The sequence below is a fragment of the Pipistrellus kuhlii genome, unplaced genomic scaffold, assembly GCF_014108245.1.
Source record: "Pipistrellus kuhlii isolate mPipKuh1 unplaced genomic scaffold, mPipKuh1.p scaffold_m20_p_13, whole genome shotgun sequence".
NCBI lineage: Eukaryota > Metazoa > Chordata > Mammalia > Chiroptera > Vespertilionidae > Pipistrellus > Pipistrellus kuhlii.
The window spans coordinates 19,512,469-20,051,249 of NW_023425438.1; the positions used below are offsets into that span (position 1 = coordinate 19,512,469).

The window sequence follows — 538,781 nt, forward strand, 5'->3', positions numbered from 1 at the left end:
TCAAATAAACCACAAAAATTCATTACAGGTTTGAATGTTTTTACGTTAACAGCTCCATGTCCGTACCCTAAACCCCATGTTTTTTCACTAATCCAATTTTCCTTGAATACATTTTCTCAAAATCAGTTTCAGTATAAATGAAAAAAGTCTTGGGTGTTTTTTTTTTTATTTGTTTGTTTGTTTGTTTTTGATGATGTGTTTTTTGCCAAGCACACTAAACTCTAAACTCACAGAAACAGCCCCCCCAAAAAAAAAATAAAAATAAAAATTTGATTGTAAGATTAAGGAAATAAAGCTGTTGTTAGTTTAGATTATAATTTAGTATACCAAAACCCCGTGGATTTGTTTTAAAAAGCAGCTTTCTATGCTAATGACTCATTTCCAAGGACTCTGATTACTGAAGAGCTATTGAAATGACCCATGAATAGGCCTTACTACATACAGATTTATCCAAAGTAAACATAAATTTCACTGGATAATTTTTGCAGACTTTCTATTCTATATCTAAGATCCTTGGTTGGTAAGGATCAATTTCTGAGATTGTTTAGAGATTTTTTTTTCCTTCTTAATTTGTAGTCTTATGTTGCCTTTTGCAATGATTCCAGAAGGTCTGGCACTGTCTGCTACAATCTCTGTCTGCCCCACAATTTCTAGTTCTGAAAGAACACTAGGGAACACATTACAGTCCGGGATTATGGGAAGGAAACCCAGTTATCACAATAAACAATAGTAATTTACTATTTACTATTCACCTACTTTTTATAGTGCTATATAGGTTTAAGATAGAGAATAGTAAGGGTCAAGGTGAATCAATGTTCTACAAAATCTTTTAAAATAATTCCTATCCTAGAGGAATTTACAAGCAGGACTAGGGACTAGATACAGGCACAAGAGACAAACCCTTATAAACCCTGGCTGGTTGGCTCGGTTCGTTGGCGTGTCATCCCATGGTTGTCAGCCGAAAGGTTGCAGTTCAATTCCCATTCAGGGCACATACCTAGATTGCTGGTTTCATCCTCAATTGGGTCATGTACTGGAGGCAGCTGATCAATGTTTCTCTCACATCTCACATAGATGCTTCCCTCTTGCTCTTCTTCTCCTCTAAAATCAATAAAAACATATTTTCTGAGGAGGATTCAAAGAGAGACAGACAGACAGACAGACAGACAGGTCAACCAACCTATATAAGATTGTCCAGATTCAAGGGTTGGTAGTAGGTACACTGCACAGTGAGAATGAGAATAGGAATTGACCAGCATAGTAAAGTTGGACACTGACTCTCTTCTCTTCCACCAGGAATATCTGCTTTTCAGCTGGAGAAGAAAATATAAATAAATAGCATACCAAGCCCAAGCAGATTTGGCTCAGAAGATAGAGTGTCTGCCCACAGACTGAAGGGCATGTACCTTGGTTTCGGGCTTGTACCTGATCAAGGGCATGTACCTTGGTTTCAGGCTTGATGCCCGGCCCTGCTCAGGGTGCTTACAGGAGGCAACTAATCAATGTGTCTTTCTCACGTCAATGTACCTCTCTTTCTGTCACTCCCTTTCTCTTCCACTCTCTCTAATGGGAAAATAGCCTCAAAAATATCCTCAGGTGAAGATTAACCAACAATAAATAAATAAATAAATAAATAAATAAATACCTAGCAAGGTCATAGGACATCAGACATCTGGGAAAAATAAAAGTTGGGACAGGGTCCTCTAAAATTAATGTAGGTAGTGACCTACTTCAAAGGCAAGGAATACTGTCTAGAAAGCAGTTCCCTCAGAAGTTTGCAAGAGCTGTTCCCACTGAAAGCTGTCAAGGAAATTTTGTAATCACTAAGCATAAACCAGGCCCTACCACAAAAACTGCCTTTTCTCTCCAGGATCTTGCGCAAGCTATTGTTTACCTTTGGTTCTTAAGTGCTGAATTCCAAGAAATTCAGGGGTTTAGTCTGGGATAATCTGAACATCCACCTGAGACTATGCAGCACAGTTTGGGAGAAATGAAAACATGTTTTGGATTTGCCTGGAGGTTATTTGTTTTATTGCTCCAAAGCACACAGCTCCTCATGTGATATTCATTGGTATGTTGTTATTTGTATGTTATTGTCCATGTTTTCAAGTCACTTCCCTATGAGTTCTACCTTCTCAGGGAGACTATCATAATAGTAATAACATATACTCATTGATCATCTACCATGTGCCAAGCACTAAGTCAAGGCTTTTATATGTAATCGTATATTTGATTCGTATTTTAGCTCAATGAGACGTTGCTATTATTATGCTCTTTTTTATAAATGAGAAGATCAACCCTGACCACTGTGCCTCAGTTGGTTGGGCATTGTCCTGTGCACTGAAAGATTGCTAGTTTAATTCCTGATCAAGGCACATGCCTGGATTGTGGGCTTGATCCCTAGTATGGACCATGCAAGAGGCTGCCAATCCAAGTTACACCTTCAATATTGATGTTTCTTCTCCCTTTATCTTTCTCTAAAAAAAAAAAAAAAATCAATAAACTATTCTTTTTAAAAATCTTAAATGAGAAGACTAAGGTATAGATAAGTTAAATAACTCATCCAAAGACATATCAGCTATTAAATGCATTTCTGGGATTTAAACCCAGTACCCTTAAAGACATCCATATACCACCAACTCAAAGCAAAGATCTCTTTTCCCTCCACAATGGTAGTTAGTGCAAGACTCTGAATAATTGAGAAGGTACCCAGGTTTGATTCTGGTCAAGGGCACATGCCCAGGTTTCGGGCTCAATCCTCAGTTGGTAGGTGTGCAGCGGGCAGCTCATCAATGATTCCCTCTTATCATCGATGTTTCTATCTATCTCTCCCCCTCCCTTTATCTCTGAAATCAATAAAAAAATGTATTTTAAAAAGGACACAAATTCTTAATATAGATGCAACTGACTGCACTGAATTTTGCACCCACTAAATTGAAAGGTACTTGTCTAAGTCTAGGAACTAAGTATTAGTCATGTTAGTCTCTTCTTCAACTTCTTCCTTTACCTTCTTCAACTTCTTCCTTTACCTATATGCTGCCTAATAATGCCTGAAAAAGTACTCAATAAACCCTGGCCAGATATATCAGTTGGTTAGAGCATTGCCCCTACATGCCAAGGTTGCAAGTTTGATTCCTGGTCATGGTACATGCAAGAATCAATGAATGAATGTGTAAATAAGTGGAACAACAAATCTCTCCTTTCTCTCTCTATAAAATCAATCAATAAATAAAAATTTTAAAAATAAGATAGTAGACTAACTTCTGGGCCAAGGACTACACCTTCCTCATACTAGGAAAGTAATCTAAAGCTCCTGCCACACAGAAGGTGGGTTAGCATTCTAAAAATCAGATGTGCTTTTGGAAATTCAAACATTTTGTCCCTTTAAGTTAATCACCTTGCAAAGGCAGAGTCTGCTGCAGATTAGAGAATGCATACTGTATTTTCCGGTGTATAAAACGACTTTTGAAACAAAAAGAAGCCTGCTCAGATTGGCCAGAGTCAGAGAGGCGGTCTATTAAAAAAAGAACTGGTGTTGCCGCGGAAGTGGGGGGTAGTCTTATACAGCGAATGTCGGCCTAAACCTATGTTTTAACCGTAAAATTAGGGGGGTTGTCTTATACGCCGGAGTAAACTGAAACCGAGCCCTATTTTAAAATTTTGCTTATTAGCCTTGCCCATCTACTACCCCACTGTGAAAAACTCGCATTCCTAAACGTTAAAACTCATTGGCTTCAATGGGCTTGTCTCAATAACTCAGCCAGGAACTTAAATACTTCCTGCAAAATACAGTATAAGAGAAGGACTGCCTCTATTTCCCAAATGAGTCAGGGGCTTCTTGTTAAGTGAGGTAGAATAGGTCTGTAGATGCATTCCCAAACTTGGCTTGTCCTGTGACTTTTTCAGTCTGTCTGGGAGCAGAGCACCATTCCAAAGTGCTAGTCTCATGCTGAAGACATTGTTACAGCCCAGAGAAAGTCTGTCTGCCTTATGTGTAAAAAGAAAGAAGAAAAAAAAGAAGATTCAAAGGATTAAAATCCTGAGTTTTGAATGACTATTGAACAGATCTTAAAGAGGCATCGTTGAAGCCTGAGGAAATCAGTTGTGCAGATTTTTCAAGGAAATGGGTATTCAAGCATAAAAGGATTACATACATTTAAATTTATCTTACATGAAGTAAAATAATGGGAACTACATATTAAACTAGAATGCAATTTCTCTCTTTAACTGAAAACGGAAATGCAGTGTTTTTCCCCACTTACGTTTTACAAATCTTCAAAGTACTTTGTAATGAATGCAATTACAAGCTAGATTTTAAAAAAAATAATCCAGAACCGTAGGTAAAATATTGTATCTAATACACAGCTCACTGTTTTACTCATCACCCATCTGGCAAATTAGCTGGCTGAAGTCAATCTGTTGCATGCATGAGCAGAATTTTCTCCTAGTGAGTTTATCTCCCCTGAGTAGTGTCTAGGGACCACCTAGGAGGCCTAAAATATTCACTTAATAGCCTGAGATCCAAGCATAGAAATCCTGAAGGGTTAATTGGAACCCTAATGATGGCATGACTGGGTAGGTGGAAGGGAAGGGGTGAAAGGGAGCATCGTGAGGCCAGGTTTATTTTGTTCATCACCACGGAGAGCCATATCTGGAGACTCTGTATATCATAACTAATTCTTTGTAATACCTGTGGTCCACCTTTGAGCTTAATGAACTGAAACTATCCTGCAAACGACTGGTTTGAAACACTCATCCAAGATGCCTGTAGTCAGAATTCTAATACCAGAAGCTTCACACACGGACTGGAATTCAATTTTGGAAAAGCAATGTGTGTCAGATTAACCTATGAGACTGACGCGCTACCTACTGTGCTAACGAGGCACCTCAGATTAACCTATGTTTAAGTGTGTGTGTGTGTGTGTGTGTGTGTGTGTGTGGTTGCTATTTTTGCTTTAATGTCTGGTTTATTGAGTATAATTTACATAAAGGAAAACTCAACTTTTTATTCTGACAAACACATACAGTCATATAGCCGCCACCACAAGTAAGATATAAAACATTTGCCAAAACCAGTTTGGCTCAGTGGATAGATCGTCGGCCTGTGGACTGAAGGGTCCCGGGTTCGATTCTGGTCAAGGGCATGTTTCTTGGTTGCGGGCACATCCCCAGTAGGGGGTGTGCAAGAGGCAGCTGACAGAAGTTTCTCTTTCAACAATGTTTCTAACTCTATCCCTCTCTCTTCCTCTCTGTAAAAAATCAATAAAAGTATATATTTTTTAAAAAGATATAAAATATTTCTATCACATAAAAAATGCCCTTTGTAAGTTAATCTTCTCTCAGCCCCTGGCAAGAACTCATTTGTTTTAGGTTCCAATAATTATAATTTTTCTGGATTGTCATGTAAACAGAAGCACAATTCTTTTTCTTAATATAATGCATAGGGATTAATCCATGTTGTTGCATGTCTCACTGGTCTATTTCTTTCTATTGCCAAGTTAGCATTCCAATGTGTGGGCATACTACAGTTGATCTGTTTAGCAGCTGATGGACACTTAGGGTTTTTTCCACTTTTTGGCCATCATTAACAATGCTGCTATAAACATTGATGTATAAGTTTTTGTGTGGACATATGTTTTCATTTCTCTTGGGTAAATAAATAACTATGAACAGTATTGCTGAGTCATATGATGAGTATTTAGCTTTATAAGAAACTACTAAATTAATTTTCAAATACTATTTCGCATTCCCACCGTCAATGCAGGAGAGATCCAATTACTCACAAACTTGCCAGGACTTGATATTGTCATGTTTGTTTTTTGTTTTATTTGTTTGTTTTTGTTTTTGCCATTTATTGATATTTAGGAGTATCTCACTAAAGTTTCAATTTGCATTCCTTAATGACTAATATAATGTATTTATTTGTCACCAATATATCTTCTTAGGTAAAGTGTTCAAATCTTTTGACAAATTTAAAATATATATATTTTTTATTGATTTTTTTACAGAGAGGAAGGAGAGAGATAGAGAGCTAGAAATACTGATGAGAGAGAAACATCAATCGGCTACCTCCTGTACACCCCCCACTGGGGATGTGCCCGCAACCAAGGTACATGCCCTTGACTGGAATCTAACCCAGAACCCTTCAGTCTGCAGCCTGACGCTCTATACACTGAACCAAACTGGTTTTGGCTCTTTGGACAAATTTTAACTGGATTTTTTGCTTGTTGAATTATGAAAGTCCTTCATTTGTTGTGGACACTAGTCCTTCATAAAATATGGCACTTAGCTTTGAGAGTAACAAGTTATCACAAGCAGCTGCTGGCCCAATAGCACACAGAAAAATGATTCCGTCAAGAGGCTAGCTAATAGATGGTATCAGAAACACCAACATTCTTACACACGTGAATTTTCCTGAAACCAACGTCACTGTAAACAGAAAACATTCTTTGCAGAATAATAACCTAATTTCACAGTGAAAGATGATAAAACTATGAGCCTGAGATACATAAATTTATCACCTCAAATGAATGCATTAAAATTGAGAAAGTGGCATCCATAAACTTTAGCGATACTGTGGGAAGTTAGTGAAGCCATCTTGTTCACACAGCCTAACTGAGTATTTTGTTTAGACTACACCTTATCTGAGTGTAAAAAAATCCAAATAGTTTACCAAGAAAATTCTGACAGATCCTGCAAGTTAGAGTTTAACAAAAGTACGTATTGCATATATAAGGGTCTTTAATAACTTGAGCTTTATCAGATAGGAGATCCAGGTCTATAATTTCTATAACTTTCAGGCCTGTTTCCAGAAAGCATTAGCTAGTACTTCTCAAATTTTAATGCATATATGAATCACTGGCAGAGCTTTTTAAAAATGATGATTCCTATCCCTAGCCCCAAGTTCCCAATTTATTGAGTTTAAGGTAGGAATTACATGAGTGAGGACACCAAGAGATTCTTCTACACTTTACCTAAAGACAAGTCTAATTCTTACTGTACACTTGATTTAGGACACTTAGAGGTAGTTACTTATTTCAACTAAACCTTTATGTATTAGTTACCTATTGTTACCTAACAACCCCCCCCCCCAAATTTTTTTAATGTTGTAAATATTTTATCTATTATATATATTATTGATTTCAGAAAGGAAGGGAGAGTGAGAGAAATAGAAACATCACTGATGGGAGAAAATCATTGATTGGCTGCCTCCCGCACTCCCCCTGTTGGGGATCGAGCCCACATGTGCCCTCAGGCCATCGCTCTATCCACTGAGCCAAACCAGCTAGGACTAATGTTGCAAATGTTTTACATAATCTCCTGGTAAATAAACGAGATAAACTGGTATCCAGAGAGACAGATTCTGGATAAGTGTGTGTATTCAAAGGTGTATTAAAAATAATGTCCCCAGACTGTTTCATAACATAGTAAAAGCTTCCAGTTATAAGATAAATAGGTTTTGGAGATATAATTTACAACAGAATGACTCATAGTTAACAACATTATATTATATATTTGAAAATTACTTAAATAATAGACCTTAGAAGTTCTCATTACAAGGAAATGTTTTATTAGTTGCACATTAAATAATCAATTTTACTAAAAGTAAATTTGATAATTACTAAAATTATCCTAATTCTAGTAAGTCTTGTATTTGTACCCCTAACACACAAACCACCAAAAATTGTTCATTTTACTGCTGGGCCTTTAAGCCTGCCAATAAAAGGGAACCACAAGTGCCAAGAGGAATTGATGGTAGTCACCTTGGAATCTGCTCTTATCCACACCAACCAGCACTGGTTTGGACCTAATCTCATCTCTGTCAACTTGAAAAGCTCTGGCCCTGGAAATCCTACTTCTGGCCTGCATTAAACTTTTTGAGCTCTGTTTGGAAAAGGCCTGAAATCTCAGCTCTGTTTTGGTTAATAGTTATTCTTTGCCACCAAGATGGCTAGGATTTTTGCTTACTTGAGACTCAATATTATTTTTGCACACATAAAACATTCAGAGTGGTCTGGCAAGTGGCTATTTGCATTTCTAAATATCCTCTTTAACAGGAATGAATTAGCAACACTGTTTTAATGACACGCGTAACCTGCTAACATCTTTCTTACAGTCATTCATTGCAGTTCCCTCCTGGTTCATTTAGCAAGCATCATATATGAGCTATCATGGTAACTCAATTGTTGCCAAGTACATTGGTGACAAACTGTTTTTCTTTTCAAGATATTTGTCCTCTCACATCTCTAGATGCTCCTGGAAATACTAATAAAAGCATAGCATCTGATATATTTATACCTTGTCTTATGGAACAATTTCATAACAATTCAGTAGAAAGGTCTCATTACAATGAGAGGAACAGCTATACTAAATTTTTAACCAACAAACATCTGGTTGATGACTTACAAATGACACAAACCTAAGGATGATGTCACATGGTAATAGACTCTGGGTGAAGAGCAGTGCATGCAACGGCACAGCTTACCTTCGCCGTGCTCATTGACCAATCCTAGGAACAAAAGCAAATTTGAACAAAATAGTGGTGTCAAGAAGATTCATGTCCAGTTGCACTTTTCAAATTTTAACATATTCTTCAAATGTTTTATTAGTTAACGGAACTTTGTAATTCAATATGTGAAAGATACGAAAGGGAATGCTATAGAAATTCTGTTGCCTCTGTTCACCAGTCACGTAGTACCCCTCCCTATGAGTAAGTTTCTTGCATATTCTCCCAGAGAAAATTCTTTGCATATGCTTTCAAATGAAACAATATATTTGATCAAACATAGGATATCATTGATTGCAAGATAGACTGTTATTGTTATTGTTAATTATTATTATTATTATTATTATTAACTAGAAGGCCCATAGTGCTTGCTGGATGGAGGCACCTCCCTTCTGCTGCCACTGCAGCCACTGGCCCTACCCCCTGGTCGAACTCCCAGTCAAACTCCTGGTAGAGGGAACAATTTGCATATTAGGCTTTTATTATATAGGATATGTATTATTAACATATATGCTGTTATATTATATTATATTATATTATATTATATTATATTATATTATATTATATTATATTATATATAATTACATAGTATATATAATATACATACTGTAATATAATTATACTAAAGGCCCAGTGCACAAATTCATGCACAGGTGGGGGTCCCTCAGCCTGCCAACGATTGGGGTCATTGAGGCCATCTCACACAGTCCTGATTAGGTCCAATTGGGACCGGCTGGGAGGAGTGGCAGCAGGAGGTTGGCTGGCCCAGGTTGTGGGAGTGCACTGATTAGCTCTTGCATTGAGTGTCAGTGTGAATCATAGTGACTGGTCGACCAGTCATTCAGTCATTCCATTGTTCCATTTCAGTCATTCAGTCATTCAGTCATTCCATTGTTCCACCAGGCCAGTGGCCTGGTGCACAAAATTCATGCACATTACAAAAGAATTAATTAGAGGAAATATTTTAATATTGCTATTTGCACTTTATATAGAAGTGTCAGAGATAAAAGAAAATTAGTAAAATGTATATGAAAATCTCCCTTCTGTTAGAGTCTGGGGCATGCCCCAGGACCCAGAGTCAAGACCCAACCCCTCATGCATGCCTCAAAATCGCACAAGACCCAGACCTGGCCAGCCCCACTCCTGACAAACCCTGCAGGATGGCGGGTGTGTGTGTGTGTGTGTGTGTGTGTGTGTGTGTGTAACCACAGTTCCCCCAGACACTGGCCTCAGGTTCCCTGGCCCCGGAGGGAGGGCACAAGGACGCTAGAGTGTGATGACCATTTGCATATAAGCTCTTTATTATATAGGATTATTATACTACTACAAAAGAAACATTTAAAGCTCTGCCTATTAAACTATGATTTGACACCTATTGTATAATGAATTCTAGTATTATAAATATAAAAAATGTAAAAATCTGTGCATTTTAAAATCAATTAAATGTGGTCTATGTTCTTTGAAATTTTACACAAAAGATAATAGCCTATTTTCATGATTCTGTGCTTGATTCACTCAACAACACATCTTGGAGCTTATTTCATATCAGTAACTAAGGCATTTCCTTCCTTATTTTAATGTGGGAGAACTGTGAAAAGAAGACTTTGATGAATATGTGTTAAGTAAGAAAGTGATAAAGCAAGGAATAGAATACTCTTTGGAAAATCTAGTGAATAAACTGTGATGTCTGAAGTAAGAAACACAATAAACATTACTTTGCTCTTTTCTTCCCCAAGGATAAAGATCTTCAAAGGAAAGTGTAGGACAATATGATAAAGGACTCAAGTTTGCCATAATAGGGGGGAAAACAGTAATATGGTATCTAGAAAGTGTCTGAGACTGAACAAATACAAACACATAGCACTAAAACACACAAATGTGACAAAATCATTTTTGGGAATTTTTGTGAAATGATGAAGAAAGAAAAGGTGACTGAAGATGGGGTAAAAGATTTTACAAAAGTGAAAAATGTAGATGATAGGAAATGCAAACCAGTCACATTTCCCATTTACAACAAGCTTTAAAATACATTATTAAAATAAGGCTTATTAGTATTTTGAAAGTAAAAATATCATACTTTAAAAATATTTTAAAGAAAAAGAGGTGATTAGAAGGAATTAGAATAGCTTCACCAGGAAAAATGTCATACTTTAAAAATATTTTAAAGAAAAAGAAGTGATTAGAAGGAATCAGAATAGCTTCACCAGAAATGTTTTGCCACACCTAGGTTGTGGCTAAGATGCAGGGAAAGAACTGAAGAGATGGTTGGTTGCTATACTCAGTCACCAGTCAATTGACTGTTCCCTTTACCTGTGCTACAAGTGAAGAACAACAAACATAACTAAGAACAACAGACATAACTATGAAGAATAACAGACATACTGTGAAGAACAACAGACATAGCTAGGTGGAAATGGGACTGGATTCATGCCCTGTCTCTGTCACTATTTAATGGCCTTGGGCCCATCACTTCATTTTGTTTTTCCTTCTCTAAAATAAGATTGCATTTATTGATTCCTGAGTTCCTTTCTATGAATTACATTTTAACTATAGCCTGGTTATGACTATATAATATATAACTATATATTATAAATAAAATCTGAAGAATTTGGAAAATATAGAGTTTGTTTATGTAAGAAAAATGTCTGATGTTTTTATTTTTTTTAAATAGGGACATTGTATTTAATTTTTTTATTTTAGAGAGAGAGGAGAGAAGAGAGAGAGAGAGAGACAAAAAGATAGATGGTAGATAGATAGATAGATAGATAGATATATTTGTTGTTCCACTTATTTATGCATTCATTGGTTGCGTCTTGTATGTGCCCTGACCAGGGATTGAACCCACATCCTTGGTGAATTGGGGTAATGTCCTAACTAGCTGAGCTATCCAGTCAAGGCTGTCTTTGGAATGTTCATGGAATGATCATCATGCCTATGTGAATTCCCCATGGGTATGTATTAAGCTTTGATTTTCTCCTGTTAATCTATCTCTGCTAATTTGGTTAGTAGTCCAGCTCACATCCTGATGGGGCAAGGATTTTCACAGTGATTTTATTTTCATCTGCTGTGACTTCTGGGATTTTCAGTGTACTGTCGTATACCTTCTCTTGTTTGACAGGGAATGACTCACCTCTTTCATATGGATGAGGAGGACACTGAGGCTCAGTGCCATTCAGTGACTCACCCTGAATTACACAGCTGCTGTCAAGCAGGGACCTAGAACCTGGATCCGATCCATGTTCTGAAAGAATTGTTCCATGGAAAGTTGAGCTGCAGGTAAATAGATCCTGCTGGGCGGTGACCAGGGAAGTTTTGGGTAAACTTCAAAGCTAATCAGAGCAAACAAACCAGTGAAGGAAAGACTAGTTTTAATGCATATTCCCAGCTCGGTTCTCCAGAGACAGCTTTGCACCCGCCTTTTCTGAACCAAGCTTATTAATGGAAGGAACAAGTGTGTGGTTGCTTGGTTTGGAAATTGGACAGTTTCCTGGAAAAGAAAAATTCTCTCCTAAGAGAAATAGGAGGCAGTGAGAAGGAAGCAAGATTTTAGCAAACTTTTGGATGCAAGAGATATATTGATGATAGTAACCAAGAAATTAGGGGGGGTGGGGTTAAAAACATATTCATTTTGGCAAGCTTAATCTTTTTCTCTAAGCTGGTGCTCCTGGGGAATGGGTTACAAGGATTGGAGGGAAAGAGAGGCTCTGGCTCTGTTCTTGGTTGTGCCACCCTGGAAGCTACTGGCCCGGATAGGCAGGGCGAGCTTATCTTTCCCAGGATGGCAGATTCTGCAGGCGAGGGAGGGGACTGAAGCACAGGGAAGTGGAAAAAGAAAAATCAACAGCACTGCCTCCTTTTACAAACAGAGTTTTGGCTCACACCTATACTGGTCACCAGACCTGGGTTTAAACATGCCTCCCTCACCCGAGATAGGCACCTATCCTTACCTTTTCATTTCCAAGTGACCCACGATCCCAGAGTTACTGAGTAGCGCAGGTCCCCAGTGCATATGTAGTTTCACAGGTACCGTGTCGCTCTTTCCTTCACAGTTAGCCCAGACTCATCGCGTCAGAAGTTTGATTGCTTCTTTCCAGGGACTTCAGAGACATTTTTTCTGCTGCCTGTGGGGACAGAGTGATAGAATCCTACCTTCACTTATTCTTTGTCTCCAGTCTTGAGCCTTTCCTAACCTCCACAGAAGGTAGCAATTTTGTGTAGTAGGTAGAAAACATGGGCTTGGAGCCAAACAGACCACTATGAATCTTCTCTCTAGCATTTATAAAACTATGTGATCATGGGCACATCATAGTCCCTCCCCCTAACCCCAGTTTTACCATAATGGAACAATACTACCACTTACCGCTTATGATTTTTGTGAACATTAAATAAGATTGTGTATGTAAATACCTAACACAAGGTCAGACTCACAGTACTTGCACAGCTACGTCAGCTACCTGGGCAGAGTTATCTGGGGGAATGAATCTACCAAACACATCCTTCTCCTTCTGGAAACTTGCAGGCTCTCAGAGAGACAGGGCCCATGGTGTTGTACATCCCGAGAATGAGAAAAGTTTGTCCTGAACCATTGCTTCCAGGACAGCAGTTACTTATAAATGAGCTGCGTAAAGTTGTCCTACAGCTCATGATGACCTTGCATTAGAAAGATTATTTTCTGTTTCATTTTGGATCATTTCTATTGCTATGTCTTCAAATTCACTCAGTCCTATTTTCTATCATGTCTAATTTGTCATTAATCCCATCCAATGTGTTTTTATTCTCAGACATTGTTGCTTATATCTCTAGATGTCTGATTTGGGTCTTTGAAATATTCATTATCCCTGTTTTACCTTTTGAAGATATGGACTACTGTTATAATAGCTGTTTTAATGCCTTTACCTCTAATTCTAACATTTGTGCCGATTGCAACTGCTTTTCCCTCCTCATTATGGGACATATTGCCTGGTTTCTTTGCATACTTGGTAATTTTTGATTGGATGTCTGCTGAATTTTAACTGGTTACACATGGATATTTTTGTTTTCATTTAAATATTCTTAAGCCTACCGAAACCGGTTTGGCTCAGTGGTAGAGCGTCGGTCTGGTCTGCGGACTGAGGGGTCCCAGGTTCGATTCCGGTCGGGGGCATGTGCGCTGGTTGCGGGCACATCCCCAGTGGGGGGGGTGCAAGAGGCAGCTGGTCGGTGTTTCTCTCTCATCGATGTTTCTAGCTCTCTGTCTCTCTCCCTTCCTCTCTGTAAAAAAATCAATAAAATATATTAAATAAATAAATAAATAAGTATTCTTAAGCCTGAGGCACAGTTAAGTTACTTAGAAATAGTTGAAACATTTGGGGTCTTATTTTTTGAAATTCTTAGGCAGAGCTGGAGTCGTGCTCAGTTTAGATCTTGTCACTACCAAGACAAGATCTTTCCAATGACTCTGCTTGGTGCCCCTTGAATCATGAGGTTTCGCCTTCTGGCTGGTGGAGAGAAGCACTCTTCCTGGCCCCGTAGGAGCACCAGGCACTGTACCCTCTACCAGGGGTCTTCAAACTACGGCCCGGAGGCCACATGCGGCCCGCAGAGGAGTCTGATCCGGCCCGCCAGGTTTTTTGGGCAGTGAGCGCAGCCGAGGTGTTACAGTAGGAATTAGTAGTTCAAATAGTCCGGCCCTCCAGCTCTCTGAGGGACCGTGATCTGGCCCCCACTTTAAAAAGTTTGAGGACCCCTGCCAGGGTTTTCCTAGGCAGGAAGTTCCCCCTCCTATATGCGCTCATCGTACACAGGTGAATATTTGAGGGGACCCCTTCCTATATTCAGAGTGGCCCCTCTGTACAGTTATCTCTTCAGCATTATGCTGTACAAGCTCTAGCCCCTGGGATCGCCTCGGACTGCCAGTTCCACCTCATCAGCTCAGCAGTCATCCTGGTTCTGGAAATCTTCCCCAGGCGTCACGCTGGGTGGATGACAGGGCTTACTTTGTTTTCCATCCCAAAGGGTTCATTCTCATTATTGCCTGACTTCCATCACCTCTTAATCCATCTGAATTAAAAATGGAAGTTTTTCCTCATTCTTTTACAATTTTATTGTTTATTTACATTTGCATAATAAAATGATACATGTTTTAAATCTATTCAAACTTAAATCTACATAGGTTGGGGCTTTCCAGTTGGGGAAAGATGGGGTAAACAACTAAAAAACCTACACAGAATGCTTGGAAAGTCTATCTGAAGACTGAAAAAAAAAATGGTGGCAGACATATGAGGGTAGGAGATGTGTGAGGGAATAACCTGGTGGTAAGTTCTCTCCTATTTTCCATACCTCTAGTCTGGGTTCAAACAAAGGCCAAGTCCTGAAACTGTGTACCAGGCATTCCCCAAAGAAAGCCTGTTCTTTCTAGATTGAGGAGCAGAAAAGAGGACCCATATGGGATACAGAGATTTGAGGAAACCCTCCTGCCTTTTTTTTTTTTTTTTTTTTTTTTACCTTTTTCCCCACCCCAACCCAAGACAAGTGCCAGATACAAAACTGTAATTTTGTGATGGATGATGGCAGCCTGGGAAGTGATGGCAGTGAATGCTAATAGGCACTAAAACCCAGAGGGAGAAGACTGTCATAAGAATAGAGGGATGCCGAAACCGGTTTGGCTCAGTAGATAGAGTGTCGCCTGCAGACTGAAAAGTCCCAGATTCGATTCCAGTCAAGGGCATGTACCTTGGTTGCAGGCACATCCCCAGTAGGGGGTGTGCAAGAGGCAGCTGATAGATGATTCTCTCTCATTGATGTTTCTAGCTCTCTATCCCTCTCTCTTCCTCTCTGTAAAAAAAAAAAAATCAATAAAATATATTTTTAAAAAAAGAATAGAAGGAGAATCTCTATTGTTTATTTTCCCTCTATGTATCCTGCCACTTGGCTCCAGAAGATAGACTCAGTTGCAGAAAATGAATGGCAGAGCAGGGAGACTAATGCTCTGGATTCCTAATCAGAATACCAGGAAGGAGGACCCTTGGAAATCAGGGAGGAGGTAGCTCAGGAAAGGTATTCCATAATGTAATGTACTATTATAGTATTAATTCCTGAGCTGCACATGTATAGATAGGGCCCTAAACTTATACCAAAGACTTAGAGATCTGAACTACAGAGATTACCCACACACATCCCAGACTGTCATTGAGTGGCACTCATGTGGGACAGATTTGAATAGTACAGCAAAGTCTTTGAAAGTTGGACATTGAAATCATAGCCCATAGGAAGCAAATTATTGTAGAATTTATAGACTGAACTTAATAGGACTATTGCCTATTAAAACAGACAAACAAAAAATGTATATTCTCCATAGGTTTTAAATGAGATATAAGATCTTGTAACATGATATTTATAACGTAATTTCAAATGTATTGAATGAAATACATAAACATGTGAAAATCTCTATGCTAAAAACTAAAAATATCGATGAAGGAAATCAAAGAAGCCCTCAATGAAGAAAGAGAAATACTGTGTTCATAAACCAGAACATAGTTAAATGTTAATTCATCCCAAACTGTTTCCAGATTTAGAAAAAAAAATTATGGAATATCAAGTTAAATTTGAATTCCAAATACTAGTAAATAATGCATAATTTTAGTATAATTATGTCCATACAATATTTGCAATTTTATATGCTAAATATTTATTCATTGTTTATCTTAAATTCAAATTTAACTGGATGTCTTGTATATTATCTGACAATCCTGCAGGACCCAAATTGATTTTATGGATTTAATATAATAACAATCAAAATCCCAGCAGGATTTTTGTTATATATAGGCAAGCTGATTAAAAATGTATATGGAGCTGAAACCGGTTTGGCTCAGTGGATAGAGCATCATGGTTCAATTCCTAGTCAGGGCACATGCCAGGATTGTGGGCTCAATCCCCAACAAGGGGTATGCAGGAAGCAGCCGATCAATGATTCTCTCTCATCATTGATGTTTCTATCTCTCTCCTGCTCTTTCCCTCTTTGAAATCAATAAAAATATATTTAAAAAAATAAATTAATATATATATGGAAAAGCAAGAGACCTAGAATAATCAAAATAATTTTTTTGGGGAAAAAAACAAAGTTAGAGGACTCACAATACATAATCTTAAAACTCAATTAAAGCTAAACAAGTAAGGCAGTGTGGTACTGGAGAAAGTTTAGGCACACAGAGCAATGAAACAAAGTAAAAGACTTAAGAAATAGGTCCTTGCTGAAACTGGTTTGGCTGATTGGATAGAGCATCAGTCTGCGGACTGAAGAGTCCCAGGTTCGATTCCGGTCAAGGGCACGTACATTGGTTGCGGTCGATGTTTCTAGCTCTCTATCCTTTTCCCTTCCTCTCTGTAAAAAATCAATTAAAAAAATATATATAGGTCCTCACAAATATGATCAATGGATTTTTAACGATAAATTATTTTAGTAGCATAAAGTTCACATAACATAAAAACTACCATTTTAATCATTTTTAAGTGTATAATTTGTGACCAACTGACTTTTGACAAAGGTATGGAGGCAATTCAATGGATCATTCTTTCAACAAATGAAACATCCATTTAAAAAAAATAAAACTTTAACCGACACATAAGATTGTAATTTATAGAAAAATTAACCTCAAATGAGTCATAGATCTAAATGTAAAATCAAAAGTATGTATTTCTAAAATATATATATTTAATATATTTTTACAGAGAGGAAAAGAGAGGGATAGAGAGTTAGAAACATCGATCAGCTGCCTCTTGCATGCCCCCCACTGGGGATGTGCCCGCAACCAAGGTACATGCCTCTGACTGGAATCGAACTCGGGACCTTTCAGTCCGCAGGCCAACACCGAGCCAAACCAGCTTTGGCAAAAGTATGAATTTTTAATTTAAAAAATCATAGGAGAAAAAGATTGTGACCTAAGTTAGGCAAAGAGTTTTAAGATATGACATAAAAAACAGTCCATAAAAGAAAAAAAAAAGATACATCGGACTTCACAAAAATTACAACTTTTTTTCTATAAAAGACACCATTAAGATAACTAAAAGACAAGCTATAAACTGGGAGCAAATATTAACAAATCACATCTCAAAAAAAGGAGTTGTATTTAAAATATGTAAAATAAACTTAAAAACTCAACAGTAGGACAATCCAGTTTAAAAAAATAGGCAAGAGATTTGAATAAACACACCACCAAAGAAGACATAAGGATGGCTGACAAGCACATGAAAAGATGCTCCACATCATTAGTCATTATGAAAACACAAGTTAAAAACCACAATGAAATACCACTACACACCTATTAGAATGACTAAAGTTAAAACAACAACAAACCCAACTAAAAATACCAAGCGCTAGTGAGGGTGCAGAGGAACCGAAACTTGCTAGTGGAAATAAATACAAAATGGTATGGACCCTCTGCAAACAGTATGGCAGTTTCTTACAAAGTTAAGTATGTATTTGCTATATATTCCAGTAATCCCACTCCTAGAGAACCTAGCGAACCTTGCTTAGCTTTTCTCTACCTTAGTTGCTTCATCTGCAAAAAGCACCATAATTGTATGCACTATTAAGAGATTTTTAAAAAGTCTCCCCTGTAATTATGTGGTATGACATAGTACTTTCTTATTATGCATGATAAGATGTTAAAATGTGATTTTAAAATGTGTCTTACAATTGAAGAAATATGGTAATATCTACTTCATTGCATTGTTTCCGGGTTTAAAAGAGTTGTTAAAGGTTACTGCCTGGCCCTGGCTGCATAGCCCAGTTGGTTAGAGTGTCGTCCAGATACGCCAAGGTTGTGGGTTCTTGTATGTGCTGATCAGGAATCAGAAACTAACCAATGAATGCATGAATGAGTGAAAACAACAAATAAATGTTTCTCACTCTTCTGTTTCTCTCTCTTCCTTCTTTCTCTAAAATCAGTAAATATTTAAAAATAAATAAATAAAAATGTTACTACCTGGCACAGGGTTCTCAACCAAATAGTTGTTAGTTAACTATACTATTGTTATTGTTAGTATTACTAACTACTATTACTACTACTACTACTACTATTACTATTTTAAGAAACGAATAGCAGAACTTGGATTGTGATACATTAGAAAGTGCCCCTCCCACTGCACTATGCATTCTGCATGCCAGGCCCATTTTGTTGTTGAATATTCATGCCCTGACCAAGGCAAACACAGACACAGACCGTTGTGTGGCTGTCACCAGAGGAAAACGTGGGAAACATTGACCACTTCTTCGTTTTCTCTTGCTAGAGAAAAACCACAATGACATGCTATGTGTTGTGTCGGCGGGGTCAGTTCCTGCACTGGCACTGCTCTCGCGAGGTCAGTTGTTGCACTGTTCCCATTTTGTGGGAACATTGGCTCCCACGAGATGAGAGAGTCTGGGTGGGAATGCAAACTAACAGAGCAGTGCGTGTGTCAACCCCGTGTTGAAGGACAGGGGACAGGAGGGCTTGTGGGTGTGCTAACCATGCCTCAATTAGTTCTCTGAGGCAGAGATAGATAATTACTACTTTACAGCCACTGATAGGGGGAACACATAAATTAGGGTTCCAGTTGGGTTAAATGGCTGGAAAACTCAACCAGGATTACAAGGGGAAGCTGGTTAGCTACATGACTTATTTCTTTATTATTTATATTTTATTCAAGTTCCTGGAATCTTTCCTGCAGCCCTCTTTCTGGTTGTATGAAGGAGCAATGTACAATATATGGGGATACCCCCCCTCCCCCCAATACCTGATCTCAGGGCCATTTTTAGTGGGTTGTAGGGCCTAGGGCATTCCTTTTGTATTCCTGGACCATTCACACCAAAACCCCATTATCCAGGAGCCAGCTGGTTAAGAGACTACATTGGGGGTGCTATCAATGCTAGAGATAGAATGAATTAAAAAAGAGAAATGTTATCCTCTAGACAAAAAATCAGCAAAGAAACAGCAATCCTAAATAGCTCACTAAATCAGACGGACTTGACATCTTCAGAACATTTCACCCCAAAGCCACGGAATATAAATTCTCAAGTGCACATGGGACATTTTCAAAAATAGACCACATATTGAGTCACAAGCAAAGTCTCCCCAAATTCAAGAAGATTGAAATCATATACCAAGCATCTTCTCAGACCACAATGGTATAATATTAGAAATAAAAAAAAAAGAGAAATGTTCCTTAGGGATTGAGCGCAACATAGAAAGGAATTTCCTGAGAACTACTCTGTCAGGGACTGTACCTGTCTGAAATGCAATACCCCTTGATATTCTGTAAGGTAGTTGTCACAAACTTCTTGTTACATTTGAGTGAAGCCACGGACAATTGACAGGCAGGTAGTTTGCCCAAGATCCTAGAACTAAGTTCCCGAGTTTCCAAGCTGGATTTCACCCCATACTGCTCTGTGCTGAAGTGATCAGTGCTGGAGTGCTGGAGGAATCATGCTCATCCTTCCTTCCTAAGTGGTTGTTGGTTTTGATGGCAAAAAGTCGAATGACCCACCCTCTCACCCCCATAGCCCCCCATGCTGATGGCGTCTGTGGCTCCTCTCACCGCCAGAAAACGAAGCTAAGTTATCTGCTGAAATGAGAGGAGCAATCTCTGAGGGAGCCCCAATCCCTCCCACTTCCAATAGATTCTATTCTGGGGATTCCTTGGCCATTTCTCACAACCCTCACCTTAGCTTCAGGAACTGACCCACAGTCTAACATTTAGACTCTAAATCAAGGGGGTGGTGGGGAAGCATGGTCCATGAGGAGGCCCCTAACATTCCTTTACTTCAAGTTTTAGCTTCTCAAACACCTGGACTGCATCTCCTTCATCTCTGTTCCCCCCCCACCGCCGAATCCAGAATGGGCCTTGTTGACAAATGTATGGCCTGTCGCTCTAAAGTATTGATAGGAACAGAATTCTTCACTTTAAGAAGCCTAGCTGTTTGGTGTTTTTGTTTTTGTTTTTTAACTTATTATTAAATGTCAGGAGTTTTTTCCTCCAACAGGTATGCACTTGACTGTATTTGCTCCTGCTCATGGTGGGCATGTGGAGAAAGCCAATGTCCCATGCCATGTAGTCTGCCTCTTGACCTCTTTAACTATCTATTCCTAGTGCTCCTAGTTTTTGGAGCAGAAGATGCCCAGGCGGTCAAAACCGTGAGATGAACCAGACTGGGAGTGCTCATGTCCGCCAGGGGGCGCTGTCGGCTTGCAGAGCAGAGCACAGTGGTCTTGGGCTCCTAGGCGCCCTGGAGACACCGCCCACCACCCCAGTGACTTCATCACTACAGTACCCGCTTGCTGTCCGTCAAGTACTGCGAGCCAACCCTCATTTAGGAGCTCATCTGGGCAAGGAAAGGGAAAACTAACAAGATTTGTGACATTCTTATTCTCCTAACGTAAAGACCTTTCAAAGAAGGAGATTGCGGTGCAGGCAGAGGGAACGGCAATAAGAAGTGAGGAGGGACAGGAGGGAGAGTTGGGAGGAGAATCCTTAGTTTCACTTAGGGGTATAAGGATTGGGCCCCTGGAGGGATCTTGCCTTAAAGGAGAGAAGGATTTGCCATCCTGCATCAGATCCTTCCTGTGATTTTAAACAGTTCTGGCTTTACATTTGCCATCGCTGCATAATCTATACCTGTGACAAAAGACACTATTCCCTGCCCTGGAGTCTTAAAGGTAAATTAGGAGTAGCAATGGAGTAACCAAACGTCCAGAATGTGTGAGCAATGTATAACCTAATCTGAACAGTCAGATTAGTCATCTGTTAATTGATAAGATATCCACAGGGAGCGTGCAGAAACAGCTGCTACACTTGGTACAGGTATCATGAAACCATCTGCTGAAAATATATCTAATGGGTGTCAGGAGAGAAGATAATAGAGAAATTGAGAACAACAAAATCCTTTGTTTTATCTATCTATCTATCTATCTATCTATCTATCTATTTATTATTTTTTGTTAATCCTCACCCGAGGATATTTTTAGAGAGAGTGGAAGGGGTTGGGGGAGAGGGTAGGGAAGGAGATAGAAACATAGATGTGAGAGAGATACATCAGTTGGTTGCCTCTCACACAAGTCCGTACCAGGGTGGAATGGAGCCTGCAACCGAGATATGTGCCCTTGACCAGAGTTGAATCAGGCTGCTCTTTGTCCTCCCCAGAGCACACGCCCCAGTGTCCTGCACATAGCAGGTACTGAGTAAAGGCTCATGGATTGGTTTATGTCCTTAAAAGTTCCAAGATGCAGACCAACATCCAACACCAGAACTAAAGAAGATGTGGTACAGGATGCTATTTTCTCTGTGGTGATTGAAAGAGTGGGCTCAGGGTCAAGGGAAATGAGGAAGGAAAGGCACCAGGTCATCTGCTGCCCTCATTCATCTTTAAGCTCTATGTTGCGTCTATCCCTCTACCTCCTTGCAGGTGTAAGTGAGGCTTGGAGTCTGGATCATTGCCACGGAGTCCAGAAAGAGATGGAGCCAAAATAAGAAGACATGGCAGACCAGACATGAGCCAGTAACAAGAGGGTGGGCATGGGGTGGGGTGAGAAGCAGGACTGGGTCTCAGGTGGGGGTTAGGCTGGAGCAGGGCCACACCGACACAACTCTGGAAGGTTTTAGTGTCATTGTGCTGCTGTACCTTCCATCCTATGGCCTGGGTGGCTGAATTCTGTTCCAGGGAGCATGTGTGGAATGTATGACAGATCCTGAGCAGGCAGACCTTTGCCGGAGCCATTGGCATTCTATAAACAACAAGCACAGCAACAAGGGCGTGGATATTAGCATTCTAGTCTTAGGTTCTGGCACCCCTCCCTGCTTCTTTTAGCTGATCTAAACAATATCCACAGACTGTTTCACTTTTGATCAGATGGACTATAAATTATCTTTAGATTCGGATCTTCTAACATCCTGTTTTGGGGTGAGTCTTCTGGGCGGGGGGGTGGAGATTACAAAAGAGAAATATATCCATTCCTGAGAAATTGTCTTTTTACGGTATTAACTCCAATTATGCTCTTCCCCGCTTTAGCATGGCCAGTGTCTCTTAAGAGTTCAAAAGCATTGGCAGGTTTTACCAGGTCTTAATGATCTGGTCCAACCTGCCTTACCTTATCGTATTGCCTGCCACATGCCAGGTATAGCTTGTCATCCCAAAGAGCCATGATCTGCACACTCTTCCATTGTTGCCTCCATGCCTTTCCCTTACGTCTCTGCCTCAGGAAGAACTCCTCTTGGAAAGCTTAGATCTTCCGGGTGGTGCCTACCCAGGCAATGGACTGGTCCTCTGTGCTCTCCCAGAGGCTGGTGTTCCCTACAGCTACAGCAGCACTATCACACTGCCCTGGGGACTCTTGCTCTTTCAGTTCTTTTTCCTATGAGCCTTAATTTTTTTTAAATATGTATTTTTATTGATTTCAGAGAGGAGGAAGAGGGAGAGAAGTAGAAGCATCAATGATCAGAGAGAACTATTGATCAGCCGCCTCCTGCACACCTCACATGGGAGATCTAACCTGCAATCCAGGCATGTGCCCTAACCAGGAATCGGACCATGACCTCCTGGTTCATAGGTTGATGCTCAACCACTTAGTTATGCCAGCCAGATAAGCCTTAATTTTAAAAGGAGAGGAGCACCATCTTGATGGCCTTTGCAAAAATTTTTATTTTTTATTTATTTTTTTAATAGTTCTGTGATTTTTAAAAAATATATATTTTATTGATTTTGTACAGAAAGGAAGGAAGAGAGATAGAGAGCTAGAAACATCTATGAGAGAAAGTCACGGATCAGCTGCCTCCTGCACACCCCCCACTGGGGATATGCCCGCAACCAAGGTACATGCCCTTGACTGGAATCAAACCGGGTCCCTCCAGTCCCCAAGGCAATGCTCTATCCATTGAGCCAAACCGGTTTCAGCTTTGCAAAATTTTTTATATCATCTTTCTTCCTTTAGCCTCTCCGAAAGACCACCAGATGACTAAGTTATAGCTGGAACCAAGGGCATTTTACTCAATGTCTACATCAATGGCTGTCTGTCTGTCAGGACTATGTACAGGGACCAAGAGAAGGAGGAAGTAAACAGTAATTAATGATTAGAATTTTATTTAAAAAATATATTTTATTGATTTTTTAGAGAGAGGAAGGGAGAGGGATAGAGAGCTAGAAACACTGATCAGCTGCTTCCTGCACACTCCCCACTGGGATGTGGCCACAACCAAGGTACATGCCATTGACTGGAATCAAACCTGGGACCCTACAGTCCGCAGGCTGACACTCTATCCACTGAACCAAACCGGTTAGGGCTGATTGGAATTTTACATTCGAAATCTTCCTCCTGCAAGTGCTTCTTTTTCTCTTCACATGAAATCTGGAGCAAAGAGTTACTTTAGACCAGATCTGCTGGCCTTCCCAAGTAAATGTAAGGGCCTTCCCCTAAACAAGCTTCCACCTGGCATTTCCACGGCTACCCTGGAGAATACACATTTTCATTTAGCCAAGTTTGAGAGTAGGGAGGTGAGAGATTTATTTAGAAATAAGGATGCAAAAGGGCAGGAAATCAGCAATGTTTGCATGTAGACTATTAGCATCCTCCCGTTTCATATACATATTCATCCAATTCAAAACAGGCAGTTTGGCCAAGTCTTTTAGCTACAGCCCACTCTCCCAAACCCCACCACGGAAAGACTTATAACTGAAAGTAGAGGTCACATTGGCATTGGTTGCACAGGAGAATTACAGTGTGATTATTCACATGTGTAACAAACAATCTGCTAAGAGGCAGATGCTGCCTTCCTGTAACCTTACTTAGGTTGCAAAGAAGAATAAAACACTTCTAAGAATGCCTACTCTCCAAGATGGCTACAGATCCTATTTAATATACTTGGGGGTCTTGTCTGGGGGTGGGATACGATACTATTAAAAAAGTTGAATTCAGTGTGTCCATCATTCTAAAAACGGTTTCCTGTTTAACATACTGGAGAGGAAGGATTTTGGCCACTGTTTCCCAGTCCCTTTGCTTGTGTGGTAAGACAGAACTCACTCAGAGAAAGAGTAGGTATGAAACACTATGTAGTCAAGGCTCCCTAACCTCATGAAATACTTGCCTCTCTAGACTTCCCAGCAGGGCCAGGGCTAAAGGGAAGGCAAGTGAAGCACTCATCTTTTAGTATAAAACTTCAGGGGTGCCAATAAGCTCAGTAATATAAGTAATATTTTAATGTGATTTTTAAAATGTTTTAAGCTTTGAGTATGTTCATGCTAAATTTTTACATGTATTTTTATTTTTTAAAATATTGCATTGCCCAGCTGGTGTGGCTCAGTTGGCTGAACACTGCCCCATGCACCAAGAGGTCACCAGTTCAAGGCCTGGTCAGGGCACATGCCTGGGTTGTGGGCTCCATCCCCTATGGGGGGCATGCAGAAGGCAGTCAATCCATCTTTCTATCTTGCTAAAAAGAAATTAAAACATATTCTTAAATGACGCATTAAAGTATTGTTTATCTTGATGACTGAGTTTATTGGTACCCTTTAAACTTTGCCTCTTTGTCAAGTATCTCACTCATCTCATCCTAGCACTGGTTCGGCCTCCCCAATGCTTTTCCAGATCAAGCTTTGTCCCCTGCCAGTTGTCTTGTCACTTACCGCATGAAGGAAGGGGCAGTGTTTAAGAAAAATACGATGGTGGAAGTGAAAAACAAGGAGGAAAAAGTTCTGATGTTCAGAGAAATAAAAATTAAACATCAATAAGACATCACGCTTGGGCTTTGTCAAACTGACAGATTTCTGAATATAATCTCCAGCTGGTGGGACGGGCCAAGTAAGGCATAACTTTTTATACGTGAACGATCTCATTCCTCTCTGAGCCTGCATTTTAGCACTTTCTCTACCCAGCTGCTCACTCCCCAGACTGCGAGTGGCTTCCAGAAATGACCTGTAAGATCCTGCCCGTCTCGGGAGTCAGAGGATCTGTCACCACCACCTTGGGACTTTTCTGATCACTTTTGCAACCTGTGTATTGCACTTGGTTTTACATTTTGGCCCACACTATCCAGTCCTGCCAGAGCTTAGGACGATTTCTACCAACTCCCTTCTCTTGACTTGGCATTTTGGAGAAGCCGCGGTTTTCTTTCTTTCTTTTTTATTTTTATTTTTTCTCCCATTTGCACAACACAACCCCAGCTCCCAGGTTGCGGAGGTGACCTCTTCCCGACCTCAGTCCCTCTGAGATACTCCAACCAGGACCGCGCCCCGGGCCTGCGCACCCTCGGCCCGCCCTGCCAGGTCCGCGTCCCGCAGCACCGGGCCACCCCTCGCGGGGCCGCCAGCCCAGTCCCGGCTCCTGGCTCCCGGCGGAGGAAATTCTTCCCCGGCAGCCCAGGGCTTGCCTCACGTGACCAGCCCAGGCGGCGGCTTCCAGGGAGAGTTTAAAGGTTACGGAGGAAATTAGCACGGACACAGTCCCGGTCCTCTCCGCGGCGCGCCCCGTTTCCCCCGCAGCTCGGACGGCCGCTGTCAGCGCGTCGATCAGAGCCATCTCCCCGGGAAGGGCGGACAGGGTCCAGAGTAAATATGAAGTCCCTTTTGTAGAACATAAACACAAACCCAGCCGGGGTTCTACTAAGCTCTCACTTTGTCAACAAGTCCTCGCAGCCCGGGAAGTCCAGGGCAGACCCAAAGGGAGAGAGAATACATATATAAAAACTCACAGGGAGCCTTGCACGCCCCTCCCTGTGCAACCCTCCTGCCCCCACCGCCTAGCCCAGCGTCTCCAGACAGAAGGGCAGGCCTGCCCGCGTCAGGGTGAGCTGGGGAGGTCCCCGTCTTCTCCCGTAGTGCGATCCCCGCCACTCCCCTCCGCAGCTCTAAAGCAGTGTTGGCCACAGAGCTCCGAGGCGATCGCGGCCCGCTGGGCCCGGAGGAGAGCAAAGGGCAGGGATCCGCAGATGCAACACCCGCACCCCGGGCCCCGCGCCGCCCTTCTCCGGGGTCCCGCGCGGGCTCCGGGCCTGGCTCCCCGCCTAGCTCCCCTGCCACCGCGATCCACCAGGCAGGCTCGCCCGCTTCTCCGCCGCCCTCACTCGGGCTCACTTTTCCCGTATTGCTCCCCCAACCGGCAAAACTTTCTATTTCCCTAAACACAGGAGCGCGCGCGCGCGCCCTCGCCCCCCCCCCCCCCTCCTCGCTCTCTCTCTTGCTCTCGCTCTCTCGCTCCCTCTCTGACGTCTTTTGCGCATTTCCTGCATTAGAGGGAGGGAGACTCGCTCGCACACCGACGGAGGGGAGAAGGGACCGAGGGGGAGCGCCGGCGGGTGGCGAGCGAGCAGCAGCCGAGCGCGGGGCCGCGGAGAGCGCGGCGGGCGGGCGGGCGCCGGCGCCCGGGAGGTGGGGCCGCGCGGAGTCGCAGTCCCGGCCCCGCCGCCGCGCCGCGCACCGCGGGAGCCGGCCTGCGCCCCTCGCCCCGAGCAGCGGCCACCCCGGCTCCGAGACCGCCCGCGCCGATGGCAGATTCCGGGCTCCTGGCGCCTCCCGATCGCCGATCGCATCGCGGCGGCGCTGCTTCGTCCTAGAGGCGGCGGCCAGGCTGACGGTGGGGCTTGTGGATTTATTTAAAAAAAAAAAAATATTTGGCTTCGAGGAGGACCATTTCCTTTCGACATGCATCCCTCCGGATAGACTGCACATCCCTCGGTCCGTCCCCCGCCCCGCGCGGCCAGAGGCGGGCGCTGGGTGTGCGAAGAGGATCCGGGTTGAAATCTGCGCCCCCGGTTGGTTTTCGTCCCCGCCCCGCCGCCCCCTCGCCCTCCCGGAGCCCAAATTTCCCGGGGATCATGTTTCCCAAAGGTAGGTAAGCGCCCGGCGCGGCGCCCGCTCCCCGCAGCCCGGACCGGGAGAGCCGGCGAGGCGGCGAGACAGCCCCCGCCGCTGGCAGAGGAGCCCACAGCTCCGCTCTGCTTCTGGAGGTGCCGCCGGTGGCAGGGGGGAGAGGCTTGTTCCAAACACGGACGTCCCCCAGCTCCCTCCCCCCCCCTTCCCTGTTTTCCGTTAGGAACCCGGCGAGGAAATCCATGCACTCCCTGAGGATCGCCCGCGCCCGGGCGCAGCGCTCCGAGGTGTAGGCAGAGAGCGGGGTGGGGCGAGAGGGACCACGGAGCCCCCCGCGGCTCCCGACACCGGGGGCGCGTCGGTTCTTCCTCCTGCCCCCGGGGCGGACGGAGTGACCCCGGCCCCGCTCCACGCCCCGACCATGGTCGTGTTCAATGGCCTTCTGAAAATCAAAATCTGCGAGGCTGTGAGCCTGAAGCCCACCGCCTGGTCGCTGCGCCATGCCGTGGGGCTCCGGCCGCAGACGTTCCTCCTGGACCCTTACATCGCCCTCAACGTGGACGACTCGCGCATCGGCCAGACGGCCACCAAGCAGAAGACCAACAGCCCGGCCTGGCACGACGAGTTCGTCACCGACGTGTGCAACGGGCGCAAGATCGAGCTGGCCGTCTTCCACGATGCCCCCATCGGCTACGACGACTTCGTGGCCAACTGCACCATCCAGTTCGAGGAGCTGCTGCAGAACGGGAGCCGCCACTTCGAGGACTGGGTGAGTCTGGCGCCTCCCTGGGTCCAGGAGCCCAGTTATGGGGTCCGGGGGGTGGGGGTTGGTTGGTGGTGTGAAGGAGCGGCTCAGGGCCTTGGCATTGGCCATAGGGTGCAGGGACTTAACTGTCACCTGAAGTGGTGTGTGTGTGTGTACCTAAGTCTCAGTTTCCTTGGAGAAAAGCACCATCCACTTGGTCTGTGGGGAGAGGCAGTAGGCATTGGAGTAAAGGAGAAGAGACTTGGGAGGAGGGTCTGGCTCTTTGGCCCCCTCCAGCCAGCGGGTGCTACAGGGAACTCGCAAGCTGAGAGAGCCCTGAGCCAGCGCCTGAAGGTTGGCCGGCGCCTTCCGCAGGCGCGTGGTGGGCTGGCTGTGTGTGAGTGTGTGTGGGTGGGTTCCTCTGTCCTTGGAGAGAGGCACGTGGAGCCCTAGACTGAAGGCTTCTTGCACGTCCTGGCTTTGTCCTGCTTCGCCGAGCCTGGAGCTGCTTTATTTTTTCCTCCGGAGGAAGCGAGCTTGTTTCTATTCTGTGGCCTGGTGGGTAGCTCATCTTCGGAAGGATGTAACAGGGAGAAAAATGTGTTCTCCTCTAGGATGCCACCTCCAGGGTGGAGGAAACATCAGCCCAGCTTGTTTTGCCCAACTCATGATCTCTCCGTCCAGAATGGGTGTTGTATTAGAAAAAAATGGTTCTGCTTGCGAGTAATTGAAAAAAAAAATCAGTGCTTTGAAGCCTACTTACAGTTTCCCTGTTTTAATTTTCAAGATATGTGGGCTGAGATTCCATTTCTAAGTCTGAGATTGAGTTAATTGATTACACTGTCAAAATATTAGGGGCTGGGGAATAGGCCTTGTCCATGGACTAGATAAGCTAAGTTCTTTCAGCCTCAGTACCCAGAGAAGCAGGGAGAACACAGCCCTGCTTTACCCTGCCTTACCCACTCTAGGAGGGACAGTGTTAAATGAGGAAGTACATTTCTGTATTTTTAGAAATTCTTGTTACCTGTTTCCACCAAGAGCAGGTAGGGCGCTGGGTGTATATGTTTTCAGGGTTCTTTGATCTACACAAGAAGGGAAGTATCTGCTTCTCGTAGAGAGATGGAGAGAAATCACCTTCTAATTACTGAGAACAAATACTTCATGATTGTCCTAGGGTCAGAGGTTGCACATGAATCACCTTGGCAGATCACCTCACATATTTTTTTTTTTCAAGGCAATGGACGTTTAGGGGGAAAATCAGAAAAAGCCTCTTCTCTTTATTCTCAGGGCTGTGGTGTGGTGTGGGCTGCCCGAAACCATGGTTACAGACCTTTCAGGGAAGCTCCAACACACCACACCAAGTACATCCCTGGGTGATTTGTGACTTAACACTTTGGGAAGCAGGCAAACTTTGGTGGAATCCCAAAGGATGCAGTGCCATCCCATTCCACAATGCCCCGTACCTCTGCCTCCCTCCCATCACCCGAGTCTCCACTCATTCCCCATGTCCTTTCCACACATGCCTGTCAGTACTTTTACTCATGAAAGCAGCATGAGTCTGAGAGGGAGATGAAGGGATAAGTAATTTCAGAGCCAGACCTTAGTACTAAACAACTATGCTTCTGAAGTTGTGAGGACTTGGGGCCTTTTGCTTTGTATGCAGAGGAGGGAGCTTGAGGGGAGACAGAGAGCAGGAGGTGCGCTTTTACTCAGAGAACAGGTCTTGGTTGGAGGCGGAGATAGATGTCTGAGTGTCTCTGGTGGTGCTTTGCCAGGGGCCCACCCAAACCCTGGGCACAGCAGGGCACCATTCCCACTTCCAAGCACCTTCAGTGAAGCGTACAGTGGCCAGTAGTCTTGCTTGGTTATCTTTCTCTAAGCTTCTCAAATTCATGCTGGATTTGGCCCTAGACCAGGGCACCTAGGGCCCTGGCACGTTTTACCGACAAGGACATTGCGTCCCAGAGAAGCTAAGTGGTACCCGAGGTAACATGGCAGGTAAAAGGGGGGGGGAGTTGGAGGTAAGGCCCACATCTCCTCTTGCTCACCCCTGTCTGGTGGAGAACTGAGCCTCCCCTGCTCTGTTTTCCCTGCAGATAACGTGTGCTGTGTCCCTGAACAGTTTTATTGAACATGATAATTTAAAGAGCTTTCAAAATCATTATCTCACAATCTCTTTCGCCTTATAGCAAGTGTGAATTAAGTATGGCAGGTATTAGTTTTAAAGGAACTTGAGGTACAGAAAGGCTGAAGGCATCGGAGAACGAGGCAAGAAGTGGAGCTGGTTCTCTTTGCTCATCTAGTGTTGTTTTCACTGGAAGGTGGACATGCACCAGCAGAGGTGACTGGCCCTTGGAAACAGCCAAGTTGCACGGGGGCTGAGTAAGGTCACCTTTTCCCAATCCCTTCAGCCAGGGCACCACTTACAGAATCACACCTTCAGGCAGAATTCCCCGGGCCCAGGCCTTGGCGCTCTTTACCTGGCAGAGATGAAGAGATACACCTTTCTCAGGAGTGGCTAAGAACTCTGAGGGGGAGCTGGAGCTGCACGATGGATTCGTCTATATTCGCCGATTGTTGCTCAGATTCAACCAGGGAAGGTTAGCACTCTAATCCAGAGGTAAAAGAGACGATGGCTGACTCTCTCTAGGGGCTTCCATACAACCAGGCAAACAACAATAAGGTTCTAAATGAATATTTGAAGGAATTCAGAAAAGGAGTAGGCTAGGAGAGCTGGAAGGATCTGGAGGGTTCCCGAAAGGAGGCATGCATTGGGTGTGAAATGTGGGTGACATTGAAAGAGGCATTTATAAGAGGAGGCAGTGTTTCATGGGCACGGACACAGCTGGAATAAAAGCGGAGGATGCCTGTGGTCAGCCTCGGAGAACCGAGGAGGAGTAGCGTGGCTGAAACGGAGGGTGCCTGTCAGAAAGGAGCGGGCAGGGTCACATTCCCTAAATGGAAGACTTATTATCTGGGTACTGCCCGCGCTATTATTTACGTAATAGTTTTCAACATTGATTCTTGACTTTCCACTTGAGCCCCCGTCTTCATGACATCACAAGTTTGGATGCTGTTGTTAGGACTTTCCTTCATTCGCATGAAAATAAACACATGGCCTCTCTGAAATAAAAAGAAAAGAAGTTCATCTCAGGTACCTCTTCATTTCTGATATGGGGTATGCATTTTGGAAATACTGGAGGAGGAGGGAGTTTAGACAACCAGGTGGGTTCCAACGTGTTTAAAAGCCAGGCTGAGATCATGATTCTTCAGATCACGGGAGACGCATCAGCTGTGATGACAAAGGGGGTTCTTGAGAGAAAGCTTATCCCGGATACATGGGAGGATTTCACTTGTGCTTGAAGCAGAATCCCAGTAAACACTGTAGCTATAGCTTGGTTTTCCAAGAACAAGATAATAACGCTACTCAGACTTCTGTGTGCAAATACAGACCCTCCTGCCCACCTCCGGAGCTGTACATTCTGTGGCTGACGGTGAGTGCTAGGAGTCCTCATTGTGAACAAGCTGTCCTCAAGGTTTGGCTCAGAAGATGCTTTGGGAAACCCTGGGCCAGAATAGTTCCAGGTAATGAATGTATCTAGATTTTGTACAGAAATGTCCTGAAATTTCCTAGTAGGCCTTTGTAAGTCCAAAAGCAGTATTTATAAGCATAATTGTATAAACTAGAAATGTGGGGATCCATGTTAGAATCAGAGGCTAGATGGAGCTACATTAGCATTGAGGGCAGATGGTGGGGAGCACGATAGATGGCAGAGAGTGTGGATGAAACATGCAGGTTGACAGCTGGCTGGTCCCCTACACACTCAGGAATTTTTTGTTTTTAAAATATATTTTATTGATTTTTTAACAGAGGAAGAAAGAGGGCTAGAGAGCTAGAAGCATCCATGAGAGAGAAACATCGATCAGCTGCTTCCTGCACACTCCCTACTGGGTATGTGCCCGCAACCAAGGTACATGCCCCCGACTGGAATCGAACCCGGGACCCTTGAGTCCGCAGGCTGACGTTCTCTGTATCCAGTGAGCCAAACTAGTTAAGGCCACACTCAAGAGTTTGCTCTATAATTTAAATAGTCTACTTAGGTCTATGTACCGAGCTCAGTTCCCTATTCCCTCACCCCCTTGCACCATCCCTGCCTCTGAAGACATCTTTGCTTAGGGTCACTCCCTTGGTTTATCCTGTAGAAGAGGTGCTGAGCTACTCATAATGCAGAGGTAATGACAAAGTCATCTATCTATCTATCTATCTATCTATCTATATTATTGATTTTTACAGAGAGGAAGGGAGAGAGATAGAGAGCTAGAAACGTCGATGAGAGAGTAACATCGACCAGCTGCCTCTTGCACACCTCCTACCGGGGATGTGCCCGCAACCAAGGTACATGCCCTTGACCGGAATTGAACCTGGGACCTTTCAGTCCGCAGACCGACGCTCTACCAGTGAGCCAAACCGGCTTCGGCGACAAAGTCATCTTTAAAACATTTAAAAAAAATTATTTCAGAGAGGAAGGGAAAGGGAGAGATAGAAACATCAATGACTAGAGAGAATCCTTGATCAGCTGCCTCCCGCACACCCCACACTGGGGATCAAGCCCACAAGCCAGGTATGTGCCCTGAGTAGGAATCAAACCATGACTTCCTGGTTCATGAGTTGACACGCAGCCAGTGGCCAAAGTTGTCTTTTGAGAGGCGGCTCAGCAGGCGCTTACAGGCAGAGCTCTGGAGACAGGATGTGTAGGTTTGAATCCCATCAATCTTTCGTGACCTTGAGTGAACCGTTTAACCTGCGCTTCTGTTTTTTCCTCTGTACAAAGTGGGCGACAATAAAAATAACTCGTTAAAATAAAATGGGGCTGTTGTGAGTGAAAGGAGTCAATATCTATCAAGTATTACAGGCCAAAGCCTGAACCTTAGGAAGGGCCCAATGAATGCTTACCTGTTGCACCTATTGTTATGTCTCCTAAGCCTCCCAGTTCTTTACTGAGCCAATTATTCTACAGCACCTCAAGAAGCCAGCTTTACATAGTCTCCAAAATATTTCTCTTCAGTAGGGGCATCTTATTTGGCAAGGATTGAGACACTAAAGTTTCTGTTTCATATTTCCAATACAGCATATTGACAGGGCTTCTCAAACCTTCCTACCCTGCTGATCCTGAGATGGGCCTGCATCCTGTTTGGAAAAGTTAGGCTTTGGGGCTGACTCCTCTTTGGCACAAGGATTCCGAGGGGGGAGATTCTTACAATGCAAAGGCTAAAGGAGGGCCCCTCATGGTTTAGATGCTGATGCCCTGGGCGAAGCCTGAACACAATTGTAATTAAACAGTCTCTGCTGAGTGTCACCTGAGGTGATGGCCTGAGCACACCTGGATCCACACTGCCCCAAGGTATATCTCTATCTTCAGGACTTTTGTAGGGAAATCTTAGAGGAAGTATGGAAATTTCCATCATCATTTAAATAGACCGAGGTGGGAAGGGGCTGGGAAGAGGGTGGGGAAGGACTGGGAAGGGTCCATGTGCACCAGAGAATGGCTTAGGCACAGAAAGCCTGCGTTTGTTCCCCAGCAGTGGAGGGTCTGTGAGTCTCTTGCTACTCTATTCCCTACTGACTCCTAAAATTCAAACCTTCTGATTAACAATTATTCCCTTTGGTCCATAATGGGTCGTTTAATAACTACCCTAAGGGTTAGTCCTTACCCCATTGCTATCACACCTCCATCGCATTGGGGCTGTGAAGTTCTAGGGCAGTCAGCCTTGTCTGTCGGTCCTGTTTCTCCTGTGTGTTTTTGACCAGCAGCCACTTGAGAGACTAGTTGAGGCCCTTAGCTCCTCATTGGGCCCCTTTCCCTGGAAGCTGAGTTCTAATCACAGGTGCCTCTAGCACTCACTAATTGAGTGCCTTTGGGCATGGGACTGAACCTATGCTTTAGCTGTTATAAACCCATTAATCTGTAATGTGAGAATATAACAGTTCTTCTGTCTTAGGCTTGTTGTGAGAAACAAGGGAATCTCTGTAAAGATTTTAGCAAAGGGCCAGGCTACCATACATTTTAACAGTATTATGAGTACTTGAAGAGTTATGTGTATGTATTCATAGTTTTATAATCTTAAGTCAGACTATAGATCCAGTGAAAGGTATTTTTTTCCTTGAGTTGTGAATACATTTATAAGAAAAATCTCACATAGTCTACACATAAATTTAATTTAATTACACTTAACAAATTGCCTTTTTGAAAATATAACAATTCCTCGAAATAAGGTTGTTTTGGGAAGTCCAGGAATTGTGGCCACGATAGTCAAAGGTTAATTACTTATTGGGGCATATGAGTAATTGGAAATAGGGGTCTTTGGGAGCCGCTATTTTGGTTTCACTGTACTAATTCTATCTAGCTTCATGGATTTAAATATATTCTCAATGCTGTTGACTCTAAATTCCTAATTCCAGCCGTTGCTTGCTCTTGAACTTCTGAACTCACATAAGTGACTGCCTTTTTGGCGTTGCCATTTGATTAAAATTTTTTTTAAAATAATTTTTTTGTATTGATTTCAGAGAGAGAAGACACACACACATACACACACACACACACACACACAGAGAGAGAGAGAGAGAGAGAGAGAGAGAGAGAGAGAGAGAGAGAGAGAGAGAAAAAGAGAGAGAAACATCAGTGATGAGAGAATCATTGGTTGACTACCTCCTGCACACCACCTACTGGGGATGGAACCTGCAGCCCAGGTATATAGGTAACTTGACAGGGAAGAACCATGACCTCCTGGTTCATGGGTCGCTGCTCAACCACTGAGTCACATCGGCGGGGCAGCCATTTGGTTTTGTAAAGGACATCTCACACTTAATTATGTCTAAAACTATATACTTGATTTCTCCCACCTCCCTCCCTGATCTAAGCCTCTCATAGACTTCTTCCAGCTCAAGAAATGGCAACTCCATCCTTCCAATTGTCCAGGCTGGAAAATGTGAGAAGCCATTTTTGATGCCTCATATGCAGTCCATCAGCAGTATCAGTTGTCTACCTTCAAAATATCTATCCCAGGTCTGATGATCTTTCTGGCACCACTCTGGCCAAGTCCTTATTATCTCATACCTAGGATATTTCAGTAGCCTCCTAACTGCTTCACCCAACATAACCAGGTCACGTCACTCTGCACATAAATCCCTTGGGGTAAAAACACAAGTCCTTATCATAATCTGCAAGGCTAATATGGTCAGGCATCCTGTTATGAACACTGACCCCATTGCTCATTACTCTTGACCTTGCTCACTCCTTTCCCAGACATACTGACCCACTGACACTCCTTAAAAATATTCACCATGCTCCCTGCCTCAGTCTTTGCACTTGCCACGTCATCTTTCTAGAGTGTTCCTTCCCCAGATACCTCATGGCTCAAGTTTTTACCCATTATTACTTTCTCAGTAAGGCTTTTTCTAGCAGTGCTTTCTAAAAACTTACCCTCTTCTTGACATTTTATATGCTTCTTTCCTGCTTTATTTTGCTCTTATACGATAATTTTTCTTATTTATCTTTATTGTCCATCTCCAACACCAGAATAGAGGTCCTGTAAATGCAAAAGTTTTTGTTCATGGCTGTATTCTTGGCACCCAAAACAGTTTCTGGCACATTGTTGAATGAATGAAATGAGTGTGAGTACCTACTACGCTAGATACTGGGGGCTTGGGAAAAACAAGAGTTGTGTTTGGTGTTATTCCTGCATTTGAGGAGTATGAAGTCTATTTGGGAAACCCAGTATGGCAAGTGAACTCCATAAGAAATCATTCTGTACAGTTGAAAGAAGGAAGAAGGAAAGAATATTTTACTTATAAGAATTTGTATAGTCCACTAAGATGTCTTAATGAGGGAATGCTATTTTATTTCCTACATATAGCAATTTCTGAACTGAAGTGTCTCCATGAAGTCTGAGGTTCTGTGATTTCAGTAGAAATCATATACCTTCTAGAGGCCCAGAGCCTATGTGAGATGCTGGGATGAAGGGAAAAGGAAAAGGCCCACATGTCCTTCCTTTGCAGAGATTAAAATCAAGTGTATATGGAAAAACAATATGGACTTTCCCCAAAATTAAATATGGAACTGACATTTGACCCAGTGATCCTATTTCTAGGAGTATATCCTAAGAAATCCAAAACACCAATCAGAAAGAATACATGTACCCGCAATTTATAATACTTAGGATCTGGAAACAGCCCAAATGCCCATCAGTAGATGAGTGGATAAAAAAACAAACGAACTGTGATACATTTAAATCATGGAATACTATACAGAGGAAAAGAACTCCTCTTACACTTTGAGACATCATGGAAGGACCTGGAGGGTATTATGCTAAATGAAACAAGCCAGTCGGGACCAGTTTGGCTCAATGGATAGAGCGTCGGCTTGGGGACTGAAGGGTCCTGCGTTCGATTCCGGTCAAGGGCATGTACCTTGGTTGCGGGCATATCCCCAGTAGGGGGTGTGCAAGAGGTAGCTGATCGATGACTCTCTCTCATCGATGTTTCTAACTCTCTATCTCTCTCCCTTCCTCTCTGTACAAAATCAATAAAATATATTAAAAAAAAAAGAAATAAGCCAGTTAAAGAAAGACAACTGTCACAGGATCTCACTCGTATGTGGAATCTAATGAACAAAAAAGCTGATGAACAGCATAGATCCAGAGACATAGAAGCATGGAACAGACTGTGGAATCTCAGAAGGAAGGTGGAGGAGGGTGGGTGGTGGGAAGAGATCAACCAAAGAACTTGTATGGATATATGCATAACCCATGGACAAGACAATAGGGTGGTGAAGGCCTAGGGTGAGGATGGGGGTAGGGTGGGCTAGAAGAGGTCAAGGGGGGAAAATAGGGGACATATGCAATACTTTCAACAATAAAGGTAAACAAGTCAAGTTTAAATTCGCCTAAGGGCTTTAGAAACAAAAGCCTTTGTAGTTGGCAGCAACAAGAAACAAAATTTTAAATTCCAGCGCCTGAACTCACAGAGCTCACTGAGGCATTTCCTTCTTCCAGGGGCTTCACTTAGATGAAAAGAACTCCAGAGCAGGCCTGCAGTGTTTTACATAAATAAAAGCCACACTTGACAAAACATTATATTCCTCTCCAAGTTCCTCTGGGTATATATGGGCTTGTTAAGTAATTACAATCTATTATAATGCTAATCAGCAGGGCTGCACCTGTTTGAAATCTAGTTTTCTGGCAGAGCCCAAGTGAAGTGGCCAAGCGTCTACTGTGCTGGGAGAGCCCAGAGGGCAGGAGCATATTATTGTCACTGCAGCGTCTGAACAGAATGAAAAATGCGAAGGGAATGGGACAGAGCTCTGTAATCTCGTGTCGTGGAGGGAAGCATAAGCCTGATACCAAATCCCAGTGTAGAAAGGGAGATCTCCCCTGCCCCCACCTCCTCCCATCCCCTCTATCTTACCTTGAGACTCAGAAAGGTTGTTACTTTTTCTTTTTTGTTGTCCGTTTTGTCTTTTAGTTGTAGTTTTGAAGTGGTGAGAGGTCATTTCGAAGCTAGTGAAAAGTCACCTTTATTTGCCACCAAGGAGTAAACTCATTGAGCTGATGGTCCCAAGAAGTAGATCCGAGTGAAAACGTAATCATGTTCAAGAGGTTTTGAAAAATCATGGCAGGTGAATCTATAATTAACTATTGAGGGTGACAAAATCGTCTTTGATTTTGCTTTTGTCTTTCTTGAATAGAGGTGCTTTTTTTTCAGACGATAACATCTTTTGGTGCCAGTCATGTTTTCCCAGCCAGACGTAAGCATCTGCGAGCAGGCAGGGTGTCTCCTCCCACCTCCTATCCCGCAAGGGGCTTGCCAATCAGAGTATAAGCCACTCCGGAAGTCTACGTAACCTACTCAGCTGGTTGAATAAAAGTCTGCCATTTGGGGGTCTGATTTGTAGAAGCTCAAATAGGCAGCGTTCTTTAATCAGACTGACTTGGGTTCTGCTCTTAGAAGTTCATCTGGAAAAAAAAAAAAGAAGTTTATCTGGTACAGTCTAAAAAAAAAATTGATGGATGCCTCTAAAGTTCCTAACCAGTGGACAAAGTGTTGTGTTCACTCATTGTCCCAGCCATTTTTAAAAATCCATTTAGTAAATGTTTATTGAATACCTTAGCTGCCAGGCTCTATGCCAGGAGCTGGTCCCTGCTGTCACGGAGTATATAATCTTGTAGGAGACACGATATGAATCAAGGAATAACATAAATATACTGGTATGTAACATTACAGCTAAGAAGCAGAGCTCATCACAAGCCTTTCAGAGTTGGAGCCACCTAGACCTCACCTCTTCCCCTGGGAAATTTATTGAAGGAGAGTCAAGTGACTTCTATTAATTGGTGGCGTTGGACCTTAGATTCCCTGTGAGTTAGCATAGTCCGAGGCTTTGTAAGGCTTCTGTTAATAGGGATCCTGGCTTGGCTGTCTGCATTTTAGGCCTTGACTTTGCTCTGCCTAGCACTAGATAAAATTTCATCTTTATTGTTCTCCAGGAAGCTAAGTCTTGTCTCCCCTGAAAAAGTGCCAGCTTCTGCTTTTCTTTCCTCCTCATCTTTCTCCAATATCGTGATCGAAATCACAAAGCAATTTTTGGTGGCTTGCTTCTCCATCTAGGGTTCAAGACCCACAGACAATAAATTTACTTTTCAATGGCCCTCTGTCTGGATCATGGAGAGAATCAATCAGCCAGCAAAACTGGAGTATGTTAACCTAGCAGTATTGGCCAGAGTATTGTCTTCTTGCTGTGATCCAAGAGGCTGGGAAATGTGACAGAGTTAAATGCACATTAGTGTATTAAAGTGTCTTAGAGGGCCCTTGCAAGGGGACTTGTACATCCCTCTATATAACTACACATTTCTATGATGAAGATACTATCACAGAATGCTCTTTCTTATTTGTTAAAAAAAAAAAAAAGATTAGGGTCATAGAACTAGTGTTTGTTGGACAAAGTTTTGAAAACCATAACTAGATAAAAGAAGGAATGGACCTTCCTCAAGTGGACCATTTGGGGATTCAACAGTAACACCTTTTTATGAAACAGTGCAGTTGAAGACCAGGAATTCATAGGAGAGGTGGTTCTCATGGGTTCTCGTTAGCAAAGACTTCTTTGGTAAGATTTGGAGCCAGGCCTTGAATAAAATGGAATTTGAATAGACAGGGAAGTGAGCCTCTCTAAATTGGAAGAAGAGCATAAAAACTGTTGAAAAGCAGGGTGTGTTTTTTTTTGTTTTGTTTTTTTAAATTGTTTTTATTAACCCCCACCTGAGGACATGCTTATTGATTTTAGGGAGATGGGAAGGGAGAGAGAGAAAGGGAGAGAGAAAAAAAGAAAGAAACATTTATGTGAGAAACATGGATTGGTTGCCCCCTATACATAACCCACCGGAGATTGAACCTGTAACCTAGGTATGTGCCCTCAAAGGGAATCGAACCTCACAGGAGTTGTTCTGGATGACACTCCAACCAATTGAGCCACACTAGCCAGGGCTGGACATGCGGTTTTTAGCATGTGGGTTATGAGGGCAGTCAGCAAATTGGTGAGATTAAAGTAGGAATGCAACCCGAAAATAATTGCTTCATTGAAAACACACACACACAAAACAAAATAAGCTATCCAAAGAAAGAGAATGGTGGATAGAATGGATATTCATTCATTAATCTGTCCACCCATCTAGCCAGCCAGCCATTCAACAAATATATATTGAATACGTTCTGTGTTCTAGGAATTTTGCTTGCAGCAAAGTATTGAACAGAATCACTCATGATATATTGAACTTTTAGTTATCAAGGAAATCTATCTTGAGGGCTAACCTCAATCTCCCACGCTATATTCCCAGTTAAATTTCTTTTGTTTATTTCTTGATAAGATAGATAGAAGTGGAGAATAGCTCCATAGCATCCTTCGTGTAATTGAGTGGTGGCTTGTTGAAATTCATAAATCTAAAAAAAATATTTTGGAGTCAGCCAGTCCTGGATTAAATCCCAGTTTTATCAGTTTGGGCTGTATGATATTGGGTAAATTATTAAACTTATCTGTACCACTTTCCTCCTTCTAATAAAAATGGGATTAATAGCTTGCTTGCAGAATTATTGTAATAATAGAAATATGTAAAAGTGCTTGACTTCTAGAAACTTCTTTTTTTTAATGGAGAAAAACTTAATTTAATTTTATTTTTTTAATTACTTCATTGATTAAGGTATCACATATTTGTCCTCATCAACCCCATTTCCATCCCAAACCCCTCCACGAGTATGCCTCCATCCCCCTGTTATCTGTGACCACTGATTAGGCTCCTATGCATGCACACTAGAAAGTACTTAATAAATAGTATTATATTATTGGTAAACATCTGCAATTAATATTTATTATTAGAGACAGGTAAAATTGTGCTTCCAGCTGAAGATTTAAAAAATATATATATTTTATTGATTTTTTACAGAGAGGAAGAGAGAGGGATAGAGAGTTAGAAACATCGATGAGAGAGAATCATCAATCAGCTGCCTCTTGCATACCTCTACTGGGCATGTGCCCGCAACCAAGGTACATGCCCTTGACTGGAATCGAACCTGGGACCTTTCAGTCCGCAGGCTGACACTCTATCCACTAAGCCAAACCGGTTTCAGCCCAGCTGAAGATTTTGTTCAATAATTACCAACTGAGGAGTTTTGAGCTAACCCTTTCCTGTCAGTCTCTACTTCCCTACTTCCCTTCCTCTCTGAGATAAGGTAACAACAGGAAACAGGAATTTAGGGTCTGCTAAGCCCTTCCTAGTTGGCCCCTGGGGTGGGAGTGGAGATGAACCTGGATTACCTGCCTTTGGGCTGGTTTTGGTGCCAGTGGGTGGACCTACCTGACATACATTGTTCTTTCTATAAAAGGGAGAGATCAACCCTTTGTGCATACATATGTGCCTAACCAGTGGTCAAGGACAACAGGGGGGTGGGAGCATGAGTGGGAAGGGGTGCTGGGTTGGGATGGGGGGTTGAGGACAAATATGCGATACCTTAATCAATAAAGAAATTAAAACAACAACAAAAAAATAAAAAAATAAAAATAAAGAGCACAGGCAGTGTCACATTTTGACCTGAACATCACCACCTTCATTAGCTAATGAGCCTAATGTGGTAACTGAGTATTGAGGCTTTTTTACAACCTGTTTTGCTGTGGTCCCGGTGACTTCATTTTCCTACCAGGTGTCTCTTATACAAGCCCAGCTTCTAATGCACTGCACACTGACTGCTCTGCAAGGACTTTGCTTTTGACCAGGACATCTGCGTTGTTAAGGAGCAGCAAGAGTTGAAGAATAGCGGACTGTCTGAAAAGATTGCTGTGTGCTCCTAAGAAGCATGACTTCGTCCCTTTGTCGGAATAGGGGGGAAATTTGCAGTCACTTTTTAAAAAAATATTCTCCTGGGGGCATGTTTTATTATTTTTTTTTTAAAGAGAGAGGAAGAAACATCAATCTACTGCCTCCTGCCTGGTCCCTACCAGGTATGGAGCCTGAAACCTGAGCATATGCCCTGATCAGGAATTGAACCAGCAACATTTCCTGCACTGGATGACACCCAACCAACTGAGCCACAACAGGAAGGGCTGCAGCCACTTTAAAAAGGAAGGCTTAGCCCCTGGCTGGCATGACACAGTGGTTGAGTGTTGACCTATGAACCAGTAGGTCATGGTTGGCTCGTTCCCCAGTGTGGGGTATGCAGGAGGCAGCTGATCAATGATTCTTTCTGATCCATTGATGTTTCTGTTTCTCTCCCCCTCTCTCTTCCTCTCTGAAACCAATAAAAATATATATATTTTTAAAAATGAAAGGCTTAGGCCGAAACTGGTTTGGCTCAGTGGATAGAGCGTTAGCCTGCGGACTGAAGGGTCCCAGGTTCAATTCCGGTCAAGGGCATGTACTTGGGTTATGGGCACATCCCAGTGAGAGGTGTGCAGGAGGCAGCTGATGGATGATTCTCTCTCATTGATGTTTCTAGCTCTCTATCCTTCTCTCTTCCTCTCTGTAAAAAATCAATAAAATATATATATTTAAAAATGTTCGTTAGGATAATTCCAGCATTAGCCAAAAGTAGGAACGTGCTTTTTGTTCAAGGACCCCCCTTTTTTTTTTTTTTAAATATATTTTATTGATTTTGTACAGAGAGGAAGGGAGAGAGATAGAGAGTTAGAAACATCGATGAGAGAGAGTCATCGATCAGCTGCCTCCTGCACAACCCCCAATGGGGATATGCCCGCAACCAAGGTACATGCCCTTGACCAGAATCGAACCCGGGCCCTTCAGTCCCCAAGCCGACACTCTATCCATTGAGCCAAACCGGTCTCAGCTCAAGGACCCCTTTGGAGAACCCCTAGAATTGCAGAAGTGGCCTCCTACTGTAAGGTTTGAAGTTCAGATTACCCATTGGCCTATGTGCCACGGGACCCCACAGCTTCTCCATTCCCATCGTGAATATTGGGGCTCTATTCATAGAGTGTGCATAGTCCCCCAGCCCATGACCATCTAGCTGGTTTAAAAAATTTTTTTCATTTTGAAGAAGACTATCTCATTGAAGTTCCAAGTACATGTGCACTATTTCATGATGCCAGCTTTAGGATTGGCTTTCATCTCTTTATTAGTCTGGTTTCTTGGAATCCAGGGGATTGGTGTAAGAGTTGTTCAGTGGCACTCAAAACCCCCTGGGTGCGGGAAGGCTTATGGGACAGAGTCTAGCCTCATCATTGCACCAGATTTCAGGGCCCTGCATGGCTTGTATCTGGGCCCTTCCCTGTTTTCTGCTAAGTGGATCCCACATGGTATGTGCTAGCAGCCTCTTCCAGGAGGCCTTGCTTCTGCCCTCCATCCCACTTTTTCTCTGTGCTTCCGAATCTCCCGTGTCCATATTCCTGGAATACTCTCACGCCTAGTCAGGTCTTCCTCCTCCGTGGATGATCCTTCCTAAAACTTGCCACAGCAGTTTTGGCCCTTGGAGTCCTGGTAACATTTGTGATTTGTGTCCTTCATTTGAAATTATTCATGTCTGGTGTTGAGGACTGGATGGATACTCTCTGTCTCTGTTCTCTAGCAAGGGCAGAAAGGTTTCCGCTGAGAGTATAGTTTCATGTCACTCTGTGCTTACCCTGGCATATTACCTTGCATATAATAGACTAGAGGCCTGGTGCACAGAATTTGTGTATGGGTAGGCCTGGCCTATGAGGCAACCGGCTGGGTGATTGGGGCCCCCCTCACCTCCCTGCTGGCACCCACCTTGGTTGGCCGAGGCCTGCGGGCTGGGGGCAGTTCCTGCATTGAGCACCTTCCTGGTGGTCAGTGCACATCATAGCAACCAGTTGTTCCACCTGTTTTTCTGCCTGTTGGTCGATTTGCATATTAGGCTTTTATTATATAAGATGCTTGGTTGGTTAAATTTTAACATATGATATTTAACATAATATTTACCTAAATAATGGGTATTCTTTAGATATTTGTTCTGGGGTGCTCTCCTTTCTCCCATGACAGGAGAATGTAATGTTTTAAAAAATCACACATACAAAAACATACACACACACTTCTATTAAATTACCTGTATGTAATTTAAAAAAGAAAAAGGCAAGGAAGGGTGTGGACATGTGGGGAGGATTTTTATCTCTTACTTCAGCATTATTTTAAAAAATTAATTAAGAATTGTTTAAAGTAGTAAACAGAAACACTGAGCAGACAGTATTTAGTTCACACATACTCCATTCTTCCCAAACACAGTTTCCCCTATTATTCCATACATATATTTGACTTTAAAAGTAAGGGGGACAGTTAGCTACTGAGTATTGAAATAGGTAGCATCGTAGCTAAGTGCAAAAGCTTTGCACTACAGCAGTGGTTCCTAACCTTTTTTTTTTTTTTTTTTGTTTCTTTTTTTTTTTTTTTAGTATATTTCTTTATTGATTTCAGAAGGAAAGGGAGAGAGATAGAAACATCAATGATGAGAGAGAATCATTGATTGACTGCCTCCTGCATGCCCCCTACTGGGTATCGAACCCAAAACCCAGGCATGTGCCGTTGGCTGGAGTTGAACCTGGGACCCTTCAGCCTGCAGACTAATTCTCTATCCACTGAGCCAAGCCGGCTATGGTGGTTCCCAACCTTTTTTGTTATTGTTGTCATGTCCCACCCCACCTAAGCATCTCAAAATCCTGATGCCTCCTCTGTGACCTATGATTCTTATTATTCAAAAAGTGAACTTCTATTCATATGGAAGAAGCCTAAAAGGCCATTACCTTGGTCTAAACAAGCTTCCAAAGAACATGGTATCCATGAAAGAGAAAAATAAAAGAATGAAAGGACAGTTGAAATACTGAGGAAGAAATCACTAAGAAGTTGTTAAAAAATAATAATATGAAGTGATATGAAAAAATAGCAAATAAAGTTTCAAAACAGACAAGACGTAATAGAGAACTGAAATGCACAGACAAAACATTAATAGAGAACTGAAATGCATAAATATGTCCCAATATATATTTATATACTGTATATGAGGCCCCTAGAACCATAAGAAATGCAAAAAATTCACTGTTAGTAACTGATTCTCGAATTGCCCCTCTTAAAAGTCAATCCCCCCCCCCCCCCAATGGAGCATGTGCCCCACATTGAGAACCAATGCACTCAGGAAAGCAGGTTCTAATTTGGGTTGCATGCCTGAACCAGCTGCACGAGCTTTTAACAAATTGTGGAACCTCTCTGAAGTTTTCCTCTGTAAAACAAGATCCGTAATATCTAATCATGTTGGAATAAACCATAGAACGCATAGAAAGTGCTTGTCACCGCTAACACAAAACGTTAGCTGTTATGACTGTAATTCTATTGAAAACATAAATTGCAGACTGTGTGGTTTGGGGACTTACTATGTTTATTGCATTGTCAGAGTCCATTTTATTTGACGCTCTGTGTCTGAGGGTTGCTTGGGGCTGGGGGCTGCTTTTCATCTGAGGGGCATGCCATGGATAGATGGTAGTTCTCATGGTAATGAGTTACGTGGGAAATGACTGTGGTTTGCCAAGTTTGTATATGCAGTCTGCATTCAAGCATTTACATAGAGGCTAGTATATAGTATATTCACAGCGTCCTGCGTTCACAGTTTGCTGGTTTATCCTTTACCAGTTCAGCTTCACCGCTGAGGAGCTGTGTGACCTGGGGGAAATATTCAACCTCTCTGAACTTCACTTTTCTCAACTGTAAAATGGGAGGAGTCATAGTTGGCTCTGCCTCCCTTCCTGGGTTGTTCGATTCATTTAGCATAATCCTGAAGGGTGAGATATTCTTGTACACATGGAAATGGCAACGATGAGCCACTTTGGGATTTTTAGGAGGGAGGGGGGTGGCATTTTCATTCAAAATTTACAGATGGGAAAATTGAGGATAGAGGTTGTCCCCTGGTAGGGGGCACCCAGATCTTACTTCCTTTGTCCCTAATAACACTGAGCAGCGTTTGGGTTTCTTAGCCAAACAGTCAGCCCCCTGCCTGCCCCCCACTACCTCCCTTTATGTTGCTGAGGCTGAAGGTTTAAAATTGATCTTCCGGCTTTGTTTCTAGGAAACTGGAGTCTTAGAAGCCCACCCCCGTGTGTAAGAGAACACGTCTCTCCCTGCTTCCTGATCCTTTCTTGGCTCTTAAAATTTTTTTCCTGTATCACTGCTTATCATATGACTGTGCACAGGCAACCGTAAGGCCAACTATTTTCGGGGGAAAGGGAGGAAGACAGATAAGACAGTGATTCAGAAACAAGCAGGAAAATGGAGTCATGTGGGATGCACAGTAGTTTCATAGGCCCAGCCGGCCTCCTGAACGCCTGAGAGTGAGAGAGTGTTCAAGCCTGTTCCTGTGCTGGGAGCCATGCAGAGCCCAGACCCAGCACCCTTCAGGAGGCTCACATGAGGCTCTCCCTCTGGCTGTGGCCGTGCTCCAGGCTTGGGGCTATGTGTGCTAGGGGCATTGGGGCTCTGAGGGGAGGCCTTGGTGTCTGCCCCCAGGGATATTGAAAGGAGAAATGCCCACATGAAGAGGTGGATCTCTTCAGTTTCAGTGGAAAAGTATAAATGAGTGAAGTCTTTTTTTGGGGAAAACAACTTGGCAGGGAGTATCTCTGAAAACCAAAATATATACTTTCAACAATAAATATAAACATTAATTAAGATGGATGCCCACATACCATGTGCCTTCTATATAGGCTTTGGATTTTAGGCAAGACCCTTTGACCCTTTCCAAATTTAAAATGAGTTAAGAACTTTTAGAATTGTTCTCTTCTTGGCCAGTGTGGCTCAGTTGGTTGGAGTATCGACCTGTACACCAAAAGGTAGCTGATTCGATTCCTGGTCAGGGCACATACCCAGGTTGTGGGTTCAATATCCAGTTAGGGCATGTGCAAGAGCCAACTGATTGATGTCTCTCTCTCTCTCTCTCTCTCTCTCTCTCTCTCTCTCTCTCTCAAAAAGCAAAACAAAAAACAAAACAAAACAAAACAAATTTAAAAAAAATTGTTCTCTACTTTTTTTAGATGACCTTGAAATTCTTACTGTTTTTCTATTTGAGCGGGATAGACATGAGAAGAGAGAATGAGAGCACATCTTGACTAGTTTTTCAAACTATAGGTCAAGATCCATCAATTGAGGTGATAAAATCAATTAATTGGATCTCAAACAGCAACTCAAAATAGGGATAAATACAAGTTATGGCAAAAGCGGGTTTACAATTGTGAGTACGCAAATCAGAGGGTTTTTTTTTATTATTATTTGTTAATTATTGTATTATTTTTCCATATGAACAACTGTAAACCTCCTTTTGGCCCACACTGCATTGCTCCATACAGCTTCCGCTTCAGTTTTGTTTAATATGAGTATTATTTATATGATCATCTTTATTCTTCCTGTGGGTTTCAGTGAAAATAAAACAGTTTGAGAACATGATTTCTAATTGAATAGACTTTTATTGAGCACCAGTGACATGAAGGTAAGACAGTAAAGAAGATACTGGGTTCTCTGCACTCAGCAAGCTTCCCAGTTGCTCACCCAGACAGTCCCATACAGGCAGCTGTGTTACGATTGCCCAGGGCAAGGCTGTTAAAGGCTTCGGGGAGGAGGTGGCTTTTGAAGGATGGATAGCATAGACTGGTTTTGAAATGCTCCACAGCTCCTCAGTGAACAAGTCCAGAACAACTCAGGATGCAGAAGTGACCGGATGAACTTGAAATGCCTTATGTTCTCCAAGTGCCCTCATGTCCAGAAACCCCTGCAAATGGCATTCAGTATCAGATAGTGGTGCATCAGGGTTCTCGGGCTGAACTGCCAGAAGTTCAAGGTTAGAAGCCTCTGATGCATGGTGGCTGTCTCTAGCACTGGCTACATTTCAGTCAGCTCCGGACAGTTTTGGACTTTTTGATCTGGAATGCCGGGGCTTTGGAAAAGAATGTGTTTTGCCCTCACCCTTTGGTCTGCACAATGTTAACACATTTGTTAAAAAAATCTGTAGCTTTTCTCTTGATTCTCTCATCAATACATATTTTACCTCTTAATTTGACATCTGAGTACAAGACTCAGGGACTGATAAATGGTGAATTGCAAGCTGAGGCAAATGAATACGTGCCTCTGGGTCTCTTGATTTAAAAAAAAAAATATATATTTTATTGATTTTTACAAAGAGGAAGGGAGAGAGATAGAGAGCTAGAAACGTCGATGAGAGAGAAACATCCACCAGCTGCCTCCTGCACACCCCCCACCGGGGATGTGCCCACAACCAAGGTACATGCCCTTGACCGGAATCGAACCCGGGACCCTTCAGTCCGCAGGCTGATGCTCTACCACTGAGCCAAACCGGTTTTGGCTGGGTCTCTTGATTTTTAGGGCTGGGCTAGTTCCTCCAAGATGGCAATTGAGTGAATAGTGTTCCCAAACACATTTGATCATGCGAGACTGACTTAGGGACTTACATCTCTTGAACGCATTTAGGAAGTACTATCTTGAGAATCTAGTCCCTAACATCTAGATACTACATGTTTAGGGTTGTTGACCAAGGGAGACAAGTATGTGTGCAGGAAAGGCTCATTATTAATTTTCATTAATCTTGTAATCAGTAAGACCAAACCTTGTTTTTAAAAGTAGGATCCCAAGTGTTTACAGGCACCTGACTATAAAGAAAAAGAGAAGCTGACTCAGGCAAACGTTTTTATAAGAAACTAGGAGTGCACATAGGGCCCTCATTAGCAGGATTCCCTAAACGAGATTCTAGTGGCTCATCCACGTTCTGTGTTTAGCCAGCTCCATACAGCAGTAGCAGTGCGAACGTTACGGTTCACAGAGAATCCATGGGCCGAGGCCAGAGGCGCACGGTGCCTCCTCCTTCCTGAGCTAGGTCAGGCTGAATATTGTCCAAGTGCAAGTGAACTCTTGCTCCTTCTCTTTCTGAAATCCTGTGTTCCTTGGTTGTTGGTACCAATCAACTCTATTGTGAAGGCATACTTCAATAGTGCGTTCCCCTTGTGTTTATCAGAAAAGGTTATGAAAAAGCTCCTTGCAAAGATGTGAACACTGGGGCTGATTTGCAGCAACCCCTCCTCCCCAAAGCAACAATACCTCCTTCTCCCCCCCCCCCCCCCCCCCAAAAAAAAAAGTCAAGGAGGTAAAGATTGATTTCAGGTTTTTGCACCCATGAGAGCCCCTCTGAGCCTGGGGCCCAGTTAGGGTTCCTGGGTCCCTTATTTACCATAAGGTGTAGAGGGGTGGGCAAAAGTAGGTTGACAGTTGTTTGTATTAAAAAAAAATGCCGATTATGATAATTACGATAGCTTTATTAACTCAAAAGGAGGTCACAATGCAACTGTAAACCTGCTTTAGTCCACCCCTGAATATCCATAATGAGTCCCACAGCCTGGCATTTTACTACAGTGATATAGATGAAGTAATCCTTCCCACAGAGGGTGACATCTCTAATTCAAGAATTTTCAGATGTCAGTGACAGGTTCAGCAGATGAGTTTTTGGTCAAGAGGAATCTTTCCAGTCGGGTACTCATCTGTGACCAGGCCGCCCCTGAGACCCCCATGCTCTTTTTGCCAAGGGCTACAGTCTTCGTGTAAGCCTCCCTCAGGAGGTCAGGTTGAAGGTTCCACTCACCTCTGCTGGATGGACATAGTTCTTGATTCCTTCACGTTGGAAAGGCTTGTCTCTCTGCTCTGCAAGGGATTAGTGCTTTTCCACTTTAAAGGAAAAACAGGCCATAAATTACTGAGGAATTTTATGGCACTGTCCAAAGCGCAGATTGGAAGCCAAGGAAAAATAAAACCCCAGCTTCTTTCTGGAAAGTCAAATGGAAAAGAGAGATTGCTTCCTGCAAGGGGAGTTGGGGGGAGGGAGGAGGTGGGACTGCCTGCGAGAATGGTGGGAGGGCTGTAGATACTCATCTTGTGGTGCCCCGGAGGATTGTGGGCTCATCTGGATGAACTTGACAGCAAATGGTGTGTCTGGGCAGTGGTGGAGAGAAGTGATTATTTTTGGTAGCAAGATTTATGTGTTTGAATTATGCCTTGATTTACATTTGCTCCAGCAGGGCTGCGAATTCCTCATGTCATATACCTGATGCCGATTCCGATGCTGGTGAGATGTTGAGGGAAAGGAAGGGGTGAGGTGGGGTTTTCTGCGACTGGTTGACCAGGGACAAATCCTGGGACTGGACTTCATCGTAAATTACAAACAGAACAGTTCAGAATGTCGTATGTTGCAAAACAAAATATGGCCGGCATGAGAAAACATTTTGTGTTAAGCAGACTCCTGCCCGGAATATGTTGACTGAGACACGGAGGACCAGGGAGCCCCATGTCTCCTTAACTGAAGCCTTCAGCTCATCTCCACTCCCTTTTTCCCACAGTGGGTCAACAAGATGCTGTTTTGAAGTCTTTGCTTTTATCCAATCTTTTAATCAGGAGCAATGGGGTTATTGTGTTCAGTTTGGGGTAAATACAGTCGTTTCGCTGTGTTATCATTTTGGAACTGGAGCGAATCTAAATGAATCATAACAGTTGCATTTAATAAATTCTCCTGGGTATTGGCTAATTTTAAACCGGTCTGACAAGTTTTAAGGTCCATGTGGTTTGGGGGAAATTCAGCGGTGCGTTTCCTAGTTTCATTGCTCCTTATTTCCCTCCAACCTTGCTCCTTGTCAGCTTGCTGGTCTGCTTGGCATGGTTATCTTCCATCATCTGACCTTGGGAGGAGGGATGGGTGGGGAGGGACTGGGCTGAAGGTCCCTCAAGAAGCATTCAGGCCTCTCTGCTTGTTGGCCAGTACCCTTTGGAATTCCCAGGCATCTTGGGAAGTTGGCCTTGAACTTAGGGAGGGTCCAGGTGGGAGGCTGCCATCTACCTGGAAACCTCCAGCTGGCGGGATGGGGGAGCAGCACCTGTAGCCATGGAAACGAGAGCATTAAGGCATTTTGCTTCTTTCCCTCAAAGTCTCTGCCGCCACTGCAGGCTCTGTCGTGGAAGTGTGAGCTCTCCACATTGATCGCCTGCCTTGGCTCTATAATCATGGTGGTTCATGGATGCCAGTTGTTGGTTTGTTTTTGAGAGATTATTTTCTATCAGAGTTGGGAGATCTTCTGGGCCAGGAAGTTCAGGGAGCCCCAAGATGGGGCTTCACTGGAGGTGGATCAATCCCAGAATCATTCCTAATCTGAGGACCGAACTTTCCCCCGCCTCCCATCCCCCCCTCAACTGCTTCTCTGCTGGGTGCTCGGTTCTATTGACATTTCATTGCTCACCTGTGCAGGTTCTCCCAGCAACCTGCTTTCTGGCCATTGTTTGCCTCACAAGGCAAGTAGTATTAGAGCGATTAAAGTGTCGCTCTAGGAAAGAGATTTTTTCAAAAACCAAAACATGTGCAATAAAACCATTGAAATGTGTTTTGAAACATTCTATTTTCTAAATTTCTTTATTGATTAAGGTATTACATATTTTTCCTCATCCCCCATTCCCATTCCAGACCCTTCCCCATGCATGACCCCACCTCCCTGTTGTCTGTGACCACTGGTTAGGCTCATAGGCATCCACACAAGCCCTTTGGCTGATCTCTCCCCCTTATCCCCACCCTCCCCTACCTTCCCTCTGAGGTTTGAGAGTCTGATCCATGCTTCCTTGTCTCCGGGTCTGTTCTTGTTCATCAGTCTATGTGAAACATGTTAATAATCTCTTAGAATATACAGAGCCTTTTTCTCACTAACACATGCAGTTTAGAATGATGCCAGTAAGGATTTTATTTTCACATCAAGGGGGCAAGACTAAGTTCCAGACTGGAGTGTGGATAGAGAGAAGGATGTTTCTGCTTGAAATACATTTTGACCCATGCCCCAGAGGGAGTCAGGAAGCGGTACAGTGGGTGCGGATGTCTTGCTTGCCTTTGGCATTCTCCACGGGACACCCACATCGTTCCCTTGTTGCACAAGGTGCTAACGGAGAGGCCAGTGGAAAGCTCAGTCAGGTTCTCAGGGGACGTGGGTAAAGGCAATACCCACTCACCCTTCTGTGGTCAGGCAGGCAGGCGGTAGCAGGTATCGCCATCCTTTCCTTTTTTCTTTTTAATTTTTAGATCATTCATGTGTTCATTCAACAAAACCTTTGGGAGCCCCTGCCATGTGCCAGGCATCAAGCTAGGACTAGGGGATATAGCAAGGAACATGATAGATACATACCCTGACACCAGAGGGCTTGTGCTCAAGTCGAGGCACAGAAAAACACATGGGTAATTCTCATGTAGTAGGAAAAAACCTGTGATGTATGTCATGGGAGCTCTTAAAAAGGGCCCCGACCTAGACGTGTGGGGTTGGGGGAGGCTTTTGGGAGAAGGTGACATTAAAGTAGAGATCTGAAAGGAGAAACTGAAAATAGTGCAATGTGACTGCATTGTGAAGTGGGGTGGTGGGGGGAGTGGTTGGAGGCATGGGGAAGAGTAGGATTTATTTTGTCAACTGATGTTTTCCTTCCTTCCTTCCTTCCTTCCTTCCTTCCTTCCTTCCTTCCTTCCTTCCTTCCTTCCTTCCTTCCTTCCTTCCTTCCTTCCTTCCCTCTCTCCCTCCCTCCCTCCCTCCTTCCTTCCTTTCTTCATCCCTTTTCCTTCCTTTCATCCTTAAATGTAATCATAAAATGTAAGAGGCCACTTTAGGTGCATGGAAGTTGGTGAGTTAGGGCTCTGTTCCAAGGCTAACAGGAGAGCCAGGGAAAGATTTTAAGCTGAGAAATGGCCTATTGTGGTTCCCAGGGTAGAGATGCTGTGGGTCTCAGCGAGGAATTGGCAGGGCTGGTGGTGCCTGGAGAGGCAGAGCTGGCTGTGGATGGAATGTGAGGCGAGGATGGCTGGAGCCTGAGATCAGTGCCAGCTTTCTGGCTTGGGCATCGGGGTGCTGTGTACTGAGATGGGCAGTTCAGGGGAACAGGCGCCTTTGTGGGTGCTGAGGGTTCTTGGTGATCTCTTTAGATCTGCCTTGGGGAGTTGTTTCCCGATAGAAAGGGCTGTTTAAGCGGGGGAACAGTGAAGATGATTGAAAGGTGAATTGTGTGATGGGAGGTATGAAGCCATAGTGGCAACTGGAATGAACACATCAATAGCTTTTCCCGCCTTTTCTCTGTCTCTGCAATGTGAATATTAACCTTGTTTTACCTGTGTCTGAGGAATCTTGGAGGACCTAACCAATCAAGTTGGTGGCTCATTCACTAATCCAGGGGTAAAGCTTTATTTCTTCATTCTAACAAGGCAATTTCTATTACCTGTGTTTTCTGCCTTCCTCATCTATCTCCTTATGGTTTTCTTGGGTTGTATGTGTATGTGAATATTTCATATTGAAATTTTGGATTTTCTTTTTTCTTAACCTTTAATTATCTATGTTCAAATGTGTTTAGAATATACAATATAAAATTGACTCTTGAATAACAAGAGGGCTAGGGCACCATGTATATCATATTATCCATATACCATGACAACTGATTCCCCCAAAACTTAACTGCTAATAGCCTATCGTTGACCAGAGCCTACTGATAACAGTTGATTAACACATTTTTGTATGTTATATGCATTATATACTATATTCTTACAATATAGTATGCTACAGAAAAGAAAATGTTATTCAGAAAATCATTAGAAGGAGAAAATACGTTTATGGTACTGTGCCTATCTGTTGAAAAAAATCTGTGTTATAAATGGGCTCATGCAGTTCAACCTGTGTTGTTCAAAGGTCAATTGTAGTTCTTTGAATTATAATGTTATTAAAGTGTCTTTCTTTTAAATTATAATAAGAAACCAGAGTTAAGATTTTAAATTTTATTTGACATTTATTACTAGTATAATTTTGGTAATATTAGTGAGGGATCAGGATCAGGTGTTTTTAAAAAATATATATTTTATTGATTTTTTTACAGAGAGGAAGAGGGCTAGAGAGTTAGAAACATTGATGAGAGAGAAACATTGATCAGTTGCCTCCTGTACACCCCCTACTGGGGATGTGCCCACAACCAAAGTACATGCCCTTGACCGGAATCGAACCCTGGATCCTTCAGTCTGCAGGCTGACGCTCTATCCACTGAGTCAAACCGGTTTCGGTAGGGATCAGGTTTTAACATTTCTCCAGTATTACATTCTGCAGATTGCAAATGTTTGTAACAGTCATTATCAAATTAAAAAAAAAATCAATGTGCTAGTTAAGGTGACCAGTTGATTCTAATTTTAAGGGCACGGAATGAACTTGGGTAAGTCAGAGTGTTAAAACAAGGTGAGGAAATTTTATAAAAGAAAAGTTACAAGGCAAAAGTGTCTATATTAATGGAAATTTGGAAGGAATAATTCTTTCAAGATAACTAAATTATTTACTGCCCAGAAACTTATCCTGGAATTTTCTGGAAACTTTTTTTCATTTCTCTGAACTTAAGCTCAATTTCAGAAATCTCAATTCTGAGATTTCACAAATACAATATATTTTTTAAATTTCAGAAGCCATGGAAAGACGACTTTATCTGTAGGCCTTTGGTAAAATGAAAGACATACACATTTTATTTGTTTTTGTTCTATTCTCATTCCATTATCTCATTATCAACAGGGTTCATCCTTGATGAGGCCTGGACAAGTGGAAAGTTTCTCATTTTGAAATTTAGTTGTTTTCTGATTGGTCACTCAAAAGAAAGGCTTACATTGATTTTGAAAGACAAAAAATGTCATTGTTCTTTTTACGAATGCCTAACTTCTACATGGCTGACTGGATATTGTCCAAATTTCCCGAGAGAGAGAGAGAGAGAGAGAGAGAGAGAGAGAGAGAGAGAGAGAGAGAGAGAGGGAGAGAGAGAGAGAGAGAGAGAGAGAGAGAGAGAGAGAGGCCCTTATTTTGTATTAGAAACCAGTCATGGAAAATTTCATCCTGGAAGGATAATTTTTCATAAATATACAAGCAGTATCTGGCAGTGTGGCTACAATAGAATCTACCCTTGAACTACCATAGGAAATCTCTCACTGTAAACACTGAACTACAGGCTCAAAGCATAAATGGAAGCCTGATTACACATTTCCACTGGGATTGAGACTTTTCTTTAAGATCCACATAGACATAGGCTCTTACTTCATCTTATTCCACTATATGAAAGGTGGTATTGCTAGAGAAAATTCTGTCCTTCGCATTTGCAATCCAATCAGGAAAATAAAGTGCACATCTATTAAAATCTAAGTTTGTAATAAGTGCCAAGCATGTGATGGAGATAGGAAGTATTGTAGATTTAAGTTAAGTCAAGCTCATGGGTATACGGGTTGTAATAGTCACGAAGTCCTCTTGGGAGAAATGGAACTTGAGGGATTGGTTGCAAGATGTGGGATATTTACACGAATGAGGGGAGTGGTGAGCTGGTGACTACCAAGAACGGGGAGTCTGGAGCATGTGGGTAAATGTTGGTCCCTCCTTTGGGTTTATTGATTGACTTCTGTAGGCACTCTGACCTTCCTCCATCTGGCTTCCCATCCGTTAAGACAGAGAGGGCTGGCTCAGCTCAGCTTTCCCAACATGAAGGTCAAGTCTTCTTCAAGCGAAAGGCATAAGAGGTCTATTTTCCAAATCTAGACTTTACCTGTTTCCCATGCTTTTGCTCCATGCTGTTAGACCCAAGAAGAGATTTAGCATCTCTCTGAGTTAAAGGAGCATTTTGAGAGTGATTTTAATAGCTATTAAGAGAGAGGCAAAGAGAAAGAACCTGAGATGAACAGGTTTGTGTTATGATAAAGGATGAAGGTGCAGGTTTAAAGCTAGCATGCATACACTCAGCCTTGGCTGTTCTGGAAACATTAAGTCATTAGACAAATCATGAAGGGATGGTTTGGTATTGGGCTGTGAACCTCCCGAACTTGCTAACTTTTTGAGTTTGAATGGTGAGCACTAACAATCTTAGGAGGCCTGGTAGCAAGATTTGTTCTTTCAATTTAGGGGGTCCTGGTGTGTCCAGGCTGATGGAATGGGCTCTGTATATCCCCTACCTCCTCCATCAGGAGAGAGAATGGAAAAAGGTCCTGCTGCCCACATCGACATCCCAAATAGGAGCTAATACCCTGTTTCCCGAAAATAAGACAGTGTCTTATATTAATTTTTGCTCCCAAAGATGCACTAGGTCTTATTTTCAGGGGATGTCTTATTTTTCCATGAAGAAGAATACGGTACACATTTATTGTTAAATGAAAATAAAGGAAATTTATTACCTGTATACAGTACAGTAATACGGTAGTTGTCAACACAAACCAGACAAACTGAATCCTACAGTATCAAGAATTCACTCATTTATTCAATGACAATCATATCATCCTCTTCTGGAACATCATCATAACAATCCAATTCCTGAATTTCCTGGTGAATTTCTTGTGACTCCATTTCTTTCAGAATCAGTGGACCAAATCTCTCATGTTTAGCCTAAGGGAGCCTTATTTTTGGGGGATGTCTTATATTTCACTCAGAAGGAACCCTGTAAGTAGGTCTTATTTTTGGAGGATGTCTTATTTTCGGCGAAACACGGTATACGGTGATGCTCGCCCGGCCCTTTCAGCTCAAACTAGCTCCTTTGAATAGTTGTATGGTTCCCAGGGTTAAACATGAAAGTTGTGCTGTTCACATACTCAGGACATGGAGAACCAAACTGGGAAAGTGAGATAAAGACGGGCTGATAAAGCTTGGCCCATTCCTGCCATTAGAACAGCACTTACACACTTTCAAGTATATATGTACCCACATACCCCAGGCATGTAGTGTTGAATGATAGGAAAAAAAAAAAAACCTTTATAAAAATGTCCAAATATAGAGACTTTCCAGCAGCCTTATGCAGTAGAACCTCATTTCTTTCCCAGCTTCTCAACCTGACAACCCTTTCATGCTGATACCACTATGAGGAGTCCCGCATCTCTCAGGTGACAAACCAAGGAGAGAATATGTGAATGGTTACCACTGTGAAAATCTCAGAATATTGTGCTGTGAATAATTTTGTGAGTTTTTTTTTTTCTCTTGTTGCTGCTTATAATGAAGACCAGACTAATACACATAAAAAAAATTAGAGTGTTGTCTTAGAGACTTTAAAGCTCTTATGTGTTCTTCATTCAACAGTCCTACCTGCTGTATTCCAGGTAGTGTGTTAGAGATTTAAAAACTCTAGGAGCTTAGGCATTACAACCTATAAATGTCATTTAAAGACATAGTGTTTTCTTTCTGTATTCACTTTAGCCACTCGTCATTTGTCTCAGAATAGGAAGCAATTGTGTTTAAGTATCTAGAGTAATGTAGTTATCCTAAACTTTCAGCCAGATGCTCTTTCAGTTGCCCTTTGGAAATTGGTTCTATCATATTTATCTGTAAGCCACGTCAGGAAGTTTTCAGAGTGAGTGCCAGGTAGGAATTGATGCAGCTACATAGAGGCTAGTCAGCTCTGTTTGGCTTTTAGTGTTTATGTTGGGGATTAATGGCCCATTTGACTCCTTGAGCAGTTTCATCTGTGTTATTATACTTTCCATTTATCTCCATCTGTTGTTTATCTCTTCCTTGGCCTGAGGATGAGACCAGGGCCACCAGAACCTGGAGTCATTTTCAATGACACATCTGCCATGCCCACCTAAGCGGACATGGATGGGTGATGCCCATGGGAATGCAAACACTGAGGGCCAGGAGAGGAATGCCTGCCCTGTATTTAAAACAGAGAAATGGCTTGGTTCCCCCAAGTGCATGCAGTCAGCAGTCACTACTCCTATGACACCTACTGTTTTGGAGTCACTCACTGGTACTTATTACATCCTGTCGGGTTATTAGTAACCTTTGTGTGCGTTTTCTCCCTCCCAGCTACACGGTCCAGCAGTGTGGATACACCAGTCCCTCCCTATTCAAATTCTTTACCAGTGCTCTCTATGGGAAACAAACTTGATTTATGTTTCAATTATGAAATGGGGGTATTAGATTTATTAAAATCTAAGTAGTGTTTATTCAGACGGTTATAAGTTGACAAATTGAACTTTTAAAAAACGAATTTATTGAGGCATCATTGACATTCAATACACTACAGCACATGTATTTAAGGTATGCAATTTGATAAGTTTGGACTTGATAACTTGTTTTCTTATTCTTCTTTTTTCCTTCAAAAAAACATCCAGTGCACTGATTTTGTGTGAGGTTGCCTATCTAAGAGAGGGAGGTGGGGATTTTGAAATGACACTGTGTAATGGTAAGGGGATGGCTCCCGGATGGCTTTCAGATTATAGTTTTCCACGATGGTGTTGTGATAAATCCTGCTCACTGAAGTGCATGTGTTTGTAGTTGTAAAGTCGTTATTTCTGTGCCCTTTACAAAAGGAATATTTTGCATTTTTGGTTTGTTTATTTTTAGCAGAATATATCTTTTAAAATTTCTTTTTCCCAGCATTGTTGAGGTATAATGCACAAATAAAATGTATACATTTAAGGTATACAACATGATCTGATACACGTAAACATTGTGAAATGATTACAATTGAGTTAACACATCTGTGACTCAACGTAGTTACCACTTTTTTAAAATTTTATTTATGGAGGATAGTTTACTATAGCCTCAGCAATTTAGAATATTTATCTTCATGATAAATCCAGCAGTGATTTTACTTCCCTGAGTGAAGGGATGCGGGCTGGCCAAGACTTGGGACGATTCAGTGAGGAAAATAAGTTGATATGCCTGTGGCTGAGGAATCTCCTTCTCCCTGGATCCCTCTTTGATTTTCAGGAGGGCTGAGCAAGTGCGGTCAATCAGTGCCAGGGCAGGCCAGCTGAATTTCAATTGACTCTAATTAGCACCTCCATAAACTGTGACAAAGTCCCTCCCAGTCAGGCAGCCAAGGAGCATTAGGAAAGGTGAGACATCTTTCTTTGGAATCATTAAAGAGGCAAAACTATTTTCAGATTCAGACTCTCCAAGTCCTGACTTCTTCAGGAATAGAGAGGATGTGAGATAAGGAAATCAATCCCTGGGGGTCAAGGTGCCAGAAGTGTGCACTCTGCATCCAGCTGTGGGCTCAGTGCAGCAGGAAGGAGGTGCTCAGGGTCTTGCTCTCAAGTACCTTGGACTCTAGTTGGGAAGAATGAAAGATGGGATGTAATCAAGCCACACTGTCGTATGGGAGCTGGAGAAATATTCTCGGAATATATATATATATATATATATATATATATATAGAATATATTTTGTATTGAATTTTTACAGAGAGGAAGGGAGAGAGAGATAGAGAGCTAGAACATCGATGAGAGAGAAACATCGACCAGCTGCCTCTTGCACACCCCCTACCGGGGATGTGCCAGCAACCAAGGTACATGCCCCTGACTGGAATCAAACCTGGGACCTTTCAGTCCGCAGCCCGATGCTCTACCACTGAGCCAAACCGGCTTCGGCTCGGGAGCAATATTGATGGCCATTCCAGAGGCGGCGTCTTACCTGGAACAAGGCATCAGAAAAAATAAAGTTCAAGACAACAAACAGTTCACAGACAGCCTTGCGTGCTCCTCCCCCTCCGGCCACTCTCCCTGGGATCCAGTGTCTGCTTACCGTGGCAGATGCCCCTGTGTTCCCATCCCTTAGCAGGCTAGACATATGTTTCCCATTGATGGGCAGCTAGCTACATTTGCAGCCAATGATCAATCATTCGTGATGTCAGGGAGTCAGAAATAGTGTGGGAAGCTATAATACATTTGCAAATCAACCCAAGGCCTTACTAGTCAGAAGTTTCAATCTTCCTTGCCATCGCAGACCATAAACAATTTCAGAGTACACCTGGTTTGGTGTGTGTGTGTGTGTGTGTGTGTGGTGGGGGAAGGTGGTGGAGGGGGTAAGGGGGGTGCTGGGGGTGGAGGGAGGCAGAAGTTAGGCCAGAGCTGGACAAAACTGTGCAGTTAATTGGAGCGATCTTCATTCTCTGCCTCTCCACTCAGCTTTGCAATGGGCTTTTTCTAGCTCATTGGAGCTTGCTCTTTGTGGGGGGTGTGCAGGAGGCGGCTGGTCGATGTTTCTCTCTCATCGACGTTTCTGGCTCTCTATCTCTCTCCCTTCCACTCTGTAAAAAATCAATAAAATATATTAAAAAAAAAAAAAAAGGAGCTTGCTCTCTGTAATCAGCCATTTAGACCTCAACGTGACCATAGGTCAGTGAGTTTGACCCAGATACAAAAGGAAATTTGCCTTTTGTATCTGGGTCTCCTTGGTGAACGGAAAGGCTTTGGTTTCTGGTGAAGGAATCACAAGGAGATGAGGAACAGGCAGGCATGATTCTGAGATGACGTTAGGATAAGGCTTGCCTCATGTGTCCTCAAAAAAGCACCCAGGCACACCTCTGCCTGGGTTTTCAAAGATCTGGGCTGGATCCACAGCAGGAAGTACATTCTGCCTTGAGACACAGGGTGCAGTCATGAGGAATAACGGAGCAATAATGACCCTAACTACATGAGGAGCACCTGATCCGTTTTTATTATTATTTTTTAAATTAATTTCTTTATTGATTAAGGTATCACATATTTGTCCTCAACCCCCCATTCTAAACCCCCCCCCCCACTCATGACCCCACCCTCCTATTGTCCTTGACCACTGGTTAGGCTCATATGTGTGCACATAGTCCTTTGGTTGATCTCTCCCTTTTATCCCTACCCTCCTTTGAGGTCCAACAGTCTGACCCATGGCTCCTTATCTCTGGGTCTGTTCTTGTTCATCAGTCTGTGTTGTTCACCATTTCCCCTGGATGTGTGAAATCATGTCCTACTGGAAATATACTTATAAGAATAATAAATGAGACAAGCAATAATTGCTATGCTGAAAGGCATATGAATCAGTCTGTAGTGAGCTTCTTTCTGGGCCACCAGTTCTTTTGAGACCCAATTTCAATGTCAAACAGTTCCTTATGTGTACATGCCAGCAATGATATTTCAGTTCTGAATGGTGGACAATTCAGGTAATGCAGGTCCAACCCTCTCTGGTTTGGTCCTGGGCAAGCAATCAGTGATACTCAGCTGCTGACTGCTATTATGGCAGGGTGTCGTCCATCTCTGGACTGCTTCTCTTCTGTCTTCATGGTTGGCGTAGTTCTGTCAATTCCTCTCTGTTGCCAGAACCCACATGGTCTCAGAGTTGTTTTCTGAAAATATACAAACATTTTCTCAACCAAAAGTTAATGAAGGAATATTTTCTATAAATTTGACTTGGGATCCTTTTTCATTTTTTGCCCAAATGATTTCCCTCTGGCTTGTTTTGACACCATGTGTGTTTTTCATGATCCGTTTTAACAGCCTGGCGTTTAATCTTAAAAAGTGTTGATTGGTCCTGCTAAATTGATTTCCCAACCCACCTGTGGCACGTGAGCTGTGGGGCCAGGCGAACTGCTGCTTTGTGTTCCTGACCCCGAACGCCTAGTGGGGACTGAACCTTGACTTCGTTCTCTCACCAGGTGGGTACCCAGACTTGGTGAAGGAAGGGAGGGTGCCTTTTATAACATGCACTCGAGTGGTCCATGTGTCCAAGGCATGTATGCGCGGGGCGTGTGTGCCCCTACCCGGCACCATTTTGTAATTTATAAATAGAATCTGTGTGGCTGCTCGTGTCCTGGCAATAGGTGCCTACTGTGCAGGTAGCAAGTCACAGGTGAGGAGAGGCTAGATCCAGGGGAAGAAAGGATGCCCTCCATGGCTTTGGCACTGGTTACAGTTTCTGTCCCCGGATTTTTTCTCACGTTCCCTACGCTTTGTCATGGAAAGATGAGGAAGATGCTGAATGGAGATAAGGAGGAAAGGGCCCTTGTAACCTAAACACTCTTAGCAACATTTGTCTGAAGGAAAGAGCTGAGTCTCTGTCTGAGTAGAAAAGTGAGGAAAGAGCACTAAGGAGAAAAACAAACGTAATAAAAAAATAATAAGCAGCCGAAACCGGTTTGGCTCAGTGGTAGAGCGTTGGTCTGCGGACTGAAAGGTCCCAGGTTCGATTCCGGTCAGGGACATGTACCTTGGTTGCTGGCACATCCCCGGTAGGGGGTGTGCAAGAGGCAGCTAGTCAGTATTTCTCTCATCAACGTTTCTAGCTCTCTTATCTCTCTCCCTTCCTCTCTGTAAAAAATCAATAAAAATATATTAAAAAATAATACTAATAAGCAGATGTTTGTTGAAAACTTCTCTATACCTGAGATGGAATCAGATACCTCATTGTTTAAATTGCTTCTTATAGTCACTGTGGGTCACAGTAATTTATTGTTTTACAAAAGAAGAGATTTACCCATCTGCATGAATGTCCTCATTTGAATCCCGTAATTTTTTTTCATCACCTCTGGTTAGTCACTGAGGCTACGTCTCCTTGAAGGAGAAGAGATTTAAGTACTGTTATTCAAATAATGCCCATTGTGCAGAGAGGGGGTGTCAGGGAGTTCATTAAAGTTAAAACAATTGGCAGAAGCCTGTTTGGCTCAGTGGTAGAGCGCCAGGCTGCGGACTGAAAGGTCCAGCATTCGATTCCAGTCAAGGGCATGTACCTTGGTTGTGAACACATCCTTGGTAGGGGGTGTGCAAGAGGCAGCTGGTCGATGTTTCTCTCTCATCGACGTTTCTAGCTCTCTTTCTCTTAAAAATCAATAATATATATATATATATATATATATATATATATATATATATAGGTGTGTGTGTGTGTGTGTGTGTGTGTGTGTGTGTGTGTGTATATATATATATATATATATATATATATATATATATTTTTTTTTTTTTTTTCCCCCCTAAATATATTTTATTGACTTTTTAAAGAGAGGAAGAGAGAGGGGTAGAGAGTTAGAAACACCGACGAGAGAGAATCATGGATCAGCTGCCTCTTGCACACCCCCCTCTGGGGATGGGCCCTCAACCAAGGCACATGTCCCTGACCGGAATTGAACCTGAGACCTTTCAGTCTGCAGGCTGACTGCAGGCTCCATCCACTGAGTCAAACTGGCTTCGGCAAAAATCAATAAAATATATTAAAAAAAAAAAAAAGTTAAAACAATTGCCTGGTTTCCTCAGGTAAGAAAAAGCCCTCCCTCACACCCCCCACATGCTCCTGATAACAGAGTGTTAAACACAGAAGACTATCTGTCATTTTTCTTGTCACTCAAAATTCCTCATTCAGCAAGTATTCATTGACTGTCCTCTGTGTCCCCAGTGCTGACTGAGTAGGCAGGAGGCATGAGTAGGCCTGCCAAGTCTTTGCCCTCAGGGGACAGTGTTGAGGGGAAGGGAAGGCTCACGAATGTGCAAGCACCGGAAGGGGCCCTGATCCTCCCTTCATGGTGATCAGTGTGGGTTCTAGTCTGTATGAAACAATTAGGATTAAGTGTGTCTGCGTGTGACAAAAACCCCAAGTTAACAGTGGCTTTCTTTTCTCAAGGGTAAGATGTCTTGATCAGGGCTGATAGGCTGTTCCGTGAAGCTGTCAGGCACCCAGCTTTCCACTTCATCAGCCTTAGAACTCACCCTCACTCATAGGGTCCTGGATGTCTGCCGGGGTTCTGCTATCATATACGCATTCCTGGGGACAGGGGAGAAGGGCATACTTTCTTCCTTTTAAGGAAGCTTGGGAAATAGCCTTATTCTAGACAGTCATGTGCACAGCTAAAATTCAGGAGGCTTGCCGAAATTGGTTTTGCTCAGTGGATAGAGCGTTGGTCTGCGGACTGAAAGGTCCCAGGTTTGATTCCGGTCAAGGGCATGTACATTGATTGCAGGCACATCCCCAGTAGGAGGTGTGCAGGAGGCAGCTGGTCGATGATTCTCTCTCATCGATGTTTCTAGCTCTCTATCCCTCTTCCTTCCTCTCTGAAAAAAAATCAATAAAATAGATTAAAAAAAATAAAATTCAGGAGGCTTATATTATTGAGGAATAAGGGGAGAATGGACATTGAGGTAGTAGGCAACTAGCAGTGTCTCGCTAAGGATAGGGTGCAGTGTGGGAAGTTTTGTCAAGGTGGTGGATGTAACTCAGACGTGGATGTGGTAGTGTTTGGATGAGACCGGCTGATATCACGAATACTGGAGACTAGACCCCTCTGCTATGGCAGATGTGCCTGTAATAGTGTTTGTGAAGGTCCACCATAGCAGCTTAGTTGCTGCCTATCCATTGATAGAATCCAGATCACCTAGTAGTTCAAGGCAGAGTATAGATGAGCAGGTTTTGATTATTATTGCTAAAACTTAAGTAGGGGAGATTTTGCAGGAATAATATAGGGAATCATATATAGGAGTTCTTAGTCCCTTGTTTTTTATTTGTCACCCATAAAACACACACCTTTAGAGTGTGGCAAGTCAAGGGGAGGAGAAGGCAAGCAGAACCCGGAGAGTACTTGCAGGGGATTGCAGTTGGAGGGCCCCAGAGAAAAGCTTTTTCTGCTTCATATTTTCCCTGCTTCTGTTTCACCTAAGTCCCCTGGAAATTGGCAGTTTGATTTTGTTCCTTTTCCTCTTCCTCTCAGGGTTCTCAGAATACAGAGCTAGCAGAATTACATGGGTTGTTAGGGGTCATGCTGTCAACAAAATAAGGCTGTCTCCCACCACTGCCTTTATTAAACATTGTTTGGAAGGTATGAGCTGATGCACTGGGACAAGAGAAATACTGAAAGCTAAAGTACACATGTGGAAAGCAAGAGGTAGAGTTATCATTAATGGCATTAGATATGCTTATATCCTAAATTGTATGCTTTTTATTACAAACAACAAGAGAATACAATAAGGTGCCTTGAAATGAAATAATATATAAATGTATTAATAGCTTTAGAGAAAAACAACCTGGTAGAAAATAGAATGGAAGCAAAGGAATGCTTTATGGTAAGAATAAGTGAGAATAGCTAAGATGAACTAGCACTGTCAGGTATTACATAATTACATAGTATTGTGTTGAGGCTTAAATAGACAGAATGATCAATATTACAGAATAGAATCCAGAACTATCAATAGACATCAATATGTACAGAAATGTCTTTAGGTGAAGATGGCATTTTGTGTCAGTAAGGAAATGAAAGATTATTCAAAAATAGTTTGGGACAACTGGGTTGCCATCTGGAAAAACAAAAATTGGATTCTTACCTTGCTTCTTATGCCAACAGAAATGCCAGATGGATAAAAAATTTAAATATTAAAAGTAGTTGATGAAAACAGAGAAGTTTTAAGTCTTGTTTTACAATAGCACAGTCTTCCTAGGTATAACACAAAACCTGGATATCATAAATAAAAAGATTGATATATTAAGTTTCATAAAAGTAAAGAAATCCAGGTCTCATGGAGCCTAGGTCCCTGACAATTTTATGGACCATTAAAAAAAAAAAATTAAAAACACACAAAAATTGAATTGAAATTCACAATAAAAACCAAAGAACTTATATCCTTAATTTATAAAGAGCTCTAATCCTCCTATATAATAAAAGGCTAATATGCAAATCAACTGAATGGCTGAACGACCAGTTGCTATGATGCGCACTGACCACCAGGGGGCAGATGCTCAATGAAGGAGCTGCCCCCCTGGGGTTCAGTGTGCTCCCATAGGGGGAGTGCTGCTCAGCCAGAAGCCAGGCTTTCAGCTGGCAAGCTCAGTGGTGGTAGTGCGAGCTTCTCCCGCGTTAAGCCGGCAGTCCGACATCCCCGAAGGACTCCTAGACTGTGAGAGGGCTCAGGCCGGGCTGAGAGAGATTCCCCCACCCCCATGAGTTTATGAATTTTGTGCATTGGGCCTCTAGTAAACTAATAAAAGGTCAACAATGTAATGGAAAAATGGGGAAAGACAAGATTATTGACTAAAAAAAGAAATAAAAAATGATTCTTGAACATATAAAAAGATATTCAACCTATAATAAGCTATTTTTAAAAATGATCAGAATAATAAGTATAAAAATTTTATCATTAAGAGTAGAGGAAACTAGGCATTCATGCATAATGGGAGCCTAAATTGCAATGACTTCCATAATGGGTGTTCTGATAATCTTTTTCCAAATGAAAAATGCATATACCATTAACTCAATAATTCCATTTTCAGAAATGTTGTCCTTCAGAAATGTGTAAAGATACATATGAGAGTATTCACTGCAGCCTCTCAATGTCTTCATTACTCTGTTTCCTTTTGCTCAACTGTGAGGTGGAAATAATGATTCTAGTTTCCTGACACTTGAAATGGCTGGTATAAGAGTATCTTAGAAACCAGCTAGGCTGTCTGAAAGAACAAGGAAGGTAATCTCTAAATTTAGGACGTTATTTTAGAGCTTTAGAAAAAGGAAGAGTCCTAATTATAAAGCAATTGTCCTGTGCTTTGAAACGCCAGGGCAAAGACAGCCCAGTTGTGCTGGGTTTCTGTCTGCTTCTCTACTCTGGTACCAAGTTGGAATCACTTTGGAGGCCAGTGTGATGGGGATGGCTGGTGGCCTTTTTTGACACTGGCCCCTACAGATGGCACACTTGGTTGATGCTCCCCTCTGAGGGCAACCAGCCTGGCATACTGGCATGCCTCAAGGGCAAAGCTCCCATAGGACCATCTTCTTGGATCCCAGCAGGTGGGACCCATCAGATTTGACATTACTTTTGCACCAACATTATTTTGACTCAGATAATGATGCAACCTGTTACACAGCCCATCCGTGTAATTATATGTGAGAAAATTGCTAAGGGGAGTCCCTGAGCAGTTGGAGGCTAGCAGGAAATATTTTCAAGTAATTAATGGGTGGCCAGGTAAAGAAAAATTAATATAAAAAAATAGGAAAGCATTAGAATAAGATGTCTGAGGCTAATATCTATCCAGAAAAGGGGATATACTAGAATAAGCTAAGCTGAGATTCATAGATGTTTAAACTTAGGTTTTAAGCCTTAAAAAGAAAAAAAGCATTACAAATACCATGTTAGATTTCCTTGTCTCTCTCCCCTCATATCCTTTACCCAAAATAAGACCTAAGAAAATAACCATTCTGGGAGTTTATAAACAGCAGAGGCTAGAATTTAGCAAAATGAAGAGAATTTAACTTGGATGAATACATCATGCCTAAGAAATAGAGGGTTGGTCTGGACTTTGCTAATGGCAAATGCCTAAACCACCAAATGATTGTGGTGATTTTATGGGTTTCTTCAAAATGACCAAGCATTCAGAATCTCCCTACTTATAAAACACTTCAGGTATTGCATTGGTTAAGGAGAAAAAAAATAAAAATAAAAGGAGACATGGGTGACAGGATTTCAAATAAAGCTTCCTATCCGAGTTGGAAGAATATATTCTAATGACTTGTTCTGACAATTTTGTAAATTGTATCTATAGCAAATGTGTCTTGGGCCTTGGCAGTAGCTGAAGAGACTGTCATTTCAGAAGGCTTTCTGAAATGCCCGTAGGAGCCGCAATTAATTGGTTGAGCATCAGCAACATAAGAGGGTCAGTGCTGACCTTTTGGGAGCTCATGTTTCAAAGCAGATAGCGCTGATGTGACCAGAACGGAAGAGCACAAGGAAAAATGATCAAAATGTTGCAGGCACGAATGAGCCCCCAGCGTGCTCTATTTAAAGTAAACCTCATCAAAGAAAGGCAGGGTTAAAGAAACCTAATAAGTTGGGGTCATTTCTTTGCTTTTCATGTAAGCACAACTCTTGTGGCACATTGGAAATAGAATTTGACTTACAAAAAAAATCCAGATCACGAAGTCCTTGTTTTAAGTGTGTCATATAAGTGAAATAAAGAATAGTGATGCCTCGCCAAAACTGGTTTGGCTCAGTGGATAGAGCGTTGGCCTGCGGACTGAAAGGTCCCGGGTTTGAGGGCATGTACCATGGTTGTGGGCACAACCCAGTTGGGCGTGTGCAGGAGGCGGCTGATAGATGATTCTTTCTCATCTATGTTTCTAACTCTCTATCCTTCTCTCTTCCTCTCTGCAAAAAGTCAATAAAATATATTATATATATAAAAAAAGAATAGTGATGCCTCGTTTAATGGGGGCGTAGATTTCAGGTAACTTTGGGCCACCAGAACCTGACCATGAATAAGGAAATGCTATGGAAGAGCAGAAGAAACTGAACTGAGGCCAGAGGTCTTTCAGAAGAAGATCAATATGAGCCAGTCTTGGGCCATTCTCCAGACCCCGGTTTCCTCATTGGTGAAATGAAGGTGTTAGGCAGTTGTAAGGTATCTCTCCTTGGTAAAAAATGGAACATGTAATCTATTCTTTATTTGTTTGTGTATATTTATGCATAATGCTGAAAAAAGATTCAATAAGTATACATTGTAAGGAATTCAAACAGTGAAAAGGTAGACAGCAAAAAGCCAGCCTGCCTATTATCTCAGGCTCCCAGCTCCCTCTCCAGAGGCAACCACTAGTCTCATTCCTCGTCTGTTCTTCCAGAAATATTCTATAGGCATCTTATAAGTATATCTTACAAAAATGAGTGGGGTGTGTCAGACTCACTGTCATACTTCTTGCTGTCACGGTCACTTTTGGAAATTGGCTCATATTGATCTACTTTCGTCTTCTGAAAGACTCTACCGTATAGTAATTCGTATCCAGTAATTAATTTAACTGTTTGTCAATGGGTGGTTTATTTTCATAGATCGTCACTTCAGTGCTCTACAGCTGTACATTTCTCTGACGTTCACATCTTGGTTAAAAAGATGTCTGAGTTTTAAAAAAAATAGTCGTTACAAATCACATTTGCTGATCCTCCTGGGAGAGAAAAGCCCACCAGTGCTGAGCCCTTGAGACCACAGTCATATATGAAGTAAGCAAGGGATGGAAGGCACGCCCTGTGGCCACAGCGGCAGGAGCTGGAGGAAGCACATTTCCTGGCACTGTGTCAGGCCCCTCGCAATGTCCATTTGTGACAACTGCTATTCCTGTTGATGGCTGGGTTCCTGGTCAAAGGTGAAATCAGATTTGAGACAAAAATTCACTACCTTTTAAAACAGTTTATATACTATTGTAGTATGTTAGAGGTTCTCCCCCCTCCCCCCCCCACACACACACACTTTAAAGCATTAAATTATAACTTGGGTTGCAGAAGAACCCTTCATGAGCACATTGGGTAGGAGCTGGAAATAAGAGCGTTAATAGAATGAGGGAGGTGGAAGGTATAAGTGCATTTCCCTCGGTGCCTAATGATCAAGCCTCGAGACTAATTCACTCCAAGGTTGGAGTGAGGACGATGGAAAGGCACTGAGGACTGCCTGGCTCCTCCTGGGTGGAGGGGGAGGGACCATTTAGAATAGCAGCCTGGGCCCAAGGCTCAGTTAGGAGGCACATACCTTAAGGTGCCAGCTAAGTAGGAACCCTGCACATTCATTTTGGAAAGAATTTTATGTTAAATATTTACCAAAAAGCTTCGTAGTAGTCATCGTGGGAAAAGCCTGAACTTGGTTGCACTTCTTCTATGAAGGCAGGTATTAGTTTTCCACAAAACCACCTGTCTGGGGAGCATCCGGGTCTCAGGGCTGAGGATCTAAAGCACATGTGTCAAACACAAGGCCCGCGGGCCAAATCCGACCCGCCAGGCCTTGCAATGTGGCCCGCACCGCGCTGTCATCACTGCACTCCGCTGTGTTTCCATCACAATGACAGTTTGACTGTTCAGTAAACCATTCGGCCCGCGATTTAGGCTGGATTTTAGATTTTGGCCCCTTCTCTGATTGAGTTCGACACCCCTAAGATTCTAAAGGCTGTAACCAGGCCCGGGTGGGGCCTCTGGAGACCAGTGAGCCATGCTTGTCAGTAGCCGGACTGGGCAGTTCTCCTTTCCCACTTGCCCAGGGAAGAACAGGCCATTTGCATTTTTGTGGCAGGAATGGTACTTTTGCCACCCCCAGACCCCCAATTTGATTTCCTCACAGGAACAGGGGTTGGTGCACCTGCTGCTGCAGACACAGCAGACACAGCGGACTGTGTCTCTAGAGAGACTGTGCATTTTCTTTGTGACTCATGACTGTTATTTATGGCCACCACGCAGACAGACAAACAGAGGAACATGGGTTCAGAGTGGTTCTCCCCTCTTTCCATTCAGAGGTTTTTCTCAGAAGGCCCCCAACATGTTGGTTTGCAGCGGTTGTTCAATAAAGAGAAATGAGAAAAACTTGCTGTCTGGCTGATTCAACTGCCTTCTGCCCAGCCAGTTCATTCCCGAAAGGCGTTTGGTTCAAGTGTCCACTTGATTGAGTTGGAAGCATTCCGGGGTCAGCATTGACATACTGATAATTTGCCCTACTTCACTTTGGGTGCGAGGAGAGTCACTGTCTTTATCAGCCTCCTCTCTGCACACTCCTCTGAATGAATCTCCTTTCAGTTGGCTGGTATTGGAGATCATTAGCTTAGTAATGAGGACAAGGTTACAGCTTTGCACCAGGAAAGCCTCGCTGTCCTGGAGAGCACACTGCAGCCCAGCCAGCAGCTTTGCCCACATTTCCTGAGGGATCAGGAGGCCAGGTGAGGAGGGTACAGGTGGCTTAAACTCAGCCCATCTCTTTCTCTTTCTGAAGACAAAATACAGATCTGAGGTTCTAGTGAGTGCGGGTCAGTCTGTCTTTGGAAATGATGGTTTTAAGGATGACTATCATTCAAGTCTAAGGGATGATTTAAAAAAAAAAAATATATATATATATATATTTTATTGATTTTTTTACAGAGAGGAAGGGAGAGGGATAGAGAGTTAGAAACATTGATGAGAGAGAAACATCGATCAGCTGCCTCCTGCACACCCCCCACCGGGGATGTGCCCGCAACCAATGTACATGCCCCTGACCAGAATAGAACGTGGGACCTTTCAGTCCGCAGACCGACGCTCTATTCATTGAGCCAAACTGGTTTCGGCTAAGAGATGATTTTTTTTTTTTTTTTTAAATCTGCACTCATGGCAAAAGTTCCTTGGTGTGCGTTGTTCATTTTTGTTCATGGCTTCATCATGAAGTTCATGAGTTCCAAGGCCTCTGAGATTCCATAAAGAGGGATTAAGACAGTATCCACCTCTCAGTTTTTGGCTGCCAACAAAATACCACAAACGGGTGGCTTATAACAACAGAAATTTATTCTCTTATGGTTCTGGAAGCTATCAGTCTGAAATCAAGGTGTTGGCTAGGCCATGCTCCCTCTGAAAATCCTAGGAGAATCCTTCTTTGTCTCTTCCAGCTTCTGGTAGTCCCAGGAATTCCTTGGCTTGTGTCAGCAGAACTTCAGGCTCTGGCTCTGTCCTTACATGGCTGCATTCCCTCCCTCTCTCTATCTTGTCCTCATCTTATAAGGACAAACAGTCACTGGATAGAGGCCCTGCCCTAATGATCTCATCTTCACTTCATTAAATCTGCAAAGACCCTCTTTCCAAATAAGTTCACATTCACTGGTGTTGGGCGGGGGAGGGGGTTAGGACTTCAACATATTTTTTTGGAGGACACAGTTCAACTTATAATACTACCTGTCCTCAGGAAGCTTCCAATTTAGTGGAGAAACTAATGAAAATGATGGCAAAACCAGTACTGAAGAGGTCCAAGGAGGGACATACACATCCATATATGTACACACAAACACACACACACAGATACACTCCCCAGTGAATACCAAACACGCATCTGTAATGTGATGCAGAATTGATGTTTATAAACACTCCGTGGAGGAGTTTGTCTTGGCATGTAGCCTTGAAGCATGGGTGGGTTTTAGGTATCAAGAAATGGGCAGGGAGAGCATTTTAAGCTCAGTGTGAGTGAAGCTGTGGAAAACACACTTGGTCAGACCTGGAAAGAAAGATGATTCTGGTAGAAATGTGAGGGAAAGATTGAAATCTTGAGACTGGAGGTCAGTTGAGCGATTCTGCAGGAGGCCAGGGCAGCTCAGGAGAGTCTGAATTTGGTGGTGGTGGTGGGATGAGAAGTCAGGGACAGATTATGAGGAGTGGGGCAGGGGTAGGGGGAGGTGATGAAAGGTGGTGATAGATGATGGGGAGGTGGTCAGAGGAGAAATGACCCTCGAATTTCTGGTGGAGTTGACAGGGAAGGATGGTGATCCCTTTAGACAGGATGGGGAGCTTGGGAGGAAAGCAAATTTGACAGGGAAAAATTATTTTTTTAATTTTAATTTTTATTTTTTTGGTAAATATGTTGAGTTTGAGATAATTATGCTCCAGGCATAGGTGCTTAACAAAAAGTTAGAAACCTGAGATTGGCAATCTGGAGGAGAGGTCTGTGTTGGAGGCAGGAATGCCAGCATAATAGTTGAAATTATACGAGGGGATGAAGTGGCCTGGAGAGAGAGTGGAGAGAGGTGGAAGAGAAGCAGGGCAAGGGCCAGACCTTGAGGAATGCCCAGAATAGGGATAGGGGGTAGAAGATAGCTCAGGTCGGAAATGCAAGGGATAGATTTCGAATCTTAGTGTCTCTCTTGAGGTGGGCTCCACATCCCTCCCTGAAGACTGGAGATCAACTAGTTGAGTTGTGAGGACATCAGTGGGGCTGCATCCTCCTTTGAGTTAGGGAGAGAAAAATGAAAAATAAGGAGACTGACAGATATGACAGTTGATGATCTGTCTCAGAGGCTGATTGTATGAAAACTCTCACTGAAGTGTATGAGGGCAGAATCCAATTGCAAGAGGTTAAGATGAGCTGGTGATGGAAGTATGAGGGTGAGGGCAGATTCTTGCTCTAGAAGAGTTTGGGAAGGAGGAGAGAGAGGAATGGTAACCTGAGGGAGTAGAGTCAAGAATGAATTTTTAGTTAGGAAAACAGAGAAGAGAGGAAGATTATTTAATGAACTGATTTCTAGAAATGATAACAGGCAGTGAGAGTGGCAACAGAGACACAGGGACAAGATTAAGAGACTCAAGGGAATCTTGAGACTAATACAAGGGAGACATTGTTTGAATGAGGTCTGAAACACGTGGAGATTTCGAATCTTAGTGTCTCTCTTGAGGTGGGCTCCACATCCCTCCCTGAAGACTGGAGATCAACTAGTTGAGTTGTGAGGACACAGAGTTTTGTGATTATTGACCTCTGCTGTACCTTACTGACATGGGGACTGAAGGCTCACACTGAAGCACCAATAGCTTCCCCACAAATTGCCTGGCTTTTTAATTTTATGGTGTTTCCAAAACTGAGGGATAGCTCTAACATCCCAGATAGGTTTTGTCTAGCCCCCAAACTAAAGCCAAAGAAATGTCTCATCCGGGAAACAAAAGTGTTATAGGAGCCTGACCTGGAAATAACTATTTTCCATCTGTTACCATCCAAGAGGAACAACTATGCTTTCCCCCTTAGCTCTCTCTGGATCTGAATTTCTAGATTGGAATCTGGATCTAGGCGCTGGGACAGGAGAGTAAGGCGGGGTCAGGAAGCCTGGCATGTGTAACCTCAACCCCTTATCATGCTTATTGGGTACCAAAAACAACAGCATGTCCACCCTCAGGCTAAGTGATAACAGATGTAAGAGTGTTGGGTTTCCTGCCTTCATGGGACTTACATGGGACTTGGAGGATGTGCTAAACAGGTGGGGGAGACAAGAGTTCCCGGGCAAATGCAGACGTGCTAGTTTTGTGGTTCAGAAAGGAGAGGCAAGTTCGATGATGGCTAGAGTGGTTGAGAAAGGCTTCATGGAAGACAAAAGTATGACTTTGAATGATGGGTAGTTGGTTGATGGCCAACCCAACATGCTGAAAACAACATGGCGAGTCTGAGACAGTGAGAAGATTGGCCAGGCTGGAGAGGATTGTATTGGTGAGTGAATGGTGATCAGTTAGGGTGAAGGGCTTGTGGAGGATTTTGAAGACAAGGCTGAAGAGTATGGACTTCTTCCTGAGAGGGACTGGGAGATTCTGAAAGTAATAGTAAAGAGGTCACAGGAGGAAGTTGGTGTTTTGGAAAGAGAATTGTCCTCCTTTTACTTGAGTTTGGCTGTGAAGAGCTAACGACCTCATGCAAGATACCTTGGCTGTGTTCCCTGCCTTGTGGAACTCACAAGAAGGCTGTTCTTCTTTCCTGTTTATCCTCGGAAACTTCCCTCAGGCACTTGGATTTATTTCTCCAAATCATGCAGAATGCAGGCTACTCTAGAGCTTGAGGGGAAAAACCTGTTTTTCAGATTTTTCTCTTCTTTCCCCCTCACATTGGTCTCTTGTCCTTAGCCCCTAAGGATCTTGATAAAATTCCTCTTTGCATTTTTCCGAATCCCATGGTGATTTTAATGAAATCATCACCACCCACGGAAGAGAACCCAGCCCCGGACTGAAGGTTGCGAGGCCATTCGTTCCAGTCTTTCTCTCCCTTCCTTCAGGTAAATAGCGTTTGTGTTAGATAAATGTGCTGCCACTTGACAAGATAACTGCCCATCACAGAGCTCCTTGAAGAAAGCCTAAAATAACAGTAAGAGAACATGTGCCATGCTTGTGGGATGCAAGGGCTGGTAGAGCAGAGAAAATAAACAGATTTTTATGTCAGCCTGACAAGAGTTTATTATACACATCAGTGATTAAAATAATGACTTTTTTAAATGATGAAAAAGGCATTTTGGGGCCTTGTCAAATAGCAGCTGTGTTTCCTTGCCATTGCTTTTCTGGGGCCACAAAAGTGACACCTTGCTTTTTCAGTTCTCTGTGGGAAGTTTGGCAGGAGGCAGTGAATGCACGACACCCATTCTCCCCTTGCCCTCGGATGTTGCATTTTGGATGAAGTGCTTTGTGGGCCTTTGCTCTCCTGTTGGCTTCTCCAATTTCTCCATTTCAGGTCTTGGGTTTGCTATTGTCTCTCCCTCCCCTAGCCCCCCCTCAACCCACATCTCATCTTCTCACAGCCTATTAAGAGAGGATTCACAGGGACACATGGTGGGTAAAGGTGCCACGTGGCATCATCTTTTCATTTTCTTTGAAAAAACTAGGCCCTTCTGAAATAAGTAAGAAGTATGACAGGGAGCTGCTGAGATATTAGGGGTAAGTGGAGACCTGGGAACCTGGATCCCAGTTTTCCCATTGAGCTGGAGTTTTCTCACAGGAAACTGAAAATCTGGCCGCCTGTTGGCCCCTTTTTCCAGCATCAGGCTTGTCGTTAGAGTTCTGACTCATCATAGAGTAAGAAGCTTTAATACACTTGACTATGCAGGTGAGAACCAGGAAGTGATTGTTTAGGACACTATTTGACCACATGCCTGATCATGTGACCATAACTTCCCCAACCCCAATCACAGATCTTCTGTTCCTCTCCCCAAAAACTCTGAATCCACTTTATTTCTATTCTAGGCCATCTTTCTTCCTTGGCTTCTGTACCTACCAAAAAAGGACCATGTTTGATCTGGAGCTAAAGGCAAATCCTCATCCGATGGCCTCCTATTCATGCCCAAGGTGGTAGGGAAGGATTATCCTTCAAGATTCAAGGTGGATTTTGCTCTAATACTCAGGAAGTGGCCTCCATTTGAAATGAAATGCTCCGCTATGGCTGACCAGTGATTAGTTTCTCATTTGGAAGCCTGTGGTCTGCTGGGGATGGCCTGGGAGGTGGAGAGGGTGTGTACCCCTCTGCTGGTCTTGCCCTGTTCTCTGGCCACCTAGCATTCTGCTTGGCTCTAGTCCTGAGAGTTTTTTATTTTTTAATTTTTAACTCCAGAGAACTGTGGTCTGGCTGACACTAATATTACCCTTTCTGCCTACTAATGATGCTCTGATCCTCTATTGATCTTGGCCAAAATTTGGGCAAAAGTCCATTTTCTTCTTCATCTAGATAAAGATGTTTGCTCTCAAAAGCCAAACCAAACTAGAGGGGAATTAACAAATAGAATTCCCCATCCCCCTACAAAAGCAAAGAAGTTAGAGGGAGCCCAGCCAGAGTGGCTCAGTGGTTGAGATGGACCGATGAACCAGGAGGTCACGGTTTGATTCCTGGTCAGGGCATATGCCTGGGTTGCAGGCTTGATCCTCAGTGTGGGGGCATGCAGGAGGCAGCTGACCAATGAGTCTCTCTCATTATTGATGTTTCTCTCTCTCACTCCCTCTCCCGTCCTCTCTGAAATAAATAAATAAATAAATAAATAAATAAATAAATAATATATGTATATTAAAAAAAAGTTGAAGAGACAGAAAACAGGCTCTGCTCTTTGCCCAGTGTAGGCTGTGTGGCGCCATGTAGGTGGCATCTCCAACTCCTTTTTCCACACCAGCCCTGGCTACCTCCCACGGTAGGTGTCTTCCAAGCAGTGCCATCTTCAGCTCAATGCCCTTGATCCTTACCTGCCTCCATTCCTAAGAACTGAATAGAAGGAGCTTCCTATTTTAGAGCTCCACCCTTCCATTGAAGGTCTCATTTCTGTGCTGAATGGTCAGGCCAGTTCAGCTCACCACCCTAATTCCTGACGAGCTTTTTAAAAAATGAATCAGCACCCATATATTTCTGCAAGTGTTTAGAATCTGTCCCCAAGTTCTCTCATTATTTGGGTATTTAATTTGTCAGTGAAAGAAATCGAGAACATTGAAACTCTTGAGCACTGCGTTTGCAGCCATAATGAATGAAGCACAGCCTTTTGACAAAAGAAAGAGGCCCGTTTCCAATGAGCTTTCCAGCGTGTCATCTCCCTGTAGATTTATTTCCAGTTTCCAGGCAGCTACAATTGAAGTGGACCTCAGTCTGTACTGGATTATTTTCCACAAATGCTCCATCAGGTGCCACAGGCAAATGTAATGTTTGGCTGGGTGTCAGGCAGCCCACACTCATTCTGTGGGCAAGCTTCTGGACAAGTGGTTAAAATAGGATTTTGTGTGTGATTGTTTTCTTTATGGATTGTCATGAAAGTACTCAGATTACTGGTAGGTGAATTTGGTGGAATCTTTTTTCTACCAGAATCCAAAGTTGTATCTAGAATCTTATTTTAGTCAAATATGGCTTGATATGAAACATAACTCTGCAGTGGGGGGTGTGAGTGAAGGGAAGAGGCTGTGGAGGGAGTGCCCACCCCCTTGCTGAAGGCCTATGGCTTCCTGGGGGCCAGGGTGGAGGTGGGGAATGAGAAGATTGATTTTGCCCAACATCTCTGCTAATGGTGTGGAACTCAAGTAAACAGCGAGTTAATGGACTTCCCAGGTATGTGCCATTGAGCAGCTGTTGCAGACTACAGTGAACACAGAAAAAATATTATAAAGGAAAAGAGAAAGGAAGAAGAAAGAGAGGGACAGATGGGGAGGGAGGTCTGCAACTGTAAGCAGAAAACAGCAAGGAAGAGGTTCAGTTTTTCAAACCCAGGTTCTCGTATCTGGGCATGATGGCAAATGCATGTGTCCGAGGCACTCATCTGGAAAAAATAACCCATCTGAGAAAGCCTCGAGGGAGACCCAGGGCAGGCATGTGGTGGAGACCTGCCATTTCTTAGGGTCTGTTTTTGTGTGCAGAGGTGAACAGAACAGGCAGTATATTGAGATGTATTTGTGCTCACACCCCTTTTGAGAGAAGGAGCATCCACCGTTAGTATTAGGTTAAAATTTATGTATTGTCCAGGAAGTAGAAACACATTACACTTTGTCAGCTAATTCCAAGACCCATTATAAAGTGGCTCCTGGCTTTATCTTTTTTAGCTTCATCTATTTCTGCTTTTACTGGACACCCTACACCGCAGGAAAGTGGTGTGGTTTGCTCTTCCCATAACATATTTTTCTTTCCCTCCATTTGCAAGTCCTGCCTCACACCTCCCTGTCCTCTCTCCTCCTCCTCCCGGTGTTACTGTCCTTCACAGGCAGAAGAGGGCTTCCTTCTGTCCCCAGAGATGTAACGCCCATGTAGCCATTGCGCATACCTGTGTTGGGGCATTTACCCCACGCCTTCTCATTATTCGATTCCCTATTTGTATCTCTCCAGAGTTTAGGTGCTGGGATATAGGAACAAGATGGGCTTTTCCCCCTTCTGTCCACTGCAGCTTCTCAAATTGTCCCACTGAAACCATAAGAACTCAATAACCATTGGCTGAGGGAGGGGGCGAATGAGTTATAAGATTTGGTAAAGTGAAGGGGTGGAGGAATGGCCAGATGGGAGTACCACACACAGCCCCATGGTTGAGGGGCTGGTGGTGGGGGTGAGGGGCCCTGAGTCACGGTAGATGTGGCTCAGCTGTCCTTATCTCTCTCTTAAAAAAAAAAAAAAAAAAAAAAAATATATATATATATATATATATATATATATATATATATATATATATTTTATTGATTTTTTTATGGAGAGGAAAAGAGAGGGATAGAGAGTTAGAAACATCGATGAGAGAGAAACATCCATCAGCTGCCTCTTGCACACCCCTCACTGGGGATGTGCCCGCAACCAGGGTACATGCCCTTGACCGGAATTGAACCCGGGACCTTTCAGTCCACAGGCCAATGCTCTATCCACTGAGCCAAACCAGTTTTGGCTGTCCTTATCTCTATACAGACCGAGGAAGTGTGACTGTTTCAAGTTGATCCAAAGGAAATCTGCCATGCTTTTGATGGGCTTGGAGGATTTCAGAAGCGGTAGTATTTGTGGTTACAGGGTTGAGTACGGTGTTAAAGGTACAAAATTGACTCCTCAGAAGGTAGTGGCTTTGAGAAGAATGTGTATTGTTGCCATTTGATGAGGAAGGTGGGAATTGGAAACCTCTCTGCGGCCCTGGGAAGCTCTAGTGCGGATGTCACCTCTTGTGTCTGGTGAGAATGAAGAAACTGGTTCCCCACACCGATGCGGGCTGGATGCTGTGGGGCTGGGGCTGTGGAGTTGAGGGAGCAGCACAAGGTGATTCTCTGGTTCTCAGTGATTGCCAGGCACAGGCTGGCCTGCACAGGGGATGCAGCAGCTGGGCTCAGCCTGCGGAAGGCACGGGTCACAAGGTTAATGACCGTATTTAACTAACGAGGGTGCTGGGGGTTGAGGATGAAATGGTTACCTGAGTTTTTCTTCTAAGTATCAGAGGACCAACCTCTGAATCAGGGGCTGTGTTAAGAGGTGGGGATCCAGTTGGAGCAAAGCGAAGGGGTCCTTGCCTTCCAGAGGTTTGCAGTTTGATGGCATAGACTCAGAGAGACATCTGTCAAACAATCCTCAAACAAATGGAAAATTGCAAAGGTGATGAGGGTAATGGGGGAGAGATCCTGTGGTGGGAATCTGTAGTAGGGAGTTTTGACCTAGTCTGGGAGGTCAGGGAAGGTTCCCTGGTTCAGGATTCTTGAGCTGAGATGTAAAGGAGGGAGAGAAGAGATCTGAAGTGGAGGGAACTATAGGAAGAAGCCTAGTACTGTTATTTGTTGATGGGATGGATTTTTTCAAGATATTCAGGTCCCTGCTTCTGCTTGCCTGAGGGTAATCAAGGAATGAAATTGAAAACTTGGCTTAGACTAGGACCCTGTAGAACCTGAGGTCATCACTGTTTCTCATAGGTAGGTGTTATGAGTTGAATTGTGTCCCCCCAAAAGATATGTTCAAGTCCTAACCCACAATGCCTCAGGATATGACCTTACAGTATTTAGAATAGGGACTTTGCAGATGCAGTTAGCTTATGATGAGGTCATTGGGGGTGGGCTCTAATCCAATATGCCATATGAGGATGGAGGCAGGGATTGGAGTTCTGCTGCTAGAAGACAAAGAATGCCTGGGGCTGCCAGGAGCCGCAAGAGGCAAGGTGCCATCTGAGAGGCTTTGGAGGGAACCTGCCGCTGCCAACACCTTGGGCCCAGACTACTAGCCTCTAGAGCTGCAAGAGAATACATTTCTGTTATTATGAGCACCCAACTTGTGGTTCTTTGTTATGGAAGCCTAGGAAAGTTAAACAGTGAGCAAAGAAGAAAATGAAGGGTTGCCTTGAAGATTAAAGATACTAGTGATATGTTTATACCCAGAACAAGACCTGGAACATACTAGATGCCCAGTGAACTGTTTACTAATCTGATCTTACTGGATAGAAAACACGGATAGGTTTCCTTTGTTTGTTGTTGTTTTTTGGGTTGTGTGTATGTTTCATTGTTTCTGTTTTTGAAAAAACACACACAAAGTACTCAAAGGTTAAATTGGGTTGTTTGTTTTATATGTAGTCTATAATACTGATAGTCACTCATCTCCACGTTATAAGAAAATGTCTCTCTCAGTCCACTCATGGTCATGTCTTTAGTCCTTTATCAGAGGACAGAGCTTTAAAATGCTGGTGCCCTGAAACATGGGTCACAGTGACCCACAGACACACTAATGACTGATCCTTTTCGGGGGGCAGTTTTAGGCAGAGCTTACTGGGGCAGTCAAGGACTGACGTACAGAAAAGGCATTCCAAAAGGGATAACAGTGAAGAAAGCAAGTTTTGCCCACTTCTAACGTTAACCCAGGCATGGCCTCTGATGAAAGCAGAAGTTGTCTCATTGGTCCAGCTGCTTCCCATTCCGATTTAAATTCTAGGCTGATAGAGGCCTGTCTTTTACATTGGTGTTTTAGAAAACATCTGGATTCTTAGAAATATCGATGTGTCTAGGTTATTTTCTTCCTTTCTTCCATGGCATCTAAAATTTAGGAATAGTCAGTACCAAGATGAGTAAACCTGAAGTGGGGAGTCACCCCCTGAAGATGGATGCAGAGATCAAACTGGTTTCATAGCTGTTGAGGAGGCTTTGGTGTCAGGTGGCCTGGCGTTCCAGTCCCCGCTCCTGGACATATGATGTGTATTTTCTCACTGTCAGTTACCTGGTCTGTAAGATAGGGTTGGTAATACCTGCCATTACAAGCAGTTCTTGTAGGGATCAACGGATGAGATAGCAGCTGTAAGGTGCTTAGTTGCTTGTTGATCCTGAGCTGTGGGCTTTACACCTGAGCTGAAGGCTGATCTTTAGCATCTAGGTCTTCTTTTTCCTCTATTTTTTTTTCCTGGCTTTGTTGAGGTATTCTTTAAGAAGAGGAAGAAGAAAAGATGAAAAATTAGTAATAAAATGGCATTAAATACATATCTATCAATAATTGAATCTAAAAATCAAAATAAATGAAAAAGAAACCTAATGAACAAAATAAACTGATGAATAAAATAGAATCAAAGGCATTGAAACATGGAACAGACTGACGAATCTCAGAGGGAAAGGGGGTGGGGGATGAGAAGAGATTAACCAAAGATTTTGTATGCATATATGCATTACCTATGGACACAGACCATAGGTGGTGAAGGCCTGGGTGGGGCAGGAACTGGGTTGAAGGGCGTAATTGGGGGGGGTGGGGAGGGGGGAGGGAACAGAGTCGTCTTTAATACTCTCAACAATAAAGATTAAAAAAAATCCGTTTATCTGTGGATGGACATTTAGGTTGTTTCCATATCTCAGTTGTTTAAAGCACCTAGTTCTGCTCTTGGTCCTATAAATACTGTATTTGTTGAATAGCTATTGAATGAGATTTAGCCCATGTTCTGCAACAGTAGCATCCAAATTATGATTTTTTTTTAGTAATAGGGATTCCCCTCCTCTTTTCTTTTTCAAAATAAAGCTCTAGGGGAAGCCCAGCACATATAGTAAATTTTAGAGGAACTTCTCTTGTTGAAAGCAGGGCAAAGACTGCCTCTCTTTGTCCCAATTCCTTTCCTTTATCAGACAATATTTTAGAAGGAGCATTTGAAAACCTTACACTGAGTAGAGACTGAAAACTCCACTAGAACTGGAAGGAATTTCTGCTTTTACGGTGTTTTTATTTTTCTTTTTTCTTCAGGAAGTCAGTTTTTTTTTTTTTTTTTTTTTTTTTTTTTCCAGTTCTTATTCTTAATTAAAAATCTTAGTTTATCCCAGCTGGTGTGGCTCAGCAGTTGAGCGTTGAACTAGGAATAAAAAGGTACCTGGTTTGATTCCTGGTCAGGGCACATGCCTGGGTTGTGGGCTTGACCTCCAGTTGGGGGCGTGCAGGAGGCAGCTGATGGATGATGTTTCTCTCAGCGATGTTTCTATCTCTCTATCCCTCTCCCTTCCTCTTTCTCTAAAAATCGATGAAAATCATATTGAAAAAAACCTTACAGTTTAGCTGTCTTAGTAAAGGGGAAACATGTGTGGCCTCAGCTTCTGTGTAATTCATTATTGTGTCCCTGGTGATTGTTATGTGTTCCCCACCTGAGTTAGAGTTCACATTGCCTTTTCCTTTCCTTCTCATTTCCTTTTATTCCGTGGCCCACAAACTACTTGGTTAGAAGCTCCTGGAGGGTAGAGGCACCTCACGCAGCACCTCCAGATCACCTCCCATTAGAAGGACAAAAGCCTTCTGATTATGGAACGGACTCTTCTTTGGATTTGCTTTAGTGCTGTCTCCTAAGTAGAAAGCTTCAGTTGTTCCTGTAAAGATTCTTTCCTAGAACATTTTTTTATTTTTATTTTTTATTTTTAAAAGACAGTCATCGGGCTTCTGTCTTATTCTTGGGAAAGCTATCTTCAACCATGCAGCCTGTTCACTCGCAGCAACACATTCATATTCTTTCATTTATATGCTCACGGAAGATAAAGCTAAAGTAGCTGATTTATAGTACAAGTATTAACATGACAGATAGATCTCCAAATGTCCAATGATTGGAATAGTGCAGATCTAAATTCCACCAAGATTGGGAAGCATTATTACTGACAGCATTATTATTCTATCCACCCATCCATTTATCCATCCATCCATCCATCCATCCATTTATCCATCCATCCATCTTTCTAACATTTATTTAGCACTTACTTGGTACAGGTCCAGAGACATATCTGTATAGAAAATGGCCAATGAAGTCATAGCAGGGAGCAGTATATAGTATTTGAAATTATTAGGATTTTACCTCCATTTCATTTCATTCATTCTTTTTAGGGTTAAATACAGAAAACAAGAACCCACTGTGTGCTTTTGTTAGCAAAAATCCTACAGTGACTTTTCTGTATGAAATGTGACCTGGGTCTGAGTTTCCTCAGCCTAGCATTCTGGTGTGGTGACATGGCCCTTGCCAGGATGGCAGCTTGATTCCCAATATTAACCCACCCAATAACTATCCAGGTTCCTCATCTCCTATCTCTCAAACATGGGCATCATGATGCCAATCTTGTAGAAGTTTTGTGAGGTTATAATGCCTGCTATGGCATCAGGCATGGGTGGATACTCAGCAAATGCCAGTCTTCCTCTTCCCTCTAATTTGCCAAGATTATAAACAAGATACTGTAACAACAGAATATTAAAAAACTTTGATAATACAGGGTGGGACAAAAGTAGGGTAACAGATGTGAGTAGATGAAACACAGTTTATTCCTGTATTATTCTTTATTAATTATTTTATTACTAGTATCATGGTGCATGGATTCATGCATGTAGAAAGGAAATTTACTAGATGAAATATTTTAATACTGCTACTCACATCTTGCTAATGAAAAGAAAATAGGATTCTACCAAGTCTTCTACATACCTACTTCAGGACTTCTGTGAGAATCAAATGAGATGAAGCACGGGAAAATGCTTCACAAACATTTGGTTAAATTGTAAAATGTTTGCACCTGGCTATAAAGTAAGCCAGGTTCCTGGGCTGAAGAAACTCCAAGGAGGCTAGTCGCTAGGGAGAGGAAGCTGGCCATTGCTATGTGACATCATTACCCAGTGCCCACAGCCACTGTTTCTGGGCTTGGCTGAAGGCTGCATTTTATGCCATGGGGTCTTTGCAATGTTGACTATGATTTTTTTTTGGTGGTGGTGGGGTGTTGCTCTGGGTGATGGCAGGGCCTGTGTTCCACTCGGGGGAAGCCAAGTGTTGGTTTGTCGGTGCCAGGTCCACGGTGCTGTTTATTTTTAAATGACCAGTGTGCATCATGACAGCTCCTGCATTGAGTGTCTGCACCCTGGTGGTCAGTGCATGCCATAGCTACCCACTGGATGGACAGACAGACTCTTACCCTTTTATATATAGAGATTTTCCATACAAACAACTATAAACCTAATTTTTCCCAACCCTTTTAGTGCCACATTTTTAGCTCCCATTTTACCACTGTAGGATGGGAGCATAGAAGGTCCCCTCTTATCCCTAAGGCAGCTGTGTGGCACTGATGAGCCAACGGAATGCAGTCTTTGGGAAGTATAAAGCTCACAAGTGCCTGAGACTCACTGTCATCATTATTGGGATACATTCAATTTCAGTTCCTTGCTCAGTATTTTTCTGGGTGGTGTATCTTTGTATTCCACGCTTATTGCAGACTTTGTCTCTGGATCTGTGGAGGCTGGCTCCATGTAACTCCAGGGGCCTGAACTATTGTTGCACTCTGGGGACATAATTTTATGTGGGGAGAAGCATCAACCTTTATTTCACCTGCTTATAATTCTAGTGGCAGAAAAATTTGGCTCAGACTTTCCAAAATAAACTCACCTTTGGGTTGAGTCCAGGAGTGGAAAATTTTAGCTGGAAACAACAGCTTGTCAGAAAACATAGGAGTGACGGCAAACTGGGGCATATGTGCCCATCATAGAAGGCTGCATGTAACTTCCCCCCTCCCTCCCAAGCACCATCCCCTGCCCTCCCGGAGTATGTGTTACAGGCTCAATGAAAGGAAGGAGGCAGGAAAATTCTTAGGAATTGTCTGTTTTTTTCCACTGTCAGACCAACCTCAAGGCTTTGGCTTCTGGAATGATGCGTGGCCTTGCTTTCATTTTGCAGATTTGATAGCGTTTCACTGTGTAATTATTCCTCTCAGCTGAATGTCCTTTGCCATGATGGCGGTCTAGGTAGCTTTACCAGACATAATTCCTATAATCCATGAATGTTGAAAGAAGGTATTATTTTCAGATCAAATGCTGCTGATCTGATGAAGCCCAGTCTTGCCTTGGAATCGAGGATGAAGAGTTTGTCCAGGGCAGTGGCTGGTGGAATCCAGGGCCTTTTGAAAAAAAATGGTTCTGAGCTGGGGTGCTGAGCTTTCATAACTGTCAGACACATCAAGTGAGATGCATCTGGCTTTTCGTCCCCTGTCACACAGCTCATTCTATCAGACAAAGGGATCTCTAGGCTTCTTTGAATTTTCCATTGTTCTGAGGATTAGACCCCATTTCTACCAGGGATTTCTCCTGAATAGAAGCATGTCCAGGTGAAAGCATGGGGGTGGGGTAGATGGGAAGGAAAGGATGCTTTGGGGGAAAAAGATTCTGAGTTGATGTTGGTGTAGATTCTGAGTTGATGTTGGGCTCGTGGCAAGGACAGTGCTTCACAGCTGCTATCTTCCTTGGCAAGAGGAGACTATGAAGTGAAATATTACACAGAATAACCCTAGATTCTTACTAGACACCCCCTCCCCCCCCTTGCTTCTAACAGAACAAGTCAAGGCACAGTGATGGTAGTGAGAAAAGGAGGCTGTGGACTTGCCCTGTCTTTCTTTATTCTCATCTTCCCTGCTTGGTCCTGAGTTCTTCATGCCCGTGGTTTAGGCCTCACCTGGTGGTTCAACTGCCTCAGAGGGACTTGAAGCAGGATGTTAATCAGTCTGTGGCGTTAGGCACCTGGGAACCTGGACGCAGTCCTTGCAGGAGTTGGATCGGATGCAGATGATCTTTGCTCTTGTTTCTGCGTTGAATTAAGTTTGCAGGTGTCCCTGTCTCTGCTGTCTCATCCCAGCCGCATCTTCTCTCCTGTTCATCCCGGGATAGAATTCTGTGTTGGCTGCAGGACAGGCTGGCCCCACCCTAGTGAATTCAGTTCCAGCAGAAAGAAAATGGGGAGCCCTGTCTCCTGTGAGAGACTCTGAGAACACTGCAGGGGATTCATAGGTTGGAAATGTGATCATCGATAGCAAGAAATACCCTTTATTTGAACTGTGTCTTTAGTTACTGTGAGGGGGGAGCTAGGGTCCAGGCTGGTTAAGTGATTTGCTGAAGATCCCAGACAGAGGAAATGATGACAGAAATAAACCTGTTTTGCCTTTATCAGGTCAGTTTTTTGACTTTTACTTGGGAACTAGCTGATTTCACCCCTAGGATTGGGGTCCTGGCCAACTATATAGTTCTGTGATTTTTGGACTGTGTATCCCTCACAATCCAACAAATATCACATCTGAGTCTAGGAGACTCTGCCTCTGATGAATGTAGCAGGAGTCCCTCGTGGATTACAGCTCGTTATTTTGCTTGTTATTCCTTGATTAGAGCATGTGTCCCAGAACGTACGAGGCTGTGTCTGGCCGGTGCCCAGTGCCCACCTCTTCAATGTGGCGGCTGCTGCTTTGCTTCTGCTCTTCAGGATGGAGCCTGAGCTAAGATTGTATGATAGTTGTTATCAGACCTCTGAATGTGCTGGAGAGGCAGGAAGGGTGAGTGGATAATGACACCTCATGTTCCCCGTACAAAGCATTATGCATTCTACCCTCAATAGAACCGTTTAAACGTTGATTCTCTCATTCTCACGTCATTTATTATCTCCATTTGACAAATGGGGAGAAAATTGAGACCCAGAGAATGTGTCACTTGCTCAAGGTCACAGAGCAGACTAATAGCTGTCTTTGCTGCTTGTTCTTTCCACACCGTGCTGCCCCCTCTTGGGGGATCCTTTCTCTGTCCCCTGAAGGCAAAGTGTTTGTTCCCATCCAGCATTTTCCCTGGGCCCCCTGTTTTTAAAACGCTGCAGTGGGGAAGAGAGAATGTTTTCTTTTGAGGTTTCTCCTATCTGTGGGACAAAGAACATGAAGAATCCTATATAATAAGAGGGTAATATGCAAATTGACCAAACGGCGGAATGATCGGTCACTATGATGAGCACTGACCACCAAGGGGCGGATGCTCAACTCAGGATGCTCAGTGGGCTCCTGGCTGGCAAATGCAGCAGCTTTGGCAGGAGGGGAGATGGCTCTGCCTGTCCCCTTCTTGGTTCCTCCTGCAAAGCTGAGGAGTGACTTGGGAACCCCAGCTGCAAAGCTCCAGTTAGTCAAGCCACGGCATTCCTGCCATAGGCCTCCTGCAGATCCCATTCATCCCCTCTCTCTATTCAGCAACCGTGTATGGAGGGAGGGCTACTCTGTGCAGGCCATGTGCCAGGAATGTTGGGGATGCCCTAGGGAGACACGGCCCAGTTCTTGTCTTCAGTGAGTTCTGTCCCTGGCACTCCTCCCTGCATGTCACAGCTTGGACAGCCAGGGCCATCAGATTCCCTTTTAAGTCTGCCTGCAGAGCAAGCCTGCCAGAGCTTGGCGGCAGGAGCTGGCCAGAGCATGTGGGCTGGGGCAAGCGCACCAGGAGGCCCTACCAGCTCAGCATGGTGGCTGCTTCAACCAGGCTGGGACCTGGGCTCTCTGTCTTCCTGGGGCGAGAGCAGAAGCCTGTGCGGTGTAAGATGGCCCAGCTCCAGTGACTCTTGGTTCTTGCTCCATTCCCTGCGATGTGACCTTGGACAAGGCCCTTCTCTGTTCCTCAGTGCAATTCTTTTCCTGTTCCGTGGGTTGAGGTGGGCTAGATGATCTCAGCCATGTCTGAGTGTGAATGTTGAAAACTTGAGTGGAGACTATCTCCCGCCACTCTATATTGTGAAAGCTGTAGTTCTGCTTTGTATAGTTGTGTGTTGAACAGGGTGTTGGTGAATAGCACTCTTTTACCGTGACACTAAATCAGCAACTTTAAAAAATTCTGAACTCTTTCAAAAGAAATAGAAACATCTCCCACCCGCCTACCTTCATGAACTTAGTCTCCACCATCAGACATAAGATGTCTCCTGTTTTCCCCCAACCCATTTTTCTTATTTAATAAACACATATATAGCACTGCCTAGGTATCCGGCATTGTCCTCAGAGCTCTCTGTATATTAACTCATGTAATCCCCATAACAGCCTGATGGTTGACAAGTGGGGAAACTGAGGCCTAGAGAGATGAAGGAGCATGCGGAGGCTCCCGGCTAGTAAGTGGGCAGGCTGAACTTTGAACCCAGGAAGTCTGGCTTTAAAGTCCATGCCCTGGACGATTGTGATACGCGCAGCCTCTTGTAAGTGCTCCTTCCAGGTTCATGCATTCCCCAGAGCCTCTCTCATGCCCTCATGGGGTTTGGCTGTCCTGAGTCAGAATCACTGCCCTGGATGGTCTGGTCTCAGGTGAACCTTGGTGAATGTATTTCTTAGCTCTCTTTTCTCCTGTAAAGCTTCCTGCATGCTTTCCTCCTTATGAAGTCTGTCCATAGATGAATGGTTCCATGATTAGACCCCAGGCCAGGGCTCTCAGTTGTGAGATGCGGCAGAAGAAGGCTCTGGACACTTGTGGCTCCAGCGTGGCCCAGAGTGTGCCCCGGGCCTGGGAGCTGCTGTCACAGGGATTTACTGCTGTTCCTCGCTGACATCTTGTTTTTGCCAGGACTGATCACGAGGCCTGGGCCTGACTAAGATACCCCTGTTCTCGGGGTTGAGGCCTGTAGACCCTCACGCCCAAGCCTTACTGCTTGGCCAACAGGGCCTGATTTGTCTGCCGGACTGAACCAGGGGTGCTGGGGAAGAGGGGAACTTGCCTTCTCTCTTCTCTGCTTACGATTGAGTGGGAAGATCTCACCAGGCAAGACTTGTTCCCCTGATTGTCTGCTGCTCTTAGTGCTCAGCCTTCCTTCCAGGTTGCTGCTCCCTTCTGGGCCCTGCCTCTATTTTTCATAGTTTTAGAATGCAGGGCATGGGGAGAACAGTGAAGAGCACAAACTTTACTACCATCTAGACCAGGATTCAATGTACAACTCTGCTGCTTATTAGATGTGTAACCTTGGGCAAAGGATCTGTCTTCTCTGTCTTCTCTGTGTCTGTTTCCTTATCTACAAACAGGCATAAAAACAGTGCACAGCTCATAAAACTAGTGTGAGGACCAAAGTAGTACACACAGGCTGCAGGGCACTTACCACAGCCCTGGGATGTAACAAGCAAGAGTCGGTGGACATTATGACCAAGAATAGGCACTGGGGCCAGACTGTCTGGATGCAAATTACAGCTCCATTACTTACCACCCATGTGCCCTGCTGTGGGTTACTTAACCTCTCTGTGCCTCAGTTTCTTCCTCTGTAAAATGGGGATAATAAAAGTCTTTATTTCACAGGATTGTTATAAGGATTAAATGGATTAGTATCTGTAAAGCACTTAGAACAATGCCTGCAGCCTAGCAGATGCTATCCAAGTATTTGCTTAAAAGAAATACATAAGAACTCAATATATGTTGGCCCTTATTTTCATTATTTTCTCATTATTATTGATAAGTTTATCATAATCCTCATGAAGAAGGCAGGACAAATACTATTATTTACTCTGCAGGTAAAAGGTTAAGTGATGGGACCAGATTCCCATTCAGCCCCTCCTGCCATTTGCCTGAGGAATTACATCTTCTTCTCACCGGCCTCTGTGCCTCCAGGTGCTCCTGTTAACCTCTCACCAGCCAACCCACTGCCTGACCCTGTCCTCCTGACACCTAAATCTGGTCACGCCATTCGGTCTAATGCTTTGATAGAAGGGTATCTGTTGTTGGCCTCCAGGGAAGTTTCTCCTCCCGAGCAAGGCCTATGGGGCTCTTTGGCCAATTGCTGATCCCACTGACTTTAAAGTTCCTTTATGATCTATCCCACCTCCGGGGTCTGTGCATGCTGTTCCTTTGGCCTAGAATGGCCCTTCACTTTTTCTCCATCCAGTGAAGCCCTCCTTCAAGTTTCAGCCCAAATGCCCCCTTTTCCTTCCTCTTTCAGAATGGGGTCAGGCTGTCCTCCCCCGGACTCCCAGCTACGCGGCTCTGGAATCCCATTGTGTGGTACAGGTTTGGCTAAGGGACATTCAACTCCCCCAGTACATTTCCCTTTCCTCGATGGGCGTCACTTGTCTTTGTACTCACCCTGGATGCCTACTTCCTAGAGCTCAGACGTACATCTGGCACCTGGCAAATGCTGGATGACTTTGGAAGGATGGGCAATGATGGGAATGACACCACCACCTCCTTGCATCTCCGGTGCATGCCATGATTGATTTCAGAGCTCTCAGACCTTTGCACTTTCCCAGACCTGGTTTGTGCTGGCGTTCAGTGCTGTCTTCAGTAATGAGCTCGTCTCCTGGGCCTCAGTTTCTCTACCTGTAAATGATCTGCAGTCACTCTCATCCCAAAGGTCTTATAAATGTGAAGTGGATACTCGTTGAAGAATGTGTTTGGAATGACACGCTAGGCATACAGAGGGCATCATTGTTCTGCACATCTCGTTCTTGGACTGCACAGCTGATTACCTTGCCAGGTAGGAGCAGCCGCAGGAGAGCACAGGCCTGGGGTGGCTGATCATGTGTATTTGTCTATGCTCCACATAATTGTGCAACACCTGGTGGAAATGGAGAGCTGCAAAGACACATGATGGCCAGTGTAACTGCTAGGATCTGTCCTTTCCATGTGAGGAGCAGAGATCATGCGGAGCGAGCATGGGGAGGGGTCAAGGCTAGATTTCACAGATGTCTTCACTGACTAGGTGGGGGAGAGTGGGTGGGCCTGGAGCCTGCTGAGCCTGTCCTGGCATCTCTTGGTGTTCTTGGAGACTAATTTCTATGTCCCTCAGAACCGAGGCAGACCCAAGGCCTTGGCCACTGGCCCGAGAGTATGAATAATGGTCATGTAGGTGAGTACGCAGGCACAGTCTGGGCATTGGGGCTGAGTGGACAGCCACAGGCCTGCTCACCCCTTGGCCTCCGGGCTTCCAGCATTTGCAGGTTCCTCCCAGGCTTTGTTGTTTTCCCTGAAACAGGCTGGAATGGTGCCCTGGCAGAGAAGGAGACTGGCTTTTCCTCAGGCAAATGACCCACAGCTTTGAATGGAATGAATAACTCATTCACTCACTTAACAAATATTTTTTAGTGCCAACGGTATGCAGCTGTGTTTGGTACCATCCGATGACCCTGGTCTGCACCTTGTCATCATTTGTCATGGACTGTCCCCAGGGTACTGGTCATGTCCCCACTGCCAGGTTCACGCTCCCGGTGGCAGAAGTTTCTCTTCTGTTCTGATCCCCTTGATCCCCCCTGTAGGTGCTCGTGAACCTCAAATGATGTCTTTTGGAGCCTCAGGGAAATCAGCTGGTTTTTCTCTCTGACCAGTTCTGGCCCTTCCTCTCAGAGGACATCTTTTCCCTCCTGTTTTCATCCCCATGGCCCCTTATTGTCATGGAGCCTCTGAGGAATAAAGGACTCCTGCCTTCTCTTCCAAAGTCTTGATTTCTTTTGGAGTTTTCTATGAGGGTTCGTCTACTGTCTCCATACAGCCTATTGTATTCTAAGGTGTCCAGTGGTGAAGGGATGAAGAAGGGATGGGCGAGGAGGGGAGGACTCCATATGGGTGGATTCTGAGAGCCTCCTGCCTTCCCTGCACCAGCTTGGGCCTCACAGGCCTGGGAGGAAGGTGGTATTGTCACCGTCTTGCAGAGCATGGGATGTTGCCCAGGGCCACTCACTGCTCGGTAGTGGAGCAGGTCGGGCCTCGGTCCCTTAGACTCCGAGCCGTGTGTGCACCATGGAGTCTTACCTCCTGCGTTGGTTCCTGGGACACAATGGCATGGGACGAGGGTTGCTCATTGTTTCTCAACATGGCCCAGGTCACCTTGTGTCTCCCTGCTTCTATCTCTTGGCTGCTAGTTCCATTTTTCTCCCTTCTTGCCATCTCTCCTCACCACATAAACCACTTTTCCCTGGTGACTCCTATTTTGGGGGCAGGATGGGGTCTAATGGTTTGGGTCGCGTTGGGCAGTGGTAGTTGATGGCAAACTGAAGCCCACAAAGACCGACTTCATTGCCGGTCCTCTCTTTTTCACCTCGCCCCATGGGCCTCTGACCTCAAAACACCCCGGAGCCCTTCCCTCCAGGGTTGAGGCCCAAAGATCTCCCCTCTCAGCACGTTGCCCCACATTCTCTCTTGCCTGTTGAGATCCTGGTTTAGTTTTTAACCAAGAAAGTGCCTTTGAAGCCCGAAAACCCTTTCCCTCCCTTGTCTCTCTGTATTCGTCTCTTATTCACCTTCGGTTGTCATGCAAGGGCCCAGGCAGAACTAGCATCCTTGGAAAGAGTTCTTTCTTCAGCTTTCAGAGGTCAAAACTAATGCCTTGGTGAGAGTCTGGCTGCCCCAATCTGCTCACGGTCCTTGAGTGATGCATGGGGCTCCCACTGTGACTGCGGCCAAGCGTAGTCTGGGCCCAGCTGAGGATGATGTAACTGCTGGGAGGAAGGAGGAGCATAATTCTCTCATTTGCCTCCCAGAGTGCAGCTTCTCTGGCTTGCAGGGTGCTGTGTGTCTGTCTCATTGAGTAGGAAGAAGAGCTGGGGAGCAGCATTCAGATTGCAGCCACTTTGGAATGGCTGTCGCTCAATCAGTTAATCAGCCCTCTACCTACCTACTCAGCATCCATCTTTTTCTGTTTTTCTACATGTGGGCACACACAGATACATACACATTTTGGAGCGTTTGCTTGCACAAGGAAACCTACTCTCTATACATTTGTGCTCTCCCTAAGGCATAACTCACACTTCAAGCATATCTGCAGGTCCCATGGCACATAATGTGTTCCCTCTCCAACCCCTCCCCACAGGTCCAAATGCATGTGTTGAGCACCACTAGGTTAGAACACGAGAAAGGCTCCAGCCTTTTGGGGAGAGTGAACAGTACCCAAGTGGTTGCAATTAATTTATGAAGTCAGCGTGCCAGTTCCTCAGATTACCCAAGGAGACTGGGTGTTACGCCAACTGGGATTCTAGGGTCAGTTCACCATCCTGTTCTAGATCTGGAGGCAGGCTCTGCAGGAGGCCCGCTCTAATGCTGGCATCAGAGATGGGAAAACGAGTTCAGTGGTTCCGTGGTTTAAGCTGGGGTTCTGAGGAGCACTCGCTGAGGGCTATAAATGGTTGTTTCACAAGGAAAGAGTTCTATTCTAGCCTGGCCGATGTTGCTCAGTGGATTGAGCATGGTCCCATTCACCAAGAGGTCACCAATTCGATTCGATTCCTGGTCAAGGACATGTGTCTGGGTTGCAGGTGTGGTCCCCAGTAGGGGGTGTGCAGGAGGCAGCCAATTGATGTTTCTTTCCCCTTCTTCCTTCCTCTCTTTCTAAAATCAATAAAAACATACATTGCTATGTTCAAATGAGTTTGGGAAACATTGGGTTAAAAGTTAAAAAGTTTTCTTTATTTTTAGAGCTTATCAGAGCCTTTATTTTTTTTATTTTTAAAAAAAAATATATTTTATTGATATTTTACAGAGAGGAAAGGAGAGAGATAGAGAGCCAGAAACGTCGATGAGAGAGCAACATCGACCAGCTGCCTCCTGCACACCCCCCACCAGGGATGTGCCCGCAACCAATGTACATGCCCCTGACCGGAATCGAACCTGGGACCCCTCAGTCCGCAGACCGACGCTCCATCACTGAGCCAAACCGGTTTCGGCGAGAGCTTATCAGAGCCTTTAATATGTGAATGTGGGCTATAACTCTTCTAGAGTTGCCCAAATGTTTTAAACTTGTGGGGTATCTCTTGAGTCGATACCTCACAGTCTAAAGTTTGGAAAAAATAGTTTATTAGCAGTAGATGGAGAAGGCCTGCATCCATCCTCATCATAGGATACTCACCTATGGGCACACTGGGCTGGACACTGTCATTGTATGTTGGTCCTTCTCTCCTCCTTGGGTCTCTTTGTTGGTTCTTCTCTCCCCTAACCCACTTCAGCCCCACCTCAGCCTCTAACTTTTTTGAGATTATGTTAATGTGTTTAATTCAACTGAGATCTAAACTGAGTGCTTGGCTTTGCTTATATTTGCACTGATCATGATATATGTTGATGTTAGTTTTATTGACAGAGGGCAAACTATATTTCTAATTTTAAAGTTTTTTTTTTTTTCTTACCTTAAGGAGGATACCAGTGGAGACCTGAGGGCTGGCGTCCCTTTGGCTTCTATCCCCAGGGTATCTTGTGCCCCATGGAAAGGACTGGGCATCGGCCTGTCATTATTCCATCCGGCTCATTCTTACTCTTGGGAAAGCAGTGGTGGGCAATGGGAACGTGGGAAATGCATACTGAGTGGATGGATGGATGGATGAACGGATGGTGGGTCACATTAGAAAGATAGGATCAGGGTTTTGCTTAACAAATATTTCAAGGTGTGGCACACCTGAAACATATATGCATGAAACCTAATATGTGGCTGTTAAGCACACATAGCATATGGGTATGTCTGGGAAGAAATTTTTCTTCTTCCTCCTTTGCAGTCTTGATCAAACAAACCCAACTCCCCAGGAAACAGTGAAGACTCCCAGATTGCCTGTCCTGAATTCATACGGGGCTTGGCTGCTGGAGTCCCTTTCCAGAGATCATAGATAGTCCAAGGCAGTGGAATCCCAATTCACACAGAAATTTCATTCCTTGGCTGCTTCCTGTCTCTCTCTGACAGATCAGTGGGCTGCCTGCCATAGAGAGAAAGTGAGAGAGAGGGGCCGAGGGGCAGGCGAAGTGTAGGAAGGTGCTCTTGATGAAGGAGACAAGCCCCCAAAGCTGGGAGCTGCCACTTTCCCACCCCTCTGGGAGTTGAGATAAAGTGAAGTGGAGGCACTGTCATTTCAACCTATTGGTTGGTAAGAGAACTAACTACCAACTACCTGGAGGTTGGAGGAACTGGTATTCATTCCTCCTAGGGATCTGAGGAGACCCTGGACACCCCCTAGAAATGGCTAGGGGAGAAACCTTGGGGATCCTCTGACAGGAGTGAGTTAGAGCTTATGAGCCTGAGCGGTATAATATGAGGTGCCAAGATACTGAGATGATACAATTCATATCTGAGATAGAAATGTGTGGCATGTGAGTAAGTGGAGTTTTAGGTATGTCCCTGCCCACTCAATGCCAGAAATTCCTGTGTACCAAAAGCTGGTAGTCCTCTTTGCCCATACTCATTTCAAAATGAGCCCTTAAGAGGGCATATTTCTCCTGGTGAGACCCAAACTTCATGTATTGGTTCTTACATCATTCATTCATTCATTCAGTAAGTGCAGGTTGACAGTTAAGGTCATCGCTGCCTGTCATGGTGACATAGCTATCTCCTGCAAGCCAGCACCAAGCTTGGTGCCCGAGATTATTAGAGCAGTTTGTGCTCGGAAAAATACTGAGCTAGGTGGTGTTGGAAGAGCAGATTTCTGCCTACTCTGCGTTTCAGAAACAAGGAAACGGATGCTCTGTGTGTAAGTTGCCCCAGATTAGCGGGCTAGTGAAGAGCCAGAGCAGGGTTTCATTTTTACAGTTCCACGTTGGATTGGGGGGAAGCAAGACACACCCACAGGGAAAGTTAAATAACAACAGAAGTTACATAACCCAGGACAGTGGATGTCACAGGGCTGTGTATGATGCAATGCTAGGTGGCATAGAATAATTAGGTGTTAGGGGAGCTCGGAGGATCCAGTACTGAGAGCGCTGGGTTGTCAGGAAGGTTTGGTGGAGGAGGCGGAGCTTGAACTATGATAGATCCAGAAGGGAAGGTCTGAGGCACAGAAAGCAGCAGGATTGTTCAGATTTCGTCTCTTAAGAAACAGAAAGGATACCAACATCTTTCGTTTTATGAACTGTTAGTTTCCAAACTTCTGGCTCTCCAGACCAAAATTTAATTTGTTTAAATTTAAATATTTAAAAATTATGGAAGGCTCCAGAAAGCTTTTGTTCATGTGTGCTGTATCAGTCAACACTGACCCAATTGGAATGAAAACCGGTGCATTATACAATGAACAAGTAATAAACCAATTACATGTTAACATAAGAGCATATTTTTGAGGAATGTGATTGCATTTTCCAAAACAAAGATCTTAGAAGCACGGCTTTGCTTTACAGTGTTGCAAATCTCTTTAATGTCTGGCTTAATAGAAGTCAGCTGGATTGTTCTATCTGCTTCTGCATTCAGTCTGTTGCCGTATCACACGTCATATAGCCCCTGGAAACTTCACGGTACACTCCTGAGAGAATGAGAGTGAAAGAGACCAAAAAAATGTGTTTGAGTTACTATGAAAATAATTTGACCTTGCAGACAAACTGAAAAGGTCACAGAGACCCTCAGGGGTCCCTGGACCACACTTTGGGAACCACTGCTGTGCCCAAGAGAACAGAAACATAGGCAGAAGAGGGTGCTGAACTTGGGATGATGGGCTTGGTTAGTCTCCCCTGGGAAATGGGAAAAGGCAAGGCGGCAAGACACCATCCTTCGACCCTGAGGTTCCTCTCTGGAGTTGAGTGGACTAACCAGGTGTGTTTCAGAGATGGTGACAGCATTGGCCTGTTTCCATATTGAGATCTAATCTCACCTTGTGTGGGAAACAAAGGCACCTCACGGTTCCTTCTGAAGCCAGGAATGCATTGTTGTAGGTGAGAAGATAAGTTATCAGCATTCACTCTCCACCTTCCCACGGTGGGAACCAGCGGAGGGTGAGAGGCCACCTTTGCCCTCTCGGAGCTTTCAGACCACATGGTTCACACATGTGGTTCTTCAGCCCTGGGGATTCTTAGAAGGAAAGCTGTGAATCCTCCTGTTTGGGGGAAGGGAGGCCCCGTGGGCCCAGAATCCAGCTCACATGTGTTTCCAAGGCGGTAATTAGAAGGGGCCTGGCCCGAGCCCCAAGAGGCTCCCAAAGCCTGAGGTTAAGTGTTAATTTCCCCCACAGAGGCGCCCTGGGCTTCTGGGCTAAGCGTGTGCCGCTTGTTGCTGTTCGTTGGCAAGGCCCTGTCCTTTCTCCTGACCAGTTTGCCCCGCCGATGGTCACCACACACCATTCACTCTGCCCCTCCTCAGGACAGTTCACTGGCTCGGAGTTTGACATTCCAGCATATGTTCCTTTAATTTCTCTACGCTATGACCACAGGGCCTGTTCTGATGCTGTTTGGGAGATGCTGCTTTTAGTGCTTAAAAGATTTCGATTGTCCAGTGAGCAAAGCCTGGCTTCAGATTCTGGACAGGGTGCTGGGGTCTTCACTGCATGGTTTTAATAGGATTTATAGGGTATCCCTTCAAATCATATGCACACATTGAACAATTATAAAGTCAGTGTTTATTAAAACGCATTTCATTTTCAAAATTGAGCTATATCAGCTGTGAGATGGTGTATTCATTTTTTTTTTTTTTTAATGGGGGGAGGCACCCTGTATTTTGCTGGCTTCAGGAATCAGATATGTCCTGGGAGTTTTTGGCCTCTGACACTACTGCCTCCTGCTTTCAGCCTTCCTGTTTAGCCAGGTGACACAGAGGGCTTGGTAGGGAGGCTGCAGGTGGTGCAAGTGGAATGAAACTGGATGCCATTATCCAGGAGTCGGGTGTGTGTGTGGGGGGGTACAGAGCTTGAACTCTGCCTTAAAGGATTAGAGGATTTGGACTGGGAGGCAGGGCATTCCCAGGAGTAGCTTAGAGGACACGACCAGCTTTTGTGTGGCAGCTGTCATTCTGCTTGGATGTGCTGGCTGTCCTTTGAGCCTGGATGACCCTGGTTTCTTGCCACTGCTACGGTTTTTGCCTCTTGGCTCCATGCGTTTTCACACTGTAGCGGAACTCGGGGGAGCCAGGCAGGACAGTGTGGAGGCTCCATCCCTTGCTTGGTTTAAACGAGGCTGCAGGCAGTGGTCTTGTGTAAACACCATACCTCACTCTGTGTGTAAGGGTGTTTTTTAAAGCGTAACTTCAGTCCTTTTTTGGAAGCCTGCTGTAGCCCATCCAGGGAGTAAGATAATAGGCAAGAAACTATTTTATATAAATTAAAGGTACTGTTGGTTTTGACCTCATAGGGCAAAGAATCAAGGTTACAGCAAGGAGAAATCTCTCTACCTCCTGATTTTAGGGAAAACTTAAAAAAAAAAGACCCTATTTGCCTGCCTGGTACCTAGATGGCCAGAAACATCACCGGAGTCTGGTGAAGCAAACCAAAGAGTAGCAGTCTGAGCAATGCCAGTTGTGGTTAACCACCTCTTTCCCCACCAGCACCCTCCCCCTACACTCTCACACCCCACCCACTCTGCGCGGTCCTGTGGAGCAGGGAGCCTCCTTTGATGGTGGTGACTGTGCTACTGAGGCTCATTTTCTATCACAGTTATAATGCCCCCATGGTATTGTAGCCTTTACCTCTGAGTCACAGACTTCTAGAACACCAGAGCTGGAAGGAATCTTAATGAGAAGCCCTTTGTTTTATGAATGAAGAACTGAAAAATCCAGGTTTAGTCTGACTCAAGTCCAAGTCTCTGTTCACCAAGTTTATGTTTGGTATGGGTTTTTTTTTTTTTTTTTTTTTTTTTTTTTTTTTTTTTTTTTAAGTATCTGAAAAAATAATAACAACCACAACCATTTAGAGAGGCCCCATACTAAGTGCTTTTCATGCATCATGTCATGTATTTCTTGTAACAACTGCATGAGGGGGTATTATTGTCATCTCTCTATAAAGTTAGAGAGGTTGAGGAACGGGGTTAGAGTCAGGTGTTAGTAGGTAACGGCGTGGAGATTTGAACTCAGAATGCAGCAATGCCAAAGCACTGTCCTTCATCGTTAGGCTGGGATGCCCTGTACGTCCCAAGTTAGGTTTCTCTCTGCTCTCATTTTTCTCTTTACTCTCACCCGTTTTTCCTTTCCCCTCTTCCCCTAGGGACCTCACTCTTCTGCTATAGAACAAAGGTAGGAGTCTGACCTTGGCCACCACTGACTCAGAAGCCTGGGCTCCTTCCCTTGGAGCCTTTGCAGAGGTTCAGAATCCTCATCTTGGGGACAAAAAGGGGCTCAGACCTCATCACTGATTCCAGGAATCCTTGGCTGGTTAATTCGGGCAGGCAGGGAGGTGAAGAACATCATACAGTCCCTTCTTGCATCGGCTTATGGGAGACTGTACAAGAGATGGGAGACTCCACAAAACCCAGCCACAACTCAAGCACATGTCCTCTTAGGAGGGGTCAATTGCATCATCTTTATTGTCAAAGAGTATGTTCCCAACACAGATAGTTGTGTTTGTGCGGTTTGTGGTAACAAGCTCGCTGAGGGCGCCTGTCTGCAGCCTTCACCATATGCACCTGTGTCTCTTCCATTCTCTTCTCTCTTTTCCTTATCCTTTTCCTGGATCGGTGGCCTACTCAGACCCTATGAGGCTGTGATCTCTGACCCTCGGCTTATGTGAAGTCTTACACAGCAGCGAAGGGACTGCATGCTCGGAAATGCAGCTGCTTTTCAATCTGTAGAGTCAGCCTCCGTGGAGGCTCGTTTTTTTCAAGTTTGAGCAGATAATATTTCAAGGGATGTTGGTGGTCTAATGAAACAGCCTGCAAGCTGACGCTGCTGTAGGCCAGAGCGGAGTTGAGGAGTGTTCTGGGGCTCCTTTGCAGGGGAAAGACTAGTACCTTCATCTTCCCCAAGGGAAGCGGACTTGGCAATGGCTTATGAACCTACCAAACTGGAGGCAGGGTTCTAGACCCATCTGGGGGTCTTAGGAGAAAGACAGATACTCGTGGACCAGGTTTTAGGGCCATGGGCATGTTTTGTATACTTTCAAAGGATAGAAGGTTATAATTCAACAAGAATGGATGCTTTTGAGCGCCTTTGCTAACCTCGGGTTAGGAAAGAGGAAGAAAAGTGAAAACCACACATCAGAAGAGCAGCCCCGGTAACAGTCATGTTGCCGAGGACACTGAGCCCCAAGAGCCGTTGGGGGCTTAACAGAGCACAACATGTTTAACCGTCAAGGACTTTCATCGCTACCCGTTTTCTGTCTCTTAAGAGACACTTCTCTCAAAGGAATAGTTTCCATGAGAAAAAAAGATATTAACTTTGTGCGTCTGCCCGACGGATCATGGCAGACAGAGAGCTATTATTTGAAAAATGTTTTAAACATAAATTCTTACATTCATGGAACATGGAAATGATATTCACCAGATTTACCTAAAAAGAAAAAAAAAAGAAAAAAAAGAACCGAGTCCCACAGATTTGAAACAACACGTGGAGGCTGTTAATGAAAACGTTGAGGTGAAGGAAATGTGGGAAATAGTGGAAGTTTGGGTGCTTTCAAAGTTAGGAGAATTCTCAGGCAGAAGGCAGCTGTGAGGCAGGCAGGACCCTCTCCCAGGAGGCAAGGACAAGAGATGCTACTGTAAAGCCAGGGCTTGGATTTTTGGCGTCGGGGTTGAAGGGGGTCAGTTGCTGATAGAGAAATCAATCTGTTAGGCAAATAAGACAGAGAAGCTGCCTCCTCCAAGGAGCCTCCCCCGAGTGCCCCTGTCCTGGCGCCTGCCCCTTGCTCTGACTTCTCTGACTCTGCCTGCATCTCCATCGGCTCTAAGGCTCCTCTCACTTTCTGACAGGGGTGTGTCTACCTGTGGGCCATTCTCACTCCTGCTGCACAGTCCAGTTTCTAGAGAACAGAAAAGGCCAAGCCTCCTTCGTTCCACTGCCCTGCACATTGCCTTTCCCCAGGTATCCTCCATAGGGGAACAGGAAGTTTCATGGAAAGAACTAAGGAGTAGGAGCACGAGACTGTGGTGATAAGTGACTAAGTCCTGCAGCCACGGGTGCTTTAGGAATCTGGTGGCGATAATCATTTTGGGGAAGGGTGGTCAGGGGAGACTTCACTGAGGAGGTGAGGCCCAAACCCAGACCTTGGAGAATGGGAGCCATTGCGGGGTGTGTGTGTGTGTGTGTGTGTGTGTGCAAATCGGGAGAGGGAAGAGGGTCATCGTCATTTTGAAGGAGAGCTGCCTTCTTTGGGGGGTGGGAGGGAGGACAGTTGTCAGTCACGTGCCTCTCCTCCTGTGTGCTGTCAGGGCCAAACTTGGTGAAGCACAGGGGGCTGGTGGTTTCTAAGGGAGTATGACTATGCCAGCCTTGCCAACGTGAGGCTAAATGCTTCTCCTGTGCAGCTGTCTTCCGAATGAAATCGTGATGGGAGGTAGGTAAGCAAGGCAGCATGAATTACCCCCGGCCCACGTCTTGGCTCACTTATAGGCGGCCTGCTTGCTTGAGCTTTCTCTCATCTTTGAGATAAGTCAGGAACTTTCAAACATTCCTCATGGAATTGTCCCCCTCCCTGCCCTGCCTTGAGCCTGGCAGAACCAAAGCCTGCCAGTCCCGGAACATTCCATGCCCTTCCTCAGAACGCTCACACGTGGTGTAACCTGTCCAGCCCTCACGCGTGTGGGCCAGGAGGCAGGGCAGGAAGCAGGTTGCACATCCACACGCTGGAGACTGAGGCCCAAAGTGGAGGCTGATGTGCCCACATTCCTGTGGCTCCTCATAGCTGCCTGGTGGATTCCTCCTGGTCCTCTCTGACCTCTTGGCTTCTTTTCTGCCTCTTTCACGTCTGTCTCTTCTTTCGTCCATGGCATGTACAGACGCCCCAGCATCTGCCATTACTGAGTCTCTGTGTCCCCTGGAGCCATCATATCCATACAAAGAAGAATCAAGTCCAACCAGGAGCCCTTTGCTGATTTTCCCCACCATCCTCTCTGGGAGGTTTCTCCAGGCTCTGCTTGGAGACCCCATGACCCCTTCTGACCCATGTTCTCCTCTCCTTGCTCTGGGTCCTAAGACTTACCCTGTTGGCTAAGTTGTTTGCCGCCTTGGTTCAGGTACCTGCAAATTTTTGCCTGGACTCCTGTGGTTTCCTCCTACCTGCTCCCCTGCTGCCAATCTTGCTCACCTTCGGCTTCAGCCTACACACCATTACGAGATTAGAGCTTTCATTATGTTCATTAAAATCATTAATGAACACAGTTTTAATTATGTTATTTTCCTGCTCAAATCTTTGAGGGTTTTCTCTTTGCTTTGGAATGAAATAATGACCTCTTGCCTAGCAACTAAACTTTTCTATCATATTTACTCAGTCTCTACGACTCACTTTCTTCATGCCTGTAGATGAACTATACCTCAGCCAAAGGGCTTCTTTGCTGTTTTCTGAATGAGTATTCCTTCCTTGGTGCCTTCCTTTGCTTCTGCCTTGCCTTCCTCTCAATGCCCTTTCTCCTCCACTGTTGGAAGGCCCATCTGTTCTCAAATAATGTCTTCCGGGATTTCTGACGTTCCCAACCTGATGTGCTTTCTCTTTCCTTTGCATTGCTTTTATGTTGGAGACTATATTTTATGTGTCCTTACACAGTCACAGACCCTGGCCTTGCACCTCGTTCTCAGTAAGTGCTGGCGGAACTGTACTGAATCTGAGCATCTTGGAAAGAACCAGCATGAGTCTAACCGATGTTGAGAAATCTTAGATGTTGGTTGTCATATGTGGCAGCATAACAAATGCTTTGACTCTGGCCTTCGGGTTATTGGAAATTAAGATGGGATAGTTCTTAAAGGTGCAGGGTTGGGAGTCATGCTTCTGGTCCAAAATAGATGAATTTTAACATCATGCATCTATATAATTTACATGGTCTTGTCATAGTTATTATTTCATGAACCTTCTAACACTTATGAGCATCAAGGTTGCCTATGTATTATTTTTATTAAGCAAATAAAGGGACTGTATTGGTTTGTGTATCTAGGGGACAGGTGGAAACAAAGTTGGATCAGAGTGCTTGTAGGATATCATCATATTGCTGTGTTGGTCCCTCCGGGCTGCTGTCTTCTGGCTGTATTCACAGACCAGTTCTTCCCAGGTGGTGGCAACTCCAGGCTTAACTTCAACTGTAAATATTTTAGGAACCCACAGAATGACAAGAGGTGTCTTTCCTAATAGGCTCAGCAGAAGTCACTGCAAGGGTCTGTCTATCTTTGAGTTCATCATTGCGGCCAAGAGATGTGGTGCTCTGATTGGCTGGGTCGAGACCTCAGTGGAGAGCGAAGGAAATTATAAGCGTCAGAAAGGCGAAGTGACATACTCAAGATCACACAACAGACAAGAATGTGTCTTCTGATCAAAGCTCACGTTCTTCGAATTACCCTAAGTTGTTTCTGGACAACCAAGGTCTCCTTATATCTGTGTGTTGGGCCTTTTTCGTTTAGGAACTCCCCTGGGCCCAGTGACAAAGGTGGCAGGTTGGATCTTTCGGCTCCCATTTTTCTTTTTTCTGGGACCTTTAGGGCCTGAGAACTTGGTTTAATTCCCAGTTCTGTTTTCTTCTTGTCCTCCTAAAAACAACTTGATAATTGAGCTTGAAGTATTATGCTAAGTTAAAGAAGCCAGACTCAAAAGGCTACATATACTGCATGAGCCCTTATACCAGTATATGTCATTCTTGAAAAGTTAGGTTTGGGAAATGTGCTAGGAGTGGGGTGGACTAGGGGACTGACTGCAAAGGGCATTGGAGTAGGTTTTTGAGATAACGGACTGTTTTATAACTTGATTGTGATGGTGTTTATATGATTGTATATATTTGTCCGGATTCACAGAACTGTACACTAAGAAGGATGAATTTTATGACATGTAAATTATACATTAATTAATTAAAAATTAACAAAAATAGCCGAAATTGGTTTGGCTCAGTGGATAGAGTGTCGGTCTGCAGACTGAAGGGTCCTGGGTTCGATTCTGGTCAAGGGCATGTACCTTGGTTGCGGGCACATTCCCAGTGGGGGGTGTGCAAGAGGCAGCTGATCGATGTTTCTCTCTCATCGATGTTCCTAACTCTCTATCCCTCTCTCTTCCTCTCTGTAAAAAATCAATAAAATATATTTCATAAAAAAATTAATAAAAATAGCCAGGACCGGTTTGGCTCAATGGATAGAGCGTCGGCTTGGGGACTGAAGGGTCCCGGGTTCGATTCCGGTCAAGGGCATGTACCTTGGTTGCGGGCATATCCCCAGTATGGGGTGTGCAAGAGGCAGCTGATCGATGACTCTCTCATCGACGTTTCTAACTCTCTATCTCTCTCCCTTCCTTTCTACAAAATCAATAAAATATATATTAAAAAAAAATTAATAAAAATAAAAAAGAGGACAAAAACAACAGCAAAGCCCCAGATCTTAGAGCCTGTTCAGGCCTGGGTGATAGTGAGATTTGCATCTCAACGAGCCTTAGAACTTTAGATTGTGATGAACTGAGTAGCTTTGTGATACCACCATCATCTAATATCAAGAATGACAAACCACAAAGAATTAGTCATTCAAAACTAATTATTCTCATTCCCTGGGCAGTGGGCAGGCTCTCTCTGAGCTGAATGAATCTTCTGCTGAGTCAGCAGCTTATGCTGCTGCTGCCCTCTGACCTGGAGCATGAACCTGTGCCTGCTCCCCCTCCCTTTGGCGCAGTCAGGGGTGAGGGCTTTTTAGCGAATGCAGGGCTGGGATTGGTGCATCGGGCTTAGGACACAGCATGAGGGGACAGGCTGATAGGTTGAGAGGAGAGTAGGAAAATATGACCATTCACAGTATTTAGCATTCACCTCCTTATCCCCCCACTCACCTTACCCATCCCTGCTCCATTGCAGCTTTTTTGGCCTTGTCCCCAGGATTCTCTCAGAACACTGAAAGGTTGCAGGTTTAATTTCTGTTCAGGGCACATACTCAGATTGTAGGTTTGATTCTGTTTGGGGTGCTGATGGATGTTTCACTTTCACATCCATGTTTCTCTCTCTCCCTATCCCTTCCTTTCTCTCTAAAATCAATAAAAATCCAGGTGAGCATATAAAAATAACATTTTTATTTTTTTTCCAAAATAACTCTCTTGAAAAATAAAATGTTGCTCATCAATCACTAGAACTAAAATTGGGGGAGCTTTGGTGGTAGCATTGAAGAGTGAGGAAGCTGATTTCCACACTTCCAGTGGGTTTGCTTCTCCCTGTGCCTGTAGAGGAGCCACTGATGGTGGAAGCAGGTTCATGCTAAGCTGAGGATAAGACCTGGGTTCAGGTAGACCATGTGTGTACGGTGTGTAGAGGATATTTTCAATGAGTTGGGAAATCAGACTGAACAATAATAACAGTTCCTGGCAGTGGTTTATAGTTTGCTTTTAGCATATACAGGTCTGATGCTTTCTGGCTTTAAGTTGTACAAAAACACCTAATCATGTGTAGGGAGTGAGACAGGGGGTGACTATCAGGGCCTGGTTGGGGCAGACAACGCCAGGAGAACAGGGCCTGGCTTAGACGGAGAGAAAGAGAGGAAGGAGTCCTCTGGGGAGGCCAGCAGCCGCTCTGCCCTGGCTGAAGGAGGCCTGTTCTGCTCTGACCTGGTCCCAGTCAGGGTCCACCAATCAGGTCATAGCTTGTGCCAGTGTAGCTCAGCCCAGCCCAGCCCAGCAGATGGGCATGTGCATGGTTTGGACCCATGCCTGGACTGGATGGCATTGCTGACATGCTCCGGGCTGTGGTCCCGAAAGACAGGCTCAGGAGGGAGCTCAGTGCTAATACAGCCTGCGCTGGATTACCCCGGGAAGGCTGCCAGTGCAACAGCCACTGCTGCCAGAGAAAGTACTACGGGCTCCGCTCCTGCACGGTCCCCTCCTGCAGGGGAACTCGGGGAAAGGCCGTGGGCTGAAGGGTCTCCCAGTGAATCCCCTGGAATGCTTTTATCCACTAGGCCTCTAATGGCACGGCTACGGGTGCTGGGCTGTAGCGATGGTGGAAAGACTGGCTGTGGTCAGAGGCGGAGGACTTGTGCGTTCCTGCTTCAGGTGCTCTCTGCCTCCTCCAGGGATGGAAAGAGCCCTTGTCCTTACCAGGCATGCGCTAAGGCTGTGATAGTGGTAGGCTAGCCTCCTCCACCTGCTTCCTTAAAAGAGGTGCAGGCTCAGGTGCTGCAGGGAGTCTGAGGCAGGGAGGAGACTGCCAGCTGGCATCTGGGGACATAGCCAAGGCTCTCCTGGTCTAAAAAGGCAGCCTTAGAGTTGCCCATGACAGGGAGCAGAGGACAACCCTCCACCCCCCCTCCCCCTTTTCCCACGCCTGCAGGTTAAACCTCCAAGAGGCAGAATGAACAGTTGGCCAAGGACAAGTTCAGGGAAGCCTTTCTCCTCTCCTGCTTGTCCCACCCTCACAGACAGAGGTCCAGGAGCCTTCCCGGCTGGTCTGATGCTTTTCTGCCTTTGAAGTTGCTCCCGAGAAAGGAACCAGGAGAGACTGATGTCGGAAGTTAGCTCATCCCTTCCCACTGAGCCAGCTCTGGTTTATCTTTCAGATCCTGCCCGGCCTGGCTGCATGGACTTACGCCTCACATCCTATTGTGGGCGTGGGTATTCCCCCACCTCCTCCAGGGCTGCTTTTCAAAACCCCGCCCAAAGCATGAAGTTTCTTCGGTTCTGTTTAGTCCGAAGAGTTTGAGCCAACACACCCACATTAGCTGACTCCACAGAGAGCTTGATTCCGGCCCCCGGTCCCTACAGATGTTCTCTCCGCTTCTGAGCCATCAAAATAGGAAGCTGGCTTGGCCAGAGGCGGCCCGAGTGCCAGAATGACCTCATCGCCGGGCCCTGGTGAAGGGTGCGGAGACCTGAGTGTACAGGAAGGAGCCTGGCTCCTGGGAGCTCAGCTGATTGTGGACTTGGCTGTTGTTGTTTTTTAGATAGTGCATCTAATGGATGACGTATGGGAAAGAGGCAGATAGCCCTGGGTTCAAATCCTGACCCGTCCCAAGCTGGGTCACCGTGGGTAACTTAATATTTCTGAGAGTAGTTTCCTCATCTGGAAGATGGAAATAATAACACCAACTGCATTGTTCGATGTGAGAGATAATAGAGACAATGTGCTTAAGTCAGAGATCAGGATGGGGAATGTGAGAGGCTCTCTGTCCAGAGTGGTGATTGTTACTAGGACTGTCCATCAAGTGGAGAGTCTGCAGGTTTGCTTTCCAAAAAAAATTTCCTAGACTAGACAGTGTTTTTCTCTCAATTCTGGCCACACGTTGGAATCCTGTGAAATAGTTTTACAAAATGCACTTGCCTGATTTTTTGATTCCGGCGATTCCGATTTGGGAGTCTCGTGTGGTGTCTTAGAATCTGTATTTTTCAAACTTCTCCACGTTCAGACTCACGTGGTGCCTTCTGGTTGAACCCAAAGGAATGGATTGCCCTGAGTAGGATTTTAGACATACTTTGGGGGTGCACTGTGTGTGTGTGTGTGTGTGTGTGTGTGTGTCAGAGGTATAAAAGCGAGGTCTGTAGGGTAAGGAGAGCCACTTTCTGGGAATTCTGAGATCAATCGCATCTTCTAATTGTCCCTGTCTGCTATTGGGGGTCCTGGGAAGCACTGCATTCTGTGTATTTGCCCCTTCCTGCAGCGAGGGAGGTGGATGGTGGCGGGGAGTGTGGAGCTGGGACACAGCCCTGGTACACAGCTGTCGCATGTCTCATTGCACTCTGACCAACCTGCTGCGCCTCTCCCTGCAGAGGCCCTGGAACCCGTGCCCAGAATCACAGCCTCGAAGGCTCCCTTTGCCATCTGCTCTGGTGGGTTTAGCTTTCTCATCGCTGCTCTCAACAGCGTCTCTTCCCTTCTGCCCCCTCCTCATCCACTCACTGCCCCGTGGGTATCTGACCTCCGGACTTGGCTGTAATTCCAGGAAACTTTCTAATTGAAACTGAAAGATGTAGAGGTTTTACTTTTCTATGTTTATGGTCTGTACAGATCACTACCCTCAGCTGGAAGTGGATATTGCATTAACATTTTTACAATCTCACTGATAATGCCAGTCCATTTTGTTTCTGGTGGTTGATGGGATGCGTGGGGAGGGAGAGATGGCTCTGACCAGCCTTCTCAGTTTGTCTCCTAAGGGAGACCATGGGTTTGTCTCCTAAGGGAGACCAGCCCCGAGGTGTCCCTAAAATGAGATGTGGGAACCAGAACAATATTAGGGTTCTTTCTGAGAATCAGAGTTTCAGTTTCTGTATTCCAATTTGTCTCCATTCTCCCTAGCCCTGCAGCACTGTGTTAATGTAAATGGATGGCCCAAGAGGTCATTATAGACAAGTCACAAGCCTGTGGGCTTTTACTATACTATCATAATATGTCAATCATGTAATAATTAAAAGAAATCGGGCCATGGAACGGAAGGAAATTAGCAGCAATCCTAAGTATGCCTGTCTCTCCTTTTTGAGAATTTCTCTTTCCCTTGCCCTCTTTCTCTTTCAGCTTTTATTTGTATTTATAGGGAAAGCTAGCAGCTATATCCAGTTTCATGCCTTCCTATATGTATACTGATGGTTCTTAAATTTTTACTTCTATCCAAACCTCTCCTATATCCTAAGAAGCCTGTGTACCTAATGGCTTCTCACACTTTATATGCCCAAGCCTGAGCTCCTGGTGTTTCTCCCCAAATCTGCTCCTTCTGCGTGCAGTCTCCCCCAAACTTAGTGTCAAGTGTGAGTGAATGTCTGGCACATAGTGCCAATAAATATTGACATTTGTAATAATATAAAGTAGTATTTGACAATTGACAATAAATATTCTTCATTTGTAAAATGAATAAGAAAATGAAGAGTTCAGACTTTTATGCTTGGAGTCAGGAGCTGCTCAGCTCTCTGCCTCAGTTTCTACCGCTCTAAAACGTGGACAGTACGAGGACACACTGAGAGAATTGTGCCATTTGAATATGTGACATCACCACGTTTCCAGAGTATTCAGGGCCCCCTCTTCCTGCAGCATCCCATGTATATATTACCCAGCTTTTATTCAAGTCTGCTCTGCACATCTCTACCCTGTCTCCAGAATTGATTCTCAACATGCTCCTTCTCTCTAAGGAGACAGACTGTCCTGTGGTCTCAGGAACATGTCATCACATTCCTGCTCTAAGTCCCCTCTCCCAGGCCCAGGCCTTGAATGCCCCCCCACCCCCCGCCCCCTTATCTCCCAAGCTCTTCTAGATTCTTCCTACCTTTCAAGACCTCAGCTCCCACGGCCTCCCTCTACGCCCCTCGCCCCTTACTCTGCAGCTGCATCCATTACTCGCTTCTCTGGTTTCTCCAGCCCTGACCCACACTGGATTGGACCCTGCCTGGTTATGAATGTGTCCATCTCAGTTCCTCAGAGATTGTAACCTTTTGAGGCCAGGACGTTTGTTTCTCATTTCACCTCTATAGTGCATAGTATTAAATGCTTTTTAATGTAAAAATATTAAATTGTGGTAAAATACACATTATAAAATTTGTCATTCACTATTTTTTTTGGACAAATATATATATTTTTCAAGTACAGTTTACATTCAATACTACTTTATATTAGTTTCAGGTGTATGGCATAGTAGCTAGGCCAGTGGTTGGCAAACTCATTAGTCAGCAGAGCCAAATATTAACAGTACAATGATTGAAATTTCTGTTGAGAGCAAATTTTTTAAAACTTAAACTTCTTCTAATGCCACTTCTTCAAAATAGACTTGCCCAGACCTTGGTATTTTGTGGAAGAGCCACATTCAAGGGGCCAAAGAGCCGCAGTTTGCCAACCACTGAGCTAGTCAATCACATACTTTACAAAGTGTTCCCTCGATACTTCTAGTACCCACCTGGCACCATACAGAGTTATAATCACACTAGAAGCCCAGTGTGGTGGGGTCCCTCAGCCTGGCCTGCAGAGATCAGGCCGAAACTGGCTCTCCGACATCTCCCCAGGGATCCAGGATTGTGAGAGGGTGGTTCCCTGGTGACGCACTCCCCAGAATTAGGCTCTTCACTCGAGAATGGAGAACTGCAGCTTCCAAGTTACCACAGCTTGGCAGCTCCTGCATTGAGTGTCTGCCCCCTGGTGGTCAGTGTGCATCATAGCTACCAGTTGGATGGTCAAACGGTTGGCTGGTCACCGTTTTTATGTATATAGATTGACTATATTGACTTAGGCTTTTATGTATATAGATTGACTATAGTTCCTATGCTGTATATTACATTCTCATGACTATTAATCCATACTTCTCAATCCCTTCACCTTTCCATCTTCCCATGTTTAAGTGCACATTTCAGTGGTGGTAAGTACATTCACATCGTTGTGCAAGCATCACCACCATTCATTTCCATAAATTTTCATCTTATAAAACTGAAACTCTGTGCCCATTAAACACTGACTCTTCATTCCCTGTACTTGCAGCTCCTGGCGACCACCATCCTGTCTTTTGTTTCTGTGATTTTTGACTTCCTGAGTACCTCATGTAAATGGAATCATACAGTATTTGTCTTTATGTCTGGCTTATTTCTCTTAGCATGATATTGTCAAGGTTCAACCATGTTGTAGCAAGTGTCAGAATTCCCTTCCTTTTTAAGGCAGAATATATTACATTTAGTTTCTCCATTCATCCACCAAAGGAGACCCCGGATGCTTCTACCTTTTGGCTATTGTGAATAATACTGCTTTGAATAGGGGTGTACGCATATCTCCTAGAGACCCTGCTTTCCGTTATTCTGTGTGTAAACCCGGAAGCAGATTTGCTGGAACCTATAGTAATTCTATCTTTAACTTTTGAGGAATGACCATACTGTTTTCCACAGAGCAGCACCATTTTCCTACCAGCGGTGCACCAGTGTTCAGTTTCTCCACATCCTTGCTTATACTTGTTTTGTTTGTTTGTTTATTTATTTATTTACACAGTAGCCATCATTTGCATTTCCCAAACGATTGTTGGGAGATGGAGCATCTTTTCATGTCCTCATTGGCCATTTGTATATCTTCTTTGGAGAAGTGTCCAAGTCCTTCGCCCATTTTTAAATAAGGTGTTTTTGCTGTTGAGCAGTAAGAGTCTGTATATTCTGGATATTAACCCCTTACCAGATATCTGATTTGTAACAACTGATACTTTTGGTAGGTTATCCATTGCTAACTGTTATAGGTGTCTGCTTTTGAAGGGCCTAAAAGGCCAGCTGGCAGGTATTTTTAAAGGGTTGTTTTTGACTTGGGGTTCCAGGCCAGGCATTTTCAATGCTCGATCTCAGGCAACACTCACAGCAGTTTGCGAAATGCAGTATCACTTCCTTTTCACAGATGGAGAAACTGAGGCTCGGATAAGACAAACCACATACTCAGGGTCCTCCAGCCTTGTTAGTGACACAGCAAGGGTGTGATGTGACTTTCCAATCCCTCAAGTCCCCTTGCCTCCTGGGCCTTCATCTGTGTATGAGAGTGCCAGCAAGCCTCACACATGTGTTGCTCATCGCTTTCACTCTCTGGATTTCATTAAAGAAACCCCTGTGCCTGGCAAGCAGGCCGCTGCCAGCACCCCTGACTCTGCAAAATGTGAAGTGACTCCACGTTTGCATCTGTGCAGCATGACTCAAACACCTGGTGCCTCTTTTCCCAGCCTTCATGGGGAGGACACGCACTCTGGCTTTTCGAATCTGTCATCTCCATTGTCCTGTTTCTAGCTTAGGGCTTCTCGGAGCTGCGCACATGCATCAATCAATGTGATTCCACAGGAAGTTCAGCTGGGCAGGCCTGGCCTTGTGCAGGGATGAGGGAAGGGAGGACAGTCCTGTCCTGAAGGTGTAGATGCTCCAGGGCGCACACAAACTGGAGAGCCATGAGAGACACCGTGCCTTCGAAAGCTGAGTGACTGGTGCAGTGCAGAGTGTCGGGGCTCCGAAGCAGGAAGGGAACAGGATTTTAAAGTGTTCTTAAACTATCCTCCCTAACCCAGTGTGGTGTGGGTGCTCAGAAAAGTCGACCTGTCCACTGTCAGGCTGAACAAAACACACTCCGGAAGGAAGTATGCTACAAACAAATGGTTCAGTGTGGTCCAGAGCGAAGAGATGCCATCGGTGGAGTGTGCATTTCCCCCCACCCCCTCCCATCTCACTAGGCCTTGTTGGGATAAATGTCTGGGTGTCATTGCCACGTGGCTTGCAGCTCATGGACGCAGTTCTGCCAACCGTTCAGCAGCACTCCCAGCATAAACTAAGGGAAGTCGTCGGGAGAGGGCCTAGCCAGCCTCAAAGCAGGACCCCACAGTTCCAGATATGGAATGGCATCTATGTGATGTTAGTTGCATATCATAGCGCTTATGAAAAACAATAACCCACATAATGAGCAGTTAACAGATAAGTACTACAAACACGATTTCATTTCATTTTTATAACAATCCTGTATAGGTACATGGACTTAACATAGTCTCACAAGTGGTAGAGATGGAACCCAGACTTGACCATGATTCTGCTCTGTTTTTAGTGTCTTTGCTTTCCAACGTCTTTGCTTTCCAACGCTGCACTAAACCCCCTCTTTATCACACGGGTTACCAGAAGTGAGGACATCGGTTGGAAGAAGGAAGTTATTATAAATGCCTTGTACCTTTGAGCACACCTAGCATTCTTCCAGAGTCATTTGTAGGGACCAAGGACCACGTGAAAGGGCGAGGGCTGTTTTGAGGAGAACATCTATTCTGTAGTGAAGGAGACCTTACTTGTCTGTGGCCCCGGTTCTTTCAGTATGGCTGATTTTTCTAGGCTCTTAAGTCCAAGTAGTGAGTAACATATAAACTTCAGTAATCCCCTTGTCCTCGCGCAAAGAGGGTTGTTCTTTCTTGTTAGGGTTTTAAAAAATTGTGGTAAAATACACACAACATAAAAAAATACCATCAGTGACATTTAGGACATTCATAGTTTTGTGTGACCATCACCACTATTTAGTTTCAGAATAGTTCACCCTGAAAAGAAGCCCTGTACCCATTAAGCAATCATTCCCTATTCCTCATCCTCCAGCTCCTGGAAAACATGAACTGCTTTCTGATTCTATATAGATCTGCCTACTCTAGATAGTTCATGTAGATGGAAACATACAACATGTGGCCTCATGTGTGTCCTGTTAATTTTACCACACATAGTTCCTCCTTTCTATACCAACAGTTATACCCCATAGCCCTCGTGGGGAGCTGTGTCCCAAGGTGGGTATGGCTTTGGGATCACAGAGACCAAGCTGGGCAAGTTATGTGACTTCTCTGAGTTAGTCAAGGCTCTTGGAGGATTAAGTGAAATGGTGTACAGTTTCTTGTTCTTGACCTTGGGCAAGTTATTTAACATTTCATTGCTTTGGTTTTCTTTCCCTACATTGTGGGGCTGCTCTGGGGACTCAACCAGGTAATACATGGAAGTCTGTGGAACCGTGCTTTTGCCTATGGGAATTGCTCAGGATTAGTGTCACCCGCTTGGTTTGGTGGCATGAGTTACCAGGCCCTACCTCATTCACTGAAACAATCATGGAGGCCCCTCAGCAGCCTCTCTGCCCTCAGAGCCAGCCTGAACATTGTCACCAGAGCAGCGCTGACCACCCACTCTTTATCTCAGGTCACTTCTGTTACTGTCTGCTACCTAGAGAGTTCACATTTTTTTTTTTAAATAACATATTTTATTGACTTTTTTACAGAGAGGAAGGGAGAGGGATAGAGAGCTAGAAACATTGATGAGAGAGAGAGACATCATCAGTTGGCTCCTGCACACCCCCTACCGGGGATGTGCCCGCAACCAAGGTACAGGCCCTTGACTGGAATCAAACCCGGGACCTTTCAGTCTGCAGACCGACGCTCTATCCACTGAGCCAAACCAGTTTCAGCGAGAGTTCAAACTTCTTAACTCTGCATTGACTGCTCTCTTCATCTTGCTTTTTAAAAATTTCTGGTTTCTCTTCCCATCCTAATCCCCATGAACCCATTCTGGCCACCACTTTGAACCACTCAAAGGCTCCCTTGGCTTTCCAGCCTCCATGCCTTTGCTCCTGCTCTTCCTCTGTGGGGATGACATTCCATTCATTGTCATCCGACACAGCTGTACTCAGTTCTTTCCCTCAGTTTTGTCATCCATCATAATAGTAAATACATCACGGGTTGTTCTGAGGATTATCTGACATAGCACATGACTGAGATGAAGCATAGTACATAATCATATTAATTGAGATAAAAGCACACCTGTATGGGAGACATCTGGTAATTGTTCAGGATGCATCAGTTATCTTTTATATTGTTATATCTTTCTGTACACACCTGCTTTCCCAACTACACTGCAAATTTCTCGAGAATAGGGCCCTATCTCGTAGGATGTACATCCCCACTTGTGCCTCGATGGGACTCTGCAGATAAAGTTTCCACAATTATTTATTAAATTGAATTAAAATGAGAGCTCTCTTTGATTATTCCCATCTCCTGTTTCCATAAGGGGGAGAAATCGGTTGTTAAAGAAGCCTGGGTCAATTGGGGAAATGTGCCCAGTTTGTTTGCCTTGACCTGTCAGGGTTGTCTCCATATTGCCAATCCTTCTCCCAGCCACCCTCCCAGAGGGCTGCCCTAGCCAGACCCCTTGTGCTTTAGGCCTTTCTCTCCTGCCTCTCACACTTCAAAACTCCCTCATCCTGTCCTATCATTTGTCCAGGTCGGTGTAGGTAAATGGTGAACTAGGCTGACATTGATCGATGCCAACTTGCTGCAAAGTAGTCATGTGACCCTTAGCAAGTTTCTTTATCCTTCTCACCCCAAACTGCTTTCAGATGCCGACCGTGGGCCTTCAGGCCATCTCCAAACCCTCCCTGCACCCCTGTGTGTGCTGAACTCTGTGCTAAGCTGCCTTCCCTCCTTCCCACACCCACTGAGACTGCCCCCCTCCTCCCTTCCCCATGTGCAATGGAACAAGTCAGCACTGAGGCTCAGGAAGCCGGGTTCTTCTTCCCCTTTTGCACTTGCTGGTTGTGAGATGTTAGGACAGGACCACCACCACTGAGCCCCAGTTTCCTCACCCATAAATCCGGGAACGGGTCTCAGGGATCTCTGATTTTCAGCTAGAATGTTCTGTGATCCTATGAATTAAACATGGAAGCAGAGACTTGTTTTCCTGCTGTGTCCTCTGCACCTGCAGGCATATTATCTTCTGTCCATGCAGGCAGACAGCAGGTCACCCTGACCCAGGTACCTCCCTCCACCTCGGTGTGCCTGGAGAAGCCCCCAGCCAGCCAGCTGATGCTGTCAGTGGGGTTTGCCGGGTGTTTGGGATTTGGTGGGTTATGTAATCCACTTATCATCCATTTTAGTAGAATGTGCATCCTTTGAACTACAGATGGGATGCCTGCTGTTTATGGGCTTTCTGGAGAATGGCTGTAGGGGGAGGGACTCAGGGTTTATGGGGCTTTCCAGGGCCCACAAATTTAGTGGGACAGCCAAAACCAGTTTGGCTCAGTGGATAGAGCGTCGGTCTGCGAACTCACGGGTCCCAGGTTAGATTCCGGTCAAGGGCATGTACATTGGTTGCCGGCACATCCCCCGTGGGGGTGTGTGCAGGAGGCAGCTGGTAGATGTATCTCTCTCATCGATGTTTCTAGCTCTCTATCCCTCTCCCTTCCTCTCTGTGAAAAATCAATAAAATATATTTAAAAAAAAATTCAGTGGGACTATGTCATTTTGTCCCCGCTTCTTCTCCCTCTCTCCGCCCCCCCCCCTCCCTGGCCGGTTTTCTGGTGAAAGCTGTGGATGTAGGACCGAGTTTGCCAGAGCACAGTGTGTGCATGCTTACACCTCTGCTGTGTATACAACAGGCTCAGGCGATGTCTGGATCACTAGCGTCTCAGGTTAATGAGCATCAGACTGACTTGAACACTTGTGAAAGCATAGGTGACTGGGCCCCACCTCGGAGCTTCTGATGGAAATAGGTGTGGAGCGGAGTCTGACATTTTGCATTCCCAACAAGCTACCATGTGCTATGGCAGCCCCTGGCCCAGGGATCACCCTTTGAGAAACAACTGCATCAAACAATTAAGACTTTGCATCCTTTTAATTACTAAGCTAAAGTGAAACTAAAACATTTCTGGCCAAGTTTTTATGTAAAAATTATTCTCTTGTATCATGTCTACTGGGGGAAAAAATTGAATATCTTCTTTTAAAAAAATAATTTTTTTTATTGGTTTCAGAGATAAAGGGAGAGAGAGACACATCCTGCATGCCCCACACTGGGGATCCTGCCTGCATTTGCCCCAACTGGGAATGGAACTGGGACCTCCTGGTTCATAGTTTGATGTTCAACCACTGAGTCATATACCAGCTGGGCTGAATATCTTCTTGATAGCCATAATCATAACCATGACTGTTGATTAATTGTGGTTGGCTGTCATTTGAGATCTCCGAGGTCCCCTTGAGGTTGGCCCAGGCTGTTTGAGTGTTTGGTTTGCTTTCTACATTTTCTGACTTTTCTGGTGAGGTCAGGCAGTCAGCCTCAGGCTGGCTGGGGTGCCTGTAGCATATTTCCCTGCCTGGAACTTTAAATTTTTATTTCTTATTAAAATGTTCACATCTAGAAAAGTAGAGCAAGTAGAACATGTAGATTTTTCACATTTTTGCTTCATTTTGCAGAAGTATTCTAAAGCCCATCCCAGACCTCATAACATTCCCCTTCCAAATATTTCCGACTGCATCTCTAAAAAATAAAGACACTTCTTGCATAACCACCAGGCCTTTGTCACAACGAACAAATCCAATGGTAATTCCTCAGTATCATGAGACTCAAACCATATTCAGATGCCCCCAGTTGTTCAAAATGTCTTTCCAGTTGCAGCAGTATGCAAAAAAAAGGTCTGTGTCTGCCTGCCCTTTGACTGCGAGGTTCCTTTCCCTTTGAATTCGCTGTGTTGTGGGTTTGATCTGGATCTGTGAGCAGAGTGCAGATCTGGTGCAGGGGCTTAGTGACATCTCGGTTGTCTGCACAGGCACTGTTCCTTGCTTCTCTTTTCTTTGATCTGCAGAGGCAAGAAGACTAGGCGTGTGGCTTCTAGATCAGCAAGTGGCTTTCATGTGGGCGTACGTATATGCTGAAGTATGTTTATGAAGCAGCTAAGCTGCCCAGGGTTGGAAAAGGAGTTGGTGGCTCAGAGGACTCTTGTCTGTGCGTGTACCAGACAAGATGCGTTTCATGCTGCACATGCTTTCCTTTCTCCCTCTGTCAGTAATCCAGCCTCCATCCAGGCTTTGCAGAGGGAAAGGATTCCTTCCAGCTCCAGGCTCTGAGAACTCACACACACACACACACACACACACACACACACACACACACACACCTAGTCCCCCGGCTGGCCTGCTTTCCTGCCTGAAGTATGAGAAATAAATATTGATGTGCTGTCCTGGCCCCCTCACAGCCCTGCCTCCATGCTCATTCTTCACGTAGGTGTTTCAAATATGTTGCAGACGTCTAATTTAACTTACCCATCCCAATCAGAGGCCCCTGACTGCCATTTAAATGCCATGGTGTACCCGTGGCTGAGGCTGACGTGGATGGGAAAGCAAAGCTGTCCCGCGTCATGCAGCGTCTGCTGCACGGCCATATGGCCCTCGAGGCGGTGCTCAGAGGGGCTGCCAGCTTTAGGCTGGGCTGAGGATGCAGTCAGGAGGCGACAGGGGGTGGTGGTGTGTGGTCTGATTGTCAGAGGCTTCCGGGGCACTTCAGCCACTAGTTCAAGGTGGGGGAGTAGCAGTAGTTCCTATTGGAGATGCCCGAATGACCCCACAAAGAGGCCCCAGAGGAGAGGCAGTGTGCTGGGCTGACTGCCAGATTTCAGCCCAGCGCAGCCCCCGGTGCTGCCTCCCTGACCCTTATGGGCCCTTTGTGCATCTATTGTGGTCCCCAGTGTGCTCCATCAGGGCGCCGACTATGGGTTATGAAGGGTCATCACCTTGCCCTTATCCTCCTCTGGATTGGAAGACACTCATTGTGTTTGGCACACAATGGCACTTCATCAAGACGCAGCAAATCCAGAATGGGGCAAACATAGGTTTATAGTTGTGGAACACAGTTTATTCTTGTATTATTATTTATTAATTATTCTATTGTTTTCCATACAAACAACTGTGAGCCTACTTTTGCCCCACCCTACATACTACTTACTACGGCTCGGGAAAGGGAGGTGTCTTTGGTGAATTAGGTTAAGCACGTAGTGCAGAAGCAAACCCTCGTTGGCCCTGAATGTCATCGTCCACCTTAACCAACCCAAGATATGGGGCTTAATTCTGCTAAGGGCTGCTGTTTTGCTGAGAAACCCTTCTCCATGTCCTGCTCCTCACCTTTTCCTGCCTGGCTATCCCCCCGCTATATTTAGCTCAGACTTCTAATGGCAATTGCCACACCATTTAGAAACATTTTAGTGTTTTTAAAAAAATATATTTTATTGAATTTTTACAGAGAGGAAGAGAGAGGGATAGAGAGTTAGAAACATCGATAAGAGAGAATCATCGACCAGCTACCTCTTGCACACCTCCTACTGGGGATGTGCCCCCAACCAAGGTACATGCCCTTGACCGGAATCGAACCTGGGACCTTTCAGTCCACAGGCCGACGTTCTATCCATTGAGCCAAACCGGTTTCGGCTAGAAACATTTTAGTTTTAACCATGTCTTACCCTTGCTCTCTAGACTTCATGGTGTATGAGGGCAGGATTTACCTGTGGTTCCTCTTTCCCTCCATTTTAGCCCCTGTTTACACACACTGCTGTGTTGTGTGAGGGCTCAAGAAATGGCTCAGACAGTTATCAGGAGGACTCTCCTAAAGGAGGTTGGAACTGATGGGCACGTGGAGAAATGAGGAAGGGGGAGAGGAAAGAGGGAGAGGGAGGAGGAGGAAGGGGAGCAGTTTTGGTGTTGGGAAGATCAGAGGAGAGTTTATTATAATGCTGGGTATAATAAGAAGGTGTGGCTAATTAGTTTATAACCACTGGCTTCTGAGTGTTTACTAGACACCAGCCTGGAACTATATAGACTGACCACAGGGAGGGTGGCTACCAAATTCTTAAGACATGATGCTCACTCCAGTTCCTGCTGAGAATGTTGGGGGTGAGTCTGGTTAAGACAGGGATAAACATTTGCTTATCAGATGGAAATCCACCCTATTTTTTAAGATCTTGGACTTCAAAAGAACATGTCCCCCAACACTAGCTAATGGAGGAGGGAGGAAGAACAGGATTATGGGGTTCCCTCCAGCAGGCTCCGGCGGCTTAGCTGGAAAAGAAATACTGGGGTGGGTTGGAGGAGATGGAAAAGTACAAAGTTTCAGAATTTGAAAAGGGACTATACAATTGCTTTGGAAAATAGTTTGGCAATTCCTTAAAAAAAATTAAACATACATCTGTCATGTGGTCCAGCCATTCTACTCGTAGGTATTTACCCACGATAAAGGAAAGCTTATGTCCATGCTTTCTTATAGGTGAATGTTCATAGCAGCTTTATTTGTAATAGCCCCAAACTAGAAAGAATTCAAATGTTCATCAAGAGACGAATGTGTAAACATATTGTGGTATATCCATACAATGAAAAACTATTTAGCAATAAAGAATGAATAGATGAATCTCAAAAAATTATGCTGAGTGACAGAAAGTAAAACAGTGGTTTCCCTGGGATGGAGATTGTGCAGAAAGGATAGGAAGGGGAAGAATTCAAAGATCTTTGAGGATAGTTTTGGGACTGAAGGCTATGTTCATTATCTTGATTATAGTGCTTATTTTACAGGTGTGTATGTATGTCAAAACTTATCAAAGTTTACCCTTTAAACGTGCTCAGTTTATTGTCTGTTAATTATACCCCAATTAAGGTACTAAAACAAATAAAAGTGGTGATTGAGTGATTCAATGCAGTTCAATTAAACAAGCCATTATCACTTATTACATTTCTTTCCCTGAATGAGAATTAATACGTGTCAACAGATATGAGAGAAGAAAAATGGACTATTTCAAGGAGCTTAGGATGGCAAGGAAGAGCCACTATTAAACTGAACACAATTAAGGCCCACCTTGATGAAAAGAACTGCCTTTGAGTACTTACTGGTTGGGGAAAACTCCAGGTAGGACTGAATTCACTGAGTGGAGAGAATGTTAAGTGCAGGGAGGTGCCAAATGAGCAAGGCCTTAAAGATAGAATCAGCAAGCAGTGTGTTGAATAAAAGGGGGAGGCAGGTGCAGGGAAGGCTGAGGGTGCAATATGAGATGGACTAACATCAAGAACTAAGGCTGGATGGGCTGGTGGTCAAGGACATGGGGGATGGATCTAAAGTACCTGGCTGTGTGTCTTGGCTGTCCCACTTAGAGATTGGGCAGTCTTTGGACAGATTATCTCACTTTTCTGTGCTACACTTTTCTCATCAATAAAATAGGAATAGGAATAGTCCGTATCTCATAGGGTTGCAGTGAACCTCAAATGAGTTAATACAAGGTGAGGCAAGAGTAGATTTACAGTTGTGAGTATGCGAAACACTGGATTTATTCTTGTATTGTTATTATTTTTTAAGAAACATATTTTTATTGATTTCAGAGAGGAAGATAGAGGGAGAGAGAAATAGAAACAACAGTGAAAGAGAATCATTGATGGATGCCTCCTGCATGCCCCCTATTGGGGATAGAGCCTTCAACCCGGGCATGTGCCCTTGACCAGAATGGAACCTGGGATCTTTTAGTCTGCAGGCTGACACTATCCATTGAGCCAAACCGGTCTTTTGTATTATTATTGATTAATTATTGTATTACTAGAGGCCTAGTACATGAAAATTAGTGCACTGGAGGGGGTTTCCTTAGGCTGGCCTGCCCCCTCTCATAGTCCCAGAGCTCTCAGGGGTGGGAGGCAACCTGGCAATCACACCTCTGCTGCTGCCACTGCCAACAGCGAAATCCTCGGCCAGCCCTGGTTATCTGAGCCTTGGGCAGCCCTAGGCGGCTGGGCAGCTACCATCCAAGGCTTGCCTGCACCTCAGCCTGCCCCTGGGTGGCTGGGGGAGGGAGTGCTAAAGGGACTGGGGGCAGGTGTGTAGAGCAACCAGAGCCACTTACGGGCAGGATCAGCCATGCCGCACTCTTGTTGCCCCTGCTAGGCACTGCCATCTTCGAGGGTGTGACAGTCAATTAGCATATTCCCTCCTTATTGGCTGTGGGTGCTGCCATATTTGTGAGGGTGTGATGCTCAAATAGCATATTCCTGCTTTAATAGTTAGGATTTTCCATATGAGCAACTGTAAACATACTTTTGCCCCACCCTGTGTATGAAAAGTATTTAGAACAATGGCTGGCATAAATTAAGTGCTCAATAAATGTTATTGCCAATGCCATTATTATCACAATTATTTATCTACTATTGTGTAGGCCCTGGAATGCCAGGGTCATCAGATATAGGCATGATACAGTAGTGAGAGTCCCTTGTTAGGATAACTTTTCCTGGAAAGTTGTCTCTCCTTGAGATGTTCTCGGGTATGTTTTAGTTCCTCCCACAAAATCTAACCACAGTCACACAGGATGGAAATATCAGGTGCTTGGAAGCTCCTCATGTCCCTCACATACTAGTATATCACATTTCTGCTCAAATGTCATCCCACCAGAGAGGCCTCAGTTTAAAAAAATAGCATAAATATTTATCTATTTATTTGCTTAATTTCCTTCCACCCTATTAGAATGTGAACTCCATAGAGACTGCGTTTTGTCTACCGCTGTATCCTCTGAGCCTGAGCTCTTGTGTAATATAGTAGATGCTCAATGAATGTTTGTTGACTGGAAGACTTATCAATCTGTGTCCTGGGATGAGCCGCTGAGGACCATCAGGCCTCAGTCTCCTCACCTGTGAATTGTGACATTTGCGAACCTGATGAGCCTTTCAGCCTGCTGTGGTGTCTTGAACAAGGGAGTGATGAGATGGGGGACTGTGGGAGTGAGTTAGAGCTACAAGATAGGAGGGGAAGGGCGAGAGAACTCCCAGGGAAAAGCAGGGAAGGGAGGACAGTGGCCATAGCCAGCAGGGCCACACTGACGTGCAGAAACGTAAATCACCTCTTTCTGCTTATGAGGGAGTACCCTACTGTGTAAGGATTTGACGCCTACTTGCACTGGTGCCTGTGCGCAGTATTATGAAGTCTAAGAGGGGACTCCCCTTCCTGCCCACAGGGCACTTCTGGTCTAGGCCAGTGTTGTTTTACCATCTTGACACCTTTTTATAATAGCTTTTTTTTTTTTTTTTTTTAAGATATTATCTACCCACTGTATAATTCACTCACTTAAAATGTGCAGTTCCGTTGTTCTTAGTATTTTTGCAGAGTTGTGCAAACACCTCAGTCAATTTTTAGAACATTTTTTTATCACCCCCAAAACAACCCCTCTGCCTGTTAGCAATAGTGCCCCACTTTCCTCTCTTCCATCCCCGGGCAACCACTGATCTGCTTTCTGTTTCTTTGGATTTGCCTATTCTGGACATTTCGTATAAATGGAATCATACGATACGTGGCCTTTCCCACCTGGCTTCTTTCACTCAGACATTGTTTTTGAGGTGTATCCATATGGTAACATGTATGGTTTGGACGGTATGCCATTGTTTGGATATCACACATTCTCTTATCAGTTCCCCAGCTGATGGACATTTGGGTTGTTTCCATCTTCGGGCTCCTATGAATAATGCTGCTATCAGCATTTATATACAATTTTTTATTCCCCTCTTTTTTTTTTAAGCTCATGCTCTTTGAGATGTAAGCATGTGCTGCCCCCTTCCCCTCCCCCATATGCTCTTTGAAATTTCAAAGTGAATTCTGTTGTGTGAAGGTAATTTGAGTATGATGTTCCAAATCCTCCCCTCTCTCTAGGGGGCACTATGCTCTCTCCTGCCCACTCCCTGCATTTGAGAATCCCTGCCCTGGACACATGCAGGAAACGAATATGCCAGAGCAAGGCAGTGCTGGTAGATGCCAGATGAGTAGTTTGTGTGGGGGTCATCGTTTTAATATGTGTGTGTGGTTCCGTTTTGAAAGGGAGCTGACTCTGGGTCCCATGTATGAGGAGTGCATTAGGCCTAGGGTGTGTGGAGGCCAGGAGAGGAGCTGACACATGTGTCAGAAGAGGAGCCAGGCGGATGGCTCTGATGTATCCTTGTTCATGCAGGGCCGGAAGGGAGCCCGAGTCAGCCGGGCACTGCCAGGAGGCTTCCATGCTGCTCGGCCCCTGGGAGGCTGGGCCTCTGCCCTCACTCACACCAGAGCTCCTCGGGGAAACAGGGGTGGCAGCGGCTGGGGAACGACTGTCGTTCCTCAAGTTCCGCAATTAGCACCACCTCTTTAAGGGCAAGCCTCCTCTTAGCTCTAATCTGAAATGTCAGTTATTACACTCATTTAAGTATAGAAGCGCCTCGCGTGTGCTCTCAGGTGTAGGACAGAAATAGCTAGTCTGTGTGGGTGAGTAATCTAAAAGCACTCCCAGGATCATCCTTGCGTGGCGTGATGCACTGGTTGAGCGAGGGCTGGAGTCCGGCATTTAGAGTTGTGGAGGAGGACAGGCGGAAGGAAGGTCTGGGGGAAATCTGGGTTAAGTTGCTCGGTTTCGGTACTGGATGTTCTATTAGTCTAGAACGTGTGATTGTGGTCAGGTTTGATGGGGTTGGGAATATGAAAAAGCACAGGACGCAGCCCTGGAGTCTTAGCTTAGGTGCCAGTGAGGAGGAGCAACACCTATGCACATGGAAGAGGATGCATTTATGATAGAAGTGCTGCATGGGAGGGGGATAGGGATCACTGTGGGTGGGGTGGGAAGGAAAGGTTTCCTGGCCGAGGCAGCGTGTGAAATGGTGAAGATATCAGGGATAGAATGTTTTGCTTTTACTCCATTTCTCAACCTCCCTTTGTTATCTCAGGATGGAAGCATCTTATACAAGAAGGTAACACACGTAAGTAGAAAATTGAGGCCACAAATGGAAAGAAATTGGCTAATCTAGTGGCTCTGACTGAGCACTGCAGTTTGGTTTTGAATTTCTTGGCATCCAGGACACGAAAACCAGGTTAATTACATAGCTCTCTAGATCAGAAGGGGAAAAAATCTACCAGCTCTTGAGGGGAAGTACAATTCTTCCTGGCACATTTTTCTCAAATCATTTTCTCATGAAGGAGTTTACACAAAGGACGCAGGGGCATAATGGACATTGATTCATCGGCAACAAAAGCCTTTTTAAACATGGAGGATTGAACAGCGAGGTGCAACATGTTGAAGGTAATTGGGCCAGTGGCTAAACTGGCAAGGCCCAGTTATGTGGCTTTTGGGGATTTGGGCTTGATGCAAAATGAACTTGGAATCATTCACTGGAAGAGTAGATGGAGGAAAAATCCCCGAGGAAGCCCTTCTGGTAGAAATCCAGGGGCCAAACCTTGGCCCCAATGAGACTATACCCAGAAGTTCATGCTCCTGCTCTGGGCTCCCACTGTACAGCCTGTAATTACGCTGTCTGGGTATCAGATTGGGTGCTGAGTATTAGGGCGGCCAATGGTCTAAAAGGAAACACTTCTGGACCCAGAGTCCAGAGCTGGTCTTGTCTCTATCACCAATACTCCTTCGGACACTATTCCTTGTTCTATGTTCATTGAGGCCTTAAACACCTGCTCTTCTCCCTGAAAGATTCTCAGTTTGAAGTCCAGAAAGGATAATGTCACTTAAAAAATAAATCTAAGATCAAGAAAGATTACATGTTCAATATGTGGCTTTGCAATTAGTCATGCTATCAATACCTGCCATTTGTTGACTATTCTTGTCCAAGCATGTTACCTACATTATATTTATGCCATCTTCACAATGTCTTGAAGTATGTGCTGTTACAAACTCCATTTTGTGGGAGAGACTGGGGCTTGTATAGATATAGAACCACTCCCAAGCCTCTAGTCTGCGGAAGGTTCCAGCTTGGCCTGACTCTGAGTCTGGTGGACTGAGTCTTGGCTCTCCATTGAATCCATGGCCATGGATCTCCCTCTCCCCTCTCATGCCCCTCCTTCTGTTCCATCCTTGTTTCGGTAAGTCTTTGACCTTTTGTATGACATCACTTCCCTATCTAATCTCAAAGGCTTTCTCCTGGGCCTCACGCTGCCTTAGTCTGTCCCAAGAGTCTCACCCTTTGTCACTCTTTCTGCTTGAACTAGTGCCTCTACATCCCATCAGTCCTTCCCAAGAGCCATAAAAGCTGAGTCCAGGCCTCTCTGATTTGAAAGGTTCCTTCAGGACCTCCCAGCACGTTCCTGATACCCATCAGGAGCTACTGCTGATCAGGGATAGATGACAAAGGGTTGAACCTGGCTCATGTTTCCATTCCACTCTCTCAATTGGGTCCCTCATTGGCATCCCATTCAGCCACTCTTCAGGGGAATGGCTGCTGTGTGCTGTTGTCATTTCATCATATAAAAATATTTTAAAAGTCCATTAAGATTTTCACTCGCATCAGTGTAGGAAGAGGAAAGCATTTTGTAAGCTGTCTTACTTCTGAAGGGTTTGGGATACTGTCTACCTTTGCTCAGCCTCTCTTTGCTCCCATATAACCTTTGTCACTGGGAATGGGGTGAGATTATCTGGGTGGCCTCCAACACAGGTTTGCAGAGGCCCTGAAGGAAGCTCATTTCAAAACATTAGGGCTCTTTTATATTCTTAGAAGCTTTTGAAGGACAGTTATTTTCAGTGGGATCAACTTGATCTCTTAGGTTTGGCTCTCTCTGGGAGCACTAGCCTGGGAAGACAGAGAAAGCAGATGTCTAGAAGACACATTGTGAGGTCTCCCTGGGCCCACATACCTGAAATTGTGCTGATACATTCTTCATCAACATAATAGCTACCCTTTATATGCGTGCTCACTAATTGCTTTAAGTGCATGGCCTATTTAATCTACAGCAACCTAGCCTACCTTTAGCCCATTTTATCATACAAATAAGAAAGTGACAGGACCAGGATAGGAACCCCTCTGTGCTGTGTCAGGCCCTCAAGCTGTAAGTCCCAGAGTGGTCAAAGCGTGTTCCTGCGAGAAAGCCCTGCCTCCCTGAGGTGCTCCTCCTTTGGCCCCTGTGGATTTCAATGTGCTTTGGCTTGGGCCTGTGGATGAGAGAGGTGTTTCCTTTTCAGGCAAGGAACCCTCGCAGTACAAAACAGCAGAAACCTGTTTGGTAGGAGAGTAGCCCAAGCTTATGCCAAAGGGCAGGGCTGAAATGATTTTATATCATTCCTCATCCCCATCATCTGAACCTAGACCTAGTGCTTCACAGACAAGTACAGGAACTGTCAAGGTTTGGTCACGTCCCAACCTTCTCTCCTGGTGTCCTCTCGAGACAACCTTAGTCCTCCTTGATTTTCTTCTTGGAAAGTCTCAGCATTTGGGTTCTACAGTGTCCAATCTAGGGATAATTCTCCAGTCTCCCTTAGTAGCACCTCCTTTTTCTACTTCAGGTGTCAGGGGCCCCTGGTCTCTTGCTACCCACCTTCCCAGGCTCAGGGTCAGTGATGGAAGCTTGAAGCTTGAAGATTTGCAGAGATCAAATCTTTCTCCTCATGATCTTGTGTCTTTCCTAACTGGACACAAGATCATGTAGTTTGATCTACTCATTTTATCGGGGAGGAGAAAGGCCAGCATAGGGTCTCTTTCCTGGTGCAAAGGAAAGTCACACAACCTCGTTGAAAGAATCCCACACTGCAGTGAACAGATTGAGAGCTCTGTGTATTGTTTATGTATTTTGATGAATGCTTTGCCGCCTGCTTGGGATTTCTCCATTTACATCTGAAATCCTCTTATGTAATCAACTACATTCTCCTCCTATACTCCCATCTTGCTCATGTTTTAGGCTATTTCTGACTTTTAGTATCAAATCATAGAGCCTAAGAAAACGTGATCATGAAGTGCGATCTCTTAAGAGCAAATGCATTAGATTATTTAAATCATTCTCAAGAAATGTCTCTGGGCACCCACAATTGGGCCGAGGCCAGTGCTACATTGACAACACCCCAAGAGTTCTTGTTACTGGTGAATATTTGGAGGAACCAAGAGTCCATTCACACCAAAAATAGTCATCTTTAATTTATCTGTGTGTTTTTTTTCCTTTTTTTCTTTTTTTTAAATACTGATTTTCTTATTTTGAATTGTTTAAGGCAAAACCCACTTCTATGAAAAGAGATCAAGCATCTTGGCTGAAATAGATAACACTATTGACCCACTTATGTTATGATTGTGTAATACAAGGCGGGTGAAATTCTAATTGACTGGAGGAAATTCAAGCGCATGTTTTACTAAGAGCCTATACGTGAAGGCAGATGATTTTAGTTCAAAGAAAGAAATGATTATGGTTGACAATACAAACTGAAACAGGACCTATTTAAGGAATAATTAAATAATTTATTTGCTAACTGGTTTCTGTGGCAACACAGGTTCCGTCTTCAGGCATGACTGTGTGTGTACATGTGCATGGCAGTTAATATTTGTAGCTCAGATGTGTGTAGTGTGGCGGTCATGGCCAGGGAAATTCAGATCTTAGGTGAGTAAGAGGTGGGTGACAGCAGATTTCTAGTCTCCAAATTTCCATTTATCCATTTCTTGTTTACTGTAAATGCTGAGAAAAATGCAGCCATTCATTTAGTAAACTCACCTAGAAATAAATTTAAATTATTACTTTCATGCCTGAGGCTAGAGCTAGGAGCTACTATTATCTTTGGAGTGGAAAGAAATTGCCATCTGTTCTGTCGGAGATGAATTAGACTATGTTAAAAAAAATAGACATTAAAATAATATATCAGAAATGTTTATAATTCTCCATTTATTCTTTATGCTTTTGCTCTTATATCTTGAATGCCTTAAAAACAGAGCGACCTTTGGCATCTCTTAAAGCAATTGTACTGGAGAACCTAGACCCCGTTTGAGCTACAATCCTTCCTCCCTGTGGCCTTGGCATCGGGCTGGTCTATGTGCCAGACCCTCAGAACCCACCTATGGACATAGACCTTGTTCTCTGCAAATCTTCAAGCTCAGATGAAAGAAATGCCTTACCCTTAATATGTTCTTAAGCTAAGTATAACTTTAAGAGAAATTTAGCCATGTGCTTCTAATTAATTTTTACTTAATTCATATTTTTTCTTTGTTTGTTAAAGAAGAAGTCACATGATGAGTAAGCCTGGATTATTAAGCTTTCTGAGGAGGTTTTATTGACAATAAAAACAGTGTTTCATAAAAGCTGCAACTAATGGCCAAGCCATAGCCAGGTTGGGTTCTCAGGTGTGACTTGTGGATGGAATTCCAAGGAGATGCTTCATGTGAACTCCTGGTGCATCAAAGCTACAGAGTAATCAGCTCCAAAGTGGCCTCATTCTCAAAGTCTATTTCTTCCCTCCAGAGCCACAATGCTATGTAACAGTACCTTCAGTGGTTTGCTTCCAAGGGTCTTCATTCAATACCAAGTATTTCTCTGCATGCTGTAGTCATCCCTTTTATTTTTTTCCTTATTCCTCCCCTTCTCCCTTTCATTTGGGGAAAAGGTCTTATGAAAAGAGGTCAAGTATCTTGGCTGAAGCATTAAATGGTGCTGGAAATAGAATTCTGGACCCTTGACCCCCCCACACCCCAGGCACAAAGATGAGACCACCCATGAGTATCCTGGCTATCCCCAGAGCGGCTTCCCAGAACTGTGTGTGCTCTTGGCAGATTTTGCCTTTTAGAACATAGAGCATTACTGCACGGAAGGGGATTTCCCCTCTTTTTTCCTGCCCACCCCCCTCTTTCACTTCCAGCCAGAAGACTTAGTCTTGACCAAGTTTAGGAAAGTGGAATTACATTGGGTAAATGTGGGTAGCTGAAAAAACTAAGGACGTTATTGCAATAAACTTGCAAGCCCAGAAGTTGGTTCCATCCTGACCCGCCCCCTCCCTGCCTCCAGGCAGCAGCTAGGAAACTTAGGTACTGGATGTGGAGAGACGCTTTCAAGGCTCTGGCACACAAAGCGGTTCTCTTGTGTTGCTGGCAGGTACCCAAGTTTATCTGTGTTAATGGGGATTTGCAGCGTTGCGCTGTGGTGGATGGATGTGTGTAGGTCTGTGAACTTCATAGTCAGTTAAGTTTCCTACTTATCTAAAAACTGCAGGCCGAGATAATCAACTGGGGGAAGAAAAGAGGAAGTTGGTTTTTGATATGAAGGACTCACACCAATGTCCTATTAACTTTTTGGTCCAGGGTGCTATGTGGGTTCTGAAGGAAGAATTGAGTGAGAGGCCAATGGAGAACTTGTTCACTTAGAAAGCCCTGTAGCCACTAGCAGATTGGTTCTACTGTCTTCTTTTTCTCCAGCCTATAGACCTTCTATTTTACTTTGCATGTGATCAGAGAAATTTCTAGAGAATTAATGGAGAAACAGAGAAAGGCAGAGAAGAGGTAGTGAAAAAAGTTTGATAAACAAATTACAGGAGGGCAAAAAAGAGCCTTAAGTATAATTGCTAACCTCTCAACAATAAATCTTAATGGTGGAATTTCAAACCCTCGGATGAACTAATGATGGGGAGATGGTTTTTGGTTAAGGCTAGTAGCTTTTCCTGAGCCTCTTGAATCAGATTTACTTCGTAGGTGCCTCTTCCACTTACATTTGAGTTCCTAATGATGGGACAAAAGAAAAGTCTGACTTCCTGTGAGTAAATTTGGGAAAATGGCATGTCCCTGTCCCTGACACACATTGGTTTTTGTGTTTGCCTCCCATAGAGATCCATCTTTTACTTTGAAGGGCTCTGCAAAATTAAGATGGAAGCAACAGTTTTCTCATATATTTTCCTTGTGGAAGGAGGGTAGAGAGGAGTTAACCCAACCTTCTAACTCAGTATGATACTCTTTGCGATTTTTTAAGGAGTAAGTAAGTAAAAAGTCTGCACATCAATATCACTTTTAATCAACCCCTAACAAGCATTTTTGAGCACTTTCAGAATGTGGGAGAGTGTTGATGTTAGAAATACATATGGTCTCAGCATCCTTGTTCTGCTTATCTGAAAGTCTTGATCTTTTGCCTCTTCTTGTTCTGAGGGCATTTAAGTAGAACAAAAGTATGTTATCTATCAAGTTCATATTGCAGAGAGAGTTTATGTAGGAGGACTTTGGCATAGTCTTTGTAATACCGAAGGTTTTAGTACAGAAGAATTTTATAATCCAGCACACGCACATGCATAGTATGCATACTTTTTTTTATCTGATCATTGCTCTTGGGTTCTTTTCAGGATCAAAGAAATAGCCTGACAAAGAATATGCCTTCACTCTCGGCAGAACTTCTGTTGACTTGAAGTCCATCTGGCATGGGTGTCCACTGGGAAGGATCCGTGAATTATAATCTTTACTGGATGGTTTTACCGGAGAAAAACTGAGAGTTTTGTTTTAGGAGTTAAGGACATCTCTGATCCATCTCATGAAGGTGTTTGTCTCTCAGAGCAGGGTGAACTAGAAACAGCAAGGGATAGAATACATTTGTGGGAATAGTGCATTTATGTGAAAATACCCCACAGGGCACAATTTAGCTCTTTGTGATTTTTTTCAGAGGAGGGTTCAGTACCTGGTCAGAGGCCAAAACACTGACCGGGTCTTATGGATGATCACCCAAACCCAGATGTCCAAGATCATGGAGAAACAATTCTGAGACGGCCGAGCTTTTCACACTTTTTCCATCCAGATGTTTTCTGGTCAGTAGACAGGACCTCGGAGGAAATTTGACAATTTTGTTAATGGGAAAAGTCAATGTAATAAAGAGACTAAGAAAGCAGGTCCATTGCTAGGTGTGCATTGTGGGAGTGCTTTCCTCCCTTGGTTCTGTCCTGGCCTGGCTTCAGTTATCCACAGAGGCATCTGATTAACTCCACATGACCTGGTCTAGGTGTTAGTCCCAGGAGGACGGGTTGGAGAAGGAACAGTTCAGAACCATATCTCATTCGATTCTTTGGATCCCTTTCCTGATACTTTCTAATAAGGTTGAGAAACAAAAGACATTTTGTGTTTCCTCCCACCAATGCTTAAGTAATGGTTTCTTTGAACTAAAATGGCTAGAGGGATAGGAGGATAGAAGAGAGTCAGAAGGGCCCAATTGGAAATGGGAGGTAATACTAGATAGTTTTTTTCCTTCTTACCCGGATCCCCACTGGGCAGGACCAAAGAAATGGGCAAGAGAATGGATGTTGAGCAATTATGCTGTCTTCCCTCTCTGTTTATTCAAATCCTCTGTGCCCTTCACTTAGCAGATGAAGGAAAACCCACCTCTACCCCTAGTGATTTGTCCCTTTTTGGAATACGAACAGCAATTATGGCCTTTACTGCACAGTTTAACTCACATTTTCCCTCTTTTTATTACTCCTCTTTCTTTATGTCCAAATGTTATAAGACCTCTGAGCAGTAGGATCCTGGGTGGCCTGGAGCTGAAGGGACATCTTTCTGTGTTCCCTTTGCCTGCATAGGACAGATGATCAATATGTAGCCACAGATACGTATTGATCATCTGATTGTTCTGCTGTTGATATGTCCATCTCATCCAAACCCTGGTTTCAGTGTTTGACAGATTCTGGGCCATCTTGGCAGCAGAGCTGGAGGGCAAGATTTAAGCGATTTGTTCCCATTTATGGGTGAACTGAGCAATCCATCCAAATCTAAAGCTCTGTAATCAGATTAGCTCATTTTTAATCATCTGGAGTCTGGCTGGGTTTGTTCTGTGTGGGAGCCAGCGAGGCTTGACTGTTGCGCTGACTTCCTTTGTACGCTGTTGACGAAGGCCCTTTCATCCTCGCCCACCTCGCACCTGAAAAGCTGCGCCAAACTGCATTGCAAGGAGCCCTTTTCTCCTTCCTCCTCACGGGTTCTTTTTAGTTGCCATTTTCTCTTCCATCTCTTTTGTGAGGTTTTATGGCTTCACAGTCAGGCTGCCTCCCCTTGGCAGGACTGGGAGGAGAGTGTGCTTATATGTGTATATCTTCATTTGTGTGTGTATTTATGCACTTGTACATATGTACACCTGTGTGGGTGTCTGTGTGCTGATCCAAGCGTCGCACACACACTCATGCCCAATTGCTGGTGAGTAACCCCTGAGTGAGTGACATGGCATCTCAGTAGGATCTCTGGCACCAACAAAAATATAACTTTTTTTTTTTTTTTTTTCATCCAGAGACTACTTTATTTCTCACTGACATTAAGTTTGTTTAGCCTGTGATACAGAATTGTGGCAGGATTCTGTCTCCCGAGTTTGTAAGTTATTTCCTCTTTTATGGGCTTTAGCCAGTTTGCTTTTAGGATGAAATTTGTACTCTGTGCATATGCATTCTGGTATGCTTTGCTATGTGGGGGTGGGGTGAGGTGGTGGTGGTGGTAGTGGAGCTGGGATCAATCCAATATAGATTCTCCTGTGGATGTTTAGCCTTTGCTAAAAGTGTACTTGTCTCCAGATCCTCACATTCCAGCAAAGGGGATAAAGCTGGAGGGGGAGAGGGAGGGATAGATAGAGCATGGACAGTCCCCATCTCCACGGTTCCTTGTCCTGGCCAGGCGACAGCAGGCATACACACATCAGGCTCAGTCACTCAGTCACGCACATCCACGTTCCTGGATGCCCACCTCAAAGGATTTGCTATTCCCCAAGAGGTAGGGTTCTGAAATGCTCTCCTTCCTAGGTGGTTCTGGGCACAGAGGATGCCAGGCTTTGGCTTCAGGTGGCTTCTCAGGGCATCTGTCCCAGTGGCAGGCGATGCCCCTGCTGCCTCCCCCTCTGAGGAACTGCGTCTCCTCCCTGGGGTCAAGCACTGTGCGGTCAGGCGCGAGCTGGAATGACCATCCAGATGCATCGGGAAGGTGGAAATCCTGCTTCCTCTGTCTGGAAAACACAGCACTGGCTGTGGCTTTTTTTATTTTAGGGACATGATGTCGCTCTTCTGTTTTCAAAGCCTGAGTATCACCCAAGTGTTTCACCTTCGCAGAGATTGTAGTGGCTGAGTGACAGCCACATTTTGTAGGTGTCGGCATTGGGGATATGCTCTGAGACGTCACATGTAGGGTGTCCCTTCTGGAGTGCTGCTGGGGCTGGCCACGGTAGGCGTTCCTGTTTTCCCAGTTGAAGATTGCTTTAGCTTCATACCTTCACAGGAGGACCAGGCTGGCACGGCCATGGTCCCGCCCACAAACCCACAAAAACACCCTGTGATTTAGGCAGGCTGTAGTTAGGGTTATCTTTACTGCATAGGTGGATGAGGAAACTGAGACAGCAAGAAGCTCGGGGGATGAAATGCCAGCTCTCTAACCGCACCCTCTCGCCTGACCCTGTAGGTCAGCAGGACTGGCCCCATCTGCAGAAAATTATTTCTTCCTTCCTAAAAATCCAGGCTGCTCCTTGCCGAGTGGAGACAATGAAATCCTTCACCAAGGGTGAACAAGACCAACCAAATCAAAACAAACAAGGGCTTTTTTTTTTTTACACTTTTCTTAGGAAGTCATTAAGGAATTATTGAGCTGATTAATGTGGGTGGAAAAATGTAAGTTTGGTCATTGTTCAGGCTGGCCGGGTTGAGTGCATTAGGGCTGGACTCTTAGAAAGCTCTGTGCTGTTCTCTTCAGGGGAGTCCTCTGAGCTCTGCAGTGCTCCAGGGGCCTGGATCAGCGGACCCCCAGATTCAGTGAAGAGGAGGGCACAGTGTTTGGGCGGCCTGTTGGCGAGTAGGGAGCAGGGCGTGGGAGAGGTGGGCCATTTCAGACTTCCCCAGGCTAACGTTCTCTTTTTGCTCTGTGTTGGCAAAGTTGGAGGTGACCTTGGGGATCTGGAAGCTGAAGGGAATTCGCAGGGAAGGACTCAGGAAGAAGGCGAAGTGAAAAGGCACAGGCAGACTCTGGTCATATGGAGCTTGCATTACGCGGATCCTTTTTCCAGCAGAGGCTGCTAGCCGTGGGCTGGGAAGAACTGCTCAGACAGCTAATGAGAGGTTCCTTCTTCCTGGTGCTGCCACCTCCCTCCCCAGAGAGATGGGGAACCTGGTGGCCCCAGGTTGACCTCTCCCCACAGTGGCCAGCTCCTCGGAGGCGCAGGCACAGGCACATGTGCTCCAGGTCCCGGGTTCTTCCTCCCCCTGAGAGCTGCCCTGACTGACATGCACTGAATCTGGCCATCTTCCCCTTCCTCCGCCTTTGTCTTTTCTCAGAACTTCTGTTCCAGTTTCACTCTTGCCTAAGACACAAGGGAAGTGGAGTGGCTCTATTGGGGTGAATCTGTGTGTTGTGGGGAGCTGCCCAGGCCAGGGGCAGGCAGGCAGGTTGTGCTCCTTTCTCTCCTGATGCCCCCCTCCTCTACTTCTGCCCCCTGAAACCTTTCCCTGGGGTCCCAAGTCTTGCAAAGGCTGCTCAGGCAGAGAGGAGGAGAGTGGAGCTAGACCTTGTATGTAACTCCAGCTTCCTGGCTGGCATCTGAGTTGTTGCCACAGGCCCCTGCCCTCTGAATACACATGGTAGATGGTGTAGATGGGTGGAGGGATTGGAAGGGAAGGGCAACCTCTACTCATATGATTTCATTCTCCCAGTGGCTCTTGGAAATGTGATTGTTCCCATGAGACAGAAGGAGAAACTGAGGCCTAGAGAGATTGAGTGGTTTGTTCAAGGCAGGTGGGACAGGTAGTTTGGGTAGTAGAGTCAGAGTTAGCGCCCAAACATGCTGGTGCCTCCTTTAGTGCTTTTCATAAAGCCAGAGAGAAAGGAAAAGAAAGGGGAGCCAAAGGAACTGAAGGAGAGAGGGAATCGGAATTAGGGGAAAGAAAAAAGTGACGCAGTAGAATCTGGAGAGTTTTAGGAACTGGTGAAAGGTATTCTCCGCTGCCTCCCAGGGTCACCGTAAGAAGGAAAGGCAGTCAATGTATCTACCAATCAAAGCACGTTTTGTTCACTTGTCCTGTTATTTCTCCACCAGTTTCACTAGACACTTAAAAAAAAAAAAAAAAAAAAAAAGCTTGTTGATCATCTTCTGGGCACCCTGCCTGCCCCTGGGCTCTATGGGAACTTGAGACAGAGGAGAGATGGTTAAGTCTGTAGCAGAGGGTTGCTGACAGGAGAAACGTGAGATGAGCATCTGCTGCGTGCTCGGCACCATTTGGAATCAAGTCGTGGGTTCTGAGGAACAGACTGAGTGGGGAAGGCGATGACCAGGGAAGAGGAGCGGGAGCTGCAGAAGGTGCCTCCTCCATCCTTAGTGTGGGAAGGAGTAGGGAAGTGAAAAGTGGGCCCGGCTAGGTGTGACCTGAGACTGTCCTTTGCACCCGTGACCCCCTGTGGAGTGCCCTGGGTGCAAGGAATGTGTCCAATCAAGCTCACATGACTGGAGTGGCGCAGGCAGGAGGCTGGGTGAGGTTTCTGGGCTGGGATAACCTGGGAAGGCTTTCTGGAAGAGGAGAGCATTGAGGCTCCCAGGAAAGAAAGAGCCCTGCCCACGAGTCTCCCTCTGGCTCTTGTCCCTTTCCCTGCATAGACCCTGTGAAGGGATTTCTGAGCAGGAACCCCTTAGGGTGGCTTTCAAGACTATGACTCCAAGATCTGTGTTGGCTCCTACCATCCTCAAACCTCTGCTTCTTGCTCTTTCACAGATGGGCCAGCCATAGAGGCCTTGTCATTGCCACCAGCAGTGCCCCCTGGAGATGTGTGCCCGGGCTGCAGGAGGGTGGGCAATGACAGCTGGATTGGGCTTGCTCCTGGCCAGCTGTGTGCCGTGGGTGAAGGTAGTGATGTAGGTCGCAACAGTCACCACTCATTGGGCCTGATCTTGTGCTAAACACGTGACAGGCCTTGGCCTCTGGGACCATCTGTCCTCCATCCCTGCCTCCTGACAGGTGAATCAAGCCAGGGCATCCAGTCACCCTGACTCTGCCTCCCCTCTGGAGCGGCCTGCTCAGGCTGGGGGCTCTCGGAGCCAATGGACCCTTTCCATGTGCCCATGAGCTCTAGCCCTGCTCCTCTGTTCCTGAGGCTTTCCCTGAGTCCCGCGTATCTCGCTGACACAGGCACAGCGGCACGGCCCTAGCAGGGTGTGGTGAAGGAAGTTGTTTTTTATGAATGGTAAACAGGATAGTCAGGCAACAATAACAGTGCGGCCACTTCTCAGTTATTTACAAGTGGATCCATCTGCATTATGGATGGTCCACAGCTTTCTCCTCCCCAGGTGGGCTCGCAGCGAGAAAGGAGCTAAGATTTATTGAGACTGTGCTGTGTGCCAGACATAAGGATGACAGGTACTTTACTCGTATTCGTTCATGTCATTGTCCCCCAAACCTCATCTGCACATGTTTCCATCCTGTTTGCTCACGAGGAACTAAGCCTCATGGGCTTCAAATAAGTTGTGCCTGGTCACATGGTTAAAAAGTGTCCTGGCCAAGCTCCTGACAGGTCTGTCTCCCTCCAGGGGTTGCTGTCTTCCTATTCTGTATGTGCCCGTATGGGTATGTGTGTGCACATGCGTGTGTGTAAGGGCAGACATGTGGAAAGGCGTCTCCATGGGGACCAACCACCCTCTCCTTCATGCAGTGTATGTGGCTCCTGAAGTTCCCTCACCAGCGCATTTCTTCATACTGCTAGGAGTTTCAGGGGCATTTTAAATGGAAATGGTCCCAAACATTTCCATATAGTTGTTGTTTTCCAATTCTTTTCATACCTGCCTGGACTATGGAAAGGGGGTGCTGAAACTTTAACTGATGAGGAAATTGGGGGTCAAAGAAAAAAATAGATCCAGAATCTGACCCCTTCTCTGCATTTGCACCACCCCAGTCTCAACCTCCCAGTCCTGTCGCCTGCCAGGTGATTGTAGCGGCCTCCTGATTGGTCTCCCTGCTTCCATCCTCACTCTGTCCTCGCTGTCCCAGCCAGTATGATAGTCAGAGGATGTTATTTTTTTACTTGGAATCCCATGATGGTTTCTTCTCATGGGTGAAAATCAAAATCCTTACAGCAGCCTGCAGGGCTCTGCATGGTCTGCACCTAATCCCCACCTCCCTGATTTCATTTTGTATTTTTCTCCCCCAACTCATTCTGCTGGTCTTCCAGACTAGGCACTTCCTTGACTTTTCACTGGCCATTCTCAATGCCTGGATGAAGTCTGATATCTGAGCCTCTCCCTTTAAGTCTTCGCTCTAGTGACCCCACAATGAGGCATATCTTGAATATCACCTCTACCACCCTGATCCTTCTTATCCTGATCAATTTATTCTTCTGTCCAGAGTACTTATCGCATTCTAAAATATCATATAATTTACTTTATTTACAGCTCACATGTAGGCTCTACAAGGACAGTGATTTTCCCCCTTCTTCTGTTCCCTATATATCCCAAGTACCTTTATTATTATGAAATAATAAGCTGCATGAGGATATAGAAAAAAATACACATAGTAAGCACTTCAATAAACATTAATGAATGAATTAAATCAGATATCACATCAGTGAGGGACACATGACTAGAACCTGGTGTTTTACTCCCAAAATCTTTCCCCTTCCCCAAGTGTTTTATGTTATAAGAAAGCAATTTTATTTCTGGAGATAAACTCAAACCTTAACTTGAGTATAGAAAGTAGAAGATGAGTACAACATGTATAGAGCATGACATATGTGCCAGGTACTATGCATCTATTATCTCATGCTGTCTGCATCTTTCCCAGGAGGAAAGTGAGACTCAAAGAAGATAAATGATGTGCCCATGGCCCCAGCTACTCAAATGGAGCTGGGTTTAACCTCAGTTCTGTGTGACTGCAAAGCCTCTTTCCTATCCATCCTTCAAGGAAATAGCACTGATGACCTAGCTGTTTGCCTCTCATGTTCCAGCCAGCTGTGTGAAGAACCAGACTTGATGTTGAGCTCACCTCATCTGAGTTCTGTTCCCCTCCCCAAATATGTGGCTGGCCCTGACACCTTTCCTGTGAGGACTTGGGTGGCATAACCACATCCACATGAGCACTCATTACTCAGGTTCTGGTGCTTGCCCATGTTCTAGCCAAAGTAAGCCAGGAGGTTACAAAAAAGCAACTGCCGGGTTTTGTTGCTCATGAAAGGGCACCTCTGTGGCCCTCTCCAGTCAGGCTGAGGTGTTGGTTCCCTGAGGGGACCCTGCAGGGGACATGATGATCAAAACCAACTTGCTCTTCTCAGCCTCCTGCAGACTCCTCCCCAATGTATCCTTCGAGCTGTTGAGAACAAACATGAAATTGGTCTGAAAATCTCCCCGAGTGAGCATGCACCCCTACATTTTAGAAGGACTCGCTGTCCAGATCATATTGGGGGCCAAGGAAGAGTCAGTGAAAGGTGAATTCATTCTTCTCACTCAAGGAGTTTCTGTTCTACTCATGGAGAGTAGATACACTATATAGAATTATTAATATTACAAATCTGCACAGCAGGAACAAAAATATAACCCATGAGCTATTCGCTATGGTTGTTTCCTCACCTAGTATTTTGGAAATGAAAAGACTATGTACATATGCATAAGGTGTTTTTTAAACTTCACAGAGTGAAGTGTGGACATTAGGGCAAACTGATGGTCTGTCCTCATGTAGGGCGAGGGGCAACACCAGACTATAGGTTTTGTGACAGCAGTAGCATCATCTTTGAATATGAAGGACTAGGATAAATCAAGCTAGGCCCTGGTCATGGTGGCTCACATCACTGGCAGTAGATAACTGTTTTTGCTCTTATCGGCCAGGAAAAACCCTCCTGTTGGCTACAAAGAGGGGGATAATTAGGAACATTGAGTATACCTTTCAGAACATTCGGTTCCAATGAAGAGAAGGCTTTGGAAGTTTCCATGGAGACAGGAAGGCTTCACTTAGGCTTTGTGTGGTAATTTAAGGGCATTTCTCATCCCTGCCTTCTCTCAGGTACCGAGGGCCCCAAGCTGCTTCTTTTCCCTCAGCCTCGGTCCTCATGAGCCCAGTAAGACTGATCTAGCTCCTCTTGCAGCTCTTGGATTCCATGTACCCCTGGAGCATTACAGTTAGACTTCTGTCTTCCAACATATTAATTAGACAATGAATGCAGCACCTGATACAGGATTGAATGGAGCTTCTGAGAAGAGGCCCCGCCCTCTCCTTAAGGCCTACTTCCAACCTCCCCACCCAGCCCCTTCTAGAAGACATTCTTCTTGACCACCAGGCCCACTTCACTCCTGTTTCCTGAGCTATTCTTTGGCATTTTCCTGGAGGTCAGGGATCAGATGTCATCATTTGAATCCCCTCCACGCTTTGGCACTTGTTCTCACACATGCTCAGTTGGTTTTGAGAGGAATGGAAACTGCCACTGCCCACTGAGGACAAGTCATAACCAGGAACTTGCAGATGAAAGGCCCAAGGATGGTTTTTCCCCGGACATCCTAATATACTGACCAAGCCTAGAGTCTTATCCAAAGAATCTTGCCGGCTTTTTTTCAAGAGGCTTGATTCTTAACTCCAGCACCAAGCTCAGTATTTTCCAGTAGGTGGTCCGTTTGCAAATGTATCTGCTTCTATTCCAGACCTGCCTGTGAGAACTATTAATTCAGATGATCTAATCAAAACCACACATGAGGCTTTAATGATGCGACTCTGCCTGCTGCTCTCCCCCACTGCCCTCAGATTCTGTTTAAAGAAGCCCGACTGTTTTTCCAGGGCCTTGGAGACAATGGCTGGAGGCCAGCCTCCTGGCTTTTTTTCATAGGTGATGTTCTTTGACAAGAACTCTCCAAGCAAATCCCGCCCCCCCCCCACCCCGCACCCTCCCCCCTGAACCCAGAATGACAACCCTTTCTTCTGATTGAGGATCTCATGTATGTGAAAGATCCAAGCCTTAATATAAACATTTTCATTTTATTAGAACATTTTCATTTTATTAGACAGAACTCAGACCAATGAGAAGAAGGCAGGATCTTGACACTGGCAGGGGCATAGGTCTTCTGGGTGCTGTACATTTACTTGATCTGGGCGTGGTCACACAGGTGCCATCATTTTGTGCACTTTTTTGTAAACATATCTCACTGCCATTCAAACTTAAGCAGAAGAGAAAATAAGCCAGAAAATAATAAAAGCAAATTCAGGGTAGCGCCTGGTCAGGGACAGAGGAAGGCACAGGGATGGCATCGGAGAGAGGAGCCCTGGCAGCTTCAAGGCTCCACTCTACTATTTAGGTCAGTTCATTAGAATTCTTCTTGTTATCATAACAGTTTCATAATCACATAGCTTGCATGGTTTATAAGTATCAAATATGAAATAATAGCCTGCATGAAGATATAGAGAGAAAAAAGTGGTCTTGCAGGTTGGTCAGATAGACCAGGATTTGAATCTTTTCTGCCACTAACTGCCTGAATGGGTCTTGGATGAATAACATAAGCTCCCCAAAACCTCAGTTTGCTCATCTGCAAAATGGGGGTTGCAATCCACAAGGAATAATTCAGTTGACATTTGGGGTATTATTCAAAGCAAAGCATAGTGTGTTATGAAGAGGTGGGGCCAAACCTATTTGAAGAGGGATGGGGTGGGAATGGAATTGTCAGGAAAAGCCTTGAGAAGGTAGTGTTTGAGCTGTGTGTGGGCAGAAGGCTAGTTTTCAGTATGCAAAGGCAGTATCTGGATTCATGTCCCCTCATACTCTCATTCTAGGTCCTGGGGGCGAATGTGAGAGAAGCAATCCAGAGAGGCATGGGATTTCATAGCCATGGAGTACTTCAGAGCACATTATATAATCCGCCCGCTTCTAGCTACAGCCTTCCTAGATTTTACCAATGAAAGAAATGAAGGCCAAGAGATCATGTGACTTACTCAGGCCCCTTAGCTGATGAGCAACAGCACTGAGACTAGAAGACAGAGCCCGATTTGCTCCTATTATGATAAGGCACCCTCTAGTGTTTTACATACTTGATAGTCATTCAGCCTTCACTAACAACCCTATGCCACAGTACTATTGTTATTTCTTATTTACCGACAAGGAAACCTATGCCCAGCTTGGTTAAGTAACCCCCCTCAAGGTCATACAACTCGGAGTAGAGTCAGGATTTAAACCCAGTCTGACTGCAGAGCCTCACACGCCTAATTACAACCCTGCACTTCCTCCTCCTAGAACCTTGGCTTGCAGTGTTTCTGCTGAACCATGACAGTTTCCCCACTCGTGGAGCTGTGGTCGTTTTTGGAAAGAAAAGATAGTAACAAAACACAATACAACACAGATGAGAAAACCCAACTGAGTGGAGGGTCAGCTTTGGGAGTTAGTTCATCTCTTGAGTTTCATTTTTTTTTGCTGCCCACATTGAGGGAGAGTGAGGGTGGGTAATACAATGTTCTCTGAAGTCCATCAGGTGATAGGTGGAGTTCCCACCAGTTGCTGATGACTGTCACCAGGTAGAGGAGTGCAGACTTTGTCCTGAGGTAGTGGGGGGCCTGAGTGAGGTTTGGGGCACTGGGACATGAAGAAGAAAGAATTGCTGTAGGAAGGGGGAATCTGAGAGACTTTTATCTCCCAGTTACATTTCTCTGGAGACTGACCTTCCAAGAGGACATGCCTGGCCACTTAGGTCCATGGAATTTGTGCCATAGGAGTCTTTGGTAGGGAACTCATTGCCATTGGTCACTCTTCAGATGAGCAATGTTGAGTCATAGTTTGGACTTCTAGCAAGTTCTCACTCCTGACTGGAATCCCCTCTTTGAAAAGCTACCTTTACTTACACTCAACATCCTCCTACTCCAACTCCCATTTATTCCCAACATTTCTGCCCATCCCCTACAGAGAGACCAAGGGATCCTGGATGGGGTGGGATTTCATAATTGGTATTACTGGATGTTCTTTTAAATCAGTGCATTATCTCAAGTATTAACCTTTATTTCAGTATTATGGGGAAATTCCTATAGAAATGTTCTTTGTATCAGTTGCAAAAGAATGTTTTTCTTCTTCTTCTATAGACCCTCCCCTTAATTTGCATAACACTGAGAAAACAATACTACCACCTAGTGGGAGTCCAGAGTGTGACCTTCAGAGCTCCTCCTGACCCCAGTATATTATTTCTGTGATTAATATTCAAATGAATGAGCAGTTATGAGTGTAGTGTTCTTCCCACTATAGCTCCAACTGTGTATTTTCAGGCCCCCTATCCATTCTGTTGAAACTTGCAGTTGCAAGTCTCAGTGGGACTGTTTTGTGTACTCCACAGAATCTTTGAAACAGATGTGGGGAGCTCTACTTATCTTCTTTTGACTAATTCTTAACAGCAGTCTGATGAGGTAGGCACCTGTATCTTAATTTACAGATGAGGAAATAGGCTCAGTAATAGGAAAGGTTAAGTAATAGGCACTTTTGGGGCACCTAGCACATACCCAAACCATGTGGTAGCCCTCCCAGGTAATATGTGGACTATAGCCCGTTTTCCTCTAAAAATGTACTATCCAGACACAATGGCACAGTGTTGCCAGGTCCTGGCCATCTTGCCTGGATGAGTAGGTGGGCCTGGAACTAGGATTTTAAGGTTGCACTGGAGGAGAACATTTGGTAGATGAAGGCACAGAGGTGGCACAGGATTGAAGTGTTTGTGGGCAAGAACAGAGTGCTGGACCAGAGCTGGTGTCGTGGGTGAAGGTCCAGGACACAGAGCCCTTGAGAGCTAGGTTGGGGCTCTAGGGCAGCGGTCGCCAGCTTTTGGGACCTCATGGACCACCAGTGGTCCACAGACCACCCAACCTCTGCTCTAGGAAGTCACTATATGTATTCCCATGCGACTGGGAATTTGTAAGTTGAGAAATGACACATTCTTGATGGAAAAAATTGAAACAGTGAAGAAATATATAAAGTAAAAAGATATCTCCCTCCAGTCCAAACCTCTTCCGAAAAATAGGATTAATAGTTAAAAATTTGGTGTATATGCTTCTAGAAGATTTCCCATGCCTTTAAATTAAGTAGATAAATATGTTCATTATCTATACATTAATAAAGACATATATAATGAGTCAGTTTCAATAGAATTATTTTTAAACTACAATTTTATAATTTTCTTGTCATCAAAAACTCAAAAGTATATTAAAGTAATCTTTTAGCTTTTATAAAAAAAAGTATATTACCATTGAAAACATTAAACTATATAGAAATAGACTAATAAGTCCATTTTCCCAGCTTCAATATTTGTCAATTCCTGGTGAATATACTCCTCTCTATAATTTCCTCCCCAACTGGATTATTTTAAAGAAAGTTCTGGATATTATACAACTCATCTATAAATATGTTTGTATCTATCTCAAAAGAGAAGAACACTTTTAAAAAATATATAACCATAATTCCATTATCTCAGAAAAAAGGCATGAATTCCATTATATCATCAACTATCCATTCAATATTAACATTTTTTTCTAATTGTCATATAAACTTTTTTGTTAATCCTCACCTGAGGATATTTTTTCCACTGATTTTCAGAAAGTAGAAGGGAGGGGGAGAGACACACAGAGAAAAACCTCAATGAGACACATTGATTGGTTGCTTCCTGCACATGTCCCAAACCCAAGGCCAGGATTGAGAGTGCAACTGAGGTACATGCCCTTGCCTGGAATTGAACCCAAGTCTCTTCAGTCTGCGGGCCGATGCTCTAATCACTAAGCTAACCTGGTGAGGGCAACTTTTTTTTTTTTTTTTTTTTTTTTTTTTTTTTTTTTTTTTTTTTTTTTTTTTTTTTTTTTTTTTTTAAACAGCTAATGTGTTTGAATCATGATTCAAATAAGGTCCAAATTATTGCCTTTGGTTGGTACTTCTTAAATCTCTTTTCATTCCTAGATTTTGACTCTTTCCTTTTCCTTTTTTCGTATTTGCCATTCATTTGCCGAAGAAACTAATCATTTTCCCTGTAAAGTTTCTCACATTCTGGATTCTGTGATTGGATCCCCATGGTGTCTTTGAACATGTTCCTATGTTCCTATATTTCTTGTAAACAGACGGTTTGTTCCAGGGACTTGAGCAGAATCAGACTTTATTTCTTAGCAAAAAGGGAGGAATGAAGGGTTATGAAGTGACCAAGAGTAAGAGTGAGGTATGTCAGGCCGGCCTGGCTCAGTGGTTGAACATTGACCTATGAACTAGGAGGCCCCAGTAAGGGCCCATGCCTGGGTTACAGGCTCGATCCCCAGTGTGGGGCGTGCAGGAGGCAGCCAATTAATGATTCTCTCTCATCATTGATGTTTCTGTCTCTTTCTCTCTTTCCCTCTCTTTCTCTGAAATCAAGAAAACATATAAAAGAGTGATGGCTACAGGGAAGAAGACACCTCATTGGCCTCCCCAAGCAGTCCCTTGGATTTGCAGGTGGGAGGCAGAGAGGGTGGTCCCCAAACCTCCATAAGGTTGACTTCAGGGATGCTTAGTTTCTGGGAGGTCTCATCTTATCTCACTTTCAATGGGGAACCTCTGGGACTATCTGTTCCCACCATCTGGTCAGCTGGAGCTGGCCAGCAACCGGCTCTCACAGCGAGTAGAAGCTATAGCTTTCTCCTCTTGTGGTTTTGCACTGGCTTTCTTCCCTTCTTCCCATAAGGCACGTATCTTCATTATTAAAAAAACAACCCATAAAAATGCCTTTTCTCTTCTCCGTCAGTTTATCCAGTGACACTGTGGAGCCCTGAGAACAGCTTAACTATCTCAGCTCAGAGCTGGGAAAAATCTGGACAGTGTTTACAGAAACGGTCAGAGCTATTGAAATGCTTTACACATCGGATCAGAACTCCTGCAGAAGAAACATGTACCGTATTTTTTGGACCATAAGACGCACTTTTCCCCCCCCAGAAGTGGGGGGGGAAAAGTCCCTGCGTCTTATGGTCCAAATATAGCCTACACATATACTTTAAAAAAAAAGTTTTTTTACTTGCCCGGCTCTGTGTGGTCTCTGTGTGCTTGCCCGGCTCTAAAATGGTTCTAAATGCTGCTGTTTACTTTACAGGGTTGATTACATGTGTTTATGACTGTGATGTTGGGTTTTAATGCACATAAAATATTTTAGGCCACTATTTGTTTCAGAATCTTTTTTTCTTCATTTCCCTTCTCTAAAAACTGGTGCGTCTTATGGTCCGGTGCGTCTTATGGTCCGAAAAATACGGTAATTTAGAGATGTAGTGACTAGCTCAGAAGCCTACTTACCACCCATTCCCTGAAGCCCATCTTTAGCCACATTTTTCTTAAATGATCCTTCCCATTTTATTCCAATACCTTTGATTAGCTTCCCTTCTCCAGATAATGGGAATACATCACATTTCTTAAAGACAATGTAGCTGCTACTGTCTATGAATCAGAGACCCGGGAACAGAGCTGCTAAAACAGGGCTTTCGTGCTGACCGACATCAAATCAGCTGAACTTGAGAAGTTAATTTGCTGTGTAGTCTTATCTCAGTGAAATGTATGCTTCTTTTCAGGCCTCCTGAAATAGTAAAAATAGTTCCTCATTGCTTTTCTGAGCTCTAGGAGCCTGGGATGTCATGGGATGGGGGGTAGGATGGGGTGTTTCTGTTTCTTGGTTACTCTATCCATCAATCTCTTTGCTGGGGGAACACTGAAGGTAACCTGGCCCAGTGTCCTGCCTGAGCCATTCCTCCACAGTTCCTTCACTTGAGAAAAAGCTATAATCAGAATCCTAGATGAGTTACATCCTTTCTCAGAATCACTAGGTGATAAATGGAGGTGAGGTTTGAGCTTAGTCTTTGGTTATGTCTGTTTGAATCTTATCAATATCCTTGTCATTTATTATGACTTACTCAGAGAGGTTAAGTCCATAATAAGGGGTGTCCTTCCTATATGCAGTCTGTGATTTGGGGATTATTCCTCCTTAACCTGCCTAATAAACTCTTTTGAGCTGAGTAAAAGGAGGAATATCTTCTTCATTAAATTACCAGTGCTTCACCACACTTCTTTCTGTCTTTCTTCTGACTTTGGCCCAACTAGTACTCAGCTGTCACCTTCCTAGGAATCTTCTTTGATTTTGGAATCGGTGTTTATGTTATTTTGTGGAGGCAGTTTGGCTCCATAATAAAACCAACCGGGAACGATTTAGGTTCAAATCCCAAGTCCCTACATGGTAGCAATATGGTGTTGAGTCCCTTAGATTATGATCCTCAGTTTCTTTATCTTTAAAATGGGCTGACACTCCCTACCCCAAGATTGGGGTGGCCATTCTAGAGTGTACATCTGCAGCCCTCGGCATGTACCAATGCTTACTGAATGGTTGACATTGTTACCGTGGAGAGGCAGAGTTTAATCCAGCCTCCAGGGAAGGGGGATGAGAGAGGCCCAAGATAGAAGACCAGTGTTTTCTGGATAATGTATGCTTTTGTTGGACCCTTAGATTTGGGAAAGATGGTTGTTTTATATGAACTACTCTCTTTTCTTCCTCACAGCCTATAAACCGAGTTGAGATAATTAGCTTTGTCATACAATCTCTGGAGTGTTTTTTGTTGTTGTCGTTGTTGTTGATTAGATATACATATATATTCACATGCATACACACATAAATGCATGCACATGCACACATGGCAGGGGGTTAACTCAGCAGACCTCTACCCTCAGGTTGGCATATGCTTTCTGTCAAGTCGCCAGTCATGGTTTCTTCATGTTTGAAACCAGAAAGCAAACTGGGTTGGAAACAGCTCATGAGAAACATTCCCTCCATTGACCTACTCAGGTACTTCCTCTCTATTATTCTATTATTTTTGTCCCAGCGAGTTTTGCTCTCACAATGTCGAGATAATCCATTTATTTTCTTGCGCCTTCCCAATCCAAATTGGATTACATGTATGAATAGCCGTGTGCTGGCTCCAGCGGTCAGCGTGAGCCCAGGCTGTGCTGGGCAGCTTGAGTCCTAGGGCAGGCTCCCGTTGTTTGTTTATTTTCACCTGAAGCTCCATGTGCAGAATTGACTTCTACCTCCTTTACACGCAGCCATCTCAAAACCCCCTTTGCTCCTGGTTTGTGGAGGACAAATACTACCTATTCGGGGTTTTCATTTGTTGTGGTAAGAAGGCCAGTTCTCTCTGCATCATCCTGCTGGCTTTGCTGTCGTGTGGTGGGCCTTTTTATTTTTTTTTAAAAAATGTTTTAAATCACCACGTGCATTGGTGCACACAAACACTCCCACCCCAAAGGCTGCACCCTGAAATTGACCTTTCTACTGGTGTTCCTTCCAGGAACAGAAAAACACGGCCGTGTGAAGTTACAGGGAAACTAGGACAAGGCCCCAGGTCAGGAGCTGTGGTTTCCTTTACTGGGTTCAGCGTTTCCCTCACGGGAAATTCTATCTGCATGTTGTTTTTTAGTTCACATTCACCTTTGGTTGGGTCAAAGTGGTGGTTTTCTTCCTATGTAATCCCCCCTCGAACGCCAGAGATGGAATGAACTGGAACACAAGTTGGGCTCCACAGGCCAGCCAGAACGCCTCTGTCCTTGGTCTTCCAGAAGTGGGGGTGTTCAGGGTTCCACCCTGCTTGCTGTTCGCAGGTGGTGTTTCTCCCGGTGTGTGCGGTGAACCACAGCATCAGAACCTCCCAGGAGCTGGCGAGTGTGGTTGAGCCCTACTCCTGACCTCAGTCCGCATCTCTAGTGTGGGGCCTGGGGATCTGTGACAGGAAAGGCCCAGAAATAGTGTTGCTCTGTAGATGAAATGCAACCACGGGAGGTACTAATCTTTCTTTCCCTTTGAGGCGAGGACCTTGAACCATGTCAAGATCCAACCTGCAGGCAGGTTTTGTTTCCTTTTGGTCTCACACATGTCTATCCACATGTACCTCTCGGTCTCCAGTATCTTTTCATTGATGCCAAGATAATTCTGTGCTTGTCATCAGGGAGCTTGGGGTCTAGGCGAAGAGATGAGGTGTGCTCTTTTAAAAAATATATATTTTATTGATTTTTTACAGAGAGGAAGGGATAGAGATAGTTAGAAACATTGGTGAGAGAATCATCGATCAGCTGCCTCTTGCACGCCCCCTACTGGGGATGTGCCTGCAACCAAGGTACATGCCCTTGACCAGAATCGAACTTGGGACCCTTCAGTCTGCAGGCTGATGCTCTATTCACTGAGCCAAACCGGTTTTGGCGAGATGTACTCTTATTAAAAGATAAGTGATGATGGAAGGCAAGGAAGGCTCAGTGCAAGTGTGCAGGCTGTACTGGATTTTAAAGGCCCCTTGTGCAGGGGCCTGAGGAAGGGTGGCGTAGGGTGGGAGGTAGGCAGGAATGTAGTCCTCAGAGGGAGCATGTATATGCCCCATAGTGGGCTGAGGGGCAGATGTGGGTGAGGAGGGGCCCCTACTGGCCTCAGGGAGAGTGGAATTGGGCTGGCTGTGAAGGAGTGTGAGGGTTGGAGAGGGCTGCTTTTTGGGGAGCTTAAACAATAATCAGATTAGTTAGGATTTAGGGGAGAAAATTTGGCAAATCAATGCTATAATCAGGATCATGTTGGGATTTGCAGTCAGAATGCAATTTCCTAATATGGCATCTTCTTCCCCTTTCACTAGTTCAGGGTGCCCCAAATTCTCCAATTCTCAATCCAGTTGAGGGTCTGAAGAAGATAGAGGTAAGTGTAGATAGGGCATTCCATAACTTAAAACAAATACCACTTTTATTATGAAAATTTGCAAACATATACAAAAGTATAACATCATCATAACTTTTATTTAACAATCAAAAAGTTGTCCCCAGAGCCAGTATTATGAAGTTCAAGAACAGGAAAAAAAACTAATCTATGGAGACAGAAATAAAAATGGTGGTTGTTTCTGGTGGGGGCAGGGAGGAGAGGGTCACTGAGATGGGGCAAGAGAGAAGTTTCTGGGATAATGATAATGTTCTCTGTCATTACTGAGGCACTGGTGCATACATTTGTCAAACTTAGCAAAATGTGTACTTAAGATCCGGGAATTGCACTGTATATAACTCTACCAAAAAAAAAAAAAAATTACTCTTCCTTTTTCATAATTTTCTTTCAGTTCTCTGCTCATATCAAGAAGAAACTCATGTTGGGGCCAAAGTGTCAACAGCATCTCTCTAATACTTTAAACAAAAGCAGAAGATTTCAGGAGAATATTATTTTGGTTTTGTTTTCATTAAAAAGAATTATATATGGCCATTGATACAAGTTTTCCTAAGTAGCAGTATAATAGTTTTTTTTAAAATAAAAAATAAAATAGCTTAATTAGGAGATATATACCTGGTAAGGAGATGGAATGAAAACTGTGAGGTGGTATGTGAGTGGCAGGCGTGTGAGAAACACTAGTGGAATGGGGAGTCACTCCTCATGGGGCCCATGGGACAGATGAGAAGGGTCTTGTCGAAAACCTACCTGTTTTTCTTCGGAGCCCCTCAGACATGACTCGTCGAGGTCAGCTTTGTTTTCTGAACTCATGTTGGCAATTCCTCTCTCTGCCAGCAGCATTGAGAGGAGGCTGTTGGGACTAGGGCACCTGTGGTGGGCTGGAGGCAGTAAGGCAGGCCCAGGAAACAGAGCAGATGTGAGTGGTTCCACAGAAGCAGAACTCCGACCTTCCCCTCACATGCAACACAGATGACTGAGAGTGAGATTGAAACAGGATCGTGAGGTGGCCTTGAACCCTCTTCCTTACTCACCTGCTGCTGCATGTGAGGGGAAGGTCGGCTGCAGGAGCAGGTTCCAGCCAAGCTGCCTCGGTGCTGCCAGGGGCTGAGAGTCTACAGTCCCGCTGGGCTGCATAGATACTCCTCTGCACGGACTCGTGGCCTTCATAGACACATGGCGGAGATCTATTTTTGAAATAAATAATGTACAGGGAACATCACTTGCAGTCCTCCAGTGACTTATTTATGTGCTGTCCTGCTCCTTGCCCTCTGGTGTCCAGGGAGCCTATGCCATGCAGGTCACCTGACGGTGTCTCTGTGTGTCCCTGGTCTGGCCATGCGGTAGAATTCACCCCAAATCAACAGAAAGAGTTCAGGTGACAGTTGTTGTGTAACCACCTCAATCTCGGGAGTTCCTGGAAAACTGACTTTGGCAAAATTGGGCTCCCTACCCCACTTCCCATTTCTGCGTACACTCATCACCCCGCCCTGTCTCTTTCCGGCTGCTCCTACCTCGTATCTCCTTTCAGCTGTGTATCTTTAGGCTCCATCAGCATGCGACCTAGTTCACTGCAATCAGACGAGACAGACCCAAAGGGGCCAGGCCCTTCTCCCAGAGTCAGGGCAGGCTTTCGGGGCACAGACAGGGGTTATGTAAGGTACTGGAGATTCAATGGGGAAGGCAGAGTATTTTGTGTGAGAAGTCAGAAGTGGGGACGAGGTGGCAAGTATCCAAGTTCAAGTATGCGCTGATCCTCCAACAACACCACAAGGCAGCCACTGTCCTTACCTATGCTTTACAGATGTGGGACCGAGGGCTCAGACAGCTTGTCCCTTGCACAAAATCACAAGGTAATAGGAGAGCCAGGAGCCAAACCCATTTCTGAAACCCAGCTGGTTCCAGAGCCTCAGAGGTGATCATGAAACCAGTTTCACGAACTCATCGGTTGTCCCCAGGTGGTTCCATCAGGAACTAGGATCCCAAGGGTTTGGGAATCTACCTATGAAATAGAGACCCTCCAAGCCAGAGGGTCTGTGGGTGTGGGTTTTGCTGGGAACATGCTGGCAGCAGTTTCCTGACATCAGTCTGTCAGCTACAACGGAGCCTAGATTAGGAGCTGGTGGATCAAAACAGGTCCAGGTACTAGAGGCCCATTAGCAGACCCGATATATAATAGTTTTGGCGAACAAATAGAAATCCTATTAGAATAAAATGCAATGGAGATGGGGAAGAGTCCCCCTTGCTCCAATACCAGAATAATGGCTTGAGGGCTCCACACTAGTCATCAAGTGACCTTGGCCACAGAGCCTGCCAGTGGCTTTGGGGAGGGGAAGTTCACTCGAGGGCCAAGTAGGTTCATTCCAAATGGTTTCTAATCAGGTGTTTCAGGGGACTTTGTTGGGAGGGAGCGGTAACAAGGCTCTAGCTACCAAGAGCCCTTTCACCAGGGGTCTCTCATTTTATCTTTGTAATATATTTGGGTTTCCTATAAGATTTCATCTGGAGAAGGAACAAAATTGAAAACAACGACTTTATTGTATAAACAAAGGAAACCTGACAAATTGCTTAAGTATTCGGAATCCAGGTTATTACTCATCCCAGAGTTTTGCATTTAAAAGAAGTCTCTGAAAGGTGGATGTGTGGTCTGGGGCAATGATATTCTAAGCCAGGAACTGCAGGCGTGGAGACCCTGTGCAGTAGAGAGAGTTAATGGGGAGGTCCACCCAGAGCCATTGGACCCTCCCAGCCAGGTAGGATTGCCCTGGGCCTTAGCTGTGGCTGATCTTAGGGTTTCAGGGAGAGCTCATAGTGGGTTTGTGCCCTGGTGCCTACAGACCCTGAGGGTCAGGACCTGCCACTGCACTTCAGAGGCCTGGCTCTGTTCTGACTCTGATAGGGACAGGGCTTTCTTCCTGGTCACACCAAGGCTCTTCCTGCTGAAGTGCTTGTGGGTACCTGTGATCCTCAGGAAATGAGTCATTTTGGGCAGCCACAATTGCCAAGTAGCTAAAGAGTCCCATCTTTCATTGCACTTGCTTTTTATTATTATTTTTGATCAAAGTCATCACATATATTTCAGCTTCCATAGGAAACATCTCAACATAATTTAAGTTGTTCTAAGTGACGCTGGACTCCGCTTAGGATTATTGGTGACGTGGCACCTTGCTGTCCGCCCAGTCCCTTTATTAAAGAACCCTAACCTTAATGCTTTCTTGTCAGCCTCCACTTAGTTCCATTTTTCTGCCTCTTCCCTATTAGCAGTTACTCTCACCGCAGTCAGAGGACCTGCTTCCAATCTCCCCTTTTCTACCCCCCTCCCCACCACGTGACTTCTCATTTGCTTGATTCTGATCTACTGTTAGTTTAGAAACCAGATAAATGATCTTGCTTGAACAGTGCATGAAATGAAATGAAACAAAAGCTCCACGTGCAGACCCCAGGTGCAATTAGCCTGGAAGGGGAGACATGGATATCATGACATCATATTTCATGGTTCATCCAGTGCCTTTCTCACTTACTGCCTATTTAAAGTAGGCAGTGTAGTGCTATCCTTTGGGATTTTTAGATTGGAAGTCATGGATGAAGATAAATTTCTAGAATTCTTCATCTTCATAGATTTAAGGATGAGCTGATCAGAGACCAGCATTGACTTAGACCAGTGGTCCTTAGCCTTGGCTGAATTTTGAAGTAGTATTCAAATAACAAGACCAGCCCCATCCCAAGCCAAGTAAGTCAGAATGGTGAGAGTCTAATAATCAACAAGGTTGAGAACCATTAATGTAGGCTCTTGTAACACCACCTTGCTGAAGACCAGTGCCTTGTAAGCCAGGTGGTGGAGCTAGGAAGGGTGAAATACCCCTGCCAGGACCTTCTCATGCGCAGCCAGAGCTGAGAAATGCTGCTTTAAGAAATTTTGCCTACAGTATTGCTGTTTGTACATCTGTACTTTCTGAGAGGCTCGGAAATCTTTTTTCATGTAGTGATTTTTTTTCTGGAGATGATGCTGACCTTTGTCTTTAGATTAGCTTTACAAGTCTATACCCAGATGGTGAAATTGGCCACTTGTGATCCAACACCCGGGACACCACAGATTAGTCTCTGATTGTGTGGGTGGAAATCCTGAGAGCAGCCATGAGTCACAGGGGCTCATCCATGCTTTGTGGAAGGATCAGCTTTTGTGATAGCTGCTTGGACAGAGAGCGCTTGTGGAACTGGCTCTATAAAAAAATGTACATATACTAGATGAGAACATCGTCCTTCAGTCTTCAGATACCGAAGAGCTAAATCATTGCAACAAAATTCTCCAGTGTTGCATGAAAGCAATGGTTTAGACAGATTCAGGGGCAGAGATCTGGTGAGTATGTGTCGAGGGGGCCAGAATGTGAGAAAACTTGCAGGATGTGCCAGGAAAAACACACACGTGTGTGTTCCAATCCCACTGTTTTAGATTCTCAAACTCACTATGAGGGCCTGGGATATATTTAGCCTTCTTATCAGTGCCTAGAGCAGGTTTTCAAGGCTTGTAGGATGTATCTATTAAAATAACCTATGTGGGTAGCTGCTCACTATAACATGTTTGTTCCACTGAAATACTATGAGAGGAAACGGGGCTCCAGGAAATGGCCATTATATCAGGGGATCCAAAGCAGCACAGGGCCACTCCAGTATTTACACACGTTCTGGCCATTGTGCTTGCAACCTTGGGTAACCCTCCACTTTTTTCTGCTCCGTTTTAATCTTCTGCAGACTTTGAAGGTTATCACTTTTGAGGAGGGATGCACTCAGCGCTGGGCATTGTGGAAATTGACTTGTGCTTGCACTTTGTATCTCTTTCTGTGCTTTTCTTGGGAGTTTCCAAGGTTGTTGATTCTCCAGCCAAGCAGCTGACAGTATAACTCTGTGGTCTGGATGGTGGTGGTGGTGGTGGTGATGGAGAGGGTATGGAGGGTACCTCTCTGGGAGACCCCAGGCCTATACTTGATTCAAGACCTCTGTAAAGCCGAAATTGGTTTGGCTCAGTGGATAGAGCATTGGCCTGTGGACTGAAAGGTCCCAGGTTCGATTCCGGTCAAGGGCATGTACCTCGGTTTCGGGCACATCCCCAGTAGGGGGTGTGCAAGAGGAGCTGATAGATGAATCTCTCTCATCGATGTTTCTAACTCTCTGTCCCTCTCTATTCCTCTCTGTTAAAAAAACCTCCCACAAAAAACCAAAACCAAAAAACCCCTCTGTAAAGGCATCTCAGCCTCCTTTTGTGCATGCACCGCCCACAACCCCCACCCTTTGTAGTCTACAGCTCAGACTTCAATGGCCAAGGGGAGGTTTCTAAATTGGCCATAGAGATGCCTCTGACTTATCATGAGGCTGGGTGTGGGGTAGGTCATGGTGGCCTACACTCTGCTGACCCTTCCCCCCACTCACATCGGATCAGTTATGTCCATTTTAGGTACCCAGCTCTCTGAGGGAGAGGGTCCTAACACTGAAAGGCTGACAGGCACTGCTTAGGATAACAGCACACTAGGGCTGGAGAAGACCCCGGGAATTGTAAGTCCAGCTCTCCCTTTGGATGAGGAGAGGCCTCAGCCCAGCAAGTGGAGGTCCCAGTCCAGAGCCCTTTCCCTGGGGAGCCCTTTTGCAGCACCTTAGCCCTGACCTGTGCCCATGAGATCTCGCTTCCCTCTTTCAAGCATCCCTTTGGGCCAACAGGACCCTCAACCCTACAGTACTCTGTACATCCCTATTTTCTGTCCATATCCTTTTTTTTATTTCTTTTAAAAAATATATTTTATTGATTTTTTTACAGAGAGGAAGGGAGAGGGACAGAGAGTTAGAAACATCGATGAGAGAGAAACTTTGATCAGCTGCCTCCTGCACACTCCCTACTGGGGATGTGCTCACAACCAAGGTACATGCCCTTGACCGGAATCGAACCTGGGACCCTTTAGTCCGCAAGCTGACGCTCTTATCCACTGAGCCAAACCGGTTTCAGCTATTACTTTCTTAAAGAATGCAATTGACTAATTGATTTTGAGCAACCAAATAGAAGCCCAGCTGATACCTGCTGAATTCCATCCAGATTGGTAATTTGACCCCAGAATCTTTATGGGCAGCTAAGCAGAGCACGTTCCTTCAAGGCAGCCTCTTCTTGATGTGGCTACTGGGCTCACGTCTGCCCTTGCTGATGTGTAGGCAGAGCTGAAGCTCAGATGCTCTGCGGTAGAATGTGGTGGCCAGAGCACAACCCCTAACCCCGACCGGCTGTCTGGATGGGAGTCCTGGCTTCAGCACATCCCCAACCATAGCACCTTGTGGGTCTCAGCCTTCTTCTCCGTGAAATGAGGGTAATGGGGCCTGTGCCATAGGGTGTTGTACACGACCACATCCCTGTAGGTGCTCGGTAGACACCTATTAAGCTCTCAGTAAACGTGATCATTGTCACTAGCCACTCCCCATCGCTATCCCAAACTCAAAGCTAGACAAATTGCCCCTCCTACTGCCTCTTTACTCCTCTTCAGCTTAGTCTGCAGCTGTAAGACACCACAAAAATGGTGGTTGAGGGTGACTTCTGGTGCCAGACCACCCAAGATCATGCCCCACACCCACCACTCACTAATGTGTGAACTTGGGCAATCGACTTAACCCCTTGGTCCCTTGGTGACCTCCCTGTAAAATGGGGCTAAGAAAAGTTTCTTTCTCCAAGAATTGCTTCTGGGATTGAATGTAATTACATATAGAAATATAAATATTTCTATAAAATATATAAATATAGCCATTCTATCCTAAGCACTGATACACGGCAGGTGGTATAACTAATTTATTACTCTTCCTTCTTCCAAAATGGATGTAAACAGGGCCCGGAGAGGCATTAGCTACACAGCATGCATTGGCCAGCTCTTGGATGGCCATGAGAAAGCGGCAAAGGATCGATCCTTCACCTTAGCTGAGTCTGGGTGAGCGGTGAGAACATGCCGCTCTGAGTCCCCCTTGTTCCTGACCTTTCCTAGGCTTCTCTTCTCTCCCGCTGTTTTTTTTCTTCTTTTGCTAGCGGGCGTCTGTGTTCAGTTAGATAGTTAAGGGGGAGGGAGGCAAGCTGAGAGATGAAGAAAGAAGAAATCACACCTAGACTTTCCCCTCAGCTTCCCCAGTCCCTGCTCTTTGTAAACCCCGAGAGCTCACAGGTGTTGTCTCCTCTCTCTGCAGTGAGAATCCTGATCAATCCAGGTTGTTTTCCTCTAGTGGTGGTGAGGCTTGTGTTGGAAGCAACTCTCAAGGGCAGCCTCGGCTTACTGATGTTCTCTCTGATGCTCTCGCTTTTACTTCTTGCATAAGCGGTGCGGGCAATTAGCCAATTCCACGTGTGCGGTTCCGTTTCCCCAGCGCTGATCCCCGCCAACCACTGTGCTTAGTCAGAGGCCAGCAGGAACCACCAACAGCAGCAACAATTGTTGAAATTGCCCCACAGATACGTTCGGAGCCAGCACCGGGGCTCCGCTGAAACCTGTGCAATTGTCTGTGAAGGGTGAGGACAGGGTCTCACATTGGCCAGGGAAAGGTCTTGCTAAATAAATTGCCAGGCTAGAAGGGCGCTGAGTCGTGACTGCAGATTGTTGGCTTTTCTGCTTGCCTCAGATTAGTTCTGGTTATGGGTACATTCACAGAGACGAACAGACTTAGGTAAAACCCACAGCTATCTCGCAGCCCCATGCCCCAACTGCAGGGAACCCAAGATTCTGCCCATCCCTGAAACGTAGTCTCATTATCGTGGGCTGCAGCCCCGGGACCCCGGGGGCGACCCGGGGAGACGCAGATGTTACAGCTCGCTGCAAATGGGATTGTTGAGCAGTCAATGCCGGCCGCTTCCCCGGGAGTGTGGCATCATTGATTTATGAATTATGGCCCTTTTAAACTCTCTGCTTGCCTCCTCAGATATCGACGTTTTAAAAAGCGATTTCTCATGTGGATCCTTTTCAGAAACACATCCGCAAGGCCCGAGATGGGCTCCTGGGCCAGAATAAATGGAGTGGCGCATCTGGGCTGAGGCTTCCTTTGGATAATGAATTATTCAGGGAGAGGCTTTTTTTTTTTGAAAATGGCAAATGCATTGGCAGGATAGACAGGAAGGAATTACACTCCGGGTTGGGTTTCTTATCTTCTTGAGGGACGGGCTAACCATCCTGAATAAAGCAAGAAGCTGTATCTTCCCTGCTCCTGCCTTATTCCAGCACAGACCTCGATGCAAACCTTTTCTGTGGTTCCAAGTACCTGGGGAGGGAACAAGGCATTGCTGTTGCTACAAATCTCAGAGCGTGAAATGGCCCAACATCACGGTCCCTACAGGGGGATGTGTGACTGGTTTCCATCCCTTTCCTTCTGAGGATCTCTGACTTCCTTTGTTTGGATGCTTGGCGTACTATCCTCCTCCATTTTTAATTATTTAAAATAGTAATAATGGCCATCATGTATTCCTCACCTGCCGTGTGCTTGGTCACGGCTCGATCGTACAATTCTTACTCAATTCTCATGGTCCCTAGGTGGGAGGGGCTGTGCTTGGCCCCATTTCTTTTTTTTTTTTTAACAGGGAGAGAACTGAACCTCAAAGAACTAGACATTTCCAGATCACACAGAGCAGGATGATGCAGACCCAGTTTTTATTGTTGGTTTGTTGTCCTGTTTTTCCAAACTCTTTACTCTCTGTGCCCCACACCCTTCCCTGCCCGGAGAGCACTGCTGCCAGGCCCTGGGGCCCGTTTCCACCTTCCTGAAGAGGTGAGGACAGCACCTCTGCCTCTCCTCTGGTGTCCCCAGCTGAGGTTTCCAGAGACAGCAGCACCCGTGCCGATGAGCCAGGGTCCTACTTTCTGGCGCTCTTTGGCGTGGGTGCGTCTGTCACAGGGACCACAGCTGGCAGCTGGAGACATCGTAGTACACGCCCTTCTGAGCTCAGGCTTATTCCTTCCTGCCTTTCCTCTCTCCTCCTCCTCCACATCCATGTTCCGTTCTCCCTCAAACCTCAACGCTTGACTGCTTTCAATTTGCTCAGCCTATTGTCTGCTGCTTGGCCACACCAGATTCCCTGTGCGGCCTGAAGATCAGGGGGCACCTGCTTCAAAACCACACACACTGGCTCTCTGGGCTCTGAGTCCCTCAACAGAGGCTTTTTGGGGATTGGCCAACCTGCCCCTTGCCCCTTGGCCCTCTCACTTCAGTGTCTGCCAACCCCAGCCAGGTGGCCAGGAGCAGAGCAAGGCATTTGTCTCCATGCATTTGTGCACTATAGGTTTCTGCTGCCTTTTTAGCACGACCACCCCCTGAGACATGGCAGTGCCTTTAAAATGCTCTCATTATAAAAAATTCCTAGCATTCAGAAAAGCTGAAAAGGATAGAAAAGTAAACACAGCTTATTTTTTTCTAAGTAATTCTCTACCTCCCTATGCTCTAGTCTTACTTGCATTTCTCTGATAATTAATTATTCACACCTCCGTGCCTTTACCTATACTGTTCCTTGTAGAATGCCCTTGCCTAACTCCAAGGAATTCTTTGACATCTTCCCCAATGCCTGCCCTAGGTTAGTTGTCTCCATTGGGTGTTCATAAAGTGTCCAGTATAGTTAGGGTCATGTGGTGGTTGGTAACAATTCTGAAGCTAGATTCAAATCCTAGCTCACTTTGGGCAGTTACTAAACTTCTATGCCTTGGTTTCCTTATGTATCAACAGTCGATAATGATAATTTCTACTTAGGGATGTAATGAGCATTGAGTGAATTAATATGTTATGCACTGAGAACAATGCCTGGTACATAGTAAGCGCCACGCATGTAAAGGATGGCTATTATTGATCTCTTCTGATTGCATTTAATATTTACCAAAACTGAAATTATCACTAAACTTGAACTTCTTGAGAGGAAGTACTGTATTAGCTTGACTTGGGCAGTCTAATTCCAGGCAAGTCAACTGAACTTTTCTGGCCTCTACTTCTCCATCTGCTAAATGGGGTTACTATGTCTATAATTATAGTGCTAGAAAGAACTTCACAGGTCCCATGAGGCTATTTAAATTGACAAATAAAGATAGCCAAAAAGGTTAAAAGTATCTCTATTTATGATTTATTTGAGATATAGCAATTCAAGAGAGTATGTACCCAGTATGGTCCAACATATTTTGGACAACACATACTTGAGAGGAGGTAGAGAATAATGCTTTCTGTGTAGTGTGTTATATTTCCAAAGACCTTTGTGTATTATGTTGGCAGGTATTATTAACCTTATTTGTCCATGTGGAGAAACTGCACCCAAACCCATTTTGGCTGAATTCACACAGCTGGTCCCTCGTGGAGGTCAGGGTCCAGGTCACCTTGCCTGTCTGCCACGTTACTATCTTCAGTGAGCCAAAGACAGCTTTGGGGTGGGGATGGAGGAGGAGTCACAAATCCCCACGTCTTAACTACAGTGACTTGGCTTTCTACGGATAAAGCGAGTACACACCCTGCTTTGCCCAGGATGGTCCCAGTTTACACCTGTGGGCCCGTAGCACACCTGTCCACTTTCACAGTGCCCTTCCCCGAGCTTGGGGGCCACACTTGATGCCTTAGTTTGTAACCTTCTGAGCACGGAGCTGAGGCCATTGTTCACCTCAATTTAATCTATTACGTAAGCCAGTGGAGCCACTGTACCGAGGGAGGAGGTGGAGCCCCTCAGAAAGACAGCCGGCCTTTACCCAGGCCCTGCGCCCTGTCTTCTGGGAGAGAGATGTGTGCTGGGCAGTGGTGTTTTGGAATGGATGGCTGGCTGGAACTCCACACCCTTGGGAAGGATGGCATCGCACTTCAGCATTTTGTTTTGTTCCAAGCCCCGTCTTTCTGAATTGAGACTACCCTGGCATTTTTGGTGTTACACTTTTTAGTGTAGATGCCACTATGCTCTACCTCAGTAGAGGTTAGGGGGTCCAGGTCTTCTCATGGGGCTATGGTATGCAGCTGGATTTTAGCTAGAAGGAGAATATAAATTGCCAGTACACCAAAATCATACACTAGGCCACATGTGTCAAACACAAGGCCCGCGGGCCAAATCCGTCCCGCCAGGCCTTGCAATGTGGCCCGCACCGCGCTGTCATCACTGCACTCCGCTGCGTTTCCATCACAATGACAGTTTATGACTGTTCAGTAAACCATTCGGCCCGCGATTTAGGCTGGATTTTAGATTTTGGCCCCTTCTCTGATTGAGTTCGACACCCCTACTAGGCATACCAAGCCCTTGATTTGCCAAAAATCAGGAATGTAGGTTTGCTTCCATTTCCTCATTTCATATTGCTGTGGAGAATTCTAGGGAGTGTATACTGTGATAAATCCAGGGGCTGGCTCCTTGGTGTCCTGGCTAAGGCCAAGTTTCATAAAGTTTCCAGGAGGCTTGCTTTGGAGATATTGTGGGCTCAGTTCCAGACAACAGCAATAAAATGAGTATTGCAATAAAGTGAGTCATAATCTTTTTGCTAGTGGTGAGTCTTGCCTTCAGTTTGTAAAAAGCGCAATACCTTTGAAGTATTACACAAGAAAGCAAAGAGCAATAACACGGGATATATCTGTATTTTCTCCCATATTGACCTCAAGGAACATAGCAAAGTTATTTTTGCAAATGAAGCATAGCTGAAACCACTATTCCCTTGGATTAGGCTAAATGAGGCTATAGGAGGCAGATGGGAAAAACAAAAACAAAGAATTATGGAATAAAAACGAGGAATTTACATTCGGGAATATATAATATGACTAGCTTTCATTATGTCCATTTTTCAGATGTGGGAACCAAGGCTCCCAAAAGTAGCCAATCGACTAGTAAGTAGCACAAATGTGATTTGAACTTGAAAGGACCAAGCTCTTACCACTGAAACACACTGCTTTCTGCTTAGGCTCATACACATGCCTGCCTCTCAACGTTTATAAGGGCTAAATATTGGGACGTTACAAGTCAAACTAACGGTTAAGTAAAATATGTTCTAGCCTCCAACTTTGACAAATACACCTCCAGAATAACTTAAAACTTAAAAATGTGTAAAGCCAAAGTTTTATGTTGGAAAGTCAGCAAAATATCAAGTGCAGGTTACACATTTCTTGGGAATATTTTTCTTGCTAAATGTCATTGTTTTGATCAGTAATTAGGTCTTGAGTCTTTATTAAATCAAGAAATTGTAATTCTGTTTCAAATTGAATGTTCAATAGAAACCCTTTCTTCATTGTTTTTAGTTTTTTAAAATGTAAGCATTTTCCTTCATTACTGATTTTTCCATTTCCTTTTTCTTTTCAATTCTTTCTTTTCTGAACTCCAGTTTCTTTTCTGTTTCTATGGTGATATCAACTTATACTGATTCTCAGTGATCTAAAGAATAACATGATAAATATGATTATTTAAAGTATATAAAATCCATGTATTTTATCAAATATGTAAAAAGTAATTAAACATCAAAATTGAAACATTGAATTGATGTTTGCAAAAAATTTGTTTTGCTTTGAAAACATTCTAAACTATCCTGTGAAACTTAAAGGCAAAATGTCAGTATAATTAATGAATATCTTAAATTTTTATTCATTTAAAAATATATATATTTTATTGATTTTTTATTTATTTATTTTTTATTGAGGAAGGGAGTGAGATAGAGAGTTAGAAACATCGATGAGAGAGAAACATCAATCAGCCACCTCTGCACACCCCCTACTGGGGAAGTGCCTCCAACCAAGGTACATGCCCTTGATCGCAATAGAACCCGGGACCTTTCAGTCTGCAGGCTGATGCTCTGTCCACTGAACCAAACCGGGTTCAGCTATCTTAAATTCTTAAATAAAAATTATGTAAGTAAAGCTAAAATTTTAGCTTAACTTTTAAAAAATTAATTAAATCTTATTATAAGTTTTTTAAAAGTAAAACTCTCCACAATTTTAGAATTCTAATCAATATATATGTATATATACTCAGTTTCCCCTTCATTTTGCTATGTTTTGCTTTGAATCCATATACATTTAAGGCAATATTGAGTCGCTATTGCAAAACGTCCCCAGCTGTCGTGAGCAACCACTAATGCGACACAAACTCATGGGTATCTCTGGAACCACAGACTTGAGTGCAAAGAGAAGCAAGAAAGTGTTCGCTTGGCTTATTGAGACATATACAAGGCTATTGGTTATGTAAGACGGAGTTGCATTCATTCATGGGATCTTTAAAGGAAGAATTGTGCAAGCTAGTTAATTTGCTCCTTCTCTTACCTAAGCACTGAGATCACTCAAATCTCCCCACACTTCAAAGCTGGGTCTGTCTCCACTGCCTGAAGCAACACAACCCACACCTCTTCCTGGCATTTGGATGCAGTTAGTTGGCTTCAGCTCTGAGCACCCAGGACAAGAGATGTGGGGTCCGAATGCATACATAGGAGAGTGCATGTGTAGGGTAATAGGTCACTCGAGGTCTGTGCTGTGTACCAGCTCTTAGCAACAGAAATACCATATATATATTTTCAACAAATGAAACTTCTGTGTGTTGTGTGATATGTGGGACTCTCTAAAGCACTGGGCTCCGGGCAGGCTCCCCATACTCAGATCTACCTCTGGTAGCACTCAAATTTACTTAGCCCTGGGGACAGACTCGGTTTCCTCCTGCTGAGGCGGTAGAGGGGGTATTTATCATAATCCGACCCAGGCTGGACCAGGGCTACCAGCACCGGCAGGATCAGGAGTTAGAGTCACGACACCAGGGTGCAGTTTGGTAAGAGAAGCCCTTGGTGAGGGGTTTCTGGACTTCTCATTCACAAGGCGTGGAGGGCCTCCGTTGTACTCTTCCCATGGTATGTACTGGGCAGGGGGAGGTAGCGTTGGGGTGGGGGAAGGACCGGGGCATGGGTAGTACCCTCCAGGCTGGCCAAGTATAACACTGAGTCGATGGGAATAACAGTTGTAGGGATGGCACAGGGAGGAGGTGGTTCGGGAGAGCCAAAGTGCCCATGGTTGGATGGTGTCTCACAGTGAAGGCACGAAGCTGTGGTGTGAACTCCTCACAGCCCAGCCACAGGCTACTAGGGTGGGTGGGCATTTTCAAGAGACAGGAAGGAACAGAACAGGGAAGGATGAAGAGGACGGGATGCAGACTTTGAGAACAAGGGGATTCCCCAGCCTGAATCACATTCCCCAGGCCAGAGTGCTGCCCTACAGCCCCGCCGAGGCTGGCCACCCCAGCGAGCAGTCAGGTCACCTGTGTCATTGGCCGTGTCCTCAGTCCAGGCCTGGACTGTCCAGTGCCCCAGCACACCAGGCAGGTCCCCAGCACCAGGCAGGCCCCCAGGGAGGTTTTGATAAGCAGCTGGCTACTGGCTCTGGCAACAGACAATGAGAACCCAATTTTGGACTTGGGTTCAAGGGCAGCCTCCATTTTCCAGGAGGACTAAGGACTGGAGAGAGGGAGAAAGGAGAGCCACAATCTTGGCAGAACTGGGCAGCTGGGGTCCAAGCCTTAGGCTTTATGGGGACAGCGGGGGTGTGGTGGTGGTGGGGTGGGGGGTGGGTAGGGGAGGGCAGGGAGGAATTTCAACTATGGAGTTGGAAGCAGAAGAACAAAATAAAGCTCCCATCACTAAAACAGGGGAAGGAAGTTGGAGCAGAACTAGCAGTAAGCTGGCTTCCCTCCTTTCCTTTTTTCCTTCTACAAATATCTGTGAATTGTCTCCCATGTACCACCTCCTAGGCTAGTCACTCACACCCAAATATGAATGAGACACAGTCCCAAACTTGCTCTTACCAGGTGGAATGAGAGATCATTGCAGTGCCCTGAGACCAGTGCAGCCCAAACAAATGCATCACTGACCTGTCTCAGGGAGATTCCTTAGCCGTCTCAGGAGAAGGGTAAGAATTAGTGGATAAAGGGCCGTCCAGGCAGGTAAGGCTTCTATTGTAGATAGTTCCAACAGGTTGCCCAAGTAGTGGGAGAAGTGGGAGGCTTGGAGAAGAAAGATGAGCCCTAGAATAAAATGCACATGATAGGGAATCTCTTTACTGCATTTCCTTTGGATTCTTGAACTTTGAATCATTTGGATTTACTATTATGAGGCTGGAGGAGGGTCAGCCACCTCTGGGGGCATGGTTTGCTAGGCTCCTGTGGCCCCCCCCGATCTCACAGGCCAGGATGGAAGCTGAAGTGTGGTCATTTTTAGTGCCTTGTTAGAGACTGGGTTTTAAAATGAATTTTTTGAGGAAGCATTTGGAGAAAGGGAAACCAATTCAATGGTTCTCCCCTAATCCAAGTACAAGGTAGTGAGAGGGAGAGCTGGGGCTGTGTTAACTGGAATAGCAGGGAAGGATGGAGAGGTATTTAGGAGGCAGAATCCACAGGACTTAACAGTTGGTGATGTTGACAGTGAGAGAGAGAAGAGTTGAGAATGCTTCCAGGTTACTGGCTCGGGTGAAATAGAAAACAGTGGGGGTTTGGGCTGAGGCCCTGGGTGAGGTGCAGTTCAGGAGGGTCTGGAAGATCTGTGGGGGCACAGTGAGAGGGTAGGTTCTGCGGGAAAGGAGGTGAGGTCCCAGAGAGGACGTCCTTTCCTGGGGCCTCCTGGCTGTTGCTGTGGGTCTGAGGGTGGTGACCAGGACTGTTGGGAACGTGGGTCAGAGGTTGGCTGCTTATGCAGTCCTGTGACTGAGACCAATCTTGTATCTCTCTTCCTTTCCTTCCTTTTTCCTTTTCCTTTTCCTTTCCCTTTTCCTTCCCTGCAAAATGTGGACAATAATACCTCCCTCCTATCTAGGTTGAGGTTTAAAGCAATACTGCATTTCCTTTTTTGGTGTGGATTTATTTATTTAATACTATATTTCACTGAGTCTTTTACTCATTAACATCTATGAATTTCAGATACATCTTACAAAGGTAGCCTATTATACGTTCATTAGAAGCATTTTTTTCTTAATGATAGATGAAATAATGGCCCATCTTAAAAGTGATAGTGTCTTCGGTGAGATGAACTGGCGTAATTAATGTCTTTTGAAAACCTTAATAGAGTAAGGCAATTATAAAATCCTTGACAGCTTACCTCTCCCTGACGATGGGGCTGTCTTCTGGCCTAATCTTCATAGCGACAACAAACAAATTAAGATGTTGGAAGGCCCAATTCTAAACAAATGGAATGCCCTGCCTAGGGGAATCGGAGCGCTTTAGAATGCTGCATTCGGGCCCTTGCCGCGGCAGACTTGATAGATCTCTGACAGCAGAGCTGTCTGGATGCACAAGGGCTTCCCTTTGTTCCTTCCACAGGGATCCAGCTCAGCGAGCCTCAGCTTCAGTGCGAATTAAGATCATTGGACATAGAAGCGCGCGCGCGCAGACACACACACACACACACACACACACACACACACACACACACACAACTTGTGCTCTGTTTGTGGATGGCAAGGGGGATAGGTTTCCCAGGATAATTTTGACTGTTATTTTAACTGCTTTAGTCCCCGACAAACAGGTTAGTATCTGTAGTTGTTGCAGTGTCATTGTTCTCACGTGTTTACTGAACTCGACCCAAACTAGAGTGAAATCGGGTGACTCATTCTATGAAAGGTATTGGAAAGGGTGGCGATGGGGGCATTAGCTACATGGTTTTTTTAAAGTAAATAGTAAAGTATGGCTTGAAAGGTAGAACTTGGTTTCTAAACAGTATGCCAAGGCAATTCAAAAGAAATTCAAATTTCAAAAGGTCTCTGAAAGGGGTGTATTTTAGGGGAATCATTTTACCACCACAAGGCCAGGAACATGTGGAGGTGGTGCGCACCCGGATCTGGTGTGTGCCCAGGTGTGTGAGTTGTACCAGATGCTGTGGTCATTGAGCTGTGATCGTATTGCACCCTGGAAGGAGACATTTGGAATGAAATCCCAGGATAAGAAGGTTAGACAGTGCTTTGGGGTCTGGATGGGACATAGGACCAGACTTGCAGTGCGAGTTGCCAGGCTCCCCCTGGGATTTTGCCACTGGGGCATTTCAGCTGCGTGGGGCATGAGTCACCATGGGAAGGTGCTCTGTGACCCCGCTCTTCCCTCTGGCATCCTCAGAGGTAGAGGGAAGGGTCTGCTTGAATCCCTTGGTCATTGGACGGAGGAGAGTGGCCACGGGGGGCTTTTACCTTGAACCCCGCTCTGTCCCAGCTGGAAGCTGGCCTTTCCTGCTTGTCAGTGGGTGGCTGTGGAGGGTCCCGGGCTTGCCTTCAGCTGTAATGGAGGCAGGCTCAGCCGCCGTGGCCTCCACTCTATTTAGGCCGAAGGAATAAATGTTTAGTAAATTGTTCCAAAATGTCTTAGAAACAGAGTGCTTCCCCCCAAAATATTGTATACACTATAAATTAGTTCATTTTAAACAATGTATTATGCTTTCTGGTGTGGGGGGTAGTCCCATAAAATAGTCTGTCTGAACGTGCAGATTCTGCAGAACATGCTGTTTAAATGGGCCAGGCTATAAGGCAGGAATTCCGGGTTCTCATCCTCGCCCCACCCCAGGAGAGAACCCTTTGGCCACACACCTGAGCCAAGCCTCAGAGTTACTGACTTGCAGGAACATAGTTTTCCCTCACTGGACTGGGGGGTCCTGGGCTGTCTGTGCCCCATTTCTGCTTTCTCCCCCCCTGCTGCTTGGCACAAGTTCTGCTCCAGCCAGACTGGTCTCTTAAAAGTACAAGAGCCATTTCTACCCTCACTCCCTTGCTGTGCCACTCTCTGCATTTGGAATATTCTATCCCTCACCTCACTGAGATCTTACCCACCCTCCATCACTGCCCTCAGAACTCAGCTCACCTGGACTGCTCCTGGTCATGCCAGCCAGCTCATAGGGGTCACTCTCTCTCTGATCATCTCTAGCCCTTAGGGTCCCGCCCACCCACTGTGAATTTTATTGCCTTTAACATCTCTGGAACTTGGTCCTGTCCCCCAAGCTAGGGGCCTGGCTGGCAAGGAATGGGCCTTCCAGTTCTTCCTTTCCCCCCAGCACTCAGTGTGTGTTTTACCATATGAGCACGAACAGCAGGCATTCCAAATATACCTACCTGATCAATGAACATTTGCAGACTTGGAAGTGAGGGAAAACAAACCGTAGAACATTGTCAGCGAGGGTGGGGGTGGAGTGTGTGTGTGTGGGGGGAGAGGGAAACTGTTCCTGTCATCCTTGATGGAACATCACGATCAACACCAACCTCCCCATGAAACTGTTATTCCCTGTGCGCCGCCTTTTCACATCATTAGGGGAAACTCAACAGGTGTTGCTGGAGTGCTGATTAAACAATTATCACCTTCTTTGCTTCCTGTTTGCATGCAGTCTGGAGAATGCTAAAGTCACCAGTCCTGCCAGCCCTTCCCTCTGCCACTGAGCTAGCTGCCAGGATTGGAGCCCTGGCTGCTTGGATGGTGGGAGAGTTGTCTGTGCACCTGGCCCTGCCAAACTGACCATGCTCTCCAGGCTGCAGAGATTGCATTGTTTTAGGTTCAAACAAGTGTATAATTTTAGAGCTGGGAATCATCTCATCAGGTCTCAGGCAGGGAATCTGAGGTCCAATGAGGGAAGGTGCCTGGCTCAGTCACACGCCTAATAGGAGCAGAGCTGACGGGGACACTGGCTTCTTAGCTTAGTGCTCATTTTCCAATAGGCCCGGGATTGGCATGCGTAGAGCTATAGTTTGCCCCACCCTCTGCCCAGCCAATCTTTCTAAATCACTGCTGTACTCAGCTCCAATCTTTCTAAATCACTGCTGTACTCAGCCCCAGTCTGTTCAGAATCCAGCACCTGATAGCACTCATCCATCCAGTGACTTCTCCCCTCTGTGGTCTCTGTGACTATGAGACTGAAGGGACTCCTTGAAGAGAACGAACTTGGGCTGGGTACATGCTGACTGATGGGAAAGGCTGAGGGCCCTCCTTGCCCTGAAACTCCGCAGGCCTTCACATGGGTCCCTGTAGTTTGCTGACATAAATCTTCTCAGGAATAACATGGGGTTTATATCGATAAGTTTGTGTTAGAACCCGGAGAGTTGAAAACCTTGTGCTGGCCTTGCCAGCAAGGCTTAGTGATTGAGTGTAGACCTCTGAGCCAGGAGGTCATGGTTCAATTCCTGGTAGGGCACATGCCCAGGTTGCAAGTTTGATCCCCAGTGTGGAGCGGCAGCCCATCAATGATTCTCTCTCATCATTGATGTTTCTACCTTTATCTCCCTTCCTCTCTGAAATCACTAAAAATATAGTTAAAAAAATAAAGATAAAATTGTGTTTGTTAAAAAAAGAAAGAAAACCTTGTGCTGATTTGTCATCCTAGAGCTGGAATGGTAATTAAATGTCACTCATAACTACTTCTGATATTAATGAACCTGTAGAATGTGACCTTGAAGAGCATTTGAAGAAAGGGGTCTAGGGTGGAGGTGGAAACACCAAGATTGATTAATGATTTCTGCCAGGAGCAGTCTAAAGGAGAATTTGAGCCATGCAAAGATGAAATCACTACATGTTCTATTGGTAAAAATCTCTCCTGGAGGTTGTTTCCTCGTTAGGCTTACATGTAACAGAAAACCTGGATAGCAGTGGCTTAATCAAGACAGATGTGTGTTTCTTGCACATAAAGGCCAAGGTGGGCGCGATGCTCAAAAGTCTCAGGGCCCCGGCCCCTTTTGTCCAGGGTGGTCTCCATCTTATTGTCTAAGATGCACCGTCTGTGATCCAGGCAGCAGAGTGTAAAGAAAAGTATTATGAAAGGATAGTTTTTTTTGACTGTCATAGGAATGTAAAATAAGCACATTATAAAGATTGTATTTGCCTCAATGAATAGGGGAACTATAATATGTTAGAGCTGGTTCTAAGGAGAGATAAAAAGCACACACATTTACAGGCCACCAAGAATGCAGAAGTGTAAAATTCATCGAATTCACTGCACTATCAACCTCACCTCCATGGACATAGTTTGCATCTTTATGAGGAGGCTCATTGCATTATTAACATTACTCTACCACTTCCAGGGGGTAAATAGCTCAAAGCCAACCCCAGTCTGATATAACACAGACTGTGCCCTAGACAGGGTATGAGAGTGAACTTGGGCTGGGGACATGCTGACTGATGGGAAAGGCTGCAGTTTCTTTGTCCATGTCACCATTTTTTTCCTGACAAGATAAAGATGAAGCAAGTAAAGGAAGTACATCTGCTTTCTCTTAAGGAACGTTTCAGAAAACGGCCACGTATACATTTGCTTACATTCTATGGCCAGCATTGAGTCACGTGGTCGCACCTAGGGGAATTGGGAATATAGTTTTCATAAAATTCTCTTGTGTTTGAGGAGGGGCACCCATATAGTGGGGAGAACCAGCGCCCTCTGCCTTAGCCATCATCTGTGGTTATTGCAGGATTATTTTTGATAGGGAAAAAAAAATAAAGGCAATTAAAGGTCTATCAGACAACTGTGGTCCGTTCCTATAATAGACTAGTGTGTAGTCATTAAAAGAAGGAGGCAGCTGTGTAAGTAGCAATGTAAAAATCTTCAGGATAGAGCATTCAGTGAACAAAACACATGCAGAAGACTGTGTGTAACAGGCTATTTGTGTTGAAAAAATATGTGAATATTCTTGTGAATACACAGATTCTCCCCAAAAGGAACAAGAAAAGGGAGTAACAGTTTCTGGGTGACTGAGGGCCAGAGGGGAAAAAAGGAGGCTGACTTTTCATTGTAATTGTTGTTGGTACTCTCTGAAGCCATACTTCGTACATTCACGTATAATCTATTGTTAATAAAATAAAGGTCACCATTATATATGGCTCTAAAGGAAATCGGGCTTGATCTGAGGCTGGGGAGCAGGTAAGGCTTCTAGACAGTTCCAACAGGTTGCCCAAGTATTGGGAGAAGTGGGAGGCTTGGAGAAGAAAGATGAGCCCTAGAATAAAATGCACATGATAGGGAATCTCTTTACTGCATTTCCTTTTGATTCTTGAACTTTGAACCACTTGGATTTACTATTATTTTAAAATCTTAATACTATTTTTAAATAGTAGATGAACTTTAAAATGATGGTTGCTATTATGATGTTCAAACCCTACATACTCTCTCTTATCTATCGATATATTTATATCTACAATATATCCATATTTATAGCTATATATTTCTGTCTAGGGGATTCCCTTATAGAGGAAATCTCCTGGCACTATTTATAATCTTTGCTTCTCAAGTGGGAAGAAGAGTGAACCAAGAGTTTGAAAGCCTGCACCAAAACTGATTTGGCTCAATGGATAGAGCATCGGTTTGCGGACTGAAGGGTCCCAGGTTCGATTCCAGTCAGGGGCATGTACCTTGGTTGAGGGCTTGTCCCCAGTAAGGAGTGTGCAAGAGGCAGCTGATCAATGATTCCTTCTCATCGATGTTTCTAACTCTCTCTTCCTCTCTCTTCCTCTCTGTAAAAAATCAATAAAAATATATTAATAAAAAAAAGAGTTAGGAAGCCTGGGTTGAGGCCTTAGCCTCGAGTTGTATGACTGGGGGACTCATCCTACCTCTCTGGAGAGATCCTCCTTAGTAAAACAGGCTTACCTACACCTGTTACACTTACCTTACAGGAATGCACTCAGTATTTGTGTTTGGGGGAAGGTGATCTGTCAGTGCTAGTGAAAATGGTAAAGCATAATTCAAATGCAAAGGACCATTATTATGCACCGAGAGAGAGGAAGCCGCAGAGTTCAGAGCTCATACAGGAAACTCTGTCTTAGCAGAAAGGCTGTTGGAAACATGAAGCCTAAAGAGTGGACGGTGGACATGGAAGCAGTAAAACCCATATTTGTGGAGTACGGTGTATGTTGAGCCCTGTGCTGAGGACCATGAGGTGGAGGTGCTGTGCAGTAGGGGAGAGAAGAGGAGGGAGGGTGAAGTGGAAGATGTGGGGGCAGAAGAGTGTGATGGTGAAGAGCAGAAGCTCCATTAGTGCTGGTTCCTTCTCCCACCTGCTGGGTGACCTCGGGCTGATGGCTTGGCCTCTTTGTGCCTCACTGTCTTCTGTGCAATGGGTGCAATGCCAGTATCCATCTCATAGGCTTGTTGTGAGGATGAGTGGGTTAATAGATGTAAAGCATTTATAACAGCAATGCCTGGCAACATGGCAGATGCTGTGACATGATAATAACAGTACCTACCATAGCAGGTGATGATAATTAAGTGTACTGTTTGATTGTAAAGCACCCAGCTCAGGGCCTGGAGCCCAGGGAGGTGGCCTCATGGTGGTAGGGGTGGTTTGAATAGAAGCACACGTGTGCTCAGCATTCTCCCTGCTCTTGTGTAACTTACAAACTAGTGTGGAAAGGCTCCTGAGAAACAACACACCAGCAAAATAACAGGACACAGTGAATAAGCCTTGGCAGCTTAACAAGTACCTTAAGGGGAGTTTTTTGCTCGGTTGTGAGCAATGCGAAGGGCAATTAGAAGAAAATGGCTCAGAAAATTCCATTTCTGGGCTTTCCTGGTCCCACTCGCAGCCCAGGAATGAGTTTGTTTGGGATGGAGCTAATAAGGTTTTGGCATCAAGTTCCAGGCTCAAAACTTCGGGGAATTTGGCATTATCTCATCCAGTGAGCTAATCACCAGCCAGGAAGCCCTTACACCTTCCTGAGGCACTTATCTGAGGCATTCGGCAGCGCAGCTGCCTCCCAGGTCCCGGGATGGGCTCCTGGCTTCTCTCTGTCACGGCCTTGCTGGCCAGCCACGGGTCATTTTTGTAAAAAGGCCTTAAAGTGACCCTCTAGCTGCATTAGCAGGAAAGGGCTGTGGGGTTAATGGCTGGGTGCAGATGGCTCTTACTGGGAAGCAGATGCAGGTCTTTGCTGGGAAGCAGATGCAGGTGCTAATGACAGGGCCCTCCCTAAGCAGAGAGGAGAGGGAGGGGGCAGCTTTATCTTCCCATTTCCTTACAAATGTTTGTCCAACCCCCTGGCTTAATATCTCCTGGGGGTATGCCTGCCTTTTCACAGACCCAGGGAGGTGCAAGGGGGTCCCATGGAGACAGAGAATGTGGGACGAGCCAGACCCAGAGCCCAGGTCACCCAGAGTCTAGATCACCCAGGGTCCCGGTCTGGGAGGCCACACAGGACAGCGAGGGGGCAAAGCAGACAGAGCTGGTTCCAAATTGTGCCTGTCACGAGTTTTCCTCTGTAAAATGGAAATGACCCTCTAGGACACATGTCAGAAATGATTAAGGTAGTGTGAGGTCCCTAACGTGGGCATACATACATACATACATACAGCTGAGCTGAGTTGAATATCTATGAAACCTAACCCTCTGAGAGCACGTGTGGTGAACTGAAAAAGTGAGTCTAGTTTACGTGTGTCAGCAGGTGTCAGCTACACTGACCCGTCCCAGAGCGCAGAGCCCAGAGTAGCAGGGGAATCAGCAGAGGCTCCTCTCCAGACACCTGTCCAGGAACTGATTCTGAAAAAAACAATGAGATTTGGGTAGCTAGATTTCAGTTTAGCGGTAAAAAAGGTACCCCCTTCTTCCTGCCACCCCCTTTCAGCCTTGGGGATGGTGCTTGCACTAACCTTGGACCCAAGCATGACTCTGAAGCCAGGTTGAGAAGAATCACGGAGCCAGAGCTGGAGATGGGAAATGTCAGACTTGATGGGTTGGACGCAGTTCGGCCAGGCTGGAGCCATGCGGAGCCATTTCCCCCAGGACCACAGACCTGAGCCACCAGGAGGCCTGGTCCCCTTGCCCTGCGGCAGAGACCAATCAGGTGGCTCCACAGAAGTGCTCGCTGTGGGGGAGGCGGCCATTTCCAGGCTGCAGCTAGAGGTCAGAGCCCTGCCTCTGTCCAGATCTCCGATTTCACTCCTGGCACCATTGCCGGGGTCCGAGCTCAGCCCTCCTCCAGTGGGATTTGAGGAATCTTTCAGGCTGAAAACCGGGAAGGCAAATAAAACTCATGGACCAAATATGTATGCGGACAAGGAGGGATGGATAATCCCACACCACTGCCAGTTTGAAAGGAAACGAGCGGCCCCAATACTCCGGGGATCTAAGCTCCGAGGTGCGAGCCAGGCATCTTGATTCTTTCAAGGCCTCAGGCGCATTCAGGAGGTGGCTTAGGCGCCAAGAATATTTGGTGCAACAGAGTTGCTGAAATGTCCCAGCCCTGGATAACGTCTTGCAGGCGCTTTTTGCTCTCTGGAGAGAGGGGGGAGGGGAGGGGGACTTCATAGCACCTCAGCCACAGGCTGCACTTGTCCAGATGGGCCTTAGGGGGAGAAGAGGATCAAGAAGGGGTTTGGGGATGCCATCCCATGCCCCAGGTGTCCTGGGCTTGGAGGCTGTGATCACGTGACTTCTGAAATGAACCAATAAAGGCGTTGGATTGGGTGCTAAGTTCCTTTTGGCTCTAAAGCTCCATGCTCCCAGCTCCTGGTTTGAAATGGTTCCCGCTACACTCACTCAGAGCAGCGGAGCCCAGTTCCATGTTCCCACCCTGTGTCATATACTCTCGGTCCCCCCTCCCCACCCCCAATAGGAGAATTACCCTGTGGCATAATTTAGTTCCCAAACCAGAACCTCATTACCATTTAAGAAGGCACTAATCTCATAAGAGGATTATACAAGAAATTTGATATGGCATCTTCCCCCCTTCCCGTCCCTCTCTCCTTGCTCTCTCTTTGGTGGTTTAGGGTCAAGAATATGATTTATAAAAGTTTTACAGGGTAAGGCAAGGATGCCTAACACTGTAAATTGTTGATCTGGAGCCAAAAGAAAGCAGCGTGTTCTTTGTGCTGTGGCCACAGCAGGCTGGCTGTGATTCCGGGGGTTTTGAATCCTTCCTTCTCCAAAGCTTAGGCAGTGCCTTCTGAGACTGCCCCAGCAGGTCCACACTCTCCCTGGACCTTGTATTAGAGGCTCCTGTCCTTAGTTTACATTTCACTGTCTCCCTCCTGCCCTCCACCCCTGGGTACTTTGCCTTTTCTCCCTGGGTTTTCTCCAGGAGATCTCAGTGAAGGTGGGTGCCCAGAAGCACTTCCTGACTAGTCACTGGAGGGGGCAGTCACTGGAGGGGACAGCCTACGTGAACACCCCCCTAACCCTAACCCTAACCTTAACCCTAACCCTTATCCTAACCCTAACCTTAACCCTAACCCTAACCCTAACCCTAACTCTAACTCTAACACTGATGGTGAATAACCAGATGTTTTCAGCCCGAACCTCTACCCTCCATGCAGGGCGAGTAGTTGATTGATAGAACGTTCCAGCCGGTGGACTCCTTTATCTTATTCATAAGGAAGAAGGAGGGAGTGTTGTGGGGATGATACGGAGCTGGACGTGGGTGTCTGGCTCTGCCGCTGCCACTGTCCAGTGAGATGATCTGGGTAAATCGTCCGCAAGCCACAATTTTCACCTGAAAAATGGGAGGGAAAGTATCTACCCCTTGAATCCAGTGCCAGCACTGGGATGATGGTTGGGAATGCCGGGAAGCATAGTGCGATAGGAGTATTGATGTTGCATTTATGAATCTGGCAGTTAAAGTGAGATGCATCCAAGATGTAGATTGCGCTCTCATTTAACCCAGTGGTCGGCAAACTCACTAGTCAACAGAGCAAATATCAACAGTACAACAATTGAAATTTATTTTGAGAGCCAAATTTTTTAAACTTCTTCTAACTCTACTTCAAAATAGACTCACCCAGGCTGTGATATTTTGTGGAAGAGCCACACTCAAGGGGCCAAAGAGCCACATGTGGCTCACGAGCCACAGTTTGCCGACCATGGATTTAACCATTTCTCTTGCTCTGCGAGGAGCACTACAGTTTTATTTACCTTTCGTATTTGTATCTGGTATTTACTCATCTGTTCACTTATCACAACTACTGAGATCTCTGCTACAGTTGTTGCCCAGACAATTGAGCCTTGCCAGCCAGGACAATGGTGTTGCCCTTTTTTAAGAAAATGTTTTTAAGGACTAACTGATAATACCTATTTTGTGTTGATGAAAATGTAAGAATTTCTTCCCATGTTGCAAGTGGGAGTGTAATTGATGAAATCTTTCTGGAGGACAATATGGCAAAAACTATCAGGACCTTTAAAAATATGTGCTCTCTCAACCCAGCAATTCCACTTTTTGGCAAGAATGATAGTAGGTGTGTACAAAAGATGTTCTTTTTAGTGTTGTCAAAAATATTGAAAAACTAGCAAAGAAATATCCCAAATAGGAGTATGCTGTAGGTAATAAAAAATAATCAAATTGAACAGTTGACTAACATTGGCCTCATCACTGCTATGGACAACTAGCAATCATGGTAATAGAAAAGCATAGGGAATATAACATGTTAAGATTTTTAAAAATGTACTAAGTTACAGAATTTGCAGCTCATATTATTATGTTTGGTTTGGTGTAACGACTGAGTGGCTCCTGCTTGGGTTTGAACCCAGGCCTGCCACTTACAGGCTGTGTGATTTTGGACACGTGCCATAAGTTCTCCGAGTTTCAGTTTCCTCATCTGTAGAATGAAGGATGAGCATTATTTACTAGGGAATGGTTGAGAGAATTAAATAATTAAAGCTATTATGCAAAGTGATTAGAGTAGTATCTGGCACATAATAGATTTTCAATACCTGTTATCTAATTATTGTGAAAAATTATTTATCAGTACATATACATACACACACAAACAAATATGAAAAATGAAGGAATGTATTGCAAATTGTCTTAAGGTAGTGAGTTATGGCGATTTTCTTTTCTGTTTTGTTTCTCTTTTCTACAATTACTGTGAACTATTATAAAATAGTTTACTAAAAATCCATAGGGGCATAGAAAGTGAGGAAAAAGATTGCAGACTTTCTATCATTTGAGTCATTTCCTTACAAGAACAGAGACTGTGTGTGTGTGTGTGTGTGTGTGTGTGTGTGTGTGTGTTTGTGTGTGTGTAACCTTTTTCTTTTTAAAGCAGCTAACTTCTTTTTTAAAAAAATGTGTTTTTTTATTGATTTTAGAGGAAGAGGAGGTGGGGGGGGAGAGAAAGAGAGAGAGAGAGAGAGAGAGAGAGAGAGAGAGAGAGAGAGAGAGAGAGAGAGAAACAGAAACATTGATGTGGTAAAGAAATATCTATTTTTTGCCTCCTGCATGCCCCTTACTGGGAATGGAGCCTGTAACACTGGACATCTACCTTGATCAGGAATCAAACTGGAGACCTTAGGGTACTCTACCAACTGAGCCACACGGGTCAGGGCCTAGTTACCTTATAGGGTGTTACAATCTACATGTAACAGGGCTTCACAGTTGGCCAAGTACCAAGTTTCAAACATATTATCTTTTCAAATCCTCAAACAGCGCTCAAACTCTGTCAACACTGAGGCTCAGCTGGGTCTAGTGGCCTGTCTGATGCGACCCTGTTAATACAAAAGAAGTCCTGCATGGTAAGGCCAGGGCTGTGCTCTCTCTACCAGCCCGTGGAGAACCTGGAGCCGCGGGGGCATCTCAAGATTCTGGGCAAGAAGAGGCAGGGGCCCAGACATCTGTGGTAGGAAGCAGACAAGGCTCAACTTCCCTGGAATTTCTCCTTTTTAACCCTACAGTCCTGCAAAGTTTAAATAGAACAAAAGAAGGTGACACATTTCCAATTGGGTGACTTCCTCCCTTCTGATGCAGTAGGAACTTCAGAATCATTTTGCATCATCAAACTGTGCATGAGGTAAAATTAATTATCTGTTACATAGAAATATAAGTTCTATTTTTGTGCCTTGGCACTTATAAGACATTTTTTTTATGTCCAAGTGTGCATTCCAAATATTTGGGATCAAAAACAAACAAAAATCCATCCCGTGACCCTCCATCCTGGATTTGAGAGCTGACTTTCATCCGAGCCATAAGGATAACATGTATGAGATCAATACCCCATGGAAGTTTTAGCCCTGGAAGCATAAACTAGCCCGGGTCTGTCATGTTTGCTTAGGAAGGACAGGACTCTGGTGGGCAAGTCTCAGAAACTGTGTTATTAAATGTGAACGTCTAAAGGGTTCATCTGAAATTTTGGGATTCCACTGTTCATCCTCAGTTCTTTCCATCTGCCGTATCTCCTTCCCCGCCCGCGCTCTGAGCTGACGGTTTCAATTCAGAACAGAAACCTCAAACAGGCCTCTGGCTCTGGCAGAGGGTGGCCTCCGCAGTTTTAATACCCAGAGGGGGAGACCTTTTTTGACCTTTTTAATGCCTGGCTTTCTCCTTTGCCCTGCTTCGCCACTCACCCTGCATGTTTCCAAAACATGTGTGATGATAAAAACCTGTATAAACATTCCTGAATTTGCCACCAAGTGTATCCAGTAGCTTGCAAGAATCTGGAGTGTTTGCTATGGAGAGAAAGCAAGGGAGAACAGGACAGTGTGAAAGCTTTTGAATGCTTGAGTGGATGTTGTATGTTTAAAATGTTGGAGGCAAAAAAGGAGGTAGGGAGGAAAAGGTACTGGGCGTGTAGTCTTCTGAAATAGGAAGATCTGTGTTGAGGGTGAGGGATTTGCTCCTGTTTAAACCAAGTGAAGAAAGTAATAACAATACAGACAGTCCTTGGGTTACGTCGGACTCGATGTATGTCGTTTCGTGGTTACGTTGCCATCTCCCATTTATTTATATTAAAAAAAAGTTCCGTCATTTCGACGTATGTGCATATGTGCTTTATGTTTATTATTATCTATTTACCACAAGGTCAGGAATTGTTATATTTCATTTAAAATTTTTTACTGTTTCACTTCATTACTGCTGTGTATGATGTAGGTGCTTATGTAGGTGGATTCCAACTTACAGTGAAAATTGCTGTAGAAACGGATCTCCGACGTAACTTGAGGACCTACTGTAACCATAACGATGATGATGATAATGATGATAAATATTTATTCTGTCAAGTATAGTAGTTTCTATGCATTTTATATAAATGAACAACAGTTTTGTGTTGTTGCCCCAGTTTGCAGATTGGGAATGAGGCATGATGGGAGTCATTGACTTGCCCAAGGCCACACTGCTATTCAGCATAACTGGAGCCCAGGAAGTCTGGCTCCCAGATCCACCCTCTGCACTGTGCAGTATGGCTTTTCCTCCTCCTAAGAATTCCCTTGCTCAGAACACTGCCTTTCCTCTGGGGCATGCAGGGAGAACACCCTTATGAGTCAAGGTTTATAGTGTGGATCCCAGAGGACACGCTGTCTCAGTTGTTGAGTGGCCATCCTGTTCCTCCAAGCCTGTGGTTTCAGGGCTGTTTCTCTTCTTCCCACTCACTCTCTGCCAGGCTGGCTGGGTGTTAGCATGTGGCTTTTTATGTGCTTGGACCTCAGATGAGAGTCCAGGTGATGGAAGGCAGCACACACACACACACACACACACACACACACACTCACTCACTCACACACACAGTACAGACGGGATGTGGGAGGCTGGTAGCCGGGGCCAGAATAGATCTGGATGACACCGTAGGGCAAGCTGGTTTGTGAGATTGTTCACCTCGGAGCCTTGAGAGGCCCCGACAAACGCTTTGAAACCCATGTTGGTGCACTGGGAAGCGTGGAATGTAACTCGAGTCATAATTCATTTTTCCTATAAAGTCTCAGAGGCAGCTCTCTGAGTAAACGAAGAACAATGGTAAGACCGCAGGGAAGCAACAACAGGAGGAAATAATTGTATCAAGATGGGTTTGGGCCGACTGTCTTTGTCATGTATGGGTCTGGGTGGCTGCTTCTTTGAAACATCATGGGGAGCTGAACAGGGGTTGGGAGTGATCGCGGATCTGGGGAACCCAGATGGAACTTGGGTGCAGTCCTTCTGCAGGACTGAGATGAGCTCAGCTGCAGGAGAAAGGAGGATGCTTTAGGGGGTTGGGTCTGAAGGAGTGCCTCTTCCTTGGGATTTTTCAGCCGAATGTAATGGGAACATCATGGAACTTCAGTTTTTCTGGGTTTTTCATCATTTAACAAAGAAGCCCTGCACTGTGTTCCCTGTGCCCCTGCTGGGAGGAGGGGCTCCCGGACAAGTGAAAAGAATAGGGATGGGAATCTGCCTTTGAGGGGCCCCGTATAGAGAGGGAAGCAGATTCCAGATTGAGGGAGGCCTGAAAGTTTACGTAATTTTATTTTGGACTTTGCGGGGGATTAGGGAGGGGGGGTATTGGAAGGAACAAACTGTGGGAGGGAGGGTGGAATGAGAGAGGCCTGGAGTAGTAGAAGGGCAATATGGCTGAAGCATAAGGGGGTGGGAGAAAGAGTTGGAAATTCCAGTTGGGGCTGAGTTTGAAAGCATGTTAAATGCCAGCAAGGGAAGTTGTGACTTCTGGCAGTAGAAATTTACAAACGTAAAGATTTTAATTTTGATATTTGGAAGTGAGGTAGGTGCCTAGAGGGCCTTTTGTCCTTAAGTCTTGATTCAGTACCCAAATGTCAACTGAAAGCTTCTTTCTCTTCGTTTCTTGAGTCCTTGACTATGGAAACACTCTGTTGTATGCATGCTGATTGCATCTTTACTCTGTCCCTGTGGGAGTTTACTGTTGAGGCCATCGAGGCTCTGAGCGATTGTCTTGGGTCAGTGGTTGGCAAACTCATTAGTCAGCACAACCAAATACCAACAGTACAACGATTGAAATTTCTTTTGAGAGCCAAAATTTTAAAACTTAGACTTCTCCTAATGCCACTTCTTCAAAATAGACTCGCACAGGCTGTGGTATTTTGTGGAAGAGCCACATTCAAGAGGCCAAAGAGCCACAGTTTGCTGACCACAGTCCTGGGTCATATGGACAGAGGCAAGGCAAGCACTTGGCCTTCATGCTCTTCTCCCCCATGACAACAAGCCGGGATGCTCTGAGATCCTAACTGTAGTATCCTTCCCTCCCGGCAGCTTGTCTAGGTCTGGTGACAGGTCATCGTGTGCAAGATTGCATGGAGCCAGCATCTCTGAGCCTTAAGGCACAGGGAGCAATCTCATGGGAGAAAGGTGGGCGCTGTGCTCTGTGTTCAAAGCTCCCAAAGTTAGTTTGCGATAATTCACTCCTTTCAAGCCTTCCATGCCCTGTGCACTCTCAGGCTGTAGGGACACCAACTATTTGTAATTCTTAAGAACTGGTTAGTTGATGGAAAGGAGGTGCATTTTATAAATATTGTTGCCCTGACCGGTTTGGCTCAGTGGATAGAGCGTTGGCCTGTGGACTAGGTTCCAGGTTCGATTCTGGTCAAGGGCATGTATCTTGGTTGCGGGCACATCCCCAGTAGATGTGCAGGAGGCAGCTGATCAATGTTTCTCTCTCATTGATGTTTCTAATTCTGTCCCTCTCCTTTCTTTCCTCTCTGTTAAAAAAAAAAAAAATCAAAATATATATTTAAAAAAACACCTAAAAATACTGTTTATGTCTAGAGTTACTTTTTTCGACAGCGGGCACTTACAAGTTGAAGTAATTATAGGTACTAAAGGGAGAGATGGAGCATCAGTGCCTGAGTTGGGAGCAGCAGCAAACGCTAATTGGACAGCTCCTACGTGCAGGACCTTTTGTTAAGTTCTGGGGTCTGGGGGACAGGGAGAAGGGGGACATAAGGTTGGTAATACCCCTGAAGGACTATGTAGGAACCAGTAATCCAGGTGAGAAGAGTGTTCCTGATAGCCTTTGTGATGGTCAATGCCAACGAAGGCTGAGACGGAGAACACAGAGGAGGCTCTAGCAGTCAGGGTGGGGCCCGGGAAGGAACGCCTTTGGAGTCCAGTGAAAGGCTGATTCGGAGACTGGCCCCCATGGGAGTCCTTGGCAGGTGGCTAGCTGAGCCTAGCTGGAGCACTGGGCATCTGCGGTGACACGTAAGGCATGCGGGGAGCACAGGGGACAGTGTAGAGCAGGTGGCGCCATGTGAAGAACTGAATGCCACCCTATAGACAGAGGGATGATCTGGGGAAAGAGGCCTCAGGAAGAAGTTTGTATTGTACACCGATCATTTGGGTTTCCACCTTTAGGCGGATTAGTGCTGAAGGGAATAAGCATAAGGGAAGATGTAGGAGCTGTGAAGCTGGATTCTATGAGGGCTGGCATCCAGGGTGGCAGTGGGACCAAAGGGTAGGCACAGCAGTTTGTGAAGAAGGATGTGAGAGGCTCAGTGACTGCCTGGACATGAGGGACAAAATGCAGGGCCCGGAAAACAGGCTGCAGAAGGTCTGGTGTGTGTCCAACACACTCTCTCTCTCTCTCTCTCTCTCTCTCTCTCTCTCTCTCTCTCTCTCTCTCTCTCTCTCTCCTCTCTCTCCTCTCTCTCCCTCCCTCCCTCTCTCTCTCTCTCTCCTTTGTACATACCTTTTCAGAAGTCACCATGTACAGTCAGCACACTCCAGTTATTGTGTATATCCAATGTGTGTGTATGTGCAAGGCCACACAGGGACAGGAAAGGGAATGGCCCTGTCCTCTCCAGAGCCGAGAGAAGGAATTTTGTAGTTTGGGGAAGGCCTGTGGCGTTTTAAGAGCAGTTGGTTTCCGGAGAATGAAACTTGAGCCAACCCCAGAGGGAAGTGTGGTGGCTCTGGGGAATAATTAGAAAGCAGCCAAAATGGTGTGCCCACCAGCAGCCCCCGTAGATAAAGTGGGGGCCTGGGGCACAAACCCTCTGGAGGCCCCGCCTCCTTCCTGCGCGGCTCTGGATGACTTTGTTGCTGGAATGGGGGTGTAGGGTAAGTGCCAGCGATCCCCAACTCCGCATGGGCACTTTCTTCCTTGTGTTCCATTTGGAGAATCCCGTAAGAACTACGGGTAATAGGGAGCTTTGTGCCACTGGGCTCTGCGCTTTCAGTCTGGTTAACTCAGCCATCTTGGCAATTGAGGTGGTAAGGGTGCCTTTGGGGACCCTGTGGGGCAAGAAGTGTGACTCTGTTACTCACAGAATGAGTTGCCTAGTCAAGGATTAAATATTTCTCACAAGTCTGACTTCTCCTTTCTCTCCTGGGTGGGAGTGTTTGCTTCTTAACCTTCTCCCTGTAAGGAGAGTTGCTTCTTACTAGTAATTTTTTTTTGGGGGGGGAGGGGCAGAGATGCCGTTATGCAGCACTAAACTCAATAATCACGACCTTTATCCCCTACAGGGATAAGGGATCAGGTCCTGGCACCCATATGTAATAGCCCAAAGAAACCTTAAGAGTAGATAAGTGACGTCTCTCTTTAGCCTTCTGATTGGGATAGTTATTTCCGTCTAACACCTGTTACCCTCATCACCACCCCCTCTGCCCAGGTGCCATGCGAGGTCTGGGGAGACAATGGTGAAGTGAATGGGATACTGTCCTGGAAGAGCCTAGCTTTCCCTAAGGTTGTTCCTCCTGCTTTTTTAATATATATAAAAATGAATATATATATATATATATATATATATATATAAAATTTTTTATTTTTTTATTTTTTCATTTCAGAGAAGAAGGGAGAGGGAGAGGGAGGGAGAGAGAGACATCAATGATGAGAGAAAATCATTGATCAGCTGCCTTCTGCATGCCCCCTCCTGGGGATCGAGCCTGCCACCTGGGCATGTGCCCTAACAGAGAATCAAACTGGGACCTCCTGGTTCATAGGTCAATGCTTAACCACTGAGCAACACTGGCTAGGCAGGTTATTCCTCTTTCTTGTCAGGCCCTGTTCCCAGGCGATTGTCAAGGAGTAACATGAGCTCAACTAGCACTCTGAGCTTTGGAGTGAATTCCTGGGGCTGTGATTCTTAACTCTGGAGAAATTGGCACAGACAACCACAGCCTTCCCACGGCCTCAAACAGCATCCCCGGGGCTTGCAGGTTTATCGGCAGTCATTGGATCCTCTGCTCCTCAGGACACAAAGAAATTGGAATTCATTGGAAAATATTTCACACCAAGTGGCTGAGCTGTTGAATTCACTTTCTCAGACAGGCACTTGTAAGTGTGGGATCCCATTCAACTGGGAGACCTGTGATTCACTGATCCGTTAATGAAGCAAAGGATCAGAGAGTAACTTGACTTGTAAGAAGCAAGTGGTAGATTTTCTCATATTTGACTAATTGGGTGCTAGGGTATGTGCTACACCCATGGGGATAAACGCCGGGGAGGAGCGTAGAACGAACCATGAGTGTCCAAGGCAGCAGCCCCGCAGCTGCTTGGTTTGAGTGCCACTTGCAGGGCGTCTCTCATCTGCCCAGGACAGAGAGCTTCAGGTTTTTTTCATTCTTGACTCTGGCTGCATTTTGGTTATTTCCCAGGTGGTTCTCTGGGCCCAGTTCCATCTCTGGGGGCTTGTCCAACTCTGCTGCTGGCAGCCACAGCACCTCTGAGCTTGAGCTGAGTGCGCTCTGGGCAGCTGGCTCCGTTCCTGGGCTGGTGGAGGTTTTGCATAGCAGATGCCAGCTCGAGGGTCACAGCTCCTAGGATCTGTGCGGTCAGGGGGTCTGGCTCAGCTGACGTGGACGGAGCTTTGCACTCCCGGGGTCTGCTCGTTGGATCGCCGGCGTTTCCTCTGTGCAGCTGGGAGGCTGGCGGGCTTGCTTCACATTCTGGGGGCTGCCCAGGCCCTGTCCCTGCGGAGTGCTGGCTTCGCCCGCCTGGCTTTCTCCGTGGGCACCGCGGAGCTGGGTCTTGGGGACGTTTCCTGAGTTGGTGGAGGAGAGGTAACCTGGAGGGAGTCAGAGGGAGTCAAAATGTGCAGTCTTCAGCAGGACAGATCTATCGCTAACACAATTGATTCTATTCATCTCTGATCATCTCAAGTAGACAGGCAGCTTTGACGGCAGGGAAGCCATCCTTATGGAGAAAGGGAAGGATGAAGGGACTGACTCCTCTTTCCTCAAAGCACTTACCATTGTGAAAACCTTGAACAAAATGTGAAGACATCACCACTGACTGCATGTGCAGGAGAGCACCAGGGAGGGTGCGGGGCAGGCCCTCGGAGGTCACTCTGAGGAGGGCTGGGTGGACAGCTGTGACTTGGGTTTATTCTTCCCCTTGTCCCCAGCAGGGTACTGGTTAGATTAGTTGGGGCAGGAGGTGAGGATGGTCTGGGTTCAATGAGGCCCTGGCTCCCCAGTTGAGGTCTGTAAGAAAATCCAGGGGTGGCCATGGGACATTGCTCCAACTGGGATATTGATGCTGTCTACTCCCTCCCTCCTTTCTTCTTTTCCTCCCTGTTCCCTCTCCTCCTCCTCTTCTTGATGCCGTATTATAGAAAATTTCAAACATATACCGAAGTCGACAGAGTCGACAGTTTCAACAGTGATGACCAATGCCCACCTTTCCAGTTGGTATTTAGCCATCACCGCCCCTGTTCTAGGAGGGCTTTCTTATTATTTGCTTGTTGCTCATCTTTCTGTTACTGAAGAAGTGCCCAGATTTTCTCATAGAGGTTTCTTATTTCTTCTTTTTCTTCCTTAGTAGATCCATGGGCCAACAATGCAGGCCAATATGGAGGTTTACTGAGCCTAGGAAGCTGCATCCAGGGCAGGAGAAGAAGGTGGGGAGGTTGAGTAGTGGAGCTTGGGAAGGCACCAGGACCTGGGTCCCTTTGTGGGCATGGGATTACCTTTTCCTTCTTATTTTTAACTCTTTATAAGGCTGCTTATCTTCAGCAAACCTGCCTCCTTTAGAGCATGCTTAGCCTCAGGAATGAACGTAGGAATAATCGCCTTCATACCAGCAGCTGTGTGACATCATCTGCCTTTCACTTGGCCTCTGCTCTAAGCCTTCTCACCCCTTGCCCGTGTCTTGTCTTAGGGACACATGAGGTTGCCCCTTTGGGGACCTTGTGGCTCTGCAGCTTAAGAGGACACTTTGGCAGGGGGCTCAGGCACCAGCCTCTCCAGCATTTCCAGCATTTTCCTGCAACAGGCCTGGGCTTTGGAGTGCCTCCCGGTAGCGCGCCCGCACCCCCCCTTGCCTCCTGACAGAATTTTGGAGGTGAGATGTTTAGTGGTCAGGGGAGGGACACTCAATCTCTTAGAACAACAGCAACAGGCAAATGGGCTTCCCAGAAACAGGAAATGCCTTTATGCTAACTTCAAGCATTATTTCAAATTTTCTACATATTTTATCCTCCCCACACGAACCCCACCTTGTAACAAGGGCAGTGAGTTAGTACAGTGATGCATGAAGTGTAACAACAGGCTTAAAACTGTGTGTGTATATGTGTGTGTGTGTGTGTGTGTGAAAGAGAGAGAGAGACAGAGACAGAGAGAGACAGAGAGGTATTTGTCATCTCCTTTAAAGACATACACAAAGCTAAAAAAAAAAATTGCAAGGCTTTTAAAAGCCACAAGTCTGTGCTGAGTGTGTGTGTTTGGTGGCAGAGGTTTGGAGGGAGGAAGGAGAGAAGTCGAAGTAGACTGCACCCAGGACAGTGGAGGTCAGCCTCTGTGTCCAGTGTTTCTATCTTATTCCCGGCCTCTCCTCCTCTTCTTCATCTCTGTGTGTTGGAAGGCTCCTGGGATCGGTTCTCAGCCTCCAAGCTCATGGCTCAAATGACATATCCATATCCCTTATCCAAAGGCTCAGATTTTAGGAATTCAGACTTCCTTTGCTTCTAGAAAGTGAATATAGTATGTATTCTCTACATTATAGTACACGCCCAGCAGATTCCGGGGCATTCCTTCACGGTGAAGCAAATTCATATTTCTGTAACACAGTTGTATAAACATTCACACTAAGTGGGATAAATATAGATAAGATAAATAGCTTTTGTGTCAGATTGGGTCAGGGTTTGCTGCCAAATGATTTGACCCAAACTTTTTAAAAAAGGTCCAGTTTTTGGAGACTTTTTGATGTCAGGATGTGGGTCAGGGATTTTGGATGTGCACCATCTATCTGTTCGTGAATGTCAAAATCAGATCCCAAGCTTGGTCCTCCCCCCCAGAACTGCAGGTTCCTATATCCAGTTGTCCTTGGCTATCTCGGAGCTGCCTCCAGCCAAGCCTGCCCACACTCACCCGGCTCCACTCAGAGCCCTGCTCAGCCAAGGGCAGCTCCGGGTTTTGCTCAGGCCAGCAGTCTCCGTGCCAGCCCCAGCCCTGTCTTTTTCTGATGCACTGCATCCAATCCATCGGCAAGGCTTTTGGCTCTACCTTCAAAATATCTGCAGAATCTGACCACTTCCCATCACTTCCACCACTCCCAGCCCTTCTAACCGCCATCACCTCTCTCCTGGGTTAATATGATGGCCCCTAACTTTCACCTGGATTACTGCCTCCTTAATGGCCTTCCTGCTTCCTTGTGTGTGTCTAAGGCTTTTCTGGCACAGCCCCGTCTCCCACAATTAAGTAGTGATTGTAGACGATTGTAAAGTGTCCTTGCAAAGCAGATGTGAGTTCACAGCATCCTTTTTATTCTGACATTCAGAGCTCGGACAGACAGTTTTCAGGTTCTCTTTGCTGTGTGCTTCCGAAGGTATCTTCCCTCCTAGTTCACATGTTGGGATGGGCTTCAGCACCTGTATGTCTCACTTGTGTGTTCAGCTGCGTTATCCTGGACTTCAGCTGTGGGTCCGTTACTCTGATGCCTGCGTGGATTGCTTCCTCTAACTGCTTATTGCCTCTGTTTCCTTACCTGTGAACAATGGGACTGAGCTACATAATGTTGTTCAAGCAACAACAAACTTGTTTTTTTTTTTTTTTTTTAAAATCACAAATGATAGTAGAAATAAAAGTATGAAATTTAGAAAACAATAAGTATGCACAAAGAAAATTACACATTATTCCATTCCCCTACAGAGAATCTTTTCCCCCTCTGTGTATGTACTTACCCAGACCATTTACATTGTACTTTTATAGAATTGGATTATAAACTACATATTCCTTTATAATTTTCCTCCCCTGAATGACTTTCCATGTCAGTAATATAACACTATAAGAATTTTTTTTTAATCATGATGGCATGATATCTAATGATTTAAATATGCCACAATGTATTTAAATAGTTTGCTCTGATTGGATAATTAGTTTCTAAGTTTACACTCTTTGAAAATGCTGTCATGTCCATCCTTGTATTCAAATTGTTTTTGCGCATATGTGATTTGGGATGAATTCCCAGAAGTAGAATGGCTAGGTCAAAAGATTTTTGTTATATAATGTTAAACCACTCTCTATAAATTTTTGCCAACTTACATTTCATTAGCAGTGTGTTAGAGAGCCTATTTCTCCCTGTTCTTACCAGCACTGAATCATATAATTTAAGATGACATGTTTTTGGATTTTCCATTCAAGGTGGTCTTGGAGCAAATTTTTTTTCCCCCCTTAGTCAAGACCCAGTCTAAGTAATAGGAAAGGAAAGAAAGGTGTGTGTGGGGGGGGGGGGCGGGGGGGGGGGGTGTGAGGAGGGAGAGAATAAAATTCTGCAACAACCAAGTAAGCAGAAAGAAAGAAGCCATTGGTAAGCTATTTTAGTTCATGTCTGGGGATGAAAGTAGACAGAGTGGCAACTCCTACAGGACCCTAAAGGAGCAGCAGGTTTGGGACTATAGTTACTAACCTCAATGATCTGGAGTGAGATATGCAGCTGAAAACATGTGACTATCTGAAGGCCTCTATGTGGAGCTGTATCCTTCTCACTGCCAAAGGCCCTGGAGCCAGACCCTAACTTCAAGTGTAAAAATTGGAAGGCTCTTTTAAAGAGAAATTGTCTAATGGTTTTGGGGGGATCTTGCTATAATCACTGGTTTCCAGTGTCTAACCCAGTGATTTTCAACTTTTTCTTCTTCTTTTTTTTCTTCTTCATATTATGGCACACATAAACTAATTACTAAAATTGTGCAGCACACTGAAAAAAAAATTTTTCTTTTGCTGGTCTGACCAAAAAGTAAGTATAATTTTGATTCATTAACACTGGATGGCTGTTGTCATTTTTCTAATTTGACAATCTAAGGGAATAGAGGCTGGTTTCTCAGACTAAGTAGTCAGGTATTGCATGTTTTAAAATTCTTGTGGCACACCCATTGAAAATCGCTGCTCTAACCTTAAGGTAGATCAGCTGGGATCTACAGAAATATGTTGCATCCATAAACCAAAACAAAAAAGAAAATGACGTAATGAGAAAGGATGCATAGTGGAAAATATGAAGACACGCCTGGAAACTCAACATATTATCAGAATTATAAGTTCAGTGAAAGGGTTGTAAAGGAAATCTCCCAGAATATGGACTAAAAAGGTAAAGGAAATAGAAATACTAGCATATATAACAAATAGTAAGAGACATAGGGATCAATTCTATTGCTCCAACATCTGAGTAATGGAAGTTTCATAGAGAAAACGGAGAAGAGGCTAATAGCAAAGAATAAATAGGAGAATATCTCCTATAAGTTCAGTTTCATTCATCACAGTTAATCAAAAACACATACCCAGAGACATATCATTGTGAAATGGCAGAACACAGTGGATAAAAAAAAGTCCTAAAACTCCAAGTGAGTCAAAACAAAAACTAATCTACTAAGCAACAGAAAGCAGGCTGATATCAGAGTCTATTGGCTATATTTATGATATAAGAATGTTCTGATAATGACTTTTTTAAACCGAAATTTCCATATTCAGCTGAACTATCAATCATGTCTGGGAGTACAGCATGCAAGGTCTTAGAAAGCTGGCATTCTACTCACTTTTAATTAATATTTCAATCAAAATGGACTGGCAAAAACAAGGAAATAACCCAGAACAAGGGATATGATGGATTTCAGCACCAGCAGAGCAGTGAAAAGAAGTGATCACACTACAGCTATGCAGCAGACCAGAGAGCAGCCAGTCTAGCATAGGGGGAGGAGGGCAGCAGGGGTCTCCAGAAGGGTTATCCCTGAGAGAAAAGAACCCTGGGAAAACATCAAGACCTGAGGAAGATAGAGTGGGGAAAAATCCATTTGAATTTGATACTAGTTATTTTCTCAATTGAGAGGCACTTGGGTTGTCACATTAGGCCCATGGAAAAGAAGGCATGTATAATATCGATACCATTTACTAAGTCGTAAGAGTTAACACTATTCATTAGTTTTCAGATTTTAAAACCAATGGATACACAAAATGTGGAACTGAAGTACAGTGAGAGAACAGAATTGATATGTCATCAGTGTTAAAGGTCGGGGTGGGGAGGCAAGCGGAGGATGGGAGGGTTGGAAGCATTAATGTCTTTTAGTTAGAACATGGAGGAGGGTCAATGGATGTCATCTATAGTTCATGGAACAAGAAATTGATATTTTGGATTTCTCTTTTGCAGTTGTAGAAGAGAACAGAAAAGGAAATGAGAAGTGTGATGTATAGTTACTTTGTGGAGGGGGAAAGTGGAGGGAGGTGGCTAAAACTTCATCTATCACATCAGCGCAGCGAGAGAGAATGTCTAAAATAAGAAATCAGGAAATGGAGGTATAAACTTTTTATTTAGAAACATGGCAGTGACCACCAAGAAAATCTAAATAGAAATGATGAAAATGGCTCCCTCTGGGGGGTCATGGGGTCTGGGATTGTTGCTTCTCGTTCTAAGTCCCATGCAGCCTTTTATTTTTCAAAACTGAACATATTACCAAACTTAGTTTTGCTTGTATTTTAACAAGCAAATAGCACAGAGATGCATACCCTAAAAGCAACTTGGGCTAATTTGATAGGCAAAATAAAAGAAAAAAAATAGCCTTCAGTTTTTTTCTTGGCTTTATTTGAACTGAGCGATTTTAACATTATTATGACTCTTAAATGTCATGCTTCTGTGGTTTTTATAAAAGTGTTCTTTTTCTCATACGACACAGCTGCAAACATATATGGTGGAAAGTAGCGGCAAATAGGACTTGATATACATAAAAATCACCATACAGCAAGATTTCCAGCAGCTCTTTTATTCCCCAAAGCATGATGTCCTGCAGTGTATTTGTGGCTCATTATCTGAGCCTCCCAACTGTTTTGCTACGGGTTTGGTGTACCTTCAACTATGACTTCCAAGAGGAGGATGAGGGAGCTCTGCTCTCTTCTTTTTTTAAATAAGGGTTTACTTGAGCTAAACTGATGACATATGTTGGGGAGCAAGACCCCAAACACTCCTGAGAATAACAGTTTTTTAAACATCTTATTTAAAAAAAAATTTTTTTTTAATTACAGTTTACATTAAATATTAGATGAGTATCAGGTGGACAGCACAGTGGTTAGGCAATGGTATACTTTACAAAGTGTTCCCCCTGGCACCCTACAGAGTGATTTACAATATTATTGACTACTAGGAGCTTTACTTTCATTGTTGTGTGTCCAGGAGTCAACTCTGTCATCGTGAACTCAGTGTGAGTTTCGTGACCAGCTCACCATGTGTTCTTTCCACACCATCTCCTTGAGCCCATGCCACTCGCTGGGCAGCATTCCAGGCCCCGAGCTAACAGGACATTGGAGAACCCTGATTTAACCCAGGCTCCTCCTCTTCAAGCTGTGGGGATGTGGGCAAGGACTTACATCCCCAAGCCTCTGTTTTCTCACCCCTGAAATGGTGAAAATAAGGACACTGCCTCCCTCACCCAGAGAACACAGGTAAAGTGCTTCATAAAGGGTGTTGATTCGAGTCATGATTATTATTAAGAACAAAATAGTCTCCCTTCTTGAGGAGCTCCAAACGATAAATAACACCACCTCTAGATTTTGGAGGGAGTCAGGCACCGCATACCTTTATGAGCAGCCATTAATGGGGTGATCTGCAAGGTGGCATGCTTATGAGACAGAACCGTTCGTGGTCTGAAGATAATTGTTTCTGGTCGCACAGTTCCTAGCTCCTCTGAGCCACGGGGATCCATTCAGTTCCACTGGAGTCTCTAGGGATTAGCAGCCATCGCTCAGGAACCGTGAACCCCCCAAAAGAGCACATGGCTCTGCCCTACAGGTGCTCCCAGTCTCGGTGGGAAATAATGATCATGACTAGACGGCTTACATGAATAGGAAGCTAGCTGTGTGCCGGGCATAGCTCCCAGTGCTTAAACCATCTCATTGAATCCTCCCCACACTGTGAGGCAGATGCCACTGACATTCTTCATGCATAGATGAGGAAATGGAAGCAGGGCCACACAGCTTGTAACAGGCAGAGTTGGGATTTGAACCCAAAGTAGGCTAGCTTCAGAGCCTTTACCTTTAGTCACTGCAAAGTATTGGCTTAAAACAGAGGAAATGTAGAGTCAAACACACATACAAATACATCCAGTGAGAGAGGCCACTGCAATGCAAAATGCAAAGTGCAGATTGGTCGTGGGTATTTTTCACTTCACAACACGAGGGGTGGAGGCGAGGGGTGGGGGTAGTAAGTGGATGCATTTTTTGTGGTTTGCACTCGCCAACTCCTCTTAGATAGGATACACAGTCATGCACTCTCATTTCCCTGAAAGGAGATAGAAAAACGATACTGTGACCAGGTGATCGGTGATGCTTTGCAAACCATTACACACTCTCAATATTAGGTTTGGCACCTCTGAATGTTTTCTCAGAGCAGGAAAGCATTTGCATCCACATAGAGTTATTTGTTTATAGCCATCTCTGTCATCAGAGGGAGCCGGCTCTTTGGGTCTATTTCTGAGCCTGTTGAAAGAGGAAGCAGGTGCTAACTTGAGTTTACTCCATTAGTGGCCTGTGCAGAGCTGAGATCTGTGACGTCCAAAATCAAATGGTCTGAAAGAGCATAGGGTTAAGAATAAACCCTCTTGCCTAGTGTCTAGTTGCCCAATCCTGACACAGCCCCTGTTTCCTTTGGACTAAGATTTTTAGAGATAATCTCTGTGGAACAAGTGTGTGAAAGAATGTTTGTATATGCACCCTTTTTTATTAACAATAAGAGATTGCACCTTCTGTTCTATCCCACCCTCTCATGCACTTAATATATCCCACAGAATATCAGTCAGTACATTTAGATCTTTTCATTCTTTTTTAGGGCTTGCATAGTGATCTACCAACTGCACCATAATTTATTTAAGCAGAAATATCCTATTCATAGATATTTAGGTCCTTAAGATCATTAAAAGCCATTTTAGAGAATTTTCCCTAATTGTCTTGTTTTGCATATGAGGAAATTGAGATCCACACACACAAAGACGGATTTAAATAATTCAGCAGGCTCTCAAACCTACACTTTGGATGTGTTTTTCTTGCTATTATTGTATTGGGATCATAGGAGACAGAAGAAGGTGACTGTGCCTGCTGAGTGTGTTTTGCACATGTGGGTGAGTGTGGGAATGTGTGCCTACATGGGTAGGTGTACATTCCGTTGCGTTATTGATGTACTCTTGGAAAACTCTGAATGAATCCTTTTATTTTTAAAAAATGGAATATGAAATGATAAATGCTCTGAGGGTGGGAAGATGATTTGTTATTTAAAGGAAAATTGTGGGGCAATGCTTATGTGAAATGATGGCTATTTCCTCCTTTCTAAAAAATGACTTTATTGGGGTTGAATTTGCATGCAAAAATAAAAAAAGTGCATCTATTTTTAAGAGTATGGCTTGACGCAGTTTGACAAATGTATGCATTCATATAGCCACCACTCAGTCCACATACAGAAAATGTCCATCTTTCTCGAAAGTTCTTCCTGGCTTTTTTATAGCTGTTGCTTTCTTATTTTTATTGGATATGTAAAATATAATATTGACAAAAGCATTCAAGATCCTCTGTGCCTCTTTGCATTCTTTCCACCTTCACCTGTAAGAGGTCACTGGTATGCTTTTTGTCAACATATGTTAGTTTTGCCTGTTCTAGAACATCATATAAATGGTATCCGTTTTTTGTTGCATGTGTCAGGAGTTCACTCTTCCTTGCGGAGCAAAAATACCAACATATGGATATAGCTTGATTCGCATATTCATTTACCTGTGGTGGACATTTGGGTTGTCTCCCGTGTTTGGCTGTTAGCAATGAAGCTGCTAAGAACACTTGTGTACCGGTTGACGGCTTCTTAAGTAAATCGTCTCCATCATTCAGTTGTGACTTTTTAGTTTAAAGTCAGGCCATCTACCCATTGAGCCAACGTGTATAAATATGTGTTGAATCCCCCCTGGGTACTGGACAGAAAGTGTTCTGCTCTGCAGGGCTGGACACTAAAGCTGGAATACCACTTTTGCACCGCCGTGGAAGGTGTTTGAAAAAGAAACAATCTTTCCCCGATTTTATGAAAGTCGGTGCTATGTAAGCCTGCTACCAGAGAGGAACTTAAAAATGTGTATTTACATGTGCGCCCTCTGCTTTTCAAGGAGTTAATGCACTCTGCCAGTAGAGCTGGTAGCAAACTTCTCAAATGAAGAGTCTTTAATTTAATTAGCTGTTAACTTCAAAATCTGCACCCAGCAGCTGCTCCAGAGTTGCCCACATGGTGCCTTAACGTTTTGCTTTCCAAAAGCAGAGCTAGAAGGATGCCTGCTGCAAGATCTCCTGCTCTGTCTGGCTTGCCTCATAGAATGCCCGAGGAGCCTCCAGCGGAGAATGGCCAGCAATAAAGGGGGTGCAGGACTTGGGCAGTGAGTCCTCAGCTTTGGGAAAGAACTCCTGAGACTTCTCTCTTTTTCTTCCTTATTCCTCCTCCTTCTTCACTCTCCAACCTTCTCCAAATAAAAAAGAACCAGGTTATTATTTAAGACTTAATTGGTGCAACGTGGGCAGTACACATCTCTCCTCCTCCTTCTCATCCTTTCTGGATCCATCTTTTTTCTGACCCACTCTCTACTTTTTGCTTCTTTCTAGGCCCTGGTGTCTGACAATAGGTGGAAAGGAAAGTGAAACTCAAATTGGGCCTGTGTGACCTTTGTGGGCTATTCTGTTGCCTAGAGGTCTCCAGTGAAAGCTGAGCCTAAGGGTTTGGAGGAAGGTTGGCCATGAATGTCTGATCTCCTTTGCCTTGAACTTGGTCACCCCCAAACACAGGTGTGCAGATACCTGTGGGTCACAGTGACACGCAGCAGTAACATTTAAGCTGGCTGTGCAGTGCTGCACTGTTGGTGGAGTGCTGGCCCACTGGTTAGGGTTCCCTCTGGGCAGGTATGGTGTGGTGGCAGGAACACTGGACTGAGAGTCAGGAGTTGAGGGTGCCACTCACCTCCAAGGCTGCCCAGTTCCAGGAGACTCATTCAGGTGAATGGTGCCCCTTGGAGTTGGGCATTGGTGTGCATGACTAGTCATGTTGTATTGGCTAGTTATCTTCCGTGTTCTCATACATACAGTGGTGCTAATCATACCTGTGACCTTACAGGTTAATTGGGGGGAATGCATAAAATAATGTGTACAGGACTGTGAATGATCAGGCACCACTCTCTAAAAAGTGTCTTTTGCGTTTCAGAGATGTCTTTTTCATGGGTGGAGGGATGGTTTGGGCTTTTTCCCCATTGCCTCATTCTTAACTCAGATGAGTGGAGCTGTGTTTATGCCCAGACCTCGCCCACGGGCTGGAGGGCAGGGTGTGGGGAAGCATTGCTCTGCCTTAAACCTTCCAGGCTGAGAAGCCTGTCACTTACCCTGAGAGGGAGAATGAACCTGCACAGGCTTAGAGGAAGAGAACCCTGGGACTGGGTTGTCAGAGGGCTTGAGTCGGAAGCTCTTAGCAAAGTTATCTCTCCCGCGTGCTCCAGGCAGCCCTGGGTGTGAATCCAGCAAAAGCTCTCTCGGTCCTTTTTGCCATGTGAGAAGCAGCAAATATTGCCAACCTTATAGGAGATTAAATAAACCGATAAAGCACAGAACACAGTCTGAGGAAGAGTAGGTGCTCATTCTATACACATCACCCTCCCCTTCTCCTTTTCCCATGAGCAGCGACTGGCCCTCTAATGACCAGGGGTATAGCCTTTCCTGCCCTGGGCTTCCCCTGGACTGGACACAAAGTTTTCACCTTATTCTTTATTGGATATTCACAACAATACTGTAAAGTTATTAGATGTACTGGAATAACACCTATATATGTAAAAACCTAATATGCAAAGTGTCCCCTCGGGGGTTCGACTAACTGTAGTTCGATCACTCACTATGATGTGCACTGACCACCATGGGGTGGTGTGGAACGAAGGAAGGCCCTGGCTGGCAGCCAGCAGCTTCTAGGGTCCCTACTTGTGCACGAATTTTATGCACTGGGCCTCTAGTGTAATGATATTAACTCTGGGCAAGAAGATGCCTTTTTGCTGTTGTCGTTGTTGTTGGGGGACCGTTTGATATAGTGGAAAGAACATTGGCCCAGGAGGCAATTTGGAGACAGCCTTTTTTTATAACCCCAGCACCAACAATTACTGAGTATTTCATGCCAGGCCTCACGCGAGGCACTTTACCTAGGTTATCTCACTTAACATCATGACCGCCCAAATGACACAAGACCTAGTATCAACTCCACTTCATGGAGGAGCATTCTGAGGCGTAGAGAAGGTAGTTGCTTGCCACTGGCCACAAAGCCAGGGAGGCTCACTCACAGAGTTTTCACATCAACCCATGCCACGGAGAAGAGATGGAGGCTGAGGCTCAGGGAGAGGAAATAATTGCCTGAGCTGGTGGGTGGCATAATTGGGATCCAGTCCTGGTCTGGCCCCACTGTTCTGCTGCCCTGCTTCTGGCCTCAGCTGGAGAGATAGCCAAGGGCACTGGAGCCTGAAAGAGAATCAAAGTCAAGGGAACAGACATAGTAGCTGGGAAGACCCATCAAGTCAAGACATGAGGTTCAAGGAGATTTGATAAATAGGGTTGCATCAGAGAGAATTGTGAGGGACCTGGAGGGCATAAAAAGGTGCTTATAACTAACCCTGGGATGGGTTGGGAGGAGGGAAGAGGCCTGCTTTCATGTAATGCCAGCTGCCTGGTGCTGATGCCCACTAACAGCTGCAGGGGCTCCTCAGCGTTGGGCACCTTGGATGCCTCATTATCTGGGCCTCCTAATGGTGAGCAGAATCTGTGATTAAAGTAATTTAGCCATGAAGTTACACCATCCTTCTACCATCTTTTGTACCCGATAACCCCTGCAGTCACCCACGTTGAAGTTGCACCCCCCTAGATGGGTTCTCAAAGCCTCTTTGCTCTGCTGGCCGGGGCTTGGCCAGCATTCTGCGGCCATCTGCCCAGGCTGCAAAGCTCTCTGTTGCTCTTGGCATGTGTAATAGCTTAATTTCTGTTTCTCTGTTTGGAAATGCAGTTCATCGGCCCTGAAGCAGCAGTGGGTGCTAAAATGGTTTCTGATTGCTATCTTGAATGTTAATATCCTAATACATCTTATCGCCAATGACCTGTCCCCCTGCCACAAGTTCTCACTCCCCTCTTGCAGAGATAGGCACGCTGCCTGCCTTCGGCTCGGCCTTGCAGCCTGTCTCATTCCTCTGCCTCTCCTCCCTGCTTTTCACAGATAGCATTGTACTTAGCCAGTGGAGTCCACAGTCGTGGGAAATCTCTGACTTGGAGGATATGAGAAAGCATTTCATGTTGCCAGCGGGGTTTAATAGGGATGATCTAATCTCTAAAAGGCATACATTATTTAAATTCCATGCTTTTGGACAAGGAGGCCCCTGAAATGTGGCAGGGACGGGATTCTGGTTTGGCTCTGGTCAGCTGTTGGTTTTCCTGTTTGTAATTCAGTGTAGGGGCCGGGATGTGTTTGTGGCTGGGGGTGGGTCTGGGAGGGTGGAGATGCAGTGAGGGTGCTGGAGAGCATGCTCTTTACTCAGAAATCTAAAATCAGACTCTTGGGGCAGAAGGGCTGGGGAGAGTCATCTCATGGCATCACTAGCTTGTTGTCTGGTTGCCATCTGGATATTAGTCACGAGATCCCAGGTGAATGGCTTCTGGGGGGCAACCTGAGATCCCCCAGCACCCCACCCAACCCTCCCCTGACAGAGCACCTGGGATGCCACCAAAGGCCTTACCTAGGAGGCACTGAAGACCCCTGTTGATGATAGTAATTTGGGGAGAAACCCTGAACAACGAAAGGCCGAGCCTGGAAATAAAGTGGGGAGCATGGATGGCTGGGAGCCTGGATTATGAGTGGAGTGAGATGGGGGTGTGTGTGTGTTGGGGGGGGGGGCGGGATGGGGTGGATATAGGGGTGTCAGTTCCAGCTGAGATTTTCACCTCACAAGGAATATGCAGCTAGCTGTCCCTTCCCCCCTCTCCTCGTTTGAATATCACTTTTTGGTACAGACCACCTTCCTTCCTTCCTACAGGGGATGGAGCCTTGGAGGGGAAGATGATCCCAGAATAGGCCCTGACAGTCCTGAGCCTCGAGCCTTTTCCCACTTCTCAAATGTTTATTGGGTGTCTCCCGACACACAGACAGTGAGCTATGCAAGAGGGATGCAAATATGATTCTTATACCCTGTCCAGCAGAGGAGATAGACATATGGACCATGGAGTGCCGTTGAATAGAAGCCATGGTTAAGATGTGTGTGTGCCCTGTGGGAATACACATGCCAGATGATCAAGTCTCTCTGGGAATATCTGGAAAGACTTCAGAGAGGAGAGGATACTTGACCTTGACCTTGAAGGAGGAAGGGGTATCCGCCAGAACAACCCTTCCTAAGTCACACTTGCTAGGTGTTTGCCTGCTCTTTGCCAGAGACAGTGAAAAAGAAAAGGAGAGTGGTGGTTGTAGCCGTCCAGAAACTCACAGCTTGTTGGGGAGACAAGCCTGGCATGTATGAGCCAATTTGAGACCTGCATAGACACATGGGATTGTGGGGGTAGGTGTAGGCACCTGGGGCCATTTGGTGACCCCGGGTTTCCAGAGTTACTCCTCTCTCTCAGAGGACACAGTTTCTGTGAGGACAGTTCAGATCTTGCAAAGATGTCTCAACTGCTAAGAGGCCCAGCGCCTCTGACTTTTCTTCCATCGTATGATGTCATCAGCCTGGTTCTGTATTGAAGCAGTTAGCTGGATTTGGAGATGGGAGGAGGAAGTGAGGGTGCATGGGAAAGGTCAACGGTAAGACTTTAGCAATATTGCCTCTCTCTTTACCACCCTGGTAGAATCTGGAATTTGCAAAAACACAGGTGCCAACACACAGCCTGAGCATGGGGATCCTTCGGTCTGGCAGAGGCGCTGAGCGCATTCCTGGCCTTTGCTTATGCTGTTACTTCCACCTTGAAGGCCTTCCCTTTCTTGCCTTCATAGAGTCTTCCCATTCTGCTCTTCTCCATGGATTTCAGGCTCACAGACGCTCAGTCCTTCCCTGTCCCTCATCGTTAAGCCGGGTTCAGCATTGCTCTCTGGTTTGGGACTCCTCAATGAGATGATAAACACTTTGAGAGCTGGAGTTGTGTCTTGTGCTTCTCTTAGTTCCCCTGTGGGCAGTTTGTGTGGTCTGAGGAACATGGGTTTCTTACATAGTTTTGGCAATCACAGCATTGCCACTTACTTTGGAACTTTGAGCCCAGTGTTCTGACCTGTAAAATGGGGTAACACAGAGTGTCTCAACCCTACTACTAGGCATGTTAAACTGGATTGTTCTTTGTTGTGGGGATTGGTCTGTGTGTTAGATGTTTGGTAGCATCCCTGGCCTCTACTTCAGAGATGTAGCAGCACAGTCAGAAATATCTCCTGACTTTTATATCCCCCAGATGTCCCTGTGTCACCTGTCCCCTGGGCCAGGTTTCCGTTGTGCAGCAAAATCACTTCCGGAGGAGAACCACTGGAATGACCTACCTGTATGGGTCAGACCTCCAGGAATGGCACCTAGAGTATCATGGGTAGTCTCTAAATGGGGATTCTCCCTGGTTCCTTATTCACCTGGCACTTGACACTTTACAGGTTGGGGAATTGAATGGAACTGTGACTCTAGGTTTTGGCAACTTGGGGTGGAAATGTCATGGAACTCGTGGGCTGTCCCCACAATGCACTAACCAAGACACTGTCATTTTCTTAATTGCAGATTGACCTGGAGCCGGAAGGCAGAGTGTATGTGATCATCGATCTCTCGGGGTCATCGGGTGAAGGTAGGAGAGAGTGACCTCAGCCTTGTTCTCTTCCACTGACCCTTCGTCTCCTGGGCTCTCCCTTGCCCTCCTTGGCTGCGGCATTTTACAGTGACATTTAATTAATTGGCACACGTTAAAGGAAGAGGTTATTTTGAAGATGCTTATGCCTCTGTACCAAAAGGGACCAGCCATCTGTTAACTTGGGTGGAACAGAGGGAGGATTTTCGACTTACCAAGCGAGGCCAATAAAGCAGGCGTTTGTCACACTGGTGCACCAGCCAGACTCTGGGGAGCCCAGCCTCTCCCCCAAGTCTCCTGTGGGGTTTTGTGTGTGTGGTGGGAAGGAAGTAAAACCAGTTGGTCTAACGGTATTCAGAAATAAGAGAAATTAGGTGTCAGATTTCAGAATCTTATTTCTGTAGAGCTTTTATAGAAGTGTTGCTTTTTTTTTTTTTTTTTTTTAACAGTTTCTTATGTGGGGGAAAGCCCTGCTCTTAGAAATACTGGGGTGTTTGTGCTCCTGTTGGCTGATTACACAGGATGTGGATGTTACGGGGAGTTGGATTTTTCTTCTTCTTACACCCTCTGCTCTCCATCCTGTCTATGGTGTCTTACCACAGTTAAGAGTTTGCAGGTTGGTGAGGATTGAGCAGTCGGGGTAAAAGGGAAGACTAGAGAATAAAACCTTGGCCACTCAGGAACGGGGAGATAGTGGCAAACTTGGGTTCTAGGTGGGCTGGAATTGGGACTGAAATTTAGTTATTGGGGCCATCTTTCGTCTCTTCCTGTGGGTGGTGAGGGGAGGGTAGAGGGGGTGGAACAGTTGGTTTCAATGCCATGGCAGAAAGGTCGGAGACCAAGGCTGGTTCCTTGTGGCACGGAGACCAAATGTGGTTTAGGGCCTGTGTCCCAGAGGGAAAGAAGCAGCTCCCTTAGGTCCTAGCTGGTAGGCTTGGGCCTTTTACAGCATCTCCCCTGAATACCAGGGATTATAAGCACAAGGTCACAACCCCACACGGTCTCCCCTACTTTAGGGAGGGCGCTCTCATAAAGGTTCAGACCTGGGAGGAGAGATTCTGGGAGCAAATTCAGAGGAGCTGGGCCAATGGTGCACTTGACAGAGGTGCCTGATGCTTTCCCTTGGCTGAGTTATCACTCAATTTCCACAGGTGTTCAGAATAATTCAATAGTTGTGTGTATAGGAGGTTCACAATAGAGTTTGGCTCCCTTTTCATCACAGTTATTTGGCATAGGTTTAGAACTTTAAGCAATCTTCCAAAGCCAGTCTCTTACATCCTCTGTTCTTCATTGCAATTACATTTTGGTGTTTCCAACTTGGCTTCTCAACTTTCATCTCTGAACAGCCCAGAATAGAATCTGTTGGTGAAGATTTGGGAGTTTAGTAACATTTAACATGAAATATTCAAGATGTTCAAAGGGGCATAAAGCATGATAAAGTAGGCACCAGTGTACCCACAGCCCAGGTTAGGAAACAAAGTACCCAGTAAGGTGAAGCCTTGCATTGCTCTTCACAAAAGCAGTGGTTGGAATTGGCATATGCTGAGGGCCACTTAAATTATGCAAGTGGTCAGTGTCCTTAACTCACCCCCCCACTTTTGCTCAAGAGTCAGTTATACAGATATACCTCGTTATATTGCACTTTGCTTTATTGTGCTCCACAAAGGTTGCTTTTTTTTTTTTAAACAAATTAAAGGAAAGATCCCCTTTAGCACAAAAATTACAGCTCACTTTTTTATATTTTTTTATAGTGGTTTGGAACCAAAACCACACTATCTTCTAGATATGTCTGTATCCCCCAGTGGCCTCCTAATTGTAGACACTGGCAAAACATTTGATGAGCAAAATCAGTCCACTTTTTTCCTTTACATAATTAATATGCAATGAGATAATTAATTAAATATGTATTTCCTGTGCCAAGATACTGGGCAACCTATAGAGGGTTTTATTTTTATTTATTTATTTATTTTTTTTAACAACTTGCAATCAATAAATGAGAAGTAATTGAATTTTTTTCTTCTTACTTCTATAGCTTATTGTATGTGAATGGATAAAGCAATTTTCATTGGGTTGAATTCTTGGTCTACTTTTTGGGGGAAAAAAAAATCTCTTTTATCTAAAAAGAAAAAGAAAAAGAAAAAAAAGAACGTAGTTCAGAAATGCTGCCCCATGCCAGATTCTGTGAAGTGCTAACCTGTTGCTCTGAAGTACAGGAGACATGTTTCTGCTCTTTTTTATGCTTTGGTGGATTTGGGGTTCTCTCTGTGGTGGGAAGGACTTCCAGCAATCTCCTGCTGGACGCGGATCTTCTGTTCTGTTTGTGTTCTGCCCGGCTGTCTTCCCAGTCCTGCTGCTGGGATTTGGGGGCCCCGGGTCCAGAGGTGGTTCTGTTTTTGGAAGGGCTGGGAGGGCCAGGAGGGGAGTGAAGGCTGAGTGGTGGCCAACACATTTGTAACCAGACTGCATGAGAAGGGTCTGGTGGGAAAACAGTTGTCACAGCTAGTCTGTGGACATTCATAGGTTCTTGTCTAAGTCCCTTTCTTTAGTGAAAATACATAACTCTGAATTCCACAAAAGAAAAGAGTTGAAATGAAGCCCAGCTGATGTTATCATCACTCTATTATTCTGCCATCAAGCATCCCTTCAAACACTCCAGTACCATCAAAAGGAAAATATATATATATTTGTAGAATTTGCAATAACCTTTACAACTCGTGCAAATGCTGAAGAGCTCATAGGAAGGTGTGGGGATGAGAGGAAGTGAATATGCCTCCTTCTTTAAGGATGTGCCAAAGAGCTCTTTCTTTTGCTAATACACTACAGAAAGCCTGGATGTTGATGTCTGCTAGGGTTGGACTAATCTGATTTCTAACTGTCTAATAAAATTGCTCTGCTGGCGTGTCCTGTGCAGTTCACCATAATGGGATTTGACCAGTGTGTGCTTTGTCTAAACCAGGCAATCTAACCCCAGATGTAAGGGGTCAGGCTGGATGACAGTTAACGTTATCCTCAGTCATGTGATTTGGTCTTTTGGTATAATTTGAATGGACATCTCTCCGAGCTCAGGGCTAAGGACTGGCTAATATCTGTAGCAAGTAGAAGGGGTTGAAAGAAAGGGAGTCTGGTGCCACGTGCTGTGTGAGGCACTTTCTCCACACCATCCCAATGAGCAGACTTTCTTGGAATGCTTGTGTGTGATCCTCCAGTCTCAGGTGCCTTTTAGTATTTTGCTTTTATCACCAGTAATAACCATGTGGCTTCTTGGTAAACATGACACTGCAGGCTCACCAGAGGCTTAAATCAGAGTATAATGAGCCCAGGTGCCAGAAGCATAAACAGCCATGTAATTCTCAAATGAGCAAACTATTGCTTCCTGCTGTGTGCTAGAGTTAGAATTTCTCCCTTTGTTGTGACATAATTTGTACACTATTTCCATTCTTTATAATAATGGGACAATGCACCCTGATTTGCAGGCTCCCAGAGGAGGGGCAATCAGTGTGACTCAGGGCTTTCTAGGCTCTTCTTGGCCTACCTTCCACCCAGGTGTAATGGTCACCTAGGAGAGTTCTTCAGAGTCTGAGCCAACAATAGAAAGAATAAGAAATAGGCCTTACTGGTATGTTTGGATCACTAAACTTCTTCACCAATAAAATGAAGGAGATACAAAATAATTTGAATGATTTTTGCAACACATCCATCACAAATAATGCTGCTCAGTCCAGTCTGGAGCGATTGTATATTGCGGAAGCAGAAGATGGGAGTGGGGGGCAGGATCCACCCCTCTCCCCTTCTTTCTGCAGCCACGTGCAACAGGAAGCACACAGTACCCTCCCTGGAATTGGTAGCAGATAGAGTGGAAAAGCATCAGAGTCCACCAGTCCTGGATTTACATCCTGGCTCTCGTGCTTACCAGTTCAGAGCTTCAGATTTCTCACCCATAAATGTGTGTAATAATACCTACGATAGGTACTATGTGTGATAGGATTGCTATGAGAACAGGGTCTGGGTACAGTGCCCTCACATACAGGAGATGCTCGGTAAATGCCTGAAGGCCCTGGAGACCTGGGGGCAGGGAGGAAGCAATAGCGATAACCCGATGCCCATAGGAGCAGCAGGCAGCTCCAGAGAAAAAAGAAACAGTTCAGAGAAATCATTTGAGGGTAGGTTTCTAACTCTGAGGCATGCATGTCCAAAAGGTCCAAGAACAGAGCAAGGTAAATTTTGTTGTTGTTGTTAATCCTCACCTGAGGATATTTTTCCATTGATTTTTAGAGAGAGTGGGAGGGAGTGAGACAGAGAGAGAAACATTGATGTGAAAGAGACATATCAGTTGTTGCCTCCCACATAAATCGCAACCATAGCCAGGATTGAGCCTGCAGCCCAGGTACATGGCCTTGACCGGATTGGAACGTGGGACCCCTCAGTCTGAGGGCCGATGCTCCATCCACTGAGGCAAACAAGATAAGGCCAACGAAGTAATTTATAGACTAATACTAGTACATCTGGCAAGAGCTATGACGTTGCTTTCTTTAGTGTTCAGAACTTGCTATAATATTGCTGCATTCTCTTTCTCTCCCTCTCACTTTCTCTCTCTCTTTCCTATCCTCTCTTTCTTTCCCATCCTTCCCCCAATGAAGAATTTCCCAGAAGTATATTTTCTAGTTTATTTGTGTCGTTTGGCCCTTAATGTCAGAAACTTCTCCCTGTCAGAGCCTGGGTTTAGGCTTCTTTGCTCAGAGCAGACTGAGAACATGTGGTCCCCATATTCTCACTGGCCCTGGTAAAAACCCTTCATCTATTTGAAGGCTCTTATTAAATCTCTCTTCTTCGGGCTGAATCAATCACATCCCTGAACCTTTCTGAAGAGGTAGTTTAGAAATCTTAACTCATCTTGGCGACTCTCTTGAACTTTTTCAAGTTGCACAGACAGAGAGATGTGACAAACCAGCTTTGCTCCATTCTGAAGTGATAATGTGTATAGATCGAGTGCCTGACAGTATGACCTCCATGTGGGAGATGGTGACATTGAGAGGTCAAGTGATGTGCCCAAGGTCACAAGGTTGGTAATATGGCCCTATTGGGTCCAGACCCCAGGCCACAATCTATTATCCTGCTCTAAATCGTGGCCCAATAGTGAGTTTGCTAACATGGCAAAGATGTCCTTACTGCTCTTGACGTCCCTACTGCTCTTGACGTCCCTCCAGCAAGCTTTTTACAGAACTATAAAGCTAAAGTTATTAGCATTGAACTCAAAGGTGACTCAGAGAGTCTCATTCACAAATAAGCAGATCTTTTTTTCTACTCTCTTAGAAACAAAAATGGTCAGCTCCTGAGGCTCTCTGTAAGGTGGGTCCATACTAAGTATTGGTCTGCAATTAGCCCTGCCTCTACTCCCTGCAGGTTAGTCATCTTTCTTACATGTGTCTATGGCAAACATTAGACTGCTACCTTCAGGATTAAAGTAGAGGGGGAGGACGTCTTGAAACTTGACCTCAGCTAGTGAGCAGTTTCTTTTTTCTTAAATCCTCACCTGCAGATATTTTTTCCATTGATTTTTAGAGAGAGTGGAAAGGAGGGGTTAGGGGAGAGAAAGAGAGAAACATTAATGTGAGAGAGACATATTGATTGCTTGCTTCCCACACTGGCTATGACCGGGGCTGGAAATTGAACCTGCAAACTGGGTATGGGCCCTTGACCGGGAATCAAACTAGAGACCCTTTGGTGCATGGGCTGACTCTCCAACCACTGAGCATGTAGGGCAGGGTGGCAGTTTCTATCTAAATAACATCTCTCAGATCCCAGAGTTCCACTGAAGCTTTAGTTGATAATATTACCTTTTTTCTTCAAAATTCTACATTGTTTAATGCAATGCCTTTTGGTTATCAGGTAGTTAAAAAAAACCATTTGTTAAAATGAACAATAGTCACCAATGCACTTTAATAAATGTGCCCAGCTTGGTGCCTGTCCTAGGTTTGGGGACTGGGAAGTGGGGAAGGAAGTGGCAAATGAGAGATGGCATTCATAAGAACACATGGCCTTGTCTTCAAGAAGCTTGAAATGGAATTAGGAATCCAGGACATGCAGGACAAAAGCATTAGAGAACAATGCAAGGCAATATCATATTGAGTACTCAACTGGGTGTTACTAAAAGTCCCTTAAATGGAATAAATTGGAGCTGGAATAATTCAGGAAAACTTTAAGGAAGAGGCAGGGCTGGGGCTGAAAAAGGAAAAGGTAGGTAGACTAGGTTGACAGGGAAGACTTAGAGAGTCCATTCAGAGCTGAGTGGATCATATCATCACTGTCAAAGAGTTGATGCTCTTATTTTTAGATAAGGCTGGACAGACATGATAAATTAGGGAGATGCAGTTTATATTCTCTAGGAGCTTTCAAACAAAGACAATCATCCATGTTGCAGACAGAAATTTTCAGGCTATGCCAACAAGAAAATGAAATGTTTTAAATGATTAAGTTGTGTTTGACAGGAAGGCAGTGCTTTCTGGATGTGTTTTCATGGTCAAGGCCTACCACCCACCTTGACCCCAAAGAAGGAGGAATGTTCTAGGTCAAGTTTGGTCAAGTCTTGGATATTGAATAGAGTTCATTTTATTGTATAAGCATGGGACTTAGGTGATTAGAAGGTCAAGTTCAGGTACAGACATCCTTTTGTCGTCTTTTCTGCACACTCTCTCTTTTCTCCTTAGCAATCTGTAGAAATCCCATGGTATGCACTCTACCACTTTCCACATTCTCCTCCTCTCCAGCCTATCTAGCTAGTGCCCTGGCATCAAGCCCGGATACTCCCACTCTTTCTCTTTTCAAGTTCTGTTCATTCTCTAATGAGAAACATTGCTTGAGAGGTCAAAGAGAGTCTTCACCTTCCCAAACAGCAGACATCAAAGTCAGAATTCAGCTCCAAGATGCTGATAGGTCTCCCTCCTGTGCGGTGCTGCAGGCAATGATATCCCAGTCTGGCTCCCCAGACATGAATGGACATGTGGGGTTCCCCAGGAGCATATGGAGGGAGACAGCCTCAGTGCTTGATAAGAGTGGAAATAACAAAATCCAGATGTTCAAAAATATCGATCTTGTAAAAATATACTCCTCCCCTCCCCAGCATAATTGCTTGCTACCGATACTCAGACTCAGGGAGCGGGTCCCTTAATCTCCAGATTTTTGGCTCCATCTTTTGTCCTAATGAAATAAGTGCTTACTCCTAGCAGTGACCATATATACCAGATGCGACCAGGGGAGTCAGCTTGAAAGTAGCAAGCACCAAACCCCCATCAGGGGTTTATAATGTCACAAAGAGACAACGCTAAAATACTTGATGAGAAATAAGCCAAGAAACCCTCATTTCCTTCCAAATAGGCTCTAGATGCACAGCAGTTCCTCTGAAATGACTCATTCTCGGTTAACAACACCAAATGGCAACCATTAGCAGATGAAAAACAATTGAATCCTGGATGTTTGGAGAGCAGAGCGCTTTAGGATCACTCTTAAAAAGCCCCCTTCCTGTGCCATCAGGGAAGCATACATGTGTATTTGCTATTGTCTTGTGTGCCTGTTTTACTAATGAAGTAATTGCAGAAGGAATAATCATGTTGCAGAAATAAATAAATGTATAGAAAGGGTGGGTTTATAATAAATCCTTAGTCAAGAAGTGAGCCCTGTGTTTCTTGGCATGGCCTCCAATTCCATCTCTTGTTGCCTTGCAGTGTACCATTTCAGTGTCTTATAAAGAAGATTGTTTGGGGAAATTCATGCTTGCAGCTCAGATCATACTGGGTCATAGTGGCCTGTAATTTAATCATTTACTGTTGTTGATATCCTCGTGATTTGGCTTAAAACAATAGGGCATTTACATTCATCCAACCTAATTTAGAGAGTTGTCTTTTAGGACCAATTACTTTATTCTTTTATCCAGTTCAAATTGGCCTGTGTTGACAGTCTGATTGATTTTCCTTATTACCTAGCTTTGTTGAAACATTCAATTTTCACAATCAAGTGCATTCACCATCTTATTTGAGCTGCTAACATTGAGGCTTTTATCTTCCTTCTTGATGGTAAAGCTTTTGTGTGAGCTTGTGGGAAGTGTGTGCATTTGCCTATGTATACACAGACGAGCATGGATGTCTCTGAATCACCTGTTCTGTCTCTCTTTCAGCCTCAGTTTCCTTCATTGGAAACATTACTTATTTGCTTATCTAAGATAGCCTAAGCCCTGGATGTATAGCATTAATGAGAATGGTCCCTGCTATCAGGTACCTGTGCTCTTACAGAAGGAGGTGAGCAGTAGGCCAGAAAACACAATACAGAAATGTGGTAGGACAGGGTATAATGGTACCATCAAAAAGACTCCTTTTCACCAAAACCGGTTTGGCTCAGTGGATAGAGCTTCTGCCTGTGGACTGAAAGGTCCCAGGTTCGATTCTGGTCAAGGGCATGTTCCTTGGTTGTGGGCACATCCCCAATAGGGGGTGTGCAAGAGGCAGCTGATTGATGATTCTCTCTCATCAATGTTTCTGACTCTCTATCCCTCTCTCTTCCTCTCTGTGAAAAATCAATAAAATAAAAAAAAGACTCCTTTTCACTGGAGGGCTTTCCTGGAGTAGGCTGTTCATAAAGGACATCTACCGCTTGTCCTCATCAGCTCCCCATGGCAACCTTGGAAGGCAGCCAATAACAGGTGAGGAAATAGAACCATTGTCCATTGAAGATATATCCAATCAGAAGATAAAATAAAGGCAGACTAGAACTTAATCTACCCAAATTTGAACTTTTTAGAAATACCTCTGATTTTTATATTCATTTATTCAACATATAGTTATTGGACACCTATGCCAGCTACTCTTTTCCATGCTCTAGGCACAGAAGGAAACAATATCAACAAAAACCTCTGCCATTATGGGCCATCCATTCTAGTGGACATGCTTGTGTGTGTGGGTATCTTGGCAGGCATAATACACAGGGGATAGGAGTTGTCTCTGGGGAAGGGAAAAGGTGAATTTAGAAAGGAGGAAACCTTTCTTGTCAATGCCTGTAATCTCGTGTGTGTTTTTCTTCAAATATGAGTATGTGCTATTAAAACAATTACTTAGAAATGTTGAACAAAATTTAATTAGGCGGAAATGTGACCATTCCCATACACACAGTGACAGTGACTTGCCCGTGGCCAGAGGCTTTGACAGGGTTGAGAAGACTAACACAGCTAATGACATAGAGCTCTAAGAATCATGCTCTATATTGCTCCACAGACACCTCTCTTTTGTAACGGGACATGCAGAAATTGGGGTTTGTGCCTGCCACTGAGGATTGCCTGCTCCCATGTAGAGAGGCAGGTAAGCCAGGCAGCTGGACTCCCACAGAGTGGGTGATGAGTGAATGATGCTTGAGAAGTATTTCCTCCCAGGAGCACTTGCCTCTGAGCGCCTAGAGAGGCTCACAGCATTGGGATGGACAGTCCACGGTGGGGTTCTTTACCGGCACCAGAGAGCACTCTGATGGTCAGCTGCTACTTGTCCCAAGCTTGGTCATCTCCACAGACCGAGTTGCTTCACAGCTGGGGTACCTTCTGCCCAGCTGCCTGTGGGTTATTCCTACTCTCCAGGTGTTCAGTGCCTGTTTCCTGACATTGAAAATAATAGCGATGTTTAGTTTCCTGGTCTCTGCTATTAGCCAGGTGTGCGTTCTTTTGGAATTGTCAGGGAGCGTGAATGAAGGGGAAATTAAGTTCACTTTCAGTGCTATTGGGACTAGGATTCTGTAGGAATCCGCATTGTCGTTCCTGCTCCCCAATTAGCTAATTACTTGTTTTTCTGATTAATGGAGCAAACATATACTAAGGATCTGTTGTGTGCCAGGCACCATGCTAAGAGCTAGAGAGACAAAGAGGAAAAAGACCCAAGCTAGGACATGTCAGCAGCAAGTCATCTATTCCCTTTGGGCCTTGGTGGCTTCCTCTGCGCTTGGAGCAGGTGTGGGACTCAGCACCCCTTTTCACTTTCTAGTTCTCAATCACAGGCAAGAGGGGTTTGCACACAGGCAGACACCTGGAAGGGGGAAGTGAGAGAGAACAACATTTTTAAAACCAAATCTCTACCGAGATTATTTTGTTTAAGCGTACATAGATCTGCCAGGTAGGCTTTACCAACCCTATTTCTCACATGGGGGGAATGAGGCTTAAAGAGTTTAAGATTCTGAACCACGTGGAATCCTTTGAAAATGCAGATTCTGATTCAGGGCCTGGGTGGGGCCTGAGATGCTCCCAGGAGATGTCCATGCCGCTGGTTCCTCGCCAATACTTGGGTAGCAGGAGACCCCAGCTTTCCCTCTGAACCATGCTGAGCAGGCACCAGTTTCTGCTTGGTTGAAAATTAAGAGGAAAATCCAGTGATTTCTACCTTTCCCAGACACCCACTATTTAGTCCACCCCAAAGGTAATACCTTTGAATCCTTTTCTGTTCAGTATCTTTCCCTTCCCATTCTTCTTTCCTCTGTGGCAGGGGTTGAGAAGGCATTCAGTATTCTTTGGGAGGCTGGGCAATGGCAGTCTCGGTTTTCCAGTCCTGACTTTAATCGTCTGCAGAAAGTCAAAATGGATAGCATTTAGTGTTCTTCAGCTAGGAGAACAAGAACCAATTTATACCAGGAAGACAAAAAAGCAAGCAGTCAAGATATTGGATTTTTTGTGTGTGTGTGTTTATTTTTCTATAAATACCCTCTAGTATTGAGTGGTGCTTGAATTTGATCCCACTGTGCTAATTTTCTCCTGGTTCCTAGGGCTTTAATTAAAATAACTTACCCAGGGACCTTGCCAGAACTTACCGTTATGTGGTTCTCCTCTGAGTAGGCAAGTTGAACCTGCCTTTCATGAATGGAAATGTAGAAGAGGTTTGAGATTAGATGCTATGTACACAGGAGGGGCATCCGTTTACTTGTTGGATGAATAAATGCATGACTAAATGAACTAACAGGAAAAAAGTGTCACGTTGAAAGGAAATGATGGAGATAAACAAGGTGTTTGGCCTGATTTTGCTTCTGATAATCAATTGTTTCATATTCCAGTGTGCGTGAGCCTGTACGTTTAAGCTTTCCAAGCTGGTACTCAGAGCCTTGTCACACCGAGTCTCCAGTTATGACACCCTGTCCCCTCCCTATTTATTCAACCAATTCTTTACTCTTTCAAATTTTGATTTCAAGTTTGCCTCCTCCTGAGGGCCTTCCCACATTAGCCCACACCCCCCCAAACCCCCACCTGCTGGCTGTGAGACTGTATTTGCTCCCACACTCTTCTGTGACTTTTTGAACAATCGTGTACTCGCATATTTATATTGTACCTATAACTAGAGCCTGGTTGTGCCCTGCCCATTCACTAAACCACAAGCCATTCAAGGGCAGAGGCATGGGGGTGCTGAGCTGGAGCACTGTCTCACTGATTGAATTACACAAAGCTGCACTAGGAACAAAGGCCATCTCTGAACTTGGACGAAGTCTCTGGGAGCCTTGATTATTGCGGGGCCTCACTAGTGCTGAGCAGAAGGCCCCTGTTAGTTACACTGAATTCAGCATTAAGCAGCTTTATGGTGAGGTGTAATGGGAGTAACTCTCTGTTGTTTTTTTAATTCTTTTTTCTTTATTGATTTTTAGTGAGAGAGGAAGGGAGATGGATAGAGAGATAGAAACATCAATGAAAGAGAGATATCATACCTTCTGGTAGGGATGGAATCTGCAAACTGGGGGCTGTGCCCTGACCAGATCGAACCAGTGACCTCCTAGTTCATGGGTTGATATTCAACCGCTGAGTGATACCAGCCAGGCAATTACCCCTCCCCGCCACCACCCCCCCACACACACTTTTTTTTTTTTTTTTTTTTTTTTTTTTTTTAAGTCTGAAGCTTGTATTCTGTTCCTAGTCCTGCTACTAACCACCTAAGTGAAGGTGAATAAATCACTGGGTGCTTCTAGCCCTCAACTGGGTTATATTGACCACATGTTAAGATGCTTTGATTCATTGAATGCCTAGGATTTCAGATTCTTAGATTGAAGATGTTCTGAATGCAGATGTAAATCAATAAGAAGGCTTCCTTTATATTTATCACCAGGTATTCCTGGCCAACACACAGGATCCTTAGAAGTGGGGAGGTATCTAAAGAACTTAAAGTATGACCAAGTAGAAGAGGGAGAGGACTTATCCAGTGGCTTTATAGGGCAGTTTTAGAACCACATAGGTAGAATTTACAGGGAGGCAGGCAGCTTTAAGCTTGGTTTAGTATATGGAAAAGGCGTCTGGTAGACAGAGGTCGCTAGCCGTTTAATACATTTGAACAGTAAGTAGGGAGGTGTAGGTCTTCATCTCTGGAGATATTCACATAGAGACAGTTTTCAATTATTATAGAAAAGATTCTTCTAATGGGCTTTTGTAGGATCTAAATATTTGTAACAGTCAATGTCCCCAAGTGTACAAATAGAGGATAATAAGGCAAATGTTTACTATATTTAAAATGTTTTATTAAAAAAAAAATCCAAGGCCCACATTGTAAAAAAGGCAGAAAAGGGTGTATGTGAAAAAAATGGGGAAAATAAGTATGTTGTATCTTAGCATCTAGGAACAGAATAGTTATATTTTTTGAAATTTAGGTAAAAATTGAAATGTTATAACTGGAATATTGTGTCCAAAGAGCTAGGAAAGGTCTCTATTTGAATGGGCCCTAAATGTGAACCACTCTTGTGAAGATTCTAAGTGCTAAAATCTTCTGAAATATCAGCATTCAGCCTTTAATTCTCTCTCACATGGATATGCATGTGGAGTTTACTTAGAGTGGTCCATTGGTATGTGTCTGTGAAGAGGTCCATCTAGGGAGGAAGAATGGCAAAGAAGGATCCCAATTTCAGGGGAAACATCCTTTTGTCATGCTGTCCATGCCCACTGCGAGGGAAGAATTTTCCCCTCAAATGTAGGGAGGCATTGCATCGGAGCTAGAGGGGTAGGAAGTAACAGATGTTCCGAATGAGGTAGGGCACCAGGAAGGTGGTTGGCTCTTCCCCTTGATATTGACCTACCTTTTGTCCAATGTTTGACATTTTATCTTCAGGGTTTTCACATTTGGTGGATGGTTTAAGCTCTTAATGCTTATTGAACAGTTACTACTTCCCTCAAAAAAACAAAAACAAAAAGGGACCAACCCTTTTAAAAAGATGAAAACCTAAGCCTTTCTTGATTCTTCTTGTGCATAAAGGACCAACAGCTGGGTTTGTAGGCAGTTCCTTAATTTTGCACATGGTGCTTTCTAAGGTGCCTGGAGGTAAAAAACATGGAGGTTTGAATGACTGAGTTAAATGCTATCATGGGAGATTTGGTTCCCAGAGAACTACAACATTATACACTTTCCTCATTATGTTTTGTTGTTTAGACACTGTCTTTGGTGATATTTCAACACCTTTCCCCCCACTTTATCATCTGGGCAGCCTGTCCACCTGCTTCAGTGCTGGGAGGGTTGAGCTGAGGGTGGGCAGGGGCCTTTGAAGCCCCCCTAAGGGCCCCTCACTGATTTGCTATATTGGATTCTATTCTCTGAAATAGAAAAGATGCATCTTATCTTAAAGGCTAGTGTTTTCATTTTTCCCCCCTTAGGCATCATTTTTATTTAGTAAAAAAGGTCTGGAGGCAATAAACTATTAAAGCACTTGCACAAACACTTCCTTGAGACTCTAAACACTATGTAGGCAAGGGCTGCATCTGTGTTGATCTCTGCTGTATCTTCATGGTCTAAGACAAATGCCAGGATGCACCGTGATCAGGACATGATTGTCCCATAAGTTAACGAGTGACCGCTGTCCAGGTAAGTATGGCGAAGGTGTGGAGGTGGCTCGGTTGGCTGGGCAAGCAGAGAGAACACCACTGTGGAATGCTATGGCCAGCTCATGGCTGTGTGTCTGTGTGTGCTGTTTGAAGGCTAAACATATGAAAGTCAAGAGCTGCCTGGAAGAGGCGGGTATGAGGTCACCAGGGTTGTCAGCAGAGCGGCCGGAGGCTGGAAGGCAGACTTCACCTGCTTAATTACAGATGGCCACTGGCCACTGGACCTCTCCCTCAGTGTAATTACAGCCCTTGTGTCCACTATGCTGACAGGCCAACTAGAAACACCTAGCTCTGTCTGCATAGGGACCTGTTTTGCTCTTTATTTTTAATTTTTTAAAACATAAATCAAACCAGGGCCTTTCGAGTTAACATTCACTTTCTATGTGGCACGAAGCCCTCGCTAGGTTTCCTTGCCTCAGAAAACAAACAAACGATAATTTCTTTGACCTCGGGGAAAAGTACCCTCTGTGATTTGTTTCCCTTGAATCAGTCTGTTCTTTGGGATTCATTTAAGCTGGCCTTACTTACTCTCCCTCCCTTTCACTATGTTTATTGTGAAATTATATCATTGTTTATCATGCATGATCCAGATAAAGGGGGGGGGGGGACCCACATTTATGGTGCCTTTACCGCCCCTGAGCCCCTTTACTGATCTTGTCTTACTCCTCTTTCCCCCAAAAGCTAACCACTGTCCTGAATTTTATGTTATTTTCTTGCATTTCTTTGTGATCTTACCATCTATATGTATGTTTTTAAAATATACGTCATTTTACTTTCATCTACTTTTTAGCTTTATTTGAATAGTATTGTCAATTCATGCACCATTATACTTTTGAGTTTCAGCCATATTGATGTGTATGGCTGTTTATTATTTTTATTGCTTTATATTGTTCCTGTATATCAATATATCAAAATGCATTTACCTCTTCTTCTGTTCATAGACATATGGGTTGTTTTCAGGTTTTTTGCTATTACAGACGATACTATACACTGGGGCACACTTGTACCCATAGTTTCTTCAGGTTATTGACTTAGCTTTGGAACTAGTGGTTCAGTATGTATGTGTATGCTCAACTTTACTGGGGGCAAGAATAAATTGTTTTCCAAGTGATTGTACCAACTGATGCAACCACTGACATTCTTGCAGCTTCCAATTGCTTTATAGCTTCATGAATGCTTGGTATTGTCAGGCTTTCAAATTTCAACCAGTCTTGTGTGTGATATGTTCGTGTAGCTTCAATTTGTATTTCTGTGGTTATAGATGATACTGAGAATCTTTTCATGTATCCACAGTGTTGAATCGTTCCTGAAAGATATCTCTTCATTGCCTTTATGCATTGTTTCTATTATGCTTTTTTTTCTATTTCTTATTGCTGTAGAGGCAGTTATATTTGTTGCAAATAGCTTTCCCCTAATTTGTGGCTCGTATTTCCATTTTCTCTGAGGTCTGATAAATAGATGTTCAAGGAATAAATTTTGTGGATCTTGGAACAAATCATTTCACATGTTTGGGCTTCTGTTTCTGCTCAACTAAGTGAGCATCCTGGTGCATTCTCCCCTGCAAACTCAACAGTGAGAGACGGCACAGTGGGTAGATACAGCATGAAGGCACAGTTTGAAAGTAAAGCACCATACACATGTACATTCCTTCCTACTGCCTCCATTTTTATACCATAACATGCTCTTTAGCTGCTATTTTTATTGTGCTTAGTACCTTTAGAGATTATTTATTTGTTCACTTATTACCTAGTATGTCCCTCTAGAATGTAAGCTGAAGCGAGTAAGAATCGTTGTATTGGAAATATCATTTTATCATTACATGCCTGGCATCTTGGAATGGCTCCTGGTACATAGCAGATGTCAATAAATATTTGTTCAATGAACAACTGAACCAATGCTAGTAGTAGTCATGATATCATGGCTATGTAAGCATCCAAATACTGTATTTGGGATTTGCTTCCTGTTCAGAAAACTTTCAAACTTATGTAGTATATTGTTCAGTGTCTCTTTGGCCTTTTCCTTTCCAGAAAGAGTGGGTGGAGCCAGAGGGAGGGAATTGTGCCCTGGGGAGCAAAGAGCTTAGATTTTAGCTTTTAGATCTGGTGGGCTGGCACTCCTTTGAAGGCTGATGTCTAGGGTGAGGCCAGAATTTCCCAGGCTATTTTCTTTGCCCTTCTGGATGGTTGCTGTCAACTTTGCTGCCTTTTCAAACCCTGCTGGCTTTTGCTCTGTTGCTAAAGACGCCAGAGCTGGCAGTTTTGGGGGAATGTGTGTGCCTGTGAGTGCTGAAGGAGGGGTGCTGGGGAAGTGGTGGAGAATCAGAACTGGGTTTTGGCCGTGGGTTTTGAGTGAGTGAGGGCAGCAGGAGGATGGTCGGTCACCACAGAAGTCTCTGTGAAGACCCTGCCCACTTTGCGGGGCATGCTCTTCAGAGAGCTTTCGATTGCCAGGGTGCACACTCGGGGAACAGGCATCCCTTTGTAGATCTGCAGGGCTTCCCTGGCGTCCGTCCAGCCCTTCAGCGGAACATCTGGGAAGCCTTGGCCCCTCCTCGTGGCGAAGCCTCTGAGCCCTGGAGACAGAGATCAATGACCTCTTCTTGGCTGCTCCTTAACCCGTGTCCCAGACAAGTGTTTTTCTGGGAACCAGTGAGGAGCGCAGGCCTTTGATGCCAAGGCTCATGTGCTGTTGCAGTTAAGACTTTCACTTTTGCGAAAAGGATGGGGGCAGAGGAAGGGGCTGGGGAGGGAGAGCAATGAGAAGTTGACTTTTCAGGAACTCAGAGCCCAAGTGGGGAGCCCTGCCTCCCACTCACTGGCTCTTTGGCTGGGGAAACAGCAAGCTGAGCTATTGCCCCCGTGTTAATGCTCCTTCATACGGGGGCTCAGGTTAGGTGTGGGCTTGAGGCTAGGGACCAATTTGGTTCTGACCCCCACAGGCAAGCTTTGCAACCCCTGGCAGATAATTTTGAAAAAGCACAAGGGGATTTTTCCCCCCCCACATAAATTATCATGGGCTGAAGACAGTGAAAAGATGTATGATGTAAAATAGATTGGGGTAAATATGCCATATAATTACCCACTCTGCAGTAATGTTTTATAACCTGTGTGTTAGATTCCACGTTTAATACTTATCATAAAAATATAGTACATACTATAGAAAAAATATAGAAAGATAGAAGTTTCCTTAACCCATTCATTCCTACTTAGGGTCAGGTTCTCAAAATCAGTGTTACTGTCTTAAAATGAAACCCGTTTCTTACTACTTTCCTGCGCATTGTAGGTACTTTGTAAGTGCCAATTGAACCGTTGGTAGGAAAATAACTGGAATTTCCCTTGACTAGAAATGTTGCTGCAGGTTTATTCACTGGCAAACCTGCACAGGTAAAGCAAACACAAATAGGCAGATGTGAAACAGCAAAATACTGGGAGCAAGCAAAGTGCCTGTAACCAAGGGACATTTTGTCCCTCCCTAAATGGAATAATAAGCAAGCATTACATGTTTTTGGGCTTATTTTTGTGTATTAATGGGGAAAGATGTTTAAAATAACTGGTTTAATAAGGAAAGTAAGTATGGAACAGACTGACGAATTTCAGAGGGAAGGAGGTATATGCATACTAGAGGCCTAGTGCATTGATTCGTTCACTGGTGGGGTCCCTCGGCCTGATCTGCATCCTCTCACAACCTGGGACCCCTCGGGGGATGTCAGATAGCCAGCCCAGTCTAGACAGGAAGAAGTCCAATCCTGTGCGTTGAGTGTCTGTCCCCTCCCTGGTGGTCAGTGCACGTCATAGCAACCAGTCAACCTTTCATTAGGTCGTTTGGTCGTTCGGTTGCTTAGGCACATATAGATGATAGATAGATAGATAGATAGATAGATAGATGATAGGTAGATAGATAGATAGATAGATGGATGGATGGATAGATGATAGATGGATGGATGGATGGATAGATGATAGATGATGGATGGATGGATGGATAGATGATAGACAGATAGATAGATATTTGATAGATAGATAGATAGATAGATGGATAGATAGATAGATAGATAGATAGATAGATATGCTTAATCCATGGACACAAACAATAGAGTGGGGAAGGCCTAGAGGGGGGGGCATGGGTACAGAGTAGGAAAACCCCCCACAAACAAACAAAAGGGATATTTGTAATGATTTCAACAATAAAGATAAATTAAAAAAATAAAAGTAAGTTGAATAATATATATAGTATGACCTCACTAATGCAAAAGGAACATACACAAATACATACACTAGATTCACATATATAAAAACGTTTACCTCTGAAAGGTGGGAAGGGGACCAAATGACTTTAGCTTCCCCCATATCCTTTTAGTCAGAGAATTTTGCCTTGAGCTTATGTGTAAAATTTGTTCATCAGAATTCCTCATTATGGTGCCTCCTAGTGTATATAACTAACTCCTTTCTCTCGCCCACAATCTGGGTCCCCCGCTGGAGGAGATGGGGAGCAGGGAGGAACAGTATGTGTGATTTGAGGGGGAGGGCAGCCAGACTCACAGTTTGTTCTCTTGATGTGTGGCTCCTGGAAGGTGGGTATACAGAATGAGGCTTCCTGTTTCCTGACATCTCATTACATTCAGCCTACTGGCTGTTTAATTCGCAAGAACCCGACCTTTTAGGAAAATGGAGGGTCTCAGGGCCACCTACGGTATTTCCTATATATTGTGGATCTTGATAATTTCCACGTAAAGATAGGAAAGCTTAGTTGCATCCTGAAAGAGCTTAAAGTTTAGTCCTGGAGACAGGCTTGTCTGCAAACACAATACCAGGGTAGACTAACTCTTCCAAAGCTGCTCCACTGTGAACTTCTCAGAGCTGAAGTGGTACCTGCCCTCCCCGTTTCCTATTGATTCAATGATGATTCTCACTCAGCTCTAATCTAAGGAGCCCATGGTTAACTAGTACTAATAGGCGTTACAACAGAGTCAGTGCAATACAGTGTTGTTGATTTAAGAGCTCTCCTTGTTCGGGACTCATTGTGGCTCAAACGATGGGCTGGCCAACTCGACCTGTTCTGGAATAGAGGCTTGGAAGCAGAGATTGGTCTCTCTTGATGGGAGGCAACAAATGGTCAGTGGATGTATGGGAGATGGCTCTACAGGGTGAGCAGTAAAGATGGGACTGGCTGACCTGGGGGTGTGGAAGGCAGTGTTGCATCCTGTTGGGAGACCATCAAGGTTTAAAGATTGACCCTGCCTCTGGCTCACCTAGGCTAGCCCCTCACTTTTCCAGATTGCAATTTTCTCACCTGTAGAATGGCAACAATAAAATTGCCCTTCCTCCAGCCACTTTTTAAGAGGAACATGAATCTCTGATTGTCATTTAGCTGGTTAGAGAGCAAACAGGGATTTGGCCTGGGGTGTGCTGCATTTCGTTCTCTGCATGTTTCCTGCATCTGAACAGGTGTCCTCAGCAACAGACCCATTGGTCTAGGGGCCTGGAATCCTCTGACATGGCATGTATGATTTCCTGTATATTCTGGACACACACATTTTTTTTTTCTTTATTGGTTAAGGAATTACATGTGTCCTTACCTCCCCCCCCTCCCATTGTGTCCCCCATTGTAGCTTTGCTCTAGTTCTCAGAGGAATTCAAGACCTCAAAAAGCTTAACAAAAGCTACTCTGGAGAATGGTCTTTGGTGCTACCATGCCATCCTGGTAGAACTTTTTCTTCTTGCCCCCCCATTTTTAGGAATGAAATACCTGACATAACAGGTTGTTCTGAGCAATTATTTTTCCACTGGGAAGAAATGTAAAACGTTATAATAGAAATATTTCCAAAATGTAAACTGGTTGCCTTCTCAAGGAGAACGTACTGAACACAACCGTGGAGTTTAATGTCTTGACATTTTCATAAACATCGGTTTATTATGCCCCCTATACTTTTCTAAGGACCCTAGGTTGCTTTGTCTATTTTAAATTCCCCCTCAGTACTCCTAGTTATTTTTCCTATGTCATGGATCATAAAAAGATGTTTTAATTTATGTATAATGATTTGCGTGGGAGCCTGAGGATAGCTTCAGCTCCTCTTTTGAGGGAACGTGCTGTTTTATAATCATCACATGCTGCTCAGGCAATGTGGAGCAGTGGGCCTTGAGCATGTGTCAACATCACCAGGAGGGCTGGTTAGAGTGCAAATACAGCTTGCTGGGCCCCGTGCCCACAGTTTCTGACTCTGTAGGCCTGGGGAGAGGCCCAGGAACTTGTCTTCCTACCAGATTTCCAGGGAATCTGATGCCACTGGTCATGGACCCCTCGTGGAGAACCCTGGTTTTGAAAGTATTTCTCTAACGGTTACGTGCATGCAAATCATTTGGGAACCTTGTTAAAGATGCAGATTTTGATTCAGAAGGTCTAGGGTGGGTCCTGCGATTCTGCTTTTCTCACCAGCTCCCACCCAGGCGATAGCAATGGCGCTAGTCCTGGACATGCTTTGTATAGAAAAGACTTTAAAGCTGTGGGTCTTACTTCTGACTACACATTGGAATCACATGAAGAAGTAGTAGAAGAAGAGAGGAAGAGGAGGAGAAAAAGGGAAAGAAAAAAGATATCTCTGGGGGGTGGAGCTTGGGCATAGGTCTGGCTCCCCAGGTGATGGGCTGTGTCCTCCAGGGTGTGAACTTGCTGAAAGTCTGTCTCCTGATTACAGGGAGTGTTGCACTATTGCATATTTGCTTGACTAATCTTTGGTCGCCAACAGGGATTTCACATTTGAACCATCTGCAAAGCTGATAATTGATACACCTGGATGAAGTAATATGTCTGGGATTTGCTTCAGAGTAACATGGTGGGGGGAGAAATGGGTGAGGGTATTGATCTGTGCTATCCAATATGCAAGCAACTACCTGTGGCTATTTAAATGGAAATAAGTTGGAAATACACACACACACACACACACAAAACAACCCTGATAATACAATTTCTCTGTGACATCAGCCACATTTCAGGTGTTCATAAGTCCCAGCTGGCTTGCAGCTGCCATATTGGACACAGATATGGAACTTTGGGGGTGCGGCCCAGGCTTTGTGTTGTTTTGGCAGCCCCCCCACCCCCCCAGGTGATTGCAAGATTCAGTCAAGGTTATACCCACTGGGCTAACTGAAATGGTGGGCTTCAGGATGATTAGAGCCAGCTGTGTTCCTGACCCGTGCGGCTTTTGCGCCATTGTTCTGTGCCTGTTCTTTTCTGTCATCTGGTTAATGAGGATGGGAGATACTTGTCCTGCTTTTCCCTTGAGGCATGTAGTCCAATTTAGAAAGAAAAACTAGTGAAAAATGTCAAGCACTGAATACACCTAAGAGATTTGTTGCTCTTATAGGCTGGAGTCTTGCTCAGGTGAGGCCTTGGAGTAGCGTTGCCAATTATCATACTACAAATAAGAACACAGAGGCCCAGTTGAATTTGAATTTTAGTTCAACTAGAAATATTTAAAAAAATGTTTAGTGTAAGTATGTTCCATGCAGTACTTGGGGGATACATACCAGTATGCTAAACCCGCATTTGCATTTTAATCCAGCAGACCAATCCGGCAGCCTCTTTCCCACTGCAGCTGGAGGGGACTCTGAGCTTTTCATTGCGAAGGAAGGCCTTTCTAAACCTCTGATCTGAAGTCAGGACAACAGAGGGTGTTGGAGAGTTTGCTTTTAAAATTTAATGGTGGGCCGAAACCGGTTTGGCTCAGCGGTAGATCGTCGGTCTGCGGACTGAAAGGTCCCAAGTTCGATTCCGGTCAAGGCATGTACGTTGGTTGTGGGCACATCCCCGGTAGGGGGGGGGGGGGGTGCAAGAAGCAGCTGGTCGATGTTTCTCTCTCATTGACGTTCCTAGCTCTCTATCTCTCTCCCTTCCTCTCTGTGAAAAATCAATAAAATATATTAAAAAAATAAAATAAAATTTAATGGTGGACTATCTCTCCACTTATTTAGTTTCATCAGACTTATGGTTTACCTGGTTAGAGATCATGCACATATTTTACTAGATTTATACCTCATTATTTTTTGGGGGTGTGTGTGCTAATAAAAGTGTTTTTAATTTTAAATTTTAATTGTTCATGGCTAGTATATAGGAAAATAATTGATTTGTATATATTAACCCTGTATTCTGCAACCTTGCTCTAATTACTTATTAGTTCCAGGATTTATTTATTTATTTATTTTTATTTATTTATTTTTGTCGGTTATTTGGGATCAGCAGTTTCCAAGGGGAAGGAGGGAGGAATGAGTACAAGGGGATTTTTAGGGCAGTGAAACTATTTTGTAGGATACATCATTATATACTTGTCAAAACCTATGGAACATATAGCACAGAATGAATTCTAATGTAAACTGTGGATATTAATGTATCAATGTCGGCTTATTAATGATAACAAATGCACCGTGCTAATCATATAAGACATGAATAATAGGGTAAACTGTGTTTGCAGGGTGCAAGGGGTATTTGGGAACTTTGTACTCCCCAATTCGTTTTTCTATAAACTTTTAACTTCTCTGAAACAAAATCTATTAACCATAAAGGCAGCTGAAAGAGGGCCTTGGGGAAATGAAGATGCCAGGGTCGGTTGGCTGTTTTGAGTCCCCCCTCAGCTGAAAGGATGAGCTGCCTGGTATTTGGTCCTGTGATGGCCCTGGGTGTCTTTAGTTTCTTTGTTGGCGGCGGGGCTAAACATGCTGGGTTTAGTCCCCTGCCTTTGGGAGCGATGTACGCTTCTATTAGGTGCTCACCTGTGTTTCTAGAATAAGAATGAAAGAGGTGTAGACAATGGTTACCATATTTATAACATATATGATAATCCCTGTCTCCAGGGTTGTGGCTAGGAAGGGGTGGGAAAGAGTGGAAGCCTTAATTTTCTCCTTTGGAAATGGGGATGGTAACACTCTCTCTCTCTCCTCAGGCTGTGGTGATTAAATGAGGCAAGGCATGTAATGTTCTGGGCGTATGGTGAGCATTCGGTGATTACAAAGACCCCGGGCCTTTGAAGAGAATACAACAGGGTGGGGAGGGGACCTATAGCCTTAGGAGGAACTTGTTTCCCAGAAGCTGGTGAATGACTGCGCTGTTCCTGGAAGCCTTAGGGCAAATAGTGGTCCTGGTTGTCAGCACCATTCTGGGAGCCTAGCCTGCTCCAGGAGCCTCTGAGTGCTCCCAGTCTTCAAAGATTCTGGGGCATCTTGTTCCTTTCAGAGGGACTGCTGTTGGATGTGCAATGGTAAGTCAGGCACCTCAGTTATCCAGAGATGGATAGAGACCTCTCCTCTCCCAACCCTTCTCCCCATGTGGCTGGCCTAGCCTGTTCCCCGTCTCTGGCTTTGGGAGGATTTTGTGCCCTTCCTGGTAGGGATACATTGGAAGGCCTAGCAAGTTCACAGGCGCACCTGCAGCTAGGGCCCAGGGTTTTTGTCTGGGGTGCATTTAAACGGCCAAAACCCTTTACCTGTTGGAGGTTAAAATTCTCTCTAACACCTGTGGTTAGATAATCCAGCACTGACGAAAAAAATATATACATGATTGCTCAGTTGCTTTGTGCTTCTTCTCTTGATAGAAATTAAAATTCGTTTTCTCAGCAGCAAGAGCAATAAAAACATACTGAGATGGGGAGCTGGTTTTTTCCTGACTCCTTGACAGCAGATGATTTAGAGGCATCTCTGTAGGAGATTAAATGGAATTTAGGTAAACAGCTGAAGGGTTTGCATGGGATTCATTAAAAAAAAAGCCATCCTAGGAGGTATTTTTCTCTGCGGAGGTGAGGGTGCAGAGCAGCGGCTTTGGAAACTGGGTGGGTGGTGAGGATTGGACTTCTCCACAGGCCCCTCTTGAGACAGAGCCCTACAGGTGGAAGATGGGCCTCTTTCACATGTGCCAAAGCCATCCTCTTAGATGCTGAGATGGTTGCTGTTTGGGTCTGATGACCAAGTGCAGAAAGGGTAGCCAGACATCTTTGACCAGCCAGCCCAGCGACCCACAAATGTATGGAGTACCTACCTTGTGCCAGGCACTTTAGTAAGACGCTGGAACTATAACGTGGACAAAACACACCAAAAAATCTCGGCCTAAAAATTGGAAGGGTCCTGTCCTTAGTGGTTGCCTGGTTCAAACTTATCTTCTCAATTATACAGAAGTAAAGGATTCTACCCAAGATTGAGTCAGGTGAAAAATCTGGATTAGGCCCTAGATGGTTTGGCTCAGTGGATAGAGTGTCAGCCTGAGAACTGAAAGGTCCCAGGTTCGATTCCAGTCAAGGGCACATGCCTAGGTTGTGGACTCGATCCCCAGTGGCGGACTTCCAGGAGGCAGCCGATTCTCTCTCATCTTGGATGTTTCTATCTCTCTCTCCCTATTCCTTCCTCTCTGAAATCAATAAAATTATATTTAACAAAGAAAAAGAAAAATCTGGATTAGAACTCAGGTCTGCTAATACCTACCTAGATATACCCTGGTACAGTGTTTGACTAGAGCTATGAAACTGGCAGCATTTACTGGGAGTTTGTGAGGACAATAGGAATTGGCTCACATACATATGCTATCTACTGTCATAATATGGGATACTCCCCAATCTCCCAACCTAATCCTTGGAGTCCATGAACTGCCTGCTATTTGGTGGTGAAGAGAGAAGATCAAAGGTGACAGGAAGCAGTAGGTACTCCATACATTTGTGGGTCTCAGGACAAGGTGACATTGCCACCACACCCCAGGGCAACGCCGGTGGCCTCGTCTTGTTGGACAGGGCATGGGCCAGTTTGGATGCTGTTAATATCACATGGTGACTTGTTTGTGGTATGAGCTGCACATTAGTCATGTGTAAGTAGGACCGTGTAGTAGATTGCAAATAAAATAAACAAATAAAAAAACACAAGTCCTTCTCCGCAGATAGTTGGAGAAGCACAGCCCCAGCATGATGCCTTGTGAGGACAGTATTCAGTAAATGTGTTAGATGTAAATGCAGAGTCTTCTGTTCTGTTTTCTGTTATCGGAGATGCAGGGCATGCCTTTGGCCAAATGATGAAGTCAGCAGTCTTCTTTTCCCCCTGGAGCATCTCAGCTTCCTTTCTTGCCCTGGAGACCCTGTGATTCCATCTCCCTGGAGAAAACGTGTCTCTCAGCTCCATGTCAATCTTCCCTGACAGCTGTTCTCCAGACAACTCCCACCTGCCTTAGAGTGAGCCCAGATGTGTGTACTAAGGGATGCCTGTAACACCAAGAACAGGGACTCATCTTGACATTTTAATGGAAGAGAAATATTTTGGCTTTAGTCTAGAGTAGGGGTGTCGAACTCAATCAGAGAAGGAGCCAAAATCTAAAATCCAGCCTAAATCGCGGGCCGAATGGTTTACTGAACAGTCATAAACTGTCATTGTGATGGAAACGCAGCGGAGTGCAGTGATGACAGCGCGGTGCGGGCCACATTGCAAGGCCTGGCGGGACGGATTTGGCCCGCAGGCCTTGTGTTTGACACATGTGGTCTAGAGGGAGGCACTGAGCAGTTGTAGAAAGGATATGAGTTTTGGAGGGAGATAGACCTTGGACAAATGCCATTGTTAAACCCTTCTGAGTCTTAACCCCTTCTCTCCTTATGAAATGGAGCAGTAATTTCCACCTCATAGCCATGTTGTGAGGTTTAGATGAAATACTGGTGTAAGATGCCTAGTAGAGAAGTTGACACTAAAGAGATTGCTGACAAGAATTCTATTAAATCACACCATGTGGGTAACTTCCTACTTATGGATCCAGACTTGTCCTAGTCTTCCATCTCTCCAACTCCTCATTCTGAGATCTTTGGGTGGTACCTTCTCTCCCTGTCTCTCCTTGCCCTGTCTGTAGAGTTTTATGGTCAATGTGCTAGATCCCAAGTTGCTGGAAAGGCCGCCATGTAGGATATTCACTGACAACTCCGGTGGCTTTATTCCTGCTGGCAATGAAAGGAGGAAGCTGTGAGGCTTCTGTGATTGCTTTGGCTGGCCCTGAACTTGTACCTATCCCTTTGCCTCTTACCCTGCTATCTTGGAGGCTGCATGAGGGAGGAGGTTCCTCAGCCTGGCATGGGCGGCCAGCTCTCAAGTAGGCCATCTCCAGTTGGGCAGGGCTGTCTTTTTCAACTTGTCACTTACCGCTGAGCCAGTTGCTTATTGCCACCCTTTCGAAGTTCTCTGCCTCCTTCCTTCTAACTCCTTGCCTTGGGCCTTTGGAAGAAGAACATGGGGTGCCCCATTTGTTTATTTTATTAAAGTGCCATTTAAGTAACCCTCACCTTCCGGTTCTATAGTCCTTGTAATTAATATGTGGCTGGTGCCCAACCAGCGTGGCTCAGTGGTTGAGCATCAACCTATGAGCCAGAAGGTCATGGTTCCATTTCCAGTCAGGCACATGCCTGGGTTGCAGGCTTGATCCCCAGTGTGGGATGTGCAGGGGGCAGCTGATAAATGATTCTCTCCCATCATTGATGTTTCTATCTCTCTCTCCCTTCTTCTCTGAAATCAATTAAAAAAAATATTTTTAAAAATGCAGCTGATAGCCTATTATTCTTCTGTTCACAGAGAGAGGACTCATGCTTTCTGCTGGCATTGGGTCTTAGAGGTTTCAGAATATGTCACTGAACAGATGGGGATATTATGGACTGAAGTGCCTCATTAGTTTTTCTGGTTCTAATCTATTTTAATTTGAGGGGATAGCTTATATCTATTTGACCTATATTTCAAGCAGGTAAGAGTAGCCTGTTTTTTTTTTTTTTATTTCAGTAAGAACAAACATATGCAGATATAAATATGTGAATTATAAATATGTATGATATCTTTGTAACTTCATATATGCACATATGTACACATATACATATAGACTTATTTCATAATTAATTTTTAAAAAATATATTTTATTGATTTTTTACAGAGAGGAAGAGAGAGGGACAGAGAGTCAGAAACATTGATGAGAGAGAGTCATCAATTATCTGCCTCTTGCACACACCCTACTGGGGATGGGCCCGCAACCAAGATACATGCCCTTGATCGGAATCGAACCTGGGGCCTTTCAGTCCACAGGCCAACACTCTATCCACTGAGTCAAACCAGTTTCGGCTTATAATTAATTTAAGGGGACCCATGCAAACCAGGTCTCCATGTGTACCCCCAGATGCTGCTGTGAGATTAAGCATATGCATGGTGTCGGCATGAGTGATTGAGCCCTCAGGCAACTCCTCTGGGTGAGACCCAGAGTAGAAATGATACAGCAGAGTCTAGGAATAAAAAAATCCAAATATAGATTTCCTTGCCCATTTAATAGAGAGAGTTATGCATTTGTGTCCAAGGTCCAACCAGCAATATTGTGTAAAATTCTCACAGCATATCCAATTTCTGTCTTGGTTAGCATTTTTATCTACTTTCGCAATTTGCTGTGATTTAAGGCCTGCTGGTTCATTGTCACAGCTGTATTGAAGACTCTTCAAGTTGGGGAACAGTTCTGGTGTTAATATGCCAAGAAGGATGTTGACACACCTGAGCCCAGCTCTGGAGGGATCTGGAGAGGACTCCGGGGGCTCTGATGGTGGAGAGTTGATGGAAACTTTGCACATAGAAGCCCACAGGCAGTCATCTCCAAGGGAAGGGTGGTTATATAGATGAGGAATTAATTTTGTTCTGCATCCATCAGGAAAATAGTTAAAACAGGGGAGGCCATGTAAGGTCAAGGTAAAGATTTTCCACTGTTAAATTGGCTGCTTTGTGGAGATGGTAAGCTCCCCTCCAAGTGTTTATATAGATGTTGATTGACCTTCAGCTTAAAATGAGTTCCAGCAATACCTGAGAGGTTGGACTAAATGGTTTGCAAACTCATCACAGATGCTTTAGAAAATGAATGACATCTCTTCCTAGCGAAAGGTGCTAAAAGTCCTCAGGAAATGCTAAATAACTGCCCATTAATTAATAATAAAGTGGTCAGATTTTGGAATTTCAAAATTATGCCAATTTCAGAAGAGTTTGTAACAGTGGTTGGAATAACCTAGGGGTCCTAAAAATCCACCTCTGCTTTTCAGATTTTGGTCTCTCCATCTGGAGAATGAGGAATAATCCATACTTCTCTGTACATCCCTGATTAAGTGGGTAATACAAAAAGTGATAGTGTCCTGGCTGGTGTGAGTCAGTTGGTTGGAGCATATTCCTGTATACTGAAAGGGTCTTGGGTTTGATTTCTGGTCAGGGTACATACCCAGGTTGTGGGTGGGATCTCTCCTCTCTCCCCTCTCCCCTCTCCCCTCTCCCCTCTCTCCTCTCTCCTCTCTCCTCTCTCCTCTCTCCTCTCTCCTCTCTCCTCTCTCCCTTTCTCTCTAAACCCCTTCCCTCCCTGCTTCCCTCCCTCATTCCCTCTCTATCTTTCTCTCTCCTCTCCCTCTCTCTCTCTCTCCCTTCCTCTCTAAAATCAATAAAAATATATCTTCAGATAAGGATTCAAAAAAGTGAAAATAGCTCTAAAATCAACAGTGGACTAACTGGTCCACCTACTTCCAACTCCCATCTTGTTTCATCTTCTGCAGTCTCAGCTGAGTGGTTTTAAATTCACATCTCATCAAATCACTCTCTAGTTTAATATCTCTCAGCAGTTCCCCATTATCTGCAAAATATAAATTTAAATTCCTTTATCAGAAAACAAACCCTTCATCATGTAGTCCCTGTGGTCCTTTCCAGGTCATCTTCAGTTTATCCTTATCTCAAAATTCACTCTATAGGCACATTATTTCCCAAATGGACCAAGTTGCTCTTTATTATTTGTGCTTAGAGTCTATTGTATTACTATTTGTTGTTATAGTTGGTGTCTCTTATACCTCTTCCAATACTTTTCAACAATAGCATATAAGATGAGCATTGGGGAAACTAAATGTAATTCATTATTCTAAGATTCTTGTATTGTCCAGAAAGACAATTTTTAAAAATTTGATAAGTAGTCATATATATATTTAAAAACAAAAAGAGAATGCAATTTTCCAAACTAGTAAATGGGAAAACAAATGGTTTTTAAAGAGGAGTCCAAAAGAAGTAAGGAGAAAAAAATAAAAATAGATCAAGGTACATATAGAAAGAATAAATAGTAAAATGTTAGGTTTAAGCCCGAATTTATCAATAATCACATTAAATATAAATAGACCAGATGCTAGTTAAAATACAAAGATTGCTACACTGAAATGAGAAAATGTCAACTTGGCCAAGAATAGCTTTCTAGGCAGAAGGAACAACATCTGCAAAGACCCAGGAGTGGGAAAGTAGAAGCACTATTTGTCACATTTTCATAGATTAATACTTAAGAACTAGACATTAAGGATTCAAAACAGTTCTCCCCAACATTTGCCTTCAAAGTCTGCAGCTGGCATTTCATTGTACCCACCCTCATTGCTCTGTGTCAGAAGAAGAGGCATGAAATTAATGCAACCCATATATAGAACATGCTGTATTTTAGTTTTGTTGTGTACGTATTGGAAAATAAAGAGGAAAATGTGACAATCTAGGTGTACACATTAAAAAATATCTAGGTGTACATATTTTAAATCTACAGACTTTCCAGACCTCATTGCTATCCTATATAATACAAGCCTAATTATGCTAAGTGTCTGCCCATTTGTTTAACTGTTCAGCCAGTTGCTATGACGTGCACTGACCTCCAGGGGGGGAAGATTCTCTGACTGCTAAATTAGCTTGCTGCTGGGGTCCTGCAAATCTGGACTGGGCAAAATGGGTAGGACAAGCATTAGAGCCCTCCTGGGCCTGATTATGCACCAGTGGAGACCCTCTGCCTGGCCTGTGCCCTCTCACCATCTGGGACCCATTGGGGATGTTGGAGAGCTGGTTTTGGCCCGATCCTCGCAGGCCAGGCCGAGGGACCCACCAGTGCACAAATCCATGCACTGAGCCTCTAGTTTTAGATAATATACAACACCAATGACCTTTAAGTACTCAAGTCAGAAGTCTATGACTATAATTACTAGAATTTAAAAGCCATTGTATTCAGTGCTTAGTAGGTTCTCAATAAATGTCCACTATGCAATTATAATGAACTAGTGGCCCAGTGCACAAAATTTGTGCACGGGGGGTGGGGTCCCTCAGCCCAGTCTGCACCTTCTCCAATCAGGGACCCCTTGGGGGCAGTAAGACATTCCTCTTGCAATCTGGGACCACTGGCTTCTAACCACTCACCTGCCTGATGGCCTGATCTCCGCAACTGCTCTCCCCTGCTGGCCTGATCATCCTAACTGCTCTTTCCTGACAGCCTGATCGCTCTAACTACTCTCCTCTGCCAGCATGATCCTCCTAACTGCTCTCTCCTGCTGGCCTGATTGCCCCTAACTGCCTCTGTCTCAGCCTCACCACCATGGCTTTGTCGGAAAGGATGTCCAGAAGGTCATTCAGAAGTTGTTAGGTCTAATTAGCATGTTACCCTTTTATTAGTGTAGATAATAATAGCCAATTCTTATGTAGTGCTACTGCACCCAAGAATTATTTTAACCATGTAATGTACAATATATTAATTAATTTAATCGCCTCAAGGATTCCACGTTGTAGATGCTGTTATAATGCTTAATTTTAGATGAAGAAACAGAGGCCCAATGTGAGGGAATAATTAAGAGGGCACATAGTACAAGACAAAGCCAAGATTTGAGCACAGCCCTTCCGGCTCTGATGTCTGTGTTCTTAGTCTTACACTCCACTGTTGCAAGATTGAAGGATAAGTGGCTTTTCTGAGGTTACCCAGGACTGCATGCAATTGCGCAGGTTAACTAGAAGCTTGAGGACCTCTAGGCATACGAGTTCTGTGCATTGTTACTCAACAGCCTCAGTAGAGTTATTTCCAAAATGCTGAAGTGTCAGGTCTGTCTGGCTGGGGAAAATGTGTTTCTGTGAAAAGACCAAAAAAAAAACCCCAAACCAAACATAAGTAAATATTTTTTAATGTTTAGCAATGAAATCACTCTATTATAGCTATTGCTCCTCTTTGGTAACTTGTCTCACTCCCTAACTCTTTTATGGTGATGTAATAGATAACATCTGGAGAGCAGGTTCCGCAATCGGGGGAAGGCTGTCCTGTTAGGATACTCCATGTGAATCTGTGAAGGGGGCACATGTGGGTTTGTGTGACACACTTGCCCTAGTGATCTCGGTCACACAGTGATCTGAGGCAGTGAGCCTGGGGGTTACTTCATTGGATCAATTATTCTGTGGTCTACAACCACTGCGACTGAAGAGTACAAAGATCTTGGGGACTTGCATTCAGCATTTCCAGGAAAAAATGATGTTTGGGGAATTATTATTACAGAATAAGATGATTGGCTCTCTTCCAGATGCTTTTCCTGACTTTGATTTTGGGTGAGCATTTTTATTTCTTGAGTTATTGAAAAAAAAATTGGCCTTATTTTCAATGGCTCCCTGACCCTGGGACCTGTCCACAAATGCAGAAGAATAAAGAGGAAAATGAATGGAATGAGCCTGCCATATGAGCTGGGATTTATGATCTTCGCTGCCTCTTTGGGTCTGCACGGAACTTTTCTTTTTAAATCTTCACATGTTACATCTGAGCCTGCTGATTCCAGCGCAGCTCTGGCTTTTGTCATCGTCCCTGGCAGGACACACCTGTGAGGGGGCGAGCAGGCTCGATGCAGGATTTGGACTTGATAATAAAGCTGGCCGCTACTCTGAAATGTCAAGGCTTGCCCTGGCTTTATCTGGCAAAGGTGGACTGAAACCACACTCCCCAGCAGTGGGTGGTGATGACCAGTCACTGCTAAATTATTTGACTCATTGGCCTTAATTCTTGGAAGGGATTGGGGGGGTGGGGGGGGGGAGTAGTCCTCACATACTCAACTTCCCATTTCAGTACTGTGCTTAAATATTCACACTCCCTCCTCTAGCCAGCCATGTGTGTGTTCATTGTACGTGTTCACTGCATTTTAACCCTGCTGTTTGGGGGCCTCTTTAAACAGATTGTTCATGAATAGAGCCAAGGATGGGTTTTGATTTTGTAGAGAAAACCTGGTCATTGAGTTTGCATTGATTGAAAGCAGCGATACAACTGTGGAGCAGTCCAGAGAGACCTCTAGGCCCTGCAGGGATGACTCTTGGCTGGCCCCACAGTGTGGGTGAGTGTCAACGCTCATTACACCACCAGCTGTGGCCAGTGGCGAATGCCCTGAGGGAGCCAGGCCCAGAGTCTGGGAGGCTCCTCCTTTGGTGAGCTCCCTGCCAGGTAGGGCTTCAGGCTGAGTCCAGAGCTAGGCTCTCTGCCTTTGCCATTCTGATGGACTCCTCCTCCTTGTGCATCTGCGTGGGGTTTTGCTCTTTGGGGATGGGAGGAGTTAAGTTCATACTGTACTTCTCACGCATGTCTAGATATTCTCGTGCATGTGCTAAAAGTGAGCCCTCACAGCTGCCACTCTACCATCCCTACTGGAAGGTCAGCTCCTCCAGAAGGTGTTGCCCTCCCTCCCTATCACGGGCTGGGGTGGCATGTCCATTTCTGCACAGCCACTGTGGGCAGGGGGGTGGCTTGGGTACAAGTAAGAGAATGGGGGAGACAGTCCCTTCTCTCCAGCCCGGAGAAGTGCTCTGGCTTTGGGGAAAGGTCCCGGGAATATCTCCTTGGAAATTGTTTCCCTAATTGTCAAGGCTCTGCAGAACTGAGTGTTTTTGCCTTTCCTTGCCTTGCCTTGCCTTGCCTTGCCTTGCCTTGCCTTTTCTTTTCTCTCTTTTCCTTTCCTTTTCTTTTCTCTCTTTTCTTTTCTCTCTTTTTCTTTTCTTTTTTCTTTCTTTTCTTTTCTGCAGGGCAGCTTGGAATCCATGAGACTGGTTTTAGGCTAAAGCCTTGAGTGTGGGTGGCTCAGTGGACATCACATTGGCCTTTGTTCCCAACACACAGTTTCTAGAACACCTGTTGTTGTGAACATCTATGGGCCTGACACCAGCACTGTATTAGGTGGAGGGGAATGTCTGGGGACTGAGCCTGGAATAGTAGCCAGGAAGTAGAGGGAGCGGGTTCTGGGTTCAAGTCCTCTGTCTCTGTCTCTGTCACTGGGCAGGTTACGTGACCTCTCTGAATTCAGTTTCCTCTTTGGTAGAGAGGATACTATGTACTTATTTGTTGAAAGGATGCCTATAATTTTATTGCTGAGTAAATCAAGACCCAGAAGTGACCTGCCCAAGGTTCATAGTACGCAGACAGGATGGCAGTGAGGAAGGAGGCCTGGGTTCAAGTCCCGGTCATTGAGGCTCCAGAACCTCTGCTTCTGTGTGGGAGAAGTGGGAGCAGCCCCTGCCTCGGGAGTGTCTTGTCTGGATGCCCTTGACAGTGTTACTGGAATAAAGGGAGGCAGTAGGCGCCTTGTAAACTGTAAGGAGTTTCATAGCTGCAAAACGTTTCCACCTCAACAGCTTCTGGGCCACTGAGCTCCTTCGAGTTCCTGGCCTGTGGGCTCTTGAAATGATTTGTAAAAATATTTTCATGACTAGTTTTTCTAATTATAAAAGTGGCACTTACGGTAAAGATTCAACTAGGACAGAAGGGTGTTGAGCGTGAAAGACGCCCCTCCCTCTAGTCAGTTCTACTCCCCAGAGAAGATTTCTGTTCACTTCTTATTGCCTTTCCCGAAATTGTCTGGACACACGGGCACATATACTCACATTCTTTCTCTTACATGGGTCATTTTTGTTGTTTTTTTTAATCACCAAGAGCCCAAAGAATGAAGATTCAGGGAGCGTCCAGTATTCGATCATTAGAAGCACGGCCACAGTGAGCAGAGATCTAGTCTGTGTTGGTACCCCTGGATTTACAACAAACGTTGAAAGCAGTGCCTAGCGGCGCAAAGCTTTCAGTATTATCCCTGTTGCCCTTGGCAGAAGCTCTCCTCAAAAAGAATTATTTTGTTAATACTGTGGTTTTCCACTGCTCCACCCAGTTAAATTGAATCATACCATGTGACTTCCAAATAAAATGATGTGTGTGTCTGGAGGGAAGGGACCTGACAAAGCTTCCCTTTTTGTTAGATCCCGGAGAACACAGCAGGCTCTCTTCAGAAGGCCCTGCTCTCGGAGCCCTCTTGCCTGGGCCTTCAGTATCCCAGCTCACCCTCCTGTCCTCGGAGGAAGCCGTTGCCTGTAATCGGGTGGTAGAGAGCGGCTCTGTGTATGTTTAAATATGTCTCCCTGCACAGAAATCAAGTCCAGCCAATGCCATTTTATGAAGCACTTAATCTACATGAAGGCATATATCCCCTTGATTGAATTTGGCCTGGCTATTTGGGCAGTGCATCATCAGACCATAACCCGATTTCTTTGCCTGTTGTTGACAACAGATGAGGTTTCATTCTCTAGTGAAAGCAAACACTTCCAACATCCTAAAGCACATGTTTTGGGGTTAGAGCAACTCCTATGATTTCATGTTGCAGTGTGAAATGGTTTCTCTTATGGTTAAAAAAACCCCCCACCGATTTGTGGTTTTTTGGAGCTTTGATACTTATGTTGATATTTTCCCAGAATGTTATGAGTAAGACCATTTTGAAAGCTAAACCTTATTTTAAATGGACCAGGGAGCCTTAGAGGATTCCCGTGGAGTTATGTGTTTTGTTTTAATGAAGGGTTCTTTTGATCGCATAAATCCAAGAATCAGGTGTGGAAGAAATGTTGGGCCTACACCTCTTCAGGGCCTGGATCTTCTCTCAGGACTCTTGGTTGGTGGCCTTCCATTCCTGCTCCTCTTCTTCTTCCTCCACCTCTCCACTTTCTCCTCTTCCTCCTCTTCCTCCTCATCAAGAGGGCTTCCTGGGTCTTGCTACCAACTCAGCTCTTCCTGGCCGGTTAACCCTTACCTGCCCTGACCTGTGGGTTCTGGGCCCCACATGCTTGGCCCTAAAATGCATGGTGAGTTGATTGCAGAATTATCCTCAGCCTGGGGAGCTCTGGCTGCTGGTGACCCTCATTCCCCTCCTATTATTTGTCCTGATTTCTAGCCAGCTCTCCCTCTGCAAGCTTAAAGCTCTGAGCTCCTTCCCCTGGCTCAGGCTGCTGCCTGCTTTCCTGTCTGTTGGGCTACTTCTTCCTGAGAACCCCTGCCATGTGGTTGTGCGTTACCTTAGAGCAGCTCTTTGAGATTGTGTCAAAAGGATTAGTTTTGTGGGGACATGGCGTTTTAAGGCTAGTAGTGAAACCAACCTGCCATATTGATTTCCTGTTGTGTCAAACACTGAAGAAGCAGGAGTGATGTTTCCTTAAAAACAAACAACAGCAGCAAGAACAACAACAACAACAAAAAAACACCAGAATTGTGTGGGTCCAGGAAATATTCCAGCCATCTTGTAGGACAGCACAGAAAGACGAGTGACATGTAAACAATGACCTTGCAGTGAATCTCGACTGGTGAAGTGAAATAAATTTTTTTAAACTTTCCCAGTGCTTGGCTATAATCTAGAGGAAGCATTATACTTTGAGTGCTCTGAATTTTTATGAAGCTTGTGAAACTCTGTCTCTAAATGCCAAGGTGCTGGAAAGAATGAGTGGTAAAGATTTGGCAAGTGTCTCTAAAAGTATGGGGAACATTTTCTTGTCTTGGTTATGACTCCTGAGTGCTAATAATATGAATTAGTAGTATAAAGGCCATTGTTTAATAGAATTCTTATCCTCTCCCCACCCCCCAAAGACCTTTCACGTCTGCTGTCTTCCTTCCTGTCTTCAGGGAGGTGGATGATGTCACTGTCCCCACCAGGCAGAACAGGGATCTGCAACTCAGAGAGCTTAAGTGATATGGGCTGGAGTTAGAACCGGGTGTATTGCTCCTTCCTGTAAACTCTGCTGACTGGTTGTTGTTGTTGGTTTTTTTGTTTTGTTTTTTTTTCATGGTTTCTACCTGTAGTGCCTTCTAACACGCAGTTGCATCATTTCCGTTTTGGCATCATTACTGCTTGGGAGGCAGGCATCTCTGTTGACTTCCCTGGGATGCATGCTTGCTTGCAGAAAGTCAGCTTTGCAGGCTTCTAGCCTTTTGGATGCAGATAGCCATAAAGGAGGCTTCCTACATGGATGGGACATAGACTGTGACTCTATTTGAAATTCCACAACCACCAAAGGGAGACTGAGAGGTTAGTTAGATCATTCTTGTTGGAATGCAATTTGCCTTGGAGTGTTGGCCAATGTCCGGTCACAGAAAGCAGAATTCCCTGTAGTAAACTGAAGGAGGAAGGGATTTGTTGTAGGGAATTAAGTGGCTTTAAGAATTATGAAGAGTTCTGAAGACACAGGTCTGCAGGTGGAGGTTTCAGGAATGAGTGTCCCAAAGCCCAACTAAAGAACTGGACCACTAAGGAAGCTTTCACTGTCCTAAAGCAGCTCTCCAGAACTACACTGGGGATGAAATGAGTGAGAGACCCCTAGGATCAGAAGGGTGTCACACTACTCTGATTCACACACACAAATGGGTGGCCCGGAACTGCTTTCTGACACCGGTGAAGCTGGCACCGAGATGTCCACCTCAGCTATAACTCGTAGGCAAAACAAGTGCCTCCTGGGTTTTGCTTGCTGAGCAAGGGGTGGCACCTGCAGAAGTATGGTTTCTGCCTCACTTTTTCCCCCCAAACTTCACACAAGTACATCTGATTAGCCAAACCTAACTCGTGCATCTGGAGCCTTAGCTGGAAGAGATCTGGGAGATTTGGTTTTAGCTCCAGCCACCACAGGGCAGGTGGCCACACTAGGAGGAAGGTAGAATGTATGTTGGAAACCAATCCCTCATATCTCTATGTTCAATGATAAGTAGAAATGAACCTTGATTTCTAGAATCAGCCTAAGAGGACAGAACTGAGGTTATAGCCAGAGCATGGTCATGTATCTAAGGGGTTTTGTATCGGTGTTTATCAGTATCCCTCAGATAAACAGGCAGCAGAAGGCAACAGAATTGTCTCTGGCTTCTGTGTAACTCCTTTGAGATTCTTAAGCTATAGCTCCAACATCCTAAGTGGGGGCTTCTGGAGAACTGTATTTTCACTGGATGGCATTGGAAGAAATTATACATTTTTTTAAAAATTGTCTCAATTGCAATCTTCACTATGCTAAGGTGTGCATGAATCTCCACATGGGAATACAGAATGCAAAGGCTCCTCAAACTTACTTGGCCAAAGGAAAGCCCCACTTTTACAAGATGCAGAAGTAGTGTTTCCCAACATTCACGAGGAATGCTATTTCAAAGAGGAAGCCATGTATTACCTTGGAAAAAAGGTTTGTTTTATTTCCAGGGAATTGACCTTTTCATGAGCTTCGATCAGGAATGTTTGTCATAAAAATGATAGGATTTCTCCAAGGGGTGGTGGTGCTCTGCCCTGCAAGGAGAACCCAGCATCTAGAGAAGTTGAGCGAAAGTTAGGTGCCCAATGAGCTTTTCTGCTCAAACGTGCTGGGGTGGCTCAGCCAGGCAAGAGGCTGTGTGATCTGGTCGTTTGGGGACAAAGGCTTTGAGGAGGGGCGCCGAGCATGGATTGGAGTTGATATTTTTATCCATGTGATTCTGCCTAAAGGAATTTGTTGGGAGCCCATTGGGCAACTACAGAATCGCCTGCCTGGAGTGTGGCTGGATAAGCACGCTCTGCCAGATCGCAGGAAGCTCAGCCCAAGTCGTGCCACAAAAGCTCACTGGCTCAATCACACCCCTCATGCCAGCCATCACTTCTGCATGCCTTCTCGGGGATTGAATCCTAAACTGTCCCTATGTCCTCTTCACCCTTTGAGTTTTTGAATCCCAGCTGGGAGCATCTAGTTGGTGTGACAGGTCCCACACCTGAACAGTGGCTGCAAGGGGGAGGCAGAAAGGGGGTCTGGCTCCTTCAACTTCTCTAGAAGACATGGGTCCCTCCTTTCCATAAGAACCGTGGATTCTCCCCAGGCAGAAAGGGATGCAGATGCTAAGCACCCAAAAGTATAGTAAGTGTCTACTCAAACATCTTCGTCATCTTGGACTGCTTCCTCTGCGTTGTTCTTAGCACAGTCACCATTTTCCTTAAAAAAAAAAAATAAAAATCCATTTGCATCTTTGGGCTCCTGTTTTTCCATTCCCATGGCAACTGCGGGAGCCCAGGTGCCCCAGTGCCTCTCCTGTGCAGCATTCCTGCTTCTAGATACTCCCAACAAAACAAAACACAAAAAACACTGTGGTGGCTCTAAAAATCTTTCACATCCTCCTGCTGCTGGGAAATAAAAGCTAACTCCTTACATTGGGCCTGCCTTCCAGAGTCACCATCTGGTCTCCATTTTTAGCCTTGTCTGTCATTCAGAAACCCTCCTTTCTAGCAGAGCAAGTCCCCAAACCCAACCCATAGCTTGTCAGCTCCATGCGTTGCTTGGTGATAGCTCTATTAGCCAGAAGGCCTTCCCCTCTGCTCCCTGCCTAGCAGAATTCCTGTCCCACCAAGATTCTGTTGATCTCCTCAGAGACTGGTGACTACTTTCTTTCAGTGCCTATGGCACATATGCGCATGGCTCACCAGGCCCTTTCATGTCTCACGTCCGCTCACTTAGACCAAGGTACCCAGTGGACAACAGGATGCAGCTTTGCATTTCTCTTGTGTGTCATCACAGTGCTGGCACATGGGAACTCACTAGGTATTGGGTACTTTTTCTGTAGAATGAGCAAATGGGGGAGGGAGAGGAATTAGAAACAGGGAATGTCCAATGTAAAATGCAGAGATAGCAATGCGTGGCCATAAGTTGAGATCAGGTCTGCGGGAGTGGGAAGTGAGTGTGGGAAAATGGTGTGGTTAAGGTTTGCGGTATAAAGTAAATGGAGACAGTTGGGTTGTATGCAGCTAGGTGTACTACTTTGAGTGCCCACCTGGTTTAAAAGGATGCTCTGGAGGTGGCCCAGATTGACCCAGCAAGGCTTTCCAGAGACTCAAGCATGCGACTGTATAAGTAGAAATAAGAGTGGCATGTACTGGAGCAACATTGGTTGGTTAATGGGATGTAGATCTGTCTGCACACATGGTGGCAGGTGGATCATCCTCACAGCTTACACTTAGATGGAAAACTTTGATGTGTATCTTTGTGCTCTTTGCAGAAATGAGTCACTGTCAGTGATGTGTCCCCAGAGTTGCTGTTGACAGATGACTTCTCAAGGGAAACCTCCCCAGGGGGCCCAGAGACTCACCATGAAAGTCAGCCTAGGTCTTCTGCCCACTTTTCCATTAGCCTCAATCAGCTATTCAGAGAAGTGTTGAAAAGGGCCCCTGATTTGGGCTGAATATTTGTGTCCCTCACACAACTCTCAAGGCCATGTCCACAGCAAAGTTCAAGCAGGAAGGAGTGAGAGGGGATAGTTGGGAAGGGTTGAAGCACCTAGAGAGTGTTCATTCAGGCAGGACCATGGAAACAAATGAAAGAAGTTGTCCATTTCTTCAGAGAACTTATAGACAGATGGGTATAGAAGGGAATGACCCTTGAAAATGACTGTTGTTTAGTGGGGTCAGTATGCAAAGGATTTCCAGGAGAGAGTGTCCATCAGGATCAGCCTCTCTCTCTTTATCATCACAGCCTGAATCCTGTCCTGCTGCCCAGGGCCTCCCGAGAGCCCACCTCCTCCAATCTCCTGGGTCACTCTTGTTCTGACACTCCGATCCCACTGCAAACACTTAAGTTTAGGTTCTTTTGCTATTGAACAGCCAAGTTTCCTGACTAAGCTGGAGATTTAGCCTGGGCTGGCTTATTCTGTGTGCATCTGAGGGCCCTTATTTCGGTGCCAAACAGCAGGTGGGAGGCCGCTGGTGGGACTGGGGCTCCAGAGCCATCATCCTGCTCCTCTGGCTTCCAGGTGAAGGACTTCTAGCCTCTGTAAGTCTGTTCATTTGTAAAATTGATGCACATCTACCTCAAATTAGAAGGGGTAATGTGTGCTAGGCACTCTGCAAGCACTGCCGGGATGACCACTCCTCCCACACCCTGCTGCCCATACATGTCACACTGGATTGGTACACAGCAGTTGTTCCATACATACAAGTCTGTTGATGAACGATAATAAAATTTATGGTGATACAAGTTTTTGAGGTCTCTTTCAGAGCTCTGATGCTAGCCTACAAGCATCTAGAACTAGATCTGCCTTCAGGAAGCCTGGAACTTATCTTATCCCGGGTGATTAAGGAAACAGGTTGGTTGAACAATGAATGTCTGATTAATGCCAGGTAGGGATATCTTGAGAGGAAGTTGAGTGTTCAATAAAAGGAATAGTAAAAATTAACAGGGTAAGCCGAAACTGGTTTGGCTCAGTGGCTAGAGCTTCAGTCTGCGGATGAAGGATCCCAGGTTCGATTCCGGTCAAGGGCATGTACCTTGGTTGCAGACACATCCGCAGTAGGGGGTGTGCAGGAGGCAGCTGATTGATATTTCTCTCTCATAGATGTTTCAAACTCTCTATCCCTCTCCCCTCCTCTTTATAAAAAATCAATAAAGTATATATATATATATATTTTATTTTTATTTTTATTTTTTTAAATTAACAGGGTAAGTTTAGGATGCAGGGGAAATAGATTGAATGCCTGGGAGTCTGCATTGAAGCATCTCCTAAGGGGAGGCAGCCTACAGGGTGTTGGGGAGGGCAGGCTTCTGCGTTACTCAGTGTCTGAGTTGAAGTTTCCTTAACCCCGGAATGGGGTCATAATGCCATTTCACAAAGTTGATGTGAAGATGGGACTTGAACAGTGTACAGGAAACACCCTCCATGTTGCCTGGCTTACAGTAGCTCCTTCCACTTCCTCTTAAAATATAAAAAAATGATCACTTAAAAAGTGAGCTCATTGCCCTGGCTGATGTGGCTCCATTGGTTGGGCGTTGTTCTGTGCTCTGAGACATCACTGGTTGGATTCCCAGTCAGAGCACATTCTCTGGTTGTGGGCTTAATCCCCGGTAGGGGGCATGCAGGAGATGGCCCATTGATGTTCCACGCTCACATCAATATTTCTCTAAAAACTCAGTCATTTAAAAATCCTTTTTTTAAAAAGTGAGCTCATCAGCGCCCAGTGAGGGCTTTGGTTGTAAGTAAGGGTTTAACTGCATGCTGAGAAGACTGTCTGCTGAGAAATGAAACATGCTTTGTTCCAGGGTAAGTGGTGTAGATTGGGTACATCTTCGCAAATCGATGTCTGTTCCGTTTGTCTTTTCACTCATGATCGCTGCAGGTTTCAGGTAAGCTTGTCTCTGGAACCCGCAGCTGCAGTAATAGCCGCTCTCCAGCCCCCATGCCAGCCAGTAATGCTGACTTTGGGGAGTTTCAGTGAAAAAATGATTTTATTACCCAGGCCTGGCTGCCCATCTGTGCCCTGATGTCACTGGGCTGGGTCCCACTGTGGGGATACATGTCACAGCGACGGAGGCAAGATTGCCATGTGGTGATTTTAAAAGGAGTAACTGGAGGCCACCAGGAAAAACCTGAGTCATTCTTTGCTTCTTTACTTTAGTTAAGGGAAAAATGCTTTTCTGGGTTTATGCAAAGTGATCATGTTTTATTCATCCTTTGGTAGAAGTCACTCTTAAGGCATGCAGGGTGGGTGATATCAGCTTTTCCATCTCAGCCAGGTTGAATTTTTCGGAGCCTTTGTGCTCCCTGGGGGAGAGGGCATGGTTCCCATCCCCATGTGTGAGGACAGCAGGGAAGGCCTCAGCAAGGTGAGATGTATGCAGGGCGGGAGAAGTGCCCTGGGCTCACAGAGGCTGGGGCTGCAAATACAGAGGGAGGGGCTTGGGCGAGGGCTTCTAGAGGAGCTGTGTTTGGGCTGCGCTGAGGCTTCAGGGCACTGCCAGAAGAGTCCCAGAACTTGAATGGTGTCCTGGATGTGCCTAAGCCAGGGCAGTCATCCACAGAGGAGTGTTTGTGACCTTGACATTGCCCCTCCGTGGGGTAAGGGGACCAGCCAATGGTCCTTTCATTTTCATTGTGGCTCTGTTACCTCCTCCAAGTCACTGAACCTCTCTGCATACACACAACTTTTTGTAGGTTGGTTAAATGGTTGTCATCCCAGCCCTGCCTATACGATAGGTGGTTAGCACAGGATCCCAGGGAAGAAATGTGAAAGTCCTGGGTTTTACATGACCCTGGCTGAGAAGGAACAGGAACACCTCTTTGCTCCATCCTGTCTGCTAGAAATGTCATCTCCCACCCTCCCACAAGGATGGTATGACCACCTAAATATCTGTTTTCCCTGTCAGTTTTTTTTTTTGTTTATTCCTCTTCTCTGGCTTTTTATATATTCGATTTACACTTTTGAATCAATATTGGTTCTTTCTCTCTCCCTCTCTCTCTCTCTCTCTCTCTCTCTCTCTCTCTCTCTCTCTCTCTTTCTCTCTCTCTCTCGTAAACAGTATAATGTACATAATTTCCTTTTAGGACAAGAGGCAATTTTGAGTTGATATACACTTATCAAAGTAGGGAAATACACAATTACTTTTAGTATTTGAGTGGATTATAGAGAAAGAATATACAATTGGTAAATAATCCTAACATAAATATGTATATGTTCATAAGGAACCACAGGTGATCTGCTTGTGGTCCAGAGCTTCATGTGCAGCTTGTAAGTCAAGAATATATGAAAAGAAATGACCATTAGCAACTGGATTGGTGGTATCATTTAACATAATATGTCCTTTGAAGTAGCTAAAATTATATTAAACACTCAAATAATTTAGAGAACTTTCCACTCTTTAGTTCTATAAAGGTATAGGCAATAATATCAGTTTTATCCATCTGTCCATCCATGTATGTATATAACCTTGACTGCATGCCGTAGACCAGTGGTCGGCAAACTCAGTAGTCAACAGAGCCAAATATTAACAGTACGATTGAAATTTCTTTTGCGAGCCAAAATTTTTAAACTTCTTCTAATGCCACTTCTTCAAAATAGACTTGCCCAGGCCATGGTATTTTGTGGAGGAGCCACACTCAAGGGGCTAAAGAACCGCATGTGGCTCGCGAGCCGCAGTTTGCCAACCATGACCCTAGACCGTATCTCATGGAAGGTGATTCCTTTAGTTTGCTGGAAGGTTTTTCTGGTTTTTCTCTGGACAAAGCTTGGTGACTGTTGTTCAGGGCAGTGTGTTGGTGGGTCTTATGACTCAAGGCTCCTCTTTTTGATCAGGCTACCCAACTTGGTCTATTTTAACAGAAGATGTCATTTGATGGTTTTTATTTTACATTTTTATGTTAAAAATTTTGGGAAAATACATATAGGTCAGAGGAATGAATGAATGCCTAGTATTACAGAACATAATGCAACTGAGAAGCTATAGGGGGAAAAGGCACTTTTGCCCACTATAACTCAACTCTCTGGAGGTACACCGGAAAATGGTGCCACATTTTCCAGCTGCATTTGGTGACGTGCATGGCAGAGATCATCTTGACCTCCTCCTCTGTGTCTGTCTGGCTGAAGTAAGGAGGGGGTCAAGGTCATTTGGCAGAGACTTAGATGGAGGGAATGTTGCAACATGGTGTATGATTTAAGAGAAACAGGTCTTGAGCCACCCAAAAATCTTTTTATTGGTCTGCCAGAAACTCTTATCATTAGAAATTTAGTTCTTTGAGTTAAGAATTGGCTTTTTCCATGGTTGGGTGGCTCAGCTGTTTGGAGTGTTGTCACGTACAATAAAAGGCTATGGGTTCAATTCCTAGTCAGGGCACATTCCCAGTTTGATTCCTGGCTGGAGCATGTACTGGAGGTAACCAGTTGATATTTCTCTCTCACATTGATGTTTCTTACTCTTTGTCTCCCCTTCCTCTGTCTCTGAAATTAATAAAAAATATATCCTTGGGTAAGAATTAAAATAAATAAGAATTGGCTTTTAATAACAACCACTGCTGACTAGGGTAAGGTGAGAAGGACACACTGATAAACTGCTGGGAGGATACAAAAATGCCCAATCTTTGATATAATTTGGTAATATGGATGGCAATCACCTAAGAAATATATATCTTTTCTTACCCAGCAGCCTCACTTCTCCAATTTGTGCTGAAGACATAGCGGGGCAAGCACACAAAAGGCACATGGGCAGTCCTCCACTGTGGCCTCATTAGTGATAGAAACCACTCAGAATAGTCTAAATCTCTATTTTAAAAAAGGCTTGGTTAAATATAGTTTGGTATGCTTATGTAATAAAACACTATTCAGCTATTCCAAATATTGTTGTAATATTATCTTTAAGGACTTGAAATAATATTCCGTATTTTTGAATGACAAAAAGCAGATTTCAAGTAACACGAACTCCTTTTTGTAAGAAAAATAAACACACACAAATAGAAAACATGAAAAGTTATACATTAAAATGATAAAACTAGTTATCTCTGAATGAGAAAATGAGTCATCTTAAAAATAGTTTCTTTAAAATGTTAATAAAATAAGTATACATTAGTGTTATAAAAATAAATAAAAGTTTTCTAAAGATAACATTTCTTCAAGTAGAAATATTCTCTAAGTGATAGAAAACCATATTAGGTACTTATCACTGCATAACAAATTCCCCAAAACTTAGCTACTTTACACATAAAAAGGTATTAGCTAGATATTTCTGTGAGTCAGGACTCAGGAGAAGCTTAGTCTTGTTGCTTGTGGCTCAAGGCCTCTTATGAGGTTGTAGCCAATCTGGTGCTGCAATTATCTGAAGGATTTGCTGGATGATCTCCTTCCAAAATGACACTCACACATGGCTGTTGGCAATTGGCCTCAGTTCCTTGCCATGTGTAAGTGTCCATAGAGCTGCTTGAGCATCCTCACAACATGGCAGCTGGCTTCCTTCATAGAGTAATCAGGGAGAGAGAGAGAGAGCGAGCAGAGACGAAGTCACAGTGGCTCTTAGGACCTGGTTTCTGAAATCACATAGTGTCACTTCTGTTTATGTATTCATTAGAGGGGAGTCACTAAGGCCATCCCACATTCCGAGGAAAGGGAATTAAGCTGTGTTTCATAATCAGAGGAGTATGAAAGAATCTGTGGGAAAGAGAAACACCACATGACCTCACTCATTTGTGGATGATAAAGAACATTATAAACTGATAAACCAAAAGATTGATATAGAGACAGTATATCAACAAGTAGACTGTCAAATTACAGCGGGGAGGGGAGGAAGATCTGGGAGAGATAATAGATCAACCGAAGGACTTTTATACATGCATATAAGTACAACCAATAGACACAAAACTCTGGGGAGGGAGGGGATGTGTGGGAGGGAAGGAGGGGGGCAAAAAAAAATCAATAAAATATATTTTTTAAAAAAAAGAATCTGTGGGCATAGTTTAAAACAAGCGCAAACACATGAACTCTTTTGCCATTATTTAAGGTTAAATTTTAGCCCTCTAGTGTGATTAGGATTTATCCACCGAGGGCCTTCTTTTCTTCTGAGTGAGTAATTGAGAACAGTCTTAAAGGATGAGAGTTTGGATTTTGAGATGAGCATATGCTTGGGTAATGTTTAAGGAATAGGAAGCTACTAACTGAAAGAGAGCTGGGTTTTGGTAATCTGAAGACCTGGTTGTACAACATACCATTGCTAAGTCAGGTTTCCCCTTGGTTTTCTTATCAGTTATGCTGTGGGGTGTGTGTGTGTGTGTGTGTGTGTGTGTGTGTGTGTGTGTGTGTAATAAACGAATGCAGTTGAAAGCCCTACATCAACTCTAAAGCAATAAAGGAAGCTGGCTGTTGCTATCACTATTATCCCTACTGTTATTGTTGGAAGCAGTAGGTCATAGAAATGGATTGGGGTATAGAGAGACGGAATTGAAAACTATTTTAGTCCGATTAGTGTAGGGCTGACTGCGCAGAGGGATGGAGACGGCCCTTTTGCTGTGAACTCACATGAGGCCGTGACTCCTCTGGGAAGGACTGTTGTCTTGGGCATTTAGAGAACACTACAGCCTCCTCCACCAAAAAGGCAGCAGCCAGGGTGGAATGCACCAACCAGGCCTTTCCGTCTTCTCAGACGGGTCACCCATTCATTTACTCTTTCAGGAAGTCTGTAGTCATTCCCAGCTGGGTGTCAAATTAGGGGAATACAGTTCACGAGGCCACCCCTTTTTCTCTCCAGCCTCCAAATCCAGCAGGAAAAACTCATGTGCAAACATTCTGAGTGGAAGACTGAGCCTTGGCTGGTGGCCTCCTTCCCCAAGCCTGGATTTGAGTTTCAGGAAATAGTTTCCTCAGATGGCCTTAGTCTCTCAGAGGTCACATAGCTCTGAAAATTTTATGTCTTTGGAAATTAAACCTTTTCCCCTTCACTGATGTTTATAGGCTCATAGAGTGTTGGGCAAAGATAAAGCCAGGCAATTGCATTCAGATGGCTGTAATTTCCACTCCTCCTTCCTTCCAAGTCTTAATGGCCAACACCACACACTTTCCAAAGAGCCTTTCATGCTCTTCCAGGAGTGGCAGGGCCTGTAGTTAGTGCTGCAGAGCAGCTCTGCCCGAGATTCCACTTGCTGTTGGCAGGGGCTCTTTGCAGAGAAGATTGACACCAGTATGGCAAGAAAGCTACCCAGCGCTTGGTTCTCTTTTCCTTTACTTATATTTCTTTTTTTAAAGTTATTTTTCTTGATTTCAGATAGGAAGGGAGAGAGAAATAGAAACATCAGTGATGAGAGAAAATCATTGATCGACTGCTTCTTGCACATCCCACACTGGGGATAGAGCCCTCAACCCATGCATGTGACCTGACTGGGAATTGAACCGTGACCTCCTGGTTCATAGGTTGACACTCAACCACTGAGCCATGCTGGCTGGGCTCTTTTACTTATACATATTTCTAGTGTGAGGTGATTCGAACTATCCAGAAATATCCTTGTGCTGTTAGCCCAGGTTGAACTCTAAAACATAAATGATTTCTAGTTAGCTGTTCTTGACCTCTGACTGTACTTTAGGTGGTAAATCAAGTCATGTTCAAAATTTCTTCTCATCAGATCCATTATGTACAGCAGGCATAAGTGAGAACTGTTGCTTCAGATAAAATTCAGTTGGGAAAGGAAGGAAAGAAGGGAGGAAGGAAGGGAGGAAGGAAGGAAGGAAGGAAGGAAGGAAGGAAGGAAGGAAGGAAGGAATAACAAATGTTAATGAAGATATGGAAAAATTGGAACTCTTATGCATTGCTAGTGGGTAGATAAAATGGTGCAGCCACTATGGAAACTAGTAAGACTGGTGTTGCCTCAGAAAATTAAATGTAGAATTACCATATGATTCAGAAATTCAACTACTGGGAATATACCCCATAGAACTGACTAAGGACTAGGACAAATATTTGCATTCAGAGCAGCATTATTCCTGATAGCCAAAAAGGAGAAACAATGCAACTGTCTATTAAGAGATGAAGGAATTAACAAAATGTGGTATGTACATAGTATAATTCTATTTGGCTTTATTAAAAAAAAAAAAAAAAAAAAAAAGAATGAAGTGCTGATGTAACACGGATTAACTTTGAGAACATGATGTCAAGTGAAATAAGCCAGTCACAAAGGGCCAGCTCTTGTATGATTCCACTTCTCTGAGGTCCTAAAGTTGTTTAACTTACAGAGACAGAAAATAGGATGGTGTTTGCCAAGGGCTGAGGGAAAAAGGAAATGGAGAGTTAGTGTTCAATGAGTTCAGAGTTTCAGTTTGGGAAGATTTAAAAGTTCTGGAGATGTACACAAGGGTGTACATCTTTAGTGCAAGCGAACTGTGCACTTAAAATGATAAATTTATGTAATATATATGTACCACAATCGAATTAAAAAATTTAAATGTGATTGGTTTACAAATACATGTTTTCAGGCTGTGATCTAGGCACCTGAGGATACAGAGTTGAGCCAGGCAGAGACCTTGACTGCAAGGAGATCTCTTAGGTTATTTTCTACTGATAGGGGATGGACAACAAATACCAAAGCAGAAGGCAGTGCAGGAGCTATAAAAGCTTTGAGAAAGGTAAACTCTGGTAATTGATGGGATGGAGAACCATATGTGAGTGGAGTGGGAGTGCTTTCATTGTGGATGCCTGAAAGGACTCTGAAGTTTTGACATTTGGGCTCAGTCCCGGAAGATGAGAGATTATTTGATCCATCAAATCTTACTGAATAGACCAGGATTCCATTTTACTGAAATTTCACTGAGATCTCTGAGATACCGAAATTGCTACAAAACCCAAAACATATTATGAATTGTGCTTGCACACCAACAGTGCCTGTGGTGAGTATTCCTAATTGATTGCTTGAGGATCGAAATGGGTCAGGCAAGGCATCCATGATTTAGAATGTTAAAATCTTTTCTCCCAAGCCCCAAGTGCTTAGCCCTGGCAGTGATTTCACCCAGGATGTGTATTGGCCAGTGTGCATGTTTTTTCGATTTAATTTTTTTCGGGAACTGAATCCAATCACGTTAGCCATGGGCCTTCTTGGAAAGACTTTTATGTCTTTTAGAAAAGAATTGATTTTTTAAATCCAGCTTATTACTGGTATTTTTATCACTTGTTTATTGTTCAGGAGGACATCAGTCTGTTTCACCTTGGAAACCAAGGCTATTTATTTTAAAGCATTGAGTGTGGAGCTTGAAGAATTTTTTTTTTTTTTTTAATCCTTGACTTAAGATGGAAAGAAATATGCTGCTGGGACAGTGATGTGTGGACACAGTTGATTTGCACATGTTTAGATTTCCCATTATATAATTTAGAGACTTCCCTGTTGTTAATGAGACTTTTTTTTTTAAGTCGGCAGCTCGGGGTAGAAGATGAGTGCTCTCTGAAGATGATAGAAAGGCAGTTGAATCATTGAACACCTGCATTGCCTGGGCCTTGCTTCATAGTAGAGCACACAGCAAAATGTCCTATAGCCCTGAGCTCCAGCCAGGCACATTGAGTAAAAGAGGACAGTGACTTCAGAGTATGAGTGTAGGTCATTTGCAATCTGTTCTTTTTTGTAAGTGCACACAGCCATCTTTGGCGTAGGACAGTGAAATGGAATTTCTCAGGACAGAAGAATTGAAATTATTTTGCTTCCTAGGCTGTTGATGCTATAACCCTTGGGAATTTTGATCTGTAAACTAATTGGGAAGGCATTTCAGTTTTGGGAAACTCGCTGGCCTTCTCAGGTCTTTCTCTTCTCCACTGGCTGGGGTCAGAGTTGGGGTTTCTGTGATGTTACTACACAGTGCATTCTAGGAAGGCAACTCTGAGATTTGTCTTTCATCTTTCCTGGTGCATAAGAGAAGCCAACTGGTGGCTCTTTGAGAGAAACCATCATTTCTGAAATCTGTAACAGTTGGAACATAGTTGCATGAATAGATCTAATTCTATCATCGACATTTACTCAAGGCCTGCTGGATGCCCAGCCCATCTTGCACTAGGGGGCTGTGGTTAAGCAGAGAAATCTTGACTCCAAGTAGCTTCGAATCTGGTTGAAGAGCCAAACTATATGAAATGAAAGGATTAGAAAATAATAGCAAAAAAAAAAAAAAAAAAAAAAAAAAAGTTATTGGGGAGGGGGAGAATTCCTCCCCTCTACTCTTCTTTAGTTCCTACAGCTGGACTCATAATAAAATAACAAAAATGACACAAGAGTAGATTAATAGGAGAAAAACCAATTTAATACACATGCAGGAGGGAATCACAGTAGGATGCTCAGATCATAAAAGGAGGCTCAGAGAAACTATCCAACCAGGTGCATTTTCATACCTTTTAGACAAGGAAACAATAAAGTTGTGAGAAATTGATAGGACAAGGAATATTAGTGCTTATTAGAAAGGAATCTAGCCAAGATTAGAATATTCACTAATAAGGGATCTGAACAAAGTAATAAGTTGGAAAAGAGGCAGACTTTGAATCATGCAGACTTGGCAGGTCTGAGTGAGCTCGTGATAAGGGGTGATGTGGGGAGAACACCTTTCACATATGAGTTTTACTTCCTGCATTTAAAGAGACAGGAAGGGTCAAGGCGCTCTTCTGGCACTGGCTACTGGCCAGGGAACCTTAATGTAAAGTAATCAGTGTGCCATTGTGGGACATTTTGAGGCACCCTGCCTTGCCCTGGCAGAATCTAATCAGTATATTTGGATTATGTCCTGAGGGCCCAGGATGTGTGAACCATTGCCTTGGGAAGGATGTACTGGGAATAGTTGCTGAGTGAAAGGTCAGAGAAACCAAGAAGGAGGTGGTCCTTGTGGGCTGGAGAGGTCAGGAGGTCAGGAAGGCCTCCAGGGACAGATGGAGCTCAGGTAAGACTTTGAAGGAAGACCATGACCAAACAGGTCTAGAGGACAAGACTGCTGAAAAACCCAGAAGAAACACAGACCTACACAAAGAGGTGGAAGGAAAGATCAACTGCAAGGTTAGCTGTGTTTGAGAAACATTCATCTGAAGTGTTCTCTGTGGAGTTAATAAGTGTTAGATGGGGAAAGCGGAGGCCAGTGGGCTCTATGCTCAAATAAGTTTGGAATAAGCAACTGTTTCCTACTGCAAGAGCCCTCGGGCCTTTTATATACTGATGTTCACGGTGACTTTTCTGGATGGGCATATGCAGCCTGCAGTTTCCTGCTCACTCAGCCACTGAACCATGATTTTTTTTCCAGGAGGTTTCTGCAGGAATAGAGTTCCAAAGAGTATAATTGAATTGAGGAAATGCTAACCTAAATAATTTTATTTCAGTGTGTTTTTAGTGCAAGTCACTAGCAGTAGAGTCATGTTTACAGTGGTCTGAAAGCCCAAGGGGATGATAGACTGGAAGGAAGTTAGAGCGACTTAATTTAAAGAAACCAGTGAATAAGTGGTCCTCCAAGGATGCCCAGCGCAGAGCAAAATGCTATAGGGCTACCTTAGTTCAGAGGTTATTCTTCAATAATAGACACATAACGTGCACTTATTATTTTTGTTAATGTCATTCCTTTTCTTCTCTTCCAATATGGGAAAGGGTTTTGTATCAACAGCATGGCCTCACTGTTGGGACAGAGTAGTGGGGGTTGTGCATGAAGGTGAAGTTCAAAGAGCTGGTAGGATTGGGATTGTAGATAAAATACAGGATGCCAGTTATACTTGAATTTCAGGTCAACTCTGCATAACCTTACAGTATAACTGTGCCCCAAATAATGCCTGGGAGACACACACACACACACACACACACACACACACACACACACACGAGCATGCACGCACATACGCATAATATATTATCTGAAGTTGAACTTTAACTGGGCATCTTTTATTTTTATTTTCTAAAGCTGTTACTCTACTAGATGCTTTTTATTTTGGGTGGGGTGGGGATGGGTCTAGACACAAGGGCCAGAAAGTGACTTAAAATGTGCAGGCAAGGTTAACATAGGTATGTTCTAATACCTTGGGCACCTCCTGCTGGACATGTCCTTCCACTTGGGAAATGGGCTACCATATCCTCAAGCTCTCCTCCCTCCCTAACTCCCATTCTCCTCAGTTTGAGAGAGTTTACATATGAGAGATTGTAGCCAGGAAGGTATTTTATTTGACTCAGGCAGTTTTACAAACAAATAAATGTAAGAGCTAAAACCTTGCCCCCCGAACCCACCGATTTTCAGCTTCTCTTGAAAATGCAAAAAGCTCTGTTACGTAGAAGGAAATCAGTTGTGTCTGAATCTAGAAGTCTTGAAACCAAAACAAGACAAATTCCCTCCTGCAGGGAAGGCAGTGGGGATGGGCCAGTGGTCAACTAGTAAAGTGTTTGAAGGCCAGGGCGTGGAGCTTATGCTGACCATTGTACAGACATCAACAGGGACTCCAAATTGCCTCCAGGGCATTGTGACACAAGGATGGCTGATTGTCACCAACATTTATAACACCACCGGTGCTTGCTGTATCCTATGGCAACAGCAGCTCCTGTTAATTCAGTGATGCTGGGGACAGGCACTAGTATAGGTGACTCCACAGTGTCTGGGAGAAAACCTTGGGTCGTGAGCATCCTTGATTTATGGCCAAGTCCCGGGGACCTCTTTGCTTGCTGTCCAACATCCCTATCCCCACCCCACCCCCCAGTTTTGAAATTTGGTAGTGAGAGGACAGGGAAGCTCCAGTAAGATGTTATTCCAGAGGCGAAGCTGAGCCCTGAATAATGAGTCCATTAGATTCCACAATCAATATCCAGCTTCTAAACATTATGTATATTGATGAGCTGATTGCTAGGAGACTAGCGCTGAGGGAATTGGAATCCATTTTGTTGGGACCAAATTGGTTGTTGATGGGCCATAGTAGACTGTGACTTTAATAATCAGCTAAAAGCATCCTGCAGGCTAGTAAAGCAGAGCTTCGGCCCATCCGAGCCGTGTGTGCTTTCCTGAAAGCCAGGCAGAGCAGCTTTCACGGGCCCTGCGTCATGGTCCCGGGGGCTCTTCCTATGGGGCAGATGGACTGTGGGGGGACCCCAGTGGAGGGCTCTGTGGGTGCCCAGTCAACAGAGGGCTACAGGTAGGGAGGAGGGAGGCAAGGGGGTAAGACTGCAGCTGTGTAGTGAAGGGCCCGTGAGGACTGGCTCTTGCTCCTTGAACACACATATTGCCTGGGCTGCTTACCCAGCTCTGTTCTTACCACCACAGAGTCATAAACTGGGTGAGATGTGGTTCCTGCAGTGGGAAATGGGTTCCTTTAGGGCAAGCATGTCAAACTCAAAGGCTAACACTGGCCAAATAAACGAGGTATGCGGCCCGCAGGTCGTGAGTTTGACTTGCTTGCTTTAGGGTCTCCTGTTTGAGAGGCTCAGTGGGAGGAGGGCTGTGTTTGTGCACAGAGTGGTGTGTGTGCGTGTATGTCTGTGCACGAACATGTGCAGGAGTGGGAGCCAGGGCTAGGGCTGCTTTCAGTGAAGCACCACAATCTTTCCCTCTCACCCACCCCCGTGTCCCAAGTATGGAGCAAACATGGTATCTGGTAGCATGCTGGGCTCTAATATGAATTGTCCTGCTCATTAGCTGGGCCAAAGCCAGTCAGATGGTCACGAATGGGGGTAGAGGGAGAGTCAAAGAGTCTCAAGGGCCTGTACTCTTGGGTACCTCCTGCTGCAACTCTAGCTGTGCTCAGAGGGCATAGGCCGCTCTAGGCGGCCAGGACCCCAGGGCCCGGATGCTGCCAAGGTTCCGAGAACAGGTTTCAGGAGGCAGGAAGTTGAAGGTAATTAGATTAATTAAACCCCCACAGATCCTCAGCTGCAGAATCGCTCTGGTATACTCTGAAGATTAAAAATTGTGGATTTATTAAACCAAAGCCAAAGCACCCGAGATGAACCCAAAAGTGAGCCCTTTCTACCGGTGGTACTGTGCACAGCACTGCCCTTCCAAAGGGTGCCCTTTGTTCTCTGGAATATCTGTTATTGGATTCTGGCTGGTGTGATCCTGGCCCATCCATCATTCTCACCCTCTGCCCACTGTGTTGAAAGCAGCTGCCTCTGCCTCTGCCTCGTCAGGGTGATGTGCTCCTCCTGGTTAACGGGCAGTAGGACAGAGGCCTTGATCTGTGGCTGCTGATGCACCCTCTGTCAGGGCGTCCGCGTTCCAGCAGCTTCTGAGATGCGTGGCTGAGTATGCAGCCTGGCTGAGGCCGAAGGCCAGCACCGACTGGAACTCCTGTTTGATTCTCAGAACCGCTCTGGCACTTGGTTCCACCCTCCCTTAGCTGGGGCCATGTTTTGTAGGCTGCCTGTCTGTCATTTTCTTTGGGACTGTGCTGGATTTCTGCTGGTCAGCCCTGGCCCAGAGAACCGGGCGGGGGCCCTGGGTGAATGCAGGGGGCACAGACAGCAACCCTCCCATGACCCCTGGTGGGCAGCGTGTTGCGTGGTGCCCATGGTCGGCTCCAGAACAAGGCAAGGGAGGTGTAAGTTGGTTAAGATGCAAGAAAGTGGGAGTGGAAGGTGTTAAACCATTACAGAGCAAAGGTTAAGGCATCCAAGTGATTGGATCCGTGGTGGAGGAGAAAGCCCGAGAGAGAAAATCACGCTTTCAGCATCACAGAGCATCCGACTGAGAGTCCAAGGGTTTTAAGTGGACTGGTCTTTGGCAAAGGGAGAAATAAATCAGCTTCCTGCTGAGCGACTTTCAGGAATGAGCGGCAGGCAGTTGGATATTGAGGAAACATTGGAATGTGCCAGATTGTGTTTGGATTCAGAGGCCACATCAGTTTTGAGGGGAACCGCTCTTTGGGGGAACTGTCCTGTGGATTTAGGGGGGAAAAAAAGTCAGACTAGACATAACCAGGGTGCAGCACAGTACCCTGGGTTTTCACCCGTCCCCAGTCACCTGGTTAGGTTCTCTGTGCCCGGGGCGGGAGGGTGGGGGGGAGAGGGGGACAGCCAGTGACGGTGTAGCTGACCCCTGTCACACACGCTGTTTTCCCCCGAGCCTTGGCTGTTCTGTGGATGTTTTGCCCGGGAAAGGGGCAGCAGCGAGGAGCATGTGGAGGCCCAGGCCTGGTGCTCTGCCTAGCAACACAGCATCTCTGTTCCTTTTCACCTGGTGACAGGGAGCATACTCACACTCTCTGGGTCTCTGGGCCTCATCCAAATGTGGGCGTCCTGCTAGTCCCTGCCCCATACCCTTGTGCCAGCTAGATGGCCATGTTTATAGCTGCGGAGAACAGCGGTTGGCACCTCAATAAATAAAACGCCTTGTCCTAGACGATCTCTCCTGGCCCTCAGTTTTCACTTCCTCTGATTCAGTTTCATTTCATCCTCTACAGACCCGTGAGGCGGGGAGGGCCATGGGCACCCTGGTTTGGAGGCAGGGAAAGCACAAGGAAACTGTGGAGACGTATCCCAGAGCAGGTGGCTGGGTGGTGGGGGAGTGATGACGGAAACCAAGAATGCTGAGTGCGTGACTGTGCCTCCTCCTCCTCGGAGGAGGAATCGCACGAGTCCTCAGTCCTCTGTCCTCACTGTCTCCCGTTTCCCTCTGCTCGCCTCAGTTTCCCAGTCTTGGCCCAGGGTGGAGGCAGATGGACAGATGATAAAATAACTCCTCGGCACTAGGAAGACACGAGTGCTGACTGGCAGCCAGGCTACTGGCCGTGGGAAGTAGCGGCACTGCGGCCAGGCTCCACTCAGTCCCACAGGGATGGAGGGTAGGGGGAGGGGGGCGGGGCTGCAGGGCCAGGTGCAGCATGCCCCCAAGTGCTAAGGAAATGGGACTGGAAGTGATCACTCCAGCTTTTCATGCTCTCTGGATAGAGGCCTAGGGGACTGGAAAGGCGTATTTCCCACAGAGCCAAAGGGGGCCGAGGCCACAGGTCCACAGAGAGGAGGAGAATGCTATCGTCTGAAGGGGCCCATCTAGCCTGGAGGCTTCTTGCTGAAAACTGGCACATCCTTATCCAATGGTCAGGGTGCAGGGGCTGCCCCAGCCAATCAGGACTCCACCAAGGAGTCCTCACTCCAGCCCCTAACTGGTGGGCACCAGCGTGGTGCTTCTCAAACATCAGGTGCATCCTAGGAAGCTGGACATCATATTTCAGTGCAGGTTCTGACTCAGTGGGTCAGCAGATGGCTGCAGGTTCCTCCCCAATTCTCAGCCTTGTCAATGCTGCTGCTCACGGATCCTGCCTGGGTGGTGAGTGTCTAGAGCACATGTGTCAAACACAAGGCCCGCGGGCCAAATCCGTCCCGCCAGGCCTTGCAATGTGGCCTGCACCGCACTGTCATCACTGCACTCCGCTGCGTTTCCATCACAATGACAGTTTATGACTGTTCAGTAAACCATTCGGCCCGCGATTTAGGCTGGATTTTAGATTTTGGCCCCTTCTCTGATTGAGTTCGACACCCCTAGTCTAGAGGGTATTCTTCGTGGCATAGGATGTCTTTCCTATCAAAGTCCCTCACTCCTTGTGCACTGGGTTTCTTTCTTTACTCACGCCCACAGGTTCCTGAACAGGAACGAGACTGTCTGACGCTAACGTGTTCACCGGGCAAAGTGGAGGCCCTCGTTGAGAGCATTGCCACGTTTCCCTGTGAGAGAAGGATTATCCCCCAGGGTGGGCAGAATCCTGGGGAGAGGGCAGCAAGCAGGCTGTGTGTCTGGCAAATTTGTACCTCCTTCCACTGAGCCCTGCCGTAATCTGTTCAGGCAGCTTCCTCCTTAGCACTCTGATTTCTGTGTCTAATTGATTGGCCACTCTTTGTGCCACGGAAAAATGCATGACTGAGTTTTGACCTTGACGCCAGCCAGCCACGCAGGCTTCTGCCTTTCATTGCCTCTTTGAACTTGGAAGAAGTATAGGGAAGGAAAACATCAAGCCGTTTTGCTAAAAGTAGTGTTGTCATTAGTAATGCGACTTCTTTGCATTAAATCCTGCATTTATTAATAATAGGATGATAACAGTACCACTTCCAGTTGTGGGTTATATTATGTTTTACAAGACACTTTTACAGTCATTATCTTCTTTGATACTCAGCCTGCCATTATGAACCGAAAGAAGATTGTGGTCCCCAGGAATCTGAGGCTCAGAATTGTTTCTGAGCTTGCCCAAGGTCACAGGGCAGAGGGCAACAGAACTGGGTGCCCACACTCATTCTGATTCGAGAGGATATTGACAGTTCAGTAGACTAGCGGGTCATAGTTTACCCCATCCAAACATCGTGATTTCAGACCCGGGAGGAAGACTCTGAATGTGTGGCCAGCTTATAACTGGGTGTGAGGGCTGTTCCTGAAATGACACTGACCATATTGTTTCTAAAGTATATAATGCGGAATTTTCTAAAGTTGACAAAGGGGTTAAGGTAGCAGATAAAGCAAACAAAATCAGCACAAATACATAAAACCATAGGGAAATAATCTAGAAAATGTTTCAAATGATTCAATCTCTTCCTCTCTCTCTCAATCACACACACACACACACACACACACACACACACACGCTATGCTTAGTTTTCCTGGCTAGGCTAACATTCCACAGTGAAGCACGTAGAAAGTCATCCAGGCAGGAGCCAGCCATGCAGTGCTTGTTGGATTCATTCCTGGAAAGTCCCCTCAGAGTCACCCTCCCTGTCTCCTGCCTTCCGGCTGGGATTCCAGGCCACTGCCCGTGACAGGGTGGGACAGACACATGGCCAGCCACAACTTCGTTTCCCCCAGATCTTCTTTAGGCTCTCGTTCCATATGCTGCTTAGGGTTGCCATGGCGACAGCCTACTGCCGTCTCCCTCACATAGAAGCGGAATCACACCTCTGCGAATGTGCAAGGGAGACGTGACGGAGCGGCATTTCTGTCCGTGGCCCTTTCCAGTAAACTCACCCCCAGGTGAGCAGCAGGAATGTGTGAGCAGGTCACCTACACTCACTCTGTACAGCAAAACCAAACACCTAAGGGTAATCACTTGTAAGTTCCATTTGTAGTTAATGATTCTAGGAATGTCAAGGCTAAGTTGCTGTTTGGAAAAAAAAAAAAAAGTCACTGTGCACAAGTGGGGCCTCACCATAAAACGGTTGTCACTCTGTATTTGTGACGGCTGTGAGCAGTGACTGTGTGCAAGCTTGGGGTAACTGAGGGATGGGAGAAAGAATTGAAGAATCCAGAGAGTGCTGAAATGGGCACCCTGCCCTGAAAGGCTTTGCCATCCTAGGAGAGACAGTCCTACACCCAAAGGTGCTTTCTCTGTTCTAAGGCTGCCTTGGGGTTCAAGCAGTTCAGTGGAAAGGGAAGCTGGCGGCACCTTCCACAGAGGCTGGCTGGGGTTCAAACTCCCAACCCTCCCACTTATTGGCTCAAGGTCTTTGGGAGAGTTTCTTACTATCTCAGAGCCTGGACTTCTCTACTTTCTCACTAAGGTGGTTAGAGTGTTAGGTGAAGGGCTGTGTGTTGTTGGGGAGCCTAGCACGTGTCTTGCACACAGCAGGTGCTCAGCGAACACTAGTTCTGGTCCTCTTCCCCTTCCCCCCGGTTTGAGGGGCAGACAATGGTGGAGTGGGAGAAAAGTAGGTTTGAGGGTGGGGAGAACACAGCCAAGGCCTGGGGACTGGAGCTGCAGCCTGGACAGAGAGCAGGGAGCAGGCCCAGAGGTACTGGAAAGGGGCAAATGCTGAATTCTGCGGGCAGCAAACCGTGTGCATGAAGGCTGTGCAGGTGTGTGTGTGTGTGTGTGTGTGTGTGTGTGTGTGTGTGTGTAGGGACCTTGTTGCAGGTCATGGATGTATTTTCAGTGTTGGGGATCTGGCTGGCTGCTGGGAGCAGCTCACCTCTGTGTCCGCTTGTTCTAACTTAAGCAAAGGTTTGGGTTTCCTCCTTCAGGATCCCAAAGAGATACCGAGCACTGATGTTTTCTGTGCAAATTTCCTCTGGCTGAAATGGAGGGAAGATGCTGGTATGTGTTATTTAAAACAACAAACTGTGTCTTTTCCCTGTGAACACCTTCCTAGCCCCACCACAATGCAGCCCTCCCCACCATTCCTCAAAAAACGCGTCACCGAGGAAACAGGTGCGGGAGGAGGTGCGGCCTGCACAGTGCTAGACGGGAGCGTTCCGCCTGTTCGGCAGCGATGGGTTGGGCACTCGAAACACGGCCGTCTCTGGGGGCAAGTGGGTCAGCAAATCCCAAATGTGGCCAGAGCAGCTGTGACTCCAGGTCCAGGGAGGCCATGCCCCTGGGCTGCACGTGGTCCCTGCTCCCGAAACCTTGGAGACCACAGACAAGAAGTTGCTTTTGAGAAGAATATTCTTTGTAAGCCCTCCCTGCAGGCAGAAGGATGAACTGCCAGTCTCTGTCCGTCCATTTTCTGAGCATCAGGGAGTCCTGCAAGCCAGAGGTAATGAGTCTGCTCATGTTATCTGGCTTCAAGGACTGGGGCCACTGCCATGGAGCTGTGGCCATGGGCAGGGACATTGACAGAGAAACTAGAGGAAAATGGAGAATTTTTAGTTTACCTTGGACTGGAACAATATTGCCCAAACCTTTTGGTAAATGAGTGAGTGTGTGTGTGAGTGAGTGTGTTTTGGGACTTCCTCCCTTCCCTAGAGTGGCCTCTCACCCATAAGAACTATTGGTCATAGCCATAAGAAAACTCCCAATAATAAAAGCAACCATTTTCCAGTGTACTTTCATCATGTTAGTGGCTCTCTACAGCACTCTGAAAGATAGGCAGGGATGGTGTGGCAGATGAGATGAGGGGTAAGTGTCCTGCCTGAACCACGTGACTAGTGAGTGACAGATGGGGACCCCGTAATTCTTACCTCTCCTGTGTAGGGCACGGCCCTCTGAGTGTGCTCCAGGAACACGGATGGATGGTGAGAGGGGAAAGAGGGGGGAAATTATAGCCAGCACCTTCCATCACTCGGCCTGCTCTGCCTTCTGTTGGAGGAGGGCTGCTTTGCCTTGGGTCTGTGAATTCCTGCCAATTGTCCAAGGTGCTGCAGGGCCCTGGCTGTGGAGTGGGGAGGCTCCCAGCACCAGCCTTTGTCAAGAGAAGGCGTCTGACAGCTCCTGGCAGTGGTGGTAATTCAGGAGGCTGGGAGGAACCTCCCTGGGGACAGTGAGAGACAGGCTTTGCAGGTGGCATGGAGTGGCCTCAGCCCTGCTCTTTAGAAGCCTATCTCCCCAGAAATCAGCACGGAACCAGCCGGGACCCGTTCTTGGTTCAGCCAGGTGGAACCTAAAGGCTCCTGATACACAGTAAATTTCAGAGAAAAAGCTTAGAAGAGGGTCTGTGAGATGAAGGGTTTGGCAATGATGAAACAAACACACTGAGCTCAGGTATCTGGGAGGGGGCCACGTGTACATCTGTAGCCTTCTGTCTGGAAGCCTCATAGGGCCCTCCCTCCCTCCCCCTGACCACACCGGAGCCCATAATGAGTGTCCTGATGACATGCAAGCCCACACCTGGCCAGGCCACTGTGGGGACACAGTAGTAACATGGTGATGGTGTTGAAAGGTATGGAGCCACTTGACATAATGAGGAAGCTAGACCAGTCTTCGCATCCTGTGTGTCTTCTCTCATCCCCAGATTATAGAGAAGTAAGACAGCTTGTGAGCACTTCATATAAGAAGAAGGCTCAGTGAGACACCAAGTGGAGCCCTGGGTTTGGGGCTGCTTGGATTAGGAGATCCTCGTCTTAGAGCTGCTTGAAGTCTCTGAGGCCCCAGGTTTTGGGCTGAAAAGCCTACATCAGCATCAGAAGGCTAGTTGTCCCATCTGTCACGTGTCCATCTACCCATAGCTCAGTGGGACAACTCTCATATATCGAGCACAGTCAGGGTTTCTGTGATATAACCTGCAGACATTGTCCTTACCATCCAGGTGTTTCATGTACAGTCAGAGAGGAGCCAGATGTGTAAACAGATGTGCTATAGTGAATTACAATGAATACCTCTCCTCCTTGATAATTCCAGGACTTTCCTGATAATGCCAGCCTGCCATAACTTGATCGTCTTGTCCTTAAACCCTAGAAAAGCAAGGATTTCACTCCCACCCCCCACCCCACGTGCTTCTCTTTCTCTCTTATTTAGAATTACCTGATATTTTATTTGTGACTTAGACACTCAATGGAGCCTAGTGTTTTCCGTTGTGGATAGAAACCATTAACAGTGCCAGGACCTGTTAGTGGATGCGGTTTTCTCTGCATGTGTAGCAAAGTGTAATTCACATTCTGGTTCCTGAAATAACTTATTGGCGACTTAAATTACAAACACACATATGGCAACAAGCTAAGTGCTCTGAGGGCATCAGGGAATTGACTACATAATTTTTAGGGAGATGATAAATCCATATGGGAATTCAAAAAAATAATGATATCATTATTGAGGGTAAATGCTGTAATTCCTTAAATAGCAAATAAGATGGGCGGATAGGAGGTCCGCGGACTGACTACAGAACGCAAGAGGATCTGACAAGGTCTGTTTGGCCATGTGAAGTTGGATATGTCTTGGGGACATAGTGTCCAGAAGGCGGGTGGCTTTCTGAGTCTGGAGCTTGGAGGAGCGTTCTGTGCCATGGATTCAGATGTGGGGATTGCCAGCATTTGGAGAATCCTGATGTGTGATGATCCAATGTGTGTGTATAGAAAGAACCCGACAGAAGACCAGCCATGGGCAGAGCCTGCAGAAGCCCCAGGCGTATGGAACAGGCAGAGGGAGAACCACAGAGCGGCTGGGGGAGGATTGACTAGAGGAGCAGGAGGGAAACCTCCGTGTGGAGGCTGTTCCCCAACCAGAGAGCATTTTAAGAACAAAGGGGTAGTTAGTAGTAGTGTAGTTAGCAGTTCAAGAGCCATCCAAGGAGAACTGAGCAGAGCCCCATTGGCTCCTGGTATCCTTGGGTAGAGCAGACTCAAAGGAAAGTTAAGGGTAGAGGCCAGTGTGCACTGACTTGACTAGACAGAAGGGCCAGTGAATGAGTGGGACAGTGTGGGGAGGCACCACTTCCCAGACTGTACAGGGAGGAGAGAGCATGGGTGAAAGTTTCCAATACTGATCCCAAGGGTGCAGGTTGTTATTTTCTTTTTACAGAAGAGCCTGAGCTCAGAGAAGTGAAATACCTTGCCCTTCTTTACATTTCCATTATAAACAGAAACTCCCACTCCCACCCCAATAAAGGTTATTAGAAATATTTTCTAAAAGTATTACAAATAGAAAATGGCAGGGTAGGTATTCAGATCCCAATATCCCTGGCTCCACAGTCTAGGCTCATGGACATCACTGGGAACCTCATTAGAAATGCAGATTCTCAGACCCTAAGACCCACTTAGAATCTGCATATGAATGAGGTCCACGTAATGGACATGCACGTTCAAGTGTGAAAGGCACTGTTCTGTGCTCTCTCCTATACTACGGTTTAGCCATCTGGGCACCAGGCAAGGAGGCCTTGCATGATCAGGTTGACAAAAAATCAACAAGAGAGAAACAGGTGGGAGAGGCATGCGACTTCCCTCTTTCTCTGAGAGGCTGGAGACATCTGCATGTCCTCAGCTGACCTTGAAGAGCTCACCTTCACCATTGGCCCCCAAGCCCTCCCACCACACCTGGGCCATCGTGGCCTCCTTCACCATAGGATTGATGGTGCATGCTGGGCTCTGGGCAAGTTTTGCTACATTTTTAATTAACAGCCTTTTTCTTCAAATAATATTGCAGGTGGAAAGGAAGAAAGCACCCTTTCAATCGCTAGGATAATGAAACTGCATAGATTAGTCTGATCTTTGCTGCCTGTCCAAAACTCTCCAAGGGAAGATTAACTCATGTGCATTTAAAGGTTTGCTTCTAACAGATGCAGCACCTGCCTGCCTGCCTGTCATGCTTTTAAGTACAACAACCATCTCTTGAATGCCTTTTTGTATGAACACCTGTTTCAAGGTTCTGCTTGGTCCTTTCTCATCTGTACCTAACTTAAGCAAACCAGACACATACAAAATACCAAGAAAATATAAACTCACGTTCCTTTCTTCCTGTAGGCACGCTCTCTTTTTCTCACCTCTACTTTCTGTTTCTTGGAGGTTGTGTAGTTCAGTATTTTCCAAAGTGAATCATCATTTGATTGCAAAATGAATGTAGTGAGTCTCAACCACATTTAAAAAAATACATATGAAGTGAAATAGAAAATATCACACTGGATCATGCAGTAGGGTCAGCGATTGTTTTGTGAAACTTGTGTGTCATATATATATATATATATATATATATATATATATATATATATGTGTGTGTGTGTGTGTGTGTGTGTGTGTGTGTGAGAGAGAGAGAGAGAGAGAGAGAGAGAGAGAGAGAGAGAGAGAGAGAGAGAGAGAGAATCCCAAGTTTCCATGCAAAAATGCTTTTCATACTATGGGTCGTGGTATGAGCACCACTTATCCATTTCATTGAATTATGGAATCATTATAGGTGTGTGTGTGTGTGTGTGTGTGTGTGTGTGCATTTTAAGTATCTATTTCCAGGCCAGTTTCCACCCATGGGTTTAGTCTTCTGTATATGATAGCATTCCTAGAGATTCCCATCATCAACCATGTGTTTAAGATCTGCTGGTTTGGTTCAAACTCCCACCCTACAGAGGATTCCCTGTATATTATTTCTGGCAGTTGAGAATCAAGCCTCTGGGTACCAGCATTACCTCCCTCCTCACACCAGGCTTTTGCATGAAGAGCCTACAGCATGCAGAGCAGCATGCAGCCCATGCCTATGTGATGCACTTTCTTATAGAAACTTCCCCTGGGGGCTGGTTCAAACCCTGCTTGTTTTTAGTTCCCATTCTCACAGGCTTTGGGCATTCCCTGGAGCTCTGCACAGCACATCTGTTATGTCATTCACATTGATAGCTCTTCACAGACTAAAAAACAGCCTTTGTTTTTTCCAAAGGCTCCCCCCCACCCCCACCCCTTCAGGCTAAGCAATTCCAGGGTCTTTAACCATCATTTCATTGGTCACAGTAGAACAGTCTCCCTCATCCTATCAATAACACACATCTGAGATTAAGCCTGTGCTATTCAACTAACATTTACAAGAATGGTGGAGGATGACAGGATCAGAGTCACCAACCACCTGGACTTGGTGACTGAGCAGTCAAGAAGGTAGCTATTGTTATTAAGGGTCATGTGTGCAAACACACACACTTAGATGACAACCACAAAAGACTGTGGCATTAAAGACAAGATGGGGATTCAGACTGCAATGGGAGGAGAGAAAAATCACCATTTAAATCATGTTTAGGTTCCTATAGTTTCTTTAAATCCAGATGATTCATATTCAACCCCAATCCCTGAAGCTTTCATGGTTGTGTATAGTAAACCAATTTGTCCACCAGCTGGAAACTAAAGGCACATATAGGAATTTTTTTTCATGGGCCAGATTTATTGCTGGCAGGAGTCCTCTGTGGTGGGGCTGGGAAGACAAGGGCCGAGGGCGAGGGCCAGGCCGAGGCATACAGGAGCCTGTCAGGTGGCGGAGGTTGGCAAGAGGGCAGTGGGGAGGGAGAGGGAAGTGCAGGTTCTCAGACAGCCCATCCCATGAGATTGCTTTGCAGAAACCTAGACGACAGGCTGTGTTACACAGAATACCACGGAGGCTGGAAATCGCATACTCCTCTCAGTGCCCACATTTTGTTCCCCTTTCTTGTCAGACAGTCCTTGTCTTCAAGGTGCTTCCTTTGTAAATAGAAATAGGGGAGGGGCAGAACTGAAGAGGAAACAGGCCAGATCTGTGGTGGAAAGGAACACACACACACACACACACACACACACACACTCAGAGGAAATAACTCACAATAACAAGCGTTGTGTTGTGGAGTTTTGGATGCTTCTTCTCTTCCACCTGTTTCATTTCCCAGGTGTTCTTTAATAATATTACAGAGTGTTTATGATGAAAATAATATAAAAAGACAGCTGTTCAAGAGATGTCAGAGGCAGATGAAAATGAATGTGTGAGATGGGGTGGTTGTGGGCTAGGGCCATGGAAAGGCCTCTGTGGATTAGAAACAAGGGCCTAGCCGAAGGCAGAGGAAAGCATAAGCTACTTCAGGGTCCCTGAGGCGCTAACTGGGGAAGAGCTGGCAGGATATGGCAGAGGCCAGGGAGTCGCAGCTGGGACTGACAGCCTCCCAGGGAATGTCCGAACAGCAAGGCCAGAGCCAGCCCCTTGGCTCCATAAGAAGGTTTATGTAAATCAAGGTTGTTATAGGGAAACAGCTGGTTTCACTTTATTTGAAAACAAGAGATCCTCAGGGGTGGGAGGACAAGGAGTGAGGAGGTGGTGGAAAAGAGACGATGATGATGTAGTACAGACAACCTGTCAAGAGAATGAGAGCTGACAGGCAGTCCTTAGCATCAGCTTAGCATAGAAGACCAGGTGTGGGCAGGCTGAGCTGGCTCCCCCAGCACTGGCTCGGCCCTGGAGACCCTCTTCCTTTCCAAAGCGTGTGATCTTCACATTCCTGGTTGAGGGAGGCCACAGGAAAGCCAGTGCATGTCAAGGTGTTTGTCTTCTGCCCTCCAGTCCCGCTTGATTTACTGCCTTTCCACTGAAGTATGTGTTAATGCCTGTTTTGACCAGAATTTGGAAGCAAGCCTGTGCCTCTCCTCTGGTACCCCTTTCCTGTGGTGAGCTGGCCCCCGTGGGGTGCTTGGGGCTGTGTGGCTCATGCTTGGGAGAACACTGAGAAAAACCAGGGGGTGTGTGTGGAAGGCTACCAGGAGGCCCTGGCCCCAGGAAAGCTGAAGAAGGCAGCCCAGGAACACTCAGATGGTTGCTGGAAATCACCTCTGCTCTTTTAGGCTGTCTGTGGCTGTAGGTTGGGGGCTGGAGAGAAGCACAGTCAACAACCCAGAGGCATCAGCCACCGCGTGCATGGGGTTTCTCCTGACAGATGAAAAGCAGAAAGAAGTAAATGTTAAACCTCTCGGAAGAGGTAAACAAACTTGCCTGACATCTCTGCTCGTGCCAGGGTCCAGTAGGTATGGAAAGGAGGTGGGTGGATGCAGCCAAAGACCCTGCCCAGCACAGTGTGAGGCATAGAATGAGCTTCCCTTGTCCTGGCCCTGCTTATGGTCAGGTGACCTTGGCTGGCCATCGATCTTCTCAGGCTTTGTTTCCACATGAATGCACGTGGTGCCCAACTGGTGCAAATACCCCTGTGGTCTTACTCTCTGCAGCCCCAGGGCCAGTAGGGCAAGAACTCTTACCCCTACTGGCAGAGAAGGACACAGCTTGATTCTCTGGTGTTCAGGCGGGGTCTGAACAACCTCACAGACAAGTTTCCCTTTGACAAGAGTAAAGTTTTGTTCCCAAGGTCACACGGAGGAAAGTAAAGTGACCTCAGGTGAGGGTAAATTTTAGAAGATGAAGGAATGTACACTGAGGCCTCAGCTTTAGGCTTTCTAACTGATCCAATCAATCATTAACCAAAAGCCGGGATGGAAAATGGTGTAGCTGCTTTGGAAAACAGCCTGGCGGTTCCTCAAATGATTAAACGTGGAATCACCATCCGACCCAGCAATTCCTCCCCTAGGTATATTCCCAAGAGAAATGAAAACAGATGACCACACAGAAACTTGTACATGAATGTTCATAGCAGGATTATTCATGAGGGACAAAAGGCAGAGGCAACCCACTTGCCTATCAACTATTGAATAGATAAATGAAATGGGGAATATCCATGCAAGGGAATATTATTGAGCCATCAAAGGGGATGAAGTACTGATAATGTGCACAACATGGATGAACCTTGCAAATATTCTGAATAACTGAAGCAGTCACAAACAACCACATGTCTCATGATTTCCTTCATACAAAATGTCCAGAATAGGGAAGTCTAGTGACAGAGAGTAGGTGAGTGGTTGCCTAGGGCTGAGGATGGGGAATTGGAGAACCAGGGGGGTGATAGTTAAAGGCTAAAAGGTTTTTTCTTGAGATGGTGAAAGTATTCTAAAATGGATTATGATATTTGCACATATCTGTGAATATACTAAAAACCATTGAATTGTACACATGAATGAATACATTTATAGTATGTGAATTATGTCTCAATAAAATTGTTTCCTTAAATCTACCAATTATGTCCCCTTCCCCTCTCCCTCTCTCCTCCCTCTCCCCCTTCCTCCAGGCATGTGCCCAGGTATTTCCAACAACCAGCCAGGCCCTCAGCTCACGCCTGCTGCAGTGAGTCAGGCTGATGCAATGAGAGGGCCACATAGGAGACAAGGATGTCTGGCAATGGCCCTGCTTTAAAAAATGTACCTAAAAATATTTTCACAAAATAGGAATAAATTGATTGGGCAGAAGTCTTCAGTGTACTTAAAGGTGCCCAGAGGGCAGTGGATATTTTACACGACAACGCCCCTAATAAAACTGAATGTTTGTTTGTGTGTATATTTTAAATATATTTTGTTGATCTCAGAGAAGAAGGGAGAGTGCAAGAGAGACAAACATCACGATGAGAGAGAATCATTGATCTGATGCCTCCTGCACACTGGGGATCAAGCCTGAAAATGTGCCTGGACTGGAAATCGAACCGTGACCTTCTGGTTCCTAAGTTGACGCTCAACCACTGAGCCACACTAACCAGGCAAATGTTTTGTGAAGATGAGACTTGTGCCCAGGAGAAATGTATGTGGACTGGGAGCTGCTGAAATTCCTAAGGCCTCTGGGAGAAACTGTGGCCAAGTATTATAGAACATAAATGAATAAGGTACGGTTGCATCAAAAAACTTACCGAGGCCCTCTTAAAAGAAAGGACGGGGAAAATACAATAGTTGACCTCAACTGAGAACTTCTCCTGTGTCAGACACTGTTTTATGAGTGTTGCATGTGATGGCATGTTTGTTCCTCCCAACAAGCCATGGAGTTACTTGCTATTATCGTCCCTTTTTTCCAGATTGAGACACTCAGTCACAGAGTTCATTGGGCCACTTGCCCAAGGTTATACAGCTAGCAAGCAGTGGGTAAATAGCCAGTGCGGTCCTGGTGACCAGTGTCTCTGGCTGTGAGCAGCTTCATGTAGTCATCGTCGGTCGAATATTATCATTTTCCACACGTGCCAGTTACATAATGGAGTTACATAATGTCACTGGGCCACAGCCTTTCTGTGAGGCCTGTGGGGTAGGAAACCCAGCCGAGTCTTCATTTTGATCACCCCTCCTGGGACTGACGCTCACTGGTGCACGGAAAGGCTCAGTACATACTTATGCCTTGAACTGAATGGATTTGGGTGTTTAATCAATGGAGGCAGTTAACTGATTTCTAGAGTATTTCTGATATTGGTATTTTGGTATTTGGTGGGGATCGAATTATCATTATAAATAATATGTACCCATGTGCTCTGTAGATAGGGAAAATGAACGAAGGTTTAGATGAGATTATATGTGGGAGGTGCTCTGAGCTCTCAACATCAAACCTTTTCGGCATTGGGGCATCCTTTCTCCTGGGACTTGATTTTCTTGAGGGTCCTTGCTCGCAGGAACACTCTTGCTAATGATCTGATGTTTCTCTGGGAGGTCAAGTTGAAGGATCGGAGCGAAGATGGCAGAGTGTCTATTGACATTGGTTGGAGGTTGTCTAGGACTCTGGGGACAGTGTGGCTTGGATGATTAAATCCATATAATTGGTTTGGACACAGTTAAACCCATGACAGAGAAGCTGTCTTTCCCTTAGGACCCTTCTGGATTAAGGCAAATTGGTCTTCCTATGCTTTCCATTGCTCAGCTTTCAGGCAAGAAGTTTGTGAACTGGGCAGTAAGGACTCCAGCCTCTCACTTCCCTTTTCCTGTGGCCTGGCCACACCCCCGTATGCTGCTTCACATTTCATGCTGCGTGCCTTGGTCTTTCTCCATCCCTTTAGCCCGTGCTTAGGGCAGAAGCCTTGATGTATCATAATATTGATGCTACAGCTCCACAGAAAGACAAAACTTCCTCCAGACATTCGTTCCCTCATTTGTTCTTCACAAGAACCCAGAGCCAGTTAGTAGGAGTTTGCACTCAGCCCGGCATCCTATGTTCAGAATCACTACAGGCTCTCTGTTCCTATATTTTTGTTTCTATTATCCATGGCATCTGGGAAAGCTTGAGTTCCATAAACATCTAACAAATAACGGTTCACAAATCCCTGTTTGCTGTCCTGTTGTGTTTAGCGCGATTCAGTGGGAACGAGCTGGACTGGAGCCCTCCAGAGTCTCTGTACTGGCTGAGCTGCTGACTAGGAGACCTCTCGAAAGCCAAATTCTCTTGTACCCCAAGGGGTGTGGCGTCTAGAGAGGGAGACAGAGGGGTCAGAAGTCAAGTGCAAGGAAGTGTTTTGAGCCCTCTGGAGGAGCATTAATTCTTCTCTCGAATTGTAGCTTATTTGAATTTCTCCTGTAATCCCCTTCCCACCAACTATCTTTATTAAACCCTTCCTCCTGACTGCCCTCAGCCCAAACCCATGTCCTGGTCTCTGCCTGGCAGCTGACTACCCAGGGCGCCTCCAGCTTAGCCCTGTGCTCACCAGAGGTAAGAGCCGCTCTTTCCTAGAGACGCACAAGCTTGTGTTGCTAAGCAGCTGGCTTTCAGTTGCCTGGAGATTATCGTGGAGCTGAGACCACAAGGTGAGAACATGTGTATCTCACCTGGTGCTCGGATGTGCTTGAACGCCTAAGAACACCTCAACTTTCTCTTGCAGCTCTGGTTTTATGGTAAATCCCTGCCATTTGAGAATCCATCCTTCACGAATCCGTCCTTGAAAATAGCGCACACAGATCACGTCCCACTACCCCTAGGTTTACAGGGATCAGCAGTTCTTTCTCCAGAATCTGAGGGGCAGAAAGACCACATCCCTTCTGCAAAGCAGGATAAAGGACAGAAGCAGAAATGAGCCTCTGCTCTTATGCTGGAGAGGAGGAACATGGGGCTTTAGCATCTTCCTCAGAATGTCTGTTTGTATGGGGAGACATAGAGGACGAGGCCTTGCTGCATAGAGAGCATTTCAGAAAGTTCCCGTGGGAGAGATTTCGGCACTGAACGTCTTTTAGGAAATGCAGAAACCATAGATCCCAGGACCCCAGTTCACGCTGTGAAACATTTCCTCTTCTTGAGATTTGGACAGCTTTCCAATATGGATTATATGGATGCTGGATAATTTGGGAGGATTTAACCTGTCCTTCCTCCCTCAAAAGTTTGGGTGCCCAGAACAGTGCTAGGTGGACACACTGCGAGCCCAGCTCCTTGAGGCTCACAGTGGGGTCTGGGAAGAGATGCCAAGTGGGTGGGTGGGATCTGTGGCTCCTGCCTGTACATCGTCATGTTGACACAGGCATTTGAGGGTGAGCAGAACGCAGGGACATCTCCAGTACTCAGCAGCCAGCTAGGTGTGTTTATCGCCTTCCCTGTGCTCTTGGCCCTGCTTAAGAGGCTGTGGCAGAGACAGGAGTCGAAGGCACGTGATGCCTGTCCCCAGACTAGTTCCACATGGGGAACAGTGTACGTTGCTGTGTAATGAGGTGCTGCCTTTTGCAGCACCACTTCAGGAGGTAGGCACACAGAGCTCCCCCAGGCTCCAAGGGGTTGGGAAGCTTCCATGGGGAGGTGGGGCTGGGGCTGACCTTAGAGGATGGATTTCTGTGAATAGAGGATGTACGAAGGAGAGAGAACATTCCAGGTGGAAGAGCCTTCTCAGCGAAGGTGGCGTGGCTGGAGTGTGATAGGAATGTAATAGGAATGTGGTGAGAACCACACTCACGAGAGCTCAGGGTTCTTGGGTGCCCCAGGCAATGCAGGGAGAAGGGTTTAAAAGAGTGACGTGAATAAGTTAGCATGTAAACATGAGTTTGTATGTTCTAGGCTCCTTGTGGGGCAAAAAGATAAATATAAATATACACAGGGCGGAGCAAAAGTAGGTTTACAGTTGTTCACATGGAAAATAATGCAATAATTAATAATTATAGTTATAAATAATTATACAGTAACTAATAAATAATAATAAAATATAAACTGTTTCATGTCCTCACAATGGTAAATCTACTTTTACCCCACCGTGTGTGTGTGTGTGTGTGTGTGTGTGTGTACATGAGACAGAGACAGACACAGAGAAAGAGTAAGAGTGTGAACAATCCCCCCACAGGCTTTGACTTCTAGTAAACAAATGGACCCAACCCACTGGGCCACATTCTCCCTCTCCTGTGACTTGTGTCTGTCCTGAACATCCTCGGAATTTTTCCTTGTGGGTGGCATTGACTCTCCATCCCTGGCCTTTAATTGCTAAATAATTTGTTTCTTGGTCGTTGTAGCAAAGGGAAAAATACACTTTTGTTTGGGAAGAGGTAAAACAAACACATCTACTGCCAGAAGAAAAGTCCTGAAGCCAAACTTGAGGCTTTCTTTACCAGACCCGTTGTTTTGAATGAAAGGAAGATGAAGGACTGAAAGTGTGGAGATACCAAGGACGCAGTGGGTGCTGGGTGGGTTGAAAGGGAGCGCTCCTCATGGTCGTGGGCGTCCTGTGGAAGGAGGAGAGCAGAGGCTGGGATGCAGCCTCCCGCGCAGACTGGATCTGGGCTCTGCCATGCCCCAGAAGTGGGACCTGGGTTAGTTATTTAACTCACCAGGGAAAATGCCACTTCTCTGCCTCCCAGGGTGTTGCAGTGCTTAAAGCAGCGTATGCATATTGAGGGTTTAGAAGAGTACTTGGCCAAGAGAATGTGTTCAGCAAATGTTCCTTAGAGACACTATTGTTACTGGCCTCAGACACAGTGCTGAGAGAAATGAGTGTTTTGACCTGCGGTGATTGTCGCAGAGTTCCACAGAAAGTGGTGGATGGGAGAAGCGGGGCTGAGTGCAGAACTGGGAAGTTGGCTGGAGGGCAGATACAACGGAGGATGTGGGCTAGTTACCAAAGCCAGGCCTGGGCTGTGCAGGCAGCAGAGAGCTCTGGATGCCTCGTGCTCGTGAGCCAGCGGGATGTGGACAGGGATGCATACAGAGGGCAAGACACCAGCCTGAGGGCCCGTGGCAGCCGGGGCCGAGGGGCTCAGTGAGTGGAGACTGAGAAACACGGGAGAGCAGGGCAGATGATGCTGGGCAGATGGGCAGGGTGTTTTAAAGGTATGCAACCCTGCCTCAAGGGTAAGCTTACTAAGTTCTTAAAGTAGAGAAATATCTGGAGCCTCATCTTGGGAAACCCACGCTTGAGGACTAGTTTTAAAGATTCCCAGTTTCTCAAGTTTGGGGCATGGGACTTCTACTGAAGGGTGAGGGTTTTCTCCTTTTCTTTCTTTCAGGCCCTATGGGCTAGCAGATTGTCCTGACACTCACCTCACTTCTCCGAGCGTCCTGCATTTTTATTATCACTGTAATCGAGGGGTATTGGTCCACCCTGCTCAGCAGTGAACCCACTGGAGAACACTGACTAGAGCAGCTCAGGGAGCTCATCGGGTGGGTGGTCAGGGAACACTTAGACTGAGGTTATCTCCTAAGAGCTAAGATCTGTGATGTTGATGAGAGAAAACTGCTGTTCATCCTCGTGGGTGGGTGGGAGACCTTCGGCAGACTTCCAGGAACAGGTGGGCCTGGGGCAAGGACTACAGGGTTTTTCATAGCGGACAGAATGACAGGGTTGCCATCCCTGGCCCCGATCCAGGGGTTCCCCAAGGGAGGGGTTCGTTCCAAGACTAACTTAGGTGGGTGGAATCAGATTGGGAGAGTTCAGTGGGGACAGACTATTAGAAGCCTCACTCAGTACCATCCACTTGTGTTTGGGAGTTTCTAGAAGAAAATGGTGCCAGTTTCTCCTACATCCCAGGAAACTGAGGGCTTGAATATCACAGACTTGTGCAATATAAATAACTCAGAAATTTTGAGAAATGACAAGGTTGGCAAGCATGAATTTTCAGCGTGATGCTTAGCAGCTGATTGGGTTTGCTGGGGCTTGCAATAATACGCATGGAAACTTGGCTGGCTAATTCTGAATTCTCCCTTCTCTAGGGCCCTGGCCAAGGGCATGCAGAGAGCAGAGGGGTTATCGCTCCTTATTTCAGGGCAGCTGCCATCCATAACCACTTTCTTCAAAGAAATGCCTGACACAAATTTCCATTACACAGCAAGGCAGGAAGGAGCTAGTGGATTCAATGAGTTATGGGAGTGCCCACATCCTAAGGATCCCTTGTGTGTGATGATGATGGTGATGGTAATGGAGGTGGTGGTGGTTGCCGCTGAGATGATGTTGGTGACAGCCATGGTGGTGAGTGGCGATGATGTGATGTTGATGGTAGTGATAGTAGTGGTGGTGATTGTTGGAGGTAGTGATGGTAGTCGTGGTGATGATGGTGATAACGGCAGTTATGATGATAGGATGATGGAGGTGGTAGTGAATGGAATCACGATGGGTGGTGCTAGTGATGCTGGTGATGATCATGGAGATAGTTAAGGTGGTGATAGCGGTGAAGAAGAGGAAACCTTGTACTTATAGATTGTTGGTAGAATACGTAGCTCTTATATTTGAGCCTTAAGCAAAACCATGAGGTAGACACGGCACATATTGTTATCTACACTTGAGATTATGAGGTGGAGAGGATTTGTAAGCCAGTACTTTTTTTTTTTTTTTAATTATGTAACTGTGTCTCTTGTTAGTGAGTATAAATGAGTGGTATGGACAGTCATGGCTAGAAATGTTCAGAGAGGTAATTCTGTAGGCCGGAGGCACCAGAGAGGGTTTCTGGAAATAAATACATATTTTTTTAGTTCTTTATGTATTCTGGACACAAATAATTTATGAAAACAGAATAGATACCTCCCTCAAGTCACCTAGTGAAGCCACATGAATCCATGTCTATCTGACCCAAAGGCCATACTTTCTACAGCACCCCTACAGTGCCTAACCAGGACACAGGTGTGCAAAGCATTAGTCTGTAGCTACTGGTCCCAAGATACGCCACTTGGGGCATTATACAGATCTGCAGTTCACCCTGAGGGGTGCAACTTGTTCCATGCTGTGACCTCAGAGAGGAGGTGGCTTCCAGTGCCTTCTACAGATTTTACTTGGGGGGTGTAATCATCGATGATGTGGTTCAGACTTGTAACAATAATGCTTTACATTTGAATGCAACGTTCTACTTTTCTGGACACATTCTTTGTTCCATTTTAGTCCTGTGCAACCCTGTATATGGAAGTGATGCTATTTTTAACATAGGGGTGCTGATCCCGAGAGAGGCGAAGAGTCTTCCCTAGAACAACAGGAGTTGATGGCAGGGATGGGGCTAGGGTGAGGTTTTCTCTTTTCCATTTCTGCTTTTTACTGCCTCTCATTGACAGTGGTGACGATCCTAGAACGGCCTGCAACCCGAGAGTGAATGCACAAACCAGCGGTAAACAGGTCTGCAGCTTGGAGCCTCTGGAGCATTTGTACCTGAGGCTGGCCACCTCCGCGTTCCTCTCGGTGGTGTCTGGGACCTCTCTGTGGGCGCGCAGCTCCACTTGCCTGCGTTGTGTTTCTTGCCTTCCCATGCTTATTGTAGGTGGAGCAGCCCTTCCCTAACTCAGTGCAGTTCCGTTTGGAATGGTGCGTTCTTTCTGCTTTCCCCTTTTAGAAGGGATGGATTTAGCTCTGGCATACCAAATACAAACCCCCACTTCATTGCCAGAACTCCCTTCCCCTCCTTCTCTCCTCCCCTCCTCCGGCAGGCTATTTACAGACTTGTCATCCCACCACGTGGGTCAATCTACCACTGAAATGAAAGGAAGGAAAGGCCCCAAGCCAACAAATTTGGGCAGATGAGACTTATATAACACGTGCTAAAAATATGCAGCTAATTGGAATGGAAAAGCGAAAAACGAGTTGTGCTTAAGCCCTCATCTGAGGCATAAAAGAGTGACAGGAGAGCGATTTCTCCCTGCGGAAGATGCCCATGTATAAATAATTTTACTCTTGTGCATTCTCGCCATTTTGTAGCTATTTAGCTATGTTCAGTTCCCACTCATCCTCCCATGGGACTGAGTTTGGGCAGCAGAAACCAAGACTAAGGGAGAATCAAAGAAAAGATGCAGACAGCTGCTGCCCCTTAAGACACAACGAGATAGCAGCTAGGGGCCTGGCCAGATGTCAGGATGGTAAAGAAAGCTCCCACTTCGGGCTGTTCCCAAATTCAAACACTTGGAAGACTCAAATGACTAAGGGTTCAAAATGACTTCAGGGATTTTTCTAAAAACTGAAGGGAATACTGTCTTCTTTTGGCTCCATCTCCCCCTGCCCACCCTAACCCCAGAACCTTCCTCCATCAATTATATGCTCTTCTCTTGCATCTTTCTTCCCTTTTCTTCTGGCTTCTTCCCTGCTGCCTACAACATGCTCCCCTACCATGCCATACTGGGTGTGATTAGTGTTGAGGGAGGGTCTACATTTCCTACAGTGCATGAGCACCCCAAGGGCAGGGCCTGGGTCTAACCCAATGCCCAGCACAATGCCTGGTCTACAGTGAGCACCAAGTGGTTGAAAAAAATGAGTCATTCAGTGACTCTGTGAATAAACAAACCAAAGGGAACATGTCATGGTTTCTGAAAAATACAGTGTGAGAGATGAACCTGCTCATTATTCAGGGCTGATGCAGGTGTCCTTCAGCACATCCATCCAGCTTATCAGTCACCTGATTCCTGTTCCTGTGACACCCCACAATGAGGACATGGGGCTTCTAAAGATAGCTGAACAAGATGTAACGAAGGGAATTAAAGTTAGGCTAGCTTCAGCATTTGGAAAGCACATGGTTTATGAGAGATTTGGAGATGATCTGTACTACTGATCAGTTTTTTTTTGTTTGTTTGTTTTTGCTAAAATATGTTTTTATTGATTTTAGAGAGAGAGGAAGGGAAAAGAAGAGAGAAAGAGAAAAACATCAATATGAGAGAGAAACATTGATCAATTGCCTCCGATAAGCATCCCCACCAGGGTGTGTATGTCTCCTAACTGGGAATCAAACCGGCATCTTTTCAGTGCATGGGATGATGCTCAACCAATTGAGCCACACCAGCCAGGACTCTACTGATCAGTTTAAAAATGAGCCAACAGTATTCCATAACTAACTGTTGCCTCATGGTTTGGAATATATATATCACCATCACTCTCACATGATTTAGTCCATATAAGAAGCCGCTTAATGCACCTGTTGTTTGTATGTCTTTGTCTTACTCAAAATCTGTGGCTGTGGAGACCTGACTCACAGGGACAAGAGGGCAGCTCCACAGTTGGCCATTACTGGGGTGTCCTGGGCAGCTCTGCTTCCTTCTTCCAGTGGCTTGGGGTGCAGGCCCTCCTTAGAGTCCAGGAGAAAGCCCAGTGTGCTTGCCTGTGTCCTAAATTGTTGCTTACAATCGAGGAACCTGAACTGATCTAAAGTACGAAGAAAGCAGAGCATTCAGTTTTTCATTTTTCAGATGAGTGAACAAAGCTCAGAGAGGGGAGGTCAATGGCCCCACATTTCACAGTCAGAACCTGGCAGAAATTGAACTGGATCTCAGTCTGTGTACGCCCCATCTGACACCCACAGTGTCACCTCTGAGAATCCTAGCAAGGCTGAGAGCTCCAGTACCCGCCCCTCCAGCAGGAGGAGGCCCACAGTAGGTGTTGAGTTAGAGAAAGGAAGGGAATTTGTTTGGAGGGAGACCTGGGAAAGATACCTATAACATTTAAGCATGGCATCAAGCGCATATTTTACTTAGGAATGAGTAATGATTTTTATAACCAATCCCTGCCCTAACTAGGTATCAAGTTATTCATGAGTTATAGAACTTAACCAAGACTTGAGTTATGAAGTTAATAAAGAAGAGGAATCTGGCTCATGGGGGAAAACACACACACACACACACACACACACACACACACACACACATTCACACACATTCACACACAAACAAACAACTTGTGGCTACAAAAGAGATTCCTAGTGACAGATCCTAAAAGTGTGAGCTGGCTTCAGAAAGACTTGAGAAGAGCAAGCATGGAGAAGTATCCAGATCCCGCTTCCAGCCCTCTTCCCCTTGGGGTCAGAAGTATACACAGGGTTTAGAAGAAGACAACTACGATACCTGCCACTGCTGTGTGCTGCTGGTCGCGTTATGGTGCCCTGATCCCCCATTTTCCTCAGTGTTATCTCATTATTTATTTCATCCTCACACCAATCTTATGAGGTCACTAATAGCCTCACTTTGAGGTTGCTCAGCAGAGGCCAGGGCATTATATGAGTTGCCCAAGCTTTGTCATGCTTCAAAACCCAAGCTCCTTGTTTATTATAAAGTTGCCCCTGGGTAGATATTTTAATATTTCTAAGTCCTTGCATTAGACGATAACACATTTAATGTATTATAGCATTGTCATATAAATTTACTATTATGCTATATTGGTGTGTGTGTGTGTGTGTGTGTGTGTGTGTGTAATTTGAGTCTTATGGCATGCCCTGATTTATGCTACAGGAGTATCAACAGGGTCTCTGGTTTCAGGGAAACACTCATCAGACAGTTAAATAACAAAGTAAGGAGCCATGTGATTAGATGCCAAGATGAATGACAGTGGTAGTAAATGCTCTAACAACACCTTCTGGTGCCATCAGCTCCTTGACCTAAATTTTCCCCACTCCCAACAACTCCCTGATGGTGAATTACATTCTAGATGAAGCTGCATCCATTATATCGCATCACCAATGCTCCATTACAGCTTAAGTTGTCCACACTCTTGTGTCTTAAATATTCTATAATTGAGAACCTCATTATAGGCAGTGCTGCACATGACTGATCTTGTTCTTTTATGTCAACCTTTAAAAATTCAAATGCCACATACACAGAATAATGCAGAGTTGACAAGTGTACAAAGTGAATACACCATGTGCTCAGCATTCCGATGGAGAGCTACAACCTGATAATCCCCCTCTCCATGCTATTGTCTTGTCACTTCTAAGAGCAAAGAATAGTTTTACTTGGTTTTGACATTAGACAAATGGAGTCATGTGTTATGTACTCTTTTATGTCTGGTTTCCTTCATTCAACATTATGTTTATCAGATTTGCCCTTGCCTCTGCATGTGGATTGCTCATTTTCATTGCTGTAGAGTAGCCCATTGTGGGATTATATGTATCTCTTCTCTCGAAGGATGTGTGGTTGTTTCTGGTGTAGGACTAATACAGGTAATGCTGCTGTGAATACTGTAGTCATGTCTTCTAGTGATCAGATGCACGCATGGGTGTTGCGTGCTTGTCTAGGAGTAGGATTGCTGAGTCATGTTGTTGCAGCTGTTCAGCTTTAGTGGGTAGCATTCCAGAATGGACGTTCTGACACACTTCCACCACCAACGGGGCGGAGTTCTCCTTGCTCCACAACCTGCCAAAACTCGGTGTCGTTTGTCCATCTCTTTTCCGCTCTCAGCTGTTCTGGTGGGTGTGTTTCAGGGTAATATTTTTCCTACTGTGGTCAAATACACATAGCATTAAAATATACCATTTTTAATTGGCATTAATTACATTCATACTGCTGTGCAATCATCACCTCCACCTATCTCCAGAATACTTTTCATTTTCCCAAAATGCAGCTCTCTATCCGTTAAACACAAATGCCCCATTTCCCATCCCTGCCCTCACCCCTGGCAGCCATCATTCTATTTTCCGTCTCTATGAATTTAACCACTCCCCATACCTCATATAAGAAGACTGGTACGGTATTTGCCCTTTTGTGACTGGCTTATTTCACTTACGATAACCTATTCAAGTCTCCCCGTGTTGTAGCAGGCATCAGAATGTCCTTCCTTGTCAAGGCTGAATAATACTCCATTGTATGTGTATACCACAATCCTCCCCCATGCATCCTTCACTTTCAGTTTGCATTTGTCTGATAACTTTGCATTTCCCTTGAGCACCTTTTGTATGATCATTGGCTAATTGGATGTCTTTTTTTTTTAGAAGTGTCTGCTCAAATCTTGTGCCCAATTTTCTATTGGATTGTCTGCCTTTTTCTTATTGATTTTAGGACATCTTTTTATATTCCAGATATGAGTCTTTATTGAATATATGAATTGCAAGTACCTTCTAAATCTGTGGCTTGCCTTCCACTCCTTAAAAACTCATTTAGATACAAATAGAAGTTCCTAATGAATCGAGTCACATTTATTCCTATCATTTGCTCGTAGTTGGCACTTTATGTGCTCTAATGAAAGAAAATGCTGCTTACCTGAAGATCATGAGGATATTCAGCAGCCTTTTCTTCCAAAAGCCTGGTCATGTTACCTGTCGCCTAATGTGACTGTATGTGCTATTGGAAGTCATTTTTTGAATCCTAGGTCAGCTGGGTGCTTGCATTGCAGACCTAGGTTTGGGTAGCACTGCAGTGAAACCCGGTTAACGTGGGCCAGTTATAACGGGTCAGGTGATGGGGTGCAGGTGCTCCTTGCTGGAGCTTCACGTGTGTTTTTCTGAAGAGTTGCTTATAAGGTATATGCAATAAATGTGGCCATGTCATATATGTCGAGTCAGACTTTCCAGACATTGCCACCAAAGTTTAGGGGATGTTTACCAACCTGACTCTGTTTTACAGACTTACTCCATTGACTCTGTCTCCTCTGCCCTCTGCCTCATGCCCAAGGTGCACGTGAAAGCTCGCAGTTACAATGCAGCCACCCGCTCCCTAGAACACTGTGCACCTCCGTCCCCGGTGCTGTGGCTGTGTACTGGTCTTTATCAGAGATCACGTGTGTTTACTGTTCTTATTTGTCATTACGTAATTTTGATTCAGTCTCGCGACCATGAAAAAGGCTCTAGAAAAACGAAGTCAAATGTGGTGGGAAGAGCCCATGAAAATGAGTGGCTAATAAAATTGCTGTTGAATTCCATATGAGAGAAAAAAGAAAATCATAAAGCTTTCAGAAGATTCTGAACTGGATTTGTTTAGTAAACATCTGTTTGTTCCACTGTAGAGAAATGTAAATTAGAGACCAGAGCTAATCTGTTACTGATGAGAGAGCGTGCACAAAGGCAGGACCTTGGCCTTGTGTTACTGGCCAGCGAGTGTACATGTTTGTCTTCAGATAAATGTTTGAAGTCACAATGGATGTTGTTAAAATGTTTAAAGTATATCTATCTAATTTTTGTATGAATCTCTGTTTGAATTGACATTTTATTAAGTAGGCACTGTTTATTCATCACAAATAAAAGGACAGAGGGAAATTACCCCCCACCCCTGCCCCCATACACTCTCTCTCTCAGCTGGCTTCAAGCTAGAAACTTTTTTGAAGTACAGTTTTGTGTTATTTTTTAAAATAACGATATCAATACTTCAAAATTTGCATTCTGCTCCATGTTTAAAATAAAGATGTTTTTCATTTCTAAAATTCCCCCCTCTTCCCCCCCAAAAGATCACAGCCTACTGAATTCTTCTTCTGTGATAGAGTTTGGTGATTTAAATCACCTTCTCCTAATGTAGCCACCAGATCAATGCTATTGGGATCCATCCAGATCTTTAAGGAGGGGGCCCGCTCACCTGAGCCCTGGAGCCGACACCCAGCTTGCCTGCACCTTGCCTGCACCTTGCCTGCGTGCCTGGTGATGATGAGTATTTGGCCGTGCCCGTCCCTGGGGTGTGGGCATGTGTATTTGTGGTGGTGCAGGTGCAGCCCGTGGGTGGGGGAGACCGGCTGTTCCAGAAGCTGAGCGCTGCTCTGTGCGGGAGCCAACCCGTGCCCTGCATCTCAGGCTGGATTTCTGACTGAAGCTGAGAGGCACCAGACTGAGCATGCCTTTCCTGCCAAGGACAGGATGGAGACACCCTGGAGAAAGGCTGTCACCCCACCCCAGCCTGCAGTCCTCCTAGGGCCTCCTTGGGGGGTGTTCAGTTGCACCCCAGGTTATGTTCTTTGCAAACTGCTTTCATTCATTCAATTAGCCTCCACTCCCCCCTGCTTCCCCTTCCCTGGTATAAGAACAGCAAGCAGTGCCCCAGGCCATGGTGCTGGGAAAGTATGGTACTTAGAAAGTGAGGGGGAAACCTTTTAGGCGGCACCCACATAGTTTTGAAACACCCGAGGCAGATCCGCCTGAGTCACTGCCTTGGTGGCAGCGGCCCAAGCCAGCAATCGTCCAGTAAGAAGTGGCTCTCTGCTCAGGGTGGGTGGGTGGGTGGGTCATCTTCCTCCAATGCTTTTTCTTCCTTTCCTGAGGGAAGGCCCGGGAAGCCCAGCTCCAAGGCGTTTACTCGCGCGCCCCCGTGTGGCCCTGGTGGACGCTTTTAGAAAATGCAGCCAGGTTTCTCTTACACCGAGGTTAGAGAATGCAGCCCTGGCACCTACTCATTAAAAAGCAGATATTTTGCATGACTTTTGATTGCTTTTTGCTATCATTTCTTTTTTTAAATTTAATTTTTGTTGTTATTATTTCTTAACATGAAGCATCCTAAGGCGTCGTTCAACTTCAGTTGCGAGGCGTGGTTTGGGGGGGGGGTGGATTATTTTTGTGGGTGTAGGATATTCCCTTCTTCCAGTTTTGGGAGACTTCCTCCAACCTCTTACGGGTGTGTGTTTCTATTTAAAGGGGCAGGGACACATGCTGTCCCTCTGCCTGTCCTGCTCACATTCTCAGGCTACAACTGGCAGGCGTTTGCCAAACACCAGCAAGGGCTGTGCATTGAATCTCCAGCTTGGAGACCAGGGCCTGGTGTGGATGCGAAGCTGTCAGTGCTTGTATTTTGAACTCCACAGATGCTCGGACCTCTTTTATAGATCCTACAGGCTGAGATATGAGAGAGGAGACGTGCTCCCTAGGGGAGGAGCAGGGTAACCCCCTTTGGGAAGAAAACATTTGATTTCCATCCTATATATATTTTTTGTCTCCTCCTCTAAAATGTTTTCTTTGTGTGTAGTTTTATAATTATACTTAAATAAGAATACCTGGTTATAGCAGATGCGTTGGTGCTGCAGCCATAGCCATATCCCTTGGCCCACCCCGGAAGTCCCCCACAGAATGCCCCTGTGACCTCCTGTGTCTCTCTGCCTGAGGGTCACCTAAGCCACGGTGTTATGGGGTGGGGGCCAAAACCTGGTGGGCGCCCTATTTTAAGTGGCTTGGATTTAAGAAAATTCCTCTTAGGTATCCATCATCAATCCAATAACAGTTACTGTTATTAAGTGCCTACTATGTGCCTGATAGTTTATAATGATTGCATTCTAGGTCACACTAACTCTGGAAGGCAGATAACATTATCCCTTATTTTAGAGACGAGAAAAACTGAGGCTCTGTAGGTGGTCTTGGGGTCTAGGAGCAGAACACAGGTCCTCTCATCCTACTCCCTGGCTTCTCTCCAGTGAGGGTGAGCCCTGCTTTCCTCACCGTTAGTGTCACTTAGAGGGCCCAGCTCCGAATCTCAGCTGCCCTTCTTCCCTCCCACCTCTGCTCTCTGCCCTGCTCCCATTTCTCTTGTGTTCTTAAGAGCCAGTGTGGGCCCAGAATCAAAAAGCTGTAACTCCCCTCTAACTGTCCACTCAGGAGGAGACAGAAGCGAGCCCTCCTCAGGGCAGGCTAAGGGGTGATGTGTAGCCTCTGGGGAAGGTTTTGCAAATGGAGAAGCCCGTGTAACTTGGCGCTGCTAAAGGCAGTGCGGTCTAGCAACTCAGTGCCTCTTGTGGGCTTTAGAGACTAGGGTGGCATGTAGTTTACTCTCCAAGAGAGGACACGAGGCACAGGGGAAGGTAGCACTGTTCATAATTATTTTGGGAAAACAGGCAAAATCTAAGACTCTCTTGGGCAAATCAAAATCTGCATCCTCCGTCCCTACTCTGTAAATGCCCGGGCACTCCCACCTCGCTTTCTTCATTGACCTTTGGGGCCCCTTCAACATTGATTGCCTACCCTTCTCACCCCTGCCGGTCCCTTATGACAGCTGTTTATTTGGTTAGCTGACTTTTTCTGGCCTCCAATTTGCCTTCTTTCCTAACTTATGGACCCCTTCTCTTTTGCCTAAACGTTGCCTTTTCCTGATTAATTGACCGTAACTAGTATCATGCCTTATTCAGCAACTTTCAGAACAAAAAGTACAGACATACAAATGTGCTTAAACGGAGAAAGCGCACACACACTTGCAAAATTGTGCTGATTTTCCTTCTCACTCGTTTACAAGTCTCAGAAACACTGGCTCTGTTTGTGATGTATTCCAACTCCAAACCTCTGAGGTCAGAGGCCAGCCTTCTCACCCAGTCAGGCGTGGTGGGCACCTGGTTCTAACTCCCTCTGGCACCTTTAGCTCCCTGCCCTCCTGCAGTTCTGCGGCTGAGTCAGCACTCAGGAATCCAGTGCAATAGGCTAATTTCCCACTGGCTCCAACCTCGTCCAACCCCACCATCCCGGTGAAATCCAGCTCAGAGAGCCCTGCCAGGGTGGAGGAGGTGCCAGGATGGAGGAGGTGCCAGGGTGGAGGAGGTGCAGGACTGTCACTCTCTGAGTTATTTCCCCTCCTGGAAAATGTAAAAACACAAGCACAGGCCTCTTTCTGCACATTGTTCTCTTCTGAGCCTCATTCCTACAGTCACTGCGAGTCTCCAGTGAAATAACGGGTATTGATATGTTTGGGGAAAGAGAAATTTGGTACAATTGTGAAATGTTATTAATTAAACATTTAAAAAAATACATATATACATGCATTTAATTTATTTCAGAGAGGAAAGGAGAAGGGAGAGAGAGAGAGGAACATCCGTGATGAGAGAGAATCACTGATCAACCACTTTCTGCATGTCCTGCACTAGGGATTGGGTCCGAAACCCGGGTATTTGCCTTGACCGGGAATCGAACAGTGACCTCCTGGTTTATAGGTTGATGCTCAACCACTGAGCAACACTGGCCAGGCAATTAATGAAACATCTTAAGAGTTTATCTTGCTAGCACCCCAATAGTGACAGGCCAGAGACAGGCTGGTATAAAACCAGCACCAGCACCAGCACCTTCCTCACCATTTCATTCCCTACTCAGCCCTGCTCATGTCAGGTGGGCAGGCCTTGGAGCTGACCTTTTGGCTGCCCTGCCATATTTCACACCACACTCCTCTACAGAGTAGAATCTGGGCACTCTTTCCCTTGATTACTAAGGCTTTCAGAGAGACACTCTCACTCCCGTGTCATTAACAAAAAATGCAATGAATTAAAAATGTTATCCTTAAGTGATTCCAGCAGCTGTTAGCTAATGCACTTTGAAGGCATGCTTGTAAATTGTTGTGGGAATCTGCTGTCATTTCCGATATGTGGTGTAGCCCCGCCCCTCACCATGCTGGGCCGCCAGCAGGTACACTCAGGGGAGGAGATGAGCACACCTCCCGAGGTGCACATGGTCTCTGCGAGTCTCCTTGCTTGTTTGATTTAATGTGTTAGGATGCATGCCTGTGTCTTCCTAGCTTCTTCCTTTTGTCCCTCACTTATTGGCTCCTAGAAATTGGCATCAGCCATGCAAGTTCGAGGTTTCCTCATGTGCAAGCAGGGTGCATGTGTGTGTCTAGGAGGGGGTGCCTTGTGGTTCAGAGTGGCCTCCAGAGTCAGTCTGCATACAGCTACTGGGATGTGGGAAAGAAGCACCTTCCATTTGTATTTATTTCTTACCTAGGAAATAAGAAAATAATTTCATTTTAATATTTAGTCTATGGATTGCTAGTAATAAGAGTTTATAATTTATTTTAAAAAATAAATCTACATATCAGAAAGTTTTTACTGGTCTTTTCAGTCAAAAATCTTTGGAGATCTCTGGCTTAGTCATTCCGAGTAGGTCCAAGGAATGGAAGAAGCAGACAACATGTCAGTCAAGCAAGAGCAAGGTGATCACTGCGTCTGGGGCATGTCTGACACTTGTGCATGCACACTGGTGCCTTTGTACACTCACACAGGCTCACACACTCACATGCTGTACTGACACACGCATCACTCCACACACACTACACCCACCTTCACTCCCACCCTCACCCAAACACTCCCCTCTCACACTCACAGACACACACACTCAATCACACCAGCACCTTTTGCCTAATTAACTACAGCAACCGAAAACTTAATAGACACCTATTCCCAACGAAACAGATGACTTGTGTGGTAACCCAAAGCAGGGCCACATGCTCCCCAGATTGGGAGGGGAAGTAGTTGCATGGTTGATCCCTTGGAGAGCACTGGTAGCCACTTGCTGACTGACTTAGCCCATTCTGATGGCCGGGATCAGACCTGAGACACAGGAAGTCAGCACGTGGCATGGATTGGGTGGACACCATCAGTGCAGTCATTTGTAGACCAGGTGACCTGAGGGCAGGTGAGAGGAGGAGACATGGTCTCCAGCCTTCAGACACTTAGTATTTGCATTGAGAGGTAATACAGACCTGCATTCATCTGGGCACTGAGAGGTATTTACCATGTGCTGGACCATGCCGTTCAGAGGAAGGAGGGCCTGGAGGGAGTGGGTCAGTGGGAGGACTTTGGGGTAGAAGCAGGGTTTCAGGTGGACCTTGAAAGATGGATAATTGAACTTAAAAATGAGGGGGAAGGGAAGATTCAGCCAGCACAGTTCCATCTGTCGAGGGACCAGGGACCCGCCGAGCTCAAGTCATTTATTCTGAAGTGAATAGTGGCTATTCGAGCATACACTGCAGAGCCTAGAGGGATTCCATGGTGGAAAGTCATTGACCTAGATAACCTTTAAGGTGCACTTGAGCCCTGGGGTTTTATGATGACATGACAGCCTGGATGCAGAGGCGATAAATCCACTGATTATGGGGAGGCTGTTCACTGGGATAAAAGACCCTTGTTTCTAGAGAGCGTTTGCTCTTTCACACGGATTAGGACAGGAGGCCCAGGCAGGAACCTGCTGCGATGAGCTGCAAGTTCTTTCTGAATGGGCTCCGTCTCTCCAAAGAGCTATCGAAGCAAACTCCTGGAAGCCAAACCTAATCACTGTTCTGGATTCATTGCTTCTCCTTGGGGCATGACACCCTGGCATGATCCAGGGGTGTGAGCGCTCTAGCTTAGAAAGAGATATGTAGGAACCCAGCATTAAACACAAATATTTCTTTACTTCTTGTGTCCATCTGAAGCAGATCCTATAAGATACGGATTCTATTTCTACTGTTAAGTGTTGACAAGACGAAGCATTGTACTAGGTAAGTTCCAAAGGCACCGATTAAGCATTTCAGTGCTTATCTGGGTGCGGGCTGAGATGCCTGGGAAAAATTTACCTGTGGACCAGGATAGTAACATCCTTTGGTTGATGACTCCCACACTGTACAGGTGAGCAAAAGATGACAACATAGGCAACATTTCTGTTCTAGAACCCATTTAGGTGGCATCAGTGAGCAAGTCCCTGGTATATGTTATGTATGGGTCCCTTTGGAAGGAACGTGCAGCCATGCCGATGTGAATGCTCCTTGGAGCTGCCAGAAAGGGAGTAGCAGGCCCAGCCACAGGGTCTGCAGTCAGTAAATTGTATTGGTCTTGTGAGGAGGTCCTCACGACCTCACAGGAAGGATTAGGAAGTGAATGGAATACCCGTTTCCCTCTTCCCTGTGTTTTGTTCCCATAAGCACACTGTTTATTGATTCTGTAATTAACTCTTGGGCAAGTCATTTAACCTCTTTGAGATTTCATTTTTTCCAACAACAGAATGCATTGTGATGCATCGTATGTATTACAATACACATATAATTAAAGGAGAGTATCTGTGCCAAAATGGTCTGTAAGCTTTAGTTTTAATTAAATGTGATTTAAAAAATAAACCCAGCTCTAGCCTGTTTGGCTCAGTGGATAGAGTGTTGGTCCTGGGTTCGATTCCAGTCAAGGGCATGTAGCTTGGTTGCAGGCTCACGCAGGAAGCAACCAATTGTTGTGTTTCTCTCACATTGATATTTCTCTCTGTCTTTCCCTTTCTCTTTCACTCCTTCTAAAAATGAATAGAAAAATATGCTTGGGTGAGGATAAATAAATAAAAAATAAATAAACCCTCACGAATCGGCTGGTGTGGTTCAGTGGTTGAGTGTCAGCCTATGAACCAGGAGGTCATGGTTTAATTCCTAGTCAGGGCACATGCCCAGGATGCGGGCTTGACCCCTAGTTGGGGGCGTGCAGAAGGCAGCTGACCTATAATTCTCATCTGTATTTCTCTCCTTCTTCCTTCCTCTCTAAAGTCAATAAAATATATTTTTTTAAAAATAAAGTAAACCCACAATGCTCACTGGCAAGCACTGCCCAATATGCAGGGGATGCTGTCAGGAGTGAAGTAACAGCGGCCTGGCCTCTCTGACCTCCCTGTCTTCTCACTCCCACCCTCACTCCACGGGAGTTAGCTGCCCCTGCCTTTCCTCTCTTTATACAATAGTTCAAAATGCATGCAAATGCATGCAGCTATTTTAATCATTACTTATTCCAGATAATCTTTTGACTTTTATAGCGTTTTCTTAATTGACAACTCATCTTTGCCAAAGAGAACAATTGCATCTTGTGGGCCAGGACACATCAGTGAAGATTCAGGAGGATTTAAGAGTTCATTTTAGGTAGTTTTCTACTTTTGAATATTGTGGGAGGTAAATTCTTTTGTAGGTGGTAACTTCCTTTGGACATAATCCATTTTACCATAAACCCGACTAACACTCACTGTTTCTCCATTTTTATAAAGGATTTTTTACTTACCATGTGCAAAGCACTTAACTACTAGCCCATGAAAGATGAAAACGACCATAACCAGCTCAGCCAGAAGACAGAGGTGTGCACACATCATTATAGTACAGGGGACATGTGCACAAAGAGGGGTGCGAGGAAAGGGCCATGGGAGTTCTCCATGAACCCCTCTACCAGGGCTTAAAGGGTGTCCCAGGAGGAGGGGACATTTGAACTGGGCCTTGTAGGTTAGTTAGAATTTAGACATACAAGATGAGAACTCGTTTTCCTATAGTCAAAGTCCTCAGAATTATAGAGATGAGAATGTCTTCTTTCCATATCTCTATTATTTTATTCTTAAATGTTTTCCAGTTCCACTGTCCCAAATGCCTGTGAGGAGGACAGAGGAATACAGGGTTCTCCCCAGACACCAGGATATACAAACGTGCTGAGTTGCACTATCTTAGCGTAAACCGAGCCTGCCTGCCTGCTTTCTTGTGTCCTCTTTGTCAAGAGTCTCAGTTTGCAGGACGCCCAGACAGCTGCAGGGGAGGCTGTGTCTGTGTTAAGTAAACAAGGGGAATTTGGAGTCATCATGCAGTGAAACGGCCCTGTCCAGATCACCAGCAGAGGATTAAGCTGCTGGAGCCAGAAAAAAACACACTAAACAAAACACAGAAAAGCGCTTGGTCCACTCATAGTTTCACAAAGTTTGGAGGCTGAGGTACTGAGCTGTGATATAGTTTTCTCAAAAAGAGAGGATGAGAAGCCCTAGCCTCAGTGAATGGAGCGTTGGCCCATGGACTGAAGAGTTTCGCATTCATGTCAAGGGCATGTACCTTGGTAGTAGGCTCAATTCCCAGTCCCCCATCAGGGTGTGTGCTGGAGGCAATCAATCGATGCATCTCTCACATCGATGTTTCTCTCTCTGTGTCTCTCCCCCTTCCTTCCACTCTCTAAAAATCAATAGAGAAATATCCTCAGGTGAGGATTAATAACAACAACAAAACAAAAAACAAAACAGAGAGTGGGGTGATGGGTGAGTCAGGTGTGGAGAGAATGTGGGTGTCATGGGTCAGTTCCAGTGCTCAACCACTGTGACACTCCCACAGTATATAATTTTAGAGAGGAGGACAGAAGGAGAAGAGAGAGAAACATCAATGATGAGAGAGAATCATTGATAGGTTGCCTCCTGCACACCCCATTCTGGGGATTGAACCTGCAACCCGGGCATGTGACCCTGACCAGAATTGAACCCAGGAATCTTCAGTCTGCAGGCCAACACTCTATCTACTGAGCCAAGCGGCTAGGGCAATACCACAGCCTTTTAGGATGGAATCACTTAGCTGGCTCAGTTTACCTCTCCATTCTGCTTCCCTGTCTAGTCTCATTCACTCCATTCTGACTTGCTGGCACCACCTTTGTTTCGCACACTGTGGATGGCCTTGGGTTCCAGGCTGCAGGGAAGGGTCTATGTCTTTCCAACTGAGTGTCCTGATGTGTGAGCTCTGTATGGAAGTCTTGGAGCCAGTACATAAAAGACAGCTCGAGTTGGAGTGGTAGGTACATTAGTGTATACATTTGTCAAAACTCAGCAGTGTGTGTACACTTAAGATCTATGTAAATTAATCCTCAGTTAAAAAAAGAATACCCTCAAGTGACCTCGTTTATAAATCCTTGGACATTTGGGTGGGTAGGTTCCATCCACGCCCTAAACCATTTTTTATAAGTGCAGAGGAGGCCCTCAGTCAAGTGGAGACACTTGTCTCTGTGTTCCCAGCCATGCCTCTTCTCTCAATAATGCTCCTTCCAACCTCTCCTTCCTGAGCCTTCAGCTGCCACAGGTTCCTCCCACGAGGCAGGGAACTGACTGACACACGAATGCACTGAGACAAGGACATGTTCCGGGAGGATTTCAGTCTTTAGAGGAGGACCTAAGAGGGCCACACAACAACGAAACCACAGATGTCATGTATGATTCTGTCTTGGCATATTTTACATCCTTCCACACCTCCCCTGCAGCTGTCTGGTGCATTCTGTCATGTACTATGTGCCAGGCACTGTGCTCAGTGCTTTTCCAAATTCCACTTTTAGTATTACTATTATCCTTAGAGAGCTCTTAAAGGGAAGCTGTGTAACTCTCTTGCTGGTAAAAGCCAGGTGTGTGACCCCAAAGCCAGGGCTCTTTGCCTCTTAAGAGGCAAGAATGACTTGCTCATGGTAGAATGTTGAATGCTGGTGGGAAGACCATTTGGTGAGGAGTTTCTCCATCTTCTTCAATGAGACCACGTGAAGGGCCACTTATACCTTTGTATGAGGCCAACAGTGGATGGTGGTGATGATAAACCAAAAAAACAAACAAACAAACAAAAAAAAAACAATGGAGTGGATTCAGTAATCTCCATGCACAAGTTGTCTTATGTTTATTAATGACGAGGGCTGCCATTAATAACTCATCAGCAAGGCCAGATTGGTTATGAGCCTGTCAGAGCTCCTCCTGGGGTTTAAAATGTTGGCTGAATACCAAGCAAGAGGGCTGGAGTTTGCCCACCAGTAGGTTTCAGACCCACGAGACCCCTGCTCAGATCATTGCTGGCTGTGAGTCATGCTTGGTCAACCTTTGACTAACCATGCAATAAGGCCACGTGTCCTATTTGCCTTCCCATTTGTTTTCTGGTGTACTTGCCCTGAATCTATTTTTCATTTAAATTTTATGGAAATGAAATTGGTTATAAATGACCTGAGTCAGAACCTTGGAACATGCTGGCTCAGCTTTCCCCCCGGATTTTTAGGGGAAAGTAGGTATCGTGGAAACACCTGTCCAAAGAGAAGACGAGGTCCTGGAGAACAGAGTTGTCTAAGCCAGAAAGTTGTCTCTGCCCTCAAGCTTTCATTAAAAGAAGGTCAACAGTCCAGCCTATATTACTCAGTGCTTCTCAGTGGAAGCAGGAGATCACAGTTAGATTCTGGTCAGGGCACACTGCCTGGGTTGCAGGCTCGATCCCCAGTAAGAGGCATGCAGGAGGCAGCTGATCAATGAATCTCTCTCATCATTGATGTTTCTATCCCTCACTCCCTTTCCCTTCCTCTCTGAAATCAATAAAAATATATATTTCTTTTTAAAAGAGACTCGTAAATAAATAAAAGAAGAAGGTTAACAACAGTGAGTGGTGTGGGAAGACACCCTGCCAGCCCACTGCACCTTTCTCTTTCTGAGGTCTATGCTGATGCCCTGGGAAGTAGCCAGTTGTAAGAAGTTCTCGTTCAAGTGCCGTGAAGAGGTGAATTAAAGGTCAATGGAACCAGATTGTGGTCAAGATACCAACATGGTTTGCTGGGTTGCTCTCCCCCTGCCTGCCTGAGGTTTCTGTGGACAGTAAGTCTAGATAAAGGTGGGCATGACCATAGTTTTGATCAGTGCAGGATGCCACCCCACTGCAAACTTTAGCTTCCACACCCCCTCCCCCAAAGGTCCCAACTCCCACACACCCTGGGTGTAAAATGGTCTTGTCATGGCCGGAAGTGATTAGGAGTTCTAAGAACTGCTGTCTGATGTGGATTCAGCAACCTATCACTGCCACCCTCTGAACTAGAGACATTGGCTTTGGAGTCAGGCTTGACTTGTCACTTTGTTGTATCATTGTTTAACCTCTTTAAGTTTTAATTTTCTCAGCTGTAGAATTAGGGTGATGAAGTTCCTTCCGCGTAAGGGGTTGTGAGGGTTAATGAGATAGTATGCCAAATCACCTCTCACCACTGTGCACAGCAAATAGTCATTGTGCCTATTGTCAAGCTGATGCTGGATTCTCTTCCTCCTTCTTAGCCCTTTGAGTTGCATGGCTCCTGTAACCTTACCTCTTGTTACGGTTACAGCATCCTCTCAGCCCTGCCACCCCTGGCCCTTCTCTGCCTCGATGTGTGAGAGAGAAACATAGGGGTTTAAAATAAAAATGAATTGATTTTTGAATTATTGATTTTAAAAAAATGATTATATATTGAGTTGGGTTTTTAATTTTTCCCCAATTTAAATATTTTTTTAAAGTTAAACACTTGCCTAAAATAAATCCTTCCAAAATATGTCCCTAATATTTATCCCGGGGAACATAACAAAAGTGGTTTCATGCAAAGTGAATTTTTGACTAAAGGCTGAAATTATCTTTATCTTAGTTGATTTTGTTTTGTTTTAGGGGTGGTTTTGTTTTTTTTCTTTTTTTTGTTTTAGTTTTGTGTATGTGTTGCCATTAATAAAAATCAACATATTTACCAAAAAAGTAGGCATACAAACAGATTACTGCTTTATATTGATTAGGTACTCGATCACCCTGTAATGGACATCCGCCTATCTCTGGTCTTTAGATGAGTGCATTTGATGTTTGCCTTTTCTTATAAAAAAGCTTTATCTTACAATTTTCTGACAAGATTTCAGTTATACTCACCGAGAATTCATTTTTTCCTGCTTCTCCCTTTCTAATTTTGAGGGTAGTTGAAGCTGTCACAGAGCATTTGCATGGGGAACTGTGGGTGAGGAGAAAATAAATAGCTTTCAAGGTCAATCACCAGGGTTTATTCTTGAGTTGGCCCCAGTTTTCCCTGAGACTACCAGATGGCCTAGTGCACATGTGTCAAACACAAGGCCCGTGGGCCAAATCCGTCCCGCCAGGCCTTGCAATGTGGCCCGCACAGCGCTGTCATCACTGCACTCCGCTGCGTTTCCATCACAATGACAGTTTATGACTGTTCAGTAAACCATTCGGCCCGCGATTTAGGCTGGATTTTAGATTTTGGCCCCTTCTCTATTGAGTTCGACACCCCTAGCCTAGTGTCTAATAAGTAACAAGTAAAAACAAAAAATTACTGCAGGCCAATGGAGGGCAGAGAAAGACGGACACCCAGGGGTGAGATGCAGTAAGCATGGTGTCTGGTGTCTGCCTAGTTCTATTGGCTCAAGGTAAGAAGTGATAAGGGACAAGGTGTAGCCCTGGAAGATAAGTGTGTGTGTGTGTGTACTTCTGAGAACTCAGCACCCCTGATGAAATGTCTTCAAATTACCTTGCACTTGCTCTGGTGGAGCTGATCCCTGGTCATGATTGTGAATTGTATGCCAGTCCTCTCCACAGCTTAGTCCTTACCCAGAGCCCGGGTGATAGCTCTACACCAGACTTCTTTAAACACTGTAATGCCGTCTTGTGCTGTGCTGGCTGCACCAGGTTTCCCGGGGAGGTGATTGAAATGACAGATTTTCAAGCCTCACTACATGGGATTCAGGACCAGTTCAGGAGTCTGGTTGCACCAGCAGGTCTGAGAACCATTGCTCTGCACAGCGTCTACCCAGGGCTCCAGTGAGGGAGGAACCAGGTCCTCTAGAAGCAGCCTCATGTAGACTGTTGAGTACGTAATGTTCTCAGTCACAGCCATCCACTCATATATGTCCCTTGCAACCCTATGTTCCCCTTAACCCTTACATCCTCCCTGAAACTAGGTGATACTTGTAGGTATGCGATCATCACACCTGTGTGAAGCCTCCTCTGGGCGCAGAAGAATGGCTCTCTGGTTGTGGAATCACACTTTGTTGTGAACCACAAGATTTGTGCTTTGCTGCCTAAAAGTCTTGCTGTCACCAGGCCAGGCTAGACCATGCATCACCTAACACAGTGGGGGCCCCAGCTGAGCAAATGCAGCAAAGGCTGAGTGCTTTTTTCAGAGCATAACCTATACAACCACATGCAGCGAGCTTGGTTCTCTTGCAACTCACCATCATCTAGCCAAGCTAGATAAAGCACTAATCGGGTGGTTTTAGGACTGTAACATTTGACACCTTTAGGTAATCTAGACTCTCCAAAGAACCTTCAAAGCTCAGGATGCCAGAGATGAAAAGAACATTAGAATCTCAGTTGGTTTGAGTGTTGTCCTCATACACTCTTGTGGGTTCCGTCTAGGCACATACAAAAAACAACCAATGAATCCATAAGTGAGTAGAGCAGCACCCTCCCTCTTTGAAAAAAAAAAAAAAAGTAATAGTTTTTAAAGGGCATTAGAAATCACCCAGTCTGTGGGGGCCCTGTCCAGAGTACGCCGGATGTTCAAGGCCAACCTAAGCAAGGACACAGTGATTGTACTGTATACCCTGTGCAGATGTGCCTTTCTGTAACCCATGTAATGATGCCACTATTTGGCAAGAAGCCTCTTTTGTCTAAGTTGGTATGAGGATGTGTTACGGACCAGCCGGTGTGAGGTTGCTTAGTATGGCTCCTGTGTCTGCTATAGTATTAGCAAGGGCTACTTTGTAAGGCTCCTTTGAAGAAGTGTTTTCTCTAATGGCTACAATGCAGACTCTCCTATGCGTCCATGATTTCTCATATCTTTTCTGTCTACGGGGGTCCAGTTCCTGGCAGAGAAGGACCTGTAAACCCCACACAGTCCAATATTTCCATCACACAGGTAACTGAAGCCAGGAAAGGAAGGATTCACCCATGGGCACACAGCTAGATGGTGATGAGCAGGAGAACCTATGCCCCCAACCCATAGTGATTATGCTCGTTTCATGACACGGTGTGACTCCTGGGCCTTGTAAACATGCGCAGATCATCACTGTTCTGTGTATGTAAGTGGCTCAGTACACTAATAAGCAACTGAAGTTTAAACCAATGAAACACCCTCCTTCTGCCGAACATATTCTGAAGGAGTACAAACTATAGAATGCATTATAATGTGCCCCCAGAAATCCTTGTTAAACCTTCAAATTAAGGGAACATAAAACAACCTCTATTTTACATCAAAATTGCTATGTTAAAACTTTAGGCTTACCAAACAGTTGAATTAAGGTATAATTATTAGCATTCCCTCCCACCCCCCAAAAAAATGTAGGCACTCTTCAAAAGCGCTCACCACACGACTCTTTATATAGCACTTATGTGCATTTAAAATTGGGTTTGATTGATGGCAGTTCCACTGACGGGCAGCTTTCCAAGAACATAACGTTATAGAAAAGGAAGACCACTGAAGGGGCTTTGTTTAAGCCATGACACATAACACCAATGTTCTGGTAGACAACCCGTCCCCATTTTCAAGTAGCTTATAAATTAAGAAAACACAGTAGCCAAAGAAAACTATAGATTACAGTAGGAGAATTGGTTTTACAGGGTACGCTAGATTTGCCCCCAAAACTAATTGCATGGATAGAAAGGTCATCCAGCCAGCGTGCCTCAGTAGTTGAGTGTTGACCTATGAACCAGGAGGTCATGGTTCAATTCCTGATCAGGGCACATGGCTGGGTTGTGGGCTCAATCCCCTGTGTGGGGTGAGCAGGAGGCAACCAATCAGTGATTCTCATCATTGATGTTTCTGTCTCCCTCTCCATCTTCCTTCTTCTCTGAAATAAAATAAAACAAAAAATAAAAAATTGAAGGTCAAGCCAGCTGCCTCTTTTGATGTTATTGAGTGGTGTGTGTGATAATGAAATTTTAAATAACTGATAGCTCTGAAGAAGCCCTTGACCAGTTCTCAGTTTTAGCATTTGCATGAGATGACCTGGAAGGTACTCAGCTCCGAAGCTCCTGCTTCCCCTCACAATCACAGCACCCAGGCAAATGCCCATTTAACACTGTGATTTTGACAGAACACACCTGGAAAATCTCAGATCAGAAGGATTTGAAAACACACAGCCACTCTTGTCATTTTATCTTGGAGCAGCTGAGATCCAGGCAAGAGAAATGGCTTACCCAGGGTTCACTTATCTGATTAGTGTCAGAACCAAGATCTTATCCTGTTACCAGACTCCCAGTCAAGGGCACTTTTCATGTTTTTCAACATCTCGTCCCTTCTTTCATTCTCTCCTCCTCTCCCTGGATACCAACTCCCTTTCCTTCTTTCTCTCTCTCCTCCTGGAGATACCTCCTCTGGAATACCTATTTCTGAGTCATGCCTCAAGAACACTGAACTCAAACTCTGCAATGTCACTGGCAACTGCTGAGTCAGTGCTGTGGTTTCTCCATGCCTCTCCTGATTTTTATTTGCACTGCCACCACCCACCCTTTTCATCATCGCTTCTCAACCCTGGCTGCACATTATTACCCCCTGGTGAGCTTACAGCAATACCAGTGCCTACACTAAGCCCCCAGAGACTGTGATTGAGTTATCTGTGGTGGGCCAGGGCCTTGGTATATTTTACTACTCTACAGGTGAGCTAGTGTTGCCATGCAATATTAGTCCCAATTTTTGTTATATACCTGCTGATCCTAATTTACCAGCTGCTCTTGGAAAAGCACAGGGAGAGTCAAGGTTTCAGGAGGGTGAATGGACTCACTTAAGTCACACAAGCTGCACCACCCCTCCCCTGCAGTCTGATCTAGTGCCTTTGTCTATAAGAAAAATAAGACTTGACTGGTGTGGCTCAGTTGTTGAGCATTGATATATGAACCAGGAGGTCATGGTTAGATTCCTTGTCAGGACACATGCCAGGGTTGTGTGTTTGATCCCCTTTGTGGGGTGTGTAGGTGTCAGCTGGTCAATGATTCTCTCTCGTAACAGAGATGTTTATCTCTCTCTCTCCTACTCCCTTCCTCTCTGAAAAATAAAGATATATTTTAAAAAGAAAAAAAAAGAAGAAGAAATAGAAGACATAAAAAAATGCCATTTTCTTTAGCTCTTTGTTTTTGGAGTAAAAAAGTCTCCTGGCTGTGAAGATGTCCTCATGGTGCCACATGAATGGCAGAGAAAGTTAGAACACAGGCTTCTTTAGGCCAAATTCACAAGTGACTTTTGGCTAAAATCACCTGGGAAGCTGAAAATGCCCCTGGAGGGCGGTTCTCTGACCTTTTAATGGCATCCCTGAGGGTGAGCCCATGGTCTCCATGTATTTGAAAGCTCCTGTTGTGATATAGGGAGAGAGGCTCAAGGTCTCTCCCCGGGAGAACAGAGGAAGAAGGGACTCATACACGTGGGCTTCTCCCCCGTTTCCCAGGTGGTGGCCCTCACAGAGCTGTGTTGTAATGCGGGGAGTGATGGTCTTTTTAGCTGTCTACATCAGTGCAGGGCCCTAGTTACTTTTGGATACCTAAGTGTATCACTTTTAGATGATTCTGGTAAAGTGGCTAATGTGGTCTAGACCAGCGGCCGCCAACCTTTCAGACCTCACAGACCACCAGTCATCCATGGACCACCGGTTGGCGACTGCTGGCAGACAGTTCTCAAACTGTGGTCCCAAACCAGCAGCATTGGCATCACCTATAAACTAGTTAAACATGAAATTCTCAGCCACTCCCCAAACCTGCTGTAAGGAACACTGGGGATGGGGCCCAGCAGTGTGTGCTGCTTCTTTTTTATTTGTTAATATATTTTTATTGATTTCAGAGAGGAAGGGAGTGGGAGCGATAGAAACATCAATGATGAGAGAAAATCATTGATCGACTGCCTCTTGCACCTCACACACCGGGGCTCGAGCCCATAACCCGGGCATGTGCCTTGACTGGGAATCGAGCCATGACCTCCTGGTTCTTAGGTCAACACTCAACCACTGAGTCACGCTGGCCAGGCGGTGTGTGTTTCAATAAGCCCTCCAAATAATTCCGAAGCACGCTGAAGTTTGAGAATCACTGTTATTTTAAGGAGATAAAGAGTCAGAATTTAGGTCTTTAGAAGAAAATGGTAATGGAATTATGTTAATGGACTTGATCTAGATTCTTCTGTGTTCTAATTCAGGTTTGGTAAGACTATTGTGGGCCATTGTCTGTCTGAAAGACAGAAGATCCTCTTTTCCCTTTCCTTTCAGCCTTTAAAATATTTTTCTGAACTCCCTTAGCCATCACACTGTGACAGGAAATGAGATTTCCCCTGGAGAAACCAGAGGCGGGTTCTGATATCTAAAAAGGTTTTCAAGCGAGACATCAACTTCAGATAGAGCCAAGTCAGAGGTCTAGTGGGCGTACAGTTCAGGCTAATCTGTGGGAGCATCAGCCAGAAGGTCTGGTTAATGAGTGGTCAAGTTTCAGGTCATCCTCACTCCGAAATCTCCCCGGATTCCCTGGAGCTGCAAATAAGAGCGTAAGGTTTTCAAAAGCTCCAAGCTTCCCCAGGGCAAGAGAAAAATTATTGATCATTGCCCTGTTCTTCCCAAGCGGAGAAGAACTCTCCTTTGCACAGAGCATTTGGACCAGGTTGCTAGCCCAGGCTTGGGCTCCAGAATAGGCAAAGGGTGCTTTCTTCAACACGGCACTCTTTTTTCCGCAGGAAGTTGGTTTCAAAGAACAAAAGATATAGTGTCATATCTTTGTGTTAGTTCTTTTATCTTATGCACACACATAATTTTTTAACCTCCCAATTCTAATTTTCCATATATATATAATGGTTTTTTATTGATTTGAGAGAGAGAGAGTGGAAAGGAGAGGGAGAGAAGCATTGGCTTTCTCCTGAATGCCCCCTCCTGGTGATTGAGCCTGCAACCTGAGCATGTGCCCTGACTAGGAATCGAACCAGCAACCTCTTGATGCAGCCAACTGAATGAGCCACACTGGCCAGGGCTTCCAGTTAGATTTAATCTGGACCTTTGCTAAATGCTCTGCTTGAAGAAAGAGGATAACGCTTATTTTTCTTTTAAATAACATTATTGAACTTCCATCTTTGTAACCTTAGAATTGAGGAAGGGACTTACTGGGGAAGAGACTAGACTTCCTTATGGCTATGTATTCCTGGCAGATACTTGATGGTGTGGGTCAGGATTAGGGAATACTTTCATCTGAAACATGCTTCCTTGCTTGACTCATGCAGAGAGAAACCTTTTGTTCCAGGAGGTAGCTGGCTATGTGAGCGTTGTGTTTGCTCCTGTGCGGTGTCTCCCATCTCCTCCCTCCTCCAAGTTCAGCAGGAAAATACTGGAATCGGTGTGCATGGTCTGAAAGTAGGGGCTCTGGCCTTTCTGTTCCCCCCTCCAGTTCCCCATCATGCTCCCTGGCGTGTGGAGTGTGGAGTTGTCTGTGAGTTTTTGTTTTCTGTTACTTTGCCAGCAATCTGGTTTCCAAAACAACGTTCAGAACTTCTCATCAAACCCCATGTTCACTTGAAAGAAATTGGCCTCTCCCCTTCCAATCTGTTAATAATTTTTTCTCAACGTTTTTTTTTTTCTTTGACACCATTTAAATTTCATTATTAAGAAGTCTATAAACCACCTGTGAGAGACATAGGAACACCATGTTCAAAATTTCTTACATGCTTTTTCCAGTTTCTCCATGAGATGAAAAGGGACAATAATGTTCATCTATGTTCTTTAACATGTGTTGTGAACTTTGGAGCCAGATGTATGTTGGTACCAAACCAGGCTCTTGAACTTAATAACTGAGACCCTTGAGCAAGTCACTCAGGTTTTCTTAGCCCCGGTCCCCTCGCTTGTATAGTGGAGATGATAGTGCCAACCTTGTACAATAGAATCCTTGGGGGAAGTTGAGAAAATATATTCTTATCACGTGTTATACAGTAAATGGTGCCTATTATTTTTATTGTTAGATTTAAAAAAAAAAAAACATACACAGATTTTATCTTCTGCTTGAGATATGCCAAGTACCCATTAGCCTTTGACTGTAAAATTTCCAAAATTTATCTCCTGCCACCACTCTCCCGGAAGGCCCTACAAACCCTTTTAACGCCCCACAATTTCCCCATCTTCCCAGCACAACTGCTCCAAAAAGGATCTGCAATTCATCTACATTAAACTCATAGTGGCCCTCCCAGAGGATCTGCATTCTAACAGGGGTTACAGCTTCAAGCTTAAGGAATAAAGTTAACACATTGGAGCTGAGACCAACAGGGATCACTTTGAGATTTTTTTAGGACACCAGTATCTTTGATTTCCCAGTTCTCAGGAGCCAGGTCAGCCTACCTCACTTTAGCCATGTGGCTGGGATTCTAATATAACCTGTCCTGTTAATATTTATTCTTTCCCTCTCTCTTTCTCCATCGGCAGGATTAATGTGTAACACCAAATAGAGGCACAGTACCTAGCATGCAGGAGGCACTCAGTAAATATTTATTGAGGGAATGTACAATCCTTACAGTTAAAAACTGCTCCTTCCAATGTCTACCTTACATCTCTCCTGCTTGGTATACTTATTTTCTCTTGAGTTGTGTATCCATTGTTGTGTAGCAGATTACTCCAAATTTAGCAGCTTAAGACAATAATGAATGTGTATTATCTCATCAAGTTGATGTTGATCAGGAATTCTACAGCTCTAGCTGGATGGTTCTGGCCCATGGTCTCTCATGAAGTTACAGTTTGGATGTTGTCCTGGGCTGTGGTCAACGAAAGACTCACCTGGGGAAAGAATCACTATGTTTAGTGATTCCAACATGGCTAACATACCGTACATGGCTCACGAATCACTGTTGACTGTTGGCAGGAGGCCTCAGTTTCCCACCAGATGTATCTCTCACAGAGCTTCTTGAGTGTCCTCGTACATGGTAGCTGGCTTTCTCCAGAGTGAGTGATCCCAGAGAGAGCAAGGTGGAAACTGCAGTGTCTTTTATGACCTAGACTCAGAAGTTACATTGTCATTTCTGTAAAATCGTTCTGGTTACACAGCCAGCAGGTCATCTCTATTTACTATAGGAAAGGCTCACACAAAGGAGGATGCCAGGAGGCAGGAGGCATCATGGATATTGGATACCACACCTCTTGTCCAACCCTTTCTTTTTTTCCCCAGGAACCAAACTTGCTTCCTGTCTCTTTCCTCTAGATCAGTGGTTCTCAACCTTTATAATGCCAAGACCCTTTAATACAGTTCCTCATGTGTGGTGACCCCCAATCATTAAATTATTTTATTGCTACTTCATAACTGTAATTTTTAAAAATATATATTTTATTGATTTTTTTATAGAGAGGAAGGGATAGGGATAGAGAGCTAGAAACATCGATGAAAGAGAAACATCAACCAGCTGCCTCCTGCACACCCCTTACCAGGGATGTGCCCACAATCAATGTACATGCCCTTGACCAGAATTGAACCTGGGACCTGTCAGTCCTCAGGCCGACACTCCATCCACTGAGCCAAATCGGTTTTGGCAGGGCCTTTATTTTTAAATGTTATATTTGAGGTTCTGTAACTTAAGACAAATCCATCTGCTTCCTGAGAAGGTGTGGAGTTCATTTAGCCAATTTTCCAGCCTGCACTTTGTCACTTAATATGCATCTTCTTTCATCTCCCTTGTCTTACCATTCTTTCATTGCCTTTTATTTTCTTCTTTTATAATCTTCTAATTACCTGAAATTCTCCTTTCCCATCGAATGTAACAGGAAATACCTACCTGGTCAGCCTCCTGGGAACCCTGCTCAGGACTCCAGCTCTCTCTGGGATGGGCCAGGGTCTTTTAAATTTTAACTTTAAAACATTAGTGAGAACTCAAAACCACCTTTGCAAAGACATTTGGGGAGACTAAAAAGTTTGCTTGTTGTGGTATTTGGGGAAACTGTATAGCCACTTTGAGTGAGAAGCTGACCGGAGTCCAGATTAGGTAGGTGGGGGCCACTGGGCCATTAGAAGGTATGAGTTTTAGCACACTTTGCTCGAATCTCCCTGAACGCTGCCTGCTGTAGACTGGTAATGTGGAGCGGCTGGTGTCAGCGGCACAGGAGAAATGTGGGCTTTCAATAAATGACTCTAATCCTTTTGACTCAGGTGCCTTTAGCATTAAAAGGATTGTTATATCCTCTGGTTTCCCTTCAGATCATATACATTTTCTGCCTTTTACTGAAGATTTTCTTGGAGAGGAACAACTCTTGAGTTTTTACCCAACTTATTGAGGCCTTGCACTTGCGGGGCTTATTTAAAAACATTTTTAAAGGCTTGTTATGTATTTGAGGGGGTGCTAGTTCTCACTTGGCATTGATACTCCCCGCTCCCCAGGACCCCCGACTGCATGTGGGAGTAGCCAGACACCCTGCTAGGGCTTCTGTCACTTCTCCCTCAAGCATTGTGTAATATAGGATTTTAGCAACCTGAACAATGGGCAGAACATGGCCTCATGGACACAAGCTCCACAGGGCTCAGGTGCCCAAGAATTCAGCGACAGCTTTGTTTCCTGTTGTATGAACCGCAGGCCCATCCCTGGCACCCTTGGCTGGTGCCCCACTTGGCTGATTTCCCAGGCTCGGAATGCTCTTTGAGCTTTCAGCAGGTCTACCCGGAGGGGTTTTGCTTGTGGCTTCCTTCTGGCAAGTAGTGATTTTCCTGGGCACCAGAGGCATACAGTCAAGTTTCAGTGGCTCCCAAATGTCATTTTGAATGGATGGAGGCAGGAGGGAGGGAATGAATGAGTACAGATGGGGAGGAGGCAAGCAGACTTGCTGCTTCAGGAAATCGCTGCTCTCCTCTGTGCATGTGTGCGTGGTGGGATTGTGGGGGCAAGGGAGGGGGGTTGCCCTCTGCTTTCTCCCTTGGACTCTTCCTGGGTGATCATCCCATGGTCCAGCCATCACTGTGTTTTACCTCAGTTTGTGCTTGTTTTAATAAGTGGGTAGAGCATTAGCATGGCATGAACACAGAACAGATCAGAGCGAGAAGAGGACTGTTTACCTGAAACCTGAGCTGCTGACCCTGAAGGGCCACCGATGCCCTCTGATTGGGTCGCATGGGGACCACCACCTTCGGACAGTTCCAGGCGCTGCTCTCGGGCTGGGAAGATACAGATCCATGGGGTGATCTCTCTCGGGGAGTTCATTGCTATTTCCTCTTTCCTGTTTTGAACAGGAATTTTCTTTAATGTATTGTGTGAGTACGACATGTGGAACATATTCTTCGGCGTCACATAAATATTTACTTAGTAGTTCAAACTGTCATGAAGCATTTATTTCACATGAGCCTATTAGAGCTTGTTTTCCTCATGGCAAATACAAAATAAGGGCACTGCTCCTTTGGATTTCAGCACCTAGTTTTTAATTTTATTTTTTCCTTTTAGTGATCTCAGTGTGTGTTGTGTTTTGTATGTGCATGTGTGTGTGTGTGTGGGGGGGGGCAATAAGGCCATGCAATCAAACCAGAGAATAGTTGAGAGGGAGAGTTAACTCCTCAGAGGCTGCTGGGAGAGGTTCCATGTGGCGCCTGTCAGGAGCACCTCCCTCCCATCACAGCGGTCTGGAATGTCAGGGTAATTGCTTGCTTTCTTAATGGAGGCTGTCTAGTGAGGATCAAGTCCAGAATAGCTGAGAATTAATCATTGAGAGAGTGGCCATGGTCCATCCTGGTGGCCAATGGTCTATGCCCTGAACAGTGTCTGGCATCTACATAATATCCATATAATAAACATTTTGGATGAAGATTATTGCATTCCATTCAAAATCCTCAACATGTATTTTTGCCTATGTTGTTTGAGTATATTTATTTTTTTTCTCTCTCTCTTTTTTTAATGCCAATACAAACTATGTACATGTCTTGTTTTTCCTTTTCCATGATTGTTTCTTGGTGGACTTAGCATATATGCTTTTGTAACCATGGCATTACATCCCACTGTGTGGGTGCCCCATGAATCAGTTAGTCCCCTTTCCTCTAAGTCTTTAGATGAGAGCAGGAGCTGATGGAGAAGAAGGTGAGCAGCAGCGGGAGGAGACTTCCATACCTGGAGTTAGGCACCATGGAACTCAGGCCACTCTATGATCCTCGGGAGGCATGGGTGGGAATTCTGGAACTGACATCTACTGTTGGTTGGCTGTGTGACTGACCTTCACTAATTTCATTATTTAACCTTGGAGCCTTGATTTCTTTTCCTGTAAGTTGAGAGTACTACCACCTCATGGCACTAGAGGATGAATATAGGTCGCTTACATATCTCATGTATATGGAACAATACCTCATGGGTATGCAATAGTACCGCATGTATATCTAATAATGTCTCATAAATATGCGGTAACACCTCATGGGCATGCAGTCGTGCCTCATGTATATGTAATACTAGCTCATGAGTATGTAACAGTGTCTCATGTATATGGAACGGAACCTCGTGTATGGAACAGTACCTCATGTGTATGGAATAGCACTTCATGGGTGTAAGATGCTTAGAATGGCATTCAACACATGGCAAGGGCCCCACGAGTGGTAGTTGTTATTTTTCAGCTTCTGAAAAATATCCAAGGTTTGACCGCTAGTTAGACAAAAATACCAGGGTGACTGAGTTGTTTTCTTCAGGATGTGAAATTGCCTACCTTGAGGGCTGGATTTGTTACTTGTGTGGGTTACTCTTCTGAGGCGGTCCCCCGCCTTTCCTCAAACTAGGCACATTTCTTGGCGCCTTTGGCCTGGTGCTGAGTCAGGGATCCTTGCCCAGCCCAGCCTTCCTGACAGTTTTCCAAATCTGGGGATGGAATCTGTTTTTCTAAAGCCCCTCATGGGGCTGGAGGAGGGAATGCTGACTCTGTGTTTTACTCATAGTGGCAGATGTGGAACATCTGGAGGCAGCTGGGCCCCAGCAGGGTGGGGACAACAAGGGCTATCGGTAGATTTTGCAGAGTGGGGTGCGGCTGTTTCACTCTCCCTCAGTAATGAGGTGTCATGCTGCTCCAGTAAGAGAGAAAGAAGTGTACCAGCTTGGGGTTCAGGAAGAGCCATTACATGACCGCCTCTTGATAGATTAAAACAACAACAACAAAAAGAAAACAACACAGAGGCTCAAAGAGATTAAATGACTTGTTGGAGGACACAATGCAAGTTGGGGCAGACAGTCTCCTAGCACTGAGTTTAACCACACTGACAGAAAGAGGTCTAAAAGGGGAAGTAAAAAAAAAATAAATCAATAAAGACGACCCCAAAGCATACTTGCTTGAGGGAAGGGCCCTGTGTGCCCTGAACATCAAAAGTCGGTGACCGTCCTGCAGTGAGGAATGACAGCAGTGCCCAGGGGTGGCGGGTCATGCACATTGGTCAGTGTGGTGAAGGGTCTTGGGCAAAGTTGATGCTTGGGTCTGGCAGTCTTCTTCATAGACCCTGGAACGAAGTGCTGGCATCCAGAGGTGCATTAGTCTGGGCCGATGAGAAATTCTCTGGTGGGTATTTCTAACCTACAGGGCATTCAGAGAGCACTGAGATTAAGGGTGCCCTTGACCTCATGTGTTCAGTCTGCCCTTGGCTCCCTTTCTGTGCGGGAGCTGAGGCAGGGTAAGGGAGCTGATGGCAGAGTCGGGAGACCTTCAGTCATTAGACTGGCAGAAAAGGTGGTGTCAGGTTTGGCACTGGGGCTTGCCACTCCCTGTGTCTGTGAGTGAGTGCTCCCTGGACATGTCTGAGAGGTCTCTGCCCAAGGAAAAAGGGCAGGTGAGGTTAGGTCAACAGAACACCTACTGCAAGGTGTGGGTTCTTTTTGCTGCCCCTGCCACCTGCATGCAACGTGTCAGAGTCTTTTGAGCGTGGGGGCTTTAAGATAATTCATTGGGGTAAAAGCTCCAGGAGTTTGAAGTTCATAGAGGAATCAGACCAAGCAGACACGTGCCTGGATTGCTGTGGGAGGCTGGGATTACTGAGGATCTCGTAGCTGCTTCAGAGGACGTCTCTGCTTTGCTTTATCTCCTAAGAACAAAGGCTTTGTGCAGAGGGATGCGCTATTGGGGCTATTTCCACAGCCCGGGCCCCCACCCCTTTTTTGTTGCCTGTCCTGCTGCTTCGCCCACAGTGGGTGGCTGGGGACCTCACTGGGAACATGAAGCTCGCTGTGCTCTTCCTTTCGTTCTGTTTTCCCACACCTTTGACATAAGACTTGACTAACAAAGTAGTCTGGATGGGCAGGAGCAACAGAACCCTGTGAGGAAGTCCCGTCAGAGCCTGACCTAGCAGGATTTATCCATGGCTCCCTGTCTCATCTGCCCCCTCCCCATCCAGGTGTAGGCACTCTTCTCCAAGCCATCTTTAAAGGTAAATGGAGTTAAATTAGTTGGTTGCTGTATTTACCTATTAAACCAAAGTAAGCACAGGTGGCTAGTCATCTCTGCAAAAAGTTAAGGGGTAAAGCCCTCGGGGACGACTATACCTCCCCCTGACAGCAGTGCTCCCTTGAGAAAACTAGATTGCACTCATCTCCCTCTTCACTGAAAATACAGTTTTCTAGGATCAAAATGACTAACACACTTGCGGGATTTGTAAATTAAATTGCATCAGGGGGCTGCCTTACTGTTTCAATACACTCCTTGGCGAATCCTTCTGTAAAGGAATTGGAAGGACGCCTTTGACAAAGAGAATTCCCATCCTTGGTGTTGGGCTGCCAGGACGGGGTGTTTTGGTTTGTTTTTGTAGGTCAGGTTTGTGGCTAGGAAGGGCTGCTGAAAAGATTTGTGTGTATTTTAAAGTCACCACATTTTGCTGAAACCGGTTTGGCTCAATGGATAGAGCATCAGCTTGGGGACTGAAGGGTCCCAGGTTCGATTCTGGTCAAGGGTATGTACCTGGGTTGCAGACATATCCCCAGTAGGGGGGGTGCAAGAGGCAACTGATCGATGACTCTCTCTCATCGATGTTTCTAACTCTGTATCTCTCTCTTTTCCTCTCTGTACAAAATCAATAAAATATATTAAAAAATAAATAGTCACCACATTTATTTTCCAGTTTACAAAAATAGTAGAATATTCTAAATATAGTGAAAAGTATGAGGCAGAAATGAAAATCACCTATGATTGCACAATTGAATGATGATTGCCATATTTCTGTACGTGTGTGTGTGTGTGTGTGTGTGTGTGTGTGTGTGTGTAAACAGAACTAGGTCTTCGTGCGAGCATTTGGGCAGCTGGTCTCGACCCCTAGGCTGTGGCAGGGTAAGAGGGGGTGGCTTTCCACACCCAGAAGGAAGTCAGTGTCAGACGTTCTGAGACCTTAAACACCAGTTGGAAAGGGAAGGCAGACTGGGGGCTGGGAGGCAGGGGCCAAGCAGACTGACCTGTGTCATCCCTGTCTGAGGCATTCCTGAGGATACACTCCGAGTCCACAACACTCCGGTTTGCTCGGAGGCTGCTACCACTAAGAGCCCCCTAGACATGCATGGCCGCTCTTGCTCTCACACTCAGCTTTACCGCCTTCTCTGGATATTTAAGACACCCTTGCATTGGATAGCCTTTGGCTCACCACATGATCTGCACTGCAGGACATATTAGTTTCAAAGAGGCTGGGGAAGGGTGATGCCCTCCCCCCAGGAGCGACACTGTTTTGGGGGGAAGAGTGTGTGTGGGGGGGGGAGGGGGGGAGGGAAGAGGGGGCGCGGTTATTAGAGGACACAGATCCTTCCCAGTGCTTTTTAAGCTGTGCCATACAGGAGACCTTCCAGGAGCCTGCAGGCTCAGAGCCTGCCTCCCCTGCCCTCAGAGAAGCCCCAGCGGCTGCTCTTTTCCGAGGAGAGCTTGGGGCCTGGCTGGAGAGAGAGGGGCTGTCCCTCCCTCCAAGCAGCGTGTGCACAGTGAAGCACTGGCTTCTCCCCTGCTCTCTGGGGTAGAACCCGGCTCCACCACTTCAGGGCTGTGCAAACAGGAGCAGGTCGCTTGCACTACCTAGGCTCGTTGTGCAGATTCAGTGGGTTACCACTGTGTGACGCACTTAACATGCTCTGCTACAGAGTAAGTCTTCGATAAGCACTAGCTATTGCCATCAGTGCTTCACTCAGCTCAGCTGCCCTAACCAAGGACCACGGGCTGGGTGGCTGAAACAACAGCCATTTCTCTCGCCCAGTTCTGAAGGCTAGAAGTCCGGGAACAAGATGCCAGCGTGATTGGGTTCCTGGCTTGTAGGCAGCTACCATAGAAACTGTCTGCTTTCGTAGTGTTACACTCCCCTCTCCTCTGACCCTGGGAGAAGGCTCTTGGTGTCCCAGTCTAGGTAGGAGGCAGAAGAGTTGGATTTATTAGGCTGCTACTTCTCTGAGCAGGTGGCTGGGTGCAGAGGGAGGTCACAGCACTGACTCCACAGGGCTCCATGGGGTGGGCACTGTCACTCCAAGTACAGAGGGCCCTGGGCAAGGGAACACCAGCTGTCCACGGTCACACTGCTCGGAAGTTGCAATAAGATTTGAACCCTGAGCCTTCTGACCCCACACCTTACCATACCGAGGAGTGGAGCTATGGAGGAGTGGAGCAGCCATGCCTGGAGCCGACTGGGGGTTGGGACGGTTACTCAGGGTGCAGCTGGTGTCAGAAACTGCACAGTCCGGGCCTTCCCAGCCCGTGTGGTCTCACTGGAGCTGAGCGCTGAGGCTCCTCAGACCCCCGAATCCCTCCACCAGTGAAGGCAGCCCTCCACGTCCCCTCCCACGTCCAGGTGCCCGAGGATGGAGCAGCTCTCCCTCAGGAGGTTACTTTCAGGCGTGCTAACCCAGACTGTTCTCTTTCTGTTCTTTTCCTTCTCCAGCCCCTAAAGACAATGAAGAGCGCGTGTTCAGGGAGCGCATGCGGCCCAGGAAGCGGCAGGGGGCCGTCAGGCGCAGGGTCCACCAGGTCAACGGCCACAAGTTCATGGCCACCTACCTTCGGCAGCCCACCTACTGCTCCCACTGCAGGGATTTTATCTGGTAAGGCCCCCTCTCCTGGGATCTTCTAGTCATGCCTTCTCTGGGCCGAGACGTTGGGAGATTACAAACTGTAAAAAGTTCTGATGTGCTTTATTTCTCCTTTGTTTAATTGCAGAAGACTTTTCTAAAAAGTCTATGTGATTTGGTGCTTGGGAGGACGAATGGAAAGCAACTGTGGTTCCTGGTGAACTTTATACTTAGGATCATATCATGTGTCCCATTTAAGGAGTGAAGGTTTTATAACCAGCAATGTACTGTGATTGTGGTTTCTTTAAAAAGAATTTTTATCCTTAGAGAGACAAACAGGATTATTTACAAGTAAAATGAAAGAATCTTGGATTTGTTTTAAAAACGACTGTGGGAGGAGGGGGGAAAGGGCTAAGGGTAGAGAAGAAACAGGAGCAGCCATGCATTGGTCATTGTTGGAGCTGGGTGATAGGCCGATAAGGGTCCATCTCCCTACTTTCATATATGTTTGAATTTTTCCACAATAAAGTTAAAAAATACTCAACTGCCAGTATTGCTGATACAAAGCAGTTCTTGGTAGCTGTTGTAACACTGGTGCTGCTAGGATCCTGAGGTTTCAGAGTGAGGGGGTAGTGTTGGCTGAAGTACTCAGGGAAGGCTTCCTGGTGGAGGTGGCACGTCTCCTTTCATGATGACTAGGAGTTTGATAAGCAGAGATAGGTAAGTAGTAGGCCTGTTTAGGAGGTGGGAAGGAGCACTGGCCTTGGGGATTGGAGGGACACTTCATGAATACCTACCCCATGCCAGATTCTCTATAGGGCACTGGAAATATTTAATTAAATCTTCTCGGTATCCTCTGAGCTATGTATTGTGAACCCCATTTCACTAACAACAATACTGGGGCTCAGAAATTAAAGCAAGACTAGCCTGCACTCCTCCAGCTGGGAGGTGTCAGAGGCCGGATCCCACCCCTGGTGAGCACAAACGAAAGCTCGTGCTTTTTCTGAAGCCCCACCAGCCTTTCTGGCAACCTCTCTGAGCGCTTTGAAGCTGGCTGGAGTTTGCCAGCACACTTGGATCCCATGGGGAAGAGTGAATGAGGCCAAATTGCAGCATGAACCCAGCCGGGAAGCATTTGAATTGCCCTCGGAGGATGGGGTGTCCAGGAGTGGCTCGTCTCATCCTCGTGGTGTTCCAGACCTGTCCCTGAGGTTGGCATGGGGAGCTGAGGTGACACAATTCCGAGCAGACTCAACCCAGCGGAGGCAGACATAGCGCCCCGCTCCTACCCACAGACGGCCTCCTCCCCAGTTTTCTGCATTGTGTTTATGAATTGCATGTTTGGAGGGATGGAGGCTCTGAAAGCTGAGTCTTACAGATTCAGGTCTCCTCTGAACCCATGGCCAACACACTGAGCTCCAGGTGTCCTGAGTTGTAGCCCGATTGCCTTCTGGCTCCTCCCACCAGGCCAGGAGTTACAGTGGGTGTGGGTGCCCTGAGGTCAGGGCTTAGGCCAAGTTGATTGGTTTGTGTCCATGCTGACCCTAAACTGGCCCCAGGAGAGACTCTTCTGGCTCTGAAAGGAACTTCTGATGTTGGCCTTCACCCAAATGGCACACTGACCTCCCATTCCTGGCCACAGACTAACCTGTAATCGCTGCTGGCTTCTGGAAGGCCAGGGAGGTGTTTCCAGGATTGCCCACAGGAAAGGGTTGTGCGACTCATCGAGGCCCGCAGAGAGCACCCGGGTCTTGTGGCTTCCTGAGCACTGCTGGTCCCACTGGGACGGCTGTCTGGGTAGGAAACCAAGCCCGTTCACTGACCAAACCTTGCACCCCTCGCAAATGCTGAGGCTGCCCTCTGTGGGCTGTGAGGGAATCATTTTAGGGTAGCCTGCGAGTGGGAGGGAAATGGCACTGCTAGGTACACCAAGCGTGCATGGTGCTTTGTGGGTGGTGACCAGCAGGCGGTAGCTTCGTGTGGTTTTTGACCTACTAAAGGGTGATGTTACTTACAGTATTGTATTCTTCTTTTCAGGGGTGTCATAGGAAAGCAGGGGTACCAATGTCAAGGTAAGAGGTGCTGTATGAACTAAATCCCAGGGGGCCAACTGGCTCATCCCGGTCACTAATGCCGCTAATGCTCATGGGAAGTGTGTGCTGGGTTTGATGGCATTGAGAAGCTCTCCACAGTTTCCATTCCTGCTCCCCCTGGAAGAAGCAGGACCCTGTTTTCTTTTGTCACTGCCTGGTCATGATTCCTCCATGCACATGTGGGAATACCGTATTTTCTGGCGTATAAGACGACCCCCTAATTTTACAGTTAAAACATAGGTTTAGGCCTATCTTCGCTGTATAAGACTACCCCCTACTTCCGAGGCAACACCAGTTCTTTTTTTAATAGACCACCTCTCTGACTCTGGCCAATCTGAGCAGGTTTTTTACTAGAACGCAGTGTAGCTTCTGTAGATAAAACCTATGTTTTAACTGTAAAATTAGGGTGTCGTCTTATACACTGGAAAATACGGTATGTGTATTTGGGGGGGGGGGGGGGGGGACAGGAGTCCAGCTGGTCTGCAAGTAGCACTCCCATCTTTCCTAGGGAGACATGTGCATCAGCTAGAGGCCCCTTGAAGGTTCCTCTAGGCACCACGCCAGGTTCTCTGTATCCCATTGACTCCCTTACTCTCTCACTTCTGGGGATGCTCCCTCCCCTGCCTGTTTTATGCAGCATCCCCAGTGGTTATTGCCGATTCTTTTTTTTTTTTGCCTCTACTCTGGAAATCGTTAGCTCTTACACATTGAAAGCACACTCAAAGTTATCGAAGCTTCTGTTTGCAGTTCATTGGCTACCCATGCAAGGTTAAGTGGCCCAGGATTGAAGGGTGGGCACGTGATGTGGCCATGTGGAGGGTTCTCTGTGGTTTGGTGTGGGAGGCCATTCCATCTCCCCACCATGCCACTGGGTGACTTGGGTCTCACGGCTGGGGACTTGGGTAGGTCCTTTTGGGCATTGTTGTGTGTGCACACACAGTTACTGGCCTCTTCAGCCCCTCACCGCCCTCACTGCCCTGTGGCACTGAAGACAGAGCTCCAGACCACTTCTTGTGGAGGTAGTTCGTTGAGCGGAAATGTTTATGCTTGGCATGTAAGGACACAACCAGACCAAAAGCTTAGGAACTTCTGTACCACAAAATCTGTACCACAAATCCTCTGGCTCTGCTCCTCCTGACACACCAGCCAGGCCTGACGCAATCCTGAGATGAGCAAGACGCTGTCCTGTCTCTGATAGACGTACTGCGTGGAAGGGAAATGGTTCCCTGGCCTGGGCACATAGAAGCAAGAAACTTGACGGGTCCTCCTGGAACTGGAGAAAACTGCTGATGCCCTTTGTACATAAATGGCCCATTCTTCTCCAGAGCATGTAGGAAACCAGAATGGCTAGGATGGCCAAGAGCTTTGAAACAACTGCGTAAAGGGCTCTGGGTAGGGTGCTAAATTAAGACCCAGTGACAGAAGGGGCATGGCTCCCCTCGACCCTTCAAGAAGCCTGATTGAATCATGGGGTGGGACCTTCCTTCCCCCGCTTGTCGCTCAGCCTCCCCATCTCTTGCTGTTTGCAGTGTGCACTTGCGTGGTCCACAAGCGATGCCATGAGCTCATCATCACGAAATGTGCTGGGTTAAAGAAACAGGAAACGCCCGACGAGGTAAATATTTGCAGCGTTGAAGTCCCGGGCTTTCTTCACTGCCATCCCTGCCCTCTCCTGCCTCCTCCGCGGCCCCCGAGTAAAACCTTATCTCTCAGAGATCCCACTGCTTTCTTCCTTGTGTTGATCAAAAATGTAGGGAGTTGTCCACAGCCTTCCGGCACGAGGCACAATCTACAGAATGAGTGTGGCTCCGAGTCGGATTTACGTCTGTGGAGACTGTGCCAAGAGCTGTGTGATCCCGGAGCTCAAGCCTCCGAGGAAAACATGTATTCTTTTATCCATTATCTCATGGGAACAGCGAAGCGGCTCACTGACGCGCCAGTGGCCTCGCGCGCTCATAAACAGTGAGGGAGAGTCAACAGAGGAGCAGGAGCTTATCTTTATGAGGTGATGGGGGAATGGAGTGGAATTAGCAAACCCCAGAAACACGTAGGAGGCTGAAATAACCTCAGTAACAACAATAGCCGATATTTCATTGGGAGCTTACTGTGCCCTGATGTAAGCACTTTATCACATATCATTTAGTCCCATACCAACCTTAATGTGATGGATGTTGTTACCCCGTTTCCCCAAAAATAAGACAGTGTCTTATATTAATTTTTTCTCCCAAAGTTGTGCTAGGTCTTATTTTCAGGGGATGTCTTATCTTTCCATGCACTAGGTCTTATTTTCGGAGGATGTCTTATTTTCGGGGAAACATGGTATCATCGTCATTTACAACAAAGAGAACAGAAGCAAAGAGGTCAAGTTAACTTGCCCCGAGTCACACAGCTAGTATGTGAAGGAGCCACATTCAGACCCAGGAGTCTGCTCCAGAGCCTGAGCCCTTGACCACTGCACTATGTTGTCTCTTCATCTTACGAAGGAGGGTCAGATGGGCTATTGGGGAAGTTGCTGATGGTAAAGGAGCAAAGAAAATTCAATAGCAAAGCTAGGTTTCTCCGAGCTGACCATTTGGGAGAAGACTGTGCATGTCAGTATAGGGGTTATCTATATTCACAGTAGTTGATTTTAAAGCCAGGTTTTAATTCTCTGTGAAGTACATACTGCATAACCATAGGCCATTAGAATTGGGGGTCAGAGACAGCTTATAATTAGATGAATTTATGATCTTGTTTCCAAAGGAGTGACTGTCCGAGTTCAACAGAGCGGCAGCACACGGGTTGAAGGCATCAGGAGCAAAGGAGGGAGGCTTTCTTTACCTCTTTTCTCAGGGCAGTTTTCAGAGCCAAGCTAGGGCCTGCCACCTGCAATGACCATGCCTTCTGGAAAGTTCTGTAGAAGGTCCAGCGATTAGCACTCCAGGCTGCACAAGAGCTTGGCCATGACCGTGTTTTTACATCTTTGCAGGTGGGCTCCCAGCGGTTCAGCGTCAACATGCCCCACAAGTTCAGCATCCACAACTACAAGGTCCCCACCTTCTGCGACCACTGTGGGTCCCTGCTCTGGGGCCTCCTACGGCAGGGGCTGCAGTGTAAAGGTAAGGTGTCCCATGCCCACCCCTTCCCTCTGCCCCCCGGTGCCCCTGTGGTCTCCTCTTTTTAAAAATCTTTGCTTGTTCTCATAGCCTCAAAAGCAGGTTCCAGGTTTGGTGGGAGGACGGAGCACAAGCTCTTGTCAAGCCCCATTAATTTCTCGGCGATTTTGTTAAGCAGTAGCCGTGCAGACACCAAACTGGCCAAGGGAACTCCACCTCCATCCGGGTCCAAGGGGAGGAAGGGTGCCCCTCTCCTGTTAGGATAGTTAATGAACTGGGGAGACAAGATGAGCCTGGAAAAGCATAGAAATAATGGAAGGAAAAAATATATTAGAGCAGAAGGGAACAAATATTTTTGGAGTTGGGCACTTAAATGAGTAATAGATATTTCTCTGTCACAATCCGTGGTTCAGAGCCTACTCTTGGAAGGAACCGTGCTAGAACGCTATCACATAAGACATCGTATTCATCCTTCAAAGGGTCGTGATGTGAACACTATTGTCCCATGTCTCCAGTGAGGGAACTGAGGCTCCGAGACTAAGTAACTTATTGTTGTTACACAATTTTTCAGCTCAAGTAAGGTTTGAACTTTGACTCTTGAACTTTCCTCTATTTCCTGCTGACCTGCCCGTGAGTTACCTTCTGCACAGAGGGCCATGCTAAGTAAAATGGGTAATAGTACATAATATAGGACCATGAGCACTATCTGGGGGATCCAAATAGAGTGTCCAGTTCCATAAGCTAGTCCAGTCTACTCACAGAGTTGGACAGCCATGAACTATTAGGCAGGAGTATTGCATGGCTATTATTTAAAAACAATATTGGAAAAATTAGAAAAATAGTAAAGTATAAGAAGGAAAACTGAGGCCATGACCAAATTGGTCATTTAAGGGGTCTCAATGGGAAATTGTTAGAATTGGAAATGAGGCAATGTCTTCATTGAGAATAGAGAGGAGGCGACACGGAGGAGTAATTTATTGGATGTGGTGACCAGGCCCAGCTGGAAGGACAGTGACACCATTTGCTGAGAGAGGGCGCACAGGAGAGGCTACAGTGCTGGAGGCAAGTATGTAGAGTTGAGCTGGGGACATGCTACCTCGATGTACCTGTAGGAAATTTACATAGAAATGTCCAACTTCTGGGCATTCTCATTTAAACCTGGGGAGAAGTTTAGACCAAGCATTTCAATATCTAAGTAGTAGTTAAAGCGATAGAGTGGATGTCGTCCCCAGGAGAAGTGCCTTGTGTGTGAAGAGAGAGACTCGCACCTTGGGGTTCAGAGGAAGAAGGATGAGCCAGCAAAAGCAACAGGGGGAAGGACCTCAGAGGAAGGAGAAAAGGCATGGAGAAATGGCACTGTGGAAACCAAAAAGGAGAGAGTATTAAACAATTAACAAGGAAGCAACGGGTGGTTCCAGGAGGCTATTTAAGGCAGGAAGTGCAACATGGGGTTGGATTTAACAACGAAGAGGTCATAGTGACTTCATCAGGAGCTGTCTGGGTGGGATGGTGGAGATGGCGCCCAAATGCAGAGGCTGAATAGAGGATGGAGGGTGTAGCACTTTCAGAATGTCTAGTATAATTAGGGAAAAGACGGTGGGACAGGAGAGGTTAATGAGCCAGGAGGGAGAGGGGACCATTGCTACAGCAGGGGCAGAGGAGGGATGGGCCTTGCAGGAAAGATGGAGGCCCCTCCTCCCAGATGGAGGGAATGCCTCAGGGGGCGGCCTGGGTTCAGATAGGTTTGCTGTGTCCCGGATAGGAGTCCAGGGGGAGTGATGGGGCAAAGTGCTGAATCCATTGAGGGCATTGCGATGGACGTAGATCCTTTTTTTTTTTTTTTTTTTTTAAGTCATGGTGAGAAGTAGGGGTGTGGAAGGCATGAGGAGGGTGGCAAAGGCTGGAGATGGCTGTGGTGGGAACTGAGGAGAACTGGACCCGCGACAGGAGGAAGAGCCAACTGCTGCCACCTCTGTTGATTTTTCTGAGTTTCCCAGACATTCCTGGCTCCTTTTCTAGGATTCTAGCACCCAGCCCTGAGAGAAACAGAGCCTGCTGGCATCCTCTCTAACATCCAATGGCATTGTGACAAAGGAAGAAGCGTAAGAAGATAATGGACAGTAATCTTGAATATTTTTAGCAGAGGAGTGCTGAATTTTTGGAGTGTTGAATAGAGTTGCTGGGAAGCACAGAGCCTGCTTTGAATGGGTCTCCGATGAGGCCATGTCTGGGTTTTAGTAAATATATTAATTATTGATCTATCTAAGGAATTCAGATGAGAAAATACCATCATCTCATAAATACTGATATTTTAAGAAAGCAACCGAGACACATGGATGTCGTTGCTAACGTGTGGGTCCCTGGATGACCCTAGAAGAGGACATGACCCAGAGACAGTGTATTCAGCTCTGTTGGCAGGAAATACTCTCAAGCAAAGAATGGGAGAATGAGGTTGCCTAGAGCAAGGGTACCTGTTTCCCAGGAGCTCGGGGGACTGTGAGGGAGACCACAGGGAGACTAGAAGGCAAAGGCTGTTCAGTATGTAGGGCCTCCAGCAAAAGTCCACAGATCTTCCTTCTTCTGTTCTGTTATCCTGACTTGGCCATTTCCCTTTGCTCCTTTCTTACTCCTGTGACCCTCTTCTCCCCCTCCTCTCTCCTCTTTGCCTCTCCCCTCTCAGTAGTCTTTATTTTTAGACCATTTTTAGCTTTGCAGTGAAAGATACAGATTTTTTGCACATACCCTCTGCCTCGACATACCCTCTGGTCTCCCCACCATCAACATCCCTCACCAGAGTGGCACATTTATGACAATTGCTGAACTTACATTGATACAACATGATCATCCAATGTCCACAGTTTGCATTGGGGAGCAATGGATGGACATTCAGTGTGCTTTGGCAAATAGGTAATGACGTGTATCCGCCCCTTTAGTAGCTCACACAGAGGAGTTTCACTGTCTCCTCGTCCCGTGTGTTCATTTCTCTCTTTTGATTCTTTTTCAACCTCAAATCTTTTTGCCCCTGCAATGCCTTATCTATGGAGAGGCTTATGACCAGAAGAGGCCAGCATGGGCCAGAGCAGGGGCCCCTCTTGCCGGGGTCTAATAAAAATAAATAAAGACTTGGTGACAGCCATCATGCATGGCAGGTTGCCAGAGATTCAGCCAGCATTTTCATCTGAGCAATGCTGGGGTAGCAGGCAACTGGCCAGTCATAGTCTCTGGAAAGCTTTGAATGGCATTTCCAGTGTGATAAGGACTCCCTGTTCCCTCTCTGATGACACCTGGTGCCCATGTGACCCTATGGAGCTACCCCTCTACCATCCTTTTCTTGTCTTCTGCTCAGTACTCTGCAGTCAGTCACTACCAACTTCTCTTGCATAATTACACAATTTCCTGGTCATAATTGTTAATATTCTCTATCAAGAATGGCATGGCTTACTATAACTTGTTGTGAAATCAAACCATTGCCCTGGCTCACCCTGAAGGGCCAAATCACCCTAACACAAAGACACTTCTGCGGGCACACATAGGCCTGCCCGTCTCCTCAGGTGTGGCTCTGTCATCATTCTCAGAATCTTGCCTGCTTGCTTTGGAAGAATTCCCAGCAGGCTGACCCACCTCATTGCAATCCTAGTTTTCATCTCTGTTATGAAAAGGGTGGAAACATGCAAACCAAAATGAATGAAGGCCAGGATGACCCTGCTGCTGCTGCTGAAATACCACCCAGTAGGTGCTCAATGAATATGTGTTGAAAACTTGGGTAGTGCTAGAATAATGATTTCCCTTTCAAAAGAGTCCCATCAAGGCTGCAATGTTTCTTCTCAGGACAGTCATCATGCAAAACCAGCTGAAAATGAACACCAAGAGGCAGCCTGGAAAGAGAAGCCTTAGGTACAGCCTAGGCCTATGGGTGGCAGCCCAGCAATAGTGATGGGGAGAGGGGCGGCGGGCATTGAGGTGATTTGTTCAGCCCACATTACAGGTTCTTTTGGTTCCAAGTGGCACATCCGCTTGTGTCTACTGGTCTGCAGCCTCTACTGGTCTCCAGGAGCCCCATGTGGCTGCCTGAATCACCTCAAGTTCCCCAGCCTCAGCCAGCTTTGCTCTCTCATTTCCAGACTTTTTAAAAGCACTTTCATAGTCAGTCTCATGTCATTCATTTAAACTGACATGTCATTGGGATTTTATTTTATTATTATTATTATTATTATTATTATTACTACTACTACTACTACTACTACTACTACTACTACTACCACCTATTAAGACAACTACACAGCTTGCCCAGAAAATAACAGTTTTCTTAAGAATAAAAAAAGTCTCCAAAGACCATGTCTATTTTGCTGACCTGCCAACCCCGGCTAATTGTTTTGTTAGGACAGACAAGTCTAGATTTTCAACACCAGAGGGTGCCAGTGGTTAAATTATGCACACAGCTGCCCTGAGCAATGATCTCTGTGCCCGTCCTTTCTGTTCCCTATTATAATAGAAAGAAAGAAAGAATGGATGGTGGTGGGTTGGTGGGCAGGTGCAGGTAAGGTGGACTGAGTGTCAAGTGTAGCTGCTGCTAAGGGGAGTAGGACAGAGAAATTAGAACAGAGTGCTGTTTGTTGCCTGGGGTACATGCTGGTTCTGGATTTCCAGACATCAGCTAATGGAGTCAGTACCACGGCCAGGCTGTGTGGAGCTTTGTACTTTTTGAGGAAGCTCCCTCCCACCATCCCCCCTCATCCCCACTCCTCTGCCTGAGGTCTGTGGCATCTTAAGCTCCACAGCTCCGTGGGACTCTTGAAGCCTGGGTTGGGGGCTGGGAGGCCGTATCTGAGCAGTCCCTTCCTCCAAGCCAGTGACCAAGATACTCAAGGCCACCAGGAGGTCTGGCCGAGCCGCCTGGTTTCATTCCAGAAAGAGGTGTGTGTGTGTGTGTGTGTGTGTGTGTGTGTGTGTGTGAGAGAGAGAGAGAGACAGAGAGAGAGAGAGAGAGAGAGAGAGAGAGAGAGAGAGAGACAGAGAGAGAGAGACAGAGAGAGAGAGACAGAGACAGACAGACTAAGTTTTAGGTTCACAGCAAAATTAAATGGAAGGCATTGAAACTTCCTCTTATACTCCCAGCCTCCCCCACCGTCAACATCCCCCATCATCAACATCCCCCACCAGAGTGGTACATTTGTTACAGTTGATGAGCCAGCATGTCATTATCATTCCATTTTCATAAGGGTTCACTCTTGGTGCTGTACATTGCATGAGTTTGGACAAATGTAGAATGACGTGAATCCATCATTATAGTATCATACAGGGTAGTTTCACTGCCCTAAAATCCTCTGTGCTGTCCTTATTAATCCCTGCCTCCCCCTAACCCTTGGCAGCCACTGATCTTCCTACTGTCTCCATAGTTTTACTTTTCTAGAATGTCACATAACTGGAATAATAGGATGCATAAAACGTGTTGGTTTCTTTCACTTAGAAATATGCATTTAAGCTTCTCTCATTTTTTCATGGTTTAATAGCTAATTTATTTTTAGTGCTCAATAGTATTCCTTGTATGAACTTACCACAGTTTATTTATTCATTGACCTACTGAAGGACATTTAGGTTGCTTACAAGTTTTGGCAATTATAAATAAAACTGCTGTAAACATTCCAATGTGGGCAGGTTTTTGTGTGAAAATATTTCTTTTATTCCTTTTTCTCTTTTCGTTCTACTGTTCCCATAACATATACGTTTTGTAGTTGTCCCACAGCTCCTAGTTTTTTTTAAGTCTCTGTCTTTTTTTCTGTTTGGAAGTTTCTATTGATATTACTTTTAAGTTCAGAGATTCTTTCCTCTACTAACAGCCTCCTTCATATCTGCTAGTGTTTTTGTCTCTAGCATTTCCTTTTGATTCTTTCTTAGAATTCCAATCTCTCTGCTTAACATTGTCCATCTCTTTTTACATGCTGTCTCCTTTATTGATCAGAGCCCTTAGCATATTAATTGTTGTTGTTTTAAATGTGTAGTCAGATAATCCCAGCATCCTTGGTTCTGGTTTTGATGCTTGATCTGTCTCTTCAAACTGTGATTTTGCCTTTTAGTATGCCTCGTGATTTTTTTCTTGATACCGGACTTGATGTGCTGGTTAATAGGAGCTGTAGTGATGGTGAGGTGTTGGGAAGGGAAGGCTCCGTGGTCCTGTGAGTAGACCTGTCTTTCAGTGAGCCTGTGCCCCTGGACTGTGAACTTCATAAGTTCAGATTTCTCTTCTCTCGTAGGTGGGCAGGAAGGATGGCTAGAACAGGCTGGTATTGGGTATTTTTCCTCCCTTGGGTCAGTTAAGATCTGAAAACTATAATATTTGAGGCTCCCTGGAGTATTTCCAATGGTTTTCTTTTCCCTCCTTCTGCCAGAGCATAAGGAAATATCTCCCCCTCTTCCCAATATTCACTATGGGAACCTGGTAAAACTCACAGAAGACCAGGTTTGCCTAGAATTTTTGACCCTCAGGCTTGTCCTCGGAGACTCCAGCAATTGGCCAATTTCAGTTATGATTTCCCTACCACAGCACTGGTTCCCACAGAGGTTGCTGCTGAGAGTTTCTGTTCTGATTCACCTTAGTTGCCTGTCGCTCCCATTTTGGGGGCAGTGCTTTGCCCTGTGACCTTACTTATCTGAAAATTCAAGAAGAGTTGTAGATTTTTCAGTTTGTTCAGCTTTTTACTTGTTAGGACAGAATGACTACTTCCAAATGCCCTATGTGCTGGACTGGAAACCAGAATAGTTTGTTTTCTCCTTTGACGTACTATTCCAGAAACTAAGTGATGTAGGTCAAATGACATTCCAGCATGGCCTTTGTTCTGTTGAAATTGAATTTTAGATTTGAAAGGTGCCTTGGAGGTCAATGTTCTCTTTTAAAAAAAAAAAAAAAATATATATATATATATGTATGGGTTGTTTGTTTGTTTGTTTTATAGAGGAAGAGAGAGAGAGACATCAATGAAAGAGAAATAACATCCGTTGGCTGTCTCCTGCAGACCCCCTGCTAGGAATTGAGCTGGAAACCCTGGCATGTACTCTGACCCAGAATTAAACTAGTGACCTCATAGAGCTCAACTACTGAGCCACACTGGCTAGGCCAAAATCCTCATTTCCAGATGACATCTTTTTAAAAAATATATTTTTATTGATTTCTGAGAGGAATGGGGGAGAGACAGAGACATTAATAATGAGAGAGAATCATTGACCAGCCTTCTTCCGCACACCCCACACTGGGGCTCAAGCCCGCAACCCGGGCATGTGCCTTGACCTGGAATTGAACTGTGACCTCCTGGCTCATAGGTTGATGCTCAACCACTGAGCCACACTGGCTGGGCTCAGATGACTTTTTTAAAAAAATATATATTTTTATTGATTTTGTACAGAGAGGAAGGGAGAGAGATAGAGAGTTAGAAACATCGATGAGAGAGTCATCGATCAGCTGCCTTTTGCACACCCCCTACTGGGGATATGCCCGCAACCAAGGTACATGCCCTTGACTGGAATCGAACCTGGGACCTTTCAGTCCCCAAGCCGACGCTCTATCCATTGAGCCAAACCGGTTTCGACTCAGATGACATTTTAATAGGCTCTATTTGGGCATTCCTCTCTGGGTAACATCCCCACCTATCAACAGGGTAATAGAACGGACTGGGTGCATGTGACCCCTTTGGCTTCACAATCCAAATGAATGTTGCTTCAGATAAACCAATTAAATTCTTCCACAGTCAGTGTTCTGTTCCCTGAAAGGAAGTGCAAATGTGACATTTATTTAATTGAAAAACAGTGGTTATCTGTGTGTGATGGTTTGAAGGATGATTTTAGTTATGTATGGTGGAATGATGGGTGATTTTTATTTCTCTCTTTGTCTTTCTGCGTTTTCCAAAACCTATTAAATTCACATGCAGTATTTGAACAATCAGAAAAAAACACACACACACACACAAAAAAAAAAAAACAAAAAACAAAGCACAGTCTTAGGCCATGGACACTGTGACGTTTCTCTTTCGTGTCTCCTAATAGTCTGCAAGATGAACGTTCACCGACGCTGCGAGACCAACGTGGCTCCCAACTGTGGCGTGGACGCCAGAGGAATCGCCAAAGTCCTGGCAGACCTTGGCGTCACCCCAGACAAAATCACCAACAGTGGCCAGAGGAGAAAAAAGGTGACGGGCCACTCGGGGGTGGTGCTTCTGGAGCTCTTTGTGGGCCTGCATCTCTGCTCTGGCTTCCTGGCAGTGGCTTAGAGTGAGGTTACAGGACTGCTGGATTTGAGACACTGTACTCCAAACAGCATGTGCTTGAAAGGGGGAAAAACAGAGGCCAGGCAGGTAACATTCGCGGCTCCTCCCGTTCCAGAAGCGGGGGGAGCCCCAAGTGTTATGCTTCTCTGGGGAACCTAGAGGAGGACTTGAGAATTTCTTCTAGAAAAAGCAGGCTGCTGACTCTAGACAAGGAAATAGACGCCTCTGCCTCCAGAACTGGCATGGCAGCAATGTCAGTGTTTAAACTTTGCCCCCGCTATCGTCGCGATGAGGATAAAGGGATGAAGAGACAGAGCCACATTCTTTTCTAGGGAGCAAGCCAAGATCTGATAGCGCCGGCACTCGGCACTTGGCTGCCTGGGGACATGGTGAATGCCCCATGAAATGAAACATCTGGGCTTTTCTTTGCAGACCACAGCCCTGTCTCTGTCCATGTGACATTCTGAATGTCAGTAGGAAGAGATCTGTTTGCTAAAATTGTTTTTTTTTTGGTAAGTCAGGGCCATGGATGCAAACGTAGCTAAAGGGTACCCATAGCATTCGCTTTGAAGGATCTTTTTATCCTTGGCTGCTAACCTGTGAGATGTCACGATCTTTGAAAAAGCATGTTATGACAAAATCAGAACTGAGTTAACTGGGCAAGAAATCCTGGCGGCGGCGGGTGGACAGAGTCAGGCATTCTCAAGGTTTTCCTAGAAAAGCACGTCTAGCTCTGGGTGCCTCTATCATCCTGACTCCTAAGTGTTTCTTCTAAATTTTGCCGCAAAATACCTTCTGAAGGGCTCTGTGTTTCCCCTTCTCATTTTAGAAGCTGCCCATGCCTTTTCCCTGGTGCCGCTCAGAAGAGCCTTCTCCGTTGAATGGGAAGGTGTGGATTGTTTTCATCTCCTTAAGCTGCTGCTTCTCTACCTTCCCAATCAACAAAGCTGTTTCTGCGAGAGTCGCAGAAATGAAGTCTATTTTAATGGTTGGCTGTGAGATTCTGGGCTTCTGGTGGCTCTTCTCAGCTCTGTCTACCCAACTGGTTGAAACAGGACTTAAGTTACTGACCCAAGGCATTGAAATGGCAAGCAGAATGCCCGCCCCCAGGAGTGCTAGGGCCTGCTGAAGAGGCAGGATGTACACACCCCTTGTGATGACGAGGCTAGACGCACACACATTGATGAGCTCTAGAGAGAGACATTTTCAGAAGACATGGGTTTGTGTGTTTTTTTCCTTGCCAGGAGTAAATTGAGTCAATATTTATTGCCATGAGGCATTTAAAAGAAAATTCAGTACCTGCCCTCTTCCCCATATTTACCTGGGCATTGTCTGTCTGTTGTGGATTTGGGGAACCTGGTGGTAGGAAGCCAACATGGAGAAATTCAGAGAGAAGTAGAGTAGAAGACAAAGGGAGTTCAGTCCTGGTATTTTTTATTGCTGCGATGTCCTGATGCAAAAGCTAGACATAAGCTAAGTGAACTCAGTATAAGCTTAAGTTTGTATAAGAGGATGAGAGACAAGTGCCCTTGGCCAGAAGCTAAAAGGGCTTCTTTGCAGGAGAGTGGGTCGGGCTTGCTGGATTTTTTGTTCCCTTCACATTGCCCCTTGCAAATAGTCAGTCGATTACCCAGAAGGGATGTGTGCACCTTCCAGCTTGTAGACCAGGAGGAAGAGGGAACAAAATGCTTATGGTATCTTAGTCCAAACCTCAGACTTTAATGGGAACTTAAAAATGGATATGCCATCATTTGTATAAAAATTAGAGTTCGCTGGGAGTGTTCTTTTCAACTTTGCTAACAAATATCAGTGCATCTGAAAGTATTTGCTGAGCCCTTAGTATGTATATCATTTTGTATAAGTGACCAGGACGATACCAGTACCATCCTGCAAAAAACCTATAGTGCACCTGAGCAGAGAGCCCCACATAATATACACATACATGTAGTATTGGCTAGAGCTGAACAAGACACTGAGTAAATGCCAAACTGGGGGTAAGACCGTGTCACATTGCTTTGGATAAGGTAACTTGCATCGCTTGAATAGGTGAGGGGGATTTTATGAAAGGGGGTATGCTTGAGTTTTGCTTAAAAAGGTCAGTTGTATTTGGGCAGAATAATAATTGAACCAAATGAAGTCTCCTGTTTTCTTCCCTTCAATTGGCAAAGAAAACCTTGAGACTGTGCTTTCAGACTATCGATTCAGAGGTGTCACTGCACCAGCAACCCCTTTGGTGCTGGGTAGGGGATCTTGAAGCTTTTGATCTCAGGGAAACTCACCACCCTCACTTCTCATGCCTCTCTCCCCTCTTCCTCTCCCCCCTCTCTAGCTCCTTGCTGGCGCCGAGTCCCCACAGCCCGCTTCCGGAGGCTCACCCTCTGAGGAAGACCGATCCAAGTCAGCACCCACCTCCCCTTGTGACCAGGGTGAGACCCTCGGATTTGCTTCTTTACCTCTGAGCTTGGTCATCAGCAGTTCAGAGGAGCTGAGGCCTCCCTACCCAGGAATGGCCCTGTGTTCCCCGAAACAGCCAGTGGTCCTGTTGACTCATTAGCGGTTCCTTCACTCTACAGGCTGTCTTGAGGGCAAGACACTAACGGCCTTTCTACCTTAAATCCCTTCCAGGCCTGAGTAAGAGAGGATGCTGAGGTTCTTTCTTTTCCCTGGTTCCAGAGTGCAGAGAGAGAGGGCGTATAGCCCCTTCTTTTACCTCTGGGCCCCACTGTCTGCCTCCAGGCCTGTCAGCATCACTCAGTTGAATTTGACCTAATTCCTCTTGACTCTAACCATCACACCAATACCTAAGATCAGGGCAGTAGTCGGGATGGGTGGGGAGGACATCTCCTATCTTGGCCAGGGTGGATGGGTGGGGATAGGATGAAGCTGGGGAGGAGATTGCAAGAAGTGGGCAGGAAGCCAGCTCTGGGCCTCACTCCTCTCTGAAGCTCAGCTCAGGCTGCCTCTTTTCTCCCCATAGGGATAAGTGTAAAGTAATCAGAGGTTACTTGTTTTGTTTTTTTAGTTTTTAATGTATTTTTATTTATTTCAGAGAGGAAGCAAGAGGGAGAGAGAGATAGAAACATCAGTGATGAGAGAGAATCATTGATCGACTGCCTCTTGCATGCCCCAACTGGAGATCAAGCTGGCTACCTAGGCATATGCCCTTGACTGGAAATCGAAACGTGATTTCCTGATTCATAGGTTGATGCTTAACCACTGGGCCACACTGGCCAAGCAGAGGTTTCTGATTCTGCAGGCAGAATGGTGAGGCTGAGGAGGGACATAGACACTTCAAAACTTCCCCTCTGGTGACCAGAACTAGATGTCACTGGGGAGGGAAGTATGCATCTGCGGAGCAGGACTAATTGTATTGTGTTAGAGTGCCTGGATTTCTTGAAGTCCCTTTTGGAGTCATTATCCCAATTCTGTGTTCACCCCAACTCTATGCTGGTGCTCCTTTACTGTCCCTGTGTCACAGGGTGGGAAATGGATGGTGAGAGACTTGCAAAGATTTGGCCAAAGGTTAGTGGTAAAGGTTAGTGGACCCACACCAGTGGTAGAGGGCGAGACCATGCCCCTCCTGGCTTAGGGACTCCGAGTCTGTGCCATCAAACCTGCCTCCCAGGTCATCTTATCCTGCAGATGTGACCCAGCTCTTCTTACCCAGGAGCAAATAAAACAGCTGCAGGGCAGTGTGCCAGGCCCGAAGCCACAAAATAATTGGTCTTAGTCTCCCTTTGTGTTGCTCTGCTTAACTTGCTGCACATTTAAAGTGTGCATCAGTCCAAAAGAGGCTGATTTGTAAGGCATCTGATGATGCTCAGTGAGCTCCAGTCGAGCAGGTATTATCCTGGACCAGAGTGGGAGTTTTCCTGTTTCCCTTTGAGAACTTCAAGGAGGTGGGGTCCTATAGTGAAAAGACCCTAAGTAAGAGGGTGGTGACCCATTTTCTATGTGGTTCCTGCCCATTGTGCTGCCCAATCTTGGCAGCATGCTGTCCAGCCTCTCAGAGCCTCTCTCTGTCCCCAGTTAATGCAGGTGCCAGCATTACCCAGCAGGGACATGTACACAGACAAATGTGAAAACCCTCTTAGCAAGACATGGCATTATTATGAAACTGAAATAAGACATGGTTTCTCTTTGCTCCATTGTAAGAACATAGGCATTTTCTTTAAGCTTCAGTATCCTTAAACACCCAAGTCCTATCTCCCAAAATCCATTTAATAACTTGCCTTGGAAACTGAGATGTTTTGCTCTATGCTGAGACTAAAAGTTATATTTAGTGAAGAGTATGTGATAGGAAACTGCCGATTGGGTGGGGAGATATCAGAAGGCTCAGAAGCTCTCCCCATCCCTCCCCTTCTCAGGGGAGCCAAAGACCAGATCTATGAAAGACCCCAGGCTCCTTGAGTGAGCTGCCGTGGGCCTCAGTCTTCTGAAAGCAGCTGAAGATCTCTTTAGGTCAGGCTCCTGGCCTCCCATGCCTGATTCTGATTCCCGCGCGTTAGGGTCTGTGTTCCTCTTGTGTAATCCCAGCGTTGTCCATGAGTGTCTTAAAATTGGATTATGCTCAAGATGCCCATATCTACAAGAGGAATGTGTATCTGGGTGAATTAATACCTAACAATAAAGCTTCCTCAAAGAGAAAAGGCTTAAGGCTCACCCAGCGTTATCATCACAGCCCTGCGTCCCTCCAAGCCTCACCATTGTGAAATTATACTGGGAATCCTGCCCCATCTGAGATACATTTGCAGTCTTTCCCTTCGGGGAAGCAGTTCTTTGGTTAATGATAAGCTCCTTGCTTATTTTGTTAAATAACCTTGCATGAGATGGGTATTTAGAGTAAACCCAGCAACCAAGCCACATGAAGTCCTCTAGAAGATGAAATCATTTTATCACCAAGATTACTGTGATGGCAGTTCTCAGCGAGCTGTTACTCTCTTCTTCAAAGGAAACTCAAAGGTTATCCGTGGCCTTTGGAACTCTGCAAGGTTCCAAGAAGGCTGGGATTCTTGCATTAAGAACAATTGGACAGGCCACTAGTCAAAGGGGCTTTCAGAGTAGTGGCTGTGGCCCAGTCAACGCTGAAGGGGTTGGTTGCTGGGCTGTGTCCTCCTCTTTGCATGCCTAGGCCCTGCTGTGTGTTAAGTGCCCATAAAAATGTGTAAGTGAAGGAATGCCATACTGGATCTGTTGCTATGAAAAGCCGAAAAGAGGGTGAAATTCTGAGATCTGAGGGCTCGTGAGCTGTGCACTAGTTGCATGATCTTGTCTCCCTTGGCTCTAGAATTAAAAGAACTTGAAAACAACATCCGGAAGGCCTTGTCATTTGACAACCGTGGGGAGGAGCACAGGGCATCGGGGTCCACCGATGGCCAGGCGAGCCCCGGAGAGAACGGCGAAGTCCGGCAAGGCCAGGCCAAGCGCTTGGGCCTGGACGAGTTCAACTTCATCAAAGTGCTGGGCAAAGGCAGCTTTGGCAAGGTTTGTGGCATCTGCCCCCTCATTTGTTTGATATAAGATGAACCTTTCACCCTGTCTTATTCAATTTTCCTTCCTTACTGTGTGGAAGTGGCCTAAGGCAAAGCAGATAGGAAAGAGGGGGCGGGAGGAGACATATTAGTGTGGCTCTTTACTTCTTTGGGATTCCGTGTAGCCCACTTGTCAAATGGGGATGGGAATCAAGTGACCTACTAGGTGAGAAAGCACTTTGAAAAATTCAAATTGCTTTTCGTGTACTTGGCATTCCATTATCAATAATGGTAACAATACTATTCCCTCCTTCAGACAGTCATTTGAAATCCTGGTTTTAATTCATTATATAGAGTTTGCACATGAACTCCAGCATGTGTGCCCTCTGTGAACTTAGGGCTCAAAACAAGTCTTAGCACATGTCACTTGGAAGTTAACTGTTACATAACTGACTTTTCTGGCACTCACTAAAGGCTTTGTTTAACCTCTGTTTGTGCAAGAAAATGGGAATAATCACCTCCTCTCTTGGATCAGGGTCCTCTTCCCTTGATGCCATCCTCCCTATCCTGCTCCCCACTGCAACAGACACAGTGGTGTGGAGTGTGGATGCAGAGGGGGCTCAAATACAGCATTCATGGTTATTAGCCACCATTCTGAAGGTGGGGTGAGATGGAAAAATAATTCCTGCTAATTTTAGAGAAGAAAAAAAAATGGACAGCCTGGCTGGTGTTTCTCAGCAACTGAGCATTGACTTATGAACCAGGAAGTCACTGTTAGATGTTCAGTCAGGGCACATGCCTGGGTTGCGGGTTCAGTCCTCAGTAGGTGATGTGCATGAGGCAGCCCATCAATGATTTTCTCCCATCATTGATGTTTCTATCTCTCCCTCCCTTTCCCTTCCTCTCTGAAATCAATAAAAATAATTTTTTAAAGAAAAGAGATGGACAGGCAGAGAGCCTAAGAAGCTGGTTAACATTTCAGCTATGATCTCTGCTATTCGGCTCTTCGGCTGTTCGCAAAGCCATGCCTGGGAGTGGATGAGCATTGGAGGACCTTCTGGAGTAGAGAGGCCCTGCCCTGGAGCCGAGGCACCTGCCTCTGGGACCTTCTGGGAATCACATGTCCTCACAAGTCGAGTCAGGCTGTGGGTCAGAAGGCTTGGTGGGGGACAGAGCCACTCCACTCCTAGGAAAATGGCTCTGTGAGCCCCCAGGGTACAGAGCTTGGTTCCTGGCCCATCTCACCTGCCCCATCTCAGTCTGAGATCAGTCTGAGATCAATGCTGCAGGAGTTAACTGGATCTACTTAAATGGCACAGGCTGAAGTAATCACATTCTTTAGAGACGGGCTAAATAAGAAGCAGACCCCAGTCCTATGGCCAGCATAACTGGAGGATGTGAGTAGCTTTCATTGTGAGCAAGATTCATGGGGAACAAGCAGCCTTAAAGGCTACGGGGTTCCATATGGCGCTTGGGCAGGATGGGAACTCTGATGACTCTGACACATCTAGATTATTTCTTAGGAGAAATCACAGTCACAGTGAGCCAGTTTTAAAGAGTTTGCATTTTATGTGGGCAACTAAAAGTCTTCACATTAACATCCCGAATTCCCTCATTAAGCTTCTGAGTTACTGCTCTTCAGTTCTAACATTTATCTTGTACTGAGGAGTTAGTTATTGAATGGGCGAAAGGCTTGTCACATTTGTAGGGAAATGAGTGCAAAAATATCAAATGATAAAACAAATTTAAGAAACAGAACCGTTCATTGGTTCTCTGGAGAAGGACTCACAACTCCCAGCGTTAAAGCTACAGAAGAAACCACCAAGGTAAACAAGGGCAGGTTCAGCTACAAAAAAGATAAATAATCCTTTTTCATAGAAAAAAAAGAACAGAAAATTATAAGACACATTTAGAAAAAACCTTTACAGAAAGTAAAGTGATAGTATGTTTATGGACCAAATGCATACACATATGTAAGAGGAAACTGACAAATAGTTCACACAAAAGAAATTTGCTTAGAAAACAAATATTTAAAAAGTTTACAGCATCGAGGTAACATTTCACAACCATTACATGAACAACATAAATTTTTAAGAGAAGCACCCAATGTTGGCAAATCGCTGGGAAACTAAAACACGTCTCCTTTGCTAGGGACACATTATATTATATATCTTTTTTCAAAATCAGCTAGGAATGTGTGAATATTTAACCCCATAATCCACTTCTACCACTTTCTATCTTGAGGACATGATCCAAAAGAAAGAAAAAAATTATATGTACAAAAATATTCTTTGCATTTTTTTAATATACTTTATTGATTTTCTTACAGAGAGGAAGGGAGAGAGAGCTAGAAACATCGATAAGAGAGAAACATCGACCAGCTGCCTCTTGCACACCCTCTACTGGGGATGTGCCCGCAACCAACGTACATGCCCTTGACAGGAATCGAACCTGGGACCTTTCAGTTCGCAGACCGATGCTCTCCCGCTGAGCCAAACCAGTTTTGGCTGCAATTTTTATACAGTACTTAATAATCACTTGTAATTCAAGTGTCTACTAGGAGGTAAAAGTTTAAATAACTTGTAATATATTTACTTGAATTATCAGACTCCATGATAAAGATGAAGACTGTGTAGAAAAACGCTTATGAAATACTGTCTGGTAAAAAAAAAAAAAATGCTATTCTATATTTACCATACTCTTAAGTGCAAATACGACAAATATTTGTAAACATATGGATAATTATTTAACAGATGTGCATTGGAGTTTTCTTTGCCCAGCCAATGTGTTAGAGATTAAAAATGAGTAAGTGGTAATAGCTGTATTGGGATGTTTTTCTAGACATTTTTTAAGGCTTTGATGCTACTTAAAATGATAGAAAGAAAGGATTCCATTTTTAAGCCCTTGGCATTGACTCCTGTTTCTTCTCTCCCTACGTGTGTATACTGACAGGGTGGTTTTGATTGATTGCAGGTCATGCTGGCGGAGCTCAAAGGCAAAGATGAGGTATATGCTGTGAAAGTCTTAAAGAAGGACGTCATCCTTCAGGACGACGACGTGGACTGCACCATGACCGAGAAGAGGATCTTGGCACTAGCGCGGAAACACCCATACCTAACCCAACTCTACTGCTGCTTCCAAACCAAGGTATGCTTAGGCCGAAGCTGGTGGATCGCCATCCTGGGGCAGTGCTGGAGGGCACATGGTATCTTAACTGTCCGATAAAAAAATCAATGTCAGACCCTCTACATTCTTTCTCAGAAACCTTGTAAAGTGGAATAGATTTTACCCTTGAGAAGATTAGGGTGTGTTTGAAAAGCATCCTCTTATTTTGAAAGGCCTGGAATTTTCCATTCAAGGTTATGCTTGTGAGGGGATGAGTGAGAGCCACAGAACTCTTTGCAGATGTATCTGGACAAAGCCGGGTGACTAAGCCCAGCCAACAGGTATGGTTCATTCTGGCTCTGCTCTAACTCAGTGTTTCCCAACCTTCTCTCATGATGAGAATCACCTGGTGGAGTTGTTAAAACACAGATTCCTGAATCCCAACTAAGAAGTGCTAAACTAGAATTTTTGGGAACATATAGGTAAAATTGTATACTTAACTAGTGCTCTAAGACAGATCTTTATATAAGAGCACTAAGTTAGGTATGCAATTTTACCTATATGTTCTCAAAAATTCTAGTTTAGCACTTCTTAGTTGGGATTCAGGAATCTGTGTTTTAACAACTCCACCAGGTGATTCTCATCATGAGAGAAGGTTGGGAAACACTGCTCTAACTTATCACGGCGCAAATCGCTAAAGCTCTATGTTGTTTTCAGGGCAAATGAAAAAGAATAAAGGCCATCCTCACCGCTCCTAGCTTGCATAATGTCATAGGAGGTAAAGGAGGTAAACAAGTGCTTAAAATGCCATAGGGCAATGCAAATAAGTGGCATTTTAAATTTACCGTGTAGGAGCCTGGTTACCAGTAGGTGGCAGTAAAGAAACAGAGATAATCTGTAACCACATCTGGGATTCTGACCTCTGATTGAGTTGTTTTCTCATTCTGAGTAAGGAAGAGAAAGACCAACATTCTTTATGGATTCGTAGCTCTCGGCTTCTTGCAAAGGTGAAGGCAACCTCACCTGAAACTCTTATCCGTGCCCACCTGGCGCCCAGACCATGAAGATGTCATCATGGGGAGACGATTCCCTGCACTCGGCACACTCTCACCCCCATGCCATTGTGAATGCCAGTCTTCCCGCTTAGAATTCAACAGTCACTCATTGGGCCTTTACCAGATTTTTAGTTAATTATATTATATGGATTCATCCCCTGGTGCCAGGTGTTGGAGATACATTGGTGAGCATGGCAGAGACCCCTGGCTTCAGGGAACTTATGTCTCTTTGGCACTCTGTTTCCCAAAAAGTGTTTCTCAGAACCTTCCTCACTTGGGAAACTCTAAGAATGAAGGACTCTGTGGGACAATACTTTGAAATGCTGCAATCTTGATTTCTCTTGGAGTATCTCAATATACACTTGCTTAAGTAAGTCCCCGGGGAGACCAGCGATGACAAAAAGCTACTTTGATGTAATCTATTTCGTAATTATTTGATCCCTGCCATTCCAGACTGAGAACCATATCTAATGGAATTTTTCTAATCCCTCTGATCCCTCAGAAGAAAGAAGTATCCTCAAACATGTGAAAATCCCTTTTCTGAACAAGCACAGGGCTTGTATTAGCTGTCCTTGTTTTTTTGTTTTTGTTTTTTTTTTAAATATATTTTACTGATTTTTTTACAGAGAAGAAGGGAGAGAGATAGAGAATTAAAAACATTCATGAGAGAGAAAAACATCAATCAGTTGCCTCCTGCACACCCCCTACTGGGGATGTGCCCGCAACTAAGGTATGTGTCCTTGACCGGAATCGAACCCGGGACCCTTCAGTCTGCAGACCGATGCTCTATCCATTGAGCCAAACTGGTTTCGACTGTCCTTGTTTTTTATGTGTGTTATGAAGTGCCAAAGGTCTGTGCATTTGTGTGTATATGTATGAGCACAAAGGCCCACCATGATGCTAGAGGGTCAAAGTCAACTTTCTTCTTTTCTCTACTTGAGCACAATTCTAGGTTAGTGAGGAATGAGTCCAGTATTTCTTTATCTCCCCTGGTGCCTGTCCAATGACCTCACACCTTGTAGGTGTGCACTAATATCCGGAAGGGGTCAGTCTATCTGTGAGTCCCCTGTACCAGGTGGTGCGCGGGGAGTCCCTGTGGAGGAGCAGCTGCCCTGCACCCCTCGGTGAATGCGTGGGGGCATGGGTGTGGGTGTCTTCAGTTCCAGCGGTATTCTCCAGGTCCATCTCAGAACATCGAGGCTGGCTTCCTCATCGGGAGACAGCTTTGTGAGCACAAAAAGGTGGTGAATGACACCATGGGTTTCCTTTATGGGAAAACAATAACCAAACTGACGTGGAGATTGGGGTCTGGGTGGCTATGGGTGAGGCTGGGGAGAGGAGAGACTTGCCTCTGTGGTTCAGAGTTGTACTAACTCTTTCTCAGGCCACTGTCCTGCAGCCACAGTTACGGGAGCAACTTTGTCCGGTGCCACCGCTAGTCAGTAGAACACAACACACCTCATCTACAGATGTCTGTGAATCTGATTTTCCTAAAGTCATTTTTAACTTCACCAAAGGACCTTCACTTACTAATGAAGGGAATGCTATGAAGAGTCATTTTATAAACCTCCTGCTGAACTTTTAGAAAATGTGACCAGTAGTCATGGTTTTAATGAATAGCTGTTATGCGCCTGACTCTGAATTCGGTGCTAGATGTGGGGTATTCAGCAAAAAGGAAGATGATTCTCAAGTGGATGGGTTTATTAAATAAGGAACGGGAGGTGTCTAATTTCCATAAGCAAGCCGAGCAACAAACAGCATTGCATAGTTACATTCTGGGTGGGGTGTTCAAACCAGGAGGACTCGGAGGAGAGGGTGCTGGTTAGTGTCTAAAGAGGGGAAGGAGCTCATGCCAGGCTTTGCAGAGTGGGGAGAATTAGGGTGGGAATGAGAGCTGGCTTAAGTGGCCATCGCTGGGTCCTGCTTTATTTTCACTTTTTCTGAAAAGAAATGCCCATTCCTCTGAGCCTCCCTGTATTGGCTTCAACCAGGTTTGTAAGTGATTAAGGAGCACAAGACCTGACTGCAATCCTAGTAAGATGTCTTGCCTTCCTGTTTCATTTAGACACACAGAACATAGATAGTGTTAGGTCAGATTTAATTATTTTAAGGCGAGCCTTTATTTTTCAGTTTGTAGGACCAAAACAGCCTCTATGGAAACATTCCAGAGAGATCGCACACGGCTTCTGGTTATTACATAGGTTGCTGGCGGCACTGGCAATGTGTGAGATGCTGGTACCAGGTCTGGTAGGATGACTGATGGCAATGATTGTGCAAACCCATTGGCATCATTCATGAACTCAGGTAAGGTTAGTTCTGGTCACTATAGGCCATTGAATTACCAAGTTACGGTTAAAGAGGGATTTGGCCTTTTCTGTATACCAAGCCCACGTGCCCATGGCTCATTGCACACTGATCATCCGCCATGGGATCTGGATGGGAAAAGGTCAATGGAATGGTAGCTCTCCAGGGCGAATGAGAAAAGGCAGGCGAACTAGTAAATTATGAGAACAGCATTAATTTTAATCAAATTTAAACTGGTGTTTGACTTGAGTTCCCTTTGTGCTGTTTGCTCTTTGGGATGCTAGAATAAATGGAAACAGCTAGGGAGTGCTGCAAAATTGTATTTAATTAACTGTCAAATATATTGGATGAAAAGAAGCTAAGGGACTTCTGACTCCAGCCAAGATGGAGCAGCCTCATTTCTCTCAGGTTCTCTTTCTTGCAATTAAAAAACCCTGGGCATAATTCTTGTTTGATAAAGGCATATGCTCATCAAGACAGATATAGCCATAAAGAATTACAGAAATTGTACTACCTTTTGATGTGCATTGAAACTAAAATTTTCATGTTTAACATTGCCAGATGATTTAATGGTGTTAAATTAGTTGCATGCTTAATATTTTCATACATACACATACACATAATAATTGGTTTTTGGTTAGGAAAAAAAGGTATGGCCTGTAATTATTTCAACGAATGGACATATGGTTCTCAGTGCTACATGTCAGACACTGTTAGATTCTGGGGCTGCAACACTCAAAAGTTATTGACTCTAAACTTGTGGAGGTCACCATATAGCGGGAGAAAGACACAGAGTGATAGTCTATAGCAAGGTAGCTCTTCTGATGGAGCCAGTTAGGTGATTCCTTTGAAGCTCTGCAGAAGGTATTATGGAAGGCTTCCTAGAAGAGGTAGAATCTAACCTGGACCTTGAAGCATGGGTAGCATTTGGAAGAGGATAAAGGCAAATAGATGGCTGATAAGACCTAGGATTTATCCCCAAATCTCATTTTCATTATTATTTTTCCAAAGCTAGAACCCTCAAGCATTCTGTGTCCTGCTTCCTCCCAAGAAATGACAACGACTAAACAACAAGAAAGGAGAGGAGACAGGAGGGTATTTGCAAAATAGGGAAATTCCTGCATTTGCAAGGTCAGATATTGGTTGGTAGATAGGAGAGGGTAATATTGTGAGCCTGCTTACTTGGGCAGGGCACTTAGCTAAGCTCTGAAAGTTATGGTCTTGGTGAATCAGGCCATAGGGGAAGGAGCGACTTCAAGAATTGCTCTTTCTGGGCTCCCATTTTCCTAGGGATAGGAAAGTCTCTGATTTGATTTGTTTTTGTTTTTATGGTTACAGGAAATAAAATTCTCAGGCATTTTTAGATTCTGTGTATGATCCCCATTGTGAATCATCATCTTCCAACTGGATCCCACAAACTCTGACTTGGATAAGTTCATCCATGACTTTTCTTCTTTCTCTCTCCCTAATCGACCCTATCCCCCACTCTGGCATTTCCTGCCAGGCCTGGGAAGCCAGCTCAGGGAGGGCTTTGCCTATGTGAGCCACTGCTCAGGAAACTGAGGGTGAGCTCCTGCAGAATCTCCCTGGGGCAGCCTCTTACTGCCCTGGGGAAATGCAGGATGGAAAAATCCTTAAAAAGCAGCTGGAGACATTTTTGAAATGAGTTTTAGTTATCAGTATGAGCTTAGAATTCAATAGTTACTTATTTGGTCATTTGTCAGATTTTTAGTTAAGTATACTAAAGGCCAGATGCATGAAATTCATGCACAGATAGAGTCCCTAGGCCTAGCCAGCGATCAGGGCTGACTGTGGAATGATCTGGAAAGGGGGGCTCCCTGATGGCACCTGCCTTGGTTGGCCCGGAGCCGCCCACTCACCGGCCCTGCCCCCACCCAGTCACCAGCAGTCACCACCAGTCACCTCCCTCTTGGATTTGGGCTTGCAGGCTCAGGGCAGATCCTGTGTTAAGCGTCTGCCCCCTGGTGGTCAGTGCGTGTCATAGTGACCAGTTGTTCCACCCCTTGTTCCAGCCTTTGTTCAACTTGCATATTAGGCTTTTATTATAAAGGATTATATTGGGGTAAGAACTGCTGAGGCATGTTAACAATTCAGGGAAAACATAATTTCAGGGAACTCTGATGTGTATTTTTGAGCATTGACTCTGAAGAACAGAAAACATGAAGCAAAAAAAAAAAAAGTAAAAAATTAGGCCTTTGGTAGATTTTTGTTAAAAAAAAAAAAAAAATTGTCAGGTTAAAAAATCTATAAGAACCACGAAAGCAATTGAATAAACTGGGGTCTTTTTCCTGCAGTAGTATGAAGTCAGGGGGTGGGGATGAGGAGGGGGCTGGCAGGGTTCTGTTGAATTTGGTGAATGCCTAATAAGGGTAGATTGAGGTGTTCAACACCAAGAATTGGTCTGTGGGTCAGATGGCCACCTGGGAATCAATATGATTGCCAATAAAAGATTTCAAACCTAGATAACCTCAATAATTTTTCACAGATATCAGTGAAATGAGCTTGGTGGTAGAGCTTGGCATTGGCAGACTCAGTAGTCAGCGATCAGTCTCCAGCACACTCTGACTCCTTAGTCCTGGAAATCATTCCTGCCTGAGCATGTGGGCTGGTCAGCAGCACCATTTCTTTTCATCAGCCAACAAAGATCTTCAGTGAGGGGCTACAGTGTACAGATCATTGCAGGGCAGGACCAAGCTTCTGTGCTGGGGCCTCTGTCAAATCTGTGGGGTTATAGACTCTATTCACTTGAGGACATGCTCTGAGGGCTGTGAGGACTGCTAAGGAATGAGAGAGGGTGGGGGTTGAAGGCTGTCTCTGTGCAGACAGGTCAGGGGTGTCCAAGTCAGTCAGAAAAATAGATGATACTTTTCATAATCAAGCAAGGCTTCATGGAAGAGGAGGACCAGGTCTGGAAGCATTCTGTGTGATGAAGCAAACGGTTGTAAAGTTATTCAATGCTCACATGCCCCCTTGCATTTGAATAGGAGCTTTGCTTTTAAAAATGCCTTTACTTAATCAGCCTTCCTCCCCTTTTCTTTCTGATGTCTCTGTGAGGAAAGGACATGGCTTCCCTTCAGGGAAGGGAAAACAGGCCCAGCGAGGTCTCACGACCTGTTTGCAACAGCATGGGTTTGGAATCCAGGTTCCCCAATAAGGCGTTATTTTGTCTTTAACCCCTCCTTCCTGTCCAAATTCTCTGCTTTACATATCCTCACCTCCAAGTCCCCTCTCCCCAGTTCCATTTGCTGTCACACACCTGAGAAAGGGTCTGGTTCACTTACACTCAATGAGATTGGAATTAAAAAAAAAAAAATAATAATGCCCATATAAGCAGGTTAAGAAACTGAGGCTCAGGGAGGCTTAACAACTGGGCCAGGGTCACACAGATAGATTCATGATAGAGCTGGGATTCAGAACAGTGATTTCAGCCCTTGCCTCCTGTGGGGGAGAAATGTGTTCTGAGGGGGGTCCTTGGATGGAGGGTGAGGAGCAGGGCACAGCAAGTTTCACGGAGGGGGGAGTTTGCAGGAGGAAACCCCTAATTTAAGGAGAGAGTGGGTGCCTGTTGTTTCACGGCTGCTGAAACAACAGGCACCCACTGGCAGAGCGTGAGAAAGACAACCTCATGAGGAGCTTCGGGGTTTGTACACGGCCCGACAAGGGGTTTGGACTGATTCTGCAAGTAAAGGGTTCCTTGGAGGTGTTCCAGGAAGTGATGACACAGAGCACAAGGCGGCAGCTCTATGTGGTATGGACTAAAGGGGAAGACAGAAAGCAGAGCTGCTGGCGAGGAAGCTGTTTTGGGAACTCACAAGTCCACAGGCGGTGGAAGACCTTCCAAAGGCACAGCCGCCAGAGGCCATTCCACGTCCCTCTTGCATCGGGGAAGGTGGCCTACTTGCAAAGAACGTAGAACGATCTGCGTAATCCTCTAGAAAAGGTTGACTGCGTAACCCTGGACCGAGGAGAAACAAGAACTCAGATTGCTGCCCATTGGGTTATGACCTATACACTTCTAGGGTGTCCACCGCCCACAGTTCAATGGCTGCATAATGATCAAGTTGAAATAAAAAGTTTCGCCTTGAAATCTAAAACCAGAGGTCCAAGTGACCTAACCCTTCCTCCAAACAAAGCCAGCTTCCTCATTGGTTGATGTCAGACCTCTCAATGCCATCTATTAGATTTCAGGATTTACCTTTTCTTTTTTAAGTGTTTATTTTTAGACGCATGCTGAATTTTGATAGGAGCCGATGTTGTTTTACGCACAGGGCATTTTGTAGAGAAGCTTCAACTTAGTCTGCTGAGATTATTCAGCTTGAGCAGGGGCCTTTCTCATGTCCCCTGGACTTCGGTTCCAGTGGCCTCAGGAGCTTCAGACACCTCTACTGGCCCTTCGTGCTGCGCCTTTGCAGATCTTTCCAGGTGGTGGGGGCAGCCCACTTGGCTACTTGTGCTCCTGGGCGCCATATTGGTTTTTGGTTAACACAGGATGCAGGAGAGAGGGCACCACGAGTCAAGAAGCTGTGTTTTCTGCCACTGATGCCTGCTGTGAGAGCATTGTCTGGGCATTGATTTCTTCACTCATGATAAGGGGGGGGGGGGGGAGATCGCAGAGAAAGGACGTGGTCTATGTGGCTCTAAATCTGATCCTAAGAATCTGTGAAAATGCAGCTCCTGGGAACATCATGGGGCCATCACAGGCTTGTTTCTGACGCATGAGCAAACAGTGTTTCTGTCTGGCATTCCTTTTTCCAAGCTCAGCTCAGGAAATGTTTCTCTCTTGACCAAAGCCTTTATGTAGAACCAGGCTGGGTTCCAAATTCGAACACCTTCAGTGGTCTGCCAGGAGGTATTCTGGTTGTCTTATTAAAGTGCACTAGCTGGGCTAGTATCACCCTTCCATTTCAGGGGCACCCTTGCTCAATGATAACAATAAGAGCAAACATTTACCAGGTGTACCATTTAATAATGCGGATTTTGTAAGCAAAGAAAGCATGATGATTTCAAGAGAAACATCAAAAGTGCTTTATTCAAAGTAATGTCCATCGCTAGCTACACATTTCCCCCATTTTTAGGTAATTTGTGGCTACAGTCCCAGTAGAACTTTTCTGGTTTTGAAGCAAACCATTCAGAGACCCAACTTTCCATTTCTTCATTCGTTTTGAATTGCTGCTCAGAAAGTGCGTGTGCCATCGATCGGAACAAGTGGTAATCTGAAGGAGCAAGGTCTGGTTAATACGGCGGGTGGGTTAATACTTTCCAGGCAAGATCTTTTAACTGGTTTTGAAGTGTGTGATGGTGCATCATCATGAAGCAAAATTACTTTGCCATGTCTTCTGGCCCATTCTGGTCATTTCACGATCAAAGCGTGGTTCTAGTACTGTAATAAAGTTACATGAATGTGGTTTCTCCCTCTCGCAAAATATTGCACTATGTGTTCGCCCTTCTTGTGATGATGAGAGACGATAGACTGCCAAGGTGATGAGGTGAAGGGAGGTGAGCGACATGGGCATTGTGACATAGCATTAGGCCACTATAAATAAAGGTTACACAAACGCAAGCCCTGGGATAACCGGAGCAGCCACTAAGTGACTAACATTTGGGCAGTGTCTATAGTGTGGATACTCTAGGGTAGGGGTGTCGAACTCAAACAGAGAAGGGGCCAAAATCTAAAATCCAGCCTAAATCGCGGGCCGAATGGTTTACTGAACAGTCATAAACTGTCATTGTGATGGAAACGCAGCGGAGTGCAGTGATGACAGCGCAGTGCGGGCCACATTGCAAGGCCTGGCGGGACGGATTTGGCCCGCGGGCCTTGTGTTTGACACATGTGCTCTAGGGCCTAGGCAAAGGGATTATTCATGTCTTGCAGAGTGGGAAGGCAGCAGGCTCTATCATGCTACTGAGAATGGTGTACAGTTGAAAACTTAGCAATTTTTTAGTTCTAGAATTTTCCTTTTAATATTTCGACCCGTGGTTGACAACAAGTCACTGAAACTCCTGATAGTGAAACCATGGATGGGGGTGAGGGGTGGGGGGCGGGGGGTTTACTCTAGTTGGCTTCGAGAAACTTCCTTTTGTCTGATGATTGGGAGAGATTAAGCTCTTGAGGACAGTGAAACTCGTAAGAGACCAGGATGTATATGAAATGGTAGTTGGCTAATTTGTGTTTGGTGGGTTGACCAGACCACTTCTGTCTATTACCCAGGGCACCCTGGAATAACTCTTTGGGGTAATATTTTAAGCAATCTGAATTGTATTGGGAAAGTAATAAAAGAAAAAACAGCCCCTCTTCTTCCTCTTACAGGAACTTTTTTGGCAAAGGCAATAAGAAGTCAAAACATCCACTTTTGACCCCACCAGAGCATTTTATTTTCATCTTGACATTCCAGGGAAAGTGCAGGAAGGAGCCCTGTGGTGTGGCAGGAGATGTGCATTAACTTCCCTGTTGGGTCAATGTGCTATTCACTTGTGATTCATCAGCAGTGTGTAATCCATTTTATTGGGAACGCGTGTGCAGGTTGCTAGGGAACTAAGCTCCTTATGCTCTGGCTTTGAGGCTTGTTTTGAGCCTCATGTGGCAGTGGGGTTTGTGGCCTCCCTTAGTCTTCTAAAAGCAGTATGGGATGGGGGTGCAGTACAGGATGAGCTAGAGGGTAGGAGTGGTGGGGAAAATGATGTCTTCGTTCTCACTGTTTCTCCCACCATTTATCTAACCTAGGGGTGTCGAACTCAATCAGAGAAGGGGCCAAAATCTAAAATCCAGTGTAAATCGTGGGCTGAATGGTTTACTGAACAGTCATAAACTGTCATTGTGATGGAAACGCAGCGGAGTGCAGTGATGACAGAGCGGTGCGGGCCACATTGCAAGGCCTGGCGGGATGGATTTGGCCCGAGGGCCTTGTGTTTGACACATGTGATCTAACCCATGCCCATTTTGTTTTATTCAGGGAATAGCTTAAATCCAGCCTCCCTTATCAAGCCCTAATTTATGAAGAGTTTCTAGATTCACCAATATTAACCCCAAATGAAACACAATGCCATTAAAGTTGAAATTCTTCCGTAGTCTAAAGCACCCAGAGTCTTGCTCCTTTGGGGGACTTGACTAGAGAAACGGGAAATATTTCTTAATGTAGTGACTTGGAAGTGCACTTGACAAAGAAGTAGGTGCACTAGGAGAAAACTTGAAAATAAAACCTGACCTTTAAAAGCAAATACATTTAGGTGTGACTGCGCACCTTACAAAAGCCAACGCTTATAAATGTTTACAGATGAATTCACTAGGAAGCACCTAACGCTGGCAAGATCCACTTAGATTGCCTGAAGGAGCGGCTGACCTGTAGCGGGGTTGGGCAAGTAGCCGAAATGCGAGGCATTAAACACAGCAGCAACAGAGGAGCAATACCAGGGAAGGGAGGGGAAAGTACCTGGGACACGTACCATCAGTCAAGGAGAAAGGGTTCTGCTTTAGTATATATTAGACAGTATTTTTTTCAAGACCTGGTGTGCCTTCAGCTCAGTACCAGGTATGCCTGAGATAGAAAAGGCACAACAATCCTTGTCCAAAGAATGTCTAGTCTATGTAGGGAGGGAAGACTAGCACAGGTGAACCAGAGAATGAAGCATGATTCTGTGCAAAAATGAGCGGAACAGAAATGATCTTAGAGAGTCAGAGAAAGACAAGTTTGAGGGCTTGGGTAGTAGGCATGTGTCTACATTGGAGGAACCCTCTCCACTGACATATGAAGGACTTGGTCACAGGAGTAAGAACTATGCATGGTGAGCACGTGGGATTGGCTCTGTGCAATCATGGCATTGTGTGCAAAGGAACAAACCCTTGAGACAGATGTAGATGTTAATGTCATTCAGATCCTCCCATCCAGCTGCCTGGCCCACTGTTGGTCTCTGCAGCTTTAAATCGCATTCCTCAGCTTATTGCCATGGGAACTGAAGAGAACCTGTTGTCTTGGACACAGGAAGTGAATATTCTGTGGATGCCACAGGCAGAAACAAAAATGGGTCCTTCCAAAAACTTTAAGTGATAGATGCTTCCACCTCAAACACTGTGTGATTCCTGGGCCTCTTTTCCCAAAAAGGGTGAGTTCTGTTCAGCTCTGAGAGCTACCTGCCAATTCGTGAATCTTGATGGCTCAGCCTTTAGCATAAAATGCCAGGCATTCAGATGCTCCTTTTTCCGCTGTAGAAAATGGTACAGTTTGTGGGGTTGTGAGAGTAAAAAGCCCATTTGATCCAAATAGGTATTTTTGTGGGAGGGGAAAAGTATAAATTTAGAGGGTTGGTGTTGGTGTTTGGTTTTTTTTTGTTTGGGTTTTTTTTTTTTTTCAATTTATACAAATTATTCAAAGATTAAGGTAAATCCCAATTTTATACTAAGGGACATTTAGACTGCATAGGTAAAGAAGGAAAAACATAGGAAGGAGAATGAGCAGTTGGACACAATGAGAAACATAGAAGACTATGCAAAACTATTTATATCGGGATGCTTGGGCTCTGGCTAGGTGGCTTAGTTGGCTGGAGCATTGTCCCATATACCAAAGAAAGGTGACAGGCTTGATTCTTGATCAGGGCACATACTCAGGTTTCATGTTCAATCTCTGGTTGGGATGTGTATGGAAGGTAACTGATCAACGATTCTCTCTCTCTTTTCCTTCCTATCTCTGGAATAAATAATAAAAAAAAAAAGAATATGAACCTCTTTTTGGAAGACTGTATACTTTGGAATGTTTGAATGTATCTCTTTGATCTTTAAATCTACCAAAAAGTTGTCATTTTAATGTAAGGAAATGGTATTTGAATTGAAAAGTTGAGGAACTAACCACAGTTTACCTAAATGTGGCAATTTGCATCCAGATTGAATCAGTTCAATTCCTGTGTCATGACATTTTAGGGAGAATGCTTGAGGGATTTTTTAAAAGGACATGTTTAAAAGAGAAGGTGATACGCCCTTAAGAACTGAGACTTGAGCCTTAAGAACTGGTGATTAAATAGGGAGAGACACAGATAAAAGATGTAAGTCCCAGAAAGATACTTGCAGCAATTATTGTTTAGAGATAAACACGTTGGTGATGAAACCAAAAAGAAAAACAGGGCAGGGATAACCAGGAAAGTCCATGTGATGATTATCCCTACCTGGGTGGGGATGGTGCGAGGGAAGGGAGGGGATGCAATGAGAGTGGTTTAAAGGAGCATCTGAAGTCCAGCAATCGTCTCTCATCGGTCCAGATACGTCATGGTTAACAGGGAGTTTGCTTTATTGGATTAGTCTTTAAAACATGTATGTATGCATTGTATATATTCTTCTGTAAATGTGCTTTATAACAAAAGAGGAGAGAGCATAAGACCACGAAGATATCCAAGCTGCCATGGATATATATTGGCATTTTAAATAATGATGTACCTCAAAATAGTCTCACCGGAGTAACCTCTGTGCTGGAGGTCGGCATCTGCATATGTTACTGTGCCACGAAAGTCCTGCTTTTCCTGTTGTCTTTGACAGGGAGGCCTGACTCAAGGACAGGAAATGTGGCAACTGGTCACATGGTCCTGTAGCTGGGAGGTTAAAGCATAGTCCCCACCTCCTGACCCAAGGCCAAGGCCAAGGCCAGGCTGGGGCTGAGCTCCAGGGGTTATCCACAGAGTGCTGGTCTACCCTCAACCCCCTGGCCTGGGGCCTCCCTTTCACAGGTTGAGGACTCTTGGGGAGTAACACAGCCCAGCCTTCCTTTTTCACCTTGCCTTCTCCTCAAGGGAGAAATCTCCCCTACTTTCCTTCACTTTGGTGCTGCCCTATATGTCTCAAGCCATGTTTTATAGCCGAGACGCAGTCGCCAAACATTTCACTTGGCAATTTGTACTATGAAAACCATAGACATCTTTCCATTTTCCACCTACAAAATTATGGATTAATTCTACTTTGAGGCTGTATGCATGCCTGCATGTCCTTTGGAGATCCTGACAGCTAGACTCTGTCGGGGACAAGTCTCTGCCTGTGCTGCCCGCCCCCAGACTCACTGCCCGTGGAAAACAGCCTTCCTTACTACCACCACTCAAAGAGTTTATAGAGCCTTCTCTATAAGCCTAAAATAATAGTGGCGGACATTTTTTACAGCACTTTGCCTATATTTAAAAGCTCTTTACATATGTCGATTAACATAACCCTTGCCAGGGCTGGATGAGGTGGGTCTCGGAGACATGGAGAGGTGGAATGCCTCCCGAATGCCTTCCCGTGTCACCCAGCTAGGGAGCAGGGGAACTGAGGTTTGAGCCCCTGGGCCTCAGAGAACATGCCCATACCCTGACAGGTGTGGTGTACACTGACCACAGCTCTTACTATTTCCCATTTCAGGGGTGAGCATGCTGAGGTTCGGAATTTTATCTCACAAAGGGCTGACGAGAGGGAGCCCTGGAAGAGGCTTTGGGATGGGACCAATGAAGATTTCCTCTGTCCCTGACTTCTTTATCATTCTCTTCACGCCACCCGCTCCCAACCCCACCCCCTTGGGATGGAAACTCCTCCTCCCAGGGTGTTTGGATGCTGGAACAAGAGCATGGGCGAGCCTGTACATGTATTGCTAATTGCTTAAACATCTTGGAAAGGAGGGTGTATTATTATGTTGTGTGTTGTTTTTGAGTGTGTGTGTGTGTGTGTGTGTGTGTGTGTGTGTGTGGGAAAGCTGTTCATACAATGCTGGCTGACTCCTGAGCTTTAAAGTAAACAAGTACATCATTTTGTACAGAGAGAGTCCAGAAAAAGGAAACTGTAATAAAATATCACCCTTTTCTAGTGCGTGCTTTCCCTCTCTCTCTCTCTCTCTCTCTCTCTCTCTCTGCTCCATGCATGATGACCCCCTTCTCAGGTTGCCTCTCTGAGTGAATCTTTCCTGTACCTCCTTTCTCCTCACTGCCCTCGCTGTGATACAAAGAGGAAAGTCCACCTGCAAAACATGGCTAGAGATTCTAAACCAAGTTAGCAAGTTCAGCTACTTCTCCTTCGGTGGTGGTGAAAAGCCCTCACTTGCAAACCTGCATGACTGCTGAGCAGGGCGACCAGGCTGACAGTGCTCTGTGGTCCTCACATCCTGGGGTGCAACATGTCCCTGTGGTCTGAGAACCCGGTCAGTGTTCTAAGCATCTCCCTTGCACCTGTGGCAGGCAGCACTGGAGAACCTTCCAGATGAGAATACGCTCAGAGACACAGCCACTTTGCTGAGAGAACACCAGTTACCCCACCCATAAACCTCCTCGCCTAACATCTGCATCCCTTCAACCCACACCAGGGGCCTTCTTGGCGGCCTCCTCGGACGGATGTAAGCTTGTCTTGGCATCTCATAATTCCCCGGCAGTATTTGGCCGTGAGGGCTTACGGAGTGGGAGAGACTAGAAGGGCAGAAGCAGAGATCATCAGAGTCCCCCTTGGGCTTTCCCAACCATGCCCCTACCCCCAGGATTCTAAATGCTGTTTCTTCTCCCCCATCAGTGTTACTTATGAAAAGCCATGACCTCTTTCAGAGGTGTACCAGCACACCAATCGCTGACATATAAGCTGTAAGGATGCTGCCTTTAGGATTGCTGAAGTGTATGTCTCCTAGGGTCGCTGCTATGGTAACACTTTCCTGAAGCAAATTATAAACCGTTACAATGATAAAAAGGGATATCCATTTTAAATGACTTTGCCCTTTCCCCGTCCCAACACACCACCCGTTTCTCCTAGCCTAGCTCCACGTGGTGTGGGATAGTCCCTGCCTTCCTGCCTTATAACCCTAGGATCCTGCCATCTTTGTCATCCGTAGCATAAGTAGGTATCCTCTCCCTGAAAATAGTAGTTTTTGTTTGTTTCTTTTCATGCTAGGTGGGAGCTTCTCTGGGCTGTGGATCTTGCCCTTGTCCTTGACCTTTTGCCTCCAGGATATATTATTTTTATAGAGCTCCCTTATGAGTGATGTAGCGAACTCCATGTGACTGGGGTGAATACTGAAATGGACTTCCCTTAGGTACTGTTTTGGGGAGCAACAGGAGCAACAGATTATAGTGGAACAGCAATTTTGATTTGGATTGGAAAGTAATCACTTGTGGAAGGAGTCTTACAAATAGACCCAAAGAGCTTGCCCACTTTTACCACCCTCTTCTGAGACTTTGGGCATCCCTCATTGCCTATAAAATAACACGTCCTTTGTGGGATCTCAACCTGCCCTCATCCTCCCTCTCACTGCCCTCATCTCTCCCTATCATTCCCCAAACTGCAGGCATGCCCTGCAGATTCCTGCCTCCTGCCTGTAAGACGCAGCCGCATACCTCAGGTTCTCCAGCTTTCCCCCACTCATCACATCCAGCCTCTTCTGTGAACCCTTAGTTCATCTAAACCCTTGGTGGTTATTAATTACTCTTCTCTCTTGGCACCCATCATATAGAACCTGACTCTCTGTTAGATGTATATGCACAAATGACTTATCTCCCTAAACCCGTGGTCAGCAAACTGTGGCTCATGAGCCACATGTGGCTCTTTGGCCCCCTGAGTGTGGCTCTTCCACAAAATACCACGGCCTGGGCAAGTCTTTTTTGAAGAAGTGGCATTAGAAAAAGTTTCAGTTTAAAAAATTTTTGCTCTCAAAAAAAATTTCAATCATTGTACTGTTGATATTTGGCTCTGTTGACCAATGAGTTTGCTGACCACTGCCCTAAACCAACTATAATACCCAAAGGCCAATGCAAACTTTTACGTGTGTGTGTGTGTGTGTGTGTGTGTGTGTGTGTGTGTGTGTATGTGTGTGTTTAGGAAAAGCCCTCTTACCCCGAGTAAGTGCTCCATACATATGTCCTGTGGTTGCAATGGGTCACACCCATTTCGGGAATTGAAGTCAGCTGACTTATCAGCTGTCGTCTTGTCGCTGACTCATCATCTTCCCTCTTTCAACACATGGCTGTGGAGCCCTGCACAGGACTCTGCACTATTCTATTCACGTTGCCCCTCAACGGCCAGTCACGAAGGACTGCAGTTGGCATGGGAGAGAATCCCCTTAGACAAACTCATCTCACAGCTCCTTAGGGTGAGGGTATCTTGTTTTGAGCAGGCATTTTGTTTCCAGAGATCTATTGTTTTGTCTGTGGTTGTTGTTTAACTACCGGTGAAGATTGAGGATGCTCATGAGTCCTGGTCCCCCCGCTCCCGGAGTGGAAGTGATAATACCCCCCTCAGAGGGCTGATGAGGATTCATGAGAACACAGCCCTTAGCACAGTGCTGGCGGGTGGCCACACGCAGCCCACTGTTGGTCAGTCCTCTGCACATCATCACCTACTCCATCCTCCTGGAACCTGGGAGATAAGCAGATGGCCGATGAGGGAACATGCACGCATCAGTGAGGCACTTGCTCAGGGACCCATGATTGGTGACCCACGCCCACTCCTGTGCTGCTCCTCCTGTCAACATGCATTTTAGGGGCCATGGGGAGAGGGCAGGCTCTGCCTGAGCAAACTACTGTCCCTCTCTTAAGATGGGCATGAGTTGGCTGGCAGGAATTGCCCTCATTACGGTCAGGCCACCTCCTCACCCCCAGCCTTCCAGAACCTTCCCCTCTGCTTGCCTCCAGTAGTAGGATTTTTTTTTTTAAAGGTTACCATGTATTTTTCCTACATCCCACGAATCCCAGTAAGTTCCAGGAGGACTTAGGGATTTTATTGGCCAGGCTGAAAAAAGCCCAGGCAGCCATGGTGGGCTGGTGCTTGGAGTCGGACTGGCGAAACGAGCGGTGATTTATGAAAAGTCCAGTAACCCTAGAAGCGCCTAATCTGGAGGCTGAGAGAAAGGGGTGAAGCGTTTTAATCCTCTCCATTATTTCCTCATTAAGAGTGACTCTCTAATTAGTCATGGGTCAAGTTTCTCTTCCACGGTGTGTGCTTGAGGGGATAGTAACGAGATTTCATGTTTCCCAGCTGAGGTTCCCACCTCTGGGGCCGGCCAGTGTTTTCAGCTGTGAGAAAGAGCCTCTTTGCCAAGAATTCACCATGTACTGGAAACAGGAAAGTATGGAAAATGAAGTAGCTCATATCAGGGCTGCCTCTAAAGGTCAAGGTTTCATTTATAGAACTGGAGCCACCCCATTGGAGGAGGGTGGGCCGTTCTCGCCTGCAGTCAGTGCGAAACGAAAAATGCAGGGGCCTGGGCCGGGGGGTTCCACTCCAGCTGCAATGGTGGGGAATCCACACAGAGTTTTTACACGGATCAGTCACCTCTGGGAGGATGAGAGAGGAGAAAAGGTGGACCAAACCTTAGGCATGTCATTTTATCTGCAGAAATGACAACACACACACACCACGTCAGCAATTGAGGAGCAAGAGAGGGGTCAGGTAGCCAGTGCTCCTCATCATGTTTGCTGGGTGCTGGTGAAAAGTCCCCCAGAAGTCTCCTGATCACAGTCAGATGTGGGCCTTGCTAAGTGGATGATTGCATTGTACCTCATGCATTGCAACTCTCAGGGGGCTGGGTGAGTGGCGGGTTATAGTCCCACCCCTGGAGATTCCAATTCAGTAGGACTGGGGGTTTGCATCTGTTCGTGCAGGGCAGTCACTGGCCACACTTGTGGCAGAGCTGCCTGCTGCTGGAGAGAGCTGGCTGTAAAGTCAATGGGCACGTAGCTGCTCCAGGCACTGTCCTAGACCTGCTGGGATTTGCAAAGGGTTCATATGCTACGAGCCTTATCCTCATTCTGAAGCACGTGTGTGACGTGGAGTGGGCAGTGCAGGGTGTGACAGTCAGATGGTGGACTGGTGGAGGACTTCCATGAGGGCCCACTGGGCGTGGGAGGTGTGCTCTAGTAGAGCCTGGAGAACTGGAGGATTTGTCCAGATGACGGTGTGTGGGTGTGTGTGTGTGTGTGTGTGTGTGTGTGTGTGTGTGTAAGGAGCATTTCTGAGGAGGGGCCACCAGTGTGAGGGCAGCCTGGAGCTGCCTATTTCCCCAGCCTGAAAGTGTAAGTCTCAGTTTCAAGAAAGGCATGAGCTCAGCAGACATTGGCCAAGGCTCCCTGGAATCTGGTGTTCATTTTAATGAACCTGGTGTGGGCACCAAGACTGGGCAGTGGCCCAGCCCACCATCAGAAGGCAAAGCCTTAGCCTAGCCCAAGATGCAGGCGGCAGATAGCACGCTGGGCTTTTAAGAGGTTCTGCTCTGAAATAAGGTGTCCTGGCCACCGTGAACTATGATCTGAGGGACTTCAGCACCTCAGAACGCATACCTTGATGCTGCTTATAAAGGATGTTCCAGATTTTTGATGCACTCTTATGTGATCCTTAGGTGCAACTGAAAGGACTGCTTCCTTATTTAATGGGTAAGAACACAAGAGGAGGATTCGTGAAATTCCACAGTGATGTGGGGCGGCCCTCTGCCCCTCAGCAGAGATTTTCCTGCCACCCACACTAAGGAGCGTTTGCTGGGCTCCTGGGTCATTTTTAGGGCTCTGTCTCTGTTTAAAAAAGAAAAGAAAGAAAGAAAAGAAAAAGAAAAAAGCCCTGACCAGGTAGCTCGGTAGGTTTGAGCATTATCTCAATATGCCAAGGTTACAGGTTCGATCCCTGATCAAGACACATACAAGAATCAGCCAACAAATGCATGAATAAGTAGAACAAATTAATGTTTCTCTCTTTCTCTCTCGCCCCCCCCCCCACCACCTTCCTTCCTCTCTCTCTAAAATGAATTTTTTAAAATTAAAATAAAAAGAATGTCTTCACCTATTGACCTTTAAGATCCATCTCCATTGTCTCTTTCTTTGCAGATAGCTGGGTCTGTGCCCCCCACCCCTTTCTAAACAAGTCTAATTTCTTCTTCCTTTAATCCTAAGACTTTGTTACTCTGTGGCACTATTTACCTTATGGTTCTTTATATGGTAGTTATATCTGTGACAGTGTTTCCCACCAACCTACACTCTAAAGGAGGTAAGGAATTGGATGGGATATATATATATATATATATATATATATATATATATATATATTCTTTTTTATTTTTTATTTTTTCCATCTGCTTTGGCTCTTCGGTGCAGGGGCCTAGTGGGAGATAACGCTGAACACAGGTGGGCGCTGTGTTTAGAGGGTCTCAGATGGCAATGAGAAAGTTGTGAAAGGTCACTGGAAACTCGGCTATCCCACGTTCCATTCCACCAAACAGGCAACTGGGCCCAGGCCAGTTAAGATGCCAGCTCTTGAGAACTCCCCAAACCCTGCCAGGCTCAGCCCCATCACCCTGCCTCGGGGTCACCCGGTCCATGGCTGACTCAGACTTTCCTGCATCCCTTCCAGTGAGGACTATTGCTCTGCCAGGGGCACAAACCAGGTCCCCTCCGGGCCACAAGCACCCTCCCCACACATAAATCCCTGAGGTCTGCAGGAATTCTCCTTCAGTCTGTCTGGAACCACTCGAATCCCACAGGCAGGGGGTGGGCAGCTATGCTCAGTTCCTGGACTAAAAAGGCATTGGAGAGCTGAAGATAAGGATCCTCAACTCCAAGTCAGGCATCTCTGCAAGCAAGCCCTGTGACTTGCTCACCCCTCCCGTCCATCTGGGATTACCCGGGTATGAGAAAAGCAGGGAGGCATCTTTGCCATAGAGGTGGCCAAAGGGATTACCTGCTAATGCCATTTGGTTGGGGAGGCATTGTTACGTAAGATACTCTGGAAGAGTTCAAATGTCCCCCAGGCTAATGCTCCCATCTCCAGTTTGGTAACACTATAGCTGAGCATTGTTTTACTTGCCATTTTTTGAAAAGCGAGAGAAAACTAGCCAAGCCATTATTCAACCCAATAATAATCCGTTTGAAAGAAAGAACCACAACTCTCACACCTTACCTCTGTGGGCAGGATGTTGGGAGGCTATTGTTTTTTCCACCTACAGAAATGGGTCTGGGTTACACGGGCAGAGGACGGGGAATCAAAGGACTAAGAGGCCTTTGGGAGTTGGCAAGAAAGCCTGAACGATGGTAGCTTAGCCAGAAACGGGTGTCCTCGATTTTGAAGGCTGGTTGACTTTGGGAAAATGATGGAAATTCATTGAACCTTTGTTTTCTCATCGTAAAAAGATAAATGGGGCAGGTGTTAGCAAACCCTGAGGGTGGTAATCATTTTGCATTATGTAAGTGTATCAAATCAGCACGTTGTACACCTTAAACTTAAGCAATGTTACGTGTCAATTATGTCTCAATAAAGCGGGGCGACAATGGGGATGGGTGTCTATGACCAGCTCCTAGCGTTCTTTCAGGGTTTGGATGTGTTGATGTATGTGAGCTGCTTAGTGAGCAGCTGGGTGTGGAACTGAATGGCTGGAGGCCCTTCTTCTATATTTATAAGCCAATTATACTCTTGGTATAATTTTGAGAACGAAATTCAAGAGGCTACAAGGCGTCTAAAACTGGCAGCAATTGCCAAACGACTGAAGTTCCCAGACAAGGGAGCAAATGTCAGCTCTTGGCAAAGTGGGATGGGGAATTTCTGAGTGTGATATTTGAATAAAGAAATCTAAACTAGTGGTGGTGGTGGTGGGGGGGGAAGTTTCCCCAGATCTTATCATTGTACAATGAAGAGTTATGTAAAAACTTCTTGTCCCCACCGCATGTTTACTTACCAATGGGCAGGATATCTTGCAGGCCAAAAGTTCAGACTACTGTTCGCTCCCAGGTGATGTGTGAACTTACAATGAACCGGCTTTGGAAGAGGCTTGAAAAATGTCTTGACCCACAAATGTTCCCGCCTCCCCAAGGTTTCCCAGTGCTTGCCACAGTCCTCGGTGCTGTGCTGTGACCATCTGAAAGGGGGAAATGAAGGCATAGAGATAACAGCTTCCCTCCCGAATCCATACACTCTCACACACAGTACTTTTCCAGATATTTCCTTGTGAGTAACCTTCTTGTTCCATTACATCAAGCTTCCAGGCTTACCCCTGCTTCATAATGATAAACACAGCTCCTGTACCATGTCCAAACAGTGGAATGACAGAAATAGATTATTTATTTGTATTTTTTTTAAATGCTGATTTACTTTGAATTTTTGTGCTTTTTGCTGTAGCAGCTATGAATATCTTCAAGTTGGGAACTCGATCCTACTAATCAACATTGGAAATGCCAGCACAGTTCCTGGCTTCTAGTTCATATTCAGAAAATGCCTTTCAAGTGCAATTTATCTATTATAGTTCTTAAGGCTCCTCGTGTCTACTGTTAAAATGCAGGTTAGCATGGTCATAAGATCCTGGCCTTGGTTTAATTGCCCTTCTGTTTTATCTGGCTGTGTGATTTTGGTCAAGCAGCTTAACTTCTCTGTGCTTCCATTCCTTTTATCTGCAACATGAAGAGAACAGTAATTAATGAGGAAAATGTTGAGGATTAAACGAGTGGTTATAATATGAAGTCTTTAGTAAGCCATCTGACATGTCTAATTTGCTATGATTTCTGTTACTGTGCTCTTCAACTCTCCCATCTCCTACCCATTTTCTCTGTGCCTCTCACCCCTCCCTCTGAGAGTAGTTCCCGGGAGCTTGGAAACCAGTTGTCAGTTCAGACGCCATTTTCTTTCCACAATTGCCCGTGACCCGTCAGAGCTTCTTATTCCCCACACTAATGTCCCCCAAAATTGTCACTAAATAAACCTCAACTTAGGCTGTCCCTTTATTTCTACTGACTGTGTTTTTCTGGCTGCACATTGGTTCCTCTTATTAAAAAAACAAACAAATAAAACTTTGCTCCCCAGATGTAACTTGGATCTCTGGATCAACTCAGTCTTCTGCTTCCAGAAGAAGCTAATATTCTTTAAAGTATTTTTCCTCTTACTCATTGTGTATTCAATAAATAGTTAAGGATGACAGTATTGACATTCAGAACAAGGCCTTCTTGTTTCACCCAAGTCTGAGCTTGCTTATTTTCTCTATGTCTCATGCTTGTCATTGATCCAGGAAGAGGATGTTAGGGGTCCCATCACCATCTACACTCCTTGGGGGTCTCTGTTGGTCTCCATGGCATCCTAGATTTATTCATCCTCTCCTCGAATTTCCTGTGGATGTGTTTCTGGACTACCATGCTCACCAACCTATGCTATTTCTAGAATCGCCATTTTTACCTACTGAGGGTAGACATTTGATATCTCAGAAAATGTTGACTTCTCAACTATGGCTGGAAGCTCCCTGAAGGCAGGTCTTGTGTTTTGTGCATTTTTTTGGATTCTCTGATTCTCCGAACAAACAGTGCCTGGCTCACAGTGGGTACCCAGAGAATGTTAACCGAATTGAACTGAACTGGGCCTCAAAGGATGACTAGATTGTAGCTGGAAGAACTGAGAGCCAAGGGCATTCCAGGGAGGACAACGCTGGGAGCTGGAATTCTGAAGGATGAATAGCAAATAGACTGCAATTTAATTACATACAAGAGTTATCAGCCCTAGCTGATTTTGCTCAGTGGATAGAGCACCAGCCTTCAAAATGAAGGGTCCTTAGTTCAATTCCAGTCAAGAGCATGTAGGTACCTCCATTGCAGGCTCCTCCTGGCCCAACCCCTGGTTAGGGCACGTGCAGGAGGTGACCAATCAATATGTTTCTCTCACACTGATATTTCTCTCTGTCTTTCCCTCTCTCTCTAAAATCCAATGGAAAATATCCTTGAGTGAGGACTAACAACAACAACAAAGAGTGATTAGAGGACAGACAGAGGGCAATAAGCTCTGAATATATTAGAGCACCATTGTCTGCTCTGGCTTCAAGTTAGAATCACTTGGCTCTTTATAAAGATACCTCTCTCCCCCTAGTTCAGCTGTACCTGGGGCCTGGGGAGGGTTCTGGGCATGGGCTGGGAACCACTGCCTTAGGACTTACAGGGTAACTTTACAGAATGTGGTGAGGCTACCACACCAGGAGGCTTGTTTTAATATAAATTGCTAGCAATCTTGGGGAAATGGCAGAATCTGCCTCTACATCTTCCAAGCTGGAGTTTAGAATTCTATAATAGAGTGAACTTAGAATTGGATAAAAGTCAATGAAAGAAATCTGTTCCTGACACAGAATTAACGATAAGGACTAATAACAGTGGGAGTGGGCAATGCTAGTAACTAAGACTTCTCTACCCTTACTTTTCTTTATTCATAACCCTCACAGTCTGAATCTTACTGATTTCTTGAATGCTTGCAAAGTGACAAATCGCAAATTTAAATGTGATTCAGACTTCATCCTATATCTAGGTCACAGCAAAAGCTGCAATAGGTACCAGGAATGAGAATTTTAAAAATATATATATTTTATTGATTTTATTTATTTATTTTTATTTATTTATTTATTTTTTACAGAGAGGAAGGGAGAGGGACAGAGAGTTAGAAACATCGATGAGAGAGAAACATTGATTAGCTGCCTCCTGCACACCCCCTACTGGGGATGTGCCTGCAACCAAGGAATTAATACATGCCCTTTACTGGAATCGAACCCGGGACCCTTCAGTCTGCATCCGACGCTCTATCCACTGAGCCAAACCAGTTTTGGCAGGAATGAGAATTTTACAAGTTAATGAGGGCACTATTTATATTTCCAGTCTTCAAAATAAGTCATCTCCTTTAACCGTCATATCCTGATGTTCTAAAAAATCATTTCTGTTCATGAGTGATACAATGTAATAATTTCGTAAATACATTTGTGTTCCATGAATCTTCAAGTTCATGGCAAGGACACCATCTTAAGTGTTTCTTATATTGGTACCAGTAATTAAGCCATGGAACTTTAACCAATAATTACTCTTGGTCACAGAATACTGGGTATGCCCATACTCTGTGTAAGATTTTTAAAGCACTTGTTCAGACAAAACAAAATGCTTTTCATGGGGGAACTGATTCATTAGCCTTACCTGATGCTTGGGCTTTCATCAAGGCATATACCCTTAGAGAGCACATATATCCCCATGGGAACACATTGGGTTTTAAAGAAAGAAAATCACATGTGCACATTTCTCCCTGCACCTGTCCAAACTCAGTCACATCCATGCCTGCGTCTAGAAGAAAGGCAGAAAATTGCACCGTGCAGAAAGTTGTAGCATTTGCAGGAACTTAACAAGCTTTGCCAGCATTGACCTGAGTAACCATGAGAGCAGTGACTTTGGGTTTGTTTACCAGACTAACTCGAAAGTCACAAATAATAGCTTTTTGCTTACTGTGGAAAGGACAGCATAATACTAAAATGTTCCTGGTGAATTCCTTCCCATGTGCATCATGACAAAGCATAGATCTGTTTACATTGCCTTGCTTAGTGAAATTTAAAATTCTTTGAGCTGGAGGAATTTACCCTAAAATGCTACAGCACTGCCAACAGCTTGATATTGAAAATAACCAGTGTCCATTTTAACATTGTTAGCTTGAAACCTCATGTATTCCACCCTGAGGACATCGTGTGAGCTTTCCTTTTTTGTGGTTGATTTTTAGTTATTGCAATGCCTGACTTCTAGATCACAGAATGTGGTGTCATTTGGCAGTCCCTTTCCCCGAAATCCCATTTTTATTTTTTGTTGTATTTTTAAAAATATATATGGCAGTTATGGCTAAACTCCAAAAGCTGAGTACTGGGAATACCAGCCAGTTAATATTAACATTGTTGAAAATAGTACTTTAATGAGAAAAGAAAAAGTTAAAATTAATAAATTAGCAGTTTATTACGGATAAGCACCTGCTGGCCTTTACAGCGAGCGGATCTCAGCTAAGAAGGGCGGTAGCTTCCACTGCTGACTCACATTCCATCTCTGTGAGCTCCCCTTCCAATCCCCTTTTCTCCCCCAACATCCTAGTCTCCCCCCCCCTCCCCCCCAAAAAATAATGTTGCCCCCTTTTTTCTTATTAAGGTGAGGGAAAAAAGTTTTAACATTTGTTTACTGCCTAAATCAGTTGGAGGTTTTTTGTGGTTTTTTTTTTTTTTTTTTTAAGGAACATTGGTAAGAAGAGAAAAATACACAAGTAAATAGGAGAGGTCAGAGTGCAAGATTCTGTTCCAAATTTAAACAGAGTGGCATGGCCAGCCCAGCTTAAGAGGTACATGTGCCAGGCTGTGATTCTTTTTCTTTGACTCTGGAGAACCAAGGAAAACCCCCAGCCCATTTAAAGACCATTGTATAACCTGCTCTTGGTCCTTCTATTTAATTTCTTTTTTTTTTAAATATATATTTTATTGATTTTCTACAGAGAGGAAAGGAAAGGGATAGAGAGCTAGAAACATCGATGAGGGAGAAACATCAACCAGCTGCCTCCTGCACACCCCCCACCGAGGATGTGCCCGCAACCAATGTACATTCCCTTGACCGGAATTGAATCTGGGATCTCTCGGTCCGCAGACCAACGCTCTATCCACTGAGCCAAACCGGTTTCGACTATCTATTTAATTTCAACCAATGGCATGAGTCCTAAGCAGTATATGGTTAAGTAAAAAAATGGGAGAAGAGATCTCCCCCACAGAAGTCTTCTATCCATCTTATAAAATATCAGAGGTGAGGGGGCTCACTCCCTAATGCCCAGCTGTGGAGACCCTCTCAATTCTCCCAGCCCGACTCTGGGATTCACCATGGACATGATTATTCACAGGCCCGGACCTGGTCATCACTTTTATTTTCAGACATCTCTATACCAACACTATTGTTTTGTGTGTAGCATTTTTAATAGAAGAATGTAGTCAAGTTTCACAATAATATTGGCCTCTGTAGTTCCTGCTTTTTCAAGCCTTTATAAAGTTGTGGTGGTTTCCTGAGAGATCCTCTGTGTTTTATAACTTCATTCAAAACTCACAAGGCAACTTCCCATCCAAATTAAACATGTGACGTGGGAAAACTTTGTGGAGCCTTCAGAAAAACATTTTCTGAAAGGTGTTCTGTAAATATGGGATTATTACTACTCCTTGTGCCAAAATCATGTTAAATAAAACAGTTTTCAGATCTGTACTTTTACTGACCCAAAGCCCTCTTTCATCATGGTTATATCCTTAATCTGTTCTAGGATCATTGCCATAATCTTATCACTCTAATTATAGCCCCTCAAAAATGTGAAATATGTTATATAACTGAGAGCTTGTTTGGACTTCTTATAGACATGCTTATATGGCAAGAAAAACAATGTTCAGTCCAATAGGGAAGGGTAGGACTCACATGTGGTAATTATTCCAATTTGAAAAAGTGATATTAGAAATGCCCAGTTGATCTCTTTTGTAATACATTTCATTAACTTTTTTTTTTTAATTATTGATTTCAGAAAGAAAGGGAGAGGAAGAGAAAAATAGAAACATCAATGATGAGAGAGAATCATTTATCGGCCGCCTCCTGTGCACCCTCCACTGGGGATCAAGCCCGAAACCTGGGCATGTGCCCTTTATTAGAATCAAACATGGGATCCTTCAGTCCACAGGCCAATGCTCTATTCTCTGAGCCAAAGCGCCTCGGGCCACATTAATTTTTTTTTTTTTTTTAACTCAAAGGGCAATTACATAGTGCGCTCCTAGAGATAAAGTATATGGTTATGAGAAGGTGTTATAGTGAGTAATGGAAAGATCACCAAACTTCTTCATTATCAGAGTCATTGTATGGGTGGTGGCAATGTGTTGTGGGGGCGCCACAAGGAAGGGTTTTGGGCAACTGAGGTGATGTATCAGAGAAAATAAGGTAAGAGAGGGGTTCTGTTACTTTTGATTGTTCCCCTGCATCTCCATTGTTGCAGGTGAAGGAATCAGAAAGGAATTTCTATTTCTATGTTCATGAATCATTATAGCTCTTCTCAATATGTCTGAATATCCTCAGCAATCTTGAGAAAGAAGAGCAAAGTGTATATATTAAATTATATATACTACAAGCCTGCAGTAATCAAAACAGCATGGTACTGGCATAAAAAAAGGCATGTAGATCAATGGAATAAAATGGAGAGCCCAGAAATGTACCTACACCTTTATGGCCAATTAATATTCGATAAAGGAGGCAAGGACATACAATGGAGTAAAGGCAGTCTCTTCAATAAATGGTGTTGGGAAAATTGGAGAGGTACATGCAAAAAAAGAAAAAAGAAAAAAAGAAAGAAACTAGATTACGTATTTACACTGTACAAAAGGGTAAACTCAAAATGGGTTAAAAACTTAAATGTAAGTCACAAAATCATAAAAAACCCTAGAAGGAAACATAGATAGTAAAATCTCAGATATTTCTCATAGCAATACTTTTTGATATATCTCCTTAGATAAAGGTAAAAAGAAAAAATAAACAAATGGATTCTATCAAACTAAAAAGCTTTTTTACAGCAAAGGAAACCATCAACAAAATGAAGACAACCCACTGAATGGGAGAACATATTTGCCAATGATGCATCTGATAAGGGGTTAATTTCCAAAATTTATTAAGAACTCATAGAACTCAACAGTGAGAAAACAAACAGTCCAATTAAAAAGTGGGCAAAGGCCCTAAATAGACATTTTTTAAAGAGGACATACAGATGGTCAATAGACATATGAAAATATACTTGATATCACTAGTCATCAGAGAAATGCAAATCAAAATCACAAGGAGATATCACCTCACACCTGTCAGAATGGCTATCAATAAATCAATAAAAACAGCTGTTGGCGAGGATGTGGAGAAAAGAGAACCCTCATACTCTGTTGGTGGGAATGCAGACTGGTACAGATACTGTGGAAAGCAGTATAGAGTTTCTTCAAAAAACTAAAAATGGAACTTTCATTGGGCCTATTGATTTTACTTCTGTGAATATATTTAAAGAAACCTAAAACACTAATTCAAAATAATGTATACATCCCTGTGTACTTTGCAGCATTATTTACAATAGCCAAGATCTGGAAACAGCCCAAGTGCCCATGAGTAGATGAGTGGATAAAAAAGCCATGGTATTTACACAATGGAATACTACTTAGCTGTAAAAATGAAGGAAATCTTACCTTTTGTGACAGTAGGGATGGACCTGGAGAGTATTATGCTAAGTGAAATAAGCCAGTCAGAGAAAGACAAGTACTATATGATTTCACTTATTTGTGGAATGTAATGAACAAAATAAATTAACAAACAAAATAGAAACAGACTCAAAGACTGACAGCTCTCAGAGAGGAGGGGAGGTTGGAGGACTTGGTGAAAAAGGTGAAGGTGAAGAGATTAAGAAAAATAAAGAAGAAGGAAGGAAGGAAGGAAGGAAGGAAGGAAGGAAGGAAGGAAGGAAGGAAGGAAGGAAGGAAGGAAGGAAGGAAGGAAGGAAAGAAAGATACAAGCAACAGCATGATGATTGCTAGAGGAAAAGGGAGGTGGGGGGAGGGGAGGTGGAAGAGAACAAAAGGGAGAGAAATGGTGGCAGAAAGAGAGCTGACTTTGGGTGGTGAGTGCAGGAGACAGGATGCAGATGATGTGTTAGAGATTTGTGCACTTAAAACTTACATGGTTTTCTTAACCAATATAACCCCAACACATTTAATTTAAAAGCACACACACACAAATAAAACTCGGTTTCTGAGTAGTGGCCCCATATACTGTAGGGTATAGGTCAACAGTGGCTTTGTCATTCTGATGCAGGGATCCAAGAATCTTTTCCTTACACAAGTGGCTATCAGTTTTTCCATCAAACACCGGCCATTCCCTACACTGTTATGTCTCATGGAATGACAACAGTCGCCTTGGCTGAGCTCTCATGGTGGTTTGGGGGCTTTCATTCAAGTGTGACAGCTTAATTTTTGTCTGGAGACATCTCATACAATAATTTCTGTTGTATTTGGCTGTGACATGATCCCATTTTTGTGCCAGTGCTCAGCGTTTTCTCTTCATGTGTTTACTCTTGAGTTGAGGTGGTTGCTGATTTAGCATGCTGTCATTCAGTCTAGGGTTTACACCCTTGAACATTGTCTAATGCCTAATCCTGTAGAAACCTGGGACACCCAAAGCTCCTGACAGCAACTAGGGTCATCACACACAAAGCTTTCACGTATGCTCATTTACTTAGAGATGGTAGACAGATAAACTAGCAGTCCCTCTCTGCCTGCTAAGCAGGGGCATCTCCTCAGGAGGAGGGCATCACTGTACACTGTGATTAACATAGGATAATCATGAGCTCTTACCTTATCATTCTATAATGTACCTCATTGTACACATTATGTATTTGTACTCGCATTGATTTTCACAGGGCAGAATACACAGAACCATGTATCTTATGCTCCACAGGCGAGTTAAAGCAGCCTTTTTCAAACTCCGGGTCATGTTTGACTAGTGTGTCATAAAATTCGTTGAGTGTATCTCCATGAACATTTTTTTCTTTAGTGAAATAGAATGGGCTAGAAAATATAAGAGTGCACCTATATATTTTTTTACATGTAGTAGAGATAAGAGTCATATTGGAAAACACTTTCAGCTACTTGTGCATATACATGTATGTATGTATGTGCAGAAAATATGGGTGCACTGTCATATTTTCCACCCTCAGATGTGTGAATAAACTGGCTATTACGTGTCTACATATATATATTTATTGAGTTACCAGCACCATGTTAAAAATAAAACAAAACTGATTAAGAGACGTTCGAAGCGATTCTGGCCATATTCTTTGACATAGGCGATTTTGCCCTACATTCTGCCTTCTCTCTTATTCCTTCCTAAGAAAGGCTATCACTACATTCACTGGTTCACAGGGACATTCCGGCTAGTAATATTGGAGGGACTTCTCAGGCTCTGATGAGTTGGGTCTGCATGTTGGCTTTATTCCCTCACTCTTCCTCTGGAGTATCAAGGATGTCCACTCTGCTGTAGAAAGGGGAATGTTAGACTGAAGGTCTTGAACTGCATAGGGTGTGGGGCTCTGGCAGAGGAAACTGAGTCAGCAGGTGAGAGACCAAAATAGCATCTCTAGAGGGCAAGACAGTAGCCAGGAGGATGGTGTCTGATGGTAGATGAAATTCCTCCCTGTCTACCAGAGAGATCAATGTCTCCACTCACCAGCAAGCTATGGCTAGGATTCATTCCTGGGGGAAGACCTGGGATGGTGCCACAGGGCAGACCCAATTCCTAAAGGGTTAGATGCCATCCTTGTTCTGAGCAAACTGGCTGCTCAAAGGTTGACCACACAGCCAGTCTCTTCCTCTAGCTGGGTGTGGCCTTCTCTAGCACTCTGGCATGGCTTTGGGGCTGGCCCCACCTCTAGGATCACAGAGGGAATTTCCAGCAACATGTGGGGATGCACAGCTCCACAAGGCAGTCTTTTTCAGAAAGTGGCCCAGAGAACTCTTGCTTCTCATCAAAATCACCTGCTCACATGGAATCTTCAGGCTGATTCTCAGGTGATTTTAACAAGCCTTCCACCTTGAGCAAGACTCTTTCAGGGGTCTCTTAAAGATACCATCTGATAAAAAAGGACTGGGCCACGAGGTGTTTGAGAAATCCTGTGGGTTGAAGGTCCCTGCTTTATTTTCTATTTTTCTGGAGATCCACGTTTACCTTAATTAGAGATGTTTCAAAGCACAGGGTTCAGAGCAGGTTGGACCAGGCAAGTCTACAGCCAAGGGCTCTCCCTGAGCTGTACCTCTTTACTAAGCTGTTAACTGATAACTCTTTGCTAAGCTGTTTCCGAAACACTCATTGGAAAAAGATTATTAAAAAAAAAAAAAAAGTTTAAATAATTTTTTATTTTTCAATTATAGTTGACATACAATATTATATTAGTTTCAGGTATACACTCTATAGACATTATATAACTTACTTTGTGATCATTTGATAAATCTAGTACCCATCTGACAGCATACAGAGTTATTAGAATATTATGAATTGCTAGGGGCTCAGTGCATGAATTCATGCACCTTGAAAGGAACTGTGGAACTCGAGGCTATGGTGGGCACAGGGATGGGTATTGGCCTATCCTCCAGGCCTCCTCCCCTCCTGCTGAAGCCCCTGGTCCCCTGTCTGCCAGCAACTCTGCTCCCACTGCCCCGCTCCTACGAACGAAAAGGTGACAGTGCAGAGCAATTGGGACTGTGCCAGCAGCAGGTGTGAGCAGGGCCAGCACTGTCAGCCAGTGCGAGCAGTAACCACAAGAGGCTCACCCTGATGACAGCAACCTGCGCTCCACCTTGGTCTGGTGTCCCCGCTCGCTCCACCATCCCACCATAGCTGACGCTCACCATGTTCCGTGCTTTGCCACCTGCTGCTGATGCCCGTCATATTCATTCGCACCCCGTGGTGGACAGCACATGTCATAGAGACCAGATGTTCAGTTGTTCTACCGATTAGTCTATTTGCATATTAGGGTTTTTTATATAGACTAGATTCCTGCAATAGGGATTCTTGCTGCAGTCGCTGCCCTGCTTCCCTCCCTTCTCCCCTACCCTGCCTGCTTCTCTCCCTTCTCTGCCACCCTGCTTGCTTGCTTCTCCACAGATTTGCTCCCTTCTGCAGCATTTGGGTTCTTTCTATACTTTCTTCAGTCTTCACTCTGGCCTGGATATGCAAATTAACTGTCATCTTGGTTGGGTTAATTTGCGTACTCGCCCTGATTGGCTTGTGGGTGTGGCTTGTGGGCATAGTGATGGTACAGTCAATTTGCATGTTTCTCTTTTATTAGATAGGATATTCTCTGTTCTGTGCTTTACATCCCCATGACTATTCTGCAACAAAAATTTTGTACTTCTTAATCCTTTTACCTTTTTCACCCATCCCCCTACAATCTGATAACCATCAGAATATTCTCTGTATCTATGAATCTGTTACTATTCTGCTTATTTCTTTTGTTCAGGTTAATTTGTTGATAGATATATTTTTATTGCTATTTTATTGTTTGTATAACAATGAACTTCTTCTTCTTGAAGACCCTTTAACATTTCATGTAATTCTGTTTTGCCGATGATGAACTTCTTAACTTCACTTGTTTGGGAAGTTATTTATATGTTCCTCAATTCTAAATGATAGCTTTTCTGCATAGAGTAATCTTGGTTATAGGTCCTTGCTTTTCATCACTTTGCATATTTCCTAACAATCCCATCTGGCTCAATAAAGGAACAATGACCTCTATGAGCATTTTTGTTTGGGATAATGCTGCCCATCCAGCTCTCAAAATGATACCAGTCATTAGTTCCTCCCTATATGTCCCTGATGCCTTTGGAGCTGCTATCCCAACAGTGGAGCTCAGGAAGAGTGAGTCAGAGTAAGTCTGTGTGCAGGCCCTTTAAGAGGAACTGCTTGGGACTTCAGCAGCCCTCCATCTCACTCATCCTTAATCCCTACTTGTTTTTACAGCCAGAAGTTATAAGAACTTCTCTTCACATCACTGGAACCCTGGGTTTGAGAGCCTGGTGTGGGTCTGGGAACCCTCACTTCTCAGGGGTGACCTCTGCAGCTGACATACTCCTCCTGATTTTTATCCGCTACACATGAGTGTGAGACTAGCTCATTCCTGTCTCCTTCTGCCAGTCTCAGTATGGCTTCTTTAAGTCCCTAGTTGTAGAACTTCCACTCGGACAATTCTGAATGATGGTTGTTCTGTGGTGTAGTTGACATAGTTGTGGGAGGAGGTGTATACCACATTTACCTACACTCCATCTTGACTATAAGTCCAAAAGAGTACAAAAATGAACTGGATAAGATCTCATTAGGACTTGATACATACAACTGGTGATGCTGGTGTTTTTTTATAGAACAATGAAGACATGTGGCTGGAACAAGAAAAATGCAAGACACATGTCATGAAAGATATTGTTCTGGGAGGTCATCATGCCCTTTGCCCACCTAGCAGACTGCCAAGCTCACAGTGCCATGTGTTAATATAAGGAGGGAGTTAGTAGGCACATCCTGGGTAACTTGCTGAGTTATAGATCACCATGAATTTTAAGCCATTAATCACTTTAGATTATAAGTGTTTGAGAAGCATTTCAAAACACTGAAGTAGATCAGGACAGACTTGACAATGTCAGTTATTTCACTTGTTTAAGGCTTCAAGGCAGTTTCATTTCCCTAATCCTTGTATTTATTAACTTAATTCACTCATTTATTGATACTTTTGAGTGAGATTGCTGAATGATTCAAAAGCAAAAATTTGGGGGAAAAACGTTTAAGAAAAAGGATATTTTGGTCTAAAAATTCTATCAAAGCATTTTCACTTTGATTGTTGACCTTTGACCTGCATACAGGATGTTTTCTGTCAAGTATCAAGCAGATCCTGCAATACTGAACTTGATTTTTAAATGCAATTCCAGCAGTATGAGGTGATAAATATTGTATGGGTACCTCATTTAAGTGTAAAAAATGCTTTAAAAATTATAAGGGTAACTAACATACATTTTAACTATTATCAACAGACAAAAATCAGTGTGTTTTTAAATTTAACTCATATTTCTGTTCAGTGGGCAAGAACTCCACAGATAAACCCACCTGTTCGCCATTGTGAGGTTTAGTAACTTAATAGGGGCACATGGGAAAAAACGAGAAGAATTAAGTTTTATTTTCTGTTCTGGTGACTGTAGGGCATTAAGGCAACTACATGATTGATCCCTTTGAGCCTCAGTTCCCTCATCTGTAAAATGGGGACAACACTCCTTGCCCTACTTTATTCATAGAGCTGTGCTGAGACTTAAAGAGCAGTGTGAGAAAAATGGAAAAGTCTACCATGTGTACTTTTTGTATTTCATATTCCCCCATTGACTTCCCTTTTTCAGGTGAGGAATTTACTGCACTCACTGTCCTACCAGCACCCCTCTGCCAGCTCCTCCCACCAAACAGATGGCTTTCTGAACAAGGGCCTGGGGCACGGCACATGGGCGGGGGTGGGAGGGGGGGTGGGGGGGCAGATTTCCCCAGAAGAGAGATCAGCCCATTTGTTTTTGGGCTGACATTTTCACCTAACATTTTGCCTTTCTCCAAAGTGATAGCTGGAAATGATTTTCTCTGCATGGGGGCTGTGGTGGCCCTGAAGGAAACCTGTCTGATGGGTGCCCTACTCCTCTGGGAGGAAATACTTTGGGCTTTGAATACAAAAGGGCCTCAGTGAACTCAGAGACTTCTCCACTGGGGAACTTCTGCTCAGCCTGCAAAACCTATGGCTCTTGCCATCTTCCTTCCCCTTCCCACTGAGAATGCACTCTCCCTTTCACCCTTCCACCTGGCACAGATCATGGGAGTAACAGTTGGGCCTGAGTCACATGACTCTACAACAGTGCCTGATGCCTGACTTTTACAGGAGTAGAGGTTCTCAAAATAATGTAGTTGGCTCTTCCCTGCATCTAGAGTCCCAGGGCTACCCTTGGAGTCCCTGTATGGAGGTGACTTGACCTTTATAATCAGAGTTGGAAGGGGAGGAGGACACGATGAGGCCCTTCTTTTCCCTTCTGTACGGAGCTTGGGGTAGTGATTTCTGTTCAGGCCATTCTTCCTGAACTTTTACTTACCCCATCCCTTGCCCTAGTAGTGGTGTCCAGGGGCCTTGGGGTTTCTGCTTAGGAGCATCTCAACCAGTCACTAGTTGCAGAATGGGCCTGGAATATGATAGGAGCCCCCACCCCTGCTTCGGTGCCACCCTAGTTTCTTTCCGTCTTGGCAAAGTACATAGCCAAGCCCTCTCTTAGGCTGACAAATCCTTTAAGCCTCCTCTGACTTGCCGTGGTCTGAGGCAGGGTGAGATGGAACAGCCTGCACCAGATTGGTGCACGGCCCTTTCCTTATACATTTTGCAGTTAACTGTGAGCCAGACCAGAGTCCAGGCCTTGAGGAGCCAAGCTGGTGTAAGCCTGAATTGTTCCTGAGGAGTACTCTGGCCAAGGGCAAGCATCTGCACATTTTATGCTTACGACAGTGAACACCGTCCAGTTCCCTTGAAGCTATGAGAAAAGACTGGATTCCACGTGTCGCCAAAGGTTGAGGGACCTCACCTCCGCTTTTCTGCTGTGAACTCCCAGGAGTCCACCTGCTCTAGGAAGCCTCGCTTGATCTCCCCCATCCATCGGGTTCCCTCTGCCCAGCTCCTCATGCTTTGCATCCTCTTAGTTCTTCAGGACATGCCACCTTATGTCCTGTGATAAATTTCCTGTGGTCTGTGTTTCCGCGTCATGACTATAGACACTTGGGCAGAGACCAGGTCCCCTGTCTACAGGATGCAGCCCAGCGCTGGCCCCGGCGAGTGCTCTGGAGGTGCCTGGCGCACAGGCTTTGTGGCCAGTGCTGAAGGCTGGAGGGCAGGCACCAAGTCCCTGCCTGTGAGGGAACGTCCAGCCTTGCAGACTTGGACATTGGGTCTCTCCTCCACTGGCCTCCTGCTGCTCCCTCCGCTGCCTGTTCACGGGGGTGGCTCAGGGGAGCCGTTGCGGGAGATGCACATTCCCAAACCTGTAGAGTCACTTCCCTTAGATCGTGTTTGCCTTTCACAAGAAACAGGCTGAAGGGGGAAAGTGTAACAGAAACAGTGCCACCAAGTCCCTGGCATTGGCCATTTCTCCTGAGCCTTTTGTGATTGTGGAGTTTGTGAAATTTAAGTCAACAGTCTTCCTCCTAATCCTCTAGCCAGCCGTGAGAAGCTGTCTGAGCCGCCCCTGCATGCCCGTCCTGGGCACACCTAGGCTCCAGTGTTCCACTCCTTAAAAGGTGTCTAATTTCTCTAATCACCTCCGAGTTTAATGGCTTTCAACCATGGGGGTTGTAATGGAGAGGAAGCATTACTTCTAGTCTTTTGGTTCCCTTTCCTGCCTTTCCCACCTCCTCTCTCCCTCCTTACCCCTCCCTAGTGAGCTGAATGGATTATAAAATGTTAGGTGTGACCTGGGGGTTGCTCAGAAACAAAGATTTTGTTTCTCCTGCCCCTCCTGCTCCCACAGCGCTGGCCTTTTGATGAAGTTCCAGAGGTAGTGGGTGGGGGCAATTTCAGGACACTGGCACCAGGGAACCAACATGACCTGGTGGAGCTTTGGTTTTCTTTTTCAATCATGTCCTGGGAGTCCTTGGGGGCAGGCAGGCACATTTTTAATGTGTCTTCTCCCATTTCTCTTCCCTCTTGTCAGAGCCCCACTCTTTTCCAAAATAATCAAGAGTCACTCCAATGATTTTTTTCTCCATGCCCACCATGGGCAGAAGCACCTCCTGTGCCATCATCTGAGAAGTTCCACGAAGGCTCCGACTCGCACTGTTTCTCTTCTCCCCGAATTTCCATCCTGTGTCCATTCAGACAGGAGAAGGGAGGACAATTGGTGTGTCATGTCAGGTTGGATGCTGCTCTCTCATGTAACTGCTTAAAAAACACAAAGCATTGCTGAGAGAAATGAAGGAAGGTCTAAATGAATGGAGAAACGGTCTATGTGTATGGATTAGATTAGAAGACTAAAAAAATCACTAAAATGGCATTTCTCCCCAAATTGGTCTACAAATTCAACTAATCCCTATGAAAAGCCCAGCAGGCTTCTTTGCAGATATTGACAATCTGATTTTAAAATTCATATGGAAATCCAGAGGACTCCGAATAGCTACAGGGATATTGAAAAAGGAGAACAAAGTTGGTGGGTGCCCACTTCCCGATTTCAAACTTCTATAAAGCTTTCACAGTTATCAAAATAGTGTGGCATCAGCATAAAGTTGGACCTCTGGGTCAATGGGTCAGAAGTGAGAGTCCAGAAATAAAACCTTGCCTTTATTTGATTTTCAACAAGAGTGACAAGATCATTGTGGTCAAGGATGGTTCTTTCAACCAATGGTAGACATTTAGATCCTTCTCCCAACCACACACTGAAATCAAGAGTTAGCATCTAAGCCCGTTCTCTTTCCTCTGACCCCTGTTTACCCCCACTTTCCAGTTTGCAGCAGAACAATAAGGGGTGAGTTCATGCCTTTCTCACTGCCTTGCTGTTTGAGCTAGAAGGCATTACAGAAGCCAGCGGTTCGATTCCCGGGAGGTGAAGTGGCTGCTTGAGCTTACACAGACATCAGACCAGGGTTTGCAGCTTCTGTGGGGAGCAGGTGACTCTAGCTCTCTCCTCTGACAGGACACAAGTGCTCCGGACTCTGTGGCAGGTCAGGACAAGAGGAGGTCAGCCAGCCACTGGAAGGCTGGGCCGGGACTGGATGGGGGCCAGGTACTCATTGTGTGGGGATGGAATGAAATGTTTCCAAAGGAACTGGCTCATTGTTCAAGATGCTAAATATTTATTTGATCAAACCAAACTTCGGCTGAAGAAGCCAAAGAGTCTGGATTTTAAATCCACAAACCTGGCCTGAGGGGAGCTGGCCGTGGGGAAGGGGAGCTGAGAGGTGCTTCCAGTCAGAAAATTATGGCAGAGATGTCACCACAGCACACCCTGTGCATGTCACCTGGGGAGCGGAGGGTTGGGCTCCCACCACAGCAGGACAGACCCAGGTGCTGCCAGTTCTCCAGATGTTCTACGCGGGTTCCCAAGATGCCATGGGTTCAGTCTCATTGAATGACCCTTTGCAGTGGCATTTAAATGGACACATCCAAGTGAAATAAAATATAGTGTCAGTGCCTGCTTGCCTTCACTTTCCTTGTGTTTCACCTTGGCCAGTCAGGTTCTCCTCTGCAGCTTCTTGAGTCCAGCGGCCTCAGCTCGTAGATCATTGCATCAACCTGCATGATCCGTGACTCTCTGACATTTATCTTGTTCTCCCAGGGATCAGTGATTTCGCTAATGTTTCCAAGCAGATGCGAGAGGCATTCCGTCATTGTGGGTAGTCCCTGCATGCCTGTGTTTCTCAAAGTTCTCTAACTCCCGTGTCTGGTTTGGGTCATCTGCTCGCCATTTGTGACGTGCTCATTTAAGACGATATCTGAATTATTTCTTAAATAAACGAAAACTCAAGAGATGTTGAGCATCTCAGAGATTAGCCAGCAAGAGTGTGTTTTTATTACTAATTTGACATTTCCTTCTTGCTTTATACTCTGGGTCATATGTTTACTCTATTACCACATGTGTGGTGAAGAGAGAAAAACAAACAAAATAAAAATCTTTAAAGGACTAAAGAAAAAAGGCAGCATCAAATTGATTGAACATGCATTATTCTGTATTTCTGTGAAAGAACAGCAGAGCATATTTTTGGCTTCATATTGAATGCCATTAAATATTGGGAGAAGTCGCTTTGTGATACACTGAGTGGCCAGATTATTATGACCTCTGAGCGTAGAATATCTGGCCACTCAGTGTACTTATGTATAAGGGAAAGCTTGCAAATATTGATATGCCAAGGGACCAGGAGATAGTGGCCCACAGCCTTTGGCTAGTAAGTCCACAGCTTCTTTCTAACTACCCACAATGCAGTTCTTGTACATGGAAAAACCTTATTTTAATATCCCAACTCTGTGGTCAGTCTACACTGAGTGGTAAGATTATTATACGTTCAGAGATCATAATAATCTGGCCACTCAGTGCATATCTTTTCCGTAAAAAAAGCGATTTCCATTTAGAAGTGCAGTGTCAGGCCTCCCAGCTGAAGTTAGCAAGAGGAATGGCAGAGGAAGCAAGTTCACATATAATCACTACACAGAAGGCCAGACTTTTAAACTTTTAGGAGCAAAGTCTGTCCCAGCGCATGGGCTCATTTGTGTGTTCTGGTGACAGGTCGTGCCTATCCCTGCCGGGTGCTCCCAGGGTGGCTGTGTCTGACCTGATCCAGCCAGGATGCCCCCTTAGGAAGCTGTGAGAAGCCCAGCATGCCAAGGAAGTCCTGCCATGATTCTAAAACTCTCTGGGAATTAGGAATGAGATACACACGGGGGCGAAGGGGTTGCTAAGGTAAATAGAAAAGTTAGATGATGCCCGAGGTTCTTTGCAACTGCAACATAATAACTTTGTTTTATTTTGGATTGGCCACCTCTCCTCACTACACGTATTCTTTTAGCTAAGAGTTGAAGAATAAAAACTCAGCTTATTAATGTGTTTCTACATTTAAACCAATAGCACACCCATCTTCAAGCATGTCTCTTGTTTTCATAAGTGTATTCTTGGGGGGAAAATTGCATCAGAAAGCAGAGTGGGGAAAAGCTGGTGTGTTTTGTGTGTGTGTGGGGGGGGGGGGGGGGGGTTTCTACAATTCAGATGCTGAGTGACTTGCAGTTAACTGCTTTTGCCACTAGAGGGTGATCATGGATGGAAAGGTAGAGCTGAGAGGGTCCATATAGAACAAGGGGATATTGATGAAATAGCAGCTGGATGTTATGTTTGATTGACCCAGAGCCAAAAAGAGCAGACGAAGACCTAAAGTGATTTAGGCTGAACTAAATGAGCGATTTTGTAGTATTCGGGGAGAAGAAATTCTGCTATTGGTCCCCATTTCCAGCCTTGCCGGGGTTTTTTTTTTGTGTGTTTTTTTTTTTTTTTTTCTGAGCAACAACTTCAAGTTAAGCAGCAATGACATGGACAAAAAGTCAGGGGCAGAGCTGTGCTTCTCTTTTAAAAATAGATACATAGAAGCATATGTTTGTTTCTACTGAGTGTTTTTATTTTACTTCTAAAAGGGGAACAGCTGAAACAATTTCCGGGTGGTTCTGGACTCTTGAGCACAGACTCCCAGGCAGTTTTCTGTGACCGGGGCCCTCAAAAACCCACCTGATGTGGCGTGGAGCCCATCTCTGGAGACAGCAGGGTGAGGCCATGTGAAGCAGCCGTTTGCTTGTTTCCCCTTTGAAAGTGGGAGCCAGGCTTGCTCCCAGGACAGAGAGTTCTGCCACTGTGTCCATCCAGGAAGGGACAGGAAAGGACTCGTAGCATATTCCCAACAAAGCCTCCGCGCTGTCCTTCCTGCAGCAGGAATCCTTGCTAGCGACTCCTCTTCTGCCCGCATTCGAGCAGCATTCTCCTACCGAACTCACGGAAGGTGTGCGTTGCTACACAACCCGGGGAGAGGGGAGAGCGTTCATGGCTGATGACTTGACAGAATTCCTGGTCCCTCTCTGAGTCAAGAGTTGTTAATGGTGATGTGGTTTTAATCTTCAGATCCTGCCTCTGCTCATTTTTGCTCTGAGTCTTATTTCTTGGGCGCCCCCAAATCATGTAAATAGATTTACAATTGAAATTCACGTGAATTTCAGTGAAGGATGTGTTGTCTTTGAATACCGATTTGTCAGCCACCCCAAATTAACTAGATTTTCTTGCCCTGGTGGTTTCTTTAAAAAAAAAAAAATGTTCTTGGGTGACAGTGGAAAGGACAGTCTTGGCAACAGCAGTTTAATCTATAGCGCAAGGGATTGAGATATCATCGGAGACCTGCCCCAGAAGCAGTCTTGCCGAATGCTATCTCTCTTCCAGATTAGATAGAAAGAAGAATTAGGGAGATGCAAGGACACATTTTCTAAGGCTGGCTGTACTCTGATCTAGGTGACAGCACACACTGTGGGAGTTGGAAGTGCTTCGCTGGTCTAACACTGGCAGCATAAGTGATCAATTACTACAGGAGGCAGAGTGACAGAACTGAAGTTTTCTGATCCTCCTGGGCTCTCTCTTTGGGCTAGTTTTGTTGTAGAATTTTGCTACTTGATGCTTACTTGTCTTGTCTCTCTCTGCTCGCCAAAGTCCCAGGTCTGGGACCTGTGGAATGTATGTATCTCCCTTTGCTGGTGGTTGCTGGGGAGGAAAGGGGAGGGGGCAATGTTAGTTGCTGACAGTGAGCTTGATCTGCCTACAGATGTTGCTGTTCATTCTTCACCAGAATCTGAAGGAGAAAGTGTGGACTCATGGTCTTACTTGCAAGACCATGCTCCTTAAGATATTTGACCCTTGCACTTTCTTCCTCGGCTTTTCTAAATGCTTTATTTACGGTAAATTTTTCCAAACTTCAGAGCAAGGATCATAGAGTGTGTGATAATAATTATCCAAGATTCTCTAATTAAGACAGGTAAAGGAATGGGGATTGATGCAATTCCTAGCTTATTTAAGCCTAAAAGGCTACTTACTAAGAAAAGAGAAAAAGGGGGAGCAGCTGATGAAAACCTTGAAAGAATGCTGTCTATCTAGTACCCAAAGGGCAGGGAGTATGTCTGTGGTTGAACTCACTCTTCCAAAAAGCTCATTGAGAAACAGTGTTCCTAACATCCTCTTCACACAGTCTATTTCCCAACAAGTGAAAGCAGACATCCTTTCTTGCAAAGACTTTCTTTGACTCCACCAACAGACCTTACTGGTCCACTTAAGTTTCAGTCTGAGAAAAAACACAGCCCTTTTGGTAAATGATTTATTTGGTTGACCCATCTGAATACCCAAATATTTTTTGTGTGCGAGGACCACATTCAGATGAGATCTGCTCTAACTACTTTTCAGATTTTAGCAAAATCCTAGAACCAGATACTTCTGATTATTAATGATCAGGATATGATGTCTCTAGAGGTCAGAAATATATGTGCCCTCCCCCCCCAAAAAAAAAAATCCAGAAAATTTAAATATTTCCTGATTGGAAAATTATCCTAAAATATCTTCATTCAATTTCAAGCCATAAATGATGGCAGGTGCTTTGAGTCATGTTGCTGATTCCGGGAAAGTGTTTGTGCAAGGTTAGAAAATAGAGCAGACCAGTTGATTCATGCTTAAACTGAGGGCATTGTCTGCTGGGAAGCGGAGGCACCCTGGCCTTATGCATATAGGGCTTGTGGAATGCTGTTTTTTAAGTTATCCTATCTCTTTTGAGACTGGATTGCTGCCTTTCTCCCCTCCATTCCCTCCTGTTTGCAAAGATCCAGCCCTCCAGACATGACTGCTTCACAGACATTCCAAAGGGCTGGATGCTGATAGCTCCTCAGCCCTATTAACTTGTCATTTCTCTTGAGAGAATATAGGAGTAAAGGCTGTGCCCTGGAAGGACATGGAAATGGGAAGGGACTTCAGGATCCTGTGTGTGTGTGGGGGTGGGGGGGGTGGGGGTGTGGTTGAGGGGTGAGATAGCCTTGACAATCAATATTGGGCAAAGGGGGTGCATTTATACACTCCTTTTCCCTCTGTTTCTGCCAGCTTGGCTAAAGTCACCCCAAAGGAAAGGTTGAAATCCTAAGAGTCACCTGCCTTTATTTAGATTTTGCCTTCCTTCCCTCCTTTCTTTGCTCCCCAATTTATGAATGGGAATACTACTAGACAAGCAGAGGTTGAATTAGGGCTAAGGCTGTAGGCTGCATCTTGAATTTTCCAGACTCTGGGCAACGGGGTAGGGAACCATCGACTCCAATTAGAAGTCCCAGACTTCTATTCATTTAACAGCGTTCTATTACCTAGTACATTTTGTCCAAGTAAATTGTGACAATAAGCTATTTCGGGTGCTTGGGACGTAGTCTGTGAACCGATCTGTCTGTATCGCGTACATTTTCCATTTGGATGAGCAGAGCAGGGCAGAAGTTTCTCGCTGTGTGGTTAGGCTCAGGCAACTGTTGTCACTGGCTGACCCTGGGCTGTAAGTACGTGGGAACTTGTGGAAGCTTCGCAGGGAGGAGGAGGAGAGGTTAGCGCTGTGGTGAGGGCTGCCTGTGGGTTGCTGGGGCGCTCTTGCTAATTATTCTTTTGTCAGCGCTTCTGTTTTTCCCCAGTTGGCAGAGTTTTATCTTATCCAAACAGAGATACACAGCAAAAGAAAACTAATTTGGGCAATTAGCGTTGGTTGTAAATCTGAAATCGTATGGAATATGTTAAAAAAAAAAAAAAAAAAGATGACATTATATTACTTCTGTGAGTGGACAGTCGTAAGAACTGCTAACCAATTGTTGCCAGTTAGAGGTTCCTCGGAACCTTCCATTATAAAAAGATGAGTTATTTTAATTAGCACATTTGCTAAATAGATGGAATTTGCTGTGGATGTGCTTTAAAAAATTGTGCTCTTAAATTAGTTACAAATGCTCATGATTCGAATTCGCTGTTCAGTGGCCAGGCAATGCATTTCTTTATAAAAATAAAGGTTCAGCCAAAGCCGGTTTGGCTCAGTGGTAGAGCGTCGGTCTGCGGACTGAAAGGTCCCAAGTTCAATTCCGGTCAAGGGCATGTACATTGGTTGCGGGCACATCCCCGGTAGGGGGTGTGCAAGAGGCAGCTGGTCGATGTTTCTCTCTCGTCGACGTTTCTAGCTTTCTATCTCTCTCCCTTCCTCTCTGTAAAAAATCAATAAAATATATATTTTTTAAAAAGGTTCAGTTTGCTCCTGTTGAGGATATTTACAGCATTCCCATTTGAACAAGTGCCAAATAGATGGAGTGCACTACTCCTTGTCCATCGAAGCAACTTGGTTCAAACAGTTTGGTTTCAAGGGAAAGGCATGGTACCAACCCAACACAGCAGTTTAGAGCCCTGAGACACAGCCTGAGGTGGCCAGGGAGAGGAGGTTTCGGGGAGAGGTCACCATGAGAGGGTGCCTGCAGCCCCAGGCAGGGGGCGTTGCACTTTTGCCAGCTTGCTCCTCTCTTCTTCGCATGATCAGTGCTTATTCGGATTCAGACCCTGACTAGATGGTACAAAATGAAACACTAAGTATAATTTTAAGGACAGGCATGTCTTGCAGTTCTGAGAGAAAGGTAGAGAAGGAGCAGGAGGTAATACTGTCTTGCATTCACAGATACCTGCCAAAGGGCGATGGGCACTTACAGAATCAATGTGCCAGCCTGCCAGTTAGTGTAGTGGATTCTGGGAGGCAGAAATTGCCGGATTGCCCATTCCCAAACCAATTCACTTAGAATGGTAACTTCGCTCTCGTCCTACTTGGCAAACCAAGAATCTGACAGAGTAGAGGAACAGTAAAAGTCATGTGAATCGGGAAATGTATCCCTTTTCCAGACATTTGTTTAGAATTTCCTGGCACTTGATTGTTTGTAGGTCAGGATTGCAAAAGAATTCACTTTTTTTTTTTTTTTTTTTTTTTTTTTTTTTTTTTTTTTTTTAGCATCCTGCTGTGGTTGAAAAAGCAGAGTTTCCTCACCAACTCACTGGTTATTTTACAAATTAAGGGATTAGTCAGAAGACAATGGAAATCTCTTTTATTTTCATTGTCCACCAGAGACTATGGTGGTTTGTCTTGCCTCCACTTTACATCATTGGTGGGTAAATTCCCACTGTGGAATTCTTAAGAGTCATGACTGTATAAAGTTTAGCTGGCCTGTATCCAGGATGAAGAGAAGGAATCTATTTGGGTGAGCTGCTTAAGTAATCGGCCATCTAATTGATGAGCATGACTACTCTGTTAGGTTCAGTAATGGGATTCAGGAAGAGACCTCAGCAGCTGCTCTGGGAACCAAGACCTTAAAGTGGTGTTGACTTGGGTTGTCCAAAGAAATGGCACTCACCCACCTTGGTGATTCCAACAATCATAGCTGAGCAAAACCAAAATGATACTAAATATATTGATGGATAAGTCTAATTAGTCATTATTGATCGATTAACATATAAATACACACACACACACACACACACACACATATATATATATATATATATATACACATATATATATGCATGCAAGATATGATTTCTGCTCTCAAAGACTGAGAAAAGTCCAATTGAAGAAGTAGAGCAGAAAATTAACACCGAGTTAAATAATTCTCTGCCTTCACAATGGTATGAGGTTGTATGTACAGGATGTGATTAATCATCACATTGATGGTTGAAGTACTACCATAAATTCATAAGAGGAAGAGTTCTCTAAATGCTGTCTTCATTGGAAAAGGCATCACCAGAGAGGAGAAGAATGGGAAGAGGAAGTGTTTGATATGCAGAGAGGAGGGACTGGGAGCAGAGTTGCCTGGATAGTTCAGAAGTGACCAAGAGCAAGGGGTGGTTTCAATATAAAAAGAAGTCAACTCAAGTAGGAAGTAGTGAGATAGACTGCGGAGGCTCCCATCTGAACTACTCCAAGTCTGATCTTTAGACCAGCAGCATTGCACCACCTGAGAGCTAGTGAGAAATGTTGAATCTCAGGTCCCAGCCTTGACCTACAGGCTCAGAATTTTGGGGGATGTGGTGCAGTATCTGTGGTTTTTTTATTTTTATTTTTATTTAAGTGTCCAGTTGATTCTTTCTGCATGCTAAAGTTTGAAGGGCACTACTGCTGATAATTTGGGCTTTGTTCCAAATGACAACCCTTTGAAGGCTCTTGAGTAGAGATGGGGCATGTTCCTTAGTGACTGACAATCCAGGGCATTTGGGAAAATGACTTTTACATGGAAGCCTCTTCAGCATTCTCACTTCCTGGTGCCCGCCAGCTGCAAGATGAAATCTGTCCAAATTGCCAGTCATCTAACTGTTGATTAAGTCATATAACTGTTCTCTGAAGTGGTTTCTCAAGGCTAAGGCTAGGCCTTTCCAACTAATGATGTGGTATGCATTTATGGTATATTTGTATAAGTATTTTTAAATGTGTGCTTTTGCAAAAAGTATTTAAATTAGCAAAAATAACAAACACCTACATGATGATCTACGGTTTAAAATGTACTGATTCATATATTTTCTGACCATTTTAAAAGTCAGTTCCTACCATTTTGAATCAGCTCATTTATCTAGTATTTACCAGGAAATTCATATTTCCACATTACATAGTTAATATGGGCTCTTATAAATAAGTAAACCTTTCCAATGGGAAATTTTCCAAAAATATCATTGTATAATTATTAATACAATGGAATTAATATTATGATAAAATTAGCACATATTTTCAAGTCTTGGTAAAAAGAATTTTAAATATTATTTTTGTTTTACTTGATGGCTTTGGTATAATAATACCTTCAGGGCTATAAGAAGTTAGGCCTGATGTTCCAGTTAAAAATTGCCAGATTGCCTAGCCAGAGTAGTTCAGTGGTTGAGTGTCAATCCAGAAACCAAGAGGTCCCTGGTTCAATTCCTGGTCAGGGTACATGCCCAGGTTCTGGGCTCAATCGCCCAAGGAGGGCATGCAAGAGGCAGTTGATTGATGATGTTTCTCTATGATTGATGTTTCTATCTCTATCACTCTCCCTTCCTCTCAAAAAAAAAAATCAATAAAAATATTTTAATAATTGCCAGATTGGCAGTTTTTTGGGGGTCACTTCTAGCAATCACTTATACCTTCATTTCCCACCTCACTGTTCCAATAAGCAGGAAAGGATGGAGTTTTCTTCAGGTTAAAATCCTGACCTTAATTTTGCCTACAGTATCAGAGTCATCTTTGGCCCATAGACTTGAGAGTGGTGTTAGATTCTCGTATTGTGGATTACATGGTTCTTCGCTCAGTGTTTCCCTCCTACACTCAGAGGAAGTTTTCCCCCCTTACAGTTACAGAGGTAGTCCAGATGTTGGAGTTTGGCAGGAAATGGACTGTATAAATGGCATGTCATTGTGTTCACCTAGAGTTGATTCTAGAAAGGGCAAGGGTCCCAGAGAGAACAGATCCCTATCATGCTCCTTCAAAAAGCAGCAGAGTTTTTGTCCTGGAGATTTAAAACCACCTCTATAAATATCTCCTGGGCAAAGGCTTAATGTGCAGATCTGACCACATGGCCTTGAATCTTAGCCTCAAGCACTTTTATTTTTGATGCATAAAATGTGAGCTCTATTGTGAGCTTTATTGAATGATGCTGAGGGTGACTCTTGGTGTAATGGAAAGAGGCCTGGCTTTGGGGACAAACAAACCGGGGTACAAATTCTGGCTGTGTTACTTAGTCACTCTGTGGCTTTGGGCAAGTCAACTACCTCCCCTGAGCCTCTGTTTCTTTATAGAATATGCAGGTATTAACACCTGCTTTTAAGATGCTTGACTAATTCACATTTAGTAGGCACTCAATAAATGATAGCTATTATTAATCTCTCCCCGTTAGTTGTGTTGCATTAGCCTTAATTTAGAATTTTCTAAGAAAAACCCAAAAGCCAAGATGGAGGTGGTTTGCTCCAAACAGCTAGGTGTCCTCATTATTTTTTAAGGATACCGAATGCATCCCTCTGTTTATGTTTTTGTGGTTTTCCTGCACCTGGGATACCCAAACCTTACCCATTTTTATGCCTTTCCCCCTTTAATTGTCAGGTTTCCATGGAACTTTTCTTCATTGTTTCTTTATCACAAATCCACAAATAATAAATACCATGCTATGATGTGAACTTTTTTTTTCATTGGAGTTTCTCATTCCTCCAACCAGATTGTAGCCTTTTTGACTGTAACCCCTGTAAATACAAACTAATTGACTGATTTGACATTTGTTCAGCACTGCACCATATGCAGCCACCAAAAGGAAGCTTGTGAATTAATATTTTCCTGAGCAGTTCCTTGTTGGTTTGTCTGTGTGTTTGATTTTTGGCCAGGTACCTACAATTAAGGGACATCTACTTAAATTCTCCAGGAAGTAGCTACCATTGAATCTCATTTTTACAGCTAGGGACACCAACACCTCTGTTTGGCCAAGTTCACATAGCCAGAAAGTAGCTGAGCCAGGATTCGAACGCAGGCAGCCTGGGTGCAGTGCCTCAGTTTGGACTATGTAGGTGGGGATGTATGTGAAGAAAGCTATCAAGACATTCAAAAACACACATGACAGAGTACCACAAATGGGGATTGAGTACAATAAAGTCATGAACTGTTTTTGGTGAGGTTCTCAAGCTCCCAAGTCTTTCTTCTGATCCATGTCTTTAACAAGTCTGTTTAGATGATGAATTTCTACCTTTAGAGAAACCAGTCACCTCTCCAGGTTGTCGGCCCCCTGTCCATCAGAGAGGCGTTGTGCTCCTGAAACTTCCTCTTGCTTTGTCTACATTACCCCCTTTCAGGTTGTTAAGGACAAAGGGCTTGTGGACAGATGAAGCACAGGCTGTTGTTGTTCTGCTTCTACAAGCAACTAGGCCTGCTTAATGCAGACCATGGTGTTGATTGGAGTCTGTGCTCATGGATTTTCACAAAACAACACAGGCTGGAATCTAGCACCTCCTTACAACAGCACCATCACGATTAAACAGTTCCTCAGAGAGGGCCCTGTGCTGTTATGCCAAATATTTATAAGTTTATCTCACCACACTGCTCGGCATTCAGAGTCAACTTGAGCAGGAGTGTGGAGATCAAAGAATGTAATAAAAAAAATTTCCTTTCACGCTCTATCTGTCATCAAATGAAAGTATTAGTGAAGTGGTATGGAAATCCTCTTCAGCAGCCTGCAGCCACCAGCCATGCCACTTAAGACTTAAAACAATGTGATCTAGTGTTCAGAGTCCACAGGATGGAGTTGTATCCATAGGTTAGTATATTATTTCCAAGTTGCCAATTTCCTTCAGATTAGCACATTTTCATTTTGGCTTTATTAAAGGAGTCAGAACATGAAAGGGGATTTAGCACAGAGGTGATGTCAGCCACGCTTTCTTGCCACAATGGAGTGGTTTATTTGGTTCAGGGCAGCCATGCATATGAATCCAACAACCTGTCTATAGGACTAAAACGTCAAGCCTAGTGTGGTTGATTGGATGAAAAAAGACTAGAAATACAATTAGGTAGTGAAAGCACAGCTCTCTAGCCATGGTGGGGATGTCAGGCCCTTGATTTAATCTCGTTTGGCCCTATAGTTGCAAAAATACAGTAAGCTCATATCATCTGCACAGTAGGTGTTTTATTAGGCTGATACTGGAATGGCTTGGATGAGTTCAGTATGGTGTTGAGCATTGCAGGGATGCTGCCAGATGCAGGGGACATGGCCCTGTCACTCAAGAGATACATTCTGTTGTGCAAAACGGTGGTTTTCCTGAGAGTGCACTGGGTTCATCAGAGTGTTGGAATGGAGGAAGTCTAGAAACCACTGGCCCAAGAATTTACACTCTAGTTGGATTTATCAACACGCGGGATTTTCACAAAAAGATGTAGAACAAAATGCAATGAAATCACCACACCTTAATGTTAGGAGGAGCCTGAGCAGTTGCCTAGGGCAGTAGTAGTAGTAGCAAGCCTCACTGATCATTAGGAGCTACATGAGAAATTTTTAAAACTAAGTGGACATTCCCGGGGGCCATCCCAGAGTTAGAAGCTCTGATAGGGAGACTGGAAATCTGTATGTTTTAAAATGCCCCCAGGGGATTCTTAGGCTCAACCAGCTCATCTGGTTCATCCCCTCCATGAACAAAGAGGGTTTCTGTTAACAGCCCTTCAAAGTGGCCATCCAGCCTGCTGAAGCTGACATCCTCAAGTTGGAAGGAACTTACCGCCGAAGGCAGTGGAATCTAGTGTTGGGCAGAGGGTTGTAATAAGAGAAGCCTCACTCTATCTTCTACCTATTGGTCTTAGTTGGGTCCTCTGCAGTAGTAGATTGAATTTACCAACATGGTAATCCTTTGTTTGATTACCAACATGGCAATCCTTCAGAAGTTTTAAGAGAGCTTCTCTTGAGTTTGTTTCTTTGTTTGATTCATTCCCTCATTCAATATGGACTGTCAGCGTCCTTTAAGAGTGGATTTATTGAGGCTGATCACTGCCACTTCCTTCAGCTGCTCCTTTTAGGCCCCAGCTTCTCCTCACAATCCTGTTACCTTCCTCTGGATGAACTCTAGTTTGTCAGTGTCAATATGGTGCCCAGAAACAGACACTTCACTGACCATGTGCTCTGACCAATAGTCCAACAGGAGCTATAGGAACAGTTGCTACCCATGTCCTGCTTCTACCAAAGAGCGTTTTTAGGAAAACCAAGGGCCCAAACTGATGCAGACAGAAAGCTTAGTGGCTGGTCAGGAAGGGAAACAGTCACTGTTGGCTGAACTTATCAGGGATGAGCCAGTTCCTAGAGCACATGTGTCAAACACAAGGCCCGCGGGCCAAATCCGTCCCACCAGGCCTTGCAATGTGGCCTGCACCGCGCTGTCATCACTGCACTCCACTGCGTTTCCATCACAATGACAGTTTATGACTGTTCAGTAAACTATTCGGCCCGCGATTTAGGCTGGATTTTAGATTTTGGCCCCTTCTCTGATTGAGTTCGACACCCCTATCCTAGAGAATGGAATGGAAGAGAGGTGTCATCCTTCCAGGATTCCAAGTAGAGGAAAAAGTTTCATTGACTACCCAGAAGATTGCTGCACAGACCATAGTATGGATGTGTTACCTGGTCTGCAGGCTAAACAGAGGCTCTGGCCACATCATTGCTTCTCATGTGTAGGGTCAGCTCTGACAGCTAACCTGAGCTAGGGGGGTATGAGGAGACGGTTTTCCTTTTTTCTCTGCATGGTGTGACCAACCAAATTACTTCTGTCTAAAGCCGGTAATGTTTTCTTCCCACAATTGAAGGGAAATATATGTACTTCCTCTATTTAGGGTCAGCTACCTGGTATTTGCTTATGTTTAAAACTGTCACTAGAACGCTGCATATTCTTTGGGAAAATAACTATTGTGATGTTGGTAGCTGGTTGTAAAGTGAACAGTTAACTAGTTAGTCGTGTGTACACAAGATTTAAAAGGGTTTCCTTGATTGGTTTCCACTGACAAGACTGATCATTTTAACACCAGTGTAGGTACACGCTAATGTTCTGATTAGTCAGCAGTATTTCTTTCTAAATAAGCAAACAGGCAAAGAATCAAAAAGCAAAGAGAAAGCGACAATATCAGCTGCAGTAACATGTTCAAGGATTGACCTGTCACAGGACTGCATGCAGGCTTTATTTGCAGGAGGATGTACATGAGCTCCCTGGAAACCACACCTCAAATATGGCTGCTGTGGGCACTGCTTATTGTGCTTCAGGCTCGGCAGATAATAAGGTGACTCTGAGTTTCTGGAATCAGAACAGCAGCTATTCGGCTGCTTTAGACCTGTGGAGAGTGCACCTCTAACACCTGAGCTGGAAAACAAAAAGACTCAAATTATTTCTTGAGCAACACAGGCACTGAGCCCAGATAAGGTGAAGATACACAAAAAATGGGCATCCTGAGCCCCAGCTATTGTTCTGCAGGGACACATGAAGGCACAGATGTGGGAAACAACCCATTTGATGCAGACCCACACTGGATTGGGAGGAGCAGCCTGAGTTCATGGTTAAGTACCAGGTTCTTCTTGGTTGAGGAAATGGGATTAAAACAATAATACTTAGATTCCTATGCTTAAAAACACAAGGGACATGGGGAGGGGTGTAGAAGAAGGTAAAGTGAGGATAAATAGCGATGGAAGGAGTTTTGACTTGGGGTAGGAAACATGCAATACAATATGTCGATGATGTATTGTAGAATTGTATCACTGAAACCTGTATAATTTTATCAACCAGTGTCACCCCAGTAAATTCAATTAAAAAGAAAAACAAGGAACACTTCATAGATCCTTAACTTTGGCTTTACACAGCTAACTACTAGTGACAATGGGCTCTAGTAAGCAGCCAATGTTTTCTTTCTGTTTAAATTCTCTCTACCTTTGCAAAATAACTAGGCTGGTAAGTTGCACAGATTCCTGACCCATTGCTGCTTTCCTGGAGTCCCGGTCAACAGGGACAGAGGACAGTAGGCAGATGCCATGCCTCAGGAGTGGCACTTGAGGGGGAAAGCAGCCAATAGTTGTAAGCAAAGGAAGCCAAGTATTGTGGGGCGATGCTGAGGTACCAGAATTGATACTATGATAATGCAGTGCATACAACGATGATGCAGAAGTACCACTGTACTCTCATTGGCTATGTTCCCCATCTGAACCTTCTTGATTCTGTCCTTTCCTAAGAGGAAACCAAGGACAAGTCACGATTCTTACTTAGCTTTAAATGCCACTCTTATTCATGGCAGGAGATCACTCTCGTGATCAGCATTGTTGAGATGCACTGCAGAAGGTTGTCAAGTTTTATATTGGGGGTCTCTACCACATGAACAGTTATGCCATGTGACTGAAATTTCCTAAGATGTTGAGGGCTCTATAAAAGGGAAGGTCTCGCCGAAACCGGTTTGGCTCAGTGGTAGAGCGTCGGTCTGCGGACTGAGGGTCCCGGGTTCGATTCCAGTCAAGGGCATGTACATTGGCTGCGGGCACACTGGGGATGTGCAGGAGGCGGCTGGTCGATGTTTCTCTCTCATCGACGTTTCTGGCTTTCTATCTCTCTCCCTTCCTCTCTGTAAAAAAATCAACTATATATATATATATATATATATATATATATATATATTTTTTTTTTTTTTTAACAAGGGAAGGTCTCTGTGTATTGAACCAAAATTCTTCCTTTTCCCCTTTGATGCTTTGAGGCACAGATCAAAGTGTGTGGGGCAGGTTGGCAGTAACTTGAAGTTGTTTCCTGGGCTAAATGCAGCTCTAATCAGAGGCAGCAAATGTTCATTTGAGCTTTATTGGGCAAGTTAATTTGGTACAGCTTTAGGTCATTTTAAACTTAGGCATCCTGTGTAAGTCCATTAGTCATAGTTTTAAGCAATTGGAAACAAATACCAGATGCACATGAATGAAGGTTGTATCTTCCCACCCTGGAGATTGTCATGTGGAATAGTTACTGTTTTGGCCAATTCTGATTAGGTTAAAGCTTTCCTACTAGAAAACAGGCATCTCGCCTTTTACTTTCACTAAAGTGGACTCTACCCTCTATATGGCTTATAGGATACCGTTATAAGAAACAGCCATATGAAAACCCACTCTCTATTTTCCATACTACTGTTAGTGTTCATGTAATTGGCCTTTGCTATAGGAATTTGGTTGAAATAAATATGAATTTGGGGAAAGACCACAAGGTCATTATAGTTGGGTAAGGCCATTGGAGGTGAAGGAGGAGAAAGCCTATTGGAAGAGAAGCTGAGAGTGTGTGAAAAAGACTAAAAAAACAAAACAAAAACAAACAAACAAAAAAACAGCAGCAGCATTTTTATTTAGATAATTTTTAGTGTTGTTGCTGCACAGGAAAATTTACAGATTAATAATTATTTCTTAGATGACTCTCATTCTCTACTAATTGACAGGTAAGTCCCCAGTAAGAACAAAGAGCCACTTTATTTTCTGCACCTGACCCAAATTAGACAAGACTCTGCCTATGTCTGTCGGCTTAGGAGCTAGAAAGTTCCACTCACCATGAACTGTTTCTAGTTTATGGTAATGATGGCTGCGCTTTGTGGAGAAATAAAATTGATTTGATTAAGTATCTCAAAGTCTTTAAATCTTTCCCTTGGTTCTCCCAAGGAAAAGTGTAATGGGGCTGGCGGGTTGCTTGTTCATTGTCAAAGATAACAGGACATTAGGATGGTGGAAACAGGAAAGAGAGAGAATAGTTCAGGCTATCCTTTTCCAATCCATCTTGAACTCTGCTTCTAGAATAGTTTTTTCTCAACATCAACTTTCATGATGCCATTTTATAGCTCAAATGATATTGAGAGTTCCTTATTTTCCACCTGTGTTTTTAGAACCATCTCCTCTCCCCACCCCCACCCCCACTACCCAATCTATGGCCTTCCTTCTGTCTCCAGAGTTTATGCACTGTTTCCTAGAGAGCCAGTATCTCACTGGCTCACTCCGATCCTGCTCGTCCCCACATGCAATGTTCATTTTTCCTCCCTGCTGCCCTGCAGGGCTATGCTTCAAACTTGCCAGGCCTTCGCTACTCCCTCCTTCCTCCTCCCTATGTTCAAGACCCTACTTAAGTATGGTCTTTCCCCTCATTCAGACTTGTCTCGCCAAATTGTTTCAGCAATGGCCAGTTCCATCAATACCATTTGTAGTATGAAAAAATAAAACAGGAAGAGTTTTCTTCCATAAGTAGTAGGGCCCAAGCGCAGTTATCCTCTAGGGTAGGGTTGTCAAACTCAATCAGAGAAGGGGCCAAAATCTAAAATCCAGCCTAAATCGCGGGCCGAATGGTTTACTGAACAGTCATAAACTGTCATTGTGATGGAAACGCAGCGGAGTGCAATGATGACAGCGCGGTGCGGGCCACATTGCAAGGCCTGGTGGGACGGATTTGGCCCGCGGGCCTTGTGTTTGACACATGTGCTCTAGGGGGGCTGAGAAGATACAACCCACATACATACCCTGTTTCCCCGAAAATAAGACAGTGTCTTATATTAATTTTTTCTCCCAAAGTTGCGCTAGGTCTTATTTTCAGGGGATGTTTTATCTTTCCATGCGCTAGGTCTTATTTTCGGAGGATGTCTTATTTTTGGGGAAACACGGTAGTTTCACAACCTGCTGATGCAAGAGAGTTGAGAACTTAAGGATAGAGCATTCTGCTTTCTATGCCTTCCTGTCTTCAATTCCTAGCTCCTGGAAGCCAAAGCCATGGCTTACGTCATCTTCCATATCCTACAAGCTCCTATCCAGGAAAGACCCTTTGTATTGACAGGCTAAATGATGTAGGCACACAGGGGAAGTGGCGATGTGGCAGAGTGTAGAGCGAGGACATTCAGATAGCACGTTGGAGAGATGGTGCATCCTGTCACTAGGACGTCAAAGGCGAACTGTTCCAGGTCCGGTCTTTTGTTGGGCACTCATGTGAAATTGATTCAAAAGTGATAGAATCTTTGCACATATAAACATCGAAAAGAGGTGGAGAGCGTGTGTCCAAACAAACCCGATTGGCAGAACACGCAGTGCTGCTGAGAGGAAGCCTCTGGCTATCCATCACACCTTGAAAGATGAACAGGGCGGGCCTGCATTTCCCTTCAAAGGCAGGAAAGCTTAGCGCTCTGGGAAAATGGAGCCCAATGGGAGTTTCTAACCCAGGGTGCTGCCCTTCCGGCTCGCAGGTCATTATTAACTATTCTCGTCTTAAATGGCCGTGACATATAATCTCTTTCCTAATTTCATTATTTCACTTGGTATCACAAGACCATAACTTTTAGACATTCAGGTGAGATTAAGGGAGGAGGAGGTGGAATCAGGCTTTTAAAATCTTTGATTACCTCAGACAACATATTTGCTTACTTTACCAGGAAGCTGGTGTTTTCTTTTGTTTTGTTTTCTACTGATGCCAAGAGGGGATTAATGAGTAGCCGCTGGGTTTGCCAGCTTTCTTTTGATTTCAGTTTATGTAATTAGGCAGTTCCCAGTATGACTTGAGGTTCTCACTCTGTGTCAAAACATGCTTCTCAGAGGAGTTAGGTGTGGAGGTCAGAAGCAGCCAACTCACTGAATGGAGAGAAGGGAAGGGAGAAACTTACCTTGCTTTAAAACATTCCTAATGATGTAGAAAGGGCTGATTATGTTTTGTGGCATGTAGGTTGAAGCTAAATTTTAAAATGGGCTTAAGTTAGCCCTGGCCAGTGTGGCTCAGTTGGTTGGAGTGTTGTCCCATACACCGAAAGGACACAAGTTTGATTCCCAGGTAGGACACATACCCAGGTTGTGGGCTCAGTCCTCGGTGGGGGAGTGTGCAGGAGGCAACCGATCGATGTTTCACTCTCACATGGATGTTTCTCTCTCTCTCTCTCTCTCTCTCTCTCTCTCTCTCTCTCTCTCTCTCTCTCTCTCTCTCTCTCCCTTCCTCCTCCCTCTCTCTCCTCTTCCTTCCTCTCTCTCTAATTTAATTTTTTTTTAAATAGCTCAAAACAAGGTTACAAAGAGAAGTAACATGGGGAAATCAACTCTGGTTTGTTGTTGAATTTCCAGCATCTAGACTAGAGCAAGCATATCAAACTCACAGCCCGAGGGCCACATGCCTCATTTATTTGGCCCATGTTAGCCTTTGAGCTTGACATGCTTGGTCTAGAGCCCTGTCTATGGTGAGTGTTTAATCACCCATGCATTCTATAAAGACATACCATAGCCCCCTCTGTTCTAGTTCTAGTTGCTAAAAAGTCAGTAAGGATCTACACCTCCTGAGGCTCATAGGGAGTGAGCAGATTTTTTTGAGTGCCTCTCTAAGTACTGAGTTCAGAGCCAGTGATGATGGGGGAAGAATAAGATATGTCCTGAAGGAACTGAGCATCTCACGGGAAGTGAGGACACTGGCCCACAAAACCAAAGTGCTGTTTAAAGCTGTAACTGAGTCGTGGATGCTGACACAGACAGACCCCATGGGGGTGAAAGGTTACAGTGGGCACCATCTCCATCTCCAGATTCTGCAAACAGGAGGCTCACTGCAGTGGCCAGCTCGGCTTTAACTCCCTAAGCAGTGAGAACTTGCAGATACAAATATGGTTCATGTTCTCTCTTACAGTTAGCTTCCTAACTTTATTTATTCTTCTACCCACACAATGCTTGTTTTTAAAGGAAATTATGGCAGTTTTTCTTTGGGGTTAGGCCTAACCCACAGTTCCTGTCTTCATTAAGAATACAGAGTACCCAGGAGAAATACATAAATCAGTTAAACAAATAAAACTTCAACTGTGCTGAATGCTGCAATGAGAACATAGCACACATTAGGGAGAGAAGTCAGGGACAGCTTCCTAGAAGGAAAGATGGCTGCACTTAAACCTGGAGGATAAGGAGAGATTGACCAAGTGAAGAGAGAGGGGGACGCATTCCATGCAGAGGGAACAGCATGAGCAAAGGCCCGGTGGCAGAGGAAGCAAGAGACAGCTGGAAGTGATATGACTCAGAAGGTAGGTAGGGTCAGACCAGATGGGATGCATAGCATATTAAGGAGCTTTCTCTTTATTCCAACATTAAGCCTTTAAAAGAATTAATCAGGAGAATGAGAGGAGGAAGGGAGAAGGTTTACAATCAGCATTTCAATTCAGCAAGATACTCTGCCTGTAGTGTGATCAGCATTTTTCTGGGGCAGGTGTGTGTGTGTGTGTGTGTGTGTGTGTGTGTGTGTGTGTGTGAGTGTGTGTGGGGTGGGGGTGCTGGAGTCAATATAGAGAGCATTAGTAAAAAAGCACGTGCAAGAATCTAGACAATGATAATTACTTGGGCTATAATGTGGTCATGAGGGTGGTGAAGATGGGCAGAAGTAGAAAAATATGACAGGTTCAAAATAGTAAGTACAAAGATACAATAGGCAAATGCAACTGGGCTTAGTGACAGATGTGAGGGATGAGGAAGAGGGAGGCATTAAGAATGAATTTCTGGTTTCTGACTTACTGGCTGAATGGTGAAGCCCTGCCCTGAGACAGGTACCCTGAATGAGAACCATTTTGCTGGAGGAAGATTATAAAGTCGGTTTTTAACGTGTTGGGTTTGAGTGCCATTGAGGCACCTAGAGGGAATGTGGTTAAATGGGTCTGCAGCTTGGAGGAGAGGTCTAGGGTGCAGAGAGACCTTTGTGAGTTCTCTCTGAGTCAGGGTGCATTGGACGCTGTGGGTGTGGATGACATCACATAGCGAGTACAGAGTGAGCAAAGGGGAGGGTTAGAACCCAGTCATATGGGATACCGATACCTAATGCTGGGAGAGGAGAAGCCTAAGAAGAAGCAGGAAAAACCCTGCCAGAAATACAGGGCATGGGGGGGGGGGGTTGCGGGGGCGGGGGGGAGAAACAGCCTGAAAGCCAAGGGAACAAGAGTTTGTTGAAAGAGACAGTGATCAGGGAGAAACGCTGGTGAGAGGACAGTAAAAATGAAGACTTTATAATGATAATAACAATAGCTCAACTACCTTCAGAAACAATGGCACTCGACAGTCTTCGTGGAACACTAATTATGAGCCAGGCATTTTAACCTATAATTTAATCCTCATAAGAAGTCTGTAAGGCAGGTCCTACTGTCCTCCTCATTTTTACAGAGGAGAAAACCGAGCACAGAGAGATGAAGTCATTAGCCTGGGGTCACTCGGCCAGTAAGGGATGAAATTGGGTGGGGGCTCTTCTTCCCTCCCAGCCCCCTTTTCTTCAATGCCGTGTGTCCTGGTGTTAGGAGAAAAAAAGGCAGCAAGACAGTATGCAGGGAGAGCAGGCTTTTCCTCTTTAAAGATTTGGATTCTTTCAAACACAGCCCAAGAAATAGTTCATGGTCACTGCAGCCCAAGTCCAAGTTGGCGACCCTGGAATGGTGTCAGTCACAGTGGCTGTTCTTGATGGTGTGGTTCAGCTACATCAGGGCTGTGCTTGCCATATGAGAGGCTGGCACAAGTGCTCCGGGACAATGGTTCTCAAAACGGGGGTTCCAGGACCAGCAGCATCAACATGAACTGAGGTCAAGATGATGCAGGTTCTCAGGCTCCATCCCCGATCTTCTGAATCAGGAGTAGAACCAGGAATTCATATTCTAACACAGTGTGATGCTGACACACAAGGTTAGGAATCCTTGTTCTTGGGGATCTTTGGAAAGAAAAACTCCAGTGACTTAGAATCCATATATCTCACAGATGCAGAACACCTTGGCAGAGGCAAGATGGAGGAGCCAGCGGTTCTCAGCCCTGGGTGCTCATGGGAATCATGTGGGGAGCTTGCAAACAACTGATGCCTGAGTCCTCCCCTCAGACAGTCTGGTGTCAAGGGGATGGCTTTGTCCTGAGCATTCCGGTTTTGACATTAGGATTTTCGTGGGGAATGGATGGTTGAATGAATGGTCGGCAAAGTGGCCTCTGTACTTCAGAGTACAGAATAGCACTCTGGGGAGAAAGTGAGGCAGGTCTTAAAAGGGGAAGGGCAGGGCGAGTGGAAGAGAAGCTAGACATTGAGCCCTTTGTGAATAGCAGTAAAGCCTGGACAATTCTGGAGATTGTGGAGCGGGAGAAGGCCATCTGAATTTGTAACAATTCTTAACAGCAGACTTAATTTCAAAGAGATGCCAATAATAAGGTAGATGCACGCTATCTGCTTCATGAATGAAGGATCATTGAGAGCTTTGCTGTGTCTTAATGAGAGTGATTCTATGAATTTTGACTGAAAACAATATGTGGACATTCTCCTGGTGGCTTCATTTAGGACTCTGTCTATATGTTAAGAAGGTACTATGCTCCTCTGACCTCTCAAACATCACCATTTCACCTTTGTTTCACGAACCTTCCACCCCAGCTGACCTCCTTAGTTTACCTGTCCCTAAGCATTTCCACATCCAGGCATTTGTGTTTTCACCATCCACCGTCCTCCCTCCACACACATACACACACCTCCTCCTTCTCTCCAGGCCTCGCCCCATGTAAAATCCTACTGCCCCTCTCTTCCGGCCCCCCTCCCCCGATTCAGAGAGCTCCCCCTTTTTCTAATTCAGCACCCAGTGTCTTGAAGGTGCCCAGTATGCCAGCCTGTGTGGACAGCGGCAGGAGGACCAGCTAAATGGCATTTTCTGCTTCCTTTCAGGACCGCCTCTTTTTCGTCATGGAGTATGTCAATGGTGGAGACCTCATGTTCCAGATTCAGCGCTCCCGAAAATTCGATGAGCCTCGTTCCCGGTTCTATGCTGCAGAGGTTACGTCAGCCCTCATGTTCCTCCACCAGCATGGAGTCATCTACAGGTAGCCCTTCTCTTCTCCTCTCTTCCCTAAAAGTGAAAAATTAAAGCATTTTCCAGATCCTGGAGCTGACTTGGCTCCTGTCCAACTGGTCTCTCAGTGACCCGCTTTCGATCAGTTGTTTTAATTTGCTTACAGAGGACTTGGGGGGCAGGGGGTGGCGGCTGTTTATCACTGTGAATGTTAATATTTGAATAGCCCCAGGAGACATTCTGCTTGTGCCAGTTTTGATTGAAAGCCCAAGAACGACATTTTTAAAGGCCTGGCGCCCAACGACCTTGGGGTGACCTTCATTTCGTTCTCTCCCCACCCTCTTCCTTCAACATCAGGGCATTCTCTTTTCTTTTTCCTTCTGTGCCATGAACTTCCTCCCCTTCCCAATCTCTGGGCGCTTCCTGAGTTTGTTTGGCTTAGTTGTCTCCAGCAGATAGAATCAGAGGAGGAGTTGCTTGGGGGTCTCGGGGTTTATGATCCCAGCCGAGCTGGGGAAGGGAACTAGACAATATCCAGCAGGAAGTGACTCTTTGCAGATCATCTAGTCCCTTATTACTGCCCTGTTCCCCGGTCCAAGAAAACATCACACACACACACACACACACACACACACACACACACACACACACTTTCCAGTAAGGCAGCAGGACTGTTTACGCAGGCTCTTCTGTGAGGTCAGGAATTCTGGGAGGAGTAAATATTTATAATTAGCAACCAGGACACTAAAGTTCCCTAAGATTTTTTTTCAGTGACTGTCAATTTCTTGGTTTTTGCTTTCTCCTCCTCTTTTTTATTTTATTTTAATGGGGTAGGCTAGCTGGCTTGGTTCATCCCAGAACTTAGTCCCTCACAAGCTCTCTACTGGTCAGTAAAACTGTCAGTCCTGGGAGCTATGCCCTGACTAAATGTTCGTAAAGGGCTTCCGACCAACTCCTACCACAGGCTTCCCTTCCTGCTGATATCCCTTAGCTTCCTAAAGGATGAGTCTCTGCTCAGAAACATTCAGTGGTTCCCAATGCGTTGCATAATAAAGCCCATACTTTCTAGCCTGCTGTGCATGGCCCTCCAATGACCACACTGTGAGGCCATTACTTGTTTCCTATGGATGTGTGACAAACTACCAGCTAGAAACCAATGGGGAAAATATCCTTGGGTGAGGACTTAAAAAAAAAAAAAAAGAATTGCTTGATTAGATCAGGCCTATCCAGGATAATCTTTTCATTTAACTCAAAGTCAAATGATTAGGAACCTTAATTATAACTGCAAAACCACTTTGTCTTTGCCATATAATATCGCATGACCAAGATGGGGAAGCTGTGCACAGCTCTGTGGTTTGGACACAAGCAGGGATGGGAGGTGTGGCTCTCTCTGCTGTGTGGCTGGCTTCTGCCCCAGAAAAGGGTGCATTTTCTCCCCAGAGGAGATGCCTCTTTGTGTTTCTAACAAAGACACAATATGTGCTAACAAGGCTCTGGTGGTCCACAACAATCCTTTCACCACTCTCCCTAACCATGCACCCCACCATCTAGGTACTCCAGATTGTTTGCCATTCTCCCCCAAATACCATTCTCTTTCATTTTTATGAGCTTTTGTGTCCCCACTGTCCTTGGATTTCCCTTGCTCCTAATCTGTGTCTTGCTCAGTGAGTAGCTCCCTGTTCACTTTCCTGATCTGGCTGCCTCAGAGTTCCCAGTTTAAAAAATACGTAGATTCCACCCTGGAAGGTGTGGCTCAGTAGATTGGAGTGTCATGTAGTCCCATGCCCCAGAAGGTGGCGGGTTCCATTTCCAGCCAAGTCACATGCCCAGGTTGAGGGTTCAATCCTCAGTCAAGGAGCATGGAGAAGGCAACCAGCAGTTCTCTCTCTCTCTCTCTCTATCTCTCTGTGTGTGTGTGTTTCTCTCCTTCCTTCCCTCCCTCCTTCCTTCCCTCCTTCTTTCTTTCCTTCCCTCCCTCCCTCTTTCCCTCCTTTCCTGTCTCTAAAACCAATTAAAAAAATATGTAGAGTCCATAATACTGAGGGAGGGGGAATAGAGAGTGAGTTGATGATTGCTAATATGGGTGATGGTACATGTGGGCTCACTATTCTACTTTTGTGCATGTTTTAAATTTACCATAATAATAATAACCTTTAAAAAAGAATAGTGATTTCAGGGTAACATTCCTAGAACTTTTGCTTCTAGGACTCAGTTGGTCTGATCTGGGGTTCAGGACTTTTTTTTTTTTTTTAATAAATTTTTATTGATTTTTAGAGGGAGAGGAGGAGGGAGGGAGGGAAAGAAAGGGAGGGAGAGAGAGGGAAAAACATCAATTGGTTGCCTTCCACTTGGGGATTGAACTTGAAATCTGAGCATGTGCCCTGACCAGGAATTGAACCCATGACTTTCAGTGCATAAGACAGCATTAAAACCACCTGACACTGACCAGCCAGGACATGACTCTGTTTTTTAAAGCATTCCTCAGGTGATTTAGGGACTGCAGGTCTAAAAAAAAAATGCCATATGCCTTCAGGGCTATGTCAAATGCTCCTGCTCTGTGAATCCTTTCCTGACCACCAGGCCTGTCATGGGAATCACACCGACCCTGAGTGACATAACATCTCCCTGTACCAGGCATCTTGCAGGTGCCCTTTGCTGACCTTGTATTTTTACATGAAATGCCCTTCTGTGATTGAGAACTCCACACTTGAGTGCTCACCTAGTTGGCTTAGGACAGTCCCCTGCTTGTAGAAGGTGTTCACTTAATACTTGTTCTTCTCGTCTACAGCTCTAGAGCTTTCCAGTCCAGTGGGTTGCTATGTCATAGGTGTGTACTTCTTGAAAGTCTGTGTTGAAAGCATTCCTAACATACAACACACGATTTTTTTCCTTTGACCCTAAAAAATCCCCACTTCTTCATATCTTTCCTTTCTTGAATTAATGAGGATCATGTGATCTCTGTTTCCCATGATGCTTTGTTTTAAGCTGTCAGCAGAAAGCTGTTTGGGGTAGTTAGTCTGCAGCTGACTGGAGAGGCAGTGAGTGTGTATCTTATTGGCTGTCCTGAAGCTCAGGCACAGTCCACATTTTGTGTGCTACGTGGCTTTAATTGCAAGATTGGCAGAGCCAGTTATTGGAGGAGGAGAACCTCAATGCTGAAGTAGATTGAATTTTCCAGCCTTCCTGCTGAAATTTACACATAAACTAATTAGCGACTAATTGGCCAGTATTCAAGAACTAACAGAAGATGACCCTTCTCTGGCCGGTGGCTCACACATGCGGGAGGGCCCACACTGGCAGGCACGGCCCCCTTCCCTCTGGCCCCGCTCTGTGTCAGGCTCCCCATGCCAGGCAGCCACAGAACTCTGTCTCCGTGTCCCTTCCCAGCATTCCTGGGACGCCTCTGTGGAGGGAGGCATTGGCTCCCTGTGAGGCAGAGCTTTTGAAGGGAGGGCCTTCTTCCCAAAGTTGGTTCAGGGAACTTTCTCCCCTCTCCAACATGCCCCATGCTTGTGCGTTTTTCTCTGAGCTGCTCAGTGGCAGTAGCTGACTCCCTGAGAGCACTTCTCTGCCCATGCGGCATGGATAAGGGGACTATGTGACCTGCCTGGGCCCTGGGAGGAGAATGAGGCTTGGCTACAGGAATGCATCTCCTTCTTTCATAATCTGGAAGCCAGGAGCACTGCACCAGAGGGTGGCAAAGAAAACATGGCCTCTGCCACCCTGGCCCAGTGTCTTAACGTTTTATTTTACACTTTAGTGTCCTCATCTGTAAAGTGAGAACAATTGTTGTCCCTATCTCATGAGGTTGTAATGGTTTAGTGAACTGATAGGTCTAAATTTCGAATAGTGCCTGCTCTACTGTAAGTTCTCAATAAAGCTTAGTTAATGTTATTATATCATAAATTAATTTTTATTAAGATGGAAAAAACATTAGAGATCTTTTACCCAGCCCTGACTTCAAAGGGGAGTCCTGAATTGCAATGGGGGTGGTGGTGGTGGATGTATCGATATTCCTTTCTTCCTTCTTATAAAATGAAAATTCCTTTAAATATATATATAGTAGTCATAGGAAAAATAAAAATTTAATCAGCAAAGAAAGGTATAAAATCAGTTTTCCCTCTACCGAACTCATAGACCCCCAGGGTAAAACAGTTGAATGGTGTCTAGAAAATTTAAGAAATCTTGTGGAGCAAGTTCCTGGACCTCCTTCCATTGGAGCCTTTCAGAGAACCCTGCCTTGTCTCCGTCATGTGGGAGTCGAGAGTGGTGGCTGGAGGTCTGACTGTAGAGGTAGAGGTGAAGGGTATGAGAACATGTAAGAAATGACAAGGTACTTTATTTATGTAAAGTATTATTAATGGTTAACATTTGTCACTTGGAGCACTAAAAGTCTTTATCCAGCAGAGGAGGAAGTCTTAAGTTCTAAAGCTCTCTTGCTCTTTAAGTTCTCCAAAACTTTCGGTCTTTAATGAGCCCTCATCACCACTTCCCGGGAGTCAGTCTGTCCCGGAGCCTGTGTGTGCTTGAAGCCAGAACTAGGTGAGCAGTGGGCAGACAAGAGGAGACAGGATGTTTCTGCTTTGGCCCAGGCTAGATCATTCTGTACTCAAGAGGTGCTTAGAAAAAGGCTTTCTTTGTTTATGATGATGTTTATGAAAAGTCAGATAACAATTAAGAGCAGCCCTAGCTGATTTGGCTAGAGCATCAGCCTGTGGACTGAAGGGTCCCGGATTTGATCCTGGTCAAGAGCACATGCCAGGTCATGGCTCCATCCTCAGTAGGGGGCGTGCAGGAGGCAACCAATCTATAATTCTCTCCTATCATAGATGTTTCCATCTCTTCCTTCCTCTCCCTTTCTCTCTGAAATCAATAAAAAAGAAAAAGAAGAAGAGCAGGACATGAAGATTTAGTGAAATCTCAGAGCACCTAATTAATAAGCCTGAGTCTTAAATGGCTTGTCCTTTCCAGGTCTGGGGGACAAAGCTCAAAAGAAGGGGCTTAGGCCAAAACCAGTTTTTCTCAGTGGATAGCGTGTCGGTCTGTGGACTGAAAGGTCTCAGGTTCGATTCCAGTCAAGGGCATGTACATTGGTTGCCGGCACATCCCCAGTAGGGGGTGTGCAGGAGGCAGCTGGTCAATGTTTCTCTCTCATTGACGTTTCTAGCTCTCTATCCCTCTTCCTTCCTTTCTGTGGAAAATCAATAAAATATATTAAAAAAAAGAAAAAGAAAAAGAAAAAAAAAGGGACTTAGAAGGGGTTTCCCTTGGAAAAGTTGGAGATGTATTGAGGGCTATAGCTGCACTCTCCAAGCTGGCCCTTGCTGGAAAATGCATATGAAGTTGTAAACTGCAGTCTTGCCTTCCTGCTATTCTAAAGGGGCAAAGTATCTGCCTACCTCTATCCCTGGGATCAGCTCCTAGTATTGGCACAGGGGGCATTTCCTGACATGGATTAAGTCTCCAGTTAAATCCTGTGTTATCAGGTGGACGACCTAATATTTAGGGTCTCATTGTCTTTCAATTAATGCTACAAAGCAGGGGAGGAGGAGAAATTGGGGTGATGCCTTTTTCCTTCCCAGTCTTCTGGGACCTGTCCCTTCAAAAATCACTGAGGGCTCTTGGGGGTCTGTTTCCCCACAGAGTGTTGTTCTCAGCTGTCGGCATTTCCCTACCCATAGAAAATGATATCTTATTTTTAATTTATCATTTAAAAAATATATATACTAACTTTATTTCTACCTTCTTACAGTCCCTAATATCATGACTGGTAAGAATTCTTATCTTCTGCCATCTTCACCTGAAGTAGAAAATGGTATTTACATATAAAACTCCTAAGGATCTAAGGGCTGAGTGTGTAATGGGAGGATACAGTCTCCGTGGCAGGAATCTCAGTTGTGAATGTCAGATGAGCGAAGGCCTCAGAGGCACTCTAATCCAACTCCGTTTTAGAGAGGGAACTTGGAAACCAACAGTGAGCAGTGACTCGCCCAGGTTTACAGAGTGAGGTGTTATAAAGCTCAGATGTTATTTTATTTAAAGATGTACATATAGATAAAGTCAAACTCTTCTACCAGGTGTTTAAATAAATAAAAAACTGTGTTCTGTCCTCTCAGTTTCTCTTTTAGAGAGACAACCACTTTCAATTCTTTTAGCTGACACCTTGAGTATAGACCTGTGTATTTGTGAATAACATGCATTTGTTGTTCCTTTTTAAAAACTTTATTTTAGGCATTATCTAGAGACTTTCCACTATGAAAAGTGAGAATTTAGCTCTTTGTCCCACCCTTCCCATCCTCCCATCCACTCACTAGAGTTTACTGTAATTTTGGTTAAGTGAATATGCATTGTATACATTATTATGACTGTGAAATGTTACTTGGAACTAAGCCATTGGTTTAATTGCTTTCCCTTTCCTATACAATGTCTTTGTTTTCCCTGCAGATAAGAAATATCTCTTGGCTCTATGTGTTATTATTACTTAACTCAAATGCTCTATAGATTATCCACATCTCCCTTCAGGATGTTGAAGTGTCATAGGTATTCTATCAATTTTATATCCCTGGATAAATTTATCCCAAAGCCCTCTAAACTGCTCCAGTCTGAATGGTTGTCCTCAGTGCCTGTTGCATATCTGTCACCCGGGCATCTCCCTGCTGTCCTAGCACTTCCCATTTGCTTCTTTCTTATGTGGAAGGTCCTGTCTTTTTTTATTCCATGTCCCCTCTTTCTGGATATACTCCCTAGATGTGGTAAATCAACCCCAGCTGTTTTCTGAGAAAGAGTATGGGAAGGAAATCTTTGAGACCTTCCTTTTATATATAAAATCATCTTTCTCTTACTCCCTAGCTTGATAAAGAATTTGACGGAGTATAAAATTCTAGATTGAAAACAATTATTCCTCTAAATTTCTTATTGTTTTATTGTCGTCTAACTCCCAGTGTTGCCATTAAGAATCCTAAAAATATTTTGATTCATGATCCTTTGTAAGGACCTGTTACTTTTCTATGGAAGCTTGTTATTTACTTAACTAGAGACCCAGTGCACAAAATTCGTGCATGGGAGCGTGGGCTAGGTCCCTTTGTCTGGCCTATACCCTCTCGCAATCTAGACCCCTCAGGGGATGTCTGACTGCCAGTATCGGTATCACTACTAAACTGGCAGTCGGACATTCCTCTCATAATCCAGGACTGCTGACTCTTAACCACTTGCCTGTTTGCCTGCCTGATAGCCCCTAACCACTTTATTTGCCTGCCTGATCATCCCTAATCACTCTCCCTGCCTACCTGATGCCCCTAACTACTTACCTGCCTGCATGATCGCTCCTAACTTCCTCTGCCTTGCCCCCAGCCACCGCGGCTTCATCCAGAAAGATGTCCGGAATAAGGTTCAGAAGGTTGTTCAGCTGTCCGGTCTCATTAGCATATTACACTTTTATTATTATTATTATTTTTTAAAGTTTGAAATCTTTTTTTTAAAATATATTTTATTGATTTTACACAGAGAGGAATTGAGAGGGATAGAGAGTTAGAAACATCTATGAGAGAGAAACATCGACCAGCTGCCTCTTGCACATCCCCCAGCTGCCTCTTGCACACCCCCGCAACCAAGACACTCCCTTGACCGGAATCGAACCCGGAACCTTTCAGTCCGTAGGCCAACGCTCTATCCACTGAGCCAAACCGGTCCCGGCTGCACCTTTATTATTATAGATGATGTGGTGTAGGCCTATTTTCATCTATTTCACTGAGCCCTGGATAAATCTTTTTAATTTAGAAAGCCGTGTTCTTTAGTTCTGAAAAATGTGTCTTTCTTTATTGATTCCTTCTCCTCTGTTTTCTCTTTCTGGACCTATATTCAGATACTGGACTAGTTAAGTTAGGGTTCATAGTAGAGAAAGCTTGCTGACCACTTAGTTGTGGAACCTTGAGCAACAGTCTTTTGGTACCTTTCCTCTGAAAATACTCAGATTACCCGGGGAAGACACTTGGGACTCCTGCCTGGAGATAGAGGGCTTGGTAGCCAACACTTTAGGAGCCAAGTGAGGGAAGAGAGTTGGAGTGTCCAGCTCCTAGAATACATGTGTCCATATAATTTGCTTCTTTTCAGTTCTTTCCCTGGAGCCTGTCCTCTCTCCCTGTTCCACCCTGAGCCTGGAGACCCTCTGTTTCTTTTCTCTAGAAAATAAACCCCTGGGGGCAGGGAAAGACCTGTGCAAAGTAAAGGAAGAAGAATATCTAGTTTCTAATTGCTTTTCAGCCAAATATCTTAATTTTGTCTCTCTCCACATCACCCTTACTTTTAGAGATAACTGTTACTGCACATCCCTGAGCTTTGGTGGAATATAAGGCAGGAGATTCTGCAGCATAAATTTGATTGTTCTTGACTTTCCCCATTGCCGCTTTAGAATTCAGATCTTTTGGGGTCTACAGAGTCATTTACCACTCATCCCTTTGCTTTCTCATTTCCAGACTTATGTGCTATTGTTTCTTCTCTTTTTTGGTATTAAGGCCTTTGTGTGCCCTAACCGGGTTGGCTTAGTGGATAGAGCATCGGCCTGTAGACTGAAAGGTCCCAGGTTCCATTCCAGTCAAGGGCATGTACAATACCTTGATTGTGGGCACATCCCCAGTAGGAGGTATGCAGGAGGCAGCTGATCGATGTTTTTCTCTCATTGATGTTTCTAACTCTCTATCCCTCTCCCTTCCTCTCTGTAAAATAAAATAAAATAAAATAAAATAAAATAAAATAAAATAAAATAAAATAAAATAAAATAAAATAAAATAAAAATAATAAAATATAAAGCCTTTGTGTATAATTTTGGGAAGAAGAGTGAAATAGTTGTGGGTAGTCAAGCTACCCTCTATCCAAATGTCATTAATAATAATAACAACAACAAATATAGCAGGACCTATCACACAGGGTTGTTGTGATGATTAAATGAATCATAAAGTGCTCAGAGTTATGTCTGCCTTGTAACAAATGTCTTGTTATTGTTGTTGTTGTTGTTGCTACTATTGCTATGGCACTCTGATTCATTTAATCATCACAACAACCCTGTATGGTAGATCCCGCTGTTATCCATGGGATTTAGGCTCTTTCCAAAAAAGGAGATCCTGCCCATTCCCACCCCATTGCTGCCATGGTCAGGTCACCATGTCCCGTTGCTGCCAGCTGCAGTTTCGCGTGGGAAGCAACCTTGTATGCTAGAGACAGCGCTTTGGGTTTGGAGTCAGAGAACTGGGGTGGATTCCTGGGCCTGCCTCATCTTTGTTGTCTTTTTTGGGCAGAATATTTAAACTGTTTGAAATGTAGTTTCCTCATTGTACCATGGGAATTAAAACACGAACCTCCCTGGAAGGGAGGTTTCTCATGTTTTGAGAATTACATGAGGAAGCATTTGCAGAAGTGCCGAGTATAATTCTTAGTACCTGGGATGCTCTCCGAGTGTTGGTTGGATGAATGGGAAGCATAGGGTGATGGAGTCAGCGTATGTTATGGCTGAATTGTGTCCCCTCCACAATTCTAACTGTGTTAGAAGATAGGGCCTTTAAAGAGGTAGAAATAAAAATAAGATATGGGTGGGCCCTAGTCTAATATGGCTGGTGTCTTTCTAAGAAGATGAAATTAGGACTCAGAAATGTCTGAAGGGAGACCATGTAAGACACTAGGGGAAGACCCATCTATAAGCCATATTTGAGAGGCCTCAGAAGGAACCATTGCTGCCAGCACCATGACCTGGAACTTCTAGCCTCCAAAACTGTGAGAAAAGAAATTTTTATTGTTTAAGTCATCCAGTCTGTGGTGCTTCGTTGTGGCAGCAAACTAATCAAAGCAGAGCATTGCCACGTACTAATGGGCAAATTACTTAGTCTCTCTGAGCCACAGTTTCCTCAGCTATAAAATGGAGCTGATGATAGATGTTACATAAAATAAGATGCAGTTTGGGCATACATTGAAAGATTTAAATAAGCTGATGGACATAGAAGGGCCTCAGGAACTTGTTTGGGACCCAATGAGGCTGGAGGAAAGTATAGACACACTAGCAATGGGGACAGTGAAGCAGTGCCCCTATCTCGTGGGAGCAGGGTAGTGGACTTGTGAGGTTGTGTCCCCCTTGCAGGTTAAGGGCCATCAAGGGCAGGGCCCAGATTCCAGAGAAGGGAAGCTCTCCCTGGTGAACTGCCAATACCATGACCCCTTGGGGGACCTTGGGATGGGATAAGTAGTACTGGTCAATGCACATGGCAATAACCAATGGGCTGGGACAGCTGACAGATGTGCTTGCATTGGAAAGCTGCAAAGTCTGCCTCGGCCTCTCTGTTGGGCTCCCTTTGTAAATGTCCATCATCATGAGCACCCCACCACCTGGTGGGGAAACAGGTTCCTACATGACCTGTTTCGCAAACAAACTGATTTTGCCTGGCCAGTGTTGCTCCGTGGTTGAATGTTGATCCAGGCACCGAGAGGTCACTGGTTTAATTCCTGGTTGGGGCATGTTCTCTGGTTACAGGCTCAATCCCCAGAAGGGGCATGCAGGATGCAGCCAATCAGTGTTTCTCTTTCATTGATGTTTCTATCTCTCTCTTCCTTCTCTCTCTCTCTCAAGTCAATAAAAACATATTTTAAAAAAAAATAGAGATGTGCATTTGGGTAATTAGAATCATTCTCTCTCTACCATGTTGTATAATTAAGGAACTTGTCCTCCTGATAAAGGAATGCTAAATATTATCATGAGTCTTTAGGAATAGTCACTTTTTTTTTTGTAGGTCCATGAGACCTTTACCCCCAAATGGTTTTTGTGGTGTCACCTGACCATGATAGTGTGGGGTGAAGTCACTATGATGTGATAAAGGGAAGGGGAGAAGGAGAGAGTAGAGACTGAAGAGGTTGGATGAAAGACAAGTTTGCATTCCTCTAAGGAAGCCACATCGTTGCTGACCAGAGCAGAAGAATTTTGATCCCACTTCCATTGTAGGTTCAGAGCAAACAGGAAATTTGGACCCAAACCCAAATTTAATTTCTGATTAAATTTGTTTGAGTGTTTCAGCTGGTTGTGTGTGTTCAAAGAAAAAATAATTAGGGACCTTACTTTTGTGTCTCTCATGACACCTACCAGAGAGCTGAGAACCTAGCATAATGGTTAAGGACTCTTGGGCTCAAACTCTGTCTCCACTGCTCACTAAATATAGGATCTTGAGCAAGCAACTTACTTCGCTAAACCTCAGTTTTTTCATCTCTACATTGGGGATATTACCTCCCTCAGAGAGATACTGTGAGAATCAAATACATGTTAATGCCTGTATAGTAATTAGGATTGTGTCTGGTGCCGAGTAAACACAGACTACATGTCAACTGTTGTTATTCCTGTCATTATTTATTTATTTATTTTTATTGATTATGGTATCACATAATTGTCCTCATCCCCCCATTCCCATCTCAAACCCTTCCCTACATATGCCCTCACCCCCCGCCCCCCTGTTGACCATGGCCACTGGCTAGGCCCATATGCATGCACACAAGTCCTTTGGTTGATCTCTTACCCTTACCCCCACCGTCCCCTACTTTCTCTCTGAGGTTTAAGAGTCTGATTGCTGCTTCTCTTTCTCTGGGTCTGTTTTTATTCATCAGTTTATGTTTTCCTGTTGTTATTGTTCTATTTCACACATGGCTGATGGACAGTTGCTAAGATTCACTTTTTCCATCTTGAAAATTTTACCCTGAATGTATCTTGCGAGCTGTCAAGCTGATGAAAACACTTTGTCAGGTTAAAGTCTTCCAAACACCAGTTAGTTTGAGGAGTTGAGACCTGTCTTAGGAAGGAAATTTAGTATGTGTATATTAGCTTTTATTTTATGACTATGAAGTGCTCTACAAATAGAAATCTTAGAACATGTATTAGTGCAATGTATCCAAAAGTAGAACCTGAATTCTCCTAGACTTAGTCATTTCCATGTTGTTTCTTCAATGCTTTTGGCTAATGATTGAGCTACTAAAAATGGGGATTGTTTTAGCAAACAATGGGTGGCTTTGCCACATAGTCTGTGTGACTGTCTGAGCTGGTCCTGTAGTCTCTGTGGGCTCTGACTGAGTTCAAGATTACTTGGAGTTGGTTTGGGGTGGGATACCTTTGCATGTAGAGGCCATAGGGGCCACACTTAAATGGCTTTGCTTCTCTCTTTGGCCATGTGGTGATAGGCTGACCATCCCTGCAGACTGTCACATAACAAGAAGTTGGGACACTTTCTTGCTCAAGCTTCTGCAATAATTCCATGTTGTCTCAGGAAAACGTAAATACTCAGCAAGCTCATCCCCAAGTCTGACCCTCTTACTAGCTTCATCTCTGGGATTTGCACACAAGTTCCTTTCTATACCCTCTGTCTTCCCAAGTGCTCCTGCTGCTAAGTTCCTCCCTAAATCTCTTCTCAAGCCTAATAGGTATCCTCATTAGTATAACCACACGCAGCTTGCATTTATTACCTAGATCAAGCATGTCAAACTCAAAGGCTCACATGGGCCAAATGAGGCATACAGCCCACAGGCTGCGAGTTTGACATGCATGACCTAGATCCTCACCATCAACAATCACAGCATGACCACTCCCTTTGCCTAGAAATACTATACTTTTCCCCAGATACCATGACTCCTTTTTTACTATTTTTTCTAACCCTTCCCAACCCTTAAGATTCAGCTTCAGCTCATTTCCCCTGACTCTGTCAAGCAAAGTTAGTGTCTTCTTCCTCCTGTTGGCATTGCATCTTCTACAATATATTAGAGTGTTACAATATAATGTAATTTTCTTGGTTGGAAGTTTTTATACACTGAGTAGTCAAGTTATTATGATCTCTGAACGCATAATAATCTGGCCACTCAGTGTATATCCCATATAATAAAAGGCTAATATGCAAATTGTCCCCTCAACCAGGAGTTTGACCAGCAGGCAGGCCGGCCAATCGTCCATGCCAAGATGGCTGGACCCCACCCAAATTCATGCACTGGGCCTCTAACATACATATATATATATATATATATATATATATATATATATATACACACATACACACACACACACACACACACACACACACACACACACTGAGTGGCCAGATTATTATGTGTTCAGAGATCATAATAATCTGGCCTCTCAGTGTAGAGCTTTCTTAGATTATACTAAATTTGTGATTTTACCCAATGACTCTTGATTTCTTGGCCAGCCTATTCAAATGTACCCAGAAAATACCCACAGTACCTACAAGGAGGTGGAGGGATTTTCTAAGCATATTTGGCCATAAGACATGTTTTCAAATGTACTTCTTGCTGACCTCCTTTCTGTGTGCCCTGCCCCATTCCACGGGTTTTGTCATTCCACACAGTGTCTCATGGGTGAAGTGCTGCCATGGAAACAACACTCTAACCTCAGCTGGGCAACCTTAGGCAAATTACTTCTCTTCTCTGGACCTCAGACCCTATGACAGCTGGATTGATGATCTGGCTTTGTGATCCCAAGATTGTTGGTCTGCGAATGACCTGAATAGTATCTAAAAATGGACCTCTGAAATGGCCTTTCCAAATGATTTCAGTGGGGCTCTGAGGAAAGTGAATTTAAGGAGCAAGAATTCTGAAACCGGTTTGGCTCAGTGGTAGAGCATCGGTCTGCGGACTGAAAGGTCCCGGGTTTGATTCCGAACAAGGGCATGTACCTTGGTTGCGGGCACATCCCCAGAAGGGGGCGTGCAGGAGGCAACTGGTCAATGTTTCTCTCTCATCGACGTTTCTGGCTCTCTATCTCTCTCCCTTCCTCTCTGTAAAAAATCAATAAAATATATATATATATATATATATATATATATATATATATATATTTTTTTTTTTTTTTTTTAAAAATGCCCAGGGCCTACTGGGAGGGTGTAGAGGTCCTGGCCCATGATTCCCACGATTCTGTGGAAAGTGAGATTTCATCGGCAGGTGGCCCATGCTCTGCTTCTCTGAATATCAAATCACTGTAGATGGGTTCCCCTTCTGTAACATATACAGAGTCCTCCCTTTCAATCAAATAGTTCTCAGGTCTTTGATGTTTTCAAGTTGAGTGAATGTTAATTCCTGTGGTGAGCAGAGCTCCCCAGAGGAGTCAAAGCCCATCACAGAGACAAGAGCTGCCTGAGAAGCAAGGCTGCTTGCCTAGAACGCTGTGGTCCCATTGGGATAGAGTCTCTCACAACCATGGGTCAGAACCCTCTCGGAGGTGATCCATCTTTCAGAGAAAAATTCCTCCCTTGTTGGAAATCTGCTAATGTAAGGGCATTCATTCAAAAGGGATTTCTGTTTGGGTTTGTATCTTTTCTTGAGGAGCAATCAAGAAAAAGTCTCTGCTGTTTGGAGAGCAGTATGTTTAAGCAGACACCCATTTGTTCAGCCAGTAATGATGGTTTAGCCCCCTTAGCGTGTTAGGTATAGGCCTTCCAGATGCAATGTACAACAAAAGACACATGTTCTCTGCCCTCTTGACAGTTTGGGTGGGGATGGCAGACAATAAAACAAGCAGTAACGATAAAAACCGACAAGGATGATGATGGGGCAAAGATAGGTTGCCAGGGAACCACATCGTGGAGATACCTCAGCTAACTGGAGAAAATCAAGGAAGGCTTTCTAGGGAAAGTGACCTTCCCTGTGTTACTGTAGGCAACCGGCAGTCTGAGCATGAGGCCTGGCCGGTCACTTTGGAGGGGCCACCCACGGGCTGTGCAGAGGATGTGGGCATGCTGGCATCCAGGGGTGCCCCACAGACTCCAACTGGCTACCTAGATATGTGGGCATGTTGTTCAGCATTAGGAAGTGGGCTGAGGGCTGCTGCATCTCCAGGCTTCCTGATGGCAGGTCCTGCAGCCCCACCTCTTCATTACTTTATATCAGTGGTCGGCAAACTCATTAGTCAACAGAGCCAAATATCAATAGTACAACGATTGAAATTTCTTTTGAGAGCCAAATTTTTAAAACTTAAACTTCTTCTAATGCCACTTCTTCAAAATAGACTTGCACAGGCCATGGTATTTTGTGGAAGAGCCACATTCAAGGGGCCAAAGAGCCGCCTGTGGCTCGCGAGCCACAGTTCACCAACCACGGCTGTAGACAATCAGGGGGTGTTGGGGAGTCTCCCCCATTAGCCAAGATGGCAGAGGGGGAGGTTCTTACACTGGGCAGGCCAAAAGCTAGAAAGGTGAATGGAAAGGACCTAAGCCACTGGAAGCTGGCAAGCTAACTGAAGAGATAAAAGGCCCATCCCTACACATCCCTGTAAGAAACCTGGGCTTGAGCAGGAAGGTGAGATGGTCAGTGAGAATTCTGTGAAATATTGATATGAGTTTTAAAATTATGGTGAATTAGAGTAATTATGTAAACGACCTGAAGCCAAGAAAAGAGCAGGATTTGGAGAAATAGGGTTTGAGGCCTTAATTATAATATACTTAGGGATCCCTTTTGCCAAGATTATATGCTGTAGGTGATCCCAGGAAACCCTGCCTCGCTGGCCTGGGCTGCAGCAGAAATGCAGAGACAGTTCCACAGAGACCTCAGCCTGCCCCGAGCAGTGCCCTCCACATGAGTCAGGTGCCTGGACCATTTCTCTCTCTGATGTTCCTCCTTGACCACAGTGCAGTTCAAACCTCAATCCTACGCATTGGAGGGTGATGGTTGGATAAAGTGGCAGAGAAATATTATTTCACAAGTTATCAACTATCCAAAGCTAGAACCAAGTTCCAAGCTTAGCCTGTCACCTTGAACTCTCAATGCCTGACCTTGCCAGTGTCAGAGAGAAGGCCTGTTGCCAGACACCGCTTCCCATCTTTTCCAGGTTCTTGTGAGTTAGTAGAAGTGATAGTCATCGGTGAGAGGCTGAAAACCTAACTTATTTTTTGCACAAAGAAATGCATACCTCATAAAACCCAAAATCCCCAGTGAAAAATGCCCACCAGTATGTCTTGTCCAGAGATTTAAGCCACTGAACACATATCTGGAGAAATGAGCTGAGGGGTGTAAAGAACCCAGGAGCCCGACTTCCCTGAAGATTCCACAGAATTCTCCAGTGGGGACTTGATTGTGTAGGGTGCATCTGTGTGCTTATAACACAGTGTCTGGCCATTGGTGAGAAACATAACTTTGCATGTAGAAGGCCATAGCTCTTTGGAGCTATCTCTATTTCATCAGTACTTGCTTCAGAGCTACCAAGTTCTTTCAGTGTGTTTGTCTGAATTATTGTATAAATCAGTGTTTTCAATGGAACCAAGACTCAGAACTGTAATTAGGCCCTGCTTGGAATCAGACACAGGCTTCTTTCTCCCTCTGTAATTAACACCCCATCACAGAAGGCACTCTTGGGAGCACAGCTGAGAGAGAGTTTTCCCATCATTTGCTGCCTTTTCTTTCATCTTTGTCTGTGACTCTTCATCTTTGTTGTGTATGTTGTTGTTTTTTTCAGTATAAGACAACTAAATTCCTTACTTTTAGGAAACAGAGGCCTAAAGTTACAGAGGAAAAGATCTTGCTTTATAGTGTTACAGGGGCAAGAGGGTTGAGGTGGGATTTTCCCAAAAGGTGAATGAGCACTTGCCCAGTGGCTTATGGGATTTCAACGGGTAAGTAGGGATGTAGTGCTTGCTCCATCTCAAAATGTTTCCCTTTTGTTAGTCTTGTCTCCCCAACTAAATTGTTAGCCTTTTGTTAGGGACCATAACCCTGTTCTCCAAGATGCCCAGGCTAGGGCTTTGTATGAGATGAGCCTGCTTCAGGGAGAATAATCCTGTTTGGCAGGTGGGCACATTTCTCTAGATGGAGGAAGTCAAATGGGAGTTGCCTTCTAGAACTTCTCAGAGAGCAGCATGCACATGTGGGCATGAGCCACTTGGCAACTGCAACCCACAAGAGAAGCCTCAGGCAGGATTCTAACCTAAAACATCCCTGTGAATAAGTGATAAACAGTTTGGTAGCCATGACCTGGATGCTTCCATCCAAGTTTCAGATAAAATAAGATGAAGAAAAATGTGAAGGGAGATTGGAGAGCTGCTAGGGTAACTTGGTACTACGGACATCTTGGAACAATTAGGAAATAAGAAGGCTGGGTTACACTGACTATGTATTTCTACACCCCAACCCCCTCCATCTGCCCTTGGCCCAAACCAAGAGGGCATTTAATCGATGGGATTTGGTCTGTGCTCATAACAGTGCTAATCTCATAGCCTCCATGTGCTTACTAGCCAAGTTTATGGTCCATATGATTGTCCATCGTCACTCTCTATGTGGTTGGCAGAGACAATAATTTTAAAATCACAAGTAATGCTTTTTCTGAGAAGAATGTCTATAACAAACAAACAACCTCCTTGGAAGCCAGGCTAGGGAAATGGGAGGGTTAAAAACATCCTAGACTGAAATTAGGGAAAAGAGAAAGAGGAGCTAATGAGACTGTATGGACTGCAATGGTTGGGTTTGGAGACGGGAAACTGTGGATTGCAGAAAGACATTTCATTTGGGTTTAACAAATTTGGGGGTGCTTTTCTTACTATTGTTTAAAGGGAAGCCTGTGGTACAGAAATTATAGGTCAAATTTCACATAATAAAAACCATGAAACAAAGGATTTTATCTTTAGAAGCTAAGAACCCAATTTAATGTTTGAAGGAAAGTGGAGGGAAACCAATTGACGGTCAAAAGTACTGTAGAGTCCTGTTGAATTAGCTCTTCCAGAAAGCCTGGGAGGGCACCAGGAGGCTGGAGTTTCTCAATTTTGCCATGAGGAAATAGGCTGATTTTTTTTTAAAGCAAACATACCAGAGTTTATACAGCCAAGTAAGTATTATCATTTCCTTTAAAAGAGTCCTCCTGGGAGACTTTATTCTCAGGGCAAAAATACTGCTTTTACTTTGGATATTTGTATACGCCTCTCTAGGTTTTTCTTTGAATAGTGTCTTTTGTGTCCAGTAGTCCTCCTTTGGGGGTAAATCTGGTTTTCAAAATCATTTTATATAAAAAAACAACTATATATATCAATATATGTGTGTGTGTGTGTGTGTGTGTGTGTGTGTGTATTTTAAAGCATAATATGCTAATTAGATTGGACGTCCTTCCATATGAAGCTGGGGCTGTGGGAGACTCGGGTCCTAGGTGCCTGTGGGTGGCCAGAGGGAAGCCTGGGTCCCAGTGCCTGCCAGCGGCTTGAGGGAAGCCCGGATCCCAGGTGCCAGAGGCTTCGGAAGCCAGTGCTGGCAGCTGGGAGGAAGGCCTATTCTTGCAGGAATTTTGTGCATCGGGCCTCTAGTAGTATATATGAAAAGCCCAGCTTTTTCCAAGTGATTTTGAAATGATAGATTCTGAAAGAAATTCTACATGAGGTCCAGCAAGCAAGCAGGCAGAGGCAGTAGCCTCAGTACTTTGCACAGTAACTAACAGGGAACCAGGCAGCGGTGGGCTGGCTGGGGGATGGCCCACCTGTGAGCAGGCACACCCGGGGAGGATGAGATCCTGGCTCTGCATGCTGGCCAGTTCATTTTCCCTTCTGTGATTTCCTCATTTAAAAAATACCCACCTCATGTGATTATTGTGAAAACCCAATGAGGTAATGCTTGACAAAACACATAGGAAGGGCTTAGGAATCACTTATCATTATTAATTCTCTTATAATACCTTAATGTGGAGCCAGGTATGTGGTTGGTAATCACTTTATATTGGTCAACTGGTTGCAAGGTTGCTGCTGAAGGTGTCAGGTTTGGACTTGAATGTAGATCTGTGTTTGAAGATTAGGTCACCTGAGGTAACTGCAGAAGGAAACATCTCTAATCCTTCTTCTTGTAAAACCGCTCCTGAATGGCATTGATTTACCTCAAAGTAAATAGCAGTTGATGAAATTGACCATTCCACCCAACAATGGAACTAATATGAACAATAAGAAAAAAAACATTAAATAGCATGGATAATTGAAGAATAAACGTTCAGAGAGTCAAGTTACCTGTGGGTTCAACTTACAGGAAAACATCTGAATGGTCACCTTAGGACAGTGTTGGGCAGCTGTCAGCTGGAGAAACTCCTCTGTGGCCTCGTCTCTGAAAACCATGAAGTCATTTGTTTAACTTGGGCATGGGAGACACCGCCAAGAAGGAAACCCACCCGAAGGACCGCAAAGAGGAGTGGGCACTTGCATAGTTGCGGGACAGGGTGGAGAAAGAGTAAATACCCACGTTTGGCCAGAGATCTCGTCACCCTTTTATAACAACCTCAAATTGGTAAAGAAGGTGTTCCCAACTTTTCAGAAGGTTTGAAAGTGAAACTAGATACTGGCAACTGTGAAAACAGTATGCTGACTGCAAACACCAGTGATATGAGCAAGATATTAAAAGTTGGGGCAGGGGGTGGGGGTGGGGGTTGGAGGCAAAGACACAGTAGAGCACACCTTCCGTGAGAAGTCTGGAAGTAAAAAAGGAGAAAATGTAGAGATGAAGGTATTTGATGATTACTACATGATCATTTATTTCAATAAAGAGGCTCCCCTTGCCCTCATAACCACAGAAGACAAAGCAGGAAGAAAGGGACTTAAGGCCAAAGACATGGAAAGAGAGGCATAAAGAAGAAGATTTTCTTGCCTTTGTGTTTTGTGGTGGTTGTTGTTGTTGTTGTTTAATATATTTCATTGATATTTTTACAGAGAGGAAGGGAGAGGGATAGAAAGTTAGAAACATCGATGAGAGAGGAACATCAATCAGCTGCCTCCTGGACACCCCGCACTGGGGATGTGCCTGTAACCAAGGTACATGCCCTTGACCAGAATCGAACCCGGGACCCTTGAGTCCGCAGGCCAACGCTCTGTCCATTGAGCCAAACCGGTGTAGGCATTCTTACCTTTGTTGAGGATGAAATGTAAGAGTGAGGGTCCCTTGTGATGCACAGGAGTAGCTATGGGACCTGGAGGTTTAGGCGTTGTCCTGTCCAAAACTAGGCCCTGAGCACTGACCCCAGGGGACTTCTGAGAAAGGGGACCTTTGACCCAAGACCCTCTTATTTGAACAATTTGATTGAATCTCATCCTGATGCAGGCAGAGCGAAGATTCCTTCTGAGGATGCTGGGCTCTACATGGGATAGGATAGTGGGGGTCGGGGGGAGGGCGGTCTCAGGGACTTGCTGGGGAAGGAGTGACAAAGGGCTCGTGGAGATGTTCCTTCCACTGGCTCCTTGGAACATGGAGCCAACCCAATAAAATTAGCAGAGAGCTAAGTAGGCAGATTTGTGGGTTTGGAGGCATAATTAGTTCTGTTTTCCTCTAGTTTTGACCTAACTAGAGTTCACTGGGTATGTAATGGAAAAAAAACAACCAGCTTGATATAAAAATACAGGAAATGCCTGCAATCACTGCTGATTACAGTAGCAGCTTTCCTTCTGTTATTTTTGTGAAGGAGGAGAAAAAAAAAATGAGTGTTTGTTAGGTTTGGTTTGGTTTTTCTTTTCTTTTTTTTCCCCCCTTTCCTAAATGGTAGAAACAATTCGGCCTGTTCTTTTTAGGGCATTCAGTACTTTAGCTAAATGATGTCACTTAATTTTTATAAATGAGGGTGTGTGTGTGTGTGTTTTTTTTTGGGGGGGGGGTTAGAAGGTATTCAATTCTTATCATATAAAATTCCTGTAACTGTAAAATGCATTCAAATGGTTCTAAATATGGTTTATTAGCCCTGGAGGGTCATGTTTTCTGAATTTCTCCAGTTTCTAATGGCTCTAGGCTAAACAGGATGAATTTTGTTTTTAGCATAGTGCCTCAGTTTGCAGGGTGATTTATATTCATTTAGGAGGAGTAATAATTCTGTTTCCAGAGGTTTCTTTTCTCAGAAATGTTTACCTCGTAGCAAGTGAAGACACTCCTGCAACAAGATCTTCTACACACAATGTTCCAGCAGCAGAGAGAGCTAGCTTCTTACCAACCCAACCTAGAGCTGGCAAGGAACACCCTACCCAGCCTGTTAGTGGAATTCACTTAGCATGTCTTAATTGTGGCTTTAGGATTCTCATTTCCTTTGCTGATATTTGGATAGAACAGGTGAAGTCTGTAGTTACTTTTAAAATGCCACCTGGGAATTTGTCAGTTCCTCCTGGCTTTCTGTTGGTAGGTTCCCTGGGAGTTTGCAAATGGGAGGCCTGGCCCCTTGGGCTCAGCCCCGGAGATGCTGTGCTCTGCCTACAGCCAAGGGGCTCCTCTGTGCCCGAGGTTCCAAGAGGCGTTGTCTTTCTGGACAATAGGCTTAGGAAACTGAGTTCCCCAGCATGGAACTCAGGCAAAAATATACCTATATCTATATCTATATCTATATCTATATCTATATCTATATCTATATATCTACATCAATGGTTCTTAAGTGGCAACACTATTTATAGGGAAAAGTACTGAATGCAGATTCAGAACATTGTATCAGCCATAGTTTCTTCACCTTTCTGATGAAATTGGATTAGGTCATTCTCCATATACACCCTGATATATACACTCAGTGGCCAGAAGATTATGATCTCTGAGCACATAATAATCTGGCCACTCAGTGTGTGTGTGTGTGTGTGTGTGTGTGTGTGTGTGTGTGTGTGTTAGAGGCCTGGTACATGAATTCGTGTATGGATGGGGTCCAGCCAACCTGGTCAGGGGGAGGGGACATGGGCGATTGGCCAGCCTGTCTGCTGGTTGAACTCCTGGCTGGGGGGACAATTTGCATATTAGCCTTTTATTATATAGGATATACACTGAGTGGTCAGATTATTATGCATTCAGAGATCATAATAATCTGGCCATTCAGTGTATAAATGTTTCATAGAGGAAGGGAGAGGGAGAGAGAGATAGAAACATCAATGATGAGAGAAAATCATTGATCTGCTGCCTCCTACACATCCCACACTGAGAATCAAGCCTGCAATCCAGGCGTATGCCCTGACTGGGAATTGAACCGTGACCTCCTGATTCACAGGATGATGCTCAACCACTGAGCCATGCTGGCAGGGTGGACCAGGTGATTCTTGATAATCTTCCAGCACAGTGGTTCTCAACTGGTGATGGTTTTACCCAGGGGACATTGGCGATGTCTGGAGACATTTTTGGTTGTCCCAACTTTGGGGGCGGGGGGGCACTGCTGCCCCACCTCTAGTGGGTGGAGGCCAGGGTGCTGCTACACATCCTTCAATGCTCAGGATGGCTCCCAACCACAAACTGCTCAACCCAAGATGTTAATAGAACAACCCTGTATAGCTCTAAAGTTCTGTCATTATGCAACTGGAAAGGCTTGAAGTGGCAGTGAGTTGATAGGTCCCTTGTTTTGGCTGTTAAAGTAATGCCACCTAGGTAGGATACAGCCAGAATTGCAATGTTCTCAGATCCTGGAGGAATCAGATCAAGATGGTGAAGCCATTTTGAACACCTTTGAAGATAGGGGAAGGCAAAAAGGAGACACTTCCACTTGTCATTTCTTTTTCTCCAACTTCTCAGATTGTATTGAACTTTCTTTCAAAGCACATGTGTCAAACACAAGGCCCGCGGACCAAATCCGTCCCGCCAGGCCTTGCAATGTGGCCCGCACCGCGCTGTTATCACTGCACTCCGCTGCGTTTCCATCATAATGACAGTTTATGACTGTTCAGTAAACCATTCGGCCAGCGATTTAGGCTGGATTTTAGATTTTGGCCCCTTCTCTGATTGAGTTCGACACCCCTATTTCAAAGGATACCGTTTATGTTGAAAAAACCAGAGGGTTTTCTCCCCATTAATATTGAATGGAGAAAGATTTGATCTATACAAACTGTAAAAACTAGAATAGTATAATATGTTCCCCTCTTCTTATTGATGCTGTTAATATCAGTTTCCCACCACTGTGGCCCTTACATGTATTTAACACGAATACGTGGCAGCATCCTTTTGGACTGCTTGGATGCATTCCCACATTAAAACTACTTCTCCCCAGATAAATTTTATTTCAAATAAAACCATTAAAAAATTAATTATACCATCACAACTCGGTCTAACCAGAGCACCTTTCAGCATCTTTTATGGGGAGGCTTATGCCAATAATGGTTTAGTGTTCTTGGTATTAAAAGGATTAAGAATATACAGGTAGACAGTTTTCACTTCCACCTCAGTGCAGCCATAGTAAGTATTGCATTGTTTATGGCCTCTTGGGACCAGACTGCCCTGAATGTTTTATGGCATGAGATCAATCTGAGGGGGCTCTACTCTGCACACTGGGGAAGTCACCTGGTTCTGTTCTCTGTGATACCATGGGGCCCAGTGCTTTCTCTCACTATCTTTGACATCATGGGTGGGTACCTGCAAATGCCTGCCCATCTGTATAGCACAGTGAGCAGGTCCTGAGGTGGTTATAGCTGCCCATAGGGAATTTACAGGGTCTGGAAGGGGTGGCTGGGGGGCCTTGCAAGAGATGGCTAGAAAATGTTGACCAACTTGTTGATGGGGAATTCTGGGTTGAAGGTCAGGCTCCCCAATGTCAGTACAAGGTTCATATATCACTAGGTATGGAGCACAAGTCAGTAGGCACATTTGGATTGAAAACAGACCAACATACCATCTCTGGACTCATACCCCCATGGCTTCCTATACCTAAATAGATAACAAAAATGACACTCATGCATGCCTCTGTACAGGAGTTAGGATCTGGCCATGGAAGAAAGATAGCCCTGTTTTTTCTAGCCAGTCAGCTCACTCATTGAACAAGCCTGCCCTGAATTAAGCTTATGTGTAATTTAAAAGAAGCAAAGCAGACCATGGGAACATTCATTTATGCCTACCCCAATTCCCCCCCCCCCCCCCATTTTTCCTCCCTTCCTTTCTCTGTCCCTCTCATTCTCCCCACCTCCTCTTTTCTTTCTTATTGAGGGACAGTATAGTCCACAACTAATTCTTAAATGTCAACAGAGTTTTACATGAATATATACTTGTGTGATCCAGATCATGGTATAGACTATATCTAACACTCCAGCCACCTCTCCCATGCTTTTTCCATCAGTACTACATCCACCCCCCAGAGGTAGCCACCATTCTGACACATACATGTTTTATGTCTCAGTCTCTTTCAATAACCTTACTGATAAAATATTTACCCTAAATAGCCCTTATTGTAGCCCTCTGATTTTGCCCAAGTCTGGGTTGATATGTGAAGCTCCTCACTTTGAAAATTATTTTTAAAATACATTTTTACTGACTTCAGAGAGGAAGGGAGAGAGAGATAAAAACATCAGTGATGAGAGCCAATCATTGATCGGCTACCTCCTGCAGGCCCCACACTAGGGATTGAGCGCACAACCTGGGTGTGGGCCCTGACCAGGAATCAAACCCTGATCTGGTTTATAGGTTGATGATGCTCAACCACTGAACCACACCGGATCTGCTGGGGAATTATTAGTAATAATGATTGAGGGGTTACATTGTGCCTGGCAAGAAGTGTGTTCCCTATGTCTCTCATGTAACTCTTAGGAACACAGCCTGTGAGGTAGGTGGTATTGTCTCCATTTTAAAGGTGAAGAAACTGAGACTTTTGCGGTATGAAGCAGAAAGGTCGAATAACCAGGAAGTAGGGCAGCAGCATTGGAACCTGGCTCAGACCCAGAGGCTGTTTACTTTAGCTCCGGGCCAACAAGTATCTGCCTCCATTATGCTTAGAAGCCACTTTGTTTTTCCAGAGCAGCTGAGTTCAGTCCTCCCTAGTAAAGCTTGAGAAGAGGTTCTAGAAAAACTTTACGAGACCACCTTGCCATTGGTCATTGTGGCAATGTTTACTGCTCAATGGTCGAGGACCCTGAAACCTCTCTCCACAATGTATGTTTAAACTTTGAGAAGAAAGTTTACTCAAGTTCACTAGCAAAAATGTGCAAATACAAGGAAAGGAAAAGCCTTACAAAGGAAAACACTTGAGCTCCCCAGCCCTCCTCCCCTTTATTTTTTGGTCTACACCCTGTTGAAAGGAAACTCAGAGTAAAAAGATAAGCAAGTCAACACACTTTAATGTCTTAAAGTATTACCTCCAATTGTGGGACAGTTACTGGGAAGAAGTGAGACTGAAATGAGGTGCAATGAGATAATGAGGATAAAAGAGTTTGGGGGAAGTCAAAAGTACAAACCCGAAGCAAGGAATGGCTTTTATTAGGGGAATGAGAGATTTAACCTGATTACTCTCAGAATTCTTAAGAATTCTTTTCTGTACAACAGAACAAAAGCAAACATAATGAGTTTTGATATAGTATAGCCTATTCCTTCTTGACCCTCTTAAGGTGTTTGATGATAAGGATTATTGCTGTTCTAAGCACAGAGAAATCAAGTTACTAGCAATAAATGAAGAAACAAATGTTTTATGAAGTACATACTGATTGAAGGAGACGCTAACTCAAGGCATTGCTGAATTCAAGCTACTGATAGTTGTCAAGTGATTTCAAGCCGTACTAGTTTGAAAAGCGGTTTCTAAATGTTTGCTTTTAATGAAGAGATGCTAATGTCAAGCAGTTTACATTTCTACTCATAATGGTGTTGCTGCCTCCCAAGACTCATAAGGAATATGAATAGATAACCATCTTAGAATTTCCCTTTAAATAATAGCTTAATGTAATCAGCCAATATTAATATAACGAGGCCTATTCTCCTCTATAAAAACTTATTTGATCAATACTCTTGACAGTGAGATATAATTTTATGGTCATTTCTGATTTGGAGACTGACCTGTAGTTATGTTAAAAAAACAACAACAAAAAACAGCCATGTAGCTGAAACCGGTTTGACTCAGTGGATAGAGAGTAGGCCTGTAGAAGGTCCTAGGGTTCGATTCCAGTCAAGGGCATGTACCTTGGCTGCGGGCACATCCCCAGTAGGGGGTGTGCAGGAGGCAGCTGATCAATGATTCTTTCTCATCGATGTTTCTAACTCTCTATCCCTCTCTCTTCCTCTCTGTAAAAAATCAATTAAAAACAAACAAACAAAACAAAAAACAAAAACAACCCAGCCATGTAAATCCATGGTTCTGCATTTGTGTTAGGGCTTCTGGGTAGAGGAAAGCGATCATATTCTTGGTACCCAACACTTTATTCATTGATCCACCTTTGACAAACTACAAACTTTTTAAGAACTGGAACAAGTCTTATATCTCTCTGATCTTCCACTACAGCTAGTAAAGATCTTTACATAGACACTGTGAGGAATGATAGGAATGGCGGTGTTTCATGTTTATGGAATGTCAGATGGCCCTAAACAATGAAAAATATTTCTTCACTAGCAACCTCCACTTAATTGGTAAATATGTTGAGTCTTGAAAAGAACTTTTACACACAGTTAAATCTTTTCCGGAAGAAAGGATGTCTGACTTGGACTCTGTCATCGGGGTGCAAACAAGACACTCTGGCAATTATTTGCAATGGTGTCATGCCCACTTTAGCCACTACCTCTCTGTAGCAATGTCTCAAGTTTTTCATTGCCATGCCTACCACATAGATAGATATATATAAGCTATAGAGAATTAGAACCTAATGTTTATTTAAATATTAGTAGAAATGTCTTTGGAAAGAGTATTTGGGAAAAATCAATGGATGGCCTTTGCAACAGTTGTTCCATTCTGTAGAACTCAGTAATCCAAATCCTAATAGGAAGGAAAAATCGCATTATGAGGTTGGCAAAGAGGATCACTTGTTTTCTGATACAGGTTTTAAAGGGCCTTTCCATGAAATCTTTTATAATGGTTTAAAGCAAAAAGGCAATTACCTTAGGATACATCTAGCTAATGGATGCACAAAATAAATCAAGATAAAGGAAGTATGTCCCAGACACAGTTCAAAGATCTGGAAGCTTGATGCTAGATACTGAGCATAATTCCCAAGGAAGGAACCTGGAGGTATGGCTCTTACTGCTCAGGGTGCATGCTGCCTCTGTAACAGCTCCCTGCCAAACAGTGCTGAACACTATCTTTGCTTCTTGCCTTTTTTTGTAAAAGCAAAAATTCTCTTGGGATTTTCTTTCAGTTAATGAAAACAAGTACTAGAGTAGGTCTTTCATAAAAGTGAAGAGACATAAAGTGACTTTTGAAAAACAGGGGATTATGATATTTGTATACCATGCTCCTCTAGAAAGTTTCTTGGAACTGATAAATGAAAATAACAGTGACTTTTGGGGGGACATTTTAGATAAAAATGACTAGGTTTTAAATAAAAGTTTTGAGTCAGTGGGAATCAATTTATCAGGAAAAGATACATCATTTCTGATGTCAGTGTATCAGACTAGAGGTCGGCATATACCACGCAGGGCATAAAGGATGGAAGAAGAGAAGGAGAGTCAAGTTCCTGGATACAGTTAACTGTGTGTCATCAGGAGGGGAGTGAATTAGTCATTGCCTTCATTAGCCAAGTACAACTGCTGATGGAGATTTTCCGTTTCTCAGTGTCTCTGAATGATTCCCTTCTCCTAAGGTCAAATGTGCCAATAAATGTAGACATTTTTTTAAAAACACATTCAAATGTAGAGACACTTAGTAAGTAAACAGGTAAGGACCTTCTGAGAAAAGCAGATGTTCAGCCTCTGATAACGAGCCCTTCCGAATTCACATTAGGCTTAAATAAGCAGGAAAATCCAAGTCCATTCTTTACATGATTGCCGCCACAACAAAATGGGGCGCGAATCACAATTGGATTGTATGTGTCTTCATTGTATCTAAATGAAGTGCCTGTTGTAAATGATTAAGAATGATTTAAGGCAAGTTAATATGTGTAAACAGCAAGGCAGATGTACGCAACAGGGTTGGGGCTGCCAAGCCAGGATGCTAATAACCCAACAGGTTGGTTCTTGTAGTGTGGGTGCAGGCAGTGTTGTTTTTATCAGATTGGCATCCAAGCTGTGGCACAGGCCTTTCTATCTGAAATGGGTCTCTTGTGGGCAGTGTATGTGTGGCTGTTGTTTTCTCCTCCATCCAGTCACTCTGTCTCTTTTGATTGAAACACTTAATCCATTTGCATTTAAAGTAATTATTGGTAGGTGTGTAGTTATTGCCATTCTATTATTCATATTTTTATTCTTTTTCCCTTATGTTCTCAGAGAAGTCCCTTTAATACTTCTTTTAATACTGATTTGGTGGTGATGAACACCTTAGCTTTTTCTTATCTGGGAATTTGGTTTTCTTAAGGCCCAGCATTTATAGACTTATCCTCCATGAGCTCCTCTGAAATGTGGGTGTTGTTATTGGCTTTAAGAACTAGAATAAGTTGTGCTATTTTAAACCTCCAGACCCTTGCCCTAGAAAGTGAGGGGCAAAGTATGGAAATAGAAAGGCTTGAGGTCCAGAAAGCAGGCCAATTTGAGCCTTCCTCATTAGATCTGCGGATTCAGTTTCGATTCTTTACTTGCTTCCAGATTTGTTTGTTTCAAAATCATTGATCCTTGCCCTTAAACAATTCATCATTGATACTTTCTTCACATATTGCCAAAACCCTGTATTCTTAGAGTCCTTTTAACACATTGTCCCCCAAAATAACTCCCCCAGGTTTTAATAATATGATTAATTTTCTCTCATTTTGAAATTGGAGTAGAAACAGCTGTAGAAACTTTTAGCTTCTGGATGTTCATGGGTCATGTCAACATACATTGAGTGACTACTATCTTCCCAGCCTCTTCTCAGAGTACGGAGGCCTAATGCATTTGGTGTTGCTGGTTCGGCTGCCCATCACTGCCATTCATAGTATAGGTCTGGCTCTCAGCCAGTGCTGTATGCATAGCAGGTGATCAACAGGTTCTTGTGAAAGTATGGAGGCTTATAGGGCCTCTCCACTCTCAAAATACACAGGCCAGGCTCCTGAGTTCCAGTCTGTAAGCCTTTGGTAGTGAGTGTCTGTTGCCAGGGGCAGTCTGCTACCACTGATGGGTGAGCTTTTAGACTGGCCTGGGACTAGGAATTCAGTCAGGGCTCTTAGCAGTAAACCTAGCTCTGGATAAATTGTACAGGAAAGGAATTTGCTGAACAGAGATGGGACAGTTTGCAGAGTCAATGGGCAAGTTGAAAAATGAATTGGAAATGGGTGGGGTCCACAGAGGCTGGACACAGCTATGCCTTTTACCCATGACCATGGGACACCACAGCCTGGTCATCTCACAGTCCCTTTCCCTCTATGCCCTTGCCTCAAAAGTCACGGGCAGTCTCAAAATGGCCAAAACTTGGTGTCCCGTGGCCTTCCATAACTTGCACACCTATCCATGACAAAGTCTGCTGCAGTGAAATAAAGATAAAATCAAAGCAGCGAGAGTACAGCCTCCGCTCTATAATTCCTTTTTATATTTCCACCTTCTGGTTTCCCCTTCTGGTGGCAATTATTGTTTGCCATTGTGTTCTTCCCTTACAGTGTGGCTTGCAATGTGGTCATTCTGCAAAAACAGCCGAGATTCAAATCCTTTTATGGGACAGAAAATCATTTTGTTGTAGGTGAGGGAGGAGTCTGAAAACAGTGGTTTGAATGGTCGAGTTTGTAAACTGCTATGAAGGGGAATTGGAACTATTTGTCAAGCCACTCTGTGCTGGAAACTGTAATAAATTCCTTACATAACATCTCATATAAGCATCACCATCAGCCTTTGAAATGAGTATCGTTATCTCCGTTTTGCAGGTAAGGAACCTGAGGCTCAGAGAGATTTGGTCACTGTATTCACACAGCGTTACTTCAGTGTTCTTCTGGGCAAGATCTTTTCCTTCCCTAAGTCTCAGTTTTGTCATCTATAAAGTGGGAGTGATAGGACCCATTTGAGAGAGTTTTTGAGAAAATGAAATGAGATCATCCAAATACCCGCTAAACACTATCGTTGAGCACGGTAGCTTACTGGCTTTCTCTTTGCTTTGCCTGTAAATGGCAGATGCCAAGTCTTAGAATTCTGCCTCCTGCAAGTCATCTCACAAAGTCCAGAGCACTTGGAAGGTACTCAATAAATACTTGTCACATAATGGAAGAGAGACAGGGAACATGGACTGGAGTTAATCCCAGCCTAAATGTCCATGGCAGTTTCCTTCCTTAACATGTTATTGCTCTGTTCACTGTCTCTTTCCATGAGAGAACAGAAGTCCCATGAAGGCCAGGAATTTGTTTCCTTTATATAAGCCAAGGCCAGTACCTGTCACACAATAGTTGCTCAGCAAATATTTGAATGCATGAATGAATGGCGTATCCTATGAAAGGGAAACAAGCTGACTAGAAACTAGGGGGTCAGCCTCTGGCCTGGATTCTCCTGAGGCCTGGGGCTGACCATCCCACTGTCCCCTGGGACACCGGCCAGCCTTGGGTTCTCGTCGGAGGCCACCCACAGGAAGCGGCCGTGCCTATCTCTAGCCCCAGCTCCAGCCAGCTCACCTGCAAGGCCCAGGGCAGAGCTTTTCAGATTGGCAGCTGCTTAGTCTGATGTTGGAAGATTCACTGGGAATTGCTGCCATTTGGATTTATGATTTTAATTATTTTACAGTTTATGCTTGTGCCCTGAAGTGATTTTCCATTAAATCAGAACCTTTATGTTTCAGAAAAGAGCAGGCATGGTTGTGGGTATGTATATCTTAACAGCTAATCTCTGGCAATAAAAACTGCTTGACAGTCATCAACAGATTAGGAAATTGACATTTGTTTAATTAACCTCCATTTGGGGCTGTTAGCAGATAAAAATAGTGATTTTTTTTTTTTTTTAGCCTGAAAAGATGACAGATTTTACATTTGTATGCTCTAAGGCTTCAAGAGTGATTGTTGGTGGGTTTTTTTTTTGGTGTGTGTGTGTGTTTCTTTAATCTCTGTTAATATAAAGCAGTAGGTAAAAATATATTGCAAATTTGGGAAGAGACCAAATATAATCTAAGTCACTTAAACTTCTATTGATTTCATAGAAAACATACATAATAGGTACATGTATTATATACTATACATACATATATTATATAAAATATAAATGCACACATACAGATACTTAGGCTAACTATGTATTACAAATATGAATGATTCTAGATACTTTATCATATCGATATATACTTTATTGTGTATAAGGGTGTCCTCCCAAAATACATACTTTAATGTCTGATAGCTCAATTTTGAAAATGAAATGTGTTTTAATAAACACTGTCTTCATAATTATTCAATGTGTGTGTATTCATTTTTTTGGGACACCTTATACATATATAAGCAATGAATAACTTTAAACATCCTCTCTATATTATATATATCACATGTGTCAAACACAAGGCCCACGGGTCAAATCCGTCCCGCCAGGCCTTGCAATGTGGCCCGCACCGCGCTGTCAAATCATTGCACTCCGCTGCGTTTCCATCACAATGACAGTTTATGACTGTTCAGTAAACCATTCGGCCCGCGATTTAGTCTGGATTTTAGATTTTGGCCCCTTCTCTGATTGAGTTCGACACCCCTAATATATATGAATCATACTGTATTTTCATCACATATATGTACTTTATTTTATATATATATATATATATATGCCTTACTATATATACACACAATAAAGTTGTATGATTAATATATGAGAGAAAAAGAGATTGAGAATTTTATGTTTCCTGGGCTCATTCTCACACTATATGTTAACTACTTTATTGCATCTATACTTCCTTTTATATACACAAGCAACACAGACTTCCAACATTTCTGTATATAGCAATAAAAATATATTTTAAAAAATTATATATAATAAAGTACATAATATATAATTAAAGGTTGAATCTAATAAAATATATAATGTGATTAATATACTACAAATAAATATGTAATATATATGTATATATAATATATGTTATAATAAATAAATAAATATTATATAATATATAATATATGATATAAACATATATAATATATAGCCAAAACTGGTTTGGCTCAATGGATAGAGCATTGGTCTGCAGACTGAAAGGTCCCAGGTTCTATTCCAGTCAAGGGCATGTACCTTGGTTGCGGGCACATCCCCAGTAGGTGGTGTGCAAGAAGCAGCTGATTGATGATTCTCTCTCATCAGTGTTTCTGACTCTCTATCCCTCTCTCTTCCTCTCTTTAAAAAATCAAAAAAATATATTAAAAAAAAAAAAAAATATATATATATATATATATATATATATATATATAGAGAGAGAGAGAGAGAGAGAGAGAGAGAGAGAGAAGGAGGGAGAGAGGGAGGGAGAGATGTTGAGAGTTATGTATGACCCGGGCACATCCTCATAGCACATTTTAACCACCTTTTTAGTTTTCATTAAAGTTTCTGTTTCTGCCATAGCACTTGCTAAAATAAATTCACAAATCATGATTTCTTTATTTCTGAGTAGTCTATTTGGGGTACTTGTTTGTTCCAGATCTGAACCACCAACCAATTATACATTCCTGTGCTTAATTGGGTCAAACCACTTGCTTTCTGGCTGAGAACTATTTCTCTCACAGAACTTGTCACTGTCTCTACTCATTCGCTTGGCCAGCTGGTTTACAGCAAACACAGACTTCCTTAAAACCCAAATTAAAATATGTACTTGATGCAGGTAGCAATTGCTCCTTGTCATGGGCCCTTGGGTAGCTAAAGAAGAGTAAAGCTATAAATGCTAAATCCCAGGGTCTGCTGTGCTCTGCATGTATATCCCCAGACCCCCAGTATACTTCCATGACCTGGATTGTAACTGAGAGACTGTTTAAAGCTGGTTATTACTTTTTCTCATAGTAGAGATGGGTCAACCTTAAGTACCTCCCTCCATTGAACATAACTGACTATTTCATCCACATTTGTGTCCCAACCACCTGCTCTAGTATGAGGATAAAATGCAGCCAGTGGTTTCTAGCTAAGCCAGGAATGCACAGCACTCTGAATTTGAGCTGAATAACATCAAGCAATCCCAATACTGCTTCAAGAATGGTCCTGTGGTTAAGGAAAAAAAAGAAAGAAAGAAAAGGAAGGAAGTGGCTGATTCATGCTAAACTCGGAGGTGAGGATAAGTCAGTGGCCATTCCAGCCAGGAATTGAGAAGCTAGTAAAGCTGTGCCCATCTCCTCCAATAACTCTCCAGAGACTTCTGATCAGTCTATGCATCTGATCACCATATGGGGTTCTCTGGGGGAAGTTGCATATTAAACTATAGTGTCCACCTTACGTCAATGACATTGAGCAGATCTGCAAGTTATTCAGAAGGGCTCATAGTTTGGGGGAAGGTGGTTTTTATGAGAAGGAAGTATCCGGAGTACGGACTCCCCCTCAGATGGAGCAGTAGGTAGGGAATGTGGGGAGGACAACCAGATGTCAATGGGCCTTTGGGGTAGAAAGAGAAGGGCCCAGGAAACTGAGCTATTGTTGGGCTGGGGCACCAGTGTACCCACTAATGGAACATGCAGTTCTATTAGGTTTTCTCTGAATGGAAGTTCTTTCAAGGCAATAGCTACTGTCTTGTACAAGGTCATGTCTCCCATTGTCACTTACAGAACTGTTGGGTTTTTGTTTTTTCCCCACTCTGAGTGGAATTCTGTCAATCCCTTCCTCTTTCCCATCAGTGGGTTTGCAGACTCTGGCACATGATACCTGTATGGATCTGGAAAGTCTTTTCTTAAAAAATGCCACTTATATATGATTATTATCATTATTATTTATAAATTGGAATTTCAAAGGATAAAGATAAAATATCAGTAAATACAAATAAAGACAAATAACTCTCTTTCCCTTGGATTAAAAGACCTGGGAACTGCTGAATCACCAAACTTGAAACAGCATGTCAGTGACTGACATGCCCCCTGGTTGAGGTCCTCCCCCTACTTAGGCTTCCTGGTCACCTCAGTCTTCTGAGTTTCCTCTCTGGTTCTTCCCTTTGCAAGTCCTGCTCATTAACTGTGGACTTGCTCACAGACCAGGGCTAGCATGCTCCTTTTCTCACACTTTATCCTCTTAGAAATTTCACACAGCTCATTAGTTCTCCAGCCCAAACCTTCATGTATCACCACCTGTTCAGCATGTTCAGTCAGATGTCTCCAAGGCACCTCAGACTCAGAATGTGCAGGTTCAGCTACTGGTAGACCCCTGCCCTCCCACCAAAACCTGGAACTGCCTGGTGCATAGTAAGTATCCAGTAAATAGGCATCACATGTAACAGTGGAGGCTGTCTTTAGCTCTAATTCTTTTTGTTTTGTAAACTCCACCAGAATGTGGCCGCTCTGATGAAAAAATAAACAAAAAAACAGGGATCTTCTTAATCTGCCTGATGCTCATGGACCCCTGTTGTCTTTCTGTTTATTAGCCGTAGGTCTCTTAAGTCCGTAGATACACGTGTGGGCATGAACACAACCCTAGACCCTAAGCGGCACGTATGCCTGCACACACACGCTATGTCTGCACACACCCGCGTGCGCCCATTCACATTTCTGATTAGCTGAAAAGCACCACACGGTCTTGAAGCAAATACGTTCAGTGGCCAAATTAAACAAATATAAATGTAAGGCTTCTTTTTTAAAGAAGAATAAAATCTGTTCTGTGTCCCCACCGAGGTCAGTCCTTTTCAGCTTCCTGGCCTTGCATGAGGCCTCTGATGTCCTCGGCCACTTGGGTGACCCCCACTTCACAGGAAGACGTGCTTTCCTTACATCCCCCCTCAACTCGTGAGGAGCTTCATTTGTGTTTCGTCAGCGCTTTATCTGGGCTGACCGCTCTCCTAGCACGTGGCTCCTCGTGTGGCTGCGCATGGAAGACCAGGCTTCCCAGTTTTGGCAAATTCTCCTCCTGACAAAGGAGCTTGCAGGGTGGCTTGCTGGCCTTCCTGTCCCGGAATTCTGGGCCCTGCGTAGTGTTCTACAATCTACTTCCGCCAGGCTCCAGGCACGCCCCCAGAAAGGTTACTCTTGGTCCTTTAGCTGGAGTGGCCCTTTCTGTGATGACAGAATGCTGGCTGGATTTCCAGCTACAAATCGCTGAGCCCAAAAAAGGCGAGACCATCAGCCTTTGCCTTCTAAGGGCAATGGTGGTGTCCTGGTTGTCCCACTGGTGTAGAATTTACCATCCCGAGTTTTCTTGCCTGGCATCCTCTGCCCCCTCCAGACCCCTCCTTGAGGACAGGGACAGTGTCTTCTCTCTCAGGATGGTCAAGACCTAGCACAAAAACAGACTGTGAGTGGTAACTCAGTAAATATTGTGGAACATTACATAGTAGGGCCAAGTAGGCAATTCATTCGTGGTTATAATCATGCTATTAACTGGAAGGTCATTCAAATGGACTTCATAGAGCTCCTGCCCATTATCTTATCCAGACAGTCAATGAACATTGAGTGTCAGGCACTTTGTAGGGCTCTGGGGACTAAGCTATGAACATGAAGTCACAGTCCCGGGTCTCATGGATCTCACTGAGTAAAACTCAAGGAAATAGACAAAATAATTACAAACTATGATTACTGCTGCAAAGGAAATGACCAAGGTGACTGGGGTTAAAGTAGGGGGCTGGAGCAGGCAGTGGGTGGTCAAGAGGGGCTCCTTTCAAGAAAGAAGATGGAGACAGAGACCTGAATGCCAAGGAATTTGTTCTCCAGGGAGAGGGAACAGGGGTGTGGCAAATGTGTTTGGTGAGCTTGATCTACCAGAGACCCCCATACTGGATGGGGGGGGGGGGTGGAAGGTGGCACCAAATGATGGGGAGAGGAGGGCCAGACCTGGAGCCAGAGTGAGGCATCACTGTACCTCAAATAGCCATTTCAGGGCATTTGAGTTCTACTGTGACTGCTGTGGAAGCAGCTGGAAGGTAGCAGCGGGGTTCTTCCTGAATGTAATGGTGGAGGGATTAGAAGTTTTGAGAGAACGGCTGATTCAGCTACCTCTGATGATTTGAGCCTTCAATGTTTTAATAGTTCCATATATTATCTGAAATGCTTGTCCAGGTCATCCTGCTGCCTGGGGCCGCGATCTATAAATCAACTTTCTACTCATTCATTCCTTCATCCATTTGACCAACAGGTATTGAGAAACTAGGATGCGTCAGGCACTGAGGGATTCCAGGCCCTGTCCCTGTGACTCTATTCTGGGGCCTGTGCCGGGACAGCGAGGCAGGAGACAGACTCACATCTGAGACTCTCCCAAGCCCAAATTCTCACAGGCCCCAGGTTTGGATTGCGAGGGGGTGAGGTGAGGTGTTAGACTAAAAGGCCAGGCTGGTGGAGACCGCAAATCCCTCTCATGCCATTCTAGGAAGCGTGTCCGTAGGTCATTGAAGAACGCAAGGAGGAGAGTTTCATCTGATTCACATTTTGTGTAAAACGTCCACTGGGCAAAGGTTTGCTCCAAAGTGGAAGGGGAAACATTATTGAACATGCAACAGCCAGGATTGCAAGTTCAAGCTTCATGGTCTCCAGCTGTTTGCTTCCCAGATCTTATATAAGAGAGTTCTTTTTTTTTTTTTTTTTTAATATATTTTATTGATTTTTTACAGAGAGGAAGGGAGAGAGCTAGAGAGCTAGAAACGTCGATGAGAGAGAAACATCGACCAGCTGACTCTTGCACACCCCTACTGGGGATGTGCCCGCAACCAATGTACATGCCCTTGACTGGAATCGAACCTGGGACCCTTCAGTCCGCAGACCAACGCTCTACCGCTGAGCCAAACTGGACTCGGCAATGAGAGGGTTCTTAGGGATGAACTCATCCAGCCATCTTATCTCATATTGGAGGACAGTAAAACTCAGAGGAATGGCTTGCTTGTGGTCACCACTGTCCTTAGCTCCTGAATGGACACTGAACCCCAAATGGCCATTTTGAGATGCAAGTTGATTGATAGCCTGGAGAGGAATGGGGCACTAGGTATAGTATCATGACAGGCAGGGCAGCCCACACCACTTGCTAGGGACATAAGTCAAGGCCTATTTTTCCATCAGTGGAGGCCAGGTTATTATCCATGAGTATTAAGGATAAGAATCTACTTTCATTGCTGTGGATAAAATAAATAATTGGACAACCATGCAGTCAGAGGAGTTGTTCTGCCCTGATTCCAAATCTTAATGCCCAGGTACAGTCCCAGTATTTATTTTGGCTGTGAAAGGGGGTGCAATTTTACACCTCCGGTTTCCAGCTGTCACTGTAGTAGCTGAAGGTCTGTTCTCTTCAGACTCAGGGGTCATCTGTTTGGTCAAAATGGCATTATCGGTTATGTCTTATAACCATGTTGCTATGAGTCAAAAACAACCATCACCCTAACAGTATCAACTGTGTTCTCAATCCCAAAAAAGGGCAGGAGTGTGGATACAATTTTTTTTTTCTCCTCCTGCTTCAGAGCAAACTGGTTAAGAGCATGGGAGGTGATGTCAGACAGAGCAGACTCTGTTATTACCACCTGTGTGTCCTGGGCCAGGTAGCTAACTTCAGGCAGATCTTCAATGGGGATAATAGTCCTACCAGACTCATACACTATTTGTGAGATAAAAATGAGATAAATCATGTAAAAGACTTAATACTGAGCCTGGTATACAAGAGCATTTAAAAATATATAGTAGTTATTGTTTTGATTCTAAATGATTGAGCTATTTCTATTGAAGGATTGGAGAAGGTGTTCCCTACAGAATGACCCAGAGTGAAAGATGAGCTTTGACTCTTAGGTGTCAGCACTGCAGTGGAAAATTTTGAAATCAGTTATGTACCTTGTCTCTGAAGCAAATTATGCTTTTCTGTTTGATGGAGAGGCATGAGGTGCATGTTCCTAGGCTTCTCCCCAATCATCCTGTCTGGCCTGGGTGGCATTGGAGCGATCTGGCTTTCCTGGGCAAGGTGGGAGGGGCCTGTGCAGAGAAAGCCAAGTGGAATATGCCAATCACCAACATTTGCCACAAGGTTGAGGGGCATCTGACTATATTGAAGGGGGTAATTGTCTTCCTCTTGAATATGCTGTTAAATTTCTGAAGGTGTTTGGTAACATCTATTAGCCAAGAGCCTGTCTTCCCATCTGATTAACCACAGTCATTCACAAGTCTCCACTATTTGTCCAAAAACAAGCAGGGTTTCTTCATAACCTCCCAAGGGCCTGTTCTCTGGTGATCCACATACTTGGCATCTGCAAAGTAATGCTTCTAATCTTTCATCTTTAAGTAAATGGAAGAATTTGCCGTCATGTGCGAAGGCTGCCATGTGTGCCAACCCTTTGCTAAATGCTGTGTGGTTTACAAGAAGAGTTTCCTGGCGCTTATTCTTGGGGAGTCTGCCATCAAGTTGGGAAAGTAAAATTTTATAAATAGCAAAGGGTGAATTTGCAGATGAGACCACTGAGGTGCTATATTAAGAAAACAGGACTCCACCCAACTTTGTAAAGTTTAGGCTTCTTGTTCACCGTGTGCCCACCAAGTTTCTTATTTATAAAGTGTGGATGGTGATACCCCCTGCCAGGACTGTGGTGGGTAGTCAGGGAGATAAGGAAGTGATAGTGCTTGGTGATCCAACAGCAGAGGAACAAATAAAAGCTGCCAACCACAGCAGCTCCATGGCTCTACCAAAAGGCCTGGGCTCGCAGCATGGCCATCCCAGGTCCTGTGAAGTTTGCCAGGATCTGGAAGCTGTCAATCAACCCTGATTAGTAATACCTGTGCAACCCTACCCCCACTCCCACCTCCCCTGCTGTGCTTTCTCCCTTGGGCAGTTGGTGTTCCCATGCAGTGTCATTCCCTAGGCCCAGGGGACAGAATCCCTGATGTTCTCACTGGGCTAGACTAAAAGTTAGTCAGTGTCTCTCTCTCTCTCTCTCTCTCTCTCTCTCTCTCTCTCTCTCACTTAAGTGTCATTCAACCATCCATGCCTTTCTCCCATATGTTAAAGTTGACACTTCCTATTTTTATTTCCATCCCAGTGTCTCTCTCAGTGTATTACACACAATAGAAAATAATAAGTATTTTTCAAAAAATAAAAAAGTTGCTAGGGATCTAGTAGTGACTTGCCCCGCGAGGGATGTGTATTTTAAGAAATGCCTGTTGAAGATTGCTGGAGAGGGTGGAATTCTTGAGGTAACTGCCATGTACCAGGCGCTGTGCTAGAGCCTTCACCTCTGTTATTCCTTCAGTGATGGCACAATTATCCCCATTTTATAGATAAGAAAAATGAGTCCCAAAGATAGTCTGGACCAGCCCAACATCCTCCAGCTAGTAAATAGCAGAGTTATGATTCAGCGTCAGAATTCCTTCGCTTCTGACCTGAACATCATTAGGAAGAGAGAGTTGGAGGAGCCGCCCAGCATTTAAGATGATGACATGTAGACACTGACAACCGCTTATACATAAGCCAGACACCAAGTTAGATGCACAGATAACTATGAGGGGGGCAAGTCCTAGAAGTCAAATTATCCATATTTCTAGAGATATCAACAGTTGATTTTTTTTATCACATTGAAAGTATATTTTTGTTAAAAGGAAAATCATAAGTTTGACCTATCACTGCTCCCTCAGTATGAGAACATTTTCTCCCACCTCATAGGAACTCATTTTTGGGTCCTTTGCTTTCCTTACAGATCTCTTCCCTTTCCCACCCAATAGCTTATCTTAGAAGATAAGCTGTGTGTATTTTTTTCAAACCTTTCATAAAACTAACTGCTGGATGTTATTTTTTTTTAATTCCCCCTTCAGGTTTTATAGAAAAAAATTTGAAGGTACATTATTTTGGGAATTTCCTCTCTTGCTATCTTTTGAGTTTCTGGGAGAGATCTGTGCTCCTACCCCAAGGGAGCCTTGGTTATACCATGCGGCTTCTAAATCAATTCTTCCCTGTCAGCGACTGTGACCTCCTGGTCTCTGTGTTCCCTTCTCACCACGAAGCCTTCCTTTCCCAGCCCAAAGGAATTTAGGTCCAATCAGCAGTTAGACATTTCCAACTCATGGTTTTACATCTGATCTGAAAGGGGCTCGTGGACAGTTATATAGACTCAGCCCAACTCTGTCTCTTACCAGCCAGGCAATGTCATGACTTACCTTTCCTGAGCCTGAGTTTCCTTATATATTTCCAACGTTATCAGGGATGGCAGGGGCTGGATTTCTGTCTCCTGGGAATCAAATGGCAGGGGACACTCCAGGCCTGGCCACTTTTTCTTCAAAACCAGAGCATTGCTCCCAGATTCCTGTTTGGCTTCATGACCTGGACCAGACCATCTTGGGGCCTTAGATTACAACAGTAGTTGTCCACCCCAGGCCCTGCAGGGGACATTTGACAATGTCTAGAGACATTTTGAGTTCTCACAACTGAAGGGAGGGGGGAGGGGGAAGGAGGAAGCTGATAGCATTTATTTATTTATATTTTTGCTAATAGCATTTCATGCCTAGAGGATAGGGATACTACTTAGCACCCTGCGGTGCACAGAAAAGCCCCCACAACAAAGAATTTCCAGCCCATACCCGTTTGGTTCAGTGGATAGAGCATCGGCCTGCAGACTGAAAGGTCCCAGGTTCAATTCTGGTCAAGGGCATGTACCTTGGTTGCGGGCACATCCCCAGTAGGGGGTGTGCAAGAAGCAACTGATAGATGAATCTCTCTCATCGATGTTTTTAACTTCCTATCCTTCTCTCTTCCTCTCTGTAAAAAATCAATAAAATATATTAAAAAAAAAAAAAAAAGAATTATCCAGCCTCAAATGTCAATCCAATGTGACAAGGTTTAGAAACCCTGTACGCCAGGGATTCTTCATGCCCTGCTCCTTCCCCTCTTCCCCACTGCCCCTTTGGCCCTCTGGCAGCTGGGGTGGAGGGAGGTTCCATAGCAGTTCTCACAGGTCCTTATTCTGATGGAGAATGCAGTTGGGTAGCCTTCAATCTGGGTGCCAAGCGACAGGGACAACGAAAAAGACATTCTGCCTGAGCAAGAAATGCTCAGAGGTTCCACTCCCTATGCCCCCCACCAAAAAAGTCAGGGACTATCAAAGATGCATGCTATCACCATCATTGTTTAGCATTGGTCTTAAAATTCTAGACGACACAATCAGACAAGAGAAATAAATATAAACACTGCAAAAGAGGAGGTAAAAATTATTACTAATTACGGGAGATTTGGACAATCTGGGAGAATCAACTGGAAAACTCCTCTGTAAAAATAATGTTCAATAGAGTGGCAAGACACAGACTGATAGACAGAAATCAGCAGACTGTATATACTTTGACAACAAAATAGATGATATCATGGAAGAAAAGACACCATTTATTATATAAGGATTAAAAATATAAAATAATAACTGGGATTATTTAAAGTGAATTCAGTTGCTATTAACATAGAAACCCCAGACAACAGTGCTTTAAATAAGATAGAAGTTTATTTCTTTTTCATGTGAACATTATCTGGAGGTGGCATTCCAGCAACCACTCCTGGGGCCTGGTCCTTGTCTTTTTGGTCAAAGGAGTATATGCTAGGACTCCAGACATTACATCTGCATTCAGGCCACAGGAGAGAGGAAGGAAAGAACAGCAGAGGAAGGCTCTTCCTTTTAAGGCGGCTTTCACACATCTGATTAGCTGGAATGTAGTCACATGACCACCCCCATCTCTGAGGAAGGCTTTGAATTCTATTTTATAGCTGTGTGGCTATGTGCATGGATTTAAACAGAATTCTCTCTCTAAGGAAGAAAGTGAGAATTGATATTGGGACAGCCAGCAAGATGCCATAAAATATAATAAGATATGTACAAGACCTATCTGTGAGAATTTTAACATTCTCCCAAAGGACACAAACAAGGCTTGAAGAAATAGACAAATAATATTATTGGATAGGAAGACTCAACATCATAAAAATATCAATTCTCCCTGGGTTAATTTATAACTTTGAACATGTTCCCAATAAAATCAACACCCGGATATTTTTTTTTTAAACTAGACAGATGACTCTAAAGTTCATTTGGAAAAATAAACAAGCAAGAGTAGCCAGTAATTTTAAAAGAAGAAGAATAAGGAGCTCAGCCCTACTGAGCATATTATAATCCTATAGTAAGTTAAAAAGTGTGGTATAGAGCAATATTATGGACTGAAGAGTACAGAAATAAATCCAAATGCGTGTAGAGATCTAGCACCACCGTGTAATAGGGTGGTATTTCAGTCAATGAGGAAAAGATAGAAACTATTCAACATATGGAATTGAGACAACTCACTAAATGTCTGGAAACAAAGTTGGATCTCCACCTCACAGTTTTTATCAGAACAAATGCCAGATACATCAAAGGCAAGTTTATAAAATGAAAGCATTAAAGTACCAGGAGAAACATTGGGAGGTTGTTTTTATAACTTTGAAATGGGTAAACTCTTTCAAATTAAGACTTAAAATCCAAAATAAAAAATAAAACATCAACTCAATTACATAAGAGTAAATAATATCAACATGGCAAAAACCACTGCAAGCAAAGTCAAAAGTACATGTTGCTGTGGCAGAGTAGCTTAGTTGGTTAGAGCACATGTGTCAAACACAAGGCCCGCGGGCCAAATCCGTCCTGCCAGGCCTTGCAATGTGGCCCGCACCGCGCTGTCATCACTGCACTCCACTGCATTTCCATCACAATGACAGTTTATGACTGTTCAGTAAACCATTCGGCCCGCGATTTAGGCTGGATTTTAGATTTTGGCCCCTTCTCTGATTGAGTTCGACACCCCTAGGTTAGAGCATCAGCCCGACGCACCAAGGTGAAGGGTTCAGTCCCTGGTCAGGCTATGCACAACAATCAACCAATGAATGCATAAATAAGTATTAATGCTTCTCTCTCTCATCAGTAAAAAGAAAGTAAATGTCAAAAACAATAAACTAGGACAAAATACCAAGTTTGTCCCTAACATAGAAAGAGCTCTAAAAAATCAATACAACCCAAACACCACAAAAGGAAAATGGGCAGTAGACAGTATACAGAAGAAAATACAGATCACTTTAAAATATATGAAAAAAATGCTCAGACTTACAGAGAAACTTAAGCACATACTAAGATATTATCAGACTGTCAGAAACTTGGTAACCATATTGGCAAGCACTATGATATACTGCTGATGAAGAGTGAATTGTTCAACCTCTAAGGAAGGTAGTTTGGCAACACCCATGGAAATCTATTCTTGTCTTATCAGTTTCAGAAATGTCTTTTCTAGGAAATGTGTACAATTACCTTTTCTAGGAAAGATGTACCTTCATAGCTTTGCAAGCTGTCATATACAAGCTCCCTGTGGCCCCGTTTGTAATAGTACAGTATTAGAATCATCCTAAATGTCCCCCAGTAAATATGATGGAGTATTATGCAGCCATAAAGAAGAATTAGGAGACTCTTTATGTGCCAGGACAGAAAGATCTCTACTGTATATTAAGTGGAAAAGTTAAGGTATGAAGTTGTGTATATGGTAGGCTCCATTTAGCTGTAAGGATTGGCATATCTCATTTTATTATACTTCATAGATATTGTGCCTATTGAAGTCTGTGGCAATCCTGTGTTGAACAAGTCTATTAGTGCCCTTTACCCAACATCATCTGCTCACTTCGTGTCTGTTTCACATTTTGGTAACTCTCATAATATTCCTAACTTTCTTATTATATTTGTTATTTGATCTGGGATCAGTAATCTTTGCTGTTACTTGGGCAAGACCCTCCAACAGCAGAAAGATTATAACTTGAAGCTTCAGAGGATGGTTAGCATTTTTAGTAATAAAGTATTTTTTTTAATCAAGGAAAGTACATTTTTAGATGTAACGCTATTGCACACTTAGACTATAGGGTAGTGTCAGCATAACTTTTATATTCACTGGGAAACCAAAAATATTTGGGTGACTTACTGTATTGTGATACTCATTTATTGTGATCTGGAACTTGCAATATCTCCAGGGTATGCAGGATATATATTCACATTTTCTCATTCATGTATAAAGTGAACAAGAGGATACACGGAGATTAAATAAAAAGCAGTTGCCTTCAGGGGGGAAAAGGATTGTTTGAGGAACAGATGGAGGAGGGAGAGTATATAGTATATACTATATACCATATGCCCTTTTATACTTTGGATTTTATTACTGTATTACCTATTCAAGAAAGTACATGAAACTATTAGTTGATAAGCCTAATAAGCAAAGGCTAGTCACATTGGCTTATATAGAGGGAAAGGGATTTTGCTGCATTTCCATCCACTATTAAAGAAATGACCCCATTCCTTAGAAATGTCCCCAGTCCTCAAAAGTCCCTGCCTTGTATTTGAGAACCGAGTGGATAGGAACTCATATTGAAGCAGAAGACCTTCTTTGCAAAGCTGCCAGTGAACAAGTTTGATGAGTGCCTGCTGCATCCCTGGCCTGATCACTGTGGGAACTCACAGGAAGGAGACGAGCCCACTTACCCTGCCCTGCAAGCTGGGCCTCTGAGCAGGCAAGGCTGGGAAACATCTGTTCCCAACCCCCCGCCTCTTCCCAGCGAGCCATAGACCTCTAGTGAGGAGGCAGCACTGAAAGCAAAGAGGAGTGCATCTGGCCCAGGGCAGGGGAGGAGCAGGAGGTGGGGAGAAAGAAGACAACCCACCTTCTCTTCCCCTGAGTAGGAGCCCTGAGCAGAAGGAAAGGCTGAGTCTCTGTTTTCAGATCAAGGGCTAGGTTCAGGCTGGTGTGGAATCTTCTGAATCTATTCCATTCATACCCATTAGAACTACTAGTAGTCCTTTCTATGACATAACAAAGGCTTTAACAGAGAGTGCTGTAAGTGGAGGCAAGCGGGGTCCTTAAAAAGTTAGGGCTCCCGGGCCAGAGTGATTCTGTTGGTTGAGCATCATTCTGTGCAGTGGAAGGTTGCCGGTTCTATTCCTGGTCAGGACACATACCTGGGTTGTGGGTTCAATCTCAGTCAGGCGTGTTTGGAAGGAAACCAATCGATGTTCTCTCTCTCTCTCTCTCTCTCTCTCTCTCTCTCTCTCTCTCTCTCTCTCTCTCTCTCTCTCTCTCTCTCTCTCTCTCCTCTCTAAGCATATATTCAGGTGAGGATTAAAAAAAAAAAAAAAGTGGGGCTGGGGCTGGTGACTGGCATTGAAAGAAGTATGGCACACAGAGGTGAGAGCAGCATCCAGATCTGGGGACCTGTCACCTTACAGAAACCACTTGCCTTCTTCTGCCTTCTATTCACTTGTTTCTGCCAAAGTTATAATAACTGAAAGTGCTCTCCCTAATTCTCAGTGCTGGTTAGTATAGTTTGTAGACCATGGTGCTTCCCCCATGTTTTTATTGTTACTTTTACAGTGGGTGTTGCCTTGATGGTCATTATGCCTGTGCTTGGGTCTTGGAAAGGCAACTCTAGATTAGAGAGCATGAAAGGGTGGTAACTGGGCCGATGTCCACCTTCAAAAACTCCAGCATTTGTGGGCGGGCAGACAGGACATCTGGTTCCCTCTCAGATTCCTCATGAAGGAAGTGAGAATAACAGTATTGAAGACCGGCTACTTTGCACAGGCCTAGGAGCAGGAATGTATCTGGTCTGAATTGGCAGATAAGGTAACAGAGCATCACGGTGACTTTGCCAGGTCCAGGCCACAACAGTGATTAAACCCCAGAATACCGGAGCCAAGGTGGTATTCATGTCGCTGCTCTCCACCCCCAGCCAAAGCTAAGCCCTGGCCACACTCAGTGGCCAGGGGGGTTGGGGACCCCAGCTTTGGGGACTGGGCTGGTTGGGCTCACTGTTCCTCCTGCAGTGCATGAACATCTGCTTAGAGCAGCACATCTTAGTTCTCTTTTCTCAAGAAGTCCCAGCTGTAAGTGGAAATGGGGCCATGGGTGCAAGACAGACAGGCCCCATGCTTCCTGCCCCATCTTTGCACTTGGGCCTGGATTCCTTGGGGGGGGGGAGGGGGGAAGGGGAGTGGTAGTTCAAGTCCAGATGCCAGCAGGCTTGGGAGGAAGGCCCCTCTTGGTCTGTGTGCAGGAGACTGGGCCTTCTTTGTAAGACCCCCCCCCCAGCCCCCACCCCAGAGTGGCTCCTGATGAAGTCCCAGGGTAGGGGGGGAACCTCAATTCAGGAGTCTAGGTCCTTCTGTGGGACAGATCTGGGGTTTGCAGACGTGCTTGGTAGGGAATTCTTACCCAAAACCCCCGATTTTATACAAGATCATACACAGATTCACATAATAATATGAATTTCAGCACATGCTGTTAATAGCTAGTTAATAGCTAATAACTATTACAGCACTAGTTAATAGCTAATAACTGTATTACGAGGCAGCTGCACCGGTTGATCCAGCTGCCACCAGGGTCTCACTCATTCTCAGAACCACCTGGGCTCTGGAGGTCCTAGTTGTTGCAACCAGTGTCTTCTGTCCTGCCCAGACCCTCCCCCCAATCAGCTTGCTTGCTCCTGAAAGACTGATCTTGCAAGTACCCAGTGCACATGCAGGCAGGGCTCCCATTGCCGTTAGTGTGAGCTTCCAACCCCTCTTCCTGCGCCGGAGGCTCTTCATGGGTGGTTTGAACATGCCCGCCTGGCCTCACCATTCACTGGGACCCACTTCACTGGTCTCTTCACTACCTTTTGCATCTACTGTGTTGACCTTCCCCTCCCTCCCACCTTTTCTCTTTCAAAACCTTCCCATCTATCCAAGCTCCTCTTGAGAGTCACTGCTTCCCGGAAGCCATCTGCCTGCACTAGCGATCCCTGGCCTCCCCTGGCAATTCAACAGCCCACACAGCTGATGCTCTGTAAAATATCACCTGATTCTTCTGTGGTTTTATCTGACTCGTTGATGTTCACATGTGTCAGTCTTGTTCTTTTAGGTGATCTGCATGGTTAACTCACAGGGGCAGGGGCATATCAAGGTCTAAATAATATGAATTTCAGCATATACTTAAAAAAAAAAAAAAATATATATATATATATATATATATATATATATATATATATATATATATATTATTAATTTTTTACAGAGAGGAGAGAGAAGGATAGAGAGTTAGAAACATCGATCAGCTGCCTCTTGTACACCCCCTACTGGGGATGGGCCCACAACTAAGGTACTAGAATCAAACCCGGGACCTTTCAGTCTGGAGGCTGAGGCTCTATCCACTGAGCCAAACTGATTTCGGCCGGCACATACTTTTAAGAGTTAGTTAATAGCTAATAACTGTATTACAGCTCAGCAGTCCTCAGGTTGCCAGAAGCTCCTCCATCGTGTTGGGGAGAACAGACGTTCCTTCCTGTAGCAGATTTCCCTGAGATGTGTGCCTCTCTCCAACTCAAGAAGACTGCATTGGGATGAGTGCAGCATTAACCATGTGGTTCTGGCCCATCTTGCAGGGATTTGAAACTGGACAACATCCTTCTGGATGCAGAAGGTCACTGCAAGCTGGCTGACTTCGGGATGTGCAAGGAAGGGATTCTGAATGGTGTGACGACGACCACGTTCTGTGGGACTCCTGACTACATTGCTCCCGAGGTAAGAGCCTGTGCAAGGGCCACCTCCTCCTGCTGCCACCGCTGAGCCAGGGCTTCAGCCCCATGGACTGGGTCACCTGGTGGTGCTGGGCGAAGGCTGTAGAGAACCAGGATGGATTCCAGGGAAGACGAAGAAAAGGCTTGCTGATTTTTCCTTAAAGACGTGGGGGTGTTGATGGGGGAGCAGAAAGTAATTCTCCAACTCTGGGCAGGTCCTCCTACATGTTTCTCTTTTATTCCAGTCCGGAACTATCAGTGGAGCTAGGACCAAGAGACATTTGTTGACATGTATTGTGGTTTTTACTTCTAAGCAGAATAAAGGAGCACCATTGATAAAGGCGTAATGAACTTAATCAGCTATAATTTGCCTACAGGAAAACCAGGAGTGATTTGTCATTTCTAGTGTAGTGGTGATTCTACATAGGGAGCACACAGGATCAAGAAGGAGGAGGAGGAGATGGAGGAGGAGAAGGAAGAGGAAGAGATTAATTGCCTCATTATAATGGAGATCAGAGATGTTCATGTTGAGCCTCACCAATGGGATGCCTTTTGTGAAAGTTGTTTAGATGTCTTATTCATCATAAAGGGTTTGCCTTGAGTTTCTCCGGATCAAGCTTGCCCAACTGAGCAATAGCTAGTGTGATATGATTCAGATTTAAGACATAGCCTATCACACATACTTAATAAAAATGTTCTTGAGGGTTGTGACACATGGAAGATGGGAAGCATTGCCAGTGGTGGATAGGTGTGTTAGAACACTTAAGACTTCTTTTCCTTTCAGTAGGCATTGTTTGAGCACCTGCTAGACACAAAGCAGTGTGGGGAGAAATAATTGACATAGACAATGGTCACTTCCAAAAGAACTTTTGGTCTAGAGGGAGTGGCAGGTAAGTAAACAACTAATTAAGTAGAACCAGTTGGTACAATAAACTCAAGATGGTATCCTCAGGGATCAGGGCAGGCTTTCTGGAGCACCTGGTGAATGATTTGAGTTGCAAAGAATTAGCAGGATTTCCTTTGGTGGTGGGGGTGGGGAACATTCCTGAAAACAATAGGGAGGGTTGAGTGGGGGTGGGCAGGTGGGGAGGTTCAGCATCCCTGAGCTATGAATCCTTTAGGGCAGCTTTGTTTCTAATCTGGGTACTTCCCGGATTCAGCCCACAAATCTGGCTCTTAGTAATGGTTTGTTGAGTGACTATATGAAGGAGAACTTGGGACAACCCAACATGAGCAAAGATGAAGGGATAAGAACATTCTTGGCCTTTTTAAAGAAAGGAAAACAGTATAGCTATAACAGGATTTCTTAGTGCTCTTAGCAATGAATGAGATTAGAATAAAAGACCAAAGAAGATGGTCTTTATCCTGTAGGACCTGTGGACCCATTAAGGGCTTCCCAGTGTAGAAGGGTCATAATCAGACCTGTCGGAGGAAGTAGATGGGCATCAGCCACCTGGATCAGAGGGCAGAGTGAGAGGGAAGGACAGTTGAGAAACTGCCTGGGGAGGATCTTGGAAATAAGGACCAAGTAATAGGTAAGTTTTCATTAAAATGTTTATCTTTTAAGAGATTGGAAGAATATAGATTTCAGTCAGTCTCTGCTAGTGTGTTCCCCTAGCAGGAATACTAGGAATATAACCTTCAAGGAGAAATCAGTGAAAGCCACAGCTCTCCACTGGGACCCACTCTTCAGTATCTTCCTCATTCATCCTTTATCATCAGAATGCTTGGTTCCAGTCCCTCTGAGTTGATGCCAGAGTCAAAGGGTTGACAGCCTAGTGTAGTGCTAAGGACTCAGCCCAAGGCAACCATTCACTTTCTGATGAACAAAACACCCACACAACTTTCATGAAAGACACTCCATTGGTGAGACTCACAATGAACAACTCTGATTTAAGAGGCCCAGACACTCCTCTTTCCCATCTATACTTGTGCCCACTCTGCAGAATCACTGCTACCTATGAGGTGGCTAATAGTCCCTGGTCTTATGTGGTCAAGTTACAGCTGATAAAGATGCTGCTTCCTTCAGCAAGGGCTGCGGGGAAGGCTCCGTGAAAGTATACCTCTAATGCACTTAGCACAGCAGGCACTGGGTAATAATGGGGCTCCACGGTCTCTGCTGCTGGGTTGTGCGCTCAGGTGGGCAAAGCACAGACTTGAGAGTTGAGATCCCAGGCCAGATTTGACCACTAATGCCCTCATGTGACTCTGATCAAGTCACAGAATGTTTTGACCCTTGGGTCTTCACCTTTCAAATGGGAATAACAATTTCTGCCCTACTCACCTCATCAAGCCAGTGTGAGAATCTAATGAGATTAAAGCATGGAGAATGAATATGCTTCAGAAATCATAAGCCTCTATTCAAAGAGGAGGGGCTGTGAGGTGCCAGGCTAATCTGAAATCAGAGACACCTTCTGAGGCACTAGCTCTGCCCCAGGGCTTCTCTTCCCACCATGTGCCCTTAACTAACCCCCATCACACCCCCTCTTCTTTCTCCACACCCAGCTCCCACACCCCAGGGATGGCGGCCAGCCCTGGGTAATGCTTGATGTCATCAGACCCAATGCCTGCCCTTCTCTTCTACCCCAGCTCTGACCCACTCCAGGGATTGGCTGCCACACTGGGTGCCCTCCCATGGCGTGCAAAGCCTTGCCCTTCTCACCAGCTTCATCACAGATAATTAGGGCCAAGCCTAAAAAGAATTTTACAAAAGATACTACCCAAATGGGAAGGCTCTGGAAGAGGCTTGGGGAAGGGTGGGCAGGTCCCACTTTGTGGTTCCCACAGTGCCATCCAACTGAGCATACACAGGCCACCTGGCAGCCACTTCCCCATCTCCCTGCTGGGGCTTAGAACTCAGTAGAGCCACCTCCTGGAGGTTGGAAAGTGGCCTCCTTAGCATTCAGAGTCCCCTGAGTCAAGCAGAGAAAGGAGTGCCCGGTAAGGCACACACAGTGGGCACATGTGAAAGCCAGTCCTCTGAGTGTTGGAACTGAGCTGATCTCAAAAGAATTCTAGAGCCTCCCACCTGCTTATGTATAGATGTCCTAGGGAGACAGATGACCATGAAAAAATAACTAAAATCATGGAAATATGTGGGAGGTCCCTGCAAATCTTACAGACAGGTAAGGGTCTTAGGGAAAGAGAAAAAAGGGAGACTCGAGAAAGATTTCTGGAGGAGATGATGGTGAGACTCAAAAGATGTCTTGAGCCGAAACCGGTTTGGCTCAGTGGTAGAGCGTCAGTCTACAGACTGAAAGGTCCCGGGTTCGATTCTGGTCAAGGGCATGTACATTGGTTGCGGGCACATCCCCAGTGGGGGATGTGCAGGAGGGAGTCAGCTGATTGATGATTCTCTCTCATCGATGTTTCTAGCTATCTATCCCTTTCCTTTCCTCTCTGTGAAAAATCAATAAAATATATTAAAAAAAAAAAAAAGATGTCTTGAAGGACGGAAACTGGCGATCCTATAGTAAGACAGGTTAGGCCCCTGCATTTTTCAAGGTTGGGGAAGGCACTGGTTCGGGCTTTGGCTTTGGCATGGAGCAGCATTACTGGCTCCTCAGGCCAGTGGTGCCTGTAACTCTGATGTCTAACAGATACCATGTGCTAACCCCTGGGCTCAGATACCAAAGGTACTCACCAAACACATTGCCAGCCCAAAATCATGTAGCGTTGACTGTATTTGCTTATATTCGTTTTCATTTAAATTTAAAAGATTTCTAGAACTTGGTTTTACTATTTTCAAAATCCAGGTCGTCTTACTTAATCCTAAACCACCTGTTATCTCTAGACGGGGTTTGGAGTCGACCACAGAAAGCCCATATATTGGGGTTTAGCCTTCTCTCCCCTGGCTGTCTTGAAATCTGAGGACTGAGTTGGAGTTATATCCTGGAACAAGTTATCGGAAGTCACCTGTCTGAGGTGTCCTGGGAGGCCATGAGACATGGCCTTTGCTATGTGGGGCACCTCAAATAAAATCAAGGGGGCCTGGGGCTTTCTAGAGGCAGGTAAATTAAGGGTTCATCAGCACGTGTTGTGGGAGTGATGAGGACATTGGAGATTTTTTCTTTGGAATATGCAAGAGCAAAGCGGTCCTTTATGACTAGAACACAGAAGAGTCAGGAGACTGACTGTAATTTCCTTTCCAAGAGCACAGGGCTCAGGTAAGTTCAACATCGAGGCCGTTTAAAGGAGACTAAGATTCTGCTCACCTTTCACTCCGTGAGCCATGCCTGGGACGAGGGTGAGGCAAGAGACCCGGACTCCCTACACGCAATCACTTACAGCTTGCTTAGTCTGCGTCTTGCTCCTCTGACCCTGATTTTAATGTCAAAAAATATGTGTTTTTTTTTTAAACTTGGCTATAAACACCAGCCAGGAACTTCATCTGGGGCTCAAACAAAGAACCAGAGAAGTGTCCCCACTGGAGGGTAGCCTGGAGGAATTGACCTTGGAGAGCTGATGGTTGACTTCCAACAGAGTGCCTCCCAAACTCAATTGTCACTGAATTTGCTGATGTAGCATGACTTGGGGCTCTGCTCTGTGGAGGGGCAAGCTGGAAATGGGGGTTCCACTCTGCCCAGGGGCACTTGTGGCACAGGCGTGGCCGCAGGCGGGCATCTCTGCTGGGCTCTGACGCCGTCCGTCTCCTGGTCAGATCCTGCAGGAGTTGGAGTACGGCCCCTCCGTGGACTGGTGGGCGCTGGGGGTGCTGATGTACGAGATGATGGCTGGGCAGCCCCCCTTCGAGGCCGACAACGAGGACGACCTGTTTGAGTCCATCCTCCACGATGACGTGCTCTACCCCGTCTGGCTCAGCAAGGAGGCCGTCAGCATCCTGAAAGCTGTGAGTGTTCGCCCTGCACCTGTTCCTAGGCCCCTGGCCTTCCCACCATCTCTATTTCTTCTCACTGTGCCCCTCTCTCCTCCCTCCCTGCACACGCCCCCCTCCTCCCCGCCCGTCCTTCGTCCTTCCTCTGCCTGCCTCTCTGGGACCCACCTCTGCTCCCCACAAGAGGAAGGCGTTGAGGGCCACCACCACTGGGAGGCCAGGCCCTGTTCCGGAGGCTGCTGCTGAGAGAATGGCCCAGCCAAGGACCAATTGCTCTGCTTGTGGGAAAAGGACAGTGTGTGTGTGTGTGTGTGTGTGTGTGTGTGTGTGTGTGTGTGTTTCCTGGGGGTGGGGGCTCTGTGCCCCTCAGTGTCCTCCAGTGAGTGTTTCAATGGAGCAAAACCAACTCAGTCTGCTCTGGGATCACCCCTGCTGCTTAGGCTCCTGGCTTAACCCTCCTTCCATACATACTATTGTGGCCTGTGATGGGGAAGAGGGAAGAGGAGGGGAGGGAGGGAAGGGAGAAGGAGGGAGGGTGGGAGAGCCCTGTGCACCTGTGTCCATGACGGCATTGCTGTGGCTGAGGAACTGGTCGGAAAAGAAGTGTCCACTCAAGCTCTATGCAGCCACGCTGGATTCAGACATGTAGCAGAGGGACAGTCCCCGCCTCTATAGATAATCCCTCACATTTGAAAACACTTAGTACTTGCTCAGGGCAGCCATTTCTACACCTAAGACACTTGTACTGAGGCAAATAAAGGATTCCCTACCACCCTGGGAAAGCTGTGGAAGCTGAGGAGCAGGGATGCTAAGCAGGCCAGTTTCCTTCCCCTGGGCTGAGGCAGGACCATGGCAACAGCCCAGGAACTGGGATGTCAGCGCTGGCTGTTTTCGTCAGTCAGAATGCCCCAGAGTTCAGTAGTTGGCATTCCACAGTCGCAAAATTTGCCACATCCAAGTACCCTCTTTACCATGCTTTTCTTGTTCTTTTAGTCATCTCCCATTATTTACCTAGTTATATGTATTTTACCAAAAAAAATTATATCCTGATCATACATGGAAAATCAGTATCATTTGCCATAACTAGTTAACATTATTCATCATATGAAAATGTCAAAAAGATCTCAAGTTATTTTGCAGGTGTCTGGGGGGAAACATTTCATATTTAGGAAAATGTCACATCAGAGCAGGATACTTTTTGCTGTCGCTGGTATTTTTCCCTTCCTCTGTCCCTCACCTCATTCTTTTCCTTCCCACCTTTCTCTCCCTCACTCTCTCCTTTCCATTACTTCATTCAGCTAATATTGAACAACGTTTGTGGAAGGCCTCCAATGTGCCGGGAGTTGTGCTAGAGGTTAAGTGCGTATTGGTGAATCTAACAGCCATCGGCCCTTCCAGTAGAGCATACAGCCCCACGGGAGAAGTGGGCAATAAAGAGGAAGTTCATCCACATGTGGCCATTGTTGGGATAAGATCGGTGAAAGCAAATAGAACACGTGTATTCACTCGTTCGTGTATTTAGCACATACTTATTGAGCATCTCATATGTGGCAGGCCCTATGCCAGGTGCTGGCTAAGGAAAACCCAAGGCAGCCAGGACACCAAGCCGCAGAGCTGGTCCCTCACCCCAGGCTCCGAACACCAGCCCAGCACACCTGCCTCTGCCTCCCGGCCAGCACCCCAGCTGACCCTTTCATTTGGATGACCCAGAGCAGGGTGGGTGTCTGGAGTATTTTTAGTTGTCACAGCTTGGAGCAGGGGATGCTACTGGCACTCGTGAGTCCAGGCAGGCATGCAGCTGAACATCCTACAATACACAGGAGGGCCCCCGTGACAAAGAAGTATCCTGTCCCAAATGTCATTAGCACGGAGGTTGGAAACTTTGACCTACAGACATTCAGAAGCTCGAGCTCATGCCTGTGCCGCCAGTTGGTGAGGGTGAAGGCACCGCCCTCGGGAGAAGAGCCTCTGGCTCAGGGGCTGCTTCTCCATAGCCTGGATCCTCGATTCGACCCCTCTCAAAATGGGAGGACAGGAAGCTCAGAGGAAGTGAGGAGCCGTCTTCCCCTCCCTTGACCTTGGATCACTTCACTTCCTCACATTATCTCTTGGGTTTTGGGCCAGGCCAGGTTTTCCATGACTCTGGCCACGGAGTTGGGTCTGAGGACCGCTGCCTGTGTGAAAGTAGCTCAGAACCTAGTGAAGGCCATTGCATCATAGAGGTACACACATCACACCCTGGGCAGCAGTACATGCCGGTCCTGCTGCTTCTCCCTCACCACTGTGCCAAGACCGGCCTGCAGCCCCCGGTTCAGTCATTTCAGTGTAGTGAGTGCACAAGAGGGGCCAGGCACTGGGAGCATGGGACTGGTTCCTGTGTCATAGAGCTTACCCAGGGAAGGAGATGTTTACACAAATTATAATCTAAGTAGACGAGAAACATGAGGACCCAGGTCTCCACAGAGGGGGGAATCTGGGGAAGCTTCACAGAGGAGGCAGCATATTGACTGGCTTTTAGAGCTTGCATAGGCCCTGAAGAATTGCCTCTGACCAGGGGGAAAAGGATGCAAAAGGCTAGCAAGATAGACTGAGTTGAAACCAACAAGTTTCTGTTAGGGGTGTGGCCTCTGCTGACTTTGGTTAGAAAGATGAAGTGTGATGGTACCATTCCTAACGCACATCTGCCCACCACCCCTTAACTTTCTTAGCCATGGCTCTGGCCCCGCCAGTAGCATTTGGTCTGTGCCCATGTGCTTTGGTTTCAGGGTCACCGGGCAAGAGATAGCAGGAGGCTCTCCCAATCTTTCTTGCTGATGAAGCCTGGAATTCTACTATTAATAGATTTAGTCCTTGGATTCATAGTTTGTCCTCTTAAATTCAGACTCAGCCTTCACCCTATGAATTGTAATTGTCTCTCCACATGCACATACACATATCCCTACCTTTATTTTGGGTGGCTGTCAGAAGTTTTTCCACTTACTAGCACTAATTTTTTTTTCAAGATTATATTGTTACTCGTGGGAAGGCCAGCAGATATTAATGTATCTGCTCAATTAAATTAATATTTGCCATCAGGACTGACTCATTTCATAGGAGTACGTTCTCCTGGGTATGTGGGGGGCAGGGGTGGGGGTGAGGGGAGGGAGGAACCTAAGACATCAGCCAAAAAAATGTAAAACCCATCAGTGGGGTTTTTATGGACAAGCATTGAGAAGTAATATGCCTTTTTGTTTCTGTTTTGGGTGGGGGTGTTTGTTTGTTTTGTGGGTTTGTGTTTTGTTTGTTTGTTTGTTTTTGTCTTTTGATCCACATGCATGTTCTGTGCTAGAGATTCAAATTCAAATCTTTAAAAAATGGGAGGGTCCAGGTCCAGAAAAAGAAAAGGACCAGGGGAGCCTTTGATAATTTACCTTAATGTGAACATCTGCTCCTCTTTTCACACTTCAGAAAGGACTATTGACTCTCAGCTGTAAATGGGTTTATCAGACCTCGGTCTCCCCGAGGAGAAGACGTGAGAATCTGAGGGAGTTAGTAAGAGCCTGAGCTTCTAATCCCAACTTGGTACCTTACTGGCTGTTTGACCTTGGCCAACTTAATTAATCTCTCTGTGCCTCAACTACCTCACTTATAGAGTAAGAATAATAATAGTAGCTCAGAAGGTTGAATTTGGCTGAAATGAATTTACACACACACACACACACACACACACACACACTCAGTGTTTAGAATGGTGGTTGGCAAGAAGTAAGTTGTATGCGAGTTCACAAGGACCCTGAAGAGCGAAGGCCCTAACAGTGCGGAAGACAGGCTGCGGAGGTGATGCTGACGATGTTGCCTCCGCTGAGTTCCATCTTTCCCTCGCAGCCTGTGCCTGTCGGGCTTTTGTCACTCATTCAGTGTCCTCCTCCCTGCAGTTCATGACTAAGAACCCCCACAAGCGCCTGGGCTGTGTGGCAGCACAGAATGGCGAGGACGCCATCAAGCAGCACCCGTTCTTCAAGGAGATCGACTGGGTGCTCCTGGAGCAGAAGAAGATCAAGCCGCCCTTCAAACCTCGAATTGTAAGTAGGGCCCCTGAGGGCTGGGCCTGGGTACCCTCCGGAGGGAAGATGATGGTCTGGGCACATCTCACAACCTAAATGACAAGGCACAAGGGAGCCAAGACGCTCCCTAAGAGAACACCTCTGCCGCCCTAAGGGTTTACTGTGGCAAATGTGCAACCTGCAGCCGTCATCAGGATGAGGATTGACATGGGACGCAGAAGAACATTTTTTTGCTTTAATAGAGATTTACATACTTATTTTGATCAGAAGTTGCAAATGGTACTAGCTCTCCATGAGTGGTAGTGAGAGAAGGTTTTTTTGTTTGTTTTTTTTAATAAATAAACAGGTTTGTTTTTTTTCAGTGAGTCCACTTAAAGGAAAACATTAAATAATAGTCACAGGCATTATGTGGAACTAGCACAGAGCATGAAATTGTGACTCAGTGACTGACATTGGGGACTGTCCCCTAAGGGGCCAGATCTGTACAAGGCCATTTCCTGAGGCCACATCAGAGATCACCTGTCCCCTCTGTCCCATCTCCCTTCCGACTTCACTCCAGCCTCAGCACACACTTCTGTCCAGGTTGTTAGGCCTGTGAGGGTGGTGCCAGTGGTGGGGGTGGAGGAGGGCTGGGGGCGGTCAGTGAAGGGTGTTTGAGCTCAGAGTTGGAAACTAGTGAATCTGGGCTTGAAGCAGAGTCAAGACCAGTCCCGGCAGTGACCTTCTGTTGGCATTGCTCTCCTTAAACTTAGTAAGAACATGTGTGTGCACATATGTTTGGGGGGAGTATTATCTTAATTCTGTTGGCTTTTAGCATGATGAGGCTGAAAATATGGGTAGCCAGCTGACTTGTGTACTGGGAGTGAAGAAAGGTGTGTAATATAGGAATTTACTGGGCTGAAGCCCCAATCAGTCCAGTCACCCCACATTGTCAGATGACCCCTCCTTCCTCACTGCCAACTCCACAGATGAGCCTGCTGTGCTCTGTGCATCATCGGAGAGCGTTCCATTATAGTCCAGAAGGTTTTCTTTGGAGTGATTACTGATACTGCTGTGCTTCTCAGAAATGTTACTTTAGTGCAGATGGGGTAACTCTCAGCTACAGGGCATGGTCCAGTCCTTAGCCAGATGCCAGAGTCAGAGCATGGCGGGTTGACGGTCACTCGACACTCAGTCCCATTGCCATTCTTCATTTGCCTTCTCCTTTGGTTTCATGATTTTTCACTGGCTAGCACACAGCTGGGAACAGGCTAGATGTAGATTCACCTCCCTTCCTAGTTAACATCATCCCCACCCCTGCCCCTCTCCCCCATAGCTCCGGGGCCTGCTATGCATGCCAGGTTGCCAAAGGCTGCCTTCCCTGCCCAGGGTCTGTGCAGGTGGCCTTGACCCTGACAAATGAGAGGAAATAAGAACCGGGGGGCCAGGCACAGGAGGAGGACCTAGAGTCTTGATCTGAGGATGACATGCTAATTTAGGCTTCGTCTAAGTTAACCAACACAAATGAAATTGGCAAGTAGAGCTAAATAAAGCATCCAGAACTGACACACAGGAGGAACCCAGCATAAGATCAAGGACTGATCAGCCAGCACAGGTCTACAAAATGAGTTAAGCCTCAATTTGAACTTCAGGTCAGCAAAACTATTTAAAGCTAAGCTTTCGTAGGGCTGGGGCAGCGCTGGAGGAGCATCCCCTTCCTGTAGCATGGAGGCCAGAGAGGACAGGGCAAGCCCACAGGGACCATCAACAAGGGGAGAGGGGAGAGGGCCTGGGACGGCAGAGGCAGACAGCAGGTCTTGCTGCAAGGCCACATTTTTGCTAAGAGGCCACATGGAAGCAAGCAGCTAGGAAGGTCTTGTATGATAAAAAGCACCAGGAAGTTTTTACCGTATTTTCTGGCGTATAAGAAAACACTGTGTTCTAGTAAAAAGCCTGCTCAGATTGGCCAGAGTCAGAGAGGCGGTCTATTAAAAAAAGAACTGGTGTTGCCTTGGAAGGGGGGGGGGGGGGGGGGAGGAGTCTTATACAGCGAATATAGGCCTAAACCTATGTTTTAACTGTAAAATTAGGGGGTCGTCTTATACGCCAGAAAATACGGGGTAGGTGTGGATTCAAGGAGAAGAGTCTCTCCCTGGCATAGAACAGACGGGAACCATATGCAAACCCAGCGGAGGAGAATGCCCTGAGATTTCAGGAGGCTGAGAAGCGCTGGTCCCCAAAAAGCCCCAACAAAACTGGGGTTCCTCACTGGGGCTTCCACCCTCTGGTCTGAGCTCTGAGCCAAGGGAAAGTGCAGACCAGGGAGGAGTGACCCTGGAGCAGTCCCTGACCTCCCAGAGTGAGGGAGAGGTGTGGGGCAGGTGTGAGCTTTGTGCAGGCCTGAGGGATGGGAGACAAGGAAGGGAGGAACCAAGAGGCCAAGCGTGTGACAGGGATCCCCACACCGCTGTCCCTGGCCAGGAGTGCAGGTGCTCCTGTGAGCACAGGTGTGAAGGGGCCCTCAGGTACCGGCAATAGGAGTACTACCCTGGGTCAGGGGTTGAAACCAGCTGGGGCCAGGAGGGACTTCATCTCCCCCTGGAGCTAAGGGACCTATGCTCTTCATCCTGGGTCCTCCCCCTTCCCCCCGACAACCCCCACCTGGAGCAGAGAGCAGTACTCCGCATGCTGCCTTTGCTGAGGGGCTCCAGTGGGCTCAGAGGTCCTGCCACCCCTGAGGGGCAGGGACTGTCAGGGACACCCACAAGTCTTCAAGTGTCAGCCTTCCCGAAGTCCCACGTAATCACCGCCTTGGAAATAACTTCTGTGCGCTCACCTTCCAAAGACCTCCCGAGCTATCCTTGCCACCTGGGGGCAGGGGAGAGGATATTTGTGCCAGTGGCTTCAATTCAGTCTGAGGAAAGAATGAGAACATCTGAAGGAAGGAAACCTTACTTTGCACAACGAGGCATTTCTGATCACATTTCCAGCTGAATGATGTCCATCCTTACAGAGTTCTCAACGACAGGTCTCGAAAGACTTAAATGATTCAAATATCGGATCACATTAAATCCCTCAGACTAGAGATTTCTCTTTGGAGAAATAGCAAAATCAGGACGGAAAAGAAGAGTCCTCATCTGATTAGCAGGATGGAAAGGTGCCCCAAACCTGCCCCTAAGTTGAAAGTTCTTTCTGAAAAAGGTTAACAGCACGACCCTGAGTCATCAGGGGGCTTGTGGAGAGCAGAGGTGAATTTTAAGTTGCATTAAAGCCCACCACTCTGATGACTAGACTGTACTTCTCGTCTCTGAAAGCCTTGCAGGACCAATGTGAAAACTCACGTAAGGCTTTTATAAGCCTCCTCCCCTCCAGCTGCTCCCTGATTAGCTCTTGCAGGGATGGGTGCCTGCCTGGCTCAGAAACCCCGTGAGGATGGCTCTGGTCTTGGATCTTAAGAATGGATTTCAAGTAAAAGGAAAGACTCTAATAAGGGGAGGCATGTCCGAGCAAACATCACCAGCCTTGCCAGCATCACCAGCACTTGGCGGTGGCCTTGAGAAGGCAGTGTGTGACTTAGCAGACAAGGAAACCAGGTGCAGACACCTGGTCAGAGCTGATGCTCCCCGGGGCATCCGGTCAAGGGCCTGGGACTGTGTGGGAACTCTCTCCTGTCCTGGGCTAGTTCCACTTGCTCCCTCCCTTCGGACATCACACCCGAATGCCACCAATCCCAGAAACCAGCTGGGTAGCTACTGAACCTACTACCAGCTGGCTATACTGAACCTGAGTGGGGGTGTCTGTCTGAGTCAGGAAGGGGTTGGTTTTGCCTGGTGGTAGATGGTGGAGATGAAGCTGTTAAAGGCCAAGTCATCCCATCTAGGATCTGAGAAGAGCAAAGATGTAGTGACATGTTTTCTAGAGTCCTACCCATTCCCACTCCCACCACACAGTTGGCTCCCCTCCCTGGCAGAGCCTTCTGGTGGGCACGGTGGGTCTGTACTCTGCCAGGCTGGTGCAGCTGGAGGCTGGGGTCCCTAGATCACCCCACAGGGGCTGAGCATGTGGGGGGGGGGGGGGTCGCACAGCTCCAGGGCCTGATTCCCGTCCCCTCCCCCGGCTTCACCCTCTGAAGATAGCACCAAGGAGATTGTCCAGATCCACAGCTGGAATTTGGCCTCTGGTCAGGTTCTGTCACATACCTCCACTGGCTGCTGTCCCCTCCAGGCCTTTGGCTTCTTAAGATGTTTGCTAAACTGAGATAGCTGCTCCCTGGCGCCTGAGCCTCGTCTCACCCCTGCCCTGATTTTCCAGCTGTCACTAGTTCACTGGGTTTCCTGCCTTCAGGTCTGTGTGTGCTGCTTTGCACTGGCCTCCACCCCAAAACACTTTCAGTGTCCCCCGTTTCCACACGATTTTCTTCTCGTTTATCCTCCAGCTGTATTTTACATCCCCCCTCCTCCACTTTCCCTTTCTTTCTCCTCCTGTCCACTCTCACACTCTACTGATGTTGTACAAGTCATGTGCATCAACACTAAACTGAAGCCTTGGTGCTGCCAGGCAGTAAAATCCATGTTCTGGGGTGGCTGGCTTCAGAGCCAAGACACAGAGTGGGTGGCAGGCACCCAGCAGTAGGTGGGGGAATGGAAAAGCCAGCAAGGCTGGAGCCAAGGTCTTTGATGTTGGAGGCTCCCATTGGGAAGAAGTAGCCCTGACAGTGAGTTGCAAGGAGACAGGGAGAGAATTGATTGGTCTAACCTACTGGGGATTAGGGTCCAAGGTGATGGTCTCATCTGGTTGCCAGTAAAAGTAGCACGCTTAACTTTTATGTTCCTGGTGGGTTCGCCTTCTTTGGGGCTATGGAGAGCAGAAGTGATATGTTTGTTGTGGTTGAAGGGCATCTTCTGACCTTGCGGATCTTGGAGGTGTTTTGTTCCCTCCTAGCTTCTCTCCTGCATACTCCTCCTTTCCCCCCTCCATTTCCTCATTCAGAAAAAAAGCATTAGGCTCTGAGATTATGGCTCCCAGGACTTTGGGGGAAGCCAGTGGAGGAGAGGGAGATCTGCGTCCCAGAAACCTAGCTGTCCTCAGAGAAAGCCAAAGGCAATGAGGGAAATGCTGGCCAAGTAAACTTCTCTTTGTGTGCGTGTTCTCTCTTTTCAAGTTTGCTTCAGTGTGAATGTCCCTCTTTAAGGTAAGGCCTCCAGAGTGGGGAGTCTCTCCAGGTAGGTGAGCCCTCAGGTCTGGTGACATGGAGGCCCCTTTTCAACCTCATGGTTTGTGTTCATCCAGCCATCACACTGCATGGCGGGACGCCCCGGGAGGCCTTCCCTGCATGCTCCTGCATGACCGGGCTGTGCTGGGAGAAAACGGGGAAGTGGGCTTGAGACCCTCACACCCTCACCAACGTCATGGCCCGAGGAGGAGCCCCACTTACCAGGGAGCCCATCCCCTAAAGTCAGCCCCCTTGCCCAGGGACCACCTGACGGCGTGGACCACAAAGACAGAGCCCAGGCTGTCCCCATCCTCCACCTGTCAGAGCACCCAGGGAACTCCTGAGCCCCTCAGTTGCTACAACCCCCCACTGCTCATGCTGTAGTGAGAGCCTTTATTTTTTATTTTTAAATATATTTTTATTGATTTCAGAGAGAAAGGTAGAGGGAGAGGTAGAAACATCAATGATGAGAGAGAATAATTGGTAGCTGCCACCAGGGATTGAGCCCCACAACCCGGGCATGTGCCCTGACCGGGAATCAAACCATGACCTCCTGGTTCATAGGCCAACGCTCAGCCACTGAGCCATGCCAGCCAGGCATAGTGAGGCTGCAAGGTCCTTCAAAGAGCTAGGACTCTGACGCAGGGCTGGAAGGCAGAGGAAAAGTCCAGGAACCTGTTTGTAGTTGTTGGCCCAGAGGTGGCTAGGTACAGTGAGCATGGTCCTGGCTTTGACCTCATAGAGACTGTGGTTGAATAAAATTGCTATCACAGGAGAGCCATGTGAACCTGAAAATACACTTCAAGCCCAGACTTCTGGCCTCCCTGAGCCCTCCGACCTCCTTATCTATGAAATGGGAATGAGAATACCTGCTCACAGGATCATGAACAAGCCCAAGATACTTTAGACTCTCAGTACATTTCAGTTCCTTTCTCTCCATTCACCACCATACACCCAGCCTGTTAAAGACCCTCTTCCTTTCACCCTGAGACTCCCAGCATTAACACTTTAGGAATGCAGAAGGTGGTATGAGGCTAGGATGCTGTAGAATCAGATGCAACCAGATTCCAGTTTGTAAGCTCTTGGGAACATCATCTCTCTGAGCCTCAGTCTGCCAACCCATAGACTGGGAGTAGTAGTATGTACCACACTGGGTTGCAGTGAAGAGTAAAAAAGCTGAATTGAGTGACCTGATAAGACAGTCCTTGAGGTACAGTGAGCACCTGGATGGTATGAGGCTGATAGTGATGGAGACAGTGGAGGTCTAGGCAGAGGGAGGCTGTATGGAGCAATACCCCTGTTCCAAAGGGTTGGGAGAGCCAAGAGTTCAGATGAGTGAGGACACCATGGTGTAACATAAATACTAGGTCATAGGGTAAACCCAGGAGTTGACTTTGGGAGGGAAGTCTTGAGGTTTGGAAGAGGACAAGGGGAACAGATGGCATGAAGAAGAAGCCTCCCCAGACAGGCTGGGAGGCAGGGCCTCTGTGTCACGAGGACCTCTTCCCACCTGCAATCTTGGAAAAGATCCTGGCCAGGTAGGACCACTTGAACAGTGTCCTCCTGCCCATCTCTGCAGAGAAGACTGAAGGGTGGCCTGACAGCCGGGAGTGGAGGGGCAGTAGTCAGAGGCTGAGTAACGTGCATCAGAGTAAAGCAGAAAGAGCATTAAACCTTCCCCATGGGGGGGCTTGGCCCTCTAGCCCTGAAGCCAGGATTTGTTCTTTGAAGGTTGCAGGCACCAGGGGACCTTCTACAAGCTCAGCAGGTTCCCCCTGCCCACCCCAACCTCCAAGTCCAGGACCCTGATTCTCCAGGGCACTTCTGTCATAGAGAAAAGAAGCCCTTGGAAACCCAGTTTTGCACATGGGTGGGATGGGGAGAGTGATTAGTACCCTGTTTACTCTCCACTGTGTGTGCTGGGGTAGTGAATGGTAATAGTTGGGAGATTTGGCCTAAACTTGACACTCATGTTATTTTTGAATCCTGGGATTGTACAAACACACAATAGATTTGTGAAGGTTCATTAAGGTACCACATCAACCTCAGTCTCTTCCAAGTGAGAAGACCTGGCCCACAAGCCTACAGCCACTGAGCCTCCATGTTATTCTGGCTTCTCTTTGCTGGGACTTACTTTAATCACAAAGTGGAGCATAGAGCTTGGATGTCAGTGGCCTATATCAGCTGAGCCCAGCTGGAGGAGAGAGAATGGCTAGGACAGTGAACTATGTTTCTTGCCTTAAGTAGAGAGATGGGAAGATAAGCCAGAGTAGGGCTTATCAACTGAGATGACTTACAAAGTAAACCAGGCCTTGACTTTGGGCATCAGTCACCCTCCCCACAGCAGCTGGCCTCTCAACGAGTGTTGAAAAGGAGGAAATCTTCCTGGAGAGGCGTGGCAGGGTCCCTGGAGTGTGGGTGTTCCCCCAGATGCTTCAGAATATAGCCCCCCGCAAACATGGGATTCCAGGATTTAGCCCCAGATGTGCCACAAGCAGTGAGTAAAGAGGAAAATGCTGGGCAGCACTGGGTGCTGGTGCCTGCTTTTGGTATCTGAGCAAATCACTGAGTTTCTCTGCTCTCTTCCTGTAAATGGGACCTTACACAATCCTGAAGATTTGTTCCAGCCATAGCCACTGCATTTCAACATCCTGGAGGACAGGGATTTGAGGGTTTTTAAAGTCAACGTTACTGTAATAAAATGTACATAGCATAAAACTTACTCATTTCAAGTGTACATTTTCATGCATTTTAACACACTGATGCACCCACGTAACCCTGAGCACAATGAATAAATAGGACACCTCCAGAGTCCAAACAGGTTCCCAAGGGCCACATCTCTTCTAGATGTCACATATATGGAGCCGTGTAGTGTGCTCTTTTTTGTGTCTGGCTTCTTTCATTCAGCATCATGTGTTTGCAGTTTGAGAACTGTATTTTTAACTTTTTCTTATGGAAAATTTAAAATGTGTACCAAAGTAGAGAGAATCCCCATGTGTCCATCACTCTCAACAATTAGCAAGATCTGCTTACTCTGTTAGGGGAGGGCTTTTTAAAAAATTATGTTTTTATTGATTTCAGAGAATAAAGGAAAGGGAGAGAGAGACCAGAATATCATTGATGAGAAAGAATCATTGATCGGCTTCCTCCTGCATGTCCTACACTAGGGATTGAGCCCGTGACCCAGGCATATGCCTTGACCCAGAATGGAACCGTGACCTCCTAGTTCACGGGTCAACACTCACCACTGAGCCAGGCTGGTTGGGCAGGAGGGCTTTTTACCTGTTAGTTACCCCGCTGCATCCTCAGCAGTGGCTCCTAGCACACAGTAGGAATTGACTCTGTGTGGAATGAATGGTGTAGATCTACAGTGTTTTTCCAGAGAATGTTTCTCTCTTAGCTCCATCTCTAAATTCTCTTTTCACCTTTTCTGGCCCAAGACTGATTCCAGATTATGCCTGGGAATTTGGGGACAACAAGATCCTGCATTAGGAAACCTGAAATCATTTAATGGTAAAAGGAGGTGGGTGACCTCACTTGAGAGTGTTTACAGTATTTACCGTTCCTGTTTCAAAGGCAGCAAGCAGAGCATTAATGAACCCTGGGCCAGAAGAGCTGATCTCTGTCTAGAACGTTTTCATAAATAAAGAGGGAAAAGATTAGTAAGTGGAGGAGCAGGGTTCTGCCAGGGCCAGATTGCAGGTTTTCCTTTGGGTACCAACAGTTATCCCTGGAAAGCTAAAGCCAACAGCTGTCAACCATAACACTGCTTTGAAAAGTAGCTGATAAATGAGCAAGGGCCCAGGGTTAGAGGCAGAGCCGGGCCAGGTTTGCCATTCTGCACCTACCACGTTCAGCGGGAGACGTGGGTCCTGCCGCAGCACGCCTGCTGCATGGGGCCAGCTCGCTGCGGAGCCTGGCTCAGCGGCTCTGGCCTCAGGCAGCCCGCGGCAGGCAGGGCACGGTCTCCTCCCCAGACTATTTATTCCTGGATATCCACACTGTGCTTTCCACATGTTTTTCAGTTCCAGGTACCGCTACTGAGAGTCCTTTTTCCTGCTTCGGGATCTACCCAACAGTGGGTTGTAAAATCAATTTAGTGTGTCAGGTGCAGACAAACTTTTAATGAAAGATGGGATGGCATGGGATGGGATGGCATGGGATGGGATGGGATGGGGACGGGGAATGAGATGGGGAGGGGTATAGGATGGGGAAGGGATGGGAGGGAAGGAAGGGAAGGGAAGGGAAGGGATGGATGGATGGGATGGGAGGGATGGGATGGATGGGATGGGACAGGAATGAGATGGGGAGGGTATAGGATGGGGAGGGATGGAAGGGAAGGAAGGGAGGGAAGGAAGGGACAGGGAAGGAGGAGGGAAGGGGAAGGGACGGAGGGAGGGAAAAAAGGGAAGGAAGGGAAGGAAAAAAACATGAAGAAGGGAAAGGGAAGGAAGGGAAAGGATAAAACATTAGACTAGTACATAGAATGCATCACAAGAGTAAAGGTAGTGTAGAGCTTACTGAATCTTTTCTTTGGGTGTTATAATGAGGTGCTGTGCATGTGGTCATATATAAAAATGCATTTTTAACTGTTGCTGATAATGGAAAGTTTTAAAGGCAATGCCTCTCTTCACCCTGATGTCTAGGAAATGACCCCAAAAGGTGTCATGGGAGTGGTGGCCTCATGCCTGGTGAGGGGGACAGGGCAGAACGCAGTTGTTTGTTTCTTTCTTTGTAACACGGCAACAACACTCCTGGCAGAGCCACTCAGCGCTTTGCACACACGAACGCATTGACGCCTCTCGGCAGGAGGCAGGCCACCACACGCCAGGGACAAGGGCCTGGGGGTCAGAACAAGCTGAATTCATTCCTGGCTCTTTCCTCCACTGGTGTGCGTGCACCTTGGCCAAGCCGGTTCCTAATCTTAACAGCGGGGGTTGTGGCCTCCAGTCGGGCTGTGTGTGGGGTTCAATGAGTCAGGCAAGTAAAGCACTTAGGAAAAGTGAGCTTTATTCTGCTTTGCACATGAGGACACTGAAGCTGTGCCAAGCACTGTGCTGGTACTGGAAATACAAAACAGCAGCCACGCAGACGTAGCTTTCAGCCTAATGGCCAAAACAGTGATCGAGCAAGTTAGTATCTAGTCACACTGATGATGGAGGGGGAGGCCAGGAAAGAGAGGCATGGGGCAATCCGGCTGAAGGAGAAGGATCAGCCTGGGTTGTGGGCAGTCCTCCCTCCCCCACTCCCACCCCCGCTACCTCCCCAGAGGGGCATTACTTTTTCACATAGCAGTGTGAGACCCTTCTCATGAGTGGTCTCGGGGATGGTTTCCCAGCTCCTTTGCTGTATTTGAGAGGGAAATGGACCCTCCCTGCTTTTGTTTCTGGTCTTGGAGGGTGGTGAGCTCACCAATGTGAGAAAAAAATTGCCTTCTGCATCCTCTGGGGACTCAGCAGTATCCATGTAATTAACTGGGAGCTTCCCAGGCCGGGCTGTGACCAGGGCATCACCAATTATGGGAGATGCAGCCGGTGGGACTCACCATGAGACCCCACTGTCTTGCTGGGGGCCCCAGATTCATGGGGCCCTTAGAGGCTTGGTGGCTCTTCACCAATGTATGTCAGCAACCAAGGCCACTATACCACATTGGCTCTCTCCTTTGGACCAGGGATTGGCCGGAAACCAAGTGGCTTTCCATTTTTAAATGCCATGAAAGGAATCATTTGTGCTTAAAGAGCAAAGGGGTCTTGATTTTCTGCTCCCCTAAAAGGTGGAAGCAACTTTTCCAAATAGAGTAGAGGTCCCCAAACTGGAGAATTGTGCAACCCATTCATTTAAAAATTAGGAGATCTGCCCTGAATCTTTGATATCCTCCTCCTGAACAAAATGAATCTCTCCTATCGTGAGGAACAAGGTTGTTTTCTTCCTAACATGAGTCTCTGCTATCATTCTCCCAAATAAGATGGAAAACGTGACTGTGGCTGGTTGACTTGCAGTGGATTTAACCACACTCCCAGAGAGTGCTGGCAGGGCTGGGTGTGAGCTTTGTCAGATTGCTTTTGTAGAGGGCAAGATAAAGGGTTCTGAGCCTGACCTGTCTTACATACTATTTTTATGATCATCTTGTTAGGGAGGGAGATGGGAGTCATGCCAGTCAAATTTTAGGGTGACCAAAAGCTGAAGGCTATAGCAGATAAAGACAGGATGAAAGAATTAAAATAACATTTTCATAGTAGTTTAAAGTTTAGGCAAGCTTTACTTAGAGACTCTTTTATAACCCTCGGCAATCTAGGTATATTTATTATTCCCGGTTTTTGTTTTTTTTTTGCTAAATAAATTGAGATTCAGAGAGGGAAATTATAGAATCATTATTTATGGTGATCTTGACAGGCTAGAAATAAATACCAAAATAAGAAGAAATCAAGGCAAAACATGAAGGATCACATTTAGATTAGAAAAGTCAATTTGTAGGACATTGGGGGTATGCATTCGTTTCCTACAGCTACCACAATACACACTGGGGAGATGAGAATAATAGAAATGTAGTGTCTCACTTCTGGAGGCTAGGTGTCAGCGGGGCCATGCACCCTGTAAAACCCCCAGGGGAAGAGTCCTTTCTGTCCCCATTCAGCTCCTGATAGCCCCACATGTTCCTTGGCTTGTGGCAGTGCCACTTTGTCTCTTCACATGACTCCCCCTCTGAGCATATCTATCTCTGTGTCCAGATGTCCCCTGCTTACAAGATCACCAATCATACTGGATTAGGGCCCACCCTAATGACTTCCTCTTAATTTGAGTACATCCCTAAAGACCTTAATTCCAAATCAGGTCCCCTTCTGTACTGGGAGTTAGGATTCAACATACCTATTTGGGGGACACAAGTCAACCTATAACAGGGTTCGATTGGATTGGTACAACTGTGATTTATCCCAGCTACTTAAGAAATGATAAAACCTTGATAACTATTTTAGACATTGGTTTAATTTGAGGCTTTCCACCAGGCAGAGGGTCATGCCATTGAACATGGCAATGCTCAGACCAGAGTGGAGACTGGATCAGCTTTGGCTACCACGCTTTAAGAAGGAGGTGTATGAAGGACAGTAGGGAACCACAGAGAATATGGACAAGGTGCTGTGACAGGTTCTGTGGCCAGCCCCGGGCCCCATGAATTCTCTGTACCTTTTGCTCTGTTTTCTATTAAAAAAAAAAAAAAAAAAAAAAAAAAAGTCCAAAAGTATGGCCGGTTCTTGGTTAACAAAATGGAAAGGGAGTGGGGGATGGAGGACTATGTCTAGAGAAATTCCTAGGTAAATGGTAGTTAACTTGAAATTCTTTTCCAACCCAGCATTCCAGCCAGGCAAGACACTATGGAGCCAAGCTGCAGTTAACTGATGTTGTGAAAGCATTCTCGTTGTTGAAATTCTTGCCTTTTCTTTTAGAATATTGTAAAAAAGAAAATGGAGCTCAGATAAGACTATTGGCATTTCAGAGCTAGGAGGAATTTGGGGCTTGACTGTTACAGTAAGTGAAGTTATTTTGAGCAAATGGTGTGTGTCCTGCTTTGCACCAGGCACCTGGACGGATATGAGAGAATATCAGGACGCACGTAGACTGTGAGAGGAAGGGACCAAAGGTTGGATCAGGAGGTACTATGGGGACCGGGAAGAGGGTGAGATGAGGTGAGTCTGGTGTCAGGGGGATTTGGGGAGTTGGAACAGGACATGGGATGTCAAGGAAAGCTGGCATTTTGGAGACCAGTGCAGGTCACAGTCATGGGCAGGACACCCCAGTCATTCTACTTATCGATAGATTCTTGCTGTCATTCCAGGCAGAGGTAGAGGTGGGCAGGGACAACAAGGCAGCCACATGAAAGCCATTCCCGTGCCCCAGCCTGTGATCAGTTAGTTCTCTAGGGCTTTAAAACAGAACTATTCGATACCTGTTGCTCTCTCCTGACGATTGAACGGAGACAGAAGCACATCACTAGCTCCTCTGACGGCTTGTGTCTGTGACCTCAGTTCAGTAAGGGTCAGGAGAGACTTGCATTGGCCATAGAGACAGCAAGCATGCCTGTCCATGTCTATGCCGGGCTCCAAACCCTAGCATACCTGGCTGAGAACTGGGGCTCAGGGGCCTCCGAGTGATTTGTAAATGAGCTCAGTGGCTTTGCTTCAGAGATGCCGTTTCTCAGAAAGCTCTGGAGTGACGTTAGCTCAGTGACGAGGGCATGGGGCAGGAGGCAAGGGGGGAAGAGGGTGTTCCAGGCAGAGGACCAGCTGTGCAAAGGCTTGGAGGCAGGAACAAGCCAGCGAGTCCAGAGAACTTCGTGGGAAATAATGCTGGGCAGATAGGCAGGGATGAGATCCTGAAGGGCCCTGGAACTGTGTGTGTGTGTGTGTGTGTGTGTGTGTAAGAACATGAGCTTTCCCCAAGAGCAGGGAAGTGCTGATAGAAGAGCCTCAGCCACTGGAGGAAGCACTGGAATGTTTGAATTTGGAGGCATACAGAGAAATGTAAGACTTAGCCCCTGCCCCTAGCAGTGCATGGCGCTGATGGGCAGATCATATGGACTGTGCTGGTAACAGCCATGCTGGGAATGGTGCCTCCCCATTGCACACAAGTTCTAAGACTCATGAGCAGAGTAGAAACTCACATTTATTGGGTGCCCATTAGTATCAAGGGCATGGAGTCGCCTAACATCTGGCATCTCAAGGCACCTTTTACCACCTGCATTTTACAGATGAAAGATTGAGGCTCCAAGAGTGGCCTCACACAGTGTCATATAAGCAGAAAGGGACGATGCAGGCATGAGAAATCAGCAGGTGCTCTTTTTCCTCCTCTATGCACCTCTCCTCAGTGTGGGCCAAGGGCTGGGGGATGGCTTCATGGGAAGATATGGTCTGAAGAGTTAGAAGTTTGTTCCACGTGCCCCAGTGTCACCCTTCAGGCTGTGCAGTGTGGGCTGAGTCTGGCTTAGACATTAGGGAGGTATCTGGGATAACTAGGGGCTAGGGGGCCAGGGAGTGTCTCTGGGAGTTTTCCCATTGGAATCTTGGAGTCCAGTTTTGTGCCTGTGAGGAAGGCAGCAGCTTCCCAACAAATAAAATTGTTGAGTGAAGGATATAATCCCCAGTTCCCCTCAAATTTGAAGATGCTCATTTTGCTGCATACATGCTATGAATAGGCAGTGGTGCTTCCCAGAGATAATTGCTTGGAAAACTTACTTCCCAAGTCTCTAAGGCTAATAATCAGGAATGGCACATAGTGTGGATGCTGGCTATTTGAATTGGAAGTAAATACCAAATCAAGGAGGAGATGTCCAAGGAAAACAGGGCCTGGGCGAGGTTGCATGAGAGGGTGGATGAGCCAAGTATGTTTTCGTGCAAAGCTCTTAAAGAATGGCACTCTCACTCAGATGCCACAGATGATTCTGAACCCTGGAAAGTCCAGAGCTGAGCCAGAGGGCTCCCCAAGGGAACCTGCCATGGGGCTAGAGGTCCTCTGAGAAGGACATTCCTGGCTGTGTTGACTGAGCCTGATTCCCGGTACATAATCAGCGAGTTGTGAAATTCAGATATCGTATGGAATCTAGGTCTGTCACATGCTTAGCTGACCTCAGGAAACAAAACCCGTTTCCATGACTAATAGACACCCATGACTGAAAGGTGTAGCACAAACAAGTAGATAAGCAGGGAGAGCCGACGCCGAGCCCTTGCACACTCCCCGGGTGCTCTACCTTGTCAGTGGCCAGTGAGAGTGAACTGGCATGGAGGGGGTCTTGCCCTGAAAGGACAGGTGACCAGGGCGTGGCCCATCCTTGGGGATGTTACATTGTGTGTTCCTCCCGCCCCATCTCGTGGCCACTCTTGTTCACCCAGCTCCTAGCCCTCTGCCTGCCGGTCCCCTTTGCTCTCCTGCCCCTAATAGGGATGCCCATGGCTGCCTTCTGGGATGATCCTCAGTACTTCCCAAGTCACCGGCACCTTCTCCCCCTCCCATGCCTCCTTCTGGACTCATTTCATCCCAAATTGCAGGCCCATAGCCTGTAACCCCTCCTCACTCAAAGTGCATCCCTCCTTCCATAGAGACCTTAGAGGAAAGGCATCACCACACCTTCGCCCGAGGTACCGGCCCTCCCAAGTCCATGCGAGTCACTGTGGAGGGTGGGCTTCTTTCCCCCTCTAATTTCATCTCCGCTCAGGGCCCCCTTTTTCCTCTTGCTCTGTACACACTGGAGATTGAAACAGATAGTCCTCGATCCTGGGGCCAGCCCTCCTGTAGAGGTGACTAAGCCACTAGACTTGACTTGCCATTTCAAGGACAACATATGCTTCCTTCAGCTGCAGGTCCTGTTCCCACCACTTGGGTTCTCTCTATCTCCCTCTGTCACATCCCTCCCCCCACAAGGTCTCTGACACCTGCCTACAGTGCAGCTCAAGCCCAAGAGATGCCAAGCCGCCTTGATGGGTTCTGGAAGATTATCTCATCCCTGCTCCATGCATCATCTGATTCTGATTTCAGTCCTAGGCAGTTTGCACACAGTCTCCCCTGCTGAGCTCGCCCGGTCCACATTACGCACACGCTCCTCCACCCACAGCTCGGTGCCACAGGCTGGCCTGCTGGCAAACCTTCCTGGCTTTATTGCAGTGTAGCGGCTTTGCCTAACTATCTCCTGATAGAATCTGACCCTGGCCATGGCTTCCCACTTCTCCAGTAAGTCCACACCATGGAAGCATCACGCTGGGTCCTGGACTGGAGTCTGGCTGTGCTCTTAGCTAGCTGGCTGACTCTGGCATGTCACCTCTGTGAACTACGGTTTCCTCATCTGTGCCATCAGGATAATAAGACTCCGTTCCCAGGATCAAATGAGCAAATAAACGTGACAGTGCTTTGTAAACTGTAAAGCAGCATCCCAAGCCAGGTCCTGAGGAACTCTGCTCCGGGAGAAAATCTATGTGGAGTTTGAGGAGGCCTGACCTGAGCAGCATGTACTGGGTTTCTGGCTCTAGGACGTCTCAGAGCCTTTCATTTGCCAACGTGCATCGCAAATGCAGGCAAGGCACAGGGTACACAATAAAGCTTTATCTCAAGACCACTTATTTCATAGACTACTTATTCACATCTTTTAGGTTACTATTTCCTACAGATCAATGCATCTATTAATATTATGCCTCCTATAAGTAATAATGCTAATCTTTCCACAAGATTGATTCTATCATCCAGGTCGCTGTCCTGGGTAACACCAGTTAGTCTGTGTCTGAAGAGGTATTACAGGCAGCCTTCCATCTTCTCAGCTTTGCGCTGTGGACCGTGGGGGACAGGGGCTGGTATGGAAGGCTCCACAGTCAGACTCCACTCTGGCCTCCCGCCATCCTCACGCTGGACTCCGACCCAGGCTGCATGGGGAACCCATTGTCCTGTGTACACATCTTTTCTGTTCCTGCCCCCTGCTTTCGTCCCATCTTTCTTTCCGACAAGGCGCCTTTCTCCCATCTCTATCAACATGATTGTAACTCAGTCTTTAAGTCTCAACCAAGCCCTCACTTCTCCATGCAAGTCTATCTAACCAATGCAGACTGTCCTGTAGGAAAACACAGATATTTACATTATGATTCAATAACAGTAGTAAAATTACAGTTATGAAGTAGCAATGAAAAGAATTTTATGGTTGGGGGTCACCACAACATGAGAAACTGTATTAAAGGGTCGAGGCATTAGAAACCACTGCCCTAGAGGCAGAGAGCATTAGATACACTTCCTATTTTCTCCCCCAGCCACTCCAAACGGAAGAACAGGACAGGAAGGGTGGGGGTCCTTCTGAGCTGGGTGGGTTTATTTGCCCCATCAGTTATTGCTGGGAACCCAAGGTTGAATAAGATAAGGCCCCTGCCTCTAGGAAGCTCTTGAGACAAAAGCATAAACGATTCCTTGTGAGCTAGAGTGCTGAGTGTAATAATGGAAATAATACGGGAGCACAAAATAAGATTCATGGTGAGAGCAGGTTGGGACCAAGGCAGGATTCCCAGAAGACATTCCCACCCCTGCCCATTTGCCTGTCATAGGGAGGATGTCCTATGGAGCAGACATGGCATGGGGTTCTATGTCTAGGGGAGAAAGAGCACTGGAAGCTTTGTGGAAGGGGATTTGAGTTTGTTACCATGGTTACAGAGAAGGAGCTCTCAATAAAGCCAGAGGGTTAGGGCAGGTGCTGGAAGGGGGAGTGTGAGATGGAAGCTATGCATCCCACTCTCCCAAACACATGCACACACATGCACACTTACAGTCTGTGGGAATCCCACTTCCCTGCTTTTCCATCATACCCTCTCACTCCTTCTTCCTTCTCACCTGGACTCATTTTTTCCTTTCCAAGTCCTCTGTTACCTTCTGGTCCTGGGGCCATCCATCGTGACCTCATTGGAACAGCTCCGTGTCTGCTCTCAGTAGCTAGTGTCCTGCTTTGGCGAGAGGCTGGTCAGCGCGATGCCCACTCCCTGTGGGGGGCCCCGGGGAGGAAGGTCAGCCTGGAGTCAGTGCTTTCTCTTTTCTTCTCACAGAAAACCAAAAGAGATGTCAATAACTTTGACCAAGACTTTACCCGGGAAGAGCCAGTACTCACGCTTGTGGATGAAGCAATTGTGAAGCAGATCAACCAGGAGGAATTCAAGGGCTTCTCCTACTTTGGTGAAGACCTGATGCCCTGAGCATTCCCCCCCAGGTGGAGTTCGGTGATGCTGCAAGAAGGGGTGCCGTGAAGATGGCTGTTTTCCAGAGGCTCAGAAGGTCTTGAACTACTTCTTCTCCCCGGAGCCCCGATCTCTGTCCACTCTATTTATTGCATTCCCTTCGCCCAAGCCAGCTCCTGCCTCCTCCTGCCTGGTGACCAGCAGGCACTCTTGGCTCTCGGCGCACCAGGAAAGCAGCACCATGTTGGGCCGGCTGTTAACTGGACATGTCGCTGTGTTTGGTCTGTTGGGGAGCTGTTTCCACTTCTCAGGGGCTAGTGGCAGTGAAGCGACTTCAGTTGTTTTCACTGCAAAGGAAGATGTAAAAGGCAAGCAAGAAGATTCGGGCTCTGCCATTGGGCATAGAATTCCAACAACTCCTGCTTCTTCTCATCCCTCCAGTCTCCCCGCCTGCTGTCCTCTGCCCTTCTGTCTGGAGGAAGAGACTGCTTCTTCAGCCTGAAGGGGGGCAGGGGGGGCACCCTGAGGTGTGCCTACAAAGGAGAGAGACTGGGCAATGCGCAGGTGGGCTGCCTGTTGGTTTGTCTGGAATGGCTAATTCTTGCTTGCTCTGGTGTTGGCTTGGGGACATGCCAAAGTTGTGGAAACATGCATCTTGTGGAAGAAATTACTCTTCTTGAAAAAGAAAATTTGATTTTGCACTCTCTTGACATTTGGAAAAGATACCCTTACCCTCACGTTTGCTAATTGGCCATCAGATGAAGATTTCAATGTTAATACAGGTTGATATTAAAGGGCTAATATGCAATGAGAAACCAGTCGTTCGAGGTTGATACTCTTCATGCATCCATGGCGCACGGGGGCTGTACGAATGGAGAGGAAAGGAAACAAGAGCGGTCCTCATCGTTAACATTCTGCCTGAACACGAAGGTTACTGCCCTGACGGCCACGACCCTGGGGTTCTCGCCAAACTCAGCTCCCAGATTCTCTTCCCAGTTTTGTCCTAAGTTCCCAGCATTCACTCTATTTATTTCCTGCAGCAGTGTGTTATTTTTGCGCACTTCTACAAAATGGTAGTACTACTGTGTTGTGGTTTTTGAACATGAAACATGTAAAGTTGAATATGAAGTATCTGCTTTTGGAACGAGCAGAGTGAGGTTCAACATGGGTCATGCAGAGCCTGTCAAGAGACTGAAAAGCAACTGGCCTGGACTCTGACGCTGTGGCCGGGCAGACCGGGAGGCTTGTTTCTGTGTGACGCGGAGAGGCACCTCACGTGGACACTATTTAATGGCTGCGATGTTACCTCCTGTAGATATGCTAACAGTGTTACATTCTTTTATTCGCAAGGGTTCTCTGTGGCTTTGTGTATATGCTTCCCGGAGGTCGTTTGATTATCTATTTTGCTGAGAACTGATTTAGCAGGGAAAGGAATCCATTCCAACTGTTGCACGTGGATTTCCCAGCTGCCCCTAAATAAATATATACTTGTGAGTGGCAAAGTGGCACCCTTGAAGCTTTTGCCCTTTTTGTACATTTGAGATTTTTTGTATATATTGTTTGCTGCAAGGCCTGTGGAATTAATTCGTTGAATTTAGAGGTATCAACTGCTGCATGTTCAGGCATATTATAAAATTTTAGTCTATGAAAGAATAATTCTAATAATGTCCAGGTGCAATACTCTGTATGTGTATTGGTTCAAGTTACCGAGAGATAAGTTGTGTTTGTTTCTTGAGGGGGTTGGGAGGGGGGAGGGAAAGTCTGGGAGCTCCTGTGTATTGTTTATTTCATTTTGGTTTGTTTTTAAAGGTGTAAACATATATTAAGCTATATTAAATCTCACATATAGTTCTCCTGGGCTCTGTTCTGCCCTGATAGAGATGGGGAAGAGGAAGGAATGTTTTTGGATGGTGGTGTCAAAGCCTGGACAGTGACCGGCTCCAGCCCATAGGGAGTTGCTGTCCATATTTGCACCTGGCTGGCCATAGCCTTTGTTACTCATGGTGACATTCAGTTCTCTTTTGTTTTTATTTTTTAAAAACTCAGGTGTAATTATTATCTGTTCTTATGATAAGTTCAAATACTATGCTCTATCCATTTGTGTGTTTGGCACACCCGTGAAGGGATGAAGAACAGTGGGTTAATTTAATTTATCTTCGGTAACTTGACGTGCTGGGGAGAGACTATCTTTTGGTGTTGAGTACAAGCACAGAAACATCTTCATGGTGGCATCATCTCATATTTTTAGGAAGACATGACAATACTGCCCCTCATACTCATGCCTCACTCCTGCTCTCTCTTTTTCCTCTGCTTCCCTCGCCATGAGGAATTTTGAACCACCAGGCAAACCCCAACTGCAATGCCACATGGCCTTCCCTGAGGGCCTGGTGGTGGTCCTATGCCAGTGGGGTTGGACCCTTTCAACGGGACAGCTGGCATTTTTGCTGGGAAGTCAAATAAGAATACATTCCACCCAGCAGCTCCAGGCAGTCGGTCAATAGGTTGCCTGGCCCAGGGACAGCCCCCTGTCAGTACCCGAAGCTCCAGGATTGCTGGGGCGCCTCCTCCTTGGGGCTGGAGCGGATCCAGCTCTCACACGGGCGGACTGAAATCCCATGTAATTTATAGGAAAGGGCTTGTGTGTTCCTTGAGTATTCATAGCTTCATTTTAGTTCTCACAAGCGTTTGGAAGCAGACACACTGTTACATTTCTGCTGATTCTAATCTTTCCAGCGCGCGCGCGCGCTCTCTCTCTCTCTCTCTCTCTCTCTCTCTCTCTCTCTCTCTCTTTCCCCCTCCCTCCCTCCCTCCCTCCCTCTCTCCGTCCCTCCCTCTCCCTCTCTCAGAAAAGAAAAATGGAGTTTAAAAAAAAAAAGCCAAAAACACATGTGAAGGATAGCTGTCCTCCTGTGTTCTCTCATGAAGGAAGTGAGAAACCTTATGGAGCAAAACAGCTTTTTCCTCCAAAGGTGGAAAAAATCAATGCATTCTTGCTTTAAGGAAAAACAGAAGAAAGCTAAAAAAGAAATTACCTCTTTTTAAATTATGTGCAAACTAATTCTGGCTAAATAGAAAATGTATTCAATTTTAAGGATTTTCCTTTTTTTTTTTTTTTTTGTATTGTGAAGCTTTATTTGTACATTTTACCCCCTTTCTGGATGTATTTTAATCTCTTGCCATTCATTAGTGTTATTTCATTGTAAACATTATTGTGCCAAATGTACTGTATTCAAAAGGATGTGAATGTGTATTGTTTCTGAACCTAATAAATACAATGATGTTAAATCTTATTTCTCAGTCTCAGTGAACATTTTTTGTGTCTCTTCTGGGAGTGACAAGGTGGCACCAATGGAAACCAAGGCCTAGTTTCCACTTTCCCCTTGTCCTTTGACAATGCACAAAGGAGCCGATCACCTGATTTGCACACTGCCCTTGCCCACACTGCCCTTGCCCACCTCAGCCTCGCCTCTGCTCTGGGACTGCCCGCCAGAGGGAGGAAGGGGCCTGAGGGACTGGATGTGGCACTGGGCTGCCTTGGAAGGAGCTGCTTGGGACATGGGCCAGCAAAGCAGGCATCACGCTGTCTTCTCCAGAACGCATGCTGGACCTCCACGCATCCAATGCTCAGTCGAGCCTCTTCAGGCCTCAGTCTCTGCCTAGAAACTCCTCCCAGTAGGAGAGCCCCTCTCTGGCTGGGCAGGGAGTGCAGGCTGGCCTGTCTGTTCATGCAAAGCTACTGCCACCTTCTCTCTCAGCCACCTGAGTTCCTCCTTCACTCGGGGACTCCCACCCTCCTCTACTCCTGTGGTGCTGGCTCTCCAAGGCTCCTCCTCCTCTTCTTTCTTCAGCACGGATTCCTCAAGAATATTTGCAACTCAAAGGCATACTTGAGTTCACCAGAAACTTCAAGAAATCAAAATTCCCTGTTCTGGAAGAGTGTGGGAATGATTGCAGTTTTACTATGTGTCAATCTCAGAGGACAGGATGACCCAACTTGTCAGCCCATGAAGTCACTGCTTCATACGCCTGCCACCTGCCGATGGCTTTGGTATGTATATCATCCTGCAAGCGTCTTCCTCTCACAGTCTTTCCCTCCCAGCAATGTGGCCTGCCTCCCTCAAGACGTGAGCGTGGACCTCAGACCCACCCCACAAGGAAGGTTGTGTTTACCACATGGTTTCCTCTTCGATCAGGCAGCTGTTTCTAGGGAAGTGACCACCCCAGGAGAAGCAAACTTCCCTTCAGTGTGTCTGTCTTATCACGAATTTATATAAAAGTCGGGGGAGACAAATTAAAAGGAGCTGTTCTAGCAAGGCCAGAAGACGGCTCTGGACATTTCACTAGAGTCTACACCTCTCTTTCCCAGTGGCCCAGAGACTGCTCCAAAGTCCTGGCGATGAGAGAACTCCTCCTCCCAAATCCATGTGCTCCACCAATCACAGCGAAGCTCTAAGAAAGGCCAGTTGCTAATTAGCATCCCTGGTTTGGACTTTCTCCCCCGACCTCAACCATGTTCCAGGCACTGGCAGGTGTGTTCCAGGGAAGCCCTGGCCACCAGTCCCTGGCAAGGGTAGATGCTGCCTGAGAGTGAGGTCAGGCCAGCCTCAGTCTTCAACCTGCCAGGTCAACAAGTACCAGCCTCTGCCCACTGGAGTTGGCAGCTCTACTGGCTGCTTAGAGAGGCTCTGCAAAGAGTCTTCCCTCTTGGGCACCATCCAGGAATCCCATCCATGCTTCTTTTGTGAGATGGTTAATCATTTCACATTTATTATCTTCCTTGTTCCAGACATTGTGCTCAGCACTTCACATAGGTCATTTTTTAAACTTCACAAAAATCACATGAAGTAGATAGAATCCCATTTCATAGATGAAAGAATGGCTGTTCAGAAATTATAGAATGTCTTTAGTACTTACAACCCCATTCTGGTGCCCATTCTACGGATAAGAAAACGAAATTGTTCCAGTGCTCAGACCCAAGGACAGTTCAGGTCTGGAAAGGACAGAAAGAGAACACAAAACAATTCATTCTCTCATTTGTTCCACAAATTTATTCCACAGGTGTTCATAGAGTTCCTACTTTGTGCCAGCCATTCATATGGACATCCATAAACAAAACAGATAAAAACCTGTGCTGTAACAGAACTTACCTGAAGGATGGGTGTTGACAAATAATAAGAGTAAATACAACCATTAAGTGAATCATATGCTGTGTTAGAAGATCCAGGCCACCCCTAACATTTGATGCAAGAGTACAAATAGAGGTCCAGACCATAGTGCTAAATATTTTTTAAGTTATAAATCGAACTATAGTTAAATAAAATATGTTCTAGCCTCAACCCTTGACAAAAACACCTTCCTGACAACCTAGAAGGCCAGGGTTGAATTTAGGGAGTAGGAGGAGAGAATGAGGGAGGAGAGGCTTCTAAGGGAGGAGAAAGACTAGGAGAGGGGAGCCAATAGGAGCCGGGTGAGGCTGTTTGCTATGCAGGTGAGCTGGGACCTGCTGGGGCCATGTGAGTCAGCGGCTGTGCCTCCAGAGATTTCAACACACACACACACACACACACACACACACACACACACACACACCTCCTAGCCAAGGCCAGTTCCTCCTCCAGATCTCAGCCCTACCATCAGGGGACCTGGTCCCTAGCCAATACCTCCTTAAACATTGTGGTCCTTCCTTAAATGGGCCAGGCTTCACATCCCATTCATCCCAGCAGGGTATGGGTGTAATCTGCATCTCTGTGGATGTTTTGGGGAGGGGGGATCCTGGGTGATCCCTGGCAGGGGTAGAGGAAAGTCTTCCCATATCACCAAATTACCATCCAATGAGGCAATAAAGAGCCAAGAGTTGAGGAGATGATGGTCTGGTAAGGGGATAGCAGCAGCTGCTGGCAGGTTATTCTAGCAGAAGTGGAGCTGATTAGATTGCTGTGGGAACAGGTGCGCCTCTCTCTGTGCAAGCCCTCACTCCCAGGTACCTTTTTCCCCATGCCCCCACCCCTGCTCAGTTGGAGGGAAGGAGACTGATTCCAAGGTGTCTGTCATGGGCCGCAGGGCACTATTCCACCTGGGAAGTGGTAATTAAGTTTCCCATTTGAGAAATGAGGGCTCTGAGGCTCAGTGAGGTCAGAAAATCAGAAAATTGTCCAAGCCACAGGGCCAGCCCCTGGGACACAAGCCTGTGATTTGAACTGCTTCTGTTTGGCACCAAAGATGGGGCTCTTCACAGCCGGCTCCTGGGAAGAGAGCCTGCTCTTTTGGTGATTGTTTCTCTTTCCATGATTGTTTGATGGAATTAGGCGTGTGTTGCTCTTTCTAAAGGCTTTCAATGTGAATACTAAAGTGCAGCCAGGAAGCAGGGCAGAGCCTCTGGGGGTTCCTTCTCCCCTGTCCCACCCTTTTTCCCATGCCACCTCCTAGCACAGCCCTGAGAGCTGGTCCGCAAGCCCAGCAAAGCCTGTGTCCTCCACCCTCGGCTACTCCTCCCACCACCAAAAAAAGAAACCATCCCTATGGACTATTCTAAGCAGGAAGCCGGGTTTTCAACTCACTGGAAAACAGGAAATGCCTCTAAGGGTCTAAAGTCCTTTTAGTCGCTGCTCCTTTCACACAGGGCCTGTGTCCCAGGCCAGCTGCTGAGGTCAGCCCTGGAGACAAGGTTACCCTGTCCCTCCAGTGTAATTCTTGGTGCTGCACATGAGCCCCTCTGCTCTTGGAGCTGGACCTGATTCTTCTCAGATACTAGACGTTCTAGACTAGGCAGGAAGGTTTGGAATGCCAGGGATGCTGTGTGAAGGAGCAGCTTTGCAAGGAGCAATGCAGACCACCCCAATCAATGGCTGACCTCCCATCCCAACCAGATTGACCTCTACTCTCATCAGAGATTGGCTGACCCTCAACAAAGCCTGACTTCCAAACCCCTTCCTATGGTTGACTTTCCCATCCTGCTACAGACTGACTCTTTAACCTTGACCTTGTCAGAGACTAATCTTCAATATTATCCAGAGCATAGCTTTTTAACCCTGGACACAGACCTAACACAAATGCTTGCTAGCATCCTCATTTATATATATAATATGCTAAGTGTCCCTCTGCCTGGCCAACCAGTCACCATGATGCACACTGACCACCAGGGGGCAGATGCTCAATGCAGGAGCTGCCAAGCTGCAGTGACTTGACAGCGGCAGTTCTCAGGCGATGCACCCTGAAACCAGAGAGGAGGGAGCCCGATTCCTCACAGGGCTACATGATTCCACCTTCTGCAGTAGGTTATGTTGTTGCTGGGGCACTGGTTTACTGCACACTTGCATTTGCATTCCATACCCTGTAAGATAACAACTTTTCAAAGTGCCCTCTTACACTCTGGGACCCCTTAGGGCATGTCAGAGAGCCAGTTTCACCCGATCCCCACAGGCCAAGCCAAGGGACCCCACTTGCCGGAGGGACCCCGCTCACTATGACACTAAGATGGATGGCAGAAGGTTGGATTCAGGGCGTGTGCAGCCCTTCTTGCCCAGTCCCACCCCACTGGCCACATTCTAATTAATTTCAATATGTACGAATCTGTGCACCGGGTTACTAATCTATTCATAATATCTTATTGAGTTTCTACTGAGTGCCAAGTGCTATAAGCCCACCGCAGCCTTAGGAAGGAGGTTGACTCAACATATGAAGCTCTAATTGGATTTTAAGTGGGATGGAGGGGAGAAGGGGAACAGGAGCCCTGTGTGAAACCTCTAACTTGCTGGGTGAACTTGAGTTGGTCACACCACCTCCATGCGTTCCTCCGCAGTGGGGCCATGTGCCCAGGTGGTCTCTGAGGTTCTGATCCTCAATGGCACACACCGTTGGTGGAAGCTTGAAGTGGACTAGGGTGTGAGGTATCATTGTCAGGATTGATGTTACTCTTGGGAGTAGGAAAGCCAAGCTTTTCAGGATGTAAGTTATCAGGCATTTTTATTTCTGTGTGGTCGATGAGGGTCCATGGAATCCCTCTTTCGTTTGTTCCACCTGGTTCCACCACAGATGGTAGGGCCCTGACTGGATACCATTGGTTCCTCTTCCTGCCTTAGTTTCTCCATTTGTAAACCGATCTGTGGTACCAGCCACCCAGGAATTTGAATATGTGGTAATGCAGATGTAAGACTTTTCAATAATGGGAAGACAACATTGGATTTTAGCAGTGTATGTGTTAGCTCTACAGGTAGGAGAAATGAGGTGCTTTGTGATTAAGGTCACCCAAGGCCCAGCACAAGAGCTGTAAGGTTATAATTTTACTCCAAAGAGCATCAGGATGGGTAGAGTGTGGATTGGCTCTGGAGGGAACAGACCACCACTTGAAACCTTGCATCATCCTGCTATTGTTAGCTTAATTAATATGTGAATCCTGTATTAAGTACACAATGCCTGCAAATCCATGGTCAGGGAGTAGAAACTTCATGTGCAGGCATTGCCTTGCACCTCACCTGTATATTACCTGTCACTGGCCACCTGCACAGGGTCTACTTCCTTTACCCGCCCTCTTCCCCTGTCTGTATAGAGCAGGACACAGAAAGAAGAGCAGATACTATCTGGGAAAAGCCACCAGAGCAGCTGAAAATGGATGGGTCTAGAGTAGCAGTTCTTAAAGTGAGGTCTGAGAACTCCTGGGGTCAGTAAGACCTTTTCCTGAGGTGTATTTGTAACCTATTGCAGTGTAATAAATTACTCCAAAACTTGACAGCTTAACATAACAAACATTTATTGCCTCATAGTATCTCAGAGTAAGTCAGGAATCTGGGCATGGATTAGCTGGATATCTCTCCTCAGGGTCTCTCACAGGCTACCATCAAGGGGTCAGTTGGGGTTGCAGTCTCATCTGATGGCTCGACAAGGGGGAGTTTCTGCCTCTAAGCTCATTGCCATGGTGGTTCGCAGGATTCAGTTTTTCACTGGATATCAGCCATAGGCCTCCCTCAGTTCCTGCCAGGGGGCCTCTCCCCATTGCTGTTCAGCTCACAGCACAGCAGCTGACTTTCTCAGAACAAGAGAACAAGAGAGGGCCCACTCAAGATTGAAGCCATAGTCTTGTAACTTAATCTTCAAAGTGGTGCCCCATCGCTTTTGCCATATGCATTCCTTAGAATTAACTCTCCAGGTACAGCCCACACACAAGGGGAGGGGATTACACCTGGTGTGAAGATCAGAAGGTAGGGACCACTGGAGACATTTCAGAGGCTGCATCTCACAAGGAATCCTGGGGTCCCTCTTTCTTTTCCAATTGTATATCTCTGTGATACTGGATTTTCTTTCTATACTTCACCCAAAACACATCATAAGAGAGTTAATGCAGAAGCATATGTAAGAATCTCGCTGTCCTCTATTAAGCTTCACATGAAAGAGATTTGAAGAAATGGAAGACAATGCCACTATATTAATAGCTGTTACCCACCTAAATAAAAGCTCTTTGGGGTTCTCATAATTTTTAAGATTATACAAGGGTTTTGAGGTCGAAAGGCCCGAGAACTGCAAGTCTAGAAAGACAGAGTGTAGATACTGGGTGAGGGTGAGCTGGGGTGGGATGAGCTGGTGGACACGGAAGTCAAACATCATCAGAGGCCGGGGTGCCTGGGGAAGAGGTGCTCAAATACAAGTGAGAGGAAGGGCTTGCAGTCTGACTTCCATGTTCTTTACGGTTTTGCTCAGAGAGCATCTCTGAGTGCTTGCCTTTTCTGCATCTGTGTGCATGTAGGTCACCGTACCCACCTATTAGTTGGCAAGCGTATATGTGTGTGTGTTCGTGTACCAGCTTACCTGAGCAAGCACATGTAAAAGTTGCATGTGTGCATATATGTGTGTGCATGTGCCTGTGTAAGCACAGGTTTGCAGAGCCCCTAGAAGTGGGCAGGGCTTGGCCAACAGGCCCATGGCACCTGGGAAAGGAAGAGGTGGCAGAGGGTTGGGTGGCAGGGACCACCCTCAGGGCTGTGTGTCCCTGAAATCCCTTCTGCCCTCAGCCTCTGCTCAGCATGACTCTCAAATATTTTCATCTGCTATGGGAACTTCCTGTTCAGTTTCCTGTTGTTCTTGGACTTTTCTTTTTTAGTGTTTTTTTTTTTTAAGGTTGTAATTCTTTAATCTGCCTTTTTATTTTGCCCAGAGAGGCACTGTGGTCCCCAGACACCTCTGGGAGCAGGAGAAAATATCCTGCCAGAACAGGCCAGGTCCTCGGCTGGAGCTGAATTGATATTAGGAATAAACTCCTCTTTCCATTAATATAAACTGGGTCTTCAAAAGCCAGTTTCTTTTGTAGAAGATGTTCCATGTGAGGGGCAATCGGAGGGATAGGGGCTTGAAAGGGAGCAGGATTGTTATGAGCTGATCATTTTGGAAAAGTGCAGACACCGGAGAAGCTCCAGAGACAGGGTAGGAGCTGTCCTTCTGCGAGGGAAACGTACATTTGTAAATTGAATCTTCATTTGGAGGTCATCTCCCACTCTGTACTAAGAAGGGACTATCTGAGACAAGTTATTTTCACTGAAAAGACTTGCCTGCAAAGCAGAGCAAACGTTATTTTTCATATCTTTCCTTTTCTTGCCTTCCTGTGAATTGCCTCCTCCTGGCAAAGGCCCCAAACCCCTTCCCTTTCCTTAGCTCAGGATAACTGATAAGCCTGGACTGCCTGGCCTCCTTTTGAGTCTTTGTGGGCTTCTGTGTATTCGTACATAATTAAATGTGTTCCCCTCTCCTGTTAAAATGTCTTATGTCAAGGAAATCTTAGATCAGCCACAGAACCAGAAGAATAGCAGGAAAAAATATTTTCCCCTACCCCTACAGGCTTCAGGGCAGATTTCACTGGGGGTCAGGGAGGATCAAGCTAGGGGTGTGCCCCAGGTTTGCAGGGCTCAGTGACACCATGATTTCTGCCCTCCTCCTGCTTCTCCTGCTGCGTCAGAAGCTGCCGAAGGGAGCACAGAAGACAGAGAATTCAGACAGTGGCCAGAGCGCACCCTCAACTTGAGCAAGAATGGCTCCCAGCTTCACCCCCTTGGCCAGTCCTCTTCCCCCCAACGCAGGGGCCTCTGCACAGACATGCCTGTGTCCTTGCTGTCCCCCTGCCTGTGTCCTTCATTTCCCAGCCAACCTCCTTGGAAGCATTAGGCGCTTCCAAGTTGCCTTAAAAGGCCTCTGGGAAGCCGTCCCAGGCATTCCCAGGCTCTGGGGAAAGCTTTGTCCTCATGCCTCATTCCCGGGGCTCCCACCACCAGCGCTGAAACTGGTCCAGTGGTTGAGCCATCCTTGTTTCTGAACCCTCTGGTTTTCCTGTGTGCTCCAGCAGCTCCCAGATGCCTGCAGGCCTTCCCCAGGCTTCTTCCTCCAAAGGACTGCCTCATTTCTGAGCCTATTCCTGTTTCCTCCCCACTGCCCCTGGAGATCTTCCAGAGGGCACATCCCATTTGGTTTGCTCACTGTTTCTCACCAGGGCTGTGGCCTATTGTGGCACAATTCCTCCTACTGAGTAAGAATTCTGTTGTTGTGTACTCTGATGTGTTGTGAACTCTGATGTGTTGTGTCCGTGAATGCATTGGTAGGACAAATGCACCCAGATTCAGCTGATAATGGCTGATGCGATCCCCCCACTCCCCAAGGGATTTGTATTTTAGCCGCACATAAAACCTAACCCAGAGGAATAAACCTCTGACTGTGGAATTCAGGTGCCCTGGAGGAGAGGGGTGGAAGGTATACAAGGAAGCTCCCATTAAGCCTTGAGCTGCCTCTTTCACTGGTTAAGGCAGAGCCCAGCTGCCTGACAAGTAAGGGAAACCAGTCTCCTCCAGCTGTCGGAGGCCCTGGGTCCTCAGGAACTAGGGGAGGGCCAGCACTCACCTTTCGTAGGGCCTTCCTTCCCTAGCCGTGGCCGAGGGGGCTCCTTGCCAGTAGTGTTTATGCAACTGACTAACGCTGTTGCTCTGGGCTTGGCCCAACTCAGCAGCATTCTTGGAATCTGTGGTTTGTGAGCAAGGATAAGAAGACAGGACACCGTATCCTCTAGACCTTATCTAGACCGGACACCTGAAGGGGGGAGTTTGGGCACCTCCAAGGAATTCTACTTCCTTCCTTACTTCCCCCTCCACAAACACCCCTCAGGACCCGTTGAGACAACTTCCCCCAACCAGCTCAATATCCACCATCCACCCTCATTTGTATTTATAGAGCCTCCTTACTCAGGCTCTCAGGCCCCCGAGCAGAGGAATCAGCCTGGGCATTTAAAGTCTCCACTCCAGTAAGCTGAGAGTCCCTGCGTTACGTGGCTGTCTCTCATGGTTGGCCCCATGTCCTCACCTTTCTTGAGGATTCAAGGAGAGTTGGTGTTTCAGGTGGTTCAGCTTCTTACCTGTCGTTAGAATTGAGTGGCATTTCCAAAACTCATATGTAGAACCGAAAACTGAAAGTTGCCATCTCTAATTCTAAAAGTTTTTTATACTTGTACAGGTGAGACATTCACAGGGCTCACAAATCGAAAGGTATAAAGGGTTATAAATGAAAGCCCCCTTTTGATAATGGTGGACTAGCTATCTCCAGCCTTTCCTCCTGCTGAGAATAGCTTTAAAAGCAAACAAAAACAGAATAGTTTTAAAAATTGTTTTAGAAGTATCAAAGAACTTGCCAAATGCTGAGGAACTGTCGAGAGACAACGAGAACTCAGAGAGTTAAGCCACCTCATTCTAAGCCATGTTTGCTATGAGATCATATACCTGCGTAAACAGCTGACCTGAAGCCAACCTGAACTCCTAGAGGCCTCGCGTACCTGGGACAAATGCCAGAGCCAGGAGCTTACCAGAAGTAGGCATTGTGGTTGAAACACTTCACATTATGTCTTCAGGGTAAACCAGAAAGAAATCAGTGCTGGCACCAACTTGCAGCCCTCTTTCCTATGCTCTGGAGGTGTAGGATGTCTCAAGTCTTTAATTTGGATTAACATGGGCCTACACAGGAGAAACGTGTACGAACCTGGCAGAAGCAAGAGAGGATCCGTTGTAGAGGAAGATAGCATTATTCTAGATCACATGTGTCAAACACAAGGCCCGCGGGCCAAATCCGTCCCGCCAGGCCTTGCAATGTGGCCCGCACTGCGCTGTGATCACTGCACTCCGCTGCGTTTCCATCACAATGACAGTTTATGACTGTTCAGTAAACCATTCGGCCCGCGATTTAGGCTGGATTTTAGATTTTGGCCCCTTCTCTGATTGAGTTCGACACCCCTATTCTAGATGTAAAACTACCCCTCAGAATAATTTTAGGTCTAGTCTACCAGTTTAATAAAAAATGATCAGGCCCACACTAAAGGCAGGGAGTGAAAACCGACAGAAACAACAGACAACAGAAATAGAACACCCAGCTCAAAGAAGTTAGAAAAAGAACAGCAAAATAACCCTCCAAAAAGGAGAAGGGAGAAAGAATAAAGATCAGAGCAAGAATTAACAAAATAAATAAACAATCAAAAGAGGGGAATGAAAAGTGGCTCTTTGGAAAGACTAATAAAGTTGATAAACATCTAGCTAGATCAATCCACAATAAAAGAAAGAAAGCATACCTAACAAACATTATAAATTTAAAAGGTCACATCTTTCCCTTTCCTTCAGATATTATCAAGACAATAAAGTGATATTAAGAAAAGTTTGTCAATACATTTTAAAATTATATGAAATAAATTCCTAGGAAAACACAACTTATATAAATTGTCACAAGAAAAATAGAAATCCTAAACAATCATATGGTTATAAAGTAAATTGAATAAGCAGTTCAAAATTTTTCCACAAAGAAACTCCAAACTGTGATGTCACTCCTGAGTTCTACCTAACATCAAGGAATAAATAACTGCAATCTTATGCCAACCTGTAAAAAAACAGGAAAAAAGTATGTGCTCCCTACCTTATTTTAGGAGATTAATAAAAACTTGCTATCAAATTGAAACATATATCATTGGAAGAAGAAAATCATGGACCTATCTCATGCAAGAAATACAGATGCAAAAGTCCTGCACATATAAATAAATATATAAAAAATAAATATGTCAAACAAGTTGGGTTTATTTGTAGATATGAGAGGGGTTATACACAGAATTTCTCAATCTGGGCACTATTGACCTTTGGGCCTGGATAATATTTTGTTGTGGAGGGCTATCCTGTTCCTTGTAGGATATTTAGCAGCATCATTGGCCTGAGGTTACTAGATACTACAATAGTAGCACCACCACTCACAGTTGTGACAAGCAAAAATGTCGCCTGTCATTGCTAGTTGTGCCCTGCAAAATTATTTCCAGTTGAGAACCACTGATTAATAACATAAAATCAACTAATATAATTCACCATATTAATAATTACAAACCAAAACTCATATAATAATTTTAATCGATGCAGAGAAATGTTTGTTAAAAGTTAAGCATACCATTTTTGATAGAAACATTAATGAAGTGAATCAAGAAAGAAGCAGATATGGTATTGCAAAGACACAGACCTCCCATCTTATTTTTCTTTTCTTTTTAACAAAAAGAAATGTATTGGTTCAGGTAACTGGGAGCTTCGAGGGGATGATAATAACATTAGTAATGGCCGTATTTCAAGCTTCCGGCAATGACAACTACAATAGATACTGCCTCCCTGCTGCCTCTGTTTTATTCTGTTGACTTCACTCTTCAGCAGGCTCCCTCCTCACAGTCTGAGATGCCATCAGCAGCTCGAGGCTTTCCCCTCCTGGGTACTGAGCAATAACTTGCTATGTGATAGTTCTAACGAAATCCTGGTGGCGAGTCTTATTGATCATGTCTGGCTTATTTTGTCAGCTAAGGTCAGGGGCGGGAGCAAGCCCTGTCCAGCCCCACAGATGCTTTCCCAGAGGGGAAGAGATGCTCTTCCAACAGAAGTAGGAATGCTGAGCAAGAAAAGCAACAGATCTCTAGGAGATGGAAACATTTCAAAGTTTTCTCCAATGAATGAGTGCTACATAGTTTATGTGGCCATGGGTTCAGGAGTGATGTAGCCAAATGGTCTGGCTCTGGGTTTCTCATGAGGTTCAGCTGCAGGGGAGTCAGGGCTGCAGTTTTCTTAAGATTTGACTCTAGCTGGAGAATGTGCTTCCAAGGTGGCTTGCTCATATGACTGTCAAGGTTGTGCTCTTTGTTAGTGGAAAGTATCAGTTCCCACCAAGTGAGCCTCTCCAGAGGGTGGCTTTAATGTCTTCTTAAGATGACAGCTGGCTTCCCCCATGCAAGTAATCCAAGAGACCAGGGAAATGTGTTTGATGACTGGTTTTGGATAGCATCCATCAGCTACAACATCCAAATGGTCACACAAGTCACCCCTTTCAAAAAAGAATGGGACTACACAAGTGAATAAATCCTAGAAAATGGGGATCATTGGGGAGGAGCAAAACCAAAAAAATAATAGAAGAAAATTCACTGGGTGAGAAGCTCATGAAATTCTAGATTAAAGGGCACTTTCAATTTCTAGCAAAATGAATAAAATTGATCCTCTTAGGTGCATATCATGCAATTTCAGAACACTGAAAATCCAAAAGAAAATCTCACAAGATTCTGGGAAGTCACATACAAGCATTTAGAATCAGAATGTCTTCATAATTCTCAGAGGCAAATTTGTGAGACAGTATAATGAAGCAGTGTGTTTATGCAATATACAGATCATGTGTCATAGAAATGTACACTTGGCCCTAGCTGGTTTGACTCAGTGGATAGAGCATCGGCCTGTAGACTGAAGGGTCCTGGGTTTAATTTCAGTCAAGGGCATATGCCTGGATTGCAGGCTTGATCCCCAGTACGGGGTGTGCTGAAGGCAACCAATCAATGATTTTCTCTCATCATTGATGTTTCTATCTCCCTCTCCTTATTTGAAATCAATAAAAATATAATTTTAAAAAACAGAAATGCATACTTGAAACTTACATAATCTCATTAACCAATGTCATCCCAATAAATTTGATTTTTTTAAAACTCCATGAAAAAATTATATAATATAGTAAAAGAATTTTGCATTACAAATAAATAATAGAAGATCAGTATCCAGAAAAAAAATTCTGATGAAAAAAACTATTTAAACATAGAAATTTATATCTAAGACAAACCATCAGTCAAGTTTTAATGTAGAATGGGGACACTTTTAGATATTTAAGTTAAGAAAACTGTATCCACACACCCTTTCTCAGAAACTTTGGGAAACCAGAAGATTCAGGAAACAAAGGATTCAATACAAGGAAGAGAAGGAAATCCCTAAAATGATGGAGAAAGGAATTCCAAGGACAACAGCTATGTGCCAAGTGCAGAGGGCAAAGAGAACAGACTTAAACAGGTCAGACGATTCAGGAGATTTTCCACAAGAAGATTAAACTGGTAGAATGCCCACTGTGTTTGAACACATTGGGAGATTTACACAAAGGGGGGAAAGTTTGAAAGTGAACTACTAAGGAGGTCATCGAAAAGTATTAATAAGATAATGGGAAAATAAAACAGATATTTCTTCTAGTCAAAACACAACACTGTGCAGGAAAGATAAAACAATCAAAGTTTCCTATATGTCTCAGCTGGACCTAGACTTACAAAGTCACAAAAATGTAAATAGAGAGGGGGTGGGGAAATGTGATATAACTGTATTGGGAGGACAGAGGAATGAAAAGTGTGCATGTATGTGATGGGGTGGACCAGGAGTTAAAAGAGAGCTAACTCCTTATTTTCCATAGTGGAAGTCAATAGATAATATCTTGAACTGAAAAATCAAAAATAGTAGTATAAGCATGTTACTCAGAGTTGTGGGTGTACAAACCAAATGAATCTGCTATAGTCATTGAAACTGGTTGCCCCTGGAGAGCAGCAATTAGTGGTGGATACAGGAATAGAGGTGCTAATTTTTATAATAAGCCTGATGTAATTAGTGTAACTTTCCAGCTATGTTCATATAAATTTAACCAGAATAAACTAAGTAGAGAGGATTTTGAGAATATAGCAAAGTAGGAAGCACCAGGAATCTGTCTCCTCGCCTAGAGAACAATGACCCTGGCAGAATCTGTCTGATGTGATTATTTTGGAACTCTGAGTCTATAGAAGACTTGCATCTTCCAGCAAAAGGCTTGAACAATAAATTGCTATTAATTTCAGTCAAGTTCAGCTCTTAGCACTATAGCAGCTGGCCCTCTTGTGTGTGTGTGTGTGTATGTGTGTGTGTGTGTGTGTCCCCAGTTTCATGGCAGGCAGCTGAGCACAGATATTCCAGGAGTAGCTTGCATGAAGCCTGCAGAAATCAGGGTGGGCAAACCTGTTCTCAAAATATCAGTGATCTGTGTTCTGATAGCTGATAAAACAATCAAAGTTTCTGATCAGAAACTCATTAAAACAATCAGAACACTGTCTCTGATCACAGAGATACAAACCAAGAGGTGGGTGGTTTTTGTTATTGCTTGTCCTCCAGCTGAAGGCACTTCTAGGAACTTAAAGCGCTGATGTCCTTTCATTCCTCCATTTTAATGTTCTATTTTCCCCCTGTTTGGAGCCAGTCATTCAGACTAGAACATTCAAAAGCAACTGTGGATATGGGAAAAGTTAGAAAGTGGCCACACATGCCCACGAAAAGGTACAGGCTCAGAAAAGACCTGAGAAGACCCTAAGTTTACACCTCAGGCAGATCCATGACACAGAGTCAGCCTACAATAATAAAAAAGACCAAACAATAATTAAAACAATAACAAAAACAATAATTAAAAAACAGCAAACCCTGGGGAAGAGGAAGAATCTGATTTCTAGAGTTATCACATTATTAGTTCCAAATGTCCAGTTTTTAACAAAAAAGCGTGGGTCATACAAAAACAAAAACAGAAGAGTTTGGCTCATTCAAAGGAATAATTAAATCTACAGAAACTGTCCCTGAAAAAGACCTGAAAACTGATCTACTATACAAAGACTTAAAACAATCAACTTACAGATACTTAAAGAATCAAACAAATATGTGAAATCAAGGAAATTATATATTAACAAAATGAAAATATCAATAAAGATATAGAAAACCTTAAAAAAAAAAAAAACTTGTGTGTGTGTTTTCCCATTGGGACTTAGGCACTGGTCTTGGGATGGGGCTCAAGGCTAGTCTTAAAATACAAAAGGCTTGAGACACTGTGTCTTAGTCTATTCAGGCTGCTATAACAGAATACCATAGCCTGTGTAAGGGGGCTTACAAGCAACAGAAATTATCTCACAGATCTAGAAACTGGGAAATCCATGATCAAGGCATCAATAGGTTTAGTATCTGATGAGAGCCTGCTTCTTGGTTCATAGACAGCTGATAGGATCCAGTTCTCTCAGAGTCCTCTTATGGAAGGGATAAGAGAACTCTCTGGGATTTCTTTTATAAGGACATTAATCCCATGCATAAAGGTTCCATCCTCATGACCTAATCACCTAACATAAGCCCCACCTCCAAATACCATCATATTAGGTTCAACATATGACTTTTGAAGGGACAAAACATACATTCTATAGCACATGGAATATTCTACTCCATTAAGAAGAGAGGGTGCCCTTGGTATGCTCAGATCAAAGAGACAAGATATTTTAACTTTTAAAAGTTCCTAGCAGTATTTATAGTAGGAGTCCATTTCTGTGACAAATGGAGAAAAGTAGTTCTTGTCATGATCTGGCGCCTACTTGATAGTCATTAAAAAGTACTTAGCTACTCTCTCTAATGTATGCTCTAAAACTAAACAACAATTATAATTCAAAACAAAATACAAAAATTCATTTGAAAATGAGGCTTGCTTGGCTGCAGAGGTCGTATATCATTTTGACTTTACATTTGTGTCTGATTTACAACAGCTTTATTGTTCTCATTCATCAACTTAATCATGATGAAATGTAATCAATTTGAACTTGTAAAGGAAATTCATATAATATTCCACTTTCAGATATTTTGTGTGTTTTATTTACTGGGCTTTCTTTAAAAAGTACATAATTCTTTACCTTAAAAAAACCTTGAAAATAATATTCCCTATTTCTTTCCCCAGCTGGCCTATAAATTTCCTGACCCTATAAGACCTCAGCAAATTTGTTCTGGACTAGAATTCAGGATACCTGAGTTCCAGTTGTGGATCAGCTGTTCACTAGCTGGATGATCTTGAGTAAGTCTTTTAGTTTTTCTTAGTTCTTTTCCTCAGCTGTCAGATGAGGTACAGTACCTTTCCTATCTACTTCATGGGGCTGTTTGGAGGAGCAAATGAGGTACTGTGTATGTAAGGGTGTAATCTGTAGAGGCTATGCGCATGAAAGAGCTTTACTTTTGATGACAAGGAGGATCCCCTCAGAGTTTAAACATTTCTGTTTTCCTGTTTCCCCAGAGGGGAGGCAAACCTGGGTGTTTTTATTCAATAAACCTTGAGTGCCTTTCTGGCCCAGGTACTATGCCAAGCGATGGTGGTCCACAGTTAAACACGATGCTTTCCTTGCTTTCAAAGAATTCTGTTTGCTAGGAGAGTCAACCAATAATTGCAGTAAAATGTGGAAAATGCAGTAGAACAACTAAGGACAAAGAATGGTGGGATGCAAAGGAGTAACTATCTCAAGTTGGGAAGGCAGCACTGAAAAGGTGGCATCCGAGTTGAGTCTTAAAGAACATGTTAGTTCTCCAGATGGAGAACTGATTGAACCCAGTCAGTGCCCAACCTTGGATAAATTTCTCACCTAGCTTTATCAAACCTCACCTATGCTGTGTTGCTATAAGAAACTTGCTCTCAGCTGCTTGTTCTATTGCAAAACATTTGTGAAAAGATGTTGACAACATGTTAGGTGTATTTCCCTCCCAGGAATATATGCATTTGAGTCCAGAAAATGATATGGGTCCCTGCACACAAAGAAAACCTAATAATGTTTGAATTTTCCAGTTTTAGAGGAGGGAAAGAAAGTAAGTACTTTATATTGGCCATCAGAGGGTCTGAGTCACCCAGCTAGTTAGTACCAGAGTCAGATTCAAACTCAGGCCATGATCTTGCCCATCTATTGTCAAGCAACCCTCAGAAGTAGCCAGAAAAGGAACATAGGGAATTGGGAACTTTGCCAGGGACCTCCCAGCTAGGCTTCCTGACTCCTGCCCCAGGACAGGCATTACCTTAAGGTAGAGGTCAAACCCCTGATGGGCAGTGGGGGAGATATTTTGGGGTAGACCTGTCTCTCTGGTGCTTCTCAGATCTCACCTTGGGAAGCAGCTGCCCACTGGGCCTGGGTATCAGGCCTGCTGGCTGGGCCTGGGACCCTTCTGCTCTGGAAAGCTATTGGGAAGGAGACACCTCTCTCTCTGATTGTCTTTATCTCACAGTGGGCTGGATGCTGTCCACCAGAATCTGCTCCAGGTAAACTCTTTTCCTACCCTTGCTCATGGAAGTGGCAGGGATGCTGCACGGGGCTATCGTCCTTGACTGGAAACTTTTGGGACAATAGAGAGTAACTTCCTCTTTTATGAACTGCTTGGATTAGTTCACATGCCCCCCTTACTCCTTCCACCCCCATGGGTTCCCAGAGAGTAATAATTGATGAGCTTGAACAGTGGTGAACCAGGGTAAAGTCACATCCAGGTACTGATCCCTCACCACCTCCTCAATGCACTCCTCAAACCCACTGAATCTTTTCTTTCTCTGCCCATCTGTGCCTCTTGGTCTCTATCTCTTCCTCTCTCTCATCCCTCATTTGCCTTCTGTGTGTATGAACTGGTGTTCTCTTCCTCCCTCTCTTTTTCATAACTCTCTCTCCATCTGCCTTTTTCCTTTTAGCACTCCCTCTCATCTCTCTTTCTTTCTTTCCTTCTCCCTCCCACTTCCCTCACTTCTCTTTCTGTCCTCAATCCTCCCTGGTTCTGTCTCTCACTTGCTAGCCTCAGAGCAGATCTACACACATGTAGGATTCATTGTCTTTACTAAAGAGATCCTTTAATCTCTTATGGTAAACAGTAGGCAAATTACACCGTTTCTGTGCCAAGAAAGAGCAAAGTCATCTTAATTTAACTTTTTTTTTTTTCTGCCATTGGCCTGTGCCTAGAGCAAAAATAGGTCTCCCAGCGTCTGGCACACACCACCCTATCCAAGCTGTAAGCCAGCCCAGTTGGCAAATACACTGCAGGGGCCAGAATCCTGTTACCCAACTCATGGATGGTGCCAGAGCTCTGAGCCCAGTCAGGCCTCCTAGCCAAAATCATGGGTCGCCCTGAGGCCCAAAGGGTCCCAGACTCCTGCCCACCTGGCCCATGGCTATCGCTGGTGCTGATTAGCTGCCTCCTTCCCTTCCCCAATGGGGCTGCAAGAGGGGTTCAGGTGGAGCCCTGCCAGCCTCTCAGCTTGTCACTATGCCCAGTGACACATGGCAGCCCGGGCTAAGCTGTCAAGTCAGCACCTAGCCCAGTACCATTAAATTTATTGGACTAACATTTGAATGGGTATTTAGTTACATAATGTCTTTACCTCATAACAACCTAGTAGAGGAGCTTTTATTGAGTCTTTATAGTAACCAAACTGAGGTACATCAGGGTTAATGTATCTACTTAGGGATAGAGCTGGTACTTAGGATTCTGGAATTCCTTGCTCAAATGTTCCTCAACCAGGTTCCACAGCCTGCCTGTGCCACCTCTCTAGGCCTGTGGACTGCACTGTGCACACACTTTATCTCTAGTCTCAAAGGTGGTCTGGGGCAGAAGTTTGCTACACATAGCATAGACCATGTACATGTAGGCTGGAATGTCCCCTCACATGAGTGTGAGGTCCTGTGTAGCATAGGGTACTGCTGGGGGTCGGAAGAAGAGGAGAATGGGATGAGCACTGCAGGCTGGAGCCCTCTGTACCTGAATTACCACATTTAAAGTTAAATTTAAAACTTTGCATTCTAAGCATTAAATTTGAGCCTGGCCTTCTAGGTCCCTGTGAATGTGTATTTGTGAAGTTTGGAGGATAGAATATATTTTACTGACTAGTTTGTTAACTCAGTTTTTAATTTTGAAATATTGAGACTTCTGTTCTTTGGGCTGCCACTAGACTTATGGGTCTGGGCCCCAAAAATGTTAAAATTGGGCCTATGGAATACCTTTTCATATATAGCTGGCAGTTAAGATGTCCTCTTTTGTGAAGTTCCTATCCTTATCTCTTGCTCACATTTTTATTGGTCATCTCATTCATGTTTGGATGTCTTTGGGCCTCAACAAACCTATTTATCTTGACCCAAGAGGAGGGACAGAGTTGCAGATGGTATTACTCAGCTATGACTACATCTCAACCCACCCAAGAGGCTGGTCATGCTTTGTGGTTGAAAGCTTTCTCATTGTATCTGCCATTTTTCTATGTCCTGACCTAAAAATAACCTCTCCTGAATGTCCTAAGGTCCTAAAACTCAACCCATTCTCTCTCCCAACTCAACCCAAACTCCTAAGTGTTTCTCTTCATAGGTTCTGCACTGTTTTTTCTCATCCCCAATTCCTTAAGGTTCCCAAAGTCCATTCATGTCTTCCCACCACAGCCACCTTCCAGCTGCACTTCAAGTCCTGTCTGCGGGACCAGGCAATTGAGAGCCTCTCTGCTCTATCCCATTCTCCCACCTCTGCCTGAGTGTCTTCCTAAACAGCTCAAACAACATCCAAAGGCCCCACTACCCATAAACAAACTCTACCTTCTTAGCCTGCCCTTCGAGATGCTTGTTTCACTCTGATGTTCTTTATAAAGATCAAGTTGCCTCCTGTAGAAAAGGTGGGGAGGCCAGGTACACAGGCAATTGGGCAACACAAATCTTAGCCATGTAACTAGACCATCTGGCAAAAGCTGGGAAAAGCCAAGGAAGACCAAGGTGGATAGCAGGGTCAGGGCTCTCAAGGCGGCTGGGGCTCGGTGTAGAGGTGCAGATCTGGCCAACTCTTTACCTGCTGAGTGCTTGAACTCTGCCTAACACACCCTCTCCTCTTCTCCCTTTGCTTTTTTTTATTCTATTCTCACCACCAGCTAAATACCTTTCTTTTTCTCTTTCTACTTTTAACACACACTCTCCCCTGGGGAGACAATCTATGATCCAATTAGTCCCAATCTTCCTTGAGTGGTGTTCTAGCTAGGCCACCTTGGAGTGGGTGCCCAGTCTGATCCAATCAACTGGGAGCTGGGAGGGCAGGTATCAGGGTGAGCTGGTCTCCCCATCCTGGGTGGATGGGTGGACCCTCTAAGGCACATGTGTCAAACACAAGGCCCGCGGACCAAATCCGTCCCACCAGGCCTTGCAATGTGGCCTGCACCGCGCTGTCATCACTGCACTCCGCTGCGTTTCCATCACAATGACAGTTTATGACTGTTCAGTAAACCATTTGGCCCGCGATTTAGGCTGGATTTTAGATTTTGGCCCCTTCTCTGATTGAGTTCGACACCCCTACTCTAAGGCCTGGTCTCCCTGTTCATCGGCCAGACCCAGACCAGCATCTCCAGAGGTTTAGCTATTTGAGAGCCCACAGTGCATGCAATTCCATCCTTTCTCATCTTTTGCTTTCTGCTGGAACCCTCACCAGCCACAGTCAGCAGGACTCAGATCCAGACTATCCACCCTAGTCCTCCACCCTCAGGAAGCCTCCTCTAAACCCCTCCAGTATACTGAAGACCTCACTCCTGGCCTCTATGGCTACTCGCTAATAATATTTTGGATTTCCTTCTTTATTACTGTGAGTTGTTACCTATCTATCTCCCTAATTGGGTTGTAAACACTGGGGAAATAAAAACCATTTTAGTCATCTTTATATATAGTCCACGTGCCTAATGCACAGCATTGCATGGAATAAGCTTTCAATTAAATACTTCGTTGGGTAAACAAATAAGCTGGATAAACTAGCATAGAAGATTGTCCCAAAACTATTTCTCTTTTCTCTTAGAGGCATCTTATAATTTTTTTTAATACCAAGAGCAGGTTTTAAAACCCTGAGAGCTCAAAGATGCCCTCTATCTCACCCTACACCAGCTCCTCCTGCACTAGGACCCAGGGTTCTTCCCTCTATCCCAGTGGGCAGCCCAGGAACCTGTGTGGCCATGGGTTCTGCATGGAGGGCCTGCCAGGGCAGCCGGGGATGTGGCTGGACTGCTGGGCCTGGGCAGGGTGGGAGAGGTAGGAGGCTCCAGCATGCTCTTCCTCACATCCTTGAAGCTTCCCCTGTCCTTTGACTCAGTTCGAGGATGAATGCCCTGGTCCTAGACAGAGAGCTGATTCAGCCTGGCAGGGTTTCTGGAGGGCTTCCAGGAGGGGGAGGCTCAGGAAATGGCCAGGAAGCTGTGAAGTTGGGGTGGTGGCCAGTTCGCTCCAGGTGAAGCTCAGAGCATGTTCTTCTCTGTCCCTTCCTCTTCCATCTCCCCTCCCCCACATTCCTCTGGTGCCCTCAACAGTAACCAGCTCTATGTGGCAAACAGGAGTCTTGAACATACCTTAGGAGCTCAGCTGCTAGTGTCCTACGCCCCACTACCCTATCCCAATCACTGAAACCCACATGCATGCAAGGGTGAACACTGCTGACAGCAGGTGTGGATGAAGCCTCTATCAGGGGTCTCTACACCCCACCTGCAGGGCTGTCGCTAAGAGAGCTGCGGAGGGAGTGGACCCCCTGTTGAGCTTAAAGAACTCTCAAAGGCAAGCTTGAACTTCTTTCTGTTTTTATTATTGACATAATTATATCAATGTTTAATATCATTTGATACATTAACATCAATAAAATGTACACATCAGTTTGATCATTTTTTGACAATCTGAGTGCAGCCACTATTCAATTTATAAAATACTCCCATCTCCCCGAAAAGTTCCCTCACACGCTTTCCCACTCCACCCCTCCCCTTTCAACCACTCTTTGAATGACATCACCTTAGATCAGCTTTCAAATCCACATCAGAGGAGACAGCACCAGACCCTATGGCCTGTGAGTCCACAGATTGCCAAGCAGCATCCAGTTCTGGAGCTGAGGGGCCCTACCTTTTCCCACCCCCCTGCTGGGCATCCCCATCCACACCTGTGCCAGGTGCTGCAAGGCAGGACAGCGGGAGCAGCAAACAGTGCAGGGACAGACACAGCACTTGGAGGCAGAGGATCTGGGAAAGGTGATTGGGGGAGGCACTTAGTCTTTGGGAATCTCAAATCCTTAGGGCCCCTGCCAGCACTGCCTGGAGGAATAAAGCTAATTTTACAGCCAATAGGTAGAGGCAGTGCATCCATCAATGAATTATTTAAGTCAAATAAGCTTACAGTTCCCGAAATTTCTCAGGTGCCAGGAGTCACGCTAACAACTTCCTTTAATCCCCCAGTCAAGGGGTAGGTACTATTATTTATTCCCATTCTACAAATAAGAAAACTGGACTTCAGAAAAGTTAAAAGATGGCGCCAGGCCAAACAGAACATGATGGAATTGGTGTTTGACTGTGGGCAGCCACTCTAGGCTCATACTCTTTTTAAATATAAATATAAATATATATATATATATATATTAATGATTTTTTTAGAGAGAGGAAGGGAGAGGAATAGAGAGATAGAAACATCACCAATCAGCTGCCTCCTGCACACCCCCCACAGCAGTTCTAGCCTGCAACCTGGGCATGCGCCCTGACTCCTGACTGGGAATCAGACCAGTGGCCTCTTGGTTCCTGGCTTGCTCGATGCTCAACCGCTAAGCTAAACCAGCTGGGCTAGGCTCACACTCTTGACCCACTCTACTGTTCTTCCTCCTGGACTTAATTGACGAAAATGATGATAGCGGACAGCAGTTAGTAAACAAAGATGTGCAAATGCTACTTGTTTTCATCTCTGTCAGCAGGGTTTGAGAGCAAGGGATTGGATGCCATACCCCCTAGGCCTCACTCCCTGGTTGGTCTGTTCCTACTTAATTTCAGAATCATAGCTGCTGCTATGATCACCAGTAGATCCAGACATGATTGCATTTCAGCTTCAGAGATAGAAAGTCAGTCTTCATATCAAACTTCGGTCTTGCTTATGGTAGCATGCAGCTCACCCCTGGCCTCATGCATATTATGTGCTTGAGAGTGCTAATTGGCTTCCTGCCCTATAGGGCAACCCAGAGGCTAAGGCCTGAGGAATCTGGTTTCCACAGTCCCCTCCAGTCCTAAGCAGGCAAGTCCTAGGGCTTCTCTGGGGACAGAGGAGCTGGCAGGCAGGAAGTGGGGAGGCAGGAAGAGAGCGTGTGTGAGCTGCCTCATTGTCTTCCTCTCAGCTCCTACAGTGGCCTGTGTCTGGCTCCTTTCACCTGGGAATCCTCTGTCTACCACAGATGTCACCCCCGTGTCCTTGTAGCAATTCTGCGATGCTTGTCAAGGGAGGGTTTGGGAGGTAGCAGAGCCGAGGGTCTGGCCAAGGCCCCCAGGGAGTTTGAAACCTTTGGGAGTTTAACGCAGGATAGAGGCCTGCTAGCTCACTGCTTGACCTTGGTTGGGCTGGCCCCATCTTCCTCCCCTGCCGATGGAGAGAATGTTGTTGACCCAAACAGTGCTCAGGTGCTCAGGTGACACCAGGATGGGAAAGGACTCGGCACAGCAGAAGCTGAAGTTCAGCGCAGGGACTTGTTTGAGAGGCACTGGGATGCAGACAGGGCTCAAACTCACCAAGGGCCCGGCTTGCTGATCGTGGAGTAAGCTTGCCTCTGTGACAAAGCATGAACAAGAAGGACAAACAGTCAGCCTGCTCTACATCACAGCCACCCCAACGGCCTTGCTGTGTGCAGTCCTCTGTGGGCCTCTGTGTTCGCATGCGAGTGTGATTTGTGCTATAGCGGGTAAGTGGAGGTCTCTGTGATGGCCCGGTGTGGCTCTCTGAGCATCTCTGTACCTGTGTCCGTCTACATGGGCTCGGGTGAGAGGGGGTGTCTTTGTGTCCATGTCCATGTCATAGAGCATCTGGTTTTTAAAAAGTGGTCCATAAGTTATTGTGTTTGTTAAATAGAAATGGGGCACCTTAGTCTCTTGGCATCTAGAGATGATGATTGTGCTGGTTGAAGAGTGCAGCTGGATGTCCTCAAGACTCTAAAGCCACCCCCACAGGCCCCATTTCTCAACACAAATGTCAGTCTGGCCTTTAAGGTCCTCTACACCTGGCATAAGTAAGCCGCTCTGGCACAGTTGTCCCCTCTTTCCGGGCACAGACAAGAGAGAGTGCTACTTGCTAGCCGTGTGACTTTGAACTTGGCTCTTCCCCTCTGAGCCCCATTCTTTCAAGTGTAAAGTGAGCAGGGAAAGTTGTTTGCAAACTATAAAGCATGACACATGCATGAGGGATTTTCCCTGGACTTTGGGTTCAGAGGCCCCACTGTGCCTTTCCTCCTGCTGCCCCCATGTCCCCACTCCCTGAACACCCTCCCCTCCTTCTCTGAATAGTCAAGCTCTGCCTGTGCTTCCCCACACAGCTCCCTTCTGCCTGCAACTCTCCTTCTCTGTCCCTGCTTCTGTGAGGATCCTGTTTGTATGTCTGGGTGTGGGTTGTGTATGCCTGTGCATGCACTTGGGTCTGCCCTCTTAGTGTACCTTTAACTCACTCAATATATATTTATTGAGCACCTGCTACATGCTGGGCATAGTGCTGGGTACTGGGGAGTCAGCCATGAACAAAGCAGATGCAGAGTCATCACTAGCCCAGTGGCATCTGTGCAAATTAGAAAAAGGTGCCCCTATCAGATGCAGTCCCGTGGGTGATGCATGAATTGGTGAATAGATGATGCTTTTGCACAAAGGAAAAAGAGCCTTTTCCTTGTGGTGAACAAAGCCCCAAACCAAAGCCCACAGCTTGGGAAGTGGAGGTGGGGGCTGAACTTCAGCCCCACTCACTTCCCTTGGCTGAGTCAGGCACCCCAGTGCATTGAAGAAAACACACATCTCCAGACAGCAGCCTAGGAAGGCTCCTGTCTACTCATGTCAGTAGCCCTGGACTCCGGGTGTGTCTATGCATCTCATACTGCCTGTGTCTACTCAGCCTGTGTGAAAGAGCGATGTGGTGTGTACCTCTGTGCATGTGCCTACCTTTGGCAGACCTCTGTACCCATGTCCGGGAGGAGGGTCCCTATGTGTGGGTGTCAATGTACATGTGTGTACCCACAGCCATTTCCTCAACACCCTGCATCTTCTGGAGCAGTTTTTCTGCTCCCCTAATTGTTCATGTCCCCCAACCAGACCCCATGATCCATGAGATTTTTCCTCATCACAACAAGGTGGAGTTGAGCTGTAGAAGCAAGCGAACCAGTACAGGCCCAGCCTCCTTCAGATCTACTGCTTCTGTGTTCCCCTGCTCGGGAAGGAGGGGGGCATGGAACAGGGCCTGGCTATTGCACAGAGGAGCCAGGTTTGGTCTGCCTGGGAAGCTCTCGGAGACCCCGCCAGCTCCTTAACCTCTCTTGAACTCATACTCATGTGGAACATGATGAACTTTTTGTTCTTTGCTAAGTAGGTCTTGCCTCTGCGCCTTTGCTCAGGCTGTTTCCCTGTGGCATCCCTCCCATCCTTCGGCCACCTGTGCCATAAATAGCAGTGGCAGCTACCTGAGCGCCAGCCTGCCAAGCACAGCATGGTGGGAGCATGGATTGCACACATCGTGGACCTTGGTGTATATGTGTGTAACATGCACACAGTATCATTTAATTCTCCCAAGAATGTAATGAAGTGGGCGTTATGAACACCCCAGTCTTCAAGACAAGGAAACCAGGGTCCAGAAATGCCTAAGAACTTGTCCCAAGTCACACTCCCTCACCAGCTGACTGAGAATTGTTGGGATTGAACTCAGCTCTGCCTGCCTCCGATCAGACTTCCATGCTCCAAACCTTAAGTCAGACGTTGGCTTCTGCAACCCACAGTCTCTCTCAATGCTCTGAGCTCCTGACGCCCTAGTGTGGACAGCAGCCATCCAAACCTTCACCCCTAGCCGCTGTCATATGAATAGAGACTTTTAAAATGTAGTATCTCTCTCCCCGACTAGATTGCATGTTTCTTAGGGAAGGGACTATATCTTTTATCCCTTTTCTCCACCATCCCCCCACACCCCCCTCCCCCCACCCCCCCTCCCACCCCACTGATGCTCATGCCTATAAGATGGAGGAGGAGGAGGAGGAGGAGGAGGAGGGGGAGGAGGAGGAGGAGGGGAAGGAGGAGGAGGAGGAGGAAGATAAGGAGGAGGAGAAGGAGGAGGAGGAGGAAGATGAATCACACCCCTGCCCCCAGCTTCAAGGTCATGGTAATGGCTTTGTGTGTTCTCAGCTCAGACTCAGTGACCTGTGACCAGAGGCATCTCTTATAAGAGTTTCCTGGTTTGGGAGGAGGAGTCCTAGGGCAGCCATGGCCCTCTGGCCCGACTATCCCAAAGGGCTTCTGCAGCTCTGAGGACAGGGACAGAAAGAGCTATGCTCTCTCTCCTTGTGGAATTGGCGCCTGCACTCTGGCCAGCCCTTCCCCTCTGATCCCTTTCTCCCCTCCCCACTCCTCCCCTGGGCTGGGCTCTGCAAGCCTGGGTGGGGAGGAAGTGGGAAGGAGGAGGGCTTCTCTGCAGCTTTGAGACAAAGGTATGTGGCCCTTCCAGTAAGTTCAGAAATCCCATTCCTGCAGAGGCCTTGACAGGGTGGAGCTGAAGACATCCTTGGCCCCTGAAGACATCCTGGCCAGATGGTCTGGGTCTGGGAGCCACCTTGGAGGAGCCTGACAGCAGCCTCAGGATCTGGGCTGGTGGTGGTCAAGGACCGTATTCTCCACAGCTTCATCGTGTAACCCAGGACAGAGCAAGCACCGGCACTGTGGGGAAAACCTCTGAGGTGCATTTCCTATCCCTTGGATACACACCCAGTTGCTCACACAGGAAATGGAGAAAAAAATTCAGAAAGCAGGGCTAGATATTATATCTAGGAGGGAAGAGCACGGTGGGCTGGAGAAGTCAACGCAGAGAGAAGTGGGTTTGGCAGGCAGAGGATGGGGAAGATTCTCCTTGGCAGGGAGGAACCAGGCCAACGGGATGGTAATGCACATACTATACCATAACTCAGGGGTTTGACCTCCTGGGACAGTGCAGAGGGGACAAGCCCTGGTATGAATTCCCTGTGACACTCCAGTGCCCAGTCAAGGCAGACTTGATGTTCAGTAGTGATATTGCCACTTCCAAGATGTGCAAACTTGGGATAGTTACTGCACTTCTGTAAGGCTCCTTGTCCTCATCTATAGAGCTCCTTATTAAATCTTACCTCTGAAGGTTGCTTCTGTTTAGTTTCATTACTCTTTGGAGTGAGATAGTACTCTCCAGAGAAACTTCCATTCTCTCCCTACTTTGAATGAGATGGAGAATGGTTCTGTTTGCATTCTCTGACTTTCATTTGTCAGAAAGTATTTATTCCCATGAGCTTGGCCCGGTGTAGTGTGCTCTGAGACAAGTGTGGGATGGCCTTGGAAATCTTCAGGCCTCCCTAGAGACACAAAGATTGTCTCAGGGGAGACAACTTTGTGCCTTGTGTCCAGGGCAGCGTGGACTAACCACAAGGGCCAGAGAGCAGGGGCTGAAACAGCTCATAAAAGGGAGTGGGAGCACACCTGGATGAGCCAGGAGATACTTGCTGTAGAAGCTGACACTTTTGATTAGTTAAGATGCCCAATCATGTTTCATATGGGTATCCTTTCTTACTATCTTTTGATTTTTTTGATGTTAGAATATTAGTATAGTTAGTCATCTATTGCTGCCTAACAAACTGCACCAAAACAGTGGCTTAAAACAACAGAGCTTTATTATCTCACAGTTACTATGGGTGGGAATTCTGGAGTGGCTGAGCTGAGTGGTTCTGGTTCTGGGTTTCTCATGTCAGTAGGGGTGGCACTGTAATCTGAAGGTTTGGTTGGGCTGAAAGATTTGCTTCTAAGTTCACTGTTATGACTATTGGCAGGAGGACTTAGTTCTCCAGTGGCTATTAACTGGAAGCCTCAGTGCCTTGCCATGTGATGTTTGAGTGTCTTCATAATCTAGTGGTTGGCTTCACCTAGTGAATGGTTCAAGAAAGAGAGAACATCGCCAGGACCGGTTTGGCTCAGTGGATAGAGCGTTGGCCTGCAGACTGTCCTGGGTTCAATTCCGGTCAAGGGCATGACCTTGGTTGTGGGCACATCCCCAGTGGGGGGGCGGGGTGCAGAGAGGCAGCTGATTATGTCCCTCTCTCATCGATGTTTCTAACTTTCTATCCCTCTCTCCTCCTCTCTGTAAAAAAGCAATAAAATATATTTAAATAAATAAATAAATAAATAAATAAATAAATAAATAAATAAATAAAAGTTCATAGAATTTCAAAATTAAAAAAGAAAGAAAAAAGAAAAAAGAAAGGAGAGAACATGAAGAATCTGCACTGTCATTTATGACCTGGTCTCTGAGGTCACACATCATTACACCTTTTCTGTTCATGAAAATTCAGTCACTTAGTACAGCCTACACTTAAGGAGAAGGGAGAGGACTTAGACTTCACTTGGGGAAAGAGAGAAAATCAGTGTTTGTGAAAATATTTTAAAACCATCACAGTTACAGTTTTGTTTTGTTTTGTTTTTTCTTTTTAACAAGGCAAATTTCAAACATGTACAAAGGCAAAAAGAATAGTATAATGAACCCCATTATACTGAACAATTATGAACACAGGTCAAAGATAATGTTATCAGCTTTATTGAGGTATAAATGACATACAATAAGCTGCACACATTTAAAGTGCACAACTCAGTAAGTTTTGACATTATGTTTACATCTGTGAGACCATCACAACAATCAAGATAATGGGTGTAACCATCACCACTGAAAATTTCCTGTGCCCTTTGCAATCTATTCCTGACCTCCCACCCCACTTCACCTCATCCCCAGGCGACCTCTGATCTGCTTCCTGGCATTGTGAAATAGTTTACATTTTCTAAAACATTATGTAAATGAAATAATACTGTCTGTACTCTCTCTTGTTGGATTCTTCCACTCGGCTTGATTGTTTTGAAATTCATCAGTACTGTCCTGTATACTGATAGTTTGTTCCTTTTTATTGCCTAGTAGTATTTCAAAGTAGAGACATACTAAGATTTGTTTAGCTATTCATCTGTGGGTGGATATTCGCATTGTTTCAAGTTTGGGACTAACCTATCTATTTATAATAAAGAGGGAATATGCTAATTGACTGTCACACCCTCAAATATGGTGGCATCCACAGCCACAAGATGGTGGCACCCAGTCCCTTCAATCCCATCAGGTTGTCAGGCATGTGCGACATGGCTGGGCCCACCCTCAGGCAGGTCCAGCTGCTCTGTGCACTTGCCTCTGGAATCCCCTAGTCCCCTCAATCCCCCAGCTGCCAAAGGTTGGCTTGAGGCATAGGCAAGCCTCAGATGGCAGCTGCCTAACAGCCCAGGGCCACCTGAGGCTCAGGTAACCAGACCCGGCCAAGGCTTGCGCTGCCTGCAGCAGCAGCAGCAGAGATGTGATGGGGGTGTGGCCTTCCCCTGATCACCAAGTCACCTCCTGCCCCCGAGGGCACCCAGACTGTGAGAAAAGGCAGGCTGGGCTGAGGGACCCCCTCCATTGCATGAATTTTCATGCATTGGGTCTCTAGTTACGAATAAAGCTGCTATGAGCATTCATATGCAAGCATTTGTGTAGACATTTGATTTCATTTCTCTTGGGCAAATGGCTAGCAGTGGAATGACTAATATACGGTGTGTTTAACTTTTTAGGAAACTGCCAAACCCTTTTGCAAAGTGGTTGTACTATTTTACATTCCCACCAGCAGTATCTGAGTTAGTTGCTCTACATTGTCACTGACACTTGATATGATCCATCTTTTTAATTTTAGGCACACTAAAATTAGTAGTGGCATTTCATTGTGGTTATACTTTGCTTTTCACTAAGGATTAATGAAGTTTAACAAATCGTTTTTATGTGCTTATTTGCCATCCCTATATTGTCTGTCTTTGATAGAATGTCTATTGGAATTTTTTCCCCATTTTTTATTGGTTTTTTTGTTTAGTTCTTACAGAGTTTTGAGAGTTTTGCGTACATTTCAGATAAAAGGTCTGTCTCAGAAATGTAATTTGCAAATATTTTCTCCAAGTCTGTGGCTTGTCTTTTCATGATCTTAAATGTCTTTTAAAGAGAAATTCTAAACTTTGATGAAGTCTAATTCATCTCCTGCCCTTTTTTAAAAATCATTTTTTAAGTAAAAGGAATCATGTTTTTGGTGTTGTATCGAAGCAATCTTTGCCAAACTTAAGGTCATAAAGATTTTCTCCTATGTTTTCTTCTAGAACTTTTATAATAATTTCAGATTTTACACTAAGGTTTATGAGTTAGAATTTAATATGGGTCAAAGCATGGCTGAAAGCTTTTTTTGTATGTGTGTGTATACATATATCCAGTTTTTTTTGCACCATTTGTTGAAAAAAACCTTATATTTTCTCCATCTTTGTCAAAAACCAATTTGCCACACTTCTGGACTATATAATTAATTTATTATAGAGTCTGGACTCCATTAATTTATTTATCTACCGGTACCTTTAAGCCAACATATATTAATTAATATAGTTGTATAAATAGCTTTTTGCTGTGGTGTTTATTTGTTTGTTTGTTTGTTTTAAGTTGGGATATAATTCACATATCATCACAATATTCACATTTAAAGTATACAAGCCAATGGATTTTGTGAATTCACAAAGTTGTGCAACTATCACTACTATCTAATTCTAGAACATTTTCATCACCCCCCGAAAAAAAACCTGTAAACTTTAGTAGTCACTCCCCATTCCCCTCCCGCTCTCACTGCCCCTCAGGCCCCTGCCAGCCACTGATATACTTCTGTCTCTATAAAAATACACCTAATGATGTGGCCACTCCTCACAACTAACCTTTCCTTCCTTCTCCCCACATTAGGTAATAATAATCCTAAATCTCTCATTCTTCATTTCCTTGTCCTCCTTTTTAAGAGTCTTTATCTATGTAATTCCTAAAATGTTATTTTTAACGTTTTTACTTTTTTGTAACTTTATAAAACTGATGTTATGTTACATGTAATGTTGGGGGGGAGGGCTTATATTTTTTTTCACTTGTTATATTGCTGCATTTTATTTGTACTGTTGTCTATCACTGTGGGTTTTTTTTTAACCCCTGTGTGAGAATAGACCAAAGTATAATCTTCTACTCTCTTGGGTTGTTTCCAGGTTTTTGCTATTGTGAATAGTGCTGCTATGAATACTCTTGCACATGTTTCCTGAGTACATCTGAGTGAGTGAAAATCTAGGGCATAGGTTATGTTAATTTTCAGCTTCAGGAAATAACGCAAGACTGTTGTGTGTGTGTGTGTGTGTTTTTTTAAATGGTCCCACCAAGGCACTCCCACTGGCAATGTGAAGAAAATCATGTGGCTGTGGCTGCACATACATCCTAACTTGGTACTGTCAGACTTTAAAAAAAAAAATCACCAATTGAATGGGTGTGAAATGGTTTTTTATTATGTCTTGATTTGTGTTTTCCTGGTCACCAATCTTGTTGGACATTTCTTCGTACGTTTATTGGCCATTTGTACTTCCTTTCTGTGAAATCTCTGCTCATGTCTTTAGATCATCTTTCTGTGGCTTGATCAGCCCCATCTTTTCATTTTAAACTAGAGGTCTGGTGTGAGAATTTGTGCACAGGTGGGGTCTGGGCGGCACATCCCAATTGGGGTTGATTGGGAGCAGGGCTGGCTGAGGGGAAGGGCTGCAGGTAGTTGGTTGACCAGCCCAGCACCCAATCAGAGTGGGGGCCAATTGGGGACTGGGCTGGCTCAGGGGAGGGGCCACAGGTGGTTGGCCAGCTGGCCCCACCCCCGATCAGGGTGTGTGAGGCCAATCAGGGCAGCAGTGCACATCAAAGCAAATGGTTATTCTGCTAATTCCAGTTGTTCCCATGTTCAGGTTGCTTGGCTTTTATATATAGAGATGGATATGGTTATATACATACTTGAATATATTCTTCAAACTAATCCTTGTCAGTTTTCTATATTGTAAATATCTTCTGCCAATGCATAACTTGTCTTTGTACTCTCTTTAGGTTGCCTCTTGGAAAAACAAAAATTCTTAATATAGTCAAATTTATTTACCTTTTATAAATTAGCCAGTTCACATCAAGTTATGAAGAAAGGATCTGATTTAATCTATTTTAATTTGGGTACAATTTTCCCCCAGTTTTACTTATTGACTGATTCACTTTCCCCATTGGTTGAATGTATGACCTCTATCATATATCGAAGTCCCATGTTGCCTGAATTTTTCTGAACCTCACAAGTGTTTCTCACTATCTTTAACTTTCAAATAAGGTTCAAAACAAAGCCTGCTATCATGTAAGATAATTCCCTTACCTGATAATCTTCTTCAGAAGTGCTATTTTGGCCCTATTGTTTTCCAAATACATTTTAAAATTATTTTCTCAAGTTCCCACCAAAAACAAAAATATAAACAAAAAAACACACCAAAAATTCCTATTGGGTAGTCCATGAAATTATATTTAATCCATAGATCAGATTGGGAAGAATGGCTATCTTTATGATAACCAGCTTTTCTATTCATAAATATAGTATTTTTTCCATTTATTTATAGTTTTTTAGATATCTCTTAATATCTTTCCCCTGGTCTTTAATATGTTTCGGTAGATTTATTCCTTAGTTTTTTATATTCTTCAATGCTATTGTAAATGATGCCTTGTTTTCAGTTTCTTTTTCTAGTTATTTGCTGCTAGTAACTAGAAATACAACTGATATTTGAATATTGATTTTATATCCAGGAAACTTAATAAATTTTCTATGCCTTTAAATATTTTATCTTTAATAGTCTTAATTTCATTGCACTCTATATAGGTGTGAGCCTTCCCATTTTTGTTCTCTTTGGCACTCTCTGGGTCCCTTCAATCTGAGGTTGGTCAGTTCTTTTTTTAATTTTATTTTAGGAAACATATCTCTATTATTTATAAAATGTTTTTGTTTTTTCTCTTTCTGATAACATCTAATCCAGATATTAGCATTTCCATCTCTAAAATCTATATATCTTAACTTTCTTTGCACAGTTTTCTTTCTTTAAAAAAAAAAAAAATATATATATATATATATATATATATATATATATATATATATATATATATGATTTCAGACAGGAAGGGAGAGGGAGACTTGACATATAAACATCAACGATGAGAGGGAATCATTGATTGACTGCCTCCTGCACCTTCTCCTCTGGGATCAAGCCCAAAATCTAAGCTTGTGCCCTGATTAGAAATTGAACCGTGACCTCTTGGTTCATAAATTGACACTCAACCATTGAGCAACACCAGTTGGGTTCTATTTCTTTTCTTTTTCTCTGTGGGAGTTTTCTTTACTTTCATCTTTTGGTTTATGAGTTTATTCCTCAGTTGTAACCATCCTGCTATTTATTTACCTATTGCAGTGATTTTCAACCAGTGTGCCACAAGAATTTTTAAAACATGCAATACCTGACTATTTAATCAGGGACACTGACCTTTTTTCTCTTAGATTGTCAGGCTAAAAAATGACAACAGCCAACACGACACTAGCCTTCAGATGTGAATGCCCTATATTGAACCATAAATACATTGGTCACATCACATAATAAGATTGCCTCTAGTTGGTTAATTCTTGGTATCAGAGAGCCTTATATACAATAATAGGCACCTGATTTTTTAAAGAGTCACTTTGGAGCAAAAAGAGTAGGTAATTACTACTATCAGGTTTTTAAATCAATAAAAATTACACCTTTTTTTTTTGGTCAGATTGGCAAATATATATTTTTGGTATGTCACAGAATTTTAGTAATTAGTTTATGTGTGCCATGAGATGAAAAAGGTTGAAAATTGCCAGTCTATTGTGTTCTTTATTTTAAATAATATATGTTTATAACTAATTTAAGGAGTGGTGATCCTTAAAGATGCAAATCTTTAATAGCTTTGGCTAGAAATAAATGATAATGATTTATTTAAGGGTCTTTGGGTTTGCAAACCAGAAGCCTAGAGTGTTCCAAATAGAAAGAAAAGCTTGAGAATTTTATAGTAAAATGTCCAATCTTGAGAAGAATCAGTCCTACATTCTTAGCTTCTAAATTGATCTTAGATGGCAATCTTCCAGGTGTCTGGTTAATAGATGTCATGTGAGTTGGACGTGGAACATTCTTTCTTAAGTCCTTCAGGGGCTACTAGGGGTTTCCTAAAGAATGTATATATTTATTAGTACATACTTATCTCTAAGCATAACTGAGGAGGTTAAAGCTTAAGATCCTAGGCTAGTTAAAGCAGAATTATTTCCTCTTGCCCTGGCCTATTTGATCTTAGTAATTAGCAGCTTGACTATAGTGACTCCATTTCATCACTCTTGCTTCATAGGAAAAAGGAAAATTTATTGTAATCTTGGCTCCTACCCTCATCCTAGCTCCCCTCCAAAGAGAGTCACTAACTCAAATGCTTAAAGATGAGAGCTACTGATTTGGCCCTTGGAGAAGTGGGTGGAAGTGCTGTGCCTTAACAAGTCCTATGCATCCACTTGTCTTTCTCCATCCAGCTAGCTAGACAATCAAGTTGATTTAGTAAATTAGGCTACATCTTGCTCTGCAAACTAACCATATTACTCCCCACCTCTCCTTAACTTCCTCCATACAACTCCCGGAAGAAGGTGGTGAGCTATAAAAATTTGGATTTGTGCCAGGGGGAAGTAGGAAGCCTGATTCAGCTTAAAGTTTATGGTTCATGCTTCAACCCAGCTTTCTTTCAAGATTTGAACTTGTGCAGCTAATAAGTGTGATTTTGATTCCTGTTTGGCTCCTGTTCCTTCCAATGGGAACTTTTGGGGGCTGAGAGGAAGAGAGAAGAAATGATACTCAAGTCAGATGTCTGACTTTGCAGGATTCCTGACCACAGTGTATTAAATGCCAATAGTACCTCTTCATCCTTGATGATCAAGGTTGAACAGCCCCTCTGAGTTGGCTCCTGCCTTATCATTGCAGTCTTCTTGCCATTTCACCTCAGTATTTGTATTTGGTGCTGCTGATATATTGGCCCATATTAAGTTAAGTGAGTGTCCACAACATGCCTGAGTGTGTGTGTGTATATATATATATATATATATATATATATATATATATATATATATATATATGTGTGTGTGTGTGTGTGTGTGTGTGTGTGTGTGTGTGTGTGTGTTAAAATTAAATAGAATAGAAATGGTCACTCCCATTTCCTGGATATAACTCAGAGAAGCTAAGTAATTTACCCAAAGCCACACAGATCTGATATTGAATCAGGTTGGCCTAATTCCCAGTTGGTCCTCTTCTTCGCAGGGCAAGGCCACTTTCCTTGGCATGGCCCCATGTGCATCCAGACAGGGAAGCTTGGTCTAATGGAGATTACATGCCCTGGTGCTGACTGCTTGCTTGTCTCATCCATTTATCTGTGGTCCATCTTCCTTACTAGTGGAGATTTTTTTCTGTAGGCATAGTTCTTATTAAATTAAGCATGGGATGAAATCATTTATTTAGTCTTTTACCTGTCCACTTCCCCAGGGCAGTTCTTTATAAAGTGATTTCTCACATTTTCCGAATGACTCAGTTACTTTGATGGGTGGTATGCTAGGAGACGACGGAGGGAGGAGAGAGACAGGAAGACACTGAGAGCTAATAAAGGCTGAGCGGGTATTTGGAAAGAACTGGGGATAGGGTGCATGGGAATAGAGTATCTGAGGCCTACAAGGAAGGCCCTCTGCTCTCAAGAAGCCATGGGAGCTTCTCCAAATGCCTTCATTACAGAGTCCCTTTTAACTGCTGATTTCTGAGCTCTTCCCCTTTAAGTGCTGATTTCCTCCAAAAGAAAAAGCAGCTGTTCTTTGCTGTGGCAGGAGGGCCTCAGGGCAGAAGGCAGGTCCTGTGTTCCCAGAGGCCTGGAAAGCAAGTTGGAAAAGTCTAGAAAGGAGAGAGAAGTTGGAGCCCAATTTTATCCAAAGTAGGGTGTTGAGGAGTCTGGACCCCTGCAAGAGAGAAAACCTCCCTAGAGTGGAACTTGAGGCCTGATGTAGAACCAGAAAATTGACCAAGGTCTCATCACCACTGCTAACAAGGCGTTGAGAAACCCCACAGCAAGAGTGAGGAGAATCTAGTAAGAAGAGAGGCAATTGGACTGGGAACCCCAAGACTCTGGCTGGCTATTACTTTGCTCTCTGGACTCGAAGTTCCCATGTGTGTCAAATGGAGGTGTTAATCTGAGAACCTCCCGGGCTCTCCAAACCCTCCATAGGATCATCTTTCTGGGCCAAAGCTTCCTGATGATGATGCTTTCTGAACCATGACCACCAACTTGAGCACCAAGAGTAGCCATCACACCACCAGGCACGAATCATATAAAGGGTTCATGAAGCTCAGACTCTGCCCTGCACCTCGATGTAGATTAAACATTTTCTTATGCACCTCAGAGCTTGCAGCAGGCTGACTGCCCAGATATCAGGGATAATACCAGCTTCCTGCATGACATTGTTCAAGTCACTAATATTTCTGGCTTCAACTGTAAAATGAGGAAAATAATACTGATCCTTCCTACCACCTGGGATTGAGAGATTTGAATGGACTATGACTGAGAAGGAGCTTGGAAGAACATAAAGTTCTCCTGCAGAGCAAGGTGTGATGAACAATACTGACTATGAAGAAGAGATCCCAATACCTCAAAAGAACATACAGTTAATTTTATAAATGAAGAGGTGTTTTTCTTGGATTAATTGTAAAATATATAATTTTATTTAAAGATTCATTCCCGACTAGCTATACAAGGTGTTGTTCAGAAACTGACCCTACTGGGAAGCCTAGGTGTTGCCATGCCATACCCTGGGATTCCCATTAGGGGGTCATCAGGCTTGGCGCCACATGACACACCTTTTCACTACAGCCAAAAGGATAAGGGATATGTGTAGGCAACCCTATGCTGGCAAGAGAGCCCATATGCAATTTCTGCCTCCTCCCCCCGCTCAAGACGTGTGCTCCCTTGGGAGCTAACTGAGTGATCCACAATGCACCTAGGTCCATTCCCCAACCTTAAAAATCCTTAACCCATAACCCTCTACAGTAGGGGTGTCGAACTCAATCAGAGAAGGGGCCAAAATTTAAAATCCAGCCTAAATCGCGGGCCGAATGGTTTACTGAACAGTCAAACTGTCATTGTGATGGAAACGCAGCGGAGTGCAGTGATGACAGCGCGGTGTGGGCCACATTGCAAGGCCTGGTGGGACGGATTTGGCCCGCGGGCCTTGTGTTTGACACATGTGCTCTACAGCCATGGCCTCATTCTTATACTTCATTTTATTTCAAAACTCCTGAAAGAGTTATCTAAACTCACTGGCCCACCCTCATCTCACCTAGAGATCTGCAATAGCCCTTTCACTGCTCTCCTTGCTCCATCCCCATCCCCATCCCCATCCTTCACTCACAGCAACCAGAGTGATGCTTTTATAACACAAAGATAGATCATGTTATGCATATGTCAAAACCTATAGGATATACAACAGGAAGAGTGGGCCCTATTATAAACTATGAATTTTAGTTAATAATTATGCCTCAGACTTGGTTCCTCGATTGTAACAAATGTACTGCACTTGTTAATTTATAATATAAGTTATAAATATAAGGTGTATGTAGAATCTCTGTATTTTTCAATAAATTTTTCTTGAACCAAAAACTGCTCTAAAAAATAGTCTATTAATTTGGAGATAAAGTAAATCATGTCACATCTCTGTTCTAAATCCTCCTAGGGGCCTCCACCTCACCTTGGGAGGAGGGGCAAAGCCTCTCCAATGGCCCACAAAACAACCTGTGGTGGGATCTCCAACCTCATCTCTCAGCCGCTCCTTCCCCCGGCCATACTCCAGCCAGTGGCCTCATTGCTCTCCCTCCAATACAGACAGACAGCAAGCATACTTCTCTGCCTTCCCCACTGCTGGAAAGCTCCTCCCCAGCTATCTCCTTGGTTCACTTCCTAGCTGTCTTCAGATCTCACCTTGATGTTCACTTTGTCAGAGAAGTCCTCCCCTACTGCTCTATGAAACACAACACCTACTTCCCCTGCCCCTCTTCCTTTATGATGCGCTATTCTTCTCTGCATATAACACCACTGATATTTGACATATACATGCGTGTGTGTAATTTTTTTTTTTGTCTTTCTCCGCTAAAATGGAAATACCATGATTCCAGGGACTTTGTGTATTTTGCCTAATGCTTTATCTTTGGTGCCTAGAAAAGAGCCTGGTTCATACTGAGTGTTTAATAAATTTTGTTGAATTAATGGATTAGAAAATGATTAGAACCATTTATATTTTTTCCTGGGACTCTGCTCTGGAAAGGCTCAGAAAGTCAGTACAGTCAGAGGACAGAGAGTGTTCCAGTCACAGGGATGATGGATGTGACAGAAAAAGCTTCAGCATCTGTCACTGAGGGGCTGGCCAAATAACCCTGTCACTACAGCTGTGTTGTATGCTAAACAATCCAATATTTCCCAACTGGTGGTTCAGGCTCCCTGAGACTTGACTATTTAATACATTTGAGGTTGTTTCTTATTAGTTGTTTTTGTTTTTTTTTAACCTAAACATGTCTCGTCTATTTGTAAACAGAAGGACCTAACTCATACAGGGAGGTATAGAACCACCTTCATATCAAGTCTGGAAATTTAGTATTATGTTTAAAATTATTCACCTGGCTGAAACCAGTTTGGCTCAATGGATAGAGTGTTGGTTTGGGGACTGAAGGGACCAGGGTTCGATTCCGGTCAAGGGCATGCACCTTGGTTGCAGGCATATCCCCAGTAAGGGGTGTGCAAGAGGCAGCTGATCGATGACTCTCTCTCATCGATGTTTCTAGCTCTCTATCTCTCTCACTTCCTCTCTGTACAAAATCAATAAAATATATAATTAAAATAAATAAATAAATAAAATTATTCACTTGCTCAACTTATATTAGGTATCAGAGAATCCAAAACAAAATGATAATATTGTCTCAAAATGCTTGATGTTATAGATAACATCTCTTGAAATAAGTTTTCTTTACATCTCTGATTATTTCCTTTGGCTGTCTTCCTATCAGTAGAATAATTGGGTTATGCACAAGGGGAAGATGAGGTTTTCTTTTTTTTTTTTTCACCCTAAATTATTCCTTAGAAGAGAAGGAATCACTCATTGTCAAGTGCTTATGAATGCTTTTATTAGCAGCACTCTTTTAAAATTTATAATTAACATGAAATATTTAGTTTTAGGTGTAAACATAGTGATTTGACATTTCTATACTTTGTGATCACCACAGTAAGTCTAGTATCTGTATCTGTCACCATAAAAAGTTATTAGAATATTATTAACATATTAATATTCTCTGTGCTGTACACACCATCCTCATGGCTTATTTATTTTATAACCTTCTTCACCCACCCCCTCACTTCCCTTCCCTTTCTCTGTATCTATGAATCTGTCTCTATTTGTTTTTTCATTTGCTTTGCTTTTTTAGAGTCCACATATAAGTGAAATCATATGGTATTTGTCTTTCTCTGACTTATGTCACTTAGCATAATACCCTCTATGTCCATCCAGAGCAACATTCTTTAAATTGCTTTACTTTATTTATTTATTTTCCTTTTTTATTTATTTCATATGCTTTTCTTGATTTCAGAGAGGAAGGGAGAGGGAGAAGAAGATAGAAACATCAATGATGAAAGAGAATCATTGATTGGCTGCCACCTACACAGCCCACCCTGGGGATCAAGCCCACAACCCAGGAATATTCCCTGACTAGGAATCAACCACGACCTCCTGGTTAATAGGTGAATACTCAACCACTGAGCCACCCCAGCTGGGCTAAATTGCTTTATTTTAAACAGCAAAGAGCTATAGGAAGTAGATACATAAATTCAGGGTTTCTCAACCCTGGAAGGAATCTTAGGGGTGGTTAAGAAAAACTGATAATTGAGTCCTACCTGAAACCAAGCATGTCAGAATTTTTGGGTGATTGTGCTGGACATTGGTCTTTTATTAAACTTCTCAGCTGTTTTTGTGTGCAGTTAAGACTGAGCATCCCTGTCCCTAAAATGACCTCAATTCGTGCTAATGTATATTTATAAAAGTCACTGCTTAGAGCCAGTGTCCAAGGAGCTGAAGAAATTTAACTTGGATTTTGTCACTTTTCTAGGGAGTGTGACTTCCTTCTCTTCTTATCAACCCATTCTCAGGAAACTGACAAGCTTAGTCACACTGAGGCGTCAATGACTGATAATAGCCATGTGTTAGTTAGCCTTTTGACAGGACATCCCTTGCCCTAACCATGAGGAGCCATGGGGGCCTTCTGCTTCCACGCTCCTTTCTCTCCTGTCCCTCTGGCTGCCTCCCCTAAGGCCCATTTGGATTCTTGAGAAATTCTCTAGGGCTTCCAACCATCAAAATAAGGCATTCCAGGGCCATAACCAGCTCTGAGCCTGTGAGCAGCCCAGTTTCCCTTTAATTTGCTGCTGGAATTGGGCAGCATCTGAGATCAGGACCTTTTGAAATATTTATCTGCTTGTTATTTATCTGGGCAGGCTGCAGAGGAGAGGAGAGGTCCTGGGAACTATGCCCAGAGCCAGAGAGAGCACAGGGAAAACTTTGCTAAATTTGTTTTAATAACTTTTACTGTACTTTTTTTTATTATAAAAGTAACAAATCCAGAGAAAACTTGGAATATGCAAAAAATATATATAGAGAGAGAGAAGAAAACACATCATCCATAATCCCACAGGCCAGAGATAGCCACTGTTAAAAGTTTGGCATATTTCCATATAGCCCTCATTTAAGCACACACACAGGCACTGTACATAATTATATATAGAGTTGCATCCTGTTCTTTTTCCTTTAACATTATATCATGAGCACATTTCTATGTCATTGAAAGTTCCTTTAAAACATAATTTGGAATGGCTCCATAACATTCCCTCATTGGCTATCTTACAATTTATTGAACTAATTTCCTATTCTTGGATATTTAGGTTATTTCCGAGTTTTCATTTTAATGAAGAATAATGAGGCTAGCATCCGTCTGCAGCTCTGCTTGCATTTCTGACTAATTTTTAGTTTATTCTTTGACCAGAAAGGCAACACACTATAGAGAAAAGCACATTTTTTCTTGTACATACTTTTAATTATTGAAGCAAAATTTGCATAACAAAATTTACCATTTAACCCTGTTAAAGTGTGCAATTAGTGTCTTTTAGTATATGTATAAAACATTTGCATCACCTCATTCCCCTCTCCCCCAATCCCTACAGCCACTAATCTGCTTTCTGCCTTTATGGACTATAGCATACTATTCTTACACTCAGGAATACCGTTACTCAAACCCTGATTCACCTACTGGTGAGGCTTGTGACTATAGGGATGTTATTGTGCCTTGTTCAGCCTCAGAATTCTCATATGTCAAAACTGAGTTCTTGGCAACATAAATGGGATACCGTATGGGGAAACTCATAGTAGAGGCTCAATAATTTTAAAAATTAAAATATTACAGGTTGAAATGGACTTTTGGAAATAGTGTAGTAACAATCTATTCTACAGGTGAGGAAACTGAGGCCTAGTGGGTAAAAGTAGCTGGTGTCTTCCCAGTGTAGCTGTACTAGAGCTTATGTGTACACTACTTTGCATGCATGTTTTAGACTGACAATGCTCTGCCTTTTGTGGAAAATATAGTCTGATGGTTACAGACAGCTCTCATGCCTAGAGGCCAACAACTTTTCAGAGATTCCAATGCACCTGGCCTCAGATTCGTGATGGGGAACCCAGGCATCTGGTTACCACTGTGCCATTGTCTCTTTTGTGTTCCCCAAACACCTGCAAAGGGGCTAAATATACCAAAGATGACAGTCAAAATATCACTCCCCAGATGACTTGTTAGTTACAAAGGGAAAAAGGTCATTTACAATGGAGAAACCAGTAGAAACCGCCTTAACTGCATGATCAAACTTGGCATCACCAATAAGGGGACAAACTGATGTCATGTGCCTCCTCACGTGATGTGCTGAGAAGGACACAGAGTTGTCCATGTGGTGTTTTTGCCAACAATATCTGACCTTCTACTCATGAGGATACATAACCAGACACATCCAGAGACATTCTTGTAATCACTGGCCCGGGGTCTTCTAAGTTGTCAATGCCATAAAGGACACAGGAGGAGCTGTTAAAGATGAAAGGGCACTAAAGACGTGTGTGAGTCTAGATTAGATGACGAATTGAAAAAAGGAAGAATCACAAAGGAAATTATTGTGACAACTGGGGAAGTTTGAATATGGACCATGTATTAATGTGATATCATGTTTAGTTTCTTAAATGTAGCGGTCATATTCTGGTTATAGAGGAAGACATCCTGTTCTTAGTATATACATGCAGAAGTATTTAGGGGTGAAGGATAATATGTTTGCAACTTACTCTCAAACATTTAGCAAAAAAGAGGTTGTGTAGAAAGAGGGAGAAACAAAGCAAATGTGGTAAAATGCTAACAATAGGTGGGTCTAAGTGAAATTGGAATATGGATATTTATGTTACTCTTGTTTCAACTTCCCTGAATTTGAAATTTTCAACATAATAAACTTAGGGCAAAAAATTAAAAGTAATTGATTCTAGCCCATAGAAACATACTACATGAAGTTTACAGGGTTTTGAATTTTTGAGCCAGTGTTTAAATATCGAGGAATTTTATTTAAAAATCTAATTTCCAATTTCTTTTAGAAAACTATCAAATCTGGTCACACTGTAGCCACATTGTCACTAGGACAGCAATTGATGCTGTTGAGGGGTCTCTTTCTGATTTAAAGGGTCCCCCACTCCAAGGATGCATGCCAGGGCTCTTACACTCACTGGCATTTACTAGGAAAACCTTGGTTATGGAAAATTTGCACATCAAGCTCTATATGGGGAAGGAAAAGGTTCTGGATCAGAAACCCATAGAGTGGGTTGAGTTGCCAACATGTCAATCAAACCAGGAGGCCCCTCACAGTATGACTATGGCAATCCTCCCAGACAGATGGCCCACTGAGGATGGGGCTGAGCTACTCCTTCAGACTTGAGGACACCCCCCCCCCTCTCACCGCCCTCGCCCCAACCAGAGCCTTGTCCTCACCAAATGAGGAACTTCCATGACAGCAGAGACCATAGGCTTCTGTCTTTATGTTATTTCTAGAGAAAGTGTTTGCTAGGGCATAGAGCCTTGAGAACAGGCACACAACTAACATTTTAGGAGTCGCGATCACCTCGGCATCCATAATGACCACTCCTAGCAAAATATTTTGCTTGGAAGCTTGTGAGCTATTGGTAGCCAACCCATTACTAAAGTGCCCATCAAATTAGCCAACCAATCACAGATCAAATCAGGCTGGGACAAGGGCAACACTTCTTATCCTCCAGAAGATTATGACACTTAATTAGCTAAAATGAATCTAATTTAGGAGACACATATACATGACATCATCATAACAAACTAATGTCCTTGACACTGGGGGAAGAGAAAGAAAGCCTCAGTTCTGATTTCAGCTTTACCTCTGACTTACTCTACAACAGGTGTCAGATACTTAGCCCGTCTAAGACCTCATTTATTTCATTAATCAATTGGAAATAATTGTTCCTGCCTCATCTATTTCACAGGGATGTTGTGATGAGAGAATAATACATAGGAAGGTTTTTAAAAAAATTCTTTAAAATACTAAATGCTACTTTTTTACTATCTAGGAAATATATAGGGTGGGGCAAAAGTAGGTTTACAGCTATGCGTATGGAATATAATACAATAATTAATAAATAATAATACAAGAAGAAACTCTGTTTCAGGTACTCACAACTATAAACCTCCTTTTGCCCCACCCAGTATTATAATTTTTTTCTGCTAGAGATATCTTCCCAACTTCAAGGTCATCTACTCTGCTTTGTTTGTTTGTTTTTGCCATTATCTCTCCTTACTCCAAATGTTCCCTCACTTTATCTGGGAATTCCTAAAGCTTTCAGGGATAACATTCCTTGAAGATTATAGCCCCCAAACAAAGGCCGAGGAGGTATGGACACTTGAACTTCAGGATTTCTTCAGGAGTAGGAAAGTCTCTCTAGCCCACGACTCAGCCCTGGACCTGGCACCAAGTAGGAGGATAGAATGTATTTGTTGATTGAATGAGTGAGTGATTCAGGGATGTGGCTGGACCCTGCCTAATTTGGGAAGGAAAGAGGCAGGCCAGGAGCCAGCAGCCAAGTTCTGTGCAGCAGGGCACTGCATACGGTAGAGAAGAAGGGTCTGGATTTGGAGCTAAAGGAGAGCAAGGCCTTCCATTTTGTTGTGTTGGGAGCCTCTGGTTTGGGCAAACTCCCTCTGTCACTTCGGGTGCCCTGAGAGCCAGCTGGGCAGTGTAGAATGGGTTAGTAATGAATGATCTGCAGTCAGGCATGGCTGAGAAACCCCACACCTCATCTGCAGGCCTGACAGGAGGGGCCTCCAAAGCCACTGCTCTTGGTTTCACTGGGTGGACAGGAATAAAAGTCCCCCAAACCGTCAAGGCACTTCAGTGACAAGAAAAGAAGTGAGAAACTTATGAGAAAATAAGCAGTCACAGTGGGACTGGGGGAAACACCAGGCACTCAAGACTCTGGAAGGAATGCTTAGCCTGGCCCTAGGGCCATGGTGGCTTCCTGGAACAGAGGGGATAAGAGCATTAGATAGGGGTTGTTTGAAATCAGCTTTTTTAAGAGCCATACTTTTGGCATGCGTGTAAGCACACACTTGTGATAAGAACAGTTTGACTCTTAAGTTGTTATTTCTAAATCCTAATCTTAAAAACTTCAAAACAAGTGAAGAGCTGGGAAGGAAGATAGAGTACAAAAATGCAAGCTGTATAGGCATGCATGCAGAATTACAAAATCAGCCATTTTCTCTTCCAGTAATCATAGTTCCCCTCTTTCATCCCATTCCCTCTGATATGATCATATCTCTTAGGCAATCCCATAGTGCCTGTCACCTCTGATATGAAGCCCTTTCTTTTAGTAGTAATTATTTCCTTTACTTAACATGTGTTTGTTTATGGAGGACCTGCTACGTGCCAGGCACTGTTTTGGGGCTGGGATACATCCTGAACTAAACAAATAAAACCAATGCCTCATCAGGCATATATTCCAGGGGGAAGAGACAGATACATAAAGAAATAAAACATATTAATAACATACATCAGAGGATGATAGTTACTATGGAAAACACGAAGTAGGAAAAGGGACTAGGTAATGTGCATGTGTGGAAGGCGTTGGGCGGCAGACTGGAGCATTACACTAAGGATAAATTTGAGAAAGTCTCAAGGAGGTTGAGGAGTGAGCCAGGAGTTGATCTGGAGAAAGCGTGCTCCAGGCAAGGGCAATTACAAGTGCAAAGCCACTGAAGTAAGAGAGTGCCAGCAGGAACAGTGGGGGCCAGGGTGGCTGTAGTAAAGTGGAATGGGGTCGGGTGGGGTGGGAACATTGGTGGGAGATAAGGTCAGAGAGGCCACCAGGAACCACATCACACAGGACCCCATAGGCTATTGTAAGAACATTGGCTTTTATTTTTTTAGTGGGGCCGTGACATGACCTGACTCCATTGTAAGAGGTCCACTTGGGCTGGGAAGAGATTGTAGGGGACATGGGGAGAGATGACAGCAAGTTGAACCAAAGTGATTGTGTGGCAACTGGTGAGACGTGGTCAGCTTCTGGATGTGTTCCAGAGCAAAGCCGTAAGTCTTGCTGATGAATTGAGCACAGATATAAAAGAAAGAATGAGGGTGAGGAAGACTCCAAGGCTTTAGGACTGAGCAACCAGAAGGATAGTCACTAAGTGAAGGCAAACCAAGAAGGGCTGATGGGGCTGAGGAAGAGCAGGAGTGTGGCTTTAGGCATTTCAAGTTTGAGATGTTTATTAGACTTCCAAGTAGAGATATCAGGTAGGCAGTTGGCTATGAGAGAGAAGTTTGGGGAAGTGGTCCAGGACCAAGACATAAATTTGAGAGTCATCAAATTTATATTATTTATGTTTGAGTAGGGCCATCAGGACAAAAACTATATCTTAATTATCTTTGAACCCCACCTAACCTAAGAGTGGCTTGCCTACCCATTGCGGAGGCTCAGTAAATATTTATATAATATATGGGTACATCTGTCTGTAAAAATAAAGCCAGGATTAATTGAGTTGTGGAGACAATAGCACCTCCCCCCCTTCCTCTTTCCATCATGTTTGGATGACAGCAAAAGACTAAGACCTAGAATGAGCTGAACTAGACATGAGTCTTAGTTTTGCTGCTATAACTGGGTAATCTTGGCCAAGTCACCTAACCTTTCCAGGCCAGTTTTCCTCTTTTGTTAAGTGGGAGAAACTTCAATGGTTACCTCAAAGGGCAGTTAAGAAGGTTAGAGGAGATCATGAGTATGAATGTATAAGATGCAAGTTAGTTGTGAGAATCAGGCCGGGATTGGTAAAGTCAAGATTTTGTATTTTAGGTTATTGATATCTTCTTGTTCACCTGCAGGACTTTGAATAGGTGCCCCCAAGCTGGGTTCAGAATGCAGTAGCCAGATATCCCTTCCTGCTGTAGAGCCAGTTTAACACCATCATTTGCTCACTGCACACCCACTGCCTGTCCTGTCACTTCTTTGGACCACCTAAACCTAGGCCGAGGCTGTTCCTCCTCTCCTCCTATAGCAATGGCCTCCAAAGTGCCAATAGCTTATCTACTATTAGAGCAAATCTAGAAAATACTGAGCACTTACTCATATTTATTTTTTATCTTAAGAAATGTCTAAATAAAAGATTCTCAACATCAGTCATTAGAGATAAGCAAATGAAAGTCAAAATGAGATACCACTACATTCACATTAGAATTAAAACTAGTAAACAAAAAGCGTAGCTATCCATAATTTTTATAAGACCAAGTGCTGGTGAGAATTTAGAGCAATTGGAAGTTTCATATATTTCTAGTGGAAATGCAAATGACACAGCCACTTTGGCAGCCCATTATAAATTAAACATACACCTAACATACATGATCCAACAGTCCTACTCCTAGCTATTTACTCAAGAGACACAAAAACTTTCATTCACACAAAACTTGTGTGAATGCCTATAGCCCCTTTACTAGTATTCACAAGTGTCCCAAACTGGAAGCAACCCAGATGTCCTTCAATTAGCAAATGAAAACCAAACTGTGGTATGCTAGAGGCCCAGTGCACAAAAGTTGTGCATAGGTAGGATCCCTAGTGGCTGCCAGCCACCAACTGGGACCTTCCTTCATTCCATGCCACCCCCTAATGGTCAGTGCATGTCATAGCGAGCGAGCGAGCAAACTCCCGGTCGAAGTCCCATCCCAGTTGGTCGAACTCCTGTGGGGCCCCTTTGCATATTAGGCTTTTATATATAGAGATCTATAAAAGGGATGGAACACTACTCAGCCATAAAAAGGAAAAATGTATTGATTCAAACAACATGGATGACTTTTAAATGTATTTTATAAGTGAAAGAAGCCAGAGCCAAGAGGCTCTATATTGTATGATTCTGTTTCCATGGCATTCTGGAAAAGACAAAACGATAGGGACAGAAAACAGATCAATGGTTGTCAGAGGTTGGGAGGAGTTGATGGCCAAAACAGCAGGAGGGAATTTGGAGGTGGCAGGATTGTTCTGTATCATGTGCATATGGAGGTCAATACACTGCTCTATGCATTTTCCAAAACCCAGGGAATTCATTATCGAAGGTGAATTTGCAGTATGTAAATTAAGATAAAGAAACAACAACAACCAGGAAGTGGGGTGAACTTAGAATAGAATATGAATTGTAACAAATGAACTTACCTGTATTACACATGAATAACATCACCAAACTGAAAGGGATAGGGAAGAAAAGAACTAACCTACTTACTTTTGGAAAACAGCATTTTGATGGCTATTGATGAAAACATGAACTGTACACAAGTAAGGTGAATACTAAATTTGTTTTTCACAGGGATAAGCATTAGCCATTCTGAAAATGGATATATGTAGATTGAACAAATAAGTAAATATATATATAAGGAGAGCTAGATTTCTCACTGTCAGAGAAAGAAGTTACAAATAAGAGAAGGGGAGGCCAGAATGAACTCTGTGGTGTTGATTTAGATTCAGAGGTACTAGCATGAACTCTATTTGTTTTTATGGTACAATACGCATAACATACCATTTATCACTGAACAATTTTTAAGTGTAAAATTCAGTGTCATTAAGTACATTCATAATGTTGTACAACCATAACCACTATCCATTTCCAGAAATTTTTGTTCATCTCAAACAGAAACCCTGTGACCATGAAATAATAATTCCCCATTTCCCTATCCTTTTAGACCCTACTAACTTCTATTCTACTTCCTGTCTCTTTGGATAATCCTGTTCTAGGTGACTCATGCAAATGGAATTATAAAATATTTGTCCTTCTGAGTCTGGTTTATTTCACTGAGCGTAATGCTTTTCATGCTATCACATGTGTCAAAATTTCATTTCTTTTTAAGGTCGAAAAATGATTCATTGTGTGTATATACCACATTTTGTTTATGCATTCGAAAGACAGTTATGGAAATATAGAAATGCTATAGCCGCATATTGGTATACATACATGTGTTTCCTCTGCTGAGAGGGTCTAGAAGCAATGACCCTCCAGTAGCAATGAGCACCTAGCAGATCTTGGTTTCTAAATACCTTTGTCCAGTAAAAGGAACCAGGGCTCTTTGCAGAAGTGGTTGATGTCAGGCCTGTGGCAGGGAAAATACAATATGAGCCTGGTGCATCTTGTGGAGCCAAAGAGTAAGGAAGTGCTTTTAAAAGGTCGGGAGCTTTTTAAAAAGGCACAGAACCAACCTGAAAGAAGCTCCAATAGCCAAAGTTAGAACAATTTGAGGAATGAAATAAATAATAATGCTATAAAGAGATAATGTGCAAATTGACCTTTATGCCCTCAAATAAGATGGCCGCCCCCATGTGGTCAAAGATGGCTGCCACAAGATGGCCAGCAGGGTTGGACAGTTGTGTGTTGTGTGTGATCAGGCCAGCAAAGGTGGGCAGTTAGGGGTGACCAGGCCAGCAGGGAAGGGACAAGTGGGCGGGGGGGAGAAACAGGCCTCCAAGGGAGGGCAGTTGGGGGCAATCAGGCTTGAAGGGAAGGAGTTAGGCATCAATCAGGCTGGCGGGGAGTGGTTAGGGGGTGATCAGGTTGGCAGGCAGGTGAGCAGTTGGGAGCCAGCAGTCCCAGATTATGGGATTGGGCCTAAACTGACAGTCAGACATCCCCCAAGGGGTCCCAAATTGGAGAGGGTGCAGGTTGGGCTGAGAGACAAACCTCCCTCTACCCCATGCACAAATTTCATGCACCAGGCCTCTAGTAATAATAATAATTTAGATTATAACCATATCACTATCCATACATTCATACTAATGTAGAGAAATAATTGAGTAAATAAATGGAAGTGAAAGAATAGCTCCACTTTTCAGAAGAATCCCAAATAAATACATTTGAATAAACTTTCTCAAATAAAAGCCCTAATACCATGAAAATAAAATGTTTAAAGGGTTCTTAAAAAAAAGGAGAATTCCAGCTAATAAAGGTAGAATGAATGGAGGAAATAGAAAAACTACTGTTAGGCCACCACAGCAACAATCACTGCAGGCAAAATCCACACAGATGCTAGAACTATGGGCAGACGTTTGAGGAGAACATAGATATTTGCATAATCATAAAGTACATCTCCTAAAAAATGTTTATCGTTTATAAAGGAAAAAAGTGGCCCTGCTGGTGTGTTCAGTGGTTAGAGCCTCAGCCCATGCACCAGAGGGTCACAAGTTTGATTACTTATTTAGAGCATGAACCTGAGTTGTAGGTTCCATCCCCAGCCCCAGGAGGGGCACATGTAGGAGGTAACAAATCAATGTCCCTCTCATATTGATATTTCCTCTCTCTCTCTCCTTCCTCCCTCCCTTCTACATTCTCTAAAAATCAATGTGGCAAAGAAGGAAAAAAGTGTAGTTTCACAGTGGGGAAGCCCAGCAGTCACCACCTTAACCAAGTGATCAAAGTTGACATCACTAGTAGCAAAACATATGGGCATCTTGGAGCGTACACTAAGAGGAGCACATTGACTCTGTGGTGTTCTTGCCAGAACTGTACAACCATAATCTAAACATCAGAAAGCCTCACACAAATCCAACTTGAGGGAAATTGTACAAAATGTCACAGTCACGAAAGGCAAGGAAAGACAGACACTATTACAGACTGGACCAGGAGACACAGGCAGCATGACATGTAAATGATTTGAGATTCTGGAGTAGATCCCAGAATAGAAAATGCATGCTACTGGGAAAACTAGTGACAATCCAAATAAAGTCTGTAGGTCAGTTAATGGTATTTTACCCATGTTACCATCTTAGTTTTGATAGTTGTCCTGTGATTATGTAAGATATTTGCATTAGTAGAAACTGGGGGAACTATTATGGGAACTACTATATTTGCAAATTTTCTATAAGCCTAAATTTTTTTCAAAATAAAAGATTTAAAAAAAGCAAGGGCTAAAAGATTTACTGCCTCTATGTGTTTTAAAATACACAATATATTAGTATAGGGATGTACGTATATTAATTTATAAATTAACTAAGGGCTAATGCACAAAATTTATGCAAGGGGCTCGGCCTGTGCAGCCCTGGGTTCATCCAGAAGGTCGTTCTGCTGTTTGGCCATCTAGTCTAATTAGAATATTACATTTTTATTGTTAGAGAGGCCCAGTGCATGAAATTTATGTAGGGGGCAGGAAGGGTTCCTCAGCCTAGCCTGCACCCTCTCCAATCTGGGATCTCTTGGGGGATGTCCGACTGCTGGTATAGGCCTGATCCCAGGGATCAGGCCTATACCAGCAGTCGGACATCCCTCTCCCAATCCGGGACTGCTGGCTCCTAACCACTCGCCTGCCTGCCTGTCTGATTGCCCCTAACTGCTTCTGCCTGCCATCTGATTGCCTCTAACCACTCCCCTGCCCTCCCCTGCCACAACCCACCTCATCTACTGGGACCTGCCAACCTGAGTGACACCTAACTGCTCCCCTGCTGCTCTGTTCGCCCCCTACTGCCCTTACCTGCTGGCCTGACCACCCTCAACTGCCTTTCCCTGCCACAACCCGCCTCATCTACTGGGACCTGCCTTCTCCATAAGGTGGCGGAGATGCTGGGATCGGCCTCCTTCACACCACGCAGAGCCACAGGACCCCCAGGCCTCACTGCATGGAGCAGCTGCTGGGCCCTGCTTCTGCTGTGCATGTGGCCATCTTGTGATGGCCATCTTGTGATGATGTGAGGGTATGATACCACCTAGGCTATTATTAATATAGATTATAGGTACATTGGTACTCTATGTGCAAACTTATTTAACTAATGGGAGCTCGTAGTTAAAACGTTTGTCCACCTCTGTCCTTTAGCATGAGCAAAAAGTGCTGGTCAAACTCATAGAGACAGGGAGTAGATGGTGATTGTGAGGGAATGGGGAGTTAGTGTTTAAAGGGTACAGAGTTTCAATTATGCAGATGAAAGAGATATGATGGATGGAGGTGATGGTTGCCCAATGTAGATGTAGTAATGCTGCGGAATTGTACACTTAAAAATGGTTAAGATGGTAAAGTTTATGTTATATGTACTTAACCATACATAATTCAAAACAAGGACTGCAGAGTTTATGATTCAATTCTGCACTATCTTTTTTTACGTGTTTATTGCAGGATAGACTTTTCTTCTCAACCGCACTGCATGTGATCTGGGTCTAGAACTCTTGTTCTTTGAGACAGAGCTGAGTATTACTTCTTGCCTAATCCACAGATAGTGATCGACTAGAGATGGGAAAGGTCAGAGCACAGAAAGAAAAATTCTGTTGACTTGGGGGAAATTACTAACAAGGTTTCATTAAAAATTGTCCTAATCTCCCAGAGATAAGTCAAGCCTTTCCTCAGATCTCTGAGGCCTGGTTACTGGAGGCTCCACAGTAACCTGGAGATGCAGGCCACCCTCCATCTTCCTTCTCCACCTTCCTGAGGGGTTGGCTCAGGTAATGTGTATACCTTGGTTCTGTGAGATCTTCCTGTGGGATTTAGGCATGAAGCCATCTGTATAGGCAATACTGTGGTAATAAACAACCCTCAAATCAGTGGTCTAAAACATCAGAAGTGTTAGTTCTTACCCATTCTCTATATCTACCAGGTTGAGTGGGGCTCTTCTGTGTCAGGGGTCCAGGATAATGCTGCAGCCACTATCGGGGACACTGTGGACACTGTGGTGACCATGGTGCTGGCTGTAACAGCCTTTACCTGGAAAGGACACAGGTGACTTATGCTCACATTTCCTTACCTAAAATAGACTGTATGGCCCTGCGTGACTTCCAGTACTGGGAAGGTATAATCCTACAGGGAGAGCACTGACTCTTGAGGAACAGTAAATACAGCCCACTGCCCTGACCCAGCCCCCCAATGCTTCTCTCACACAGGAGGGAAGAAATTTGGGGGCTGCAGAAAACTCCATCTCCACCTTCCCCTTCACCCTACACATTCTGCCCCATCGAAAGAACCCTTAAATGCCTCTACCTTATGCAGGTGAGGCCTCAAAGCCCAAGCAGGGGAATATTTTGGGTTTTGAGGTCTCTGTTCATGCTCTCCATGCCTGTTTATTTCTTATTCCATTTCCACACTCTGAGCTGGGTCTGCCCAGATGGCTGTGAAGGTCCCATCCACATCCTTCTGAGAGCAGACCCATGGTCATTGACAAGGAACACATGCGGGCTGCCCACAGGGGCCACTGTGTGACTCACTGGCTTCCCAGAAGCTCATCAGCAGACTGTTTATTGGTGATGCCACAGCCTATTTTCCCTCTGTCCTTACTGGGAATCAGAGGCTGCAATCCTGGAAGCTGAGGAGAAATCTTATCACTTATCTGCACTTTTTAAAGGCAATAGCTCCGAACTCTTTGTTTTTTTGTTTTGTTTTTCTTCTTTTTTCTTCTTGACTAATCTAATGTAATTTGAACAGCAGAGAAAGAAAGATAACAGGGAATGCGGCGAGTGTGTGTCTCTGTGTGTGTGCCTAATTTCTGTGATTTCACTTTAAATTAACTTATCACATTACTCACTTTCTCTAAAAAATTCGTAGCATTCTTAAAACAGTCAGTTCCCATTGTGCATTTAACATACTAAATTGTTCCATAAAAACCTTTTTTATACCCAACTTTGGGGGAGCATTGTTCCTTTATAAAGCAAAGCCTTACTGTGCTGGTGTTTCTCAGCAAATTCCTAGAATTACAGACAATATGGGAATGGAGGTTCTTGGGTACAACAATTGGAATATTTGTGACTCACCCCAAACTTACTTCCCTTTTGGGATGGGGGATTTCTGGGAGGAAACAAATTCATTCATTTGTCGAATAAATATTTGTTTTGTTAAGTGGCTTCTAAGAGCTGAATACTCTGATAAGTACTGTAGAAGATTGGAGGAAAGATTAGCTCACATTACTCCCTGCTAAGAGTTTACAGTATGACATTTCATCATATTTCATTTGCCTGACATTCTTGAAGCATCTTCCTGCCCCAAGACCAGATGAGGAAACTGAGACCCAGAGGGGTCAGGCCTTTGGCCCCATTGTACACAGATAGCCCCTGGCTAGAACCTCCTCAAATCTAACTTCAGACTTAGTCCACCACACAGATCCCTCAGCAGATGAAGGATGCTGAATGCCCCTGGGGCCCTTTAAGCAAATTCTGCCCTTTTCTCCTGGCACACCTCCCTTCAGAAGCTGTCCTTGGCACAGCTCCCTCCATCAACCCTGTGGCTTCCCAGGACCTAGCCCTGGCCCCAAGGAGAACAAATCAATCTGACACAAAGAGTGTCCAAGCTCAGGCTTCTCTATTTGCTTAAGTTAATCTTCTGTTATTATTTGGCATTAGCATCGTGTTAAATCAGGGTGGACTGGAATTGGCCTGTGAGTGTGGTAAGGGTAATGGCTTTGCAGAGCTTGGCATAGGCATGGTCTGGGGACAGAAGCCAGCACCTTGGTTTGCCCAAGTGCGATGGTAGGAGTGGCAGTGGCCGTAGCCTGGGGCAGTTCATCAGGCTTGTGAGATCTGGTCAGTGGCAGTCAGGCATCTGGAAATGGCCAGTCTGTTCTCTAGGGTGAAAGCACTTGTTGTCCCAAAGAGCAGACAATTCTAATACTTACAAGGGGGACCTCATAAAAAACTTCTCTAAGCCTGACCTGCCATTTGGTTTCCAGGCCTTGTATCTTTGCAAAGGGGTTGGGAAGACCACCTGGGCTCCCTGGAGGCCGATCTCACCTTAGGAAGCCAGTGAGAGCAGGTGCTGCCCTGGCCGTGCAAAGAGGCGGGGCGCAGCAAGCTGGCTGACTTGGGACTCCGGTGGGATTGTTGTTTCTCTCCCTGAGGGATTATTGCTCTAAACACAAACACTCCTGCAGTTACAGTTTGGGATATGTGGTGTTTTTTTTTTAAGCCTCAGACTGAGGATCAAATCCATAATCCAGATATGTGCCCTGTCCGGGTATCGAACTGGCAATCATTTGGTGCCCAGGATGATGCTCAACTAATTGAGCCCCAACTGAGCCACTCTGGCAGAGCTGCAGTTTGGGATTTTTGAAAGGCGATTCCTCCCTCAGGACAGTATGTTATGTATGCTTTATGCTTAGTTATGCTTCCATTTCCTCTCATTGGGGCTCCCTTCATCTGCTCAGCTTCGCTGAAATGTCCCCCTGCAGGTATGTTGCTCCCTCTCTCATCCTGCATGAATACCTCAATCCCAGACAGCACACTGCGACCTGATCTAGTTGGGAAGGGAGAAGGTGGGATCTTGTAGTTCTTGTTGCTCGCCCAGATCCCAGCAAGGTGCCTGTCGCAGTGGATGTCCATGAGATGCTGCAGAATGGAACCCAAGGCTTCTTCCCTGTCCCCGCCAAGAGACTTACTGTCCTCCCTCCACGATTCCTTTCCAACTCCCCCAGCCAATTCCTAACCCAATTCTTACCCCGAATCAACTTTCTTTCCTTGGAAATAAATTGTTGGATGGGAGATGGCTTCTTCCCACTCTTGTGGTTTCCATGAGAAGGACTTAACTGGGCCCTCCTGGTGCTTGCTCCACCCCTAACCCCACCCACAGAGGGGAACTGAATGAAAGGAAGAGCTTGGGGAGCCAGCAGGGCCCACCCAGGCAACAAAAGGTGACATTTTTACCTCTATTTGCTGGTTCTGTATTTCAGAACTTGTGTAGGGGAAGCATGGGTGTTATATTAACTCCTGGCACCCCAACAGGCCCAGAAAGAAACAACAGAGGCATTTTTAAAAACTGTTTGTGCCCCAGAGGCATATGGCAAGTTGTGCCCAGGGCCTGGCATCCATGTTACTGAGTAGCTGTTTGGGTCTTTAAATTCATTCCCTATTGTTCCCTCTTCCTAGGGCCTCCTTCCATTACCCAGAGAAATTGCTCCTTGACCCTTTTCATGGAGTCAGGCTGGGTCCCAGGATCTGAGTTGCAGAGTTCCCAGCCCTTGGTCATGATCCAGAGTCAAAATGAGTCATCAGGCAACCCAGACTAAGCTCACTCACTGTGCCCGCTGTCTACTGAAGGGAATCTTGGGGTAGGGGTGGAGGTAGAGAGAGTGAGGAGACAACAGGGAACCGGACTAGACTCTGGGTGAGACAGGAAGGATGCTGAGGTATCTCAGGAAGAAAGTCAGGACCTCCCAGCACCCATTCTTCCATTGTAATTAGAGCCCCCACCCCCGGCAGCTCTCTCCCCGGAGAGCAGGAGTCCTGGCCAGCACCTCCCGTTCACAGCAAACATTTACTGTAGCTGAATTTTGTGGCCAACTCCTGAAATGGGGACATATGAAGGGTCATTGAAACTGAATCAAATGTGTATTTTAAGGGTTTTTGAGTTAGGCTACACTATCTATTTTCTGAATTAAATGGAGAAGATGGCTAAGCTTTCCATTGCCCAGAGAAATTGCTCCTTGATCCTTTTCATGGAGCAATAATTGGGTGAATATTCCTGGAAAGTAGTCCTGAAATTTCTGAGCCCAATGTGGGCCCCAAATTAAACAATTCTAAGAGGTCACTCTATACTCAGCCAACTCTATAACCCCACTCAGCTGATCAGGAAGTAAATAGCTCTGGGTAATTTTATAGTTCAGTTAACGCCAAGCTGTAATTTCCATGGCTAGTGGACTGGCCATTTATCAGTCTATAAAGAATAGCCCTGTCAAGCAAACCTAACCAATTCTTCTCTGACGTGTCAGAAGTCTTTCAGGATATGTTGGGATTTCAAAGTCCTCTTGGGAACATGGTTCACATAGCACAGACCTGTTCAGTCAGAGAGCAGGAAGCCTGTGGGAGGAGCCAGGACATTTAGCCTAGAGAAAGGAAGACTCCATCTACAGATAGGGGGAGGGCTGCCTTGTGGGTAAGAGCCAGACAAACCTAGTACATCTCAGAGAGCAGAACAGTGTTCAGTGGATGGAGATAGTGAGCTTCCTGCTATTGGGGAAGTTAAAAAGGACACAGTATACGCATCACTCAGAGGGGGTGTTTATGTCACCTATGAGGGTTAGCAGCCATGACACTTCCTACCTGTTTATGGACTTAATGTTTGTGTCTCCAAAAATTCATATGTTGAAGCCATGTGCCGAGCCACGAAGCCATATACCATCTCAATGGGATGGTATAAGGAGATGGGGCCTTTGGGAGATAATTAAGTTCAGGTGAGGTCATGTGGGTGGAGCCCCCATGAAAGGGTCAGTGCCCTTATAACAAGAGGAGGAAGAGATACTAGAGCTTCCTGCCTCCATCATGAAGTGAGAAGCTAGCTGGCAACAAGCCATAAAGTTGCCTTTGCCAAGAACTGAATTGGCTGGCACTCTGCTTTTCGACTTCCCAGCTTCCAGAACTTTGAGAAATAACTGTTATTTAAGCCAACCACTCTTTGGTTTTTTGGAATAGTAACTGCAACTGATTAAGGACACCATCAGAGAGTCATTGATTTTTTTGGAGGTTCAAGAGGTAGCACCAAGTTTACACCAACCTATGGGCCCTATAACATGCCCAGAACATTATAAAAACAAAAACAAACAACAACAAAAAACACACACAAAGATTTATCCTTTGTCTGTCATGAAAGCAGAAGAAAATTCTTCTATGGTTTATACTTTCATTGGATTGTGGATAAACAGGAATCTGCAAAATGTTCAAGTGTTTTCCTGGGACCTGAAAGGCACTATTTGGGGGTGCTGAGTTTTATTGTACCTCATGAACCCATGAGCATCTTTTTAAGTCCCCCCTTATTCAAAAATTACAGGGACAGATTTAGACCTGTTACCAGATGGTATGGATTCCACTCCTTCTGTCACAGACCACCTCACCTATGAATTTCCTTTTATCCAACTCATTTACCTTCCCACTCATGTGACAACTGAGGCCTAGCTCAGAGGCAGAAAATAGAACATGCAGGGAACCAAGGTGTGGGCCTGGCCTTTATGAGGGAAAAGCAGGTGGCACCCTGGGTAGTAAGACTAAAGAGACTCTTAGAGGCTGCCTTTGACTCCAAACCCCCACCCAACCCATACTTTGACACACACACACACACACACACACACACACACACACACACACCTCTTCTGCCCACAGAACTGTTATTGTGCCTTGGTCTCCCAGTTGGTGAAACAGCAGCACCAAAGCCACAAACCAGGATATTCATTAATTCAGAAAACCTCCAGGAGTATCATGGGGGGAAATGAATCCCGCCTCTCTTCCTTAGATATATTTTATTTTAATCTCAAGACATTTTAAAATTACAAAATAGTGAAAAGACTATTACAACTAGCACCCACATTTTCACTACTTAAATTTTAAGCTACAATTTTTTCACCTTTGCTTCCAATCATTTTATTATGGAAGAAATAACCATTTCAGACTGGCTGAGTGCCCTTATAGTCATACCCTAATCTTACATTTCTGTTATTGATAGTTTGTATAGTTTTCTATTTGTCTAAAAAAAATAATAATAATAAATGCAATGTAATTCTAGAATTCCAAATAGGAACCAGGATCCCATGATATTTTCAGTGCTTGGGGCCGGGGTCTCTGAGGCCCGGGAGCCAGTTGTCACTCAGTGGAGGGGTGGCCTGGAAGACCCTATGTTCTTTCTCCTTCTCTGAGTAGGAGGAGGCCAGGCAAGTAGGGGCCACTTCCTAGAAAACCCCACCCAGGCTTCCTTGACTGCAATGTCTTCCTGTGAGCCATTGTGCCCAAGTCCGGCCTAGCACCAAGGGGAGGGTTTCCGGGACCCACAGCCAGGCAGCCTGGCAGGGCAGTCCCGTCTGAGGAAGCACTGGATTCTCCAAGTGGCACGTTTGCCTCCAGCTGTGCCAAGTGCCCCACTAGGAGGGGAGGGAGTATGTGTGGCACCACACTCGGGTCCAAAGCAGGCCTTTACTAGTTTGCTGCGGAGACCTGGTGCACTAATTCCTTGGCCCCTTCCTTCCATTCTTCCATCTTTCCTTCCTTCATTCCTCTAGTCATTATAGCACTGCTTTTTTTTTTTTTTAAATATATTTTATTGATATTTTACAGAGAGGAAGAAGGGAGAGAGATAGAGAGCTAGAAACATCGATGAGAGAGAAACATCGACCAGCTGCCTCTTGCACACCCCCTTTTGGGGATGTGTCTGCAACCAATGTACATGCCCCTGACCGGAATTGAACCTGGGACCTTTCAGTCCGCAGACCGATGCTCTATCACTGAGCCAAACCGGTTTTGGCCATTATAGCACTTCTTACTGCCAAGCTCTGTGTGAGATATTGGAATTGCAGATACGGCTTTTTCCTTCCTTCATTCATTTGCTTATTCATTCCTTCCACAAATGGTTATTGAGCCTCTGTATGTGCCAGGCACTGTTCTAGGTGCTGTGGCTGCAGGCAGGGAACAAAATACATATGTAAAGATCTTTGCTTCCTGGAGCTCCAATTCTGGCAGAGAGACAATGAATAATAGACGTACCAAATAAGTATGCTATACTGCAGATGGCAAATGTTATGGAAAGAAAGCAGAGTGGGTAGGGAAATGAATGGGGGGTGGCTATCTGGAGGAAGGGCGCTTACCTAGAGGAAAAAGGCTATGCAAACCCCTGAGTGGGGCAGAAGTGAGTTATAAATAGAGGCACCTGTGTGTGCCTCACTTGGACTCTCAGACTTAGTTGGAGGGGAAAAAAATCTCCCTGAAGCAGACCAACAGTGAGTAGCCACAACTGTGCTCCAAAGCTCCCCATGACCTATGGGATAATTTATACACCTTGTGATGCCCACAGGCATCCTCATTACCTAGACCTTGTTTCTCTCTCCAGGCCCATTTCCCACCCCTTTCTTCTGGCACCTGCAACTTGACCAACGACTTGTGGGTTCCCAGGTGCACTGTGCTGCTTCCGGCCTTGGCACTTGGCATTCCCTGGACTGCTATTCACTTACCTTCTACCTGTGTCCACCTGACAAGCCCTTGCTGTTCCTTCAAGATTCTTTTCAACATCACCTCCAACATGAACTTTTTTCTCCACTTTCCCCTGAATGTTCCAGCCCCAGCCTCTGCTTACGCCTGGCACAGACCTCGACTGGCAGATGTCTGGCTGTATTGCATTTGTGTTGGCTTATCCAAAGCCCAAGGGGGCTTGTGGCCTGTCTCCCTCACGGCTGTATCCCCAGCATCCAGCACCTTCCAGGCACAGAGCAGGTGTTCAGTAAAGACAAAGCTACTGAGTTCCCAAGGCCTGGCTGCTCTGGTCCCTGAAAGGGGGGACCAAAGTCAAGCCATCTCTTGCCTCCCTTGGCTATGTAACAGGCTGTATTCACAGCTATAAACTCCAGGACACAGATTTCCTGTGGACGAGGGACCGGCATGGGGCGAGGCCTTCATTTTAACCACAGAAAATGGCTGGCTTAAGGGGCATTGTTGTCTGAGAGAAAAGGAGAGGCTGCCCTTTTCCCTGGCTCCACCTTTGCCCTGAGTGCTAGTCTGTGGCTGGCCACACAACTCCTGGAAACCCTTGTAAGAAAAGTGCTTCCTCGCCCTTTCCTAGGGACTCGGAGCACTCCTGGGGCAGTGGCATGACGTAGAGTGCAGTGAGCTGGCTGGCCAGCCAGCATTCAGCCCCCAAGGCCTGCCCCATCTTCCCTTAAAAGTCCCTGTCCTTTATTTCCCATTTCCATTTCCACAGTCCTAATCCATGCCCCTGTCTTCGCACTTGAATGGATGGTCTAGATCAGTGGTCGGCAAACTGCGGCTCACAAACCACATGCAGCTTACATGCCACAGTTTGCCACTCTGTTGACTAATGAGTTTGTCAACTGCTGACCTAGACTCTCGATTCCAATAATTACAGGCTGTTGTTGCTGCTTATGATTAAGCCCCTGTCTACATTGTCTCACTGCCTTATTTCTAGCCCCAAACAATTCCTACCCTCTCCTGCCAATGTTAGAATCATCCTCAGAAACTTCTGTCCTGGGTTCATTCCATTACATCCTGCCTTCTTTGCCTGGGTATTCTGCCAGTTCTAGACTTAGAGGTAGAAAGAGAAAAAAGGAACCACCTCTTTACAGGAAGCTCACCTCTCACTCCTTTACTCCATGCAAACTTTACCTCCCTAGATGTCACCCCTGAGAAGAGACCCTGTGCTTGGGCTGTCTGAGCAGGGGGGAAGCAGGTATCATCCTGTTCCTTTGTCCCTGGTCAGCAAGGCTGCCCGGAGCTCCAGCCAGCACCTTGCCAGGAAGGAAGAGCTGTGGGAAGGAGCTAACAGACCCACTGGGAAGACAAATGTTCTCAGTGAACGGAGAGTGAGGCAGTGCCAAATGTGCAAAGGGTTCAGAATGGGAAAGATGGGTGTGGGGGTAAAGGGAAAGGGAGGGATGATCTTGCATTTATTGAACATCTGTTGTGAGTCAGTCACTGTGCTGGTCACAGTCACATCTGTTAACCTAATTTAATCTTCCCGATGATCTTGGGAGATAATGATCATTAGCTGTATTCCCAACACAGAAGTTTATTTCCTCTCACACCCTTTCTCCATTATTGTTTTTCCTTTTCTAGTCATAAGTAATTAGGGTTCATTATAGACATGTTGTAAGAAAATAATATAAAAAGTGCAAGGAAGAAAAGAAAAATCATCTATAAAGTCACAACAAAGATGTAACAATTAATATTTTTTAATATATTTTATTGACTTTCTACAGAGAGAAAGGGAGAGGGATAGAGAGCCAGAAACATCAATGAGAGTGAAACACCCATCAGCTGCCTCCTGCACGCCTCCCACTGGGGATGTGCCCGCAACCAAGGCACATGCCTCTGACTGGAATCAAACCTGGGGCCCCTGAGTTCACAGGCTGATGTTCTATCGACTGAGCCAAACTGGTTAGGGAGAAGATGTAACAATTATTAACACTCATGTTGTATATTCCAGTTTATTATTCATTTTAAACATATGTAATATCACATTGTATATACAGCTGTCTATTCACATTTTTAAAATGGACCTTTATGACAAAATTATTTTCATTCTAAAAAAGCATAGGTGCTTCACAGTACTCCGTTATGTGGACATACGACTAGTTTCTTAGCTTTTCCCCAATTGCTCAGCATCAGTTTTTCTATCTTTTGAAATTATAAATAATGGTTCAATAACATCTTTGTACCAACATCTTTCTTTGAATTTCTGATTTTTTTTAAGGATAGTTTAAAGTAGTGTGTTACTGGGTCAAAAAGTATAATTGTGATTTTAAATAGCAGGATTTTTTTTTTCTGGCTTTAAATGTAACAGTTGTTTATTATGAAAAGTAACAGTTGTTTATTTAAAAAAAGAAAATATCATCTATCGATATAACCTTTCAAATTACTATTTTTAACATTTTGAGGTGTTTATTTCTCAGTATTTTTCCCCAATGGTATACATATATAAATGTAAGTAAATATAGCTACATAAAATTGGTATTATACAACATACACATATATCCTGTTTATCAGCAGGCATTGTAATATAATCATTATATCATTAATTCTCTTTGAAAATATTATTTTTAATAGTTGTGCAATTCTACTTTAAGAATGCAGCCTGTAAATTTAAGTGTCCTTTTACTCATAACCATTTGGATTTTTGTTTCCAAATTTTCTTATTAATAACTCTGTTATGAATATCTCAACATCTCTGAATATTAATCTCTGACATCACCTCTAATTATATCCTTAAAATATATTCCTAGAGGAGGAATTACTAGGTCAAAGAGTACATGCCTTATCAGAGCATAGGTACAAATTACCAACTTTTATTCTGGCTTCAGACTATACTAAAGCACCATCCAATTATTTCCGCAAATAACACACCCAAAGGGTAGATTCATCAGGCACCAGAGCCCTGCTACAGTGAATCCCACTGTATGAGGTCAGCCCCCTCAAACAGCTTGTCCAGTACAGTCATGGCCAGTCCCTACAGCCAATCAGCCTGAAGTTCAGTTCTACCCATTAACATGACACCAGCAATCAAGGTTCAGCTACAACAGGAGGGCACACCCAACTCATGCAAGGGACACCTCTAAAGCACCTGGCTCAGGTAACTAGAAAGCCTGTGCCATTTGTCCTATGGGACACCTACTACATAATATCACCCTGCCAAGGCTAGAGACATAGAAGATCTATGTAATATGTAGAGACAAATACAGGGAAGCAGTCAAAATGAAGAGACAAAGAAAGTTAAAGAACTTTAAAGTTAAAGAAGTTTAAGAAAGTTAAAGAAGTTCTTTAACTTCTCAAGTTAAAGAACAGGAGAAAAAACTCTAGAAAAACAATTAAATAAAATGGAGGTAAGCAATCTACTAGATACAGAATTCAAAACACTGGTTATAAGGATGCTCAAACAACTTAGTGAGAACTTCAACAAAGAGATAGTAAGCATTAAAAAAGGACATAGAAACCATAAAAAAAATAAATAGAAATGAAGACTATAGTAATTGAAATGAAGAATACACTAGAAATAATTAGTGTTTTCTGCAGATTAGATGAAGCAGAAGAACAAATCAATGATTTGGTAAACAAGGTAGCAAATCCCCCCCCCCCCCCACACACACACAAACACAACACCCAATCTGAACAGAAAAAGAAAAAAGACTTAAAAACTGAGGATAGTTTAAGGGGCTTCTGGGTTAATAGAAAGCATAGCAAAATTCACATTATAGAGATACTAGAAGGAGAATGAAAAGAACAAAAAATTAAACACCTATTTGAAGAAATAAGGACTGAAAACTTCCTTACCTGCCAAAGGAAATGAACATACAAGTCCAGGAAGCACAGAGTCCCAAACAAGATGAATCCAAAGAGTCTGACACCAAGACACATCATAATCAAAGTGCCAAAGGTTAAAGACAAAGAAAGAACCTTTAAGGCAGCAAGGCAGTTATTACCTACGCGGGAGTTCCCAAATTGTCAGTTGACTGCTCAACAGAAAGTTTGCAGACCAGAGGGAATGACATGAAATATTCAAAATGATAAAAAGCAAGGATCTACAACCAATATTACTCTACCCAGTAATGCTATCATTTGAAAGAGAGCTAAAGAGCTCCAGACCAAAAAAAAAAAAAAAAAAAAAAAAAAAATGCTAAAGGAGTTTATCACCAATAAACCAATATTATAAGAAATGTTTTATATAGGCATTTCTTTAAGAAGAATTATTAAAGATCAAAACCTATAATAATAAAAGCATAATATGCAAATTAACTGAATGACCAAATAGCAGAACGACCATCTGGACGACCTTCTGGATGACCAATTCATGACACCCACTGGTGTCAGGCCAGCCAAGGCAGGTGCAATGTGATTGGTTGGGGGCCTGGTTATGGCCCCATGATTGCCCTGCAGAGGGATGTCCAGGCCACCAGCTGGTGGGGCGATTGATCAATAGTGGGGGCTCCATGATTGCTCCAAAGAGAGAGGCCCCTCTACCTATTTGTGGACTGTGGAGGGTGGGCATGATTGATCACCCAAAGAGAGAGGCCCAGGCTACCTGGCCAGCAGCCATGAGATCAGTATAATATGGCACACAAAAAACACCACTAATCACAACAGTTGGAATAAGTTAAGTTTACTTGCTCAAATGGCTAAGTTATTTTCTTATTAATATTTGTGGAGAAGACAAGATTTGTTTTTGTCCTTGGTAAGAAGCCTTGGAGCCAGAGCAGTAATTTGTGTTTAAAAAATTCCTCATTTTCTATTTTTTCTCCCTTCAGTGTTAGGAATTGAGGATGGTAAAGATAAGTGTGTTTTGAATTGCTGCTAGAGTTACATTTCTGGTTTCACCAAGATATGTAAGATAAGGACAATTACTGTCAATTCCCCCAAATGGCATTTTAACTAAAGTGACATCATAGAATGATCTACCCATACAACTATATCATTCCTAATTTGTTTCTTTCCCTTTGAATACTTAGTTTTACTTTATCTCAGGGGAAGAGGTTTTATTCCTTTTTAAAAAAAAAAAAATTTATTAGGCTTTGAATATTTAGCTTCCAGTTTTGCCAAGTTGCTGATAAAAAAAAAATAGTTATTAAATCCTTTTCAAATATTTTGTCAGATTTCAAGTGGGAGAAACAGTAGAAAATTTTAAAGTACCTGCTCAGATGGTCAAAGTTTCTCTTAGAATCCTTTTTGAGCTGATTTTTAAATATATATATATATATTTCTTTATTGATTTCAGAGAGGAAGGAAGAGGGAGAAAAAGATAGAAACATCAATGATGAGAGAGAATCATTGATTGGCTGCCTCCTGCATCCCCCCTACTGAGACTGAGCCTGAAACTGGGGCATGTGCTCTTGGCCAGAATCAAATCTGGGACCCTTCAGTCTGCAGGCTGACGCTCTATCCACTGAGCCAAACTGGCTGGGACTGAGCTGATTTTTTTTTTTAAGTCGTTTGTCTTTTAGAAGCTTCTGCATATTAATCAAAGAATGCATTCCATTGTTCCCTAGGGGTCTAGTACTCTCTCTTTGAGGGATGGTCCTGCAGATGGACTTAAAACAAAGGTTTTCCTGATAGGCCATTAGACTTTTAAATTATTTGACTAATTAATACATTTTATTTTAAAAAGCACAAGAGGAGGAACCAAAATGTTGAGTTCCTGAGGAAGAACCTTTTGGGGAACTTTTGTTAGAGGGTGAAGGTCCTATGTTAAAAACAAATCTCCCTAAAAGCTGACATGGCTGGACAAAAAGATGAGATGTTGAGGTGATATTTGAAACATTTAACTTACTAAAAGCCTCCAAATATACACCGAAAATGCTTCCCATTCAGCTTGTTTAACATTTCCAAGATTCTCTGATTGTGCATGGAAATATACTAAATTTGGAATTTCCAAAGATCCCTGAAGTGGCCGCTGTAATTCCAAATTGTTCTTTGTGTCAGAAGTTCATCAAGACTAATATTGACCAGAGGATGGACAGTAAATCCAGCAGGCGTTCTAGAATGGGATTGTCTCTCCCACGCAGAGTTAGAAAAAGGATGCCCCATGACAAAGACCAGTATCAGAGGACCCAAGAATAAAAGATCTGAACCTCACTGAAGGAGGGAGGGTTAGAACTGAGGGAGTTCACCACTGGAATTCCAGAGCACAAAGGGCTCCAGCAATTACTTTGCCTGGATCCAATGGTGGAACCAGAACTGAAGCAGAGTGTTCCTTAGATCGTACAACCCTGACGTCTTAAATGTCAACCTAACAGTAAAGAGTCAGGAGACTTTGGCTAGAAATAAGTGGCAAAGATTTACTCAAGGGTCTTAGGATTTGCTAATGGGAAATACAACCAGGCAATAACCAGAGTGTTGCAAAGAAGAAAGAAAAGCTGATGCACATTCTTGAGAGTCCTGCATTCTTAGCCTCTGGATTGTCCGAGATGATAATTTTCTAGATGTACTGTGGTCTGGATAATGAATGTTAGGCAACATGAACATGTGGGCATTCTTTGCTAAATTCTTCATTCTTTCTTAAGCCCTTCAGAGGGTTATCTATAGGAATTTATGTGTCTCCAGGCATTGATGCACAACTGAAAAGTTCAAAGTTTAAGTTCCCAGGACAATTAAAGAGTATCTTAGGCTACTTGATTTTAGTAACTTAGCAGCTGGACTATAGTGACTCCATTTTATTTCTTCACTTTTTCTTCAAGCATGAACAAGACCAAATCCCTGACCCCACCATGCTGATATCCTAACGGTGGGCGACAAGAAACAAACATGATTCCAGAGAGCAAAAATTCCAGTCGTTCGGAGGCCTGGAAGTCTGGGGAGACCCTGGGATTGATGAGAAGCAGGCAGGCTGTGAAGACCCAGCGAGGGAGAAGAGGCAGCATGAGAAAGGCCTGGTCAGGGGCAGAATGCAGCAGCACAGCCTGAGAGGCCAGCAGAAGAGGAGCTTAGACAAGGAGCAGCAGCTGCACCAGGTAAGGCACCTGGAATGTACTCTGCCCCTAACGAGAAGCCACTGGACACAGGGTATAAACAAGGGAGCGAAAGGATCTCCCTTGCGATTTAAAAGACGACCCTGGCTGCTGTGTAGAGAATAGTCTGTAGCAGTGGCAAGGTAAAACCAAACAAAACCAAACAATGGACTAAGAGATAGGAGCCCTGGATTCCTCAATATGCTGCTGTGTGTGATCTTAGATATGCCCCTTAGTCTCCCGTGTTATCTGTCCTTAAAATGCCCGTGCTCCTGTCTATGCTCTTTCTGTCAGAGAGACAGGGTGGCGGTCAGTGCTAGGCCAATTTAAAAGTTACTTTTAAAGAACAAAGGGCTATACAAAAGCAAAGGCCGGTGGTATTTTCTTTTCCCTTTGGTATAAACACTCACTAAATTCCATTGATTAAGTGGAGCCTGTATAATAATAACTCGAGTTAATTTTCTACACGAACCTTGTGGCTACTGAGACTTCACTTGCGCGTGGCTGGTTAGCTAGTTTGGTTAAGGAGGCCAAACAAGTGAGTGACGCTGATGCCAGCCGGGTCCTTTCCCTCCTGATCCATGCTGATCAGGCAACTTTTGAATGGATGTCACTGGTCACACACACCCCCCCCCCCCCCACTGTGTTGTGTTCAAGCTCACAGAGAGAGAGTGGCCCATCCCCACGGCAGCCCTGTGCGAAGGCACGAGAGCAACATTGGGATTGGAGACCAGCTTCAAGCCAGCTGAGTTGCTTCAGTATTTAGGGTGATTTCCTCTCGGGCTAACAGGGGCAAGAACCTTGTCCCGGTTTCCTCACAGGGAGATGTGGAATCGACAGGAACCCTTGGGGGCATACTGGCAGGCTAGCTGTGTTGCCTGCGCTGAGATAACGCCTGCTGTCAGTGGATTGGGAAAGAACGCACGTGACACATGTCACCCTGCAACCAGCCTGGGCCCCGCAGGTTGAATTGCAACAGAAGATAATTTTTCTGAAAAATACACGTGCGCAAAGCAGAAAACAAAACAAAACACAACAGTCAGAAGCCAGACTTCATTCACATGTACGCTTTGGGTGGTATTTCGGTGATTGTTAGCCTAAGCACTGTTTGTGTTAAAGCTCCCTTAATCATCACATAATCCCCCCAAGGAGGTGTCAGCAACTGATGTTCAAGAAGGTAATGGATTTGTCCAAGGATACAGAAGAATTCCAGAGCTGGGAATTGGTCTAGGTTATCCTAATTCCAAGGTCTGAACAGCTCCACCCTTAGGCTTAGAGTCCTAAAGCATTCGCTGTACTTCTCCATCATTCTTTCCATGCAGGCCAGCGCTCCAGACATCCTGGGAACCTCTATGCCAGAAATGATTGAGGGCAAGCTTAGAACTTTTGGGGTTGCTTTGTCATTCAGTCCTCCAAAAGACAAATAACCAATCATCCAGCAAGTATCATTTGAGGGCCTGGGTGAGAAGTCTGGCAGGGGAGACAGGAAGTGTACAAACTTGAGAATAATTCAAGAGCAAGACACAGCTACATCTATGTCCAGTGGAGGGACAATGCCAGTCACTGAGGAAGAAACTAACCAGGGAATTAGGGTGAGGCAGGGACTATGTATACAGAAAGTGGAAGAGACCTGGCTGGTGTGGCTCAGTGGTTGAGTGTCAACCCTTGAACCAGGAGGTCACAGTTTGATTCTTGGTCAGGACACATGCCCGGGTTGCAGGCTTGATCCCCAGTGTGTGGTGTGCAGGAGATAGCCGATAAATGATTCTCTCTCATCATTGATGTTTCTATCTCTCCCTCCATCTCCCTTCCTCTCTGAAATCAATAAAAATATATTTGTTTAAAAAAAAAGAAAGAAAGAAAGAAAGAAAGAAAGAAAGAAAGAAAGAAAGAAAGAAAGAAAGTGAAAGAGGGTGATGCCATGGATTCAGCTGCCACCATGAGAAAGCCAGAGGGCCTGACTGCTTCCCTTCCCTGGGCCTGGTACTCAGGGCCCTGGATCCCTTCAGCAGTCACCAACCGGTGGTCCATGGACAACTGGTGGTCCATGAGGTCTGAAAGGTTGGCGACCGCTGCTATGGAGCATAGAAGAAGGCCAGGGCAGGGCAATTGGTATTGTCGTATACAGCTTCTACCCACATCTCAGACTGGCTCAGGTGAGTCTGGCCCCCGTCATCCACTTTCCCTACAGAGCCATCCTCTCAGTGTGGCCAGCTCCTACCTGATTATGGCTGGGTTACTGAGGCTGCCCAAGTTAACAGTGCAGGAACCCTATTAGGAGAAGGGATTTCTTTCTTTGTGGGGGAGGCCCCTGTGAAAAAGGGAAAATTAGTGGGAAGGACAAATTCTTGTGGAAAGACTCTGTGGGACCAGTGAAGTACCCTCTAATGTGAGCTCCTCTGGGGGTGACAAGGTGAGAGGGTGTGGGGCTCAGCCGCTGGGTCTGCCTCGAGATTACAGGCAGGGAGGGAGGCAGAAGAACTTGCCCATCCTGTCAGGTGGGCCTCCCTCCCTCCTTCTCTCAACACTATTTTAAAAATGTAACCAAAGGCTTACCTTGTCCCACCCATCTGCTCAGGGAGAAGGGGAGGAAGTTTACCTAAGAGCCCTACCTTAGAGGAAAAGTGGGCTCTCCCCTCCAGCAGGCTAATTTAGCAATAGCCGAGAGCAGAGGAGAGGGGTCCCTCCTGGAAAAAAAAAAAAAAAAAAAAAAAAAAAGCATGTTAATTTTAGCATAAACTGATTTTAAATGATCTCAAATAAAAACTAAGCTTTGAAATATACAGAATTGGCATTAACATAGTGTGCAAGTTTTCTCTTTTCTTTTTAGTCCATTTTGAGACTATTCTATCTTGCTGATATTCTCCCTTTGGAGATCTGTAATGGTATAAGAAACTATGATACTGATAGGATATTAACAACCACATCTCTATATATAAAAGGCTAAGCGACCTTCTGACCATCTGACCAGCCAGTAGGTATGATGCACCCTGACCACCAGGGGCAAATACTCAGTGCAGGAGCTGCTGAGTTGCAGTGACTTGGCAGTGGCAGTTCGTGAGTGATGCACCCCAGAACCAGAGGGAGGGATCCTGATTCCTCATGGGGCCACACGATTCCACCTTTAGCTGTGAGTTATGTTGTTGTTGGGGCATTGTTGGCTGGGAATCTGTTTTATTGCTGAGCTGCAGTGACTACAGATGTCCTTTGAGCCACAGTGCCACCCCAGGTGCAGCCAGCTGGGGAGGGACCATGGGAGGTTGGCTCCAGGGCATGTCTGGCCCTTCTCTCCCAGTCCTGCCCCACTTGACACCTTCTAATTAATTTCCTTTCAATGTGCATGAATCCATGCATTGGGCCACTAGTTGTATTATAATTTATAAGGTGTTTCTGTGAATTGTATTGCATCTGTTCCTGTCTACCTCAAAATCCTGGGGACATCTTGCAGATGAGGGAGATATTGACTCAGAGATGTGGTGGTCACCTATGAAGTGGAGATCATAACCTGGACTCCAGGCTTCAGACTCCATGCCCCAGCCAGTGGGCTCCACAGCACCTTCCCATATAGAAACAGAGGTTTGCGACGCAGAAGCAAGACACAGAGTCCAGGCGATTAAAAAGGGGGAGGTTTTAATCTTGCACTCCCAGGCGAAACTCGCTGGCCCGAGGGTGGGCCAGGGAAGTTCTGGCCAAAAAAGCAGCATAGGTACTTGTTTTACACAGCTGTTTAATGAGGGGAGGGTGGAGGGCATGAGAGGTGTGGAATTCCTGCCTAGGGCCAGGGGTCTAGGAAGGCGCCAGTTATCTTTATCACCATCTACCTTGTAGATACTTGCATGGGCTCTGGGCTTCCCCCCTGCCTCGACCTAACAGAAACTTCTGGTCCTAAAGGAGAAAAGGGAGACCTTGAAACCATCTCCCCTTCCAGCTTCACTCTAGTCCAGAGCACCTTAGCTCACAGGGACCCACTTCAATCTGATCAAGCCCTTATCATTATGTAGGGTTTTAGACTTTTCCCATCTCATGTCACTCTTAATTTTTCATCCTCTAAGAAAGATAAGTTTCCTTTAGTTTGGAAGAGAAATAAATGTAGGAAGAATGGGAAATGGATCTGTTTGTTTCTGACACCTTCCCTCCAGCTCTCTCTGCCACACCTCTCCAGCATCTGTTGTTCCCATGCCCTCTCCAGCACCACCCTCAAGACTGAGCACAGTGCTAGGTTCCTGGGCACTAGCCTGAGCTAATTCCAGCCACAGAAGGGGCTGGAGCATGACCTTCTACTACTTTCATACACCTTTCCCGACAGCTCTTCATGAGCAGTCCAGCCAGGCCTGCAGATAGGGGCCCATTCAGTTCTACTTTTTCTTATGCAGAGACTAATGGAAAAGAACTTCATCCTGTGATCATCATGATTGAGAAGTCTTGTCATTGAAAACCTCAAAAGAAACTTCTGGATAGAAATAATATATTCACTGGGAAAGAGGAATGGGCAAAAGGGAAAGAAGAAATGGAGAGAGGGGGAAAGAAGGAAAGGAACAGGTACAGAGAGCAGGGGAGGGGTGGGATTGCCCATGGAAATAATTGAGTGGAAACCCACAGGCCTGGGAACTTCCTCTATGACCACTTTTCCCAGTGGTAGGGATTTCCTCATGCCCAAGCTAAATAACCCCTGAGTTGGACTGTGGGGAAGAATTTGATTTGCCTTTGACCCTATTGCACATCTCCAAAATGCAATGGCCTCCACAGCTACCCATTTATACTTCCAGGGCCATATATAAAGACAGTGTTCCCTCCAATGTCAGGGCTATACTAATTGGCTTCTTGCTTAGAGGGGGCATACTCAGGAGATTCTAGAATCCACAGAAAATTTTCCTCTGTTGCATATAGTTATTGAGCAAAAATTTCAGTGTAAAAGAAGCATGCATGTTTTCTAAAAATTGGGCTGGACAAGAAAGATAAATTGTTCTGTTGAAAGACTGAGCCAAAGGCTGCCCAAGTCAAGGACATCTGTGCTCTGTTCCACAGATGCTTCTACAGTTTGCAAAACAATACCAGTATACTTCGGTGTCATTACTGCCATGGTGGCCACCTAATTATTGGTAATAAACTCATGGTGCCACTGAGATGGTGCCCACTTTATAATGTGCCTGTTTCTCTCAATCATGAGATTCAAAGTCTGAGCAGATATATCTAATTCAAAAAACCTGGGTTCAGCCCTGCTAGTGTGGCTCAGTGGTTGAGTATTGGCCTATGAACCTGGAGGCCATTGTTCAATTCTTGGTTAGGGCCCATGCCCAGGTTGCAGGCTCAATCCCTGGTAGGCTTCAGGCCCAATGTCATAGTTGCTCAATGATTCCCTCATCATTGATGTTTCTCTCTCTCTCCCCTCTCCGTCTCTGAAATCAATAAAATATATACTTAAGAGGAAAAACAACCTGAGTCCACATTCATACCCAGGTTTCCAGGGAGGCTGAGAGCACCTGGCATTTTTACTTTCTGTGGTGAGAGGAAGGCTTTGTTTTGTAATGTAAGTGAGGAATTCCCCAAACAGAGAGATGCTTAGGTCTAGATGCTAACAGGCTAAGAGGAAAAAAAGAAAAAAGAAAGTTCCATTACCATGAAGGAATGAAGAAAATGTATGGTGCACAATGCACATTTGGCTAACTCTTGCAGCAAGATGCCCAGTCCTGAAGCATTTTGTTATCTGCAATTGCCATTTGCCTCCCAATCTTCCACAGCACTTCCTGTGATGCCCATAGTTAAGGCCTCCTTTAAAATTGAGTCAGTATCCTTGCCACAGCCTCCTGGACCCACCTTTTTTTTTTTCTGGGCCATTTTTTGAAACTCTTCCAATGAGTCACCAGATTGTTGTGGCTTCTGACATCATCCTCATGCACAGACTTGAAAGGGCCCAAAGGCCCCTGAAATAGTTATCTTGAACAAGCAGGATTTGTACCGTACAATTAGAAAGCAACATTATCATTTTCTTCCATTAAACTTTTAAGTAGACTATTGGATGGATTATTGCATTCCCACTTTGCATAAAAACCTCCTTTAGGACCCAAGAATTTTCTAATCACTCTTAAATAATAAAAATAGACATTCCTTTACTCATATTTAATCAAATATGAGTTCAGAGTAATAATGAAAACTCTTAAGCTTTATGCTAAATTAAAGCTCTGTCTTCCTCAACTCTGACCTCTTTCAGCCTGTGTGGACAGGAGATGGTGTCTGTTACTTGCAACTTAAAATCTTGATGGATACAGTCATTTGCTCATTTGTTAATACATTCACACATTCATATGGTTGCATTTACTGAGTGACCATTTTATGCCAGGTGCCCTACTAGGCATTAAGGATCCTAATATATTTCCTCCCCTAGCATCTCTGCTCCCATCCCCCTCATAGTCTACCTAAGGAGTAAGGAAGCTTTGTTGTTTTTGTGGTTTGGTTTGGTTTTTCTACCATAGGCATAATCTCTGGTTTTCTCTGGCCATAGTAGCTATTTCCCTTGTTGGTGTCTTAGTGAGTTTTGTGACTTTTTCCCTGCTGATCTTCCTTGAGCTAGCCCTGTGCTTGGCAAACTGCGGATTGCTAGCCACATGCGGCTCTTGGGCCCCTTGAGTGTGGTTCTTCCACAAAATACCACCGCCTGGGTGAGTCTATTTATAAGAAGTTTAAGTTTAAAAAATTTGGCTCTCAAAAGAAACTTCAACCGTTGTACTGTTGATATTTGGCTCTGTCGACTAATGAGTTTGCCGACCACTGAGCTAGCCACTTGTGATCTACCGCCAATGGCATCTCACCTTCTTCTGCTGAGATCTATTATATTTGATGAAGCTTAAATGGAAGGATCCCCTTAGACATCCTAGATAGGTTTCCTTCCGTAGATACCCATCTCTTCTGCAGACATCTTGTGATGCTGCCTAGATCACTCTTCAGGAATGAAGGACATTCTCCCCCAAGTGCTATTGTCAAAGATCTTCCCCGTCCCCCAAGGGCAGCCCAATTTCTTGGAACCTCAGTGGAAACTGAGCTAGAAAAATCCCATTTTAGCCCTCGTTAAAGGTTGAAGACACACTACAGGATGGGAAGGGTGGTTCTGTCCCCACTCTGTTATCATTCTTCGTAATCTAGGCTGCAGGCCCAGTGTCAACACTTTTTACTCACTGTAGCATCTTCCTTTCTGTTGTGCCTTTTTCTCTCTAAGGTGGGACTGGTATGTCCGTCCTATTTGCCATTCCTTTCACATGGGAGCTATTTTAACACCCCAGAGATATCACCCCCCACCCTGGAAGTCTGGTAAGTCTTTTCTGTGTCCTAGCAGTGGACATGGCTGAGACTGTAGCTTTTTCTGCTTTTTCACTCACTCACTCCACATTTCCACCCACCACCACCAAATTCTTACAACACCTGTTGTTTAAATTATATGATTTTGCTCTCACTTTTTATATTATTTTAATTAAGAATCTATAAATTGACCCTAGATGGTTTGATTCAATGGATAGAGCATCAGCTTGCAGGTCTCAGGTTTGATTCCAGTCAAGGGCACATGCCTGGGTTGCAGGCTTGATCCCCAGTAAGGAGGTGAGTGGAGGGGGTACAGGTGGCAGCCAATCAATGACTTGCTCTCATCATTGATGTTTCTATCTCTCCCTCTCCCTTCTTTGAATTCAATACAAATTAAAATTAAAAGAATCTGTAAATTACACATATGAATTTAAAAATAGCTTAGAAATCATTACTACATTAAAAGATGCTTATTGATTTTGGAAGCCTTAAAAAGTGAGTAAACCTGTAGGCACAATCTGGGAAATGCAGAGTGTATACAACTGAATTGTTTGCTCCTGGAGAGAAGGAGGCAGCTGGCTCTCATTTCCAGCAGATGGATGCTGTCTACCCTGTTTCCCCGAAAATAAGACAGTGTCTTATATTAATTTTTTCTCCCAAAGTTGCGCTACGTCTTATTTTCAGGGGATGTCTTATCTTTCCATGCGCTAGGTCTTATTTTAAGAGTGACTATTAAGAGTGACTCCTTCACTCTTAGTTGAATGACAGAACGATAAACAGACAAGACCTTTCATGGACCAAAGTCTCATCCCCAATTTAGGAATGAATGGAAGACATTAGTCTCTATGTTGTTGATAATCCAGGTATGAGGGATGGGTGGCGCTGTGGTTCTTTAAAACGGGATCCTAATCTGTAGGGAGGAGGGGGAACAAAGCTTTACCCTTTTCTCAATAAACATCACAGAACTCTTTTTGAAAGATGACAACTTCTGGATTTGTCACAACATTTAATGGTGGCTAAAGCATATGTGTCTGTGAAATATCTCACAGCTTTGGCCTGAAGCCCAACACAGAGGGTATGGTTTCCTGCCCTGGAGGACAGTGGCAGGGAGTGTGAGCAATACATTTTGAAAACTCACCATTTAAGAGCTGGTTTTGTTTTGGGGGAGTAACATGCAAGTGTGATGGAAGGGGGTGACTCAATGAAAGCATTTCAATAGAGGAGGAACCATGGCCTCTGCCAGATAGGCCTTCACTCCAACTCCACTCCCTGGCCTGCATGTTCTCCCCAGCCCAAAACCAACTAAATGGCCAGACCAGGGCCAGATAGGG

At 44.9% G+C, this 538,781-nt stretch overlaps 1 protein-coding gene and 1 non-coding gene across 5 annotated transcripts; both read left to right on the forward strand.

Annotated features, from left to right (window-relative positions):
- The first annotated feature begins 26,693 nt into the window (after window positions 1–26,693).
- On the forward strand, window positions 26,694–463,302 carry PRKCE (protein kinase C epsilon). Of its 4 annotated transcripts, none has more exons than XM_036435210.2 (17): window positions 26,694–28,083; window positions 197,441–197,504; window positions 304,731–304,890; window positions 306,895–306,929; window positions 308,480–308,565; window positions 309,919–310,048; window positions 318,080–318,222; window positions 319,130–319,189; window positions 320,630–320,726; window positions 323,588–323,784; window positions 326,745–326,918; window positions 386,290–386,444; window positions 433,652–433,790; window positions 438,447–438,635; window positions 442,535–442,681; window positions 447,804–447,833; window positions 460,412–460,530. In XM_036435210.2, the coding sequence occupies exons 1-16, from the start codon at window positions 27,736–27,738 to the stop codon at window positions 447,816–447,818; spliced, it is 2,139 nt and encodes a 712-aa protein (XP_036291103.1). In that variant the 5' UTR covers window positions 26,694–27,735; the 3' UTR covers window positions 447,819–447,833; window positions 460,412–460,530. The 4 variants fall into 4 exon arrangements, with proteins under 4 accessions (XP_036291103.1, XP_045436662.1, XP_036291101.1 ...); XM_045580706.1 differs by lacking the exon at window positions 447,804–447,833 and having other exon boundaries at window positions 26,695–27,332; window positions 27,538–28,083; window positions 460,412–463,302; XM_036435208.2 differs by lacking the exon at window positions 447,804–447,833 and having other exon boundaries at window positions 26,695–28,083; window positions 460,412–463,302.
- LOC118717890 lies at window positions 298,069–298,185 on the forward strand. The gene has a single exon (XR_004987638.1). It is a non-coding gene; the product is annotated as a U5 spliceosomal RNA (small nuclear RNA).
- Window positions 463,303–538,781: the final 75,479 nt, after the last annotated feature.

Bases quoted from the DNA above. Each gene is read 5' to 3' on its own strand.
- PRKCE (XM_036435208.2), top strand. From the start codon at position 27,736: ATGGTCGTGTTCAATGGCCTTCTGAAAATCAAAATCTGCGAGGCTGTG. The intron at 28,084-197,440 runs GTGAGTCTGGCG...TCTTAATTGCAG, and splicing joins GCCGCCACTTCGAGGACTGG to ATTGACCTGGAGCCGGAAGG. The intron at 323,785-326,744 runs GTTTGTGGCATC...GATTGATTGCAG, and splicing joins GCAAAGGCAGCTTTGGCAAG to GTCATGCTGGCGGAGCTCAA.